General features: G+C 43.1%; 3 protein-coding genes and 1 long non-coding RNA gene across 8 annotated transcripts; 2 read left to right on the top strand and 2 right to left on the bottom strand.

Moving 5' to 3' along the window:
- The first annotated feature begins 19354 nt into the window (after positions 1–19354).
- On the top strand, positions 19355–230991 carry TMCC3 (transmembrane and coiled-coil domain family 3). Of its 2 annotated transcripts, none has more exons than XM_054028195.1 (4): positions 19355–20119; positions 217434–218350; positions 219705–219840; positions 223832–230991. In XM_054028195.1, the coding sequence occupies exons 2-4, from the start codon at positions 217449–217451 to the stop codon at positions 224132–224134; spliced, it is 1341 nt and encodes a 446-aa protein (XP_053884170.1). In that variant the 5' UTR covers positions 19355–20119; positions 217434–217448; the 3' UTR covers positions 224135–230991. The 2 variants fall into 2 exon arrangements, with proteins under 2 accessions (XP_053884170.1, XP_053884161.1); XM_054028186.1 differs by lacking the exon at positions 19355–20119 and adding an exon at positions 158947–159115.
- A 2311-nt stretch (positions 230992–233302) lies between these two features.
- CEP83 (centrosomal protein 83) lies at positions 233303–273997 on the top strand. 4 transcript variants are annotated; one of them, XM_054028175.1, is made up of 17 exons: positions 239670–239757; positions 244912–245181; positions 245770–245920; positions 248703–248795; positions 248994–249125; positions 251269–251520; positions 254424–254555; positions 258280–258394; positions 260073–260217; positions 260363–260512; positions 261416–261491; positions 263317–263474; positions 264292–264421; positions 268884–268964; positions 269413–269516; positions 271465–271642; positions 273044–273997. In XM_054028175.1, the coding sequence occupies exons 2-17, from the start codon at positions 245030–245032 to the stop codon at positions 273227–273229; spliced, it is 2235 nt and encodes a 744-aa protein (XP_053884150.1). In that variant the 5' UTR covers positions 239670–239757; positions 244912–245029; the 3' UTR covers positions 273230–273997. The 4 variants fall into 4 exon arrangements, with proteins under 4 accessions (XP_053884143.1, XP_053884150.1, XP_053884127.1 ...); XM_054028168.1 differs by lacking the exons at positions 239670–239757; positions 268884–268964 and adding an exon at positions 233303–233360; XM_054028152.1 differs by lacking the exon at positions 268884–268964.
- Positions 273998–277744: 3747 nt separating this feature from the next.
- PLXNC1 (plexin C1) lies at positions 277745–380286 on the bottom strand. The gene is made up of 31 exons (XM_054028142.1): positions 378357–380286; positions 364730–364858; positions 362381–362515; positions 360484–360584; positions 353161–353275; positions 350923–351082; positions 344182–344242; positions 343085–343184; positions 342885–342968; positions 328592–328731; positions 322054–322233; positions 320861–320948; positions 320104–320310; positions 319811–320005; positions 318661–318763; positions 314438–314539; positions 313927–314030; positions 311106–311159; positions 310529–310653; positions 309778–309976; positions 308404–308550; positions 293049–293226; positions 292019–292122; positions 288792–288846; positions 287675–287706; positions 287487–287585; positions 285197–285360; positions 284490–284637; positions 282363–282500; positions 282199–282273; positions 277745–280320 (listed from the first exon to the last, which is right to left on the bottom strand). Exons 1-31 carry the CDS (start codon positions 379758–379760, stop codon positions 280216–280218), a joined length of 5031 nt encoding a protein of 1676 aa, XP_053884117.1. The 5' UTR covers positions 379761–380286; the 3' UTR covers positions 277745–280215.
- Positions 380287–416515: 36229 nt separating this feature from the next.
- On the bottom strand, positions 416516–474081 carry LOC128831896 (uncharacterized). Its single transcript, XR_008443899.1, has 3 exons — positions 473956–474081; positions 428375–428488; positions 416516–416723 (listed from the first exon to the last, which is right to left on the bottom strand). It is a non-coding gene; the product is annotated as an uncharacterized LOC128831896 (long non-coding RNA).
- Positions 474082–505206: the final 31125 nt, after the last annotated feature.

Raw genomic sequence — 505206 nt, 5'->3', positions numbered from 1 at the left:
TTCTCCACTAGGATTACTAGGAAGACTTTTGGTTCATAGGAAACTTTTTAATTACCTTAGTACAATCAAGCTACCTGTAGTTTAATATTTGTTAGTGCAGCTCATTTGATTGGCACTCATATGACTATCTCAAAGCATTATGTAATGCACAAAGTAGCTAAAACGAAAAAATTACTTAGACCAAGAGCATCCAAACTTAGCATATCCCAGGGTGGTATTGTTGGGGAGCTACACCTAATTAGCACATTGTGGGGACCACTGTGGCTGCTCTCACCTTTCGATAGGGAGGCATGATGCACAAAAACTGATGTTCCTAGCGTGTGATGTTCCATCTTGACTTAAGCAGAATCCATGAGGCAAATGCATGACCAACGGAGTTCTGCAATGCATTCTTAGGACTGCCTGTGGCAAAGTCATCTCAGATCAAAATGGAACACTGCATTCTGGAACTTGCAGTCTCTATCAACCACACTTCCCTAGTAAAGACAAGACAGGACATGAATTTATTTGACTCAGGCCACCTGTGCCTATAATCTAACCATGATATTAAGTGTGTCGCCTCTGCAGGAATTTGTTTAGGAATGACAAAAACAGTCCCCCACTTTTGGACTTTCAGTCTTTTTAGTGCTTTCCAGCAGCTCCTGACAGTCAGCTTCAGCAGGATCATGTACTCTGGATATGAATGACTTCTAGAATAATTTATTTCACCATTAATTCTAAAAAGAGACCAGAACAATATCTTTACAAGCTGACACAGCCAAGTCTTAAATACCAATGCAGTTAACACAAAAAAGAACTGATATTTGAACCTTGTGGTGCTCATAGCCATCGATAAGGACTGATGCCATTGGATTGTTTTAGAGGAAACATGAAAAAAGTTATAAGCAAATGGAAACTTCACTTCGTGGTCTCTGGCTGTCTGCGTAAGATTATAACAGAACTTAAAGAGACACAGTCAAGCTAACAACCACATTTTCATCTAAAGTCTTTTTCCTACTATTGCTTTACTACCCCAAAGATCATTATAATTAAAAGAGATTAGAGGGGAAAATGTTATTTTTCTCTTCACCTCTCCCACCCACATGCTGCTGTTTGTGTATTTGACAGCACTTTGTGTGTAGTCAGTTTCACTGTTTGGTTGAGGGCCAGTTGCACTTCTGGTCTCATATTCTAGCCTGATGACATCATTCTTGTGCACAGCTCGAGGGGGGGGGGGAGAAAAGGGGAGGGGAGGTAGAACCTTACACGCACACTTATCCCCAGTGCATGCAAGAGGGGGTTCACCAGTGCCATCAGACAGTACCTGCAAACAAGCATGTGCACAAAGAGGCAGGAAATGGGCCTGAGCATATTTGATGTTGCCACTTTCAGGCCCACTCAAAAGACTTTTAAAATAAGCAGAGATGCAAAGATACCCTTTATATTTTTTTAAGGGATTTTTCTAAAAAATGCCAGGACATATTGTTTGACGGATGCTGTATCTGAAACGTGCTTTTTAAAAAAATGTGTCCCTTTCACAACGTCAGCTTGGCAGTGTCCCTTTAATAAAGCCTGTACCTGCTTTGCGATCACCACATCTGCTTTTTTCTGCCCACCCTGACAGACTCATCACATAGTGCTGCTATGACTATTTGCATGAGGCAAGTATAAAATATGTCATTAAACACACACACAAAATCCACCCTCTGCACCTTCGTTCAGCCCCCTCCCCGATTCATGCTTTATCAGGGATAGGAGAACATCAAGGGTGGGTAGGGGGGGAAGCACCACTTTTAAACAAAAATAAAATCAGAGTCCACAATTTTAGGGTCTGGTTGCAACTTTTCTTCATTCTATGGTAGTCTTCAGATTTTAAGCTTTCAGTTAAGAGAGAAAAATCTAAGAGCCTAATTCTCTTCTTACATGGTTTTGTATTTCCTTTATTTCAATGGAGTGACTCCTGATTTACACCAGAATAAATTGCAGGAGATTCAAGCCCTAATTTTCTGCTTTAATGTTCCAAAGATGCGGCAAAGGACATAGTTTTTGTGTGGCTTCATAGCTAAAATTAGATCTCATTCATACATTATATGAGAAATCACCATGTCACGTCCAAAGAAAGACAGTCACATTTTATTACCCTTTTGAGATGTTTGTGTAGTAACTCCACAAATAAGACTATGAACCAGAAACTCTAGGAGTCATGCTCTAGGAAGCCCTAAGGGGAAATGAACTATGACTATATTTCTTTTTAAATGGCATGGTGATTTTTCACCTGTTATAAACGTAATCCTAATTCAGTTATTGGTAGTTTCACAAACATAATACTTCCTAGTTGACTGTCAAAATTCCTGCTAACTGTACATTTAAAATACAATGTTTTGTACTTTTCATGAAGCTTTAGGACCTGATTTTTCAGACACACACGTGTTATACTGGTGCAACTCCACTGCTTTTGATGTAATTATTCTGTATTTAATGTGTGAATGAGGCGAGAGCAGAAATCAGGCCTGTACTGTCTTGCAGACACTTCCAAACCAACCAAATAATACATTTCACCTATCTTTGACCATGATAAATATTAATATTTATTATCACCAACTCTGTTTCATGCTTTACTGATGTTCCAAATTATGAGTTTAACAGAGAGCCCAATAGCACTGTAATTCAGTATTTTTTATTTAGAAAGTATGGTGCAGCCGACGTGACTGTTCTCTCGCCACTCACTGCTTTTATTTTTTAGTATGTTTGGTGCTTACAAAAAGTGTCTTATTGATAGCTCTGGAGCTTGCACTCTCCTCTGTTTATCAGAACAATATGTGCCCAATAGGTAGCAGTACTACAGGTTTCTGACCTACAAGTGTGCCCCAACTCAAACATGGGAGACTCGCTTCTAGTCCCAGTCTCCTCCACGGAGTTTACTCCTTAGGTTTTCAGTCAAGACTGACAGTAAGGGGCCAATTAGCATGATCTTTTTTGAGGTAGACACCTCCTCACTAGAAACTGCGCTGAGACCACCAACTCATTGCACTAAAGCCACTGAGCAGCTATCTGATGGTAACAACTGTCCATCAGTGCTGATCTACTCCACAACTGAATCAGTAGGGTGAAAGTCTTTCTCACATTACCAATCCACCAAGCCAATCAGAACCTCAGACTGTTATTTTTGTCTAATTATATGTAGTAATGGTCATCTGTTCCTGGATTGACATCCTATCTCAGGATGTGCCTTTTGCTTCTTTTCCCTTACTGGCCATAAAACCACAAAAGCCAAATCATCATAACACAGGATGCTACAGGAGATTTATCGGAATTTGTTCAGGCCCGGAAAATAAAGTGTGTAGAGCAATTGTGAAAAATAAGATAAAAAAGCACAGGGCAGGACCCATGATGTTTAACTTACTGTTCTAATATTTGACTTATACTGTGTATGTTACCAGCTTACATACATAAAAATTAACTTTGTGCCCATCCTGTGCGATGGACAGCAGTTTTGCTTTCCAGGTAGTAAATGTAATAGAGCCAGGGGCCTCAAACTCATTTGATACAGCCATCCATGGCTTTCCATTGTACTGCACGTTGCCTCTACACAGCCTAAATACCACTGGTAGCATACTGGGCTGAGTTAAAGGATATAATGATGGCAGTTAATAAGTAGCTCTTCTCCAGGCTCTCACTTTTAAGACATTGATATTTTTAATGTTTCTAGCTGGTTGCAATTCATGTTGCTCATCTTTAAATAGAAACAAATTATGTTGCTGAAAGACCTTTTATAATCTTTAAGACTCTTAACTTTGCATTGGGTGACTGTGTTTGTGATGGCTAGTCTGCCCTTTAAGGGCAGAAATGCCTATTGGTCAGTCCTCCTTGTTGCATGACATGACCCTTTAAGAGTTTGGGATACAAAAAGCCTGAGGAGATGGGGGGGAGAGAGACTGGGTCCCAGGAAAAGGTAGCATTTAGAAAGAATCCTGTTACCTGGACCTGGAGTGGGGCAGGCTGACCCTCTCACTCAGCCAATAAGAAATGAGCTGGGAGAAGGGGCCAATATAGTTGCTGCTTCCTCATAGCATGGTGGATGACTGCAGCCAATGAAAGGATTCCAAAGGTTTCTGCAGGGCCTTGAGTTAGCAGGGACTAGACAAGCCCTAAGGAGGGTATTTTTGAGTTATGCATCACAAGTGCCTGAAGAGAAGTTATTGGCTTCCTTAGCTGGGAGACTGAGGTAGGGAGTATGTGCTGTGTGACACTAACTCAGCAGGGAATGCTACAGGGCAGGCATGCCCTACAGCAGTGTTGTCCTGAGATTTTGTGTATTCCTTTCTCACTACACTGAAGCTTTTCTATTTCACTGGAATCTGCAATGTGACAGGTCTGTTTGATCTGGTACTGTGTATTTGTATTTTCTCCTGTGCTGTGTGGTATGTCATTTGTAAAAATTGTTAATTGACATTTTTGGGGGGTTTTTTGTTCTTGAACTTTAACGAGACATTGTCACCTGGAAACTGAAATGATTTCAGAAATGGAGCTGGAGGTACAAATGGTTTTTGGATATTATACCTGCTGCTGAGTGCCCTGGCCAACTTTGATTTTTACAATGGCCTTTTCCTATTGTTTGAAATGTTTTTGTCTTTTGTGTTGTTGAGGAAAGCAGAGGAAATTGACTAACAAATTGGAAGAATGGGTTCTGGACAATCTTGTGTCTTTGGCCTTGGAGGCCTAGTACAGCACCGCTATGAAGTGTCTGGTCTCTATTGCCTAATGAGAGAGAAACCATGTAAAATCATTCAACAAATCACTAAAAACAAGACATTAGGATTGCTCATGTGATTAAAGTTATGCACATGCTTAAGTGGTTTGCTTGATTGGTAGCTATTTCCTAATAACTGCTAGATGCTGATTCTAAATGCTGTTACTAACATCACAGTTGCTGTGTTATAATAATTTAGATCTCATCATGACTTGCTGCTCATTTTCAGATGGTTACAGTGAATGAATCAATACAGCTATCATTTATTATCATTCCCATCTCTTTCATCAATTTCTCTTGCATTTTACTGATTACAGCAGCTTCTGTTCTATTCTGGTTAGGTTCTTATAGCCCTGAAGATTCTGGTGTATAACAAAATGACAACAAAATGGGTTAGTGAGACAATACATTTTTGCATTTATTTGTCCTACAAATGGACTTAAATACATATTTCTATTTTAATGTAATGTTTATTTCACAGAGCTGATCACTGTTTTTTCTGCTTAAATTAGCTTCAACAAAAATATTTACTTAAATGTGACATTTTCTTTTTCTCGACAACAGGCAGATCCAAGGAATGAAAAGTCAATTACATAATCACTGTTAGACTGCTGCCCTTTATTCTGGATTATTAACATGTTTGCTAACTCCTCTAAATTCCATGCAAAATAGATAAGCAAACAGATCATTTTAAGCCAGTGGTTCCCAAACTTTAACAACCTGTGAACACTTTTCACTAAAATGTCAAGTCTCGTACACCCCTTCCTAAAAATGAATATTTCCAGGGATTTTCTCCTTTACCTGACTATAAATTATAAAATGAGTGATCTTGGAAATATAAAATTTGTTTTATGACATGCTTATTAAACACTATTTATTAATAATTATTATTTATCATTACAATATTTTTATTACATTATGAAAATGGCAACAACTCTTCCAAGATCTCACTTTCGTAGCTTGTATCACTTTGAATAAGCCTGTTATAAGACAAGGCTCCTGTGTTTCATCAAGGAGTATCAAATGTGAAACAGCATGAAGATATTTAAGAAGCCAACTCAGAGAGTTCCTCCTACACAAGCATTCAGGTCTTGAGCAGTCCAGGCAAACAGTGCATGTTACAACAAAGCTTAAACTTGTTCTTCATAATAATTTTTAAAACAATACTAGCTGCCTATTTAATTTTAAAAACAGCAAAAAATATCCACCTCCCTTTCCATTTCTTATAAGGAGTCTTGAAGTTTAAATCTCCTCAGTGTGATAGATAGGCTTGCTTTGATGTGCTTAGCTGTTGGAAGTCCAGGGGCTCCAGGCTGCTGGCCCCGTGCTGCCCGGGGTCCCTAGCGACAGCTCTGTCCGCCATTAGGGATTTTTTTCCTGAGAACCCCCTGTAACATTTTGCAAACCCCCAGGGGTTCACGAACCCCAGTTTGGGAACCACTGCTTTAAGCCAGTCTAGCTGTCCATGAGTGAAGTAACCGTAACAATTAGCATGTGTATGGAGTGGCAAGTAGGATTGCTTTATCTCCTGCTCAACATAATCAGTTGCAGGATCCAGGACACAAATGTAACTGGATGTCTGAAAAGCATTCAATGCAAGAGAGCGGTTTTAATGCAAAGGGTCTTAGTGAAATTAGCATTTGAGGATAACTTATTATGATGGGTTATCTGCTATTCATGCCAACACTATATGCTATTTCTATGTGAGCAGACATTCTTTTTCCCTTTACACTCATGCGATTGCTCTGCTTTCCCTACTGTATTTTGAAGGCTAGTCGATCTGGGGTTTGTAGGTGAATGAACACAATCGTGTTTCTGAATGGATGGTTTGTTTTATTTATGATGACTAAGGACTGCAGGAGGCATCTCTTCTGGAGCAGTTAAAGATCACAGAATCTTGTGCTTCAAAAGTCAGGAGGAATGAATTGTAGCATCTTTTCTGTGGGTAGGTACATTTAAAAATCTCCGTTTAAAATATGGGCACTCAGTCTGGTATTTAGATGTGTTCGTAACAACGCATCTTCTCAAAATAAGGCTCTAGTTTTAGTCTTCATGCATGAAGCTTTGGATTGGCTGCAGTGGGAAACTGTATCAGTAACTGATAGCAGAATTTGGTTCTATGGCTCTAAAATGCTCAGACAAAGTGGCAGCAGCAGCAATAAAGCCAAGTCAACAATTAGCAGAAGGGTGAGAGAAAGCAGACTTATTATGGTCCTGGACATTCATGGGGAATAAAAGGATCAACCCCTTTTTTTTTCTAGACCTACATCATGAAGATTGCAATAGTATGGCCAAGAACAAACACTTGTTTGCTTTCAACAAGCATTTACACCAGAAACTTGATTGTAAGAGTTATGCTCATCCATTCAGGAAGAGAAACAATATCATGTGACTTGTGACCAATCACTACTAGTCAGCATAGCTTGTATTCCAGATTTCCAGTAACATGACAGCGTGAAAGAAATTCATGAAAAATATTGTCACAATTGTCAATGTTTATAGAAAATAATAAATCCCAAATGGCTAAATTAGAATAGATAATTCATTATAAAGTTGCTCGGTTCTAACTGAAGCTACGAGTAAGCATAGCAAAACAACTGAGACTAGTACTCTACGTTGAAATACTACAAATGTTAAAAAATAACTGTTCAAAGCACCATGATGCCATTTACTAACTAATCTTCACTTCACTATTGTGAGACAGGTAGTTATTACTGTCCACATCTTAAAGGTGGAGAATGGGATTGGGAGAGATTCAGTGACTTGCCCAAATTCGCACAGCAAGACAGTAGCAGAACTGGGACTCAGACCCAGATGCTCATGGATCTTCAGCCCAGGAGAAAAAGGACCTAATTTCCCAAACTACCATTGATTTTGTTTTCATTTGTTCAATCAGTCAGTAGCTCACAAGCTAATTAAAATACAGTTTGTTGATACAGATAATATGTAGTGGGAAAGAATTAAATCCGTTTAATAATAATATCCTCTTTTAAATGTTTTTAGCGTTTGACTCACCTACACATGAATGGAAATACAATCATTCACTATTAATAAGTGATTGAATTGTCAATCTTCATTGCTGTTTAGTCATTCTAATAAATGAAATTGTGGGCTTTTCAATCCTAGTTTATAGACACATGCCTAATCCCATCTCTTTGCTTATTTCAAAACAAACTAAGTGTGTGCGCGTGCTTGTGCATGCAATATAATTTGAGCATCATCAGTGTTCTCTTTCTGTGTACAGAACATAGAACAAGATAGGGGTCACTGCCTTGAGAATCTAACCAGCTAAGCACGTGTCTGTATTAGAAAAGTTGCACTGCTGTAATTAAATCAATTTAAACAGGAATCAGGAACTGTTATGCCTTAAGAAGAGTGGCCACACATGGAGTTACTCAGTAATAGCTGTTCCTGAATTACTCCATGTGTAGACAAGTCCTAAGAGTGTTGCAGGCTGTGGTTCTAAGATCTAGAGCGAGTGCTGCTTTTGCTCTCAGCCCATCTTGTACAGAGAGTGAGTGCCTAGGGTCTTAAATAGTCATTGGGCCAGAGAGAGTGAGAATGACTGTATAGCTCAGTGGTTAGGATATTTAAGTTCCTGTCCCCCTGTTCCAATGAGCAGTTATTTATACACAGTGGAACAGCTTCAGCAGGAGGGGGAGAGAGAGAGAGACCAGAATTTTTAAAAAGATGACAATAGCTGCACTTCACACAAGCAGTCAATACAAAAGAGAAAACAACAAGATTTGTATCAGAATATTGGAAAACACAAATAACCGTCTTACTCATTGTCAAGATCACTTGTTTCTGTAGTGCTGTAAATTTACACAGTGTTTTACAAAACAAGGAAGACTACTTGTTAAGAGTTTACAGTCTAACTGAGAGATGGTCCTGGGATGTGTGAGACCCAAGTTCAATGGCCTTCTTCACATCAGGCAGAGGCGGAATTAAATCTGAGTCCCCCAAATTCTGGGTGAGTGCCCTAGCTACTGGGTGAAAAGTTATAACAGCAGTGTGGGTGGCACCTCCTCCTCTGGCTCCAGCTGGTTTCATGTGGGTTTAAGTGTGCTGTGGGTGTGAGCATGCCTACTACATAGTCAGGAGAATGCCTGCCTTGAGGATCCCTCTGGGGCACAGGCTTGAGATTAAGCCCCCAGGCACTTGACTGAGGCAGCTGGGTGCATGCTCACTTGGCGGAAACTTAGGGTACATTTACTTTGCAAAGAAACCCACATGGCAGAGCCCCGGGGCAAGTGACTTGGGCTTGCGTTGCCAGGCTAAAACATGGTAGTTGGGCACCTAAGTCCTTTTATGCATACCAAAGTCCAGGTAAGATGTTATAGATAACTTCGTCATCCATGCAACGTACAGCACACATGGCAAATAGGTGGAAAGTGGGACTTTGTATTTCATTTAGTATGATGTTATGTTTAAATATGTCACCTAGACTGGACAGGTGAATGTTTGAAAGGCCTCCCACAGGAGCTGAAATTCACCTAGTGCCGAGAGCCAGAACGAGGTTCCTACCCCATTTACTTGGGCTGAGGAGGGTTTGAAGGGGCCCTTAGGCCTTGTGCTGACCCTCTACAGGGGGATGAATCACCACTGGTGAACGAGGAGAAGGAAGAAATTCCGTACGTTGAGGGGGTAGCATGAAAGAAGGCACTGAGGCTTGGTCTACATTTTAAAGTTTTACTGGCATAGCTATGTTGGTTAGGGATGTGATTATTTGCCAGTATAGCTAGGCTGGTAAAAGCCCTAGTGCAGACACAGTTATATCAGTATAAAACTGATTATGGATTCCAGCATAAGCTATTCTGGTATCAGCACTTTTTTTATAACTATGTCTACACTAGGAGGATTTTGCTGGTCTAACTATACTGGTAGTGGTATAGTTAAACTGGCAAAACTTTCTAGTGTTGCCTGAGATGAGAAGGAGGCACAGGGAAGCCCCAACCAGAAGCTTAAATGGAATTTGCAGTGTGTTGGGTTTTTTTATATATAAACTCTTAAACGGGCATTTTAAAAACATATGTGAAAAATAAGTCAGACTGAGTATCTCTCTCTCTCAGTAAACAAGCAGGGAGTGTGCTTGTTTACATTGTTCTTCACTTAACCACTCTTTAACAAATGCTTGATGACCTCCCTCCCCCCAAGTTTTAGTAAAGACTTTAAAAATGTAACACTCTCAAAGAAGGTGATAGTTATGGTTCACCTGCCACCGGTAGGGTTCATCCTCTCTGCACCATCACATCCCTTTCCTGCTTGGATTTCTTCCCCAGTTCTCTGGAATCTGCTGCCCTGCTTTGATTTTTGCCTGCTAGATTGTAAACTCTTCAAGGAAGGGAACATGTCACCTTAATTGTTTTCTAAAACACTGTGTAAATTTACAGTGCTATAGAAACAACGATGATCTGACAAAGGCCTTTTATTTTTCCGGTGAGAGGGTATTTGTGTTTTCCACCAGTCTGTTGTGAATCTGGTTGTTTTCTCTTTGGTATCGATGCAGTGTAGATATTAGTGATATTGTCATCTTTGTTTAATTCTGGGTTGATTTGATTGGGTGGACAGAGGTCTTTGTTCCCATAGCAACATTTTTGTATTGAGACTTGCAGGAAGAAGACTGGTTTCAAGTGTTTTGGTTGTGGCTTATAATGTTGTACTTGAAAGGATTGTGGAGCTGGGTCCTTTTATGAATGTATGCCTTCCTTGTAGCACTTTGCATGAAAGAGATACAATTAAAAAAAGTCTTTTACTGTATATGCTGAAACCTGAACCTGTTAATACCATGCAAATTATATAGTTTCGCTTGAGTACTCTCTGTATAATGGATATGAGGAAACAGCCTGGTGGAATGCTTGTTACTTGTTTGATCAGATGCAAAAATTTTAATTTAGAAATGACTGATATTTTAATGTCACTTTAATGTGAGTTCACCCTTTAGGGTTAGCTAGGAAAAGTAGTGAGCTTTTCAGGGTAACTTAGTGGAGTGGAGGGGTGTGGAAACCAGTTCAGAAGGGACTGAGAAGACAGTTGGCGGGGAGAGGAAATCTACCTGAATAGACAGCATGGTCTAGGGCCTTGGAGGTAAAGGGGAGGAGGAGGAGGACAGTCATAGGATAGTTCCAGAGGCTGGTGGGATCAGGAGAAACCTTTTTCAATACAAGAGAGTGCTTGAAGCCAGAGAGAAAAGGAACCACAGGAGAGACCAAGGCAAAAGGAAGCATCATGGCCCACTCTGTAAGGGAGCTGAGAGACCTGGGTTCCATTTGTGGCTCTGCCACTGTCTCTGCATAAAGGCAAAGTAATATTATGTATTAAAGACAAGGAAAATGGAGGGGTGTAAAGTGGCATGAGGGAGATGGAGGGGAAGAAAGTTCTCTTTTTTTAAAGTTTGCAAGGTCCTGAGGAGAAGAGGAAACAGCAGATTTTGGAGGGAGTCTAAGGTAAAGAAAAGTCACTCACGCCAGAGAAATCTCTTTCGGGGGAGACAATTAGTGTAATGGCAAAGCTAAAGCTGGCAGATTGTAGGGGCAGATAGCATAGCATGACAGCAGAGGAAAGGATAGAAAGCATAGCACTGACATATGGTAGCAAGAGGAGATAAGATATCTCCTAGAACTCGAAGGGACCTTGAAAGGTCATTGAGTCCAACCCCCTGCCTTCACTAGCAGGACCAAGTACTGATTTTGTCCCAGATCCCTAAGTGGCCCCCTCAAGGATTGAACTCACAACCCTGGGCTTAGCAGGCCAATGCTCAAACCACTGAGCTATCCCTCCCCCCGGGAGGGAGGAAAGGAGATAGCCAAGCTCCACACCAAAGTCAGAATGGTTGGCTGGCTGAAGATTGGGAAAGGAGGGAATGACAGAATGGAGAAGAGCTGGGAAGTAAATGATGCTGATGGAGCTGGTGGGGCCGGAGCTGCTCGGACTGGGCCGCGCCTCCCCGCAGCGCTTCTCACGTCCCCCTCCCACACCCCTGACTCAGCTTACCAGGTGCTGCCTGCCCGCCCCTGCTTCTTTTCAGACTTTCTGCGAACCTCTGATTCGTGGGAAGCAGGGGCGGGGGAGGAGCAGGGGGCGGAGCATGCAGGGGAGAGGAGGAGGGGGAAGTGAGCTGGGGGCGGGGTGGAGAGCTGTGGCACGGGGCCCAATTCAGCTGAATCGGCCTAAAGCCGGCCCTGTACACAGTTACTTTTCACAAGCATGTCAGGACCAGTGTGTCCTGGAGACCTGGGACCTGGAGTGGGGTACCCTCTGTCACTTCGTTCTCTATTTCTGAAAACTCAGCTGTATGACTGATCCCCTGCAGGAGGTCAGTTACACAGTTACCTCTCTGCACCTGTGTTCCAGGCTGCATGTCTGGATGCACAGGTACTGAATCACCCACTCTGACCTTGGCTTCCTCTCCCAAGTGACCAGTAAGGAGACATCCATATGCTCCCACTATTCCTTCCCCAGTTTCCTTCTCTGGGCCCCCCCCCTTTAAGACACATCTCTCTATGCTCTCTAGAGTGGGATCAATGCCTTGTTCAGCTGCAACATGGTGGCAGCTAACAACCTGGACAGTTCTCTCAGTGATAGGCACTCAACCACCTTCCCTTCCTGAGGAGATGTTGCCTTCAGTTGCTGGTCTCAATCTCCTCCACACCTGAAAGCATGCTGTTTCACCCTGCTGCAGAGGAATCAAAGAGTCTTTCTCCCTTTTCTTCAGCAGTTCCTGGGACTACCCTTTTCCTTAGGGGTCCCAGCATAATATTCCTTCTTGCTGTGAGCAAACACCTTAAAAGATTGAGCCACACAGAAAAAATAATTTCCAAGAAGCATGTCAACAGGAATATGGTTCACTACTCCCACTGTTAGAAACTGATAGTTTAGAAAGTATATTATGTGCATTTTGGCCAAAAGCACAAGAATCCTGACACCTCATACTAACAAAAGCTCTGCCCTTTGTCCTGGCAACATGTCACCTTCTTGAATTACGCTCTGCTTAACCACAGAAATTTCTGCATCTGTGTCTTCCCATCCTAATTATTCCTTGCCATTAATCTTGACAATCTGAATGTGCTCCATGTCTCGTTCTGCAGAGGCTAATCCCACAAAACCAGTATAAGTGCCAGGCACCTGTTAGGTTTCTGTGTTGAGGACAGCAGAAGTAACATGGGCTATTAGTTGCCTGCTTCCTCTCAGCACAGGGGATTTATTCTTCAGGTGATCAGTAGAATTACAGTGATAGCACCTTTTGGACTCTTCTCTTTTCACAGGAGGGTTGGGGATTAAAGGAATGGTTTTGGGGAAGTGAGTGCCCAGCCTCCTAGTGACCCTCCTTTTTCCCCACAGGTAAAATGGTGACCCTGCTTCCTACCAGGTTTAAACCCCTCTTTCTGTGGTTTACTCTCAGTGGATGCCTGGGTCTGCTCAAAGTCATCAGCTAGTGATGCTATCTCAGCCATAGTTTTCACCTTTTTGTCCCATAGACACTGTTTAACGTCATCTTTACACATGCTTAGGAAATGCTCCTGAGCAACAAGGTCAAACATTTCTTCAAAGCTTGCAACCCCTTTCCCCCTCACCCATTTTCCTATCAGATCTTTCATCCTGTTGACATATTCCCCATTAGTCATACCAGCATTTCTCTTAAGATGCCTAAATTTCACCCTCTATGTTTCAGGAGTAATTTGAAATTGTTTTAAAACTGTTTATTTGAATTTAGAATAATCTAAAGCATCCTGAACTGGGGTTTCATTTAATATATACAGAGCTTTACCAGTTAACTTTGGAACCACAGTGGGGATATTTTTGTCTTCAGGAATCTCATGAATCACACACGTTGGTTCTGCTTTTCTAGTAAGTCCATTTGGTGTTTTTGTCTTCTCTCTCTTTCCTCAGGCTCCTTGGTTTTCAGTTCTAGGGCATGCTGATGTGCTGCTGCTTCTCTGATGGTCTCTACTTCCTTCTCCTTTAAGTCTCATAGGTGAGCCTCAATCTCCAGCTGCTTTAGCTCCAAGATTTGCTGATAGTCTCTCTTTTTCTTCTACCTGCAGTCTGTACAGCTCTAACTTTGCAACTGCATCACTCTCACCCATCTTTCTGCCTTTTCTGTTCCTACCTCCCTTTCCCGAAATAAGCAAACAGAAAATAAACTTGTAACCTTCTATTTGACTGTTCTGAGCCACCATACTTAAAGTCTCACTTAAAATCTTTACGCCAGTGTATGAAGTGGAAATCTCACTCAGAACAACAAGCTGTGCATTTCATGCTGCTCTCTGGGGTGGTGAATATGGGGGTTCCAGGGTGCTACTTCGAGATACAGAGTGTCACAGGTAAAGGCCAGGGGAGAGATTCCCAGCTGGTGAAAATTGTCATTACTCCATACAATGGAACTATTACCATTTCCATTAGCTGAGGATCTGCCCCAAGCGAGGCATCTGAGCTAGTCAAAGCTCAGCTCTGGCCAACCAACAACAAGCTGTGGTGTTGCTTGCCCCCTTTCGCTATTGGCCCTCTCCACCCATGACGCCCACATTCTACCTTCATCCACCCGTTCCTGAAGTAAGGAGTAAGTACTTAGTTCTTAGTCTTTTTTTAAAAATCCTCTTTAGAACCCAACTGATGCAAAGGGCATGATAGAGAAGGCACCTGTGTTTTAATGAGCATTTCTGTAGAAACAACAGAAGCCCAAAGGTCTGTGACCCACAGCCACTGCAGCTGTTTTCATTCCTCCTAATTATTCTATTCATTCCTTCTAATTCTTTTACAAAAGTGTTAATTGAATTAGGTTTATCTAAGAAACCATCTGTAAAAGGGAGGCAAGCCCCTAAGTGACAGAATGTGCAGCAGAAGGGAAAGTGTGTGTGAGAACTCATGTCAGAACCAGTAATGTCAGCATATTCCAGGAGAGGTGCACATGTAGTCCAACAACACTATTGCTGACAGGTCAGTGAATGGTCATATGAACTATAACAGGTGGTATTTTTGAAAGCACCTAAGTGACTTTGGAGCACAAGCCTATTGAATTTCACTGGGACTTGTGCTCCAAAGTCCACTTCAGTGCATTTGAAAACATCACATATCTTTAACATAGTGAGATTTTGACAAAAGCGTGGAGTCCTTTACTTTAATAATTTACAGAAAGCAATCAAACATCTCAGACGGGAGGAAAAGTGTCCTGAACCAAAGAGGATTAATACATAAACTGATAGGTTGCAGCAGATGATTCATGAGGAGCCAGCCATCAGCACCCCATAATGCAGAGGAGCCAAGAAGCAAACACCTCAGAGGCCAGTCTTGACCAGACCCAACGAGAGCAAAATAGTATTAACAACCTAAGATGTAATGAGACAAGTCTGGGTCAGCATGAGAAGAGAAGCCCAGAGGATTTGACTGATCATCTATCACCTAAACATGGTGTCTGTGTTACAGTATTACATAGTAGTCTATGAGAACCATCATCAAAGAGGTCTAATAGATTATGAACAATGAGCCTTAAAGTAGACTTAGTCTAATTAATCAATGTTTAGAAGGAGTTTTGTTAATCTGAGAAAATGAAAGAGGTCCATTATTTAATATTTATATTATGCAGTAAAGTTTCATTCAACATAAATATCAGAGTCTGGCTCAGTACACACAACTTATCATCCTCACTCAAAAAATAATGTCCTCTTCCCTCTTTTCAGCAAACATTTAATAGGAGAGTGCTGTAATGTTTCCTACTGTGAAGACTTCATTTGCTGTATAAAATACATTGCAGAGCATTTACTAGTTCACTGGTATTATCAGTCACTTAAACAAAACTGCTCTTGTCAAATAAATGAATAAAATACATTTTATAATGATTTGCCCTGACTTTTGTTGTGTGTTTTGCTAGACCGCAAATTTGCAGAATTCATTAATTTGCAATAGGTCTCCTGTGTATTCATATGAATTAGTGAAATTCTGCTGTAATACATGATGCTGAAATGATTATTATGGAGGATACTACCAGACACTAATTTAACTATAAATTCCTTTATTAAATCCAAAGGCTGAATATTATTTATACAACTTCTCTAAACATGTCTACAAGGCTAAATAATAAGCAATTACTACATTCAAACAGTAACAGACATTCATAAGTATTTGATCAAGATACTCATGAAAGGGCTAAACCCAGGCATGTTTAGCCCCAGGTTGGTCAGCTCCAACTTGGTCAGGTCGGTATTAGAAATGAACCCTTCAAGCACTTACCCTTTTATACCTTGTAATAAACAGCTGGAGTAATTGCTAATTGATAACTTTAGCTAAAAACCAGAATTGGGGTCACTACTCTTTCAACATGCACATTCCTCCTTTATTATTAACCATCCTGATAATTGGGGCTGCTCTTCTATCTTATCAGTTACCTTTCAAATACATTTTTTTCTAATTAAGACATATTCTTTCCAGGCCTTTCCACGATTGCTAAAAGACGTGCACTTTACATGAGCTACAAAAACAAGTATTTTTATTTTTAAACTAATTCAACATTTGTATTACTTAAACTACAAAACATTTTTCTTTCTTCCTACACATGGGAAACTTTATAGCTTACTATATCACAGGATGAGACACGCATCATGCGGGACTGTGATGATACAATGCATTGTTACAAAGTGTTTGACAGCAGTCTAAAATGCTTGCTTCTGCCCTTCCAATGCACTGACACAATTTGTTAAATTCTATCTTCCATCATCAGTAACTGGGCATTTGTATGCACATGATGGGTAAGCGCTGATTAGACAAAATAAGCAATGATTCACAGCCATGCACTGGAGGGCAAGAGCCACAACCTTTAATTATCATTTGAATTTATTTTTTAATCAGGGCTGAATATCTTTCTAAACTTCCAGATTAATTACTAATTTAACATGAGAACTTTTAGCTCAGACAAAAGCATTATTGATAGTAAAAGATGTGAACTGTTCACTGAAATATTTTCAAGTTGTATTAGGTGCCATTTGTTTTATTAAACTGGTACAGAAATGTAGAGTTTAAGGTCAGAAGGGACCAACAGATCATTTAGTCTGACCTGTATATCACAGGCCACCACCACCCAATGCTTGAAATTAGGCCAAAGTATTACAGCCCCCAGGAAACTAGACTACTATGTGCCAGAGGCAGAGAACAGGAGGGACTGAGCGGCACCAATGCCTGAGACTCCTGCAATGGCAGGGAATTCATTAAGTGAGCTATATCCTGATAACTTTGACAAGTGACCTGCAACCTACGCTACAGAGGAAGGCTACGGCCAACTGATCTGGGGGAACATTCCTTCCTGACCCCACATAACTGTGTACATAATAAAAGTGATTTGTCTCTAGCTGATGGTGAAATGTGAAAACCTTTCCGTGCTTCTTGTCAGCAGGGACAGGCTGGGCAAAGGAGTGCACAGGTTTAGTTTCTATGGTCTTGACTCAAGAAGGTATTTAAGCAGGTGCCTGGCTTTAAGCCTAGGAAGTTGCCTTTAGCAGGGTGCTTGACTTCAGAGGGACAACTCCTCTGCTCGGAGCTAGGTACATGCTTAAACCAGGCCTAAACATTTTGCTGGAACAGGTAAGGCTAGGTCTATACTACCCGCCTGAATCGGCGGGTAGAAATCGACCTCTCGGGGATCGATTTATCGCGTCCCGTCGGGACGCGACAATCAATCCCCGAATCGGCGCTCTTACTCCACCAGCAGAGGTGGGAGTAAGCGCCGCCGACAGAAAGCTGCAGAAGTCGATTTTGCCGCCGTCCTCACAACGGGGTAAGTCGGCTGCGATACGTCGAATTCAGCTACGCTATTCACGTAGCTGAATTTGCGTATCTTAAATCGACCCCCCCGGTAGTGTAGATGTACCCTCAGACTCTTTAGGCCAAATCCTCAGCTGGTGTAAATGAGAGCCTCATTGAGCTGTATTTTGCAGGGGCTTAGACTGGATGACCTTTGCAGTCCCTTTTAACCCTATGGTTCCATGATCTGATCCCACATTCTTTCCAGTAGGGCTGGCCCTATGATTTTTAGGGCCCTGTATGAAATAAGAGATGAAGCCCCTCACCGGTGGGCCTGCTGCCAGCAGCACTTTACAAGAGGAAGCACAAGCAGGCAGCTCCCATCCATCCATGATGACCCTTCCCCTAGCTGGCTGGCTTTTTTCTTAGCTAACCCATTCTTGACCCTAGTTCTTCTCCTCGCTGCCCCCCCCCCCCCCCGGCTCCAGCTGGTGCTCACTCCACCCCCTTCTCCCCTATGGCTCCAACTGTTCTACCTGCCCCAATACCCCTATGGCGCCAGCAGTTCTCTCCATCCAAATCCAAGGTGACCCCTGCCGGGCGTGGCCGAGGCAGGTCTCAGGTGGCTGGCTGATAATCGGAGCTGACTACATAGGGTCTTGGTGGTAGCTACAGTCTTAGGTGTAATCTGGGTGAGGGGGAAACTGAGCGCCGCCCTACAAAGAGCGGGACCCTGCAGCCTCCTTCCCGCTAGATTCTCAGCTTTCCACAAGCGTCTGAGCTGCAGCTGCCGCCGCTTCACCACCGGGGCCACCCCTGCTGCGGGAGAACGGGCGACGTCTCCGCACGGGGCTGGCGATCTGCGGAGCAAAATCGCGGACCTGCAGCTCCATGTCCCTGGGTCCCCCCGGCCCTGTGCTTGGAGGAGCCCGGCGGTTGCGTGGTGGCTCGCTCTCCGCTGCTCGCTTGCTGCTGTAGGGTGTCAGGCTGGCCCAGGGTCTTAGAGCTGTGAGTCAGTGTTGATTGCAAATAACGGCGCCCTGTTTGCTTGGGCACCTACACTGGGGTGCCACACGCATGTGCGAGCGGAGCGGGCTCCGGGGGCGCCACTAGAGACTCCGGTGCCTGGGGAGTCAATGTGCGCTTGCAAGATCCCCCTGCAAGAAATGTGCTGCTGCTGCCTGGCCAGGGAGTGAGCGGACAGCGGAGCACATCACCTGTGCAAGGAGCTCGGCCCAGGCTGCCCAGCATGCTGCGAAAGGTAGGAGTGCCCTGCCTCTGGCTCAGCAGATCGCTGCAGGGTAGGGAGATCCCCGGCCCCACAGCTGCCCGCCTGCAGAGGTGCCTGGCTGACCAGGCACCGGCTGACTACAGGGACCCCAGCAGGCAGCGTCTGCCCAGATCAGACTGACACGACACCGGCATCACGGGTGTTGGTGCTGGGGAGGGGGTAGCTGCGGGAGATGTGTGCGCTCTGCCCCCGTGAAACGTGCTCACCGGGATCCTTTGCGCCGAGTCCTTCTTTGCACGCCGAGTTTCCCCGGGAAGGCGCGCGCCGGCTGCAGGCAGCCTGGGGCAGGGGTGTGTGTGTGGCGGGGGGTCTCCGGGCCTTGGGGAAGGAGAAGCGGGAGCGGTCCCGCGCCCGGCTGCGAGCGGCGCTGCTCGCCCCCCGCCAGCACGCGGGGCTTTGCGCGGAGCGGCCTCCTGGCTGCCCTGTGCGCGTCTGGCCGCTCGGGGGCTCCAGGAGCCCAGCTTGAGCCTGTGCCGGAGTCGGCTTCCCAGGTGTCAGCGTCTCGGCTCGGCCGCCCTGTTTAATGGGGGTGCGGGGGGAGGTGTCGCTTGTACACGCAACTAACTCCGGAGTGAAGGAGCGGAGCGGGGACGGGGCTCCGCGGGATGCAGTTTAACCTCAGTTCCGTGCGGATCCCAAAGCGCCGGCAGGAGCTAGTGCACTGCGTGTGGCCGGACTAGTGCCCCCGGGGCTGGCTCCCGCTTGCCGAGCTGCGCATTTTATGCATTGCAAAGAGGAGCTTCCCCGGCTACTTCGCACTCGCTGAAGTTTCTGCGCCGTAGAAGTTTTGCCGAAGCCCTGGAGGGTCCGGCTCTGGGCAGGATAACGAGACCCGGTGGTGGGGGGGATGCGGCGGGCCAGACCCGGGGATTGCCGGCGCTGGTTCCCCACAGCCAGCCTACGCGTGGGCACGGGCACAGGCTTCCGGAGCGCGCTAAAGCGCGGGTGCCCCGCCGCCTGCTCAGGTGGGGCTGGGGGCAGAGACCTCTTTAAGAGGGGGGCGCCTCGTCCCTTCGCCTTTGGGCAGGAGCCCAGCGCCTCTTCTCCGCTCTGCATCCCCCGGGCTGCCCAGCGCAGGGCACGCGACCAGCCCGAGCGGGGCCGCCCTGTTGGCTGCTTTAACGGGGGCCGGGAGCGGAGCGTGGCCAGCGGCTGCAGGCGGTGTTTTTAGGGCTCCCTTCTCGGTACAGCGCTCATCGCCTTAGCTGAGGCCGCAGCGCTGCGCCCAGCCAGCTGGAACCGTTGCTGGGCTGGCTTGGGCTGTCAGGGCGGATCAGTCTGTGCCAGCTGTTTCCCATGTCTGCTGGAGCACTGTGACCGCAGTCAACCTCGGAGGCTAGAGACTGTGCCTGTCTGCGGAGCGAGAGAAGGTGAGCAGGACAGAGCCTGAGCAGGGCTGGCTTTAGGCCAATTCAACCAGTTCCCCTGAATCGAGCCCTGCGCCCAAGCCCTGGTATGGCTTCCCCGGGGACAATTTAAAGAGCCTGGGGCTCCAGCCCCTGCTGGGAGCTTTAAATTGCCACCAGAGCCCCACCGCTGGAGCCCTGGGGTAGGGCTGCGGGCCTCTGGGGGCTATTTAAAAAGTGCGGGGCTCCTGCTGGCTCTACTGTCCCGCCCTTTAAATAGTCCGCTGGAGCCCCACCGCTTCCCCCGGCTCTGTCGGCTATTTAAAGGGCTGGGGCAGTAGAAGCAGGGGAGCCCCGGGCCCTTTAAATAGCCCCCAGAGTCCTGGGATGAAGCAGGGGGTTCGGGGGCTATTTAAAGGGCTGGGGCGCCAGCCACCCTCTGCCCTGCCCGCAGCCAGCCAGCCCTGCACCCCCTCCCCTGCCCTGCCCACAGCCAATCCCTGCCGCACCCCCCTGCCTGAAGCCAACCAGTCCCGCACTCCTGTCTCCAGCCCTGCCAACCCCTGCCACACCCCCCTGCTGCCCTGCCTGAAGCCAGCCAGCCCACTCCACACACCCCTGTCTTCAGCCAGCCCCACACCCCTTGCCTTGTCTCCAGTCAGCCCCTGCCTCCAGCAGTTCTCAGGGCAGTAACCCTGCACACCTGCTTCAATGAGGGGGGCAGGGAGGAGCTGGGATCCACACATGTGCACACCACTAAGGTGACCAGACAGCAAGTGTGAAAAATTGGGACGGGGTTGGGGGGTAATAGGGTCCTATATAAGAAAAAGACCCCAAAATTGGGACTGTCCCTATAAAATTGGGACATCTGGTCACTCAAGCACACCCCCAGGGAGTGGCGGGGACCCACACATGTGAAACGGAGCTCATTAATAACTGATCAACCTATATGACCTAATATATGTATGCAATGTACATAATATTTTATTATTTATATAGTTATGGAAAGTAAATAATACATGGAAGAAATGAAAGACTTTTTTTTTACTTGTTTTGTTAGTCATCCCTGCTGGGGCCCCACCAAAAATGTTCGAATTGGGCCCCGCACTTCCTAAAGGCGGCCCTAAGCCTGAGCATTAGCAAAGCACGTTGTTTTCATAGCAGCACGGGTCTTACAATGTGTCACTTCCCTCTGGAACAGCAAATAAGTTGTGCTATGTGAAATGCACCTGGTAAGGAAAGGGGGAGGGGGAACAAAAAGCAATGGGTTAACCTGCAGTGCTAATGCTACCGTGCTAATCAGGTGAACCAGGGGCAGTTTCTCTACACTGCACACTTAATCCTAATTTTAGCCTTAAACTCTCCCCTGCTATCCAAACAAAAACATCTGACCTGGGTTGGGAGATGCATTAAGCACTAGAGGAGCTTTCCTGGCTGGAGGTGTGGGTGAGAGCCTGGCTCTGCCTTAACTCAGGTTAGTAACCTACCAACTCTGCAATGAAGGCCCAAGCTGAATCACTCAAGTGCTGATAGTCCTCCAGTGCCTTCCCATATTCCCAGTGGTCTGAAACAAGTGTATGTGTGTGTGGTCTATCGTCATCTGGGAGTAGCAGCTCTGTTAAGAGGGTCCTTAAAGGGTGCCCTGCTGAGACCAGCTTGACTTTGTATTTATGTATTTGGCCAGGCCTGTGACCCCTTTGCATCCCCATCCCTACTTTAAGCACTGACAATTTCAGTGCAAGGACAGACTTGTTCTCCTGCAATTGACCCAACTGACCTGAGAGAGATTCCTAGAGCATCTTTGCAAGAAGAACCATGGAATATGCCCCATGGTGCCTATAGAAACAGTGAAGACCCAGTAATGTGGGTAGGACTTTGTAGGGACACTCATACCCAGGCTAGGTTAAATTGGGTGCTCAGACCTGGGTGCCAGTCACCTGTGTTAACTATGCAGTGTAGACATAGCCAGAGGTTTGCTTAATGTGAACTCTCCAAAATCCTCAGAGAACTTGATACTTATATAGATCTAGTTCCCTACTTAAACTAGGAGATTCACATTGTCTGAGATGAAAGTGTTGAGGGTCACTAAAGCCATAGTAAACCCCCAAGTCTGATGATAGTGAAACTTTCCCACTCACAGCTGAAGCCTCTTCCAATTAGATCCTTTTAGAATTTAGTTGCCATGACTGCAGGTACTGAAACTGATGTTACTTTTGCAGGGTCTGAGTCAGCTTGGCAGCACATGCTATTGTTTATGGCATTTAGGAAGCTTGAGAATGTGAAAAGGGCTCTACCTCCTGGCCCAACAGCTGGCTAAAAATCTTACTATAAATGGGAGGCAAATTCAGCTGGTTCAGGGCTTGGTGTGGTGTGATTGGAATTGGTGAAAGCTGCTCCTGTGAGTGAATTGCTGGGCAGCAGAAGATAAGGTCTTGGGAAAGCAGCCATCTGCAGGGAATGTTGGTGCGGGGCCTTTCTGCATGTGTCTGTTGTTTGTTGCACAGCCACAGATTATTTCATTGTTGTAGTAGCTCATGCGTGAAGAGATTTCAGGAAATTGGACAGCTCTCCATTGCTCATGCTGTGCAAAAATGCTTGCCAGCTACTGCCATTTACTTTAATGTGCACACAAGGCATTTTACTGTTAGTGGAGGAGGAGAGAGGTAGAGAAGAATAATGTGCAGGTGTAAACTGCAATTTGCTGCTGCTGCTGCATGTCTGTCCTCTCTTTTGGGCCTGATCCAAAGACTATTAAAGTCAATGGAGTCTGGTGATTTGATAATGGGGAGCTTTGGATCAGGCCCTTACAGCTCTGAACTTATTTTTCTCAGTTGTCCCTCCGTATCAATGCAAGTTTAACTCTGGGCTGTCCCAAGCTGGAGTTCCCGTAAGTACTGAAAATTGGTTACATTAGGAAGCTGACAGTGCAAAAAGCATTGGTAAAGGAATGAATCCGATCCATTTGGGTTTCATGATCTACTCTTTCTTGTTTCCTCATTTTGTGGTGGTGTCACACGCTATGCTATGCATTTAGGCTTCCGTTAATGTTATGCATTTAAGCTTTGGATAACTACAGCACCTAACAGCAGCTGAATTCAGGATGGTCAGTCATTAAACCTTTTCTCTGCCTGCTGTGCAGCGATGGTGATGGTATCCCGGTGTCTTCTCTAGCACTTCTCTCTGTGCTAGGCTGGAGTTTGATGGTTGCGCTCAGTCTGGCAGTGCATAGCCTCAATCATCTTGTTTATTTTGCTTTGGCTGTTTATTTTTACTTTCCTAGCTTAGGGCAGTTGGCACATTCTGCTTCACGTCCTTCATTCTGAAAAGGCACCCTCCACTCTTACAGAATCCTGAAATGTGCCAGTAGTAACCTATTTTACAAATCCCTCCAGGGTGCATTTTGTATCATTAAAGTGTGGCTCATGGACAGATTGGGCAAGAGAGCTCTTAAAAAAAAGCTGACTAATTCTAGCCTGTCAATGTGATTAATGTGGAGCAATTAATTCATTTGTTGAATTTCTCCTTTCCTCCCCCCCCCCCACCTCCCTTTTTCCTAAGAAAGAAATGCAAGTTTAGGCCCTTAACTTTAAATTGTGAATATCAAAGTCCAGATCCTGGGTTTGGCAAAGTGAACTGCATGCAGCACTGGGGGGGAGTTAAGGGTGAAAGGTGTCTGAGTCCCTTTTCTACATCCCTGATTCTGGGATTGCCTGTTTGGGGGTCCAAAGGCTGTGCTCAGATACTTTTGCAGGACCATCCTATTCTATAATATACTCCAGTCGCCGCCCCTCTCTCTGCCAGACTGCCCCAGAATTATCTCTAAGGTTGTGACTAGTTTTATGCCACCTTGCAGGGTTTCACTATGACAGGGGCAGCTATGGGAGTGGCATAATCAGAGTTAGTGTGGGCTGAGAATCTAGTCCTAAAATGATAAAAATGCCGATGTTCTAGAGAGTGACAAAGTTAATAATGAAGAACAGCTGCATGAAAAGCATTTCAACAGATGTTCTTTTTAATAAATTTGGTTCTAGTGTGTGGTGTTAGAGGAGGGCTTGCATTTAGAGCTTAGGTGGTTTCATTGGCTTTCTCTCCTGGCTTTAGGCTGGGATTTTTGGTGTATTTTATTTTTATTGTATTTATTAACAGATCTGGTCTTAGAACAGAACTTCTTGTAAAACTTGTTTTTACAATTTTAATAGAGATAAACTTAGTATATAAATTGGCCTATGGAAGTCTCCCTGTTACCAGTCGCTTTCTTTGTTTGTGATATTGATCTCACATTGTGGTTGCAGCTTTTCTTCTTAGTCTCCCTCTTCTGCCTTGTCAGCTGATAGTCAGTCTTTCATTGTCTTGTGCTTAGATCCAAAATTCTGCTTTTCTTACATTTAGATGCATAATGTGTTTTAGTTGTCCTGTCAAGACTCTACACAATATTAAGATTTCTCCTTTTTTTTTTTTTTTAAATCCCATCCCATCTCTCTTTCCCTATTTTAGTAGGTTGACTTTACGTTTAATTTTAATTGCTGTTGAAGGAGTTTCTGCATTCCTTGGTATTCAAAGAAAGTTCTCAAACTATTAGGTTTGGTGGTGGGTGATGACTCTCTTCCAGCAAACTGAGAAGTCTGGTGGAACTCTTTTGAAGTAGTTATCTTTTTTCCTTCTACCATGTAAGACTCTGACTTGAAGATTTAATTTTTCTAGTACCAGAATTTCCCATGCTCTTTGATGCAAATTAACAGATTTAGGGAAAAAGAAGAACAGGAGTACTTGTGGCACCTTAGAGACTAACAAATTTATTAGAGCATAAGCTTTCGTGGACTACAGCCCACTTCTTCGGATGTAGTCCACGAAAGCTTATGCTCTAATAAATTTGTTAGTCTCTAAGGTGCCACAAGTACTCCTGTTCTTCTTTTTGCGGATACAGACTAACACGGCTGTTACTCTGAGATTTAGGGAAGTCACTCCTTTTCCACCACCTTGCCCTATAGTAAGTCTAGCAGGAGCTAGGAAACGAATGATCAATTTTTATGGCTTTTATAAAATGCATAGTTTTCAGGGTAATTTAATAAAAATACATTATCTGACGGAGATAAAAGGGTGTCAGCTTATGGAGTCTCCAACAGCTTTCCAAAAGGTATTAATTTTTCAGCACATCCACCATTTATGGAGAACTCGTCCCATTTCATTACATTCTCTCCAGCATTTGCCTATCCCTGTACTATAAGTTAATTTTAAGGGGAGTTGGGTACCACTGATAAAAGAAAACTACATTAAAATTCTATTAATGTGTTCAAGTGTGGGGACCATTGTGCCATATGTTCTCCCACACTTCAGTTGATGTCTGTCAACTTTCCCTCATTTCATGAACATAGTTTTGTCCTTTACGAAGCAATCTCTAAATGTTACTTATAGAATGGACAGTAAGCCATTTTGTTTTATGGATGTAGTGAGTAGTTTTTCAAATTCCGTCAATTTTATGTTTGCCGTTTTGTGGGAGTGGGTGAAAAATGTCTAAATTGTAGGTATTGATATACTGAAATTTTGGTGGGTTTTTGTTTTGCAAGTCGTATTTCATCAAGTGATCTAAATATATTGTCTCTAAATAGTAGGCTGAATTTTGATATACCTGTGAGGTCCCAAATGTCAAAACTTCCCAGGCTTTGGGTTTAAATTCTATATTCTCTACTATGGCTGTTAGAGGTGATTGGGTATGGGTTTAGTTTTCTAAATAAACTATACCAAGTTTCTACTGTTGCTTTCATAAAAAGGTGGTTATATTCATTTTATCCTATGGGATTTCTTTATCCGGGGATCGTGTAGAGTTTGTTTGCACAGCAGTGAACTTGTTCTGTCTCTATCCACTGTTTACTAGGGTTTGGTGGTATACAGTAACTTAACTTTCTGATCTGACTAGCTTGATATTAGTGCTTAATGTGTGGTAAAGTCTCCCTTTTACCATGGCCTTTGAATAAAGCAGATTGCTTAACTCTGGGTTTCTAATTTTCCCCAAATTAATTTCATGGATTGTTATTGATCTGAGAAACTTCCTGGGACTAAAACTGGAAGAGTTTGGAAAAGGAAGCTAATTTGGGATAAGAGATTCATTTTAACTGCTGCAATTTTGCCTAACCATGAAATTGTATATTTTGACTATTTTTCAGATGTTAAGATTTTTTTCTTAATCAAAGGAGTATAATTAATATATGTCTTGGTATCTTTTAGAAATGTGTATTCTCAGGTACCTCATTGAAGTTGTTATATAAAGAGCAAATGCAAATGGATCTTTCTGTAGATCAGAGCCCACACCTATATCCAGGAGTTGTGATTGTCATAACTTATTTTAAATCCAGATACTTTGCCAAATTTTAAGATGACCTCTTGCAGTCCTAGTAGTCTGTGAGCTGGATTCATAACACCTACTATGGCATCGTCTGCACATAACACTAATTTGTGTTCTCTGTTTGCTATTGTAATTCTATTTGCTAGGATTATTCCTGATCAACTGGGCAAATGACTCTGCTACCGTAGCAAAAATAAGAGAAGATAAAGGGCATCCTTAGTATGTGCCTTTAAGAAGGGGGGGAATTTTCTGACAGATATCCATTTACTCTTATAGTAGCAGCATATGGGTTAGAATACAAGACAGGAAATGCAGTTTTGAAATTTAGGGCCTAAGCCAAATGTATCTAGAGTGTTTTTTAAGACCTGCTAGTTTACTCTGTCAAAAGCTTTTTCCCCATCTAGTGATAAATTAGGTGGGGGCTTAATGGTAGAGTCTGCAAAGAAGATCAGGTCTACGACTTTGAAAATTGTCCAGTAGCTAGCTGCTTGTTTAGTACAAATGCTGTCTGGTCTCTGTTAATGTATCTAGATAAATATTTTTTCAGTCTATTTGCCAGAACTGAAGCATAATTTTTTGCATTTTTGATTTAATTATATTGGCCTTGTTTTGCAACTGCATCACATTGTTGACTCATTCAATTTGTGATCCACTATAATCCTCCTTTTTCAGCAGTGCCACTGCCTAGTCAGTTATTCCCCTTTTTGTATTTGTGCATTTGGTTTTTTTCTTCCTAAATTGTTGTACTTTGCACTTGTCTTTTTTGAATTTCTTCTTGTTGATTTCTGACCAGTTCTCCAGTTTATCAAGGCTGATTTGAATTCTAATCCTGTCCTCCGCAGTGCTAGTAAGCCTTCCCAGTGTAGTGTAATCCACAAACTTTATAAGCATACTCCCCACTCAATTATTCAAGTAGTTAATTAAAATATTGAATAGTACTGGACCCAAGACAGATCCCTGCAGGATCCCACTAGATACACTTTCGGTCTGACAGTGAATCATTGATAACTACTCTTTTGAGTACAGTGGGGTGTGTTTTTTTTTTTTTTTTTTGTTTTGTTTTTTTTTTTTAAAAACCACTGGTCTACCCACCTTATAGTATTTTCATGTATACCATATTTCCTTAGTTTGCTTATGAGAATGCCATGTGGGACTGTATCAAAAGCCTTACTAAAATCAAGGTGAATTATGTACACGGCTTCTCTTCCCTCCCCCCCACCCCCCAATCTGTTACACCAGTAACTCGGTCAAAGAAGAAAATTATATTGGTTTGGCATGATTTTTTTTTTGACAAATCTGTTAGCTATTTTTCTTTTCACCCTTTTATCCACTAGATGCTACAAAGTGATTATTTAATAATAATTCTAATGGTACTTCTAGGTACACTTTTTTTTTTATTATTATTCTATTTATTATGATTGCCAGAAATCCCTAAGGGACTTTCACTTCCTTATTATTTCAACACTTTCTCTTACAAACCACTTATTATTTTAGTTTTTTTCTGTCTGTTATTTCTAACCCACCAGCCAGGCCTACAGTCAAACTGCAACATAATTAAATGCTTGGCACCTGTTTCTTTCTTTTAATTGAGAGGCTCTTGTGTAGGACAGGGTCTTGTCAACAATGAAAAATAGGGATCAGGGTGTAAAAGTGATGGGGCAAGCAATGCTAGATTCTAGAAGATGTGGATCCAGGTAAATCTGGATATTTTTGACAGTAACAAACCACTGTGATTTCTGATATACTGCAGATACTTTCAATTTTGAAAGCCATTGATGTGTGTAACCTGGGAAGGAAGAATGAGGAAAAGCCCTACCACCACCTTTCCAAAAGTTTTGAGGTAGAGGAAGGATTGTCTACGTTTTTGGAAGTGATTAGTAATTTTGAGTACCTCATCGTCTGCGTTCTGAACTTAAGACACTTTAAAGGAGCCTGTTTCAGAGTAGCAGCCGTGTTAGTCTGTATCCACAAAAAGAACAGGAGTACTTGTGGCACCTTAGAGACTAACAAATTTATTTGAGCATAAGCTCAATTGAGATGAGCGATCATCAGCAGGATACATGTACATTAGCCAAACCGGACAGTCTCTATGCAAAAGAATAAATGGACACAAATCTGACATCAGGAATCATAACCTTCAAAAACCAGTAGGAGAACACTTCAATCTCTCTAACCGCTCAGTGACAGACTTGAAGGTGGCAATTTAGCAACAAAAAAGCTTCAAAAACAGACTCTAAAGAGCGACCGCTGAACTTGAATTAATATGCAAATTAGATACCATTAATTTAGGCTTGAACAGAGACTGGGAATGGTTGGGTCATTACACTAATTTAATCTACTTTCTCTGTTAAGTATCTTCAACCTTCTATAGGCCATCTTGATTATCACTTCAAAAGGTGGTTTTTTTTCCTCCTGCTGAAAGCTCATCTCAATTGATTGGCCTCTTACAGTTGGTATGGCTACTTCCACCTTTTCATGTTCTCTGTATGTATAAATATCTTCTTGCTGTAAGTTCCATTCTATGCATCCGAAGAAGTGGGCTGTAGCCCTTGAAAGCTTATGCTCAAATAAATGTTAGTCTCCAAGATGCCACAAGTACTCCTGTGGTGTGTGTGGTTTTTTTTTTTTTTTTTTTTTTTTTAAAGGAGCCTGATTTTCAGAGGGTGCATGTGCCCTGTATTTCTGAAAATCAGGCTCCTTTAAGATGTTCCAACTCGGGCACCCAAAATCACTAGTGACCTTTGAAATATTATACAGGCACAATATTTCCAAACCACACCTAGGAATGAGACAGTAGCCACAATCCTTTCCTATATGCCTGAAGACTGGCCGTATTAGTTAAAGCTGATGTAGTAAGCATTTCACAAGGATTTCTTATGTTCTTTTTGTATACAGCACACATCTGTATATCACACACACTGACCCCTCCCTTTCTCGCCCCCCCCCCCCCCGATATCTAAAAAGTGTGAAACTGTGGATCAATTTCTCAGCTGGCCTAAATAGATATAGCTCCACTGAATTCAAGGAGGTACACCAGTTGAAGATCTGATTCTTTACATTCTATCCTCGCCTATGTCTGCCCCAGTTCCTGTAGATTCGAGCCCTCCCAGATAAATATACCAAGAAAAAAATATTGAAATGGAGAGAGTGCTGCCCCCGCCGCACCAGCCAAACAAATTTGGTCAGTGTTCTCACTAATAGTCAGGTCACCCGGTGAGTGATGCTAGATGGAATTAACAGAAAGGAGGGGAGAAACTGGGTTTTCCAGGCAGCCACAGAAAAAACAAATTCTTGGTTCTCACTGTTCTCACTTCTTTGAACTTTCCCCCAGCTTCTTTCACTGGATGACCTACCTGTCTGAATTAAGGTAAATTCAGCTAATTATAGGCCAGTTTGTTTAGCTGAGGCATTCAGTCCCCAGAACACCAACCTGCATTTTGGATTTAAACTCTCATTGGCCGCTGCCTCCCTGTTTGGCATTTTTTGTGTGTGTGTCTCTCTCTCGCTCTCATTTTGTTTTCATCTGAGAATAGAAAAACCTGTTCACATAGTAAATTCTGTTACAGCGATCCATCCTGACAAGATGTCACCAGCTGATGACTGGTATAGATTAAATCCATTCTTAGAAAAGAGATTGACAAGAAATGAATATTTGGGAGGTGAGGGGGTGGGGGAAATCCTGTTTAAGATCCAAGCTGGACTGAATGAAAATGTTTAAAAGGCATGAGATCAAGGTTGCTACTTCTGTGTTTATTACCATTTAATTCTTAGCCTTTGCTACCCAGTCTCTGTCCTGACTACTTTAAATATTAACAGCTGCTCCTGCAGGTGAAAAATGGGGAGAGAGCAAGAACAGTTTATTTGTGGGGTGATACTGTTTTCTTAATTTGAGTCAATTAGATGCAGCAATGAGGGACATATAGGCAGCTAGATACATGTAGCAGAGGGGTGCTGTGTTATATATCAGAATGAATACACACACACACACGGCTGCAATGGGGGGAAATCTATTGGGTCATTGAGTCCAGTCCCCTGCTGTCACGAACAACTCTGTCATGTAATGCTGTTCATAAAGTTATCAAGCTCCATCTTAAAACTAGTGAGGTTGATTAGTGCTTGCAGTGGCTTTTCTTCAGAGCCTGTTGTGTAGAGCTGCACTTTCACTTCCACTACATGCGAAACTGGGAGTGGCTGCTGGTGCACCTGTGTTAGAGGAGAGGTGCTATTTTGTCATTCTCACGTAGATGTTTGTGGAATTCTCCAGTAGTGTGTCAGCATCATTAGAACACTGGAGGGGGAACTCTCTGATCAGGTAAGAGCGAGACTTTAATCAAAAGCCCCCCTTTTAGAAGACCTAAACGTGTATTTCCAATCCAGTCCATGACCATGCATGAGCATAGTTAAGCATTAGATTTAATAGGACTAACATACAGGCAATATAACTTTGTAAGAAACAAGCCCAAAGTTCCTAACACTATGCCCATCACTGAGGCTTCTGTAGGCATCTTCGTAATGTCCATTCTGTGCTCAGGGAAAATACCCATTTAAGGCATCTTTCTAGGTTATGAAGGTATTAAGGTAAAGAAGGTCCATTGAAATCAACCTGAAGTTTTAAATTACCTCTTTTCATAGATCCCCTGCAATGCAAAGTACTAGTGTTGCCAATATATATTGAATATTCTGTGTCTCTAATTCTGCTAGGACAAACGGATTCCTTCTTCTCTCTCCCCCCCCGCCTCTAATTTATTAGGGGCCCAGCTTTCCCATCCGTCCTGCCATTCTTTGTCTCCACAGCTCCAGTCACTGGTAACGGGTCATGTGCTCTGTGCAGCACTTTTCCTTTGTTCCCTCTGCCAAGGTTGTGCATTGCGTAAATGTGTGCGGGGCAAAAATCTCCCAAGATTTGAAGGAAGCAGTGGCTGCCGAGTGAGGAAGGCTAGGGGGATAAAGCACTAGCTCGAGCAGTGGTGATGGGTGCTATCAAAAACCTGTAGTGAGAATAGAAAAGCAAGTCAGTGTGCTCTACATTCTAAACCGAGATTGTTCGTGCTGGACAGTTACTGCTACGTGTATGATAGCCTTGAGCTGGAAACTGGGTAAACTGGCTTATATGAGACATCCTAAATATATCCACACCAACTACGAACCTTTTTTATGACCCTGCTCCACCACAGACTTCTGTCTGACCTTGGGTAAATCACTTAGCCTCTCTGTGCCTCAGTTCCTCATCTGTGAAATGAGGATACTACAGTAACTCCTCACTTAAAGTCGTCCCGGTTAATGTTGTTTCATTGTTATGTTGCTGATCAATTAGGGAACATGCCCATTTAAAGTTGTGCAATGCTCCCTTATGATGTTTGGCAGATGCCTGCTTTGTCCACTGGTTGCAGAAAGAGCAGCCCATTGGAGCTAGCTGGTGGGGGGGGCTTGGAACCAGGGTGGACCGGCAGCCCCCCCTCAGCTCCCCACTCCCCTAAGTTCCCTGTGTGGCAGCCACCCAGCAGGCTATCGATTGCCTGCAGTTCAGCTGTCTGTCCCCCCACTGCCATGTGCTGCTCCTGCCCTCTGCTTGGGAGCTGCTCCCGGGAGCCTCCTGCTTGCTGTGCAAGGGGGTTGGGGGTTAGTTTATTTTGCTCAGCTGCTTTGTAACACAAAGGGAACTTCTCAGACAGGTTCTACTATAACCAGTGTTTATTAGTGCCAGTTCACCTACTACTATCCATCCAGACAAACTAGGACTTTTGTCCACTGCAAAGTTGACTCCAGTGTTGCCCCTAACTCAAGTCTAGTCACACACAAACTCTTAACTTGACTGTGGTTGTGCTTTTAACTCAAAATGGTGAGGCCACCTGAGTTGTCCAAAACCTGAGTGCTGCTAACGTGACCACTCTGTAGTGTGGATCCAACTTCACATCACATGAGTGCTGCTTAGCCTCCAATCCCTTATTATAATTTTCCCTGTGTTCCCAGAAGGGATAGATAAGTTCTCACAATTCACTGGGAGAGAATTTATAGAGTGGCTCAGGTTACTGCATTGCAAAGAATCGTGGGGTATGAGTAAGGCGACGATTTAGTCATAGGTATTTTTTAGTGAAAGTCACGGAGAGGTCACAGGCAATAACCAAAAAGTCATGGCTAGTGACCTGTCCATGGCTTTTACTAAAAATACCCCTAACTAAATCTTACCTCCTGAGGGGGACAGTGCTCCAGTGGATGCTGCTGCTCCTGGGGGTGGGGGACAGTGCGTGGCCCTGCCGCTCTGGGCAGGGTGCAGCCCAGGGTTTCACCACTGCTTCTGCTCCTCCAGGTGGGGGTGGCCTTGGGGGCTGCTGCTGCTGCTCCTGGACCACTGCTGCGGGGTAGTGCCCAAGACCAGAGTGGTGTTTTGCAGTGTGGCCATTCTCACTCGAGCTAGGCTAACTTGACTGAAGTAACTTGAGCATGTGAATGACATACCCATGGAGTGGTTAACCCATACGCTCCCTGTAATGGCTGCTCAGTGTGGCATAGCAGGCTGTGTCTTCTTTCTAGTCCTCCCTGCCGACTGACACTTGCCCTGTGATAGTATCACCTGGATACAGCAGGACACACTTTAAGTCCATCCCTTCCAGGGTAACGAAGCCCAGCAGAACTGAAGTCCCAATGTCCTGACAAAAAAGGACTTTGACTCTACAAGTGAGTCCTGTGGTCCTCCTATTCTTCTCTCAGGGTTTCCCATTATCTGTATGTCCTTCTCAGGTGGCTGGGGAGGAATCTAGGTTCCAGCCTGAGGATCCTATAACCAGCAGCCAACATCTTATTGCTGCCTCTCTGGACTACCTCCTCTCATAGCCTTCCTCAGGCCTTCTGCCCCACAGCCGCTCTAGATTCACTCTTCTCTCAGGCCAGCACTTGCAAGGCTTTCCTCTACAATCCCCCAATAAATCCTAAACCAAAATCTTAAACCAACTGCTGTCATCCTCAGGTTTGTCCTTTTGTGCCTGTTCCCTGGCTCTGTTCCTACACTGAATGCCTCCCAGGGCTCTCTCTGGAAATCTGGATCCTGCCTTTTATCAGGGCTCACCACTCTGCACCCAGTCTCTGCTTTGTCTCCCTCCTGACCTTCTGCCAGACTTCTCTACTCTAGAGAGCATCCCAGGGTCGGCCCTCCTCTGGGCTTCCTCTTTGACCCTGGGGGTCTCTCTAATCTCAGAGTTCCTTTCTTTCCTCTCTCCAGCCCAGAGGCTCTGAGTTATGTGGGGCCAGATTGGAGCTGGTGCCCCCTAAAGAGGAAAGGCCCCAGGCCCTGGAGCAGAGCTGGCCCATCTTTGACTCTCAGCCTGCAGGAAGGGGGAAGGTAGGGGTTAGAGGGGAAGATTGGGGTCCTACTGGCTCAGCAGTAGGATGCCCCTGCCCAGGAAGTCACCACCCTCATCCTATTCACTGGTGGTGCCAGACCACTGTAGGAGAGCAGGTGCTGGCAACGGAATTCAAGGGGGCTGAGGCTGGGTGCAGCAGACTGGCCAGCCCCTCACCATGCTGCCTGTGGCCATCAAGAAGTGGCTGCACCAGTCCAAGGTGAGATCCTGGGACTCCAGTGCCTACCCCCTGGGATGGGCTGTCAGGGCCCCCTTTCCTTGGGACTCCATGTTCCCCCTTTCTCTCCCAATGGGGGCTGGAAGGACCCCCCTACCCCAGTGTCCTGCAGGGGAATTCTCTGTGCTCTCCCCAGGGATGGCAGGGACCTCACGCCCTGCACCTGAGTAACCACTGAGTGAGTTGGGGTTGGGGTGTGTGTGGGGGCAGGCGGGCCGGCACCAAATGGTTGCATCTGTGACTTGCAGGGACTCTTGAGGTTGTGGGGAGAGACTGAACCAGTAGTGCTGGGATGGGCCTGCTAGGGCCCTTTGCCCCCAAGTCTTGCCACATGGGCGCTAGGCTCTGCCCTGGCCATGGAATGGGCACAGAGGCGCCAAAGACCCGTCTTGGGTACCCATCAGCATGGCTGCATCAGTGGTAAAGGGTATGGCCACGGGGCTCTCCGGCTTAAGGGCCCAGGTCTGAACCAGATATGTGCCTAGCCTATCCCTCCATCTGTGACCATGGAGGAGCTTGTGTGCTCACCCAGCTCAGGGCACAAGTGACATGCAGTGCTGTCCAGCTTACCCTCTGACCTGGGTCTCCTGACAGCACCCAACCTTCCTAGGCAGGGCAAGGGGGCATGGGAATGGCCAACAGGCTCTTGTGGGGATACCCTGTGGCGCTTGCAGATGTGCTTCCCCTACTCTGGCCTCCCCAGTGCTGGGGCATGGTAGGCTCTGTATTCACCCTGCTGAATTGCTAGCAACTCCTTCCATCAGGCTGAGGAGAGGCAGGCATCACTGAGTCCCTGGCTCATGGAACTTCACATTCCAGGGGCAGGGCTGACTTGTCCTGGGGGATGGAGCCTGGCACTGATGCAGTGATCATAGCAGGAGAATCTGAATAAAGGAGAAACCATCCTGCTATTGACCTCACCCTGCTGACTTCCCACGGGACTCCACTTCCTGGTGCTCTGTGGGCCTTCCTTTAATCAATGTGCTAGGAGAGCTCACAGAAGAGAATAATTCCTGATCATGGGACTGGGCCAGAGCTGTGGGGGAAGATATTAAAAGAGCAAGTCTAAGAGGTTCCTACACATGCCTGAAGAGGGTAAACACCTCTACCCCCCCCCCCCCCCCCCGCCCCATCATTAATTACTTGATGGCACTGGTTTGCACAGTGATGAACATGTGGGTGAAAGCTCTCATTGAAACTGGGACTTGTCATCCACTGCACTGTTTTCCTTCCTTACACCTGTGTTGTGGGCTTTGCCCCTGAGCCCTACCAAAAATTATGAAAACCCAACACCTATGCCTGCTGCCCCCTTCTGCTTTCAGTTTTACTCCTGGGGGAATTCTATGCAGAATTCATATCCCTCGCAGATTTCTTTGCTTCCCTGCAGAAAAATAACTTCTTATGGGGGAGCAAAGGGAAGCCACAAGAGCAGTCATGCGCCCCTCCTTGGCAGCACCGACAGGTCGGTTCAGGCACTCAGAGCAGCCACTAGAAACGTAAACTACCACTGGGAGTGTGTGAAGAGGTGGGCTGTTGTGCATGAGAGAGACTCTGTCCCTTTCGCTCACTATTGTAGCATGCTCGGCATGGAGGGGCAGGACTTCAGGGTGTGTCTGAGGAGGTAGGCATGGCGCAGGCTGTCCCCTCAGGCACAGCAGAATGTAGCAGCCTGCCTGCTTAGTGAATTGTTCCCATTGCCTTTGTGAATTCCCCCAGGAGTATAAAACAAGTGTAAAAGTTTTAAGGCTCCTTTACATAGCCAGAGTGGTGGAAAGGACAGTATGGCCTTATAAATGCTTATGGTGCTTTAGTGATTGGAACTGGTCTAAATTTTTGGACTGAAAAAAATTCTTATCAAAATGTGCTCCATGAACTGTTTGCTGCTGACATTTCTGGAGATGGTCAGTAGCCAATATAAATTGTGAGTTTGATTTCCCAGCCCTCACTTGCTCTTCAGTTGCCTGTGACATTACACTAAGCATATGGTTGTATATATTTATTGATTAATAACTAGAAATAAAGTGTCAAACTTAGTTACATTACTATTAGGCAAGGGGGTCTGGAGATTTCCTCCAATGCTCCCCACTCGCCATCCATTGTATTGTAGTTTAAATAAATTACCTAAATAATTTAAATCAGCATGATTATATTGCCTTATTTTGACAAATAAATTTGCAGAATTTTAAAATAAAATGTGTGCAGAGTCTCCCTCTTCTCCCCTCACACACTTCCTCTGTTTGTACTAATCTCCCAGCCCTGACATTTAGCATTAATTAAGCCTGGCCCACCCTCTAAGTGCAGCTGGGTAGCATAATTGCCCTCTCAGGCTTACATTAACTTTTTGTGAGCCTGTGTCGGCTACAGACCCCATCACACCCTCTTTTTTTACCTTTTCTATGGAGAATTTCATATTGAGTACTTCTATATCAATAACTGATCATATGCATTACATTACTTATTTTGTATGATAGTTATTAATCCGCTTCATTTGCAGCAAGGGAGGTTCAGGTTAGATATTAGAAAAACCTTTCTAACTATGAGGAGAGTGAAGCACTGGAGCAGGTTACTTAGGGATGTCGTGGAATCCCTGTCATTGGAGGGTTTTTTTTTTTTTTTTTTTTCCCCCCCCAAAGCACTGGTTAGAGAAACACCTGTCAGGGGATGGTGTAAATTTACTTGGTCTTGCCTCAGTGCAGGGGGTCTGGGCTAGGCGATCTCTTGAGGTCCCTTCCAGCCCTACATTTTTATGATTATACATTGCTATGTAGATAAATACTAACCATAATGTATGAAGATAGACCTTTTTTAACCAAGTATCTCAGTGTTCCAGCGAACTCCTTTTTGACCACAGCAATGTTAAACCATAATGTGCAATTCCTTCCTTCAAATAGAATATTACCGTACAAAATAAACAAGCCAGCAGCGATGCTAATATTTGCAGAATTAACTAACTCCAGGTTTTCTTTACATGTGTATATGTAATCTTTGCTGTCAAAGGGAGTAATTGCTTTTGAATCAGACAAGAAACTTTGTAAATATGTTTAAAACCTTTCACTATAAATTTACTAATATGAAATATTAATGTTGTTAAACAGCATGCATAAGAACAGGGAGCTACAGACAGGGTTATAAACAAAAATAGTAATGGTAGCAGGGGGGGAGATAGGTGTCCAACTCCCAGGAACTTGCAATAAGAATTAAGCGGGTGTTTAATTTCCATGTTTGCCTTTGACAATGTCCCTGTAGATACTTAGAAAACTTTAATTTCTCTAAATTGTGAATTTTTCTTTAGTTCTCATGAGTGATGCCAGCCTATTTGATGGTATTGATGGGCAGAGTCCACCAAAATAGTGGAAGGCCTGCCCCTTCAGGTGACAGAGGGGCCAGATTGATAGCCACAGACTGAAATCCTTTATTTACCCGCAAAGCAGAAGTTGTATTACCTGTAATAGTCCCAGTCCCATCTCACCAACAAGCCTCGACCCTGACTAGGAGGAACCAGGTGTTGGTTTGAAAAGGGAGTTCAGTCTCCCTGTTCGTTCATTCCTTGGGCTCTCTGCTGAAACTGCCGACAGGGACACCAATTCTGGTGATGGTGGTGTAATATTTTAGGAGGGGGACACTAGTCTACCAGGAATTGTACTGACCTCAGCAGCTCACTTCACGGATGCCACAGGCTACAGGTTAGTGTAGTCTTTGGGTTACTACTGACTTGGGCTATTGCTGCAAAAAAGCCATGAAAAGAATTATGTAGGCAAAAATGAAGGCTTATGTATACACTGTAGTTTGAATAATGAAGGTATTAATGACATTAGATGGCTGAAAAGTAAACAGGAAGAATACACCCATTCCAGTAAAAAAGGATGTTAAGTCATGTGACATTCCAACTTAAATTTAAGGGCCCTGACTCATCTTCCATTGAGACCAATGGAAAGACTGTCACTTATTTCAGTTGGTATTGGATCAGCCCTAAATTAGTGTTAGCAATTTGTTTGCTGTCTAGGGCCATCCTCTGGCAAACAAATGCATCATGCATTTTATAATGTATACACTGGAATTGTTAAGCATAAGCCCCATTTACAGAAAGAGCACAGTAATTATTATTAGAACTGCAGTAGTGTCCAGAGGCCCCCATTGTGACCTGGGTCTCATTGTGCTTGGCACTGTACAGACACATAGGAAGACACTGTCTCCGTCCTGAAGAGCTCTCAGTCAAATGGGTAGGTGTAATCTGGCAAATATAATAATGGGTTCCCAATGACAAGAGTAGAGAGACATTAAAACTGCATGGTAAACAGAGACACTTTACTACCTTTTATTAAACAGTAGGCCAGGGATCTTAAGACCCGTGGGGAATCTGAACACTAGAGCCTGCAGTTCTGCGGATATCCGCAGACCATGTTTGCGGATCACTGATTGGATACGGATACAAATTTTGTATCCGCGCAAGGCTCTCCTGAACAGTTTTTTTTCAGTGTAATGTGTGTGGTGTCATTGGTATTTTAACTGCTCTAATAAGAAGTCAACAATCTAAAACACTAATACTCAAAGCAACAAACCAGGCAACATTGCAGTGGCATTGTAGAGTGGATTCTTAGCTTAAATAAGAGAGATGATCTGATATTTTTTTTTCTCAAAGGCAGAGCTGAATTACAGGCAGATGAAGAAAAACTCCGACCTTTTAATAGTGACCATTGTTATATACAGTCAGCTTACTACAAAATACAGAGAGAAGAGATACTGGCTTCTTCAGGAGCTGTAACTTTCCAGGGATATGAGGACAAGAAACGAATCATTCTGTTGCCATGTTGTCTGGGATTGGTCTAGGAATACACAGGCTTTTCCCTCTAGGTCAGTAGTTCAGGTGTAGCCGTTTTGGTATTATCTGAACATTATCACCCCTTGATGAGAGACTTGTGGCTCCTGTGAAGCGAGTTAGTGGATTTGGGGCATTTCCTAATGTTCATATTACAAAGACTAGCATCGCTACTTACATCCTTGTTGCCAATCTCATCAGAGAGCAGAAGGAATAAATGAATGTGGCAACTTTTGTTCGTTGCCAGATGGTGCCATTACCTTGCTGGGGCTGGTTGTCTGCAGCCTCCCTTTCCCATTCTTGACTCCCTGATGAATGCGCACACACATCCACGTAGTTCAAGTAACATCTCCTTCTTGGGATTTGACTGATCAAACCACAGCACTCAAAAGACATGCAGGAGAAAACAGCTATCAAATGGCAGCGCATGTGACAAATATGTAAGTGACTCAAACCCAACTTACTGCTGTGTGTATCAATTAAATTTAAACTGAAAACAATATAAAAATGAAACATACAAATCTCTAAAAGAAGCAGACGTTATTCAATCAATAGAAGAAAAAAAAATTCCCCAGAGCTTAAATGCACACCCAGGTCCTGTTCATTTGTGATTCAGGTGTTCAGTTTGAAATGGTTCTGTTAAGCACTTCCTTGGCACTGATAACAGTTTCTGCCTCCTTTTGGCATTTTGAAAATAGATACATGACCTCTTATTTAGCTGCTTACAAGACATCTACAGCTCACTTTGTTCCCTGAAGATATCACTTGGTGTCCAGGCTGATAGGTCTAAATATTGATCTGCCTTGACTGCTGTCCTATAGTGTAGATCTTAGTTTAACAATTTTAGAGCTGTCATTTTTTAAGCTGTGCTTCTTGCTAAGTATGCATTAAAAAGGCTTGTCGTGATGTGACACTCACTGAAAAATCCCACCTTAGCACTTATATGCTATAGCGCTTTTCATTTTCAAATTGCTTTACAAGCATTAACTAATTCTCATAACACTGCTGTGGAACACTGTATTTTACAGACGGGAAGGCAGAGGAAGTGGGGTAAGTGATTTGCCTAAAGTGACAGAGGGTATCAATGTCAGTACCAGTAGTTCTTGAATCTTAGTTTCTTGTTGAGACAACCAGACCACACCTTTCTATGGCCCTGATTTAGAAAAGCAAGTAAGCATGTGCTTTCCTCTAGAGATATCTTCCTGAATTAGGGCCTATGACACCAATGCATCCTTGGAGCAGTTAAAGTATCCTATGTGGAACAGCTGTCAAGCGACTCTATAAGATTAAGCATAACAACTTTTCTCATAGATTCATAGAATTTAAGGCCAGAAGGAACCATTAGGTCATCTATTCTGACCTGTATATCACAAGCTTTGTCTCCTTTGAAAGTCCCCCTGCACCCTGGCTCTGCCCGTGCCGCAGGGTGGTTTTTTTTTTTTTTTTTTTTTTTTGCTTGGGGCGGCCAAAAAACCAGAGTCAGCCCTGTGTCACTGACCTTTACTTCTCTTCCTAGTCTCTTACCAGCAACTTTCTCCTAGATCTTCATTGTGAGCAGCTTTAAAACTGTTACAAATATGTGGCTACTTAGACTGTAATGGCTATGGCAGAAGCCCCTGCCATTGGACTGAAAGGAGACTCTTAGTTCTTGCAGAATAGCGTTTTTGACCACAGTTTAGGCATTCTGATACTGTTGACTAGAAGGCAGTGGTAAGCATACATAGTTGATTCATTACTGCATGGGGGGAAAAATCAAATTGGATCAGTTTAATATAGTACAAACTGTATTTTGCATGCATTTTGTAAACCTCAATTATATGTCCTGGGGGACAGTGAATAAACTTGGATAATCAAGGCTTCAGAAAATGGAGGGAATATTCAATGTAATGAATGAGCATTGGGGATCCTGATCCCGTTTCAGATGACACCAAGGTTTGGAAAAATCAGGGTGATTCTGTATTTGATTTGAGTCTATTTATAACATTTAGCATGTGGGCTGTTGTCCAATCCACTTTACTAGAACCTGACAGGAAAAAGACTCCTAAGAACTTGTGATAGGTCCAGCTGCTTCTCACTGCAACGGCCTCTCTTCAGTTAACTATGGTTGGGAATAACTATTAGGGAAAACTGACAGCATGATTTTCATGCAAATCTATTTGAAGAGGTTAGTGCCCTTGTTATCATGCTGAGTGTCTGGCTCTTAGACAACTAAAATGCTAGATTTGGTAGTGGCTTTAGCATACTCTGAACAAAGCATAGTTTGATGTGAAATCCTCAAATTTTTGCAAAGGATTAGAGATTAAAACTCCAAGATGGAATCCTTTTCTGCTTATTTCAAGTAAACCCTTCTTGTTCGAATCACTTACTGCTCTCCCAATTAATTTTGGGACAAAGTCAAACGTAAACACACACAAAAAAGCCTGGTCTACACAAAGGGGTCACAGTGGTATAGCTTTCATTATATCAGCGAGAATTGCTGTGTGTCCATATAACCCACTAGTGCAGGGGTCAGCAACCTTTCAGAAGTGGTGTGCCGAGTCTTCATTTATTCACTCTAATTTAAGGTTTCACGTGCCACTAATACATTTTAAAGTTTTTAGAAGGTCTCTTTCTATAAGTCTATTATATATAACTAAACTATTGTTTGTATGTAAAGTAAATAAGGTTTTTAAAAACCTTAAGAAGCTTCATTTAAAATTAAATTAAAATGCAGAGCCCCCCGGACCGCTGGCCAGGACCCAGGCAGTGTGAGTGCCACTGAAAATCAGCTCGGCACGCGTGCCACAGGTTGCCTACCCCGACCCAGTGGATGTGTTACAACTCTGCCTCTGTGCTGATCCAGAGAGGATATAAGTTGGTACAGCCACCAGCTGCAGAGGCTTTGCTCTTTATCTCAAACTGTTGCTGTTTATGCTCTTAGCTCTGGAGTTCCCAGGTTCAGTCACCAGTGTGTCAGCCAAGATGGCAAATCATTGTCACATACTCATGCAAACTTTCTCCAATCTGTGGCTCTCTGATTTTAAATCAGTAGAAGTTACTCTGGTTCACAACCTGTGTGACTCTGTTAGTGGGCGATAAATCAGTATTTTTGCCCAAACTGGCACTAAAAACAGGAACAATTATATGAGCTCTGTCTCTGTTTGGTGGACTGGTCCCAGGAGCGCCACCAGCTTTTCCACCGCCCTAGGTGGCGGAAGGTCCCGCCCTCGACATACCGCCCCCGACAGAGGCGGCGGAAGATCCGGTTGCTGTGGTCGCCGCCCCCCAAATGTTAGCTCCCTAGGCGACTCCCTAGGTCGCCTAATGGGTTGCGCCAGCCCTGACTGGTCCCTTTGATCTCCAGATCACCTTTTTGACACACATCAATCTAGACAGCGGCTCTCCCAGTGCTGACAGGAATGGCCAGTGCAGCTAGTTTCTCAGGTTTGCTACCATCTACTGTCTTGAGCAACAGCTCTAGCTGTTCTAGATGACAGTAAAGTTCATTAGTTTGTTGAACCTCTCCTGCACCCCCACACCAAAAAATCCATCATGAATATTCGCTTAAATACAGCTACTGCGGTGAACTCCAGCATAGACACCTGGCTAAATGTTTTAAAATAGTTGGCCACAAGAGACCGTTGTAACACCTGTAGGCTGCAAGTCAGGTTTTTTTATCACCAGGAATAAAGAAGAAACATTACGAAAAACCAAGCTGAAAGGATGGGCCTTGAGACAATAAAAGAAGAGAACAAAAATTAAATAAAAAAAGAAAAGGAAGAATAAGAGAGAGAGAGTGGTAGATGAAGGGAGACCAAAGGAGCCAGTCCAGCAAAGATAGAGATAATGTAGCTGTTCTGTAAAATTCTGAACCAATTTTGATCAGTTACTTGTACAATTTTGAGGTGCATTGCAAACTTTGCTTACTACTATCCAAATTACTTAGTCAGTTCCTCAGCTAGTGCAAACTGGAGTAGCTCAAATGAATGCGAATTAATGTTGCATCAACTGAGGAGCTATGTATTTTGGAGGAAGGAAATGATAAACAGAGTCTGCAATGTGCCTTAAACTGTACATGTTTAACATCACCACAAGGGAACTATGCTGATCTGATCCTTGGCATCCTTCCATTCTATATGCATCCGAAGAAGTGGGCTGTAGTCCACGAAAGCTTATGCTCTAATAAATTTGTTAGTCTCTAAGGTGCCACAAGTACTCCTGTTCTTCTTTTTGTGGATACAGACTAACACGGCTGCTACTCTGAAAACTGGTGACTTTGTCACATGGAGCTTGTGAATTCAGCAACAATAGCTTGGCAGCTTCTACCAGAAATTGCTTCTCTTTGCTTGACACACATTTTATATGGCTGACATTTCCCTTTCATCCCAATAAAGCTTTGTATAAAATACTCACTGCTTTTTGTTATGGAATGGATTTAAGCTGAAAGGGATGTTTCTCTGTAAAGCAAATAAAAATGTTCCCTGTTACCTTTGATAAGAACAATCTTTCAACAAAATCTCCTCCCTTTTGGGGAGTTTTCTCATCCTGATCCATGATGCTTTATGGGGTAACTCAAACACACAGACCACTGGGCACAAAATAAGGAGATAATCTACTGGCTATGTAACCAAAATTTCAGTTTGGTTTCTGATAAGTGACTTTCCATGAAGATTCATATGAGCTACTGAAGTTTATCAACTTAGGTCTTGTAGGCATTTGTAGGTATTTTAACAAGCCTGTGGCCACTTAGGATTTCACAGTTGTCACTCTGCTGCATACCATGGCAATTCAGATACTCAATAGAGAGACCAGTGGTAGAACCAAAATGTCCCTGCTTCATAGGTATAGGGCCTTACCATTTGAGCTAAAGAAGAAACGTCATTAGCAGTATAGGGCCTATGACACACAGGTGAGCTGCTCTGATTCTGCCCAGAAGAGGGCAATGGTATACCCCCACATTGCAACGTATAATAATGGAAATGGATTTACCCCTGTACTGGTTGATAAGAAGTATGGGCATGCCTGTGAAAAACTGGATTTGAAATAATGTGCATACTGTACTTTAATGTCAGTGGCTAATTTGGGACATTCTTGCAGAGTTTGGTTTTTGTTTTTTAAACTTTGAGGTCATTTGAATGTTGCTAGCATTTTAAGCATGTAATTTAATTTTATTCTTATTGGGATTTCATGCAGAGGAGTTTAACTCTTTCTTTTTAAGTACATTTTATTAAGAGTCAGTAAATCCGTTTTAACCATTCATGTTCACTTTATTGCTGAATGTTAAAGAGACAAAGGAGATCTATCTTTTCTGAAAAGGTTAAACTTGGCATTTTCTTTTAATGGTGGGGTTCATTGTATGAACAGAAAGAAACATTCTGAAAGGGACAGCAGTTGTCTGGATCTGAGGACAGAACTCCAGAGACTATCGTACTAGCATGTTCAGGTTAAAAATTGCTTCTAATGTTAAGGTGACTCATGTGTTTTAGAAGTGGCTGCTGGTCAAGTATTCTTCAGTAGGACCTTCCACACAGAATCCTTTGGGTTCATTTTCTTCTCCCAAAAACCCCCCATTGAACTTTCTTTTAAAATCTTAATGATGATTCCAGGAGTGAAATGGTGGCTCAAACCCTCTGCTAGCTGTCTATGAACAAGTTTAAAGGTACTGAGGACCCACTGGTTCAGCTGACTTCAACAGGTCCTGCAGATTCTCAGCAACTCTAAAATCAAGCCATGCACTCTTCCCTGCACCTGCTCCCACGGAGTGCTCACCCCTGGAGTTTTGCCCGTTCTATTTATTTTTATGTTTTACAAGCACTCAGTCTCTACACAGGATAACAAGACTCAAAACCATGTAGCTTTTTTGTTAGCAAGTGTTTCCTTGATCCGTCAGAGCCTTGTAATTTCTGACACCTAACCTAATTGTATTATCAATATACACCCACTGCTCCTTTTTTTTTTTTTTCTCAAATGCATTAGAAGTCTTTGCACTGTTCTTAAGAGAAAGATGAAACTTCCATTTTAAAGAGGCACTCCTTTGAAAGCTTTTTTCTCTAGTCTAAAAACATACACACTCTTTTCCTGTCTCTCTCATATGCATTGGGGAAAAGGGATTAAGCATGTGTTGCGGGGATGATATAGAGTGTATGTTTAAAGGCAATATGATGATGAATTTTACTTATTTTGCTTGAGAGTTCTGTCTTGACATGAAATTTTAATTTTTCAATATAATTAGTTGTATTTGAAAAAATGAATTCAATTGAAACTAATCTTGTTTCATATTCTGGGGCTAATTATTGTGACTGCTGCAATCGGTGTGTGGGGGCAGGGTAGCCTTAAAACACTATGTAATGAACATTACACAGGCCTTGATGCTTGCATGGACCCTATTGTAGGATCAGCGCCTGACTTTGATGGGGCTCTGTGTGGATGGAAGGGTCAGCCTGTACAGAGTCCGTTGCAGGATTGGGGCCTAAGAGACTGGGTGCAATATAAGGCTTAATGCTCTAGATATCTCTGAGCAGGGCTCCAAGCACTGTGCTGTTGAGTACTGTCTGCTAGATTGTCCCCTTTCATAGAGGCCTGCCATGGTCAGCAGGGGTGCATTAGGATAGGACCTTTGGATGCTTCTGTTTTTGACCTTGTGCAGAAAACGATTAGCACAGAATTGAGCATAAAGACTGCTTTCGTAGACTCCTGGGAAGACACCATAGTGGAAGCTGGGTTGACAGAGAGGGAGGTCAAGGAACCTCCCTTCCTCTGCAAGGTCTACAAATGCTAACCCATGTTAGTCTATTGCCATATCCCGAAGAGATTCAGTTTATAAAAGGAATAATCCAACTTGATGCAATCTTCTGTATTGGCTGGTGTATCCAGTCTGATTTGTGTGTGCATCTTATATTGCCAGCTCTCTGGGATTTATGTCTTGTACAGAACTACAGGCCCGATCCAGAACCCACTGAAATCCATGGAAAGTTTTGGATTAGATCAGGGGTCTCAAACACGCGGCCCATGGGGTGATATTCTGTGGCCCGAGAGCCCCTCGCAGCCCCCCCGCCCTCCCCCAGTGTTTACCAGAGCAGCCGGATGAGCACCGGGAGCAGGGCAGGCTGCCTGCCTGCCCTGCCCTGCCCTGCGCAGCTTCAGGAAGAGGCTAGAATGTGGGGAAGGAGGGGGCAAAGGGGCTGTGTGTGGCTGTTACTTTAGGTTTCAGAGTAGCAGCCGTGTTAGTCTGTATCCGCAAAAAGAACAGGAGTACTTGTGGCACCTTAGAGACTAACAAATTTATTAGAGCATAAGCTTTCGTGGACTACAGCCCACTTCTTCGGATGCATATAGAATGGAACATATATTGAGGAGATATATATACACACATACAGAGAGCATAAACAGGTGGGAGTTGTCTTACCAACTCTGAGAGGCCAATTAATTAAGAGAAAAAAAACTTTTGAAGTGATAATCAAACCGGAGTTGATTGTGTCTAGTTTGCATATCAATTCTAGCACTGTCCGGACAGTCTCTACGCAAAAGAATTAATGGACACAAATCTGACATCAGGAATCAAAATACTCAATACCAGTGGGAGAACACTTTAACCTGTCTGGTCATTCAGTGACAGACCTGCGGGTGGCTATATTACAACAGAAAAACTTCAAAAACAGACTCCAACGAGAGACTGCTGAGCTAGAATTGTTATGCAAACTAGACACAATCAACTCCGGTTTGAATAAGGACTGGGAATGGCTGAGCCATTACAAACATTGAATCTATCTCCCCTTGTAAGTATGCTCACACTTCTTATCAAACTGTCTGTACTGGGCTATCTTGATTATCACTTCAAAAGTTTTTTTTCTCTTTTTTCTCTGCCCTTGGGGCAGAAAGGGGGCAGAGTTGGGGTGGGGATTTCGGGGAAGGGGTTGGAATGGGGGCAGGGAAGGGGTGGGAAGAGGCGGGGCCTCAGGGAAGGGGTGGAGTGGGGGCGGGGCCGAGGGCGGTGGGGGGGAGGGAGGTGTCAGTAATGTGGCCCTCAGGCCAATGTACTAGTCCTCATGTGGCCCTCATGATCATTTGAGTTTGAGACCCCTGGATTAGATCCTTAATGCACTGAACAAATAAATAGTAATACTGTTAACCTGTTGGGAGGTTTGAAAGTGTGGGAAGAGGTCTGCCAAGTGATCAAGGGATGAGGAGTTGGCTTCCAGGAAAATCCATGCAACATTGGATTGGGGTAAAGGCTAGTGCCTTGAAATAGGAAATGGGGAGATTACAGAACCTCTTTGGAAGGTACATTGTATGTTACTTTGTTCCAAGACCTCCTGAAAGGAAAGTCCTCCCCTCCCCTAAGAGTGTGATTTTGATTTAATAGTTCAACTTGCCTTCTATGGGACAGGGCAATGTTACAATCACAGTGGCACCAGGCTCTCTTTGGGCCTGATCCAAAGCCCCCTGAAGTCAGTGGGAGTCTTTCCATTGCTTTCAGTGGGCTTTGGATCTGGCCCTTAAACTTTTTTAACCCACTATTCTGCCTGTTCCCTAGTTTACGAACATTCCTAGACAATACATAGCACTACCTCAGACATGGTCTGTAATCAACCACCTGGCCACCAGAGCAAGAGGGGAATAATAGAAAGAAGGTGAGGGATTGGGAAACTGTCCATAAAAGGATTTTGCTCTGCAAAGTGGATAATAGAATGAAGTGTTGTCAAATCCCAAGTAGGCACATGAAAATGTCAAGAAATCCAAGGAAATGCCCATATTTAAAATACATGATATGAGCCTCCTTACATACAGCCCTTCACACCCCACCAATAATGTGTTGCGAGCACTTCAAAAAGGGACGGAAGGGCTGTCACGGCACAGGAAGGAGGGGAAAGATGTTGGCGGCAGTTCTGAGTGTCCACTGGTGCAAAGACAAATGTAAGTAGCTACACAATGTAATACCTGGGAACTCTCACTGCTGGTTTCCAGGCTCAGCAGCAGAAATACTGAATTATTTACTGCCCTACAGACACATTGGTGTACAGGTAACTTATTCGATAACTCGTGCTGAATGGCACGTATGAGATTGTGTAGCGTTTAATGTGACTTTAGAGGGTAGTAAAGCTCTAACATGCTGATGCTGCTAAGAGAAACGGACACCTCTTTGTTTTGTTAATTGGACAGATCATAGTATTCTACACCTAAAGGAGCTCGGAAGGGGGCTGTAAAGTTTAGAGACTGATTTTTTTTGTGTCTGCATCTGCAGCATTAAAATGCAAGATGATGCCATATTAAGTCAATAGACACAGGAACAGTTCATTTAAGTCTACTGTTGTGTGTCTAGCTCAGTCAGACTCGCTATCTTATTTATTACTATAGAATACTGGTTCTGTTTTCAACGTGGGATGGTGATAGTCAAGGGGAACCTGAATACAGAATGGAACATACTCAGGGGTAAATGGCTGCATGTTCTATTTAGTACTAATTAATCACAAAATAACATTTGACACAAATAACAAATATACAGCATGTGAACATCAGCAAAAGGCTGAGGAGAGCTGTGTGTATTGTATTTACATAGGGAGAAAAGCACCCGATAGGATTAAAGATGTTGCTCTCCATTCTTTTTCCTCTCAGAAGTTGTAGTGTCAGCATGCAGATATAATTGTGTGTTTAATTTTTTATTTTATTTGGGCCCTGATCCAATCCCCATTTTTGAAGTCCGTGGGAGTCTTAATTAGTTAGGGTTACCATATTTTGTGCCTCCCAAAGGAGGACACTCCACGGGGCCCCGGCCCAGCCCCGCCCCCTCCCCCTCCCCTGCTTCCCGCGAACATTTGAGTCGCGGGAAGCCTGAAGCAGGTAAGGGGAAGCGTGGGGGGAGGAGGCGCGGCCCAGGCTGTCCCCGGCCCACCACCCCCGGCCCGCCCAGCACTGCGGTCCCCGGGCCCCCGGGCGAGCACCCCCGGCACCGCACCGTCGGTCCCCAGCCCATCCCCCGTCCCGTCCCCCGAGTCCCCAGCCCGGCCTGGCACCGCCGGCCCGGTCCCCGGCCCCGGTGGAGCCTCCGAGCCCCTGGCCCTGCCCTGGAGCCCCCGAGCCGCCGGCGCCCCAGAGCCCCCGGCCCGGCACCGCACCGCGGGCCCCCGTCCCGTCCCGGCCCCGGAGCCCCCGGCCTGACCCCCGAGCACCCGCACCGCCGGCCGGCATGTCCCGATTTTCCCAGACATGTCCGGCTTTTTGGGCTTTCCCCCCGGACGGGGATTTGGAGCCCAAAAAGCCGGACATGTCCGGGAAAATCCGGACGTATGGTAACCCTAAATTAGTTTCAGTGGGCATTGTATCCGATCCTTTAAAGCAGATATCTAAATTACAAATATCTATTTTAATTTTGCTAAACTACTACTGCTGCAGCATGGAAGAAAGCAAAGCTTTAGCTGAAGAATTACAATGCAGCTCTCTGTTTTCAGCAATGAAATTTGACTGGATTCTTGCCTATAAGGTTTCTGCCTTTGGTAAGAACTGGGATTGAGCCACATAGTTCAGTTCCAGGTCCAGATGCCCCCAAAGATCCAGGCTGTCTGCATTTGGAGTTCAGTCCGTATAAAGATCAGCCACAAAATTCGGGCCTAGCTCTGAATTTCCATAATGTTGGTCTGTATTTGGATCATGATTTTTTGGTTTGAGCTCAGGTCTGTTATTCACAACTGAATCAAAGCCTCGCTCTGTCACCATCAAACTTTCCTCCTGTTTGTCACTTTGGTCACTGATGGGGTAAGAGTGAGGAATAACATGAGACAGGATGTGCAGTTGCTATGAGATACCCGAAAGCCTCAGGTGCATGGAGAAACATAAAGGCAAAGGCCACGTGCCTCCAGTGCCTGTTGAGAAGTGTGGTTCACTGGCTAAGAGCAGACTTTGGAGTGTGATGTTCTGAGAAAATGCACGGTTAATTTGTGCCTTAAAGGCACAAGGGATGCTAAATCCTCCAGTGTCACTGAAACGACATCTTTAGCTTGGGTGCAACATTTGCTTTGTGAGGTCCTTGAAATAGCCATAGCCTGGACTAAAACTACCCTGACACTAAAGAGAAACACCAGCTGTTTGTGGGAGGGAGAGGAAGCCTGCTGTGAATAATCTAGAAAAGGGATTTTCCCCCATTCAAGAAGTAATTCCCTTGAGTTGCTGAGAGCAGCTTTAGTCCAAAATAAGCTACTTCAGAGGCCTCCCACAGCACTTGCTGCAGCTACCCCTCTCCCCCTCCCAGCCCCAAAAATGTCACAGATTTCACAAATGGCACTAGAGGACAAGATAATAATGAGCATTTATAGAGCACTTCCCATTTTCAAAAGGCTGTGCACACATTCACTAAGAGAACACAAGCACAACCAACCCTTGCACCGTGTGTGAAGTAGACAAGGAAGGTGCTGCTCCCCCATTTTCAGGTGGTGAAATCAGGGGTGCTGGAACACTTTGCATAGTGGGGGTGCTGAGAGCCATTGAACCAAACTGTAAACCTTGTATATGATGGAAACCACTTCAAGCCAGGGGGTGTGGAAGCACCCTGTGCATCCCTAGTTTCATTCCACTGACTCCATTTCACCTATAGGCATGGAAGGACTTGGTCAAGTTAACAGTGGCAGAGACAAGATTAAAATTTAGGCATCCCTGACCTCCCAAAAGTGGCTTTGCTCTGGGCCACACTGCTCCTAAGATCCCTGTGTTTCTTTAGAAATCGCCTTTTGAGTGAATTTTTTTTTTTTTTTAAGTTTCCTGATTTTTACTGTGCTATGTCTTTACCAGGGCTGGCTCCAGGCACCAGCCCTCCAAGCATGTGCTTGGGGCAGCATCTGGAGGCGGGCGGCGTTCGCCCAGGGAGAGCAGGGCCGCGGCCGGGCTTGCTGCCCTCCCTCCGGCGCTCTGGCCGGCCAGGGAGAGCAGGGCCGCGGCCGGGCTCGCCGCCCTCCCCTGCTGCGCTCCCTGCCCGGGGGGCGGCAAGAGGCTTTTTTGCCTGGGGCGGCAAAAAAGCCAGAGCCGGCCCTGGTCCTTACTCACCAGAAGAGGCCACTATAATCAGCAGTTGCTAATCCCCTCCCCCTGCATTTGTTTAGTATGGGCTGGAATCTCTGCTGGGCTCAAGCCTGCCTATTTGCTAAAATAGATTAATTTACCATTTCCCCTCTCTGGCTAAGGTTTGGTTTAGATTCTCAGGTGGGGAAGTGGATTCTGGCATGACTGTGGCAATTGATTGGGCTAGTAATTCAATCACAGTAGGGGGGCAGGGCGATTTAGTTATTTGAAGCACAAGCCTTGGAAATAGAAGATCTGAGTTCTCTCAACTCGTATTGACCCACTCTGTGAGCTTGGATAACTCGCTTGCCCCCTCTGTGCATCATTTGCTCCACACCTCCTTCAGAATGTGCATAATACTTACCCGCTGTTATAAGTGTTTTGAGATCCTCAAGCAAAGGCATTGGGAATAAATGGAAGGAGGTGACTGTGTTCAGATCCAGATTAGATTTAGGCTGGGTTCAAAGCCTAACCAGGGCTAGAGTTTGGATTTGATGCATGGTTTATTGCATGATTTTTGGTCTAAAAGTACAGCAATATAAATCTACCAAGATCACTCCAGCTTTCCTTTATTGTGAACAGTGGAAATGGTGTGAGAGTTTTGCCATTGAGGGCTGCATCTGAACCAAATCTGGAAAACAGCAATGTTAGATCAAATTTACACTTAAAAGTACAGGGTTGGGATAAGATCTGGGGATTCCTTACCCTGCCCCTGGAATTCAGAGGAGAGAGGCTCAAATAGCAACTTCACAGTTGAAGCAATCGCTAGGTCTCCAGCAGTGCAGAGTGGTGTTATTGTTTTCTGCACCTGGCAAGGAAACTTATGAATTTTTGTTTCATTTAAAAAACAACACCAAAAATCTCACGTACAGTATTTCTGTTGGAAAAGGTGCAAGCGCTGCTAAGTATCAAATAAATCAGAGCCCACCAACTGTTTGCTTAGACTCTGTGTAGGTTTTAGTGTGATTCAAGAATGAATAACTAAATGATGTGGGTATTGGCTAAGGTTATTTGGTGAGCTGTGGGACAACTGCACTAGCAGAGAAGTTAAGCGTATTTATTTCTGCACAGAAGGTGCTCAGTGGTTAGCCTAACACTGCCAGAGCCCTCTCTTGCTTCTGATTACTGTTATTGCATGAGCTAATTTCTCAAGAACTGGGTCCCATGGTTGTAGGTGCCTGCTTGTGGCAGGGTGTCAGAGGCAGAGTAGCAGGTGGTAATGCATTGCCCAGTTGATTGCTGCTGGGTGTCTGCCCACCTGCTGGGGTGGGGTTGAGATGGTTGGGCTGCCTGATCTAGTGTGAAGATCAAGGATTCAAGAATGAGAGAGGCTGAAGTTCATTGGTTGGGAGGACCTTGAAATTCTTGTGCGTCCAGGCCTCTGGATATGATTTCACAAGAGCACTCCTCTGTACATGAGCTCAGAGTATGGATGGTTGGTCTGTGGTTAAGGCTTAGGACTGAGAGTCTAAAGACCAGCCTTCTACCCCAAGCTTTGCCACAAACTGCCTGTGTGATTTTGGGCAAGTCACTTAACCTGTCTTTGCCTCATCATCAATAAACTGGGGGAATCAGACTCCCCCACCCCAAGGTGCTGTGAGGGTAAATTCATTCAAGTTTGTAAAGCACTTTGAGTTGTTCAGAGGGAAAGTGCTATAGAAATGCAAAATATTATTTATTATCTTACACACTAAAACATATTTTTCATAAATACTTCCTCTTTAAAGGGATACTTTTGTTAGAATCCAGTTTAAAATAGGGCACCTTTTTCGCATGCCCTTTAAAAGGTCTGTTCTGCTCCTCCTTTGATGTTTCTAAGGACCTCTTCAGAAAGGGAGACACTGACTGATTGTACAGGGAAAGCTCTGAAACCGACTAGACAAAATGCTGTGAAATGCACCAAGTAAACTGAAAAACAGAGACAGTCTTCTTTGCCGCAAACATCTTTCACCTCTGGTAATCTTAAGTGTCACTTGTAACTGTAGCAAGTACAAAGAGTTCAGACAGGTGTGACTTTTTTTTTTTTCTTTTTCTTTCTTTTTCATATTGATGGTGTGTAACTGGCAGGAGACCCCGTTCCTAAACAGTTGCTGATTCCAAGGTTGAAGCACTTTGTGTCTCTCTGGGATTTATTGATTTTAAATAATGGGGGGAGAACTAATCTCTATTTATACCTTTAGCATGTGTGCTGAGTCTGTTCTGTCTCTAGATCGTTTACTTTGCCAAACGTGATAAATACAGGCCCACAGACATGAAGATATAGTGGGAATTAAACATGACAAATGACAAGAAAATAAGTCTGTATGCTGCCATTTATGTACACCAACGTACCTTGTAAAAGTAGCTGATGTACTTTAGATGTGTTTGCAAGTGCAGGGACTAATTTTACAAGAGATATAACATTAGTAGCCCACAGAGCAGATGTAATGTAGACCTACAGAAGTTTAGATGTGAAGATGAATTAAGTTTTTGGAAGATGAAAAGTGCTATTTAAATGCTAAGTCCTTTTATGAACTCAATCTCATTGTGCCTAGATAGTACAGCAAAGGTGGGTACTTGACATGGGTTAAGTGACATGTCCCGTCCTTACAGGGACTAGCAACCCATCCTATGGGTTTCAATGGCAGGTGAGGGAGGGCACACAGCATCCTTTGGGCTCAGACTTCAGGGCTAGAATTTTTCAAGAGTGGCGTCTGATTTGTTGGTACTTCAAGTTTTTTGGTGTCCACCTACTGTGTGTCAAATTGGGCACTCGCATTCAGAGGCCAGTTTAGAACATTTTGGCCAAGCGTTCAGCTCTCGGTTGGCATGCTGGCAATTAATTAATGATGTGGTTGCTTGTTCATGTTTATTTTAGACCCTTAATATTTGTTTTAATGTCACATTGATGGTTTCATTTATCACAGCAATCTGACTTCACTTAGAAAATATCGTGTCCCTCCCTCAGCAGAAGATTAAGCAATGTCTTAACTAATTTAAATAATTTTATACGAGCACTCGGAATGACACTTTGCAGAAAAAGATTGAGCCTCATGTGGTTTGAACAGATGTTGGGGATTCCCATCCGCCCTCTGAATGCAGTTCTCAGAGCACTAACTAAGCGCCCCTAGAAATTAAGAAAATGTAAAATTACTCTTTTCTGAGAAAATTGGCTCAGCAAAATGTTTTTAATTGCAGTGTTGCTGTATCAGCGTGATGCGTATGCAGTTGTGGTAGAATGAAAGCAACGTTTGCCATATACAGCCTAATGAGCCGTACAGATCACAGTGCAGCATAACAATAAAGGGGTGGGGGGGTGAGAGGATGGGAGGGAACAGCGCAGTTTTCTGAGTATAAGCTCATGTGCTCAGGCAACGTCTTAACTACGTTCATCTTGTAATTTACATGTTACTTGTGTGTTTAAAGTAACAACGCTTTGTAATTTTCCATTCTCTCTTGGGCAAAGGAAGGGATGAAGTGGAGGAAATGTGATCATGCGCATTGCTTTTTGTCTCTAACAGTAATAGACTGCAAGGCATAGAGCAGCCTGAGTCTCTAGCAAAAAACTAGAGCTATAAGATGCGTCTGAAACAAGGCAATATCTGGTGAGAAGGCATTTAACCTGTTTAAACAGGTTCTCCAAGTCCTAAAATTCAGATTATAAACTAATTCAATTCCATCCTTGTGCAAAGAGAGAACTAGCATTTCTGGGAGACCACTTTAAGCCCTGGGATCTATTGCTGTGCTTCTGGAAAGTAAAGCTTTAAAATTAATAGCAACAAGAGGGCTTGTAGTTTTTCTTACATTATCCTCAAAAGGCACCTAAAACCTTACTCAAGCCAGAGAATCAAGGTTGATTGGCTTCTGATTTCATCTTCCTGAATTATTTTACCCTCATATTACAAACTGTTACCCCTCATGCTAATTGGCCCAGATTTCTCAGCAGTAAGCTCGAAAAGCATCAGCAGAAAAGGGGTGAACATTTGAAAGAGAACACTGTGAGGACTGGTCTACATGCAAAGTTTGCACCAGGTCAGCTAAAGGCATGATTCTATAGCAATTGAGTTACACTGGTACAGCTTTGTGTGTGGACACTCGCAAGTGCAAGGTAAACCAATGTGAGTGTTCACACAGGAACTTAACTAAAGGCATGTCTACAGTATGGGCGCTACAGTGGCACAGGTGCAGCGATGCAGCTATGCTGCTGTTGTATAGACACACTCTACGTTGACGGAAGGGCATTTTCCTTCCATGTAGATAATCCACCTCATCAAGCGGTGGTAGCTAGGTCAACAGAAGCATCCTTCGCACCCCCTGAATGACATAGCTAGGTCATTTTAAGTGTAGACCAGGCCTGAGTAATTTTTTAGACCAATTTAAACTAACCAGGTGCAACTTTGGTGTGTAGACTAGCCCGAAGAATGTATGTGCAGATTGTCTGGAATAGGCAGATACATACAAAAAAGGCATAAAATTAACATACAGAGCCTAAGTCCCCACTGCCTTGTTGACTTATTTACAGCTGTGAAGAGTGAGGGTAAAATTCAACTGCTCTGATGTGGTAGTATTTTACACCCAGTTTACACCTTATACATAGGTGTAAATGACAATGTGAGATGCATGAAGCCCCCAAATTCATACATTCTTGGAGTCCGTACATTCTTGGAGTCTCTGTTCTTCTCAGCAGAAGGAAGCACGCTGGATTGAGTTGGAATTTTTCCATTCAGACACAGACCTCCCCATTCTGAATTTCCAGACATCCGGATAAGCACCTGATCCTCTGAAGCATGACAACGAGGAAAGAGTTGGGGATGGCATATGCTTGGCTTGGAAAAAATGTCGCTCAGGTGACTACTCCTTACTTTGAGACACTTCAGTCCTTTACAAGTTTAGATTGAGAAATGTTTCACTTTGAATCTTTTAGGAACAGAAGTCAGAAGAGAGAGCGAGAGAGCACTCTTTTGTTGTTATAAGCAGAGCTCTCAGAAGGTGCTTGGCTTTGGAGTCACCATGCCTTGCTTGAACATGAAATTGCTGTTAGCAGTGGTCTGAGGAATTAGGTGAACTTTCACTTTTGCATTATTTATTTAACTTTCCAATTCCATTTGTCAAAGGATAAAGATGAACCTTCCCTCTCCCCTAAGAATGCATTTATTCCAGAATTGGGATGGAGCTCTGCTGGTGTCCTCAGTTTGCTTATAACAGATATGAACAAAGACCCTGGGGCATTAGTTTGTTGTGTGAAATGTGCTGCCGTCTGCAGAATTTAAGAACGCCCAACAGCTATTTAGACTGGTTTAAGGAGATTGTCAATCTCTTTCCATTGCCCTGTTTGTGCAGGTCATCTCTTGATTCTAGATAGTGCATCCCAGTTTCAGCAAAATTATTCCCCTGGTACGTTTTTACACACTTTTCAAGCAGGCTAGTAGCATTACTTGACATTTGCAGGCAGCCACATGGGTGATCCTGCTGGACTTTCCGTCATTACTGTTGAATGCCAGACAGTCTCATCTCCTAAAATCTCAACTGCAGTAATATAGCAACACCTGTCTTTGTGTCCGCTCCTTCACTGAGTTCTAAATCTAATGCCTGTCGTGAGGGAGAATAACATGGAAGTGAAGGTTGCTTGCTGTCATCTCTCTGTGCCAGCAATGCCCCTCTGCCATGTACATTGGCCAAACCAGACAGTCTCTACGCAAAAGAATAAATGGACATAAATCTGACATCAGGAATCATAACATTCAAAAACCAGTGGGAGAACACTTCAGCCTCTCTAACCACTCAGTGACAGACTTGAAGGTGTCAGTGTTGCAACAAAAAAACTTCAAAAACAGACTCCAAAGAGAGACTGCTGAACTCGAATTAATATGCAAATTAGACACAATTAACTTAGGCCTAAACAGAGACTGGGAATGGTTTGGTCATTACATTAATTGATTTCCCCCCTCCATGTTAAATTCTCCTCCCACCTTCTATGGGTCATCTCATTATCACTTCAAAGTTTTTCCTTCTGCTGCTGCTGATAGCTCATCTCAATTGATTGGCCTCTTACAGTTGGTATGCGTACTTCCACCTTTTCATGTTCTCTGTATGTATAAATATCTTCTGTCTGTGTGTTCCATTCTATGCATCCGAAGAAGTGGGCTGTAGTCCACAAAAGCTTATGCTCTAATAAATTTGTTAGTCTCTAAGGTGCCACAAGTACTCCTGTTCTTTTTGCAGATACAGACTAACACGGCTGCTACTCTGAAATTTGTCTAGATAGGCAGTTACCTAATCTCGCTTATCTGCCTCATCTCTGCAATACATTATTACTACTAATTTATGGGTAAATCACTGCAAGTGTGCTAGATGCCTTATTGAGAATACCACAGTTAGCGCCCCCCCCTCCCCCCCGAGAGTCTGGATCAATCTAGTGGCCAGCCAGATTGGTCGCAGAGGGGAGCCAGGCTCTATCCGTCGCGATCCGATGCTCCTGGAGTGTGGCAAGATGAACCCAAAGTTCCATGGCCAAGCACCCTGTTCTTATAGGGTTTTTTTTTTTTTTTCTGTTGAAGCCTATGGATTTTGCTGTGTCAGTTTGTGACCGGTTACTACTTAATTGGTGTAAACATTCCAATACACCTTGAGAGGATCATCCTGTCCTTTGTTCCAATTTAATCAGTTGTCCTTGGGGTGCCAGCCTTCACCTCAGGGTCGTCAATCTGCCCTTCATTATGGATGTGCGTTGATGATTCTTTGATGTCCTTTAAGTCTCTTCACTCCTTCTTCCTTGACTCTGGCTATAACAGTGGCGGTCACACCTTATTTTTTCCTGATGCATACATTCCTCATTCACACAAACAGATTGAGAATACAAACAGTAGTATTTTATATCGAGCAAAAAGGCATTGCAAATTAAACCTTGCTAAGTTTTACAATCAATAACCAAGACAATGTACATTGAGATCCAGGCATTCAATGTTCCTCTAATCTACTTAACATAGACACAATAGAGAATCCTGTCTCTTACTTACTAAAACCTTAAAACAAAGAAATGTATATTTAACTAGAGTGCCTATATTGTAATACATATAGGAAACCATAGTAGACATTATAACTTACCCTAAAACAAAAGGGTGACCATAATCAGTCATAAGGATTGTTCTGGTCTGTCATTCCTTTCTGCTATTCAAAAAGGATGGCTGACAGGATGAAATCAAATCATACATTAATTCTCATAGTACATTATAAAATCAAGGTCCTACAGAAATCCCAACTGAGGTAGGGGCTCCGTTGTGCTAGGCACTGTACGATGCATAGTGAGAGACATTTCCTGTCCACAAGAGATTACAGTCTGAACAGACAAGATTGACAAAGGGGCGTGAAGGGAAATTAGAAACACAGAGAGGTAATGGGACTTGCCCAACGTCGCAGAGCAGGTCAGTGGCAGAGCTGAGGTAGGGACAAGGTCCTTATCCTGAGGCACTTTCATTCATAATGGGTAAACGTCAGCAGTGATACTATCTCATAAGGAGTCGGGGCTCGATGAGACTGAGTGCACATTGCCCTGCTGAAGCTTAGTTATTCCAGGGCAGCTATTAGGAGACTATCCACCAGAATGCTTGCTTCTGTAGGAGTGTCTTTTCTCCTCCTGAAGACTTTACAGTGGAAGAAAGATGAGACAAAACAAGGGGAGAAGAGGAAAGGAAAACAGACCAATATGGGGATGAGATGATTAAGGGCCCTGAAGGTGAGGACAAGGAGCTTGGGTTTGATGTAGTAAAAGAAAGGGAGTGAGTGACAGTATTCAAGAGGTGGAGGGGGCACTGATGTGGCCAGCACACTAAGGGAGATGATTTTAGCAGTGGCACTTTGGAGAGAAGTTGGGAGGGCAGGGAAGAGGAGGTTACAGTAATAAATGCATGATGACCAAAGCGTGGTATAATATGGGGGTCTTTATCTGTTAGCGCCCCCTTGTGGTGAGACAGGGAGCTACATCGACTTGGCTGTGCCCCCCACTATGCCAGCACACTCGACTCTACATTTGTCAAGTCCTCATCAAGGACCGACCCCTCCCGGCCGGGTCCTCAATAGTCTTTGTTTCTTGTAGGATAATGGGGAAGTGAAAGTTCCATGGCTCCAGTAGGGGCTAATCAGCACTAGTTCCCCTGAGTTTAGAAGGCTTTTCTCTCGGGGGCCCTGGCTGGGTAGGTAGGGGAACCCAGGCCTGCCCACTCCACTGGGATCCAGCTCTGGGCCCCTGTTTGGAACAGCCAGAACCAGTCCCTTGTGGTTTCTTGAGCCACTTCCTCCCTCTGTCTTCCCCAGCCTCTTGCCCTGCTTCTCCCTCTTTGGTGGGCAGGGTCTCACCAGTCTTCTGGAGGGATCCTCTCTGGCAGCCACAACATCTGCTTGCCTTGCAACCTTTTGGCAGCCCCACAGCAGCAGGATAAATCAGCTCTGGCTGAGCAGGCAGGCAGTTGCTTTGTTAACCCTTCGGCTGCTGAACCAGCATGGGTATATAGTTCCCATGACACCATGGGCAAGGGCCTTAGCATCAGGAACAGAGAGGAAAAAGGAAGATTTTGCTGGTGTGCAAGAGCTTGGATGTTGAGAGAGATGCTGAGAACCATACCAAACCAACTCCCTCTTCCATCTCCCCTCGCACCCTCATTGCACGTGTGAAATCAATGTCTGGCTTTTTAAACATTGTCTCTGTTAGATTATTTGTTTGTGTTGCACCTTGAGTGTCTCTCTGAGGATCGTGGAACCATAATATAAAATTGTGATTACGTGAAAACTGTCTTATGCAACCTCTCAAGGAGCTGATTAAAAATTGATTCCTTAATTGAGGTGACCTTTGAGTAAAGGTGTAGCAGAATTGTATTTAATACTTGTGAGGACACTTTGGAGTGGCCTCTTAATGTAGGAAGTTGCCTAGCAAGGTTAATCTCTGTAATACTATTGTTGTTATTTAAAAATAATACCCCGTTGCCCTGATCTTTGAGTCCCCTGTGGTGCTTGATGCTGAAACAAAGGGGGCAGTGAGCAGAAGCTGCTCTATGTATGTATGTCACCTTTGCTCTCCACCAATCCCAAGAGCTGCTGTGGGCCAGCAAGTCTGAATAGCCTTACAGCTGCTCCAGCGTAAGCTAGCTGGTGATAGCCCCCCTGGGGCCTTTACACCCACTGAGGGTCATGAGAGCACAGCATGCTTTGGCCACACACCTCACGCCCACCCAAGTCACACTGCTGACTCAGGAGAGGGTGGCATTGAGCTGACTGAACAGGTTTGAAGGAAATTCCCAGCTGCCTGGACAAGGAAGCTTTATCCTCTCTGCGTGCTGTGTCAGTGACCAGGCTCATGGTATCCAAAAGTGAATTTATTGAGATGCCAGGAAGATGGCGGGGAAGATGCTCTCTTCTAAGATTTGTAAATTGTTTTCCTAATTCTTTCTCATTTAAAAGTGGCTGTTGATAGACTATACTGAAATGGTTACATCTTCCGTGGTAGAAAGTACCATTCCTTCCTGCTTGCATGAATTGCCAGCCTTGGAGAATGGCACAGTGTTGGCTTTTTAGAGAAGCAGGTTAGAATATTTTGTTTGAAATAGAATGTTTGTTTTTTTGTGGGGGGAGCAAACGGGGGAGGGAGGAGGAAGAGAAAATCAGCCTGACTCAGTTATCCATTTCAGTGACCCAAAAATCTACATTTTTATGTTATTCAAAGGTGCTTGGCTGCAAACAGACCTATACATATAGTTTTCTAAAACTTAAAAAGGTTCATTTGGAACTAAGATAGTACTAAAAGCAAAACTGCTAAACTTTCAGCGAATGTGACGCGGAAGTCAAAAATCCTTATCAGCTTGTGAAACTGATACTGATTTATATTCAAGTGGAATTTCCTAGCCTTTCACAGAGTGTCTGCTGATAGACACATCCTTTTTGACTTTTTTTCCACATACACTATCACTCTAGTATGGTGAGTAAATTCATGCTGGAACCTATTGTTAATTCTTTCAGTTGCAGCACGATTTTGCCTGCCGAGAGAGACTTCCACTGTAGCAAATATGTTCAAATCGAGAATGTTTAGTTTCCACTGGAATGAGATTTTTTCTATGTCCCTTCAGACTGACTGTCTGGTTTTAGTGAGTTCAGCTCTTTTGTTGCACTCTAAAAAGGAACCTGTTTTTTCCATTCATTATTTTCCCCAAGCCTATTTCTCTGGGACTGACACAGGGACACACACAATCTTATAGCAAACCCACAGGAAGTCTTCTGGAGTGAAACAAGCTTAAACAGATAACTTAATGCTGCATCTTTTGTTACATGAGTAGTCTCTCCTCCTACAAGTAGTCCCTTTAACATCAAAGATAATGGTTGCAGAGCTGGGCTCAGGTACAGATAGAACACAGATTCATTCTTGAATCTGCACCAGCTTCTGCTGATTCCTATAGACTCACAGGCTCGAAGGCCAGAAGCAACCATCATGATCATCTAGTCTGACCTCCTGCACATTGCAGGCCACAGAACCTCACCCACCCACTCCTGTAGAAGGTCCATAACCTCTGGCTGAGTAACTGAAGTCCTCAAATCTTGATTAAAAAACTTCGAGATACAGATAATTCACCATTTAGTTCATACCTGCAAGTGACCTGTGCCCCATGCTGCAGAGGAATGTGAAACACCCATCTCTCCCAAAGATCTCTGCCCATCTGACCTGGGGGAAATTCCTTCTTGACCCCAAATATGGCGATCAATTAGACCTTGAACATGTGGGCAAGACCCACCAGCCAGACACCTGGGAAGGAATTCTCTGTAGTAACTCAGAGCCCTCCCCAACTAGTGTCCCATCTCCAGACGTTGCTGACAATTGCTAATAGCAGTCGTGGATGGGCCATATGCCATTGTAGGCAATCTCATCATAGCATCCCCTCCATAAACTTATCAAGCTCAGTCTTTGAAGCCAGTTATGTTTTTTGCCCCCACTGCTCCCCTTGGGAGGCTGTTCCAGAACTTCGCTCCTCTCTTGGTTAGAAACTTCAGTCTAATTTCAAGCCTAAACTTATTGATTGCCGGCTTATATCCATTTGTTCTTGTGCCAACAATGGCCCTTAGCTTAAATAACTCCTCTCCCTCCCTGGTGTTTTATCCCTCTGATGTACTTCTAGAGAATAATCATATCTCCCCATAGCCTTCATTTTGCTAGGCTAAACAAGCCAAGCTCCTTAAGCTTCATCTTGTAGGGTAGGTTTTCCATTCCTCTGGTCATCCTAGTAGCCCTTCTCTGCACCTGTTCCAGTTTGAATTCATCTTTCTTAAACATGGGAGACCAGAACTGCACACAGTATTCCAGATGAGGTCTCACCAGTGCCGTGTACAGGGGTAATACTAACACTTTTCTGTCTCCACTGGAAATACCTCACCTGATGCATCCTATGATTACATTAGCTTTTTTCATGGCTGCATCACATTTGCAGCTCATAGTCATCCTGTGTTTGACCAATACACCCAGGTCTTACTCCTCCATCGCTTCCAACTAACAAGTCCACAGCTTATAGCAAAAATTCTTGTTGTTCCCTAAGAGCCTAACTTTGCACTGTTATGTTTAATCCATTTCTATTACTCCAGTTTTCAAGGTTGTCCAAATCTTCTTGTAAGATATTCTGGTTCTTCTCTTTATTGGCAATAGCTTTTAACATTCTGTCATCCGCAAATTTTATTAGCACACTCCTACTTTTTGTGCCAAGGTCATGAATGAAAATGTTAAATCAGATTGGTCCCAGGACTGATCCTTGAGGAACTCCACTAGTAACCTCCCTCCAGCCTGACAGTTCACCTTTCAGCATGGTCTATTGTAGTCTCCCCTTTAACCAGTTCCTTACCCATCTTTCCATTCTTGTATTAATCCCCATCTTCTCCAGTCTAACTAAATAATTTCCCATGTGGAACTGTATCAAATGCTTTACTGAAATCCAGGTAGATTAGATCTACGACATTTCCTTTGTCTAGAAAATTGCTTATATTCTCAAAGAAAGAGATCAGGTTGGTTTGCATGATTTACCTTTTGTAAAACCGTGTTGTATTTTATCCCCGTTACATTAGCTACATCTACTGATGTAGATCCTGCCACAGAACTGCAGTGGTGGAAAGTATGCCAGAAAAGTAGGCCACTGAGACACAAAATGGCCACAACCTGGCCTCTGCTAGAACCACCTGAAAGTGGGACAGGTCTGCCAAAGAAGATGCTTATTTACAAACGTCACTTTCCACTACAGGGACTCGTATTGGAATTTAGAGCTGCATCCCTCTCCCAAACAGAGGTCAGGTGACAACCATGCTGCCTACTCCTTCCTGAGCAGTTGTTTTTATTGGGAACAGTGATTCATAGTGAACCATTTCTCTGGAATGCTGCCTTAAAATGGGAGTTGATTCATTCTGGCTCATCATGGATTAGAAGAACTTGGCTGTAGCAACTGGTGAGAAAACACTACATTTGGCAGTTTCTGCGATTTGACAGGAAAACCGACTAATAATTCATTGTGTGAGAAGTCACATGACAGATGTTTGTTACTTAGCTGTCTTCAATGGCTTTCAAAACTCAGCATGAAATTGAATAACTTAGTTTTAAAAAAAATTACTTTCCGTGAAAACACCTTGTATTCAAACTTCACAATTTAAAAAAAATACAGAATATAGAACCCACCATATGAAAAGTAATACTGAAAGGCCTACAAAGCACAAATATATGTATATGTATATAGATATGAGCATGTGCACAGACTCATGCATTCTGACAGCCATGTCCTGTTCTCCAATGTGCATGCACTGCTCCCATAGGTACACCTCTACCTTGATATAATGCTACCTGATATAACACGAATTCGGATATAACGCGGTAAAGCAGTGCTCCGGGGGGGGGGGGGGGTGTCTACACACTCTGGCGGATCAAAGCAAGTTCGATATAATGCGGTTTCACCTATAAGGCGGTAAGATTTTTTGGCTCCCGAGGACAGTGTTCTATCGAGGTAGAGGTGTATTTATTTAGAAGAATAGCATGGGGTGAATAGAATAACTTTCATGGGGTGTCCAGAACTGTAAATCACTGTTACCACTTTGCCTCAGCATAAAAGGGATCTGCTGGTGCTAAATGGAATGACAACTCCCTGCCACTCCACATTGTTAGCCAGCCCCACAGATTCCTCAGGATCCCAACAGTCCTAACTTTGCCTTGCAGGTCAACCCATGGTGCATTTCAAAGCTCCCATGCTCTCCAGAAGCATTTCCATGCAGCATCCACTTTGTGACCGGTTACTTCTTAATTGATAGGTTTCAGAGTAGCAGCCGTGTTAGTCTGTATCCGCAAAAAGAAGAACAGGAGTACTTGTGGCACCTTAGAGACTAACAAATTTATTAGAGCATAAGCTGCATGCATCCGAAGAAGTGGGCTGTAGTCCATGAAAGCTTATGCTCTAATAAATTTGTTAGTCTCTAAGGTGCCACAAGTACTCCTGTTCTTCTTAAAACTTAACAGGCTGCATCCTTGACTAAAGAGAAGTCTCTCATCTGAAGCAACCTTTCAGCATCACCCACCCACACTGCAAAAGATACAAGGAGAGATGGCCTCTTTGTCCCCTAAGTGATGGATAACTATGATGTCTTTTTGTGTCTCCTTATGTTCCTCAAAGTTTGTCTTTTGTCACCAGATGAACCCATGGGGTTCAGACTCCAGTGTCTTCCCATGCTAATTTCACATCCTTATACTAGTTTGTTCCTCTTATTCATTTTCAGTGCCAATTAACTGCCTATTGTCTCTGCCATCACCATACTCAGTTTACATTAGAGACAGGGAGATAACTATCTTCCCCCTTGTCTGGAAAAAAAATCTGTTTTTTCCTTTTGTATGGTTATAGACTTTAAAACATAGTATCAGTACGTATCCATAATTCTTTTTATTCCTATTTCACAATGATAATTAATGACCAGTGTGTCACAGGCTTTCATTAGGTATCTCACATGACATTCTTTACAGATAAATATCATGACAGCAATATGTTAGGTGTAGTGAGTTTGTCAGGTTTGATACGGGTTGCTGTTACGTGACAGTGATCCCTTTGCCAGTGGGCAATTAGGGGCACAACATACATAACTTGTTAAGCACATGAACAGTCCCTGTGACTTCAGCTAAACTACTCATCGCATCCTGAAGTACCTTGCTGAATTGTTCCATAGTGTGCCATTCATATGGATTCATAGACTGGCTTCCCAAAGCCTACCCCAACTCGGGCAGCACAGCCACCCTGCTTCTGCAGGATCTGGGGTCCTCTGCAGCCATGAAAGAGGAGACAGAACGTGCCCCCAAAGTAACCAGCTAGAATGGGATCAGAGGGGATAACGTTACCTTTATTTTCACAAGTATTTGTGTATTTAATTGCATTGAAGGGAGGTGTATTTAATTTCATTCTTTGTGGAAATCTCTCCTAGAAGTAGGTGGGGTGTGTGTGTGTGTGTGTGTAAGAGCTTGTTCTTTTCTATTTAGTAGCTAATCTTTAAGTCTTTGCTTTAATGTTTTCTTTTGCTGGTTACATACTGTATTGCTTTCAGAGTTACCTTTTGACACATTGCGTGAGAGGTATTGCATAAGAAGGGCATGGAGTGGTAATAACTGGATGGAAAAAATAAGCAGACTTGGGAGATCTGGAAAGTGCAAACACCATTTTGAGCTAAATCACTAGTCTACTGTTTGGAATAGGCAAAATGATGTGTTTTGGAGTAATTTCCTGGTATTCAAACATACACTGGAGGACTCCTGCTATTAAAATATCGACTTCGTGCTTCGATTGAATAGAATCCAACAAATGTTTTGTTCCAATTTTCCTTATTTTAATTCATACAAAACTCAGTTTCATGTCCATGTAAATTTATATTATGTAGTGGTTTCCTCCCTTTACCCAGTTTATTATTCTATGTTTTATTATATTTAGTAATTATTAAAAAGGTTTACTACCTTTCTGCAGCATAGTGAACAAGAAGACTGCTGTTTCCCTGTGTTATTCTCAGTGAGTTAATTGCATCACTTCATAAATAAATTCAGTTAATTGAGGATGTAGTGTGACATTTTATATTAGAGAGACTGCAAGTCTAGTGTCTCAGCAAGCACATAGATTCTGCTGCTCAGAAGGAAATACAAATTTGGTTCAGACTCCCTGGTATTGGTTGGTTCTGCTACAGTGTTAGTAATCACATACAGCTGAGCACACTCATGGCTCTCTGGTTTTGCTTCTTTGGAACAGGAAAAGACTTTAGGGTGGAAAGACCTTTTGGTACCTCAGTAGAACTGTGCCAGGGTGTGTTACACAAAAACGGTTACTACAAACTGAGAAATAGCATCAATAGGGGAAAGACTACAGTGGAATCAAGCCTCCCCTCCATCTCCAATATCGGTCTTCTACCAACAAACCAAAAGAACATAAAAAAATCATTATTAACAGTACTGACTCACCTGTGTGTTTGTACACGTTTTTATTAGGCAATGTTTGTAGCATCTTTGCATGCTGGAAACTGTGGAAATTAGAGGGGCACTTGATTTGCAATGTAGACCGTTTTTAAAAAATGTGTTAAAAGTAGATTCCGGTAGTGCTTTTGCCTCTGATTCTCCTGACCCTTTTTTGGTTTTACAGCCACACTTTTTTCTGTTTTTCTTTCCAGTAATCTTTGATGTTATAAGTAATATTAGCAGATTTACAAAAAATTAAGTGTGAATTTTAATTTGGCAGTCGGTTCCTTTTAAATACAGTGCAACAAACTCCCTCCTAGTGATGTTGAGTGGATAGCTATTGTCCTAATTCTTGCACAGATTTTGCTTACCTTTTCTAGCTGATTTCTTCTACCTCCAATGTTTGCGTGCTGCAGCGTACTGTATCTTTTTTTCCAGCTGTAATCCTTGTGAAATATTGTAGATTTGGCAGACACTCAGAAATATGCTTTCCAATATGCCAAGTAGTGTATGCCTTTCATTTATCACTTTGCAGTTAAACAAAGTATTGCAGAATGTTTCTTCAATAACCACTGGGCTAAAAAAAAAAACGAACAAGAGAATTTCCTTGTTGATCATCTTTGTTTTCATTGTGTCCAATTTTTAAACCTATGATGGCAAAGAAAACACTTAAAAGTTCGGTCATTAAGATGCTTAATAGCATTAGTTTTCAAAATCCCAGAGGGCAAGCAGACAAATTGGAATTCATTTCACGATAGACTTTTAATTTGATGCTACTGTTGGTGCATTTAGTGCTTGTTATTGTAGTGGCTTTCAAATGATGAAAGCAGTGGTGTGCATTGTGCTTTTCCACCATCTGACATAACTCAGGCGTTTGCTCTGCACATGTTGCTGTGAATCATTGAAACGAGATCTGTACACTCCCCATGCAGGGTCTTCGCCAAGTCCCTCTTGATCCTTACAAATCCTGGCTCTTTTTTCCTCTGCTCTGTTACTCCCTTCTTCTCAACGGGCTTACCTCACCCAACCCTCCCTAGACCCACCACCCTAGACAACTTCCATATATTGTATGTGATGCCATACGGTAACTCTAGACCAACGTATGGTACTCATATATGTCCAATCATTCCAAACTCTTATCACTGGTTTGCTTTTTTGATGACTACCATGCAGTGAATGCCTTCATATTTGAATTAGGGGTCTGCAAAATGAGAGTATAGTGACCATCAGAACAAAAATTCAGTCTGTGGCCATACATATGTAAAACATGATGATTTCCCCATATGTATCCACATTGTTTATCTATAAAAAGTCACAGGAAAGGTACCTATATTTACTGATGTTCTTTTTTTCCATTTGCTGTTTCTGCCCACATTGGTTTGTAAAAGGATCTCTCTCTAATATAAAATCAATTGTAAGTTCATTTCAGATCGTTGACCAGAACTGTATTGGTGACAGCTATATTTTTAAATACAGTATTTATGACTTGTTAAAGGTTGAAATAATTTCCTTTGCCCATTTGATGAATTGAATCAGTTTTTCCCCCCCTAGCCAAAATGTTATGCTCATACAAAGCACACGGGATCTTTATAGAGGAAGGTAAATACACACCGTGTTTATTGAGAATACCACAGTTTTATGAGGACAGTACTGACGAGCAAATTATGAATTTTTAAATTCACAGAATGCTTTTTACACACACACACACACACACACACACTCTCTCTCTCTCTCTCTCTCTCTCTCTCCTGCAGTGATGTTTATAGTTACCAGTCCAGAGTCTGGATCAATCTAGTGGCCAGCCAGATTGGTCGCAGAGGGGAGTGGGGTTCTATCGGTTGCGATCCGATGCTCCTGGAGTGTGGCAAGATGAACCCAAAGTTCTATGGCAAAGCACCCTGTTCTTATAGGTTTTCTTCTCTGTTGAAGCCTATGGATTTTGCTGTGTCACTTTGTGACCGGTTACTTCTTAATTGATAGGTTTCAGAGTAGCAGCCGTGTTAGTCTGTATCCGCAAAAAGAAGAACAGGAGTACTTGTGGCACCTTAGAGACTAACAAATTTATTAGAGCATAAGCTTTCGTGGACTACAGCATCCGAAGAAGTGGGCTGTAGTCCACGAAAGCTTATGCTCTAATAAATTTGTTAGTCTCTAAGGTGCCACAAGTACTCCTGTTCTTCTTCTTAATTGATGTAAACATTCCAATACACCTCCGAGAGGGTCCTTTGTTCCGATTTAATCAATTGTCTTTAGGGGTGCCAGCCTTTACCTCAGGGTTGTCAATCTGCCCTTCATTATGGATGTGTGTTGATGATTCTTTGATGTCCTTTAAGTTTCTTCAAGTTTCTTCCTTGACTGGCTATAACAATGGCCTTCACACCTTATCTTTTTCTAATGCATACATTCCTCATTCACACAAACAGATTGAGAATACAAACAGTAGTATTTTATATTGAGCAACAGGGCATTGCAAATTAAACCTGTCTAAGTTTTACAATCAATAACCAAGACAATTTACATTGAGACCCAGGCCTTCAATGTTCCTCTAATCTACTTAACAGAGACACAATAGAGAATCCTGTCTCTTACTTCCTAATTTGTAATACATATAGGAAACCATAGTAGCTTTATAACTTATTCTAAAACAAAAGGATGACGATAATTAGTCATAAGGATTGTTCTGGTCCGTCATTCCTTTCTGCTATTCAAAAGGGGTGGCTGACAGGATGAAATTAAATCATACATTAATTCTCATAGTACATTATAAAATCCAGCTCCTACACAAACATGAATAAATAAGAGTGGAAGATAATAGGAATCCCACTGTAACCCCAGCCCTTCATCACGGCAAAATGTTCTGTTGTTGGCTTTATCAGGTGTTCTCATCTGAAGGAAATAAAGTAATGGCTTCTAAACTAATCTAGCAGGCATCTGGTACAATACATTCCCAAAGACTATTCCTACTGGAAGTGCTATGGCCTCTGTGTTCCCTCTGGATAAATTTCTTCTTCTCATGTTTATATAAGCAAACAGGATATGGTCTTGATAGATTCACTGTTTGGGCACATTCCCTCTGGCACCACAGGGCAGGTGATGGGGTCATAGGCTACAAAAGAGAGAATGCAGCCTGCGTATCTACAGACTACAAAGGGTCACACCCTATTAGTTCCCCTCCAACCATACAGAGGCGTTCTTCCTATGCATTCCTCTCAACCTAACCTCCTTAGCTTTAGTAGTACAGCCCCTTCCATCATTGTGCTACCACTGGATAGTAGGGCAGTGGCTTCATTTTTTGGAGATCCCTTCTGGAGGAGAAGAGTCAATGCTCCTTTGAACAGGAGTAAGTATGGAATGGTGTTGAAATAAGGAAATGCCAGACAGGGCAGCTCTTCTCTGATTATTTCCCCTGTTGCCTGACCTCACCCCCTTTTCTTGTGGTCCATCTGTCGTGCTCATTTGGTCCTGATCCAGGGAATTTTTCCATTGACTTCAATGGTGTTTGGATCAGGCCTATATTGCAGAGGAGTTGGTGGTAGATCTGCAGGAGTAACTTTCTGCACAGCCCCCTTTTCCTCTTAATGAGGCTGGTGGAGGACAGGGGTCATGAGCACTATGCAGACAGACTGATCAGGTTTTATTGGGCATATCTACACGACTTGAAGGTTCTGTGATATTTGCTTCAGGGCTCCCAAATAAATAAATGTTCCTCTGCAGAGCCCAGGATGGCAACAGAAGGAGGAGGGAACATGACATAAGAAATTGCTTCACTTCTTCACAGCCATCTTCCTTGATGAGGAGCCCATCAGCACCACACCTTAATTGGCCAGAGGTCCCTGTTGAAGTGGTGGTGGTTTACGCCCTCCAAAGGCCAGATGTATCCTCTCCAAAGTATTTCCAGACCCAAACTGCCCAGGAAGTGGGAACCCAGAGCCAAGATTTTACCTTTTCTGGCCAGCTCTTTACAAAACGTACCGTTTTTCTAAAGAGTAGAAGTTTAATGAGCCTAAAATGCAGGAGAGCATTGTAGGATGATGACAAGGCCACTTAATGAACCTGTTAACTGTTTTGTATACTAATGAGGCACAATAAGCAAGCAGACATTATTCTGTGTTGGGCCCCTGTGAATTCCCCATGCCTCCTTAAAGGCATTTGTTATTTCTTACTGCAGTTCTGTTTGAATTTGAATATGCTTGGTTGATACTGATTTACATTTAAAAGAGAAAGAAGCCTCTAAAATCTCCTTTGGTGATCAGTGTATTAGAATTGCTAGTGACTGTGTTTGGATTCCACAGGACTTTGTCAAAGGAGCAGCCAGGAATGGTGGTGGTTTTTAAAATGATAGCGACTCTTTTCCCTTTTCAGGGAACTCTTTTCAGTTCTTTAGCTCATTCTTGTTGGCTCTGTACATTTGCTGCTCTCACTCCCCCTCTTCTCTCACATCTTTTCTCCTGTAATTTTTCTCTCCCTATCACTTTCCAGCAAGTTCTCCTGCCTTATTTAATTCTAATCTCCTTGCTTTTGGCAAAGAAGTTCTGGCTCTCCATTAAATCTATCACTGAGAGAGCAGCTGAGAGGTCTGTGAGGCCCCTGATTGACTCCTGAGGCCCCATCATGCTGTTAGTTTTGCGTGCATAACCCCCACTGAAATGAAGGGTGTGGGTAACTGATGGGACAGTCAGACCCATGAGCTCTACTGTCAGTTCTGATATTGATTGTCCCTGTGGCCTTGAGCAAGTCATTTAAATGCTAAGCGTCAGCTTTCCCACCTGTACTATGGGTACAGTGACACTTCCTTAACTCACAAGGGTGGTGAAAGTATGCCAGGTTCTGATTTCATTGACAGTGGAGTAAACCTAGGGCCTTACCTATATTAGGGCTATAGCATTGGTCTGGCTACATTAGTGTAGTTGCACCAGTGTAAACCGTGACTTGCACCAATACAGCTTACCCTGTCTTAAAGCAGAGATAAGCTTCATCTATATGAGTCTGGGTTTACTGTGGTGAAGTTTATCTAGACTAATGATTTTTACCAGTGGTGTTACACCAGTGGCTAAAGCATCTACCCCAATTAAATTACCCTGGATTTCTACCGGCAGTAAAGAAATCGGAATGTGGCCCAAACGTTTATCTCACAAAGCACTGTGGGAGCATGAAGTTTGATTATCTTAGAGGGACATGCACATTAAAGTCTCCAAAAGGGTAAAACCAAAAGGCAATTCACAATTGGGAGTTTCAGGTTGATTCGACCTGAATCGGAATATTTTGTTTTGAACTCAGCTGAAGTGTTTTGTTTTTGAATCAGTTCAGCAAAGCATTACATTGTTGTATTTCCTATCCGTGCACTGCCTCCTGGGAGTTGTAATTCAGGCACCAATTCTCTCATATGGGCTGAGCTTCCTGGAGGACACCATCTCCCATAATGCAATATGGGGACTCCCCTCTGACTCTGTGTGGTGCATCATGGGAGTTGTATGACTCTGGGTGCCTTATGAGAAATGTAGTCCAGCCAGGGAGCCTGGCCCATAAGGGAGAATAGTAGTATCTGGCTCCTGAATTAGCACTCCCATGAGGTGATGGCACGATGGAAAAATGCAGTTTAAATTGACTCAAAATGAAAGGTCATTTCAACAAACTAAAGTTAAACCATTTGATTTGGGAGTGTCAAAATGTCTTGTTTTGATTGCATATGTTGAAACAAAACATTTTGACATTTTGCTCCAATTTGGGACAAAATAAAATGTTGAAATTTCCTGCAGGAGACATTCCAATTTTTTCTGCTCTAAATGAAATTTGGGTTTAATCAACAAAATATTTGATTTAGATATGTCTGATGAAAAATGGAAAATTTTGATTCTGTGGAAACTGCATTTTCAATTGGAGAAAGAGATTTTAAGTGAGTACATGTAATGAGTCAGAAAATTCAGAAATGGTTACAAAATAAATAAAGATAAAATGCTTACTGATACCTAATGTAACAAACAAACAAATATTAGATTCAATTTAACAAACTACATTCGATTCAAAGCCAAGTTTTCTCACCACATGCTTTCAGTAGTCTTACTGATCAGGCTCTTTAGGTCATGACCCCTCCACCAGAGTCCAATGGCAGTTTCCTTTGTCTCTCTTCAGGAGCAGTGAATGCTATGGGAAGGGACAGAGAGAGAGAGAGGGATGCCTTGCTGTGTTTGTCCCTCTTTCAGGGCCAGTACTACTATTAAGGCAAATTAGGCGGTTGCCTAGGGCGCCAAGATTTGGGGGCGCCAAAAAGTGGTGCCTTTTTTTTTTTTTTTTTAACAGTGTTCCTTACGCCCCCTCCCCGAGTGTGCGGTCACTGCTCCACTTCTCCCGTCTCCCAGGCTTGCAGCACCAATCAACTGTTCAGCGCTGCAAGCGTGGGAGGGGAGGAGAATTAGGGTACGTCTATACCCAGACGCTAGTTCGGCGGCTGGCAATCGAACTTCTGGGTTCAACTTATCGCGTCTTGTCTGGACGCGATAAGTCGAACCCGGAAGTACTCGCCGTTGACTGCGGTACTCCAGCTAGACGAGAGGAGTACCACGGAGTCGATGGGGGAGCCTGCCTGCCGCGTGTGGACCGAGGTAAGATCGAACTAAGGTACTTCGAACTTCAGCTACGTTATTCATGTAGCTGAAGTTGCATACCTTAGTTCGATTTGGGGGGTTAGTGTAGACCAAGCCTTAGAGCGGGGGTGGCGTGCTCGGGGAGGAGGCAGAGCAGAGGTGAGCTGGGGTGGGGAGCTGCCGCACGGCTCCCCGGGGGGGGGGAGCTGTCGTGGGGGGGGGTGTGTGGCCTCAGAGCAGAGGGGGGGGTGTCTCAGCCTGTGGAGGGGGGGGGAGAGCTGCCGCAGGGCTGGGGCGGGGCGCAAGGTGGAAGTTTCGCCTAGGGCACGAAACTTACCTGCACCGGCCCTGCCCTGCCCTCCTTTTTATAGTTTCAGTCCCCCTCTTGAAAAACATTTTCAGCTGAGAATCAGGAGCCAAAATGTCTATGTGGAAGGATGTTCCCTGTTGGTTTTTTTCATCTGTTTGAACTTTGCCTTCCCTTCCTGCTTGATGACTCTGGTTACTGCTTAAATGCAAATTAAGCAGTGTACACATTTCTTTGTTTAGGACAGATCTGTTTGCCAACTTCTGTTTGGGCAGGGCTGTGGAGTTTGGAACATGTGTTAATAATACCATATAGGGGAATCTTAGAACTTCACATACAATGTTGCCACACATTTTATGAGGACAGTACTGACGAGCAAATTATGAATTTTTAAATGATACCCCACAAAGCATACATTGTACAAACTTTGTTACAATAGTGTGTAGAGTGTGAACACAGAGGTATATTCTGTCAGAAGATCTACCTAGAACTCTAGGTAAGGTAGGCATGCATGTAAACCTTTTTCTTTTGTTATCCTGTAGTTAAGATTAAACAGTACTTTGTTTTAAGGCTGTCTAGGGTCACTGTATTATGCACTGTTCATAGACTGCTGAAGTGAAGAACTCCAGTTGGATCTGCTGCGCAAGCATGATTGGTACACAGGGTACCGTGGCCTAGGAACTGGTCTGAGTGGGAGAATCACAGGATTCCACATTGGAAAAATAAAGGCACAAGGCCAAGGGAATAGACTTGGAGAGATGAGAGAGGGGTCAGGGATGCTCCTGTTACTGTGACAGAGTAGTTAAAAGAACACAGTCAGCGTAGGTGGTTACGTTGACTTATTTAAAACCATTCCAGTTAAATACCGAGCAACCTTTGAATAGTACGTCCTGAAATTAAAAGAAAATAAGTAATCAAGATTTTTTTTCTGTTCTTTGGATGTTTAAATTTTTCAGCCAGGCAGAAACTGAGTAACTATAAAGGGGGAACAGTGAAACACACTGTATTGGCGCACAAAGTGCGGTAAATAAATGTTCCCAAGTAAACCAACTCAACAAAACATTGTTTCCCCACTAATTTTCAGTTTTAGTGATCTTAGCTGTTATTTGTAACTATAGTAGGTACACATTTTTGAGCCATTGTGTGATTATTTGTGTGTGTGTGTAAGTTGCCTTTAGAATTGCAATAATCCACCGGAGAACTTGGAGTAAATTTACAGCTAAATTTGATCAGCCCTTTAAAAAAAAATATATGAGTGAAGCGAGGGTAGAAAGAGTCGCATCATTTAAACTGAAAAACACCGTCCAGTTGTCTCAGACAGTGCACCATACAGACTTGGGTTCAATTCCTGCCTCTGCCACAGACCTGATGGGTGGCCTCAGAGATTCATAAATTCCAAGGCCAGAAAGGAACATTGTGACCATGTGGTCTGACCCTTTGTGGAACAGAGGCCATAGAACTTCTTCAGAATAACTCCTAGAATGTATCTTTTAGAAAAACATCCAATCGTGATTTAAAAAGTGTCAGTGATGGAGAATCCACTATGACCCTTGGAAAATTGTTCCAATGGTTAATTACTCTTCCTGTTAAAAATATATGCCTTATTTCCAGTCTGTATTTGTTTAGCTTCTACTTCCAGCCATTCGATCGTGTTATACCTTTCTCTGCTAGATTGAAGTGCTCATTATTAAATATTTGTTCTCCATGTAAAGGCTTATGGCCTTGTGCAAGTCATTTAATCTTTCTGCTCCTGATCCTGCAAACACACACATGCTTAACTTTATTACCATGAGTAGTCCCATTGAAATGAATGGAGCTACTCATGTAGTAAAGTTAAGCACATTGGTGTTTGCAGAATCAGGGCATCTGTACCTTTGTGTCTCTTCCCACATATTGTCTTTGTATATTTAGATTACACAGATCTTCAGCAGAGGGACTCTCTCTCAGTATTGCCAACTTGCAGGATATTGTCATGAGTCTTGCAATATTTTTTTCTCTAAGCCCTGTTTTCCAGTATCTTGTGATTTAAGTAAGAATCTTAGCTTTCATTTTAAAATAAGTACATTTATAGCCCTCATTGTAGGAAAAAAACTTGAAAATGTGAACCCGAAAGGCTCAGAAACCAGGAGAGCAAGAGAGAGAGAAACCCCAAACAGCCCAGCATTTTTTATTCTGTTCAGAGGGACTCATAACTGCTTTGGTCACAAACCTCTTTGATAATTGGTGTGGCTGGACATACCCTTCAATGAAGAAAATTATCAGGATTAATAACAAACCCTGTACTTAAGACAAAAAGGGTTTGTGAACCTGCCCAGGAATTTTGGATTGGGTGGGTGGAACAGTTTTGCTGAGGGATGTTTGTGCAGGCAGAACACACAGAACAGAAAGAGAGGCAAAGATAGAAAGCAAGTAAATCAAGTGGCAGCCTGTAAGCATGGTGTGATGCTAGAAAAATCTAGAGAAAAAGCTTTCAGGTCTATTGGCTAAAGAGGCGTGGGCCTATAAACTAAGGGTATGTCTACACTCTCCGCTGGATCAGTGGGCAGCGATCGATCCAGCAGGGATCGATTTATCATGTCTAGTCTAGACGTGATAAAATCGATCCCTGAGCTCTCTCCCGTTGACTCCTGTACTTCACCACCGCGAGAGGTGCAGTTGGAGTCGACGGGGGAGCGGCAGCATTCGACTCACTGCAGTGAAGACGCCACGGTAAGTCGATCTAAGTACGTCTACTTCAGCTACGTAATTCACGTAGCTGAAGTTGTATAACTTAGATCGATTCTTCTTCCCCTCCCCCCCCACACACAGTGTAGACCAGGCCTAAGAAACTGCTCCTTTTTTTTCTTTGTTCCTCCTGCTTTCAGAAATGCCGGACTTGGTATGTTCCTTGTAAATAAACAAGACTGCATGAGACTCTATCAATTTCTACTTCCAACTGGAACGTCCCCAGGGTCCCAAACTTAGACTGGCCACTTGGGTCAAAAAGAGGCAACCTTATGTAAAATCTCATGATTTTTAAGCCAGTCTCATGAATTTTGGGGGCCTGATTCATATTTTAACACTTTGGGCTGGTGATATTGGTCTCTTACTATGTATTTGTACAGTGCCTAGAATAATGGAACCCAGTCTTGGCTGGAGCCTCTAGACTCTACTGTAATAAAAATATTGAAGTACTGACATGTTAAGATGGCAGTAAAGTTAAATTAGCTTTAGTCTTGTGCACCTGTCTTGACTGATTGGCTTGTTTGGCTGTAACTAAACCCTTACAGCACTTCTAGTGAGAGAATCTTTGCCACAAGCAATAAGGGTAATTTCCTGGTCAGTAGGGTCAGTCAAAATGTTGTGGGTTTTTTTTTTTTAAGTGTTAAATAAATGGCAGTGCCTTCTATTCTTTTTCCAAGCCTCCAAAAGAAGTTGATTACACAAGTGCTATTAAGACAACTTGTTTAATCTCTCTCACTCTATTATGCAATCTGGCAGTACCAATAACAGCTTGGAGACTTCATGAATTGTTTATGAAGATTTTGCATTGCTAAGCAATCGCTTAATAAAATAAAAGTTCCTAGGCTGAAGAAAAATAGGACAGATGCCAGAAAGATACTTTTGAGTAGTGCAGAGACAATAGGCATGTAATCAGAGTGTTTCCTCAATAGAAGATACAATGTATTTTGTAACGTAATGGATATGTTTTTTTAGTTAGGCTCTAGTCACTGGTTTGTATGAGTGTGATTGACATGGGAATTCAACATCCTTTAAGGCAGCAGTTACCTTATTACTTCCATTTCTCTGACTAGGTATGACCTAAAGGCACCTGGATTACAGAACTTGGAACCTAAGAACTGCCATGATTCAAGGGTTAAATGGTCACATTACCTACTGTTAGCAACAACACAAAGAAGCAAATACCACCTGATAGAGAAAAATTAGGAACAATCCATATCTCCAAACTAGGGTCTTTAGTGTAGTCTCTGCACATTTTTCCTCCACCAGAACCTGCCCTACTCTACCTTCCCTCTGCTAACTCTCTGCTTTTCTAACTTCAAGAAGGTTCCCAGGCTGCTCTGCTCTTAAAGGCATACCATCACACACTCTATGCTCTGTTCTCCCCTGTTCCACCAATCTGACTTGACAATGTTAGGTATTAGTTTAATACATATTATTGATTTGTTTAAGGTGCTGATTTTCACCTGTAAAGCCCTTAGTGGCTTAGGACCAACCAGGGAGATCAGTTCTCTCCTCATTTGATACTGCTGCACTTGGTACTGGTGTAAGTGAGAGGAGGCTGCTATCTGTCTAGGTACTTTATCTCACCCTTATCACCATGTTATGGGATCATTTATCCTCACAGGACCCTGTGAGTAGAGAAGTACTGTCTCCATTTTACAGATGAGCACTGAGGCACAGGGTTGATTAAATGATTTGCCCTAGCTCACACAGGAAGCCTGTGGCTGAGCCAGGAATTGAATCCAGGTGTCTTGAGTCACAATCCAGTGCTCTATCCTCTGGATCATCCTTCCTACCCAGGGCATTCTCTATGAGCCCCCCTTAGCTTTGGAACCCACTTCCCATCTTGGTCTGAGAGAGCCAGAATCCAGTGACCTTCAAGGGATGCAGCAGCATTCCTCTTTCTTCTGAGCATTTGCCAGTGGGGAACAATGACAAGGGTGATTAATAGTTAGAGAGGGAGGACTGTTCTAAAATGCCTGGTTATATGGGATGGAATTGTTCCATTTCCGTGGAAGGAAAGACTGTGCATAATGGAAGGATTTTTTTTATATTTGTATTAGGGCTGTCGATTAATTGCAGTTCACTCACACAATTAATTTTAAAAAATTAACTGCAATTAAAAAAATTAATGGCGATTAATCACACTGTTGAACAATAGAATACCAATTGATATGCATTAAATATTTTTGGATGTTTTTCTATATTTTCAAATATATTGATTTCTATTACAACACAGTGTACAGTGCTCACTTTACATTATTATTTTGATTACAATTTGCACTGTAAAAATGACAAAAGAAATAGTATTTTTCAGTTCACCTCATACAAGTACCTTAGTGCAATCTCTTTATCATGAAAGTGTAACTTACAAATGTAGATTTTTGTTGTTGTTACATAACTGCTCTCAAAAACAAAACAATGTAAAACTTTAGAGCCTACAAGTCCACTCAGTTCTACTTCTTGTTCAGCCAATCACTCAGACAAACGAGTTTGTTTACATTTACAGGAGATACTGCTGACTGCTTCTTGTTTACGTCACCTGAAAGTGAGAACAGGCATTCGCATGACACTTTTGTAGCCGGCGTTCCAAGGTATTTACGTGTCAGATATGCTAAACATTCATATGCCCCTTTGTGCTTTGGCCACCATTCAGAGAACATTCCATGCTGATAATGTTCATTAAAAAAATAATGCATTAATTCAATTTGTGACTGAACTCCTTGAGGGAGAATTGTATGTCTCCTGTTCTATTTTACTCACATTCTGCCATATATTTCATGTCATAGCAGCCTCGGGTGATGACCCAGCACATGTTCGTTTTAAGAACACTTTCACAGCAGATTTGACAAACCACAAAGAAGGTACAATGTGAGATTTCCGTGGATCGATACAGCACTCAACCCAAGGTTAAACAATCTGAAGTGCCTTCCAAAATCTGAGAGGGATGAGGTGTGGAGAATACTTTCAGATGTCATAAAAGAGCAACACTCAGATGCAGAAACTACAGAACCCCGAACCACCAAAAAAAAATATCAACCTTCCCTGGTGGCATTAGATGATGAAAATGAACATGCATCAGTCTGCTCTGCTTTGGATTGTTATTGAGCAGAACCCGTCATCAGAGGATGCATGTCCACTGGAATGGTGATTTAAGCATGAAGGGACATGAATCTTAGCTCATCTGGCAAGTAAATATCTTGTGATGCTGGCTACAACAGTGCCATGCGAAAGCCTCTTCTCACTTTCAAGTGACATCGTAAACAAGAAGCGGGCAGCATTATCTCCTGCAAATTGTAATCAAACTTGTTCGAGCGATTGGCTGAAATAGGACTGAGTGAGCTTGTAGGCTCTAAAGTTTTACATTGTTTTAGTTTTGAATGCAGTTATTTTTTGTACATAATTCTACATTTGTAAGTTCAACTTTCATGATAAAGAGATTGCACTACAGTACATCTCTACCCCGATATAACACTGTCCTCGGGAGCCAAAAAATCTTACCGTGTTATAGGTGAAACCGCGTTATATCAAACTTATTTTGATCTACCGGAGTGCGCAGTCTTTCTCTTCCCCTCCCCGAGCACTGCTTTACCGCGTTATATCCGAATTCATGTTATATCGGGTCACGTTATATCAGGGTAGAGGTGTATTTGTATTATGTGAATTGAAATAAACGATGTCTTTTGTTTTTTGCAGGGCAAATATTTGTAATCAAAAATACAAAGTGAGCACTGTACTCTGTTTTGTGTTGTAATTGAAATCAATATATTTGAAAATGTAGAAAACATCCAAATATATTTAAATAAATGATATTCTATTGTTTAACAGTGCGATTAATTGCGGTTTAATTTTTTTAATTGTTTGACAGCCCTAATTTGTATTATAAATTACACGAAGGGTGCCTAAGAGGAAATGGGTAGAATACTCCTATGTATTCTAAATAAATCAAATTAGAATGTGATGTCACCATCAACAGCCCCATGCATTAGTGTTAATTGGTGCTGTGCTAGTCCATCCAGAGGTAGATTATACTGTATAGTGTTAATTTTGTTTGGCCTGAAGCAGGTGGCACAATGATAACCAGCTAGACAGGAAATGCTGCTCTCTGCTGTCAAGATATTACCATTGACCTCATTAGGGCACCTGACAGGAAACAGTGCAGGGAAAATGTCAATTTTAAATTCAATTAAAATGAAGTCTAGGAAGTTTAGGAAGAGGTGGAAAGGGCAGATTAAAGATACCACGGAGAGAAAATCCACTGACTATGGTTGAGCTGTCAGGTATGGTTTGTGTTGAAGGTACAATTTGGGATCAGTTTGTGACCAGCATAGTAACTAGCACAATTTTAACGCGATGCAATAGCTAATACGTTTGTCTCCGAGAGCTGGTTTTATAAAATGGGGAAGAGGCACAACAAGTCCTTGGTGTGGTCAATAAAAAGGGAATCAGTTCATTAGTAGTGTAAGCAGAGTCAGGATGAGCTCTACCCTGACATCTGGTGGTGAATTATGGCGAGTGTGGAAAAGAACTCCAGGGGCTGATCTGGTTTGCATAGGCACACCCACTCGCCTGGCATGAAACAGCAACTCAAAGTGGTTACTTTGGCTGGTGTGGGATCCCCAGTTTCTCTGTTATTGGGGCAGGAAGAATAAAGTTTTGTTACCCTGATTCTGTGAATCAAGGCCAGTGGAACTGTTGTATGACAGAAGGACTGAGTGAGTCCTTTACCATTACCTAAGTAGCACTTGCTTGACAAGGGGCATGGGTTACAAAACCCAGTGAATGGAGAGAGAATGTGAACAGGTATTTATATCTGATGGTATGGGCCCTCTTTGAGGGTTTGAAGCACCAATTGCACTACTTCCTCTCTCCACTGTTGAATGTCAGAGCTAACTTTGATTCCATTAGGACTCTATTTACAGGCTGCTGAGCTGAATTAACTTTGGGCCAATGGTGCACTAGCACTGGGGCTCCCCTACTATGAGCTGAAATTGCTAAGAGCTGAGATCACTGAGACTGTGTTAACTAGTGGGGGAGCCTGAAGCTATATTGCTAAGCGGCTGGCGGAGCCGCTAGCAGAGCTGAGCGACTCACAGATCGGTGAGCAGGGTGGAGTGGCTGGAGAAGCAGTGAGCAGAGCGGAACCTTGTGGGAGCGGCCCAAGGAACGGCTGAAGTGGAGCAGAGCTGAGCGGCTCACAGGTTAGTGAGCAGAGCGGAGCAGTTGCCAGAGCAGTTCGTGGACGGCGGGAGCGGCTCACGGGGCAGCTGGTGGAGTGGAGTGGCTCATGGAGAAGGCTGTGGCGGAACCCCACGGAGAAGCAGCCGGTCGGCCTCGGATCACGTAAGGTGCCCCTTAACACCCTGCGTGCCTCCCCCCCCCCCCTCCCTCGGCTTGAACTCTGGGGCTGCACTGACCAGGGACAGAGACTTTGGGGGGTTGTTGGACTTTTGGGACTTTTGGATCCAGCAACCCAAGGATCACCAGAGACTTTGGGGTTGTTGGACTTTTGGGACTTCGGTGATTCTTGGGTTGCTGGTTTCAAGAACCAAAGAGAAAGGACACAGCCCAATTTGCTGGGGTGGGTTTTTTGCTCATGAAGCCTGTTTGTGGTGTTTTTCCAATTTAATGCTGATGTTGTTTACCTCATGTTATTAAACATTTTCTGTTACACTCAGACTCCGTGCTTGCGAGAGGGGAAGTATTGCCTCTTAGAGGCGCCCAGGGGGTGGTATGTAATTGTCCCAGGTCACTGGGTGGAGGCTCGAGCCGGTTTTGCATTGTGTTATTGAAACGGAACCCCTAGATACAGAACCCGGCCCTTGTTGCTGCCAACTTAGATGGGCAGAAGGGTTACAGTAGTATTCGAATGATTGTTAATTAGAACTAACTTACTGAAGCTGGAGTTGAGTGGGTTGGGGGAGAACCTACACGCATACCTAGGACCATTATGCCCATAAGCAGAGGAAGAGGGAGACAAAGTGGCTGCCCTTCTTTGGGATCTGATTCACCAAGGCACTTGTGGATGTCCCTAACTTTAAGCATGTGAGTATCTCCAGTGAGGTCAATGGGATTACTCACGTGCTTAAGTACCTTGCTGGATGAGGGCTTAGTGCTTATTTTCTCATTGACTGTGCAAGCTGAAGAAGTATACTATGTAATGCCACTTTTCCTGTTTAAGATGAGGACCAGCTCTAAAGCAAAGTGACAGGCACAGTTTTTTACTTCTGAGTATTCATTAATAATACTCAGTGTTTGCACCTAGCAGACATGAAACTTATTAACCGAGAAAAGCGTTGTCATGAGATTCTTTGGCCTGTGATATGCAGATCAGACTAGATGACCATAATGGTCCCTTTTCGCCTTGAAAGTCTATGGATTCTATTAATTTCATTAATCATTTCTCTTTGTTTTTTAAAAAAGGCACTGATCACTTTAGATCTGTTCTTATTGAGAGAGCTTCTTTTGATTTCCCCATATAATTATAGTTACTGCACAGTGGCAGATAGCAGTTTTGAGCTTTGCTGTTTTTCCAGAAAGGGCAGGGGAGTCACACAAGGTATGGTAAGTGGAAGATTTAAATATGTCCGGGTACCTTAAAAATCAGGAATCTAACAAGTAAGGCAGTATATCCCAACATGGACATGGAGAAGGCTTTTAAAATGTTACTCCATCATATGGAGTTATGGTAATTGTGTGGGACTGGGAATTGCTGGAACCCATGACCAAGGCCCATGTGGTGCCACAGTTCCCCACAAACTCAATCTACATCTGTCGTTCCGCTAGCTCCCATGATGTAACAAATTTGGCTTTTTAATGTCCCCAAGAATCATTTGTGACAAAGTAAAATGAGATCTGGCCATCGCACTGAAACTTATTTCCTGGATGGCCACAATACTGCAAGGCAAAATCTTGTGACTTCTGGTCCCCCCGAATGGATCCTTTTGTGTTTACATTTTTCCACGGGATTTTTCAATGTCAAATATTGAACTACGTTGCTTTATCCAAGTTTATGTGAATTATAGTGTTTGTGGCTTTATTCAGATATCTGCAGGATTCAAATACACAGTCCTAATGAAGAGTATATTCCTGAAGCAGAAATGCTATGAGTGCTGTCAGTGACACTTCTGAGCCCTTTTATGGCTAGTGGGATGCGCTTGTTAAAAGCTTTATATCTAAAGCAGCCAACACCAGAAGAAAGCTCTTGATCTCACGCCACTGAATTGCAGGGAGATTATATTGCACCTAGCCATTCAGCCAAGCCTCTCTCCCAGAGATATTCCCTCTCACTAATTGTCTGAGGCCTTGGAAAGCATAAAAGATGACTCAGTAAATACCTTCTCTAGATGCTTATCCAGCCAGGATCAAGCTGTGAAAAAAGTTAAGTCAGAGGAAAAAGGCAGCTTCAGCTGTAATCACCCCATGAGCTTCTCCCTCCTCGTTTATAGGAGCATTCATGAGGAATGAGGAAGCTTCAAATCAGACTGAGTGCCGATCATATCAAGTGAAATTCTGAAATCTATATTCCGAGTCCCTTGCCTCCTCCTGAGTCAGGTCCATTTTTAGCTTTAGAGTAATGCAGTGTGCTCGTATGTTTTATTACACAAAATGTTCTGCCAGCAGAAAGGATCAAGAGTAGGTGGGTCCTTTACATTTGTTATCTAATTCTTTTGAATATTAGAGGCTATTTAAAAAGCCTTTTTCATTTGTGCACCAGGGCTTTACATTTTATACTGGAACTGAAATAACGTGTGCGAAAGCTACGTGGATAGGGGCTGGGGGTGCTGCCACACTCCTGGGCGTGAAGTGGATTCCATTATATAGCGTGTTTACAGTTTGGTTCAGTGGCTCTCAGCACCCCTAAAAATTGTACCAGCACCCCCTGCTATATGACCCATATTCCCACACCGAGGGTGAAATTTTGGCAACACTTAAGTCAGTGACAAAACTCCCATTGTCTTCAGTAGGGCCAGGATTTTATCTATATTATCCTCATTACCAGAAATCTTGATGCCCACCCAATGGTACATGAGTGGTCAGCTAGACTTCTAATCTACTATTTTGCTCCTTGTCTATAACAAGCGTGGTATTGGGAGGGGCTGAGGCTGGCTGAATATGTATCGCCTTCACTGCTGTTCTGCCCAATTCCCCCGTATTTCCCTTCTGCTATTTTAAAAGCATATTCCATTGAAGTCACTAGAGTAGTTATACAAAATCAGGTTTTACTGTTGGCAGCGGAGGTTCATTTCTGCTAGATCAGGCCCTGGGTTTCTAGAGGGTCAGACCTGGGGTCTGAAAACAGGTACAAGGGTCAAAGCTGGATGTAGAGTCTGGACTGCACCAATGGCAGTGCTGAAAGCTGAGTCCAGGGACAGGCTGTGGGTCAGAGCCTGGGTCATAAGAGCATAAGAATTGCCATACTGGGTCAAACCAATGGTCCATCTAGCCCAGTATCCTGTCTTCTGACAGTGGCCAGTGCCAGATGCGTCAAAGGGAATTAATAGAACAAGGCAAAAGTCAAGTGATCCAGTCCCTGATGTCCCGTCCCAGCATTTAGCAGTCAGAAACTTAGGGACATCCAGAGCATGGGGATGGATCCCTGACCATCTCAGCTAAAAGCCACTGATGGATTTATCCTCCCTGAATTCATCTAATTTTTTTTAATCCAGTTATAGTTTTGGCCTTCACAACATTCCCCTGGCAATGAGTTCCACAGGTTGACTGTGTGTTATGAGAAAAAAATACTTCCTTTTTTTGTTTTAAACCTGCTGCCTATTAGTCATAGTCTGTAGACAAGTCAAATGAGGATTGGAGTTGGAGTCTGGATGCAGGCCAAAGGTCAAAGCCGGGTTGAAGTCAATCCAAAGGCCTGGGGGTCAGGAGGAGAGTGCAGGACTGGAGCGTCTCAGGAGCGGGACTGGAACATGGCTGAAGGGGGCTAGAATAAGGATGGGGCAGGAACAGAGACAGGACAGAGGCCAGGCTGGAAGCCTAGGGAGTCTGTAGCATCACAAGGCAGCAGGGTTCCTAGTTGAGTGCTGCTGTTGCAGCTCTGGCCGTGAGAGTGAAATACCTGTGCCTGGGGATCACCTGCAGTACTGCCAACGTCATGAAATCAAAAATCATGAGTCAGACCCCTAAAAATCATCAGATTGGCACAAAATCATGAGATTTTAAAAAAAGATTGCATTGTGTTTCTTTAGGTCAGTGTCTTTATTTTTAACTCCCCCTGCCCATCCCATGGGTGTGTGCATGTGGCAATTAGCGTTGCCTGCTCTCCATGTATTAGATAAGGTGATTTGGCACCTGCTGCAGGAGCTCTTGCCCCCCACAAAATGGGATTTATTTCCCAGGAGCTAAAACACATCCCTGGATTGAATGACCTCTTTAAATTATGTTTCAGCAATAGCTCAAGGTACAGTAGAGTTGCTAATGCAATAAACCACCATAATAGGGGTAGAAGTGTGTGTGTTTGTCTGAGAGAAAAGGATGATAATTGAAAGAGAACAAGTTATCTCAAGTCATTTTAATGTCACTGAGTTGTTGCCCAAAACAGATTGATTATGCTTGGCATGGTAAGACTGATTCTTTAAAGCATCCTAAAGCAATGGCAGCTGGAGTAATTTCTGTGGACATTTGAGGAGTCCAAATGACAGAGAATGGCTGAGATAAATAGAAGAAAAATCAGGAGAAGACTAGAAGTATAAAACACTTGAATGGTTACACTTAACAGAAAAATATGTTCTTTTTGAGTGCTGTTAGATATGGGGACCTGGGAGATCTGGACTGAGTTCCTTGCCTTGCCACAACCTTCCTGTGACCTGGGCCAAGTCATTTATTCTCTTTGTGCCTCAGTTTTCCATCTGTAAATGGGGATATGTAAATGTCCTCATAGGGGTATTGTGATGATAAATATAAACATTGTAAGGTCCTCAGATTCTATGATAATGGGTGCCATCTGAGAACCTAAGATAGGTAGATAAATGTGCAGAAGACATTGGGAATAGCACAGGGCCAATGAGGATGGAGACAGATGTCTGGGCTTGTGATCGGGTTTGTAGAACCTGCTTCCTCCCCATACTCGCTTTTATGAGGCGTGTCATGCCACCTGTTGGCCAATCCCAGAGTTTGTTAGAAATGCCAGGATTGACCCTTGGGAGCCCCTTTTGTTGACAGGCACCATGAAACTGCCCAGGGAGGATGGTATGTCCTCCTACCCCCACCCCACAATTGGGGCCAGTGGGGAACTCCAACATCTTATTTTTCTATTGCTGTGAGGATTTTGTATTTTAATGTAGTAACTAAATAATGAATGTCACATCTGACGACTTGTGGCTACACATAGTATCGCATCACCATAATGCTGTAGCAGTTGCTTCTTGTAGAAAGTTTGAATGGGGTACAGGCAAAGTCCCTATACTGAAGCAAAAAGGAATAACCAGTTTTCACTGGCTAATCTTTGTCTCTGAATGAAGAAGTACCACTTACCAATTAATGGTGTTTGTTATATTTACTTACTGCAGCATAGTGTCATTTTACACCTACTCAGACTGTTTTCTTTAAAATGGCTTCTTACTCAAGATAGCTGCTTACTAGGGATGATAGGCTGAAAAAGGGATGAGGGAGTGGGTTACATGCATGTGGAAGAGGGAGAGGATGAAGTAATGCTTCAAAAAGAAATAAGTTTGACAGCCCCACAGTCAAATTTGAACCATCCTTATGTCTGGAGTCCTGGCTTACAGGTAGCACATCAGTTCTGAGCTGAATACATGTGAGTAAGAATTGTCCAGGACCTCTTGGGAGGAGGGCCCTGGTACTCATCCACAGAAAAAGCATATGGTCACCTTTCCTTTGAAATATCATCTAAATTTTACTGCACTTTGCTGTTGTGGTCTGCTTCCAAATATAGCTCTGTAACATCACTGCACAAAATGAAAACCGGTACCAGGCAGTATTATTCTACCAAAAGAATTTGGGAGAAGCTCAGATCCCATAAAATAACAAGCTATTAGGTGTTTCCTTGTTTTAAAAATAGCTACATGTGAAGTGAATGAGCAATCCTGTAATATATCTTACACCCACTGCTAATGAGGGGGCTCACTTTCTGATCCTACAGGATCAGGGAGCTACAACAGGAAGTCAGTTGCTCCTAGAAAACGCTACATGTTGTCTCTGGACCACTGCCTGCTTTGAGGGGGGCAGAGCTTTTACAGGTATCTAGGTGCCCAACTTCCACTGAAATCACTGGGCAGGTGCCTAAATACCTTTAAAAATCTGGCCCTAAGTGCTTTGCTGTATTGGATCCAGAGTGCTTAGAACCTTGCAGGATCAAGCTCATTGGGCAGATGTAGGCACGATTACCTGAAGTGCTCCATGCCCAACCCAGAAACGGGGGACAGACCCAGTGTGCTGCCTGGATAATGGGCAGCCCTTGCACATCATCATGGAATGATGCATGTTAGTTCTACCTAGCATCCACTAGGCAGTCACTGGTCATTTTCTTCCAGATGCTCTTAGTAGTATGTAATCCCCGTGGTGCAGAGTGGAGCAGCTCTCAGTATTATTATTTTTTAAGCACCAGAAGAGCCTTCCTTACTTCAGGTTTTTATTCATGTTTAGGAAAGGAGCAAATGATTGCAATTCATTTCACACTGACCATGTCTCCGTTTTCTGTGCCCAGGTCCACCTTTCTCCTAGTATGCCAGGCCTCCTGTGCATATCTGAGCAAAACTCAGTGCTCAACGGGAGCCCTGCAGTACTTCATGTTCATTGTACTTTGCACTGCTTGGAACTGTGCCTGGGTGAAATTCTGTGGCTGTGTTATGCAGGTCAGACTAGATGATCACAATGACCCTTTTTGGCCTTAAAAATCTATGAATTGATGAGAAAGTTGCTCATGAGGAACCACATGACAGGTGGGATAAATAGACTCCTTCCAGGGGACATAGATTACTAAAGGGTTTCAATTCTCCTTCACATTCTTCATTGGGAGTCATTTAGAAATGAGACCTTGAATCTGCAGTAAGGGATGATAAATTCCTGCAGCCCGTGCATTAAAAATATGCAGGTAAAGAGGCTATAAAAATTGTAGAGAGGTTGCCCTGATTTGTGGTTGGATACCGAACTTTTTTTTCTTAACCTGTTTTAATTATATTATCAACTTGACTTGCCCATCACTTCCTACCATGCTTTGTAAAGCAACTGCTATTGGGAATAGTGAGACTGTAACATTTCCATCAGTTGCAATCCAGTTTCTATCAACCACTCCAAGCGCCTGGGAGCTCAGCAGTTTGGAAACTTGAGTTTAAAAACAATAGGGTGCTTGAGATCAATCCTGGGGGATAAGAGTTCAATGGATTAGCACTTTAGGCTTTTGCTTCTGAGGATGAAGATTAAAATTGTGATTTAGGTCACATGTTTGGGAGTTTCATGCTTGTCTCAATTTATGCACATAAGAGAATCATGCTATGATTAGTGACCTCCATTTTAAAAAACTAAAAGATTCAAAATCAATGCAACACGTGAGATGCTTTTCTAAAAGACCGGGAGTCTGATTCTCATTTACACTAAGGCCTCTTTTTACACCTCTCTGGCAATTTAAAGGAACCATCAGATTGATGTAGAGGAGCCTTAGTGTAAACCAGAATCAAGCCCGTGATTTAGTTTAGCCATAAATCACTGAGTTCAATTTTGTTCACTTAACTAGTATAGAAGAATAATTCCCTTCACTGCAAGAATTTCTGGGTGAATTCTCCAGCCTACGTTATGCAGGAGACCAGACTGGTTGCTTGCAATAGATTATTCTGACCTTAAAAAATCTATGAATTATGATTAGTAAGGGTGTGACTGATCACGATTGGTAGACTAGTGTCAGAAATACTTACATAGCGTATAACCTTTATGTCTGGCTCAAACCAGTATTTTACCGTAAGGAGCCATTTTGAGCCCAAGAAAAGAGAAGATATTAATACAATCCCTTATTGCTTTCCCCTTTAGTGAATAGAGTCCTGTATAAGGGGGAAAAAGTTTGACGGTTTTTAGCAGATATTAACTGTCTTTTTAGGGAAGAGGAGAAAGTTGGTTTAGATGGTTTTGAGCTGTTGTTGAAGAAGTCTGATCCTGGAGTTTTTTTAGGACAAAACAGGACATGCAGCGCAAGAGAAAGAAAAGGATAGCAAAGACTGAGAATGCAGCTCCTGTCGCTGATATTCACTCTCAGTTGCAACCTTGCTGCTACAAAATTGTAGGCACAGCCTATCAGCCTCTCTCTGAGATCTGGCAAACTTTTACTGGTCACAGGCTGTTTAAGGCATCGCTTTTAGCTTGGGTTCTGGTCACAAGCTCACAGTGATGTTGCAATGGGTGGAGACAATTTGGCCACTGAAGCCAGACTCCTGTTAGACATAAGACAAAAAAGAGGAAGTTGGGACAGAGGGCTTGTCTACACAGCACAGCAAAGCTCACCACAGGGGTGTGATTTGTAAAGCGCACTAACGTGCTATACTCTGTAGACCCTGCTGGCTTGCTCTAAAACGAACCTCGTTCCTGTGGACCTAGAGCAGTTGGAGCACAATGCATTAGGAGCACTTTACAAATCTGTGCCACGTAGACAAGCCCAGAGGAGAAATAAGGCAGGGAAAGAAAATGACACAGTAAGGAGAGGGTAGAGTTGCCACCCCTCCAGCATTGTTCTGTAGTCTCCAGAAATTAAAGATTAATCTTTAATTAAAGATTGTCATGTGATGAAACCTCCAGGAATACATCCAACCAAATTTGGCAACCCTAGGAGGGGGTGACAGCAGGAACCTCCGATTTCCATTTTAGAAGTCCAGGATTTAGCTGAAGCTGGTTGATATTGGGTGTGCTTTGGTTCCCTCTCTCTGGCTCAGTCTGGGTAGGTCAACTTTCAATATCAGGATGATGAAGGCTCAGTGGTGTCATGGTGGATCACAGGGTGCCAGGAGACAGTGGGAGGAGGAGCAGCCATGATGGTGAAACATGCACCTTCCAGACCACCCATGCTGTCACTCCCTTGGCTCTTTTAGTGACCCCCCGCCCCAGATAAAGATGGTTCAGATAGGGGTAGTGACCTCATCTCATTAAAATTAACCAATCATAACACATTTTGGTGATTTCAACTATAAAAGTTTTCTCCCATTTCTAGAATCTTTTAGTTCCTTGTTACGCCAACCCTGTTTGCCAGAAGCCTTGAAGCCAGATTTTTTAAATGTGAACAATGCAGTTCGTACTGTTCTTTCTATTTCCAGCTTTGGCTTGCTTTTATAATCAATTTTAAATAATGGCCTGAGTTGCACTTTTGTTACCTTGGACACTTACAAGCCTTGGCGCAACACCCTAATTTATGTGAGGAACAATACTGATTCACGTTTTCTTAAAAATCAAAAATAATAATAAAATGCAAGATCTAAGCAAACTTGTTGGGTATTTTGCCAAATTTGGGATGGCAAAGTGTGTGATTGCATTATTTCGTGGATAGAATGCTCAATCAACATTTGATTAACTTTTGTTTTTGTATAGTTCCTGGGTCAGATTCAGCTCCATAGTAATTGCATCTTTACGCAATGGTAGGTTTTGATGTCTTTGAGCAAGCCAGTGTTGTATTTATATATTGTTTTGTTTTGTTTTGCTACAGAAAGCCCAGGACTATTGTCATCCTGCTGTTAACACATTCATTAGTGTTCCTGTGTCAGTAAAGATCTTCTGAACAAATTGTGGATAGCTTTTCAGCACCAAACCTGCAGAAATCTCTGGGGATTTTAGGCAAAAAAGGATAAACACTAGTAATAGATACAGGCAGAATCTGGAGTTTGTGCTTTTTCCAAATATAAGGTCTGATCCGAAACCCATTTGAAGTGGGAGTCTCTCCATTGACTTCAACTGGCTTTGGATCAGGCCAATATATTGTGCATCAGTTTTTAAAAAGAGAACTGTGTAGGCCAGATAGTTAACCCTGGGTTTGTGGAAAACAGTTCAAGCTCACTTGATATCTTTTTTGGTAAGATTACACATTGAACAGAGTTGATGTAATACATTTAGACTTCTGTAAGGCATTTGACTTGGTACCGCGAGACATTTTAATTCAAAAACTAGAATGATACAAAATTAACATGGTACATACTATGGATTAAAAACTGGCTAACTAATAGGTCTCAAAATGTAACTATAACCAGAGAATCATTGGAGGGGCAGGTGTGTTTCTAGTGAGGTCCCACAGGGATTGGTTGTTGGCCCTGTCCTTTGTAACATTTTATCAGTAACCCAGAAGAGAATGTAAAATCATCATTCATAAAGTTTGCAGATGACACGAAGATTAGGGGAGTGGTAAATAATGAAGAGGACAGGTCAGTGATACAGAGTACTTTGGATCATTTGGTAAGCTGGGCACAGGGAAAAATGCATTTTAATAGGGCTAATGTATGTATCTTGGAGCAGCCAGACATGCAAGATGGGAGATTCTATACTAGGAAGAAGTGACTCTGAAAAAGATTTGGGGGTCATGGTGGATAATCAGATGAAAATGAGTTTCAAGCACTTTTGAAAATATATGCTTGAGTTGAAAAGGAATTGTTCTGGGGAAGTCCTATGGCCTGTGTTATACAGGAGGTCGGACTAGCCAATCTGGCCTTGGAATATATGAATCTATGAAACTAAGAGGTAAAGTAAGAAAATCATGGCATCCTGTAAATTAGAGATTGAAAAAACCCTGTTGGGTCATATTATTCATCTCTGACAATGCAGGATATTTCCCTATGGTATTTTTCCAGACTAATTGTAAATCAGGCAATGAAGCTTTCATAGTTGCTGTAGGAAACTATTTCACAGTTTAATGGATCTGTCTGTTAGAAATATTCCTGGACATTCATCGTCAATTTTCATTTTCTCAGTTTAACCCATTATTCTTAATTATGCCCCCTTGGCTGAAAGCTGGACTGTATTGTACTGGAAACCTTGGAGAAACTTCACAGTGATTTCCGAGGCTATCGGATTGCCTCCTGGAGGCAGCGTGTAGGGTTGTTTTTTTTTTTGTAAAGCATTGTCTTAACCCTTCCCTCACAAAGATTTCCCCGGATTGTGCCATCAGAAGAAGAGGAATTTGTCCCTGTAAATCAAGCCGGGGATTTGTTGCTCAAGCCCTGTGTATCCCCCATGATCTGCAGGAGGCCTTTGCATGGAGACCATGTGCCTCTGCACCAGCTTTGGAGCTCCCTGCTCTTGTTCCTCAGCTTCCTGACAGGGCAACACTATTGTAGCACCAATGGCAGAGTTTTCCCCACTCACTGCTGTCTCCCTTAATGGAGTGCAGGGGTTCTCAGACACAGGGGAAGGCCACATAAATGTTAGTATAGCCTGAGGCTTTTCATCACAGTTACCACTGCTCGCTGGGGGCAACTGTGCGAATCTTCTCCTTCCCCGTACATTGACTCCTAGTAGGGTGACCAGATGTCCCGATTATATAGGGACAGTCCTGATATTTGGGGTTTTGACTAATACGGGAGCCTATTACTCCCACCCCTTGTCCTGATTTTTCACACTTGCTATCTGTTCAGCCTAACCCTCAGGCCCTATTGAGAGTCTTCAACAGCGTTGTGAGGGAGGGAGATGCATTACTACGAAGCTGACTGACCTACATAGGAGTCATCGAGTTGAAGGCCAGAAGGGACCACCAGATCATCTGTCTGACTTCCTGTATATCACAGGCCACCAACACCTACATAGTAAACCCAACAACCAAAAATTGACCAAAATAGTACAGTCCATGGGAGACTAGATTGTTATGTGCCACAGGCAGAGATTGCTCTTTACTTGTTATTGTTGGTAATTGTAATGTTAACATAAATATTGGAAAATACCACTCTATCATAACTAGGTATTCCAGACATAAAATGATATATCTGAAAACAATTAAAATTCAAAGAATTGCAATTTTTGTTCCAAGTTTATACAGCACCTACCACAAGTGCGACTGGAGCTAAAGCAATACAAATAAAAATAATAACCAATTGCTATTATTTTCTCTTATACCCTTTATTTGCGGATTTGCAGATTAGCAAACATGCTGACCCTTTCTACATTTTCACCAAAGGGTGGCGCCATCCATTACTAAATCATTTTGCAGCAATATAAAAAGTCATTTATAATAATGTAAAGAAAAAAATCAAACAAAATAGCTAGGAGCCCAGATAGTTTACAAATGTCTACACAGTCTGCCTTGATGTTTTCCAACCTGCTTCAGGCAAGTAAGATAGCTAGCTAGGGATTTCACATCCTGATCCAAATATCACAATGTCTATTGCAGGTTTAGCTACAGTCCAAGAGAAACACAGGTATAAATGGAATGAGCCACATACCATCAAACTTGCCACCAAATCTATGAAGTGGCAATAATAAAAGGGAGAGATTTCAATGCTGTCAGCCTCTACAAAGTTGTGATTACTCTACAAAAGCATCAAGTTCCTGAAGATATCCCGTATTATCAGCGTAGAAGTTCTCTTTGTATTGACTCCTGAAGGCCCTGCTGAGTTATTTGTATTCTCTGGCTGTGGGAGTTTTAGACAAGAGAATTAGATGCCTGGGGATTTTTGGTGTTAATGTCGTCGTGCAAACAGCCACTGCTGCAGCTAATGGGACAAAGTCTTAGTTCAAGATAAAAATGCACATGAGAGAAGGGTCAATATTAAATTCTCTGTATCGTACAAGTGAATTCTGCCACTTTGCTTTTGATTTGTGATGGAATTTTTTTGTTTAAGTATTAGGAGGAGATGGCTTTCTGGCTAAAGCAAAGGCCTGATGATCTGGAGGTCTAGGTTCTCATCCTGATTCTGCCACAGACTTTCTGGATGACCTTGGATAAAGTGCTTCTCTCTGCCTCTGTTTCCCCCCTGTACAATTGGCATGATGGTACATACTCATCATTTTGTAAAACACTTTGAGATAGATGAAGAGTGCTACCTAAGTGCTAATTCCTCCTCTCCCAACCCCCGCCCCATCCTTCTTTCTCCTTCCAATGCCCTCTGTCCCTCCCTCTCCCATAAAGTTTTCACGCTTCACTGTTGAAAAGTTGTCATCCACTTCCACAAAATTACACTTATCCCTGCTAGTTGTTTTCTCCTGAGCTAGAGGAAAGATGTATCAGACCTTCTGATGGTGAGATTCTCTTTCAAAGGGTCCTTCTTCAAGAGAATAACAATTTTGACCTGGGATATATTTGTATACAGATCTCAGTAAGTTTTTCTAGACAGATGTTTCTGAACAGCTTGGACATGATTTCCCTGCTTAATAAAGAAACCAGTATTTTAACAGAGGAATGCCACTTTTCTCCCTGATAGTCCCTGATACTTTCAGTCCATTCATATTCCGTTAATCACTGCAAATACATAGGAATATGAGGCATTAATCAAAGTGAATAAGTTTGCTGATGTTACGGGTTAGCTGATGTTATGGGTTACCATGTGCATTTACTGTAAACCAGCTCTGATTGTGTTAATAAAAGATCATGTGATTCTTTGAGCTACAAAATATGAAATGAGAAGGAACTGTGCCATGACATTCTTTCCATAAATCAGAGTTCTTATTCTGCCAGATGTGACTCTGCTCATATTTCCAGAAGATAATTTCAGTGGGAAATTCACTGTGTGTGGATTGAGAGGAGGATGTGCCCAAGAATCTGTCTCCAATTAAAGGAAGGTCATGAATTATTTTTATCTAGCATAGTTTTCCCCACAAAAAGGAAGATTAGGATGTTTATTTTCTGTCTCTTCAATAAATTCCACTAGTATCACTATGGTTTCCACACATTTCAGCCCTACAACATAGCAGAATGTTATCTGTTTAAATAAGAGCTCCAGAGACCTTTTAAAAGAGCAGTTATATGCTGAGAAGTGATTGTAAAAAGGGTGTAATGGGGTTCTGTATTTCTTGTCTTGCAACATGTTTTAGGCTAGATTTGTTCACTTTATACATACAAATACAGGAAAGAGAACTGTTAGGATCAAGGGAATGAAATAACCCCAAAATTTCAGTGGGCCAAGTCTTGCTTTCAGCTACACGTGTGGGGTGAAATCCTGGTACCGCTAAAGTCAATGGCAAAACTCCCACTGACTTTAGTGAGTCCAGGGTTTCCTAGAGATAGAGGTCTATAAAATCATGACTGGTGTGGAGAAAGTAAATAAGGAAGTGTTATTTACTCCTTCTCATAACACAAAAACTAGGGGCCACCAAATGAAATTAATAGGCAGCTGGTTTAAAACAAACAAAAGGAAGTATTTTTTCACACCTTTGGAACTCCATGCCAGAGGATGTTGTGAAGGCCAAGACTATAACAGGGTTCAAAAAAGAACTAGATAAATTCATGGAGAATAGGTCCATAACTGGCTGTTGGCAGGGATGGTGGCCCTAGCCTGTGTTTACCAGACACTGGGAATGAGTGACAGGGAATGGATCATTGATGATTACCATTTGTTCATTTCCTCTGGGGCAGCTGGCATTGGCCACTGTCCGAAGACAGGATCCTGGCATAGATGGACCTTTGGTCTGACCCAGTCTGACCATTCTTATGTTCAGTGAGGTTGCAAGCGCAGATCAGAATTTAGCCCCATGTCTTGACAAACATGCAAAGTACTGTGATTAAGTTAACCTGAACGAAGCCCTTATTTAGTTATGCCTTAAAGTGAGTCTATGTAGTTGTCCAGCTTATTCCATTTTTCCTTTTATTAAGATATGTTATATGTTTATGTTCCCAGTAGGGCATTCAAGCAATTAAAAAAATTAATCGCAATTAGTTGTGCGATTAATCGCACTGTTAAACAATAATAAATACCATTTATTTAAATATTTTTGGATATTTCTACATTTTCAAATATATTGATTTCAATTACAACACAGAATACAAAGTGTACAGTGCTCATTTTATATTTATTTTATATACAACCTAATTCAAGTATTGTAGTGCAATCTCTTTATAATGAAAGTTGAACTTACAAATGTAGAATTATGTACAAAAAAAAACTGCATTCAAAAATAAAACAATGTAAATCTTTAGAACCTACAAATCCATGCAGTCCTACTTCACCCAATCACTCAGACAAACAAGTACTTTGCACGTTTTGCAGGAGATAATGCTTCCCACATCTTGTTTACAATGTCACCTGAAAGTGAGAACTGGCTTTCTCATGGCACTGTTGTAGCCGGCATCGCAAGATATTTACATGCTAGATGCGCTAAAGATTCATATGTCCCTTCATGCTTCAACCACCATTCCAGAAGACATATGTCCGTGCTGATGACGGGTTCTGCTCGATAACTATCCAATGCAGTGCGGACCGACGCATGTTCATTTTCATCATCTGAGTCAGATGCCACCAGCAGAAGGTTGATTTTCTTTTTTGGTGGTTCAGGTTCTGTAGTTTGTGCATCGTAATGTTGCTCTTTTAAGATATCTGAAAACATGCTCCACACCTCGTCCCTCTCAGATTTTGGAAGGCACTTCAGATTCTTAAATCTTGGGTCGAGTGCTGTATCTATCCTTAGAAATCTCACATTGGTATGTTCTTTACGTTTTGTCAAATCTGCTGTGAAAGTGTTCTTAAAACGAACATGTGCTGGGTCATCATCCGAGACAGCTATAACATAAAATACATGGCAGAATGAGGGTAAAACAGAACAGGAGACATACAGTTCTCCCCCAAGGAGTTCAGTCACAAATTTAATTAACACATTATTTTTTTAATGAGCATCATCAGCATGGAAGCATGTCCTTTGGAATGGTGGACGAAGCATGAAGGGGCAAATGAATCTTTAGCGCATCTAGCTCCTATATATCTTGCGATGCCGGCTACAACAGTGCCATGTGAAAGCCCGTTCTCATTTTCAGGTGACATTGTAAATAAGAAGCAGTCAGCAGTATCTCCCGTAAATGTAAACAAACTTGTTTGTCTTAGCAATTGGCTGAACAAGAAGTAGGACTGAGTGGACTTGTAGGCTCTAAAGTTTTACATTGTTTTGTTTTTGAGTGCAGTTATGTAACAAAAATAGCTACATTTGTAAGTTACACTTTCACAATAAAGAGATTGCACTACAGTACTTGTCTGAGGTGGATTGAAAAATAGTATTTCTTTTATCATTTTTACAGTGCAAATTTTTGTAATAAAAATAATATAAAGTGAGCACTGTACACTTTATATTCTCTGTTTTAATAGAAATCAATATATTTGAAAATGTAGAAAAACATCCAAAGTATTTAATAAATATCAATTGATATTCTATTGTTTAACAGTGCGATTAATTGCGATTTTTTTTTAATCGCAGTTAATTTTTTTGAGTTTGAGTTAACTGTGATTAATCGACTGCTCTAGTTCCCAGCTGAGAGTCTCTCCCTTGTGCTATTAGTTACAGGGTGTTGATGTTTTTACTTTTGCATTGACAAAAATAATATAATTTAGTAGCTAGCAAGAAAGAGAATTAAACAAATGCGTGAGAAAAATATCTGATTGTTACCAGTGCTCTTGAGTACTTTAAACAATTTTGTTAAGGACCATTTGATCTCCTGTCTAAATCCTGTGTTTATAGATATAAATAATAATGTGACTCTATAATGACAAATGGGAGAGTTCCTCTGTACTTGCATCAACTTGTTATCACCATGGAAGCATGTGTGAAATTGGTTATTGATGCAGAACTCTTCCTCATAACACCCTGTAATGGTGTCCTGTTGGAGTATGTGGCTTTGAAAATAGAGTAAGATAAATCAAAAGAGTAACATTTGTTTATTGATTTAATTACTTAGAGGTTTTTCTGTGATGCTCATCAACTTTAGTATTTGATTGTCCCACAAATAATTAGTGCATTTACCCTTCACAAAACCTCAGTGAGGACAAGAAATGTGTTAATGCCCATTTTACAGCTGGGAAAGCTAAAGTATGGCAGGGGACTACCCCAAGGCCACACAGGAAGTCTTCATCAAATCCAGGAATAGAACTCAGTTCTCCTGCCTTCCAGTCCAGTGCCTTAATTATAAGGCCATCTTTCAAGGAAGACAAGGCCATTGAGGAGAAACTAAATTAATTCTTTGCATCCTCTTTACTGCAGAGGATGTGAGGGAAATTCCCACACCTGAGCCATTCTCTTTAGGTGACAGATCTGAGGAACTGTCCCAGATTGAGACATCATTAGAGGAAGTTTTGAAACAAATTGATGAATTAAACAGTAATAAGACCCCAGGACCAGATGGGATTCACCGAGGAGTTCTGAAGGAACTCAGATATGAAATTGCAGAACTACTAACTAGAGTATGTAACACTTAAATCGGTTTCTGTACCGGATGACTGGAGGATAGCTAATGTGATGCTGATTTTTTTAAAAAGGCTCCAGAGGCGATTCTGTCAATTTCAGGCTGATGAGCCTAACTTTAATACCAGGCAAATTGATTGAAACTATAATAAAGAACAGAATTATCAGACACAAAGATGAACACAGTTTGTTGGGGAAGAGTCAACCTGGCTTTTGTAAAGGGAAATCATGCTTCAACCAATCTACTAGAATTCTTTGAGAGTGTGAACGAGTATGTGGACAAGGGTGATGAAGTGTGTCACAGGGGTCTAATGGAGGTCACAACGGTGAGTGCCAGTATTAGGTCAGACTGTCCAAACTGGACAAACACTCCCAAACTATTTGTATATTCTATAGTTAGATTTAACCAAACTAACAATATTTGTGTGCTCCTGGGTCACTTTACTAGCTCACCATAAAGCCACTGCCAGTCCCCTTAGCACTCCAGTTTCATTTACCACCCTGCCCAACTGGACTACTGTGATGAAAGGTTATTAAAACCAGAAATCACTACACATTAGATTCAAGGGTGCTGGAACAATTTTCATAGTGGAGGTGCTGAGAGCCATTGAACCAAACTGTAAACCCTGTATATGATGGAAACCACTTTAAGACAGGGGGTGCGGCAGCACCCCCAGCACCTCTAGTTATAGCACCTATGATTAGGTTACTCCCAATCCCAAAGGATCAGTCACTCACCCCAGGTCACCAGATGTTTATAATCTCACCAAAGATAAGGCTGCCAGCCAGTTACTTCAGTAACTAACTAACACACTTCACCTCTCTACAAAGGAAAAAGGACCGTAAGCTGTCTAAAATCCTACCTGCCACATGGGGCCACAACAGGGGTACCCCTAACTCACCCAGCAATATCGTCAATTTATCCAGCGCAACCCAGGGGTACCCCCACACTCAACCCAGCAGAAGAGTCTGTCCTATCTTGGGGACTCTCCTTTTGCCCCAGCACCCCCACGAACATGATACAGTTCTGTGGTGATCTGGAAGCCTACTTTCGCCGCCTCCGACTCAAAGAATACTTTCAAGATAACACTGAACAGCGCACTGATACACAGATACCCTCCCACCAACAACACAGGAAGAAGAACTCCACATGGACTCCTCCTGAGGGTCGAAATGACAGTCTGGACCTATACATAGAATGCTTCCGCCAACGTGCACAGGCAGAAATTGTGGAAAAACAACATCGCTTGCCTCATAACCTAAGTCGTGCAGAACGCAATGCCATCCACAGCCTCAGAAACCACCCTGACATTATCATCAAAGAGGCTGATAAAGGAGGTGCTGTTGTCGTCATGAACAGGTCTGACTACCAGAAGGAGGCTGCCAGACAACTCTCCAATACCAAATTCTACAGGCCACTTTCCTCAGATCCCACTGAGGAATACACTAAGAAACTGCACCATCTACTCAGGACACTCCCTACACTAACACAGGAACAAATCAACATACCCTTAGAGCCCCGACCGGGGTTATTCTATCTACTACCTAAGATCCACAAACCTGGAAATCCTGGACGCCCCATCATCTCGGGCATTGGCACTCTCACTGAAGGACTGTCTGGATATGTGGCTCCCTACTCAGACCCTACGCCACCAGCACTCCCAGCTATCTCCGTGACACCACAGATTTCCTGAGAAAACTACAATGCATTGGTGACCTCCCAGAAAACACCATCCTAGCCACCATGGATGTAGAGGCTCTCTACACAAACATCCCACATACAGATGGAATACAAGCTGTCAGGAACAGTATCCCTGATGATGACACAGCACAACTTATTGCTGAGCTCTGTGACTTTATCCTCACGCACAATTATTTCAAATTTGGTGACAATATATACCTCCAGACCAGTGGCACCGGTATGGGCACCCGCATGGCCCCACAATATGCCAACATTTTTATGGCTGACCTGGAACAACGCTTCCTCAGCTCTCGTCCACTCATGCCCCTTCTCTACCTACGCTATATTGATGACATCTTCATCATCTGGACCCATGGGAAGGAGACCCTGGAAGAATTCCACCATGTTTTCAACAGCTTCCACCCCACCATCAACCTCAGCCTGGACCAATCTATACGGGAGGTCCACTTCCTAGACACGACCGTACAAATAAGCGATGGCCACATTAACACCACCCTATACCGAAAACCCACCGACCGCTACGCCTACCTTCATGCCTCCAGCTTCCACCCCGGTCACACCACACGATCCATCGTCTACAGCCAAGCGCTGAGGTACAATCGCATCTGCTCCAACCCCTCAGAGACCAACACCTACAAGATCTTCACCAAGCATTCTCAAAACTACGATACCCACACAAGGAAATAAAGAAACAAATCAACAGAGCCAAACGTGTACCCAGAAGCCTCCTGCTACAAGACAGGCCCAGAAGAGAAACCAACAGAACTCCACTGGCCATCACCTACAGTCCTCAGCTTAAACCTCTCCTACGCATCATCAGTGATCTACAACCCATCCTGGACAATGATCTCTCACTTTCACAGACCTTGGGAGGCAGGCCAGTCCTCGCCCACAGACAACCTGCCAACCTTAAGCATATTCTCACCAGCAACCACGCAACGCACCATAACAACTCCTCTAACTCAGGAACCAACCCATGCAACAAACCTCGATGCCAACTCTGCCCACATATCTACACCAGCAACACCATCACAGGACCTAACCAGATCAGCTACAACATCACCGGCTCATTCACCTTCACGTCCACCAATGTTATATATGCCATCATATGCCAGCAATGCCCCTCTGCTATGTACATTGGCCAAACTGGACAGTCACTACGCAAGAGGATAAATGGACACAAGTCAGATATCAGGAATGGCAATATACAAAAACCTGGAGGAGAACACTTCAACCTCCCTGGCCACACAATAGCAGATGTAAAGGTAGCCATCTTACAGCAAAAACACTTCAGGACCAGACTCCAAAGAGAAACTGCTGAGCTCCAGTTCATTTGCAAATTTGACACCATCAGATCAGGATTAAACAAAGACTGTGAATGGCTATCCAACTACAGAAACAGTTTCTTCTCCCTTGGTGTTCACACCTCAACTGCTAGCAGAGCACCTCACCCTCCCTGATTGAACTAACCTTGTTATCTCCACACTGATTTATACCTGCCTCTGGAGATTTCCATTACTTGCATCTGAAGAAGTGAGGTTCTTACCCACGAAAGCTTATGCTCCCAATACTTCTGTTAGTCTCAAAGGTGCCACAGGACCCTCTGTTACTTTTTACAGATTCAGACTAACACGGCTACCCCTCTGATACTTAACTAACATTTATTAGCTAAGAAAGAAATGAGAGTTATTCAGAGGTTTAAAGCAGGTAAATACGTGAATTAAAGCTTGTAAATCCAAAATGCTAGCAGGGCTGTTATATCTGCTAGTTTTTTATCAGGCTCTCTGGATTTGCCCAAATAGTATTGGGGACCTCAGACCTTTGTTCAGAATTTTCCTTGTCAAAGGTCATTATTCCAGAGATGAGGTAGGAAAGAGGTAATCAGGGGCCTTTGTTCTTTCCTTTTATATCTTTACCCCTTTTCTGGAAAAATCCTGGCTGTGCCATGGAGTTGGCTACATGGTGGGTTACACAGCTTCAAAGTCTACCTGCTCTTCCACCAGCCCTTCATTTGAATTGCAAATCTTTGCCTGCCTCTTCTGTGTGGAAGTGATGTAGGAGGTGTCTCTGGGACTGACAAGCAGGAGTGTTTGTTTATAGATCTTTTGTTACTCTGGAAGAGCTAACCTGTGGGCGTTTCCCAGACTCACAATTGGTTTGAGTTATAACTGCATAGCAAAATTTCATAACTCCATACACAACGTTGAAACACACCTTATAACTAGATAATAATACACAGCAGATTATAGCTTTTCCAATGATACTTTACAAGGCATAACTGTGCAATATTTATCACTCTTTTGTAAAAGTGGCAACCATATTAGTGTAGATGGCCACCTTCCACAGTATGTAGCATCACAAAATGGATTTACTGTTCTTGGATTTTCAGATAGTGTTTGACAGGGTCCCTCACCAAAGGCTCTTAGGCAAAGTAGGCAGTAAGGGGATAAGAGAAAAAGTCCTCTGACGGATCAATAAACTGGTTAAATATATAGGAAATAAAGGGTAGAATTAACAGTCAATTTTCACAGTAGAAAGAAGCAAATAGTGGGATTCACCAAAGATCTGTACTGGGACTAGTGCTGCTCAACATATTCATAAATGATCTGGAAAAATGGGTAAACTGTGAGGTGGAAAAGTTTGCAGATGTTACAAAATTACTCAAGATAGTTAAATCCAAAATATACTGCAAAGAGTTACAAAAGAATCTCACAAAACTGGGAGACTGGACAATAAAATGGCAGGTATTCAGTGTTGATAAATAGAAAGTTATGCATACTGGAAAACTTAATCCCAACTACACAGACAAAATGATGGGATCTAAATAAGTTGTTACCACTCGTGAAAGAGATTGTGGAGTCATTGGGGATAATTCTCTGAAAACATCCACTCAATGAGCAGCGCCAGTCAAAAAAGCGAACAGAATGTTAGGAACCACTAGGAAAGGGATAGATAATAAAACAGAAAATATCATAATGCCACAATATAAATCCCTAGTATGCCCACACCTTGATTACTGAATGCAGTTCTGATTGCCGCATCTCAAAAAAGATATATTAAAAATGGAAAAGATACAGAGAAGGGAAACAAATGATAAAAGAACTGGAACAGCTTTCATACAAGGAGAAATGAAAAATACTGGGAATGTTCAGCTTGGAAAAGAGATGATTAAGGGTGGGGATATATTATAGGTCTATAAAATCATAAATGGTGTGGAGAAAAATGAATAAGGAAGTGTTATTTACCCCTTTACATAACACAAGAACCAGGGGTCACCTAATTAAATTAATAGGCATCATGTTTAAAACAAACAAAAGGAAGTACTTCCTCACACAATGTAGTCAACCTGTGGAACTTATTGCCAGGGGATGTTGTGAAGGCCAAAAATATAAGTGGGTTCAAAAAAGAATTAGATAGGTCCATCAATGGCTATTAACCAAAATGGTCAGGGATACAATCCCATGCTCTAGGTGTCCCTAAGCCTCTGACTGCCAGGTGCTGGGACTGGACGACAGGGGATGTATCATTTGATGATTACCTGTTCGGTTCATTCCTTCTGAAGCACTTGGCATTGGCCACAGTTGGAAGACAGGATACTGGGCTATATGGACCATTGGTCTGACCCCGTGTGGCCATTCTTATGTTCTTCCTGGTCACAAAACAAACATGCTCAATCTAACATTTCCTCAAAACTTTCAATGACCAGATGAAATTTGGTTTGGCTGATTTTTCATTTTTAAATATATTTTATGTATTAATTACTGATAGTGTGTTCAAGAGACAAATTCTGAAAATACTTAAGGTGACACCAACCAACTTGGCCCTGGGACTTCTGGATCTTAATACATGAGCTGCAACTGCCTCAGCTTTCTTACTGATGGCTGTAGCAGGCTCATAAATCTCCAATACTAGAGGGGGGAAAAGTGACATAGTGAGTAGGCATATTTTATAAACATGTGCGTAATTTTGCTTGCATGGATAATCTTATGGAACACAGGGGGACTAATCATGTGAGTACAGTAACACAGGTTGACAAGCATTTGGAATCATAGAACATAGGGCTAGAAGGTACCACAAGGTTCATCTAGTCTAACCCCCTGCCAAGATGCAGGATTTGCAGGACTGAGTCCAAAATGGAGATTGTGCCTGGCCATTTAAAGTCCAAAAATAAGACTTTCTGTAAGAAAAATGTTCTTAATAAAAAGGTGTCATTCACTGCTGTCTGTCTGAGCTCTCAGAGCAGCAATATTCCACTGCAGGCAGAATTCAAACATGTTATTTTAGACACAGTATAGTTCTTTCATATGCCGGGGGAAAGGGCATATTGGGCAGGATGCAGAGAGAACCAGCAGGCATTGTTCAAGCTTTAATGGGAGAAGGGGGAGACTGGCATTTATTAATTATTTATCTATTTTTTAATATTAATGAGTAGTTCTAATTGTAATCAATCACTTTCTCTGGTTAGAAAAACTGGCATATGATAACAACAGGATTAGATCTTTTGGAAGTGCTGGGTTTTGGTCAATAGAGACATTAGGAAATGACTACTTGAGCATTGCTAAAATGTTGTTGGGTAAATAACACACAGCAATGCTATTTCCTTTATTCAGAAGAGCGGTTCAATCATTTTGACTAATGCAGCCCATTTTGCCATACCCCACTGTGTCTAGTGAAAACCTGCTTTCCCAGGAAATATTAACTCTGTGTGTGTGTGTGTGCGCGCGCGTAGGAGATAAAACCCAGGGGTCAGTTTCTGAGCTGCACATTAGACCCACGCTGTGAAGCCACAGCCACTGGATGGGGATGCGGGAATGTAAGGTGTTGTTTTGTGCTGATTGTGGCTCCTTTCCGAACCCACAAAGGGGCATTCCAGAGCAGGGTTAGGGCATAGGAGGTGTAACCCACATACTTATGCATGCACACCCCATTATCAGGCAGACAGATTACTCCTGCTCATGACAAGCAATTGGCATGGGAGGCGGGGGAGGGCTGCAGCTAGCCAGATGACAAGCAAGTAAATAGTGTGTGCCTGGTGGAGGGTGTCTGCTCTGGAGGGTGTCTGCTCTGGAACCTGAAGAGGTACTGCGTACACCCCTCTGCATGGGCAACCTGTATGTGTAGGGGGGGGTGGGGCACTACCCTGTTGCTTCCCCACCAGCTGGGGGCGGAGAAGGGGAGCAGAATATGTGCACCAGGGTGGGCAGAGACTAATTGTGACCATCTGCTGGGCAGCTCCTTGTGCAAGGCAAGGGAGAAGCAAGTACAGTCTAGGCATAAATGGTTACTTTCAAGCCATCGGTGAAGCTGATCTTTCATCTCTTGGCTTTCCCTCAAACCCACCCCATTGCTCTCCTTTCCATCACTTCTAGGTCCACATGCTCTGCTGTCAAAGCCCCAGTGGTTCCATATCTGTCCTTTAGGGTTGCCACCTCTGAGGTACAAAACCCCAGGCTATCCAGGAAGATGCTGAGCCCAGAACACTGGACATTTGGCAGTATGTACTCAGCACCCTTACAGGTTTACCAGGACAGCTCCCTCAAAAAACGGACAATCCTGGGAAAACCTGGGCAGGTGGCAACACTTACTGCCCTTCTACTTTTGTTTGTGTGTTTTAGTCCCTTGCCTTGTGCTCTCCCTTTTCCTGTCCCCACTCCACATTTTTCTCTGCTTCCATCGTCTCCTATCGCTGTGTCTCCTGTTTCTATTCTCATGCCCTCCTCACAGTCTTCCTTCCACCCCTGGAGTCTCCTGTATCTCTTGTGCTCCCCCCTTCTGAGGGGATTTATTGGGGAGGAGGGCACCTGCTGGCTTTTGCTCTGTGCTTGCTGGCTCCCATACTCTGCACCAGTGGTAAAGCCAGTGGAGCTATGACGACTTGTACCAGCTGAAGCTCTGTTCCAGTAGGAGACAAACAGGGCATGGGTGTGGGGCGGCTGAGAGACCATGTACAAATAAGGAGTCAGCTAGAAGCTCCCAGCAGCAGTGGAAACATGACCCCAAATGTGGGCAGGAGAAGAGGGTTTGCTGAGAGCTTTTTGACCGTGGCTCCAGTGCAGCACATCCAACACTTGTGTAAGTGGGGGGTCTAACACTGTGGTAGAATGAATCTCCTAGTGCTTGATGAGCTATGGAAGCTATGAATACAGCTTCCGTACTAGGTACTTTAGCACGAATACTGCTGTGAAGAGCTTTTCAAATAATGATATGCTGCAATTTCACTAATGATTTAAAGAGACTCTCTCCTGGTCTCTGAGTATGGAGATGGTGAAACCATCTTCACAATGGCATCCTACAACGTATTAGCTTTACAAGTACATCTTGTTCCTGGCTCATTCCAGAAATCTGCTCTTTGCTGCACATTCTAGCCCTTCAGCTCTGCTACTGTCTGTTTGTAATTAGTATCAATGTTACACTGTCGTCATTGTGTTAGGCTTATTGGTTGTCTATTTCTGGGTATGACGTTGCTCAATTTTACATTGCATAATTTGTTTCTGATTTCATTAACAGGCAGAACTTTGGGTGTAAAATAACTGCGTTTAAGACTATCATTGTAGAACCATATAGATGCTGGTTAAAAGATATTTAAGTAGAAATACCTGAAACAGAGAGAGTAGGACCCTCCCTTTCCTGCTCAGTTTGGGCATGTCGCAGGCACAGGATGGGAGGGCCTGGGGCAACCATGGCATGGGCACCTCAGTGCCCAGAGCATTTCTGATGAAGGCAGACATTTCAGAGCTAGTTTAGTGGAGTTGGAGACAGTTGCGGACTTGCGGATCCTGTAGTGGGGTCAGGTAAAGTGTTCTTTCTGGTAATTTCTGTGTTTCTATTTAGACCCAAGGTAAAATATTTAACAGCTCCTAAGTCCCATTGTCCAAAGAGACTTAGGAGCCTAAGTTTCATTGAAAGTCAATGGGAGTTAGACTCCTAAGTGCATAAATCACTTTTGAAAATAGGACATAGCCTCCTAAATCGCTTAGGTGCTTTTGAAAATGTTATCCCCTATTGCATACAAAGTGGGGCGGTGTTTTAATAGGTGCTCCATTTGTTGAGCATCTTACAGCTAAATTGTTGGGAAATTATTGTTCACAATATCCTCCCACACGAGTCCATTGGAGCCCCTCAGACAGGCTGTTCCTGAGGTCTGCTGTCTGAGCCTTGCCTACACTCTACCTACATGCCATGGAAAGGATCTCCGTGCTGTTCCTGCATAGCCTGGTGTAGAAAGCCACTGTGGTAGTGGGCCAGGAGAGAGGCTGAAAATCCACATTTATGTGGATCCAGTGGTACAATCCCTAGCTCCGAGGGACTGTGGTCATTATTCCACTCCATAGGCTGGGAGATATGGAAGTACAGTAGTACTAAACCACTGTCTTGCTTGTGGGCCCTGTGGTAGGCAGGTGGTTGAATGACATTTTCCCAGCTACTCTGCTCTCCACTGCATAGAAGCCAGATACTCAGCCTTTATGCAAGTGCAGTGAAATAGCAATCAGACTAATTTCCTGACTAAGGAGCTGAGTCTGAACTAGGACATGCACTGTGTTTGAACTCGACAGCTCACGTTTTGCATCATTCTCAGTATACTTCTGTATTAATAGCAAAATATGGTAGCCCTCTAGTGGCTGTAATATCTCAGAATTCCAGTAAGTATTAAGCTAAAGACTATAGTTTAGTAGATAAGTGGCTTCTTCACATTTCAAAGGGATTCTTCAAATCCCATGAAGGTTTGAATTGTATTTAAAATTCCTATTAATCTTTCCCCCAGTTGTGTCATTATAGAGTAATTAATTCTGCTCACATTTCTAAAACAGAAAACAAAAAACAAGACTAATATCTGTTACTAAACATGTAAAAAACCCAGCACAATTGGAAAAGAAGCAGTCCAGACATATGAAGATTTAGACACTGATGGTTTTTAGAGTTGAGTTAAAAAATAGTGTAGTGGATGGAGCACAGAACTAGAAAACACAAATTCTGGGTTCCAGCTCCAATTTTTAAAACTGACTTCCTATATCACCTTGAGGCATGTCACTTAATTTACTAGAGGGATTAGGAACATCATCGAAAAGTAATAAAATCATATACATCCTGGAAAAATGCCAGGTGTAGGGCAAAATAATCTGGAACAGTTTTGGTAGGAGACCAAAACTAGGGAAGAAGAATGCTGAAACAAATATAGGAATGATAGTGGACAAGTCTGCAATTAATATTAATTATTCTTTAACATTAGCACCTAGAGACTTCAATAATAATACATCAGTACTTAGATTTTTCTATAGCATGCATCACTGTATTATCTAAACAAATTAGCTAATTTTTGCCTAACTCTCAGGAGTATGAGCCTTAATGAATTGATGTTTGCAAATAGCTATGGTATCCTCTGCTCAGAGATGCTATAGAAGTGAAATTATAATTTCATTATAATTATTTGGCAATTAGTTTTGATAATCTTTTTTGGGTGCCATAAGTCAGTTGACCTCCCAAACACACAGACACACGCTCGCTCGCTCTCTTTTCCCAGGTGGCAGTACATATGTTAAGTGTTCATGCCCAGTAACTACTTTTCAGAAGGAACTTTAGTGGCATTTATCAAGTTGCATTGCCAGCAACATCCATTGTTCGAGGCACGAGTTCACTCTGCTAGGGAAGACGGGACACCAGCCTGTTTGTAGACTGGCACTGACATTCTATATCCCCCTATCAGAAGGGGAAATGCCTTCTATGATAGCAGCAGCTGGAGGTAAGAAGAAATGAGAAAAATGGAAAAGATAAAAATTCAGTCTGAGAAAATGGGGTCAGAAAACTCTTAAGCCTCTAGCTGCAGCAATCGCTGCCTACCTTACCCAAGAGTGAATCTCTTACAGCAGCAAATATGTGGAATTAATAGCATTAAGAAAGCTACTGTCTTTTACACACTTGAGTAAGGCCATGAAATGCTAATGCAGTTGCTTGCTAGAATGAAAACCTGCATGACTTAAAAAAACAGAGACTGCCAAAAGGATGGAACAGGAATGTTTATCAAGCCAGCTTTCCTATCTCTAGTTACTTGTACAGCTGCCCATTTACAATAAAGGAGAAGAAAAACCAGCCGCAGAAACTTGTTTACTCACTAAATATAAATATAGACTAATTTTTCTTAAAATAGTATTTAGCTTCTCTGATCTTTGGGAAACCACAATTAGTCTTTTTCCAGGAAATGCTACTGAGCATCTCCCCATCATAGTTTTCAGTGGTGTGTGTTTAAACACATGTGTGATGTTGTGCAGTCCATATGGTTTTATAAAAATATGATGATAAGTGAATATAATGTAACTGAAATATGCTTCATGCAAAAGGTCTCTTGTAAGGTATCATTACAAATCTTATAATCTACTGAGTGTGATCATCCTATTTGTATAAATGTACCACTCTTGTATCTAAAACTAGAAATATGAAATATAACTCTGAGGGCCTATTGTAATTATGCAAATTGTGGGCCATTAATGGTGGTTTGGAATCTTGATGACTCCCATTAACCAGGACAATTGACTGCAGATGGCTGTTTTTTACCTGTAAGTCTTCCTGTATATGTGTGTGCTGGCAAGTGGGTAATAAGTCTTGCAGTGACATGTGATCATGTCACCTGAACTGAAATCCATCTTTAACCTGGTGCTTTTCCAGTGAGGGGGGGTGGAAACCCAGAGGGACAAAGGATTCCCGCCTTATGCAAAAGATATATAAAGGGGTGGAACAGAACAAAGGGAAAGAGAGGAGCCATCATGAAGAATCCCCTAGCTACCGCCTGAGCTGGAACAAGAGCTGTACCAGGGGAAAGAATTGTGCCCAGGCCTGGAAGGTGTCCAGTCTGAGAAAAAACTTACTGAAGCATCTCTGAGGGTGAGATTATCTGTATTCAGTTTGATTAGACATAGATTTGCACATTGCAGTGCTTGGCTAAACAGTGTAATCCTTGCTGATCTTAAACGCAAAAAAGAGGCTTATAAGGAGTGGAAGATTGGACAAATGACCAGGGAGGAGTATAAAAATATTGCTCAGGCGTGCAGGAGTGAAATCAGGAAGGCCAAATCACACTTGGAGTTGCAGTTAGCAAGAGATGTTAAGAGTAACAAGAAGGGTTTCTTCAGGTATGTTAGCAACAAGAAGAAAATCAAGGAAAGTGTGGGCCCCTTACTGAATGAGGGAGGCAACCTAGTGACCGAGGATGTGGAAAAAGCTAATGTACTCAATGATTTTTTTGCCTCTGTCTTCACGCACAAGGTCAGCTCCCAGATTGCTGCACTGGGCAGTACAGCATGGGGAGAAGGTGGCCAACCCTCTGTGGAGAAAGAAGTGGTTCGGGACTATTTAGAAAAACTGGACGTGCACAAGTCCATGGGGCCGGATGCGCTGCATCCGAGGGTGCTAAAGGAGTTGGCGGGTGAGATTGCAGAGCCATTAGCCATTATTTTTGAAAACTCATGACGATCGGGGGAGGTCCCAGATGACTGGAAAAAGGCTAATGTAGTGCCCATCTTTAAAAAAGGGAAGAAGGAGGATCCAGGGAACTACAGGCCAGTCAGCCTCACCTCAGTCCCTGGAAAAATCATGGAGCAGGTCCTCAAGGAATCAATTATGAAACATTTAGAGGAGAGGAAAGTGATCAGGAACAGTCAGCATGGATTCACGAAGGGGAAGTCATGCCTGACTAACCTAATTGCCTTCTATGATGAGATAACTGGCTCTGTGGATGAGGGGAAAGCAGTGGATGTGTTATTTCTTGACTTTAGCAAAGCTTTTGATACTGTCTCCCACAGTATTCTTGCCACCAAGTTAAAGAAGTATGGGCTGGATGAATGGACTGTAAGGTGGATAGAAAGCTGGCTAGATCGTCGGGCTCAACGGGTAGTGATCAATGGCTCCATGTCTAGTTGGCAGCCGGTTTCAAGTGGAGTGCCCCAAGGGTCGGTCCTGGGGCCGGTTTTGTTTAATATCTTTATTAATGATCTGGAGGATGGTGTGGACTGCACTCTCAGCAAGTTTGCAGATGACACTAAACTAGGAGGCGTGGTAGATACACTAGAGGGTAGGGATCGGATACAGAGGGACCTAGACAAATTAGAGGATTGGGCAGAAAAAAACCTGATGAGGTTCAACAAGGACAAGTGCAGAGTCCTGCACTTAGGACGGAAGAATCCCATGCACTGCTACAGACTAGGGACCGAATGGCTAGGTAGCAGTTCTGCTGAAAAGGACCTAGGGGTCACAGTGGACGAGAAGCTGGATATGAGTCAACAGTGTGCTCTTGTTGCCAAGAAGGCTAACGGCATTTTGGGCTGTATAAGTAGGGGCATTGCCAGCAGATCGAGGAACGTGATCGTTCCCCTTTATTCGACATTGGTGAGGCCTCATCTGGAATACTGTGTCCAGTTTTGGTCCCCACACTACAAGAAGGATGTGGAAAAATTGGAAAGAGTCCAGCGGAGGGCAACAAAAATGATTAGGGGTCTGGAGCACATGACTTATGAGGAGAGGCTGAGAGAACTGGGATTGTTTAGTCTCCAGAAGAGAAGAATGAGGGGGGATTTGATAGCAGCCTTCAACTACCTGAAGGGGGGTTCCAAAGAGGATGGAGCTCGGCTGTTCTCAGTGGTGGCAGATGACAGAACAAGGAGCAATGGTCTCAAGTTGCAGTGGGGGAGGTCCAGGTTGGATATCAGGAAAAACTATTTCACTAGGAGGGTGGTGAAACACTGGAATGCGTTACCTAGGGAGGTGGTGGAGTCTCCTTCCTTGGAGGTTTTTAAGGCCCGGCTTGACAAAGCCCTGGCTGGGATGATTTAGCTGGGAATTGGTCCTGCTTTGAGCAGGGGGTTGGACTAGATGACCTCTTGAGGTCCCTTCCAACTCTGATATTCTATGATTCTATGATTCTATTTTATTTTATTTTGCTTGGTGACTTACTTTGTTCTGTCTGTTACTGCTTGGAGCCACTTAAATCCTACTTTCTGTATTTAATAAAATCACTTTTTACTTATTCATTAACTCAGAGTATGTATTAATACCTGGGGGAGCAAACAACTGTGCATATCTCTCTATCAGTGTTATAGAGGGTGAACAATTTATGAGTTTACCCTGTATAAGCTTTATACAAGGTAAAATGGATTTATTTGGGTTTGGACCCCAATGGGAGTTGGGCATCTGAGTGCTAACGACAAGCACACTACTGTGGGCTGTTTTCAGGTAAACCTGCAGCTTTGGGGCAAGTAACTCAGACCCTGGGTCTTTGTTGGAGCAGATGGGAGTGTCTGGCTCAGCAAGACAGGGTGCTGGAGTCCTGAGCTGGCAGGGAAAACAGGAGCAGAGGTAGTCTTGGCACATCAGTTGGCGGCTTCCAGGGGGGTTTCTGTGATCCAACCCGTCACAACATGCCTTTCAGTTTTCTGGGGCAAAATCCGCCTTCTTGCAATCCATTTGGCTTCACTGTCTTGCTCCACTTGCATCCCTTTCCTGCTTCCACCTGGGCTGAGTTTGTCTGTCTGTTGCTAAACTTCTCTAAATTGTATACCACTGTCCTGGGTTAGGGGATTACTCTGCATTATGCTGATTTATCTTTCAACCTTCAGTCAGATGAGTAGGGTGCTGGTGGTAGAACTTTGTGTGATGCTGGCTGATTGCACCATGAGGATGTTTAAACTCTTACGCCGTGGCTGTGGCAAAGGAGAGTGTGACGATCCACAGCACTAGAACCTGGGCCTGCTGGTCTCTGAGCAACTATTACATCTACACCACCGCCTGATAGCTCTGGCAGAGCAGCAATTGGCTGTGAGCCTTGTGGACCCAAGCACCACAGGATGTGCCCCATACAGAGGGCCTGATTGGCCGTGCTCCCAAGGTGCCTGAGTGGCCCAGGTTCACTACCTAAGCCTGGTAAGAATACCAGGAAGTTGTCTGTGTAATTAGGTGCAGGGCTGGCGCAACCCATTAGGCGACCTAGGCGGTCGCCTACGGCACTGCGATTTGGGGGTGGCGACCGCGGCAGTATTTCCGCGACGGGACCTTCCGCCGCCTCTTTGGGGGGGCAACATTTCGGGGCGGGACCTTCCTAGAGCGGCGGAAAAGCTGGTGGCGCTCCTGATTAGGTGGATCCTCAGCAGTCTGCTATGATACACCCTGCTCCTTCATCTTGCTTTGGTTCCTGGCTTCCGACTGTGGCGCTGACTGTTGGTATGGTTCCTGATTCTGGCTCTGACCCTTGGCTCTCTGGCCCTACCCATTAGGCCAGGGGTGGGCAAACTACGGCCTGCGAGCCACATCCAGACCGCAGGACTGTCTTGCCCGGCCCCCGAGCTCCTGGCCCGGGAGGCTCGCTCCTGGCCCCTCCCCTGCTGTTCCCCCTCCCCCGCAGCCTCAGCTCGCTCGCTCGCTCCATCACCGGCATGTGCGGTGGGGCTGTGAGTTCCTGGGGCAGCGCAGCTGCAGAGCCCGGCCTGACCCGGTCTCTGTGCTGCGTGGTGGCAGTGGCGGCAGTGTGGCCTGGCTCCAGCTGGGTGGCACAGCTGTAGAGCCGCCAGCCACCCGGTGCTCCAGGTAGCGCAGTAAGGGGGCAGGGAGCAGGGGGCGTTAGATAGAGGACAGGGGAGTTTGGGAAGGTGGTCAGGGGGCGGGGGTGTGGATGGTGGTCGAGGGGGAAACGGGGCTAAATGGGGGCAGGGGTTCTGGGGGGCAGTCAGGAAGGAGGGGGGATTGGATGGGGGCGGCAGAGGGTAGTCAGGGGACAGGGAGAAGGTGTGGTTGGATGGGGCAGGGGTCCCAGGTATGAGAGGAGGGGTTGGATGGGGCAGTGGTGGTCCAGGGGCAGTCAGGGGACAGGGAGTGGGAGTGTGTGGATGGGGCAGGGGTCCCAGAGGGGCCATCAGGGAACAGGGGGGGTTTGATGGGGCCGGAGTCCCAGGGGGAGGGGGGTAGATAAGAGGTGGGGGCCAGGCCATGACCCCCTCCCCTAACCGGCCCTCCATACAATTTATGAAACCCGACACAGCCCTCAGGCCAAAAAGTTTGCCCACCCCTTCATTAGGCCCAATTCCGGGTTCATTCACTAAGCATGACTGCACCAGCCTCAGCTGTGACAAAGTGATTCTTTGCTTTCACCATAGCAACCACATAATTTCAATATCCAGCTGATTTCTTCTGAGTGTCTGACAGCCTGTTTCATACTGGCTGTATACTTGGTGGCCAATGAGAGTTCCTCCCATTGTGAGGGCCTTGCTAGTCATTTTGAGGAGAAAATAGCTTGGATTTGATTGAACAGTCTGTGTCCATGGAAGCAGAGTGTCTCATGCAAGGAACAGATGCTACAAATTCTCTATTTGAATTTTAGCTAGCTAGGCTGTGGAGGTGTTGGAGGATTTTTTTGCCAGAACCTGGGCTCATGCTTTCCTGACTGGGGGACACTAATGTAGAAATGCTGGGCCCAGTGCTAATGGAGAGTCTCAGTGTCCTCCTGAAGAAAGGCAGGCTTCTGGCTTTACTTGGCGTGGCCTAGGCTCCAGAAGCTATCACTTGACATTGACAATCTGGCCTACTATCATTCTGTGTTTAAATATAGCTTTGGGGTTAAGATTATTGAAATGGCTGTGATCAGATAACTCTCACAATATCCAAACAGCTCCAGTTTCCTTGACTCGTGCTAATCCGTGTACCAGCCTGGGTATGGTGCAGAGACTGTGCTAGTTGCACTGATTGATGGTTTCCTCCTAATGATGGACAAAGATCAAGCACTCATGCTGATTTTAGCAAAGCTGTCAGCTGCCTTCAGTACTGATGACCATGGAGTGCTAGTGACATACCTATGCACCGTGAGGAATGGATGAGTTTGCTTGCCAAGTGGCTTCCTTCCTAGCTCATGGGAGATCCCAGAAGGTAGTGTTGAGCAATTGCTCCTCTTCACCAATGGGACTGTAATGGGGAGTTCAGCAGGGTTCTGTCTTCTAGTACAAAGTGTATCTGAGGCTGTTTGATAAGCAAGGAATGCTTGTCAGTGGGTTTCAATGTCTTCAAAATGCATGACACACAGTTCTATGTTTCTGTCTCCTACAGCTCAGATGGTGCAGTTGAGCACCTCTTTCAGTGTCTGAGATTGGAGCATGGATGACAGCAAGCTGGCTGCATCTCTGTCTAGATAATACAGAGTTAGGAAAAGCAACCAGAAGATATGAACATATCTTGGCCCCTCTGACTGAGGGTGGGTGTTTGCCCACCGTTTGTTACTCGTGGTCATATCTTGAGACTTTGATTAGACTCCCAGTTATTGTGGATAATCAGCTTTCAATGTTTGAGACCTGTTTGCATCTGCCAGGAGGCGGTGACCTTTCCTTTCCAAAGTAGACCTTGTTAGCATGATTCATGCCTTTGTCATCTTGAGACTAGATTATTGTGATGCAATATATTTGGGGCCGCATCTTAAATCCATTCAGAAACTGACGCTAGCCCAGATTGTGGCAGTCCACCATTAAGTGCAGTATTGCTGCAAGCATATTGCCTTGGCGTTTTGTTATCTGTACTGGCTGCTCCTGGCTCTCTAGGTGGAGCTTAAGGTATTGGTTTCAACCCTAAATGGTCTGGTATCCATCTACTTGAGAGAGACCACCTGTCTTCCCATGCCATATTGACAGCTGAGAAAGTAGACACACCAAACAACTATGAGTCATTTCTTAGTTAAGCCAAGGCCGTGGGTGTATTGAGATGGTCTGCTAATCACTGAGACAATACAAGGGGTCAGGCTTGTTGCTGTTATACTTTAACCTATGTGACTGTGTGTGCTGTGTAGCAATGGTCAACTCTGCACTCTAGCAAGAAAAGGTGTTAAATGATTAATATGCTGACAGCGTGGCTGTTCTGTCCTGTGGTTAGATCTTTGTGCTCCACATCAATAACTTCCCATTCAGCCAAGTCAACAGGCTTTTTAGAGATAATACGGTAAGAGTTCCCTTTGATGGCATATTATTTAACTAATATTGAATTACATTCTGAGAGTACATGAGGCATGAATGGATGCAGCAGTTTAAATAAAGGCATGTAGGAATTGCCCCGTTGGATCAGACCAGTGGTCCATCTAGTTCAGTCTCCTGTCTTCTTCAGGAAGGTGTAAGAAACCCTGCAGTTGGCATTTATTAATGTACCCACAGAGAAAGTTTCTTCCTAGCCCTCCTGAAGCTTGAGGACTTATACCACTGACAAACCTCTTTAAATGTTCTTAAATATTATTTTTAATTTATGCTTTTATAACTGGATGTTCTGTTATCCATATACCAGCCTAATACTTTAGCTCCAGAAATGCTGTTGGCTTCCCTGGTGAATGTGACAGGTTGGCAGGTGCTAGAATCCAGCATAAAGCTGCAGTTATTTGTGCAGACTCATGCTGGAAAGTGGGTCCTGTTAGCTCTGTCTCAGGTAGAAGATGGATGGAGCATCTCTGTGAAGTACAGAGAACTATAGATTGGAGGCGGGGAGGTCCTTCTAGGAAAACCCTAAGAACAGACAAACTCAGGAGAAAGCTTACTCTGAGATTTGTTTTCTTGTTATTTATGTTAACAGTACTTAACTTATTCCACTTCCAGTGACATATCCCTGTGAGTTACTGAACTGAACAGGCTCTCAGAGCACAGTGATACCTGTGTACCGAGGAAGTTGTCTAAGGTTGAGTGACAACACCTTTGGAGCCTGTTGCTTTTAAAGGCATCAGTTAATCATACCTGGGCTCTGTTAGCAAACAGATTCAGAGGGCGAGTAAGCATCTGCCACACCTTGCTTTGTAACATGCTGACTCTGAGTCAGCTGTTCAACCTGCTACACCCTTCACAGTAAGGGAGCAGATTAAAAACATTTTAAACAGTCCAAGTGAATATAATGGGTGTCCCAGGTACTTAGCCTAACCCAGCCTATTTGACTGCCAACCACAAAGGACATGAACTTTCTTTGTTTTCTCTGTTAATCAGACTTTTTGTTTATCAACAGGTATTACTTGCTGTATTGAGATGTACTGTGACAGAGGGGGTACTACTTGTACAAGACATGGCATGTGCAGCAATGTACAGTCTGTCCATCCATAGTAAACATAATATAGCATTTAATATTGAGTTCAGTGAGCAAACTAGGTATGGACGATGAATAAATTGTTTAAGCTCTGAGCAGTCAAACAACATAGGCATAGGTGTAGGTATCCAAGAAACAGTCAACCTAGTCTGTGAGATTAAGGGCAGATCTACACTACCGCTCATATCGATATAATTTACATCGCTCGGGGTGTGAAAAAGCCCCCACCCCCCAGCAACGCAAGTTACACTGACCTAGGCCTGGTCCACACTAACCCCCCACTTCGAACTAAGATACACAACTTCAGCTACGTGAATAACGTAGCTGAAGTCGAAGTACCTTAGTTCGAATTTACCGCGGGTCTAGACGCGGCAGGCAGGCTCCCCCGTCAACTCCGTGTACTCCTCTCGCAGAGCAGGAGTACCGGCGTCGACAGCGAGCACTTCCGGGATCGATGCGGGATCGATTTATTGCGTCTAGACAAGACGCAATAAATCGATCCCAGAAGATCAATTGCTTACCGACGGACCCGGAGGTAAGTATAGACCTACCCCTATGTTGGTGGGAGACACTCTCCTGCTGACAAAGGTATCGCCTCTTGAGGAGGTGGAGTAACTTTATGCTGATGGGAGAACAACTCTCCCATCATCATAGAGTGTCTTCACCAGATGTGCTACAGCAGTGCAGTTGCATCAGTCCTTCTGTGCTAATGTAGCGCTTCTAGTGTAGATGAGCCCTAAGATTATGTTTGGAGAGACCAGGGATCCCAAGCCCCAAACTAGTCCTGTCCTGTCCTTGAATTGCTTGTCTACTATGAGTGGACTGTGCCATTGCTAGTTAATTTGCTGAGATGCTGATTCAGTTAACAGCAGGAACCAAGTTATTTAATTCATCCCCTGTTGCTGACACACACCAACTCTTGTGGAAGTAGATTATCAAGGAATTGGGATGAGCACCAAGGAGAGGGAGAACTCAGACATGGAGATCAGGAGGGTAACCATTAGCGGAACTATTTATGGAAGAAGTGGACTTTGGGGAGAGATTTGATAGAGGAGGGGCTGGATGGTCGTTGCACCTCTTTAGAGCGCATGTACCAGAAATGAGAACACAAGAGAAACAAGAGTGGGAAAAGGATACAGTGGGAGTAGATGGACATGTGGGGTTGTCAGAGGGAAGGGAGCAAGTGGGAGCTGGGAAGTAATTGGATCAGTGCAGTCTAGAACTGGGTGGTGAAGAGTCTAGAAGGCAATGCAATGAGTTGGAAGCAGAAGACAAGTGTTAGTGAAATACTTAAAGAAGGGGAGTGACATGGTGAAAGCAGCAGCCATGGAAGGTGGGTTTGAGGTCAGAGTCAAGGAGGCCCTAGAAGAGCAGGGTCCAATATTTAGCTATTTAGAAGCTAGTTAGGTTCTTATCAGGTGCTCATCACTATAGTGTCTACGCACACAGTGGCATTAGAGTTAAGGCAAGAGATGGCCAAATTGTACACTGAGATTTGGTGGAAAGGCTGGAAGGAGGGATTGCAGTAATAGTGCAAACAAAAGCTTGGATGTGTGGGGAATAGGAGAGGGAGAAAGGCTGCTCTGGTGGTTAAGGCATTGGATGGGGATTAAGGATATGTTGGCTCATTAACTAGCTCTGCCACAGACTCTCTGTGGGAGACTGGGAAAGTAATTTCATCTCTCTCTGCCTCAGTTCCTCATGTATAGAATGGGAATAATACCACCTCCTTTCTGCACAGGGTATCATGAGGATACATTCATTAGCACTTGGCAGCTGTTCAGATAGTACAGTGGTGGGGCCATTTAAGTGTCTAGATAGAGCATTCACCTCAGGATGTGGCCTAAACTGAAGTGTGAAGGAGTGGAGTTCTGATCCTTTAGTGATAGAAATGATGTTTCCTACTGTTTGTTATATAACACCCATATGCTGTGGGGAGGCTAGAGAGATTGATCCGCTCGAATGGATACACTGTGTGTAGCCGCAGTGCATGTTGCTTCGCCAGGATCTCAACCTTGACATAGAGAAGACAAATGTCTGTGTGTGTCCAGTCTTGGCCTCACTAACAAGGTTGAAAATTAATGGCACTTAACGGTGGTTGTTTTTTGTGATGTGGACAGTGTTCACTAGGAACTGTAGTCCCACGATTTCCCACAGAAAGAATAAGACAGGAATTTCTGTTTTTCTCAGAGAAAGAACTATGCTGGAATAGTCTGATACTGAGCACCAAATGTGAGTCTTGAATCCAAGTTAAAGAAGTCCCTAAAGTCCCTAAAAGATCATTACAGCATCCATTGCGCCATGATTGTGTTATGAGCCCTGACTTACTGTGTCCTAAAGCATATTCCTCTCCTGAATGCACAAGGAGTAATCTCCATTCTTTTTGATTAAGATGTTTTCAAGTAGCTACTTGGTGTTATTGAAATGAGCAATTATCATATAAACTGCTGTAAATGAGGCAGTCGATTTAATGACTGAAGAGCAAGAAAAAGAAAACAATATACAACTAATCTGTACCCAAAATGCATGCATATTATGTTATGATATTTCAAGGTCCTAGATTCATTTGGCATATTCTTAATTAAGGCCTAACATTGCACTGTGCTGATAGCAAATTCATTAGTGTCAGTCCAAGTTAATTGGGGTAAGTGCTTTTTTTTATATAAGATGTTACTATCCAATTGCTGCAGGCACAGAATGAGCAGGAGAGCTAGAAGGAACATACGCAGTTGCACTGATAATTGTGCCTTATTGTTTTTACATTATCTAAGTAAGGTCAAATCACTGAAGTTAATGAGAGCTGGGGGCCCTAAGAACTAGACAGGGTCAGGACCACAATGAACAATCAAGTATTTCAGCTTTCTAAAAATATCAAACATTGTTCATTGTCAGTGAGCACTTAGGCAGTGCAGTCTGTTGGTTAGAGCAGACAACTGGCAGTCAAGACTCTGGGTTCTATTCCTGGAATTGCTGGAACTTTATGACCTTGAGCAAGTGACTATGGCCAATATTTTAAAAGCATCTACTAATTTTAGGTTTGTCAAATTTTGGGTGCAGTGTGTGATATACCTTGGGCCTGATTTTCAGAAGTGTCAAAACCCCTCAGCCAGTACTTCCAACCCAAGTTCCCCAAAATGATGAGTCAGGCCACAAAAAGTCATGAAATTGACATACAAGTAATGAGATTTTGAAAAATGGATTCTTTTTCTTCACTATCTACTTTGTGAGACATTAGGTTACCCTCAAGACATGTTTCCAAGGTTTTCTCTGCAACCGCGAAGGCTATAAATGTATTTATTTATTTTAAATGAAAGCTGCAATTTTCACCTAATAACATCACCCCAAAACCGAGGCTTTAAGTAGATACCAAATATCATGAGATTTGCAATAAAATCATGAGTTGGCAAAAGAGTTAGCTATATCTAAAAGTGGAAGTGTCACATTGTTACACGGTCAGTCCCTCTTTAGGATCTGCACATTAAAGAGCGACAATCTCTTTAGGATGTACCCAACTCCCAGTAATGTAAATGGATGAAGTTCTGCCCCAGTACATTTCCAAGGCCCAAGCCCCATGGAGCTGATGTAGTTCCTCCCTGCTTGGATGAGGAGGAGGGCAACAAGGATGCCTTGAGCAGACCCTGGGCACTTTTTTCCAGGACAATATAGAGGATGGCTTTAGGAACAGGGCAGGAAACAGACTGGGGAATGGCTAGTGGATCAATGACTGTATGGAATCACTGACCTCAAAAGCATTTTTTCCCTTAGAGGCCTTGTGCAGGATTTATTAGGAGCTAAGATACATAACAAGGTAGCGGAGTTACTACACACAGGTTTTTGATAAAGTGTGGAATGAACTTAAATTTGGTAAAATTCAGTCTAGATCAGCAATGCAGGAGGCATCACTGTGAAATTTACACAAACTCCTCGCTGTGTCTCACTGTCTGAAAAGCATAATGCTATAAATTTTCCTCCTACCTTGTGAGAAATGAAAAGGCCGATGACCAGCACAGCCATATGTTTGACAAAAGCATTCCCTCTATTTCTTGGTCTCTGCACCTATTAAAAAAGCAGATCTGCTTCTCTCCTTTTGCCTTGCCCCTTCTGTGAGGAGTGGTATGGCTGTGAGGAATGAGCCTGGGAATCACAGGCTCCTGAGTCCTCACCCTAAATGTCATCAATTCATTGCATGGCCATGAGAAAGCACCTCTAGATGAATGATGTGGGACACCCAACGTTAGAGGCTGCTTCTGAAAATATGGGTCTCAGTATTCACATGTTTAGAATAAGGCTGTTAACACTTACCTACCTCACAGGGATTTTATGTGGAATAGTTGTAACTTCGTATTGCAGAGCCCTTTGCAGATGCTGAGTACGGTTTAAAGAGCTAAGCATCATTATCCAACTGCCTTTCCTGTCACAAAAACTCCACTGGCCAAAGTGAGAGAGAATCTTCTACCCTAATGCATACAAAGAAAACAGTTTTTTCATAGTGTGATTATGCTGCGTGTTGCTTGTTCTTGTCTGACCCACTCCCTAGCACTAGACAAAGAATCAATGCCCTCTCGCCTACATGGACTGAAAGAGTTCCACAGACCTTACCGACTGTAAGAAGCTCTGATCCTGAAAACACTTATGCATGTGTTTTAAGTTCCTATTGAGTTTAATGGGACTACTCACATGCTTAAAATTAAGCACGCATGTAAGAGTTTGCAGGATCTGAACTTCAGCTGGGATTGTAGGGTTACAGACCAGAAGAACATTGCTTCCTGCAGTGTCTGGTACTTTATTAGACCTGTAGGCAGACTCCTTGTTGGGTTGGCTGGTCAGTCAGTAGCTTGGGTAACATAGGCACAGTGTCATGAAACATTGGTTATACTGAGATCCTCTCCCTATCAGGATGTCTGCTGCCTCTGTACAACCATAACCAAGAATGGCATGTGCTTGCTCACTGCCTATACCATAGACATTACACAATTTGCATGATGGCTGTTCGCTAGGATACAAAACTAGTGCTTTGTTTAAAAGTGGTAGTTTAGTTTCCTTAGCTAGAGGTGAATTCGTTACGCAGAATGGATAAGCTAGTAATAATTATCCATGACTCTCCTGTGATAGGTTTCAGAGTTTCTTTCTCCTGTGACAATTACTATTGTGGTTCACAAAAATTATTTCTGTCATGGGGCAATTTAATCCGCTGTTACTTTCTAACATACCCTGACACCATCTTCTAAAGTGCAGTGTTACCGCAAAACCCTTTGCAATCCGAATATGTAAAAGTTTGATACACCATAGCTGAATAGTCAATAGACACAAAGCTTTGGAAACTAGAGATCTAATGCATTTACTTTTAAATTTTGTTTTCTACAAATATGGTACAACTTAGAGTAATAAATGATTGATGGCTCCAGTAAAGTCTGCTGAGATCAGGATAGTCTGTGCGGTGTAAGCTTTTGTTTGGAAGGACCAGAATGAAAATGAGTTGTCTTTAGAGTAGGGCTATTGATTAATCGCATTTAACACATGCGATTAACTCAAAAAAGTTAATTGCGATTAATCACCGTTTTACTCGCACTATTAAACAATAGAATACCAATTATTAAATATTTGGAGCTAAATATTTGGTATGTTTCCCCAGCTCTCTGAAACTTGTAGGCAATAAAAAAAGATAAAATTAGGAAGGGTGTGTGTGGAGACAGAGTTTATTCACAATAAACCACCACAAATGTCTCAATTATTGTAAAATAAAAAATAATTAAAAGAGCTAAAAGCTCCCAACTTTAAATTCTGACAATAGTGGATTGATTTCTTAATGTCCCTGGTCATCCTTTTTGATCGTGTAAGAAAAGCTAAACTGTGGTGGATCTGTATGTCTTCATATTACTGTTACTCTTGATAGAAAACGGTGTTAACAGTTAATAAAATGGAAGCACTTTGTTTCTCAGAATTGAGAATATATTTTTAATATAAAGTCTTTTTTGTCACTTATGATCACATTTTACTTTAAAAATATGCTCTCCTTGAAGTTCTGGATTTGCAGGGATGTAGAATGGTCACTTACTTTAAAGTTAGACCACTTGCATATGATGAAGCCATACATTTCTTTGTCAATGTGTAATGTTTACTCGTATAACATTAATGCATGATAAAGGGCCTGTCAAAGAAATGTTTTTTGATTGGGCTGAATACATTTTGTATAGATACATATGCCACACTGGTTTGTTTTCAAAACAAAGATATCACAGTTTTTGTCTATGGAATAATTAATAGCATCAACTGCAGCTTAAGCATTAGTCACAGAGATTTAGTCTTGTCAGTAATTCTGTAAATAGGGGCTGATTTTGATCTTACTTAAAATGGTACAAGGACGAGTGAGGCAAACTGGTTTTTAAAAATTGGTTAGAGGTGAGAGAATGAATGAGTCCTGCAGCTGAATTAAGTGGGCAAACTTCAGAACAGCAAAAAGTTGGAGAGGACATACCCTCCTCCTCTCCCCCCTACCTCTGTGGTTGTACCTAGCCATCCATCAAAGGAAATGATGTTCCACTATTGTAGGGTTACCATATTTCCACAATCAAAAAAGAGGACACGGGGGGGGGGAGGGGGAAGCCCTGTTCTACCCCCGCCCTCATCCACTCCCTCCCACTTCCCACCCCCTGACTGCCCCCCCCAGAACCCCCAACCCCCCCTGCTCCTTATCCCCTGACTGCCCCCTCCTGGGACCCCTGCCACTAACTGCCCCCCTAGGACCCTACCTGTCCCCTGACTGCCCCGACCCTTATCCACACCCCCACCCCATATTCACACCCCCGCCCCCAGACAGACCCCCCGGGACTCCCATGCCCTATCCAACTGGTCCCCTCCCCCTGACAGGGCCCCCAGAACTCCTGACCCATCCAACCCCCTCTGCTCCCTGCCTGCCTTGACCCCTCTCCACACCCCCACCCCATATCCACACCCTCTCCCCCAGACAGACCCTGGGGACTCCCACACCCTATCCAACCGCTTCCTGCCCCCTGACAGGACTGCCAGAACTCCCGACCCATCCAACCCCCCCTTACTCCCTGACTATCCCCTCCAAAACCCTCCTCCCCCTTCTCCACCCCCTGGCCCCCTACCATACCACCGTGCGGTGTGCTGGGCAGCAGGGGAGGAGAAGGAGGAGGAGGGAGGAGCTCGAGAGCTGCCGGAGGCCGATGTGAACGGCCCGGCAGGCGGCGATCTGAGAAGGGGGGGAGGGAGAGAGAAGAGGGGAGGGGAGGAGCTCTAGATCCCAGTCGCAGGGGGAAGTGGAGGAGGGGCTCTGGCTGCTGGAGCCCCATGCGAGTGGCAGGATCCGGCCGGCTGCCCTGGCAGCCGTGCCCCGCTCTGCACGGGGGGAAATCCCGGACATTTTTAGACATTTACAAATTCCCCCCGGATGCTATTTTTAACTCAAAAAGCTGGACATGTCCGGGAGAATCCGGACGAATCCAGCTCCAGGGTTTTTGCCGCCCCAAGCGGCCAAAAAAAAAAAAAAAAAAAAAGCCGCAATCGCGATTTGCGGCAGCAATTCGGTGGGAGGTCCTTCACTCCAAGCGGGAGTGAGGGAGTGTCAGCCAAATTGCCGCACGTGCCGCCCCTCTCCAGAGTGGCCGCCCCAAGCACCTGCTTGGCAAACTGGTGCCTGGAGTCGGCCCTGACCCTAACTATTGTAAAACCAGGATAAGTTAGAGCTGAATCAGATCCCTACTTTCAACACAGGCCAACATTTTCAAACAGGGTTATCTAAAGTTGGGCACCTAAATCCATATTTAGGAACCTAAGTAAAAAATAATGTGATTTTAAGAGGTGCTGACCACCCATAGCTCCCATTGGCTTCTAGAATGTAATGAGGATCGGCACCTCTGAAAGTCATGGTGCTTTTCTTAAGCATTTAAATGGGAATTCAAATTATTATTATTATTTATTTATAATACTGTGGTATCTAGGAGCCCCAACCATGGAGCAGGAGTGCATTGTGTAGGCTCTGTGCAACCGCTGAACAAACGGACAGTCCCTGCCCCAAGAAATTTACAATCTAAGGCTTGGATCTTCAAAGGTATTTAGGTGTCTAACTCCAGTTGAAATCAACGGGAGTTTATAAACACCTCAATAGCTTTGAGAATATGGACCTAAATGCCGAACTTTAGGCACTTTATATTGAGTATTTTGGCCATTGACTTATTTCTGGGTGTTATCAATACAAGCAACGTGCTGTGTTGTTGTAACAGCTCCATACCATGATTCAGTCAAACTGCACACTTTTCCCCCCAAGACTTCCAACTTTGAGACAGGGGGGAGAGTGGTAAGTTTGTTAATGTTGCTTAGAAGTTTGTCTGCACTGTACAAACATGCATAACTTTAAAAGGGTTTGACATACTGGCTTCCCTTCTACATAGGGAAACATGCTTTAGTATGCCAAGAAAACAGCAGCCACATCTCAGAGGGCACATCCTATTATCTACTGTAGTTTGAAAGTACCCAAACCAGAAGAGCATGAATTTTAGCAGAGGTCAGCTATCACCACTTCTAGGATTTTTGCTGCCCAGGCACACCTGAAAATGGATGCTCACTGACTACTATCCCTTGAATATCAAATGGCCACTAATTATTTTGCTGCCCTAGACAACCACCTGTTCTACCTACGTGATACTTAAAGTAAGGTAAATCTAACTTATTTTTCCTTCAGCTAAGCAGAATTTCCTCTTTTCTCCCTTCCCATCAGTGAGTCTTTGATCTGATTTCTTTTGAAATGAGCCATTGCAATAATAGGAATCTAAGATGCTCAGATTTGTTATCCTTCACTTAATGTTTGCAGTCAGGAGAAATAGGATCAGTGGCATTATGCTTTCAATTAGTTATGGGATGACAATTGAATTTACCAGAGTAGACTGTCTACAAGGCAAAATGTTTTCCTGAATTCTCATTTGCATGGAAGGAGGAAAATACCCATAGGTGGCAGTAGTACAGAAGCAACGCTTGTGTATATATATGGTATTGGTCTCTTGTGTAGGTTAGGCATTTAGGTTTGAGTAAACCTTCAAGTTAATCTTTCTTTACCATTTTAACTTAATTACTTGGTTTATTTGTTTTTGAAGACCAGGGCATGTGGTCCCTGATGCTTTTCTGATTCAGAAATCCAAGTGCCAAGCTCTCCATGGCTCATGTGTTATCTATGGTGAGAGACTATTAGAAATTTTTGGAAATTATATGCAGGAGCATCTATCACTTTAGCATATGGAGCTATAGGGTTTTCCCCTTCACGTTGACACAAGCTTTCTAATGCTGGTATCAAGGAAATTTGTTTTTTAATTAGTTTTAATTTCTTAAAATAAAATAATAAGTGCAGGTGTAGTAACAATAGTTTGTTGCAAACAAAGATTCACTCAACATACTGGAAGGATAAAGAACGTTATGTACATTAAGTAAAAATAACTCTTATTAATACCAAAAACAAAGGGCCAGACCCCAGCCTTTGCTACTGCCCTTTCACACTGCTCCTGTATGGAATGGCATCCTGTGAAATTTCTGCAGTGTAGGGTCTATGCGGCAGGCCCTACAATGCGGGAGCCAGGAACACAGTTAGGAGTAATAGAGCCAGGGGCATGTCAGAGGTAGGAGAGGGAGTGGTACTCACTGTCTGAAAAGCATAATGCTATAAATTTTCCTCCTACCTTGTGATACTTCATTTAAGGTAAAGGAAATAGGTTTCTGTACACTCAGCCATATATTCTATTTATCTCTTTGGTTCTCTAGTTACTACTCCAGCCCTAATGGTTCCTTCGATTTTTGTCACAATTTTCTCCATGAATTATAAGTAAGGCTAAGTTTTTGTCAGGGATATTGTTAGTGAAAGTCAGGGACAGGTCACGGGCTTCTGTGAATTTCTGTTTATTGCCCGTGACCTGTCCCTGACTTTCACTAACAATATCCCTGACAAAAGGGGTCTGTGACTTCAGCACCCACTGCTGTTGGGATTCCTGGGTCCCTCACCACTGCAGTGCATCCCTTCACCCCCAGGAAGCTGATAGCTGAGGGTCCCCCAGCCACTGGTGGGGGCTGGACAGCTGCGGAGGCCCCCTACGGCCCGCTCCAGCTTGACAGCTGAGGGGAGTGCCCGCTGTGTGCCGCAGGGTCCCCTGACCAGGGCAGGGGCTGAGAGCTGTGGGGCAAAAATGCCATGGAGGTCAATGGAGGTCACAGATTCCACGACCTCCATGACATAATCGTAGCCTTAATTTTAAGACAGTACATAATGAACAGTTTGAGTTAATCAGCCACTAACTTCCATCTTTGGGTAGAACAAGAGTCAACTCTACAGAAAGTGATAGATACTCTCTTAGCAAGTGATTGTTGCTGAAAGATTTTATAATGTCAACAATATTTAATCAGATCATTTGATATTTTAACATTTAAAGCAAAAATCTTTTATCTTTATTTGAACATTGAAGCATCTGTTACTTATCCTTTCTAAGTACAAATTACATTGATGCTTTTCCTATTATATTGAATTTTTCATCTTTGAAAAGAGGTGCAAAATCAGTCACTTCATAGCAGTGGTTCACCAAATATCTGATCATCCATGATTTTATGCTGCCTCATCGGAATATATATGCTTAACTTTAAGCATGTGCTTAAACAAATAGTGAGTGCTTTGCAGAATAGGGATGGACTTAATTACATACTTAAAGTTAGGCAGTAACAGTACTTTCACATCATCTCATTGTTCATTCTGCTTGTACGTTATATCCCTTCCCTCCCATCCTGTGTCTATCTTGTGTTTAGATTGTAACCTTTTTGAGACGCAGACTGTCTTTTATGTTACGTGTATCATACCTAGCACAATGGCATCCGGATCTCAAGTGTGATCTCAAGGCATTACTGAATATAAATAACAGTAGCTGCTTAATGGGGCAATGCAGGTTGAGTAGACTAATCATACAGAGTTCTATTTACTGTGTTTTATTTACAATGACATTAGTATTAATTCCACAAGAACAGGGAATAATTTATCCAGTGATATCTCCAGTTGCCCCCAATGTAGCCGTCTGTCCAGAATATTATTTCCTGGGCGTGTCCAATTTATGTATTCCAAGTGCCCTGCTGGCTGATGGTAGTTTACAATAAAGAGCTTTTGCAGTAACTTAGTCACTGTCCTAAAGTTACAAATCCCGATAACTGAGAGGAAATTGTTGATTCAAGTTTCCTGTAATTGTCCTCCCACTTTAATTGGCAATTTATTTGACTCTCTTCTGTCCCCCATCAGCCTAATAACTGAGACCATATGACACATGAATTCACTGACTAAATTGAATTGGTCAAGGAAGAAACAAACTCTGTGTTAAATGTACAGAGTGCCATTTGAAATAACCAAGTAACTGCAGAAGCTAAATACTTGTGTGAAATCCAATTGTAAGCGGAGAATAGCAGCTCTGAGGATTCTGTGACCTGCCTTGCCATTTTGGTTATTTGCATTAGTCATCCTGACAGCCGAAACCCAAAATTCCTAACTTTCTGATATTGTTCCTGAAATGCTTTTAAAGGAAATATCATCATCTGCCTGACTTGACAGAGTGATCATGAGCCCATGATGACAAATTCAACATGGCACAGACTGGTGTTTATTTTTGTGTGATTCACTTGTACATGACTAGACTTGTGTGATTAGCAAGCAGGTGAACATGTTTTCCATATGAGGAACCTTGATGTTATTTCCCCTTTCTTCTCCGAATACTTCCTGCTCTGTGAAGGATCCAGGTCTTCAAGGTGCTGACCACCTCCTGTAATGACTTAAGATAGTTAAGTTCAAAGCAGAAGAGTTACAAAGGGCCCTCAAAAAACTGGGTGACTGGGCAACAAAATTAATTTTTGATGAAATTCATCAAACAAGATGAAATTCAATGTTGATAAATGCAAAGTAATGCACATTGGAAAACATAATCTCAACTATACATATAAAATGATGGGGTCTAAATTAGCAGTTACCACTCAAGAAAAATATCTTGGAGTCATTGTGTATAGTTCTCTGAAATATCCACTCAGTGTGGAGTGGCATTCAAAAAAGCTAACAGAATGTTGGGAATCATTAGGAAAGAGATAGATAATAAGACAGAAAATATCATATAGCCTCTATATAAATCCATGGTATGCCCACATCTTGAATATTGAGTGCAGATGTGGTCGCCCCATCTCAAAAAAGATATATTGGAATTGGAAAAGGTTCAGAAAAGGGCAACAAAAATTATTATGGGTATGGAACAGCTTCCACATGAGGAGAGATTAATAAGACTGGAACTTCTCAGCTTGGAAAAGAGACAGCTGAGGGGGGATATGATAGAGGTCTATAAAATCATGACTGGCATGGAGAAAGTAAATAAGTGTAATTTACTCCTTCTCATAACCCAAGAACTAGGGGTCACCAAATGAAATTAAGAGGAAGCAGGTTTAAAACAAACAATAGAAAGTATTTCTTCATACAACGCACAGTCAACCTGTGGAACTCTTTGCCAGAGGATGTTGTGAAGGCCAAGACTGTGTAAGAGGGTTCAAAAAAGAACTAGATAAATTCATAGAGGATAGGTCCATCAATGACTATTAGCCAGGATAGGCAGGGATGGTGTCCTTAGCTTCTGTTTGCCAGAAGCTGGGAATGGGCAACAGGGGATGGCTCGTTGATGATTACCTGTTCTGTTCATTCCCTCTGAAGCACGTGGCATTGGCCACTGTCAGAAGAGAGGATACTGGGCTAGATGGACCTTTGGTCTGATCCAGTATGGCCGTTCTTATGTTCGTATGTAACAATATTAATGAAATTCACAGGTTTTAACAAACCTCTAATTTGGAAAAAAAGTTCTAGAATTTTTGTGAAATTCAAAATGCCTCCAGCTTCTCCTATTTAAGCAAAGAGGATATTGATCCTCATTTTTAAAAGGACCTGAACTCCACTTTCAATTTTGCCCCTGGAAATGATTTGAGGTAAATGTTTCCTTGCGTTCCCCTCTTCTATTCGTTGCAGCCACCTCTTGTCTCTCACTTCAGACTTGTATTATAAGTTCTTCAGAGCAGGGACAGTCTCTTCGTTCTGTGTTTGTACAGCACCTAGTGCACTGAGGCCCCAGGCCCAGGCTGGGGCTCCTAGATACTGCAGTAATACAAATAATAGTATGAGTAGAGCCCTGCATGGATACAAATTTATACCTGTGGATGCAGATATCCACGGATATAAATCAGTATCCGCGGAACTGCAGGGCTCTCCCGGGAACCGCGGCAGCAAAAGGAACAGAACGTGGCGCTGCCGCTCCCAGGAGTCAGCGTCCTGTGCCGACAGCTCCTCCGTTGCAGCTGTACCTCCTCTAGCGCTGCCCCCATCCTGTCCACATAGCGGTCTGCGACTCCTGTCTGGGGGCATGTGCGCCCCTTGTATATGCTATTGCGACCAGGGACAGCTGCCAGTGAGTCTGGTGCCCGCCCCTGTGGGTGGGGCTGGAGGTGGTACAGCTGTGCCGAAGGAGCTGCCGGTGTGGGGCGCTGGCTCCTGGGAGTGGCGGCCCCACGTTCTGCTCCTTTTCCGCTGTGGTTCCCGAGAGAGCCCTGCAGTTCTGCAGATACCGATTTATATCTGCAGATATCCTCATCTGCAGATATAAATTTGTATCCGTGCAGGCTCTAAGTATGAGGACATTTTATTATAACTTTGAGCCCCACCTGAAACTGGGGTACAACTGAGCCCTCTGACCCACCAGCCTGGGCTCCCTTTCACACTGTGCTGCTATGACAAGCTGCAAAGCCCTACAGCCTGCACTTTCACCAGCAATCACACAGATAGGGACATACCCAGCTGCAGTTACACGCAGACTTTCTCACCACCAGCTTCCCAGCCTGGGACCCTAGAGCAGTACCATCCTGCCCTAGTCAAATCTGGCCAGTGTATGGGTTTAATACCCGGTTTGCCTCTCCCTCAATGTGAAGAGAACAGTGCACACTTGCGGTGAGCAAGCAGAGATTTTCCCCAAGCACTCCAGTCAAAGCTCATTGGTTTGGATTAAAACATAAAATAAGTTTATTAACGACACAAAATAGATTTTAAGTGATTATAAGTGATAAACAGATCAAAGCAGATTACCTAGCAAATAAACAAAAACGCAATCTAAGCTTAATATACTACATAGATTGGATATGAATAAGGCTAAGATTTTGTCACAGATATTTTTAGTAAAAGTCACGGACAGGTCACAGGAAATAATGAAAAATTCATGGAAGCCCGTGACCTCTCCCTGACTTTTACTTGCTGCTCCGAGCTGCGGGAGTCCCCCTGCCTCCTGCGGCTGCTGGGAGTTCAGGGGGTTCCCCCTGCTGCCCACAGAGGTGAAGAGCTGTGGGTATCCCTGTGCTGCCCGTGGAGGCAGGGAGCTGCCGAGATCCCCCCCGCCGGCGCTGGCTGAAGTCACGGAGGTCTTTGGAAGTCACGGAATCCATGACTTCCATGATCTCCGTGACTAAATCACAGCCTTAGATATGAATAGCAGATTCTCACCCTAACTGATGGTACAGGCAGAGTTGTAGATTCTTAAGGCACAAGCTACACTTTGCAGCTTGGAATCCCCAGGTGTTTCATATACAGGCTAGAAATCCCTTTAGCCTGGGTCCAGCACTTCCCCCGTTCAGACTTTGTTACTCAGATGTTTCCAGGAGTCTTCTTGCGTGGGGAGTGAAGAACCACAGATGATGCCAGTTCCTGCCTTATATAGCTTTAGCATATGGTGGGTACCCGTTATTTCAAAACTTGGTTCCCAGACCGGTTTGTGGAAAAATACTGACATTCCAAGATGGAGTCCAGAATCATGTGGCCTGGTCACATGTCCTTGTAGAGTCATAGCAGCCATTACTCGGAGGCTGTCTGAAGCATTCTCAGGAAGGCTCACCAGAAGGCCTATTGTTTTCCCTAATGGCTCATTGCCTTGAATAGGCCCTTCCCAACTAGCTATCTAGACCGAAAGCATCTTGTCTAGTTGGCATTACCCAGTGTAACTACATTTGAAGTACAGATACATAGTCAGCATTTAAAAATTCAGATACAAAAATTATACATGCATATAAATAGGATAATTATATTTAGCAAATCATAACTTTTCCAATGACACCTCACATGACTTATCTTGTACAAAATGCATCATAATTATGCCATAACCATATTATAATAATATTACTATGACAAATATGGGGTGCAGTGTCACAATAATATGTCTAACGACTTGGACTTTAGGCTTAGGGATTAAGAAGGGATAAACATTTTGTAAATTTCGCGAGAGGGATTTCTGCTCTGATGCTCTGTTCAGCTGAGCACCTGGTAAGATTCCCAGGAGAGAGGCTTCCTTCTGTCATCCTCCAGAGATGTACTAGAAAGGGACTCTCTTCTGTAAAACTCCTACAGTTGTGGGAAGAATGTTTTGGTGGTTTCCAGCCAAGTAGTTGCAGATGATAGAATTTATACAGGCTCTAACCAATTTAAGTAGGGTTACCATATGTCTCATTTTGGCTGGGACAGTCCCTTTTTTAAGTCCTGTCCTGGCCATCCTGACTTTTGGCAAAAGTGGGCATTGATCAAGTTGGCAAGAGCAAATGGGACAATTGTCCACTTTTGTCAAAAAAGTGGGGTGCAGGGGAACATGTGGGGTGATGCCAGCCCTGCACAGAGAAGGAGGCAGGGCTCAGGTTGGAGGCAGGCAGGGTTTGAGTGAGAAGTGATGCCAGCATCAGCCCTTGGGAGAAAGCGGCTCAGGCAAGCGGCTCAGGCCCGGGGGGGGGCTGAGCGGGGGGCAAAGGGAGCTCAGGCCAGCCTTGCGTAGTGTCCTGTTTTCCCTTTGGGAAATATGGTCACCCTAAATTTAAGCCATCACAGCTCTGAAGTCCTGGCATGTGAAGTGTTGCCTCTTTTAAGTATCTTCATTTTCCATCTTCTTTCTTTTTAAAAAAATATTCTAGGAAACGACACATAAAAAACTATGTTATAAGAATGTTACAGTTACATTATTCAACATTCAAATGTCCGGACGGTAATACAGTGAAGGCTGCATTACAACCATTGTTCAAAGGTGCTATGATATTGTCTTTACTTAATCACATACTATTTCAAATACAATGTAAGATGCACATTTTTTGTATGGTCGTTGATAAATGAACCTTGCAAAGGAACAATGTTACAGACCTACAACTTTGAGAAATATGTAAAATGAAAGCCTAATACACAGGATTGGAAGTCTGGATTTTACACCGTGTCTAGAAAGTATGGGGCTAAAAGACTTTCTGAACAACAGAAATGCAGTGCAGAAAGACCCAAGCACAGAGGGATGGGAGGGCAATGTACCTTGGCTCTTCTGAACCCAGTTAATTACCTTGTTGTTCAGGGATTATAATGGGGAGTAAGCCATGAGATAAAAGTTAGCAGCACACCCAAGAAAGCAGCGTTAATATGTGTGTGTGTGTATGTGTGTTTTAATTTCTTGAAATATATACTGTGTGACTGGGCTTTTCTCTCTCTTCCTCACCCTCCCACCACATCTCTCTGAGACATTTTAAAAACTCACAGGAGACTTTAAACTGTAGCTAATTATTATCCTAGGCCATATAGATGTGTGTTCTATAAATACATTTCAGTTTATCTGAGTTTTACAAGATGGGCGAGGGCAAACATAGGGAGGGAGTTAGGGAGTACGTATTTTTAACTTCCTGGTAGCAAGATTTCTTATGGCATCTAACAGGATTTTGTGTGTGTTTGTCAGGCCTTTTATCAATACACAAGAGAGAGCTATCACACAGAGTCTGTTCTATAAATGTTCATATTAGTCCACCCCGCAGTCCAGCTGCTGTTCTCAGTGCTGGGCCTGAGAGGGGTTTAAAGTCACTTTGGCACTCCACACGGTATCCCCTCTCACCCCAAATGTAGGGTGAGCCTTGCACTGCTCCATGGTGTAAAAGAGACGTATGGGGGATGAGGGTCTGGTTCATTGTGTGTCATGTCTGCTTTAAAGGACTGTGGGGGAGGAGTAATGGTGTAATCTTCTGGGTCTGTTACCATGGCACAGCCATTGTGTGTGCCCTCTGCACTCCTTCGTATAAACATCACTTCTGTAGGTATAGTGGGAGAATCAGTGCTCTTCTGAGCGTCAGCCCCACATCCGCATAGCAGAGGGGGAAAAGCTCACCCTTCGAATCATTGCTGCAGGTCTCCTTCCTAAATCTAAATAGTTTAAGCCACCTATCACTGGTGTATCGAAGTGCTGTACATATAAATCCATTTCACATTCAGTATATCCTCCTGTGATCTCATCTATAGCTTGCCTTGATGGCAGGAAGGATTCTTTCTCTTGTCTTCCTACTCTTGCCATCCCTCTTGGACGTTAATGCAGATATTATTGGGAGGAAGGCTTTAGTGGGGCTTGAGCCTGATCTGAATATAGCCTGTCCAAGGTTGAATCCGATCTCCTTTGATGTGAAGTTCCACAGCTGAGTCCTGCACTGAGCATACTCTGTCCTCAGTGCCTGAAGTCTGAACCTGGGTTTCAGTAGCTGCAAATCACTGATGATAAGACATCCCTGAGTTTCTGTAATGCAGTGAGTCATCAAGACTTAGAAGTTGCAAAGTACCACAAAGAGAAAAGGGGGAGGGGGGAGAGGAAAGCAAAAGTAAACACCCAAAAACTCAAGAACATGTACACAAAGGGAGGAAATCCTTTAGAGTTAACTGCTTCCCAGAAAGGCAGAACTATCCTCTGCTAACCTCTGTCATGGAACAGCAGGGCCATCCCACTGAAAATTGAGTTCTGCTTATGTAGAACACGTGATAGGAACATTGTCTAATAAATATAATCAACCTATCTCAATATTGGCAGCTACATAGTAAAGGGAAATCTTAAGCATGAACGTATAGTAAGTTTCATAGCACTGAAAAGGAGGGAGTCCCACTAGATATACCCAGGCTGTGTTCCTGATATTCCCAAACTCTTCTACAATCTTCTTCTGAGATTAGAGAGGGTCTAAACTTTCCCAAAGCATGGGTGGGGTGGGAATTTCATAACCAGGACTTTGGAGCAAGCCACAGAGTGAGGCCCACCTAAAATGTTTAGGGAGGGTAGGATTATTTTCATTTAAGCTTGCAAGGAAGGGGTCCTTTCCTTTTTTCCCTTTGCTCTCTAACCTGTATTTATAAAGTACTAATCACCATAGTATTAATGTAACACCATGTCTATACATTTGCATCGGGTTTGTGTAGAATCTTGACCTGCCTCCTCTCTTTACACTTATTCTGTCACTATAGATGTGGATCTCTACTTCTTTCACTTCCAATGCAAACTCCCTGGGGTCTGTGGAAAACTTTTTTGGAAATTGCAGACATTACCTCAGGCACCAGTCCATGGATACTAGGAACCCCTGAGTTTTGGCCAGTAGCTTAGGGATAGGACAATTTTTTTTTTAACTCTCCTTTGTAAGAGAGGGGAAAACAAGGGACATATTTGGTTGCAATAGTCTGTGATTTCTTTTAAAATAGTCCCCAGCTTGGGAAGTCTGTATTTCATTGAAGTAAATGGGAGCTATTGAGTGCTCAGCATGTTGGAAATCAGGCCCACCTATTTAGGTATCTAAATATAGATTTAGGAGCCTAATTTTGGACATCCACTTTTGGCAATCTTGGCCTCCTAGCTCTGAGACTTACACCAAAAGATATTGAGAGCAGTAGTTACATTGTCAGTGTCTTTGACTGATTTTTAGTCAGCACGTCTTAAGTGAATCTAGTTGTTTTGTTTACTTGTGAACTGTAGGAGCTCTGAACTGTCGTCTGGTATATAAGAGCATAGTCTTATTAAGGAGGCACAGTGGTGATTTCTTGTCACACAAACTCTAATGTGTTACATGAATACTAGGTTGTTCTACTGCCTAATAAATGTCCCAGTAATTTTGTATCTGGGTAACTCCCATAACATATGTATTTAGTTCCAAATATCCTGTTTACATCTCTAAAACACATCTGTTGTTCTAGGGCAGGGATCGGCAACCTTTGGCACGCGGCTCATCAGGGAAATCCGCTGGCGGGCCGGGATGGTTTCTTTACCTGCAGTGTCCGCAGGTTCGGCCAATCGCAGCTCCCACTGGCCGCGGTTTGCCGTTCCAGGCCAATGGGGGCTGCGGAAAGCAGCGCGGGCCTAGGGATGTGCTGGCCGCCGCTTCCTGCAGCCTGGAACGGCGAACCGCGGCCAGTGGGAGCTGCAATCGGCCGAACCTGCAGATGCTGCAGGTAAACAAACAGGCCCGGCCCGCCAGCGGATTTCCCTAACCAGGGCCGGCTCCAGGGTTTTTGCCACCCCAAGCGGCGGGAAGGAAAAAAAAAAAAGCTGCGATCGGCAACAGCTCCACCGCGCCACTTTCTCGGCGGCAATTTGGCGGCAGATCCTTCCCTCCGAGATTGACTGAGGGACCAGCTGCCGAATTGCCGCCGAAGAGCTGGACGTGCTGCCCCTTTCCGTTGGCCGCCCCAAGCACCTGCTTGCTGCGCTGGTGCCTGGAGCCGGCCCTGACCCTAACGGGCCACGTGCCAAAGGTTGCCGATCCCTGTTCTAGGGTACTTAACACTTAGGGCTTGTGTACACTGGCAATTAACAGCGCTGCAGCTTTCTCACTCAAGGGTGTGAAAAAACACCCCCCTGAGTGCTGCAAGTTTCAGCGTTGTAAAGTGCCAGTGTAGACAGTGCACCAGCGCTGGGAGCTACGCCCCTCGTGGAGGTCGTTTTTTTTATAGCGCTGGGAGAGCTGCGACTACACAAGCCATGTTAAAGCGCTGCCGTGGCCAGCGCTTTAATGTTGCTAGTGAAGTCATGCCCTTAGATACTGTGATCAGCGTATTAGCCATGTCTATGTAGATGCTGATACAGGTACATGTGGTTGAATACAAATTTTGCCCCTACTAGAATATGAAAGATGTGAGATGATACAATTCAAGGGACTGATATGGGGTAGGTTACTGGTTCAAACCTAGTTTGGGACAGCAGTATCCAGAAAAAAAATGACTATTGAATGGTTCTTCAGTGGCTTATGTAAAATAGTCTCTGGTCAGTTCCTAAGGGGAAGATGAGTGTCCATATGAAAAGAGTCCTCCATAACATGGGTCAGGACACAGCAAAAAAGTTCAATAGCATGTTTGAGGCTGGCTGGTCAGAGAGGAGAAAGTTGAAGCCAGCCACTGGGGACTGAATTTAGAACAAGGACCTGGGTAGAGCTGCCAGGATGGGTTACAAGGAGAAGACTGTCAGGGATCTGCTAGGCTGGGGGCAGTTAGCAAGATGGGGTGGAGGGCAGAAAGAGTCTGTTGCAGGAGGTTTATATTGAACTAGTGGGGCGCATCACTTCTGAGGATCGGGGCTCCACTTATCTTTAATCCTCTCTGGGCACACTGGCAGGAAACTGTAGGAAGGGTTCCCTTGTATCTCTCTGCTGGGTACATGACATGGAGAGAGAGTCTCCCGGGCAGGCAATCTGGAACATTTTATGAGCATGAAATTCCAAAAATAATTTTTTCAGTTCAGTTCAGATAAGTTCAGATAAGGTCTTGTCTATATGAGAAGCTGCACAAGTTTATTTAAATTGATTTTAAAATAGCTCTACTTAAACCAGTGCGAACACTCCTCTAGATGCACTTAATCCAGTTTATTTTGCATTAGTAAATTACCAAATTAAGCTAAAGCAGTTTAAATGCATCCATACTAGGGGTTTGCACAGATTTTAACTAGCTCAGTTTAAGATTGATTTAGTTAAGCTGGCACTGCTCTTTTCACATAGACAAGGCCTATATTGAAAATAACTTTCTTCTAACAGACATTCTCCCAGCTCACAAGTAGATTTTAATTTTATTTTCCCCCACTCCATTAAAAAACACATACAGCTGTGGTTGTGAAATTTATGCCCGTTAAAGAAATTTCAAATCTAGGGTGCTTTCCAAAGTACTTTGTAAACAGAACCACAGAGGTGGGATATTGAAGGAAGAAACAAAGTAAAATGTAATTTATAGAAACTACCTTGTATCTTTATCCTTATCCTGAGGCAACAAACTTTATTTTTGTTAGAGCTGATAAAAGAGCCTAGAACATGGACATGGTACACTCCCCTATTAACCCACCCCACCTCTATTTATTAACATGTTCTCATGGGATATCCCCATTAAGATGAACCAACTAGTTTACAATGGATTCTTGCCCAAGAACGAGTTTAAAGCAGCATGTGCAACCACAGTGCATTACAGTATGCTAGCAGAGGCAGTTTGTTCAATACATGCCAATATACATATGTATCTTGTACTTTATATAAAAAAATACTGGCATTTACTGTAGAAGACTTAGTAATTGGATTAGTTCTCTCTGTTCATATATGTTTTTAAATTCCCTTGAAAACTGCTTGCTGGTCAAAAATATTCCAAATTCCTGATGCTGTTACAGCTTTTAAATGGTACAGTGGAGTCCTGACAAACCATTTGTGATGACAAGCAATTTCCACCATTGAGCCTTCAACAAAAGAAGAGTCCACACTAGCAACATCTCGTTCTTGAGATTACTTTCAAATGCAGCCATCTGAGCCCTCCATCCAGTTTCTTCACTCCTTCAGACAAGCTGACAGAACTGAAATTAGTGTGGAAAAATCTGTAGGAAGAGATAAATTAATCTGGTATCTTCTGCATAAACATGTGCATGACAATAGTCCTGGTGGTGGCTTGGGGGACTCTATTCACAGAAATATAATCGGTGCTTATTTATAGGGACAAACTAACACCGCTGAGGGAAACAGGAATGAAAGTGACACATCGGATGGTGTTTGAAAGGCCCACAATATGCTCCTGGTGCTTCAAGAGAACACCATGCGCCACAGAATCAAAGGCTGCAGAAAGAGCAAGATTTAATATTAATGGAATACTGGAATCCATCTGCAACAGAAGGTCATTGCAAACCCCTCATTTAGCAATCTTAGCACTGTGGGCTTGTCTGGAGCCTGACTGAATTTTTTCCTAATTGTATTACCCCACCACACTCTTCTCCTGGATTTGTAATGGAGTAGAAAGAAGACCAGAGAAATCAGCTGAGAAAAGTGTAAGCTTTATAGCCATTGGTGCCACTACTACAGCCTTCAGTGAGAGAGAACTCAGAAAAATAGCAGATGTGTTCGTAATAAAAGGACTTATGTTTTCTTTATGAACCTCACCCTGAAGGACCGATTGGCCCTGGACTAAGTCAATGTCTTGTAGGTGCAGTTATCTCTATAAAAAGAGACTGTGACAGATTTAAAATCTGGAAGATAGAAAAGGGTCAGAACTGTTTGTACTGTGATCTTTCTAGGCGCCAGGGCTGGCTCTACCATTTTTGCCACCCCAAGCAAAAAAACAAAACAAAACAAAAAAAGCCGCTCGGATTGCTGCCCGAACTGCCGAGGCAAAAAGAAAAGAAAAGAAAAAAGCCGCCCGGACTGTGCTTCCCCAAGAATGGACGGAATGCCGCCCCTTAGCATGTGCCGTCCCAGGCACGTGTTTCTTCCGCTGGTGCCTGGAGCCGGCCCTGCTAGGCACAGCAGAATCTAACAAGGTGTCATCTTCTTTCTGAGATTAATGTATTTATCAAAATATTTGTAGAAACATCACAATGTCTCTGCAAAATAATCTAAAATTCAAAATACCCTAGGTAGTTCTGAATAAAATGTCTAGATTATTTTAAAATCCATTGTAGTTGGTATTTTAACTAGCCCTGACATGTTTTTTTCTCAGACTGGACACCTTCCAGGCCTGGGCACAATTCTTTCCCCTGGTACAGCTCTTGTTGCAGCTCAGGTGATAGCTAGGGGATTCTTCATGATGGCTCCTCTCTCCCCTTCGTTTTCTTCCACCCCTTTATATATCTTTTGCATAAGGCGGGAACCCTTTGTCCCTCTGGGTTTCCACCCCCCGCACTGGAAAAGCACCAGGTTAAAGATGGATTCCAGTTCAGGTGACATGATCACATGTCACTGCAAGACTTCATTACTCACTTGCCAGCACACACATATACAGGAAGACTCACAGGTAAAGACAGCCATCTGTAGACAATGGGAGTCATCAAGATTCCAAATCATCATTAATGGCCCACATTTTACATAATTACAATAGGCCCTCAGAGTTATATTTTATATTTCTAGTTTTAGATACAAGAGTGGTACATTTATACAAATCGGATGATCACATTCAGTAGATTATAAGCTTTGTAATGATACCTTACAAGAGACCTTTTGCATGAAGCATATCCCAGTTACGTTATATTCACTTTTTACCATATTTTTCTAAAGCTATCCCAGTTACATTATATTCACTTATTATCATGTTTTTATAAAACCATATAGACTGCACAATGTCACACCTACCCAGAGGTGGCTGTGTGCATGCTCACTGAAAGAAACTTAGGAGCCCAGGGGACTTTAACCATGAAAATTTAGGTACCTACAGGGTTAGGCAGTAACTGAGTGGGATTTTGAGGATCTGAGTGGCACCTAAATGTTGCCATAGTGGCACCTATGTCTCTTTGTGGATCTAGCCCTTAGCTATTAGTGGATTATCAGATGACCTCAATAATACTGTTGTGGATTGTAATCCCTGATATTGCATCACAGTTCAAATATCTATCACAGAGCAGGAGAAGTTTGACCGTTCCAATTAGAAGACTAAACCCTCCCCCCTTTTCTGTGGTAATTCCAGAGGAACCAGACGGGTTTAGCAGTGAAAGACAGTGAGGCAAGGTTTGGTGATCCCCACACAGGGGTCTGTGTACCTCGAATACCACAGAGCTCTGTATTATGAGGGCTCCCTTATATATGGAAAAGGACAGTGTGGGGAGTTAGGTTATTGGATACATGAGTACATGGATCCACTGGATATTCTGCTTATGGTGGGTTGTGGGCCACACCAGCCAGAAGAGCTACTGTATCACTGCGTCTGTAGTAGCCACCTCAGTGGTTTTCATGCTACTGTATACTCTTTACAGTCACCCCAAACTAAGAACCTAGCTACTAGGGCTCCATGCTAGGATTTGGCCTTTAGTAAGATTTATTGTGTGGCTACTTCTTTATCATCCCTCAGGCAGTGGTGGCATAAAACTGAATGTAGTGTAGGATGGGACCTGTTTTTTCCATAAAGAACATTTCACTGTAGTCTAGTTTTCCTCCTCTTTGTTTGCTCTAACAATCAGATATTGTCTACTCAAGCTCCCAGACGGTTCATTGGGAACTTTCCTAGTGGCTTTTAATTTAATTTTAATTTAACTTTTATTCTTTTTTCTGGACTTTAAATGTTGACATTCACTGATTTTTCTCCAAATATTATATGACTCCATAAGTATTGGGATCAATACAATCCCAGGGATATATGGTGAATTTGTTGATTTCATTGAGGATTGTCAATAATTTTTTTTTTCAGCCTTTTCATTTTGAATTCATTCTCGTATTTCTTAATTTACCCTTCCTGTTCGATCACCTGCACAGTTTACTAACTTTCAGTCTTTGCCTTCATTAGCATGCACAGACTCAGCTGTTTATTCACAGTGATGTGTGTGTTTGGGTGAAGACTTGCCTTAATTAGTACAAAATGATGCAGAAATATAACATAGTGTTCCTTGACTTTTGGGATCCACATTTGAATTAATTCTTGGTGCTCTCCTCGGAAATGGAAAAGCTCAGGGGACCATTGTCAGTAGAGGGATGTAGGGTGAAATTACAATGAAGAGCATTTGGATTCTTTAGGCAATATGACATAGAAATATCCTATGTCTCAAAAGAAGGAGGCCTGAGCATCTCTGAAAACTAATAATTCCTCCAAAATCAACTGCATACCGCTCAGTAATCATCTCATTAAGTTAGTCATGTTCAGCATCTGCTTTCTTTCCCTGTCACGTTCCTCTAGGATCTGTTTTGAGGCTTCTTCTTTTAAGTATCTATATGCTTCCAAATGATCAGTCATAAGGAAATGTAATCTGCCCTTTCACTTGTATGCAGATGACACTCAATTGTTCTTCCCCCTATCCCTTATTGTGTTGTGATTTCTCATATGTCTGCCCTGGTTTGCACTAACAGGTTTAAAATTTTTATTAAGATGATGTTTAAATAAAAAAGAAAAGGGTACAGAGTTTAAGCGTAGAAGTTTCTGGTTATCAGGAATTATCAAGGGGTGCAAAGTTCGGTTTAAGATCGGATGGCGTAAGAATACATAATCTGCAATATCCCCAATTGGGGGTAAAAGGTTAACAGGTAAAAGTACAGACATTAAGATATGAGGGTATGTTGTTCATATAATGGCTATGTTCAGGTAAGGAGTATAATGAGTGGATACGATGATGAGGATGGATGAACCCTCATTTGGTGAGATTTAACGTTCGCTGAGTTTATGGTTCCAGTTCATATGGTCCAAAGGATAAAGTCTCTTGGTCCCTTTCTCGTAGTCGACGCATGATGTACCTCCAGCTCACGTCTTCTGGTTCTGTTGGCGGCCAGTGTTGTGTTCGGTGTAGATGTCCCTAGACCATTGGATGGTGTCTGAGACCATGAGGCACCGCATGAGCTGTGGTAGCGTCGACCGATCCCGCAGGTCCGCGGCACACGTTCATTGCAGGAGTCCCAGGTGCCCAGGGCTCCGACGATCAGGACGTTCTATTAAACTGAATCTGAACACAATAGGAGCTCTAGTTATTAGCTCCAAGTCGTGGCTGAGCGAATGCTTCCATCTGGATGATTCTGTTAGACAAAGTAGTACCGACTTGAGCCTTAAATATAAAATATCTGGATGTTGTTATGTCTTCACTTTTATTAATGGACATGCATCTTTGGTCTACTACTAGAACCTAATTTTGATTAGGTCTACAAATCCTCTTCAGGTTGAGACCATTGCTCAGCAAAGTAAGTTTAAAGAATTACTGACAAACACCTTTGTTTTTTTCAAGGCTAGATTGCTGCCGTTCCTTATCTTTTAGAAATCTGTACTGGTATTACAACTAGCAGTTAATTTAAAAACCAGCAACTCGCCTATTTATTGGAGCATGGCAGGCTGCGCACATTGCCTGTGTTCTAAAAACTGTGCACTGGCTTCCTCTTAAATCTTGTGCTGATTTTAAAAGTCCTTGAACTTACATTATGGATCTGTATAGCTGCAGGCCCAGTTTATCTAGTCAGTTGTTTGTCTCTTTAAGTTCCTGTTAATTGTGATCAGAACCAGAAGGCTATTTGGTTTGCGTCAGTCAGTGGGAGCTAGGGCACTCAGTAATTTTTGTGCCAAGTTTATGGAATTTTCTTGTTTATAGTTTGGTAGATCCCATTTGTGCCATCATTTTAAGGCAACTGGGATAAATATGTTCACGAAAACTTTTAATTCTCCCTGTATGGTGTTAGTTTAATCATGGTGATTTGGACAGCATCTTTCAATGTTGTTGAATGTATATCAGATCCACCTCAAATTTAAACCCTGCTGATTTCAGAGACTAAAACCAGTGTTGAGTAATTGGTTCCAGCTCTGCTCTCCGTTAATTGCGTGTGTACAATCAATTGCCTTCAATCAGTTTAGTGGAACAGAATTTGGCACTTGAAATATATTAAATTTATCTCTTCTTGCACAGTCAACTTTACTATAGATACAGAAGAGTCAATGGTCAATGTTTAATGATTGTGCAAATTGTCATTGGCTATGAGGCCTGAATTGTTACTAGTTTGCTCAAAAGGGCAAAAATGCTAGAAGAGTTAGTGGGTGTTCAAACTTCATGTATTACCAAGACTTACTAAACAGAAACTTAGTGAACAAAGACTAAGACATCTTCCACAATATATTTTAATATATGTTTTGTTTTTAACATCTTGAAATTTTCTAACTGGGATCTTTTTAATTCCTGGGATTGTAGGTACTCAGATATTATGGTGATGGATGTGATATAAAAAGCTATTGAAGACAGCATTTTCTCACTGATTTACTGACTGCTTGGTTGTTAATGAATAGTGGGCTGCTGGCACTGTTTTGTTAAGGAATATTGAAAGATTAAGAGAAAAACATGTTCATACAAAGAACTACAGTTATAAACAGATACAGTGGACCAAACTCTGAAGTCTTTGGGGGGGACAGCCATTGGCTCAATAGGAGTCTTGTCAAAGTAAAAAAGAGTGTAAGGATTTCAAGATTTGGGCTCTAGGTATGAAATAAAAAAAAATATGTCTGTCAGTAAAATAACAACGTGCCCTATTGGGGGATAGAGGGCAAACTTTAGGCCTGCTAACTGAATATTTTGAAATCACTGCATAACTTTTGGTGAGCCAAACAACATTTTGTTCAATGCAATGATCACAATTGATTTGTTTTTTATTCTGATCTTAAAGGAGGATGTATTTAAAGCTATTTAAATGTTTAGGGACAAAGTTTAATTTTGAAATGTTTATTCTGCTGCCTGGTCTATGTTCAGTGCATGGTAATGTGAGCATTCCCTGCTGGTTAGACTCAAATCATCTGCCCCTTTTCCACATCAATGAAACTGAATGGCGTACAGTTGTGTCTTTGACTTGTATATCACCATTTTTTGTAAACCTTCATTATGATTTTGGGTAGTGGGCCAACAATGCCTGCATAATCAGAGGAATTTTCCAGCTCAGTAACAGAGAAGGAATTTTTATACAGATTTATTGAGACATCTCCAGAAGATGACACGGATTTAGAGAACAAAAGGACATGATTCTCCTGCTAGGTCACTTGTTCTTGAGTTATATGTAAAGATTTTTTTCTTAACTATTCCAATTCATTCTTACAGTCATGTTTTAGATTTTTACTGTGTGGCTATACATGGCTTTTGTCCCCAAACTAGAAAGCTGTTTCAACTGTTAGCTCAGATGCTTTATTTCTACAGACTCAGATTGGCAGTGTCCTTGATGCCTCAAGAATCCGTATTAGTTGTCTCCTCTCTACTTCTATAACGTCAACTCTGTCTGCATGAGGACAAGTGTTCTCCCAGACACAAACTCTGATATTGAGTTACTCATCATCAGAGCTCCCTTCAGAAGTTCCATACCTGTTCCTGAACATAATTCCGTCTCGACTCATAAATCTTCAGATATAAATAAGAAAATAGAATTTGAATATACCAGACCTGTATTGAAGTTCTATTTGGAAGAGTGGCTCTGTTCTATGGTTGGTGGTTCCCGATGCCCATACTTGTACACTTTCTAATAAATAAAACTAAGAAGGCTTCAATGATGAATGAATTGTCATTCTTCTTCTTCTTGTCGGCTCACTAACCCTTACAAGCATAGACATTATGAACCGTTGGGTAGGAAAGTATCCCCCACATAGGGCCATGATAACTGAAAACCATGAGGCCTGATATCCAAAAATATTGAACAGACCTAGTGGGAGAAAATTTGCACAAGACATTAAATTTTGGTTTTGATTTTTTTGACAAAAGAATTTTTTGGTTACTTTTAGTTTTCAAACTCCAAAAACTGTTGGATATTTTGTCAAAAATGTTGAAGGAAATGAAAATTTTCATTTAGAAAAAAGGCTGATCTTTCAATTGTAGTGACGAATGTGCAGTTGAGGTCAATGGGAAATGCAGCTGCTCAGTAACTCTGAAAAATCAGGTTCTTGTGTATCTGAGATAACAGAAACCAATGGAGCCACTTGAGAGCCAGAACTGGCACCACTACAGAATTTTCTGTTAAACAGGGTGGATAAAAATCAATGATTTTTTTTAAAAAAAATCAAAAAAATCCGATTTTTTTTATTTAAATTGGATTTGTTTGATAAAATGCTTTTTGAGGAAAAAGCCTATCTAAAGATAGTTTTAATTAAGATACATTATAGCTCAAAGATATCTCATCATGGAATAGGGATTATAAATTCTAATTCTGTAGTATGATACAATATATTCATGTAATTGTAATAGGGGGGGAGGGATCGCTCAGTGGTTTGAGCATTGGCCTGCTAAACCCAGGGTTGTGAGTTCAATCCTTGAGGGGGCCACTTGGGGATCTGGGGCAAAATCAGTACTTGGTCCTGCTAGTGAAGGCAGGGGGCTGGACTCGATGACCTTTCAAGGTCCCTTCCAGCTCTAGGAGATGGGATATCTCCATTAATTATTATTATTAATTATTAATGTTTAAGAAAAGTTTTGTAAATGAGTTCTGATAGTTCATGGATTAGGGACCCAATCTTATGGGGTTCCACAAGCTTCTGTATAGATTATTTAGGTTAATCTTTCTATCTACCCAATGGGACTCAGTGCTCAGTCTAGAAGACACCATCAGAGATGCTTAGTTTTGCAGTTCTCAAACTGTGGATTTGTGCCTCCAGAGGTAACATGCTTGTTAACAGCAAAAATGTTTTTAAATAAATAAATAATATATAGCGGTGAGAAATAACAGACCTCAACCCTACTGTCCCTCTGCAAATTTCTGTACACAAAGTCAATCCCTTACCTCTCTCTACAAGTGCAAAGTTTCAAAAAGTTCAATTAATAGAAGATTGTTGGGGGTGGAATAGATCTGGACAAGGAGAAGAAGTCTGGAGATAAATGTGAGAAGCGAGGGACATACGCTTATTTTGTTAAAATATTATGTTTGCTGTTGAAGAAAAAAATCCAGAATACTTAACATTGTTGTTTTAGTTAATTTAACAATTTAAATGTCTGTCTGGTGATGTTCTCCTCCTAATACAGCATGGCAAGAAAATCCTCCAAATATTAATGATTAACTTGTTGAATTGGAGATAGTTCACCTCCCAATGACTTCATAAATATCTGCTTCAATTACCTTTGGTAAATGAAATAACCAAACAATCATTCATGTTCTTATATAGCTGTAAAACTAATCTGAAAAGTTTTCAAAATAAATCACTGTTTAAAAATGTATAGTGTGTACCTTCTAAAAATGAAACCTACATCTATCTCTGAGTTGTGAAGAATATGTATTAACAACCAACAAGAATGCACTTTTATATAGAAAACCATGATTAAATCGAGTCTTCCTGACTAGTGATTTAAATCAAATCCAACCTGCTGTTAAATGTACACCCAAAAATAGTTTGTCTTTTGAATAGTTTGTATTTCTCTATTTATTATGAGTTCTACTGAGTTAAAACCTGAGAATGACATATTGTATTATTTTGGCAGAATTTGTAAATGCCCTGTAACAAAGAAGCCTGATTACTTAATAATTCTGTTTTTCTAGTCACTCCACTAATTACCAAAACCTCAGAATATGATGTGTCCATAGGCTGTTATACATCTGGCTGTAGGATTTTCTACTAAACAAAATTCACAATGACAAATATACCAGTGCCTGTAGGTGCTAATCAGCCTATGTCTTCAAAACAGGAAAGCTGATGCATTCAATTCCCTCCTTACAATGTTAATAAAAAAGAAGTCCAGAGGGGTGTGTGTGTAATATATTCGTTCTTAACATATGATCTAAATGGAATAATTTGACTGGCAGGTCTATAATTAGATTTACCAACTTTGTATTCATTTACAGGCATGTACATGCAGGATTCTTGTTGAGAATGACATTCTTGTCTACAGGTCTTGAAAAATTTCCCAAAGACCTATTACATTTGCATGCCTGAGGTGGTTACAAAAAATGAGATGGGGAGCTGCCCTAGCAACATCAGCAGCAATGCCCTAGTGAGAAGCTCAGGTGACCACGATGATATTTGTAATAATATAATACAGTACTTAGCTCTTCTATAGTGCTTTTCACCAGCAGTTCTAAAAGTGCTTTACAAAAGAGATCAGACCAGCCCCAATCCAGCAACCAAAGCTGTTGAAGGCAGCGAGGCGTATCTGTCCTCCAGAGCTCCATCTTTGGCCTTAGATAAATTTGAAGCCCCACACATTCTGGCCTCAGAAGGGAGAAGGAGCTTTCTGTCTTGTCTCACTCGAGAGCCTCCTGACTGCTGCTAGATGTCTCCTATTCTATCACTCGCCTGGAGCCTTCAGGCTTCTGTAAAAAGGGGTGGTTCTCCACTACTCTGTCTCTCGTAGGCCTGGTCTACCCTTAAAAGTTTTGCTGGCATAGTGCTGTTGGTTAGGAATGTGAAAAAAATCATACCCCCTAGCTGACATAGCTATACACTGGCATAAAAGTGCTTGTGCCAATATAGATTATTTTGGTAACTGGCATAAAATATACTGGCAAAAAAACCCTTTTACTGGTATAAGATGCGTCTCCAGTAGTCCACTTTCTAATGTAGACAAGGCCTCAGGTTCCTGGTGTGAAATCCTGACCCCAGGGGGAAATTATGACTTCAATGGAGCCAGTATTTTATCCCAGGTTGTTGCAAGTGGCTGCTGAAGATACTGCAAGTTGCTCACAAAATACAAGGGGGGAGGGGGAAAAAGAGGGAGGAGGAAGAGATCTTTACTATATTAGATCTCCTAAAATTCAGTGGTTGTGCAAGAACTCAGGGGGGGGGGGAGAGAGAAAAGCAGCCCTGAGTTTTTACAGCTTAGTAACTTTTGTTAGCTGTGCAAATGATGAACTAACTACTTACCACTGGACTGAAAGGCACTTTTTTCCCTAGCTCCCATGATTTCCTCGATTAGGGTGACCAGATGTCCCTATTTTATAGGGACAGTCCCAATATTTGGGGCATTTTCTTCTATAGGCGCCTATTACCCCCCCACCCTGTCCTGATTTTTCACACTGGCTGTCTGGTCACCCTATCCTCGATGGAACCACCACCAGCACTGTCTGAAACATTTGTATTAATTTCTCTCCTAAAGATCTCCTGTTTGGCACAAAGGTTCGTTTACATACTTCTATGTTTTTCTTTTCCTGCTAAATTTAGTTCAAAAGGCAGCTTTAGATCTCACCAGCAGCGCTGAAATAGAAGGTTAGTTGGGAAATACAGCTTTTATAAGCAAGTTCAGGAAACATGATGCTTTATACTTGAGACAGAACAAAAGGACAGATCCAGCTCCTGGACCTACGCATGGAGGGTGTCTCCCATGAGCAGATCTTCCCCTTCTCAGGAAGAGGAACATAGCTACCTGCATGCCGCCATTATTCACCACCTCCTCCCCCATGCCAAGACTCTGCTAATACCTCTGCACGCAGTCTAGATCAGGGCTGGAGACTGCATGTGAAGAGTGGGTAGGACAGGACCCTGGTCTCCTGTTGATTCCCTGGGATCTACAAGGTTTGGGGGCTAGTCCAGCAGACTTTTCTGTGAAAGGGCATGCCCTACCCGCCATGGAATGATTGTCTGAGAGGGAATCATGGATATTTCCTTCCCCAGAGCCTATTCTCTCAATGTTTTTCATTGGAGGGGATAATCTGGGTTGATGTTCTTAACAACAGCTAGAATTCACTGGTAAATTGCAGTAAGCTGAGGATGTGAAATGTATTGAGACTGTTAACTCCACTTCATCAAGAAGGACATAATTTTATACTGTTAGATTCCTAAGTCTTGCATATCAAAAAAGAACTCTTGGAATTTCATATGCACCTTCAACGGGGCAAAGAGCCACCTAAAACAGCACTGGATTAAATTTTAAATATAATAAATAATTCATATTCTCATGACTATTAGTATTGTGTTTAAATGTCATTTCCTCTAGCTGAGATGTCTTTTGGTTTCTGTCTAAAACCTTTATTAATTCCTAGGCCATCTAAATATAGGTTCCTGTGCCAGGGTGGAATGAGGCAATATCTTATCACTTAGTTTGTGGTAAACCAGACACATTTTTAAACCTCTCTAAATCTAAGTCTATGTGACTCTGTCAATCAGAAATATGGCCCTGCTTCAACAAAGCACTCACACACGTTTCATTTTAAACACCGGAGTAATCTCATAAGAGTACTCATGTGCATTAAGCTATGCATGTTTATAGGTATTGTGGGATTGGACCCTTAATAAGTGAATTTGTAGTGGAAATATACAGAAACATAGAGTGAGACCCTGGCCTTATTAAAGTCATTGGCAAAACTTCCATTGACATCAATGGGGCCAGGATTTCACCCACAGAAACTTCCTTTTACATGAAAGTAAAATAAACTTAATTCCAATAAACAGCCTTGTAAAGGCCCAAAGAAAACAATGCAAAGTATCGTATTAAATAAAAAAATACGATAGGATTACATAGTCATGGATCAGATCCCTGGTGATTGTAAATTGCAGAGTTCGGATGAGTAATATAGAATAATATTGTGTATTTTTAAAAGACATTTGTTTGGGGATGGGATGGAGGAAATGACTTCTGTTTTCAAATTAACATTATATTTGCATTGGACTTTTAATTATGCTTTCTACCTGAAATGCACATTTGAAATTATTAGAGTATTACAGAAAACAGGCAAGACTGGGCTTCTGTATAGTTTTCCATTTTGTCAATGAGGCAAGAACAAATTGTCCCAAGGGGAATCAATAATTGCCTTGGGGGCCAAGGACCAGATTGGCACCTTATTTGCAGAGACACAAATCTGGAGTAACTCTTCTAATTTCAGTGCAGCTACTCCCTATTTACACAAGTGTGACCAAAGCAGAATTTAACCGAAATTTTTTTTAGTTAAATTAGCTGTAAAGAAAACTGTATCCTGGATCTCTGCGATACAATACTGCATTAAGAAGAATGGCTCTCCTTCATTTGAGACACAAATTTACTTACCCCCACACAGACTGCTGCTGCTGTTTTTTACTGTTGTAGTTTACTAGCTTTAAAAAGTCATGAAAATCAGGTTATTGGGAACTTTATGCAGAATAAACATAATGGATTTGCATGTTGGCCTCTCCCCTATTAATAGCTATCGTTTCAGGTCCTAGTCACACAATTCAGAGCCCCATATCACATGTTTGGGCCGTGGCTGGTTAAGATCTGCAACTGATGACGGGTGGATAGAAATGTCCTGTTTTTATTATGCTGATTTTAAGTGGGCTATTAGACACATGTATTTAATGGCTCATTAAACAGCTTATTAGCCTGCTAGCTTACATACTTAACATTGCACTGTGTTCATGTCATTTTAAAGGAGAGCTTTCATACCAGAGTGAACTAAACTTGGAAGAGAAAACTAAACAATTTGTCATTGTTATGCTATACAAAGCACACGGGATCTTTATAGAGAAGGCAAAAACACTGCATTTATTGAAAATTCAACAGTTAGCATATGCTTTTTAGACACACACACTCACTCACTCCTGCCAGTTGATGTTTATAGTTACCAGTCTGTTGTAGCTCGAGGCAATCTAATGGCCAGTTAGATTGAGCACGAGTGAGGAGCTGGGCTCTTGTCGGTCGTGATCCGATGCTCCGAGGCTTTGCAGGACTGAACCCAGAGTTCCATGGCAAAACACCCCAGCTTTATAGTTGTAAATTCTCATTTGAGTCCATGCATTTTGCAATGTCATCCTGTAATCATTAGTCCTTAAGTAGTGTTAATCTTGGGGTTTTCTGCTGTTATCATTTGATGGTTATTATTGGGCTTCCCATCATTATCTCCTATTTGTTGTCTCCCCTTCGGGGGTGCCTGCCTCACCTCTGAGGTTGTCAATGCTGCTAACATTAGTTAAATAAACTTAATTCCAATAAACAGCCTTGTAAAGGCCCAAAGAAAACAATGCAAAGTATCGTATTAAATAAAAAAATACGATAGGATTACGTAGTCATGGATCAGACTCCCACCCTCCAAACCCCTCATCCCCAGCCCCACCCAGAGCCCTTCTCCCCTCCCCCGCACAATCCCCCCAGCCCGGAGTGCCCCCTTGCACTCTGAACTCCTCATTTCTGGCCCCATCCCAGAGCCCGCACCCCCTCCTGCAACCCAACCCCAATTTCGTGAACATTCATTGCCCGCCATACAATTTCTATACCCAGATGTGGCCCTCAGGCCAAAAAGTTTGCCCACCCCGGGCTAGAACCTTAAATGGTACCTCTAGACTTGCTTGCATTATAAAAATATAGTCTGGAACTTGCCTCCTCCTTCCATCTTCTTTCAAATGGAGGCGATGCAAAGAACTACTTACTAGATCTGATTCGTAATCATGCCTTTAATGCAATTTCTAGGTCCTGTGGAGCTAAACACATTATTCCATCTCCTCATAATCCTCTTTACCAGAAACACTGCTTACTTTGTGCATGCATCATTTAACCAACAAACACTGCCTGCAGCATGCACGTGTTATTTATTACTTGTGTGGTGTTGCCCTGTCTCCTTTTGTGGAGGGAATTGTAGGTTCCATCATTTTGTGGCGTCTTAAAACTTTTGCATGAACTAGGAATTAAACAAGTTCTATATTGTTAAATAGTCTGGCACTTGAAGCTTTCTGCATGTCCCTTCTCCAACTACTTATCTCCCAAACATTTTGCTCAGCTGAATTTGGGAAGAGTAAAAGGTCCTGCATGCTTCTGAAGAAATGAAGGGGACTAGGGAATGTGGAAGCTCCTTCCTTGGATCTGTAAATTGCATAGTCTGCTTCAGAAATGCATGGTTGGCACTGGCTTTGCTATGAAAATCTGGGAACTAATGCTTCTTCAATTCTTTATTGCCCCATTATTAATTATTATTGTATTACCATAGCACTTAGGAGCACCAGTCATGGAGCAGGACCGCATTGTGCTAGGAACTGTGCAAACACAGAACAAAATTTGTTAGTCTCTAAGGTGCCACAAGTACTCCTGTTCTTCTTTTTACAGAACAAAAAGACAGTCCCTGACTCAAAGAGCTTTGTCTCCATACCCTAACCCCCCAAACATGTTTTGGATAATGAACCTTATTTCTATGTTTATGTTGAGGAGCTGAAGAAAGCCAATGCTGATTTTAAAGCATCTGCACAACAGCCTTCCAATTTCAACTACTGCCTTTTTTTTACAGCTACATAAAAGCTGTTGGGTGGAATGGCAGATAAGCATTTATGTTCAGGTATACTGTATGATTTTGCCTACATGAATAAATCTATAGAGCAAATTGTGCTCTCTTTACACTAGAAGACCCATTGACTACTGGATTTGGCTCGATATTTGGAGATAACTGAAAAAAAAAAAGAGTTGTTAGAGTAACAGAAGTAAAACTTACCAAAGGAGTGAGTTTTAGTTCTCTTTTCTTTTTATTTGAGACTCCGAATATTTTCTAATATTTTACTACATGAAAACTAACTAGGCTCTTGTGTCACATAATTAACCCTCAACAGCAAATCTTGTTTCATACACAATGCTACTGAATTTAAGGTTTAACAAACAAAATGTAAAATGGGCAATAAATCACTCAAGGGTGTGTGAGTGTAATGAGATGTATATGTATGCAGGCCTCAGGGGTGCTGTTCCCTGAAGCTTGAGAACAAAGGTGGTGTGATGCCAGCGCCAAGAAGTGCATTCATATGCATTTCATGAGAACTGAATGTGAAATCCTGCTCTTGTTACTACAGTGTGAATCTGAAACAACTCCAGATTTATACTAGTGTAACTTGGAGCAGAATTTGATCCCTGAACTGTTTCATTATTGCACTTAGGGGAGAAAAAATTGTAAATGCCTCCTGCAACATAAATGAGTAACTCTACAAAATGCTTTTATTTCTACATTTCTCCTGTTGTTAAGTTATTAGCTTAAATTTATTCATAGGGTATTCAGAACACTTCTGGACTAGGTATGCTATACTGAGATGTCACTGGAAAGTATATTTTCCTTAGATTTGCATAATGATTGCAGATTTAATCCTGACTTCCATTTTCTATTATATGTAAAGATTTATCTCCATACTGGTAATGTACAGTGCTGATAAAAAAAATATCAGTGCAAGTTGGGTGCCTAACTCCCTTAGCCTCCTTTGAAAATCTGTGCCCTGTTTATTTTGTAGATTTGCTAGACCCTATAAAGCAGGTGTTATGTTACAAGGAATGGCTCCTGAGTGCTCCACAGCAGTGGCACTGAAACGTTCAACAGAACTCAGTGTTGCCAATGTCAAGGGATCAAAAATCATGAGTCAGGCCCTCAAAATCATGAGATCTTAAAAAATAATAAATGTCAGATTCTTTTTATTTGTCTTTGCCATTTTTTGTCCGTAACCATGAGGACTTGAAACTTAACTACTTTTTTTATTTTATTTTCGTGAATGCTGAGATTGTCACATAATCACTGGCCTTGAGGAGCTGGAGCTTTCAGAAAAACTCCAAATATAGTGAGAGTTGACAACTCTGGGAATGTGGTGTTCTTACCTTAGCCCATCTGTGACCACAGGAGAAATTACCATACAGTACTCTTTTTGAAGGGAGACACAGAGGACAAAATAGTAGCTGAGCAAGAGTTAGGATATGTCTACATTACAGAGACTACACCAGCCTATGGCGCCAGAGCTATACAGGCATAACCGCATAGTGCAGAAGCAGCCTACACTGATGGAAAGGGTTTTTCTGAATCTGTGGGAACACCACCTCCCCAAGTAAGAACAGCTATGGGCTGTTCTACATTAGAAAGTTACGTAGACCTAGCGACATCATTCAGGGGTGAAAAATCCACACCACTGAGCAATGTAATTATGCCTAACTCCTGGTGTAGACACTGCTAGGTTGGTGGAAGAATTCGCCCATCTACCTAGATACCACCTCTCGGGGAGGTGGATTAACTACATTGATAGGGTGTTGCTGTAGTGAGTGTCCACACTGAAGCACTACAGCAGCACACCTTTTTTAGAATGTAAGACTGGCCATACTGGGTCAGACCAATAGTTCATCTAGCCCATCATCTTGTCTTTGCTTCTCTCCACTATGAAAACTGACTGTTAATTCTGCCCTTTGTTTCCTATCTATTAAGCAGTTACTGATCCATGAGAGGACTTTCCCTCTTATCCCTTGACTGTCTACTTTGCTTAAGAGCCTTTGGTGAGGGACCTTGTCAAATGCTTTCTGAAAGTCCAAGTAAACTGTATCCATTGGATCAGCCTTGTCCACATGTTTGTTGACCCCCTCAAAGAACTGTAATAGATTGGTGAGGATGATTTCCCTTTATAAAAGCTGTGTTGACTCTTCCCCAACAGATTGCCTTCATCTATGTGTCTGATAATTCTGTTCCTTATTATAGTTTCAACCAATTTACCTGGTACTGAAGTTAGGCTTACTGGTTTGTAATTGCCACGATCGCCTCTGGAGCCTTTTAAAAAAATCTGCATCACACTAGCTATCCTCCAATCATCTGGTACAGAAGCTAATTTAAGTGATAACCATCAGGAATTCTCATGACAAATTTTTTGGTGGCCTCAGAATATAGCCACCAACTCTTGCTGGTGGCCACTCTGATACTTTTCCCTAAAATACTTAACTTTAGGAGAAACAAATATGCACATATACACATCCAAAAATTGTAATTTATTTATTGCTAGCTAGTTATATCGGCCAGCGTTATATCGGGGTAGAGGTATATGTTTAAAAACGGATATCACTTTTCACAGCAGACTTGCTAGCTAGTAAGTCTGTTGTGAAGTTTGTGCTATTAGCCCTGACACAAATTAAGCACTGGATGGCAGCAGGGGGAGGCAGCAGAGCCCTGGGGCAATAAGGGGATGGATGGGAGGATTGGGGGAGGCAGTGGGGGCCAGGGGTGGGTAGTCCTACTGCCCCAGGATTGGAGCCCAAAACCCCATCATCCCCAGGAACTCACTGGCCACCTGTTCCTCCAGCGTTGTGCCCCATGTGTCTCCAGAGGTGGTGCAAGGCGCTGAGCCCTGTTGGCGGCCCAAGCAACCAACCCCAAGGTATTGCATCCAAGAGCAACTGGGGAGGGGTGGGCACCACTGATTCTCTTCTCCCCCCTCCCCCCGAGGCCACAAGAAAAGCTACTGGTGACCATGTGCAGCCATGGTGGCCGCATTTGAGAAACGCTGTTACATACCCCAATTAGTAGTTCTGCTATTTCATATTTGAGTTCCTTCAGAACTCTTGGGTGAATCAAATTGATGCAAGTACAGAAGAACTCTCCCATTTGTCATTATGGAGTTGCATCTTTATTATTTATAGCTACAAACACAGGGTTTAGACAGGAGATCAAATAGTCTTTAACTAAATTGTTGAAAGTACTGAAGACCACTGATAACAATCAGATTTTTTCTCACTCATTTGCTTAATTCTGTTTCTTGCTAGCTATTAAATAATATTTTTGTTAATACAAAAGGTGAAAAAGTCAACACTCTTTAATAGCACTAGGGAGAGACTTTCAGCTGGGAATGTAAGAGGACTTAGCCCACAGAAATGTTGGGGCTATTTGATTCCCTTGATCCTAACAGTTCTCTTTCCTGTATTTGTATGTATAAAGTGAGCAAATCTGGCCTGAAATTTGTTGCAAGATGAAACACAGAACCCCATTGTACCCTTTTTACAGTCACTTCTCAGCATATAACTGCTCTTTTAAGAGGTTTCTGGAGCTCTTATTTAAACAGATAACATTCTGCTACGTTGTGGGGCTGAAATGTGTGGAAACAATAGCAACACTAGTGATAATAATGTGATTTATAGACGAGATAGAAAATAAACATCCTAATCTTTCTTTTTTGTGGGGGAAACTATGTTGGGTAAAAATAATTCACGACCTTTTAAATGGAGACAGTCTTGGTCATACCTGCTCTCAATCCACACACACTGAATTTCCCACTGAAATTATCTCCTGGAAATATGAGCAGAGTCACATCACTGGCAGAATAAGAACTCTGATTTATGGAAAATGAATGCCATATGGCACAGTTCCTTCTCATTTCATATTTTGTAGCTCCAAGAATCTTATGACCATAACATCAGCTGACCCATAACATCAGCAAACTCATCACATTAGCTATCCGCCAGTCATCTGGTACTGAGACTGAGTTAAGTGAGAGGTTATATACCACAGTTAGTAGTTCTGCAATTACATATTTGACTTCCTTCAGAAGTCTTGGATGAATATCATGTGGTCCTTGTGACTTGTTACTGTTTGATCAATTTCTTCCCAAACCTCCTCTATTGACACCTTAATCTGGGACAGTTCCTCAAATCTGTCACTTAAAAAGAATGGTGCAGGTGTGGGGCTCTTCCTCACATTCTCTGCAGTGAAGACCCATGCAAAGCATTCATTTAGCTTCTCCGCCTTGTCTTCTTCAAGTACCCCCTTAGCACCTTGGTCATCCAGTGTCCCTACTGAATGTTTGGCAAGCTTTCTGCTTCTGATGTAATTAAAAAATGTGCTGTTCTTGATTCTTTTGCTAGTTGCTCTTCAAATTCTTTTTCAGACTGCCTAATTATACTGCAGTGCAGCAGCTGTAGCCTTTCTAGTGTGGACATACCCTATATTGATGGAAGCATTGGACATTGGTGGACACTTACGCCTGGAAATTAGGTTGGTAGAACTACCTCGCTCATGGGTGTAAAAAATCCACACCCATGAGTGACACAGTTAAACTGATCTAACCTGGGCTGTAGACAGTGCTAGGTCAACAGAAGAGTTCTCCTGTTGACCTAGCTATGGCCTCTTGGGGAGGTGGAATACCTGTGCTGATGGGAGAATGCTTGCCTTTGGTCTAGGTCAGCCTAAGCGGTGATTGGGGGTGGGTAGGCAAAGCATTGGCCCCTCCCCTGGGTCTGCAAGTAGGGGTTGGGCCCTGCCCCCCTCTGGAGTCACAAACACAGGAGGAGCAGACAGCCGGTGTGAGTGCCCCATCTTCTTGTGGGCAGTAGGGCTCAGGCTTCCGGCTTCAGCCTTGGGGTGGCAGGCTCTGGCCACTGGGCTTCAGGCTTACCACCTCCCTTCATCGCCTCTGGCCCCCGCTGCCTCCCTAGGCCCCTCACCCATCCTCCCTACCCCTTCTCCGTCCAAGGCTCAACTTGTCCCCTGGCTTGCCAGGGCTGAGTAAGTCTGCTGTAAAAAGTGATATTTGTATGTTTGCTAACAGGTCTGCTGCTGTGAACAGTGATATTAACAAACATACAAATATCATTTTTCCCAGAAGCAGACTTACTAGCTAGCAATTCTATTTAAAACAACACAAAACAGAAACCAAAAAAGCAAAAGAAACAACAATAACAAAAAAAAAAGACAAGAACATGCAAAACACCTTATTTGTGTTTCTATTCTGTTTAGGTCTAGTAAAGAATAGGAACAACTGTACATTGTTGTTATTGAGTCTGCAAAAAATAATAATAATAAACCCTATGTAAATAAATTACAATGATTTGGATAGGTATGTGTGCATATTTATTTGTTTTTCCTGAAGTTAATTACGTTTTCTGGAAACTGAGGCCACCAAAAATTTGTTGTGAGAACCCCAGTTTAGGTCATGTCTACACGGAAGCGCTATGGTGGTGCTGCTGCGGTGTTTTAAGTGCAGACAAGCCCTTAGCCCTGGGAGGGAGAGGAGAGAGGATGGCTTAGCTAGTACAAGTCCTGCCTAGCCAGTGCCTCTCACCCAGGAGCACTAAATGGACCCCCAGATTTAAACGGGTTGAAAGGCAAAAGCAGGGCAGTTGTGGGATCTCCTCCCTAGCTGAATGAAAGGGCGGAGAGGCTCGAATGAAACCGGGAGCAGAGCGAGGGCCATCGCCCCTGCCTTGTGCCGGCGGAGCCTTTGGGCTGCCCGGGAGTAACCCGGCGACACGAGCCTGCCAGAAAACAGGGGTTTGGGCCCCTTTTGTTTTCCCCTTTCACCCAACGCCTGTGGCTTTCTCCCCGAGAGCCGCTCTCAGCCGCGCCCTGCCCCCGCAGCCTCCAGCGCCCTGGCGCTGGGAATCCCGGTGCTGCTGCGGGACTGGTTTGCCCAGGGAGCGGCCCCAGCTCTCTCGGCCGCTCCAGGCAGGGGCGCGGCGCGGCTGCCGGAGGGTTAACGGGGTTATGGGCGGGGGCAGGAGGAGCAGCTGCCGGGCGTGTCCGCTACTGGCTCACCGGGCTGCAGCCAGGGCGGGAGGAGGCAGAAGCGCCGAGACGGCGAAGCCGAGCTCTCCTGCTCGGGCGCTGCTCCCGGGGGCGCTGCTGGCTCTCGGGCTGCCCGGGGAGAACAGCCGCTCGGGGGCACCATGCCTGGAAGCGACACCGGCCTGGCTGTGGACAGGACTTACTCGGACCCGGAGAGGCACCAGCGCTCCAAGACCCGGGTAATCCCCCTCTCGCCGCGCAGCCCGCGGGGGCTAGTTGCCCACCCGCCACTGCAGTGCTTGGCTCTTCCGTAGCAGGGGCTGCACAGCGTCCCGGGGGGCTTGTTCCAGCAGCCCCTGTCGCCGCCCTGCGGGTCTGGGTTGGAAATGGCGGGGGTTCCCCTCAGGTGCTGAGAGCTGTTTGTCTTGGGTGCTTAAAAGGCCCCTGTCACCTTGGGAGCCAAACCCAAACCTGCGGCCACTGTACGGGTAATCTCAAGTTCCAGCTCCTCTCGCCCCGAAGCAGCCTCTGGGTGCCTGGGCAGAGAACACACCTGGCCCGCTGCTCCATTCCTCTGCGCACTGCTCTCGTTGCACTAGAGTGGATTGGAGGTGGTGGTAGTTGCTAAAGGTTAGTGGAAGCGCTGCGGAGGAGGGATTCAGGGCCGGCGCTTGACACTCCAGTCCAAAGGTAACAAAACAGCTTGTTTTGCTCTTCCTGAGGACTTAAAAGCCGCAGCAGTTGTGGGGATCACAACTGTATTTTTTTTTTTTTTTTTTTTTTTTTTTTTGAAGTGAGGTCAACAAGTTGAGAGACTGTCTGAGGAACTGCCATGTAACAATCCCACTGCATTTCTGGGGAGAGTGTAACCAGTGTCAGAGCGAGCCTTCAATTCAGACGTGCTTTTGAAAACATGCTCGCGCTGAAACCTGGACCAAAACTTAGGTTCTCTATTTTTAAATAAATATCACAAAATAGCTATTGCGATGACTATTTTTTTAACCTAAAGGAAAACTTTTAATAAACTTTCTCATTCAGTGTTTTTAACCCCAACATTGCTTCATTGCTGTGTTGCGTAAGAAACTGAAAATGAATGACTGTTGACCGACTGTAGAAACTGAAGTTCAAGATAAATTCACTAAAGAAACTAGCTCAAGGTGAGAGTAATGGAAAACAACTAGGAAAAGTGAACAGAAAACTAGCTGTTTAATTCTTTGAATATTAATTGTTCATGCTTAGACATCCCTGGGATGTCTCCCTCAGAAATTGCTTAGGTAATACAAGCAAAGGCTCTTCTTTTATTTCAATCTCCCTTAAAGTGAAGATCTGCAGAGCAAATGATTTTTCTACAGTAGGGAGCAATTATTACTGTTCGTTCCATCCCCCCACTCCTTTGCTCATTCTCCCCCATCCTCACTCGCTCATTTTCACCAGGCTGGGGAGGGTCCCTTTTCGACCTGGTGTTCAGTTGAAAACTAGACACCTGGCATCCGACATGCTAAAATTGCTTCTAAGAGGGTTGGAGCAATATATTTATATACTATAGATTCCATGATGTACAATTTCATTGGGGCAATTTTTCTCATGGTGCAGTGGAGGTTAGATTTGTTGTCTTTTTTTAATAGACTGCATGATATCTGCCTGTTATATTAGTGATCATAATATGTGTGTGTGATTACATGTATGACTGCACTATGGATGGGACTAATGGGTTGGCTAGCTTGTGTACAAATTTCAAATCTCCAGCTACCTGTTCGGTTTAAGCAGGTGAAGTCCTCTCTGTATTTATGACTCTGGTTAAGCAAAAGAAAGCAAAGCTGCTCTTCGTTGTATTGTAATTTCCTCTTGCTGGCTCTGGCTGTGGGCAAAAATAGCTGTTCTGCTTTCTCTCTTCTACTGAGACAAGATATTTAGTGCTTCAAAATAAATGAGCTTCACAGCTTGAAGTACTTGGATTATTTATCTGTGGAGAAAGACTGCTTCCTTTCCCTATATAGAATGCTAGTCTTTCTTTCCGCCCCTCCCATCTCATTAAATGTCACTGCTAGACAAGAGATAGTGTGCTTCAGATTGTTTCTGCATAATGAAATGTTTTAAATTAAGTAACCTCATTCACTGTGGCTTTTACTGTTGGTATGCGATCAGCATAGCATGGCCTTTGCACTATAAATTTGACACACGTTATACATAAACCAACAGTATTGATGTCTACTTCTTTGTATAGTGTTGAGCAAATTAGTTTTATACCTCGTAATTCTTTTTTCTAGAAGGTAAATATGCTATATCGCTTAGCATGATGACAGAAGAAAACTTGTATATTATTCTTGATGTCTTGATTTATCTGGGAATTTAAACTGAAGTCTCTTCAATCCGGCAGATTGACTTAATAGCTGGAACAAAGCAGCATGACCAATTTTCAGTATTGCCAACTCCAGGTGTCCAAAAATAATGAAATTTATTTTTTTAAGAAAGTTTTGCGACCTTTCTATTTGCATTCTGATGGCTTAAACATCAGGGTTCATATTTTAAAGCTTTTCTCTGCAACCATGAGGACTAGAAACTTACTTTTTTTTTAAATGCAAGCTGAGGCACTGATCTAATCACATGACTCTGAGCCAAGGCTTTAAGGAAAATGCCCATTATAAAGAAACCTGTGATAAAATCAAGAGTTGGAAAAAAAATGAGTCTTGTGTAACTGGATAGTTTTATGCATCATATGTCTGGAGGTTGGAAAAACTCCACTCTCACTTACCCAGGACAAGTAACTCTGCTCTCACTTACCTCCTCCCAGGAGGGGAGGGATAGCTCAGTGTTTTGAGCATTGGCCTATTAAACCCAGGATTGAGAGTTCAATTCTTGAGGGATTTGGGGCAAAAATCTGTCTGGGGATAGCTCCTGCTTTGAGCTGGGGGTTGGACTAGATGACCTCCTGAGGTCCCTTCCAACCCTGATATTCTATGATTCTATCTGGATAAGTGAGCTGGATAGCTTCTGGCTCATTCCCGGAGAATTGGGAAAGGAAGGAGCAGAGTAGTTCAAACTCTGCTATCCTTTAGCTGGATGGGGTTGGGGTGGGCAGGAACAGCAAGCCATGCTGCTGCTTTGTAGTGAAGGAGGATCATTTCTTCTTTTAAGAGAAGGGGAGTGGGAAGGAAGAGCAGAGCAACTGAAGCTGCTGTTGCTCCTGACAAGGCAGAAACTGACGTCCTGCAATAATCCAAAATGGCTGCATTCCCTCGGACTGCTCCTTCGCTGATGAACTGGGGCCCTTCTCGCTTAGCCACCATTGTAGCCATTGCTCTGGTTTGGAGTCAAGGATTTCTTTCTCCCAACGAGACTGAGGTAGAATGCAACCAGAACACAGAAGACAAAGGGTTTGTCAAGCAGTTTAGACCCAATTGTAGCTTTCTGGCCTGGAGAGCGCCAGAGCCCAGCCCCTACCCGGAGGCCTAGGCCTGGATGGGGGCTGCCCAAAGCAAGCTGCTGCTGTTGCTTTTCCTGGAGGGGCATGGGAGTGAGAAGCAGAGCAGCCCATGTGGGAAGCCAAGGGTTTCCTACATGTCCAGAATGGCAGCAGCCCCACAGAAGCCCTGCAAACAAAATTAGGGAGCCTGGAATTAATTAATTAGGTGTCTGTAGGCAGAGGGAGTGATTAGGAGAGAAGGAGATGTCAGGATTGATTTCATTAGGAGGACCTGGGAGCCTGATGGTGCAGGACGTTTTAATCTGGACTGACTAAACATAGTCCTGGGGAGATCAGGTGTTGAGACTTTTCAATCGCTACACATCACCATGTCCATCTTGAACTCTACTAAGGATTATTCAGATTAGACTTCATGTTTTCCTTCACCTTCTATTTTTAAGAGGAAAAAAAACTGCTGTCTGTTCTGGAGGGGAAAAAACCCAGCAGATTCAGTTTGTACAAAAGTTAGAACAATTCATTATGAAAGGGGAATATCAAGATGGTAGAATCTCAGGAAAGGGAAGAAAAGTAATTTTTAAACTTCACTGTAGTTAACAAGCCAGAGACTCTTCCTCTATTTCAATGTCTACCTGAGACTATTTAGAGAAGCCGTCAGACCTCATTGCTGTTTAGCTGGCAGGAAAGCCAAGAATACCGAGCTGGGGGCCGGTCTCATTTTCTATACAGTCAACACCATCACAAAGATCCCACTGCCTAAAAGAGATGAGTACCTGAATGAAGAACAGCTGGCTCATTCTTGTCTGGGAAAATTAAATTGCTGGTCAGGAAGAAGCAGTGTTTTGAAGAAATAGCTAGGCCACTGGTTCCTCCTCCTTTCAAGGTGTCTTTTCTTCCCTAATTCATCAAAGATGTGCAAAGCTTCAGGGTCCTGCAGAATTTAGTATCAGTGTCAAGAAATTCTGTTTGCTAGGAGACTTCGCCCCATCCCCCCCAGTGAGGATCTGGCCAAAGCAATCCATGCATTCATTGCTTCCATACTGGATTACTGTAATTCTGGGGCTGAAGGTTGAAGTGATGCAGAAACTTCAAATTGCACAGAATGCAACAGCTCACTTTCTCAATAGGAAGAGCTGCTATGAGTATGTCATCCCTGACTCTGAGCTCCACACCCTCCACTGTCTGGTTCCTTCTCCACTTCTAGGCCTTGGTTAAGACTGGGGCACATCAACAACTGCATCTCCATCTGTAATCCACTAAAACAACTTGTCTTTTGGAACAATGCAGTTAACAAAAGCTAGGCAAACAAGTACCAAGAGTCTCATTGCTTCCACAATGTGCTTCAAAACAATCCTTTTTGGAAAAAAACAAAAACAAACAAAAAAAAAACTTTTAAAGCATAACCAGATAGGGATTGCCCTACTCAGACACATCAATGGCCCATGTTGTCAGATGCCCTGTTTGACTGACCAGTATCAGATGCTTTATAAAATGGTACAGGAAACCCTAATTATGTATTTCCTGCCCATAAGAAAAGAGTCCCCCCCCCCCCCCTTAATCCCCATTAACTAGTGGCAGGTTTATAACCTGAAGGATGAGTTTATCCAGTGCTTAATTTGTAATGAACGAGTTGCCAGAGCTCAAGCAATTCGGTGCTGGGGCTCAAGCAATTTTTTTACATTGATAATTGATGCGGCAAGCCCAGAAGTGCCGGGGCTATGAACTGCCAAGCCTAGAGATGCCTGGGCTCAGCCCTGGCAAGCCCTAGCACAAATTAAGCACTGAGTTTATCCCTTTTTAAAAATGTTAATCTATCTAATATAACTGGATGTTCTCATGACTTGTATAAATGCCATGTGGTTACAAAAATTCCTTTTCTCGCTTAAATCTAGTTAGAAGTCCCCTTCTTTTTGCATTATTAGAAAATGTAAAAAAAGAAGCATTTGATTCACCTTTGCTGCAGTCATTCATACTTTTTATATTCCTCTTTCAAGATCCCTTTCATCCAGCTCACCTCAGTCTTTTTCATCTCTCCTCATATGGAAGTCTTTGTGGCCTCTAATCACTTTCTCTTCTAGATCACCTGTTTTTCTGTTATATCTTTCCTTGGAATCACTAAGAGGGTTGGAGGAGAAACATGAAGAGACCTAAAGAGATCGGAAACACAGGGAAAATGTAACAATATGAGATTCAGCTTGGAAAAATGCAAGCTAATGCTGCTGGAACTAATTAATTACGTTTCTGTACATGGCTTGGAGATAGGACCAGTAATGTAATATCTGGTGTGAGGATGGAATGGAGTGTGGGGTGAAGTAATGTTACACACATTTTATAGCTTTCACAACAATTGGAATGAAATTAATACTTGGTGTAACTCCGTTTAGTTTCAGGAGGTTTATGCCTGGGTGAATGTGGCTCACTGTGTTAAAACAATTAGTAGATATTTACTACAGTTCTAGTACGAGTACCTGGTGAATGACGTTTTGTAAGGTAGCAGAGCTGGTAATTCCATATGTTTGAATGTTCACTGCCCATATTCTTAACTAGTGTACATTTTAAAGCATTACTGCATATCCAAGTGTTACGTTTTTAGGCCCTGACTAATGCTCAAACCATATTCTTTTCGTATCAGCATTATTTTAGCCATGTTTTAAGAAACCATTGAGGACACATCATACCCTGTGTAATGCTAACAAAAATTATAGCAGGATGGTATTGAAGCTTCAAGAACTTTTTTTTTTTTTTAAATCCATGACAAGTGTCTGCTTTTAAAAATTATTTCAAACAAGTGACAGTCTCACTACAAAATTCAGATCTGGTTTTCAAACAAACTCGGAGTTTCAGATTTGGGGATTTACAGCATTTGAGGTAGAGAAATAGATCTGAACCAAAATCCTCAACGGAGCTTTATGCTACAATAGCATAACTAGCATGTACATTTTCTGTTTATGATCAGTTTAACTGGCTATTGTAGCTCCACTGTTCACGCTAAGTGCAGTGCAAAAGTAAACTGCATATATGGTGAAAAGGAAACCACACTTTTAACGTGTTTAAGTTTGATAGTCTAAGTTAATAATAGATACACAAGTTCTTTTACAAGTGTATTTTCAGAGTGCTGGATAAAATATGTTTTTCTGTGATAGTAACATGAGGATTTCTATTAAAATATAATATATACTTTATATGTACATTTTATGAAATGGTATATTGAGAGTGTCCCTTTAAATATCAAGATATTTCTAATGAAAATACTATAAAAGAACCCCTCCAAAATATTTTGTGTCCAGATGACTTGAGCATCCTTACAAATGTTCCTACATTAGGGGAAAAAAATCAAGATGATGTGATGAGGCAGAACACTGTTCAGGCCTCTTTAAAAGCTGATATGGCTATCATTACCTCACAGCATCTCTGAAGACTTGGGAGCCCCGTCCTGAAGTACCATAAAATTATGGGATGCCTACTGCCAGGATGCTAGGAATAGGAGGGAAAAAATCTAAAACTGCAGGGGAAAAAAAGAAAAGGTAGCTAGGATAAAATGAATGTTTTTTGTTTTAGAGGAAGCTCCTACCCAAACACGGATATTTCAACAATGTAATGGAAGAGTTTTCTAAATTGCTGACTTTCAAAACATTTTTAACTGAATACTCCAGTAGAACAATATTGAACAACAGGGAGCTGACAAAGTTGATTTCTTTTGTATCTGTTCAATTTCCAGATTAAATACAGCTGAAATAATAATGGCTGCTGTTATTTAAAAAAAATTCTAATTGCTAAACCAAGTGAAATAAGGTAGGGTGAAAAAAATTGTTACACAGCTCAGTATGTATTTTAAAATGTTTGCCTGTGTCTCAGTGTACTGCTAGTTTATGCCCCTGTCCTGTGATCTGTGCAAATACATTCTTGTGCCCACACATTTCGGGGGTGGGTTAAAGGCCACTGTTTCACCACCACCACCACCACCCACACACTCCATTGCTCCTATCAAGATGATTGCAAAATGGAAATGGGGACCAGATTTCTCTTCAAAGTTTGAATGGATTTTTGATTGAGAATTTTGTGAACCTGGGTAGATGTGTATGAACTTTGCTTTGGGTCTCTGCCAGAAAATTTTGCACAGCTCTAGCCAAAACAGTGCAATGATTCATTCCTGCTGCTATGCCCCTCGTGGATCCTTGTTACTGAGCATATTGCTTGCAGGATCAGGGTCTAAGTTAACTACTTTAAACATAGTAAAAAGATGTTTTGTGTGTGTGACACGCGCACACACACACACACACACTTTTAATTATTTGGTTTGATTCTCTTGGTTTAGTTGGTTTGGGTAGCTTTTAGAAGGACGCTTAATTTGGCAGCCTTGCAAAAGGAGAGTTACTCTGGTGGGCTGCAGACAGCGAAGTTGATTTGATTTGTACTGCTGTTCAGGTTATAAATCAAATGGGCACTGCTGGATATCAAGTTTCAGCATCTTGACACAATAGGCAAATGTATTACAGTCTAGACTTGACCTCAGTTTGGGGAGATGTTGAAGGGGGAGTGTAATTCGAGGGAGAGCTTAGGAATCATATGGTAGAATGAATTAAAGTATTGATACTATTGGTATGTTCAAATAAAGTAATTTGTAACTTCCATTAGCATTGTTAATTAAACCTCACATGTCAAAATATCCTTAAATCAAACTTTAATACATTTGAAAGCACCATTTTTCTTACTTTGCCTGTTGGTTTGATTATCATGTATGTGTGTATGAAGAAATTAGTGTTTACAACATTTACTGATAAAATCTAATCCTAAACCTAGTTTTGAGTCAGGAAACCTGGGTTCTTCTATTCCAAATCCTTCCATTGACTGGCTGCATGGCCTTGAATAAGTCAGTGACCTTTGGATCTTGCTTAGCCATTTGTACAATAGGATTAGTAATGCTTATGTGTCCTTTTATTTATATATATATATGGATGAAAAAAGTTGTGTGAGTGCAAAGTATTATTTATATTATTGTGTTATTGATTAAAAATAACTAAGGACCTGATTCAATATGCATTGGGGTCTCTTCATTTACTTCAGTGATCTTTGGAACAGGTCCTAAATGAATTAGGACAGCATTATGAAAACCGTCTGTATATAATCAGTAGACTATAGTTGTAGTATAATAGATGTATCCTTGTAAAGTTTCATCTAGTTTAAGTCCCAGGATTGGTGTTAAACTTTTTAAAGGAATGATCTTATGTCAGTTTTGGTCCAAAATGGGTGTGGTGTTTGATAACTAAATTGATTTTGTTTTTAAATCAAAGATAGTGTTAATAACAGAAACAAAGAAATGTGTGGGGGTTTTGTTTTTTTAAATTGATATGGTCCTTTGAAAGTATCTATCCTTTTAATTGCTGACCTACGGACTAGATCTACCAAACGTATGTGTTTGTCTTTACGCATGTCATGTAGTCCCACTGAAATTAATAGGACTGTGCATTTCAGTAAAACTACTAACATACATAAAGATTTGCAGGATTGGACCCTAAAACAGTAAGTAAGGGAAGCTTTCAAATGACCTAGCAATTGTCTCTCATTCAAGAGGACAAGTCACACAGACTGAAAGTGAATTATGGCCTGTAGATTACATTAAGTCAGGTATGTTGACTTCCATGCAGGGCCGGCTCTAGGTTTTTTTGCTGCCCCAAGCAAAAAAAATTTTGGCTGCCCCCCATCCCAGCCCTGGGCTCCTCGCCATAGCCCCCTGCCACCCCAGCCCTGGGCTCTCACCCCCCCCACCCGCACCCCCTGCCGCCCCAGCTCTGGGCTCCCCCCTACCCTCCCCACATCTCCTGCCACCCTAGCCCTGGGCTCTCCCCCCCCACACCCCTGCACCCTCCTTCCACCGCTGCCCTGGGTCACTGGTAACTCGCTCCCAGGGCAGGTCATTCAGCAGGAATTTTAGGTGTGCACAGAACACAGACCGGATTGGTTCCCATATGGTTACAGAACTGCAGTAAAGTGGAACAATTTTCAGCTTGTGTGATTGGAGGATATCTGGATGCGTATTATAAGACTGTCCTACATAAATGAGGAAAAGTTGAGGTGCCTTTATTATTCTTTTGTTCCACTATTTCTTTCTAAATTTGCCAATGCAATATCACTGTCTTCCTTTTTAAACAAACAAACAAAAGGCAATGGCTGTTGAAAATAGCAATTCCAGTCCTAATAACCACTGAGAAGCATTTCTTGCTCAATTTTATCCTGCTTTTTCTACAGCAAGTTACAGTGGATCAGTATATTTGATTTGGGAGAAATGAAATAACAGCTGCCCAAACTGAGCTTGAGCACGCCTTAATTTTGAGGTGTTCAAATCTGGAAGGCAGGTGGGGGGGGCGGCCTGTGGCTTTGCAGGGGAGCACACGGCAGCATGTATGCAACATGGTCTGAGTGGCATGGTAAGGGGGCTGGGGGGTTGGAGAAGGGGTAGGGGGTTCCGGGGGGGCAGTCAAGGGACAGGGAGCAGGGGGGGTTGGATGGGGCGGAGGTTTGGGGGGGAGCAGTCAGGGGCAGGAAGAAGGGGGGGTTAGATGGGTCAGGGTTCGGGGGACGGGGCAGTCAGGGGACAGGCAGAAGTTGGATAGGCATGGGAGTCCCAGGGGGTTGTCAGGGGACAGGTAGGGGGTGAGGTCCTAGGGGGGGAAGTTGGGGGGGGTGTCTCAGGAGGGGGCAGTTGGGGACAAGGTGAAGGGAGGCTTAGATAGGGGGTGGAGTCCTGGGGGGCAGTTGGGGCAGGGGTCCTGGGATGGGGTGATCAGGGGACAGGGAGCAGGGGGTTGGATAGGTTGGGGTTTTTGTGGGGGGGCAGTTGGAGGGAGTGGATGGTGGCAGGGTGGTGCTACCCTCCCTGTGGAGTGTCCTATTTTTTGAATGTTAAAATATGGTATCCCTACTCACAGTGCAGCTCTCCATTCACAGCAGGCTGCAGCATGAGGTCTCAGCTTCCTCACTCCCTCCCCCTCTTTCCTGTTGGTAGTGGCCAAGGGAATGCTGGGAAATGTAGTTCTTTCCCTGCTCCAGGGCTGGCTCTATAGGCAGGGAGCTAACCAAGGAACTACAGCTCCCAGGGCCCCCCTGTTGGTTCTCAGCTCCCATGCTGGATTACTGCCGCCCCTGCAAATGGGCTGCCCCAAGTACGTGCTTGCTTCGTTGGTGCCTAGAGCCGCCCCTGCTTCCATGTGTTGCTTTGATTTAAAAAAAAAATCTATAGTGGATTTGTAAGTGTGCTTCTGCTATCTCAATATCAGAAATACTATGATGCGAGGGAAAAGTCATTGAGATTGGCCAAGATGACTGGTATTTCTGGATTTGCAGCATTAACTTTTCTATTTCTATTCGAAATTGTGTTACCTTGTACTTTTTGTATGAAATGTAGCACTTAATGTAAAATACACTGTCATATATCAGTGTCTGGTCATGTGAGTGCCACAAAATAGAAACACTTTAAAGTCAGAACTGGCACTAACATTTTCTAATTCAGTACAGTCTATCTTGGTAGCCTACAGTGCATAAAAATATACCCAGGGCAGCTAAAGATGCATTATTTTTCTCACTTGGTGATAGAGAGGCTTATTTCTCTTCTGGCTTAAATCAATGGGAGGTAAGGCTATGGTTCGTCAGACATGCTAAGTAAGAATTCCAGTGTCCTTTAAACATTTTTCAGCAGTTATAGTAGACGACAAGCTTTGGTTTAAAATTGCAGATATCCAAGAGGAAAGAATTGAAGACCTGGAGCTACTAAGTAATGAACTTGACCCCATTCTAAAAGGGCTCAAAAACTGAATGAACTAGAGTTGTAATCTAATTGGTAGTAGTCCTTAAAGTAGATGCTGTGAAGAAATTATAGAATTTAATTTGCAATGAAGTATAAAGGTGCTGGAGAGGGATAACTGCAGTCCCACTTGCAGTGTTTAGGCTCCATGTCTCATCTGAGGCCTCAAGCCTCTTTGTGACTCTTGGAGAACAATGAGCAAAATTATAAAATTCCCACATGAACCATGGGGTGGGAAAGCAAACATTGGTGTAAGAATCTTTAGCTGCTCTTTGTTTTTGGAGTTGGACTATCCTGCAGTAAAAACAGAAGAAATAAAATATTGCACGTCAGCATGAGCAAGACTAATCAAATCCATTAAAATATTAAGCAATAAGACATACATAAATCCAATAACTCTAGTACCAGTTCCATTTTTTGGGCTCTGTTTGCCAAACTATTTCTTCCTCCACTTGGGGCTGTTCTATCCTGTTCACTAGAAATTTGCAGTAGCTTGGAGTGAAAGGGGAAAGATACTTATATGGCTGGCCTTTCAACTCTACTGTCAGCCTGCCAGAAAAGGCCCAACTATGTTTCCAGGCCCATTTTTTTTTGCTCTCTCTTGACTCACTTGGAATAAGCAAGAGGTGTTGCAATCTCTTGTAGCACTTCAAAGCAAGTGTGGAAAATGGGGACCTGTATACAGTTAGGCTTATTGTGCCAGGCTGAAAGTTCAGTCTTAAGGGCAGACATAGAAGTGTCTTTTTGTTTCCCTTTCTGACCCCACACACATGCTTTGCAAATAGAAGAATAAAACTGTAATAGCTGCGATCTCTACAGTTACTGAGGTTTGTATGATGTACATATTATTGCTCAATATGCAAAATAGCTCATTTTTGTGACTTGTACTGTCATGCTAGGAGTTTCGGTTTCATTCTTACTGGAGACTACATTGGATTTCTTGTTGGTTTATATCAGGGCTGTCCTTAGCTTTCTCTGCCAGACCTGCAAATATTTTGTCACTTGCTTCCTTACTCCCCCAAAAGCTAATTTTTGTGTGCAACGTTACCCTCTTCAAAAAATCACTGACTCTCTAGTCTGCCATGACCTCTCACCTCACTGTGCATTAATGTGAATGAATAATCTGTTTGTTGATTTTATAAATGATAGAAGTATGTGCCCCAACCATCCCACCCCAAAGTGGCTGCCAGCCACCTGATATGGTGAAGTGGATAGCAGACTGTATGAGGCGATGTGCACTTTGGATTGCATTCAACTCTATCATACAATAATGTTATTGCTGTACCCTCCATAAAGCCCAGCAGATAGTACCCACCCACACACACCTACTTGGAGACAAGTGGAGTTGCACTCCTGTGAGTGATGGTCATACAGGCAGTATAGCTGCACCAGGTATCTGTATGTGTTAATGGCAGTGTTCCTTGTCCACACTAGAATAGCAAATACTTTGCTAATGGGATTTAAAGTAGCATTTTCTACAGAATATTTAAACTGGCTTATTGCATAGTTGTTGAGCACTACCATCAACATTTCTGTATATCATCTGTAAACTAAGATATCCAAACAATTTTGACGCAAAATTACAGAAATTCCAGATTAAAACAACAACTGTGTTTCTCTGCTCTTTCTTTTCTTCCTTTCTTTGCCTGTCCCCATCCTTCTTGGCCCTTCTCATCCCTTCAGTTTATGTATTCATCTGTCTTCTTTTCTTCCCCAATTCTTTCTTTGCGTTTACACTCATGGGGCAGAGCAATAATACAGGTAAAGCAGAGAGGAGAGGCGCTTTCATTCTGGCTTTATGGGTCAGGCTGCAAAGCAAAATTGACTCATGCAAAGTTGTGGAACCATCTGTTGCTCACCAAAAGGAGGCAGCCAGTCAGGAGCTCTGCCTGGCTCAGGGAGAGCCCACTCAGCCGCCCAACACTTTGTTGCACTATGTGACTTAAGCAGGGGGCATTGCTGTGCTGACAGATGCTCGGCTCCTGTGCCTTGCCTGGCAGGTTTTTCTAGTACAGAACTTCAGTTAAATACCAGGTAGCGTTATATATATTTGCATGAAATATGTGGGTTTGATTGTTTTTAAAACCTGATGCTTCAAAAATTTCAAGAGTAGGCCCCTGCTCCACCCATTTTACTATTTTTCTGCCTCAGATTTTTCTACTGCTGAAATCTGAATGTTGAATCTACGCCACTTAATATTCCAGACTGAAGTGGGTTTATACAGAGGGGTGTTGGAGAAGGAGAGGGCCTGTTGTGAAGAGTGACAGAAGAGTTGCAGTACTTGTATAACAAACTTACTAAGATTTGGCTCACAGTCTTAATTGTTAATTGACCTAAGCTCCAGTATCTTGTGACCAGTCAGTTTCACCTTGACTCTAATAACTGGTTATTTCAACCCGTTTCTGTAGCTGACTGGGAGAGTGCAGTGGGTTTTCACCATTAAAGCACAAAAGCTTTGTGTTGGAAGAAAAGTTGATAAGGTGATCAAGTTGCATTGGTATTGCTGTTTTTTATTGACGCAGCACCGTTAATGTCCATGCATTTACAGATTTTTAAAAAGACAGGTCACTGATTAAAGGAGCTACACTTTCAACTAGACACAACATAGACAGGGATGCCTATAGGAAGGTGCAGGGGAGGAGGATGCAGGAGGACAAAGTTTACATAGCTGAAAGCTCATGAGGCACGCTCTTTGTATAAATATCTTGGTAGTTCCATTTTGTTACAGTTTTATATGTAAAAGTGTGTATATGGTATCCAGAATTTCCATCTACGGTGGAAGTCAATGATGGAAGGCTACTTGAGAGAACTCATCACTTCAGTCACACAAATTCTGGTCTTCCAATTGAAAGATGCTGTTGCATGCTCCTTTTTAGATCATTTTATTTAGTGCTTATGTTGTACTCTTGATTCTCAGAGTAAGAATACATTAGTGTTGTTGTAAGTTTTTGCTCAGCTCAGATCGGTCAGTGCACTCTCAAAATTTTAATATCTTCCTTTCAAAATGTGACCTGTAATCTGCAGGGAGTAATTGCTGCAACTACTCCTGAATAGACACCTTAACATTTAAATATAGCTTTGGAGTGAGGGAAGGAGACTCATTCTACCCTTCATCTTCCATATTTGGCTCAAATAAATGTTCCAGAGATGTTAAAACTGGAGGTGGTTAATTTCTGGAGGCTAGTTCTCAAATTTTATGGTACAATATAGATAATATTTTCGTGTCAGCTTTTTACATGGTGGTTTGTAACTTTCTATGACAATGCTTGGTTAACTGCAGCGCAAATTCCTACTGTTAGAGAGAGATGCCCTTCCTCTCTCCACACCCATGTTATCCTGGCAGTGAGAGAACACAAAGGTCACTCAATGTTGTACTATTTCCAGAGACTTCAGTCATAGCAATGTATTTTTAAAATGCTAAAATAAGAACCATAAAAATTTAACTAAGAAATTGTCAGAACATGAATTTAAAAATAACTGTAAGAAGGAAAAAGTGGGGGGTTGTGTGTAAATAAGTGTTCCATTTTTGTATCTAGTCTTTTGACACATTCTGTATTAAATTTCTTAAATAAACTTTTTGTATCTGTAGACTGCCCACTATAGGCAGACAACTTGAATTTGTTTTACTGGATAAAATTTTGCTATTGCTAACGTCTCATGCAAACCCATTGACTTGTGGAGTAACATTGACACAATATTTATTGTTAAGAGAAATTCTGACTCCAGTTACATCCCATGTGCTCTGTTAACTTTGGGAATTGTGGTGTCCTCAGAATAAACCAAGGCAGAATTTCTTCCACAACAGTGGAAAGTGTTTTAATAACTGCTTCTGAATGTTTATTAAGAATATGTTGCTGTATGTTATTTAGTGACAAATATTTTATTTGGAATGTTAATATACTGGTGACTAATAGACTGGCTAGACAGATAAATATATACTCTGTTACGAAAGGATATTTGGTATGAAATGTAAACAGCAAGAATCGAGACTCCAAGTAACTTTTAAGAAGTCTCTTGTCATATCTTAATATGTGAATCATCATATCAAGTGTGTTCAATGCCACCTAGTTGTAGATGTCATATGACTACTAGAAAATCTTTCACAATATTTGTATTTGAGATGTTTTTAAAATTCACCTCAGTTATTCAAGTGTATCTTTGTTACATTATGAAAATATATATAAGTATACCAGCAAAAAATGAAAGTAGTAATTTATTTTCATGTACTAATTACTCCCCACTAATTTTTGAGAGTTTTTGAGAGTAGTTCCTGGCATCGTCCGTGGCTTTGTTTTAATATACTCTGGAGATTCAGTACCCAACACTCTGACTTTCTCTGCTGATTTAAACAGGAGGTGGCTTCAGTCTCTGATATGATTCTCTCTCCTAGGTCAGAAGGTCTATTTGTGTTTCTTATCTTGACAGTTGCAAAATAATTATTTAGGGGTCATTTATATTCATACCAGTACAAAGTGATTTCAGTCTAATACCTCTTTCCAAACATAGAAAAATTAGCAGTATCATGGCAGGAGCTTTTGTAATTTTTTTTTCTTTTAAAGACTGAAAGTATTAATCATATTATTACTAACATCCTCAGATTTGCAGGGGGAGACTGAGTAGGTATGTCTACACTGGCGGAGTTACAGCGCTGCTCAGAGAGCGCTGAAGGGAAACTGCTCTTGAGTGTTCACACTGTCAGCTGCCTGTGCAATAGCGTGTTCACACTTGGGGCACTTGCAGCTATATTCGGAGCAGTGCACTCTGGGCAGCTATCCCACAGAGCATCTCTTCCTCTTCTGCTGCTAAGAGTTGTGGGAAGGCGGAGGGGATCGCGGGGCATCCTGGGTCCTGTCCCAATGCCCCTTGATGGGATGCGAAGCAATGCAGCAATCCCTGTGCTTCCGTCCACATTTGGCGCCATCTTTCTACTGTTTGTGTACTGCGTGCTCTGCCTCTTTGGTCTGCAGGAATGGATCCCGCTCTGTTGACTGGTTTGCTGCTCGCTCTGACTAATACGTCATGAGTGGCTGTGTAGTTATTCCTTAAACTACAAAGGCAAGAGGAGTGTGACATTGATCTCGCCACGTGTGCTAGCTACAACACAAGATTGCTTGTTGATTTCATGGAGGTGCTGACCACAGTGGAACACCGGGGAAACAAGCACTGGCTGTTGGGCTAAGTTCCCTCTAAGCTGCACAGCTGCCTATTAAGCCCTGCGCAGGGGCTCAGGGCTGTGGCAGGGAGAGATCTTTCCCCCAGCACAGACTGGCCATGGGGGAGGCGCCCCTGCCCCCTGGCCCCAGGGTGGACCTGCCGCAGGAGAGGCGCCCCTCATCCCCGGCTTCACCCCAGAACCCACACCCTCAGCCAGAGCCCTCATCCTCCCCCACCCCTCAGCCCCCTCCTGCACTCCTCATCCCCAACCCCACCCCAGAGCCCGCACCCCCAGCCAAATCCCTCATCCCCCACCCCTGCACACAAATCCTCTGTCCCAGCCTGAGCCCTCTCCCACACTCCGAACCCCTCGGCCCCATCCCCACCACATGAATTTTGTTATGTGCACCAATATGAAGGTGACATAGACGTAAAAAATTAGAGGGAACACCGCTGGTGGGATCACATCATTATGCACGTCTGGGATGACGAGCAGTAGCTGTAGAACTTTCGGATGAGGAAAGCCACATTCATGGGACTGTGTGATCTCGTCCCAGCCCTGTGGCTCAAGGACACGAGAATGAGAGCTGCCCTCCCATTGGAGAGGCGTGTGGCAATTGCATTGTGGAAGCTGGCCACTGTAGGCTGCTACCGATCAGTTGCTAACCAGTTCAGAGTGGGAAAGTCGACCGTTGGACTCATGTTGATGGAAGTGTGCAGAGCCATTAATCGCATCCTGCTCTGAAAGACCGTGACTCTGGGCAATGTGCGTGACATTAGGGAAGCTGATTTGTGCAAAGCCATCCACAACTGTGGAGGGGCGATAGATGGGATATATATTCCAATTCTGGCACCAGATCACCTAGCCACCGAGTACATTAATAGGAAGGGGTATTTCTCAATGGTTCTCCAGGCGCTTGTGGATCACTGTGGGCATTTCACGGACATTAACGCAGGCTGGTCTGGAAAGGTGCATGACACACACCTCTTTTGGAACACAGGCCTGTTCCGGAAGCAGCAAGCAGGGACTTCCTCCCCGGACCAGAAGATCACTGTAGGGGAAGTCGAAATGCCTATTGTGATCCTGGGAGACCCTTCCTACCCTTAATGCCGGGGCTTATGAAGCCATACACAGGTCACCTTGACAGCAGCAAGGAGTGGCTCAACAGGCTGAGCAAGTGCAAAATGACTGTTGAGTGTGCTTTTGGCCGTTTAAAGGCCCACTGGCGCTGCTTATATGGGAGGCTGGACCTGGCCTATGACAATATTCCTATGCTTATAGCCACGTGCTGTATGCTCCATAATATTTGTGAAGGGAAGGGTGAAAGATTCACTCAGGGCTGGACCGCTGAGGCTCAGCGCCTGGAGGCTGAGTTTTGAGCAGCCAGAGACCAGGGTTATTAGAGGGGTGCAGCGTGGGGCTATAAGGATCAGGGATGCCTTGAGGCAGCAATTTGAAGCTGAAAGCCACTAATATTTGTTGCTATGCTCGGGAGTGCAGTGCTTGTAATGGTAGGAGGTGATTGTGATTGGTGTAGACCAGGGGTAGGCAACCTATGGCACGTGTGCCAAAGGCGGCACACGAGCTGATTTTCAGTGGCACTCACGCTGCCCGGGTCCTGGCCACCGGTCCGGGGGGGGGGCTCTGTCATATCCGTGAAGCCAAAATGCAACGTTTTACACGAGCAATATTGTTTACAACACACAGACCACTGATTCAGTGATTTTTAAAACACAGCCACTATTCACATACCTGTTACTAACTGGCTGACCCCAGGCAAGCATACGTGAGCCACAAGAACCCCCAAATGGTGAGTAACCGCAGGGGCAGGGGAAATCAGTATTACAGGACCGTACTGTACACTGGGCACGTGGCTCTTGGGGAGAGCCAGCACTGTAGGGGAGGCCTTATAAATCATTCCTGTCTCCACATTTTCCACAGGCTGTGTTCATTATGGAAGATATCTCACTGTTGAGGGTGAGCAGGGAATCAAGGGAGGGTCATCTCTAAGACTTCAGCTTCCGCCCTGGCCCTTGTGGCTCGCCTGTGTGCAGCAATGGTCTCCCCCTCACCCCCTCCCCCACTCAGTAATGGCAGAGTGGCATGGGAAAGTTACCTTTACTGGGGCAAGAAACAAAGCAGCTCTGCCAAAGAACCTGCTGCAGCGGATTGCCAGTACACCTCTACCCCGATATAATGCGATCAGATTTAACGCGGTAAAGCAGTGCTCCGGGGGGTGGGGGGGCTGTGCACTCCGGCGAATCTCCATGAGAGTTTCCTGGAGATCTCTGAGGCAGATTCCCGTGAGGCGAGGGAGTCAATCAACACCCTGTTCTACTGCTCAGACTAGGCATGTGGTGATACGTGCATCATACACGCACAAGCCTGCTGTCTGCAACCCTCTTGCCCCCAACAACTTGCTTCAGCGATTTCCAAAATCAAAGCCACTTACCAGGGACCACCTCTCCTGTGTGCGCTCTGCCAAGATCCGACATCTGTGACTGGCTAGGCTCCTCCGGGGTAGAGAAGAGCTCCTGGCTGCATGCATCTCTGAGTCGTCCTCTGTCCTCTGGGTCCCCCTCCCCCTCCACATCCTCCTCCAAGATTTCCTCCTCCTGGCTTGGTCCACTCTCGACTGGCATGCGAGCCACCGAAGTATCCACAGTGGACTTTGCAGTGGAGGTGGGGTCGCCACAGAGTATCGCATCCAGCTCTTTGTAGAACCGGCAACTTGTGGGCATGGCACTAGAGTGGTGGTTTGCCTCCTGTGCCATGTGGTAGGTGTTCCGCAGCTCCTTCACTTTGACCCTGCACTGCAATGTGTTCCGGTCATGGCCCTTTCCGTCATGCATTGTGAAATCTATCTGTAGGCATCATAATTTCTATGGCTGGAGCATAGCCTGGACTGCACAGCCTCCTCTCCCCAAATGCTGATGAGGTCCAGCAGCTCGGCATTGCTCCAAGCGGGGGATCGCTTGGTGCGTGGAGCAGGCATGGCCACCTGGAAAGATGCACTGAGACCACTGCACATGTCACCGAGCAAACAGGAAGGGGAATTTTAAAATTTCCAAAGAATTTACGGGGTGGGAATGATGATTGGTCACCTGAGGGTAGGGCAGTAGACTTCCAACCACCAGAGAGGCAAGAATAGGCATTGTGGGATACCTTTTGGAGGCCCATCGCAGTGCTGTAATTGACCAGGGTGTCTACATTGGCACTATAGTGCTGTACCCCCGGCATAGAAAGCTGTACGCCTCTCGGGGGGGTGTGGTTTGTATTTTTTTTTTTTCCCCCCTAGCGCTGCAAATGTGCAGTTTCTGCGCACTAAGTGGCTTGGCAGTGTTTACACCTCGGGAGGTACAACACAGAAAGCTGCTTTACTGCACAGAAACTTGCCAGTGTAGACAAGGCCTGAGTAATCCTTTTACACTGTACTCAGCCTTTTATCTTTTAAAAAGGGAGACTATGACTTGAAATGATAGCTTTGTAGATACCTCATGGGTTATATGGAATTTTAAATATTGATTACAGTCTGTTGAAACTCTTTTTTGTAGTGTTTTCTATCTGAAAAAGCAAATCAAAATTAGTGAATTGTAAATATTGCAATGTTCTGGTACTTAAAGATAGAATATTTTAATAGATTTCTGACTGCCAATTTAGTCTCCTTATTGTGTGTTTTTTTTCTTCAGAGTCCGCTTCTTTGTGCATATTCATTATGATTCTGCCAGAATGATACATGATCTGTTTATTGTAGATATTCAGATCTGTTTACTATTGTCCATTCTTTATGTAATGTAACTTTGCTTAGGATAAGCATATATTAGGTTCAAAGCTTGACATACTTGGGAGCCAACTATTACAATTATTGTCTTGGCTCAAAAACTTCACTACACAAAAGTGATCCAATCTGTATGTCAGTTAAAAATTTACCAGTTTGGATTTAAGGCTGCCACTGCCAATAGCAACAAATACTGATTTGGATGAGTCTATATGGAGGGTGTGGGAGGAAAAGAAGATAAAGACACCATTTCAGTGGCAGGTGACTTACTCTGTTTTTGTATTTTTGAAGTCAGGTTTTTTTTTTCTTAAAGATTCTTTGAGGAAATGCCTTATGTTCTCCAATCACATTTAATTTGTTATGCTTTTTCAGTACTGCATACAACTGTCTCCCATCCCAATCTCCTGCCTTGTCCCCTTGGGAAAAGGAACATGTACTGAGCAGAAACATGACAAATGGTGACTGTTGTGTTTGTAGGAAGTCATACTGACCTTTAGGTTGAAATTTTCCTTTTTTTCTTTTGTAGCTGTATTGTATCAAACAGCTGGAGCTGTTTAAAGTTAATTTAATTTTGACAAAAGATCTGCTTTTGAACCCTGATGAAATAGATGCTACGATGCTTGTAGCAATTTCTACAATTATTTTTTTCCATTTCTGAGAGAGCTTTCATAGATATTTTAGCTGAATGACTTCACTTTATTCCTCTGGGAAGGAAGAAATTGGGAAATGAGGGTCGAGGGGCATGGAGATCAGGAAGGTAACATTAATTGTCATTAATGGTGGTGGTTTGCAGCCCAACAAGGAATTTAATGCAGTGTTAGTTCAGAGCAATTGCCTCTAACTACCAAATTAATATGACTAACATAAAGGCATCTGCTGTAAGATTTAAAAACCTTATTAATAGGGCTTTTCTTTTGAAAACTAAGTGTTGCCGCAGTGACTGGATGTGCATGTTGCTGTGTGTGACCCAATATATTCAGCCAGAAGTTTCTTGTGCTGAAACTTCAAAATTGCCTACAAAAATTATAGTTCTGGCAATGCTGATTATATCGTAACAAAAAACTCATGGTATTGTTCCATTATAAATTGTTTATGGCTTAATAAACTGCCTGACCAAAGGTTATATATATAACCCATAATAAACTCTTCTAAATTGCACTGTAGAAATGTGACTTGGAGGGCAATTCCTTCCAATCCTGTGTAAGGTTTCATGAAAGTATGATATATTTTGGACTCTTCAGGCAGTTTTATAAAACATTCGGCCCCAAATATTCCCCAGCAGCTCTTGCGATGGGTTTTTGTCACATCCACCTGAAGGGGTGCCAATGAGGTGCCTGTCAGTCACAATGGGCATGAGAGCCAAGCGCACAACGCCTTCCAAGGTGCGTTGGCACTGGCAAGCTACAGAAAATAAACAGGCTCATGCACTCTGGGAAACAAATAGAAGATCCAAACAGAATACTGGCAGGAATTCTGCTTGGAATATAACTTCTGGATGGGAAAATAGGGGCAAAACTTTGGAGGAAGAGTAATAGGTATCAGTGTCTTGGATAGAATTTAATTATCCTATGTGCCGGCTTGCTCTTACAAGCTGTCTTCAGTTGATGGGTTGATCCCTTATGATTAAGGTTACACTTTAATCATGGGTATTTTTAATAAAAGTCATAGACAGGTCACGGGCAAGAAACAAAAAATCACGGCCTGTGACTTATACCATAAATACCCCGATTGAATCTTGGGGTGTGTGTGTGTGTGTGTGTGTGTGGGGGGGGTGTTACAGCACCAGCATCCAGAAGGGGTGCTGCGGGGAGGGAGTCTGCGGTATCAGCAGCCGCTGTGGCGGGAGTCAGCAGCCGCTGTGGCGGGAGCCCTCAGGACCAGCTGCCCAGGGCCACCTGAGCAGCGGCCGGTGCGACCTATAACAACGATTACTGTAACATTACTATAACAACAATGTTCAGTGCATCATGAGCCTTCCGAAGACACCCGACATGAGAGACTTTGCATTAGATACCACACAGCCATAAGGATGAACATGGGGGTGCTGGGTATTCCCCCGAGGTACAGAATGTCACAATCCCCTTAAACGATTTACTTAGAACTCAAGTTACAAGTTCCTGTTGGACTATGGGAGTTCACACATCTTTTTCACTCATTTTTAAAGATATTTGGAAACACCTCAACTATCTTAATATTTGATAGAATATTCAGTTATTGGCATTCTCAAAATTTGCAATCTGCAATACCAGGATACTGGCTAAGTGTACTCCTGGATCCTTCTAGTACAGGGGTTCTCAAACTGGGGGTCAGGACCCCTCAGGGGGTTGTGAGGTTATTACATGGCGGGTCGCAAGCTGTCAGCCTCCACCCCAAACCCCGCTTTGCCTCCAGCAATTATAATGGTGTTAAATATACAATAAAGTGTTTTTTAATTTATAAGGAGGGTCGCACTCAGAGGTTTGCTATGTGAAAGGGGTCACCAGTACAAAAGTTTGAGAACTACTGTTCTAGTATGACTGTCACCAGTAAAATGGCTAACAATATTGGCATTTTAAATGGCCACAATCAGGGCCGGCTCCAGGCACCAGCTTGGCAAGCAGGTGCTTGGGGCGGCCACTCCGGAGAGGGGCGGCAGGTCCAGCTATTCAGCGGCAATTCGGCGGATGGTGCCTCACTCCCGCTCGGAGCGAAGGACCTTCCGCCGAATTGCCGGCTTTTTTTTTTTTTTTTTGGCTGCTTGGGGCAGCCAAAACCCTGGAGCCGGCCCTGGCCACAACAATTTTTCAAAAGAATATGACTGTAGGAAAACCACACGTCTCCATCCTGTTGTTAATCCGACTGCAAATTAAAAGGCAATCGTGAATGAATATACATTGTGGAATTACCAATTTTCTGTTTTTTTTTTTTTCTTCAATTGAAGTTTAGATTCTGGAGAACACTTGAAATACTATGTGTCTAACCTGTGTAGCCTCACAATTCACATATTTTTCACTCCCATAGATTGTGTTTCCAGGGTAGTAATCTCTGTTTGCTAAATATTCGGCCTATGTAATTAACAAATCAATATGTAAACCTCAATTTTATTTAATGGTACCACTGGTTGGAATACATTAGCTGAAGTGCCTCTTGTTAGCTGGCCACTGCTGTCATATTTGGACTTTACCGAGAAGGCCTTATGCATGGGAGGATGCTGCTTGAGTGTATAGCTTGTAGGTTCAGCTAATTGAGCACAGATTATAGTAGGGTGTTTAATTTTTAGCAAATGCATACTTGGCTATAGTGCATACCGCTCTGTGTTAAATCACAATGCTACAGAAGATTATTCACAAAAATGTTCCTGAAGCATTCAGTCTCTAGACAGTAAACAAGTAATTTTTTTGAGTCTCTGTGGTTTCTGGCACAGATCTGGAGATGTTTATGGGAAACAAGCACAATAACACAAGTTCATTGGATTGTAGTAGTCATCACTGATAATGATAATTCAGTTAACAGATTATCAATGATATAAATGGGATGTCTGACTGTTGTGTGCATACTATATCACTAAACTGTCATGTTTGCTGTTAGTTTCATTTTAACCTTTTTGGTGACGAATCTGAAAGAAGAAGAAACCAAAACATAGGGTGTTTTTATAGAACTATTCTCTTTTCCTAATCTGTGGATGAGTTAGGGCTCATGAAAGAACAGAACCGTTCTAACAAATCTATGTTTTGTATCTGCTTTCTGAATTCCATACCCAGAATATTTTATACTTATTGTTCTCTAATATTTTCTTCGTTCAACAAAGGCATTTAATTTTGTTTCTGGCAGTGTTTTAAAACACATGCTGGTATTTGATTAGATAGCATGGAAGAGTTCATGTTTCTGTGTGTGAACATGCTTGAGGAGACAAATGAATGGCAATTGATGATCTCACTCAAGTATTTTTCCATGCCACTAATTGCTACTCAGTTTGGTGGAACTCTTTTAGCTTAAGCAGCTCTGGATGCTACTGCTGAAACTGTGGATTGAGGTGCCTGGGCAGAGCTAAGTGAGTTTTTAGAATGATTGGTTCTAATGCATGCCATTAATATTTCACCCTCAAAAGCACTGAAGGAAGAAAATCATGACATTCATACAAAAATTAAATGAATGTTCCCTTTTTTTGGAGTGGACTGTTACATACTTTATTATCATCAAGTGTTAGATGTCTGTATTAGGGAAATTGTTAGCAGAATTGGTGGCTTTTTGGCTCTAGAAGCCATTTTTCAGCACCAAAATGAAGCTGGAAACATCAACCCTTCGGCCTAAAAGCTTTGACTGTGTCTATAAATTATAAACTCTGATATAGCAAGTCCAACTCAGAACTTTCCTGTTATCCTCTGTAATATCTCAAGTATGTGACATACAGTGGATGTTAAGCAGGAATATTCAGTAAAATAAATCAGCAAAGAGTGTGAACTGGTTCATGGAAGTACTTCTACTGTTCCTTGATTAGATTATAAAGTGCTTTCATTGGTAAGCTAGTACATCTGGCATAATTTTAAATAATATCCAATACTTAGTCATACCCACCAATGGTGTTACAAATGGCAGGTTAGGGTTTTTAAGTTAGGAAATGCATACAAAACCAGCCTGACATTGGCAGGCTATCGTTACTTATTACTGAACTAGAACAAACAAAATTTTGCTCTCTTTACAGAACTGAAAATATTTCTCTTCAGCTTTGTGGAGTTGGTTTATATACCTGTTTAGAAGTAGCTGAAAGGCACTGCATTAGTTGCAGCTCAGACTGTGCCGCACATGTTGAAAAAAAGGTGAAAACAATAGGGTTTTTTAAAAACAAGATTCTGTCCACCTACACACTTTCAGTGTGATGCACTGTGCCTTGTATGTAACACCTGCTATTACGAGTAGGAGTTTATGCCTGTCAGTTTTAATGTGGTGATGTCCTGAAATATGATGGCAGTGTGTGTGCTATTTCCCCCTGGATAGTCACTGGTCTACGTAAATCGTAACAGCCTACTTATTCTAGCATTTGTTCCTTTAGCTCAAGTGGAAGAGGTCTGTGCTGTGGGTGTGAACCTTCAGTAGTGACCTGTTCACCTCCCAATCAAGCAGGAAATGCAACATATACTGTTCCAGAGGGGTCCTAAGTCACAACTCTCATGGTGATGCTCTATTTCATTCATGGTCCAGACCATCTGAACTATGCCTGTCTGCCACTACCACTCCTGCCTTGAGTTTTATGCGAGATTTGGCAGGACAGGGTGTGAGTCATTCTCATTGCCCCCAATTGCCGCAGACATTTTGTTTCCTGAACCTCCTACACATGTTGTCTCAGGCACTGATCAATTTTCCATCATTTTCTGATCTCCTGATCCAGGGGAACACCAAGATCAAGCATTCCAATGCACCTCCGCTTCATCTCAAAGCCTGGTTTATAGATGAGCATTGTCCTTAGAGCAATCACGTTTTGAAGCTGTACAGAACATCCTTTCTAATAATAGGAAGGATTCACTAAAAAATATTACCTAGCCAAGTGGAAGCGTTTTTCTGTCGGGGTGCATCAAAGACACGCTCCCAGAAGCTGCAGATATTACTTTCATTCTGGACTATATTATTTTCGTAAAGACAGCAGGTTTTTCCATCAGCTCTTTGCTGGCAAGTGGACCCATAATCAGTGCACAGCATCCACCTTCAAAGGCTACTCGATCTTCGTGCACCCACTGACTAGCAGATTCTGGAAAGGCCTAATCAGAACCTTCCTGCCTAAGAACAAGCCTACTCCTCAATGGGACTTGAACCTTGCTCTCTCAGTACTCACTAAGCCTCCTTTTGAACCATTAGCTTATTTTTCCATGTCTCTAACCATGAAATTTGCATTCCTGGTAGCCATCACCTCCGCCAAGAGGGTTGGTGAGCTTGGAGTGCTGATGGCAGATCCTCCTTACACTATATTAGATAAGGACAAAGTTTTATTACATTTTACACCTTAAATTCATCCCCAAAGGAGTCTGAGTTTCACCTGAACCAGTCAATTCACTTATCTGTGTTCTTCCCAAAACTACACATATTCTTGGAAGAAAGGAGGCTCCATTTTCTTGATGTTGGTGAGCTGACCAATAGAGAACAAAACCAGTCAGGAAATCTACGCTATTTGTTGCCGTAGTGGAAAGGGTCAGGGGTCAGGCTATATCCTCACCGCCAAACCCTGCAACTGGAGGTCCGGTGGCCACGGCAGAGCCTCCCCTGGCCTATTATACCTGTCGCTCATGGACCAGCACTTGAAGAGTTACTTACCTTATAGTGACTGGAGGTTCTTCAAGATGTGAAGTCCCTTTCTGTATTCCACTACTCACCCTCTTTCCTCTTTGCTTAGGGTCTTCTCTGATATGTGATAGAGAAGGAACTGGAGAGTTGGTAAGTCCGCCCCACCTTTTATCTCCTTTTATCTGCGTGCATGCGCAGACCAACAGACACTGCTTTCAAAATTCTCCAGCTCTGGGTGCATGGAGTGCATGCACAAGCACCCACAGTGGAATACTGATTGGTGGTGCCTATCTCAAAAAATCTCCAGTTACTATAAGATACTATAATTAACTTTCTCTTATGATATTACTTTAATTCCACTTCATATCACATTCCGCTTCACATCAGATAAAGTTTAGACTGTCAAGGAAGCATAGTCAGTATTTCCAATAATTCTGTGAGTTGGACTTTACAAAACTGAGTTTTGTAGTAACAATTAATTTTAGGGCAATTTGTAACTATCCTATTTTATGTTAAAAAACTGGGAAATAATTTGGCAACCCTGTGAATGTGGAGAAATTGTTTAACAAATGTTTGTCATTCACAAGTGATCAAATTGAAGACCATATTTCAACCTATGTTTTGCTCTGTTAGAAGCTTATTTAAAACTGTTTTAATCATATAACCTATGAGGAGATGAATTTTTTTCATTAATTTAAAAAAAAAATATTCCTGAGACAATTGCTTCAATGGTTAAAAAAGCATTGAATGTAATGGGAGTGTGAAGATAGTGAGTTACATTTACAAAATACATTGTAAAATCTTTGGAACTAGTACATCGAAGCTTATGTAAAAAGCAGCACTACAGCTGCAACGATGGAGCAACGCTGCTGTTTCTTAGCGTATGTGCAATGTGCCTCAGGTGGCACATGACCAGGATTCATCACTGAATTTGGTCCGCTGGTTGGATCATTAGCTTCCCCAGCTCGGGTTGGGTACTGACAGGGAGTGCGACGGGAATGCTGATCCATGCCCCCCGGAGCTATGCTGTTGCTGCAGCATTTTAAGTGTAAACAAGTCCTGAATATGAAGTCCTCAAAGTACTCTAGTCCTTTCCTTTCTTTTATAGATCATATGTATGTGATCATAAATAATTGTCAGTTTCATGAAGCCAGAATTGCTTCTGAATGGCCAGTCATCTTATTGCTAATATTGGTTGAGTAGCAAAGAGCAAGCTATTTTCATTATACGCTTTTCACTAATTACTGCATGTATTGATTGATTTTTCAATTACTGCAGGCTTTCCAAACTACTTAAATGGGGGCAAAGTAAGTTTTAATTTGCAGTTTAATTTATGCTGTTGATATTGCAGGAGAAGGAGCCTGTGTCAATGTCCATAGTGGACTCCCCCCGCAAGACTAAAATTTCGTTGAACTTTAATGTTTCTGCATTAGGTTACACTTGTATTTGAGAACTGAGTGAAACATACTGGTTTTAAGCAAAAAACTATTCCTACTTGCGCACAGAGAGGTGATAGACTGAATAGCTACACCAGTAGCTTAGGGTATATAATACTTAGCACTTTAAAGATACAAAGCAAACAAGTGCTGAAGGTGTATGAAATTCTATCACTTAAGTCTTCCTCTAAGATAGCAAAAGCAAAGTAACTTCATGCCCTGTAATATGGCCTTTGATTTCCAGTAGTTACCATTTCCGAATGTTTTCAGCGTCAGAAACCAAGCCCTAACGGAGCAGACAATAGAGAGGCAAAAAAATGTAAGATTGTTTCTTCCAGCATTCAAGGCCGATTGAGTTGTCAAAGCCTGGCACACAGTATACTGTACTTGCTTTACACAATGGTTCATGTTTCTGCAACTGCATCTTGCTATTATTGGAAGCTTCCTGCAAAACTGTTTTCAGTAAAGTCGCTGCTGCTTTTATTGTAAAGTGCACAGGCAAAAGAATGGCACAGTGCTTGATCAAGCATCCTGTGAGAAACATACACTAAACCTAGGAAAGACATAAGGAAGCTTGTATGCTTTAATAAACAAAAGATTTTCCCGCAAACACTTTCCATCCTAGTATGAGAGAATCCCTTTACCTGTTGGCCAAAAGCTTGGTTTACGGGGGACTAGAGAGGAGATGGCCTTTTTAGAGGAGATGGCCACAGCGCCACCTGTGACTAACCAGCTGCCTCCCAGCTGAGGTCATGGAGCTGGGGAGTATAGGATAGCTTGAAGAGCACCTGGTCTTTCTGAAGATCAGGAAGAGCTCAGCTGAGCTCTAGGGAACAAGTTGATTCCTGTGAGAGTCCGCAGGTCAAGGGAAGAACCCAGCTGTTAGTATACTTCCAGGCAGATGGCCCAGGGTGTGAGAACTGCAGGGAGTAGAAAAGCTCCTGGGGCAGGGTACTGGCTAAAACGGGCGAGGGAAAAGCGTCTGGGAACCGTAACTCATGTTGGGAAAAGAAAATGTTTTGTTATTTACCAACGTTTGTTTAACCAATAAATTGTGCCCTAAGGCAAGGGCCTGAAACAGACGGTGGCCTGGCAAAGATCATTTCTATACTGGCAAACTAGCGCATTGGCATATGGGGACAGACAGGCATTTTTTATTATGTACAAAGAGCATTTCATAAAATCCCCCTCTCCCCTCTCTTAATTCAGTATAGTGATTCTTCAGTCTCTCCCTGGTAAAGAGAGCTCCATTCCTGGATGCCATATGGCATTTACTGAAATGAGTACAATAAGGGGGAGTCTCAAAAAAGCAGAGAAGTTGAAGAAATACTAGTCTAGTTTTTGACCTAAAATAGCAGAATCCATATGTATGGTGTCTGATTCAGAATGGTGTCTAATCTGAATCGATCCTAGGAGCTTCTTCATGTCTAAATCCATGTAATTAACACTACATGAGCCAAGAGTCTTCAGTTGTCAGTGGCACCTCATATTTCCTCAATACTTCTTTTCTCTTTTGCCTGACAACAGCTCCTTGGATGTTCACAACAATGATGGCACTAGTTGCACCAGCCAGCCTGTGGATGGGAGTTTACATAATCCCATATTTCATCTTGCTAATAGCACCAAGTAGCTTGAGGAGGCAACACTGGCAGTAAAGAGAATATGGTTCATGTTCTCGCACTTGAAACTTGTGACCAGTTCGAAAGAGAGCTTTTTTTACCGCCCTCCCACTGTACACCAGTGACAGAAAAATCAAATCTCTGTTGAACAGAACACTGAACTGAACTATCTAAACATAGGATTTGAGAACCTGATGACTGTATTTGGACTAATAGCATCCTGTGAGAATCCTGCACCGTGGTCAAAAATTCAGTTGAGACCATTCAAGCCGGTCATCGAGGGGCAGGAATCCACAACTTTCACTTGTAAAGATTGCTTTAAAATTGCCTGTTGTAGTGCAGGTGGGAACACCTCAGAAGGTGATCACAAAGGCATCTTGTACAACTACCAGAGCTTAGATATTAACTGCAAACATCTTTCAATCTTGCTAGACCTGTTCATCACAAGGAATGTTGGCAGGCTGCCTGGTGTGTCCGTAGTGATTTTGAATACCAAGTCCTTTCAGATTCCACGCACCTGCTGTAACAGGCTTTTGATGAGCCAATCTATTTAGATTTTATTACCTTGCTATGTGCAAAATTCTGTTTGATATCAAGTTGACATCTAGGTAATTTGGTCCAAGGTGCTTTATGGACCACAACTAGTACCTTAACTTCCATCCACAAGCTAATTTGAAATCTATACTGATTCTGGAGTGCTGTCCAGCTGAACACAATCTGGAACAGTGCTACTGTATGGGACTTACGAGGTCCTGTGATGAAGGTGAATACATCTTCCTCTTCTATGCAGCCATGATGAAAAACTTTGAAAAACCTCAGTACAGATAATCCAGTTTGGGGAAAAGATTTTCAACACCAGTGCTCTAACCAGATAGTACAATAATGCGGTCAGGTGAGTACCTAGATAAGGGAGCAGGTCTATATAAATAGGTGACCTATAAGAATGGGTCCAGGGAAGATGCCCCTCTATTGATAGCCAAGGATGAAAATTCATTATAAAGTCCAGCTAAGCCACTGTCACAATTATCTGTCAGTTGAATGGCAGGCTTTCTTAGAACTATTTGGAAATACACTGATTCCATTAGCCTCAGAAAGTGAACAAATAAGGTCTTCACTCCAAGCAAATGAGGCATGCCCTGATCTTAAACTAGAGTAGGTATTGCCTGGTCTACAGCAAAAGTAAAATTCTCATTCCCGGACCAAACATGAGATCCAGGGAGTGGCCAAAACCTCTTTTCAAAATAGCCAAAAATGATTTTATAGGATATGCTCTGTGTAAGAGTAAAAAGGTTTAGAGTAGACCGGCAAAAATGCTGACTGTAAAGGTGCTTAGAGGTAATTCTTGTACCTGTATATATTATGTTCTAGTGATTTCAGGACTTGAGACCTAGATAAATTTGAAATCTGAATATTCACTTCTGCTTATCAAACCCCCAAATATCAGCTAAATGTGAAATAGTCTTAACAAGCTTTTTCATGAATTCCTTCAGTACCTTTTAAAGATCTTTTAAGGCTATTAGTATTTGTTCAAGATAGATGGATGTTGAAGATTGTTTGTTTAAATACTTTTGAATAATTTTTCCTTAGAGCTTAAAATAAATGCATTGGACTCTAACCCTCACAGATCCTTTATTTATTATGATAATTCCTTTTAAATAAAAAAAATTAAACAAAGTAAAAACACATATACCAAATGGAGAAATTAACTAGGAATAAATCAGATATCAACATGTTTTTTGGCTGCTAATACTAGAATCATATAGAGGGAAATCCTTTTTAAATGAATGCTTAGTAGAGGGAAATCTATTCAAGGACTAAATTCCCAGTGTATATAATGGGTTAGATTAATTTACCACCTACATCAGTGGTGTATTTGGCTCAACATTATTATTTGTGCCATACATGCTCCCAAATGTCTTTATTAAAAGATTGAGACCCTTTTTGAGGTTGTTAGGATGGTAAAGCCAAAGTTTCTGTTCATAAACAAATATATTTAGCTGTTATTTATATCTTCATCTGGCAGAAGGAGAATTAGAGCAAATCTGCAGGAAAGGAGAGGGGCATGAGTCTGAATGTAGATGTTTTAATCTCAAGAATATAAAAATTGTTAGTTTCTCTTTTTCTCTGTAAAAAGAAGAGGCACCATACTTCTTTTATGGATTTATTGCTTTTTAAGAGGGGGAAAAAGCACTCTTCATTCCTGTGGTTCTGATTTTTTTTTTTTTTAAATGTGTTCTATCTGTATGCAGAAATACTTGCTACACCATTTAAAATCATTGGAGCAAATACTTAATCCAAACTTTTTTTTAAGATAGTTCCTGTATTACAATAAATTCCTGTATTTTGAATCTACTAAAAAAGCATATATGTGCAAAAGAAAAGTGTAAATTTTTCAACAAAGAGTTCTGCTATAATAGATTTAAATGTTGGTAATAAAACTAAGTGTATCAGTGCTTCTGCTCCCCAAAAAAGCTGATGAACTGAAGAACACTCCCATGAAATGTCAGCTCATTAGGTACCTTTTGAGAGAGCTTTATAATAAGCTTAGGGTTGTTATAAAGAGAAGGGACCCATAAGAGTGTATATGTTGGACCCCGTTACACAAAATTAGACCTCTTTGCACTAACTCAGACTCCCCTAGACCTACCTCACCCACTTTGCCCATGTGTTGGGCAGTCTACGTTGGTGTAATATACATTCTGAGTAACCAGAAGATGCAAGTCAGAGTAGTTCCCACCCTGCTTTAAATTATAACTTTTTACAGCCTTCCACTTCATCAATTTCTAAGTTGCATTAACATAGACTCCTTAATATAGGGATAGAGTGGCTGTAAGACGTGTGTCTAAAGGAGTCTAAATATGAAAAGGTCTAACTTACACCATCTTTTGTCACTTCTAAATTCGGCCTTGTTTCACAGCAATATTGTGAAAGCTTGTACATACAACATTTTAGATTTCAACAAAACATTAGCACCCTATATATGCTTTGTAGTAAATTCTATAAATAATGGACTGAAGTTAGTTTGGAGTCTTAACCATAGTGCTAACAGCAGCTGTAGTTATAAGGAAAAGGCAGTGCCCGAGGCAAGGAATTGTTAGTAACACCAACTTGTGACGGAGCTAAGGTTTTGTTTTCTAAGATAACTATGACTTACACAATGTGTTCACTTTTGGTAACTTATTTTAAGGAGGACATCCGGAGAATGCTTTTCCCATAAATAACAAATTAACTAATTTGTCTGAAAATTGTAAATAGTCTAATCATTCAGATCATCACACAGGAGCCATATTTTTGAAGGCTTAATTGGGCGAACATAAAGTTTTCATGTGTTCAGAGAGCTAATGTGAGATCTATTGATCATCGTTTATGCTTGTTGGAGACTCTAAAGACTATGAAAAATACTTAGTCTTCTAGTTCCATCTTTGGAAATAGGATTTTCTTTTCCAAGGTCTCGTGGCTTCTGTCTGAATTTAACTTTGTTTGTTTGTTACAGGAACCAGCAGCATATAACTCCATGAATGCATTAATTATTCAAATCCTGGTGGGAAGTGGGGGTAAAGCATAACCACAGACTGTGACGTTTATCTATGTCAAGATCGCAACAAGGGCAATCAAGGCCCAGGGTCTGAGCAGGGGCAAACCTGAGGCTGGGAGTAGCAGAGGAGTTCGTAGGTTCCAAGTCAGGAGGGATACCAAGGGTCAGAGTCTGAATCAGATTTCAGGGTCTGAGCCAGAGGTGAAGTTCAAATCAAGTTTAGGTCAAAGCCAGGAATTCAGGAGCAGGAATGGTTGTGGGAGCTACAGAGATCTGTGCTGTTTTCTGGAGACTTCTTGGAGTGCCCCTTGGGTTTATACAGGACAGGGAGCCAATCAGGAGCCAGGAGGTTGTTGTCTGTCAAATCTTTGAGATGGAACCTCCTGTGGTCTGTCCTCCCCCCTTGGGTCATGGGAAATGGAGTGCAAGCTAGTTTCAGCTGCCACTGGGTAGCAGCCTGGAGATGTCAGCTGGCTGGTAGCTCTGAAGGCCTGGGTTCTAGACCTACAAAGCCTTTGCAGTCTGTTTCCTTTGCTGTTTAGTTCTGCTTGTAACTTTCCATCTGTTCAGAGAATAAAATACGCTAAAGGATGTTATTTTGTATTACTCTCTGCAAGTTGTAGCAATAACATGCTTATAAATTAGATACCAAAGCCATTCGGGTGATGCAAAGCATGTCCTTAGGGATGGTATTAGTAGAAGTGGATCCAGGATGAAAAAGCATTTAGTCCAGCAGTTCACAAACTTCATTGCACCGTGGCCCCCTTCTGACAACAAAAATTATTACACCACCCTAGGAGCGGGGACTGAAGCCCGAGCCTGCCCAAGCCCTGCCACCCCAGGCAGGCATGCCAAAGCTGTCCAACGGCTTCTGCCCTGGGTGGGGCACATGTAACCTTAGCTCCCTGGCCCTGGGCGGTGGGGCTCGGGCTTCAGTTCTGGGCCCCAGCAAGTCTAACACCAGCGTTGCAACCCCATTAAAATGGGGCCGTGACCCACTTTGGGATCCCGACCCACAGTTTGAGAACCGCTGATCTAGTCAGAAGGTTCATAAGATGTGAAGGCAGGCTGGGAACAGTTTAAATGAGATGCTGATTGTGGCTTCATTTGTAATCAGATCATATTGTTGAATAGACTGCTAACATCTGCACCTTTAAACTAGAGAAATCGGATAGGATTTTAATACATGGGTGCCACTGGGAAAAAAAAATGCAAGACTGGCTACGAAGAGACATCAAAAATACCAAATGCTTGAAAAATGCTCAGTCTTTCCCTTGAATGAATCTTGAACAGATGGCATTTCTCATTTCAAAAACATACCGTAAATTACGTATTGAATGGCATTAACAAGTGCATCAGGCTTAAGGTAGCATTCAGTATTTTTCTACGTGCAATGTCTCATTTACCATACATCAAACAAGAAACTTGATATATGGCTTTGATAACGAAGGTGAAAAATTGTTCCCTTAAACACACAATATATCTGGAAGACTTTACCTCTACAGGAAGCACAAATTCCCACTATGTATGTTTACAAGTATGGTTTCTGGTGGTAGACAATATCTATAAATAACCCCATGAGCATGTTTTTGATATTAATAACCAACTTTTCAGTTTCTTTTCAATAAATGTGGATTGGGGAAGGATTTGACTGGTCTTAACACCCCATTTTTAAACTTTAAATGGTCAGCCTATGGATGCAAACAGAAATATTACAATGAGATGTGTGTATCTCTTGGATCTATAAAAGCCTTCCTCTGTAGCGTGGGGCATGGGTCACTTGCTGAGGATTCTCTGCACCTTGAAGTCTTTAAACCATGATTTGAGGACTTCAGTGGCTCAGGCATAGGTTAGGGGTTTGTTACAGGAGTGGGTGGGTGAGATTCTGTGGCCTCCATTGTGCAGGAGGTCAGACTAGATGATCATAATGGTTCCTTCTGACCTTAAAGTCTATGATTCTATGAAAAGCATTTCAAGAGAGAGCAGGCCTCTGAGTCCTCTTCCTATTTTTCTTACTTTAACTTCCCTTCCTCCGTGGGCTTGTATCCTATCCTTTCAGAGGACACTGTGAGCTAGTTAATGCTGCTGTTAATCAGCCATGGGGGCTGCTTTTAAAAATGCCCAGTCCCTCTTCAAAACCTGAGAATTCCTGAGGTGAGTGTGTTGTCTGTATCTCTTCTTCCTATCCCCCAGCCCAGTTGGCGTGTGCGTGTTAAACAGATGAGCACACATTCACAGAAATTCTGTTGGGACACCTAAGCAAATGTCTTTTAGTAAAACACTATCACCCCTTCCCCTGTCTCTTTACACTGAAGGGATCGAGGGACAATTGGAATAATACTTAAAAAAAAAAAAAATCTAAGGTATTTTGGGGCATGGAGTAAAATGGTTAGCCGTTTTCCTTACTCTCAAATGTAATACTTCCCTTTAGACTATGAAATTAAAGTGGTGTGCAGGGTGTTTCAGCTTCCTACACAACTTCCCCAGCTTTGTGCTGATATGTACAATAGGCTGTTAGCACAACAGAGGGTTTCTGCCTTTCATAGGGCTGGCACAGTTAACTTTTTAAACTGTTCGCTTTAACTGAATTTGGTCTGAGGCAGCATTTGTTGCAAATGGGGATAGGGCTTTGTCTTGTCCTCTGTATTGTATCTACACAGCCTCTGAAGCTGCAGAAGGATGTACTGGTGGCCCTGAAGTTGGCCAGCCTATTTACAGGAGACATCTGCCCTGAAGGACAGCCAAAAGCCTAAATCACAAGCAAAAAGGGAAGTAGAGAGCATGATGGGGAGGTGTGCGGGTGCTCATGCCAGTGAGTGCTCTGCCTTGCATTGCTTTTTCTAGCTCTGTGTTCTAGGCCAGTGGTTCTCCACCAGGGTACACATACCCCTGGGGTTAACACAGAGGTCTTCTGGGAGTACATCAACTCATCTAGATATTTGCCTAGTTTTACTACAGGCTACATAAAAAGCACTAGCGAAGTCGGTACAAATTATAATTTCATACGGACAATGACTTGTTTATACTGCTCTATATACTTTACACTGAAATGTAAGGACAATATTTATTTTCCAATTGATTTATTTTATAATTATATGGTAAATGAGAAAGTAAGCAATCTTTCAGTAACAGTGTGCTGTTACACTTCTGTATTTTTATGTCTGATTTTGTAATCAAGTAGTTTTTAAGTGACGTGAAACTTGGGGGGTACTCAAGACAGATCAGACTCCTGAAAGGGGTACAGTAGTCTGGAAAGGTTGAGAGCCACTCGTCTAGGCTTTCACAGCCTGTAGGTGAAAGTTAGCTTTCTGCATGGCCACAAGAGTGCAGATGGATGTGTCTTGAATCAGCTTCTATGTGGACTTCCCATTCTCTTTGTCTATTGTCTGACCGAGAGAGCAGTGGCTGGGGCAGGTGCACATCTCCTCTCTACTACTTCCCTTGAGGCAGCGAAGCAGTAACTAGTATTGACATCAAAAGCTACCCTGAGCATTTTCTATTATTCTCATATACCTGGCATAGAAATTGAGCTGGGTGGAGTATGTGACTCAGTTCCTTGGGAGGAGAGTCTTCAGTGACTAGAGGGAGTAGACTAGTAGCATCTACCTTCACTTTAGAATTGTGGTGATGGTAGGGTTTTTATTGCCACTCTAGAACAGAGCAATCTGTATTGCTTCATAGCCAGGCTGGAGACAATTTGGGGCTGGAGAGAAACCCATATTAACTTCCAACTTGGAAATGGTCTCTTCATCATACTGCTTTGTATCAGTCAGGTTACCATCACTGTGGAATTCACAATACATACTCCTGGGGATTTAATAAAGTTCACCTGCTTTTGAGACTGTGCTATAATAATTAAGCATTATGTTATGAGCTGGCACATCAAAAATCTTTTCAAATAGAAAATGCATGGATTGCAGAGATACAGGGGCTTGGGATTTTGTATCATGTAGAATTAAAGCTTACATTTTAAAATGTTAAGCTTATCTCTAACTGTTGCATATGTAGTCTCGTGGAAATTGTTGCTACTGTTGTACTGAGCCAGATTATTTCAGGATAACTTTAATTTCCTGTACGCTTTGATATATGAATATTTCCATCCAAACAGGAATCAGCATGTATTGTCTGTGAAGATTTACAGTCTAACTTCTAGGTAAAATACATCCCAGATAAACAGCAAAATAATAGAATTATTTTAAGATAATAAGAAAAAGAACATACAAGAATTAGTAAAACCAGCACAAAAACGATAGCAGGAAAGAGATAACTGAGGTATAAAACACTACAAATTTGTTGATGCAGATTTTTATTTAAAACTCACTCTGCTGCAACATTTTAATGATTTGTATTAGGGGAGTGTTAAACAGAAAATCTCATTTCACTAACAGACTGTTTTTGTTAATCCAAATTGAATAGAGCGTGTGTGTGTGTGTGTGTGTGTGTGTGTGTGTATAATATATTTAAATCTAAGCTATAATTAACATTGCTTATGAAATAACATTGTTAGCTATAGATAACATCAGTTGGCTACAGTAGGCATCTGACTAAAGCAAATCTCTCTCAACTCAAATAAGATTTGCCAGAATATAATTTGAAGAATTCCTGCTCCTCTTTATTAGCATTGTACATTACCTGAGAGGAACTAGCTATCTCATCCTGGGACAAGGTGCAATTAGATATTGTGTAATATAGTCTTTTCTGATTGTAATCCTGAATGATTCTTTTAACCAGTATGGCCTCTGGAGGACTAAGATGAAATCGCCAAGATTTCCTTTAGGACATTTAGATCTAAATTAAATTGTGATTCTAAAAGTTAAAGACTGGCCCTTAATTCTCTCCTCCCTTCTCCAGTTTTAATGAAAGCAGAATAAATCAAAGAGCTTTTAATATGAAGGGTCAGGCGCTCATAGCACTTACCCAAAGGAAAGGCAGTGATGCCAGTACATGCTACAAACTGCCATACATGTCTGTCTCTCTCGTAGGCAACACTTACTACTGCCATACCTATTATTGACCCCGCTGTCTCCTACAACAAAGTCTTTCACCAAACCTACTGTATGTAGAGTCAACTTTTATTTAAAGCATCTCTATGTAGGATAGGTTTCATATTGTATTAGTACAAGATACTTCTGTGTTTATAATCAGTGTGTGATCTTTAGCTCTGCCCCCTGTTGCTGGCAATCTCCCAGATAAGCGTTTAATTAATTATACTGCTTTTAAAAAAGCTTTGTTCATTACCTGTGTATGATACTTTGCCAAATATGCCTTAAGGTAATAAAACAAAGTCTGTGGGTAGTTCCTTCACTGATAGGTTCTTACGCTGCACTTATCACTGTAGAGCAGGGGTAGGCAACCTATGGCACGCGTGCCAAAGGCGGCACATGAGCTGATTTTCAGTGGCACTCACACTGCCCAGGTCCTGGCCACCAGTCCAGGGGGCTCTGCATTTTAATTTAATTTTAAATGAAGCTTCTTAAATACTTTTAAAAACCTTATTTATTTTACATACAACAATAGTTTAGTTCTATATTATAGACTTATAGAAAGAGACCTTCTAAAAACGTTAAAATGTATTACTGGCACGCGAAACCTTAAATTAGAGTGAATAAATGAAGACTCGGCACACCGCTTCTGAAAGGTTGCCGACCCCTGCTGTAGATTCTGAGCACCTTCCAGTAGTGGATTTAGCAGCATGACTAATATCTCACATGTGGTTTGTTCGCGCTCTGATCCGCTCCCAAGGGGGAGAATTGTGTATACAGGGTGGTGGTGTATTTTGGTAGGAATTTTTCTCTGTTGTTTGGGGGTATTTTGTGGGGATTGAGGGGTTGGTGACTTTTTTTTTTTTTTTTTTTTGGCAGTGTTTGGTTTTGCTAGCTTCTGTAGGGTGGATTTGTTTTGTTTAATGTCTGTGTTTTGTTAGAGAAAGAAAAGTCAAACAAAAGGCAGCTTGTACTTGGAGCAGAAGGTGGTGAAGTTTTGTGATGGTCCTTAGTTCCTGCGGAAATTCATTCCACCCCTGACATTTTAATCCTAGCCAAACATTATAGATGGATAACTTTCAGCTCGCAAACCTCCATATAAGGAAAAGTCTCCCTTGATTTGCTAGTAGGGGTATGTAGTACCGCATGAGGGATGCAAAATTACTACTTCAGCTTGTTTTGAAACACTTCAGAGGTTTTTGAACTACATTTTAATTAGGGTTACCATACTTCCTCTTTTTCCCGGACATGTCCGGCTTTTCGGCAGTCAAACCCCCGTCCAGGGGGAATTGCCAAAAAGCCGAACATGTCCGGGAAAATGGCAGCTCTGCTCCTCCCCTGACTCTTCGGCTCTGTTTAAGAGCCGGGCTGCCCGAGCGCTACCGGCTTCGGGCAGCCCCCTGTGCCTCCGGACCCTGCGCCGCCAGAGCCTGGGAGGGGAAGTGCCCAGCTGGGGGCACAGGGTCCGGAGGCATAGGGGCTGCCCAAAGCCTGAGCGCTACCGGCTTCACGGTTTGCCAGGCAGCCTCCAGACCCTGTGCCCCCGGCTGGGCGCTTCCCCTCCCGGGCTCCAGCTGCGCTGGGGAAGCGCCCGCCGGGGGCGCAGGGTCTGGGGGCTGCCCGGCAAACCCTGAAGCCGGTAGCGCTGGGGCAGCCCTTTCCGCGTGGCTGGGAGTGGGAGGGAGGAGGGGCGGAGTTGGGGTGGGGCTAGGGGTGGGGAAATGGGCGGGGCCAGGGCCCGTGGAGGGTCCTCTTTTTTTTATTTATTAGATATGGTAACCCTATTTTAATAGTGGCTGTGAATCTACATTTTAAAAATTTTCCAGAAATTTAATTAGAGGCTGTTGTTCAGCCAATGTTTTTTTTAATCCCTGAAATTTAAATAAAATGAATGCTGTCATAAAATTATATCCATGTCAATACAAAATTACTTGAACCTTTTCTATAATCCAGACCATTTTATAATTGATTTTTGCTTTTTAAACTCTATTTAATAAATCCCACGAATTGTGGAATTGTCTTGTTTCATGGATTAGATCATTTTGACTTTTCAGCTGGACAAGTCTCCTGTATTTTTAGTCTCTAATTAAAATGAATATATCTTATTGATTTGTAGTTTGTGAAATGGAATTTTTAGTGCACTAATGCAGTGGTGAAGGTTATGTTAGTAGATGTGTAGGTATTCAATATTTGTTTTAATACAGATTAATAAGAATAGAGTCAAACTGATGGCAATCTACTGATAAAATAAGAGATGGGCTGTGTTTTATGGTGAAAACAGGGAGGGGAATAGGGGATGGATTCCAACAGTTTTAGTCATGCATCATTACAGATGAAATGCCACATTGCAAGGCATAGCATTTTCAGTGATAAACTTTCTGTACTGGGCTTAATTGGATGCTGCCCAAAGGATTTGGTTTATTAATATTAATTTAAAAACAGCTAGCAAAATGCATTATTAATAAAGAATATATATATATATATATATATATATATATATATATATATATATATATATATGATACAATATTATCAGCAACCATATGAAATATATTTAATCTTTGGAAAATGAGGACTGTAGGAAACGAAGTCATACTCTGATAAAAAACCAATCAGGATTCCTTTTCTTTGTCAGAGGCTCTCAACTTGGTTGTCTCCTAAAGTCATTCTAACATCTGTCTGTACATTTTTAGAACACCATAAGGGGACAAAAACAGGCATTAAAATTAATTTTCCTGTATTTAATATGCTTTTCACAGAAATTAGTACCAGCAGGAACAAAAACTCAGAACTCTTTCGCTTAAAAAACAAAACAAAACCCCAAAACACGTTTTTTTTTACATAAACTGCTGCAGAGTCAACTTTAAAGTGTTGTTTTTTCAGCATAAGGTTTTGTCACTTTCTTTGTGAACTCATATTTGGTGTAGAACTATTTTGAATTGATAGGTTGATATTTGAAAACATCACACAAACCCCAGATTCCCTAGAAAACCCACTTGGCTACTTCATCAGGAAGTTGCAATTTGTTATTTATGTATTCATTTATTGAGAGTCTGGATTTATTTGATAAAGTTAAATATTGATGTATTTATTTTATTTTCTCCAGCGTAGACTGCATTACACAGTTATAGGAGTGTTTTGCATACGCATTAGGGTACTTCCTTCACAATTCGGAGAACTGCCCTAGTTCAGCAGTTCTCAACCAGGGGTCTGAGGCCCTTTGGGGGGCCACGATCAGGTTTCAGGGGGCCAGCCAAGCAGGGTTGACATTAAACTCTCTGGGGTCCAGGGCAGAAGGCAGAAAGCTGAAGCCCTGCCACCCAGGGCCGAAGCCAAAACTTGAGCAGCTTAGCTTCGTGGGGCCCCCTGTGCCACGGGGCCACGGGTAATTACCCTGCTTGCTCCTCTCTGGCTATTCGCTGGCCATGGCTTTTAAATATAGAAAAATAGTTGTGGCACAGATGGGCCGTGGAATTTTATAGCATGTTGGGGGGGGGGGGGGTGCGGAAGGAGATGCTCAGAAAGAAAGGCTGAGGATCCCTGCCTAGTTGTTATAAAGAATAAAGATTTTATTGTTAGGAATTCTAACTGTAAATTATTCTTGACTGTGACACCAAATTAGTTCAGGAAGTTACCACAGTGGAAAACCTATTTCATTGCTGTACAAGGTTGTCTTTCAGTATTTCTTTAAATATTTTCAGTTTTGGTTAGTATTTTTATTTTGTAAATATGTCATCTATATTAACTTTGGTAACAAAAGTTACCTGTTTTCTTCTGGAGGAGAGACACTTAAGGAAAACTGATTGTCTTGAGAGGAAAGTCTAGCTTTGTACTCTGATATTTTTATTTTGATCTTAAATTAGTAAAAGAAGCACATAAGATGTTTCCAGTTAGAGAAATGTAAGCAAGAAAATGCTGATTTTGTTCTGCAGGAGGCAAAAGGATAAATCTTGGTCTCTTTGAAGTCAGGGAGAGTTTTGCCATTTATTTCAATGGAACTAGGTTTTGTCCCAGATAATTTAGTGGAAGTAATGTTAATAAGGAGATTGAAAACGACTCTCTTCTTCATATAAAGGCATTCCTTTATCTGAAAGCAGGGGATCAAAACACTATCTTAAAACTCAGTAGCTCAAGGACTGAGCCTACTTACTTCTGTGTATGAAGTGTGGTGTGGGAAGAAAGAGGAGACCAGAAATATGTCATCTTCATTACACACCCAAAGCCATGCCCTCTGCAATTCAAAAGAATAAACAGTCATTGATTGTTTTTGTATTACAATTAAACACAGTAACACACAATCAATCAATGTAGGGTTTTTTAAATTGACTTTAAAATAACTACAATAACAATGAAATGAGGAAGATATTTAAATATGACAATCATCGCCATGACATTAGACTATACTATTTTGCATCCAGACAAAGACAAGTCTCTTGACTCTAGCTAGTTTCTGGCTTTCTTTTCTTCTGTTTTTAAATTTGACACACTGACTGTATCCTGTAATTGTAAGGTCAGTGTAAATTAGTTTCAAATGCAATGTTAAAAACATTGTTTCTTCTTTGAGAGCTTGCTCATGTCGATTCCATTCTAGGTGTGCACGCGCCCACGTGCATGGTCGTCGGAGGTTTTTGCCTTAGCGGTATCCGTAGGGTTGGCTGTGGCTCCCCCTTGAGTGCCGTGCTCATGCATTGGTATATCAGGCATGGCCGGCCCCACGCCCTCTCAGTTCCTTCTTACTGCCCGTGGTGTTAGTCAAAGGGCCCTTCCTTGCATAGCAAGGGTTAGTGGTTTCGTCTCTGACTTCAAGCCTTAGGGCCTTGTAAATAGTTGTTTATAGTAGTTAGAGTTAAGTAGTTAAGTGTAGTTAGGAGGTAGAGTCCCAGCGGGGACTTCACCCCAGGCGGGGCATGCCCCGGTCTCTGGGGTTTCAGCCCTGTGCAGACAGTAAACAGGTCTATGCCTGAAAATGACCCCTCAAGCAGCTGCCTCAAGTGTTTGGGGGAAATCACATGTGAAGGGTAAGTGTTGTATTTGTAAACATTTTTGACCAAGGACTCAGAGAGTGGGATATTCATTTGCGGGCTCTCCTCCTGGAGGCTTCCCTTCGTCCGGCTTCTGAGCCGTCCCACCAATACTTGCCTAGTGCCTCGGTGTGAAGCGCACCCTTCCTAATCCCTAATTCTGGACCTGCATTGCCTCAACAAGTCTCTCAGAAAGTTGAAATTCCGCATGTTCTCCCTGGCCGCCATCATCCCCTCCCTGAATCCAGGAGACTGGTACTCCGGCCTCGACTTATTTCCATGTTCCAAGGTCACAGATGTTTCCTCTGTTTCATAGTGGGCGGACGCCATTTTCAATTCATGGTGTTGAAAACATGAGACGCCATGAACACTATTTTTCTCAACCAGGAAAAAATGTAAATGTCACACTTATGATAGCGTTGTCAAGTTTGATTATACTTTTATAATTTTTGTCAACAGTTGATTGTCTGCACAACATATTTGTTTAAATAGTTTATAAATTATACTCCGCAGCTGAATGAGAAACTGTGTGCGGGAGAAGACCCACTCTTACCTGGTATCCTGGTGGTGCCCCAAATTTTCGGGTGCCCTACGCAGCCGCGTATGCTGCATATGCCTAAGGATGGCCCTGGGGAGAACATTGTTGTTTTCCCCACTTTTGAACAGTGCTCAAATTACAGGGGCACTTGGTGTGTGTGCGGGGGGAGTAATTTAACTATGTAACCTTAACATGCTCTTAACAGTGAGCTAGATTATGTCTTTGGGCACTGCCTTCACCACCCCAATAGTAGCCCTGGGAAATTTTGTGCCTCAGAGACATCTCTTTGAGGCTCAATTACCTCCCACCATCTTCTTTGCCTCAGGGAAGCAAATAGTAATTTGCTGCTTCCCTATATCGGAAACAATTTCTGACATTCCCTGTGCTGGCAGAGCCAAGGCTTTGCCCTCTTCTGATCCCTTCCTGCCCACTTACTCTTATGCGCACAGGGCCCACTTTCTCCTGCATACCTGGACCGAAGGCGCAGGTAGCCATGCATGGTGTATGTGAGGGGTAGTCAAATAGTTTAGTCCAAGCTCATAGTCTGTATGGCATTTGTGTGTGTTGTAACGTAGGGGTGTATCTTAATATTTTGAGCATTTTAATGTTACTATAAAGTTATGTGCTAGCATCCGACTAGTTGCTACTAACCAGCAGCTGATGATTTGGGTTCTTGAAAGCGTTTTGGCAGAATCTGAGCTGCTTTATAGCTCTCATTATAATTGTACACAGCTGACTCAGGGCCCAGGCTGCTAGTGCAGCTCCAGTTTGCTGTTCTCAGTGGATTGTGATGATACAGTAGAATGAAAGGACAGGGTATAAAACTTTACAAAGTGCACATATTTTTGTGACCTGACTTGATCCAGTGCTGCCTTGAAAAGTAGCTGTTTTCTGTGGGTTGTGCTGGGTTTATTGCTACTTCTAGGTACACTGTGCATGGATTTTTAATCTAATTAAGTTATTTAGGACTGCCTACAGTACTAGTAAGATAAGCTTGCATACATTTTATAATTATATGGGATATGCATACTCATTTTTTGGACATGCATATATTTTTTACACTTTTAGACTAGTGACTATCTTTTTTACTAAGCTGAAGCTCTTGTGTTGCTGCACAGTATGATGGGACCATTAAAACACACCAGCATGCCTTATTTGCTCTGTCAGTTAAATATACACAAATCTAGTCCCTGAAAGAACATATTGTATTTAATTCTGAAGTACAATTTGTGGTGAATATGGAGCAGCTCTATAATAACTTCAGAATATTCTGTGAGCTGGTTATTGGAGTGTTTACTTTGAGTATATGGGGATAAATATTGGGATGTTTACTATAGGACTCTGCTGGGCTACGCCAACAGGACTGTTGGGGAAACAAACAAGAGGGAAATCAATGACTGGAGATAAGATGCTCCAAGAACACTTGACAAGATCATGGAACAGCAGTCCTCCCAGAGGATACTGACTCTCAGCCTCCTGTTAGAGTTGACCAAAGAGAAGACAAGGCCTACTGGCTGGATGAAAAGTGACTCTTGCACACCACTGTTTGCAGAGTAGACCTACCCTAAGGGCTGGTCTACACTGCGGGGGGGAGGGCGGGTTGATATATGATATGCAACTTCAGCTACGGGAATAGTGTAGCTGAAGTCGACGTATCTTATTTTGACTTACCTCGGGTCCCCCACGATGCAGGATCGACGGCCGTGGCTCCCCCGTCGACTCCGCTACCGCCGCTTGCCCTGGTGGAGTTCTGGAGTCGACAGGTGCACATTTGGGGATCGATATATCACGTCTAGATGAGACGCAATATATTGATCCCCAATAGATCGATTACTAGTCTGGACGTACCCCAAGAGTGGGAGAATTGCATGTTTTCACCTGAGGAAAGGTAAAGGCATGAAGCCTGACACATTGGGGGGGGAGGTGGCAAGGGAGGGAGAATTGCAGCTAGCCCTGGAACAATTACAATGTTTTGCATAGCACTGAAAATTGACATTTGCCAACTCACTAATTGTTAGCTATTCTACCTGTCATGTAGCTTTTGCAATTTTTTATCATCACTTGGACAATTCAGTATATTATGTAGGGTATGAAACTGTTTGCACCTGTTTAATGAACTGTATATATCTGCAATTCTTTTGAGAGCAGACACTTGTATTTTTTGAGCTTCCTTTGTTGATCCAGTGTGAGGAGGAGAAGGGAGTGAAGGAGAGGATAAGCAAATGACTCAGTTCATGTGCGGAACAAGATGCAATTGTTTGTATTCAGGATGTGCTGCTGCAGAATTAAAACAAATCAAAATCTGCTTGATGGAATCATTGTTCTGTTGTTTATAAATGAAGCCTTGCAGCAGCATCAAAGAAACAATTCATGCAAACCAGACATGGTGATTCTATCCAGTTTTAAAGTGATTTTAAAATCTCTAAATGGTAACACTTTTGGACTCTACAGTAGGAATGAAACTTTAAAGGCCCTGTGGCAGAGAGTTGGGGCTTAAAGAACAACCTAAAATAGCACAAGCCTGGCAATAAAATCACAAAAGTTGGCTATAGTGCAGAACAGGCACATTTCATGATTTTTCAGTAACTTATCTACATGGAATAGGGAAGTATTTGTGTAAGTAGACGGTGATGAATCAGAGTGGGGAAAGGCCCTGCAAACCAGAGAATTGGGGCAGTGAGGAAGGCAGGCGGACATAAGTGCTGACTCTGGGTTCTAAATTAGCAGGTGCTTTGCATCCACCGGCAGCCAAGCTCCCCTCCCGCCCGCTCACTGGCAGCCCCGCCGGTCAACTTTTCCCCCTCCCTCCCAGTGGGGAAGTGTTTCTCACAAGTAGTAAGAAATGTGCAAGATAATCGATTTAGAAAAAGGGATACAAAATGTCTTGTAACAACTCTCAGAGCACACCTACGCATTGAAGCCTTATCTACACTACAGAGTTTTGTCGACAAGTCAGCTTTCTTCACAAAAAGGGTGGCGGTGTAGACACTACAATGTTCCTTCCACCAACAAAACTCTCCTGCTTTGCTGACAAAATAAATCCACCTCGACGAGAGGCATAGAGCTTTCTGCGGCAAAGTTAGATTGACAAAGTGTCAGTGTAAACACTTGGCTGTGTTGCTGTAAATGGCCTCCGGCAGATGTCCCACAACGCCCATCCTGACCGCTTTGGTCAGCGATTCAAACTCCGCTGCCCTGCACCCAAGCGCACAGGCCCAGGAATTTTTGAAATTCCACTTCCTGTTTGCTCGGCATGGACAGCTCACATTGCATCTTCCCAGCTGACCATGGTGGCAAACAGTCTCCCGCTTGGAGCACACCTGAGTTCTTGGTTCTGCTGGCACTGTGGGGAGAGGAGGCTGTGCAGTCCCAGCTGCGCTCCAGCCGTAGGAACTTCGATACCTATAGTCAGATTTCTTGTGACATGTTGGAAAAGGGCTACAAAAAGGAACACACATCAGTACAGTGCGAAAATAAAAGAGCTGAGGCAGGTGTACCAGAACGCAAGGGAGTCAAACCGTTGCTCTGGTGCTGCTCCGAAGACCTGTCACTTCTGCAAGGAGCTGGATGCCATCCTTAGCAGCGACCTCACCGCCAAGATTCCCATGGATGCTTCGGTGGGACTGGAGACACAGGACTCAACCCTGAGGAGGTCAAATTGGAGGACGATGTGGAGCACATGGCAGAGTTGTCTGGTGGCACGGCGAGTCAGGATTTTTTTTCCAGTCCGGAGGGATCTAGCCAGTCCTAGCTGTCTGTCTCTGGCGCGCATGATGCAGGAGAGGAGAGCTCTGGTAAGTGATCTTTTTGAGTTGATGCTGCTTGGTTATATGAGGTAGAGCTGTCCTTTGCTCTGTATATTCTAGAAGTGGGTGAAGGGATAGAAATGTACAAGACTAGCTGTGTTTGCGTGTGCTCCATATTCCCCTGTACAGCTAAGAAGTGCTGCGTAACAGTGTGTTGTTAATGCACACCAAGATTTCACAGGAATCCTCCACAGAGATCTCTAGGAAACTTTCCTGGAGGTACTCACCAATCCTTTGCCAAAGGTTCTTTGGCAGAACTGCTTTGTTCCTTCCCCCATTGTAAGAAACTTTCCCGCGCCACTCAGCAATCACTTGTGCTGCTTTGGTCCCTGAACACACGTGAGCAGCAAAGGGACCCAGTCTGAAGTCTCATGCATGCAGGAGATGCATTCTTGCTTACCCTCAGACATAAGCTAACTGCTTCAATGAGGCACACGCACACACACTTTCTCTCTCACACTCTGGTACTGATCCCCTTAAAAAACCACTGAGATCTTGAGCCCCACCTCTCCACCTGCGGGCTGAACCCACCATATTTAGGATGTTCGCTGAGCTGTGTGCCTGCCATGGAACAGTGAGAAACTAATTTGTATTTTAAAAAAGGTGTATTTTACTATAGTGATTCGATGCTGTGTGTGAACTAGCAATCATGCTTCTGTTTACTGTTTCTTGTGCTTCTGCAGATGTGGCTTGCAGGGGCCCCCCACACACACCGGCAGAGCACTTCCGTGACCAAGGAGGAGTAAGGAGAACATGTTTTGAGAGGTGCTCTAATCCTCAGAGGCCGAAAACCAAGAACACATGGCATGGAGAGAGACTTTAAAAGAAAATTATAAAATAGAAGGCAGGGTAGAAAGGAGAGCCAGGAGTGAATTTTAATGGTCCAGGTTCACAGGCGCCGACTTCCCCTCTTTCCTGGGGGTGCTTAACCCTGCCCCAATGTCCCTGCCCCGACTCCGCCCCTATTCCAACTCCTTCCCCAAATCCCTGCCTCCTCCCCTAAGCATACCACGTTCCCGCTCCTCCCCATCTCTCCCAGATCGTGCTAATGCTGCCAAACAGCTGCTTGGCGGTGGCCAGGCAGGAAACGCTGGAAGGTAGGTGGAGGAACAGGGATGCGGCGTGCTCATGGGAGGAGGAGGTGGGGCGGGGGGTGAGGGGAGCTTGGCTGTCAGTGGGTGTGGAGCACACACTAATTTTTCTCCATGGGTGCTCCAGCACCAGAGCACCCATGGAGTCAGCACTTATGTCCAGGAGCAGATGATAAAAGTGATGGAGGAGCAAACAGAGATGTTTTGAAGTACCTAATCACACAGAAGGCAGAATTCATGTATGCTCAGCCCCCCCCCCCCCAATATAGAACTGCTTTCCATACCCTCCCCAATCTCCTCCCACACATTCCTTGCAACTTCTAGGCCCATCTCAGTACTCCATTCACTCCACCGCTTCGAACAGCTTCCAGAAAGATAACTGGACTCACACACAACTATAAGAGCCTATACTGCCCTGCACTGTGATCTCCCTTCCCACCAAGCCTTTTGTGTGCTTTGTTAATTGGTATTTAATAAAAACATACTCTCTGAAAGATAACTGATCTTTATTTGTCTCCTCCACACATGGTTGCTGCTGGAATTAATACACCGTGGCAATCTGATCATTCGCCAAGTACAAATCACGGTCAGGAGTCATCAAAATTTTCATGCAAGGTGGCATGTTAGCAAAGCATGGCAGAGTGCTGTCTAGAAAGACACATTATTGGAGCTCATTGTCAAAATGTTGCCTCAAAGCCTCCCTGATTTGAATAAGCCCCCCCATTGTGCCCCTCTGATAGCCCTGGTATCTGACTGCTCAAATTCAGCAGACTGGCAATCTGCCTCCGCGCTCCACCCCAGGGAAAACTTTCCCCCTTAGCATCACAAATATTATGGAGCACATAGCAGGCTGCTATGACCATGGGAATGTTTTCCTCATTTAGGTCTAACCTGCCATAAAAGCAACACCAGCATGCTTTTATTCTGTCAAAGGCACGGTCATTCTGCACCTGCTCAGCCTGTTATTGAAGCGCTCCTTGCGATTGTCCAGGTTTCCCATGTAAGGCTTAATGGGAGTAAGGGGTACACTGGGTCTCCCAAGGTCACTATGGGCATTTTGACATTCCCCATTGGAATCTTCTGGTCTGGAAAGAAAGTCCCTGCTTGGAGCTTTCTGTATAGGCCTGTGTTCCTGAAGCTGCGTGTGTCATGCACCTTCCTGCACCACTCTGTGTTGATGTCAGTGAAACAGCCACGGTGATCCACAAGGACCTGCAATACCATAGATGATCCGGCACCAAAATTAGGATATGTGGACCATATATCGCCCCTCCGCTGTTAGGGAATCCCATTGCCGCAAAGCCATCTACTATTTCAAGCATGTTACCAAGAGTCACAGTCCTTCATAAAAGGATGCAATTAATTGCCCAGCACATGTGGATGCTCTGAATCCAAAGTGAGGGTGTGTCTACATGCAGATTTGCAACAAAATAATTTAGATGTGAATTAAAACTGATTTAGTTATTTGGTTTATAGTTTGTGTGTAAATAAGCTCTTAGTCTGAAGTGAGATAGGAAGGATCACCATCCCAAAACTTCACTAACTCTGGGTCTGTGCCAGCTGCTTTCTGGTCTCCTATTGGATAAATTGTAACAGGTGTACACTTCTAGTCAAAACACTCTTCTAAAGGCACCCCTTGTGTTCCTCATAGGTAGAAGTACTTTGAAACTGTATGCTTTTCATTAAGCATGTCCAGTGAGATCCCTTTACAAGCGTTGTATTATTATTACATGCCACACACAAAAAAATAAATAAAATAAAGGGCAGTTGATGCAGTGTTAACAGGAGAGTGTCAAATTCAAAAATTGTGGTTCCAATAGCAATAGTAATGTAACTTCTGGGTGTGCTGTGTTTTGTATTTCCTTATATGGAGTAATTTAAAAAAAAAAAGGTGTATTGGCTTTACTGATTGTGATGATTTTGGGAATCTATGTACAGCTTATAAATTCTGTTTGATGTTGGGGATTCTGTACGTGTATCTGGGTCAGATTGCAAACGCCATTTTGAATGTAGGACTTTGTTTGCCTTCTCTGTCTTTTTACCTCCATGATAGAGTGAAATTCCAGGGGTTGGTGACACAGGCATGACAATGGAGATACGTTAACCTGAATGGCTCCCATTCAAATGGGAGCATCTTCGGACAAGGGGATGGCGGAAGCTTAGGGGAAACCAAATTTTTCCAACTTCTATGTAGGGGCCAGGAATCTAGAGCAGTGGAATTTCCCAGAAGGAGAACAAAGGCTGGGTTTTATTGGTAGGATTTACAAACTCCGGATGACTCTCATAAAGCCTGAGATTATGGGGATGGAAGGGGGATAAGCGGAAGCTTGGGAAAGAGAACAGAAGAAACTGGCTGCACAGGAGAGAGGAAGAAAGAGACTGTCATTTGGAGGAGAAAGCCATGTGAAGAACTGGGATCCTGAACTCCTTAGAGCAAGGGTTCTCATACTGTGGGTCGGGACCCCAAAGTGCATCGTGACCGCATTTTAATGAAGTTGCCAGGGTTGGTGTTAGACTTGCTGGGGCCCAGGGTTGAAGGCGAAGCCCAAGCCCCTCCACCTGGGGGCAAAGCCAGAGGGCTTCAACCCTGGATGGCAGGGCTCAGGTTACAGGCCCCCCCACCTCGGGCTGAAGCCCTTGGACTTTGGCTTTGGCTCCCTGCCCTGGGGCGGTGGGGCTTGGGCTTCCCCGACCCCCCCCCCCACCCCCCCAGGATCCTGTAGTAATTTTTGTTGTCAGAAGGGGGTCGTGGTGCAATGACATTTGAGAACCACTGCCTTAGAGGACTCTGCCCTAAGCCCAAAGAATGTTTCAGAATGGTTAGAAAACAGGTAGGGAAATTCACACAGGTACAAAACTTGTCTGTTTGCTTCTTTTATCGCATGTCCCCAAAGAGGTGAGCTGTAAACACAGATTGCCTCCTAGGTTGCAGCCCTGGGAAAGGGTTTAAAGCAACTGAGTGGGGGTCGAGTGCAGCTGGCCTGCAGGATCCCACTTCCATGAAAGGGTAACCGACAGAGCCAATGCCCGGGAAGTGTGCCACAGAACCCAAGGAAAGAGACAGCACTGCACCCTACTTCAGACCTAGGGAAGCTTAAGACCACACAGATCTAACTTGTTACTCCAAACACAGTAGCCTAATGAGGGGGAGCTCAACGAGGGCTGTGTGTGACACTGATGTTGGAAACGTAACTTCAGCTTTCCTGATGTGTCCTTGCTTACGGCCTCACAAATGGTAATGTTGTATTAAAACAATAGACTGGCTGTGAGATGACATCAAGAGGAACAGGTTCCATACATCAGGGCCTCCTATGACAACCCCTCTCATTTTCCTGTGTGGCCACGGTTCAAGCTATGGACCTATCAGAAGGTCTGCATAGTGCAGTATGGACATGTTTGCATGGCTGTGAAACTTTGGTCCAGCAATTTTAAACCTAGGCTTACAATGCAGTGTGGATACTTAAACATGGGCTTGGAAACACCGAGTCCACCAGCTTGTGTCCCACAGATCTGGGCTTGGAGTACAGTGTAGATATGCCTTGAGAGTATGTCTACACTGCAAAAAGACACCTGCAGCTGCAAGTCTCAGAGCCCTAGTCTGCAGACTCAGATTTGAGGGACTTGCATTATGGACAAAAAAAAATAGCTGGGTAGATGGTCCTGCTCGAGCTCTGAAATGAATCTGCCCCCCCTTTGGCATCAGAGCCCAAGTGGGAATGTCTACATGGCTATTTTTAGTGCCATAGTATGAGCCACAGTCTGTAGACCCGGGCTCTGAATTGTGTTGCTGTGGGTGTTTTTTGCAGTGTAGACATACCTTGAAGGGTTAGCTTAGGGTTTCTACATCAGAGACTGCTCCAGTAGACTTCAGGAAGAAGAAAGGACTTGAAAGACACAGTAGGAGGAGGGAATTGTGAACTGAGCATATTTGATAAAGATCTCTCATTGACTTTTTGGCTTTGTTTCCACTAGTAGGGGAAACCCCCCAAACTACCTCTAGGCTGTGCACACAGTCAGTCTATGGAAAGTATATGCACTCATCCCTGTTTCTCCATTCTCTTCATGTGTTTTGTTTCACATACCTCTAAAAATATCATTTTAAGAAAAGACCTATGCTATTTGAGGCATGGACTGTTTTTTTTGCCACGTCCCTAATACAGTGGGACCCCGACCTGATTGGACGACATATAGGCACCACTTTAACACAAATAATTCCCCATTGCCATTTTTGTGGAGCCACTTTTCAAAGCACAAGCAGATGTCTAAAAACAATACACTTTATTTACATCAGGTTGCCTCTTACCCAACCCCCCCTTCTCCAAAATGCATTTATACTAGACAGAGGATATGCATGTTAATTGTTTGGCCAGTGTTAAAGTCCTTAGCCCTGTACCTGGTTCAGTGTTCTGAACAGCTGGTCTAATGTCCTCTCTGGATTACTGTACTTCAGCCTAGGAAGGGCTCACGTGGGTAGTCCAGGAAAGGTCTCTTCGGCTACGTCTTCACTGGGGGGGGGGGGGGGGGATTGATTTAAGATACGCAAATTCAGCTACGCGAATAGCGTAGCTGAATTTGACATATCTGAGCCGACTTACCCCGCTGTGAGGATGGCAGCAAATCGACCGCCGTGGCTCCCCCGTCGATGGCGCTTACTCCTACCTGTGCTGGTGGAGTACAAGCGTCAATTCGGGGATCGATTGTTGTGTCCCAACAAGACGCGATAATTCGATCCCCAAGAGATTGATTTCTACCTGCCGATTCAGGCGGGTAGTGAAGACGTAGCCTGAGTGCATAAAGGCTGCATAGGTGCTGGAACTGGGGGTGCTGCTGCACCCTGGCTTGAAGTGGTTTCCATCATATACAGGGTTTGCAGTTTGGTCCAATTATACAAATTGTCCCAGCACCCCTGAAAGGCTGTGATCTGGCCTGCTGGGCTGTTTGTTTGCTTTTTATTTATTCTACACATTTTAAACAGGCATTTGTAGACACCCTCCAGTGCGCTGTTGAACTCTGGCTTCCCCAGCAGGAAAGGCCCTGGCTGCTCAGCTCCTGGACTATAAATCACTAAAGCTATCTTAAGCAGTGTAAATGGTACAAATAGCTCTCGACTAGGCTTTTTGGGGATGGTGTGTGGTCCTTCCCTCCACAACATAGCACTGTTCTACCCCCCCCCCACCTCTGTCCCCCACTCTTACACCTCACCCTGCAAAAAACGCCTAACATTTCCATCAACAGCCATTGCATGAGTCTGAGTCTCCTCCGCTCCTCCAGGGAGTTAATGGGATGTGTGTCTAACACCACATAAGCACAGTAGATTCCTTCAGGCTCTTAGCTAATGCTTTGCATTCCTCATTCTGGTCTAGTGCCACGTCTGTCTCAGGATTGCTTCCTCTGCTGCTCAACAGCTTCTATCCCAGTTTCCCATTTACTGCTTTTCTTTTAGTCAATACAGTATATTTCCACTCCTTTCAGACCTCCCCAGGTAGACTTTTTATTTTATTTTAAGGGCTCTTCTTCACTGATGCAAGACACAGATGGTCCTGATATGCTCCTTGCATGGTTAGCATGAAGGTAACCGGTGCTGCCACTGCCTGCAAAGGTGACTTGCTTGACACCTTTTTTGGCTGATGTGAACTTCATATTTGCCTGATTTGTCTTTATACCTTCCTGACTGGGTAGGGAGGGGAAGGCACATAGCATGGGTAAGAACTGAACTTTGTGACCATTAGCTGTTCCAGCACTTTGCAGTAAGGGACATGAGGGAGAAGAGACCTGATTCAGGCTTCTATCCAATTATTGCAAAATATTTTTAGAACACTTTTGTACTAAAGGAAGTAAACACTATAAAGATTGTAGTCAGAACCACCCATTTCTGGAAGCAATGTACAGTTTGTGCTGGATAACATCAGTGACAAGTCTGACTTGCGTGTGTATGTGTGGTTCACGGAATTATTTTAGGATAACTTTGTGTCAAGGTTTATTCAAAAGTGATTTGCATTGTTTCTGGAAGCTAATATTTTATACTAGGCTTCCCGCCATCTCCTTTGTTGATTTAGCCAGATACAGTAAATGCTTCTGATCAGACATTCATTTATGTGGGCTAGTGGACTGACTACATAAACTCCTGAGTTATAATCCCGATTCTGACACTGACTCTCTGTATGGCCTTGGGCAAGTCATCTAATGTCACTGTGCCTGAGTTTTGGCACATGTAATATTGGAGATGCTTATCTGTCACAGAAGTATTGTGAAGATTTATTAGCTATTGTTTGAAAAGTGGTATATAAAGCTAAGTAATTATTTTTACTGTTCGATATAATGTCTAAGACCATTCTGGAAATACAAGTATTGCTGGAAATAAGATCTTGTACATCAATGACCCACCTTAACAGTGTAGTATTTTGATCACAATTTTCAGATGGAACATTGAACCGCTGTGTGTGGAATCTAAGTTAATACTGAAATGGGATTGGCTTAATAGAACTGATTCTCCTCTTGATGCACATATGTAATTATTATTAGCATTCTGTGCAAGCAAGAAGGGGGTAAATAATCCTGTTTGATTCATTGAGCATATTGCTCAATATTTTTTCATGTGAGCAAACTGGTGAGGTGCTCAGATACCACAGTGAGTGGACTAGCATAAGAACCTGAATAGACTGCTAGTAGTGCAGACTGTCTTGGGGCACCTGCTTGTAGTCAGGCCTGGCGCTGAGGGTTAGGCCTCCCTTGATTTCCCTGCACACGGGATATAAATATTCAGGCAGACCTTCAGGTCTCTTTATTTGGAAGGTCTCTTTATTAACAGAAGAATCCATAGACTTCAACGGAGGAACAAAAGACTAAGAACAGGGTGCTTGGCCATGGGACTTTGGGTTCATCTTGCCACAATTCCAGGAGCATCAGATTGTGACCGACAGAGCCCAGCTCCCCTCTGCGACCAATCTGGCTGGCCACTAGATTGATCCAGATTCTGGACTGGTAACTATAAACATCAACTGGCAGGAGTGTGTGTGTGTGTGTGTGTGTGTGTGTAAAACTGAAAAGCATATGCTAACTGCTGTATTCTCCATAAATGTGGCGTATTGCCTTTTTCCTTGAAAAAGATCCTGTGTGCTTCTTATAAGCATAACCCCAGGCCCATTACCACCAGGGTTCTCTCGACTTAGGTCCCTTTCTCTGGAGTTAGATCTCTTGCCTTTACCTGGGTAAGGTCCTCCTCTGGGTCCAACTCCATGGAGACCAGTCAGCTGCAGCTCTTCTCCAAGGCAGCACATTGTTCCTGGCAGGCTGGGCTTCCTACAACTGTTTGGGAGATCCTTTTGCTGAGACCAGGCTGCCTTGGATGCCTGTCAACTGTAGCTCTCCTTTTAAGAATCTCCTGTCTCCAGGAGTACACCTTCTAGACTCTCTGCTCTGGTGAGCTCTCCTGATAGCTTCTTTCCTCAGAAGCTTCCCGTTTCTTTGGGAGTACTTACCCTAACTAAACTCGGATAACCTTTTTATTAGGTCTGGCTGTCATTCACCAATTAACCTTTAAGTAGTCATCTGGGGCAGTCATTTAACCTTGGTGGTCCTGCAGAAGGCAGTCACAAGCAGACTGGACCCTGATTCCACTTAAAGGGGCCAGTCTCCCTGGGACATCAACAGTAACCAATATTTTTAACAAGAAATAATCAATATCAGAACTGTGCTCTCTGCATTCTTAGGCCTGCTTGGCCCAAAACATAAGAAGCATCAGTGTTGCACTAGCTGCTTTTTATACTCCATCAATTCATAGAATATCAGGGTTGGAAGGGACCTCAGGAGGTTATCTAGTCCACTCTGCTGCTCAAAGAAGGACCAATCCCCAGACAGATTTTTGCCCCAGATCCCTAAATGGCCCCCTCAGGGATTGAACTCCCAACCCTGGGTTTAGCAGGCCAATGCTCAAACCACTGAGCTAGTCCTCCCCTCCTTTTGTAGTAGACAATGCTTTCAAGTCTAAAAAGGCATACAGTAGTTAGATTCTGTTCACACTACATGAAGTAGCCAAACCCTTTCTGTGCTATGTTCCAAACTAATTTTATTTTTTATTAATAGGCATTTGTATTGCATGTTTCTTACACAGGACTTTGAATAATTGATTCTTGCATCATCCATTCATATTCCTATAGTGGCAAAATGCAAGAAAGGCATAAGTAAAAAGCCCTAACCATGCATGAGATTTGTCTAAAAGCAGTTTTGCCATTGAATGCTCAGCAAAATGCCCTTCTGTATGGATGAAATAAATTTCATACATGAGGAGAATTGACTATGCAAGGCTTAGTGTTCTTTCATCAGTTCTATTGTCATGGGGCAACTTGTGCAATAAGTGCAGTGAGGGACTAGGATGAAACTACTAAACTCACTTTCATTGGTGGTCTAAACTGCCAAGACTAAAGCCCAGCTCTTCAGAGATGAAAAGGTCAATGTACTGCAAGTAACCCCTGGCATCATTCTAGTTCTTCCTCTACACGCTATTTTTAGTGATAAAATGCATTTATTTTAACTATTTAGCTTTTAAAAAGCTGAATGCTTATTTATCACAGCAGTGAATTAATTAAATGCTTGCCAAACTCTGTGTGGTTTATGGTGCTATGTAGAAAAATACCCAAGGCATGACATTCAGAACAAAATACAATGTGAGGACTTGGGGGACGGGGGGGGGTGGGTGGGTGTGGTGGTGGTGGTGAAAGGGTTGTCCAAGATTTACTACCTATTACTGGGACTGTTTTGAGTCAGTACTAATGCCTTTATAACTTATTTGGACTGGAGTTTTTTCTCTCCAAAGCTAGCTGAAGACTGGCTGTATTTTTTGGCACACAACTTTTTTTTATGAAGACTTTGTGATGCATGGGAAATCCATTATGGCCAGTATATTTGAAAAAAGCAATCTCTATCAATTGGATGCTATGGCTGATTCAACGAAGTGCCCCCACTTACATGACAGGGGATATTTTGGTGTGATAGTGATCACATATATGAAAACTTTCTCCTTAGATAAATTCTACTTCACTAGTCCACAATAATTTTATATGAGAAAATATTTTAGTACTTTGGAAACTGAGGCTGTTTTGATATGCTATCTAGATTATTAATCAAGCTTTAGTGCTCTGGCCAATTATCATCATCAAGTGGCTTAATCACTATTCATCTACTTTATTACACTTCGGGAGAATACTTACCAAGTTCAATGTGCAAAACATCTAAGCGATTACAATTGAACGCAATCATAGGAGTCCAATACTTCAGACACTCTTCTTTTCTTGAGAGTTGTGGGCATTTAAATCACACACTGCCAGGCTGATATTAAAATATAATCAACTTAGCGGAAACAAACCAGTCGTTGGACACCTTCAACAAACTTGAAAAGTCAAATGGGTGTCCAGTTCTCTCTGTGATCGCTACACTGAAAGCTAACGGATGCTATTGGATCTGACTGTAAATTGGGGCTCATGCTGTCACTAAAGCTTACTGTAAATTGCAAGACACCTTTGTCTAGATGAGTAAGAACATCTGTTTGTTTGATCAGTTGGGTCCATAACTGGGCTTTAGCTCAGTAAAGCATATTGGATAGTAGAGGGAGAGATATAGAAAGAGAGAACTTGACCACTAATACGTGTCCATCCAGCTACAGTGGGATGTTTACCATTCATGAACGATATAAATCTTTTGATAATAGAAAATCTACAGGGAATGTTTCCTGATGCTGGTAAAGGTTTTTTTTTTGTTTAAAAAAAACAACCCCTCCCCACCCACCCCCCCAAACCTGGCTTTACCTATAATGTTCTAGTTTTGATTCTTCGTATTACTTTTACTTTTTTAAGCAAAAGACAAGCTACTTGGTTGTCATTTGTCAACTCAAGCATGTATTTTCATACCCATATTGTACATGGCTGAATAAGTAGCATGTCTTCACTTTCTACATTATTTAACATAACTTGTGAGAAATACTTTAAAATATGTTCAACACATATTGAACTCGTAAGTTACTTTCTGACCAGTATTTGATATAAATAGTTTGATGGGAAATCCAGTTTTGGGTAGAATTGAAATATAACATAGAAACAGCTGTCTTCAATTTGAATTTTAATCTCTTTTCAGGTGGAAAGACATGACATGAATACTCTGAGCTTGCCACTTAACATTCGCCGTGGGGGTTCAGACACCAACCTCAACTTTGATGTACCTGATGGGATCTTAGAATTTCACAAAGTCAAACTTAATGCAGATAGCCTGAAACAAAAAATTTTGAAAGTTACAGAACAGATCAAAATTGAACAAACAGCCCGTGATGGAAATGTGGCTGAATATTTAAAACTGGTGAACAGTGCGGACAAGCAGCAGGCTGGACGAATTAAACAAGTCTTTGAGAAGAAGAACCAGAAATCTGCCCACTCCATTGCCCAGCTACAGAAGAAATTGGAACAGTATCACCGAAAGCTCAAAGACATTGAACAAAATGGATCTTCCAAAAGTTCCAAAGATATTTCGAAAGATAACTTGAAGGATATCCATCCCCCTTTAAAAGATGTCCATGGCAAATCTCGTATCAGTGGCCAAGGTGCTGAGAGCAGCAAATCGGGTGTGCCAGGTGTCTCCTTGACACCACCAGTGTTTGTTTTCAGCAAGTCGAGAGAGTTTGCAAACTTGATCCGAAATAAATTTGGTAGTGCTGACAACATTTCTCACCTGAAAAATACCCTGGATGAATTTCGGCCAGAAACTAGTTCCAGGGCCTATGGTGGCAGTGCTACTATTGTTGCTAAACCAAAATATGTTAGTGATGATGAGTGCTCAAGTGGGACATCTGGCTCTGCAGATAGTAATGGGAACCATTCCTTTGGGCCTGGTGGGACAAACGCTCTGGACAGCCAAGCAAAGCTTTCCATGATCTTGGAGGAACTGAGAGAAATAAAGGAGACACAGTCCCAATTAGCTGATGACATACAGAATTTAAAAGCACAGTTTCAAAGAGACTATGGTTTTATTTCTCAGACATTGCAGGAGGAAAGATACAGGTATTTTCTTTTTCTGTTCTTTTGAAATGGCTTTTGCACGGCTATATGAACTGATTCAAAACTATGTGATGGAATTTTTTTTTTTTTTTTAAAGGTAAACTTGTGTTCAGTAATACTGTCAGGTACCAAAGTTCTTGATTTCTTCTGTTAACCTAAATTTGTGACAATACTACTTCACAATCTGATAGAACTGATAGTTCTGTGCAGTTGTCTAAGGCTTTTCTGGAAAGCTTTGTTATCTGATACTTTCCTGACATCACATTATGTGAATATTGCATACAATTAGTGCCAGTGCTGTTGTCACCAATGGACTGCTCCTGATTTATTGTAATTTGGCATCTAATAAGTGGTCTCTGATGTAATAGAGCTTTACAGTTGACAATACTTCCTTATTAATGAGCCATTTCCTGCAGTGTGGTATGCTATATGTTCTCAACCACATTGTTATGGGACTGTGAAGTTTGAAGACACAGTGTAACAAAGTATAGAGAGATTTGACTTTAACACGGCTTCCTTGTGGGCTCATTAGCTGCTTGGTAAATAAACTCTTTAACATCCATTGTGGAGTGTGAGTTATATTCTGCAGAGTATCAGCACCTGGTCCCAGAGACTAAAAGCAGACACAAGGTAAATTTTTTGAAGGTGACTAGTGACCTTTTTAGATGCCTCAATTTTTCAGCTTCTCAGCTTAAGATACCTTAAAGGATCCTCCTTTTCAGAAAGTGCTGAACACCTGTCCTCTGAAAATCAGGACTATATAAGCTGTAAAGTTTAGGCATCCAAAGTAACTAGTCACTGTTGAAAATCATGGCCCCCTGAAACATACGCAGAACATCCTGTTTGTCATATTAGTCGTGATAAGTGTATTGGTTAATGAAATTAATATAGTTTCTACTGTGCTAACAGATTAAACATTCATACAAACACAATACTTATTAAAATTTCCTTGTGTAGTTCTCCAAGTGTAGGGAAGGCAATTTGTTTCAGTTTGTTTATATGGTGGGAGAAATATTTAGAAACCCCCAGGACAAGATTTGAATTGTGGTCTGAAAGGAGGAAGAGCATGAATTGGATACACTTATCCACTGAGTTATTTTTATATTGCAGTATTAAAATGCCTTAGTCTTTCAAACATTATTCTGTTATTTCACCAACCAGGAGCATTTAGAAAGAGCTTTCAGCCTGCCGAGTAAGTCCTTGGGAAACTTTCCCTCCATCCCTTTCATTACAAACCAAAGTGGGGTGACTTGAGATACAAGGAAAGATTACTTTAAAGTACAGATGCATTCTAACATGGTGTAACATCATTTGTGTAGAAGGAGCTAAATTCAGACTTCTTTTTTTCCTGAAAAAGATATGAACGATTGGAAGACCAGCTAAACGATCTGACAGATCTTCATCAGCATGAGACTGCAAACCTGAAACAAGAGCTAGCCAGCATAGAAGAAAGAGTGGCATATCAGGCCTGTGAACGGTCACGAGATGTTCAGGTATTTTTATAATCAACTTGTTACATAGCCTACACATTTTGCAAAATTTGGAATAACGTTTGCATTTAAGGAATTTAGGCCCAATTTTTTACCCAACTAGAGTGAAATCTTGGCCTCAATGAAGTCAATGGCAGAATTCCCACTGAAGTCAATGGGGCCAGGATTTTACATGCTAGTATTTCAAAATTGAATGAATAAAATCCTGTGGATTCTAAATGGTGTCTTATATCTACTGCTCTGTCATCACTAGAGGAATAAGGAATCTACTGATCTAATGTCAAATGCTCTGAAATGCAATAATTTTGCTTTCCCTGCTGGCTCTGTAACAGCAGTAAGATAACACTATTCTCAGCTGTGTGCTTAACATAAAATAATGTCCAAACCACTTCCTAGCTGAATACTAACATAGCATGGCAGAGCCCTATATACATTTTGAATTTATTGTAGAAAAACAGTATAGTTGTTGAAAACTGACTGAGATCCCAAATCATTAGTAAAACACCCATGTAGACTTGTGAATTATTAATACAGTTTACAGATGAACTGAGAAGTTTTTAACCTATCAAGACCTTTTGTTCCCTGTGTTTCTCCTGCAAGAGTTGTTCACTTTATTAACGCCTAAAGTACTGAAAAGAAATTGCATTTCTTGTACTGATTTATGTATTTAGTGATGAGAACTTTACCACAGTCAACTAAACACAGTAAATGAAGTAGAAGATTTTAAATAGATTTGTTTTGGAAAGTATGTATTTATTTACTTGTCACTTAGGTTTGCACATATGTTGGGTTAATAATTCGGGGGGGGGGCGCAGGGGTAATTTTTAGTTAAAGAGCATTTAGTTCACCTTTAAACAACAGCCAGATTTATACATTCAGGTTCAGAACAAAAGAAACATCAAATGAGAAAAGACCAAGTCAGTAAGGGATGGGGAACTTAATTTCGAACTATAGACTAGAGTCCCATCTACAGAAAGTATAAAATGATGATTGAAGAAAAGAGGAAGCCTGGGTAGCTGTGTTTTGAGTGCAGGACATTTCCTAAAGATTAATGACAACCCTGGGGTCTTGGTTATCCACTTTTGCCAGATGATCGGAATTTGTGATTTATTGTATAAAAGAACAAGTTGGAAAGTGAATTATAATTACAGTATTGTTTAAACAGCTAAACATTTCTGCATTTTACTTGTTACAAGAAAATATTAAGAGGACTGTATCTCCGTTTAAGCTGACATATTGATATTTAAATGATATAATTGTAAGCAAAGTTAGGCTGGAAAGTGGCCAGCGTGACTCAGTTTTATGTTCTCCAGAGACATGCGTGCTCACAATGCATTTATGCAGGGCCGGCTCTAGGTTTTTTGCCGCCCCAAGCAAAAAAAATTTTAGCTGCCCCCCGTCCCAGCCCTGGGTTCCTCGCCACACCCCCCTGCCACCCCAGCCCTGGGCCCTCCCCCACCACCCACACCCCCCTGCCGCCCCAGCCCTGGGCACTCCCCCTCCTCCCCCCAACCCCCACTCCCCTGGTGCCCCAGCCCTGGGCTCTCAGACCCCCACCCACACCAGCCTGGGCTCTCCTCCCCCCCACACACACACCCTGCTGTCCCAGCTCTGGGCTCCCCCCTACCCACCCACCCACCATTGCCCCACACACACCCCTCCTGCTGCCCCAGCCCTGGGCGCTCCCCCACACACACACACCTGCACCCTCCTTCTGCCACAGCCCTGGGTCACTGGTAATTAGCTCCCAGGGCAGGTCATTCAGCAGGAATTTTAGATGTGCACAGAACACAGACAGGATTGGTTCCCATATGGTTACAGAACTGCAGTAAAGTGGAACAATTTTCAGCTTGTGTGATTGGAGGATATCTGGATGCATATTATAAGACTGTCCTACATAAATGAGGAAAAGTTGAGGTGTATTTATTATTCTTTTGTTCCACTCGTTCTATGGGGAATTTCCCATGGCAATATCACTGTCTTCCTTTTAAACAAACAAACAAACAAACCAAAAAAAGGCAATGGCTGTTGAAAATAGCAATTCCAGTCCTAATAACCACTGGGAAGCATTTCTTGCTCAATTTTATCCTACTTTTTCTACAGCAAGTTACAGGGGATCAGTATATTTGATTTGGGAGAAATGAAGTAACAGCTGCCCAAACTGAGCTTGAGCACTCCTGAGTTTTGAGGTGTTCAAATCTGGAAGGCAGGTGCTGGGGGGTGGGGCTGTGGCTCCGCAGGGGAGCACGGCAGCATGTATGCAGCAGCGTGTCTGGCGCTGCACGAAGCCAGACACGCTGGTCTGAGTGGCACGGTAAGGGAGCTGGGGGGTTGGAGAAGGGGTAGGAGGTTCCGGGGGGGGCAGTCAAGGGACAGGGAGCAAGGGGGGTTGGATGGGGCAAAGGTTCGGGGGGCAGGGAGAAGGGGGAGTTAGATGGGTCAGGGGTTTGGGGGGGCATTCAGGGGACAGGCAGCAGTTGGATAGGCATGGGAGTCCCAGGGGTTTGTCAGGGGACAGGTAGGGGGTGAGGTCCTAGGGGGGAAGTTGGGGGGGTGTCTCAGGAGGGGGCAGTTGGGGACAAAGAGAACGGAGGCTTAGATAGGGGGTGGGGTCCTGGGGGGGGGCAGTTGGGGCAGGGGTCCCAGGAGGGGTGAACAGGGGACAGGGAGTAGGGGGGGTTGGATGGGTTGGGGTTTCTGTGGGGGGCAGTCCGAGGGAGTGGATGGGGGCAGGATGGGGCTACCCTCCCTCCCCATGGAGTGTCCTATTTTTTGAATGTTAAAATATGGTATCCCTACTCACAGTGCAGCTCTCCATTCACAGCAGGCTGCAGCATGAGGTCTCAGCTTCCTCCCTCCCTCCCCCTCTTTCCTGTTGGTAGTGGCCAAGGGAATGCTGGGAAATGTAGTTCTTTCCCTGCTCCAGGGCTGGCTCTATAGGCAGGGAGCTAACCAAGGAACTACAGCTCCCAGGGCCCCCTGTTGGTTCTCAGCTCCCACGCTGGATCCCTGCTGCCCCTGCAAATAGGCTGCCCCAAGCACATGCTTGCTTTGCTGGTGCCTAGAGCCGCCCCTGCATTTATGACATGGATCATTGTACAGTGGGTGGCATTCAAGAGAATGAAAGTGAATTTAGACCAGAATGGAGGTGTAAACCTAATGGGTCCACAATGCAGTTGATTTAATTGGTGTCACAGCAAGCCAGCAGTGTCCTAACATTTTCAATGGTGTATGCGAAGAAACTAATTTTGGTGCTGGTTTGATATAGTGAAGTTACCATGGTTACAGCTTACCCAGTTCTTCAGCTCATCAGTACAGGTTGAACCTCTCTAGGCTGGCATGCTCAGGACCTGGCCGGTGCCGAACCAGAGAATTTGCCGAGGTTAATGCAGAGTGCCAGCGGGTATTGGCCAAGGGCTCCATGCCAGCCCCAGGTCCCAGCCGCTGGCCCCTCACCCGGGGTCCCAGATGCCTGCCCCAGGTCCTCCTCTTCCCTCCCAGAGCTTGAATGCCATGAATCAGCTGTTCGCAGCACTCCAGAAGTGCTGGGAAGGAGGAGAAGGAGATGGTAAGCGCAGGGCCGCCGGTGCGCGTGAGGCACGGGGGGAGGGAGGCAGAGGGGGGAACTTGACACTGGTGGATGCTCCGCACCCACTGATTTTTCCCATGGGTGCTTCATCCCCAGAGCACCCATGGAGTTGGTGCCTATGCTGGACCACAGATGTTGCTGGACCAGGGAGTGCCGGATTAGAGAAGTTCAGCCTATACATTCAGAAAATATGAGACACCATGAACACTATTGTTCTCAACCAGGAAAAAATGTAAATGTTACACTTATGATAGCGTTGTCAAGTTTGATTATACTTTTATATTTTTTGTCAACAGTTGATTGTCTGCACAACGTATTTGTTTAAATAGTTTATAAATTTATGCTGAATGAGAAACGGCTTTGTGTAGAAATGTAGCTGACTCTTATTTTCCTTTTTGTCTACAGGAAGCCTTGGAATCTTGCCAGACTAGGGTTTTTAAGCTGGAGTTCCATCAGCAAGAACAGCAAGCACTGCAGTCAGAAACTGTGAATGCCAGAGTACTCCTAGGGAAATGTATAAATGTAATCTTGGCCTTCATGACCGTCATCTTAGTGTGCGTTTCTACCATTGCAAAGTTTATAGCTCCTATGATGAAGAGCCGTTTCCATATCATCTGCACTTTTTTTGCAGTGACTCTACTTGCAATATTTTGTAAAAATTGGGATCACATTATCTGTGCCATAGAAAGGATGATCATACCAAGATGAATCCACTAGTCCGGATCTTTTATTTTTTTAAAGAAATGTGTGTGTACAAACTACCAAAATTTTTAATTTTGCAATTTAAACATGCAGACTGGATGAAGGCTATAAAAACACTTGAATGCTAAGGTGTAAATACTTCAATTTATACTCCGTGGCAGTTATTTGCCTATTCAATTATACTGTATGTAATTGGCTAAATCTATTACAAACTGCTCACTCCTGTAAATCTTTTGCCTTAATCTTACCAGCTTTCCACTTTACAAACCAGCACATCTACAAGAGGTCATGCTACTGGTGATGTAAGAAACCTGAAGTGTATTGTGTCATTAACTAAAGTGAGGAGGAGTGATGGTGAGAGTGCATTATAATAAGTGTGTACTTGCCCCATTCCTATTGGATTAATTCAGTTGTCTAGCTTCCCATATGAACCAGGATAGAATGGCTAGCTATATTTTACAATATTAGGAAATACCAGCCATACTTATAGTATTTCCTAATGCTAGATGATTTAACAACTGTGAATTAGAAACTGGGAAGGTGCTTAATCACAATCCAGCACCATTTCCTGATGCTTCTGCCAGTAGGCCCATACTCAGACAGATTCTGTAAATGTTATACTTTCCCAACAATTTGATATGACTAGAGTCTCTTGTGATACACATTAGTAAATATTGTATCCTTGAGCTATTCTTTATCATGTGTAGGAAATATATAAATGTAATAACATGCCTCCAAATATGATGCAGTGAATGAATTATAAGATCACAAGGACATCTTAGAAGAATAAAGAAACTAGTAACCAGTGCGGATGCCACTATGTTGACTTCAGTACCTCTTCTTGTCATATTTCAAGCTTTGCAGATTGCAAAGGGAGAGCACATAAACAATTGTTTAAATTTTTAACAGTCAGTTGATAAGCTTTCCAATTAACATGAAATGGATAACACTAGGCCCCAAGTTGAAATAGGAGTTAGTAATTCTGAAGGAAGTTGGATGCTGTAAGTTTTTTTTGCTTCAGGGTTCCACAGGGGATGTGCAGGAACCACCAGGTCAGGAGGATTGGGAAAGAATGAAAGTTTATATATTAGAACTAATGTGCAATGTCTTTTGTGAGAAATTCCTGAGAACAGTGTTTTAGACATCAGACAATAACATCACTATGAAACAGGTAGGTTTTTTTAAATATAATTTATTTTGCCTGATCTAGAAACTACAAAATATTTTTCTTGAAATCCTTTGTTGCCTGGGTAACCATTATGATGTAAAATAATATATGAAATAAAATATCAGGATTCTTCTCCACTTGTATGTATCCAGAAAAATGACAAATGTCTTGTTATTTAATTTAATATTTAGTGCTGTTTGCTTTTAAGATATGTTGTCATGACAGCATTATTGTTACTTTGGTCGCAGGGGTAATTATGCCTGAATTTTAATTAAGTGCAATAATTTGTATGGAAGTCTTTAGAAATTCTTATATGGAAAAAAGGAAAAAGCACTTTGTCCTTTCTTCACCATAACATGATTTATAATTAATCTAATAGCTTGCTGTGGCTTCAGGGGCTGAACAAAGAGCATGGCTAATGATGTAAATAATGATATAACTGAGACTTTAGAAAACTAAATTTAAAAAAAAATCATTAAAGAAATTCTGATATGTGCAATGTTTTTGAATATAGAAAGGAATTGAATCCAGAAGGATTGTGATACTTGACTTGCTGCAGGCACAGGAAATTAATCAATAGAATACACCCACTTTATCTATCTGGATCCTGTTCAATCTTCCAGAGGAAGGTGGAGGAAATTAAAACAAAAACTTGCTGATAGTGGCATGACCTTCCATACCTCAAACTTAACAGTCAGTTTAACACTGTATATGTGAGCAAGAATTGCCATATATTCATCCAAATCCATTTATTCTCAAAGTCACTATTGGTATCCAAGTAATTAGTCCTCTTTTCCTTGATTTCTGAAAGCAAAGAATTCCAAACACTGATGACCCTTCTGAGGGGGGGAATAATCAGTGTTAAACCTAAACTTTACCTTTTGCAATTTGCAGGCAGGTCTTTGTGCGTTCCTGTTGCTGTTTAGTTCAATGAGATCCTTATTCCCAATTCTTTTATCATCCCCATTTAGGTATTGTATGGATACATTGCATTAAAATTTCATCCCCTAACCAGTCCACCCACTCATAGCTACCTCATCTATCCAGTTGATAGGCTGAGGAGATTACAAACTGTATCAGTTGAAGAGATTAAACAGATCTTCATAGTGAAGTCTCCTCCATAACTTTGAAAAAACGTAGCTGCTCCTTTCTGGATTTACTCCAGAATTTGTACATCCTAACAGAGGATTTCCCTTGTTTTGTTTATATACCCTTTTGATGCAGCTTGGGAACCTTTTGGCCTTTACTGCGTTAAACAGTAAATTCCCATCTTCATTGCAGCTAACATGAATATTAAGTTCTTTTGTTGTCGGTACTTCCCAGTTCTTTAGCCAGCAATTATATTTTAGATTCAGAATCCTTTATGACTTGCATTAAAATCCATCAGCCATTTTATAAACCATTCCCCTAATGTATTTAAATTTTTCTTACCAATTTATAACTTTGCGTCTAAAGGTGAGTTTGGAGGGGACGGACCTAAAAGGAAGAGCCCCAGTACTGACTCTTGACATAATATGCTAGTGACTTCTCTACATTGTAATCCATTGCCATCCTTTTTGTATCCTCCATTTAATCATTTTGATATTCAATTTATATACCTGCATTCCAGGCTGGACAATAGAAAAATCAAGCATTGATATAGTACTTTCGTTAAATGGCTTACAAATGTCTACATATATGTAATATGGATGCTACTTGTCAGTAGCTTTTCTGAACTCAGGAAAACAATTGTTTAGTTTAGCATAATTTAGATACCTTTATTAATTTAACTTTGCTGATTCCAGTGTAGAAACCTTGAATTTGTGACCCATTCTGTCTGATCTGTCTCTGACAATTTCCAGGATCAGGACATAACAAATTAAGCCTCTTTAACTATGTAAGATCAGCCAGTCTCTCTCATAAGCAGAAAAATCTGTTACAGCCATGCTTTGGGAATACAAAGACATCTGTACTTGGGTAGAATATGGTAACTACCAACAAGTGATCTCCATGTAAAATGAGAATGTAATGCTCAAAGGAACTGTTTTACCGTTGGCTGATCAATCTGACTGACTCCAAATCAGAAATAGTGAGGTCTTACATAACCGATGCAGTGCATTTCCATATTGGCTTTGTATTGGAAATAAAACACATTTAAAAATCACAAGACCTCTCTAAAGTAAGAAAAAAGAAAATGCTTCTCAGTGCAAGTTAATACAGACCTAACCGTTCTGTCAATCACGCACTTTCATCTTTATAGGTTCCCTTCTGAGCTCTATCTAAAACCATACCAATGTTCATAGGCTGTCCCAACCAATAGCAATTTCAAGATCTTTCTCCATGAGAAATGCTCAGATTCTTTATGGATCGCACGTCTTCTGTCAAGTCTCCCCATCTTCTTCCCTTCTCTTTCCCTGCGGCTGTCCTGGTCCTTTGGTAATCTTTCCCTCATGTTCTATTTTAATATAAATTTCAAAAACTAATTAAAAATGCTTCAACATACCATATTTTCCCTCATTTTTGCTTCAGTAATTTGCATATGTCCTGTATTACTTGCTGACCCCAATCTTCACTTTCCCAACTCTTCCAACATTTTGTATTTTTTTTCTCCTTATGTACCCTTATCTGTGGTAAGCCAGGGTGTCTAACTTGTGTTAAGGAAGTGGAAGGTAGCTTTTAATATGCTCATGGCACTCAATCCCTTTAAATGTATGCCAAACTCTTTGAAAATCCCTCTCCCAAAATATGTTGAATTCTTTTCTCTGGCTGATTCTGGCTGGCAATCAAAGAACCATTTAATTTCATTGCCAAGTGTAGCTTCAGTCTCAAGATCCTTAGTAAGTTAGTCATAATTGGTTGGAACTGTGTCTAGTAACACTAATCATTATGGTTAACATTCTAACTGCTTGAGAGATAAACACATCTTTGAAAGCCCCAAAGAGTTTGATGATAGAATCCATACCTGTTGATTCCTGGAGAGTTAATTTCCCATGACCGTTACCTTCACTGTTAGCTACCTTTCTAATTTCAGCCCACTGATCCAAATCAAGGGGTTTCTTTAGGGCAGGGGGTCGGCAACCTTTCAGAAGCGGTGTGCCGAGTCTTCATTTATTCACTCTAATTTAAGGTTTCGCGTGCCGGTAATACATTTTAACATATTTAGAAGGTCTCTTTCTATATGTCTATAATGTATAACTAAACTATTGTTGTATGTAAAGTAAATAAGGTTTTTAAAATGTTTAAGAAGCTTCATTTAAAATTAAATTAAATTAAAATGCAGAGCCCCTTGGACCGGTAGCCAGGACCAGGGCAGTGTGAGTGCCACTGAAAATCAGCTTGTGTGCTGCCTTCGGCACGCATGCCATAGGTTGCCTACCCCTGCTTTAGGGCTTCCCACACAAACCTAGTGAAAGATGCCCACATACATTTAGTTCCACTGTTGTCCAAAGTCACTGATATTACTCTGACTGGATACTATCCTATTCAATTTCTTCCTGCCTTATATACTATAAGTTCAGTCCTTCATGTAACCCAGTGGTGTTTCTTATTAAGCTCCAGTTATACTAGTTCTGGCTTTTCATAGAGAGCTATTGAATCTGGCCACTGCTTGTTTAGTATTAAAATGCCTGACATTAAGAAGTGGAACCGCTACTGGAGTACCATGTCCAGTTCTGGTGTCAACATTTCAGGAAGGACGTTGATAAATTGGAGAGGTCACAGAAAGAACATTGAGAATGATTAAAGGGTTGGAAAACATGCCTCACAGTGAAAGATTCAAGGAGCTCAATCTGTTTAGTTTATCAAAGATAAAGTTAGGGGGTGACTTGGTCAGTCTATAAGATCCAGATGCTTAATGTATTTAGGCTAGTATTCTGTTCTATATAGGTTTTTATACCATGCACATCACCATAGTATCTGAGCACCTTCCAGTAGTGCATTAAGCAACATGACTACACATCGGTCACATATTGTTTGTGTTCTCATCCTCTTCCCCAGAGGGAGAAGCATGTGGAGTTGAGTGTCTTGTTTTGGTAGGGTGGGTTTTTGTTTTGTTTGTTTGTTAAATATAGCTGTTGCTATGTGTTCATGTTTGAGAAGAAAAGATCAAAGAAATGTGCCTTGCACTTTGAGTGGAAAGTGACAAGGGTTGTAGTAGTTGTTAGTTCCTGGGAGTTTATTCCAGTCTCATACCATCCCTGGAGAAGGTTGTGTCTCCTGCATAGACAAGCTTTACTCTTATTGTTGAGAGTTGCATTGTGCCAGAGGAGTGAAGTTGTTGACCGTGGTCTTCGTCCCAGAACTTTTGGTCTTTTAGGTATTCTGAGCCCAGGCTATGGAATGCTTCGAAGATAAGGACTGAGACCTTTAACTTGATTTGAAATTCTATGGGAAGCCTGTGTAGGGAGCAGAGGACAGATGTGATATGCTTATAGTAGTCTGTGTTGCTGAGGAGAGACACACTGTAGCATTTTGTACTAGTTGGAGTTTCCTAAGTTCCCATTGATTTCAGTGAAAGTTAGGAGCCTAAATACCTTTCAGCATCTTTGCATAAGTACCTACATTGAGAACAGAGATTTGATAATAGAGGTCTCTTCAATCTAGCAAACAAAGATATAACATGAATCAATGGCTGGAAGCTGAAGCTAGACAAACTCAAACTAGAAATAAGGTGCAAATTTTTAACAGTGAGGGTAATTAATCCTTGGAACAATTTACCATGCGGTGGGGTAGACTGTCCATCACTCAAAAGTTTTAAATCAAGATTAGATGTTTTTCTAAAAAATATGCTGTAGTTCAAACAGGAATAAATGCAGGGAAGTCCTATGGCCTGTGTTATACAGGATGTCAGACTAGATGATTGCAATGTTCCTTCTGGCTTTATAATCTATGATTTACAAAAATTAGCTAAACAAGCTCAAAATACAAAGAGGATCCGGAATCACTTAGGTGCTTTTGAAAAATTTTACACCAAGTCCTATTTTCAGAAGTAACATGCTCTGAGACTTAGGCGCCTAGATTTTATATTGATTTTTTTTTTAATAAGGCAGTTTTATAACTTCTTCCAGATAAACAAATATATATTCGTAGCAAAACTTGAAATACAGTACTGTAGACAGACAGGTTTTTAAATGAAATTTGAATGCCAACAGAATGAGCTTAATCTGGTAGTGAAGCAGAGTTCAGTTTAAAAAATGAAAATTTTATATTAAAATAATGTAAGGGAAAAAGAAAATATTGCAATTTACTGAATTGCTTAATCACCCTTGAAGAACAAAAAGCACTATAAAATCCAGTTTTGAGGCCAGTAAAATCCTGTCATCTGTTTTCTAAGAAAATTAGAAGACAATGTACATACAGATTGCATGGGGACTTGATTGAATTGTCTTGTAAATTTGATTTTATTGCATATGTGTGGTGTATTAAGTTGTACTGTTGGTAGAAAGCTCTTTCTTTCCATGAATCTATCTCCCTTCCTTTTTTTGTAAGGTAATGCTGACTAGGCAGTACTGAAGTGTACTGAAAGCTGTTTATTTTTGACTGAAAATATTTGTGTCAGCATATAACCTTTGTATCTCGTACCACTTTCATTTTGTGCAGCACGGTGTAAAAATACATGTATTAATGTATGTAGTGTATTTGTGTATTTCTTGGTGTGTCATGACTGCTCAAAGGTGCCATTAACATTTTTTTTTAAATAAAAGTATTTTAAATTTAATTTGCTGTTAAAAGTTAATTTTCTTACAATTATCATCTGATTGGTCAAATCCACCTCCCTATAATGCTTTCTCTGTCCATATCTACATTTCTTAATGGAGAGCATTCTCTAGTTTCAAAATAAAGATGAAAACTATTCAGATTTTGATTTTGAGTGCTATACCCTGTGGGTGTCAAAAATTCAGATCTTGGATTTTATTTACAGCTATGGCTTGGCAGTGGTGTAAAGGTCAGAGGAGGAACCATCGCTAGACTTTTTTTTCCAAATTCAGTCTGAACATGATATATGGTGAAATGGTTTAATTTTATCAAGTGTTTGGAGTCATTTGGGACTTTTTCTTTGGACAATTGAAATAGAAGCTTGACGTTTGTTTGTTTGTTTGTTTATTTATTCTAGTGTCAGAAAACAGGTTTAGGCACATCACCAAATATTACTACTGTTGAGAATCTATTCTTAGAATGTTCATACTAAGTATAACAATTCTTAATTAAAAAAACAAGTGCTCACGAAAGGTGTTAGACTGACAGCCTTTGGGACTCAGGTCATGTATACCCAGACAACATACAGCACAGACATAAGCAGTACCAGCAGGCCATTTTGCTCTGTGGCTGTGCATCACACCTCCTGTTGAGGAAATGGGATAAAATTGTTTTTATGTCCAGTCAATTGCTTCCCCTTCCAAGTAATGCCAGTTTTAGTGCTAGGTTTTGATATGAATGCTAGGTGCTTTAATCTTTAGTAAAGAGATCAAGGCTAACTCATTTCACAAACTGTAGGTTGTCCTCAGACTGTAATTATTTTTGGTTCTTGCTAATGTTGGCTGGATGCATGTTGGTGGCCCAGAGAAAAAAATGCTCTACATTACTAACCATCTGACTCAGACCTCACAAAGGGTTGTATATGCTTGTACACATATAGCACCAAATTCAACTTGTTGAAAATGAAAGAGGCGTCAGCACTGGGGTGGTACAAAACATTGATTATTTGTGTCGCGGTAGCACAAAGAGGCCAGGGCCCAGTTGTGCTAGGCACTGTACAATGCCATCCTGTACAAGGATGAAGGTCCTTGCCATGAAAGAGTTTACAGTCCAAGACAACAGTTTGATACAAGAAACAGACAAGAGTATATATGAGGAAATAATGAGATGATGCTGGTCAGCATGATAACCAGTGACTGCAGCAAACAATTGTCAAGTTTTGGTAGGCATCATAGCAGAGAAATGTCTTAAGGGGGTATTTGAAGGACAACAACGTAGTTTTCCAGATATTTAGAGAACTCCACTCACACATAACAAGGTTATATGTTGGAAAAGTATTTAAATGGCCAATCAAAATGGGCATTTGTGGAACAATGACAGAAGTCGGTTTCTTTATATTGTATAGGAGGTGATAGGTAGGGTGGGGAATAGGATGTGGAAGGCCTTCAAAGTGAAGACAAGTAGTTTGTGTTGATGCAGTAGAGAGGCATATGGCCAAACTCTGCCTCCAGGCTTTATATACTCCCCCTACAGCTCCTCTCTTAGTTCTGCAGAGTGAACTTCTTTCTTTCTACAGTCTCCAGGTTGACTTGTTGCTCCTGGGCATCATTCTTCAGTTTCACAGATATGCCCTTTTTTTTTTTTTTTTTTTTTTTTTTTTAAATTCTTGTATTATTTTTTCATCCCAGACTTTCCAAGACAGACTGCATTTAAATGTTATAGGAAATTGTATTTAGCTTTTGTATTAACATGTTCTATCTTAAATAAGTTCATTACTTTGCATGTGTTTACTTTATTACTCAGTTCAAAGCAAATGGTAAAGTTGGATGTACACAATTGCAATTCTTGCCTTTTAGTGAAAAAGTACAATAATTGAAAGTGCTAAAGTTCTCCCTACAGTGACAATCCAGATCAGGACTGAAATAAATGAAAAGATGATATGAGGAACTCTGCACTGCATCCTCCTGAATTCTTACTTGACATAGTGTTTCACTTATATTCAGACTGTTGATTTAGCTGAACATTCATTCGTTTTGTGTCTCTGCTGGGTGACAGCTGAGTCCCCCAGTTGACAGCAATCCACCTTTCACGACATGAACTGCCAGCTTCAGACAGAGCTTGGGCAGAGGGGCTGAATTCTCTGTTTCCAGTACAAGTTCGAAAGTTAACTGGTGCTCAGTTGGTAAAGGAAAATTCTCAGGAATTTTCTGGCTTTATTATCTAATATTTTATCTCCATCTCAAAACAGGGAAACTTTGGATGGGACTTTTATGACTGTGGCTGCATTTGTTTAATCCACAATCTACTCTTCTGGTGAAGATTCGGATTCTGTTCTCCCTTACACTTGTGTAAATCTGGAGTAACTCCACTAAAGTCAATGGAGCTGTACAGGTATCTATCTGATGTAAATGAAAGTAAAATCAGGCCTGAAGTCTGTAATATATAAATGCAACACAAAAATATTATCTAATTTTAGCCCACCAGGACACAGTCTGTAAGCAACCTCAGTGTTTGCCTTTTGAATACAATTTTATTTTTTTTAATTTACAATTTTGTGATCATCTTGCAAACATTTTTTAAATTTAAAAATGTTGAAAAATTGGAGAGGGTTCAGAGAAGAGCCAGGAGAATGATTAAAGGATTAGAAAACATGCCTTATAGTGATAAACTTAAATGGTTCAATCTATTTAGCTTAACAAAGAGAAGGTTAAGAGGTGACTTGATTACAATCTATAAGTACTTACATGGAAAACAAATAGTTAATAATGGGCTCTTCAGTCTAGCAGAGAAAGGTATAACATGATCCAATGGCTGGAAGTTGAAGCTAGACAAATTCAGACTGGAAATAAAGTGTGATTATTTTTTTAAAATTATTTTTAACAAGTAATTAACCATTGGGACAATTTACCAAATCCTGGGGGATTTTCCATCACTGATAAATCAAGGTTGGTTGTTTTTCTACAAGACCTGCTGTAGGAATTAATTTGGGAAAGTTCTATGGCCCGTGTTATACAGGAGGTCAGACTAGATGAACACAGTGATCCCTTCTGGCCTTGGAATCTATGAATACGTTGGTATTTATGTTAGAAAACACCTACTTTCCCTAACAGCTGTGAACCCTCTTTGTAATTTTTTTTCACTACTATAAAAGCCATATGTTAAAGAATCAATGACTGCTTACATCCAAATCAAATGGAATGGAGAACATGGGACTGTGTAGTCAGTCAGCAGTCTGCTGTAATATAACAAGACACTTAAATGGGACTGACATGGCTGCAACTACACAGCATAATATCCTGTTGATTGGTCTCAGTCTTTATATCTATTGACTCCCATAGTTTTTTAGACTATACCAGAGATGAAATCCTGGCTTTGTTGAAGTTAATGGCAAAACTTCCTTGACATCATTGGGGTCATGTTTTTATCCCAGGAATAAAGCATTCCAGTGACGTTTTGTCTTCTGACTATAAATGTTTTTCTTAGGAGCACCACATACAGTATCCACTCTATTTAATTTTCCCTCTTCCTCAGCCTAAATAATGCAACCATTGGAGCCAGTCATCTCTGGGGCTTGTGTTAGAAGGTATGGGGCTTTGTCCTGTCTGTCTGGGACTCAGAGTATGTTTATACTGCAATTACAGGGTGTGACTGCAGCACAAGTTACCATACCCGAGCTAGCTTTAATCTAGAGCAATGAAGTTGTGGAAGTGTGCGTTTCTGCTCAGGCTGTACAAATCTGCCCAGAACCTGGGATAATTACTCAGTGGACTGGTCTGCACTGAAATGTAGGCTACAGCAGCTTCACTGCTCAGGTACCTGAGCTCGCTAGATGAAAATTAGCTCAGGTACGTTTACGTGAACTATAATCACAACCTGTGCTTTTGGTGTAGACCTATCTAAGATTGTTGCCTGCCTAATACTTCCAGGCCCAGCTGATGCAGGAGCAGGATAGAGCCTTTGATCACCACACTTATTAATTTCCCATGCGGCATCTCTCTTGCTAGACTGCATTTAGGCCAAGGTGACTGTGAAAGTCCCCAGGGAGGCATCTCACTATCATCTGCCCTTAGCGTGAGAGAGCCTTAACTGTGTCTGCCAGGGGTCAGCTCCCTGACAACCCTGGCCACAGGCAGAACAGGTACTCCCCTCTCAGCCCCTGCAGGCTCTGCTGTCGCTCTGTGAGTAAGCAATAGATATAAAACCCCCAAGGACTCAAAGCGTACCTCTAGAGTGTCCAGCCTCTTAGCCACTGACACTCAGAAAATTACCAGACCCCCTGCTCCTAAGTACACTGTAGCCTACCAGATCACCTAAGAACACAGCACTGCTTAACTCACAGCACTTAGATTCATTTATAGAGAAAGCAAGTACAGTGGAACCTCAAAGATATGAACACCAGAGTTACGGACTGACTGGTCAATCAGACACGATGGGGAACCGGAAGTAGGCTATTAGGCAGCAGCAGAGACCAAAAAAACAAACCAGCAAATACTGTACTGTGCCTGTATTGCATCTTAAAGGTAGGCACCTCTGGGCTTCCAGTCCCCACCCCCTTCCCTACTCACCATGGCAAGGGGCAGCCAATTACAGGTAGGAGGTGGTGAATGCTGTTTTCCCTTCTCCCTCCTGACTGGGAGCGGGGACAAGCTTGCAAGTTCAGAGCCTGGGAAAGAAACTTCCTGAGCTGCTACTGAAACCTGGCCTGGAGTGTAAGCTGCCGGAGCCCAAGCTCCTGCCTGCATGCTGGGATCTGGAGGAGCAGCTCAGTTTTAAAGGGCCACAGCCTGCACCACGCACCCACTGATATTGTGGTGCCCTAGGGTGCCTCATTCATCACCCTTGCAACCAGAGGGCTAGAACCAGCGGTCTGTGCCCATCCGCACTCACCGGGCAGCCACTGCAGAGCTGAGCCCCTGCTCCGAGCAGTCCGCCCTGAGGAGCAACCTATAACGGCTTGTTCATAGTAATGAACAACCTCCATTCCCGAGATGTCCGTAATTCTGAGGTTCTACTGTATAAGTTTATTTAACAAAGAAAGCAATTAATATGATGAACAGAAATATTGGAAACAAAGGGTTACACATAAAACAAAGTCACACCACATATTCTAGAGCCTAAACTCAGCTAACAAATGCCCTCTTGTACAGGGCCGGCTCCAAGTTTTTTGCCGCCCCAAGCAAAAAATTTTTCCTGTGGCCCCCCCGGCCCCACCCCAACTCCATCCCTTCCCCGCCCCATTCCAACCCCTTCCCCAAATCCCCGGCCCCACCTCCTCCCTTGGGCGTGCTGCATTTCCCTTCCTACCCCTCCCTCCCAGGCTTGCCTGGGAAAAGAGGAGTGGCGGTGCGCTCGGGGAGAGGAGGCAGAGGTGAGCTGCCCCACCCCCCAGTTACTTCCTGCGGCCATCCCTGTGCCCCCCCCACGGCCGCAGCTCACCTCCTCTCAGGGCCGGCTCCCGGCTTTTTGCGCCCCAAGCGCAAAAAAAAAAAAAAAAAAAAGGAGCCTAGTGCCGCCCCTTGGAAAGTGCCGCCCCAAGCACATGCTTGGAGGGCTGGTGCCTAGAGCCGGCCCTGCTCTTGTGTAATGAAGTCCTCACAGCATTTTTCAACCAAGATGGCTGAGATCCTCCTTTCATGAGGCTAAGCCTGCTGGAAGGTTGCCTTCCCCAGCTGAAGGATCCCAGGGCATCTCTCTGCACCCCCCCAATACACCAGACCACCTTAAACACCTCAAAATATCTTTACCTCTCAAACGGGGGTCTTCCCCCATGCTCCTACTGTTTACCTCTTCCTGTTTATTTTCTTTTGAAGTTTCCACAAGCTCTTCATTAGTATTTGACTCAGTATGCTAATGGACTTTTATTGTAAGACCCATAATATACAATGGTCAGCTAAGGAGATAAGTGTTTCCTACCTCCTGTCTGGAGAAGTCTGTCTCAATGCACACAGTCTCTCTGGTCCTTTAACTACAAGACCTTAAGAACATAATTTTTAATATATATATTCCTTACATATTATCTGCTTATACATTTTGCAAACATTATGATGACCAGTGTGACACAAGCTTTCTGTAGAAACCTTATATGGCATTTTTTGGTGAACTAGAATATAAATACCAGATGCTGGAGAGCCCTGTGACCCTTATGTACCCCTATACCCTCTCCCCATTGGCATCAGGAGGTCCTTGGGTCACAGTGACACATACTAAACATAGATTAACCACAGATTCATACCTGCTACTACAGCAATAGTCCTATCTAAAGAGACACTTCTGGATTACCAAAACTCATGTTTGTTCCACATAGCAGCTACTTTCACCCTTGCTCCATAGGGACAGCAAACAAGTCTGAAGTGAGCCTTTGGATTCATTACAGCATTTCTTCGCCATGACTACATATTATCTATCCCATGAAAAGAATGGAATTGGGGGAAGGAGGAGGGAAAGCCTGAATTGCACTTATATAAGACTCCATTCCCATCAAATTCCTCTTTTCACTTGGGTAAACTTTCCTTTTTTTTGTAAAATTCTGAACATCTAATCCAGTAAATTCCCATCGTTAAAGAAATAATTTAAGATTACATTGCTAGTAGAAATAAGGAATCTCAAATATTGGGAACCTAAAAGCTTTCCAGCTGTTTTTTTAAAATTCCCATCCATTGGCCTGTCTCCTGTTTAACACCTTTCTTCCCTTGCTGTGCTCATCTGCTATTCCCTATGTCTCTTGCTGGTCCCAATCTGCATGTTCTCCCTTCCCTGGCCTTCTTTTCCAAGAACCCTTGAATTCTATCCCCTTGTCTCCTGCTTCATCTCCCTGCCTTTGATGCCTCCTGCAAGAGGACTCCTAGCACAGCCCCAATTTAAGTGACTACAGCAATTTTTAAGAGGAAAAAGCAGGCTTTGTGTTGCCTTTCACAAAGATGCTGCTCAGAACAGCTCTAGGGGAGATGGGCATGCAGTTCTGCTCCTTGCTTAGGACTTCAGACAATTAGATCTGTTGGGTCTGGGTAGCTTTTTTTTTTTAACAGCCTTTTTTTAACAGTCATTTTCTGAGAACTACACTTTACAGTCCTGTAAAACCTACTGTGCTTTGCATCCAAAACAAAAATCTTAACTTTTTAAAACAAAATCTTTGTTAACTTTGGAAAAAAACTCAATCTGTATTCATGTTATTGCAGTATTACAAAATATTGCTACAGATTTAATGCTTTTCTTCCTAAAAGCTCCAGTTGTTACCATTTTGCTACTGAAATTGTCAAGATATTTATCATAACCTTCTGATTATAAAATTCTATATAAAATCATACATTTTTACATGATTTCATCTAAAGAGAAACAAATATTCAACCATTTTGCCTAGACTTATTGTTCTTGATCTTTGGGAAATAATTGTCACACGTACTAGCCTTTTCCATATCTAGGATTACAGCAACCTCTAGGGGAACTAATTGTAACTGTAATTTTTTTATGCAGACCTATAAAAACATTCTGGTGATTTTTAACTTTGTTGTTGTTGATTTGTTTGTTTAATGGGGCTAGGAGCATAAGTGAATCATACCTTGTGATATACAAAGTGGAGCCTTTTTTTATTCATTCCCTATTGAAAGGAAGGGCATTACTAGACTGGGATGATTAAGGACTCTTCTTAGTCAAAATAAATCTTTCAAAATAGGTTACAGATTTCATCAAAAGTACCTGATAACTGTTTTGACTGCTCTTACTAATTCATAAAATAGTATAAGTCCATTCAAATATAAATGAATTGGTACTATTAAGAATACTGTGAACTTATTTGTTCTTGTTAAACAGTTGTGTAATGGGGTACTGGCATTAGTAACATCCACCTGCCTTTATGATCTGGAGTTAGCTATACATCATATTTTGTACTCAACAATGCTATCTCCTTACTTGTCTGAAGTAGATTATTTAAAAGAGTTAGATACTGCAAGTGGCAGAAACTGCTTTAAGTTGTGTAAATTTACTTTAATTACAACCATTTTTGTATATTCTATTATTCCCTTCTCTTACCCTCGAAACATATTTTAGGAATAAAGGGAGTCTGGGTTTGAAATCTGGTATAATAGCTTGAACTTATTTTTCAGTGTTGTCTACAATGCATTTTGCACATAAAGTTTTGTTGTTCTGCAGATGCGTAACCATGAACACAGGCATACTCAGTTGAGCACTTTCACCTCTTTTCTTTCATTGTCAAACACTTTTGCAATATAAGCAGAACCAGAAGAGCAAATCTACCTTGCCGTGTATACTGTATTTAATGCCCTAATTAACTGGTATGGACTGCAGTACTGCTGGAAGTGCCTTGTTGCCATGACCTTGCATGGTGCATGTGAAGTAACGCTGCAGGGCGGGGGGGACCGTTTTCAAGAGCTTGACCGCACCCTGGTGGGGACGGAGTGGGGCACTCTTCAAAAAGGCAAAATCCTGTTCGGGTTTGCTCCAGTACTGGGCAGGGGCCAAGCCAGCCACGCTGACCGTGGATAAAACCAGACCAGTGGCCGCCTTCCTCTGCACCCCAGCGCGCCTCAGTCGCGAGCCGGTTTCCAGAGCAACCTCGCTTCCCCTCGCTCAGCGCTTCCCGGCCCGGAGGCGGCACTTCCGCGTTCCCGCCAAGCTCCGCGGCGTCAGCCTTATTGGAAATCCCGGGAGGCTGACGGGTCCCGAGCGGGGTCACAGCCAGGCGCTATGGGGAGGGGAGCGGGGCGGACGGCTACAGCGGGAGGCGAGGCGCCATTTTTAAACCCTCTTGGCGGCTGCCGGTAGCTGTTTCCGGGTGAGTCGGGGGGGGACTCGGGCCCCTGCGTGTCGGTGTCCTGGTTACCCCGCTCTCTCCGTCGATCGGCCCCGCACTGCGGAGCGGTCTCTGCCGCGGACAGGGCTCGGCGGTTGGTTCGAGGCTCGCCGTTCTTTCCTCGGTCCGGCCCCGTGTCTGGCTGCTGCTCCCCCCCCGTGCCCGGCGCTGCACAGGGCCTGGCCCCAGGGCTCCCGGCCTGAACGGGCGGCGACTTGCCCGGGGTGAGCTCAGTGGCGGGGCGAGGGGCTCAGTAACCGGCTGTGCTGTGCGTTGCCCATCGGGACATGGGGGGACGTCTCCTTCCCTTGCAGCTGTGCTGCTGGAGCCCGGGAGCTGACAGCCGCGGGCACCTGCTTCCACCGCTTGTTTCAGGGCGCGAGCCGCACCCGCGCTCACGCCAGCTGTGCTCGCCTGAGGGGAAAGCCCCTGGGCCTGTGCATCCGCGCAGAGGGAGCGTGGAGGCGATGACCAATGACTTGGCAACCGCCGAGAGAAAATCCTGTCAATTGTGTCCCGCCCGCAGGAGTGTGCGTGGTCGGGAGCGACCCGCGGGTCACTGGGCGTGGAGTTAGTCCGCTCATCAGCCTGGGGGCGGAGGGGGGCATAAAAATCTCATGCATGTTTGTGAAAATGGTTTAGCTCCTGTAACGAGTCCGAGAGGTTGCATAAACACAACGTTGTTGGTTGCAGTTGCTGTAATAGGGACACTACTTTTTCTAGTGTAACCGAAACTAGGAAGTTCTCTAGCGTATATCACCTTATCAGCGCAATTATAATTATCTATTGCTTCTGTGGTGGCTTTAAATAGCCCATTACTATCTGAGCGCCATACTTCACACATTGTTAGGAAAGAAGTGGTGACTGCTGAATTGAGAGTGGTGTCTCTCTCGCAATATATGTAAGAGATTTTATGAATATTTTCCAGAAGGGGTGAGGTAATATCTACCTTGTCTCTCTAATATCCTGGGAGGACAGGGCTACAACTACACTGCCTACAACAATGTATTCATCTGTGGCATAGTTCCTGAGTTAAGTGCATGTCCAACCTCCTTGGGGTCTCAAGACACCCCACTTAGGTCACAGGCCTCCAGCATTCATCTTTCTCTGGGTGAAATCCCATGATTTGCTTCCTGCAGATTAGGGCCTTAGGTTGCAGACCTCTGCTATTTTTTGTGATCACCTCATTAGGTCTGACTTCAATTTAACACCTGCATTTCTGTTCTCTCAGGCCAATGACAGAGTTATCCAGTAACCAGCCAGCTTTCATAAAGCAAAGTACTATTTATTCAGAACAAAAGCTTTTAAAAGAAAACATATTTTAAAGCAATAAACAGCTTATATGAACTCCTGACATACTAGGTGTTCCTCTGTCTTCCATATGGAGACCCTGGTAGGCTTAAAATATTTAAGATCCTCCCACAGGGCCTGTATCTGTTGGTCACAGTCTCATGCCTATGTCAGTTCTTGGATGGTATCCCTGTCCTTTCTCAATCAGGTCAAAAGCTTTCTGCTATGGTCTTTGAACCAGGTCAAACCAGTCCGTGTGCTTTTTCCCTAGGAGGGTGAAACTTCAAAAAGACTTGTTACCTGGATTGTTTCAGTATTGGAGATTTGCATTAATTACTCCCCATTCTCTTTAATTCTTGCATGAAGCATTCTTTATCATACCCATCACTACAATACAAACACTAACAAGCCCATACAGGTACATATTACATTTATAAAGTTAATACAATAGTATTTGAATATTCCACAATTCCATAGCATTATGTCTGTCTCTTCTCAATATAATAGGTGTTGGATATTCAAATATTTCATAGCATCCGTTATAAAAATATTTATGTAGGTATTTCTACTGCATTCCTCACTGTAGCATCTAAGACAGTTACAGATTTTAGAAGTAAATACAGTATACCAAAGAATCTTCTATTTATCTCTCCATTTGCTGTTCCTTGTTGGTGGGTGGGTGTGTTTGGTTTTGTTTTTTATGGGAAGGGTAGGTCAAATCAGTGACTTTCATGGTGGTTCTAATTTCTCCGAATAGTGAGTTCCTCAGTCATTAGTACACCTCTACCCCGATATAACGCTGTCCTCAGGAACCAAAAAATCTTACCACATTATAGATGAAACCGCGTTATATCGAACTTGCTTTGATCCGCCGGAGCGCGCAGCCCTGCCCCCTGGAGCGCTGCTTTACTGTGTTATATCCGAATTCGTGTTATATCGGTTTGCGTTATATCGGGGTAGAGGTGTATGTTGCCAGAAGAGCTGTGTTTCCTGCAGCAGAGAGTCTTATTCTTTTAGGCTGATGGTAGTATTAATTCATAGTAACACGGGTGTCCTGAGAGATCATGAGAGGTGATCACAGGGAGGTGGTATTGGCTTTGCATTCTAGAACACTGAAATAAGTATGCAAACAGATTATTCTATACATTATATGAAACTATTATTAAACTTTACACTTACAGTAATAACTGAAGGAGAGGGTTGTTTTTTGTTTTTTTTAATGTCTGATACAATTAGCTGACACAAGGCAGAATACTACTTGTCCTGTTCTGCACTGGCCAAAAAATTATGTTCAGCCTTGTTATCTAACTTCATTGATCATAAGAGTGTTCAAATATGGTAATATTTTGTAGGTTAGACCAGGCTATAGGAATGAAAACAGAGCCTTGAATGAGTTATGCAGGTAATCCTAAACAATTGCCAGTGAACACTGAAACCACCCTTATATAACTTGGTTGTGTCATATAAATCAGAGCGATGTTTTGGAGTTTTCAAAATTTAAATTAGTATGATTACATAATTTTCTCTAAATTTAGGTTGACTTACCGTAGTTACCATTTACAACTGTTAGTAACAAACATTCTATCAATACATTTTTAAAAAACAATGTTTTTAAATAAGATTTTTTTTTTTAATGAATGATGATATGGTGACTTAAAGGCCTGATATCTCTGAATTTGCCAGGACTTGAAGCAAAGGTTGTAGTCCATATTAAAAAACAAACCAGACACATTCTAACTTTCTATTTAAGCGAGTGGGACAATGAGGGACAGAATTAAGGTGGTTGGAAGTTTAGCAGATAACTTATTCACATTTTATTCTCCTCTCTAACATTATTTTAAAGTTAGATATTTAGCTTTTTAAAGGGACACACCCACACCCCTTGATCCGGAGAATCAACACTCATTCCTATGGGTGTACATACGCAGGATGATGTAGTAAAAGGTTTTACAGACATGAATTTGGGATGGCTGTTTTAGTCAATCACAACATGCCATCATATACACTATATGCCAGATATTTTACAGGAAAAACTATGTTTAGAAATGTTTGAGTTTTAATTTGAACTATATAAATATTTCATATTCCTCTTTTTCTAAAGTTAGATGACCTTAGGTATAATAAATTAAACTGTACAGTCCTCAGAGGGAGAGAGAAAATATAACTAATTTTAGAACTCTCTTTAAAAAAAAAAAAATCCCCAACTCTGTATGTATTATCTAATCATGTTGTGTATTTAATGTATGATATATGGCTATAAGCAAGTGTCTTATTCCATTAGCTGGAAGTGATGCTTGCCTTACTAATGTATAATGCTCCTGTTTGTAGCCCTAATAAGGCAATTAAATATTTTCCTCTTATCCAAGAGTGAATATTGCCTGTCCTGGAGCATGCACTAATGTGATTTGGTGAAAGAAATACCGTGTTGGAGTGGCAAAGGAAAGAAACACCTATTTGGCATATTTTTTGCTTTTAAAATGGTGATTTTGGATGTGGACAAATTGGAGAGAGTCCTGCGGAGGGCAACAAAAATGATCAGGGGGCTGGGGCACATGACTTAAGAGGAGAGGCTGAGGAAGCTGGGATTGTTTAGTCTGCAGAAGGGGGGAGGGGAAGGATTCAATAGCAGCCTTCAACTACCTGAAGGGGGTTCCAAAAAGGATGGAGCTTGGCTGTTCTCAGTGGTGGCAGATGACAGAACAAGGAGCAATGGTCTCAAGTTGCAGTGGGGGAGGTCTAGGTTGGATATTAGGAAATACTACACTTCTACCCCGATATAACGCGACCTGATATAACACGAATTTGGATATAACGCGGTAAAGCAGTGCTCCGGGGGTGGGGTGGGGGGGCTATGCACTCCGGTGGATCAAAGCAAGGTCGATATAATGCAGTTTCATCTATAATGCGGTAAGATTTTTTGGCTCCCGAGGACAGCATTATATCGGGGTAGAGGTGTATTTCACTAGGAGGGTGGTGAAGCACTGGAATAAGTTACCTAGGGAGGTGGTAGAATCTCCATCCTTAGAGGTTTTTAAGGCCCTGCTTGACAAAGCACTGGCTGGGATGATTTAGTAGTTGGTGTTGGTCCTGCTTTGAACAGGGGGTTGGACTAGATGACCTCCTGAGGTCTCTTGCAACCCTAATCTATAATTCTGTGATTAGATTGAATGTTAGAAGTTACTGACCATGGATTAATCAGCAGTGTTGATTAAATGGTCAAAGGTGCATGTTATATGCAATTTAGCATTTGGATGGCAACTGCGTGTACTTATGCAAGTCAATAACTTTAATGGGAGAATGTAAAAGTGTTCTTAAAAACTGACAGCTTCAGACTTTTATGCAGGTTTTAAAATCTACCACAAGATGTCACTGTAATCTAAAACAGGGTTATTTTGTTAAATAGGTACCACTTACTGTTTTGACATTTAAAAAACCGGTTTTGTAAACTATGGTTCTCTTTCCTGTTCTCAATATCCAGTTCTTCCTTATGAAGTGTGTCACTGCAGGTGAATGCTTTAGGTGCTGTGTGCCTTGCTTCTCAAGCCATGGAGCATGAATAGCAAGACCCATTAGAACAGGGGCAGGCAAAATTTTTGGCCTGAGGGCCGCATCGGGTTTAGTAAATTGTATGGATGGCCGGTTAGGGGAGGGGTTGTGGCCCAGCCCCTACCCCATCCACACACCCCGGCTCCCTGTCCCCTGACTGCCCCCGGCCCCCTGTCGCCCCATCCAACCACCCCTTCTCCCTGTTATGAAGTTTTGTAATATGAAAGCATAAAATAGTGCGTGAAGCCTTTTGAACCATGAATGGCTATTACTAATTAGTTGCACTTGTGTTTGTAACAGGTAATTTGGCCTCCTGGGATGCCATCAAGAGAAAAGGTGGAAGGAATCCTTCTGAAGGTGGTAGATTTGGGCTGAATTCATATTTACCTGGTTGTCAACTCAATAATATTTAGCCAGGATGGATACTTTCACCAGCATACTTCCTCCAATAAGTGGAAATAGTGATCTTGTTGGTTCACAAGAAGAAATACAAAAAATGTTAATCGATGAGAGAATGCGGTGTGAAAATCATAAAACAAATTATCAAACTCTAAAGGCAGAACATACAAGGTACAGTACTTTAAATGTCTGTTTTCCTTATTTAGTTTGAGCTGTTAAAAGCTAAAATTAAATATTGGAAGGAAGGGTTTTTGTTTTTTTAGCTAGTTACCTGTCTGTCTTTAATTTGTAGGAGTAGCAGTACAAGTGTTTACCGATTCAGTCATGAGTTCTGTAAATTGCTCCATTGAGGAAGGGCTTTGATTGTTAAAATACTCAGTGTCCAATAGAAATGTACATTACTACTCATTTGTGCTTAAGGACAAATTTGACTGTTAGTTTTCTAAAATAATACTTTGTTATTTACACAATAACGATTTAAAGGTCTCAACATATGTGAGGTGAGGGTTCTGAAATAGTCAGTGGATCTTGAAATTACTTCATATTTACAGAATTTAGAATAGTAACCATGTCACATGTATTTTGGAGGAAGGGCGGAAATGATACCTAGTAGATATTTTGTCAGATTTGATGTCTTTTTACTTTTGCTTCTGTACTTCTGTTATTACTGTGACTTCAGATTTTTCAGCATAAGAATGATCTGTTTTTAGAGGGTAAATGCAGTCTTAGTAATAAATAAAAATACTGTATATTTTGCAGGTTACAGGATGAATATACGAAATCACAAAATGAGCTCAAACGGTTGATAGTTGAAAAGCAAACCATCCATGACAAATTTCAATTTCTTCTTGCTGAGCTCCGAGGGGAATTATTAGATAAAACTAGGGAACTAGAGGAACTGAAGATGCAGGTGAGACAATGGTTACCAGAACATAATATGAATTTCTGTAGAAACATTTCTGTAATCTATCTTTATCAATGTATTGTGTGTTTTAGCCTTAGTTTTTCTTTCTGCTTGTAATTGGATCTATTACAGCCATGTCCTCAAATCACAAATCTTGACTGAGTTGCACTCCTCTTGTAATTTTTTACTGCAGGAGCACAAATGAAATGACAGTTAAAACTTCTGGTACCATTTAGATCTAAACTCTGTTATCATGCATTCCATGAATAGTAGTCTCTATCGGTCTCTTGAAAAAGTGCACTGATGGCACTCTCCTTCTTTACTATGTTCTAGTATTACTAATGTCAGGTTCTCTCCTTCTTTGGGGATCAAAAATTAGTTAGACTGGTTATGAAGAAGAATGAAGAAAATTAGGGAGAAGCATATCTCTTCCCTGTGTCAATAGTGCAGCTGGGATTCTGCTATCCCCACTGGGATTTCAGTCAGCTTATGCAACGCATTAGGTCCTCTTGCTCTGTGAGATGGTGACACAAAAAGAAAAGTCTTTCATCCTGTGAATGAAGACCTACTGAAGAGAGAAAATTAAGCTTCCATTTTCCTTCAGCCTCTTTTCTTCCTCTCCCACCTGTCATTTTTATGAACTTATATCAGCAGTGCTTGTTTTCAGCCAAAGAGACCACTTCTGCAATTTGTTGACCGAGAACATATTTTCCCTATTGCCAACCTCTTTAGTCAGATCGGTGCCTCATAAAGAAGGCTTTTTCACCTATGGGACTCAAGGTCTGAACAGGTTCTGGGAAGAAGCTTATGAAGATGCCACTATTCATCATTTGTCTTTTAACTATTCCAACCTGCAATATAGTGCTTGCTTCAGCACATACATTGTACCTGGTACAGTGGGGTTAGCTAAAATTCAAATTATGCAAATCACATATTGACTATCAGGATAGTCTTTTCTACTTCAGATGTTGATGAAATTTTCAGGAATCTATTTACAGTAACTATTTATCATTTCTCCACAGCTTGGAAAGACTAGAGTTGACTTTCCAATGACTAGTCCATTTTGTGACCAGTGTTGATCTGAAGGTATTTTGGTAGTCAACTGCAGGGTTTCATGTTAGCTATTCAGCTGCCAGTGAAATAACTTTCTAGCCTTCTTTCTGAGCAAATCTTCATCTCCTGTACTGATCCCTCTTCTGCAGATCAACATTTGCCTCAGGTTCTTCACTTATTTTTTGGCTGTGGTATCAGCCTTCCTGAAGTGGGATGGCTTTGTAGTGATCCCGTTCCTGTTCAATCTACTCAAATGAGTTCTTCCATAGTTTCTTTTACAACTGCAATCTGCTTGTCAGACTCCAAGGGTTTGTGTGATCCAGCATGACACATGAATCTCAAGATTCTAGTTAACATAAACACACACATTCTTAGGAATTTGGTCAGGGAAAGGCAATCTTGTCTGATTGAAAATTCTAAAGATCTTCTGTCTACCCATAGTTCAGTATACTCTGAATGAAGGAGAGAAGTCTCTCAATGCTGCTCCAGAGCTGGTCTTCAGGATCTGAAGCGCTTCTGGGGCCCAGACTGGCAGAAGAAACGTGGAACTTGTTCAGAGGCTTTGTTCTTATAGGAGGCAATTGAGAGCTGGTGCAGGGAGCTCGTTGGCCATCCAGCATCTTGCCATGTTGGATTTAAGCCATTATGGTCTGCTTTTCTATAAGAATTCTAGGGGCATTTGTTCTGTTGTTTGTAGGAGTCAGGTTTTTTTCCTGTAAAGGTGGGGAGAGTTCTTAAAGGCAGGCTATTTAGTTTAAAAACAAACAAACAAACAACAAAACTTCTAGTGAATTGGCCTTTATCTGTTGGGACATTCTACTAAAATCAAAATGGAGATATTCTAAACACTCTTCCCACCTCTTTTCCCAAAACTCTGTTTGTTTTAAGTAGTAATGCCACATTTTTCTGGTTCTGCAGCTACCACTGAAATCCAGTCAAAATTCAATGAAAGGTACAACCTGTTGCCAATCTAATTTGATATATGCAAAAGCTAGACACCAACAGAGGTTAAAAAAATTGCTGTAATTTAAGAAATACGGTGTATCAGAGCAGGATGATCTGTATTCTTTAAAAACAAACAACACAACTTTTTTTGGACCCTAGTGTGAGAACTGTAACCAGCAATCTTTCACTCTTCATCAGGAAAATGAGAATGCAGTAAGACCATGCCCACTGCACTTTTCTGAGGGCTTTTTCTTTTCCTCCCTCGTCTGTGCTTATCAATGGTATCTACATTGTTTTCCTGAATCCATTCATAATTTTTTAACCTAGTAATAAAGAAAAGAGAGCAAATCACTGAAAAAGCAGAATGAGAGTGGGAAGAAAACAAGTCCTTCACTGTTTGAGCATTAGACTTGAATTACAGCAATTAAGGAAGAAGGCAAAAAAAGGTAGTGAATGTATTGTAAGGATCCTGAGTGTACCTTATCTGAAGAACTTCAAAGATGATGTAGAGGCTGGATTTATTTCATATATATTTAATATTGTTAACCTTCGCAATGTTAAATTTTTCCCTAAGAAAGCACATCAATTATAGTTAAATTGATTAGCTTTTTATGAAAGCAGGAAAAAATTAAAAATACATTTTATAAATGGCATATGTTCATAAAGACCTTTTTTAAAATTGCGTGTGAAATGTTTCATTGCTCAACATTTGTTTTCCAATATAAATTGCTTAATATGACTGTTGTTTGGTTACTTATTCTACAGTACATTTGTTTTCTGTACATGTCAGGTACTAACTCCTCAAAAGCTTGAGTTGTTAAAAGCACAAATACAACATGAATTGGAAACCCCTATGAGAGAACGCTTTCGAAAACTAGATGAAGTAAGTAGTAAGACGTATTTAACTTCACTTCGTCTAGATTGAGGGAGGGTTTGTTTGGTATTTTGCTTGGTGAAAAGATGATGGGAAAATTCCATGGATGATTCATGAAATAAAACAAAAGTATTAAGTATTTACTTTTATATGTTTATCTACTTTTGTGCTTGAGTGAATCTGTGTTCTACTTCCTAATTAATTTAGGAGGTAGAAAAATACAGAACAGAATATAACAAACTTCGTTATGAACATACCTTCCTCAAATCAGAATTTGAACACCAGAAGGAAGAACATGCACATATTTTAGAAGAGAAAAAAATAAAGTACGACTCTGAGGTAGGTAGAGAATATGCAATATAAGTTAAACAACTATAAAAGTGAAATATTTGAGGTATTTATAAAAAGATTTTTTTAATAAGGTTTTTGTCATTTTAGTATAACTAGTATAATTTTGTCATCTTTTTTTGTGTTCTTGTAATATGTTGGTTATCAGAGTACTGTCAGCTCTCTTAAAGTTTTGTCATGGTCTGGTCCATAACAATTTACATCAGTTTGTTCAAGATATCTTGTAGAAATATCATAGTCATATTGCAAATAATAGGCTTGTCTTTAAATGACAGCCTATAACAATGCTTGCAAACCTTTTTTATTAGCTTTGAGAGATTTAAATAGATCAATACATTATCTTCAGTCCTAACTTAGTAGCTCAAATAGCCTAAATAAAAGTAAATATAGAATTTATGTTCTATATCTGATTACTAACCCAAGAAAAGGGCAGCAGAAAATACTGAGGTGAGCAGGAAAACTTGTCCGTTTTCAAATTTCTCAATATCCTTTTGTCTGCCATTTCTGACAAAAATTCATGATCTCGCTACTATTGACCCCTTAACTTGTTTCAAAATTTGTCCTCACCTATGATTTCGCTCTTGGGTAAACTATTTAATGATCTGTTTTGTTTGGGGCCAAGTTTTCAAGAGAGAGTCTAAACTGCAAATGCAAATATATGCACAAGTAAGTATATAATTACCAGTTGCACCCCTGCATGTACCTCTAGCGTATTATATTTAGGTGCTTACCTGAAAATTTAGCCAAAACTGATATTTATTCTGAGATATACAATATGTAAATCAGTTATGATATGCACAATCAAGTCTTGAGACTCAAAATAATTCAGGTCTTCTGTTTTATCAGCTTTTTAAGATTCAAGAATTGCTGGTTAGCTTTTGAAGCTCTCTAGTTTTATACCTACATTACTGTTAGAATGAAATTATTCCCATACTCTCCTATTGCAGAGACTGCGTTGCTTTGTTTTCCATCGTATAGCTAAAGCAGAATAACTTCATCCAACTTTCTAAAATCAGAAACTGAGGCTTGGTCTACACTACAGAGTTAGGTCGAACTAAGGTAGCTTACATCAACCTAATTATGTCAGTGTACATGCTACAGCCTTGCTCCCTCCGATGTATGTGCCCTACTACACCGACGACATAACTCCACCTCCACGAGAGGTGTAAGGCTTATGTCGGTGTAGTTAGGGTGACACAGTGTCCATGTAGACTCTGCATTTCTTACATCTGCTGTTGGCTGTCATTCTTGTCAATTTCACGGATCCGTGCTGGAACCGTGAAATTGACAAGAAAGCTGCAGGGGGCTCCTGCTGCCCCAGGCTCCCTGCTCCCAGCCAGGCTGCGCCCTCCCCACACAGAGCCCGTCTGCCCCCGGCGGCAGGGAGCTGGAAACGGAGTGCCCAGAGGGGCAGCTAGGCTCTCAGACCCCCCCCATACCCCGACCCCGTTTCCCTTCCACCCCTCGTAAGTCAGTGGAAGCGCTCAGGTGAGGATGCACACCACTGACAGAAGGAGGGTAGTGTGGACATGAACCACCACAGTAATTACATAGGTCAACTTACCTTTCTAGTGTAGACCTAACCTCAGGGGAAGTTGTCTCAACTGGCAGGCTCTTGAGGGAGGGACAATCCTTCCTGCCGTTGACTGAGGGCATTGCAATGAGACCTTGCAGCTGGCAAAGGCCAGCTGACTTGGGCTTGTGAGGCTCAGGTTAAGGGGCTGTTTAATTGCGGTGTAGACGGTTGGGCTTGGGCTACAGCCTGAGCTCTGGGATCCTTCCACCTCACGGTCCTATAGTCCTCGCTCCAGTCCGATCCTGAACACCTACACTGTTAAACAGTCCCTTAGCCTGAGCCCTGTGAGCCCGTGTCAGCTGGTTCGGGCCGGCCCTGGGTTTTTAATTGCAGGCATGACAGGCCTACTTTTGTTCCCTGCACAGCCAGTAGGCTGAAGTCTGATTATAGTGGTTCTGTGGATCTGATTACTCAAAGAAAATAAATTAACATTTAAATGCAGAAAGATTTCCCTGTTTAATGCAAATTGCTGATCTTTTCCTTAATTATCAACTTGGGTATTATTTTGGTGACAGCTAAATAATGTAACGGTTGTGTATTTTTCTGTATAACTATTAGATAGCAAGACTGGATAGAGATAAAGAAGAACTGCATAATCAGCTGCTTAGTGTTGATCCCACAAGAGACAATAAGCGAGTGGAGGTACTCCTAAGAGAAAAGGCTCAACTACATCAAAAATTAAAAGGTTTAGAAGCTGAGGTAGCAGAACTAAGAGCAGAGAGAGAAAATAGTGGTGTGCAAGCAGATAATGTGCAAAGAATACAGGTACGGCAGTTGGCGGAGATGCAGACTACAATGAGATCTCTGGAGGTAAGAAGTTTAATTGTCTCCCAGGGGAACACAGGAAATAAATTTGGAAGTTTTTGGCCAGTAGGCTCTGGTTCCATGGACATGCTAAAGCATTAAAAAAAATTGCATTTTTTGAACTTACTCTATACTTCTGATTTTATTTTTAAGTCATCACTTCTCAAATTCTGTCATAGAATGGGCTACATCTTAACTGAAAGATTCTCACAGACCATGTACCTTCTCACCCACAGTTCTATTTGCAGTCACTTAAGATGCATATGTGAACTGCAGTTGCTTAACTGGAATTTAATATGGGGATAGTGTGTGTGTTAATTGTCTTTAATACAATAAAAGTTTTGTCCTTTTAAAAAATGTAAATTATATGATCTATTTTTGCTCTTCATTTAAGCAGCCCCACTCACTTGTTGTGTTCATGTGTTTTCTTCTTGCTTGCCTACCAGGTGGTACTCGTGTTTTCTGCACATGTTGCCACAACTTCCTAGCTTCCTTTTCTTGTCCCCTTGCACGTACTTCCCTACTGTAAGGTCCCATCTATCCTACTCCTCTTCTGTGCATGCTTTTCAGGTTTCAGTTCTCCACTGAACATTCCTCACTGGCTTGAGGGCTTCCGTCCCATTAATGGTTCCTGTTTTTCGCCTGTTGGCAGCTCCAGTCTGTGATGGCTTTTCTTCCTACTGTGTAGCTGCAGCCCATAGTTAGACTGGCTTCCTTTCCATCTTACTTTTATAGGTGCCCAAGCTCTTCACTGCAATAGTTTGTCCAGACGTCCCGATTTTTATAGGGACAGTCCTGATATTTGGGGCTTTGTCTTGTATACCCTCCACCCCTTGTCCCAATTTTTCACACTTGCTATCTGGTCACCCTACACTGCAGTGAGCTGTATCTCTGTAAAAGCAGCTAGAAACAAGGAAGAACCAGCACTAGATGCCTGCCATATTGCTGTGGATTACCATCAAGTCGTCCTGAAGACCACAACTTGACAAACATTGTGGTAGATTTTTTTTAAATGGGCAAGGCATCTTAAAGACCTATCAAAATGCACTTCAGTACGCTCAGATCTACTCTAATCTTAATTTCGTAATTGTTTAAATCTTATTGGAGAAAAATAACTTGATTGAAGTCAATGACCTGGGTTAAGCATCTACTTGAAATTTTACTAAAATGCTGTCTTCCAATACCACAAAATGCAGAGTACTGAAACTGTTATTTATCCTTTATGATGTTGACTTTACAGAGGTACACTGTAGGTGTTTTTGTGCTGGGGTGTGCATCTACAAAAGCCTTTTTGGAGCACTGCTTGTAGACACACATGTCCTTACAGCCTAACAGTTTACTGGCGGAGGGTATAAATACCTGACCCGTCTAACCAAGCTTCAGGTCCTCTTGCCTCCAGAAGGCTTAGGGGTGTGTGGGGTGCATAAGAGTCTGTGGGGGCAATGTAGTTGGAGAACAAGTGTTACTCAGAGTAAATTAGAGAGAGAACATATTGTACAGCAAACCTCTACTAAATATAAATTAAGGCTATATTTTAATCACTGGTAGTTTTAGTAAAAGTCATGGACAGGTCAGGGGTAAACAAAAATTCATGGCCCGTGACCTGTCCGTGACTTTTACTATATACCCCTAACTAAAACTTGGGCCAGGGGGCTGCGAGAGCTCTGGGGGGGTGGGCCAGGACCCCCGCTGGTGCTGGGAGAGGGAGGCAGGCAGCAGTGTGCAGCCTGGAGACCCTTCCCCCCCCCCCCCCCCCCCCCCGGTGCTGGGGGCAGGGGAGATTTGGCAGGGGCTGGCAGGCTACCTACCTGGCTCCAATCAGTTTGTCGTTGCAGCTCCTAGGGAAGGGGCGGCCAGGGGGGCTCCGCGCACTGCCCCCGCCACAGGCGCCAGCTCCACAGCTCCCATTGGCTAGGAACTGCAGCCAACGGGAGCTGCGGGGGCAGTGCCTGCGAGTGCAGGCAGTGCATGGAGCCCCCTGGGCCTTCTGCCTAGGACAGGGGTGGGCAAACTTTTTGGCTTGAGGGCCGCATCTGGGTATGGAAATTGTATGGCGGGCCATGAATGCCTGGTGGGAGAGGGGGACTCTATGGGGTGTAGCATGGGAGGGCTCTATAAGGGATGTTACTGAGGTGGGGGAAGGGACGACTCATCGGGTGGAGGATGCTCTATCAGGGTGGTGCTGGGGACTCCTAGGGGCCCTGTCGGCAGTGACACCACTGCCACGAGTGGAGGCACCCTAGCTGGGATCGGTGAAGCCCCTGGGCGGTTTCTAGACTCTAAAGGGTGGGTCTATAGGAGTCCGGGAGGGGATTGGGAGAGCTGCCGCATGGGGGGCTGCTGTGTAGGGGTGAGGTTCTGATCCCGGAAACAGCGTAGTGAAGTTGCGCCTGCGCAGTGTGGCTCTACGTGCCGGAAGATGGTGCGCATCAAGGGAATTGTGAGTCGGGGGCTGGGGAGCACTGGGCAGGTAGAGCGGGGCAAGCCCCAGACCTCACTCCCCAGCGGGAGCTCGCGGGCCTGATAAAAACGTCTGACGGGCTGGAAGCAGCCCACGGGCCACAGTTTGCCTCCCGTGGCCTAGGAGCTGCAGGGACATGTCTGTGGGATCCCGGGAGCACCCCCGCACTCAACCATACTCTAGCCCTGAGGCCCCCCCCAACACACCCATACTGCTGCTGCTGGCCCTGAGCCAGCACCGGCTGCTGCAGAAATCACGGAAGTCACTGAATCCATGGCTTCCATGACCTTAATATACGCAGCCTTAATATAAATATGTAATATGTAAGCCAGTCGTGCCTAAAAAGCCCTAATCAAGATTGGGACCCTATTGTTATATACAATGTACAAATGCATATCAAGAGATAGTTGCTGCTCCAAAAAGCTTATAAATACTTTTTTTATTCAAGGCAGAAAAGCAGTCAGCTAAGCTCCAGATTGATCGTATTGAAAAAGAACTACAGCTGAGTAATGAGCAGAATACTCTCTTAACCAGCAAATTACACAAAGCTGAACGAGAAATCAGTGCCTTGGCCACTAAAGTAAGTGCTTTTGTGGTATCAGCAATATATTTTCACATCTGGTTTCAAGCTGAAGAAAAGGCGGTTTCATCTGACTTTTTAAAACCATGTTTCACTTTATTTTTAATGTAGAACTCTTTTCTGCCCTTTCAAAGTCTATGGTACCCGTAATAAATGTTCTTTAATTATAGCTGGCAGGATAGATATGGAGTCTGTAATGCTACAGAAAAACATGATCACTATAAGTGTCTTTGGAGTCTGAGATTTTTATCCTTATCTCATTCTGTGGATTTTTGTTTGTTTTTGTCTTTTTATGATGTGGTGCTTGAAGAGCCACATTAGTACCATACTAGATTTTTCCAACCGCTAATAAAATATGTCTGGTGCTATCAAATAAGGGTTGTGATTGCTTACTTTAATAAAAATCATCAGGCTATAGTGACAAATCTTAACAAAAGTGCTAGAACTTGAAACAAAAAAGAAAATTGGATTATCAAGATTTGGTTTCTGGTGATTTTTAAAATAATTCTAGCTAAGAACAAGAACAATGTTACTTGTCTAATGAATCATTCATTTTATAGTCTGAAGTAAAGAACTCTGTTTTGTATTTTCCTTTCCTCCTGGAATTGCTCTAAAAAGTGCCCATCTGGTGACTTTCTTCTAACAGTCAAAACAACTTAATTTTCCAGAAATATTATTTGACTTAATGTTAGCTTTACTTCTCATTTGTATATCAGAAAATATACTCAGAATTCTAGTCCCAGAGAAGAGGATGCGTGGACAGACATTATTTTAACAATCCTCACCGCTTCTTTCCAGTGCATCTTGGAGAGAATTCCAATGGAAATAATAATACAAAGTAAACCTTAATACCTTCAGTCTCTACTGGAGAGATTGTGGTTAGACTGCCCACACCATTTCTGAGATTGCCCACAGATCCGCAACTTCTGATCACACACATATACCTCTACCCGATATAACGCGGTCCTCGGGAGCCAAAAATCCCTACCGCGTTATCGGTGAAACCCTGTTATATCAGGGTAGCGGCGGCAGGGATCCAGCGATGATTTAAAGAGCCCTGGGCTCTGGCCGCTGCGTGGAGCCCGGGCCCTTTAAATCACAGGCCGAGCCCCGCTGCCACAGCTCCGGGGTAGCAGTGGCAGGGCTCCAGTGGTGATTTAAAGGGCCCGGGGCTCCCCGCAGCAGCCGGAGTCCCAGGCCCTTTAAAGCGCCGCCCGAGCCCCGCTGCTGGAGCCCCGGGGTTACCCGTGCTATATGCGAACCCGTGTTATATTGGGTCGCGTTATATCGGGGTAAAGGTGTACAATACCATGCAGAATACCTTCAACACAGTTTTGTTTTTGTTTTTTTAAATCAACAAACAAAAATGGAAACACTTATCTATTGCCTTTTGGAACATACCCCCCAAAATAATAAACACACAACCATTCAAAATATTACATTATTTAACAGCTGTTGTTATCACTATAATATGGCTCAAAAAGCTATCCAACACAAGAAATGTGAAAGATGGAACAAATCACAAATTTAATAATCCCAGAACTTGTTCAAGATGAGCTTAAGCACACCCAGTACTCACAATACAAATCAACCAAAAAGACAACCTCAGCCCTGAATTACATTTTCTCAGGCAGTATGATTCTAACTTTCTGTAGGAAAAGGACAAAACACCAAACAACCCACATGCCTACTCATGTAACGTGCCACACCTAGTTCTTATTTATCTAATTATTTATATTATAGTAGCATCTGGGGATCAGGGCTCCATCAAGGTAGGCATTGTATGAACAAATAAGAAGAAAGCCCATGTCCTGGAAAGTGAGTGCCAGGTAACTTCAAAAAATAAAAATAAAAAAATAAAAAGAGGAAAAAATGAGTTAAAACAGTAGCCTGGCCCTTCCATCCCTTTTTTTGCTCTTGTTTGCTCCCCACCAGAAGCTGTACAAGGGGTGTGGAGTCTTGGGGTTGTGTTAATTTTTGTTCTCTGTAAGACCGCAGGAGTGTTGAGGAATTTGACTAGATAGTACTGTTTTTGGAGGGTAGAAACTTCCACGTAAGCAGGTCTGCTCCAAGAATGTGTGCAGTAAGTCCCTCCAGTGCTGTGCTCCCCTCCCACTGTGCATCCACACAAGCTTATTTCAGAACACAGGTCCTTTGAGTGCACAAGTGATTTATCCCACTTCTTCAGATGCACTTCTTCAGACTTGCATCTGAAGAAGTGAGGTTCTTACCCATGAAAGCTTATGCTCCCAATACTTCTGTTAGTCTTAAAGGTGCCACAGGACCCTCTGTTGCTTTTTACAGATTCAGACTAACACGGCTACCCCTCTGATACTTGACACCAAGTGATTTATGTATCCTCCTTGGGTTTGCGCCTCAGAAAGCTCCTTAAGTATTTGCTGAATTGCCCTAAGATGTTCTCAACTTCATATTTAAGCATCCAAATCCACAGTGTAGTTACTACTTAAGCTACTGTGTCATTCTTAACCATTTACAACTTGTAAGTGCTAGCAGATTGTAATTACATTTGTCATTACAAATGGATTTTCATTATAAGTGCTTTTCCTCTAGATATTTAATTCTCACTGACCATGTAATTACTGTGCAGTAAGAGCCTAAACTATAGAAAGTTTCATGTAGGAAGTAATTGCCTTTAGTGATTTGATGTCTTGTTTAAAACTACTGTTTTTATGAGGCAGTTTTTATGCATACAGTTTCAGAAAAGATGCATCTGGTTTCAAATTATTTTAAAACTATGAACAATTGGATTTTTAAGAAAGTTGTGTAGCAAGCTATGATTTCTAGATGCTGTAAGTTGCTGTCAGACTGAACTGAATAGGGACTTTTTCAGTGGAATTATTATTTGTTGTTTTTCCTGTATTTTTGTATCACTTCATATTGTTAGAATCTCTGTAGCTTCATTTTGGCTAGAAGTTGAGGAGGTTTAAGCCAGGATGGAAAAACATGAAAGCTAGAGTGCTGGCAGATTGACGTAAAATGGAGAAAACATCAAGGTCCATAATACTGGACCAATGTCTTAATGAGGCACTTCAAGTGAGCAGCCTTCTCAGCACAAGCTTTGGACAACTGCTTGGAGGAGATGTACGCTTGAAAATATCAAGATACCACATTTTGTTTAGAAATACAATCTGTCTCATTGGGTGTGGAAAATCACAATAAATAAAAGAGCACAAGCTTTTTCTAAAAAGGATGCTTTCCAGTCTGGTGCTTATAGCTGGCTGGTTCAACATGATGTATTAAAACTCTAGTATATGATGCCTTGGTAACTGGTTGAGTGTCTGCTCTGAGTACATCTTTCCTATGGAGACGTATAGTGCAGAATTAAGCATGTGCAGTAACTCATATTAACAGTTACTTGTAATTTATCCAAGAATTTCCAGTGTCTTCAATTTGAAGGATTTATGGAAAGAAAGTGGCAATGGAGTATAATTTGGGGAGTCACCGTGTATTAAAAGCCTTATTGTTGCTATGTGGCTATGGGATATATAGCCTCCTTAACCTGGACGCTTGGTTACTCTGAAGTGGCTATGTGAAAAACAGTGGATGAAAAGAATTTATTTCACAAAGTGTATCTTCTAGAATAAGCATGGATTGCCATTGTTTAAAGTATTTTCTTGTAAGGAAGCTGCCATATGAAAAGCTTGGATCAAAATAATTGCTAGGGTATATTATTAGTGATTTGGTTTTATTTTCTAATTAACAGGTAGATGAACTTAAGCATTCACACAAATTAGAAGTAACTAATGTCAGACTGGAGGCAGCAAGAGCCAAGAGTGAGGTAGAAAGAGAGAGAAACAGGATTCAAAGTGAAATGGATGGTAATGTGCAATTAGTTTCTAATGGTTTCTGTTGTAACCTGCAGCTCCTACCACACTACAATAAAAATTAACCTCAGAAGAAACACGTTGACTATCTGCACTACAATAGATAATCTGAAAATGAATTTGCTGTCTAAAAACATTGCTGTATCCCCTAATCCAGGTGTAGAAACTGTGTATGAATGACTCCCAATTTATGTAAATTAATGAACCCAGGACACATGTTAGCATAATCTGTGCTAATTCACATATTTAGATAACTTGCCTTGTCAATTTTATTGAATATTGCCAATTGTATAGTCAGTTTCTTTTTCTTTCTGTTATAATTTAGTGCTTGAACTAAGGTTTTAATGTCTACAGAAGACTGCCAATGGGACCTCCTGTATTCCCTGATTCTATGAAATTTGCCACAGAGTTAGGCTCAAGGAGCTAGGCTTTCATTTGAAGAAAAACGATTGTTTCTAGCCTTCATGGTTTTGAAGAAAATCTTCCAAAACCAGTTGGAATGTAATCAGTGCATTTGTTATCTGCCTGAATAGGTTGACAGTCTGAAATAACAGCTTATAGGGGTGTGAATGCCAAAGCTTCCTGGGGGCAATTTAAATATCAAGACAGTTTAACTGTTTCACAGCTGATCATTTTAGCAGACATTCACTTTATCCAACAATCCCAAAATATAGCCCTCATTTTCCTGGATGAAAAAAAGAAGCTGTCAAAACCTCTAGCTTCCTCCCCAAGGTTCTAGAAATATAGTTATTTGCTGTTAATACAAAAATGTGTAGTCCATTGAAAACTGAAAATGTCAGAACAAAGTAAAAACAGTTAATTTAATATTAAAATAAATAACATACTTACTTCATTATTTATTTTGATATTTCATTCCACAAACCCCTTCACTTTTAAACTTACCTGAAGCTGTTGCAGAATTTTCAGTTTCTTACTGGATTGCCTAATAAATCAAGGGTCAGGTCCATCTTGCCATTGAGTACATGGGCCCTGAATATCACATTAGTTTTCTCATTTCACTCTTCTTCTTACAGCCATATTATTTAATCATTCAGAATCACATGGGGCAGTAACTTTTCCACTACTGTTGATGTTTCCACAAATCTGTTTTCCATTATTACCGGTCTCTGGTACATTAGAGTTTTAGGTTTTCAATATAGTCCGTATTCTTCCCAATTCCACTCCATTTTTGTTTTAGTGAATTAAAACGGGGGATATGCTCTAACTAGATCATTACAGTTCCATTAGTGATTTATTATTCGTTTCCCATCAACTTCAGCTTGTACTCTCTAAGTATAATGCATTTGTTCACTTAACCCTTCCATATCCACAATGGAATATTTTATCCAGGGCATTTGTTTAGCTAATATGGCTGTTTGCTAAATCTAAATTGCAGACTCAGTTCTTAATCCAAGTTTGTGCTGCTTATTTTAGTATTTTTAGAAAAATATTTAGTCATGATTACATAAGAATTAGTCTCTAAATTTGTTTTCTATTTTAAAGTATTTTTATTTAACAGTAGTAAAAGTCTTGCACATTTTATCTCATTAAAATACTTGAATATTATAGGTGAGTGAAAAGTGGATTCACAGTTCCATTTTATCCGTGTCTGTAAAATGATTTTAATACTTTAAATATTTCATCATGCTGATGTATATATTGTATAAAACAGGATTGCATTCAGACAATGAAATTCTCAAGGCAGCAGTTGAACGCCACAAAGTGCTTTTAGTAGAAAAGGATCGTGAGCTCATTCGTAAAGTACAAGCTGCCAAAGAAGAAGGCTTTCAAAAACTTGCAGCATTACAGGAAGAAAAGTATGTTCACTTGTTTACTGCTCTGTTTTTAAAAAGGGTAGGGGACAGCATGACTTAACTTGTTTAATGTTATATTCAACTGAACATTTTTGCTGTCACTTTGTCCTTGTAATAGTTCTTGTGTAAATATTGAACGTTGTTTCAGGTTAGAACTTGAGAACAGATTAGCTGAGTTAGAGAAAATGAAAGTGGAACAAGATGCTTGGAGGCAATCTGAAAAAGATGAGTATGAAGAGAAATTGCGTGTTATGCAGCTGGCAGAAGAGTCTAGCAGAAGGGAGCTTCAGAATGTTAGGTAATGTATGTGGGGTTTTTTAAAAACCTTGTTTAAAATATACAAAGTGTTCTAAAATAAAAAAAAAATTTAGCTTCATATAAAAAGGAAAACAGAATTTATCATTTAAAAAACAAAGCTCAGAGGATGTTTCTCCAAGATTTCTGTGCTTCCATCCATGTGTCTGTTTAATGTTGTCTGACTTTTAGTGCCCTTAGCAATCTTAAGAGCCTTTCTCTAAGCCACAGGATTTGGGGACTTCAACAGCAGAGTCAAGGGAAAGGGTAGGGACGGCTTTGTGGCCTGCATCATGCAGGGGGTCAGACCAGATGATCATAATGGTCCCTTCTGACCTTAAAGTCTATGAGTCTGAGTCTATGAGCCATGGGTTACAGAATTTTATGCAGAATATCTTTTTTCCCCCAATAAATGCTGTTTAAAGTCATTTTCAATTAGTTAAATGTTAAAAACTGATCTCTTGGTGGCTGCTGGTTCAGGCCCGCAGCACCAGAAACCACTCTTTCCCTAGAATTGAGCTTTTGTGAACATGTGGCAAATCAAGAGGCCTAATTTGATTGCTCCTACTCTGTAAGCACACTTATTCTGTACAGGTTTTAACTTAACAGTTGTCAAAGTTCTCAGTGGAGTTCTACAACTGTTTATCACATCCACATACCCCAGTGTCAAATCAAGGATATATAAAATCAGGCAAATCATTGGAATCTATGACATTAGTGCAGTCTAATCATACAGTAGAAACATGACTTCTTATTTTATAATTGACGCAAGAGTGTATTGTGAGTATCAGCCTTTCAAATGGCTAAACAGACTTATCTGTTTAACTACTAACAAGCTGAATAGTTATGTTTTAGAATAGTTACATTTTAATTCGACAAAAATAACGATACTTCTATTAAATTTTAGGTTAAAACTTCAACAGCAAATTATTCAGTCTGAGGAGTTAGAAAAAGAGAAAAGTGAAAATGCTGATCTTAAACAGGTAAGAGTTTGTATCATACTGTGATATTTTACTGTGAATGGTTTTCATCCCTTTATTCGTTTAAATCAAAGAACTCTTATGTTCATAGTGAAACTTCTTTTTTTCAATGCTCTTTAAAACTCAAAGGGCAAAAATGGATAGAGGGACAGTCTTTTCTGAGCCCTTATAAATGGATTTATCACAATCTTTTGCTTCAGCTACTTATTTCTCTTTATGTATTCTAAGGATTTCAGAACTCAGAATGTTGCTGGTCCTTTGGTCTAATAAATACTGTTAACTGGAGATCCAGGTTCCATACACTTATAAACTGTTTCTCAGTAATACTTTGTATTTACATTGCACCTTTCACCTAAGGTACTTCAACTGTTTAAACTCAGGTGAAGTGGCTTGCCAAAACTGCACCATGAATTGGTAACAGTGTTGAAAATACAATCTTAAGTCTTCTAACTCCTGATAGGCCATGTTGTCTCCTGTGTAACTAATGAACCTAACAGATCCTTAAAGAAAAGGAGACTGCAGTACATATTTCATGCTTCCCTAGAATCCAGTTATGGAGCTATGTCTTTGAAAAAGCTGGCTACTTATTTAGCCAGAGTGAATTTACCAATCACAGTTTCAGCTGAAGGGAAAATAGGTAGATGTTTACAGTGAAAAAGACCAGTTAAGAGTGAGGATATTAGTAAGTGTCTTAAAAAAGCCCACCTCTCATACCAAAGACAGTTTGGGTGGAATTATCAAAAATGTTCAAGTGTTGGCCAAACTGTTCCTGGTGAAATCAGGTAAAATTCTTATTTACTTCAATGGGAGCAGTCAGACCAACACTTAACACTCCTGAAAATCCCACCCATTAACTTCATGAGTGAGTGAGTGCTGTGCCCTGTTGGCAAATGCTCTCTTCCAGATAAGTATGGAGGGGAAATAAAGCTCAAGTTTGGTTACCCAGGGATCTTCTAACTCAAAAGACAATACATAATATTTTTCACAGTTGCCGCTATGAAACAGAGTTAAATTTAGAATTCTAGCACTTACCTGAACTCCAATTAGTTACCAGATTGAAGTGTTGTCTTATACTCCAAAACTCCTGCAACTTACTTTGCTCTTGTAAAATTTCATAACAGCATTGTAATTATGGGTGAAGAGGCGCACATATTATGTGCTCTTGTCTTCAGGCACATGTAACTTTTCCCAGAAAAAAATTCTCTTTAGACTGAAAGTTCTCATACTTGTTTACACTCCAGAGATGAGTCTGCTTTTTGTTTTTTAGAGTTTGAGGAAAATCCATTCAGTGATTTTTGAGTTAATTGTCTGGCAAAATGTGTGTTCACATTAAAGAAAACTGTTCATATGTTCTTTTGCACTTGCAGCTGACATGCAAGGAGGCTGTGCAGGGGAGTGCAGAGGTACTCCCCTTCACAGTCATGTAAGGTTGGGCCACAATCCTGGCCCTTTGTAGTTTGGATAATTGAGTTACTTACTCTGTTAAATTTGTCTGTGATGCTTCAATATTTTATGAGTGTCAATGTCTCACTGCTGGGCTCTGTAATTTCTGCAAGAGCTCTAGCAAGGGATACTAAAGAGTAATGACTTTTGCCTTATGCTATCTCTCCCGCCTTGTAACCTCAGAGGAAACCTCCTGCCTTATCCACAGAAAACATATTGTAAAAGTTCCAGAGAGCGGACAAAAAAGACGTACATACTACAAAGACATAATGGGACAAATGGCCAGACATCCTGGCAACTGCCTCCTCCTCCCTCCCATTATTCCAAATTACTTGTCACTTGTTCATATTTTCCCTTCAAATAAAAACATCTTTTTCTTTGGTAGCAAATTCATGATATGCAACTCCAAGTGGCCTCACTTTCTCAGTCTGAAAATGACTTGCTTGACTCTAATCAAAAGCTGAAGGAAATGGTGGAGAGATTAAAACAAGAATGTCGAAATGCAAGAAGTCAAGCAGAAAAAGCTCAGCTAGAAGCAGAGAAGTATGATTTACATTTTTGTCTGTTTAATTCAGTTTTTTATTTTTTTTTCAAGCTTGCATGTAGTTCTTTAATAGTATTTCTCACCATTGCTATGACTTACCGATAATATAAGAAAGCCCCTCTTTGTCCAGATCTTGAACGTATCATGAGAAAAATGAGAATTCTTAGAGTGTGCTTTTAGTTTCAACTTCTGGATGTAAAAATGGATTTCTGTCTTGTGATAACTTTAACAATATGGATACGTGTCCATTTTCTTTTCACTTACCAGTTACAATTGACCCTTGTTGAAATAAGAAATATGTATGGGATTAAATTCTGGTCCCATTGAAGTCACTGGCAAAAGGATTTCCCCTATGGCTTCTGTTGTAGCAATTTTTGCAGTGGATAAAGGCAAAAATGGCTTGTTTCTATATTTGAAAAGGGTTTGGCACTGCTCCAGCCACTCTCCACTTCATTCTAATGTGGCTCCCACAGGTAAAGGCAGAAATTTGTCCTGTGCACATAATTTATGGACTATCAAAAGGCTAATCCAAAGAAAAAGCCTATACAGCCATCTGTTTTATTGGAATCCGTTTACAAAGTTAGCCATTTTATTTGAATTAAGCCAATAATGAAGTTATGAATTCAGAAGTCCAAATTTGCAGAACTTCGAGAACAATTCAAATTTAAGTTAGATACTTCAAACATACGGTTCAAGAAGGAAAGAGTGGGTGAAATAAAGTGTATATGTCAGGGATCCTAGATGCTGACATTTATTAAAAAGAATTAATCCAACGTTTTGTTTACACCACCACTCTTTAAAATGTTGTTCTCCTAGGATGTTAGAAGACAGACGTGTAGAGTGGTTGGAAGAAAAGCATAAATTTATTCAGCGCATCACAGAAAGAGAAGAGAAGTATGACCAGGTGAAAGAGAAACTACACCGGGCTGCTGTTGCTCAAAAAAAGGCATGTTGACTCTTATTTACTTCAGTGCTTATGAAGAGGGAGAAAGCTCAGCTTTCAATTTGTGCGTGCAGCATTATTTTTTATATTGACATTTTAATGGCAGCATCTGTGTACATTAGAATGGCCCTATTGGGTCAGACCAAAGGTCCATCTAGCCCAGTATCCTGTCTTCTGACAGTGACCAGTGCCAATGCCAGGTTCCCCAGAGAGAATGAACAGAACAGGTAATCATCAAGTGATCCATCCCCTGTTGCTCATTCCCAGCTTCTGGCAAACAGAGGCTAGGGACACCATTCCTGCCCATCCTGGCTAATAACCATTGATGGACCTATCCTCCATGAATTTATCTAGTTCTTTTTTGAACCCTGTTATGGTCTTGTCCTTCACAACATCCTCTGGCAAGGAGTTCCACAGGTTGACTGTGCGTTGTGTGAAGAAATACTTCCTTTTATTTGTTTTAAACCTGCTGCCTACTTTCATTTGGTGACCCCAGCTCTTGTATTATGAGAAGTAGTAAACAACACTTTCTTATCTACTTTCTCTACACCAGTCATGATTTTATAGACCTCAATCATATCTCCCCTTAGCCGTCTCTTTTCCAAGCTGAAAAGTCCAGGTATTTCCTCATACGGAAGCTATTCCATACCCCTAATAATTTTTGTTGTCCTTTTCTGAACCTTTTCCAATTCCAATATATCTTTTTGAGATGGGGCGACCACATCTGCACACAGTATTCAAGATGTGGGCGTACCGTGGATTTATATAGAGGCAACATGGTATTATCTAACCCTTTCTGAATTATACCCAGCATTCTGTTTGCTTTTTTGACTGCCGCTGCACATTGAGTGGATGTTTTCAGAGAACTATCCACAATCATAGAATCACAGGGTTGGAAGGGACCTCAGGAGGTCATCTAGTCCAACCCCCTGCTCAAAGCAGGACCAATCCCCAATTAAATCATCCCAGCCAGGGCTTTGTCAAGCCTGACCTTAAAAACCTCTAAGGAAGGAGATTCCACCACCTCCCTAGGTAACCCATTCCAGTGCTTCACCACCCTCCTAGTGAAAAAGTTTTTCTAATATCCAACCTAAACCTCCCCCACTGCAACTTGAGACCATTACTCCTTATTCTGTCATCTGGTATCACTGAGAACAGGCTAGATCCAGTCTCTTTGGACCCCCCTTTCAGGTAGTTGAAAGCAGCTATCAAATCCCCCCTCATTCTTCTCTTCTGCAGACTAAATAATCCCAGTTCCCTCAGCCTCTCCTCATAAGTCATGTGCTCCAGACCCCTAATCATTTTTTTTTTTTTTTTTTTTTTTTTTTTTGCCCTTCGCTGGATTCTTTCCAATTTTTCCACATCCTTCTTGTAGTGTGGGGCCCAAACCTGGACACACTACTCCAGATGAGGCCTCACCAATGCCAAAGAGAGGAGAATGATCATGTCCCTCTATGCTGTTAGCCTTCTTGGCAACAAGGGCACACTGTTGACTTATATAGCTTCTTGTCCACTGTAACCCCTAGGTCCTTTTCTGCAGAATTGCTGCCTAGCCACTCGGTCCCTAGTCTGTAGCAGTGCATGGGATTCTTCTGTCCTAAGTGCAGGACTCTGCACTTGTCCTTGTTGAACCTCATCAGATTTCTTTTGGCCCAATCCTCTAATTTGTCTAGGTCCCTCTGTATCCCTACCCTCCAGTGTATCTACCACTCCTCCCAGTGTAGTGTCATCTGCAAACTTGCTGAGGGTGCAATCCACGCCATCCTCCAGATCACTGATGACTCCAAGATCTCTTTCTTGAGTGGTAACAGCTAATGTAGACCCCATCATTTTATATGTAGAGTTGGGATTATGCTTTCCAATGTGCATTACTTTGCATTTATCAACATTAAATTTCATCTGCCATTTTGTTGCCCAGTCACCCAGTTTTAAGAGCTTTTGTAGCTCTTTGGAGTCTGCCTGGGTCTTAAGTATTTTTAGTAATTTTGTATCTGCAAATTTTGTCACCTTACTGTTTACCCCTTTTTCCAGATCATTTATGAATATGTTGAATAGGACTGGTCCCAGAACAGACCGCTGGGGGACACTACTATTTACCTCTCTCCATTCTGAAAACTGACCATTTATACTTACCCTTTGTTTCCTATCTTTTAACCAGTTACCAGTCCATGAGAGCACCTTCCCTCTTATCCCGTGGCAGCTTTCTTTGCGTAAGAGCCTTTGGTGAGGGACCTTGTCAAAGGCTTTCTGAAGATCTAAGTACACTATATCCACTGGATCCGCTTGGTCCACATGCTTGTTGACCCCCTCAAATAATTCTAGTAGATTGGTGAGGCATGATTTCCCTTTACTAAAACCATGCTGACCCTTCCTCAACAAATTATGTTCATCTATATATCTGACAATATTGTTCTTTATTATAGTTTCAACCAGTTTGCCTGGTACTGAAGTCAGGCTTACAGGCCTATAATTGCCGGGATCACCTCTGGAGCTCTTTTTAAAAATTGGTGTCACATTAGCTATCCTACAGTCATCTGGTCCAGAAGCTGATTTAAATAATAGATTACAAATTAGAGTTAGTAGTTCTACAATTTCACATTTAAGTTCCTTCAGAAATCTTGGGTGAATACCATCTGGTCCTGGTGACTTATTGCTGTTTAATTTATCAATTTGTTCCAAAACCTTCTCTAGTGATACCTCAATCTGGGACAGTTCGTCAGATCTGTCACCTAAAAAGAATGGCTCAGGTTTGGGAATCTCCCTCACATACTCAGCCGTGAAGACTGAAGAATTCATTTAGTTTCTCTTCAATGGCCTTGTCATCCTTGAGTGTTCCTTTGAACCTCGATCGTCCAGTGGCCCTACTGGTTGTTTAGCAGGCTTCCTGCTTCTGATGTACTTAAAAAAAAAATTGCTATTACTTTTTGATTCTTTGGCTAACTGTTCCTCAAATTCTTTTTTGGCCTTCCTAATTGTATTTTTACACTTCATTTGCCAGTGTTTATGCTCCTTTCTATTTTCCTCACTAGGATTTAACTTCCACTTTTTAAAGGATGCCTTTTGTCTCTCACTGCTTCTTTTACTTTGTTTAACCACGGTGGCTCTTTTTTGGTTCTCTTCCAATGTTTTTTAAATTGGGTATAGATTTAAGTTGAACCTCTATTATGTTGTCTTTAAAAAGTTTCCACGCAGCTTGCAGAGATTTCACTTTAGGCGCTGTACCCTTTAATTTCTGTTTAACTAACCTCCTCATTTTTGTGTAGTTCCCCTTTCTGAAATTAAATGCTACAGTGCTGGGTCGCTGTGGTGTTTTTCCTGCCACAGGGATATTAAATTTAATTATATTATGGTCACTATTACCAAGCGGTCCAGCTATATTCACCTCTTGGACCAGATTCTGTGCTCCACTTAGGACTAAATCAAGAATTGCCTCTCCTCTGGTGGGTTAAAGGACTAGCTGCTCTAAGAAGGATTAATTTAAGGTGTCAAGAAACTTTTATCTCTGAATCCCGTCCTGAGGTGACATGTACCCTGTCAATATGGGGATAATTGAAATCCCGCATTATTATTATTATTGAGTTTTTTAGTTTAATATCCTCTGTAATCTCCCTGAGCATTTCACAGTCACTATCACCATCCTGATCAGGTAGTCGGTAATATATCCCTACCACTATATTCTTATTATTAGAGCATGGAATTTCTATCTATAGAAATTCTATGGTACAGTTTGGTTCATTTAAGATTTTTACTTCGTTTGATTTCACATATAATGCCACTCCCCTACCAGCACAACCTGTTCTGTCCTTCCGATATATTTTTACCCTGGTATTACTGTGTCCCATTGATTATCCTCATTCCACCAAGTTTCTGTGATGCCTGTTATATCAATATCCTCATTTAATACAAGGCACTCTAGTTCACCCATTTTATTATTTTGTAATTTTATTTATATATATATATATATATATATATATGCAAAATATATCAGGTGTTATATAAGCAAAATATATCAGGTGTTTTAAGATAGGCATAAATTCATGTATTTGAGATTACAGTAGTTGTAATATGCTTTATAGGAGCCAGCCATATTGTTCAATTAAATTTTGTTTTTGTTATTGGTGAGCTTGGAGATGGACCACGAATTAACCAGTAGGATGCTGTGTTAGATACCAGTAGGATGACATTTCCCTTTTTAGTAACATCTATTTGGTACATTGTTCCTCCCTAAGCAACTATCTGTTACACACCCAGCGGCTGGTAATACTGTTAATGGAAATATTGAATTTTAAATTTTTGTTTCCCCCTAAAATTGCATGTTATGGAACAGCTAGCACAAAAGGAGAAATTAGTTATTAATTTTTCCAAATCCATATGTTTTAGACCTTAATAAAGCTCAGGATTAGTTAGTAATTTTAAGCACCATAAATACATAATACAGGATGCCTGTATCTACTTTATAAAACAGAAAACAGATGTTAGTTGTTTAACATTGATGTCGCCATCAGCAAGTAATGTCAGAGAGGAAATAAAATCTACAGTTTCTAAGGTATTATTTATATTTCTAAACAATTAGTACATGGTGAGCTTATCTAATTTGCCTATCAATTTGTCATTGTCTTACAAGACTTAGTAGCTGTTTCAATTTCCCAACAGGTGGTTTAGAATTGTCTATAACCTACCCATACAACTGGATACTTTGTGTGTTGCTGCTTTACCTTCCTTTATGGCATGTTTCCTTCAACACCGGGCATTTGGGCATTCCAAGCCTCTTTTTTGGTACATTACTTTTCCAAATCAAATAAAGGATGGAAAGCAAATGTATGCTCATGTTTTCTTTCCACCATTTTCAACAAAATTATATCTCTTCATAAGGAAATGCTAAAAATTATGTAATCTTGTAACTGAAATGCAGGTGCAAAGTAGATGCAACTTGATCAAAATGATCAAAACAATTGACACAACTTCTAAGTGTTCAAAATGTGTGTGTTTGACAGAGAAAGGCTCTCAATGACAATAAACAAAAAAGGCTGCAGGAGAAAATCGAACTCTTGGAAGCAAAGAGAGAAGAACTAGAAACTGAAAACCAGGTGTTAAATAGGTAATAAAATATTAGATTTTGTTTGAATTGGTCCTTAGAATTGTAAACAAGTTGTTTTGAGGTATTTTGCTTCTAGATTGATTAATGTAATAATTCTGTAAATGAATCTCCTAAATGATTTGATTTACCATTACAAAATACTTCAGATGTGTGTAACTTACAGGTTAGTCACTGGGGCCCAATCCAACTGCATTCTTGTGGGAAGACCTCTGCTCCTGCATGGAGACCCATTGAAGTCAGTGTGCTGTTGCAGGATCAGGGCTGTTGGAGCTATTTTTGTACTAGGAGGCCACCATACTCTTCAGAATTAACATACAAAATCTTCTTGTTAAATACCCCCATGCAAATAAGTTATTTCCTTGTTGTGGCTTTAGCAGATTGTTAGAATGTCAATGAAAAGTTGAATTAATACTACAAGACAATTACATGTTCCAGTATTCCAAATATATTGAAAGTACAGTGGCTTAAATGTGAGATATTTTCCTTTTGAATGGATTTACTGCACATGAAAGTGAAGAAGCTTAAGCTCAGCCTAAAATGGCAGGTGCACTATACAACAGGCTAGAAATAAGTTTTCTAAGGTGACTTTAAGGGCAAACTAAATTGCAACTGTGGAGTCCAACAGGAAATATGGTTGCCTTCATTTGGTTTGTAGACATCCAAGTTATGTTTTTAAAAGTGTAATGAATTCTGATAAAGGTTTGTTGTAGATCCTTCCCACAAGGACAAACAGCTGATCTGGCTTTCACTTAAACAAATCCTGGGCTATCAACTGCCTGACACGTCCATCCAATCAGGGTTGGAAATGAAACACTGATCTCCCATCTTTCCATCAGTGCTGAATTTGTGAAAAAAAGGTGCCGGGGCTCAAGCAATAACGATGGCATCCCTCGCACAGCATGATCTCGTGCACCACTGACAGAAGTGCCGGGACTGCCCCTCAGCATGAAAAGAAGAGCAGCGGTTGAGCCCCAGCACAAATTAAGCTCTGCTTTCCTTGTAAATTTCACTGAGCTGCAGCTATGCCCTGTACTACACTTCACAGAGAGGAGATGCACCATTCGCTATGTACTTTCTTCTTGATGTGTAGAGTAGGGACCAACTGCCTGAGTGGAACAAGAGGATGATTATATCAAGCCAGTGGGCCAAGAAGGCAAAGTATGTTCCTTGTCCTGCTCAGTGACATTTACAAATAAACTGCCAAGAGAGGCTGACTTTCATCCTGTAGTTGAATGCGCTAGTCAGTTAACAGGTAATAGGGTGTACACACAGTGATGTTCATTTTTCTTACGCTAGTCAGACTGAGCAGAAGGCAGCAGGAGGCTCGCATCAGAAGGTTCCATCGCAATCATATTTTGGACATTTGGGGAAAGAGGAGAAAAAGATAGTATGACTGCACCAGGAATCTCTTGAGGAGGAGGGTTGTTAGACTGGGAAGAACAGTGCTGAGAGAAGGTTAAAACAGATAGCAGGGTACAGTCTGTGAGACTAGCAGTAAGCGGAAGTAAAGAAAAGGAAAAATAACCCAGAAGGATGTAAGGGAACCAGACTAAAATCTTCTTGGCAAGATATGGCAGTTCCTGGTTCTTCCAGTGCCTTTAGATCATATGGAGGGTCTGACTCATCTTCGATTTAAATACTTTAAAAAGCAGTCTTAACTATAGTGCTACTCACTACTGTGAACATTACATTAAAATCTGAATTTATTTCCCTGCTGTTGAGTAAATTCTAGTCTGTGAGACTGTAGTTTATATCATTTGAGGTGTAAAATGGACTTCCCAAACATTTAAACACAAATAAAGTGCTTCTTATTCTATATGGGCTATACATGTCCATCCTGAAGCAGCACTTTATTGGGAGAGTGTTTAGCAATGTGTTAGAGAGAGACATGTTTCTGTGATATGGTACTCTTAAGCATTTTGAGCAATACAAACATCTTATTTCATAGACAGAATGTTCCCTATGAAGAATACACTCGCCTTCAGAAAAGACTAAAGGATTTACAGCGCAGACACAATGAATTCCGGAGTTTAATTCTGGTTCCTAACATCCCATCGCTTAATCCAGTCAGTGGGATGTCGTCTACCTTAGTTCCTGCGCCTGAAATATCTTTTCCCCATCTGCAGGTGATGATGTATTAAATATTACTCAGATCCACATTTATTATTTCATATACCTTAGCAAAGGATGGAGTTAGTTGCTAACCTGGGACATAAATAGTGGTTACTAAAGTAAAGTTTCTGCATTAATAGTTTAGGCTATTTAAGCTAGTCACCAGACATACTGTTTAAAAGCATAAAGGGAGGAGTAATGAATGCCGTCATATTGTGGCCTAATATAGAGAGAATCGATCATATAAAATACATCTCACTAGACCCACTTCAGATGTGAATCCCTTGCTTCATTTTTGTTATGCAATTGCCATATGGTGGTGGTGGTTTGTGGGTAACATTTAGAGCTATCTGGGCAGTCTGTTGTGTTGTATTGAGAAATGTTTTACTTTTTATGAAAGTGCTCCCAGCTCTGGAGCAGTTACAATGGCTACAAAATCAAAATTTGTAACGGGAAACGAAAACATCAGAAGCAGAGTTATAATTCTGTTGCATCCTGCTAGCAACTGCTTCCCTTCTCATTCCTCAGATGTTATTTCTTATTACATCGAAGGAAGAAAGAAAAAAAAGATTACACCCTGTTAGGATGGGGGCGGGGGGACTTAAATACAGTAAATTCACACCCCCAGGTGTGAATCTAGTCTCAAGCAATTCACTGGCTTCGTTATTTGGAAGAGTCTCATTGGCATAGAAATGAGAGCCTCATCTGTGCACAGGAGCAAACTGAGGGTATGTCTACGCACTGCAAAGAAAAACCTGTGGTACCTGGGTCAGTTGACTTGGGATCAGGGCTAAAAAAAAATACAGTGTAGACATTTGGGCTCAGGCTGAAGCCTGGGTTTGAGACCCTCCCCCATTGCTGGGTTTCAGAGCCTGGCCTCTGTCTACCCTGCTATTTTTACTCTGAAGTGTGAGTTCTGCAAGCCCGAGTCAGTTGACCCAGGCTCTGAGCTTGGTGCCATGGGTTATTCTTCGCAGTGTAGGTGTACCTACAGAAGGGAGATTCCAGTAGCACTTCCCTGCCCCCAGGATCAAAGAGGTGTTTGGTGAAAAACAGGACCAAGTGTCAGAGGGAGACTAGGCAGCTCCCTCTGCCTCCCTCTGACCATGTAGTTTGCTCTTCCACTAAGAGGTTGCCCTGGTATTGGCTCCTGCCTCCCCACCTGTGTCCATTTGTTAGGCTCTGAAGTGCACTGCCTAGGGGGTGCCTGTCATTCACATGCACATTCCCCACTGCTGTTCATGTCATGAACGTCAGGGGCAATGCTTGAAAGCAAATAGAATAAAGACTTTAAAAAAATCTTGTTTTCACATAAGGTAACTTTAACAGAACTTTTATTAAAAAATTACATTTTGTAACACTTGCAGAGACATTACTTACTTGTTTTATTTTTTGCTGCGTCCCCTAACTCCAAGGAGGAACAGCATCAAAGGGAGCTCTCCCTACTTCGTAAGCGGCTAGAAGATCTAGAAACCACACAGAGAAAACAGCTGCAAGAACTCGGGCCACGTGGAGAGCGAGTTAGGCTGGGAGTGGATAGTGACTCTGGTAGAAGCAGGATGGTTGAAGAGGACGATATACAAATCGAGGACTCCAAATAAAGCCTGCAAGTTTTAATTACCACTTAACTTCACTACGTTTTCCTTGTGTAGGGTTTTTAGTGAGTGCTTTGCCAAAAACATATTTGTATGTGCCTCATGTTAGAAGAAAGGATGAAATATAATCTACATAGTTTTGTATTTTTGATGGAACGCAATGAGTTTAGTCAAACATCATAATTCAAGGAAAAAGAATGATGACACTTCGATATACCAGTAACCTGGAAGACATTTGTCAAAGCATATGCAATGATCGAGTTGCACAAAAAATGATTCTTTAAAAAGAATTGTCAAATTTTGGGTTGCATTTTAAGCCATTTAGAAAAAAAAACTTGTTGGGAAAAATCCTTTGGAATAACTGTTTATTCAAGGATTTTCCCCTACCCCTCCATCCACTCAGCCTTTCTGTTACTGTGAAATTGTGCTGTGTTGCTAGCACATTTTTCTTTAATAAAAAAAAAAAAAATCCCAAAACACATGATACAGGATCTGTAAAGAGATGAAGGAGGAGGAAAATAGATCACATTTTGGACAAAAACAGGACCATAACAATGTACCTTTTGTATTTTTAATATAAAAAAAATAAAGTTATGGGAGAACATGGCTAAGTAACAATCAAGGTTTTTAATCAAATGCTGCATTATAGATGAAGTATGAATATTTGCCTTTTATATCTTTTAGAGAAGTCTCAATTTGTATTTAATATATTGTGTCTTTGTTTACTTAAACCTGATCACATCTATTTATTCAAGGTTTAATATATTTTTTTTAATTCTCCGCCTTCTTGTATTTGTTTTTCATTTAACTAGAGCATTGGTTTGGTATCAGGAAACTTATAGGGACTGAGTCTTTTTCTCTGACCCGCTGCGAGTTGAAATCTTTCTGCAATGATTCTCTTTCCTATTTCATGTGCCCACAGCCACTTCCTGGAACATGAAGCTATAGCATGAACAAGCACATAATCTGTTTCTTTAATAGTATTAACTATTAGCTAAAACATATTCCTTTATGTAAAAGTACTACAATGGTACGCAAAAGAGTGGCTCAATCACAGGAGCATCTGTTCAAACTCCTCTCTTCCCTCCACCCCCTGCATTTCAGATTCTCCCAGGAGTGCACACATTTGAACACTACTACTTTGGGGGAAAAATCTAAAATTTCACATACTTTCTAAAGAAAATTAATAAGCTGTATTCATATGCCAAGCAGATTATTGTAATTGTTTAACATAGTGGAAGTTGTTTCTAAAATCTTTAGAAGTGCTCTGGAATAATTTAATCCTTGTTTGCATTGGAACTAGGTTTCCCAAATTTAATGCACATTAAAATGTGTGTATATTAGTGCACAGTGATAAATATTCAGATATAAAATGTAATGGGCAGAAATAAAAACTTACACTTTAGCCTCTTCCCCCCAGCTACATGCTATTCAGTAACAAAAGACTTCATTGTGGGAGTGACCATTCCACTGTCAGAGGGAATTTACAGTCTGGGTGCCTCTGTGGAGCCTGGCTCCTGAATGAGAGAAGAAAGGGCCATAGCAGAAGTAAGGACAAAACAGTCTCGCCCCAGATTTAGGGGGCCCTTCCCCATAGACTGGTGATCTAGGGGTTTGGGAGGCCAAACCCATGTTCCTGCCTTGGCCCTTTATGCCCTCCTCTTGACAAGACTTGATGGAAACCCTGCAAGGTAAACCTTCAGTTTCTTAAAAACCACCACCCTCTATCCCCTTCTGTGAACTAGCACAATGCATGTCTTAAATTGCCATGCTAACACTAGCATTTAAATGCCCTTTCTGGGCATTGACTTCAAGACTTAAGATGCTGGAAACATAGCGCTGCCTCTCAGAACTGCATTGCTGAACTCAGGATAGATCTACTTGTCCTGCATTCTTCCTGGCAGCTGCTACCTCTCTTGCACTGGGAACACACACAGGGGATTCCCCCACCTCCCACTTCCTATACATCTGCAGAAAGTCAGTAGGTCAGAGTTTCATGCCAGTAACTTTCCACCGCACTCTCAGCTGATGCTGTGTGGCATGTGCCTTTTTTTGTTTCTGCGCCGCCTCTTTTTTGCTTCCAAAAAGGAAGCAAGACTTATTCAGGTGGTTGATGGAGCTCACTTTTAGGCTTCTTATCTGGAGTGACTCTACAGAGTTCCTAGGTGACTGACATCCACTTTGATTGGCTAATTCCTAAGTGCTAAACTTAGGGGAGGGGTTAGAGAGACTTTTGCAAAGCTGGAATAGCATGGTAGCCCTGTTGGAATGATTAATATGTTTTACGCCAGTCTGTTAGCCTAGGTATCACTAGAAATCAAAGTTGCTCTGACATGCCTCCTATTATTACAGTAAGTAACTGTTTCAATTTGAACACTAGTCATTAAAAAAAAGTGACTCTAAAGGACAAAATAAGTTGGTCAACTAAATTTCAAATACATTTTATTCTGAATAACCTATACACACATCAAGATGTATCTCTGCCATGTACTTACTTGAAACATCCATTTTAAACAGCTTAAATTCTGTACAAAAGGGACTACTTTACATGTTAGTAGGATTTAACATTACATTATACTAACTGCAAAATAATGCTTTATAAGCTAGTGTTAGAAAAACAAATACTATTTACAAATAGTTAATTTGTCTGTAAACATCTGAAAATAAGTTCAAGACAGGTTGGTTGGTTCCCTTACAGCCAATACTGTTACAATTACCAGTTATCTGTACTAGGGCTTGCTTTAATCCACAGACTTTCCAAAACAGATATGTGAGTTGACTGTCGGTGTTCTCTGGGTGATGAAATGTCAGGGGAGTGCAAATACTAAGTGCCTTCCATAATGGTTAATCTCACCCAAAGTTCTAAAACAATCTACAAACATTTGATTATACATTTAATTACACTATAGGAGACCCACCTCACAGGTTGGTAAGCCCCAGTATATGTTTAAATGATGTACCAAAAATTGGAGTGAAGCTACTGCTGAGACTTAAATAAAATGCAGTAATCCCGTTCCTGTGTGGGATATAAGTGCATTACAGCTGCTTCACCATTTTACCTATTAGCTGGTAAACAGTGGCCCAAAAACAAATACAAAACAGGACTGACTTTAACTTCTCTGTCCCTTTAACCATATGCTGATTATGTGTCTAAAGAGGGCTATTTCCATTCCTTCTTCCCAATGGCAGGGAGTCTCAAGCAGCACTATTTCTATGCTTGCTAGTAGGGGCACTCGTGGAAGGCGGCCTCCACTACCCCATCTACACAAGCGGTTACGCTTGTACAAAATGATTGCATTTCCTTTTAAAGAACAGTCACCAGCAACCTGAACTGTAACTGACCTTTTACCCCTTCCTGCTGCTTAAATCTGCCCTGCTCCACTCCTATAATATTCACTTCAAACGTGTTGTTTAAAAGGCTACAGCAGGACCATTAAGCATTCCTAAAACAACTAAACAGAGCAGCTAAGGTGAATGGCTGCTGTGAGAAGTGGTGGTACCCACAGGCAATGACTTTTGCTTTAGCCAGTGGGTGCCCTTACATGGACTCTGCTCCCCTTCCTGTGAGGTCCCACTCTGCACCCCCCACCCTTAAGGGCACTGTGGGGCAGAGCATGGCAGGGCAGCCCTGCCCAACAGCTGCTCGGTGGCACAGCTGCTGGGGGCCAGCCACTGAACAGCAGATTGGTGTCCAGCCCCATGGGTGCGGAGCACTCCTTGGTTTTTCTCCAGCTTGTATCCTGGGTATGTCACACAGTATTTTTACAATGGCTACAGTCCATGAAATATAGGGTTACCATTCGTCCGGATTCCCCCGGACATGTCCGGCTTTTTCGGGTTAAAAATAGCGTCCGGGGGGAATTTGTCAATGTCCGGACTTCCCCTCCTCCCCCCTCCCATGCAGAGCGTGCGTGCACTTACAAAGCAGCCGGTGCTCCAAAAGCCAGAGCCAGAGCCCTGCTTGCACTTCTCCCTCCTGAAACTTGACACCACTCCCCTCCCTCCCTGCATTCACAGATCTCCGGCTGTTCGTCTGGAGCTCCGAGCCTGCTCCCCTCCCCCGCTGTCGAGCGCGCTGCTCTGCAGCACAGTAAGGGGGCCGGGGGCCAGAGAAGCGGCAGGGAGGTTCTGGGGGGGGGGGTAGTCAAGAGACAGGGAGCAGGGGGGAGGGTTGAATGGGTCAGGGAGTTCGGGGGGGGGCTGTCTGGGGGTTGGGGGTGTAAGGTTTTGGGTAGTCAGGGTACAGGTGGGGGGTCTCAGGAGGGGGCAGTTAGGGGACAAGGAGCGGGGGGGTGTTTGGGAGTTCTGGGGGGGGGGCTGTCTGGGGGTTGGGGGGGGTCTCAGGAGGGGGCAGTTAGGGGACAAGGAACAGGGAGGCTTAGGTAGGGGGTGGGGTTCTGGAGGGCAGTTAGGAGCAGGGGTCCCAGGAGGGGGCAGTCAGGGGACAGGGAGCAGAGGGGTTTAGATGGGTCAGGAGTTCTGGGGGGGGGGGGCTGTCAGGGGGTGGAGGTGTGGATAAGGGTTGGTGCAGTCAGGGGACAGGTAGGGGGTAGGGTCCTAGGGGGCCAGTTAGGATGTGGGGAAGGTCTCAGGAGGAGGCAGTCAGGGGACAAGAGGCAGGGAGTCTTAGGGAGGGGGTGGAGTCCTGGGGGGCAGTCAGGGGACAAGGAGTGGGGGGGAGGGTTGGGGGTTCTGAGGGGGCAGGAAGTGGGAGGGAGTGGAAGGGGCAGGGGCGGGGCTAGGACAGGACGGGGGCGGGGCTCCTCCCGTCCTCTTTTTTGATTGTTGAAATATGGTAACCCTAATGAAATATAAACATCAGATAAAAGGTTAGATTATTAATGCTTACTAAATCAGTGTGAATTAAGGGCTCCCCTTTTGGATAAAAGAGAGGGAACTGTGTGCATATGTCAAACAAAGTCTGGGAGGGGAGGAAGCAGAGCTGCAGCCAACCTCCCCCTTTCCCCAAGTTAACAGCTGGGCCCTGCTGCCCACAGCGGGTGGTTAGCATGCCTCAGATTTGGCCAGGCATAGTCGTGGCACTGTGCCTGATCAACCCCCTAGCATTTCCTGCAGAGATAACAGCCAGTATTAAGGCCTGCGGTGGGCCTGCTACCCGCTCAGTGAGGCAGTCACTAGTAGCGCAACTCCTAACTCAGCTATGCTGTCTGGGGTGCAGTGTCGAGCTGCTTGCTGTTCATGGGCATGGCTGTTCAGAGCCCCAGGAGTTCGAAGCAGCTCAAGGACCATGCTTCCTCCTTCAGGAAGTTGCTGCATTAGTCTTTTCCCCCTTATCTACACCTCCTCCTGCAAGTGGTTGATGACTCAAACTCAGTGCAGGGCTTCCTAAGTAACTGTTTCCCTTTTGTGTTTTGCTGTGAAAGGAGAGATATCCTTTAACCTCACACCAAACCTAGTAGAAAGCTTTACCCTTAGAGAGCCCAGCTGTACAGCAGTTGCAACTGGGTCAGAGACGGTAGCTACAAAACAGTTCCAATGTATAGCATAAACAGGACCTTACTCATGTGCCATAGGCTAAAACCCTGCATGCTCCAAAATGGAAGTGCATTGTATTTAGGATCCCTGGCTCAGTTATTACTGTAATATACATTAGTCCTGAGCTAAATCTGGAGGCCTATAGGAGTTTAAGGCAGTCAGGCAAGGATCTCTCAAGCAAAGCCCAGCTGTACTGTATGTATCAAAAAAGTAGCACCATATACACAGCAGTAAAAACATCAGCAACTGTGACCGACTTTTGCTTTTTTGCAGTTTCTTAGAATAACCCTAAACTTCCAACAGAACACGTCACTTGTGCTCTCAGGCAAACTACCAGCTTTATACATTTGAGAAACTAGTAGCCACAGGGAAAACTAGAGTCCCCTCGTCCACACTAGTCTCAACTGCCACTAAGTAAATCTTTTATCACCCAAAAAAACCAACCTCCATTTGATTTAGTGAAATAATGGGAATATTTATATACACCTCTACCCCGACCTAACACGACCCGATATAACACGAATTCGGACATAACGCGGTAAAGCAGCGATCCGGGGGAGGGCGGGGCTGAACATTCCAGCGGATCAAAGCAAGTTCGATATAACGCGGTTTCACCTATAACGCAGTAAGATTTTTTTGGCTCCCGAGGACAGCGTTATATCGGGGTAGAGGTGTACCATCATGAAAACATAAATGTGTTCAGGACTGTCTTGATACTCTCAAATCTTAAAAAATTATAAGCAACGTAAACTATGGAAAATGTCCTTGGAACAGTGGATTGCACCAGCAACCTAATGTTCTGCACAACTTTGGATTCTTTCACATTGAGAATTTCTAAATCAAGAATCAGTATACCTTGAGTTAAAAAAAATGGTTCATCACATCTAGCCCTGGAGCCTCTCAGCCAGCTTTTCTGCTAATACTGAATTACCTGGTCATAAGTGCTACTCTTCTATTGTTTTCAAACAAAACTAGCACATTTTTGTGTTTAAGGGGGAACAAGGGAGGGGAATTGTACTTAAAATAGTATTTAAGGCCACACTAAGACCAATGAAGTGTCAGGGTGTATGACCAATTAGCACTATTCTCTGTTAATAAGGTGGCAGTGACCTACAAAAAACATGCTTACGTGAAAGTTTCTCTAACTTACAGTGAGTACACTGGTTTCTGCATGTTTATTTCATTTTAAAATACGTGGGGCAGACTTTCAAATCAGGGGGTCTGGGCACACAAATGCACGTATAATACTAAGCAGGCTCAATGCATGAGTACAAGGCTCACATGCACTTTTACATGCCTATATTTGAAAGTCTTGCCCTGTATGCATGCCTGTTGTTTATACCCTACACTTTAAATGGTCATAATGGAGAACAATATCCAAATGGTTTAAAAAAAAAAAAAAACAAAAAACACATAACTAGCCAAACACTAGTTTGGTACCAGCACCTCTAGTTTAAAAATTCACCAGATTACAGTCCTGGGCCAGTGTGCTCTGGTCACATCCACTTGCATTTTTTCTTTTCATCAAATAAGGCTTTTATATGCAGGAGATCTTTCTGGGCATCTTCTAGCCCCCGTTCTCTCTCCAATTTACTTCGAATCTGTTGACAATTAATTAGAAAAACGATTTACTTTTTTTGCTACTTGTTTTAAACACACACCTTCTCATCTGAAGATATCAGTGGTAAGATCTGTCTGAACTTGTGCCTGTAATATGTTCTTCAAACATTAACACTGTTTCTGTGCCTTGCTTCACAAGTCATTACAATCACAGGATCTACAACACTTCTGCTGAAAATAGCAACCTCAGTTTAAACCGACCCTCCGCACCACCAAACCCCCCACTTTTATTTACTAAATGTAAGGTCAGCACAGCACCCTGGGGCAGAGAGACGGATTTAGAATTGCTCTTGTATATCACCCCCTGCACTAAGCTGGTGGTATAAATTATACACGTGGCCTTGGGCCAGAGGATGTAAAGCAGAGCAGCGCTGCACTTTGAATACCCTTTGTTGGCATTTAAATCCACAATATGGCAGAGGAAGGGCCAATAAGCTTGTAGTTGCTATTGGTCAAAAGCTACATGGGGAGCAGGGGGGCCCAGAATGGATGGGGTAGGTTTAGATACCACATACTAACAAAACATAATTATTAGGTTAGAGGGGATTATAAAGAAAGGCTCTGGAGGCAACAGTTTAAGTACCCTAATAAAGACAGATGAGAGACTTTAAAAACCACTACCAGAGTCATTTAGCAATTATCATACATGGCAAAGGACATGCTTTGATGCAGAATTCAGGAAAGTGGAGTTGAAAACTGACCAGCAGACTAATAAATTTTGGGGAACCTGCTGGTGCTGTGCTGCATAGGAGAGTCTGGTCTGCTAGGAATGAGGCCCAAGCTGCTAGAAATTGGCTTGATGAGGATGAGACACTTCCCTGCAGTAAATCCCAACTGTCCCCCACACCATATTCCCACTCCTCTTCCCCCTGCAGCCCTCCTGCTGTGTCGCACATCACTCCAGGAGCAGGCTGCGATCAGCACCCTTATTTCACCCGGTGTAGGGGGAGCCCAGTCACAGCAGGGTGCAGGGATTTTTCTGGCATGGATGACTGAGTGGTCACTTGCTGAAGAGGTGGCCGGGACCTGAGAGCAGATGCGCAGGGAGGTACCCTGCTTGACAGTCACAGCTGGGATTGGGGAGGATTAGCGAGGTGGGAGGTTATTTTCATGAGAACAGGATGTGGACCAAAATGGGGCCAGGCAAGAGGTCAGTGACAGCCGGGAGAATATTCCTCCTTGCTGTAATGTACCGAGAAGGAATTTGCTCTGCTGTAGTGTTAAATTTAGCTATGGGTTTTCATAAAGTGATAGCCATACCAATGACAATAAACTCTGCCCCAGCTCCTCAATGGCATACAGGCTCTTACCTTCCATTGAAAACAATGGGAGTTAGGTGTCTAAATAACATAGAATGGGAGCCCCAGATCCCCAATATTATCTAGCACACTGAATCCCAAAAAGAGTTCCAGAATCTCCAAGGAAATGCAACCCCCAGTCCTGGGTGGGTTGTGACAGTTGTTTAACAGTCACTTAACAACATTTCCAAACACTTTGGGACAGGAAGCGTAGAACACAGTATCCTTCTGCAACTGCAGGGAGAATTTAAATTCACTTTTGTTAAAAGTGGTGGCAGGGAAGGAGGTGTTTTCAGAATCTTAACTCTATGGCTTAGTCCAAAGATACTATAAATATAGCTCATTTATCCCCATGCGAGGTATTGGTTCTATACTGACTCAGACAATCTGTGAATTACCAGTAGCCTCTGACATTTTCGTGGAGGTCTCCCAATCAAGCACTGACCAAACTAGACCCTGCTTAGCTTGAAAAGTCAAACTTGAAATGTAGACTAACCACATCAATGCCTGATGTGGTTAGTCTACAGTAACTGCATAAATAGGAATAACAGGTGATCTTACTTCATCATAATATCTTGCTATGTATTTGTAGATTTCAGTCAAGGCCACGTCCTCATTTAATTCATTTTCATGTTTCTAAAAAAAGAAGAGAGGTCTGATGAGACAGTTTTGCTTTTTAAAAAGTAACAAAAAAAGTTAGTAAAGTGTCTGGTTATTAATGATACCTTAGATTCCTGAGTTAAAAATTCTTCTACCTCTGATGGCAATAGAGGCAAATCCCTGATTGCTTTATAGTAAGCTTTCACCTCCTCCTGGTAGAGTGGAATATCCTTAGCATAGAGAAGTTTATTTGTTGGTGCATCCTTAAAAAGAAAACATATTATGAAGACTAGTAAATTTTAACAGCACAAATTTGCTCAAGCTTCTGCCTCCACGCAGTGGATTTACTGCATTTTCTGTTAGCATGTGACCACTTCTGTTTGCAGAGTGGTCATGTGCTAAGGGAGTCGAGCTTTTGCAAAATTGAATTTCATGACAGTTACTGTAGAATTATTTCTACTGGGCTCAGGAGTACTAATTACTATATTTGCCCCTGCTTGTGAGAGCTGAACCAACACTCTTGAGACTGAAATTCTATTTATGTACAGAACATGGGCAGCAGCTGTGTTAGTTTCCCTTACATTAACCTGCCAGTGGACCTAGCCCTGCCTTGCAGTGGGCTCCTCTCTAAGGATGAGAGGACGGTTTAATATTACTGGTTTCAGAGTAGCAGCCGTGTTAGTCTGTATCCGCAAAAAGAACAGGAGTACTTGTGGAGTACTTAATATTACTGAAAGAACAGGGAGATTATGTGAATCTGGTGCTTAGAAGAATGAGTTAATGCACGGGTGAGATTCAGGCAGAGCCAAATGGATTTTCGCCTTGGCTTTAACAGTCTAAAGTGATACTGACCAACAACCCAGCCTAGCTATTCCACTTCTAATTTCCTTGAGGAATCACCCTCAAAATATAAGAGATTTTTTATATGAGCTAAAGCCCCCTCTTTGAACCTAAGATTTCAGGGGCTAACAGCTAGTGCTCTCAGATTTCAGTAACAGTTTATTTATTTTAAATTATGGGGAGTAAACTATGTGTATGCTTATAATTAACTTTTTAAATATCCTGGCACTACTGTTAGTGTTTTAAAATAAAAACAAACAAACAAGTTTATTTGACAAGTGACTGAAGAATATTTTAATCTAAAGCTTAGAAAAGTCATGCACAATCATGAAAATAACATTTGTTGTCTTTTTAAGAAGTAAAAAACTCTTAACTGCACTGATAATACACATAGCAAGTTTCAGCTTGATTTTTTAAAAATGGCTAATATAAGCCATTGTATCAGCAATGGTTTCTAATGATGGTTAGAGCAGGGAACATAAATCTAACAATAGGAGGGTTTTAATACATAGGTGACAGCGGTTTGGAGTTTTCCATTGAATTATTAGTCAATTTAGCTTTAGTTTCAAGAAATTTAAAGTCCTATTATCAAATAACTGTTTTTAAAAAAATCCTCCTTTTTCCAATAAACACCTATTTTGGATGAGCAACAGCTCGAACAGGAAATAACTCAATTTTTATCTGAAACTTTTTTGAGACTCAAAATTGTCTAGTTAACATTTTAAAAAATCATTTTGTTTAACCCTGTATTTTCTGGTTTAAGCCAGAAGGGGAAATAGCAGAAAAAATGACTACTGAAGTTTTTCTGAGCGGGCCAACCAAGAAGTTCTGGAAATTTTGTAAGAAAGGCTCTACTTGTGAGATTTCCAAACTGGCTTCTCCACCAAAGAAGTTTGGATATGTTCAGATAAGCAGCCAACATTTTGCAAAAGGAACTGCATCACATCTCCAATGCTTTTCAAGTTTACCTATTATTATTCTGGTTAGCAGCTTATCAGCAGTCTTTGCTGCATGCCTCATTAATGTATGGCAGAAAAATCTGGACTCTGGTTTAATAATTTTAACATCTCTAAAAACTTTTGATTAATCACAGATGCAACTTTGATCAAATAATGTGGAACTTTTCCCTCTCTTCACCATACTCTAAAAATGGCAAGATGGAAAGGAACATAGAAAATGAATGAGGAAATTTAGACTAGATATGACAATTCCTAGTTAAATTCTCTCTTAGGTACATCTATCTGGATTGTTCAATTTCTTATTTTCCTATGAGATAGAGTAATAAAGAGTGAAATAGGAGTTTTATCACCGACTTTCACTTTAGCCAGGATTTCATCCAAAAAGCATTACACAATTAAAAGTAACATTATTCAGTCTGGAAACAGCAAAAAAATATGAAGGCCAAGCATTACCTTTCCCAGCTGCTGTTCTGTTAGAGAAAAGGCATCCATGAAAGCTTGTGCAATTACTGACAAACAGCCATCTATATGTGGTGTCTTCTTAATATCAAAGACAAACTGAGGATTCTTCAATATATTCACCCAGAAGCGAAGAGGAAGACTAATCAGAGAAAAGCACTTTAAGTTCAGCAGCTCAAGCCAGATGACTTATTCAGTATTTAGAATTCATTACACCATACAGACAGGCACAATTCTGAGCTGCCCATTCATGCAGTAATGAGCATTAGTGAATGCCACAAAGCTACCAGACCAGTCAAATCCATGCTCTAGCTTCAGCCAGCACCAATTAATGGTCAAATCATTCTCTGTGGATTTGTAAAGACTTCCTTCAGGTGAGAAAAATCAGTATATTGAAACACATTTCTAGAAGCTATGATGCCATATACCAGAATCTAACTGATGTATTAGAGCTCCAGGCAGATATCTTGGATCCAGGTAGTCACACCACAAAAGTTAGTGAGCAATGCTCAATTTTAAGTGATTCATTTTTCACAAACTGCAACAAGGCAAGATTCTTTCAGAGTCATCACTACTTAGTCACAGCATACCACCTACACAGATTATAAAACAAGGTATGGTTACAAGTATCCTGTTCTAATTTCACATAAGTACATTGAGAAAGCACAAACACACACACACACACATATATATATACAAACCTGTTGGTTTTCCATATATGGACCACATCAGGATCTGTAATTTTTTTACTTTCAGCCTGAGCATCCAAAAAGTCAAAAAAGTATTTGATGGCAACTGGGGCTTTATTGTTGGGTAAACTCCAAATGCTTTTAAAGAGGTTTTCAACAACTAAATGAATTGCAACCTGAAAAGCAAGAAAATTAGCAGTCCTGTTATTACAGGTGGAAAAGGACAAAGATGGTCGGGGGAGGAGAGTTGAAACACAATCCAAGTGAAACATACACAGAAATGAAGCCGAGGGGTTGATGCATGTGCGTGCATGCATGCTCATGCACACTCTATAGGGTTTGGGTAAAATTGACTCAATAGGTATGGACAGAATCACTAATAAAAAAGAAAGTGGAGACCTATCACCATCAGCTGTGCTAACGGCTCATCAGCTATGCTACATTGTTTTGTCAACAGGGAGAATTGTGGTAAATGTAAAGCTGAACGCTGTGTGGGAGGAGGAATTGTCTTGAGCCCTTCCCTGCTTCTTTATGGTACATTTAGATAACAACACACAATTTTAACTAAAAGTATATTTTTTCTACCTTTTTCAAAGAAGATCAGGAATACAACAGGTGCTCACTTTATTCTTTTTTGGGAGGGGAGGATCTTATCAAAATTTCTAGAGGACCTGATTAATGATGTCACATGAGACTGTAAGCCAAGCTGCTGTTCTCCCTCCCTGGTTCACAACTGAGAGAAGAGGTGTTGCTGAGTCTTAAGATTCAGCTTTGGACGATAGTCAGAGACCTTGAAAAGGTCCTCCACTAAAGAGAGGAATGGAGGATTGGCTATTTTTAATGCAAAACAAATAAAAACAAAAAACTCCCAGAGGTGGTAGAAGGGCAAAGCAGGTTAACAAAAAACACATGGACACTATTCATACAATATTATTAAGAAGGAGGAAATGGCAAAAAACAAATAACATTATGAAAGCCAAAAGTATAACTGGATTCAAATAAGACTTAGACAAGTTCCGAGGATAGGTCTATCAATGACTATAAGCCAAGATGGTCAGTGACTCAATCCCATGCTCTGGGTGTCCCTGAACCTCCAACTGCCAGGAGCTAGGACCAGAGCTTATCTAAAGTGGCCCAACACACTGACACTTCCTGTAGTTCATGGCACATATAGATAGGGTTTTAGTGTGATATTTTCAAAGCACTGTCTTATTCTAATGCTGACACTGGATGCAGTACACTATTATAAAGTAGTAGATGATTAATTTACTTTAAAGAAATTTAAAAGACTATTTCTGTTTTGTTGTTTCTCAGCCTCTTTTCCACAGCAGCCAGATTTTAGGTCAGTTTGCTAGCACTGGATGTTACTAGGCAGCTGGGGAATTGCAGAGGCAGGATTAATTTTTGTGGATCTTGGTCTTCATTCTCTTTGGAAAGCATCCTGGCACATTCTGGGCACTTCCATAACCTTAATAATTATAGATTGCTAGATTTAAGGCCACGAGGGCTTTAAGGATCATCTAGTCTGACCTCCTGAATAACACAGAATTTTACCCAGTAAGGGAATTGGTAATAATTTTTTTAAATGATATGCTGTTGCTAAGAGCTTTTACATTTATATTCTGTTGGATTCATTAGAAATAACTCACTCTAATTTAGTGAGGGTATTTTTTTTTTTGGTAGTGATGGTGGGGATTGTTTCTAAAATTGTGCACTATGAGAATTAGAGCCCTTAGATTATAAAAGTTATGACCTTCATTTTCAACAGTAACTTGTATTTTCAAAAATAATAGTGGGTGCTCAGCATTTTCTGAAAAGCGGGCCCTTTTAGGGTATTTCGTGTTGGGCACCGAAAGTCTCTCATCATTCTGGAACATTTAGACCACAGTCTATCCAACCAGAAGGTGAAATCCTGGCTCTATGGAAGGCAACAGTAAAACTCACATTGACTCCAACAGGGCCAGGTTTCACCCGGAATGTTTATAAACACTAACCTCTCCTTTGCCTGTACAACAAGTAGGAACCCCATCACCCCCAATAACTACAATCTTATCCTCAAAAGGCAAAGAGGTAACAATTGTGCTGAGAGGGGAGAATGCATTACTAGATGGCTATCTTAGGGCTCCACTTTGCCAATCTGTAAGATAGTTATTTTTGTGATTGATAAAAATCTGTAGCTAGTAGTGTTTACAGTTTAACATTGTGTCATACACATACATCAGGTTTGCATAATTTCCACTCCAATTTCTGCTAAGTCAAACATGCCGCCCAACCTACCCCAAAATGAATCCGGAACTATTACCTTGGTAGACAGCAGCTTTGTCAGATACATTTCTTTCACTTCAAATTTTTGCTTTCCTTTGTGCATTGCTCCCTGTGGCTCTTCAGAGTCAGGTAAAATCTACAGGAAGGGGAGGAGAGATGTTATCCTGATATAATCGTTCAATGTTAAATAAGTGAACAATTAAATGGTTGGTTTATTTAACTCACCAAATGACAGTGTTGGTTAGAGTATTCCACATCTAGGCAATAGGGAAAAGGAGAAAGAGCGTGAACTGCTGTCGGTTAAATGCACGCAGCAATGGGCATCTTTATTTCGGACTAGACTGTGAGTTGGGCTATGTGCCCATGCAAGGGAGCAAGAACCTCACTCTACATTCCTAGGCAGGCTACCAGACCTTGGGTCAGAGTTCACAGGTTCTGCGTTTTACTTGCTCCCTCTACATAGGTGGGCAGGGAGAGGTTGGGGAAAAGGGCAGAGCCATGATTCCAATTGCCCCTCCATTCTCTGGCCCACAAACTGAGCCGGAACAGGGCTAGCATAATTTGTTGTTGGTGTAGGCCAGCAGCAAATTACCTCTCTCTTGGTGCAAGGGGGAGGCATAGGAGGAATTGTGACTCCAAAGTTTTAATCGTGGTTACAATTTTGTAATGTAGACAAATCCTGGAAGGGAGCTGGAGGCCAGCTTCTGCCTGGGACAGCATACGAAGGGGGAAGCATGTGTTTACAGGAAAGAGGCCAGCAATGGATGATCCTGCTGCCTCTGGAAGGGGAGACAGCAACTTCAGCCCTCACCAATCTTAGACCACAACCCAGTGGTGCTTGACACCTAATGTGTAACTTGTAGTTACTGGTGTGTTATTGAAACAGCTGAGTCAAAAGTTCTAGGTTTACAAAGTGAATAATTGAGCTGACTTGAAGTTCTGTCTTTAACTGCTTATTACTCTAGTTCATACAATTGTTCATAAGTTTCCTGTGCACAGTTTATATTCTCATTAGCCAACATTTGTGATGTTTATGCTTCTTTGCCTTGTCATCTTGCCACTCAGTCCGTGTGTCTTTATGCATTCCATTACCTAAGACTGTAAGTTTTCTATGGGTCCTTTTTTTTTTTTTTTTGAACCTCTTCCTCCCAATGCCCTGTGGAGGTGTTGCCCGTCACAGGCTCAGAACAAGATTAAAATGATTGTCTCTGTTCTCAGTTACAATTCAATGTCATGTTTTTGACATTGTATCTATGAGATACAAACTAGTATGAATGCAAATCTCTACAACTTTATTACAGTCTTCACATAAAAATAAAATAATTCTCAGTTCCTTTGTTACCTGATGTGAAATTAGTTTTCTTTTTAAAGACTTTTATAGTTGCTCCATCTGAAATCTGAAAGCAAAAACAAGTATCTCTTACTGAAATATTCATGTCCATAATTAATGAAGCCCTAGATTTCATGTCCTCATCCCCATGATAAATCTCAAATCATACAAAATGTGAGTTATGCCAGCACTATCCATTCTCAACATAGCACACATGATTCTCACTAAGCATTTAGACCCAGATCCTCAAAGGTATTTTGGCATCTAACTCTCATTGATTTCATTACCTTTGAGGATCTGGGCTATAAAGCCTTATTTTCAGAGACATTGAGCAGCTACAGCTGCCACAGACATTAACTGAAGTTAGAGAAATTCAGCATCTCTGAAAAATCAGTTGCTTAAGGCTTTCCTCCTTGACAGATTTTGCTGGTTTATTTATGCTCTGCATATATGTCCTTAGGTTTCATTAATCATTCCCAGGCACTATTTTGTGCTGTCCATTCACATTCCTATTTCTATGGATTCCCTTCAGGATTGATACAAGGATGATGTGTGACCCCCTAGCCTGGCTTCCCATCCAATCCCTTCCCATGTGGGGATGGTGCTGGGGAGGCATATGATGCCTTCTATCACTTTTTGCAAGTGCGGGTGAGATCTGCATTTTGAGGGGATGCAGATGACCAGGCCTCAAGTTTCTAATAGTTATTTCCAGGCTTCAATTTCCAAAGCGACGAAGATCAAACTTGTGTACTGTAGATTTCTGCACTTCAGTTTTCTAGGCTTAAGGTACCTAGGCAGGTGGCTTGAGACTTCTAGGAAAATCCTCATCCTCCCTCCATGAATAAACTTCACTGCTAAGGCAGTAAATCTTCCCTTAAAAAGAAACTGGTGAGTCATACTGTTACTGTCAAAGAACGGATCTAAAGCTAATCCTGTGTAGTGCTGAGTGTAGACAGTTGTTGAAACCTGTGTTTTGCCAAGTGCTAGCGCACACAGCTCTATAATTACAAAAACAACTGGCCAATCCTACGAAGGGATCTCTGCCAAAATAATTTAAATGTCTTTTAAAACCTTGGCAGCCAGCCCACTGCTGGGAACCAGCATGATACTTTGTAGAAAGCTGTGTCTTGTGCCAAAGAAATCTTGCCCTTACACTTGCTCCTGGGAGGCAGACACGGAATATTTTATAAGTATATTTATAAAGAAAAAGTTTCATTTGATAATGCAGTGTTTCACAGCTCATCCAGAGCTGCAAGAATGTTTCAGCATATGGTAATTTAAGACCACTCAAAAGATGGGCAAATTTGTTAGGGCTAGACTGTGATTTGGATCCCGCACCCACACACAGGGGCGGCACCAGCGCAGCAAGCACGTGCCTGGGGCCACAAGCCGTGGTGGCGGCGTGCCGGTCGCTGTGAGGGCAGCAGTCAGGCGGTCTTTGGCGGCGTGCCTGCGAGAGGTCCACTGGTCCCATGGTTTCTGTGGCAATTCGGCGGTGGGTACGCCGAAGCCTTGGGACTGGCAGATGACTGGCAGAAATGCCGCCAAATCCCACGGACAGTCCCCAGGCGTGCCGCCCAAGGCTGCCTGACTGCTGTGCTTTGGGCAGCAAAAAACATAGAGCCGCCCCTGCCCACATGAGAGAGGGAGTGAGTGAGAGTCCCTCTTACGTCACTGTGTGGGCTACCTGGACCATGGATCTGGGTACATAGGACTAGGCACCTGTTTCCTACCTCTCTGGAGTGGGGGAGCATGGAATAAGCAAAGCCTTGATTCTAGCCCCTCACACTCTGGCCAGCACAGAGGGAAGATTAATGCTGATATACTCCAGCTACCAACCAGGGCGAGAGGAACAGGAAGGGAATTGTGGTTCCCTATAGAAACTGATGCCACGAGTGCAGTGCAGCTTTGCACCACCCCTACAATGGGTCATATCTCTGTGACAAAAGCTAGCCCCTAGCATCTAATGGAATAAAAGTTTCTCTTTTCTATTGTCATTGTGACCAAATCCGCCATTTCTTCCTCCACAATATATAAACAATGAGGCCCTTCTTTTCTGTCCTGGTGCTTCAATTGCTTGTTCGTGTCCTAATCGTTTCCACAGGCAGTTAAAATGTTATTAATTTGTGAGATGCACAGCTTCGGGGGGAGACACTCATTTCTGTGCAGCATGGGACATGTGCATTTCAGAACAGGTGAAGAGGCAGCAGTCTGCCTTTGCCTGCACCTGTGCCTCTCGTCCAGCCCTCCAGACCCCTTATCCTCCACAGAAAACTGTTTTTTGAATGAGGGATCGCTGGATCTCACATCCGATTCAAATTTCTTCAGCTTCGTGCCCCTAGAATTCACAGTTGACTCTGAAGCCTGGGAAATTTAAAGTCTATGACTGTAGAACAGGTGTGTAAGCTGTTTCCCATCTCTACTTGCTTGGGGAGCAAGCAATTAACCTCTTGTCATGGTCTCTTTGTCAAGGCTCTTGGCTGCGTTTACGAGAAAGTGGTGGAGATCTTGTAAAAAGCACAGCAGTGCCTCCACTGAGTGTGCATGCCCTGACGTGCCATCCAGGAGTAGTGTAGTGAAAGGCGCATACGCTTCCTGGAGGTGAGCTTCTTTTTATTTTATTTTTTTTCTAGTAAGAAAAAGCCAATAAAGCCCTAAGAAATTAAAAGCTAAAGCTCTATATTAATGCACTATTAGGGTCACTTGGTTTAAAATTGAAAAGAAAAAAAGTTGGGCAATGCAAAAATTGAGAACCTAAGTTTTCAAAAGTGATCGGTATTTTTGGGTACCTTTGATTTTGGACGTTGAACCTCAGACACTTTAATTATTACTATTCACTGGACTGCACTACCAAGTATAGCATACCTGAGCTATCTAACTCTGGGTGATTCCCTAACAAACAAATCTCTCCACAAGTAACATGAAATAGCATGTGACTCAACACTAAGACCATTCCATAAATATCGTACGAGTAAAAAATTTCTAGGTGTCCGCATCAGATGCTCAGCCTACAGAGCTTTCCCAACTCTGTATGCATCCAAAGAAGTGGGCTGTAGTCCACGAAAGCTTATGCTCTAATAAATTTGTTAGTCTCTAAGGTGCCACAAGTACTCCTGTTCTTTTTTCCCCACCTTTGTGAATGTTCAGACTTCTAATCAATCAAGACATTTCTGGGCAGGCAGTACTTGGGGGTTGGGAGAAATAGGTTCCTAATTCAATTGCACTATTTTTGTTCCTACCTCATAGTGACCTATGGTGTTTAGCTTTGTTATCCCATCTTCCAGAATCACAGAGGAACCATCGATATCTAACAGTTCTTTTTGCTGTGCACCAGACTGAAGTTCTGTAAAACAATGATATTGACAAAACAATGACATGCTAAAACTGGTCCCATAAAGCAAAATACAGCATTGTTATTTTATTATTTTTGGACTAATGGTCCCAATCCGAGTTCTACTAATCACTGTCCATGTGCTAGTTTCCATGAGCATGACTTGCATGCCCTGCCTGTAGAAATCCTTTGTACACGCAAGGCTATCTGGAGCATGAGGCTATTGGAAGTGTCTCACCTTATCCTAGTTAAGCCACAACCCAGACAGGTGCTTTCAACTAATCAAGCCCAAATGGATGCTTCATGAGTATTTTATGGAATTGTTTCTAAAACTGGATATTTGGATGAACTGGATTAGATTATTTTTGTACAGTTTATATAGCTATTTCAGATCAAGATTCAATGGTCTTATGGGCATGCTGTTTGCCATCTGCCATTGTAACTATCTCACTCCTCATCCCCTTGGCAGTCTTATACAGTCATTTGAGTTCTCTTAGTGGCTGCCTGCTGAGGATAGTAAAGGAAAACGGTAATGTCCTGGGGAAAGAAAGAGCCTAGTTTTGAATGCAGTTTTGTTATTGCGATACCCTGTGGACCAGAATTAATGCTGTTCTGCTGCACACGTGTGCCCTGTCATTGTTGCTATGTTTATACTAAGGGGGAAAGGGGTATTTTTAACACGTGTTAGCTAATGTTTGTTAAAATTGTAGTGCAGGTAAAGGCAGTTGTGGTTTTAACACATTAACTTGTAAGAATGAAACCTTGGGGGCAAGCACAGGTTTACAGCCTTACTAGCTGTATGAATTTCCCCAGAATTTATTATGACAAAGCAGCATTAACTAACAGTAGCCAAAGTCAGTGATAGGATCCACGAAGTAGGAATCTTCACAGAAACAGCAGCAAACGTAAGAGGATAATACACAATGGCACTCTCTTACCAAGACCAATTTCACTGAGCTGAAGCCCATAAAGAGAGCCATTCTTGTTTAGAAATGCTTGAAAAATCTTCTCTTTGGCTTGCTCTATGGTATCACAATCCAGAACATTAGCTTCGATATCAAGACAGGTATCTGCACTCTCATTTTCTGGGATTTTTTCAAAGAAGACATTCAGTGCCTGCAAGAATATAAATGTTATTCAAATCTATGGAGAATGAGATAAGCTTCACAGTAGCAAACACTGTATATCAAGTTAGACACACTAGACTAGGCTTTTCAAGCTATCCACGTATTTAAACTATTTTTCCAATCAAAAAGTTTGTTTGGTGGAGTTAAATAATGAATCAAGTAGATCTAATTAATTCATAGTGTTTGAAGGATCACTGACATGCCCCTCTATATTGGCCAGAGTGTGAGGGGCTAGAATCAAGGCTTTGCTTATTCCATGCTCCTCCACTCCAGGGAGGTAGGAAACAGGTGCCTAGTCCTATGTACCGAGATCCATGGTCCAGGTAGCCCACACTCTCACTCCCTCTCTCTCTCTTGTGTTCTATATGTGACTGTAACGAATGTTGTTTTAAAAGTCTGCCCCTGAATGCAAGTCACAGAGGAAAAAACTAATGTAATAACTCTCTACATTTAAGTAGTTGAACACCGGTGCTATAATAAACCCTAACTGAAACATGAGGATCGTGGGTGTGACTCATGAGAGGAAAGATTGTTAAAAGAGGAAGCAACCAAAAATATTTTTTTCCTTTCTGCTCTCATGAGAAGTTGAGACGAGTTAGCCTCAGGCCATTGTGTGGGCCTCTTTTCTCTCTCAGATTTAGAAATATTAATAATTATAATAGATGAGTGGTTCTTTCTATTTTTTTTTTATCAGCCATGAGTGGAAACTACTACATTGTGGTGAGGAAAGAAAAGGAAAGAACTGAAAGAGACATTACTTAACTTCCCTGTTTCTATAAAAACAGATGGAGTATTAAAAACAAGATTGCAAAACTGCAAACATCAGGATTTAATGAACAATACAATGTAACTGAAGTAACTGAGAAGGACTTAATCAGGACGTAGAGATGTTTAATTACCAGGCTAATGAGTCTACTGAAAGGACAAACTGAGTGGAAGGGGAGGAGATGTTGAAATACTGAGGGCGGACATCGCGCCTGAAGAAAGAAATGAATACTGACTGAGATTTGATGCAGAAAAACCAGTAAAAGGAAGTATAAGTGACTTACACTTAGGGCCTGATCCAAAGTTCTCTGATGCTGATGGAAGTCTCCCTGTCAACTTCAACAGGCTTTGTATCATAACATCCAAACAATAGAATAATAGAATCATTTCAGCAAAATGGCTTAATACTTTATATAGGGCCTGATCCAAGATCATTAAAGTCTATGGGAAAACTCCCACTGACTTCAATGGCCTTTGGATCAAGCCTCTAGTTCAGTATTTGATCGGCACCCCCACCTTCTTTGTATCTGTAGTTGTTTGTGACCCCCTCCCCCCGGCCCAAGTACATATACTGCCACCCAGCTCTGAAGGCCGCACTGCAGCTGCACAGAAGTCAGGGTGGCAATGTGAAAAGGGATATTCATCAATATCACTTAATGCCCCACTGGCACCCTTACTTCTGCGTTGCTGCCTCGGGGCTGACAGCCGGAGCCCCGCCGCCTCCAGGTGAGGGATTGGGGGCTGTGGGGATGGCGAGCCCAAGCTTTATCTCCGCTTACTGGGTGTGCATGGCCCTTCTACATGAGCCTCAGCCACCCAGGACAGACACCCAGAGCTCTTAAAAAAAAAAAAAAAAAAAAAGGCACACAGCTCGCGCCTCCCTTGACATATTCCCGCACGGCTCTAGTTCATTCCTCTGCTACTAGCTAAACACTTTCAAGGGTGCTTACTGAGTGTTAAAATTGAAGATTTTAAATGAAGCTGATTCCTCTTCAACTTCTTGCAAACATGTTTTATTGTTTAGGTGATTTTCCTATTATAGCATTTGCCCCACAATATAATACAAACTTCCCTGTTTCAATCTGAAACTCTTGCTTTTGGGCTAACAAGAAAAGTTCTGTTTCCTCTGTCGAGTCTCCTTTTCTACACGTACATTCCCACACAAATAGCTCAGTGGAAGGTGCTGTGAAACCTCTCCATATGTTAGCATGCCAGAAATTTTCTGCACTGCCCACCAGACAAACAGCAACAATTTGCATTCTTTATAACACGCAATGAAAAAAGGCTGAGAAGACACATAGCAGGGTGTGTGTCTTGGTCTAAATTCACCCAGGACATTGCCCTTCCTCTAGGATTAGCTTGGTTAAGGCAGAATGTGAAACTAAAAGACCTGGTAATGGCACAGAGCCTTTAGGTTGCTAGGTCAAGTCCACCACAAGTTGGAGGGGACAAAAAGTTGCTTAATATTTTGGCTGTTCAGTAGTCTATTGGAAAATCAGTTGATTGTCTCAGTGCAGGTCCTTGTGAACAAGTATCCATGTCACAAAATTCACTACAGCCGGCACCCTTCAGGCAGTCTCAGCAGAGAGGCCTAAGACTGAATGGCAATTGAGATTGAACTAACTGACCCAAGAGTAATGTCTCTGTGACGGGGTGTACCAACCTCGCACTGGCCCCGCGAGAGTTAACCACTCGCTTTGGCCCAGGAGGTCACGCCCTCTCATCCCTGCTGTGCATGTTCCCGGTGGAGGGAGTATATACAAGAAAGCAGCTTGGGTCAGGCTGGGCTGACCAGAGCTGACGCAAGCTACAGGCTCCTGCGAGAGAGCTGCGAGAGCTCCAGCCTGAGGAGGCCAAGCACATTGAGTCCATCACGGGACCCCACTCGACCATGGAGGATGAGGGAGTTGGAAAGCTGCCACCCCGGGAGGAACTACAGGATCTGGGATCAAGGATATGAAGCGGCCCAGGGAACGCATTTGTTGAGCGATGGACCTAAGCCTGAAGCCAGGACTCCCAGTTCACAGGCCCTGGGTTGGAACCCGGTGGAGTAAGGTAGGCCTGGGTCCCCCTACCCCTCATAGACTCTAGTCGCTAGGCCCTGCTGTCCTGAGGACAAAGGCAGCCTCATAGGCTCTGGCCTCTAGGTCTTGATGCCCTGAGGACAAGGGCAGTTCTCTGATCTCCAACAGCTAGGCCTCGCTACCCCAACCGAGAGGAGCCACATTCACCAAAGGGGAGCATTCTCCCCTGTAAGACAGTCGCAGCTCTCTCCCCGTCCATCAGGGAGGGAGACCACGCCCCCTCGCTACAATGCTTCTGGAGCAACTCAATTCAGGGGGAAATTAGCCAACAGTTAATGGCTCTGGCCTACAGTCAGGCTGAACAGCAGAGAAACTATAGGCCAGGAGGTCTCGGTCCAAGCAAAGCTGCAAACAGTTAATGGCTCTGGTCTGCAATCAGGCAGAGCAATGCAGCAGTCTAGGGGGACCAGCTCTCTGACGGGACAGGCAGCAAAACCATCTGGCATCCTAGCTCGGGCAGGTGACAGACCAATGCAGGTCTCTTGGTCTAAAGTTGGGGAGGCTGCCATAGCCCCAGGGGTAGGGTGGCAGGGGGTAAAGGGACACAGACCCACCCGACTCCACTGCGTCCCAGCCCAAGGCTCTAACAGTGGCCGAGTGATCCGCCACTGGGTCAACAGGGAAATCCAGCTGCAACAGGCTGGTCGGCTTGCAGTCAGTCACACAGCCAAACCCTATTCAGCTTCCCTGGGCTCCTTCCTACACTCCCATTCAAGGGGTACCTGGGTTTCAGGGTCATCATTTGTCTCACTGGGGTAACTGGCTAGTGGCAGCCCCAACAGCTCCTTAGTGTCCCCGGTGTCTGGCAGCTCCGGCAGTCCCTCCGGGTCTCTGGTGCTATAGCAGCCTCCATTGGGTCCGAGCTCCAGCAGTGGCAGGGAGACGTCCTGCTCCTCTGGCAGCTCTCCTCCAACTGAGCTGGAGGGCCTGCCTTTTATATTTCCAGTTCCTGTCCTGCCCCTCTGCTTCCAGGTGGGCAGTGGTGGGTGTCCCAGCTCTGCCCACCAGGGGGCGGTCACGGCCCTCTACCCATCTGTCAGGGAGGGAGACCACGCCCCCTCGCTACATCCCGCTATTCCTCCCCCCAGCTACAGTTTCCAACTCAGGGTCAAGGCACATTAGCAGAGATGTAGAGAAACATGCCCAGGTGCTCCCCACATTCTTTGGCTAAATGGAGGACTTGGGTCTGCAGCATAGTCAGTTGGAAGGCAAATCAGAAAATGCTTTGGAGAGCAAGCAGGCCATACTTACGTTTAACTCTCCCATTCCCTCTGATAGAGAATCCCTAGGCTACTGGTGATGGGGGCAGAATGCAATCATTGATTTTAATTATGTAAATGGAAACAGGGCATGTAATGTGGCAAACTGCCAGTTAAACATGTTTGCCACTTGGCATCTGCCCACTATGGTTCCATCCCTGAAAAAGAAGATCCTTGTGGCTTTTAAAAGCTCTGTTTTTGTCACTGAGTAAAATGAAGCTTTTGATGCTTCAAGAATAATTGTGCTGGCATCCTAAAATATAGAATATCAGGGCTGGAAGGGACCTCAGGAGGTCATGCAATATCATGTGGCAAATCAAGCAAAGGAACTATCATCACCATAGGGAAAAATAAATAAAAAATACTTAGCTCTCTACCCTGCTATTCAAATAGTAACTAATTAATGCTCAAAATATCTCTGCAGAGTAGGGAACATTACTGTCCCTATTTTACTGATAAAGAAAGAAGATTAAGCAGAATTATGTGACTTGCCTAAAGATAAATAGTAAGTGCCAGAATTAGGATGAGAAATCAGGAATTCCTGGCTCTCACTCTCATGTTCAGGCCAATATTTTATTTTATTTCAATTTATAACAATAGATTCAAAACAGCATCTAGATGCATTTTCCAAAATTTTAAAAATAAAATCAATTGGAAGTAAAACTAGAAGGTACAGTAACTCCTCACTAACGTTGTAGTTATGTTCCTGAAAAATGTGACTTTAAGTGAAACGATGTTAAGTGAATCCAATTTCCCCATAAGAATTAATGTAAATAGGGGGGGTTAGGTTCCAGGGCAGCTTCCCCTACTCTGCAAGCACCAGAGGCGGGGGGTTCAACATTCAGCCTGCCCACTCCACTCCTTCCCCTAAGCCCCCACCCTTGACTCACCTCTTCTCCCCCCCTTTACTTCGCTCGCTGCGTCCTGGCTCCTCCCCCCTCCCTTCTAAACACCGCAAGCCAGCTGATTGCTGAGTAGGGGAGGGAAGGGGGAGGTGTGCCGAGTCCTCGCTCCTCCCCCCTCCCTTCTGCTGGGGCAATCAGCTGGCTGGCCACATTCAGGAGGCAGGGGAGGGAGGGGGAGCCTGCGCACCGAGTCCTCGCTCCTTCCCCCTCCCTCCTGCTTCCAAAACGCCGCAAGCCAGCTGATTGCCCTGGACAGGAGGGAGGGGGGAGGAGCGAGGACTCGGCGCACCTCCCCCCTCCCTCCCGAACGCTGCAAGCCAGCTGATTGCTGCCGGCAGGAGGGAGGGGGAAGGCACTGATCCGCGGTGCTGGGTGGGGGGGCGCGTAGGGAGGCTGCCAGCTGTGGAGAAAGCAGGCAGCCAAACAACGTAAGAGTGGAGCATTGCACAACTTTAAATGAGTATGCTCCCTAATTGATCAGCAACGTAACAACGAAACAACGTTAAGTGGGATGACTTTAAGTGAGGAGTTACTGTACTCTACATCCCACAAACAAAAAATAATCAGCCACAGTAAAATCAAACCCAATATAAACATCAGATCCTATCATGCTTCTGCTTCCCCAGCAGCCCTGGCTAAGAGATGGGCCTTGCAGTGTGCCATGAAAATAATCACATTCAAGCTATTTCCAGTCAGAGTGGATGAGAGGGGAGAATAGGTCTAAAAACTGATATTCCCCCGTCACAGTTCAGGGCAACTAAATCTGTGTTCCCCCTCTTTGGTCCCTCAAAGACACCTGCTCTAGACTCCCTGTTCCTCAGCCATCACCTCTCGTGGGTGGAGACCCGTGTCTCTCTCCCTCCTGACTGGGGTTTTTCCCCAGGCTGCCCAGTTCCCTGCCTATGCTGTGATACTCCCAGCAAACCAGACTGCTTAAACATGCTACTGTCTGTGCTTTGCTTTCTCTTCAAAGGCTATGAACAGTGTAATTGCCAGGAGTTTTATATTACCACTCAGATCTTTATAAGCAAGCACATTTATTCTTAAGGTAAAAGCATTACATAGAAATCACATAAAAACAATACAAGTTCCTATAAGAATGTTAAAAGCTTACCAGAGGTAACCCACCAGTCTTATGGGGCCCTAATAGGTCAAGTCCTTCCAACCCTTCCATAGGGATTGAGGCCCTGCCTCGGACAGAAGGTCCTGTCCGTTTGCTAGATAAGGAAGAAAGCCCTAAGTCAATTTAAACTCAGTCTGTTTATCTAAAAGTCCTTTCTTTGCCTGTTGGCCTCTGAAGAATCTAGTTCGACCTGGTATATGAGAACCTCCCCAGGTGGTAGTACCTCTCTGGAGGTGTTACAACCTGAGTGAATTTGCCTAATCACCCTCCACTGCTGCTCATTCCTGGAGGAGCTGTGGTCACCCCGCCCCCGTGGAATTATATACAATCCCTGGCGCACAATGCTACATAAACTTAATACAGTAAGATCTCCCATATCTATCAGACCCCTCACAGAGAATGTCCTGTTAGCAGCAGCTCCCTCTCTTTTACACCAAAGGTGTCCCCGCTCCAATGCTCCACTGATTGTAGCTGTAACAGTATCACACACAGAGAGAGAGGCAGCCTCTTAAGTATGCAGCATTGAAGCATTTATGGATTCACAGATCTAAACCTTGCATAAAATGGGCATAATAATACTTCTCTACCTCACAGGGGTGTCAAGGAGATAAATCCACTGATGTGTGTGAGATGCTCAGATGATAAGCAACATACACATGCATATACATAAAACAAAAAACTCCTCTAAAAACATAGAATCAGAGTGATGTAATGGTACACATGCCAATAAGAAAACCAACAATTATTTTGCCTGTCTCTACAGCTGAAATTTTCATGACTCAGATTTTGCCTGACTGCTCAATGCCTGGCAAGAGCAAGCTTTCATTAGAATCTAACCTTCATGAGCACCACATTTATCCACAAATTGTAAAACTAAACAAGAAATCATAGATGATAAAATTATGAAAAGGCTCTTAAGATTGCTAAGGGCACTAAAAGTCAGACAACATTAAACAGACACATGGATGGAAGTATAGAAATCTTGGAGAAACATTAATAGGTATTTTTCTACTATTTCTGGTTTTTCATGGGAAACCAGGAAAAGTACAAGTTAACTTAAGGAAAGATTCAGGAGGAAATTACAGGCCATTTAAAGTAACCCAGTAATATCCAGAGTTGAGATTTCATGCACTAGAAGTAAGTGCTTAGCAGTAGTAAATCACAACTCTGCACCAAAGGATTAACATAGGTTGCAAGAAAGGTTTAACAACTATTTTAAGGAGACCAAGACAAGCATTTGGAAGGGACCTACTTGACTGGAGATTGGCTTGGAAACTGGCTAAAAGACAGGGAAAATAAAGAGCATTTTTTTCTTGCTAACAACAAGGTAAAATAGAGGTTTTGATTCAACATTTAAAGACATTTTTCCAGACGTACAGTTGTTTCTGTAAATGAAAGCAAAAACTGTGATTGCTCTAGTTAAGTGAGGCATTTGAGCTAATGAACAGTAGCAGATGGCAACTATGCTGTGGTTTCAGACAGAGGTGTATGCAAAATAATGTTTCTTGCGTCAAAGAACAGAAAGATAACCTGGGAAAAGGAAAGTTACCACATACAGCACACAGTTTTTACTCCAGCTCTACATGGTATCTCAAATCTCTGTCTTGTCAGTGTTCTGTATGTACTTTTCCATTTATTACACTGAGTGAAAAACTGAGATAGAATATTGTTCATTAAAAGGGGACTGGGCTGGCAAAATTATATCTGCCACTGAAATTGCCCACCAGTCTAGCATTCTACGCCTGTCTCTCAGACTGCAAAATGCAATAGACATGGAGAAATTAGACTAGGCCATTATACTGAAAATGTTCTGTCCATCTTTTCCTTTGTTCTTCTTCTGTGCTAACAGTCTTTTCATTTGCACCTTTAATAGGGTCTCCAAACTGCTAAATTAAATTAAATTATTTAAATAATTTTTAAATTTCCTCTTAGCTATTTGTTATAAGTTTCCTCTTAGCTATTTGATGTCTTTTACAAGATTGTAAGGTCACCTCTTGGGCTAGCATCTTCAGCCTCTTGACATTTTACTAATATATGCCCTTTTATCTCTTCTGGCACTCCTTTTACTTCTCTGTCCAGAGCTCTGTATTCTTCTTGCCACTTGCTTGTCTCTTCACGTCTTAGCATTTGACAGTTTTTGGATTGTTGTACACTTCTCTTTTCTACTGCCACGCAAGTAGCACCGCTAATCCATTCTTCCCTTTTAGAGTTCATTGTTATTAGAATTGTCTTTTCACTTTCCAGATAGCACACTCTGATGTTTTCCCACATAGCATCAATGTCTTGGTTCTCGTCAGTTAATACCATTAAAACACTGAACCTGTTCTTATTCATTCATAGATTCATAGATTATAGGACTGGAAGGGACCTCGAGAGGTCATCGAGTCCAGTCCCCTGCCCGCATGGCAGGACCAAATACTGTCTAGACCATCCCTGATAGACATTTATCTAACCTACTCTTAAATATCTCCAGAGACGGAGATTCCACAACCTCCCTAGGCAATTTGTTCCAGTGTTTAACCACCCTGACAGTTAGGAACTTTTTCCTAATGTCCAACCTAGACCTCCCTTGCTGCAGTTTAAACCCATTGTTTCTGGTTCTATCCTTAGAGGCTAAGGTGAACAAGTTCTCTCCCTCCTCCTTATGACACCCTTTTAGATACCTGAAAACTGCTATCATGTCCCCTCTCAGTCTTCTCTTTTCCAAACTAAACAAACCCAGTTCTTTCAGCCTTCCTTCATAGGTCATGTTCTCAAGACCTTTAATCATTCTTGTTGCTCTTCTTTGGACCCTTTCCAATTTCTCCACATCTTTTTTAAAATGCGGCGCCCAGAACTGGACACAATACTCCAGCTGAGGCCTAACCAGAGCAGAGTAGAGCGGAAGAATGACTTCTCGTGTCTTGCTCACAACACACCTGTTAATGCATCCCAGAATCATGTTTGCTTTTTTTGCAACAGCATCACACTGTTGACTCATATTTAGCTTGTGGTCCACTATAACCCCTAGATCCTTTTCTGCCGTACTCCTTCCTAGACAGTCTCTTCCCATTCTGTATGTGTGAAACTGATTTTTCCTTCCTAAGTGGAGCACTTTGCATTTGTCTTTGTTAAACTTCATCCTGTTTAACTCAGACCATTTCTCCAATGGTCAGTTCAAGATGAAAAGCGCTTTTTGTCAGGGGCATCCCTACCCATACGCAAAATACGCAGCTGTGTAGGGCACCAGGAAATATGTGCACCACATTTCCTGCCCTGCGCAGCTGTGTGCTGCTCCAGCCCCTGCTCCACCTCTTCCCCATGGCCCCCGCCCCTGCTCTGCCCCAGCCCTGCCTCTTCTCATCCCTATTCCGCCCCCACTCCACCCCTTCCCCAAAGCCCACGCTCCTGCTCTGCCCCAGTACCACCCCCCACTCCACCCCTTCCCCAAAGACCCCACTCCTGCTCTGCCCCAGTCCCATCCCCACTCCACCCCTTCCCCAAAGCCCCTGCCCCGCCTCCACTCCCCTGAGGACTGCTGCAGGGGTCGGGCCTGCACTCACCGCATGGTAAGTGGAGTGACCCGGCCCCAGCCTGCTCCACTCCCCTGGCTCCCAGTCTCACCGCTGGTGAGTGCTGGGGGGCGATTCCTCCCCTGGCCCCCAACGCTGGGAGCCAGGGAAGCGGAACAGGCTGGGGCCAGGGAGCTGTTTCCCCCCCCAGCCCCGCCCCCATGGAGGACTGGGGCCAGCCCTCCCTCACGGAGGGGGGGCTGCATAGGGCACTGAAATGGCTAGGGACGGCCCTGCTTTTTGTGTTTCAGTCTTTTAATTGTGCGCTGTTGATGCACAGTTGTCTTTTAACTTTCTTCATCCTCTTTAACTTGATCTTCAATTAAGCGATACAAAAGTTATGGTCACTGCCCACATCTGCTCCCCTGTATGCACGTATGAGCTGCAAAACATTTTTTTAAATACGGAAATGATTTATATCTGGTTCTTTGTAGTATCATCTGAGGAGTACCATGTTGGACTTCTTTAGTAGGAAAATATTGCTCCACCTATCATTAGGTAGTTTACACTGTAAATTTCTACTTTGTACTGAAATCACCCATAATCATTATGATATCATGTTTTGGGACCTTTGTTAACACATCCTGTAACAAATCATGAAAAGCATTTTTTTCCTCATCTTGCTTTTCGTTGGTTAGCGCATAGCACTGTATGACTGATAGTTTGAATAATCGAGTCTGAAAGCAAGCTCTAATAATACTTCCTTTGACTGATTCCCACTCAGTCAATGTCTGATCTGCTTCATTCAACATCAAGATTGCTACAACAGCTTCATGTCTAACATCCACATTCTCGAAAATGATGGTGTTATTTGTTTCTCTGAAGTGTAGTTTTTCAGCCCTGTCCATCTACACTAACTGATTCCAAGGACATCAAGATGTTATCTATCTATTTCTTTAATTACTTGGGCAGTTTTAGTAGCTTCATACATTGTTCTCACATTCCAAAGTCCTATTTTCATTACTGATGTGACCTTGAGCAAGGCACTTTTCATGACATGTGCTTCCTTATGGGTTTGACCAATCCCCATCATATTCTTCACATGAAGCTGGTCTCTTGTTCAAGCCTAAAAGACCAAGCCCGAGCAAATTACTAGAAATATGTGATGAAGATCTATTCCTAGAGCTGCCTATTGATTTAGGAGATATTACAATGGGAAAAAGTTAGAAAAGCCATCAGTAAACTCAAAAATGGGAAAGCAGCAGAAGAGGATAATAATAATGGAGAGATGCTTAAAGCAAGTGATGAAACAGCTCTCCAGATTTTCCTTGTGTTTCTGGACAGAATATGGAATGGAGAAAAGAACCCAACCCAGTGAAGAGAGGCCTTATAGTAAAATTGCCAAAGTAAGGTGACCTAACCAACTGCAGTAACTGGAGATGCATCTGAAGAAGTGGGTTTTTTACCCACGAAAGCTTATGCCCAAATAAAGCTGTTAGTCTTTAAGGTGCCACCGGACTCCTTGTTGTTTTTGTGGACACAGTCTAATACGGCTACCCCCTGATACTAGTAACTGGAGAGGAATCCCATTACTCTTAGTGCCTGGGAAAATCATGTGCAACATCATCCTGGAATGTATCAAGAACCAAATAGCCCTTCAACGTAGAGGAGCAAGCATATTTTAGACCACTGAGATCAGGTGCAGGCCATATTGTTGTTCTCAGACATATTACAAAGCAAAATATGCAGTGGCAAGCACAGCTTGTTATCAATTTTATAAATTTCCAGAAGGCTTTTGACAGTGTACAGAGAGATTGTATTATGTCCCCACAATTGTTTGCACTGGTCATTGACTATGTTATGAAAGCAACAGAGGGTCCTGTGGCACCTTTAAGACCCTCTGTTGCTTTTTACAGATTCAGACTAACACGGCTACCCCTCTGATACTATGTTATGAAAGTAACTGCAGAAGGCAACTGAAGAATTTAATGGACAAATGATAAAGCACAATTAGATGACCACATATTTGCTGAGGACACTGTCCAGCTTAGTTCAACCCATCAGTTAATCAAAGAAAATACTCAGCTTTTGGCTGATATGATCAAACAAGTTGGCTTGTTCATCAACAAGGGGAAGACAAAGTAACCACTAGAGTGGATGAAGAAACACTAGAAGTAAGTCATTTTAGCTATATAGGTTGTGAGATGTACAATGATGGTGACACCATACCAGTTGTCACGCAATGAATATCAAAAGCAGCCAACAATTTTCATAAACTCGAAAAGATTTGGAGAAGTAGCATGATTAGCACTGACACAAAAGTATGAATTTTTAACACTAGCATCATGTCTGTCCTCCTTTATGGAGCAGAGTCATGGAAATCTACAACAGAAATTGATATGATGAACTCACTCCAAAGTAACTGAGGAAGATGTTAAGAATCCATTGGAAAGAATTTTTTGCAATAGCAGAAATTCTAAATAGAGCAAACCAAACTAAGGCATCAAACACGGTCAGACGACGACAATGGGACACACCTTAAAGGACACACTTTAAGGATGCCACCAGTGTGATTTCCATGGCAAATGATAATATGCACACCCACTTGGAAAAAGAGAAAAAGGATGAGCTAGAGCAAGGGTGGGCAAACTACGGCCCACGGGCCAGATCCAGCTTGTCGGGGCTTTGGATCTGGCCCGCAGGATTGCCATCCCCATGGTGCCGTGGGCCCCACACCTCTGCTGGAAATGGCCGGCACCACGTCCCTGCAGCCCCTGGGTGAGGAGCGGCAGAGGGCTCTGTGAGCTGCCCTCGCCTCCAGACACTGCCCCCCGCAGCTCCCATTGGTCGGGATCGGGGAACTGCGGCCAATGGGCACTTCGGGGGAGGTACCCACAGGGGAGGGCAGAGCATGGAGCCCTCTGTTCCTCCTCCCCCAGGGGCCGCAAGGACGTGGTGCCAGCCGCTTCTGGGAGTGGCGCGAGTCCAGGGCAGGCAGGGAGCCTGTCTTAGCCCTGCTCTTTGTCATTGCCATCCTGGAACCACTTCAGGTAAGCGGTGCCGGGCCAGAGCCCGCACCCCGAACCCCTCCTGCACCCCGAACCCCAATTATCTGCCCTGAGCCCCCTGCCTGCACCCCAACCCCATGCCACACCCCACATCCCTCCTGCACCCCAAACCCCTCCTGCACCCCAACCCCCTACCCTGAGCCCCCTGCTGCACCTCTCCCGCACCCCAACCCCCTGCCCCAGCCCTACATTCATGGCCCTGCATGCAATTTCCCCACCCAGATGTGGTCCTTGGGCCAAAAAGTTTGCCCACCCCTGAGCTAGAGAAATACTATGCAGAACAATGAAGAAAGAAGCCAAATCCAGGAACATGACACTCAGAAGCCTGAACAAACCAACACAGGACTGAAATAAATGGTGGAAACTGGGGAACCTGAGGGTGTGGGAGAATAAAGAAAAGGAGAGTATGAGTTTTCTAGCGCTGCAGGCATAATCAGCCACCAAGAGGTTCTAGAACTGTCAAACAGTGCTATAGAATATAGTCTAAGATTAGATAAGTACTATCAGTGGAGGGCACGCTCACTATTAGTCCCATTTATTATTCAGAATTCTCTCTGATCACCACAGTTCATACTGCTGGTTTTCTATTGGGGATTGCTTGGCTGCAATGGCTGCTGATGAGTATCTTCATAAATCACACGGCCTTCATCTAGTTTTCCTATATCTAATAAATTAGATGTGACCAAAATTAACATATCCAGGATGTTTTATTTGGAAACTGGATGTATTTCACTCTTATGCAGTAGGCCTACTTCTCATAACATTGCTGCTCCTCTGTGTTCAGGGATAAGGCTGCCAAGAGCCAATCACTCAGTGATGTCTTGCAGGACCTTTCTCTCGCTTGTCAGTAAAGTAGACCTGATTGTTCAAATTATTCAGTCCGCTATCATAAAACTTTGTTTTCCATTTAGTAGGATGCTGTTGGTTGACCAGTCCATGTTAGACCTCACACTCCTATTGGACAGGGCTAATTTGTTTCAAAGAAAGGCCATTCATTTTGATAGTAATCTGCATCTTACAGCTGTCTGCTCTTCCACACTTGAAGACTTCATGTCCAAAGTTTGTGTTTCCTGTCTTTTTTTACTTTTCAAACCAACAGATTCCATCAAATACTACTCTGGGATCAGGCTCAAGTTTGTGTAATTTTGTGTTTTAAATATATGTTTAACTCTGGGCCAGACTGAGTGAACCTGGAGCAGGGTATTGGAACATTCTAACAAAAGTTATCGGTCTCCCACTTCCCCTTCCGTTCCCAATCACACAGACCAACTCAGCCTCCCATGTAGAATTGCACAAACCATTTCACCTCCCTTTTCTGATAGCATAATGGCCACACGGCAACAGCAGCAATTGCATACTTGAAAAACCAAGAAAGTATTAGATTAGCTTTCATTGAGAGCTCAGTACCTACGTCTCTTAGGTGCTTTTTGAAATCTCACCCTTAATATAGTGTAAACATCTTTCAATGTGTTTTAGAGCTAGAAATAAGGAGGAGAACCAATGCCATGGGACTAGCCACTTCTCTGTGGACCACTAGCATTTGGTGCATGGATCACAGTTGGGAAACCTGTGATCTAGACAGTTAATAGTTTTAGCTATAACATATAAAACCTATCTTTATCACAGAACATTAAATGTGCAGCACCAAATATTTGTTACAAATCAGTAAAAAACCTAGAAAACCCAAGGATTCATAGCACACGGGAAACAGAACATGTTTAATTAACTTTTTGCAATCATCTTTTTTTAAAAAAAGGATACCTTGGTAATTCAGGTTGAAAATATCTTCAGCTGGATTGCAGCAATAAGTGCAAAATGGTAAGAACATTTTATTTGTTTTGATGAATGTAAGAAATCTATGTATAGAGGAAAGTTCTGACACCACCACTCTGGAATTTTATGATTTAGCTAAGTTTCATAGGGACCTTGTTTTTATTCAGGCAACTAATTAAAATCCACCACACTACAACTTTACTAATTTGCAGTTAATGACAGGAAAGCCCACAGTGAATTACTGAATTCTGAGGATTATTGAGTAAGCAAACACAATAAAATCCCAGGTATCCAGCATCACAAAATTTCCTGTGTACTGTTGATAAATGTAATCTAGTTTTAACTATTTACTTCAATACCTCATTGTGTACTTACAAATGTTCTATAGTATAATTTTTAATAAGAATAACTTGAAGTATCATGAGACCTCGATACAGTGCTTGGCTATTAGATCACTGCTGTGAAGCAGAAGGTATCAGATTGGTGAAATGTGGGTTAATTCACATCTACTGTGTTTTGAAGCGGTGTTAATAATAATAATTTTGTTTTCTGCCCATTTTTATCTATCTAGGTACTTAGACCGTCACCATCACTGGAGTATCTAAGAGACTCAATTTAGCATCCTAACATAAGAAGAATGTTGTGGGTTCTTTCAAAACATTTCAGTATTTGAAGGAAAAGTAGCTTGGCAAACATACCACTGGTTTGAATTCGGTCACTTGCCACAGAAGCCAGTCTTCATTTAGTGTATACAGGGCTTTGCAAGTTATTACGTCTACCGGCCCTTTGTTTATCCTCTGATTGAGGGCAGTCACAAGCTTATAGAATGGTTCTCCAACTGTCTCCTAAGAAATAAGACCAAACACAAACAAGCAACAGCTTTAGTTCTTTCTTCTGCATTCCCATTGGAACTCTAGTGGGACACCAACAATTTGAAGCCAGTCAAACTTCCTTTTTAGCCAAGTTGCTCAGCTGTCCTGCAATTAAAAATACTTTCTGTGCAGGTTTATCTGTTCTTTCGTAAATCCCCACCCAACTCCTGTTTCTCTTACTCAAATGGGAAGAGCCACCTGGGGCACCTGCCACGACAGTTCAGAGCTCCATGCTGGGCACAGGCAGGCAGCTAGTGGAGAAAGCCTGACTCCCCTGCCTCTTCTGGCCTGGCTTAGCTCGCCTCTGGAGCTCTTAGAGGGACCTGTCATCTTCTCTCAGGTGTCACTCACTCCCCAACCCTGTGTAGGTCACTCTACCATCCCAAGCTACCATTGCTCCTCAGCCCCACAAAGAGGACTGGGATGTGAAGAACAGGTTTCCTCTGACTGTCCCCTAGCTCTATACTTGGGTCCCAGGAAAGTTGCCAGCTTCAAACTACCCTGCTGCTGTACTTTGCAGACCTTAGGGCAAAGCACGTGAGCTTCCTGCAAAACAGGGCATGGGAGAGATGTCATCATATTAGTGCACACAACAGGAAGTACAACCTCAAACAACAAAATTGTCAGCACACAAAATGCAACCAAATGGACTAAATTAAACAGACTGTAAAATGAGAGGGATCATTTCCCCCCAACCTCTTACAGTTCTATTAATCATAGGTGTTAGCTGTAACAAAATAGGCAAAAAAATTCAAACAGAAGTGAGGTTTTCAAAATGACAGCCTCCCTTTAAACTCTCTCAAAGCATAGCTCTATGATAGCTTTTGAGGAGGAGAATACACATTGCATTCTAACCACAATGTGAATCTTCTGCCATGACAAGAAAATATCTGATGGGGTTTGGATGATAATATGTGAAGCAACAGAAGAAAATGTCAGAGTTTCAAAATTATCTAAAGTCCAACCCAAGTACAGATTGTTAGCATCATTTATACCGTTGCTCTTTTCTTACCTTTGCATAATGACAGCTGTCTATATAAGTGATCAGGATAGTAATATGGGTATATTAGTAATATAGAAAGTTAGGTTTCATGCACAAACAGATCTCTCATGAGTTCTGCATGGAAGAAGTCAGCATGTGCTATGTTGAAAATATTCCTTATTCTAGTGTCTAAGGTGGTGGAAAGATGTCAAACTTACCCGTAGAAAACCAGAAAGGCAAACAGACATCCAATTTGTCAGCAGTTTTTCTACGACAGATTCTGTGCGCCTTAGCATGAGCTTAGGTTGCGTATTGCTAGACTGCTCCATCAAGTCCTTGGTCAAGACTTCTAGAATATGGGTTAGGTAGACTAGTTTACTTTGTAGTGCAATAGTCAAGAAGGATGCAAACAAGCACCTGTTTACAAAAAATAAAAAAGTCATAACTAAAAGGTCTGGAATTTGCTTTTCAAATCTATGACAATAGAAAGGTGATCCTAAGCCTTTCATAACATCTTACTGTGAAATTAGTTCAAATAAGCATACACCTTTCAGTTACGCCTATATGCTGAACCTTCGTTTTTTCAGTACCCCAAATACCCACTAAAGTCTCTATAAAATTTAAAGTACACAGGATCATCCAGCAATTTAAAAAAGAATGTATTTTGTGTATTCAAATTTAATTCTGAAGAAGAATAGTTTCCATTTCAATGAAAGAAAAGTTCCAAATTATAAAGCAAGAACTGCTTGCTCTGAGGTGAGGTATTTTGCTAGTTCAGTGTCTATAGGCATCAATAAATCTTCTGATCTCTTTTTAATGGCTTGTTTCAGGTGAAGAACAAGGAAAAATACTTTGGAAAAGCTTAAATTTGCTTTGTATGTAGTGAAAACTATATGTGTGTGTCATAATCCATGTCGTTTTTCTCTTAATTCTATGGCTTGAAGATTATAAGGCATAATCATACTATACCTGTCTTTCACAGAGAAATTTTTCTGTTTTTCAAGGGTGTGAATGAGAGTAACAAGAAAATCCTTGTTACAAATTAAAGCATGCAACATGGTGAGGCTTTCATCCTTTTGCCTGGGGTCTCTGCTCTGGAACAGTTAAACAAAAATAAGGCAAACTGTAGTTGGGTATGACAGGTCCTTAATTCTTAGAAATGAGGGTAAGCAACACACAAGATGAAATCTTGGACCCAGTGAAATCAATAGGAGTTTTGCCAATGATGTCAATGGGGCCAGGATTTCACTCATAGCATATCTGTACACACACACATACACATACTTTATATACAGGCATTACTACCTACAGTTAAAGTTGCCTGATACTTCCCATTATAAGATCCTGTTTTCATATCTACATATATGTTACTACATTCTATACATAAAGCCATGTAACTATTCCCCACATGGGAAGGAATGTAGAGAAAATTTAATCTGACTGATCATTTGGAAGGTGCTCAGATTCTGTGGTGATGACCATGATCACATGTAGACAGAAAAGAATAACCACTAAATAAAAGTAAAATTACATTACATAGACTTACCTGTGACACATTAGTGTGCATGTCTTCAATGAAAATGGATGCAAAGCTGCCTGACTAAAATAAAAGACAGGTGATGCATTACTGAAATATCAAAGGCTAAGCATGTACCCAAGGCAACAGACTTTGCTGACTAAAGAGGATTTGGGTTTCTAAATGCACCTGCAATTTATGTATTCTGTGATTTCTCAAAAGTTCTGGCATATAACATAAAGGAAAACTGCAAAGAGAAACTCAGGATTGAGCTAAGCCAGATTTACTGGTATGCTGCTGAATGCCCTCACTCCCAGGCTGCGGAGGTCAGTCAGCCCAGCCATGTTCTAACATGCCATAGGAAAGACTGTTTATTATCATCACATGAAAATCTGCTGCTTTTCCGGCTATGTGAGGACACCCCAGAATGCATTACTCCCGGATGTCACTATACCAATAGTATGAATCTTCTGGATGTCAGGGACCCCTGGGCTTAGCCAAATTTAGAGTTTTTCTCTGCAGTTATTATTACTGCTGACACTTTTCATACACTTGCTAACAATGGATCTCAACGTTCATGAATTAAGTCTGCCACAACCCTTTGAGGCAAGTCAGTATTATTAAACCACAGAAGAGCCATAGGGCACACTGGGTCCCACTGACCGCTGATCAGCCCTGTGCTACAAGCCTTGCTACAGTCAGCAGAAGTTTTCCAAGGGCAAATCTTAAAAGACCCCAGTTTCCTAGCAGCGTTAGCAGCAGGGAGTACCAGGCCTTCACAGTCCGTGAGATTCTGACATCAGAGCCTGTATTTCTCCAAATCAGTATCTTTGGCCTCCAAACTCATTCAGATGCACTTAACAGACTTTTCTGTTGGCATTTACTGTTATCCACTTTTTCATTGACACAGAGAATTCTTCCTGTGTGTTCTATCTTGCCACTCCTCCTGCTCTTGTCCCCTGACCCTTATCCCAACTTTTCCTCCCACTCTTTCGTCTTCCGCATGCCTATTAGCCTTTGTAGTTCTCCTTCTCCATTAGCCTCTCCCTCCATCCTCGCCCTTCCATTTCCACTGCCTCTCTTCCATAAGCACCCCCACACAACACCAAAACACATACACACACACACAATGTGTGAAGAGTTACATATAAATAATAAACAAAATAGAAATGTAGTAAGGGTAAAAAACAATTACACAAAGCAGACATGGTTAAGGTTAAACAAAAGAGTTCAGGAAAAGGATAGAGACAGAGAAGGAAAGCATGAAAACCTGGGTAAAAATTAGAGTTAAATATAGAGAAATGTAATAAGGTTTTTAATATACATATATAAATAACACAAGCAGAAGTTAAAATACCAGAATTAATAATGAAAATCAAAGCCATGGTGGCTAGATACGGGGTTAAGTAACAAAACTTGGGAAGCTGAAATGGTCATATAATATATTTTTAAATACATGAGATAACCACTTTGATAACAAATGACACATTATAAACCCCATCCTGTTTGTTTCATAAGAGAGTTAAGATTTTTGATGAGGAGTAAGCAGAAAGAACAGATGAACTCCTAAAAATAATGATAATATTGTCTCGTTAATATCCCTGGTAAAAAAAGAAAACAAAAGGAAAACATGCAGAATTTATAGCAACAGGAGCCCTGTTATGATCTCCCAGTTGCAGCTTGGGTAACTCCACTGATTTTGGGTGAGTAATTCCTGATTTACTCTGGTGTAAATGAAATCAATATCAGATTTGGAAAGTTTTATTGTTATTCATATTTAATATTCACATTACAGGGTCAATTTTGGGATCCCATTGTACGAGGCACTATACAAACCATCTAGGGCCATCTTCTCCTTTGAGCCAGCTATACAACAAAATATTTTCTGTTTAAGTATTTGTTTTTGAAAAGTAGTTGTTTATATTGATGCTCTTAGAAGATTAGTATGTATACTAAAAACTAATGGGCTTTGGTTAATCTCATAATATAACTTTGAAAGATATTTGAGACTGGTATTTTCTTCCCCAGTTTGGTATCATTCCAGCTATTCCAGGGAAATTATTTCCCCCATTCTTCTCATGCTATTAAATGTCATGATGTCGCAAGTAACACTGGCCCCAGTTCAGAAAACATATAAACACTTGCTTAAGCCCAGTTCCTATCTGGGACAACATTAAAGCACAGGCTTAAAGTTGAGCATGTGCTTAGTGCTGGCCTCTGTTGGGACCACTGTCACTCCTCTAAACATTTCTGGCAAGGTAATCTGCAGCTTGACACAGAACATCAACATCACTTTCGATTTCTCATTTCCTACTTTTAATTTAATTTACTGAAATTAATTCATGTGCAGGCTTGTGAGAGAGAACTTGTAAGGCCTCCTCCTCACCTTGCTGAGTCAACGGGGAAGTCCCATGATGTAAACATGTTAGCCGAACTGTTTAAGTTAACTTAATTAAGTTTTGTACAGACAGGTGAGCATGTGAGAGATAAAAAGCAACAGATAAAATGCAGGTTTAGGAATGGTAGTCTCATGAAGGGAGGCAGATCTAGTGAGGCAAGGCTATGAGAGACCCTTACATGGCACACACAATCACTAAACACATATGAATTAAGGGGACACTAGGGTTAATTTAATTTAAAAAATTAGACTTGGAGCATATGAAGTTTTACAGAACCTACGATCAACAGATCTAAACACTCCCCTGCAATGTTTGCCCAGCACTATTCTACTGGATTTGTAGTAGTATACAAGGTCTCCTGTGAAAATCACATGGTGATATTTACATGAGCTATTTGGTCCTTACTTGATAACTGTGGAAGGATTACACCTAAAAGACTAGCAACCATTTACCTCTGGGAAGAAAGTTCTAAGAGCAAAATGTTTGTAGTCGAGGAAGGGAACAGTTCCAAAACTATCCACCACATCTAAGTGATCCATCTGTAGTTCTGCAAATCCTGAAATAACAACCCCCTGGAATGTTAGCTTTGATAACGCAAAATTATCTACACAATTACAGCTTTCAATATGACCCTGAAAAGAGGTTCTTAAAAACAGTTCTAAGACTTGATGCATTATTTTTCAAGCTGAATCTCTGTGGGATGGAAAACATTGATTGGATGCAGGTTTTTTATCTCCAATTTTGCTCAAGTAAATTGTTACATGCAATGCTATTAGCTTCTAGAATTAGCTACTACTGCACACCAACATTAACAAGAAACTCTGATATTCACATTCCAAACCATTCTATTTCTGTTTAATGAAGTCTATGAAACAAAATATTTAAAAAATGTGAGTGTCTTCATGGCACTTTAATTTCAGAAATGATATACTTATTAAACAAAAGAAAGCTGTGCAGACCTACCATCACGTATTTTTTTCCGAATTTCACATTCTAACAGTTCAATTTGTTGACTCAGTTTACGGGTTAATTGTTTGGATTTGTATCTAGTTACTAGGATTGCCACTAAAAAAAATTGAAAGAAAATTGTATCAGATACTTAATATAGAAATAAGACGAACAAATCTGCTTTATATACCAATACTAACAATAAAATGAAAATGAGTGTAAGAAAAAAAGTAACATTCTTCACTGGTCTACAATTTTTGAGAAGTCGTCTGCTTCAGAGATAAAATGTGCTATTTATTATGTATTTTGATGTGCTGAATTCAAATATGACAATTAAAACATTGGCTACTGTTTGGCTGATTGGCTACTGTTTCTAAGATATTTAATTTTTACATTTTATGTCTATGTATATTGTGTAGATAGTAGAGTTTTAATCATAAATTGTAAACCTAGGTCTTTTCATGTGTTTATGGTTGCTTTACATGATAATATTTCACCTGTCCTGTTTATGTAACACTTTAAAAATCAGCAAAAGGGTTATATAAATAAAATTTATTATGAAACAAAAGGCAAAAAACTATTATGTACATAGTTTAGTCCTATTCAGTGTCTACTCGGCGCTTCTTGGCTTGTCTCTTGTATTCATTAAATGGAGCATCTCTTGTCACTGTCCAGCAATAGTCTGCAAGCATTGATGGGTTCCATTTGCCCTGATAGTGTTTCTCCATTGTTGCAATGTCCCGGTGAAATCGCTCGCCGTGCTCATCGCTCACTGCTCCGCAGTTCGGTGGAAAAAAATCTAGATGAGAGTGCAAAAAAGGTATCTTTAGTGACATGTTGCAACCAAGGCTTTTGTATGCCTTGAGGAGGTTTTCCACCAACAACCTGTAGTTGTCTGCCTTGTTGTTTCCGAGAAAATTTATTGCCACTAACTGGAAGGCTTTCCATGCCGTCTTTTCCTTGCCACGCAGTGCATGGTCAAATGCATCATCTTGAAGAAGTTCACGAATCTGAGGACCAACAAAGACACCTTCCTTTATCTTAGCTTCATTTAACCTTGGAAATTTTCCACGGAGGTACTTGAAAGCTGCTTGTGTTTGTCAATGGCCTTGACAAAGTTCTTCATCAGACCCAGCTTGATGTGTAAGGGTGGTAACAAAATCTTCCTTGATTCAACAAGTGGTGGATGCTGAACACTTTTCCTCCCAGGCTCCAATGACTGTCGGAGTGGCCAATCTTTCTTGATGTAGTGGGAATCTCTTGCACGACTATCCCATTCGCAGAGAAAACAGCAGTACTTTGTGTATCCAGTCTGCAGACCAAGCAAGAGAACAACAACCTTCAACTCGCCACAGAACTGCCACTGATGTTGGTCATAGTTTATGCACCTCAAAAGTTGTTTCATGTTGTCAAAGGTTTCCTTCATATGGACTGCATGACCAACTGTAATTGATGGCAAAACATTGCCATTATGCAGTAAAACAGCTTTAAGACTCGTCTTCAATGAATCAATGAACAGTCTCCACTCATCTAGATCGTGAACAATGTTGAGGGCTGCCATCACACCATCGATGTTGTTGCAGGCTACAAGATCACCTTCCATGAAGAAGAATCGGACAAGATCCTTTTGACGGTCACGGAACATGGAAACCTTAACATCACCTGCCAGGAGATTCCACTGCTGTAGTCTGGAGCCCAACAGCTCTGCCTTACTCTTGGGTAGTTCCAAATCCCTGACAAGGTCATTCAGTTCACCTTGTGTTCTGAGGTATGGTTCAGAGGAGGAGGAGGATGGGAGAAAATGTGGGTCCTGTGACATTGATGGTTCAGGACCATTGATGGTTCGTCTGACTCAAGTGAGAATGATTCTGGTGCATCAGGAACCGGCAGTCCTTCTCCGTGGGGTACTGGGTGTATAGCTGATGGAATATTTGGATAATGCACAGTCCACTTTTTCTTCTTTGACACACCTTTCCCAACTGGAGGCACCATGCAGAAGTAACAATTGCTGGTATGATCTGTTGGCTCTCTCCAAATCATTGGCACTGCAAAAGGCATAGATTTCCTTTTCCTGTTCAACCACTGGCGAAGATTTGTTGCACAAGTGTTGCAGCATATGTGTGGGGCCCACCTCTTGTCCTGATCTCCAATTTTGCAGCCAAAATAAAGGTGATAGGCTTTCTTAACCATAGTGGTTATACTGCGCTTTTGTGATGCAAAAGTCTCTTCACCACAAACATAGCAGAAGTTATCTGCACTGTTCACACAAGTACGAGGCATCTCTGCTCACTTTGGCTAAACAGAAATGTGTCCCTTTGCAAAATCAAACACTGACAAATAAGAGAGCACGACACTGTATGATTTCTAGAGCTGATATAGGGCAATTTGTTCAGCAGAGTGATGTAAGCTTCGTTATGATTGCATCATCCATGACTTCTAGGAATAACATGATGCAATTCATATCATGTATGACGCAATACCAGCTTCAGATCGCATCATTGCCTAAAAAGCAAGTACTGTCCAAACCCAGTCATAGATTTATTCATAGATCCAGTCAAAGATGTATTTTAGTCATTTCTGGTTTAAATTGAGATCCCTTCCCTTTATAACTCACTTATCCTCGGCAATTCCCAAGTCAAGGGTTGTATATACTGACCTAATAGCATATCTTGAAAACTAGAGCCAATCAACAATTTTAAGCATAATTTTCGTTCTCAGTGACCCAGAATTAGTAAAGTTTGACTACATTTATTTCAGAAGCATTTTGGCTGTAGAGCAGTGTTATTATTAATTTTAGTAGCACAGAGGAGTCCTAGTCATGGACCAGGCCTCAGGAGTAAAGCCCGGTAGCTGCACCTGCTCTGTACTCCTGACACCTTAACAAACCAGTGAGGCTTCCTGACAGACCACTCTGCCTGACTGGCTGAGGAAGCCAGCAGGCCGGTTCTTAAACTCTGGAGCAGCAGTAGCTACCTGGCTGCTCAACACACAGGCCCACTGATTCTCTGCCTCATCTTTTGCCACACCCTGCTCCTGCTCTGCTCCTCCACAGATCCAGCCCAGACCTTGCCCTGTACCCAGCCTTGTTTCTGTCCTGTCCCAGCCTTGCGCCTGCCTCAGAACCAGCCCTGCTCCTGCCTTCCCTGACATCTGATAAGTTGGATCCGACCCTTGGCACTGACTCCTGACTCCAACACTGTCTCAACCCTAGTCTCTGGCATTCAGACTCTGACTTGGGTTCTGACTTTCGGCCCTGTGTTCCTGATTCTAATCCTTTCTCAACCCTTGGCTCTGGCTTTCAGACTCCGATCACCAGGCCTGATTCCCGTTCCAAATACTAGGCCTGACTCCTGCTCAGACAACTAGGCTCAATTGCTTAAAATAGGATCCGCTGACAATAGTATCCCATTGTGCAAGGCACTCTTTAATAACACACTCCTTTTATTTGGATCTCAGAATTATCAGGCTGACTTTCTTTTAACAGATAACACACTCAAATCTGCATGCTAAGCAGCAGCATCTGACAGACAGTGGAATAAAACTCTTCAAACTTGACTGATTTTACAAGAAAGAGAAATATTTCCAAATTGCTTAGTTAACACTTGTGAGAGAGGAGAGGCATTGACAAGGGTAGCAGTAAAGGCTGAGACATGCCTCTCACTACAAAATATGATGGAGTAAAAATACGGCAGAATTAGAATAATGAAAAGAATGGGTGAGAAATAAACACCTGACCAAACTAACTACAATTAATTAAACTCATGAATCATCTAAAATGGGATGATCACAACCATTGTTTGATGGTAAGCAACTGTGCTGGAGACACTCGCCCTTGGGGAGCTTTGTTTTGACAACTGGGAAGGCGCTAACTTGTGATGTAGGAATGTAGGCCCAGATCACCAGAGGTATATAGCCACCCAACTCCCACTGATTTCAATGGGAATTAGGCACCTAAAGACATTTGAGGATCTGGGCTGTAGTTCCTAGATCTTGCATGGCCACATGGTGCATTTCCTGGAAGAACTGGCTACTGAAACTGCCTTATTACATCTTGTAGTCTGTGATGATGAACTTTACCACCAGAGCAAAATAATCTACCTAGCTGTTCCCAACTGAACCTGGGAAAAATATCAGACTTTCTGTGATCATCCTGGACAATCCCAGACACTTTTAAGGTATACACAGTAATTATCTCTTTCAACAAATCAAATTACAGGGTAATGCATAACAGTACTTACCAACAATTACACCCAGTAATAAGATAGGCAGCAAAGACAGAACATAAAAATATTTGTGCGATGATTGCTTTTGAACTTCCTGCGAAAAGTTTCCTAATGTGACCTAATGCAAAAATAGACAGCTGTATTAGTGGAATGTAGCTACTCTAGTCCATGTTTGCAGAAGATCATGTTCAATGGATAAATCAACTGGTCTCTTCAGCTGAAGTGATGAACCCTGACTAGGTAAATCATTGGGAAGGAAGAAGCAGTTTGGAAAAACATATATGAACTGATCCAAACATAACATTTACCATATCTTAAGTTAAACCAAAAGAACAAAACTGTGCTGTGTGAAAAATGTAAAACTACTGACAATGAGCCAAATGCTGCCATCACTTCTATTTCAGGCTAGCCTCACTGAAATTAATGTGGTGTAAGCAAAGGCAGATTTTGACCTCAAACCAGCCAAATATCTGCACTCACCAGAATCACTGCAAACAAAAATGTTGTCATTTTCAAGAGAGTAAAAACAAATTTTCACAGACAAAAACTGCTCTTTTCACTACAGATGTCTACCCTGATCAGCAAAAAGACAAATGTAAGGTTCAAGTCAACACCAAAGAAAAACAACATTTCTGGTAGAGGCCTTGCACCAAACCTAGGTCATTTCCTTGCACTTACCTAGGCTCACACCTCTGTAGCCCAGCCCCTGGATTACCTCCCCCCCCCCCCCATGGGGAATTACTTCAGCCAATGGAGCTTCACAGTTACAACCAACCACACCCTGAAGGTGGCACAGATGGCACAGCTGCAAAGCATGCATCCTGCCCTCTTCTCATTGGTTCTGCTCCAGGGAGGTTGAGAGGAGCAGCACTTAGTCCCTTGAAGTCCTCATAAGACACTGTGATAGCTCACAGGTCTTGAAGTTTTCATATAGCTTATCAGATACACATGGACAAATCTTGCAAGTTCACCTAAACCTGAGCATGAGTAGCATCACAGCAAGACAACTTGGCTGTGAAATATTTTAGGTAAGATATGTTATAATGCTATTTCACTCTTTAATTATAAAGGATATCTATGATCAGCTAATTAACATCTTAGGACCTATTTTATAAGCATAAAAACCAAACAATGTTAAATCACTAGGGAAAGAATTTTTACTCACCCAAACTTTCACAGTGGATAACTCAATCTTGCCTGGTTTTTCCCTATCGACTTTGCACAGTATAGTAGTACGATCTAGGGTTTGGGTAATATTTTGAACCCTGAAGATGATAGGTTCCAAATGTATATCATTCATCATGTGAGTGAGAGTGACGCCAATCTCATTTTCAGAAATATTTAAGTTGTCATTTTTTTTCTGAAGAGAACAAATTTGAAATGGGAAACTATTATTAAATGTGGTAAAACTTTAAACTATCATATGTGAATTTTTGTTTGATTTTTTTAAAAACTTACATATAATTTTAATTCCAGATGTGGGTCCATCTCAATATGCAGTTGATAGTCAATAAATATAGGGTCAGGATAATATTGTAATTGCATACAAGGTATAAGGACAGTTTCCACTTTTAGTGACACATCAAAACATTTATACTCTTTTGAAAGGCTAACATCTGGTGTTAGGAAACTATATGGAGAAGTACTTCCAGGACATCCAGAGACCTAGGAAAAAAAACAGCAAAACTCTCAGTGCTGAAGTACTCCAAGGTACATACAGTAAGAAACTGAGGCACTCAATAGCACTTTTAAATCCTGCTGACATCACATGGGAAACTTATAAACCTTCTATTTAAGAGCAATACTTTGTGTACTATATTTGAAGTAAGTTCTGTATTGGTCATTTTTGTTCTTTTAAGCACCAATCATAGCACCAGCCATGCACTCTTCTAAGGCTGTATCTATGTTGGTGATGGAGAGGGTTGCTGGAATGCAAGGCCTTTCAGGAAGTGAAGAAACGGAAAAATCGGAGGGAGAATCCTTAGAACTTTAAGGCCTTGGAGAACTATGCATGGGAATTAACTATTTTAGACCTTGACTGCAAATATTTAAACACATACATAATTTTACTGATATGAGTAGTCCCATTTAATTCAATGGGACTACTCACCTGAGTAAAGTTAAGCATGTGCTTAAGCTTTTGAAAGAGCTTAAGAACAAAAATTATTCCTTTAAAAACACATATTTTGTTATTGCAAAGGAGTCCAAGACTTACAGTAAATTTTAATCTCTGGTCATCTGAAATAATGATACTGTCTGTCACATTCAAATTTCTCCCAAAGAGGGTTATTTTGCGACCGCCACTATAAAAAAAAATTTAAAAATTGAGGGGTTAATGTTAGTTTTTCCCCACAAATAAATACATATCTTGTTTTCCTGTTTACATTTCAAACATTTTATTCAAGAAGGAACTACTAGCCACAATGTATAACGGTTTGCCTTGGTAACAGTAGATAAAATAAAAACAAGTTGCAGAGCTAGGTAATTTGTATGACTGATTTTCCAGTTACGTTGAAAGTACTTTCAAAGATACGATATAGTTACATGCCTCTTTCATGGTGCAAATCCTGTTTGCTCACGAGAGATCCAAGGCAAGTCCCAAATGATCTAATAATCTATAGGGATATATTACTTCTCAGTTAGTCATACATTTTCTTCCATTCAAGTAGCAACAATGCATTTGCTTGTATTAACCAAAATTGTGCTCACTAAGGGCTAGCACCAGAGCATAAGCCAAAGATCTACCTTGAGCAAGGAGCATCACATTGTTTTGCTGCTCCTGGAGCAACCTAGGACTATGCACAATTCCCGTTGTCTTTTAGTAGGAGTTGAGGGTGTAGAGCACCTCACAGGAAGCATCTGGCACTTTGTCCCAAAGACAAGTCAGTGGAGGCATTTCATACATATTACTTAAGGAAGGGGAATTTTCATTTTATGTTCAGTTCACTTCTTTTTTTTAAAAGATACTTTTACTGTACAGGAGAAACTCTGCAGCTAGTCCTGAAGAGGAAATTCACAATGTATGGCCAAAATAAATTATGGGGGGAAATCAAAATATGTTTGTGGTACGTTGGCACTTTTGTTTTAGAACTCAGTTTAGTACCGAGGTTTATTTTTCATTTACTATTAAGGAGGGTTAAAAATAGTTTTGTACTTTTCCACAAATGTATCTTTCATGGGGCTAAATTCTTCCCTGCCATACACCCAAATGGGTTAAAGTGGTGATTAACTGGATTATTGGATCAGAACCTTATCGTGTGTAAATGAGTACAGCTTCACTGAAATCCAACACAGGTATCCCCGTTTATACCAGCCGAGGACCTGGCAGCCAGTTAAGTTTACTAATATTACCATAGTATGATAAAGCTTTATTAAATCTATAAAAAATAAAACCAAAACAAGAATTACCTGGCCCAAGTGGTGTTTGGCTCTATTTTAGTACATGATGGCTCAGAGACATAATATACTGTGATTGGTGGTGAACATTGACACCCATTGGCCTTTATGCATACACTCTTGGCCTCTTTGCGTCCAGGTGGGAGAGAGACGCTCAGGTGTGTGTCATTTAACACCTTGCTGACTTGTATGCTGGAGGAGAAAGAAAAACAGTGCAGATGTTTTTGCAGCATTTTAACTAGGTCAGAGACACTCAAGCTGTGACTCTAGAGCAGTGGTCTCCAAACTTTTTTGATCGTGCTCCCCTATCAGTAAAAAATTTTTGAGCATGCACCCCCTGCTGCGCAGCAGGGCCAGCTCTACCATTTTTGCCGCTCCAAGCAAAAAAAAAAAGTGCTCGGACTCCTGCACGAACTGCCGAAGCAAAAAAAAAAAAAGCCCCGCTCGGACTTCCGCCCGAACTGCCAAAAGTGGGTCCCTGGGTCTGATCATGCAATGCAATCCAAGTAGCATTAAACAAACTGACAGAAGCCCCCATCACCTCTCCATGTTACTGCAGGCAGGCCATAAACTGAAGAGACGGAGAGAGGAGAAAAGACTCCCAGAAAGAAGAAGTTACTCACCTTGTGCAGTAACGATGGTTCTTTGAGATGTGTGTCCCTATGGGTGCTCCACTGTAGGTGTATCTGCGTCCTTGCACTGCTGGTTGGATAACTTTGTTAGCTGTCCGCCCTGCCCGCACATGCGTTGCTCCTCACCTGCCACGAGGCTAGCCAGTATGTGCGGGCGACCCTCTTCAGGTCCTTCTCTACCACAGAGTCAATGACAAAAACTCCAAAGTAGAGGGGAGGAGGGCGGGTCATGGAGCACCCATAGGGACACACATCTCAAAGAACCATCATTACTGCACCAGGTGAGTAACCTCTTCCTCTTCTTCTTCAAGTAGTGTTCCTATGGGTGCTCCACTGTTGGTGACTCCTGAGCAGTGCCCACCGCTGGAGGCAGGGACTTTGGAGTCAAGTCTGATATGGATGATAGCACGGTAGCACCAAATTTGGCATCTGCAGCTGAATCACCCAGGATGGCATAGTGTTCTGCAAAGGTATATGTAGATGCCCAGGTCGCTGCTCTGCAGATTTCTGATATAGGGATACCCTTGGAGAAGGCAGCCAATGAGGAGATCGACCTTGTAGAATGCATGCATATTACAGAGTGAGGTGTAACATTGCGCAATTGGTAACAGAATATAATACAGCCCGAGACCCACTTGGAGAGTCTCTGAGCTGAAATCGCTGAAGACCTTTTGATCTATCTGCAACGAGGAGGAAGAGTCTTGGAGATTTTCTGAAGGCTCTTGTCCTGTCCAAATAGAAGGCCAAAGCTCTCCTCACATCAAGCATGTGAAGAATGGCTTCCCTATTATCGTGATGAGGTTTGGGATAAAAGGTTGGAAGCTGATTTACGTGGAATACGGAAGTCACTTTGGGAGTGAACTTTGGATGTGGTCTAAAGCGTGACCTTGGGGATGCGCCATTGGAACTGCTATTTCCCCTATCCTTCTTGAAGAGGTGATGGCTATGAGGAACGCTGTCTTCATGGAAAGGTGAGGTAATGAGCAAGTGGCCATAGGCTCAAATGGCGGTCTACCTAGTACTTTTAGCACTAGGTTGAGATCCCATTGAGGAATGGGAAGTGTAGGTTGTGAGAAGAAGTTCATTATGCCCTTAAGAAACCTCTTTGTAGTTGGATGAGAGAAGACTGAGTAATCTTCTACCTGTTGGTGGAAGGTTGCAACTGCTGCTAAATGGATCTTTAGTGAACTAACGGAGAGTCACAATTTCTTGAAAGCCAACAGGTAGTCCAGGATTACCAATAGGGTGGCTGTATAATGGGTGATGCCTTTAGGTTGGTACCCTATCTGGAATCTTTTCCATTTTTGCAGATAGGTACGACGAGTAGTTCCTTTCCTACTGTGTAACAGCACCTCCTGTACCTCCTCAAAGCAAGATGTCTCCATGTGCTGGCACCACGAAGGAGCCATGCTTTGAGCCAGAAAACCCACAGATTGGGATGAAGAGTGCATCTCTCGTTCTGCAACAGGAGATAAGGAGTGATTGGAAGAGTCATCATCGGTGGATATAATGCCAACTGTGACAAGTAAGGATACCATGTCTGTCTGGGCCATGTAGGAGCCATGTGGGAGTAATCAGTATGATGTTTCCTTTTTCTCCAGGAGCTGTAGGCAATGTCTGGCTAAAATCTGGGGGAAGGATTGTACTATCTCTATCAACGAGGAGAGACTATGGAATCTGTGATATGAGAGGAGCGCCTTCACCTGAACAGAGTCGAGGTTGGCTCCTATGAATTCTAGCCTCTATACATGTGTTAAGGTCTATAGGCCCAGATTCAGAAACAGATCCAGTGTGGTCTGGGTGATTCATTGGGCCTCTGTGAAGGACTGTGCCCTGAGAAAGCAGTCATCCAGGTAAGGATAAATCAGGATGCCCCGAGAGTGTCAGTGGACCGCCACTACCAAAAGGACCTTGGAGAATATCCTAGGAGTCGATGAGAGGCTAAACGGGAGTACACTGTACTGGTAGTGGTCCTGGCCCAGCATGAATCTGAGGTAATGTCTGAGACTCAGTATGACAGAAATGTGGAAGTAGGTGTCACAGAGTGTGGGGGGACTCGGGGCCCTGCACCCCCGGCTTCCTGCGATTCATCATGACTCTCAGCCAGCCAGTAAAGCAGGTTTATTTAGACGACAGGAACACAGTCCAGGACAGGTCTTGCAGGCACAGACAACAGGATCTCCCTCAATTAGGTCCATCTTGGGGTCCTCGGGCACTCCAGCCCCCTTGGGAGGTCAGAGCCCCGTCTGCCTCCCAGCCATATCACCAGCCAGCTCCCCTGTCAGCATTCAAAAACCACAGTAAGAACAGTCCCAGTTCGTCAGAGTAGGTATCTTGAAAGTCAAGGGCTGAGAACCCATCTCCTTTATCTAATGCTGGAATAATCATTAATAGGATAACCATCTTGATTATCTGTGCTTTGATGTATTTGTTGAGTGCTCTGAGGTTCAGTATGGGTCTCCAACCTCTCTTTTTTCTTTGGATCAGGAAGTAGCAAGCGTAGAAGCCTTTGCTTCTGAGATGTACGGGCACAGGTTCTATGGCGCCTATGCTGAGGAGATGGTTTACTTATAGATGTAGTAGACTCTCAAGAGAAGGGTCCCTGAAGAGGGACAGGGAAGGGTGTTTGGAAAGGGGGTGGGAGGAGAAATGAATTGCATATCTGTTCTGGACGATCTCCAGCACCCACTTGTCAGAGGTTATCTGTTCCCATGTGCTGTGGAACGGGGAGAGATGGTCTACGAAGGGATGGGCAAGGTTTTCCAGTTTGAGATGGTGAGGAGAGTGTTCTATGGGCACCTCGACCAACCCGTCAAAATTGCCACTTCAAAGTGGAGGGTTGAGATAAAGTCAGTTGGGGTCCTGATTACTTTCACCTGGAGAACCTCAGCTTCTTCCTCTGTGGCTCATAAGATCTTTATGATGAGTAGTGAGATGCATATTGCGCTGATCAGGGCTTGAACGGTGGCAGAGGACTGTACTTTCTTTTATAAATGGGAGTAGAGATCCCAAAGGATCGAAGAGTCGTCTAAGAATCCTTCAGCATGTGGAGAGACACGTCAGTCTTCTCTGCGAATAACTTTGTTTCCTCAAAAGGAAGATCCTCCACCGTGGTTTGGACTTCTCTAAGGAAGCCGGACAAATGAAGCCACAAAGCCCGTCTCATCACAACAGCCGTGGAAATTGATCATGCTGCTATGTCAGCTGCATCTAACACAGACTGGAGGGACATCTTAGCCACCCGTTGGCCCTTGTTAATTATGGTTTTGAATTGGTCCTTATGAGAGTCAGGGAGTGGGTCAATAAAGGAACAGAGTTTTGGGTAGTTCTGGTAGTCATATTGTGCTAACAAGGCTTGGTAGTTTGCTACATGGAACTGGAGGGTGGCAGAATGTAAGATGTCCACCAGTTTGTGATGGGACTTTGTCACTTCTTCTTGTAATGGTATTTGTAGGGCTTCTGCCACCCTCTGTGACAAGTCCTGGAATAACTTGAAATCATCCGTCATCAATGGTGGTGGGGGTGGGGTGGATCACCATCTCATCTGGTGAGGACGATGAGAGATGGGCTTGGGAGTGACTTCTTCTTCCACCTCTGCCTCAATTTCTTCCCCTTGTCCTGGGGGTTCAGAAGCCCTCGAAGCCACAGCTGAAGAAAGGTGTCTCCTTGCTTGTTTGTATGCCATGCTGGAGGCATGGAAGGTTTGCTGCCTCTGAGCCTGCCAAGAGTCCCAGTATGGCCATTATGGTGGGTAGGGGCCCAGCGGCTGGTAGCATGGATGGCCAAACCAGGGAGACAGTGGATCAGGTGGGCAATACGCCTGATGCCCATAGTGAAATTGGGCCCAGTATGGCAAGTGAGAAGAGCATGGGGAACCCACGTCTTCCTTTTCACTTTCCAACTCCAATGATAATGGTGGTGCTATTTAATGAAGTTGTGTAAAGCAAGGAGACCTCGGTGAACCCGGGGCTCTGAGTGAGTTAGGTACCTGGGCTCCAGTATTAAGTAAGTGTGAATCCAGGCGTTGGACATCAAAAGATCCGTCACAAACCGGAAATCAGGCAGTGCCGATAGTGTCAGTACTGGCAATGCTTGTCAGTGCTGAGCGGCTTGCACCAATGGAGTCGGGGATATGGACCTGGCTGCAATGTCCGTCGGTGCCACGTGCACCGGAGTCAGTACCGGTGCAGATGTACGTACTGACGGAGCCTTTCCCAGGGTGGATCTTCTGTGTCTTTCACACTTCTGCAGTACCAGTGCTTCTTTGCCCATGCCCATTGGGTCCTTGAGCAGTCCAACTTGTTCTGTTGGCTTGGTACTATGCGTTCCCTGGGTACCAGTTTTAGCCAGCTTCCGTGCCATTGGTACTGATTATATTGATGGAGCCAGGGATTGTTTTCGGCTCGATCTGGGCTCACTATGGGCACTCACAAACCTTAGTGGTCCTGTGAGTGGCTAATCTCTCTGGGCTCACTTCCCTATGACATAGAAAGTTGCCTTGAGAGTTCCCGCCGGGATTTTGGGGGTTGAAGGGCCAACTCCATGAGCAGGAGTTTAAGCCTTATCTCTCTCTTTCCCGGACCTGGGCTTCAGTTGTTGGCACAAGTTACACTTTTGTGGAATGTGCTTTTCCCCCAGACCGTGTCCGACAGTTACTAGGATAGATTCCTTGCAACTGAGGCACTTTTTGAAGCATGGAGAGATGGCATACCCTTGTCCTGAGGGTCCCCCTCAACAGGTTTGGCAGGAGGCAACTCCTTTCTTCTTCATTTTTCTTTCTTCTTATTATTTTTTTTTAGGCAAGGCCAAATAAAATGCAAACAAGGAAACAAAGGAAAAAAGGCTTCAAGGGAAGTTAAAATTAGCAAATCTAAAGGGAGTTAACAATCCGTGAAAGGACTGCTTTAGCTATGTCTCTAGCCAAGGGTGGTTGAGAAGGAACTGAGGAGGGTGTCACCCGTGCATGCTGGCTAGCCTCATGGCAGGCAAGGAGCGACACATGCGCGGGCAGGATGGACTGCTACCAAAGTTCTCTGATCAGCAGCGCAGGGATGCAGACACACCTACAGTGAAGCACCCATAGGGATACTACTTGAAGAAAAAGGGGTAGGAGGAGAAGGCAGCTAGTCAGCTGAATGAAGAAGTTGTGTGCCACAAACACTGCATTGTGGCTGTTTGATGAAGTTGTGTAAAGCAATGTCAGGTTTCCATTGCACAATTAGCATGCATCTCTCAGTGCCTCTGAAGTGACTCTTCAAGATTGAGTATCATTAATCGAGGGTAATCTAGTCTATTTCACTACGGGTTACACTGTGCAATTCTTATTCACATTGGTGAACAGGCACTTACACAAACAGTCTCACTGAGCACTGCACACTCTATGCACTCAGTTGTCACAGAAGTCTCCAGTACCGGCAGAGTTCTGAAGCAGGGTTGGGATTTGTTGGGGTGGGTCAAACATGGCGCAAGCATTCCTATGCCCCAACTATTTTCTGCCTGCTGCAAAGCCCAGAGGGGCAATGGCACCTGAGTATGAGACAAGGGAGCCTTCAGAACATCCCTTACTAGTACCAAGGGCTGAACCAGGATCACTCTGGCAGCTCCAGGATCCAGAATCAGATGTGCCCCTCCCACCTGCCCACACCATCCCTTGGGCTGTGCACTAATGCAGGGCTGTATTTCCACCATTGTTTTCAGTGGGAGTTGAGAGCCAGAGCACCTTACAGGATGTGTTCAGCACTTGGCTAATTAAGGGGTCAGTCATGTAAATAATGGGCCACATTTTGCCCTTGACTGTAAGTCAATGAGAGCTGCATACTTGCCTGTGCATCTAAAGGCAAAATTTAGCTCTGGGGTATGTGTGTAATTTTCACTGTACTAAAAATATAAACATAAATATTTGTATTATTTGGACTCACTTGTCTTGTTTGCAGCTACTGGTTCCAGTCAACACCACTGTAATGTTTGACGCTTCTGTAAAGTTTGCTCCTTTGATTATCACGTCTCTTTTACCTAACACTGATATCCATACAGGTTCTATGGAAATATTGCAGAGAGGCTATTGGAAACAAAACAAAACCTGGTTAAAAAAACAAGCTATTGAAAAAAACAAATGTTGAGCTTATGCATTTAAAATATTTTTAAATGAATCAGAATTCATCTTTCTTGTTAATTGTAACATATTTGAATCCGATCCTGAGAGGTGCTGAACAGCAACAACTCCTTTTCAAGTCTTCTAATTTTAGCAATGTTAACGTTTGCATTTCTACTGAAATAAAACTACCAACAGGAAGTGCAATCTAACATATTGATAGATATGTATCACAGAAATCCACTTTAAAACGAAGCTTTATATGTTACTGTTCCACAGTTCAGAAAAAGCACAACCTGAAACAATACCTGTGATCACTATAACTGAAAGAGTTCAGAGAAACAAACGGTAACTCTAGCCAATGGTATGGCTGGCTAGAATTCTAGAATGAAAAGACAAGAAACAGGATAAAGCTGGCTCATGGGACACTTTTTAAGGCCATACACAGGTTTTTGAATACTATAGAGCCACATTTCAAGGAAAAGTAATTTACATGTGCATCCTCCTGTGTATAAAAATGACAATATGTGTGGTGACGTCCCAATAGCTAGCCAAAAATGTTTGAAAGAAACATGGCCAATTTTAATAGTCACATTTCTTTCTGGACTTCTTATTTTTACTTACTATTGTTAAAAAAATAACATGTTCTCTAATTATTTCAGTTTGTTTATTTGGTGCATTTGACACCAGAGTGTGTGTAGTTAGTTTAGCCGTTTCCACTGTATTATAATCAGTTAGTCAGTTTCCTCTGTGCGCATTATTCATGCAACAGGGGTGAGAAAAAAATATCTAAAAATATAGGAAGGTATGACTCTAAAACCACAAATTGGTTGGGGCCTTCAAGGGTAAATGATTTTTAACTATTTTTTAAAAGCTAGTTACATTACAAGTTAAAAATGACCCTTTAGGATTTCGAGTTTTGTGATTATCCAAATTTTTAATGAGTCTGTTTGTGGGCACAACCATTGACACACTCCCTTGCCCGGTTTAGAGCTTGGTTCAGCATGGCTGCTGAAATATCGAAAGCTTCTACCATATGTTCTCCAGCTCATTTTATGCATGTATGTCTAGAAAACATTGCTAATTTATTCAATGAGAGCACACTGTGTTCATCATGATTTGCTGCTTCACCTCTCTACTCTCAGAGCAGTGTCATTCACACCAGTGTTTCCTCTCATGGTTTATATCCATGTGCAGAACGAATTTTGTTATGTGCACCAATATGGAGGTGATGTGTCACACATCACCTTCATATTGCTGCAGGGGCTGAGCAACAACACAACACAAACAGTCACAGCACAAACAGTCACAGCTCAGGCCCTTTGGTGCAGGGGCTGAGCAACAGTCAGTTCAGGGGCTCAGGCCCTCTGGGGCAGGGGCTGAGCAAACAAGCAGTATGTTCAGGGGCTCAGGTCCCTTTTCCGTGAGCGTCGGGTGAGGGGGAGCCTGCCACCCGTGAGCGGGGGTGGCGGGGGGGGGACGCAGGCCCACCCACTCCACTGCATCCCAGCCCGGGGCCCTAGCAGCGGTTACTGCCGCTGCTAGTCAGTGGGGTGTCCTGACCGAAACACACTGACATCGGCTCACATGTGTCTACAGCCTGACCAGGGTCAGCTACCCCCGGGTTACTTCCGTGTTCCCCCTCAGGTTCTACCTCGTTGGTGATGCCAGGTTCGGGCCAGTCCAGCAGCATTGGTTCCTCTGGTCCGGGGCTTGGGGGTAGGTCCGGCAGCTCCTCGGGGAAATCCGACCAATGGGGTTCGGGCGGCTCCTCCGGATAACAGCAGGGGTGGAGGGGCTCTGGGGGCTCCTCGCCTTCGTAGTTGGTGTGAGGCAGGCCTGACGGCTCCTCCCAATACCGGGTGCGGGGGGGCTCCTGCGGCTCCTCCTCATAGTGGGCTCGGGGCAGGTCCGGCCAGTTAGGGTAATGGTCTCGGGTCTCAGAGGTCTCCTGGCCGCGAGCTCCCGGTGGCACGTCTGCTCCCTGCGGCAGTTGGGCTCTGACTGAGCTTCGGCGGCCAGCTTTTATATTTCCTGTCCCGCCCCTTGACTTCCGGGGGCGGGAACAGGCAGCGGTGTCTCCACCCACTCGGGTGCCTGCAAGGGTGCTCCCTCTGCTGGGCAGGAGGGGAGCCACACCGACTCACTACACACACACCCCCTCAAGACTGGCTCCCGCGTACCGGGGCCAGGTCCTTCCATCTCCCCGATGCGGGATAGGAAGTCCGCATTTGCATGGTCCTTGTCAGCCCGATGCTGAACAGTAAACGCATAGGGCTGCAAGGCTAGGTACCAACGCACAATGCGGGCGTTATTGTCCTTCATACGCATCAGCCAACGGAGGGGGGCGTGATCCGTGACCAGGGTGAACGGTGCCCCGAGGAGGTAGAAGCGGAGGGCATCGCAGGCCCATTTCACGGCGAGGGCCTCTTTTTCCACGACTGCGTAGTTCCTCTCTCGGGGGAATAGCTTCCGGCTGAGGTACAGCACGGGGCGGTCTTTTCCGTCCACTTCTTGGGACAAGACCGCCCCCAATCCCACCTCGGAGGCGTCGGTCTGAAGGATGAATTGGCGATTAAAGTCCGGGCTGTACAGAACCGGCTCCTGGCAGAGGCACTTCTGAAGCGTCCGGAAGGCGGCCTCACACTCCGGGGACCATTGCACCTGCCGGGGGCTGTCTTTAGTCAGGAGCCCCGTTAGGGGCGCGGCTATGGACACGAACTGGGGGATGAACCGTCAATAATATCCAACAAGGCCCAGGAACTGCCGAATGTGTCGTTTGGTCGTCAGGGTGGGAAGGTCCACAAGGGCCTGGACCTTTCCCACGAGGGGTTTGACGCGCCCGTCCCCAACCGTATAGCCGAGGTAGGTGGTTTCTTGCCAGGCAATACGGCACTTTTTGGGGTTGGCGGTCAAACCACCTGTCGCAGGGACCTCAGGATCGCCGCAACCCGGGGCAGATGGTCTTCCCAGCGGCGGCTATAGATGACTACGTCGTCGAGGTAGGCGGCCGCATAGTCATGATGGGACTGTAAGAGGTGATCCATCAGTCGCTGGAAGGTGGCAGGGGCCCCATGGAGACCAAACGGCATCCGAATGAACTGGTATAGCCCGGTCGGGGTGGCAAAGGCGGTTTTCTCCTTCGAGGTCTCATCGAGGGGAATCTGCCAATAGCCCTTGCTGAGGTCGAGGGTGGTAATAAACTGGGTCTCCCCCAGGCGGCCCAGTAAGTCGTCTACGCGGGGCATCGGGTAGGCGTCAAAGCGGGAGATGGCGTTTACCCTCCGGAAATCGATGCAGAAGCGGCGGGTGCCATCTGGCTTGGGCACCAGGACCACCGGGCTGCGCCACTCGCTTTGGGATGGCTCAATGACGCCCAGAGCCAGCATGGCCCTTACCTCCTCTTCAACCTCGTCGCGCATCCGATACGGCAGGGGCCGTGTTGTCTCTCGGACCACTTTCCCGGGCTCGGTCTGGATCGAGTGCTTGACCAGGGTCGTGTAGCCCGGTACTGCCGTGAAGGTCTTTTTGAAGGCCTGCAGGAGACAGTTGGCCTGTTTGTGTTGTTCCTTGGTAAGCGATTCACCTAGCAGGGGTACCAGGGTGTTGTCTGTCGAGGGCACACAGGGTCCCAGTTCCGGCTCAGGCGGGTAAGGGTTAATTAAGAGGCCCTCCCGGTCATGCCACCGTTTCAGCAGGTTCACATGGTATCGTTGGGTCCCTTTGCACTTATCCGGTTGCCGAACCTTGTAGGTGACAGGACCCACCTTGCGCACTACGTCGTAAGGTCCCTGCCAGCGGGCTAACAGCTTTGATTCACTGGACGGCAGGAGGAGTAGGACTCGGTCCTCGGGTTGAAACTCTCGGACTTGGGCCCCCTGGTTATAAGTTCGCTCCTGTCGCTCCTGCGCCGTCCTCAAATTCTCGCGTGCCAGGGACCCGGCCTGGGTAAGGTACTCCTGCAACTGGAGGACGTATTTTAAGAGGCCCTGGGCTGGGGAGGCCAACTGTTCCCAGGTTTCTCGCATCAGATCCAAGAGGCCCCGCGGTCTGCGCCCATATAGCAGTTCGAACGGGGAAAATTTCGTTGAGGTTTGCGGAACCTCTCGGATGGCTAACAGCAAAGGTGGAAGGAACTGGTTCCAGTGGCGGAGGTCTTCTGCTGGGAATTTCCACAACATTCCCTTAAGCATCCGGTTAAACCGCTCCACTAACCCGTCCATCTGTGGGTGGTAGACGGAGGTGCGGAGTTGTCTGACTCCTAAGAGGGTACAGACCTGCTGTAACAGCCAGGAAGTAAAGTTCGTCCCCTGATTGGTTAGGATCTCCCTAGGCAGCCCTACCCGCGTGAAGATCTTCACCAGCTCCCCCGCGATAGTCCAGGCGGTAATGCTCCTCAGAGGGATGGCCTCCGGAAATCGGGAGGCATAGTCCACCAGGACCAAAATGTATTGAAAACCCGCAGTGCTTTTCGGGAGCGGGCCCACGAGGTCCATGGCGACCCGTTCGAATGGCGTCTCCATCAAAGGCATGGGGACCAGGGGTGCCTTGGGTACCCCGGGCAGAGCAACCAACTGACACTCCGGGCAGGAGGCGCAATATTTCTTCACCTCCTGTAGACTCCCAGCCAGAAGAAGCACGCTAGGATCCGGGCGAGGGTCTTCTCCTGCCCCAGGTGCCCGGCAGCCGGCACATCATGGGCTAGTTTCATTACGGTCCGCCGGTGACACGGGGCACCAACAGTTGCGTCTGTGGTTCCCGGGTGCGGGGGTCCCGGTCCACCCGGTAGAGCCAGTCTCGGCGCAGCTCGAAGTGGGGCCATTGGGTGGCTTGCTGGGGGTCCGTGATACTCCCGTCCACTGCCACGAGCTGCTCATAGAAGCGGCTGAGGGTAGGGTCTGCTCGCTGGTCCCAACAGAAGTCGGTGTCGAAGGGGGGTTGAAGGGCAGGCTCCGGCTGCCGCCCCGCTTCGTCCGTGACATCTGCCTCGGTTGCCGTGACCTGCTCGGTGGTCTCGGGTGAGGACCCCGACCGGTCGGCCTCCAGGGCCTGAGCTCCCTGAACTGTGGGCCACTCAGCCCTGCACCAAAGGGCCTGGGAGTTGAGTGTCTGTGCTTATAGTGAGTCGGTGTGGCTCCCCTCCGCCCAGGAGGGTCGAGCCCCGGCACAAACCTACTACAGCCCTCTATAACACTGATAGAGAGATACGCACAGTTGTTTGCTCCCCCAGGCATTAATACATACTCTGAGTTAATGAATAAGTAAAAAGTGAATTTATTAGATACAGAAAGTAGGATTTAAGTGGTTCCAAGTAGTAACAGACAGAACAAAGTAAGTCACCAAGCAAAATAAAATAAAATGCGCAAATCTATGCCTAATCAAACTGAATACAGATAATCGCACCCTCAGAGATGCTTCAGTAAGTTTTTTTTCTCAGCCTGGACACCTTCCAGGCCTGGGCACAATTCTTTCCCCTGGTACAGCTCTTGTTCCAGCTCAGGTGGTAGGTAGGGGATTCTTCATGATGGCTCCTCTCCCTCTTTGTTCTGTTCCACCCCTTTATATATCCTTTGCATAAGGCGGGAATCCTTTGTCCCCCTCCGGGTTCCCACCCCGTCTTTCTCAATGGAAAGACACCAGGTTAAAGATGGATTCCAGTTCAAGTGACATGATCACATGTCACTGCAAGACTTCATTGCCCACTTGCCAGCACACACATATACAGGAAGACTTACAGGTAAAACACACCCATCTGCAGACAATGGTCCTGGTTAATGGGAGTCATCAAGATTCCAAACCACCATTAATGGCCCACACTTTGCATAATTACAATAGGCCCTCAGAGTTATACTTCATATTTCTAGTTTCAGATACAAGAGTGGTACATTTATACAAATAGGATGATCACACTCAGTAGATTATAAGCTTTGAAATGATATGTTACAAGAGACCTTTTGCATGAAGCATATTCCAGTTACATTATAGTCACTCATTAGCATATTTTTATAAAACCATATAGACTGTAATGTCACACGCCCACAACTCCTTTTTGGGTCAGGATCCCTACAACTACAACATTGTGAAATTTCAGATTTAAATAGCTGAAATCATGAAATTTACCATTTGTTTTAACCCTATGACTGTGAAATTGACCAAAATGCACCATGAATTTGGTAGGGTCCTAATTATGGTGACCCAAAACAGCCTTCTTAAAACAACAGTATTGTTTATTTAACCATAGGCATAAGGCCTAACATAAGAGAAAAACAATTTAAAAACAACAAAAGGTCTACATGTGCTACCTTGCCCAGAGCCTATCCATCCTTCTGATGAGGACCCCAACAGATCTAACTTCTCCCAGAATCCAACTTGACAGGCTCTGCATTCTCAGTCTTAAAAACCTGACTCTTGAGGGAGCATGTGGCTCTTTAAACCCTCTTGGATCCTGTGATCCCCTCTCCCCACAGGAACCAACTCCCTCCTGGGGACACCTGTTTGGCAGGCCAAATGGGACCAAGTCAGGGTATCTAAATGAATAGCTCTTACACTGTCTCTCAAGATTTTGCTGGATCCACCTCCCGCTTCCTGGATGCATTTCCTGACAATACTGCTTTTGAATTAACTCAGTATATGCATACAGTAAACCTGCCAATAACATAGACAACACATAATGTTCCTAAATTGTTACAGGCAACTCCAAATCCATCATAGATGTTTATAAAAATTAACTGCCCCAAACCTCTGTTAGGGCAGAGTTAAAGTTACCCACTGGTGCCTCATGCCCATCCAGAATAGTTCAGCACACTAAACTCTCTGAAGATCAGGAAATGAAGAGTTAAGATAAATGCCACCTCCCGCCCCTTGCAATGCAACCTTAACTGTGCCCCCGGGGTGCTGGCAATTGTTTAGTAGGGGTGATGCCATAATAAGTACACACAAAGCATAGCTAAGAGAATGAGCCACCATTTTTGTGCTGTGGTTAGTTCCAGATTTGAATTGCAGCATTTACCTGCATGCATTCCAGCTGTGTTCACTGGGTCATGTCTAGCTGTGCTGAACAGCTGTGGGATTAGTTGGAGCAGGTTGGCATAGCCATTATTGTGTAGGAGGAGAGGTGTACATGTGGTGTCAGGTACGCCTCATTTCAGCATTGAGTTCCACAGGTTGTGTCAGGAGCGGTGCACAGGGGTCTTCTTGTCACAGGGACGGTTAGAAGTCCAGTGGCATACGTGACTGTGATCTCCAGGGCTAAGTGAAGGCAATGTCTGAGAGGGAATCCTAAAGGCCAGGGAGAAGGAGTGGGAACATTCAGCAGGTGTGGGCTGGTTTGTGTGGCACAGGTTCAACTGTCTGCTACACCTGACATAAACCCAAGTTTTGACTTAGCAAGGAGACTATGCCTGACAATGCCCATGTGCTCTGTTCCCAGAGAGTTCTGCAGTCTCAGTAGGGATAGAGCGCTAGTATGCGTGTTATTGGTGTGTTGGAAGGTCACTCTAAAAGAGCAGGTAAGGTTGTGTTGAGGGGTGGTATAAATCTTAATTCTGCATTTCTCGGTTTTCTGACGTTTAAGTTTGCATTACATTAATTCTTCATTTCATGGGTTCCAGAGATTTTTAACGTAGCTGAACTCGATGTTCTGGAAGAAAACAAGAAACCATGCGGCAATCTTAACGCAACATTTTGGGGGGGAGAGAGGGGGTAAGGTGTGTGTGTTTGTTAATAACAATTTATCAGCTTCTCCATTTACCACAGCCCAGCTCTTCCTCTTCACTGCCTCTGACTCCTTGGCCACAGAATGCACTGGCTGTATACTTCACTGCCTCTACAAAGTCTCCTTGTCTCCCTTATCTCTGCCAGTCCAGCACTGCCAAGTCCTCCCTATGGAGGGCTGAGCATCAGTTTGTGTGTGTGGTGGGGGGGTGAGGCAGCACGGGTTGAAGAGCGGGGCAGAGGATGCAGGTACTAACACTGAGTAACCAGGGACACGTTTTGAAGGGTGGACAGGAATTAGGGATATAAATGGGGGGGGAGGTTGGGGGGCAGGGCTGAAGACCACCCTAAATCCCCCAAGACATAGCTCTGACCCCCTCCACTTCTCTCCTACACTGCTGTGGCCTCCCTTTCTTCCCTAGAAGCAGCAGCACTAGTGAGGAAGGGTGAGCCTGGAGCCCCTTCCGCACTGCTGGAGGCATCATGGAGGGAGGGAGTCCCTTGATCAAGGAACACTGAAGGGAAGAGAAGCCTCTAAAAGCCCCTCCCTTGGCCTGGTAGAGCCATGGGAGGAATTTTTGAGGGATGGGGATTGTTGTAGGGCAGGGGGTAGGAGTGGGGGAGGTCACTGATGGCTCCACTTCCCTTCCCCTCCAAGTATGTCACTGGAGTGGAAGGTACCCAACTTCCCTCCATTATGACTCTGCTCTGTCAGTGCTTCTGAGCTCCCAGAGGGCAATGGCCCTTTTGAGGATGACTTCTTGTTCATCAAGTATATGTAGAAAAATGGTATTTCTAGAAACCCAGTTTTTCATCAAAGCTCTAGTCATTGGAGTGGCTCTCTAACCACAGTATCTGGATAACTCCTTATATTAATATAGGTTGTCACCTATGGGTGGCATGGCCACTGAGTAGCTGAGCCAGAGCACAGCCCTAAGGGGAGAAGGTAAGCAAATGTACAGAACCCCCATTCTGCACAGCTCTATTCCCCTGTATTCCCTAGCTCTGCATAAAAAAAAATCAAAATCTGTAAATGTTATGAGCAGCTCATGTTAGGGAACTATGTATCAGAAACCCCAGGACCCAATGACCCAGCAACTTGCTTTCCTCTGATCACGCTCAGTCCCACTATTCAGGAAACCGCTGAAGAGCATGATCACACTACCCCAACTGCTTACTAGAGCCTTTCATCTTCTCTCTATTCAACAAATGCTAATTTCCTTGACAATACTTCTAAAGTAAATCAGAGTCTGAATGGGGATTTTAGAGCACTTCAAAATATCCGCTCTTAAGCATAAACTTTGGTCTCAGGGCAAAAGGCTTGAGCTGACCTAGAGTACTAAACTTGACCCTGAACCGTTTTTGAAATATTGCTTCTCTGAAGGGACAGTGAGTACTGTACCCTAGAGGAGATAAATCCTGAGTGGCTCAGATCAGTGTGCAAAGGATTAGGGTCATAGCTTGCGTGCCAGGTGTGTGCAAGTAACATTATAAGAACCAGGTGATTTTGAAAACACATAATTTTTAGGAGGGCTGTAAATCAGGAACGCTTTGCTCAAATAACCCCAAGTTTGAACCAGTAACTCTACCCCACAGTCCCATGAAGCACAACAAATTTCAAGACAATCCAAGCCAGCATGTGGATTTTTAAAGCACTTAGAATAGTTATCTTTTAAACAGCAACTTTCAACTTAAAATATAATGCAGGGCCTGATTCTCCATTACTCTGTTCCTGCAATTTGTGCATGGCCAGAGGATAGTGGGGAACTCTGATGCTTTAAGCTATGGCGGGCGCTTCCCATATGCAGGATCTTTGGTACAGCCTATCTGACCCCTGAAGTAAGTTAGAGCAGCTTCAGGGATGCTTTAATTTACACCCTGAATACCTGGAGCCCTGGGAAGCAGAGAATAATTACAGAGCAGTAGACGCTGGCTATACCCACATCATGCCAACAACCAATGCTCTACCCCTGGAAGTGGGAGGATAGCTAGTGTAAAATCCTTATGCCAGCTCTAAACTGGCTCGGGAGGTCCCCTTCACAGGGAACAGTCTCAGTGAGCCATTTCCACCCCACTGAGATCCCTTTACGTTGCCAGAGCAGCATAAAAGGACATTCACAAAACTGAGTAACAAGCCCCATTAGAAAGTAGGATTGCTCTAAGTTTCATTTTACTGCTGACATATAAGAAAGGAGGGTGCAAGTTCAGCAGGGAAAAGGAGCTCATATTAAAGGCATGTAGGATACTTAAAATTTAATTCATTTCTTATTAAAAAGTAGAAATCATCAAACAGAAAGATGCTCAAGTTTCAGTGCAAAATAATGCTTTTCCTGGGCAAAATGGAATTAGCTTCCTCACTGAACACAGAATCAAATTAAAAGATTTAGTGCTGATACTCAGAGCTCTGAACAGTGCTGACCCAAGCTACTTGGGCGACTGCTTCTCTACATGACCCCTGGCTGCCCACAACACCTGGAGTTTCTCTGGAACAATGAAACTATGATCTTGTGAATGTGGGAGAGACAGATGTGTCAGCAACCAGCCCCATGTCTAGATCACTCACTTCTGCGTCAGAACACCACCGTTAACTTCCCCACTTGCACATGCAAAACTCATTTCTTCAACTCAGCTGAGAGACTCCCAGCCCTCGTCTACACTAGGGGGGGATCGATCTAAGATATGCAACTTCAGCTCTGAGAATAGCGTCGCTGAAGTCGACGTATTTAGGTCGACTTACCGCGGCGTCTTCACGGTGCTGAGTCGACTGCTGCTGCTCCCCCATCGACTCCGCTTGTGCCTCTTGCAGCGGTGGAATACTGAGTCAACGGGAGAGCACTTGGGGATCGATTTATCACGTCTAGACTAGACGCGATGTGGAAACAGGGTTAAAGGATTTAAATATAGGCTTCTCAGTTTTAAGAAACAGAACAACTGTCATGCTAAGTCTTAGCCTAATATCGCAAGACCTGTAGAATAAGGGCTCACGTCAGAAGCAAGTAAAAGACAGCAGAGTAGAGTCAGCGTGACCCAGCCTTGAGATAGCGATGTTTTGAGAACAGAAGTGAGAAAATGCAGGAATGGGCAGGACATAATATAAATAAACTGCAGATGTTTTTAATTAATGCATGCCATTAAAATGTATAAATGCTTGTGTGATATTGTTTGTAGTTTGGAGAAACTGAGGCAGAGATACTCTCTGCCAGCTGTATTCTTCCCTTAAATCGACCCCTGATAGATCGATCATTACCTGCCAATCCGTCGGGTAGTGTAGACCTGCCCCCAGCAATAACAGGGAGGAAAACAGGAAAGAAACAGGGTGATATTTTTAAACTCTTTGTAAGGTGCTCAGCTACCACACTGATGAGTGCAGTATAAATACTTAGAGAGATACACAAAGAGAGGGAGCTGTCTGAGCCGCAGGACTTGGAGATATAGAGCCACAGCTTTAGCTGGTGTACGTCAGCACATGGTCACTGACCTCGATGGAGCTACACCAATTTACACCAATTGGTGATCTTGCCCACTCTGATTTGAATGGCATAATGCCTCAACTGGTGCTGAGGGAAGTGTCCTGGGCAAAAGACTTTTGCTGCATCTTGGAAGATGTAGATAGCATTGCCCCATTATAGGTCAGCTGGTTCATGGGCTGAAAGGAAGCACAGTTCCCTACCTCAGCCCACTAGATACAGACCTCTCAGAGCAGGACTAGCCATCCTGCGCCCTGCAGCCAAATTATGGCTGTGCCCTGGGTGGATTGCCATAATTTGTCTGCAGGGCGCAGGATGGCTAGTCCTGCTCTGAGAGGGCAGAGGGTTTCTTGTGGCCTTTCCCCCTTTCTAATGCTCCTGTGCAGGTCCAGCCACTGTTTGACCCTAAAGTTCTAAAGCCAAAATAAAAATTCCAACCTTCAGAATAAAAGAAAAAGCAGGATTTCAGCTGCAGTTTTAAAGCCTTTTGAATGTTTCAATTGAGTCTAAACAATATCTGCCTTTCCATTGCTTTTTAATGCTTCAACAGCTTTTTCCATCACAGTGTCTCCAAGGGTACGTCTACACTTACCGGAGGGTCCGGCAGCAGGCAATCGATGTTCTGGGATCGATTTATTGTGTCTGGTTTAGACGCGATAAATCGATCCCGGATCGATCCCGGAAGTGCTCGCTGTCGACGCCGGTACTCCAGCTCGGCAAGAGGAGTACGCGGCATCGACGGGGGAGCCTCCCTGCCGCGTCTGGACCCGCGGTAAGTTCGGACTAAGGTACTTCGAATTCAGCTACGTTATTAACGTAGCTGAATTTGCGTACCTTAGTCCGAAGTGGGGGGTTAGTGGGGACCGGGCCCAAGATAAGGCATGTGGGAGAAAACCATCTTTCAACAATTCCAACCGTTTACCAATTCCACACTAATGCACTTGGAAACGAGGCATAGAGGAGTTTGTTCTGTTCTCTCTGCAATGCTAACACTCTATGCACACATCAACTCCAAAATATTAATGTTCAGACGTGCACATACTACAGTCCCATTTTTCTGTTTGAAAAATAAAAATGATCTTATTATTTTGTTCAAAAACTTCACCATCAAGCCTAGCAGCTGGATTGGGAGGTAACTCATCTTGATGTATAAGGTATTAGGCGGACATATCCAGAGAAGTAGAGAAAAGAATACTATATTCCCCCTTAGCATCTATTTATAGCAGCCATGCTATCTCGCAGAAAATGAGAAACCAAATAGGTAGCAACTTTCTATGTACAGTAACTCCTCGCTTAATGTTGTAGTTATGTTCCTGAAAAATGCGACTTTAAGTGAAATGATGTTAAGTGAATCCAATTTCCCCATAAGAATGAATGTAAATGGGGGGGGGTTAGGTTCCTGGGAAATTTTTTTTTGCCATACAGTACAGTACTTTAGTTGGGAGGTGCCCCCGCCTTACTCCACACAGGCACAGCCCACTGGCACTGGAGACAGTGAGGCAGGCAAGGAGGCTGAAGGTGCTGTAGGCTAGGAGAAGAACCTTGTGCAGCAGCAGCAGCAGTTTCCCCTACTCTGCAAGCAGCAGGGGCAGGGGGCTCAACCCTTGGCCTGCTCATGCCACCCCTTCCCCCAAGCCCCCACCCTTAACCTGCCTCTTCTTCCCCCCCTCCTCCCCATTTACTCCGCACACCGCGTCCTCACTCCTCCCTCCCCTGCCTCCTGCCCGTGGCAATCAGCTGGCTTGCAGCGTTCAGGAGGCAAGGGGGAGGAGCGAGGACACAGCGCGCAGGCTCCCCCTCCCTCCCCTGCCTCCTGAACACCGCAAGCCAGCTGATTGCCACAGGCAGGAGGCAGGGGAGGGAGGGGGGGAGGTGCGCCGTGTCCTCGCTCCTCCCCCCTCCCTCCTGCCCGTGGCAATCAGCTGGCTTGCGACGTTCAGGAGGGAGGGGGGAGGAGCGAGGACTCTGCGTTCAGGCTCCCCCTCCCTCCCCTGCCTCCTGCCCATGGCAATCAGCTGGTCTGCGGCGTTCGGGAGGCAGAGGGAGCCTGCGCGCCAAGTCCTCACTCTTCTCCCCTCCCTCCTGAATGCCGCAAGCCAGCTGATTGCTGCAGGCAGGAGGCGGGGGGAGAAGGGGGAAGGCGCTGATTTGTGGGGTTTGCCGGCAGGCGGGAGGCGCTGTGGGGGGGCATAGGGGAGCTGATGGGGGGCTGCCAGCTGTGGACAAAGCAGGCAGCCAAACGACGTTATAGTGAATCATTGCACAACTTTAAATGGAGCATGTTCTGTAATTGAGCAGGGACGCAAGATCAAAAACCAACATTAAGCGAGAGGATGTTAAAAGGGGAGTTACTGTAGTTATTATCCATCAATCAAACTCCTCTTCAATACCCACTTCTCTTCTGACACCTACAGTAAATCAGCAAACCACTGATGGCTAAGCTGAGAGCACCAATTGATTCTGTTTATTTAATTTTATCAAACATTTAAGATTGTTTGGAACCATCAAGAAAGCGAGAATGGTCTTGTGGTTAAGGCACTTAGGACACTGGAGATCTGAGTTCAGTTTCTGGTTCTGTCACAGAATCCTCGTGTGACTTTTCATCTCTCTTTGCCTCATTCTCCATCTGTAAAGTAGGGCTGGTAATACTTCCTACCCACCCTTTGTCTATGTACTTTGTATGGTGTTTGAGGGAAGTACTGTCTCTTTCTATGTATATGTACAACACCTAGCAGAGTGGAGCCCGAATCCTAGTTTGTGCCACTAAACGCTATTTAATATAAATAATAATTATTAATAACAAGTCTGTGCAATAATTATATACCAATTAATTCTCTTATAATTACCCTTGCCTTCCTTCCAACCTTCCCTCCTTTAATATGAGCATTTCCCCATATCAATTTGTGCATCATTTACATCTATCTAAAAATGTTAGCTAACCTCTGACATCTGTGTAGTAGCTTTCATTTGGGAAGCAGTAGTGGCTGGCACATCCCCTTGTTTATCAATCAGATGACAATCATCCTGAAAAATTCCAAACGTTCTGTCACATCAAAATGAATAAGAAACATACATTTGCTTAAATAATAAAAAAGGTACCACAGAAAATGTTAAGTTCTATAAATCCCAAAGAATTTTACCTGAACTTGCCCAGAATCATCAGGCTTGCAGGCAACAAAGGGAGAGATATGCTTGCTTTCACAGAAGGTACAAACACGAGTGCTGATACATCTTGAGCAACTGGCAATACATAAAACAGATAGTTTGCATCAAATACAAGGATTAAGCAAATACATTAAGAAATACATTTGTGAACATGAAATTTCAAGTTATGCAAAAAGTAGAAACCTAACAGAACAACACTGTAAATCTTTAAACTATATTAAAATGAGCAAAACACTTATTTGTGTTATAATCTCCAGTGTTCTACCCACCAAGGAGAAAGAAGAGAGGCTCCCTGCAACTCTTCCCTATCTCAGTGTTTATTACAGTCAGAAAAGGAAAAGTGTTGATTAAGGGGTATAGGAACACAGGACATAGAACTGGAAGGGACCTCCTTGGATCATGAAATCCAGTCCCCTACTATCGCAGGCAACCCTGTCATATATATATAATCTTGTTCATAATCTACCCACATCCTGTATGAGTAACTCCCACTGCTCTCAGTAAGAGTTCTCAGTGCAAAATAAGCCCAGAATATGGTGCTAAAGAATGGATGTGTAGCTATAACTGCTCCTCGGGTTTCAATATTACTACTATTTCATTAGGTGTTACTTTCTGCTGTTAACATCATAACAAATGGCATCACTGCTTTAATAGGAGCAAACACCTTAAGATGAACTTCACACACTTTTCTGGGTCTTCTGTATCCATTCATCCAGGTTAGACCATGGGAAGGTACAACATGGCTCTCAGCCCTTACACAGGTAAAATGTCCGCTAATTTCCAGGTTACAGCCTTTATTATTTCAGTGGGAGTTAGCATTGTTATAACAACTCTCCTGTTGCTGCCAGGGGCTTATAAGAATTACCTCTTTTTATCGTTTGATTTTAAAACAGACACCACATGAAAGCAGCTTTATAAAGCCACAAAAAAGAGGAGCGGATATAGGCCAGGAGAAGGGATTTCTCGGCCTCTGGTGAAGTGCATCCCCCTTTTTAAATACTTTAAAAAAATAACATGCACACACTTCAGATACACAGCCCTTAGTGAACATATTTAGAAAACAAACTCTTACTTTTTCAACTGAAATGTTTTTGACAAATTCCAAGAATCAGAGATGAGTGTCACTTGAACAGCTGAAATAAAAAAGTTACCTGTATTAGATGTATGTTGGTTACCATGCTACAAGAAATACCTGAATATTCATTGACTTAATCTTAGCAGCCAACATGCACCAAGCTGCATCCTGGTTGGTATGTTTGTCCTCTCTCTCTCTCCCCTCACATATACACTTTTGCTTTATATAACAACAACAACATTTTGTCTTCCTACAGCACCTTCCATCCAAAATTCTCAAAATACTTTACACACTTTTATGATTTAAGTTTGGCATCACCCCTATGAGGTAGGAAAGTAGTAATATCTTCATGCTAAGAGACAAGGAAACTCCCCCACAGAGAAATTCATAAAATCATAGAATATCAGGGTTGGAAGGGACCTCAGGAGGTCATCTAGTCCAAACCCTTGCTCAAAGCAGGACCAATCCCCAACTAAATCATCCCAGCCAGGGCTTTGTCAAGCCTGACCTTAAAAACTTCTAAGGAAGGAGATTCCACCACCTCCCTAGATAACCCATTCCAGTGCTTCACCACCCTCCTAGTGAAAAAGTTTTTCCTAATATCCAACCTAAACCTCCCCCACTGCAACTTGAGACCATTACTCCTTGTTCTGTCATCTGGTATCACTGAGAACAGGCTAGATCCAGCCTCTTTGGAACCCCCTTTCAGGTAGTTGAAAGCAGCTATCAAATCCCACCTCATTTTTCTCTTATGCAGACTAAACAATCCCAGTTCCCTCAGCCTCTCCTCATAACTCATGTCCTCCAGCCCCCTAATCATTTTTTTTTTGCCTTCTCCTGGACTCTTTCCAATTTTTCCACATCCTTCTTGTAGTGTGGGGTCCAAAATTGGACACAGTACTCCAGATGAGGCTTCACCAATGTCAAATAGAGGGGAATGATCACATCCCTCGATCTGCTGGCAATGCCCCTACTTATACAGACCAAAATGCCATTAGCCTTCTTGGCAACAAGGGCACATCTTTTTGTCCACTGTAGCCCCTAAGTCCTTTTCTGCAGAACTGCTGCCTAGTCATTCGGTCCCTAGTCTGTAGCAGTGCATGTGATTCTTCCACCCTAAGTGCAGCACTCTGCACTTGTCCTTGTTGAACCTCATCAGATTACTTTTGGCCCAATCCTCTAATTTGTCTAGGTCCCTCTGTATGCTATCCCTACCCTCCAGCGTATCTACCACTCCTCCCAGTTTAGTGTCGTCTGCAAACTTGCTGAGAATGCAGTCCACGCCATCCTCCAGATCATTAATGAAGATATTGAACAAAACCAGCCCCAGGACCGACCCTTGGGGCACTCCGCTTGATACTGGCTGCCAACTAGACATGGAGCCATTGATCACTACCTGTTGAGCCCGAAGATCTAGCCAGCTTTCTATCCACCTTATAGTCCATTCATCCAGTCTATACTTCTTTAACTTGCTGGCAAGAATACTGTGGGAGACCGTATCAAAAGCTTTGCTAAAGTCAAGGAATAACACATCCACTGCTTTCCCCTCATCCACAGAGCCAGTTATCTCATCATAGAAGGCAATTAGGTTAGTCAGGCCCTTGGTGAATCCATGCTGACTGTTCCTGATCACTTGCCTCTCCTCTAAGTGCTTCAGGATTGATTCCTTGAGGACCTGTTCCATGATTTTCCCAAGGACTGAGGTGAGGCTGACTGGCCTGTAGTTCCCCGGATCCTCCTTCTTCCCTTTTTTAAAGATGGGGACTACATTAGCCTTTTTCCAGTCATCCGGGACCTCCCCAGATCACCATGAGTTTTCAAAGATAATGGCCAATGGCTCTGCAATCAAATCCGCCAACTCCTTTAGCACCCTCGGATGCAGCGCATCCAGCCCCATGAACTTGTGCTCGTCCAGCTTTTCTAAATAATCCTAACCCACTTCTTTCTCCACAGAGGGCTGGTCACCTCCTCCCCATACTGTACTGCCCAGTGCAGTAATCTGGGAGCTGACCTTCTTTGTGAAGACAGAGGCAAAAAAAGCATTGAGTACATTAGCTTTTTCCACATCCTCTGTCACTAGGCTGCCTCCCTCATTCAGTAAGTCACTTTTCTTGACTTTCTTCTTGTTCCTAACATACCTGAAGAAACCCTTCTTGTTGCCCTTCAAATCCCTTGCTAGCTACAAATTAAGTGACTTCTCCAGGATTACACAGCATGTCTGTGGCAAAACCCGAATTTCCCAACTTTCAGGCTTGTGCTTTAACCACTAGACAGGTGCTTCTCTTCACAAACAATACATCCTTCTCTTTCTGTTTCAAACTCTTCTACAGATTGTGCTATCTACACAGTAGCAATTTTTATCCTGTTTAAATATTTTATGACTACATGAGTTGATTTGCTATTATTTTAGCCAATAATTACTATACCAACAATTCATTGGCAGCTATGGAATGAAAGAATACCTTCCTCTCTCATAAGGTGAATACCACACTCAAAAGTATAGCCAGGCATTTGCCACTTAAGCTATGATGTGTGCTTTGCAATGGTCCCTTATATTGGTGTGAGTGTGTGTGCATGCCTGCATGCACATGCATGCAGAACAAATAACTGCCCAAGCTCAAGTTACACCTACCCACCTATGTGTGTTAGCTCGTCACGGTCAACCCTGGGATGAACACTGACTTTGGGACTACTCATAGGTTAAGTACTTTGCCGCAATGGGGCCAGAATGCCAGATTTTTAAAGGTATTTTAGTTATCTAAAGATGCAGATAGGCACCTAGCAGGATTTGAAAATTCACACTAAGGCATATCTGCAGCTTTAGGCACGTAAAAACCTTTAAAAATCTGGTCCATAGTGCATAAAGTTAACCACACACCTAAGTCACTGCATGATCAGAGACTTAATTGGTCATATTCACTATTTATTGATAAGTGCTTGAATGGGGGGAGGGGAGAGAGAATGAGCAAAGGAAAGATATTTCGCTGCTTCTGGTGGAGTTTATGCCTTCTTTAAATACTAAAAACAAATTACTCTTATCCCTGGCTGATCAAGTTGTTAGCGGAAAAACAGCTGTTGATTTCAGTATGAGCTGGACTGAGCCCAAGAAGAATGCATCAGATTGCACTGAGCAGTAGCTGTTTTCAAAGCATTTTCCCTGGTGAGAAGATCACAGGAGTCTCGCAAAGGCCCTTTCTCACAGGGTGAGGGCAAGTTAATATCAGATAGCGTGTACTTTTCAACATACTTGCAACACCCATGGGTCTATTAGTAACTGATTTGTAGCAGTAGTCATAACTGTAGTAAAATGACAGTAGCACCTAGAAGTTCTAGTTGAGTTCAGGGCCCCATTTGTGCTAGGCATTATACAAACACATTGTAAGCAACAGACCCTCCCCCCATAAAAAAAGAGAGGGGAAGTGACAAATTCTACAACTGTGCTAACGTGGCTCATGGGAGTGGGTCAATAATAGGCATTATAAAAGTTCTTAATGTATTTATGACATTACTTGCATTTTTTAAAGTCCATTAATATGTATTTACAATGGACAGCTTAATGCCCTGGAGTCATCCTCTATTATCCCAGCTGTCACACATTTATGACAAAAGCGTTTCCTCTTGTTTTTAACAATCAATATTAGAAAAAGATGCAACACACAGAGCAATACATTTAATTAACAGTTAGGGCTGTGAAGCCTGTGACTCCAGTGGGAGTTTTGCCTGAGCAAAGACTGTAGGATGAAATCTTAAGACCTCGACACTGCAAGGAGCTCCCAGTGGAACAAGACTCCATCTGTGCAGAGCTCTTTGCAGGTTTGGGGCCTACAATAAAATCAAGAATGTTCAGAAATTAAAGCTGATGTTTCATTTAGCCCTTTACATGGGAGTATTAAAAGAGGATCAGATCTACGCATACTGTTACGTATCTTTTGGTCTACAATACCTAGGAAAAGAGAAAAGGTTAATGCTAGAGTTTTAGCGTCTACGTTAAATTTCCTTATCCCACTGTTTTTTTGTCAAACTCTCAGTACATTTTAAAGATGTTTTATTTTTGTGTTCACTAATATGATTGCATCCTTGCCTGTCAGTTGTTTTAGAGCTCTCTTTTCTGCTTTGGCACCAGCAGTTTCTAGTGGACTAGTGAAACATTGTAAAACAGATCTTTAAAAGATCCATATGTATTCACACAGATCCATGAAGCAATGCACAGGGAAAAAAGATTATGTTACTAATGGAACAGAAATTGGTGTCATAGATTACCTTCTGAGCTACTTTGGGACTGAATCCTGAATTCCAGAAAGTGAATTCCAAGCTTATAATAATTCACAACCTGATTCTAAGACTTACACTCATCCAAGTCAGGAAACATACCACATGACCTATCTGTCCAATCAGAATAATATTTAATATTCACAACTAACTGCTCATGAACAATGCCATGGACTAAGAATTACTGCAGAATGATGTAGTGAATAAATCTGAATAATGAATGAAATCAAGAATAGATTTGTTCACAGTCAGTTCATTGTCTTTTTGCAGGCAATTCACAAACATAAAGAGGCAAAATTTATCAAATAAATTATTCTTTACAATTATCACTCAGCCAATCACCATTGAACCCTAAGTTTTTCTATCTACAGTTGATAAACAATGTATTGTAAAATTACTGTTTATTAACATTAAACTATAATTCAGATATACATACCCAATTTTTTCTCTCATTTCACACTGGTACAACAGTATTAAAAGCTGTTAGAACAGAATTTGATTCTTAACCACTAATTCACATTAGTTTTCAACATCTCTTGCCAGTAGTCTCCAAACAAAGCTATTTTCCAGAAAAAAGTTAAGAGGCTGTATGAGAAGGTATTAAACAGCATATTTCGCAGTATAAACAAAATCAACCCTGCCCCTCAGTTTAATTCAGATTGAAATCAATAGGTGTTTTACTACGTAATTGAGGACAGAATTGAGCCCAAAGTAGGTATAACATTATAATCATGAATGTATGTGTGACAGCTGCTATCTTAGCCAACACAGCAGGGGCTGTACCAAGCACTTCCAGAGCTAAAAGATTGAACTAGTATAGGTTGAGCTAAAGAGACAAGGCTTCCCAGATGACGGTTGAAACAACTCAAATTCTCTGCAGATTGGCTCAGAAGGGGACCTATAACATTTTCAGTAGAAGGTTACATATAAACAAAACTTGAACGATCAAGCACACTTTAATATGTTCAAATAACTTGCCAAAATAAGAATCAAGTGTTTTTCAAATGAAAAACCTTAATACAAAGCATAGTCTACATCAGTGGTCACCAACGGGTCGATCGCAATCGACTGGTCGATCCTGGAGCCTCTGCCAGTTGATCGCGATCTCTGGCCACCAGAAGCCGGCAGCGCAGCGGGGCTCATGCAGGCTGCCTGTCTTCCCTGGCCCCATGCCACTCCCGGAAGCGGCTGGCTGCTGGCACATCTCTGTGGCCCCGGGAATGTGTGTGTCTGAGTGAGACGGCTCTATGCGCTGCCCCCGCCCCCAGCATTGTCCCTGCCATGCAGGGGCAGCGCTTGTGGGTGCAGGCAGTGCATGGACATGAGAGCAGAGACGCGACAGCAGCCAGCTGCTTCCAGGAGCGGTGTGGGGCCAGAACAGGCAGGCAGCCGACCGGGAGCTGCCTGTGGTAAGCGCAGCCTGGCTGGAGCCTGCACCTTGCACCCCCTCTTGCATCCCAACCCCCTGCCCCAGCCCGGAGCCCCCTCGTAAGGGTGACCAGACGTCCCAATAAAATCAGGACTGTCCCGATATCGAGCAGTTTGTCCTGCGTCCCGACCGAAGTATGGTCGGGACGCCAATTGTCCCGATATTTTGTTTCGGGCGTTTTTTTTTTTTTTTCCTTGTTGCTCTGGGCGATGGTGACAGGCAGGGGAGCGCCTTTTCAATTGTTACACTCACCCGGCACATTCGGGTATCAGCGGCATTTCAGCGGAGGGTACTTCCTTCTTTGGCGGCAAGGCTTATTACCCGCCACCGAAATGCCTCTGAAGACTCGGACGGGTGAGTGTAACAATTGAAAAGGCTGCGGCGGTCCCGATATTTTGGCTTTTCGTCTGGTCACCCTACCCCTCATGTACCCAAACTCCCTCCCAGAGCTTGCATCCCGGCCTGCACCTCAACCCCCTGCCCCACCCAGACACTCCTCCCCAGCCTGGACACCCCACAGTTGAGAATATTACACTGATTTGTGACAGTCCCTGAAGGATTTTGGATCTATAAACCACAAATGACACTAACAAAAAGTAAAACTCATGAAATGTCCAGTGGATTCTATGAGATCAGGTACAGTGTGACCATATGACCGCTGCACCCAAACTCCCTCCCAGAGCTTGCACCCCTCACTCCTGCACCCCAACCCTCTGCCCAAGGCTCAGCCCAGAGCCCACTCCCACAGTCCGAACCCCTCGGCCCCGCCCAGAGCCTGCACCCCCTCCCACACCCCAACCCATGCCCCAGCCCAGTGAAAGTGAGTGAGGGTGGGGGAGAGCGAGCGGGGAGGGGCCTTGGGGAAGGAGCGGGGCAGATCCTGGGTTGATTTTAAATTCAATAAGGGATCTTGTGAGTAAAAAGATTGGAGACCACTGATCTACATCTTACGCTCACTGGGCAGGTATTCACTGTTGGTTTTAATCAGTTATAAAGGATAATGAATAAGTATTTAACATGTGGATGCTCAATAAACATACCCCTGTTGCTTAGTGCTGAATTATTTAGCTTGCAAGAACAGTTCATGATTTGTGGCTCTTCCTTTTTACAAAGTACTTGGTCCGTTTTTGTCTCTTTCACAATACAAACAAAGTGTCCTTTGGAGACTGCTGAAACATGTCCAATTGCAGTCATAACAATCTAAAAAAAAAAAAGTAAAAATACAATTGATTACTTGCAATATTTATTAAATTGCCTTTCTGTCTTCACACAAGTTCAAACTATATAAAATGCAGAGAAAAACGACCATGTCTGAAGCAGACAGATTCACCAGAGGCCTGTCAAAGGGAATTCCAAGCAGGGAAGGAGACAAAAAAGATGTTGATGAGAGCTACTGCACTACTGACTTGTTAAAATCAGAGGTGTGTGAAAAGAGAGAAAAAATATTTTTGAATATTTTCACAACTGTTTAATTGAATTTTGCTTTGACAGTGTTATGCTCCTTTACATTCCCTTTTCACAAATATTTGTGCAGGTCTGTATAAATGTTCATGGAAAGTTAACTTTTGGGTCTATATCCAAAATGCACTTAATTACAATATAAAATCTGTTTTGTACTAAATTGGTTGGAAGTAATTTATAAATGTTAGCTCATGCAATCAAGAAACAAAATGAATATCATACAAATTGGGTGGCCAACCACACAGCTCAAAAAATAAATACTCAAAGCAATACTTGTGGTGAACAGATAGTGAGCAAATCCATAAATCAAAATTTGTTTGCAAGAGATTCCAAACAATCTCAGAGAGTGAGCAAATTAGTACAAAATGCAGTCTGTTCATGGACAATTCTCCAAAGGACAAAGGGGCTGAGTTTGCCCAATATATTAATCAATATGAATTGTTTACCCCACTCAAGTCAAGAATAATTGGTCAGGTGATAGTGGTAGTGCTGATTGCAGGTGGGACACTTGTAATGGTGGCAGGAGCAGTAAGAGTGACACTTGCATCTGAATAAGCTATAAACAGCTTTAGGCCTCATAGTGTTTAGCAAACATACTTCTATCTTTTTCTTATTGCCAGAAACATGTCTCAGAAATGGAGGGAATATAGAAAAGAGAAGCAAAACCAAACATGATGCTAGAGTGACTGATGTATGAGGAAAGATTAACAGAGGTAAAGATGAATAGGCTGGCAAAGAAACAACTAAGCTGGGGGACATGAAACCAGCCTACAATGATTTAAAGGACGCGATCAACGAGGAGATAGAAGAAGTATTTAAGAGGGTACAGGGGATATATCAATATAAAGGGATGAAATTAAGACTTTTGAGACTGAACCCCAGAAAAAAAATTCTAAAAGTGAGATCTACTACAGAAGGAGCGAAAGCTGCACTGGTATGCATATATAAAACTAGACTCCACAGTACATATTCTTTTTTTTGTGCTAACAGGAGGACTCTTTTTGAACTCCTATAGAATTTTAAAAATAACTCTGTAGTGCACAGAGCACTGGGCTGGGACTCAGGAGACCGAGGCTCTCTTCCCAGTTTGACCATTGGCCTGCTGGTGACCTTGGGCAAGTCACGTCACCTCTCTGTGCCTCAGTTTCCCCGCATGGGATATCAATGCTTACCTCTTTTGTAAAGCATTCAGATTTACTGACAAAAAGCACTATGCAAGGGCTAGGTATTAATATTATTATATATCAATTATTAGAGCAATTTCTATAGAATCTTACTGATTTCATCCCTATTAAGTTCTCTGTGGGCTTCCATCTGTACATATATTCCATTTCTCATTCCTAGGATCCTGTGATTTTTTTTTCTCTATTCATTTTCATTTCAATATTTTTGCAAACACTAGTGTCACGGTCTCAAAGATCATGTTTGTATTTGTGTGCATATGCTGCCTTGTAGTCTGACTTCTTATAAAACCTGGAATCCAGTTAGTGCATTTCATAAATACTCCCTGGACAACGTAAGTGATAAAGTCACAATATAACTAAATCACTCCCTTGGGCAGCATAATGAAGTACTGAGTCAGCACAATAAAGCAAAGCCTTATGTCCCATCTTGTGGCTGAGAAGAGAAGAGGTATAAGGGGAGCATCTATCATATCTATAAATTCACCCAGTTCGAGTATCCACTATATTTCAGTTTTTGAGATGGACAGGTGCTCGTTTATGGAGTGTACTGACCAAAAGAGGAAAGTTACTGTAAGTGATGCAATAGCACATTTAAAATGACAAACAAATACACATAAAACTGTTTTTACATACCTCGTTTCTACCAGTGAGACCTATCTGGATTGTAAGGCATTCATCAGCTTCATGTGAAATGTTAACCCAGTCCCTTGAGTTATTTGAATGTGAACAATCTCCTTTTAAAGTGCACCTAAAAATAATATCACATATACACACACAAAATTTCACTAGTCAATACTTCTTTATACTAGCTTTAGTACCAGATGCAGTGCTGTAATTTATTCAGTATCTTACTGATTTTTAACAGGAACCCATCTGCTACCACAAAAAGCTATAGGAAAACAGTCAGACAAATCTTCTAGTCGTATTTAGCATTTTGAAATAAATACACAGCGTAGTCATTTATGCATTTAGGCCCTGATTCAGCAAAGTATTCTGAAGTCAATGGGACTTTGTTTAGAAATGCACTTACACATCTGTGTTAAGATGGTCTTAGGGGGCCTGAAGTCTGGTCCAAAGCCCACTGATGCCAATGAGACTCTTCCCACTGACTCTAATGGGCTTTGGATCAGATCCCTGTCTCTGACAAGGTATAGCAAAATATATTTTGCTAGCATTAAAGTATAAATTAAATCAGAGGTGGGAGGGGTAGGCACATGAAGTTCAATTAATATCAAACTGTTGTAGAAAATATACACTGTAAATCAGACTGCACAGAAGTATGTTTGGACAGAAGACCATGGAGCAACTAGGAATTTTTGAAATATTTTAAATAAAGCATTCATTTCCAGGAGGCAAATAATAACAAAACTATTCAAAACTGGTTTGTTTGAACCATGTGGAATGAAAAATATGATGCCTCAATCTCGAAAACACTTATGTGTATGATTAACTTTACTTAAATGGAACTACTCAAGTACCTACAATTAAGCATGTTTGGGGCTTTAATTAATAAAATTCCTCAAGTAACAGATCCTGACAGGGGATTCAATGAGATTTTTCAGGGATCACTATATGAAAGTATGTTTAGACAAACAATTATCCTAAAAGGAAAAATGAATAAAAGACTGAAGAACACCCCCCCTCCCACCCAAGGTGCCTAAAAATCAAGATGTTGGCAGCACAAACAGAATCTAACAAGTGGCCACTTTCTGTGTGCTCTAACTCAGGAAACTGAATTCCTATTGCACCAGAACCTGCTGAGGCCCTCACAGACAATGCTCAGATCCTAACCTTACTGCAAGAAACTAACAATGTGGTTGACAAGGTTTCACTTGAACTAAATGGGACAAATTCAGCTCTCATGTACACTCTTGCAACCATACTGACTTCAGTAGGATCACACAGGTGCACAGGAGAGTAATATTAGACCCACTGAGTGAGAAGTTTGATCAAAGGTGCTCCGTGTTAAAGAAAGAAGGAATGAAAAGCTCTGTATCTACTGTATCTTGCAGTTTATAAACAGGGAGACAGACTAACTTCAGCAATATTAGCAGAAAGACAGAGATGAGTTTAAGACTGAATCTCTTAAATTATATCCAGGGCAAAGATATTTGCCTGAAGGGTCGAGAGTGAAAAACTTTCTTCTAGATTATCAGAATATCTAATTTATGTGATTTAAATAAGAAAATTCTAAAACCTACATGGCAAAAACAAGAAACGATATTTCCTGAGTTCTGTTTGTTTCAGTCCCTGGACCATGTGTCCTTCTCTGCCCTAAAGGTGGCCTTTAATGCTCATGCACATTACTAAAAGGAAAGGTGATTTTATAGGAAACAGTGACAATGGAAAGGTATAACACACAGAGCCCCATCACACCAAGTTCTTATTACTCCCCAGTACCAACTGAAATGATGTTTGACATGTTGGTAAAGCACACTTACTTAAGGGTGAGATGATCTTGTTATATCCCTATCCTTAGGCCTGGTCTACACTACAATGTTAAGTCAACATAAGTCGCCTTGCCTCGACCTATTTATGCACGTCTACACTCAAATTTGACTTCAGCCAAAGTAAGAATCCCATTACGGCAATGTAGTAAAACCACCTCCCTGAACGGTGCAGAGCCATGATCAACCTACTCTGACTGATGCAGTGCGAGTGTAGACACTGCACGACCTGAGTCAACCCTAAGAGTCCTCCCGCTACTGTCCCACAATGCCCCTCTCCCTGCGACAGTGATTGCTCTTCTCATAATATTAAATTCCACTGCCCAAGAATGAAAGAGACCAGAAGCCTGCCCCCTTTCCTCCTTGAACCCTCCCCCCCCATTTTTGAAATGCCCTTTCCTAGTTGCCTAACTTGACGAACACACCCGGCAGCTCACTCAGCAAAGTTCTATTTTCAGAGAATCAGAGTATCTTTATTAGTTTCACACCAAATATTACAGAATGCATATTGGCAGTTAAGAAATCAAACAGTACTTACAAATGCACATCGCGCACCCCAGAATTCAGAGAGTGTCAGAAAACACCCAGCCATGTTTATAAAAGTACAGCAAGCACCACACAACTCCTAGTGGCAGGGAAAGCCACAGGCACAGTAGTATTTATTATTTTGCAGCAGGCACAAGGGAATAGATGCCAGGAGGCAAAAACCAAAACAATACATACTTTAAACTATAGAAGAGAGACACTCTCTCAAGACAGCAAGAGAGAACACTAATGTGGCTAACTGTAAAAAGGAATCTTTAAAGCCTCCCTCAAATGTATAGCTCCACATTGGGCTCCTGTAACAGCCCTGGTGTCAGGTTGTTCAAACTAGCAGACAGCCACTCCACCTTGCCCCTCCCTCCTGGTAGCAGCTTTTCTCTCTTTGCCTCACATATATGATGCCTATACAACATGCAGCTATAACCACTGGGATTTTTTCCTCACTGAGACTAGTGAATAAAACACCAGCAACCCTTCAATCTACCAAAGAACATTCCACAGTCATTCTGCACCTATCGAGCCTGTAGTTAAATCTTTCCTTGGTGCTGTCAAGGTGGCCGGTGTACGGCTTCATGAGGCAGGGGAGCAAGGTGTAGACTAGGTCCCCCAGAATCACTACAGGCATTTCCACATCACCAAAGGTAATCCACTGGTCAGGATAGAATATCCCTGCATTCAGCTTTCTCAGCCGTCCTGTGTTCTTAAAGATGAGAGCATTATGCACCTTCCCTTACCAGCCTGCATTGATTTCAATGCAGAAGCCCTGGTGATCCAGTAGCACTTGTATTACCATAGTAAAGTAGCCCTTTCTGTTGGTGTACTTACTAGCAAAGTAGGCTGGTGCCAAAATAGGGATATGTGTTCCATCTATCACCTCGCCACAGTTCGGGAATTCCATGGCTTCAAATCCATCCACTATTTCTTGCACATTGCCAAGAATCATAGTCCTGCATAGCAGGAGACAATGAACAGCCCCACACACTTGCACGATAATGGACTCCACTGTGGATTTTCCAACTCCAAAATGATTTCTCACTGAACAGTAGCAATCTGGTATTGCAAGCTTCCAGAGCATGATCACCACACTCTTCTCTACTGTTGGTGCATCTCTCAGTCTGGTGTCTCTGCACTGGAGGGCTGGGGAGAGCTTGGCACAGAGATCCAGGAACATGGCCTTTTGCATCTGAAAGTTCTGCAGCCACTGCTCATCATCCCATACCTGCATTACAATGCAATCCCACCAGTCAGTGCTCGTTTCTTGGGCCCAGAAGTGGCGCTCCACCATCTGCAGCTGCTCATGAACACCACCAACAACCTGGAACTTTTGTTTTGCTAGGTCCATCAACAAACTCTCCTCAGAGACATCATCATCGTCCTCATCTTGGTTGTTGCAGTACTTCCTGAAGGTCAGCGTTCTTTATTTGCAATGGTCATGAGACTAGTGCTGAGCTCTGAGGGCTCCCTGCTTGTGTCAGAGACAGCAGACACTGAAAAGTACCACACAAGTTTGTGGCATTTTAAAAAAAATGTCATAAAAATTATGGAACGTGGAAGGTACTATGGAATGGAGAAACTTGCATGTTGGGAACTTGACACCTAGCTTCCCAAAATGCCTGGCGAATCATTACTATCCCAGAAAACACTGAGAAAATGTCCCCAAAGGCAGTGACTCAGGTGGGGGTGAATGGCCACCTGGGATACCTACCCGTGGTGCACCACACTACATAAACACAAGCACTCCTGGTGAGTACACACAGCACCAACACAAGCAGCCAAGTTTACTCATAAACTTTGACAACTATACATTGACATAACTTGCAATGACTGCAGTTTGTAGTGTAGACATGGCCTTAGCCCATACTGTATAAATAATAAATTGGGATCTAACAAAGCCACATAATTTTTTTGATCCGTTGGGTACTTACAAGTGGCTACTGGTATCTGGCAGACAGTTAACAGCTATCAGCATTCAGATTCAGAAAATTACTAGGGAGGGAAAGAGCTATGCATTAGAAGTGAGCAGGTGAGGGTATCTGGAGCCCAGTCATGATGGAGGCAGAGAGCTGGGACTGGATCAGTGGTACTGTAAATGAGGGAGCTGGGACGTGGAGGGAAGGGAGGACACAAAGAAATTGATGTGAATGACTGGGAATCTTGAAGACAGGAGTAAGTTTAGAAGGACAGAATCTGGCAATGGCTGAGAGCGAGTGGCAGATTTGACAGAGTCAAGGTGGCATGGTCCAGTTTAAGTATTTGCAATTAATTTCACAATGAGATTTGCAAAATGCATGAATTTGTGTACAGACAGATGCAGAATTGAGAATTTGTCGCATCTTTACCAGCAAGCAAAATATTTATTCTGTTAAAGATCCCTTTTTACAATGTGCATCACTTCATTCATATACCATGAAGAGCACTATATCTAGATGTACAGATTCATTACTGTATGATTAAGTTAATAAAGGACCTTCACCTAGTTTACCACTGTGTTAACCAAAAAGTCATTTTGGTTTACTGTACTTCATCTCTTTATCGTCTTGCTGCAATATGCTGGTTTCCTGGTGCAAAAGCACAGCCCTTTCTGAAGAAATGTGGCCTGATTTCAAAAGTGCTGATCAACTCATTTCCCACTGAAGTCCAGGGGAGCTGCAAGTGCGCAGTACATTTGAAAATTAAGCTGCTCTTCAATAAGAAAAATAACTGAGATGTGTTAAGTATCAGAGGGGTAGCCGTGTTAGTCTGGAACTGTAAAAAGCAAGAGAGAGTCCTGTGGCACCTTTAAGACTAACAGAAGTATTGGAGCCTAAGCTTTCGTGGGTGAATGCCCACTTTGTCAGATGCATGTAATGGAAATTTCCAGAGGCAGGTATAAATATGGAGGCAAGGTTGTATTCTTTTCCTATATGAAATGCATAAAAAATATTAGCACCTCCAGTTGGATTCATTCCAACATACTTCAGTTAAGCACAGATTTACATGTGGAAATTAAATACAGATCCAGATGAAATGCTCTATTTTGTTATTAAAAGTTTTGACAGACTGAAGGGAATGTATGCACTAGCCCTTATTTAATGAAAAAGTAGGAAAAAAATTTTTTTGTTTCATGTATACAGGTGTGACAAGATGTACATATTTTCACATCAGAACACCATCATTTAAATCAATACTGATAATTTTATCCCTTTAAAATCAGGAGATGATAATAAGTTTTATTCAAATAAAGGGAAAGTGTATTTAAGACAAACATTTATCCTTAAGTAAAAGAGCAGATAAGGATAAATTATTGTACAAAGAACAATATCTGCTGACAACAACAAGTGTAGTTCTGGCACATGATAAAGATGTATTACAGAGTATATTGTTTTTAGTGTATATGTAGAAACTTAAATAAAAACATTTGTTAAAAACATCTCCACCTCTTTTTCTAAAAATTCACTTTTCATCCTCAATTTGCAAAAACAAATCCATTAATATTGAAAAATCGTGTGGGTGTTAAGTAGGTTGCATATTACAGTAATTTGGTTTCTTAAAAATGCAGATTTTCTTTCTCTCCAACAGATGGAAACTTTTGGTGATATCTCTCCCCTTCATTAACAGGAGATTTACTGATTAATAGCTCTCATCTATTCTATGTGTAACTTCTCACATAGAAAACCTGAAACCTGAAAAGCTCAATAAGGGTAACATAAATAACAAAAGAACATAAAAACAGGAACAGCCATGCTGGGTCAGACCAATGGCACATCTAGCCCAGTACCCTGTAGTGGCCCATCCCAGATGCTGCATGGGCAATGAATAGAACCTGGCAAATACTGAGTGATCCATTCCCTGTTGTCCAGTCCAAGCTTCTGGCAATCAAAGATTTAAGGACACCCAGAGCCTGGGGTTGCATCCCTGACCATCTTGGCTAATAGCCATTGACGGATCTATTCTCCATACTGATGGACCTATCCTCCATTAACAACATAGTTTTGGTGGAACTTCTGTTCTGGGTCAGCAAAAGACAACTTGGATAAAACAACTTAAAAGATACTTGATTACTTTCCACCAATATCCGCCTATGCCTGGGTCTTCAACAGCAGTCTGTTAACATCAACGCAAAACAAACCGGATGGGATTAAAATTTACAGCAGTCTGCCAGACCTGCCCATGCAGCTTCAAACAAAGCAACAAAACTAATGGCAAAAATGGGAGATGCTTAGGAAGTTGTTCCCTACTGACCTAGAAGAAAAATCTTCCTAACATTTTGCATAGAGAATCAGACAAGAATTCAAATACAATGAACCCTAACTGCTGAAGGAGATTCAGGACTTTATTTATATTTTCACATACAAAATATGCCTAGCATTAAAAAGAGGGTCTCTAGATACCTGTTCATGATTTAATACAACAAGTGATTTTTTTAAAACAGAAGAATTCACTCTTCTCACCAGTACTACATACATTTCATCGGGAGATCCTAAATGTCCAGAGGTTAACACAGCCCCTGGAAGGCGTGGAGCCCCTTCTCATGTAACAGTAAACATGTCATATATTTATAGCTAGAGGGCTTCATAAAAATTTCCCTATAGCTGAAGACACACTTAGGGCTTGTCTACTCTTAAAACACTACAGTGGCACAGCAGCATTGCTGCAGCTGAGCCACAGTAGCATTTCAGTGTAGACATTACACCGATGGATGAGGTTCTCCTGTTGGTGTAGGTAATCCATCTCCACAAGAGGTGGTATCTAGGTTGACCGAAGAATTTTTCTGTCACCCTAGCACTGACTACACGGGGGGAGGGTAAGGCTAGTTTGACTATGTCTCTCAGGGCGTGAATTTTTCACACCTCTAAAAGACATAGCTATATCGATATAAATTCCTAGTGTACATCAGGCCTAAGTATATTCTGAATACAGCCCTGAATTATTAAAAAATAACATTTAATTATGTTTTTGTATGAAAGTCTAAAATATCAGACAATACCTTTTGCTTAAATGACACCATCCACAGTGTGGATCCTTTGCAGATAAACATTCTTTACAGGAACCATATTTATTGCAGTTTGCAACCTGTATTCTTCTCACCTAAAAATACAGAAAGCAATAACTTACACTGAACCGTACTAGCTCTGCTCAAAAAGGGCAAAAGGGAGTAGGGGATCCAAAGATATTTTAATATTTATACTAATCAGCAAATTAACATCAGTACAAAATTTGCCCTGAGTTTTTCATGAACCTCATAAAATGAATGTTTATTCTTTGCCTTTAAAAAAATCTACAGAAAGCAAGTGATGTACTTAAAAAAAAATAGATATCCACTGGATATCTATGGAGTTTTCTCATTAGTTAACTCGTAAAGTAAGGTAAATTTTAGTCTGGAAAACTAGCTATTAGGTTCTAACTTCTGAAAAATCCCATGTTACCATAAGTGGATACGGGAGAAATACTGGAGTAGCATAGTGAATTATGTAGAATAGAAAGGGGCATGTTTATGATGAATCTTCTAGTTTAGCAGAGAATGGATTTTTGCCTCTTAAAAATCAAAAATTTGAATGTTGCAATGAGTGTGCATCCAAAAATGCATGTGCAAAAAATGCATCTCTGCATGCAAATAGATATTTGCATGTATGCATTGGGTAACTACACATGCAAACTGGTACAAATGCATGGAATTATGAAACGTGTTCAAAATTCCATTTTAGTGTGCAAAAACAGGTTATTGTGGATGCATGTATATTTGAAAATTTGTCTCTAATATTCCAATTAACCATTTTCAATATGAAATAATTTAAATGAAAACTATGAACATTATTTATAAATGCTAAACTTTTTCCTGATTCAAAATATTTGCTTATAAATGGTATTGCAGGCATTAAGATTGTTTGTTTTTGTTTATTGTGGTTTTGCTCAGGCCCTCGATCAACTCTTATTCGAAATATATACAAAAGAACCCAATTTATTTGAAGGTGTCTGAAATAATTAGAGGATCAGATCATTAGGGGAATTTACTAACAAACTTAAGTCTGTACTCAGGATCAGAAGTCTCCTTTTATGAAAGATCTTGCTAAGCCCCTAAGCAAGGTTTTGGAGAGGTATTTATTCCTAAATGTTTCTCCATAGTAATTTGCTCTTCCAACAAGACTAAAGAACATCAGGCTCTTTCTTCTAAAGATCTAGACCTATTTTTAGAACAGTAAACTTTTGCACTTTGAGATTCTCCATCCTTGAAAGTCAAGGGGTGTCTATAACAATTTGTAATCATTCTGCTAGATTTTAGGGTAAAAATATGATTTTCACTGGCACTGAAGAGACTTTATCGTAAGGGAAGGTATAAAGGTCATGGGTGAAATCCTGCCCCACCAAAATTAATGGCAGTTTTGCCATTGACTTCAATAAGGCCAGGATTTCAAACCCATATCTCGAGTTAACATAATTCAATAGTACTGACTGCAATGCCTGCTACCAAACGCCGCACATTATAGAGAACTAGCCCACTGGCTCAGCGCTTTGTTCCCACAGTGTTTATGAGACTTGTTCATCAGCAGGTCTTCTATGCAGCTTGTGTTCAGTCGTGACTGGTTCAAACACTCTAGTCTCGATCCAGCAGAACACTTAACCATGTGTTTAACTTTAATCATATGAGTACTCCCTCAATGGGAGAACATAAAAGTCATCATGGGTTTAAGTGCCTATTATGAGCTCTGCGGGTCCAAAGCGAAACTTTGGGGGATGCAGCCAAGCTTTGGTTAACTGCAGTTTGGATAATCAAGGTTTGATTGTAATTCAATTGAAAAGCTCTACTTATACAATAACAGAAAATGTATTAAAGTGTTCAAGATAGCAGTTAATCATTTAATCATTTTACCTAGTATTGTACCAACCTTGTTAGCAAATGCCAGATATATGTAGTCACTATCCACTGGGTCAAGTACAAGTTTGGGAAAAACAGAAGATTCTTCTTCAATTTCATACAAAATCTCTGGGCAGTTCGGTTCCATATTGTCGTTAAGAATAGCCTAAAAACATGAGATGTAAAATTATCCACTAAACCCCTTAATTAACAAGAAGGCAGTTTATATTTTAATCATAAATCCTTTCCATGCTCTGACAGTGGCTACATCATTAGACCACTTAGAGGACTTATTGTGATCTGATTTCTTTAGAATGTGTCTGGTTCTCATAATTCAGAAAGTTGGAGGACAAGAACATCAGATCATATTTTCTGTAGCATAGAAACTAGATATATTTTGTACTGAATCTGGATCTTGGAGTAGGGTAAGTAATGTAATTTTTATCAGTATTAAGTAACTAACTGAAATCAACATCAAACGAGGAGGAAGAGAGAGATATGCCCATATGATATGAAGTATGTAACAATTTCTATCGATAGAGTGGAGGGTGAAGGGGTCTATAGTACGAACTAAGGTCTAAGATGTAGACCAGTGGTCCCCAAACTTTTCACATCGGGCCGCTCCTTACCCGTCCATGCCCAGGAGACATACCTGGGCTGAGTCGTGGCTCCCAGGGGAAGAAGGGCAAAGATAGGGATAAGGGAGTCAAGGCTCAGGCCAGAGCTGCAGCTGGGCTGGGGGCCAGGGGCCGAGGCCAGGGCCAGGGCTGGAGCTGGGAGTGGGGCCAGGGCTGGGAGCGGAGCCTTGGCCACGCAGCAGTTGGGGCTGGCAGCAGGAGCCGCACGTGGAGTTGCGGCCAGGCCAGGGGCCGAGGCTGAGGGCAGAACCAGGGGCAGAGTCTCAGCCAGCAGCTGGGACCACAGCTGGGGGTGGGGCCAGAGCAGAGCTGGGGGCAGAGCATGGCTGGGTGGTCCCACCACGCCCCCCCTAAATGTTCCACCACACCCCATTATGGGGGTGTGCCCCACAGTTTGGGGACCACTAACGTAGACCGATCTTATGCCTTCTTCTCTCAAAAGATGGAGAGTGGCCCCTACCCTGCTTCATGGCAGAGGTTCAGCCCCCTAAATCCATGGGTACTCCCAGAGGCAAAGACTATCTGGGTAGAGGCTCCATGCTTCCACACTGCCACCCAAATCCCAATACTCCCTGTAGCCCCTTGACAGTACAGCTCTTGTCTGAGTAATGCTGTACGGGACTTGGCTCCCCAGACCTCTGCTTCCCAGGACCACCCCTCAAGGGGGAGTTTCCACAGCATGAAAAGGAACCTACACAAGTTATTGCTGACTCTGTCTCCAGTAACAGGAGTTGCTTTGCCCTGGGGCTTTTGGGGTTGATGAGAGGATGCTTGTGAGTTGCTATTCCTCTTCCATATCTCACCCAACCCAAATCCACAAGTTTCTATGCCTCTTCTCTCACAAAAGTAAAAGGAGTAGGGGATCCAAAGATATTTTAATGTTTATATTAATCAGCAAACTAACATCAGTACAAAATTTGCCCTGAGTTTATTTCTTATTTCCACAAACAAGGCTAAGCAACAGAGACGCGTTCATGGTCTCCACTGAGCTATAGAAACATGAAAGCCTTCAGTTTTATTTAATTATCAAAAATTGGTCTCCAGCACCCTGGAAACAAACAGGAGAAAGTTTTTCGTAGTGTATTCTACTCTACTCCAGCTGTGCGCTTAATAAAAACAAAAAGTAATCTTTTGCAGTGTAGACAGGAAATGCAATGTTACAGAACTCTGGGGAAAAAAATCTCAAATAAAAGAGAGTTGCCTCCCGGGTTTGACAGTGAGATGGAAGCCTTTCATTTCTAAGTTTTTGATTCAAAACAGGCAAAGGTCAACTGTTCAGTAGCCTTAATAAAATGAGTCTGGTCTTGGTTCCTAATGGACAGATAACCACACACAGAAAAGTGTTTTTTTAAAAACAACTAGAGAAATCTAATAATATTTGGTATCCACTGGTAGACACAGGCTAACTAAATGTGGTACAAACAATAAATTAAGGACTATAGGTATTATTTAATTGGCTAAATATATTTGTGGATTTTAAGCAGGACATATAATCTCATCTGGATGTTATTTTGTTCTCTGTGTTCCTCTGTCACCAAGGGACTGTAAACCAATAATTGTGCATTTGAATGTTTAGAAAGTGAAAGTAACAATACTGAAGTTCTTTAAAATGCAAACAAAACAGAATATAGAGATATCCAGATGATGATGTTAATTTACAATATAATGTATAAAATAGAACACAGGAAACATTTACTCATTAAAACACATTGATTAGGAAAAAAATCCCACATTCCACTAACCTTCAGTAACTGTCCATTTTTTGTTCCCAAAAACAAAACTGTCTTGTTAAAAACTATAGTAGCATAAACAGCTGATAAATCAGAATGGATCAAGGTTGGTGACTTTTTGACCGGTGATAACAGTTTTTGCTGAAAATCAGACAAGAGAAGAACATGTGACAAAATTATTCAACAATTCTCTAAAATGCCCTCCCCTTATGGGCCACAATTTTTGGAGGTATTTCTATTCTCAACAGCGTGTCAACACAATATACTCTTGGAAATGTACAGAGAGATGTGACGGTCCTTCTGTCAATCTGGCCTGTTTAGCCATTGACTTCAATGGGACAAAGATTTGACCTAAAATCAAGTACCCAGTGAATATGTAAGTTTATCATAGATTAGCTTCTTTTTATGCAAATATAAGTTGCATATATATAAAATATAATAATAAATAAACAATTACTAACATAAACGGGGAGGGAAAGAAAGAATCAAAGCAGATACAGCCATTTATTCCTTGATACACTGTGGATATCTATCCAGATATGAAGCCTGTTATTGGTACTACTTCTCTGGCCAATTGTCTACATGTCCACCCCTGCTGTACTATGCTGCAAAGCCGCTCTGCTGTTTTAAAGTCTATAATGTCCAGATCTACTATGAATTACTGTCTCCCACTCCATGCAATCCTCAGTGTGCCTTCAGCTGGGTCCATGGAACCCTGCTTCAGACCTGAAATATGTTCAGTAGCCTCTTTTAATGAATGTAGTTACCCAGGATACAGCAGGTATAGAGTCAAACAAATAGGTATTGTTGTTTTTTCTCTTGCCAGAAAATGAAGTGCTTCACCCTTCCTTTTTTGGTTTCCTGCTTTGCAGTAAAGGAAGCTGAATCTTAACATATTGCTAGACCATAAGAACTAGAAAGTGCCATACTATTTGTGATATTGTAGGCATTAAATACAGTTTATTCCCTTGCTTTCCTCTCCATCATAACTTTGTTATGCATAAAATTAAAGTTTCCGTATTTAATTTAGATCCAGTAACAGTCTTCATGATGAAAATATAACCCTAAATACTATAACAAAAATTAAAAAACTCTGTGAAGATGTAACTAAGATATAATATTATTATAGACATATTTTAATAACAAATTAATTACTTTATTAACAGGCTGGGCCAAAATACTGGTGTAAGATTTATACTATATAGACAAAAAACAGTGTTTGACCCACTATGTCTAAACTAGGGTTACCATATTTTGAGTGTCCAAAAAGAGGACACTCCACGGGGCCCCGGCCCCGCCCCCAGCCCCGCCCACGCCCCCTGCCCCAACTCCACCCCTTCCCCAAAGTCCCCGCCTCAACTCCGCCCCCTCCCCTGCTTCCCACGAACATTTGATTCGCGGGAAGCCTGAAGCAGGCAGCAGGTAAGTTGGAGGGGTGTGGGGGGAGGAGGCGCGGCCCAGTCTGCCCCCCCCCCCCCCCAACCGAGCGGCTCCCTCTGGCCCCGGCCCCGGCGTCTCCAGCCTGGCTCAGCTCGGCTCGGGCCCTGGGGTGCCGCCCCCGGGCCAGCCCCCGGCCGAGCACCCCCAGCCCGCCCAGCACCGCCGGCCCCCGGCCCAGCACCACTGGCCCCCGGCCTCGGCCCCGGCCCCCGGCCCAGCACCGCCGGCCCCCGGCCCAGCACCGCCGGCCCGGCCCTCAGCCCCCGGCCCAGCACCGCTGGCCCAGCACCCCCGGCCCCACACCTCCGGGCCCGGCCCGGCCCCCGGCCCAGCACCCCCAGACCCGCATGTCCCTATTTTCCCGGACATGTTCGGCTTTTTGGGATTTCCCCCCGGACGGGGATTTGAGGCCCAAAAAGCCGGACATGTCCGGGAAAATCCGGACATATGGTAACCCTATCTAAACAAAACGTATCTGTGGTCATTTCAATTCCAAGCATCACCCACAATTCTTTGTTGAAACTGAGTGGTAAAACTATATAAATTTATGGAAATGCCTGGGCAACTCCAGCATAAGAAAATGTAGGGCAATATCATTTTAGAAAATTATTTTTATATCATGCAAAAAAATGTACAATTTATTATTAAGCGTATTATAGGGCCCTCCAGAGACCCCAACCAAGATGAGGGCTCCATTGTGTACATGTTTTAGAAACACATAGGGTACGTCTTCACTACCCAGATCGGCGGGTAGTGATCGATCTATCGGGGATTGATTTATCGCATCTAGTGTAGAAGCTATAAATCGATCCCTGATCGCTCTGCCATCGACTCCAGCTCCACCGTGGCGAGAGGCGGAAGTGGAGTCGACGGGGGAGCGGTGGCAGTCGATCTTGCGCCCTGAGGACGCGAGATAAGTCGAACTAAGATATGTCAATTTCAGCTATGCTATTCTCGTAGCTGAAGTTGCGTATCTTAGGTCGATCCCCCCCGCAGTGTAGACCAGGCCTAAGTCAGAGACATTCCCTGCCTGAAATGGCTTACAATCTAAAACAGCAAACCTGGACGCTGTTCCTCACAGGCAGATCCCTACACCTGTATGGAGCTTCATCAAAGACAGGAACCTAACTAGCTCCCTTGGAAGGTCTGGTCATAAACAGACAAAGGATGGGAGATGGGAAGCATTATCCTTCCCATTTTACAACTGGGGATTTTAGAAAAATGACATGACTTCCCACATTCACAGAGTGAATCTGTGACAGAGCACGCCAAGTCAAGTCCAGTGATAAGGCCCTCCTCCGATGGAGAGAATATTTTTCTACAATGTAAATCCACTCTCAATTAAAATAGTTTCCTGTTACTTAAATTAGTTACTTTCAATTAGTTTGTAGAAAGCACATTTAGGAAAAAAAAACTTTATTAACTTTGATATTAAAAAATATATATCTCTTTTTTCAAGTGGTTGGAAAACACAGAGAGATTGTGATGCATCAGTACAGAAATGTAAAGTACTCAGTTTAGGCATGAGACTTCTGTACAATGGTGCTCTGTTTTAAATAAGGAAATCATATGATTGCAAGCATTTGAAGAAAAAAAGTTAATTGACCTTTCATTTTTGTAGCAGATCAAAGGAAGACAAACTTGAACCATTAGCCCATACAGTGAATTTTAGTTAAGACTGAGGAGCAAGGAGGTCACCAACTGTTCCAAGATTGGATTTCTGGGACCATCATGATTTTTTCAGGGCATGTTGTGCAGGAGTCAGAGGTGAAAGTAAGGTGGTACAGGCCGGTACAGTGTACTGGTAAAAAGTGGCCGCCAGTACCGGCCCGTACCACTGACTTTAAAGCGCTGCCACGGCAGCGTGTTAATGTCGTTGCCCCTTTTGCGCCCCTCGGGGCCGCAATTTAAAAGGGCCCGGGGCTCCGGTTGCTGCTACCGCGGCCGGAGTCCCGGGCTCTTTAAACCGCCACTGGAGCCCCAAGTGGCGCGGGCCAGGCAGTGCAGATGGGCTGGCTGGGGGACGCTGACCCCAGCCCCACCCCTTCCACCCAAGGCCCCACCCCTTCCTGGGCAGCAGGGGGCAGAGCTAGCCCCATACCGGTAAGAGCTTAATTTTACTTTCACCCCTGGCAAGAGTGAAAGGAAGACAAGCTACTCCAGGTGTCTTGCAGAAGCTGCAAAGTTAGACCCTGGAAGGAAGGAGGAACTACCTAGACATTGAAACACTATAGTGACTGAGTTTTATTTTAACTTATATACTAGTAGATGAGTGGTGCCATTCTTTAGCATCCTCTCTTTCTGACTGAAGAAGCAGTCCTAACAAGTTTGAGAAAACATCACCCCAATTCTCCTTGCTAGATGGAGGGGCACTATAATATTAAGCTTACATGGATGATGAAAGGTTTGGTGGGCCATCAAAACAAAAAAATTGCCTTCACTCTTTTACAGCCTATTTCCTATCTTGTCCCCTCCCTTTGGGGTGCAGCTGCTGTTTCTTTCATCCTTTTTTCACAAGCATTTAGTTTTTTAACCAGCCCTTTTACTTCTTCCACTGTGACTAAATGGGTTATAGTAGTGCAGGGTCTTCCCAGGCTTTTCCTTTCATAAGTAAAACCAATCTTGAGTCAGCCCTAAAAATGTATTTACAGTTGGAGCTTCCTCTATGCTTCATTAGTCATACTTCTCCTCCCTTCTGTGTTCCTCTATTCCAGAACATTTCTGTGACATAGGGCCAGAAAGGGTTACACAACTAGCAGGCTAATTGACCCAGATTCAACCTTTAGAGACATATTAGTAGATAATGATTGTGTTTGAGGTTGACAGTGTAACCAAATGGTTCCTGTCTATCCCTGTATTCTGTTAATTCAAAGATCAAAAGGATATGTTAATATTTAGGTAAACTGTGAATGTTGTAATATCATTGACTTTATTTCTCTTTTACAGGTAGTTTCTACAAACTTCAATGGTAGGAGATGGGCAATTGCCTTTTATTAATCCATGAAGCTAATCACTGGTGGTTCTTAGGACATAGGAGGTTACGTCGAAGACACTATTGTTCACCCAAGGACTGCACGCTGTCAAGAGGCTGCTAGATAACTATAAAAAGAACCCTAGACCCTGATCCTATCATCTCAGATCTGCTTAAGCTTCATCGGGGAAGTTTGAGTTGCAAGACTGAGGTCCCCAGCTCCAAACTGGGTCACCCTGACATTGGACTATAACTTATAGAACTAATTCTGAAAGAACTTTTTACAACTCTGAAGCTCACCATCTCTACTATGAACTGACCTTAGAACTTTATTCATATCTGTATGTATAATGATCTTTTAACCAGTACTCACTCTCTTTTCTTTTTTCATAAATTTTAGTTTAGTTAATAAGAACTGGCTGTAAATGTGTATTTGGGTAAGATCTGAAATATTCATTGACCTGAAAACACTTTTTATATACGATGAAAAAGGTTTTCACTAATCCTCATCATATTTGACTAAGCTGTCTGGGTGGAAGCTCAAAGCTGGGTTGCTTTAAGAGAACTGTATTTTTGGCTTCTGGGTAACCAGTAAGGTATTGTAGAAGCTTTTCTGTTGCTGGCTCAGTGAATCTAAGTATTAGAATAACCACCAGTTTTGGGGATTGTCTGCCCCATTCTTTGCAATTTGCCCTAATTAAGCAATCTCAGTGTGGCCGCCCCTAGGGCACCGGTCACAACTTCCAAGATCCATAAGAACACAAGAAATTTACCCAGAAAAGACCATCCTGTCCAACATGGTTGCTCTCTCCAGTTCTTAAATCCTTTTCTGCTTTAGTCTATACTCCTCAATCTCCTTCACTTTCACAAACAAACCCAGATGTCTCCTGGATTAATTTAGACTGTGTTACAACCACCTCATCTTGTAATGTATCCTGTTTATGACCCTTTGCATGAAATTACTTATACATGTTCTATAATTTACATCTAGATTTCTTCCACTTTGAGTACAGCTGTGACTGCTAAATTCATGCCTCTATGTTCTGTCTGGATTTTATTTAAATGTTTTAGAGTGCAAGCTCCTTGGGGAAAGGACTGTGTTTTCCTGTTTGTACAGCTCTGAACTTACTGCAGCTGCTCAGTAAGTAAAGATACAAAGCCAGATCCTTAGCTGGTGTAAATGGACACAGCTCTACTAACTTCACTGGAACTGCACCTATTTACAGCAACTGAGGACCTGGCCCATAACTCTTCATTCCTGCAAAATAGGCCCTACTTTAGTTTTGCAATATATCAATAGCAGGTAGTAAGTAGACTCTCTCCTTTAGTATGTTCATTCCCTTGCAATAATTATTTAGCAACCGCTTTCCACCTAGAACAGTCACAGATAAATCTCAGAATAGAGTTTCTTGCCTAAGATAAATTGATTCTGATCATTCATCTAGATTAAGCTAGGGTTACCATTTTTTAAAATAAGAAAAAAGAGGACACTCCAAGGGGCCCTGCCCCCACCCCAACTCCGCCCCTTCCCCGCCCCCAACTCCGCCCCTTTTCCAAAGTCCCCGCCCCAACTCCGCCCCCTCCCCTGAACGCTCCACCCCTCTGCTCCTCCCCCTCCCCTGCTTCCCACAAATCAGATGTTCGCAGGACGCCTGAAACAGACAGGCAGGCAGCAGGTAAACTGGGGCGGGGGGGGGGCACAAGGAGGCGCGGCTCAGTCCGACCTGGCTCGGCTTGGGCCCTGGGGCGCCAGCCCCGGCCCACCCCGGCCCCGGCGGCTCCAGCTCGGCTTGGGCCCCGGGGCACAGGCACAGGCACCGGCCCCGGCCGAGCGGCTCTGGCCCCAGCAGCTCCGGCCCGGCTCGGCTCGGGCCCTGGGGCGCTGGCCCCAGTTCCAGCGGAGCGCGCCGGCCCCGTCCTGCCCCTGTCCCAGCGGCTCCAGCTCGGCTCGGGCCCCGGGACACAGGCACCGGCCCTGGCCGAGCGGCTCCAGCCCCGGCAGCTCTGGCCCGGCTCGGCTCGGGCCCCGGGGCACTGGCCCTGGTTCCGGCTGAGCGCGCTGGCCCCGGCCGAGCGGCTCCGGCCCGCCCCGGCCGCTCCAGCTTGACTCAGGGCACGGGCATCGGCCCCAGCCGAGCGACTCTGGCCCCGGCGACTCCAGCTTGGATCAGGCCCCAGCACCGGCCCCGGCCTAGCAGTGCCGGCCAGCGGCCGAGCACCGCCAGCCGCAGCGGCTCCGGCTCTGGCCCCAGCGTGGATCCAAGCCCCATGACTCCTCCCTATTTTCCCGGACATGTCTGGCTTTTTGAAATTTCCCCCCGGACGGGGATTTGATGACCAAAAAGCTGGACATGTCCGGGAAAATCTGGACGTATGGTAACCCTGGATTAAGCCACGCTCCCTATTTACAGAGTCATGTATGCTAATCTACTGTGCACAAAATCCTAATCTCTCAGCAGGGAGTGATATTCCAATAGTTCCCACAGGGCAGGCCCAAAGCCCATTGAAAGGGAAGACTCCCATTGACTTCAAAGGGCACTGGAACAAGTATTCCTCATGTATTTTAGCCATGGAGCTTCCATTTCAGAATTGTAGGCATCCAAAAAATGCTCATTGATACGCAGCCAAATTTCTGAAAACAAATTCAGACTGAATTTGGTGATTTCTCACTGGGAAAAGCACTCATTAATTTGAGAAGAAAATGTGCTCATCTGCACGTAATTTCTATTGCAGGGTCCAATAAGACATACATTTCAGCTGTATTTATAATTTGATATACCCAAAATTAAGGCAAGGGAAATTTGAATCAGAGAAAAGCAAGGAGAACAAAAAAATTACAAAACTATAAAATTTTGTTTGAGGTACAGTTCTCTCCCCTTGCTCCCATGAATGCTAATTATGGGTCATGAGTTGCTGGGAGTTCCACATTATATAGCTATAAACTGTGTATATATGGTATATTGCTATAAATGTAGCAACCTAGGACAAAATGCCATGTGCAAACCCCACTGTATGAAATCATAGCATAATTGGTCCAGTCTCATAAGCAAAAATGCAACATATGGCCTAGTGAGCATTGGAGTTATATGTTTTGAAATAAAGTTGGTGGATACAGATTTTAAATGTACTTGTCTGGAATGCTACACTTAAATCCATTGCTAAAACAAAAGCACAAGTTCCGTTTGACCACAGTAGCAATATTGTGTCAAATCACACCCACCCACCCACCCAGACACACACCCCCCCTCTGGTTTCAATCCAGTAAAGTATTAAAACTTATGCTTAATTTTAAACACGAGTAGTTCCTTTCTAGTCAACAAGATTATTGGTGTACTTAAAGTTAAGCACATGCTTAAGTGCTTTGCTAAATCAGGGCCAGAGTGCTCAGTACCTTTCAGGATCAAGTTTCTAGTGGAATCTCCAAACCATTGTCCCATGAAATGCAGGAATACAGATGATCCAGTATGCATATACCCCTAGTAATACAGACTCTTTGCATGTCACTCAGAACCACAATGCAGAGGCAACATTCATGAAGTGCAAGAGTAGTGTGAATGTGGACAAATAGGAGATTCCCACACAAATCAGTCAGAAAAACTAGGGCTACCATATGTCCGGATTTCCCTGGACATGTCTGGCTTTTCGGTCTATAAATAGCCGTCTGGGGGGATTTTTAAAAATCTAAAAATGTCCAGGATTTCCCCCCGGTCGGCTATTTATAGACAGAAAAGCAGTGGCCAAGCACCGCTGGGCACCCAAAGCCCCTTCACCGGCTCCCCCATCCCCTGCAGCCTTACCACGTTGTCCGGCCCCGCAGCTGTCTTCCCCCTCCTCCCTCCCCTGAACGCTCCGCCCACCTGCTCCTCCCTCTCCCCTGCTTCCCGCGAATCAGATCTTCGCAAGAAGTCTGAAAAGAAGCAGGGGCAGGCGGGAGGCAGCAGCAGGTAAGCTGGGGCGGGGCCGCGAGGAGGAGAGCTCTGGGAAGGCGCAGCCCTGGCCAAGCGGCTCCCTCTGACCCGGGCTGAGCAGCGCCCGGCGGCCCCGGCGGCTCCAGCCTGGCTTGGGCCCCAGGGCGGTAGCCCCGGTTCCGGCCGAGCGCGCCAGCCTGGCGCCAGCCGAGCACCCCCCGTCCAGCCCAGCTCGGCCGCCGGCCCCAGCTCGGGCCCCAGCAGCGCCGGGCCAGCCCCGGCCGAGCACCTTCGGCCTGGCCCCAAGCCCTGCAACCCCGGCTGGAGCTCTGGCCGAAGCGCAGCCCGATTCCTGGGCTCTTTAAAGCCAGCCCTGGTCAGGAGACAGGGAGGGGGGGTTGGATGGGTCGGGAGTTTGGGGGGGGCTGTCAGGGGGGCAGGGGTGTGGAGAGGGGTTGGGAAGGTCAGGGACAGGGAGCAGGGGGGGTTAGATGGGTCTGGGGTTCTGGGGGGGCTGTCGGGGGGCAGGGGTGTGGAGAGGGGTCGAGGCAGGCAGGTAGCAGAGGGGGTTGGATGGGTCAGAAGTTCTGGGGGTTCTGTCAGGGGGCGGGGAGCAGTTGGATAGGGCATGGGAGTCCCCGGGGGTCTGTCTGGGGGCGGGGGTGTGAATATGAGGTTGGGGTGTGGATAAGGGTCGGGGCAGTCAGGGGACAGGTAGGGTCGTAGGGGGGCAGTGAGAGTGGGGGGTTCTCAGGAGGGGGCAGTCAGGGGACAAGAAGCAGGGTGGCGTAGATAGGGGGTGGGATCCTACGGGGCAGTTAGTGGCAGCGGTCCCAGGAGGGGGCAGTCAGGGACAAGGAACAGGGGGATTGGGAGTTCTGAGGGGGGCAAACAGGGGGTGGGAAGTGGGAGGGAGTGGATGGGGCGGGGCAGGGGCAGGGCTAGAGCAGGGCTCCTCCCCCCCCCCGTGTCCTCTTTTTTGCTTGTGGAAATATGGTAACCCTAGAAAAACAGTGCTGTCACAAAGCTGTGGCATGTCACCATATGCTATTGCTGAGGGCTGCACTCCCAATACCAAAATGTAGCATCCTGAAAAACACCAAAGAACCAACATGATGGGTCTATGTACACTGGCCTGGCCATACATCACTGATTTAGAAATGGTCAAGAGGACCAGGATTTGCAATATTTTTTAAAAGGGCATTTTTTAAGAGTTGCTGGCAAAAGGCAGGGTTATGTTCAGATGAGCCAACCAGCCACAAGAGTTGCTCAGAGCTCCAATTCCAGGCAGTGGTAATAATACAACATATTCATGTTGCCATGACTGTAGCCAGATAACAACCCTATCTTTAAAAGATCTGGGATGTAAAGCATACACATCGCCAACTACTTGCTGCATTTCTACACATTTTTTATGATGCACAGTTGATGTTCTGGGATACATGGTGCTCCTTTGTGCCCAAAAGCCCTATCGATTTCTACAGGGTTTTTTTTTTAAGTTTTGCATATTGAATGACAAGTTGTGCATTATTTTTTTGAAGATTCTGAACCCATGCACACTTTTGACTCGAAGGGGCATCACATTATGCAAGTGAACCACCTTGCACATTTTTGAGGGAAGATGACAGAAGAATGCGAGTAGAAATATCTGGAAGATGAAGCATGCATGCATGAAGTGAGCACATGTGTTGTGTTTACCTATCCTGGCCTTTCGTGCTTATAAAATGACTTTTTAAAATGGAATTAAATTTGTTTCTGTGTCTTTCCTGCAAATGTGTATAATGAACAATGAATTATCATTAGGGCTGTCAATTAATCGCAGTTAATTCACACGATTAACTAAAAAAAAATTAATACCGATTTAAAAAATTATTCACAATTAATTGCAGTTTTAACTGCACTGTTAAACACTGAATTTTATTAAATATTTTGGGATATTTTTATACATTTTCAAATATATTGATTTCAACTACAACATAGAGTACACAGTGTACAGTGCTCACTTTATATTATTTTTATTACAAATATTTTCAGTGTAAAAATGATAAACCAAAGAAATAGTATTTTTCAATTCACCTCATACAAGTACTGTAGTGCCATCTCTTTGTCCTGAAAGTGCAACTTACAAATGTAGATTTTTTTTGTTACATAACTGCACTCAAAAACAAAACAATGTAAAACTTCAGAGCTTACAATCCACTCAGTCCTACTTTTTGTTCAGCCAATCGCTAAGACAAAAGTTTGTTTACATTTACAGGAGATAATGTTGCCCTCTTCTTATTAACAATGTCACCAGAAAGTGAGAACAGGCATTTGCATGGCACTTTTGTAGCCAGCACTGCAAGGTATTTACTTGCCAGATATGCTAAACATTCGTATGCCCCTTCATGCTTCAGCCATCATTCCAGAGGACATGTTTCCATGCTGATGACGCTCATTAAAAAAATAATGCGTTAATTAAATTTGTGACTGAACTCCTTGGGGGGAATTGTATGTCCCCTGCTCTGTTTTACCCACATTCTGCTATATATTTCATGTTATGGCAGTCTCGGGTGATGACCCAGCACATGTTGTTTGTGTTAAGAACACTTATCACTGCAGATTTCACAAAACGCAAAGTCGGTACCAATGTGAGATTTCTAAAGATAGCTACAACACTCAACCCAAGGTTTAAGAATCTGAAGTGGCTTCCAAAATCTGAGGGGGATGAGGTGTAGAGCATGCTTTCAGAAGTCTTAAAAGAGCAACACTCCAATGCAGAAACTACAGAACCTGAACCACCAAAAAAGAAAATCAATGTTCAATTTATGTTCGTGGCATCTGACTCACATAATGAAAATGAACATGTGTCGATCCGCACTGCTTTAGATTCTTATCGAGCAGAACCTATCATCAGCATGGATGCATGTCCCCTGGAATGGTGGCTGAAGCATGAAAGGACATAGGAATCTTTAGCACATCCGGCACGTAAATATCTTGCAATTCTGGCTACAACAATGCCATGAAAACGCCTGTTCCCACTGTCAGGTGACATTGTAAAGTATTATCTCCTGAAAATGTAAACAAACGAACCCTACTTCATGGGATGCATGCAGTGGAAAATACAGTAGGAAGATATATATACACAGAGACCATGAAAAAATGGGTGACATTACTGCCAATGTAGGCAGGAACCAGTGAAGTTTAACATTGTGTCATGATTAACTCTAGAGTTCCAAGTATCAGAGGGGTAGCTTTGTTAGTCTGAATCAGTAAAAAGCCACAGAGGGTCCTGTGGCACCTTTAAGACTAACAGAAGTATTGGAGCATAGGCTTTCGTGGGTGAATGCCCACTTCATCAGACACAAGTCTGATGAAGTGGGCATTCACCCACGAAAGCCTATGCTCCAATACTTCTGTTAGTCTTAAAGGTGCTACAGAACCCTCTAGAGTTCCAGTTAGTGACACATTAAACATAGCGATCCCTGCCTATACTGGCTGCAAAGCTGTGTTTAGCATCATGTTAATTAACCCAACTCCTCATGGTCATATTCTAGCACAACCTAATTTTCCAGTAAAGATAAGCCTTTTGAAAGATTGGAGTTATTGCTGTAATAATGGGATTATGCATGTCGTCTAAGACAGAACTATTCTTTAAATAATGGATGTTGATCTTCCATATTTAGATACTTAGATACCATGGTAATGACAGCCATATAATAGATTGTAGTATTTGCACTCCTTAGACCCATTTCCCAAAAAGTCACAAAAACCAATTCTCTAGAATTTCTGATATGTGAGCTGTGCAAAATATTTATTTAGGGTTTTTTGTGTGGATTGCTATTGGAAGTTTATAATTCACTTTTGCCATGGATGACAGTCTGATAAAACACCTTAGATCACCAGTAAAGAAATCATAAATACTTACAATGAAAGAACCAGCATCCAAAATTCAATTTCTAAATAACCATTGTTTGAGAAGGAGAGAGTTTTTATTAACTCCTTTCATTCAATTTACCATCAGTGACCACAGCAATCAAAGTGGGTTACTGACACCTAAAAACAGAGGGTGAAATCCTGGCTCCATAGAAATCAATGGGAATTTTGCCACTGATTTCAATACAGCCAGGATTTCACTCACCTAATCTTACGATTCCATTTGGAAGGGGACAAATTTTTAATCTTATTTGATGTGACTAGCTATTTTTAATATAATATTTTACATTTATATTGCAGGTTTTATTTGGAAAGATCTCAAGAGTGCTTCCCTAACTGTGGTTAGGGAAACAACTTCTTCTCATGCAGTTTCCAAAATACTCCATCCATTATTGGACAAGGCTGTCCTAACTGAGAAGAGGCAGAGGGTTAAACTGCAGAATGCTTGGGTGTTGGAGGATCTGCCAGAGACCAGAGCTCTCTTTACAGATCACATTCTTGTCTTTTTGTTGCTGTTTCTTTTGCCTGTTCTCACTTTCAGGTGACACTGTAAATAAGAAGCCAGCAGCAGAATCACCTACCATGTAAACAAATGTGTTTGTCTTAGTGATTAGCTGAACAAGAAGTAGGACTGATTGGACTTGTAGGCTCTAAAGTTTTACACAGTTTTGTTTTTGAGTGCAGTTATGTAACCAAAAAAAAATCTGCATTTGTAAGTTATACTTTCAAGATAAAGAGATTGCACTACAGTACTTGTATGAGATCGATTGAAAAATACTATTTCTTTTATCATTTTACAGTGCATATATTTGTAATAAAAATAATAATATAAAGTGAGCACTGTGCACTTTGTATTCTGTGTTGTAATTGAAATCGATATTAAAAATGTAGAAAAACATCCAAAATATTGAATACATTTCAATTGGTATTTTATTGTTATAAGTATCATTAATGGATTCATTTTTTGAGTTAAGTGTGTGGGTTAACTGTGATTGACAGCCTTAATATTTAGTATTCATTATTATTATTTATACAGCCCCAGACATGTGCCTGGTGCACTAGGGGTCGGGTGGAGGACGCATGTCTAGATGGCAACAGGACGTAGGAGGATTTGAAGCAAGGTCTCCTAAATTGCAATCCTGGCTCTACCCCTCATTTGAGATGTAACCGTGAACATGTCTGTCTTCCTACATCTGCAAAGGGGAATGATTCCATCTACCTCAAGGACCAGCGAGCACATAAGGCTTTTAAAATATAAAGCTCGCTCTAAGCCTTCTGGGGGGCCAGGTCCCTGGGTGCTGGCTCCGGATCAGCTCAGGGGCGCTCGGACAGGGATTTTGACTGGAGCCAGCTGATCTATTTCTCCGCGGGCAACAAGCTTAACCGAAGTGAAGGGGAGACTCACACAATCGCGGTTTCCATTGTTTTCGCCTAAAAACCTGCAATTGCTGTTCCGCTTCTCGGCCATCTGCTGCATGTCGAAGATGCAGAGCGCGGTGGAGTCCCAGCGCCACTCGCCCGGCTCGGCGCTGAAGACCCCGGCCCACAAGCCCGCCTGCTCCAGGAGGCTGGAGGAGAGCAGGGTGCTGCGGGCGCCGCAGTCCAGGCGTAGCTCGCCTAAGAGGCTGAGGTCCTTCTGGGACTTCAGCACTGCCACGCTGGGCTGCGGCGCCGCCTGGTGGTCCTCCGGGGGTAAGGGGTAGTAAGGGAAGAAGAGGTGCTCGCCCCACAGGAAGGCGTCCACGAAGTGTAGTGGGGGCCCTTTGGCGGGGCGCTTCAGGGTCGCTGAATCCCCCCCGGTCAGGCTCATCTCCGGCAGGCTGCGCATGGTGAGCACCGTGCGGGCGTCCGAGGCCGAGGGAACGCAGCTCAGATCGGAGTCGGACTGATTGGACAGCGAGTAGGCAGCGGCCAGCGCCAGCAAGCGGCGGCCGGGCTGCAGCGCGAAGAGCACCCCGCTGGTGGAGCCCTGCGGCAGGCAGCTCACCACCTCGGTCTGGTTGGTCAGCACCGTCAGGTTGCCCAGGAACCGCACCTGGCAGCTGCCGTGGTACAGGGTCCAGCCGGTGAGCAGGCGGCCGCCCTCCAGGTCGGGCAGCAGCAGCTTGTTGTGGGTGCCCGCCGGCTGCGCGCAGTCCTGCGCCCCCGCCGCGTGCGCCAGGTGCAGCAGGCTCAGGGACCGGTTCAGCTTGTAGATGCAGTTGCCGCCCGCCAGCAGGAGGCTGTCCCCGCTCGCCGCGATGTTGTCGATGGGCACGGGCAGGGTGTACTGCGGCTGGCACACGACGACCCCGGCCCCAACCAGGGCGATCAGCAGCGCCCAGGGCAGCGGGGGCGCGGCGGGGCCGGGGCGCCGGGAGTCCTTCTTCCTGCACGGCCCCATGGGCATGGCCAGCTCCTCGATCGGCTCAGCGGCTGCTCTAGCTGCCTGGCGGCGGCAGCTGCCCCATGCTGTGCTGCGGGGCGGCAGAGGCGCTGTGTCGTTCAGCCCCGGCTTCCTCCGTCTGGCTGCGGCGATGGGAAGTTCCTCTCCGGGAGGCTGGGCTGGGCTCCTGGGTGGGGGTTTGGGCCTTATACTTGTTCTTGCGCAAGTTTCCTTCCCCAGCCACCCCACGCCCTGCGCCCTCCAGGATCCAGCGGGCTGGGGCCGCAGCCACTTGCCCAGCTTTGTTCCTGGGTGCACTGCAAAACCAACGCTGGGCTCCTGCTGAGAGTGAAACATCCGACAGCCTCTCCGCCTAGATGGGAGTAAAGCACCCTGTGAGCCATGCAGGCTTTGGCAGGCTTCTTGGAGGTGCCATGAGAGCATGGCTGGGGCCCACTTGGACTAGGGTGACCAGATAGTAAGTGTGGAAAATCAGGAGTTTTGAGCGGGAGGTGGAGGGAAAGGGGGTATAGTTGCATATATAAGACAAAGCGACTAATATCAGGATGGTCTTGACAATATCGGGATATCTGGTCACCCTAATTTGGACTGCCAGGCTGACACAGGTTTTAAACCTCTTGGGGTTGGGGGAGGGAGAATAACACTGGAACAAGGGGCCCCACACACAGCTGATTTTCCAGCATAGATGGGACTGTAGCTGTGGCCAGTACAGTGTGTGACTTTCTCTAACCATCTCACCTTTATTATAGAGACCCATCGGGGTTCTCACAACACATTTTTTGGTGACCTCTGAGTGCAGCCACCAACTCTTGCCCGCAACAGCTTTGACAATTTTTCCTAAAATACTTAATTAACTTTAGGAAAAACAAATCAATATACACATATACATGTCCAGTGTAATTTCTTTATATAAGGATTTTATTTGTGCAGACTCAATAATAAAAATAATGTATAGTTGTCTCTATTCTTTACTGGACCTACACAGAATAGAAACAAATAATGTGTTTTGCATGTTCTTGTCCCTTTTTGTTGTTGTTTCTTTTGCTTTTTTGGTTGGTTGTTAGCTCGTAAGTCTGCTGCTGTGAAAAGTGATACCGGTATATTAATATCACTTTTCACAGTCTCCCAGCTAGTTGCAAAGTTTGCTGTGAAAAGTGATATTAACATACAAATATAACTTTTCACAGCAGATTTACTCAGGCACTGCAAGTCTGGGGACAAATTAAGCCCTGGATGGGGAAGCGAGTAGGGAGGCAGCAAGGGCCAGGCACCATGGGGGGAATGAATAGGGGGCCAGGGGAGGGGCTGGATGGGGGCTGAGGGAGACAGTAGGGCCCAGGGGCAATGGGCTGGGTGGGTGAAGGGCCAGAGGCTGCAGTGGGGGCCAGCAGCCACCGCTGCACAGCCAGGGCCCAACCCAAAGCCCTTTGGCTGGGGCCTGAGGCCCAGCGGCTGGCGAAGGCAGCAGGGGCCAAGGGCAATGGGGAAGGAGTGGTGAGACCTAGATATTGGCTTCTTCCTTCTAAGCAAAGCCAGGCTAATTTGGGATTCTTGCTAACATTTATCTCAGTACAGGATGGCCCTTCACACAATGTCATGAAATGAAAACAGTCCATTTTATACAACTTGTCTGTCCTCCTGGGAGCTTCAAAATCCACACACTTTGCTAATTTCAAGGAAGCATAAAACTGAGATCCTTCCCACCTGTAGTCATGATAGATCAGTATTTTCATAACAGTAGGATAAAATTAATCCCAGACTCCTGGGTGAACCTTATCTAAATTCCCCTTCTTGATGTGGAATTACATTGAATATTGTGTTTTTTCATTTCCTTTCTTAAGCTGTTGCGTCATGTTGTAGTTAAACAGTTGCTGCAATTCACTCCCCAAAAGGTGGTTGCAGTGATTTTTATTTAGTCTGTTAATAACAATTGCAAAGCCTGTTGTGAGACATTTAGATTTGTCCATCTTTGGGTGGCAGTTGTCAAATTTAGTGCCTCCTTCTGCAAGGTGCTGAGCACTTTGAACTCCCACTACAGCCATGGACACTCAGCACCTCACAGGATCGGGCCTTTAGACTGGATGCTCTTTGAAGCTTACTAGATCATTTCCAGTAAGACTCAGCAAAAGCAGAACCGTGTATTGCATGCTCAGCAATTGGCAGATATTCTGCTTTTGCTGAGTCCTAAGTAAAGATATAATTATGCAAGAAAAGAAACAATATTTTATCAACTTCTCCTGCCCTAGTGGGGCAGACTTTAATGTTGCTGGAGCAGTGTAATGTGGCCTTAGTGTAAATAAGAATCCATCCCCAAATTTGCAAATAGAAGGGATAATGCCGATATTAGCAGTTTGAATACATACATAGAATATCAGGGTTGGAAGGGACCTCAGGAGGTCATCTAGTCCAACCCCCTGCTCAAAGCAGGACCAATCCCCAACTAAATCATCCCAGCCAGGGCTTTGTCAAGCCTGACCTTAAAAACCTCTAAGGAAGGAGATTCCACCACCTCCCTAGGTAACCCATTCCAGTGCTTCACCACCCTCCCAGTAAAAAAGTTTTTCCTAATATCCAACCTAAACCTCCCTCACTGCAACTTGAAGACCATTACTCCTTGTTCTGTCTTCTGCTACCACTGAGAATAATCTAGATCCATCCTCTTTGGAACCCCCTTTCAGGTAGTTGAAAGCAGCTATCAAATCCCCCCTCATTCGTCTCTTCTGCAGACTAAACAATCCCAGTTCTCTCAAGCCTCTTCTCATAAGTCAAGTGCTCCAGTCCTCTAATCATTTTTGTTCCCCTACGCTGGACTCTTTCCAATTTGTCCACGTCCTTGTAGTGTGGGGCCCAAAACTGGACACAGTACTCCAGATGAGGCCTCACCAATATTGAATAGAGGGGAATGATCACATCCCTTGATCTGCTGACAATGCCCCTACTTATACAGCCCAAAATGCTGTTAGCCTTCTTGGCAACAAGGGCACACTGTTGACTGATATCCAGCTTCTCGTCCACTGTGACCCCTAAGTCCTTTTCTGCAGAAATAGCAAATGTACATTTCCTTCCCCAAAATGTAGGCTGCACCCTGCAGCAGTTATTGCTTAAGGCAATTTATTTTTCCCTGGATTTGAAGCAACATTTATTACTGGCACTTTTCCAGTTGCAGCAGTCAGAGTCCATGACATATCCTGTTCCCAAATCCAGAACCCCCAACCATTTATACTACTCCACAGGCAGTGACTTAAAGGGTGTATACAGGCCTTGCACAATGCAGTGAAACAGAACTGCTAAGCAAAGCAGGCTACTTCTGGTGCTACACACTTTCTGAAGATATGCTTTCCTGCACAAGACTGGGTTCTTAGTCAACATGTAAATGAAATAATGTTCAAACCCATCACACTGAAATAGATTGTCCAAGCACAGGAGTCCACTTACTTGGCAGGACAACATAAACTGAACACAGTACACTTGTGCTCCATCTGTTACATTGACTTCCAATTTGTTTCTCAGTGCAATGCAAGATGTTATAATATAAAGCTCTATATGGTTTAGGTATTGGCTTATGTGACGTCCTAAGACACATGGTCAATTGGCGACTTCTAACAGACTCTAGTTTAAATTTTTAGGGCCCTGGCAACAGGCTATATTCAGCAAAAAGTCCACATCTTTGGAAGTTGCTCTCCTTGTAAAGTCACTAAAGCCCCAGGTTTCTGGCTTTCAGGGCAGAGCATATGCAGGAGGAGAAACCAAACTAATTCTCCCCCAAGGTGTACAATGGAATTCATTGGTTGACTGTTTAGAGCTATTTATTAAGAACTAGCATATTCTGGTGACAATTTGTGAAGAAAATTGTGACAAAATAGATTGAAGTCAAATTAGTCAACATTGGTCTAAAGAGAAATGTAGAAGGTGTGCTGAATATACTGAAACCTACTTCCATAGCATTGGACAAACTGCAGAAAGATTGCTGCTGTATTGCTGATGCTGTTGAAATTTGGAAAGAACTTCAAGAGACATTTATTCACACAGTGCATAGTCAACATGTAGAACGCTTTGCCAGAGGATGTTGTGAAGGCCAAGACTATAACAGGGTTCAAAAAAGAACTAGATAAGTTAATACAGGATAGGTCCATCAATGATTATTAGGCAGGATGGGCAGGGATGGTGTCCCTAGCCTCTGTTTTCCAGAAGCTGGGAATGGGCAACAGGCAGGGCCAAATTAATGCAGGAGCTTTAAGGGCTGCAGCCAAGAGCCTTGGGTTAAGGGGGGGTCCTGCAGGCCGGACAGCCCACTGCTTCTTTTCATTAGGCCCATGGCAAGTCTCCGCGCCGTGGGCTGGACACTGGTCCTCGAGCCTCGGTGCCTTCCCCCAGGCTGAAGCTGCGAGTGCTGACTCGCTGATGTGCCCCTGCAGTCCCTGGATGAGGGGCATTCAGGGAATCTCTGTGCGCTGCTCCTGCCCCCAGCGCTGGCTCCACAGCTCACATTGGCCGGGTACCGCAGCCAATGGGAGCTGTGGGGGCAGCACCTGTGAGCACGGGCAGCATGCACCGTGCAGAGCAGCCTGGCCCCTCTGTCTAGGGGCTGGACATGCCAGCCACCTCGGGGAGCAGAGTAGTGAGGAGCCGGGGCAGGCAGGGATCCTGCCTTAGCCCTGCTGCACCACTGACCAAGAGTTGCCCAAGATAAGCGCCTCCTGGCTGGAGCCCACACCCCAACCCCCTACCCCAGCCCGGAGCTCCCTTCTGCACCAAAACTCCCTCCCAGACCCCACATCCCCACCTTCATCCCAACCCCTTGTCCCAGCCTTGAGCCCCCTCCTGCACCCAAACTCCCACCCAAAGCCCACACCCCAAACCTCCTGCTGCACCCAACCACCTGTCCCATCCCTGGCCCCACTTCAGAGCTCCCCCCAGCTGGAACTGCACCCCCTCCCATGCCCTCTCACACCCCAATCCCCTGCCCCAACTCTGAGCCCACTCCCCCACTCTAAACCCCTAGAGGTCCTACAAAATCTAATAGCCCTAGGCCCACAGGAGAATTAGTCCAGCGCTGGCAATAGGATGGATCACTTGGTGATTACCTGTTCTGTTCATTCCCTCTGAAGCACCTGGCATTGGCCACTGTTGGAAGACAGGATATTGCACTAGATGGACCTTTGGTCTAATCTAGGGTGACCATCCTTCCCGTTTTTAAAGGGGACAGTCCCATTTTGGGGGACTTTTCTTATATTGGCGCATATTACCTCACACCCGCTGACCCGTTTTTTCACAGTTGCTAACTGGTAACCCTAGTCTGACCCAGTATGGCTCTTCTTATGACACTGAAGAAACAAATATCCTACAGCAAAGTTAATTTGCAGGCAGTAAAGAAACAGATGGATCAAGCACTCAATCAATCTCATTTTCTTGCCAATATTCTCAACCCAAAGTACTAAGGTATATGCCTAACTACTGAAGAAGATGCTGCTGCTATGACATGGGCATCTAATAATCACCCATCGGTCAGGCCAATCATAATATCAGGGCTGGAGGTGAACCATTCAAGCAGGAACTGTTTGTTGATGATATTTTAGAGAAAGTCACACCATTGATAATCACTAGCTAAGCACCTGGAACCAGAGTTTGTTGAAGTGCTAAACCAGTTTTGGACAGCAGTAGCCTCTTCAGCAGGCACACAAAGAATATTTTCTTCATTTGGACTAAAAAATTAAAAACTGAGAAATCTATTGGGAGTTGAAAAAGCAGGAAAACTTATCTTTCTCTTCCAGTCTATGAATAAAAACAAGGAAGGAAGGGATGAGAGCTACTAGTTTTAAAAGTTTGAAGGACAGTCCAAGTACTTAGGAGACTGTTGTTTCATTTTCAAGAGACTTAGGTGAATACAAACTCAAACTCCCATCACTTTTACTTAGGCATATTTGAACATTTTCCCAGGCTGACCTGAAATAATCAATTTAATTAACTGATTACAGTTAACCTCTCTGTTCCTTTAATAAATCATTTAGTTGTAAATGTGAAACATGTTCTGATAAGAGAAATGTATGTATCCAAAACATGTAAGGTTGTTTTGTTTAATAAATTTAACATGCTGTTTTGTGCATTTATAAAGCACTAAGGGCCAAATCTTGAACTCTTTACTCAGAGGAAAATTCCCAGTGAAGTCAATGAACCAACTTCACCTGTAATTACACCTTGAGCAGTTTCAGTTACTTCAGTGGGATTACATGAGAGCAGAATCTTACCCAATGTGAGTTTTGCCTGAATAAGAACGGTGTAAGGACGTCAGGACTTGGCCCTATGTGCATGAGTTAAAACAAAGTTTGATCCCTTTTTACATAATTTCTTTAATCTGAGACAGAACACAGCCTTTGTTAACATATTACTCACTAGTCTTTCTCTCCGCTGACTCAACTGCCGCCTTCTCTCTGTCCTTCTCTCTCATTTGCAAGACAAATTTAGGACTCTGTGTAGAGATCTGGCAAAAGGGAAGCCACTGTAGTTAATTTTATTTTTTTCTTAAAGTTATCTATTTTGAATTTAGCTTAAACTTGGTACTCTTCCTACATTGAAACAACTTTTGCGGATTTATGTACACTTATTTTAACATGGATGAGAATTTATTCTGCTCCATAGCTGGCTAAACAGCCTGTGTTGTTAACATTACTGTGCAAAATTTTCAGTGCCATATCTGAAAACAGGGCAATAACTGCTTTTCACCTAATATATTTCAACAAGTCAATTTTCTACTACATCTACACATGGATTAAATGCAACAGGAAAACCAAGAGGCTGTATTGAAAAACTCCTCCTTTACAGAGTAAGTGCACCTTAATACTTTGAATATTCAAATGGATTCTGCAATGTTGGATTTTAATTCTACTGTGATGTTTTTTTTGTTTTTTGTTTTTTGTTTTTATTGTTTTTTGTTGTTTGTTTGGTGGTTGATCTAAGAATTATTGGGCCTTCTGCACCCTTTTCTGCTTCTCTTGCCGTATACAACGAGGAGATTCCAGATACAAGAACAGGCTGCTCTGTGTCCCACAAGAGGAAATTCAAGTGAGTGCCACAAGAAGCTGAACTGTTACACCGCAAATAATACAACAGCTTGAAAAAGTCCATTACCCTGAAGTGAAGGGAATCCTATGACAAAGTCAAATATTTTTGTACAGCAGAATCCTGACAGCTAACAACCCTTTTGTGCATTGTTTTAAAAAAAAATAATGGATGTTCAGTTTGCCTCCATTCTAAATAATACAAACTATTGTAGATGACTGACCAAAGAAATCATGAACATGCACCCAAAGCATGTTGTTTTCAATCACATAATTTTTTTTGCGCCAAAGGTGACTCTTTATTGAAAGCGTTTGTGATACAGTGGCAAGGAGAAAGAGAAGCAACTCAGAATTGCATATAAAAAGTAACAGAGATATATTGCTGTTCCACATATCTACAATGTGTTCATATTCTGTGCCACAAAATGTGACACCAAGGAAGAATGGTTTGTAGCACAAACAAGCACGTGAAACAGGAAACTCAGGTTCTGTTCCCTCTTTGTCACCAACTTCTTGTGTTTCCATCTACCCATGAAGGGGTGTACTCGCCCTATCAGCCAACAAGTTGAATTAGGCCATGTAGGCCCAATCAGTCAATTAAGCTACAAACAGGGGAGATTTAGGCTGTGTGGGGGCACTAATTAGAAGGGAGATCACCTGTAAGGGAACAAGCAGGAATTCTATAAAGCCAGGAGGCTGGCAACAGGAAGTCTGCAGTCTCATCCCCTGAGATAAGGGAGAAGGAAGGGGGAATAGGAGTCTGTGAGGAAGGGTTTACCCAGTAGGCCTAGGAAAGAGGGGGCTGACTAGGAAGACTGGTGAGGGCATAGGTGTTGCAACTAGGAGTCCTGGGTGTGTGGCCGCATCCCCTGGCTTTAAGTAGTTACCATCATATACAAGGTTTGGTTCAGTGGCTCTCAGCACCCCCATTATATAAATTGTTCCAGCACCCCTGGATGAAGGAGGAGCTTAAAAAAGCACAGTAGGAAGTAGTCCAGGGAAGAGAGCAGTAAGATTGGTGAAGACCCAGAATTTTAACTGCTCACTGAGGGGTCCTGGACTGGACCCCAGAGTAGAGGGTGGGCCTGGGTTCCCCTGTACCATCCACTGCAGAGTGGTATTGCTTCGGACAGTGAATGGGAAGACTGCAGGAGTGACATAGTCCGGGTAGCAGGCATGAGGGCTGCCTGATACTGCTTGTGCAGAGAGACTCTGAAAGACACCCCTTCCCCCACCCCACACACACCCAAAAAAAGGGGAAATCAGAGTGTAATGTGGCCGGAGGGCTGAGTCACAAAGCAGCCGTACTGCGACTCTGTGAGCCGGAGGAAAACTGCAACAGTGGAAGGCTAGAAAGGGGGCATTGTACAGGGAGGAGCTAATTGCCAGAAGGTGGGTAGAATACATTGTTGTACTACCTCATTTGTAAATGGAGATTGGCAATAATCCCTTGCCTTGCAGGGATGCTGTAGCGGTTATCTCAAAGGGGAGCCAAGATAACTCTAATTGTGTAATGGGTGTAGGTAACAGAATAAAAACAAGCCCCTTTTTCTCAGAAGAGCAGACCCGTCCTCTGCTGTATCTGTCACCGGTGGACTGGTGCAGATCTTCTTCCCTATGTGGTGCACAAATAATAAAGACTGACCAGAAATAAGGCTTAAACAACAGGTAAGTGTATTAAGGGATAAATTACAGATAAGGGAAGGGATAAATGTAACGAGCAATAACTATATAAACAACACAAACCCAGTGACACAGCAGCTCTTCCTATGAGCATAAACCTCAGGCCCAAAAATACAGAACCCACCCTGGCAATTGAAAATGTAACCCCAACTAAGAAAACCCTAATTATTATGTTTCACTATATTCCAAGCACTTCCGTGGTGGCGGTGAAGTCCAGAACCTCCACTCCATGGCACCCGTAGAGGAGCACTGGAGAGTCCCTCGATGACAGTTGGGATGGAAGAAACGGACCGAGGACCCTCTGGTTGTTGACGTTCCCAGGAGCAGGTAAGGTGGAATGCATCTTCTTCTTTCTTCTCACCTCAGGAGTGAATGGTATTCTTTGATGGTGCACTGGTGCCACGAAGACCCGAGCCGCACATGCACAGTCACTAAGATGGACTGCACCACCAGTCTGTGATTACAGTCCTTTTATACAGTTTGTGGCGGGAAAACATGGTATGATCCTGGGAAAGCGGGAAACAGTCTGAGGTGGTAGAATCTTGGGGATAGCTCAGTGGTGGGAAAAAACAGTTAAATCCAGTTACATCCAGGCTAAGCTGACAGTGCATTGAGGGGTCACAAAATGGAGTCACAAGATGATAGCTTAGACTCCTCTTGGATTGCTGCAATATCCTTAAAAACTGATTATTGGGTCTAATACATACATGTAATTTAATAAGCCATGAACAATGTAACATTTCATACCAAATATAGCTATTGTAAAGAATTTTGAAAACCTCAGATGCAAGGCACTATATAAGTCCAAAATAGTATTACAAGAATAGTACAGCACATTTCCAATATTGATTTTATAACATGACATAAGGAAAAATAATGAAAAACCCTAACTTACCCTTAAAAATCAGTTTAATGTAACCTAGATCTGCCAACAGTAAATTGCTATAATTGTAATTGTATGGTGTCACTAAAGGGCAGAGTTAAGGTTATTTGGGTGCTTTACATACACATTTCCATACCTTAAACATGTTTGGATTTCTTTTAAATTTAACTCTCAATTTCTTGGGTCTGCAATACTTATTTTTAGAAAAGTTGCAACATTTTTGTAATGTCTTCTACCCTTAAATTGATATGTACTTTCAACCTTTACTTAAGCATACAGGTGAATCTGGCGCTTAATTTGCAATTGATTTACTAGATTGGTTTTTCCAGGATACACACACACAGCAGGTAGTACTGCAGAGATCCTAGGTGGTGGTGCTGCCCAGAGGCTGCTAAGGATGGGCTGCTGTAACTTTGGAGTCCCCCAAAGCTGGTTAAATCACATACAGGCTACACTAGTGCTCAGAACAGCTCAGGATCAGGAGGGTGAAAAGGTGTCTTCAAGATACCTTGGTTCCTCCAACACCTTGGGCGGTGCCTGTATGCGTTGCACTTCTAAGCGGCACAGCACACAATCTCACCCATTGCTTCATTTTCCAATTTTGATTATCTGTGAGAGCCCAGACGCAGACTTGGTAGAATGAGGTAGGTGATGGGTGAGATCACGCCTTTGTGGGTGTGGAAGGGGGGATGATGGGATATAAATAGGAATGTATGAGGAGTATGGGAGGGATGACTGGGGATTACAGAGTGAAGGGGGAAATGAGGGTTCAGTGGGGGTTGTAAGTATGGGTGAGCAGGAATGTGGAGGTGAGGGCTATGAACCAGGCAGGTGATAAGTGGGGATGTGTGGGGAATGGGTGGTATCCATATCCTCCTATTGATGTTCGTATAGAGAAAGTGTTTATCCTGTCCAGCGGGAGTCCTGACCCTCTCCAGTGAACTTAATCCAGTAGGTTGAAAAGAGACTCCCGTATGATGGAGCACAGGAACCTACATGCAATCACAGAACCATCTACTGCTGTGGCAGTGGCGGCCAAGTGATCTGGCAGTAAGAACTGTTGACAAAGGCATATAGTTCCCTTCACAGTGCTGGTTCATTACAACCAATAGAATTGTTGCATGCAAATGAGCTGTAAAGGAAGGATGATGATTGGTTGCGTTACTTCTGATAGCACAATGGTTCCTCTTAAGAGTGACCTGAGCTGTTGATCTGGTCACTGGTCACTGGCTATTGTCTGTGTAATCATAACAATTCAATACAATCTTTAATAACATAGCTTAACAAACTAATTTTTCAAATGTACCTTCTGCACAACATTTCAGTAAATTTTAACTACATGGAAGGTTTGAAGAGGCTATGTTATGCCATTATTAAAGAAATCAAAGTCAAAGAAAGATCTAAAAATAAGTTCTAAATTTCCTTAAGAGCTCATTATACATTATTTTAACTCAGGCTAACAGATTTACTCGTAACTTCTCCAAATGTTCATTTGGTATTCAAAAAGTAAGAGCTATGAGTTGGGGTATGATCATTCCTAGGGGAATTCTGCACCAAAAAATTAAAAATTTTGTTCTGCATATTTTATTTGTTAAAATAGCACAATATAATCACATTACTTTCAATTATTTTGGTAATTTATTTAAGCGGCAATACAGAAAAAAGTCACTAACTATTCAGCATTTCCTAAATACATGGATGTTAAGTTACAGATACTTGGTAACGAATACCTTGCATTCCATTTATAATTCTGGCTGATTACTTGGGGAAATGCTTGATTCTGACTGTCCTGACATTTTATTGACTGCTTGATTAGTTTTATTTGCCCTTAAAGTCTTTATTTTTTTAAATGGGTAAGTAAAATAGATTCTGAGCTGTAATCTAACCCCACTGTGGCATAGGAAAAAAGCGAGACAGTACATAGATCTTCCTAGCTGAGGATTCCCTTACTGTCATTTACAATAAGGCTCCTTTATACCTCTCAGGCAGTGTAAAGGTGCCGTAAAACTTTTACACCAGTTTTATGCTGGGGGAATTCACTAAGCATGGGAACAATTTCCTAACAACAACAGGAACAACTAGGCAGGCAGGCCGCTATATTTTCTGTTCTGTGTGAGGGGACAGAGCCTGCCTCATGCCTACCTCCAAACAACCCAAAGCCTTACCCCTCCACACCAGGTGCACCACAAAAGCAAGCCAGCATGAGGGACAGAGTCTTGCTCACTCCCATGTATGCCCCCACAACCCTGCCCCCCCAGTAATGATTGGTGTCTCCCCATCCACACATGCCCGGCCCCCCTCACCCCCTCCCACTGATGCATGTCTCCGCTGGCTGTTCCAGGCACTCAAATAGATGTGCCCAGGCTGCTGGGGAAGGGGTGAGTGTCCCCCGCTGATTTCTTTGCTTCCCCATTTTTCTGCAGGGAAGCAAAGAAATCTGTGGGTGACATGAATTCTGTGCACACACAGTGGTACAGAATTCCCACAGAAGTAAATGATATACTGCAATGTTCATCTATAACAAATGATGAACCTCTGCTTTAAAATTCAGGACTTAACTCAACTTTTTACTATGGAATTGTTACCAGCATCTGCAGAATGGAATTGCATAATAAGTGCCTCTAGAATAAGAATAGGCCAGAGTATGGAAGAAGCAAAATCCCTGTTAAGACAATTCTTTTCTATGGTCTCCCAGAATGATTTCACTGTTCCACCATTTCTAAAATATAATGTTGCATATTCCCCAAAGAACCTTAACTCTGTCATATCTTTACCCAGTCTCCATTATAAATCTGAAACCCTTTTACCTCTATCTACCATCAAACCATCATTCACCTGTCACACATGGCTCATAAACCTTACTACAGACCATCCTTCAGTTAATGCTCTCATTATTTTATTAGCTAGAGATACCCACAGCTTGCCATTTTACTCTTCATAGGCAGATCAGAGACTTAACTCTCCCAAATCCCAACTATCCACCATAGTGAAGAGACCACAATATATCGCAGCTCATTCTCCAAAACAGTCTAACAACTCCATCCAACATATATTGAGGCAAAAAAAAAAATTTACTCCATCTAGCTTCTCTACATGGCTTGGAAATCCTAAGACTAGTGGATGAGTGGTGGGGAGCAGTAGATGTGACATATCTTGACTTTAGTAAGGCTTTTGGTACTGTCTCTCATGATCTTCTCATAAATAAGCAGAGAAATATAGTCTAGACAAGCCTACTCTAACGTGGGTGCACAAGTGGCTGGAAAACTGTACTCAAAGTAGTTATCAATGGTTCACAATTAAGCCGGAAGGGCATATCGAGTGGGGTCCCATAGGGATCGGTACTGCGTCCAGTTCTGTTCAATGCCTTCATAAATGATGTGGATAATGGCATAGAGAGTATACTTATAAAGTGTGCAAACAATATACATCTTGGAGATGTTGCAAGCGCTTTGGAAGACAGGATTATAATTCAATTTGATTTTGACAAACTGGAGAAATGGTCTGAAATAAATGGGATGAAATTCAATAAGGACAAATGCAAAGTAATACAGTTAGGAAGGAATAATTTCCTATTTTGTATTTGTGCAACTGATGACTGCCTAGGAAGGAGTACTGCAGAAAAGGATCTGGGGGTTATAGTGGATCACAAACTAAATGAGTCAACAATGTAATATTGTTGCCAAAAAAAAAAAAAGAAGCAGTGAACATCACTCTGGGATGTATTAGCAAGAGCATGGTAAGCAAGACCCAAGAAATAATTCTTCCACTCTACTCCACTCAACTGGAGTACTGTGTTCAGTTCTGGGCACCACACTTTGGGAAAGATGTGGACAAGTTGGAGACAGTCCAAAATGATTACAGGTCTAGAAAACATGACCTACAAGGAAAGACTGAAAAAAATGGGTTTGTTTAGTTTGGAGAAGAGAAGACTGAAGGGGGCAAAACAGTCTATAACAATATTTTACATACTTGAAAAGAGGAGGGTGATAAATTGTTCTCCTTAGCCATTGAGGTCAGGGCAAGAAGTAATGGGCTTAAATTGCACCAAAAGAGATTTAGGCCAGACATTAGGAAAAACATTCTGACTGTAAGGGTGGATAAGCACTGGAACAAATTACTTAGGGAGATTGTGGAATGTCCATCATTGGTGGTTTTTAAGAATAGGTTAGACAAACATCTGTCAGGGATGGTCTAGCGAATACTTAGTCCTGCCTCAGTGCAGGGAACTAAATGACCTATCAAAATCCCTTCCAGTCCTACATTTCTATGATCTCTATGATTATATCTTCCCTATTCACCTTCCATTGTGAGTCAGAGACGTCACCTCACACATGTGCACTATCATCCAATCCTTTCCAAATGTCTAGGCCTCAGTTTCAACAAATCACGCTAGTAAAATATTTATTTACCTTAGAGAGAAGGGAATCAACTTGTCTATAGAATGTATATTATATGCTCATTTGTAATCAATTACTTTAAAGACTTCATAAGCTGTGATTCTTATGTTAGCTAGATGGTGAGTGGCTGCACAGGGGTAGCATTAATGTTGAATTTTGAATATGCAATGTGATATTTTTGCAAATGTATACTTATTTAAGTCTGTATAACTGAACATGTGTTTGAATATACATCTACCTTCCCGTAAGTGTTGATTTCCATACTTTTTAATGCTATTGGATAGATAACTTAAAATTTGCAGGGGCGAGAACTCTCTCATTCTCCCAAGACTCTGCAGCGAAGTTAGACTTTCTCTTTAGCAATAATTCTGCTTAGGCGGTTGTAAATTGGTGGAATGACTTAGCAGAAAAAAGCTTATAGTCAGCAGGCTCTCGTCCTCTTCCTCAATGTTTCATGCTTACAGCAAGGGAATGAAACAAGTTCTCATAATGAGACTCCCAGTCCTGGGGTTCAGGCCAGACCTGTGGCCCTCAGCTGTGGAACACAACCTTCTCAAAGGCATTCTCTCTCCAATCAGTCTCTCAAACAGCCTTTCATTTAGCCCTTTCATAAGCAGGGAGGGGAAAGCTTACCAAGGTTGACATCTCACTGACAGGTTCCAGACAATGCCCATATAATGTACATCTATTCCATTTCCCCCTTTTTTTTTTTGTTTTTGCTTGTAAAGACTCACAGTGGAAACAGGATGTTAGGATCAGACAAACAGCATCAAGCTACCAGCTATTAGGTCTCAGATCCTCACAGTACTTAAGCATTTGTCCACTCAGCATTGCAACAGCTAACCCCAGGCAGCCTGCTGACTAATGGAATCCTCAGTTCTGACTTAGGCTCTCAGCTCCCCATACAAACCACCAGGAGAGTTAGGTTCCTAAGGAAGGGATCCCCCGAAGCCAGCAAGCTGAGTGGAGAGCTGCTGAAGCTAGTCGGGAGTGACATACCAAGAAGATAGGTGAGGAGAGATTCAGGGTAAGAAGAGTGGAATTTAGGTACCTAAATAGCTGACCTGGTGTTACAGGTACCTCCTTCTGCTTGGAATCCACAGCCGTGAACTTGCTTCTGGAGTGAGATTTCAAAGCCAGATCAGCTGCTTAGGTAGCCTATACCATAGACATGAAACCATGTTTCTTTCTCTTTTTGTCTCATACTTATGCTCAATTCTTCTCTCACGCTCACCATACACTTCCCAGTGCCTCAGCTGTCTTCTGTAGCAATGCTGCCGGCCTCGCCTCTCCATCTCTCTCTCTCTCACACTCGCATGTGCACACATACTCTCTCTCCCTCCCTAGCAGTGGTCTGTGTCTGGCCCTCCTGTTGCAAAGTGTAACAGGTCTAAGGTGTTCTCAGAGCACACCTACAGGATTGGGCCCCACTCGTGAAATAGGTGTTCCCCTGCCTAGTTTGAGAATCCTGCTTCAGGGCCTTTGGCTTGAGCTAGGATTTGAGAGGCTCATTAGCTGTAAGGTGACATCAGGGCTACAGAGGATTTGTGAATGCCAACTAGCAGAAACTAGGCACCATGTGGACTTAGGCAGCAGCAGAGTGGTGGTTTTGAGGCTGTCCACCTAAATGGTGGACTTAGGTGCTTAAAGAAGCAGATAAGCACCCAAATACCTCTAAGGATCTTGGCCCAATTGCCCAAAGATAAGGCTGTAGAAATAAATATTTTCTTTCATGTGGCTATCTTTAGAAATGATAACAAAAGAGAGAGAATTGAAGGAAAGCTGAACATGTGACATATTAGAACAGTTTCTATGGGGACCACTTTTTTAGAGCTTTCCCAAGTGTCAGTGGCCTTGTAATGTAACCCTTCTGCCAGGTGGAGCCAGCAGCAACCAGGACCAGGTTCAATATCTAGGGGTTCCTTTCCATTGATACAACACAGAACTGGCTCGAGCCCCCACCCAGTAACCTGGGAAAACTACACACAACCCCTGGGTGCCTCTGAGATCAATACTTCCCCACTTGCAAGCACAGAGTCCAAGTGTAGAAAATAAACTTTTATTAAAAGGAGGGAAATAATTCAGCGTTAATTTGGGAAAACACCACAAACAGGGTCCATAAACATAAACTATGAGCAAAAGACCCACCCCCACAAGTAAGTTGGGCAGTGTCCTTTTCTGCTCAGGGTCTTAAGTCCAGCAACCCAAAAGTCCCTTTCATGTGCCTGAATCTTCTCTGCACCCCACTCTCAGTTGCTCTCCTTGGTCAGAGCAGACCCACAATTCAGAGGTGCATCTGCAGAGTTTACCCCCACCGTGGGTGGAGGGGGGTGGTAAAGAGGCATCTTACTCGTTCTGCTGCTCAGGCACTCACTCGCTGCCCCTCTCTGCGGGGCTCTGCTCTGGTCCTCTCTGCCAGCTGGCCGCTCACCAGCCGCTCCCGCTGTCCACCTGCTCGATGCACCTCTCTGCCAGCTGCCCTGCTGGCCGCTTGTTCACCAGCCGACTGTCAGTCACCTTTTGCTGGCACCTGCCTCTCTGCTGTGACCTCTGCACATCAGTCTCTTAGTGATTTTCAGCTCTTTGCAGGCTGGGCAGAAACTCAGTCCTACCACAAATGATTTCAGCTCTGATTGAGCATTTAAAATAAGAAAATATGCTTGGGGGGAGGGATAGCTCAGTGGTTTGAGCATTGGCCTGCTAAACCCAGGGGGTTGTGAGTTCAATCCTTGAGAGGGGCCACTTAGAGATCTGGGGCAAAAATCTGTCTGGGGATTACTCCTGCTCTGAGCAGCAGGTTGGACTAGATGATCTCCTGAGGTCCCTTCCAACCCTGATATTCTATGAAATTTATGAAGCCTATTTAGCTCTTTTTTAGAAAGGGGAGAGAGAGAGAGAGAACAGGTTAAACCAGTCCAGGAAGGACCCTTGGGGGAAGGGTCCACACCTTCTGACTAGGGCACCTGTCCTCACCCCTCTTACTGCCAAAGGCCTCTGGCATTTGAGCCCCTGGCTTAATGAGGTCCTTTCAGCTGAGAGTGACCCCCACATTTGGGACAGGTTAAGCACAGTTCTGCTCCCCTTTATTCACAATAATGCTAACATTGGTACCAGCATTTCACTACCCCTGCATTCAGTACTGTGATTTCTAACCCAACACCAGCCAAAGTTGATCACTTTGAGCAACGCACCGCTCTATCTGCTGAATAGCTAGCAGAGTAGGTGTGTTCATGTAAATTCAGTTTGCTCTTGAAGTGTCTCCCCATCCCAGCTAGCTGTTAAGGAAGAATTCAGCAGACCCTGCTTACAGTAATGAACAGCTCTCTAGAGTCACTGTCAACAAAGATGAGTCATTAATTTCTCTTTCCCTCTGCTTTAATCAAAGGCTATTTAATTCACCAAGAGAAGTTTCAGTTGTATTTGTAGAAGTTATGAAAATACAGTTTCTGTCAAATGATCCTCTGTTCATTCACTGTGTTAATACCCATAATACAGAAGCCACTGGCTGAAATTGTTATTAATTATTGTAATTTTAATTTTTGTTATGCAGTGCAATGTGTTAACATGAATTAAGCATTTCCTTGTACTTTATTTAACACTGATGTGTCTGAAGGAGGCAGCAGCGGTAGTAATATGAAACTTCTTAATCTTTTCTTTCCCTTTAAATTATTTTTCCCTTGCTAAATTAATTCCCAAAATGACCTGAATGAGGATAGCCCTGCCACTGCTAATTTATAGAGCAGGGGCCGTGTTTGGAAGAGCTGATCAGCAGTGTCAAAGGCAGTCATCATAAGTAATTCAGCTTAATGCCAGTTGGAACAGCAAAAAGAATGAGGAGTTCTTGTGACACCTTAGAGACTAACAAATTTATTTGTGCATAAGCTTACGAAAGCTTATGCTCAAATAAATTTGTTAGTCTCTAAGGTGCCACAAGTACTCCTCGTTCTTTTTGCTGATACAGACTAACACAGCTGAAACCTGTCAGCTGGAACAGTGGCTCCCAGACTTTTTATTGAAGCCCCTCTTGTAGTGGATCTCTGCCCTTCCTTTCCTGCCTCTGTTCCTTTTTTCTCCTTATCTTTTTTCCTTTTTGTGATTTTTAATTTGTTTCCTCTATTTAAAAAATATTGTTAGCTCTTTCCTCTCATGGGAATTGTCTCTATCATCAAATGTTTCTGTGTTCATACAAGCCCATGGTGGCCTCCTATTCTCCCACTCACCAGGAGGCTTGCATTCTGTGTAGCTCAAGAACTGGGAGTTGGCTGATGACTCTTCAGTGCATGGCTGCTTATGCCCTCATGGCTGAGCTGAGTGCCATGGGGGCTGTGACTGGAAGAGATATTTGGCCCGCTGGGAGGCTGTCCATGTCAACTTCTTCCATCACATTAGGGATTGGAGTTCAGGAAAACAGGCAAGGTTCATGGAATACCTGCTTCTTTACCTGTATGTATGTGGATGGCAGATGAAGGGGGGAGTAGTAGGGGTATTTGGGATCAAGCAGCTTCGCCACATTACAGATGCCACTGAGCCAATTACTTTTCTGTGGGAATATCTTGCTTATTTTCTCTCTTGCAAAGAATGTTCACAGCTCATTGTAAAGAGTGGCTTACACATCAGATCCTACGTGCATCAGAGCATGTTAGGTGCCATGCCCACTGTGCTCCAACACTTCCCCAACTAATCAGTTGGAAGAGACATAAGATAGGATTGTCTTCTTTGCTAAGCATTAAATTGCTCTTAATCTCCTGATTTCAGTGGAGCTATGACAATTTATGATAATTTACCCAAGATGAGAATCTGCCCCAATACAAGAAAATATTTCAATCTATCTGGTTAGGACAACTAACAGTTTACACAATTTATCATCTACAATGTCCATTAAAAGTTGGTGATTTTTCTTGTTCCCTGATTTCACTCATTCATAAAATGATCTAGTAGGAGACTTCCTTTCTAAATAGCACTGTATTATAGTAACAGTGATTAACAGCAAAGCATACACATGGAGGCTTTTGCTGCTCAGTAAACACTCAAAGACGATAAGACCATTGTGGAGAAACTAAATGAATTCTTTGCATCGGGCTTCCTAGCTCAGGATATGAGGGAGATTCCCAAATCTGAGCCATTCTTTTTAGGTAACAAATCTGAGGAACTGTCCCAGATTGAGGTGTCATTAGAGGAGGTTTTGGAACAAATTGATAAACTAAACAGTAATAAGTCACCAGGACCAGATGGCATTCACCCAAGAGTTCTGAAGGAACTCAAATGTGAAATTGCAGGACTACTAATTGTCGTCTGTCACCTATCATTTAAATCAGCGTCTGAACCAAATAAGTGGAGGATAGCTAATATGACACGAATTTTTTAAAAGGGCTCCAGAGATGACAGGCTGGTAAACCTGACTTCAGTACCGTGCAAACTGGTTGAAACTGTAGTAAAGAACAAAATTGTCAGACACATAGATTAATATAATTTGTTGGGGAAGAGTCAACATGGTTTTTGTAAAGGGAAATCACGCCTTGCTAATCTACTAGAATTCTTTCAGGGGGTCAACAAGCATGTGAACAAGGGGGATCCAGTGGATATGGTTAGATTTTTAGAAAGCCTTTGACAAGGTCCCTCACCAAAGGCTCTTAAGCAAAGTAAGCAGTCATGGGATAAGCGGGAAGGTCCTCTCATGGATTGGTAATTGGTTAAAAGAGAGGAAACAAAGGGTAGGAATAAATGGTCAGTTTTCAGAATGAAGAGAGGTAAATAGTGGTGTCCCCCAAGGGTCTGTACTGGGACCAGTCCTATTCAACATATTCATAAATGATCTGGAAAAAGGGGTAAACAGTGAGGTGGCAAAATTAGCAGATGACACAAAACTACTCAAGATAGTTAAGTCCCAGGCAGACTGCAAAGAGCTACAAAAGGATCTCACAAAACTGGATGGCTGGGCAACAAAATGCCAGATGAAATTCAATGTTGATAAATGCAAAGTAATGCACACTGGAAAACAATCCCAACTATACATATAAAATGATGGGGTCTAAATTAGCTGTTATCACTCAAGAAAGAGCTTTTGGAGTCAGTGGATAGTTCTCTGAAAACAACCAAAAGGAAGTGTTTTTTCACACAACACACAGTCAACCTGTGGAACTCTTTGCCAGAGGATGTTGTGCAGGCTAAGACTATAACAGGGTTAAAAAAAGAACTAGATACGTTCATGGAGGATAGGTCCATCAATGGCTATTAGCCAGGATAGGCAGGGATGGTGTCCCTAGCCTCAGTTTGCCAGAAGCTGGGAATGGGCGATAGGGGATGGATCACTTGATGATTACCTGTTCAGTTCTTTTCCTCTGGGGCACCTGGCATTGGCCACTGTAGGAAGACAGGATACTGGGCTAGATGGACCTTTGGTCTGACCCAGTATGGCCGTTCTTATGTTTTTATAGGCCTTGTTAGCAGAAATCCAGAAAACTAACATCTTTCCATGACACGATATATGCCCCCACTGTGCACTGCTGGTTTTCTGAGTGTGCACTGATGCTCTGTTTTTGTACCCATCCAGAATATACCTATCATCATTTTATTAAAGATAATGTTAAAAGCAAAGAAACAGCATTACTGCACAACAGCTACAGTAAATTTAAAGTATGGATTGTGGCCAGTTCTTAGACAGCTGTGCAAGTGGAGGGAGAAAGCAAAACCTTTTCAATTTATACTTTCAGATAGGAGCAGCAAGAAATATAGTCCTTGCCAGGACTGCGCTGGGCTAGTATAGCTAGTCAGCTTGAATGGCTCCCTCCTCCTTAAGGGAGCAACAGGTAAGGAAGTTCCTCTTACCTGGCCAGCTGCTCTGAGAAATGTCTCACTAAAGCACAACACTTCCTTGGGTGATGCCGCTCTGCATCCATCCAACAGGGGCCACTGCTTACAGTGAACAATTGAGTTTGAAAGCCTCTTGGAATCCATGTTTTTTAATGATAGTTGGGAATACATACACCTATAAGATTAATGTTCTTAGTAAACACTATCCTAAAGAAAATAATTGAGTCCAAAAGGAGGTGAAGACAAAATAATGAAGAAATATATATTCAGAGAGAGAGAGAGAGAGAGAGAACCACCACACTAGCAAAAGCATCTGGGGAATACCTGTGCAACATATTCAAGATCGATGCTATCATTCCGAGCTCATGGCAATACAATTTTTATAGTACCCTATCCCATCCTTTTCTTTTTCTTAACCATTCCACCCTCTCCCTGTCTGTCCCTTATGCATCCTCCCCATCTCTCTCCAGATCTGTTTTTTCTCTTTCACACCTTTTCTGGGCCACCTCCATTTTCCAGGACTCAGAGCTGTCACTATCAGGCCAGGAGTTGCTTGTTTCTCTCATCCCACTGTGGAGGAAGAAGGTGTCTGACAGCGAGAGGTAAAGAGGTTACTTTGCTTGAGGAATCCAAACAAATATGAGAAAAACAGGACAAAATTTCAGAGATGGAGTGTTTTTAAGTGGTTCTTCTGCAAAAGCTAGGAAATACTTCACTATCAAATACTAAAAATGTAGTTGTTCTCTGAAATTTTATTATGCCAAATTTGGAGGCTAAATTCGATCATTACGGTGAAATGGGTATTTTAGTCCTGCTTTAAGTATAAATCTCAATGCAACACTAACTATGAAGTTGCCAGGGATGCCCAGTAAATTGGTCAAACTTGGTGACTAGGTAAGTAGTCAGCAGCTGGATACCTGATTTTTCTATTTTTATAAAGGTATATTCTGAGATAGAGGATGTTGACTTTACAAAACTAGGAACACCTAGGGGCTTTACATTTGCCACAAGGAAGTAGCGTCATTAGGTCTAAGCACTGGTGGAAAGGCCTGTTGTGTTTTTACCTTCAGGCACTGTAATGAATGCAGAAGTTCCTTCTACGTCAGCTTGAAATAATGTGCAGGCTAAAAATCCCAACCACAACAAGGAAGAAAGCAAAATGTTATAGTTCACCGCAGAGCACAGCCAATGCACTTTTGCATCTACCTGATTTCAAACCCATCCACTTGCACAATACCAACATTCTATAAAAGTACATTCTGGGCTCTTAACAATAGGTGGACAGAAAGACTAAGTTGCCAATGCTGGTTTTTAAAGCCCGTTATAAGAACATAAGAATGGCCACACTGGGTCAGACCAATGGTCCATCTAGCCCAGTATCCTGTCTTCTGACAGTGGTCAGTGCCAGATATTTCAGAGAGAATGAACAGAACAGGGCAATTATTGAATGATCCATCTCCAGTCACCCAGTCCCAGCTATGGCAATCAGACGTTTAGGGATACCCAGAGCATGGGGTTGCATCCCTGGCCATCCTGGCTAATAGCCACTGATGTACCTATCTTCCATGAACTTATCTAATTCTTTTTTTTTAACCCAGTTCTATTTTTGGCCTTCACAACATCCCCTGGCAACAAGTTACACAGGTTGATTGTGTATTTTGTGATGTAGTACTTCCTTATAGTTGTTTTAAGTCTGCTGCCTATTAATTTAATTGGGTGCCCCCTGGTTTTTGTGTTATGTGAAGGGGCAGGGGTGCCGGAACAGGGGGGGGCATCGCTTTTAAAAGTGGGAGGGCTATTCCCTCCCACTTTTTACCAGCCGTAAGGGCAAGTTATGCGGGGGAAGGGGTGGCACAGGGGCAGGGCCTTGGGGACTAGGGGGCACAGTTTGGAAACCGGTGGCCCCCACACACACTTTTAAGGAGTTTCCGCCACTCCTGTGAAGGGGTAAATAACACTTCCTAATTCACTTTCTCTCCATCATTCATGATTTTATAGTCCTCTATCATATCCCCTCTTAGTCCATAGGTGCTGCACCCCCTGGCTTGAAGTGGTTTCCATTATACACAGGGTTTACAGTTTGGTTCAATTGCTCTCAGCACCCCCACTATACAAATTGTTCCAGCACCCCTGCCTTAGTCATCACTTTTCTACGCTGAACAGTCCAAGTCTTTTTCATTTCTCCTCATGTTGAAGCTGTTCCATACCCCTAGTCATTTTTGTTACCCTTATCTGTAATTTTTCCAATTCTAATATCTCTTTTTGAGGTGGGACAATCAGAACTGCACACAGTGTTCAAGGTGGTGGTGTACCATAGATTTATATAGTGGCATTATGATATTTTCTGTTTTGTTATCTATCCCTTTCCTAATGCTTCTTAACATTCTGTTAGTAAAAAACAAACAAACAAAAAAACCAAACCTCTAGCTGCACATTGAGCAGATGATTTCAGAGAACTAACCACTCACGAAAGGTCTTGAGTCATTGTGGAAACAGCTAATTTAGACCCCGTCATTTTGTATGTATAGCTGGAATTGTCTTCCAATGTGCATTACCATAGGCGTGCGCACGGGGTGTGCCGGGTGTGCCCAGGCACACCCTAATGCAGGGGTGGATAAATGGGGCCATGGGGGCTGGATAGGGGGTGGGGGAAGTCAGGGGATCGGTAGGGTCCTAGGGGGGCAGTCAGGGACAAGGATAGGGAGGCTTAGGTAGGGGGTGGAGTCCTGGGGGGCAGTTAGGGGCAGGGGTCCCAGGAGGGGGTAGTCACGGGGGGACAAGGAGCAGAGGGGGTTGGGGGTTCAGAGGGGGGAAGTCAGGGGGCGGGAAGTAGGAGGAAGTCGATGGGGGCGGGACTAGGGCAGGGGCAGGGCTAGGGCGGGGCTCCCTGCGTGCACACCCTAATAAAATGGGCTGCACACGCCTATGTGCATTACTTTGCGTTTATCAACACTCAATTTCGTCTGCCATTTTGTTGCCCAGTCACCCATTTTTGTGAGATACCTTTAACTTGTCAGTCAACTTTGAGTAATTTTGTATTGTCTCCAAACTTTGCCACCTCATTGTTTATCCCTTTTCCAGATCACTTATGAATATGTTGAACAGCACTGGTCCCAGTACAGACCCCTGGGGGATCCTGCTATTTACCTCTCTCTATTCTGAAAACTGACCACATATTCCTTCCCTTTGTTTCTTATCTTTTAACCAGTTACTGATCCATGAGAGGTCTTTTCCTTTTATCCCTTGACAGCCTACTTTGCTTAAAAGCCTTTAGTGAGGGACCTTGTCAAAGGCTTTCTGAAAGTCTAAGTACACTATATCCACTGGATCACCCGGGTCCACATGTTTGTTGACCCCTTCAACAAATTCTAATAGATTGGTGAGACATGATTTCCCTTTACAAAAACCACGTTGACTCTTCCCCAACATATCAGACACATAGATAAATGTGATCATTCTGATCTTTTAAAAATCAGTGTACCATTAGCTATCCATCAGTTATCTGATACAGAGGCTGATTTAAGTGATAGGTTAGTAGTGTTGCAATTTCATATTTAACTTCCATCAGAACTCTTGGATGAATACCATCTGGTCCTGGTGACTTAATTTAGGAATTTGTTCCAAATCCTCCTCTATTGACACCTCAATCTGAGACAGTTCCTTAGATTTGTCACTTAAAAAGAATGGAAATCTGCCTCACATCCTCTGCAGTGAAGATCGCTGCAAAGAATTCATGTAGCTTCTCTGCAATTGCTTTGTCTTCCTTGAGTGCTCCTTTAGCACCTCCATGGTCCAGTGGCCCCACTGCTTGGCAGGCTTCCTGTTTCTGATGTACTTTTTTTTTTTTTTTTTTTTTTTGCTGTTTAGTTCTTGTGTCTTGCTAGTTGCCCTTAATTCTTTTTTGGCCTGCCTAATTCTACTTTTGCACTTGACTTGCCAGAGCTGATGCTCTTTTCTATTTTCCTCAGTAGGATTTCATTTCTAATTTAAGATATTTGTCTCTGTCTCTTTTATGCTGTTTAGCTGCGGTGGCATTTTTGGTCCTCTTACTTTATTTTTTTATTTGGGATATATATAGTTTGAGCTATTATGGTTTTTTAAAAAGTTTCCCTGAAGCTTGCGGGCATTTAACTCTTGTGACAGTTTCTGTTAACTTCCGTTTAACTAGCCTCTTCATTTTTGTGTAGTTCCCCTTTTTGAAGTTAAATGCTACTGTGATGAGTTTCCTTGGCATTTTCCCCCGCAACAAGAATGTTAAATTTAATTACATAGCAGTCCAGCTATAGTAACCTCTTGGACCAGATTCTGTGTGCCACTTAAGACTAAATCAAGAATTGCCTCTCCACTTCTGGGTACCAGAACTAACTGCTCCAAGAAGTGATCATTAATAATGCCTAGAAATTTTTCTCTCTGCATCCTGTCCTGTAGTGACATGTTCCCAGCCAACATGGGGGTAGTTGAAAAACCGCCCATTCTTATTGGGTGTTCTATTTTTGTAGCCTCTCATCTCCTTGAGTATTTCACAATCATCATACTGGTCAGTAGTATACTGTTACTGCTATATTCTTATTCGTAGGCCCCAACTTCCCCTCCACCCGGGGGTGCTTGACCTCTCCCTCCACCCCTTCCCCCAAGCCCCGGCCTGCACCCCACTTCTTCCTGCCCCTGCACCCACTCCACCCTTTCCCCCAAGCCCTTGTCCCTGCCCCGCATCTTCCCACCCCTGCTCTGCCCCCGCCCCACCTCTTCACACCCCCTCCCCCAAGCGCACCCCGTCCCCGCTCCTCCCCGAGCCGATCTGCGCGCTGTGAAACAGCTGTTTGCAGCGGGCGGGAGGTGGTGGGAGGAAGGGGGAAGAGTGATCAGCGGAGCCACTGGCAGGGGAGAGGTGCTGCGGACGCGGGGGGAGAGTAGGGAGCTTGGCTGCCGGTGGGTGCTAAGCACCCGCTAATTTTTCTCCGTGGGTGCTCTAAGGTGTCTATGTTCTTATTATTCAAGCATTGCGTTTCTATCAATAGAAATTCTGTGGTACTGTTTGATTCATTTAAGATTTTTTTACTATGACTCTGCTTTCTTTCACACGTAGTGCCATTCACCCACCAGCGCAATCTACTCTCTCAGTCCTATATATTTTGTATCCTGCTATTACCATATCCCATTGATTATCATCGTTCCATTAAGGGTTCTGTGATGCCTTTTATATCAATACCATTTTATACCAGGCACTCAAGTCCTTAGTATTTAGACTTCTTGCATATGTATACAAGCACTTATAAAATTTGTCAATATATAGTTGTCTGCCTTCATATGATGTAATTGAATGAGACTCTTTTTTGCTTTCTCTTCAGTTTCTAACTCTATTTTATCAACTTCTTCTATCTCTCCTCTTATCTAGGATATAGAGTGAGTGTCCCCTTTAATAAATCCCCCCCCTAAGGGATGCGTCTGTCTGAACCATGTGCTCCTCCACACCTGTCGGCTTTCTCCCAGCCCTTACTTTAAAAACTCCTCTTTAACCTTATCAATTTTACATGCCAGCAATCTGGTTCCATTTTAGTTTAGGTGGATCCCATCTTTCCTGTAAAAAGGCTCCTCCTTTCCCCAAATGTCCCCAGTTCCTAATAAATCTAAATCCCTCCTCCCAACACCATCTCCTCCATGCATTGAGACCCTGTAGTTCTGGCCCTGTGCATGGAACTGGAAGCATTTCAAAGAACGCTACCATGGAAGTCCTGGACTCAACTTCTTACCTAGCAGCCTAAATTTGGCCTGCAGGACCTCTCCCCTACCTTTCCCTATGCCACTGGTACCTACATTTACCACAACCACTAGCTCCTCCCCATTATTGCACATAAGTCTGTCTAGCGCCATAGGTGCTGGAACTACGTGTGTGTGTGTGTGGGGGGGGCTGCTGCACCCCTGACTTGAAGTGGTTTCCATCATATACAGGATTTACAGTTTGCTTCAATGGCTCAGAGCACCCCCACTATAAAAATTGTTCCAGCACCCCTGTCTAGAGCTCTCAAGAGGTCTTCAACCTTTGGAGCCAGCAGTCAATTCATCATGTGGTTTTCCTAGTCATCACAAACCCAACTATCTATATTTCCAGTAATCAAATCCCCCATTACTATTATTTCTCTTCTTAATAACAGGGGTCACCTGCCCTGGAGAGGTATCTTCAGTGCAAGAGGCTCCCAGGATAACATCTGGAAGCAGGGCCGGTGCAAGGAAGTTTCGCGCCCTAGGCGAAACTTCCACCTTGTGCCCCCCCCCCAGCCCTGCGGCAGCTCCCCGCCCCCATCCACCCTGAGGCGCCCCCCCCGTGGCAGCTCCCCCCCCGTCCTGCAGCGCCCCTCCCCTGCGGCAGTTCTCTCCCCCCCCCCCCCCCCCCAGCCCAGGGATCCGTGCAGCAGCTCTGACCCAGGGGATCCCCTGGGCTGCCTGCCAGCAACTCAGACTCTCTCCCAGCGCAGCGGCCGCTGTAAGAAAAAAAAATTGGGGGCACCGCTTTTTGGCACCCCCAAATCTTGGCGCCCTAGGCAACCGCCTAGTTGGCCTAAATGGTAGCACCGTCCCTGTCTGGAAGGAGGGTCCAAACTATGGGTTCATTTCCCTACATTCCAGCTTGATGTTCTCCTTTCTTGAGACTATCCTCCTCAACAGCACAGAGGCTGTCAGACTGGAGGTGGGACCATTCTACTGTGTCCCGGAAAGGCTCCTCTATGTACCTCTGTTTCCCTTGGCTCCTCCAGTTCAACCACTCTGGTCTCCAGAGCCCATAGTCGGTCTCTGAAGGGCCATGCGCTCCTTGTATCTAATGCACACACATGCCACCTGCCCACAAGACAGGTAATCATACATGCTGCTGTCAGTGCAATAAACTGGATAGCTTTCACTCTGCTGCTGGACTTCTGCCTGCATTATTTTTACTCTTGCTGTGTGTGTGTGTGTTTGAGACCTCCCCCTTGAGCCTCATCAACAGCTCTGAAGAGATACATGACCCACTCTTTGGAGCTCTCCCCATTCTATCTGTGGCTGGGAAGTAATAGTGTCTTTTTTGTGGTGAGCCCTTGTGTGTGAAGTCACTCCACCATGAAGCCTGCCTCAGTTTCCCACTTCTAAAAATATCTAAAGAATTTACTCCTCGCCCCACACTAAAGCTGTTCAAATAACTAATTTGTCAGTTTGCTGGCAGTTCCAAAAAACCCAACAAATCAGTTCAGGTCACACCAAGGGCTTGTCTACACATAGAGCACTGCAGCAGTTAGTGAATATGCTACCCATGGGTGGCGGGTGAAGCTTCCCCTGCCCTGCCTCTTCTGGCCACCACCCCCCTCCCCTGCTGCTCTCAGCCCCCCTGTGGCCCTGGCCAGGGCGGAAGGGTGGGGCTGAGAGCTTGGTCAGGGCCAGGGGGTGGGGGACTGAGAGCTTGGCCCCAGCCAGGGACAAGCTCTCAGCCCCAGCCGGGACCATGGCGCAGCTCTTGGCCTTGCGGGAGCCTCTCCCCAATTCTGCTCCTTCCACCCACGGCCCCTTCCCTGTGGTTCTGCCTTCCTTCCGCCTCTTCCGCCGTGGCCCCGCCCCCGCCCAATCCTTCTGCCCTGTTGCAGCCCTGAGTCTACAAGCCACAGTGGGAGTGAGAGCTCCTCCAGCCCTGGAGCCATGGAGTTGGGGGCAGGATTTTTCCAGGGCCCCCAAATTAGCTGGGGCCCTTGGGTACAGGCCCCGTGGGCTTGTGTAGTAATCTACCATTGTTCTCCCCCACGCCCCCCAGCAGTGAGAGGTTTGGGGAGGCTTAGCCTTCCCTAGCCTCCATTTCATGCCACCCATAAGCTACTGGGGCCAATGGGAGAGCTGCTCCCATTGGTGTAGGTACCTCCCAGTGATGAGCTGCCAAAATATTAACAACCGGTTCCCTCCTCCTCACCCCACAAGGGGGTTGTGCCCCACCCCGCCTCCCAGGACTCCTGCCCCATCCAACCCCCTTCCCTGTCTCCTAACTGCCCCCTGCCACCCCATCCAACTCCTCCTCTCATTCCTGATGGCCCCCCGGGACCCCTGCCCCATCCAACCACCCCTTCTCTCTGTCCTGACTGCCCCTGGAACCCCTGCCCCTGACTGCCCCCCACCACCCCATCCAACACCCCTGCTCCTTCCTGACTGCCCCCCCAGGACCCTTGCCTCCATTCGATTCCCCTGTTCCCTGCCCTCTGACTGCCCTGAGTCCTGACCCTAATCCACCCCCCCACCCTCTATCCAACACCCCCTCCCTGCCCCCGTTACCGCGCTGCCTGGAGGTGGGGGCCAGGAGCCGCGGGCGCCGGGCTGGAGCCGCTGGCTGGCCCGAAATCAGGGGCTGGGCCAGAGCCGCTGGCCGGCCCGAAGTCGGGGCCGGGCCGGAGCCGCTGGCCGAGCCGGGGGCCAGCCTGGAGTCGCGCGGCACCTGGAGCCCTCCTCGTGTCCCCCGGCCCAGCTCGCCTGCAGGAAGCTGCTGCTTCCTTCTCAGCTCTCCCAGGCTTCCCGCGTGAACAGCTGATTCGCGGGAAGCCGGGAGGGGGAGCCTTCAGGGGAGGAGGCAGAGGCGGAGCCGGAGCTGGGGCCGGGGGCAGGGCAGGGAGCTGCTGGAGCTTTTGTTACATTTAAAAGCCCTTTTAGAACCTGGACAACCGGTTCTAAAAGGGCTTCTAAATTTAACAACCGGTTCCTGAGAACCGGTGGGAACTGGCTCCAGCTCACCACTGCCACCTCCCCAAAAGGCAGTAGCTATGTTGATGAGAGAAGCCCTCATGTTGACGTAGTACTGTCTACACCAGGAGTTTGGTCGGTATAACAGGGTTGCTTAGGGGTGTGGATTTTCCACATACCCAAGTGACTTAGCTATACCAACATAAGTCTATAGTGCAGACCAACCCTAAATGTATCCCTTAGCTTTCCAGCTCTCAAAGGGTTTTTATTTTTTAAATAAAATTGAAGGATTTTTTTTAAAGAAATCATTGAACCATTTTGATTTTTTTTTTTTCAGAATTTTTTTGGGGGAGGGGGTTTAGACCAGAACAATTCAGCAAATTTGACTCACTTGCTAAATGTTGCAGTCACCACCCATCTGCATGTCTTTGCAGAAAGATCTTTGGTTGAAAATTTGCACCCAGCTCTACCACTTGTCTGTCTGCACCCCCACACCAGGTTGTTCAGAGTTACCACTGAAGGCTGAATATTTGTAACCCTTCCCTCCTCTCCTTGTTTTCCTCAGGTGAATTTTTTTAAGGGTGGCTTTTATTCTAATGGTGTCTTAATATTTTTTATTGCACTATTATCCAGCACACAGTGCTTTGTTAGCAGACTTATAAATTAAACTAAGGAAAGCATTTAAGATACTTGGGCTTGTGTTATGGTGCTATGGTGGCCATTGAGCTTGGGCTCTGAAGCCTGGAGTGGGGGGGGGGGAGGGCGGGAGGAGGAGTCAGAGCCCAAGCAGCAACTTCTACACTGCTGTTTTTAATGCCATAGCATGATCTTGAGTCTGTAGACCTGGGCTTTAAAACTTAGTGCAGACATACCCATAATGTCATAGTAACTATATCTCTATTGTCAGGCGTCTCTGTAAGCTATTTCATACAGGTGGGTCCATGAAGGTGCTTGCCCTGCAGCTAAGTTTGCCAGATCCGGAGCATGGGGAAAAATCTCACTGAATGGGAGTTTTGCCATTGACTTGAGTGGGGCTAGGGTTTTAGCCATGGTACGTATCTTTTAGAAACCAGTGTTTAAAAAAGCAGTTAGCAACACTTCACTGGATTTCTTTGAAGGGCAATAGATTAAGGTAGTATCAGTATCTTAGATCTGATGGCTTGTCTTCGACAGTTTTTATTTTCTAGAATGTACTTATGTATCTAGGCAAGCAGTGTGAAACTTTTTCATAGCACAGACCATATCTTAGTACAGAGATTATCTTGTGGACATTTTCCTTCCATTCACAGTTCTGGATCACCTCTCCTACTGCTAGTAATCATGTAACTTCCCTGTGGTTAACTACAGCAATTGCTCCCATGGAAAGGTAATATTAAGAAAGTGTTTTGTGTAGAGTTAGATGATTAAATCAATAAGGCCCAGATTTTTAAAGGTATTTAGGCATTGCTGTGCTCAGTGTTGCAACACCTCAGTGATGTAGGAGCCTAAATTTCATTTTCAAAAGGAGTCTAAATGCCACTGGTCAATGGGATTTAGACTCTTAAGCACCTAAAACCCTTTTGAAAATAAAATTTAGGCTCCTAAATCAGTGGGGTGCTGTGAGAGTGAGCCGGGCAAAGCTTAACCTGCTTTAAAAATTTGAGCCTTAGTCTTTTGGGGAAAGTATTCATAGCAGTTTCCTCTTGCCCCTCATTTCAGTCTAACCCACCACCTACAACCTGGACTGTGTTCTCTCAGCTGGAAAAAAGGAAAAGAGCCAGCACCTTGTAACCAACAAAAGATATGTTGGAAAATTGGAAACATCTGGTCCACAAAAACAATCTGATAGTTCAGCTGTGTAGCCACTGGATGTCACTACTGATTCAGTTGATGAAAGCTGATTACTTAAAAGAATCTGAGTTTATAGCCTTGACAGTGTATTGGTCTACCTATGTTTGAAAAGTAAAGTTTGGGGGGGGGGGGGGGGGGAGTGTGGCCTCATGTAGACATTTACAAAAAATGTCTCTTTTCTACAAGTATTAAGATTTATCTTTACTACATACAAGATATTTCGTCAAACAAGAATAATCTTGTATTAAAGTCCACAAGTCAAATGTGACTAGGGGAGGGGTGTTTTCTTTATTAAAAATAAATAAATAAATAAAAATTATTCCCAGGTCTCTTATAAACATTGAGAGGGAAAAAAGGTACTTTGTATTAATTTATGAGATTAAGCTTCTTTAGGGTTAGACATAGGCTTGGAATGATTAAATTTTTAATCCTCACCATACACAAACTGATGAAAAATATTTCCATTGATAAGTGTACAGATAGCATTTTTATTACTTTGCCTGCTTGAGAACTACTTAGTGTGATTTAAGGGTATTTACTTTGTATATTTTGACATGTGCTACTGACAATTGTTTTAAAGGTTGTAAAGCTTTGTATTCTGCAGCAGAGAGGTGTGTGTGTGTGTGTGTGTGAATTTAAGTGTCAACTTCCACTTGAGATGTTTTGAGGCTAGGCTAACCATTTTCCTTGAGGTTTTATTCTCTGCAATACATAATTAGGCACAGCTGTTAGCAAGGCAGTGGACAGATCATGGGGCTAAGTGGCACAAACTCAAAGCCCAGCTCTGCTAGTGACTCATGGTTTTGAGCAAGTCTTTAAATATCTTTGTGTCAAGCTCTTCACAGCCCTTTCTAGCACTGTCCAGAATCCGCAGCTGCTCATAGCGCCTCATGCCTGGTTATGTGATGTTGACGACGTACCCGCTGCAGGAGCTGCAAGTATAACTTCTGTGATGCTCCTAGCTGCTACTAAACCAGGAGCATGAGAGAGTCTCAGAGATTCCCCCACATGGAAGCAATTTGTGATAATACTGGAGCACTGAGGAAGCCTGACAAATATACTTTGCAATTGTTCTTGATTACGACGTACAGTAAATTGCTTATTTTAAAGCAAAGTTTACCTCAGTCTCACACCAACTTGCTTTTGTTTTGCTGACAGAAACACTGTCATGACATATAAGCATAGTCAGGCTTGGCCAGTACTCTCATTGGGAGACCTCCAAGGAAAAATACATTAACATAATGTCTAGAACATAATATATTAACATAATTTAAAGGAATTGCCCTTTTTTCACCACCTATACATGTAGCATGTAGTTTTACTTCCATGTATGCTGTGAGATCCTGTATGCAAGATGCCCTTTTTATATAGGCAACGGACAGAGCAGAGGTGATGTTCCTATACCCTCCTGAATTCCCCAGCTAGGGTGCAATTAAAATCACATCCTTAATGTAAGCCCTGTGGCCAGAAGCACCAGCGTGGAAAGAGCACTCTCCTCCCTCTTTTGGTGAAGAGGGAAAAGTGCTTGCCATAGAGAGATGCTACCCAAAATTCTTCTAGTGACACTTAGGTAGTCGTGAATTTGGATTTTGGGGGATAGTGAGCTCCCAGAGAGTCAAAACAGATTTTACTTTATGGCCAAAAGATCATTTCTAAGCAGCAACGGCTCTGCTCATGGATCCTAAATGCCTTTGGCTCCCCTCCCCAGTCACATCACAATGAGAGATGATACAGAGGTCAGTACCAGAACCAAGTGGGTTCTGGTGGGGCTCTTCCTGACCAGCACCTTAAATCTGAATCACTAGTGAGGTCAGGTGGTGGCACCTCCAGGCACGATCAGCCAAGCAGGTCCTTGCGACAGACCAGCAAAAGACACTTGTCTTACTGCTACTCGCTGATCTAAACTGAGTGGGATTTGGTGGAAGGATGAGATGGCACAAACAAGGGCCTATAACCTGTGGGACAGTCTCATGGGCAGGTGAGAAGGGAATTAGACTACTGGCCAAGTTACTGGAAGGCTGGTATTTTACTCTTTATATGCATAAATACACTCTGTGTGTGTGTGTGTTCCTTTTCCCCTAATAAAAATGTCCTTGTTTGCACACAATCTGAGTGCTTGTGACTGGGGAAATTCTGCCTGTGAAGTACATACAGGGAAGGAACGTTTAGTTTTACCAGATTTTTGGATGGGGGCTTGAGCAGTTAGCTACAAGGTCGGATGGGTCTATTAACATAACATAGAGAGTTTAGGGAGTGGGGAGGAGTGAACTTTTTAAAATAAAAAAAATATGAAAAACAGACAAGGGAAGGGAGAAGCACAGCCAGAACTGCAAAAGGTGCTTCTGAAGCAGATGGAATAGCAGCTGCAATCTGGTCCACAAGAGAGATGCATGTTCCAAGGACAACTAGGATTTTTTCCTTGGAGGTCTCCCAATGAGAGTACTGGCCAAACCCAACCATGCTTATATGTCATGACAGTTTCTCAAACTGGGGTCTGTGAGGGTACCCCAGGGGGTCCACGGGCCCCGCTGATCAACTCCTCTGCCTCCCTCCCAGCACTTCCTGCATGCTGGGGAACAGCTGTTCAGTGGCGTGCAGGAGGTGCTGGGAGGGAGGGGGAGGAGTGGGGATGGGGCATGCTCAGGGGAAGGGGTGGATCATGTCCGTGGCCAACGGTTCCACTGATCAACTCCTCCCCCTCCCCGTGCCTCCTGCATGCTGGGGAATAGTTGGGAGGGAAGGGGAGGAGCAGGGATGGGGTGCACTCGGGGTAGGGGCAGAAAGAGGTGGGGAAGAGGAGGGGCAAGGGTGGAGCAGGGGTGGGAAAAGGTGGGGTGGGGGACTTAGGGATCCCTGAAATTTTTAAAATCAAAATGGGAGTCCTTGGGTTGCTAAAAAGTTTGAGAACCGCTGTGTTATGAGATCTGCCAAAAGCACCCTCCATGGCAGTAGGCTAGTGATTTGTTTGATCAATGACATGAGCTAACAGGAGAAGGCATGAAATTCAGGTCTCGCATATAACAATCCAGAGCACTACTATTAAGCCACCAAGCCACTAAATACAGAGAATCTTTCAAAATAAAATATTGGAAAAGATATATGTAAACAATCATTAAGAGACTGATTGAATAACTGCTCTGCATTGAGAGTAAGGTGTCAACAATGCGAGAACTGGGTGAGTAACTGCTCAGCATTATAGAGAGTTCACAAGCTGGCCCTAAATCATTAAGGCCAACTACTGTCAGAAGCAACAAGCCTAGATAAGAAATTCCCAGGTGGTCACTCCCAGCTTCAAAAAGATAGTTCGGAATCTCAGGCCTGACCTCACTGCCATTGAAATCAATGGCAAAACTTCCACTGACTTCAGTGGGGACCAAAGCAGGGACACTGATTAACTTTTAAGATCAGGTATATTCAGATAGGTAGAATAATCTCTTTCCAAGCACCCAGCTACTGCTAGTAATAATAATTTACTGGGATTCCATCAATACATTCATCTTTGGATGCACTTTTACATCATTTGAATTGTACCATTAATTCAATCGTTTAAAAACTGCCACACCACTGACCAACCAAAAAGTGATGGGGGGGTTAGTGAAGACAGGGACACTGAGTAGTGCTCACTCCAAGTAAAAGTTCCATAGCCTTTAGCAGGGTTATGAACTAGCTGTCTGATGAATAAGAAGGCTCTGTTCTGTGAATGCAGAATCATGCTGTGTTTCTGAAATTAAACAGCCAAGCTAGTACTGCTGTGCCCCATAAGCCTATAGATTTTTATAGTATTTCAAAATTACATTCCTTTAAATGTTGCAAAGACACTAAAGCTTTTGCAAGAATATTTAGATAAGCCATGTTGGAAATCTTATAAACAGAGGGTATGTCTATACTGCAATCATGTGGTGTGACTGCAGCTGAAGTAGACATACCCAAGCAAGTTTTTATTGAGCTAGCTTAGGTCCCAGGGCAGCGAAGCCCTGGCAATGCAGGCTTCAGCGGGGACTGTACAAGCCCAGCCAGAATCCTGAGTCATTACTCGCAGGGGTAGGTCAGGCTGATGTGCACGTTGCCACGATTTCACTGCTTCAGGACCTGAGCTAGCAAGATTAAAGCTAAGCTCAGATAGTTCAACTTAAGCGGCAGTCACACTCCTCGAGTGCCATGCACACATACCCAGAGTCCTTTTGAAATTATCCAAAGGAAAAAAAAATCTTAATTGTATTTTAATGGGTTAAAAGTAATGCTTTTCCCCTCTCCCCCGCCCATAACTTGCAGGCTTCCAAAATAATTCACTTTCAGGAAGAGAAACTTGAGCCCAACATGGTATAAAGAGGGGGTTAGGTTGGAATTACCATCAGTCTAATTGCCATGCTTGCACTGTAATAGCCATATATCCAGGCTAAGCCTGTCTCCATGATACTGTTGAATATGAATGGCCTGCCATTTCATTCATGCAAAGACTGACCTCGACATTAACTAAGATATTTACAATGGGTGCAAATAAAACTTTCCATTAGAGCTAGAAGGTCACAATCCATTAGACAGCACCACACTTTAACCTAATATGATCCATTCTAATTCCTGAGATCTATCGCTCATGTTAACTGATGCATTCTGCCAAAGCACTGGGATCATGTCCTACATATTGCAGTAATTCTTTCCAGAAGAATTTCAATTAGTAAATAACTAAGGGATAACACTATTCCTTCGGTTAGTAGCAGCTTCGGGCCATTTGCCAGTCTGTAAGCAGCACAAGCCTTTTGGTGTTTAGTGCTCCCATCTGTTTAGAAAGCCTGAGGGTGAATAGTTATCAGAAGCAGTATGTGGGCTTTCTTATTACATGTCTGAGATGTTATGACACATTTTGTCACAACACAAGCCAGTAGGGGTGGGATGATTCCCTAACTCTGACTCCTGAAACCAGTTCAAAATATTTGGCTTTTGCCCAGTCTTGATCTAAATATACATATTTAAACATAAAATAACTCAGCATTTTATGCCTCCCCCCCCAAAAAAAACAAGTATTCAACATTTACAAAATAATTAATCTTAAACACATATGCACACTACACCGATTCAGTAAACACACAATTATATTACACTATTAGCTTTGAATGACTTTTTTTAGAGGCAGCTGGCCATTCAGGGTCTGAGGTTATTTTTTCAAAACATAGCATTTGCCCCCCTACTAAATAGGAGTACATGAATTCCCTTCCCATGAGGATTTATAGAGACGTGGGGGGAGGTTCGGCTGCAGGTGACCGGGCTGCTACAAGAGGCTTCCTAGAGCCCTTTGCCCCAGTCGCATTCCATCCCATCATTTGAGCAGCCTTTTTATTGGGCTAGGATGCTGCATGCAGACAGATCCCCCTGCATCCTCCTTCTCCTAATAATCTTTACAATGGCGTGTGGATGGTGCAAATGACCAATCCTTGAGAAGTTTGGCCATTTGTGCTGAGGGCAGCTAACTGCAGATAGATTGGGTACCAGTGCCTTTCATGTGCGCTTGGCCAATGGCTGTGCCCCTTCCCAACTCTTTTCAGTTGGATGAGGGAGGGAGGCCCAGGCGGGTCTTCTTTCTTAGAAGACTTGCAGTTCTGCACTGAGAGGGTTTGGGTGCATCACTATCTGGTCCCTAGCATCTCTAGTCCTCCCAGGAGAACAGCTGTAATATTACCATAGGTCCCATCCTGCAGAGTACTGAGCACCCTCAACTCCCATTGAAAGTGCTCAGCATATTGCAGGATTGGCGCATACTGAGGAAGCATCCGCAGTCCACATTTAGCCTAGATATACTGTAACAGTTGTGAAGGAAGAGCATTTTACTTGCCTGGTGGAGTTCACACAGTCTACAGCAGGATGCTCCAGGAACTCCATCCAGAAGTCAAGGAAGGTCTGTGCAGATTCCTGAAGGTTGGCAGAGTCACTTCCCCCTGTTCTGGCCCCCTTCCTTATTGCTGAAAGTAGACCTTACTGTCTGGGTGAGGTATTGTGTTAGTGTGAGCTTGTCACCGACTATCCAGATCTCTTCTCTCTCTGAGGGTACCTGTCAATTCCAAAAATGTGGCAATTAGTTTGGTAACAATTTACCACCTCAATTGATCAGATGGCTGAGGAAGAGGGAAGGGTCTCCCAAACGCATGTACTTCTTATATATACACCTTTAAAAAAAAAAGGAGGGAAATATTATTATTAGTTATCATTTGTATTGTGTTTGGTCCAGAAGTAGAGCTCCTGGGCACCGAACCCCATTGTGCTTAGCACTGAATCGATTTTCAGCCTCCTCTTAGTTATGATTAATCTTATTCTTTCCAAATTATGCAACCTCCTCACTGACAAACCTAAAGGTTCCCCTGCTTGGCTCAGGGAGAACTGAAGCTTCTTGTCTCTCAAATGCAGTATAAGATGTGGAGTGCTCTCTCTCCCCTCTGTCCTGTTCATGTCCTTGCACAGATCAGTATGGTGGAACATGCAGTGAACACAAAATAACATGTGGGGCTCAGTCCTGCAAGGTGCTGAGTGCCTTCAGCTTCTGCTGGCTTTGATGCCTTGCAGATTCAAACCCATAAATACACGTAGGCTCTTTTACAAATAAATATTCGTGATTCATCATGATGAATAAGTGATTCATCTTTTTTCCTCCCGATTAAATCAATTAAACATGGACATTTTTAACATTAGGGTTGCACTTGTCATCCAGGAACTTCTTACAATTGCTTTTGCCTTATTTTGCTTAGTTCTTTTAACCCAGTTTCAATACGGTTATGCAAATAGTTCATATGTTCAAATAGTCTTTTAGCTGCTTTCAGCTTTCAGACTAGTTAACAAGAGTAAGGGAAAAGAATGAACCTTGATCTGCTTTGTTGAATAAGTAGGGCTTCTGATTTTTTATTTTAACCAATGCACACCAATAACACCCCGATACAAATAAAACAAAAATTAAAAATTGGTGTTCATCCAATAAACACCAGAAAAACAGAAATGGTTACTTTTATCTAAGAGCTTGCCTACACAGAGCACTAATGCAGACTACGGGGTGTAATTGCTAAAGTGCATTAATGTTGTGCATTAGTTGGTCTGCGTAGGCCCGGCTGATGCACACTAACGGTTCCCTAGTGCACTTTAATGTAGTGCAGTTTCAAACAGTATTACATTAAAGTGCACTAGGGAACATTACCCAGATTATTCATTACAGTATACACGCTTGTAATAAGTAATGTATATAATGGACACTACTCATTAGATATATACAAAGAGAAAGCCCCAACCCTCCCCCCAGTTTTGGGACATCTAGATAAACATTATATTGCTAAAAATGCTCCCCTCCCCTGCCAATGAAAATAACCTCCACAAGACAGAAGCCCTACAGGAAGGGGAGGGGTGGAGAAAGGACTAAGAGGGCAGTACAATCTAGGGCCTGATCCTTGGCTGGTGTAAATCAGTTACTCCACTGACTACAATGGAGCTATGCTAATTTCCACCAGCTGAAGATACGGCCCAGGGAGTAGATAATGGCTAATACTGAAACAGCTCTATTGGCTTAGGGCCAGATTGTGTCCAACCCATACACAGATGCATGGAGCCGCCTCTTTTTCTTCCTCCTCCCATTCATCTGTGCAGGGGCCCTGCCCCTTCCTGTTGTCCCAACAGATGTGAGATGCTTAAAAGCAGCCAGGGAGAGGTGGGGTGAAAACAAGGTTGCAGCTCCTCAGTGGGCAGCACATTCTGCACCCGGGCCATGGGTATAGTTCCTGCACCCACCTGCACTACCTGAGAAACACCCATAAAACACTCAGTCAGAATTTCTTCTGGGGACAGCAGCTGCCATATGGCCTCCTTCATGCCCTCACAGCACACTTAGGGTGCAAAAGGCACAATCAAGCGCCTAGTTAGTGTTTACAGTATGTGCTTTGGCTTTTTCCCAAGGCTTGAAATAGACAGTGGAAAAGCAATAAGGTTGGCATGCTCTATAATTTAGATAACTAGGCTATAACACGGGCAATGTCTATTCCTGAAGAGCAAACAGCACCATCATGATGAAATGACAATATTTCTAGCAATGGAAAGGAGAAATGAGGTTGTAATAATGCTCAATCATCTCCCCCCCCCCACTTTTCAAATCAAGTGCCACAATTTTCCCTCGGCGCCCCATGTTAGCTAATGCAAAAACTATGCCTGGCTAGCCATGAAAGCACTTACAGAAAAACTTGTCTTTGCAACAATATTGATTGTTGATGCTACCACTGTGCATTTTGTAGATAAGGCAGAATTACTGAGGCACAACTTAATGAAGTGATATAGTGGAAGTTTTTTCTTTAGCAGCTAAGAAAACAAACACTCTGTATTGACTGGAAACATTTGTTTTATTACTACAGCTTTATTGATCAATGCTTTCGCTTCCTGCGATTAAGTTAACATTTCTCAGTATTTACAACTTTGCAATGTTTCCTCTTCTCCCTCTATGAGTAACAGGCACACTAACCATGAATCCAAGGTGTACATTAAAGACCCCATATTCTTTGCAGCAAGGTGCTTGCAGCTGGTGCCACTCTGATGGCAAATTCTATACCACCTTCAAGTACCTTTGAAAAATGGAGGTTTCTTTAAATATGCAAATGAATTCAATCACTATAGTAGCCCCACTCTTACCTGAATATTAAATTCAATGTATGTGTCCATACAGATTCTATTTCCAATGTGCCACTCATTGGTCATCATGTTTCAGTTCCAAAGTCAACAACCCACTAAGATGCATGGAGCAGAGCATGCCTCTCAACTATTGTTTCATGCTGTCTACAAACTCAGGCATCACCTTTCACTCAGTTCTCATTTTCAAGGTTCTCTAAAAGAGTGAGGGTTAGTCACATAATTTTATTTTTAAATGAAAGCAGAGATGTGCATAATACTGTGGCAACGGGTGACTTTCACAGACACAGAACTAGGGACTACACTGGCTCCTGCATATAGGAGCATTGGTTTGTATTCCTATGGGCCTGGCAAAGTGTGTGTGTTGCAAGGAGTATTTAAAGGATGCATCAGCAGGACTATAATAAAGTCCTAGTTTAAAACACAAGCATAATGGTCCTCTAGGCCATCGTTTCTCAAATGTGGCCACCATGGCACATGTGACCACCAGGACTTTTCGTGTGGCCACAGCCTCCTGGGTGGTGATGGGGGGGAGGGAGCAAAGCATTGGCCCCTCCCAGGCCTGCCAGTAAGGGTTGGGTGCTGTCCCCTTCTGGAGCCACAAATGCTGGAGGAGCAGGCAGGCTTTGGGGCTCAGACTTCAGACCTGGGGTGGCTGGTGGCAGGCTCCAGCCATGTGGCGGCGGGCTTCATCCCGTGGCCATGGGCTTTGAGCCCTGATTCCAGCCCTGGCCTCAGGCTCATTTCTCCCCCTCCCCCCGCTGCCTCCTCTGGCCCTGGGCTCTGGCCCTGTGCTCTGACCCCCAGCTGCAGGGTTTTGGACTCCACCCATGTGGCCACGCGATCCAGCCCCGGCCCCCAGCCATGAGTCAGTGACTGCCAGCCCCAAGCTCACCTCCGCACACATTGCCCCTGGTCCCCACTGCATCCTCACCCGGCTGTGCAATTGCAGGGCTCTGGTCTCCAGACTCACCCCCCATCACCCTGCCCCCAAGCTGCTTCCCTACCCACCTCCCCATCCAGGGCTTAATTTGTCCCCCAGATTGCCAGGGCTGAGTAAATCAGTTATGAAAAATGATATCTGTATGTTTGTTAATATCACTTTTCATTGCCTCCCTGCTAGCTAACAAGTCTGCTGCTGTGAAAAGTGATATTAACAAAATACAAATATCACTTTTCACACAAAGAGACTTACTAGCCAGCAAGTCTTAAAAAATAAGCAACCAAAAAAAGCAAAAGAAACAACAAAAAGGGACAAAAACATGCAAAACACATTATTTGTTTCTATTCTGTTTAGGTCCAGTAAAGAACAGAGAAAACTGTACATTTTTATTATTGAGTCTGTGAAAAAAACCTCCATAAATAAATTACAATGATTTGGACATGTACATATGCATATTTATTTGTTTTTCCTAAAGTTAATTGATTATTTTAGGAAAAATTGTCAGAGCAGCCACCCGCAATAGTTGGTGGCCGCACTCTGAGACCAGCAAAAAATGTCTTGTGAGAACCCCTGCTCTAGGCTGACAGAGCTTTGTATATTCAAGGTGCCAGGATGCCCAATTTGCCTATAAGATGTTTAACTGCTTTTATGTTTTAGACTGAAGGAATTCACCATACAGAGGCAATGCTAATTATACCATTTTAAAATAGGTCTTTAACTTCAGATTGATAGTATCTCTCAAATAACTTGTCTATTTAATCCATTTTTAAAACTGCATTAAACATTTTCCGGTTCTGCCCTGACACCTCATCACTTTATAGTTTTGCAATCACACTTCCTAGCTTTTTAAAAGTTGTTTCTCTCTCCCCTGTTGCTGTGTAAAAGTTCTACACAAACAGGCTGTAAGGCTAACTAGCTGACTACACAGGGGAAACTGACAATGTACGGAGTTCCATCAAATGTACAAAATACACACAAACACTAATCTTTCAATTCTAGTAATTTTAGGTGTTACTTGTAAGTATAATAGGTAAACAATGTTCAGAGAGAAGTGTGACTTTAAATGAAACCATGGGGGAAATGCCAATTTAACTTCCCTTCCCTCCCCCGCTCCAGTACACATGCAATCTGTCATACACCTAGCCACACTGCTCTTTAGCAAAATCACATGCACCGGGAAATCATTTGTGTAAAAAAAAAACAAAAAAAAAAACCAAGAGTAGGAAACTCATGTTGTGAGTTACAATTTCCAGTCTCTCCATCATTTGCAATTAGCCAGTGTGGGGAAATGTAGAGCAAGATTCACACCCCCTACTTCCCAAACTGATTTGTCAGACGCCTACATTTCAAAAATTTCACTTGCACTTACGAAAGGTGCACAAACGTCATACTCAAGCAGTCAATAGTATCTTGGTTCTAATCAACTGCCTTGCCTCTAATCTGGATTGCTTGCTGTTTACCATTACTGTATCCTTATGGCCCCAGTTAAAGGCCCATCCTCCCCACACAGGAATAACTAATGTAGTAAAAAGAAGAACAGGAGTACTTGTGGCACCTTAGAGACTAACAAATTTATTAGAGCATAAGCTTTCGTGGACTACAGCCCAAAAGTGGGCTGTAGTCCACGAAAGCTTATGCTCTAATAAATTTGTTAGTCTCTAAGGTGCCACAAGTACTCCTGTTCTTCTTTTTGCGGATACAGACTAATACGGATGCTACTCTGAAACCTGTCATAATGTAGTAAGTAAACTTGCAGAGTTTCCAAGCAAGGTGGGGCTTAAACCAGGTGGGGCCAGAGGTTCCAATCCCCCAAATCCACAGATCTTTCAAGATCTACTTGTATCTTAGGGCAGCGGCCCTCAACCTTCCCAGACTACTGTACCCCTTTCAGGAGTCTGATTTGTCTTGCATACCCCAAAGTTTTACCTCACTTAAAAACGACTTGCTTACAAAATCAGACATAAAAATACAAAGAAGTGTCACAGCACACTGTTACTGAAAAATTGCTGACTTTCTCATTTTTACCATATAATATAAATATTATTCTTAAATTTCAGCGTATGGTATATAGAGCAGTATAAACAAGTCATTGTCCATGAAATTATAATTTGTAGACTTTGTTAGTGCTTTTTATGTAGCCTGTTGTAAAACTAGGAAAATACCTAGATAAGTTGATGTACCCCCTAGAAGACCTCTGTGTACCCCTGGTTGAGAACCACTGTCTGAGGGGACCCATGGGAGGCAACAGGCATTTGTGGGGTAGCCCCTTGCCTCTGCACTGTGCTCAGCATACTGCAGCCTGTCTTCTACTGAAAACCTAAAATTATCCACAAATAAAACAGCTCAATATGCTTCCCATATGGTACAGGATGGATTTGTGTAACTTTTACTTTAAAAAGATCAGAAGTGGAGAAATCGGGGTTCAACTTGGGAAGTGTTAGCAGGGCTCACAGCTGTGTGCAGGCATCAGGAGCCCGCCTAGTAATATGAGCAGTGGTGTAGTTTTTATGTAATCTTTGTTGAAGTCACTGGAGTTGCTCTGGATTTACACTGTGGTAAATAACGGTTTGGCTCAAAGTTTCAGTTTCTATTCAATACTGACACCATATCTATTTGTACGTGCTGGTACAAAATTAATCCAGTTTGTGATACTTCTATATGGAAGTTGCTACACAAAGACCTTGTTCATTATAGATACATTGTATAATCCCCATGATAGATTTTCAGTAACACATCTCTGGCAGTGTTGTGCCGAAAATCCATATGCCTGCCTCATTACACACCTGAGGACTGACGATACTCAATACACAGACTTGTCTGTGATGTCTCATTGCTCACTTAGTCATAGCTAGTCCAATTAGCTTCTGTGATTCAACGATGTGTGGGAGGGAAAGTTATGTACCAACCCTGAATTTAAACAGTTTGTCTCATTGTCCCCTGCAGAGGAAGGATTAGTGTTTGTGTGTATGCATTCCCCTCCCTCCCCGCTACCATGGCTCACCAGATCCACTGGCATAAAAATAGGGCTTTTACTTAACTCTGAGTTCAGCTGCTCATGATGCTCGCTTTTCAACTGAGGCCAATAAGCTTCCATTTGTAACCATCTCCACAGCAAGTAAGTGATGTTATGTTGTCACATATAGAGATTTATGGCTAGGACTGTACAAAGCTTAGTGGTTTTCCCCTGGATTCCAATCTGTGTGGGTTTGCTCCCAAAGAATTTCACCTTGAGTCTCACGTTCCAGTGAACCCCTGAATTCATGTCTATGCACTTCAGGGCAAGGACCTACTACTACAGTGCTTGTACAATGGTTAGCATAATGGGTCCCCATTCTTGGCTGGTCCTTAGGCACTGCTGGAATAAACATGACTAATAATGCAAAAGTCATTTGGAACCACATCCTTTCGCCTGGGTTTTTGTTAATCTTAAGACCCTTAGCATTGGCCTGACTTGTGTGTGAAATTAAACTCATCCCACATGAACTTCAAAGGTCTGCAGACCTTTACATGAACCTGAGCACAGATTTGAGTTTATAACAAAACCCAGCAGCAGATTAACAAAGAACCAACAATTCTGCTTTGTAGGCATATTTTGCTGGTTTAAAAAAAAAAAAGTAAAGCCTGCACCTGCTCCCACCAAAATTGAGATAATTACAGACAGAATTATTTCTAAGGAGAAGGCAAATCCCATCCTCGGGGTAACTCCATTAGCCTCAGGACAGTCTCACAAGGGATTATTTAAGATCAGAATGCTTTTAAATTTTCCATGGTATGACAGCTGCTCTTAAACAGTAAGCCACATAAAATGTGCTCCTCCTGAAAGACTTTAGAGACCTGCTTCTTTTATTCAGTAATTTTCATTTTTCACCAGCTGGCAACTCTTTTAGAGAAACAAAGTGATATGCCACAATGGAGTTGGGAAAATAATTTTAACTAATCATTTTTGGATAAATTTTGCCTCTTTTTTCATGAATTATTCTGTGGGTTTTGCACTATTCTGGAATTTGTTTTTTTAAGAATTTGCAAAATAATTCTTGGTCTGTAGCTTGTCCATGAATACTTTATTGTAAATGATTTTCAAAACTAAAACTATTCTGGTTAGCTCTGATTGGACAAATAAGTCACGTGGCACTGTTCCTGTTCCCTTGTCTGGATCAGAATAACTCTTGGACTCAGGTTTCCAGTGCAAGCTTTCGTGCTGACAAAATCAAAATTCACTTTCAATGAATATTTTCCACCATTGATTCAAATTTCACTGGTTCTGCAAAAATTCCCTCCAGTAAACTCATTTCAAAAATATTTTTGAAAATTGAACACAAATGCAGTGCAAACTTAGTCTAAGCAAATGAATTAAAACAACTCAAAAAAGAAACTGCAGGGCATTTTTTGGCAGCTTTACTTATTGGTAGTAGCAGCTTTAAGAAAATCTCATCTCATTAGAATATAAATATACCAAAACCCAACCAACCAAAAAAAAAGACACGTACTTCAAGTCATACTAAAAGTGAAATAACTATGCTTTAAAAAGACTAGAAAGTTCCACAGCTGCTATCCAAGAACCTTTTTATCTAAAGAATATTTACTATCTATTTCCAGTTCAGCAGGCCATAGTATCTCTGCTATTTGTTTATTTTAATTTCAGAATGAATTTTATTTTATTAATATTTTCTTGAAATTATTCATTCTTGGATTTCAGCTGCAATTGTTTCCAACTCACAATGTACTTTTGAATACTAAAATATAGTGAATCCCTCAGGAGTGGAGCAGGAATGCTGTAGGAGGGGGAAAGGATAATAATGGCAGCAATTTATATGCATGGCCTTTACTTTAGGTAAAACAAAAGGTTACCATTTCAGCCTCCACTCTACAGTCATTTGAAAATAAAGAGGAATGTGTAGTAAACACAAATATGAGAAAATGTGTATGTGTTGAGTAAGGCATATCTGTAATATATGGCAGAGGGATAAAAAGTACTACACTCTGGCCATAGAAACATTAAATCCCATGGTAGAATTCCTGGAAGTTTGAGAGCTGGGTGCATTTTACCTTCTAGACTCCAACTGGTTTGTTACCTAAAAATCATAAATACTAATTACTGCCTATTAATTATATAGGGAGTTCTGTTATTTCTAGGACTTTTATAAGAGAATGACCAGACTGCCACAGGCTTGTTTGGCACAGTGTTTGTGAAGGGAGAAACTCAGCTTCTGAACTTGAGGCCAAAGCCTTTCCTCAGTTTAGTCTCATAAGGACTGAGTAAAAATTATGTAATGATTTCAGGGCTTGCTTTATACTAAGAAGGAATTCTGACAAGACATCAGTGGGGCCCGAAGACCAGAGTTTTCAAAAGCACCCAACATTGGCCTCCCTTTGCTCCCACTGAAATCAAAGAGTTTTACCACTGACTTCAGTGGGGGAAGAGCGAGGCTGCCACCCTAAATGCCTACATCAATAATACAAGGCGACTCTTGACCTCCATTCCTGCTTTACAAAGGTGACACCTTGCCTTACATTAAGCGACCTATCCTGTACAAAGGTGACAGCATATTAAAGGGTATTGCTGCCACCCTCCAAGGACACGTCTACCTGGGGACAAGAGCCCTGTGGCATGGATGCAGCTGGCTTGGGCTGTGGGGCTAAAAATTGCTATGTAGACATTCAGGCTCGGGCTGGAGCCTGAGCTCTGGGACCCTCTACTCTGGCAGGGTCCCAGAGCTCGGGGTCCAGCCTGAACTCAAACGTCTACACAACAAATTTTCAGCCCTGGATCCTGAGCCTCATGAGCCTAAGTGAGCTGACCTGGGCCAGTCGTGGGTGTTTGATCCCCCAGTTGTCAGTTAGAGCAACTGCCACAATAAATAGTGCAACAGCAGCACTCATACTGCTGCCCAAAGCTAAATGTAATGTGTACAGCATAAAACAAATGGCGCCCAAAGGCAGCCCTGTGAAGGCAACATTAGAGAATCGCTTTTCACTTACCCCATGGATTGGCTTCTCTTTCAAACAAGTGTGACAGAACTACATTTCAGCTGGGATATTCTGTCTGCAAAGTCTCTTTGCAATGACTTTTCTCCTCTTTGGAACTTTTCTTTGTTAATCTCAGGCCCTCTTGTTTCTTTTCCCCCTCTTCTCTCGCCATTCCTTTCTCATTTACTCTGCCAGGACCCAATCCTGCAAGGTGCTATGCACTCAGCTCCTCACTGGGAAGGCCTTGTAGGATGGAGCCTCTCTTTTATCCACCATGGGCTGGCTCCACTCTCTCTTGCAATGATAAAGCACAGGGGGGAAGAACACAGGCAGCAAGAGCAGAACCAAGAGAGATGACCAGCCCTGATATCAAAGCAGGCCCTCATATCTGGAGCTAACTGAGGTGCAGGAAAGAGCAAGTCAAGATGTGAAATGCCAACTTCTCCCTATACATGCCCAAACTATGAAGCTGAAGTTGGAGATCCACATACTGAATTTATGAGAATCTGTAATCCAACTCCAACTCTTGGAAGTCAAGTATGTGGTCGGGCAGTCAATTTATCAGGAGGACATATACCAGTACCCTGATAGCTGCAACAAAATCCAACATTAGGCTTGCTGTTCTCCTAAATTTTACTGAATATTTTATTTTTTTAAATCTCAGCTCTTCCGGTTCTAAGGAAGCTTCCTATTGGATGCAGTATGGGCAATCTTTCTTATATTTCAGGGGTAGCTATAAATCTTGTTCCTTTTGCTATTGCAAGTTTTATCCTGTGTTCATCTGAGGAATAGAGAATGAGCAGAAAACAGCTGTATAGAGAATTATTATAGGGCAATTATTTTTGATAAATATTAATTTGATTCCAGGTTTTGTTGAGTAATTCCAAGAATTCCAACCCACAGCATATAAATGCCCTGCAAGTTCTCATTTTGAACACAACAAACATAACCACAGAGGGCACGTGTAGCATCTTCACTTTAAGATGCTAGAGTGCAGCCCACATTTGCAAGTGATAATTGTCGTCTGTATGGAGTCACAGAAACTCCTCACTTAAAGTTGTCCCAGTTAACGTTGTTACGTTGCTCAAATAGAGAACATGCTCGTTTAAAGTTGCGCAATGCTCCCTTATAACGCTTACCCCATTTCCATAGAGTGGGAGGGGGGTGGGGACACGATAGGGCTCAGGACGGAGGGAGCTTCCTGGTAAGCTTCTGTCTTAACTTGCTGATCTACTTTAAAAGGCAGTGTACTTAGAGTGCGGTCAGCATACTTAAAGGGGCAATGCACATCTCTCTCTCTCTCTCACACATGGTGTGTGTCTCTGTCTGCCATGCTGTCTCCCCTCCCTCCATTTGTGCTGCCTTATAGAGTGTGAGGCTACATTAACAACAATGGGTTAACCCTTGAGGGCTCAGCTGATTGCTAGTTCATCATTTAGCACTAAGGCATTCCCTGGGAAATATCCCACCCTCTGACTTCACAATCATCATAGATAGATAGATAGATAGATAGATAGTCTTTTGTCTGATGAAAAAAATTTCCCTGGAACCTAACACCCCCCTCACCTCGATTTACATTAATTCTTATGGGGAAAATGGATTCGCTTAACATCGTTTCACTTAAAGTCCCATTTTTCAGGAACATAACTACAACGTTAAACGAGGAGTTACTGTACATGTTATAGTGCATGTGATGCCAGGGGCTGATGAAAATAACTATGTTCTCATGGTACCAAAAACTCTGCTTATACTATGGCGACCTTATTGTCAAAGTCAAAAACTATGACAGCTTTGTGGCAAATTTTTGTTGGGTGTGGAAAAATTCAAAAGTACACTGAGTTTTTTTTAAATATGCGCTTTTGTCACTACTGTCAGTGCCTGACTCAATAACAACATGTGCCTATTTCCTGGAGTAGAGAATTTTGTCCTGCAATTTAGAATTCTGAATTTATCAAGAAACACTACCCAAGCATCATTACCATTCACTGTGAGCAAACCAGCCGTTTTGATAGTCTCTATATTCATTCAACCTCTCTTTTCACTCCAAATACTGTTTGTCACAATGAACAGCAGACTGTTAGTTCCACTGGGAAAAACAAAGTGGGTGAGGTAATATCTTTTATTGGATCAACTTCACTCACCTGGGCTCATCTCCTGGGACCAACACATGCTACAGACAACACCACCACTGCCAGCTAGGTTCTGGGAAACAGTGCAAATTCTGCTGGTATAGCATTTTGACTTGGACAAACATTCTGTAGGTATAAAAAAAATTGATTAAATGAAAAAAACTCAGATACTTCAAGTCACTTTAGCTGAGACTGAAAGCTGGATAGGCTTTCCAGGTATTGGAATAAAGTTTGATACACAGGAGTTCTGAGAAGAAACTGGGAATGAATTTTCAAAAGTGACTAGTGATTTTGGATACCTCAGTTTTTGGGTCCTGAGCTTCAGACAACTTTAAGGGGCCTAGTTTTCAGAAAGTGCTGGGAAACTGCCCTCTGAAAAATCTCCCAACTTGAGGTATCTAAAATCATGAGCTTTTAAAAAAAATTTAGTCTCTGGTCTTTGCTCTCTGGCTCCAATCACATGATCTGGATCTACGTGGGTGGCAGCTGTTCCAGGCCCCGATTCAGTAGGATGCTTAAGAACGTGCAGAACTTTAAGCAAGTCCCATAATTCAATGAGGTTCCATCTGTCCAGTGTCACTTATAGAACTGAGGCATAACACAGCAAGTTGTGTGATTAGTTATGTAAGCTTCCAACCTGATTTTGCCATTGCACACCAGTGCACTCCAAGAGTAGTTCCGTCAAAATCAATGGATTTACAGTGGTGCAAGTGAGAGCTGCATCAGGCATTGTGTTTTATTTAAAGTTCCAGATTTACAGATCGTACACTGTGCAAGACTCAGAGAGTAGAAAGTGTGTATGGAGCACAAGGGGAAACTTCCTAAGACTATTGTTTCTAAAAATTAAAAATACAGCTAAGAAAGAGAAGACCGGCGAGATCAAGAGAGGGAAAAGTGACATGGGTTGAGCAATACAATATTTACAAAATACTTCTAAAAGCGACTGTACATTTCATACCCAAAACATTTTAAACACTTGCATTTTTCTCCATTGATTTTTTGGGACCACTTGAAATACATTTAACTTAGGCCCTGAGCCAGCAAAGCACTTAAGCATGTGCAATCCCTTTAATGTCAATGGGACTGCTCATGTGCTTAAAAGTTAAGCACATGCTCAAGTGTTTTGCTGGATCAGTGCCCTGGTGAAATTGAATTTTTTTTTAAGCAAGCTTGCTTGTTAAGAACTTTTTAAAAATCTTAAACTCACTCATCTGAAGTCATTGCATAAAGCCTTTTAGCGCTACACAACCCCTTCCCTCTTTCCCATTGAGAAGATGGCAGACTCAGATTGGAAAGTAAAGTAAACGCTGTATCAGAAACATCAGGCATAGAAGCTGCCTGGGGAGCTGGCATCTGGGGAGTAGAGGTATTAGGAAAAAAATAAGAAATCTTTAAAATATCACAGATATATGAAAGCTGAAAACCACTAAGTCACAACATGGAACACTCGGATGGTCAGTTAAGGGTGACAGTTTGCTGTGGTATAAAACGCTATTGCATTAGTCTAGAAAGTGAAAGTTAGGACAACATCCATAAAATGTAGCTGTTACTATGTCATCTGTGAAATGTCTAACTTTTAAATCTCTGTAATGAGCAGATGGGTCAATCAAGTTAGAAATAATCATGGCTTGTAAAATAATACCACCTAATGCCATACATCCAGCCTTAGCCATTAAAGATATCATCAGCTATCCTCCTTCCCACTGCCTTTGATTTATTGACTTATTTTATGATTCATAAGCACAGCTGACATCCTTATTTAATATACAGAATAAAAGATCTGATAAACATCTCCCTTTAGACTTGCATCGTTTCTTTTTATTTGCCACTCTGCAGAATCAAGGGGGGGGCGGGAGTAGCTGGCTCTCATGACAAATGTGATGAAAAACAGTAATAAATAATAAAAGACATAGCACCACTTAATTCTCAGTTCTGTATTATAAATTTAGAATATTGCTCTATAATTTGAGCCATTGCCTGCAAAACAGACCCCTGGCCCTCATGACTGGTAAAAGCCAGCCAGGTAACATGGTACCTACTGCTAATGGAAATCAAGTGCCAAGCTAATTGAAAAGCATAATAGCTCATCAAATCATCAAAAAGTTAACACAAGGTAGAGCGCATTGTCAAGTCCCATCCCATCTCCAGTCTCGCATTCCGAAGGGGGGTGGGAAATCAAGAGAGCACTGACATGACATCTGGCAACAATTCAGCTTTAGACCAAATCACAACACAGAGGCAGCCCTGCAGGCACTAAGCTCTGATCTTCCCCATGGTACTGGATAGAGGCCACCTCTCATGCCATGTCCACACTACAAAATTATGTCAACCTAAGTCATGTTGGCCTATAGGCACTGTGGTTGTTAAATCACTTGTGTGTGTGCACACACTTGGCTCTGTGTGTTGGCAATGTATGTTCTCATCAGGAACACTTGTATCTATGCAGAATGCAGTGCATCATGGGTAGGTATCCCTGTGTGCAACTCACCACTTTCCAATGCAGGGTGTTTTGGGAAGTTCTTGCAATGCTGATGGGGCTGAAACAAGGGGTGACTAGGAGCATGGAGGTCAACATCCCATAATAGTGTTCTTCATAAAGTTTATCTGCAGCCCATAATATTTTGTACCTTCTTTTCAAAGTCCCCAAATTGCACGCATCCCTCCTTGCTGTCTGCCATCTCTGACAGAAGCATGGAGCCTGCACAGCTTAGCACTATTGTCATGAGCATTGCGAGCACCGGGCACACGATCCTGGCATATTTGCAGAGCTGTAAGAGTTGCTATGGGGAACGTGACTATTCCTTGGAGCACAGATTACTGCGGTACATAAAAAAACAATTAAAGTTTGTTGGTGGTCTTCATGGAGCAGCTGAAGCTGGTGGAGAGCTCGGCCCAAAAAACAAGCACTAACTGATGGGATCACATTATCATGCAGGTTTGGAATGATGAGCAGTGGCTGCAGAACTTTTGAATGCACAAGGCCACAATCCAGGACCTGTGTGCTGAACATGCCCCAGCCCTCCAGTGCAGGACACCAAAATGAGAGCTGCACTGACAGATGAGGCAATTGGCGATCGCACTGTGGAAACTTGCGGTGCCAGATTGCTACCGATCAGTTGGGAATCATTTTGGAGTTGGAAAATCCATCACAGGGACCATTGTATGCAAGTGTGCAGGGTCATTAATTGTCTCCTGCTCTGCAGGTCAGTGACTCTGGGCAATGTGCAGGGCACAGTGGATGATTTTTCAGTTTGAGAACCCCATTCCTGCTGTGTGGTGATAGATGGCACACATCTCTAGTTTAGCACTAGACCACCTTGCCACAGAGTACGTCAACAGAAAGGTCTCCTTTTCTCTACTAATGCAAGTGTTGGCAGATCACTGGGTAGGCTTTACTGGCTTTGTGGGCTGACCAGGGGAGGTGCATGACATGTGATCTTTTAAGAACACAGGGCTATTCAGAAAGCTGCAAGCACAGATTCTCTTTACTGACTGGCAAATTACTATTAGCAATATTGAAATACCAATAGTGACCTTGGAGGCTCCAGCTTACCTCTTGCTCCCATGACTCATGAAGCCATACACCAGCCACCTTGACAGCACCAAGGAGCACGTGAACTACAGACTCACCAAGTGCAGAATGACAGTTGAATGTGCCTTTGGTTGTTTGAAGTGTCACTCACACTTTGCTTATAAGCTTGGACCTCAGTAAGAAAAATATTCCAATGGTTCTACCTGCCTGCTGTTTCCCACCTAATATCTGTAAAGCAAAGGGGAAGAAGTTTCTCCTGGGGTGGAGATGGAGTGGTTGTCTGGTGAATTTGAACAGACAGCTACAAGGACTATAAGAAGAGCTCAATGCAGAGCTATGTGGCTCAGGGAGGCTTTGAAAAACCATTTTAATAGTGAACTAGAGTAGTGCGTGTTGCTGTAGTGTGCTCTGCCTGGCCTCACTTTTGTGGCCTGGAATTAATCTTTTAGTGATTGTTGTGTTTGTCAATGCATCTATTAATATTGTTTGTGAATGTTAGGGGTTCAGAGACAGTGTAATAACAGGAAATAGGTTGAGGTCAGATCTGCTCAGTACCAGCCAGCATATGTTGTGAAACAGAATTTTATTCAGTAACATGAATCAGCCAATTAAAAACTTGAATTAAGGGAACAGCCCTTAAGGAGAAAGAAGTCATTTCCATTTCAGGTACACATACTCAATGTCTTTCACAGGTCAGGGTATGAAGCTGTAATTTTCTTTAATATGCCCCTAGGTGGAATGGTAGGAGTAGTGCACCAACCCCTAATGCCATAAGACCATAATGGCTATACTGGATCAGACCAAAGGTCCATCTAACCCAGTATCCTGTCTTCTGACCAATGCCAGGTACCCCAGAGGAAATGAACAGAACAGGTAATCATCAAGCGGTCCATCCCCTGTCGCCGATTACCAGCTTCTGGCACACAGAGACTCGGGACACCATCCCTGCCCCTCCTGGCTAATAGCCATTGATGGACCTATCCTCCATGAATTTATCTAGTTCTTTTTTGAACCCTGTTATAATCTTGGCCTTCACAACATCCTCTGGCAAGGAGTTCCACAGGTTGTGCATTGTGGGGAAAATACTTCCTTTTGGTTGTTTTAAACCTGCTGCCTATTAATTTCATTTGTTGGCCCTTAGTTATGAGAAGGAGTAAATAACACTTCCTTATTTACTTTCTCCAAATCAGTCCTGATTTTATAGACCTCTATCATATCCTCCCTTAGTTGTCTCTTTTCCAAGCTGAAAAGACCCACTCTTATTACAGTCTCCTCAAACGGCAGCTGTAGCATACCCCTAATCATTTGTTTTGCCCTATTCTGAACCTTTTCCAATTCCAATATATATTTTTTGAGATGGGGCGACCACATCTGCACGCAGTATTCAAGATATGCATGACCCTGGATTTATATAAAGGCAATATGATATTTTCTGTCTTATTATCTATCCCTTTCTTAATGATTCCCAACATTCTGTTAGCTTTTTTGACTGCCATTGCCCAGTCACCCAGTTTTGTGAGATCCTTTTGTAGCTCTTTGCAGTCTGCCTGGGACTTATCTTGAGTAGTTTTGTATAATCTGCAAATTTTGCCACCTCACTGTTTACCTTTTTTTCCAGACTATTTATGAATATGTTGAATAGGACTGGTCCCAGTACAGACCCCTGGGAGACACCACTATTTACCTCTCTCCAGTCTGAAAACTGACCATTTATTCCTACCCTTTGTTTCCTCTCTTTTAACCAGTTACTGATCCATGAGAGAACCTTCCTTCTTATCCCATGACAGCTTACTTTGCTTAAGAGCCTTTGGTGAGGGACCTTGTCAAAGGCTTTCTGAAAATCTAAGTACACTATATCCATTGGATCCCCCTTGTCCACATGCTTGTTGTCCCCCTCAAAGAATTCTAGTAGATTGGTGAGGCATGATTTCCCTTTACAAAAACCATGTTGACTCTTCCCCAACAACTGATGTATGTGTCTGACAATTTTGTTCTTTACTATAGTTACAACCGGTTTGCCCGGTATTGAACTCAGGCTCACTGGCCTGTAATTTCCAGGATCACCTCTGGAGCTATTTATTATTGCAGTAGTGTCATAAACATGTCCTGGCTCACTGCATAGCTGGATCCCCTGGTCACCTGTCCCCCATACTCCTGCTTCTCCTCGTTTTCACAGCAGGGGTCTTTTGTAAGAGCAGCAGGTCTAAGTCTATTGTTAATCTCCCTGCCTGCCTAGTATGCCTGCTGCAGCTCCTTGGCTTTCACAAGGCACTGCTGCTGGTCCCTGTTGTAGTCCTTCTCCTGCATCCGAAGCAATTTGCTCATGGACGTTGTCGTTTCGATGGCTGGATCGGAGCTGTGCCTGCACAGCCTCTTCTTCCCACAAGCCCAGGAGATTCAGCACCTGCTGTGTGCTCCAGGCAGGAGCACGTCTGCAGTGTGTAGCTGGCATGGTCAAACTGGCAGTTAAACACAACAAGGGGGAGCTGCTAGGTGCGCTTGCCACAATGAGCTTTAATGGGGCAGGGTGGTTTCCTGCCTACCTGACCCCTGGGCAGCAGAGTTCACAATGGTGACCAAAGTGGTCAGTGTGAAGCATTGTGGGACAGCTCCTGGAGGCAAGTAGCAGTTTATGTAAGTAATCCAGTGTCTACACGGACACTGCATCAACCTAATTACATCGACCCTGACTGTAACCACATGCAGAGGTGGTGTTATTAAGCCACCATATTGGGCACTTACATAGGCAGGAGCTAAATTTAAGTGGACACTCCAACAGCCAGGTCAACATAACCAGGTAGCGTAGACAAGGCCTCAGTGTTCATACTGCTCAGCCTCTCTGCAGCTTTCAATGCTGTTGCTCAAAAGGTATTGCTGAGCTTCTTAAAGGAGAGGGCCAAGGAGTGGATGGCACAGCACTATGGTTGGGTCTATTTGTTCCTTTCCAGCAGTCCTTGAGCAGCAAATGGGTAACTGCTCCTCTTCCCCAAAAGCTTTTACTTGCAAAGTCCTGGGTGGGGAGGGGACGGAGGGAGACGGGAAGGTGGGCATCCTGTCCAAGCACCCTTTCAACATGCTGATGAGACCACCTGGTGAGGTGGGTAGATGCTGTGGGCTCTGGTGCCCACAAAATGTTAGTGGTGTGTCGCTGTCTCATTTTCCACAGACTCAGCCAACACCACAGCAAGGTGGTACAATGCATGCAACAGGAGACCAGCACTTAGATGAAGAACATTCTTTAAACTAAGCTTGTGGGGGCGGGGGGTGATCATAGGCACCGACTCAATTGGTACTGTGGAGCACCCACAGAAAAAAAAAATGGTGCGTGGTCAGCACCCACCAGCAGCCCTGCCAGTCAGCTCCTTCCCTTTCCCCCAGTGCCTCTCGCCCACCAGTGGGCCCTGCCGATCAGCATCTCCCCATCCTTCCCAGCACCACCTGCCCACAGTGGATCAGCAGCGTGCAGGAGGTGCTGGGGGGGGAGGGGAAGGAGCGAGGGCAGGGCGCGCTTTGGGGACGGAGCAGAACAGGGTGGGAAGAGGTGGGGTGGGGCCTTGAGGAAGGGGCAGGGCTTGGGGCAGAGTGGGGATGGGGGTCGAGCATCCCCTGGCACATTACAAAGTCGGCCCCTCTGGAAATTATGCTGACTGGGAGGAAGTTTGAAGAACTAGCCGGGACAGTGGCCTCCCCCTCCACTGAAGCTGTCTGCCCACCTCATTTGTCAAAGCTGGGTGAAGCCACAGGGTGCTGCTGTACTCATCACTAACCCTGAATGCAGCGGTTCAAGAAGGAAGAGCAGGGAGCACACACAAATCTATTGGTTGTGTGTTGCCCTGGCTGTCAAAGTAATGTGATGAACGGACAATGCATCACCTTGTGCAATGGGCTATAATGTGGGGACAAGGGATGCATGTATCTGGTAGGAGTCCATGGCCCCAATTTAAACCTATAACCAGCCAAATAAAAGTATGTATGTGTGCATACACACCCACAGTACGGAGTTGTGCAGGCAAACATCCCGTGTGCTCCCAACCATCTCTTCCCATGAGAGGGTGCCAGAAGATGAGAAGAATCCCAAGCGTAGATAGAGTCCAAAGGATTGGCCCTGGGAGAAAGCCAGTGGCAGGGTCTCCTGTCGTCCTCTGGAGGGAGAAGACTCTCCTTTCCTTCTCTTACCCCTTTGAAAGGAGCGGAGAACGATATTACTGTGGAAGAAAGGAGGCAGATGGGGACTCCTAATTTTGAAATTTTTTCTCCTACGAGGTGCTGCTGCTCCACCTATGGTCAAAGTCTTGGAGCCCCACAAAATCCCCAGCCAGGCATCAACTGATCCCATCACAGAGTCTCCTGCCTGATGAGTCCTTATTTCACCAACCACTTAAGAGGCAAGGAGGAGGGGGAGCTCAGAAGAAGCAGTGGAAAGAGAACTCTCCCTCTGTTTTTAGTAGGCCAGGGGAGCTATTACTCCCACACACTCCCCTCTACTTTAAACTTTGCCAGGCTGATGACAAGGCACAGATCTGTAAGCTCACTGTCATTTTATCCCCCTCCGTCATTTTATTCATTTACAATGGTTATACAGCACCTAGCACAATGGGGCCCCCAGCTGGCTGCGGCCTCAGATGGTACCACAACTAAGGAAATGCCTGGTTTTCTTTCTTCAGTGGCTTAACACATAACCAGCAGCTACTGCATACCAATCAGTTAACGGCACATAAACTAACAAGCAAAGGGGCAGTAATAGCAGTGTTCCTAAAAGATCTGGCATCTTGTGTCTTCCTGCTGAGTGATACTGAATTAAGCAGTAACTTTATTAAGTATATTTATTATACAAGGGCCACATTCTCGTCAATCTTTGTACAAAAATCCAGTTGCTGTCCTTGGGAAATTCACTGTAGATAGTGGTTGGCTGCAATATTTTATAGAACCAGGACTCAGTCTATCACTGAGAATATGTCCCTCCCCACAGAAAGTTTGAAGTCTCATTGTAGGGATACTTTTTGGGTTGGGATCCTAGCTATGCACTGTTTGAAAGTAATGCATATGTTGGACCTTGTCATAGAGGACAAACCAGGCAATCGAAACATGGCTTTGGACGATCAGTGTCCATAATAATGCTAAATTAAACAAACAGAAAAGCTACTCCATTGCCACAGATGGAAACTTTTTTGCAGGTCAGGAAGGTTCACAGACTCCTTAACAAGAGAGTAGGGGAAATGTTTGAAGCTACTATAGACAGCATATCTACAGGAGTAGAAACATTTGCTGTTTAAACTTTAAAGTTATTTTAACCCCCGCCCAAAAAAACCACACTTGTTTTGTATTTCACTTAGTATTATTAAAAACAGGATGTTGGACAACTCAGCACTATGTGCAAAAGGAGGTAACTCATTTACATATCAAGTAGACACTTTTTACAACACAAAATGCAAATACACATTACATGACAGTCTGTTCGAAAGGATATAGCTTAATATTTTTAAAGGAAATTTAGTAGAAACACCAAATGATAAAGATGGGGAAGGGTGTGACATTCCCCAGGGTGCAACCTGAACTGCTCTATCCCCTTAGCTCTTCAGCCTGGGATGCCTTTTACACTGCTTTGCTAGTGAACAGCAAACCCCTCCAGGTTCTGCTCACTCACCACCACCAGCATGTGAAGTCACTCCCCGCTGAGTATATGAATGCTATGCCCAGGCAGGGATGACACCTGCATATCCCTCAGTGATCCTAGCCTTGCCCCATAGAAATGTGCCTCTTGAACGGTACAAGCTCATAAATAGTAAGTCATTCCAACAATGGGAATGATTATGTACCAGCCTTGTCTCAAATGGAAGTTTCCCCAAAACACACAGATTTAGATAATAAGCTTGTTTGATTTGGTTTTGAGAAAAATAGATTTGGAGGGACAAATGGTAAGGCATAAAAGTCAGAATTGGTTAAAAAAAAGAAATAAAAAGATAAAAGCGCAAGCTAATTTCTGAATTTTACCAAGCTAAGTAAGATTTCAAGCAAGCATCATTCTCACCACACTACATGCTGCTGGCAATTCAGTTCTGAGGCTGGATTTCCTTTCAGCCTGCAACCACTTCCCTTAGTTCGTTGTTCTTCAGGTATTCATTGATGTCATGAGGAGAGAGAGAGATATAAGGGGGAAAGGAGATGGTCCTGTGGAGATCACTGTCCTTTATTTTTATACCCACCTCCTCTCTCTGAGAATTACTTCCCTTCCCAATGGGGTGTAAACAATCCTCTGTGTACATGAGATTTGCACTGTATTTGGGAGGAAATGCAAGTTTCTTGTTTACACTATCCCATTGCTGAAGAATGGCTGTTTAAGTGATAGCCCACTTGAATTTGTTGATACCTGTCTGAAGTTGCCAGTGTGTCTCTGTCCCTGGAAAACTAGTTTGTGGGTGTTATCCAGAACAACAATATATTTCAGTAATAGTCATAGCAAAATCTTATAATTTTACATGCAGTGATGTTACACACATCTTAATATGACAATGATGTTCAGCAGAATATGAGTTTTCAAACGATACCTCACAAGGCATGCTTTGTACAAAACATATCAAACTGTATAGACATGGTGAACATTGGACAGAGGATGTCACAGAGGATGAATGAGAGGAAAACTATCATTTACTTTGGAGAGGCAAGGTGGAGAGGCAATATCTTTTACTGGCCCAACTTCTGTTGGTGAGAGACAAGCTTTCAATCTTACACAGAGTCTGCTTGTCTCTCTCACCAAACAGAAGTTGGTCCCGTAAAAGATATTACCTCATCCACCTTGTCTCTCTAATATCCTGGGCTGACACAGCTACAACACCGCATATAAAATTTAGTTTGTAAGATGGGCAGCCCACAGCAGCAGTCCTCAGGAGTTGTAAGAGTTCTCAGACTGCATTAGCAGTAGCACAGATCCTCTGCTACTTAGCATTTGGTATGTGGAACAAAGTGGTAATGTGGACACAGGGAGACAGCTATGGTTGGCATTGGCATTTTGTGGGTCTAGCTCTTTTAAGAGAGAAAAGTTTCTGCATTATCCAACCATTTTACTCATTAAAGTATTTACACCTACCAAGGCCACCTTCAGCATTTCCCTCTGGCCTAAACTAGGGGCTTTTAGAGCCTGTGGGGTTTAAGGGCTTAAGGGCTAGATCCACTAAGGGTCTGAGGCATCTAACTCTTTGAGGGGCAGGGCTTAGGTCACACCCCTCTTGTTGGCATTTCCTATTGGAGAGCTTAGGTGGCTCCTTGCAAAGTTTGTGACTTTTGTGGATCCCCATTCTTAGGTATCTAACTTCTCCCTGCATTGTACAGGGAGCCTTGGCACCTAGCTTGGGGCTCTGGATTCTGGTAGGCAGGAAGGCACCTAAATGTTAGGCATTGCAACACTAAGTCTAAATCCCCTTTGTTGATCTAGCCCTACGTGTTTCAAAGGAAAAGTATTAACCCATACGACAAAAATAGTGCAGGGAATCTCTAAGCAAACATGTACCATGTCCTGGAAATAGCTTCAGCTCCGACCCCCTAATTCCTTTATAACGGATCGTAAATCTGAATTATTGCTCTATTCATCTCACAACCACTGAATTTTTTGCTACCAAAAAACATCTCATTTGACTTTTATTGGCGATGGGATTGACATTCACTAGTTTAACACTGCTGACCTTAACCTCTGTCTGTTAACCCTCATGTGGGTTGCTTTCTAAAGCAGAGTAGACCTTCACTAATTTACTCTTTGCTAATCCAGACATTCCCTCAGTATACATAAAAGGCCAGGCGCTCACTTCTCAGCAAAGTCAGAATAGCAGGGGGCCAGAGGGGGGTCTCAGATTTCCTTACTTTTGCAGAAGAGATTACAAAATTTTATTACATTAATATTAAGTGATACTCTTATGCTTATAAGAGACCCGTCATATAAATGAAGTTGCATTCAGTGAGGCAGCATCCTTGCTTTATGGTTTGTGGGACTAGCTTCTATAAACTAGTAAGAATTCATGATGGTTCTTCATGGACATAATGACCTTATTTAGCCAAACGCCAAACCCTTTGCAAAAGTCAACACAACTAATTGTAATACAATGCTAACCTTTATTATAAATTCAAATTCCTGTTAGAGCTCAGTGGAAATAAAATATGGGGCTATTTACAGTTAATAATACTTGCATCTTATGTAGTGCTTTTCATCAGCAGATCTCAAAGCACTTCAATTTTTAACACATTTTCCTTCATGACACCCCTGTGAGCTAAGGAAATACTTTTCTCCCCATTTGGCAGGTGGAGAACTGAGACGCTAAGGGACTTGCCCAAGATCACAGATGAAGTCTATGACAGAGCGGGGAATTGAATCACATCTCCCAAGTCCTAGGCTACTTCCCTAACCACTGGATCATTCTTCCTCACCTCTCATTTCTGTCCATGCAGTCTCACCTCCAGAGTCATTCTTGTACTTTATTTTATCACACTAGTGGAGCATTCCACCCACTGGAGAAGAGTCTGCTCTCCTTTACACAGCTTTCCCACTAAGGCGACTCCGGTGACTTCAGTGGAGTCACTCTGGATTCAGGCCCTGATTCAGCATGTTGTTTTTGTCCTATGCAGGCAGACCCTGGCATCCATAAGGAGCCCCGTTTAAGTTAAGCTGTCTGGACTCACTACAGGATCAGAGTTACACATAACATAAGAATGGCCATACTGGGTCAGACCGTTGCCCATTCCCAGCTTCTGGCAAACAGAAGCTACGGACACCATCCCTGCCCATCCTGGCTAATAGCCATTGATGGACCTATCCTTCATGAATTTATCTAGTTCTTTTTTGAACCCTGTTATAATCTTGGCCTTCACAACATCCTCTGGCAAGGAGTTCCACGGGTTGTGCATTGTATGAAAAAATACTTCCTTTTGTTTTAAACCTGCTGACTATTAATTTCATTTGGTGACCCCTAGTTATGAGATGGAGTAAATAACACTTCCTTATTTACTTTCTCCAAATCAGTCATGATTTTATAGACCTCTATCATATCCTCCCTTAGTTGTCTCTTTTCCAAGCTGAAAAGTCCCAGTCTTATTACACTCTCCTCAAACGGCAGCCGTTCCATACCCCTAATAATTTTTGTTGCCCTATTCTGAACCTTTTCCAATTCCAATATATATTTTTTGAGATGGGGCGACCACATCTGCACACAGTATTCAAGATGTGTGTGTACCATGGATTTATATAGAGGCAATACGATATTTTCTGTCTTATTACCTATCCCTTTCTTAATGATTCCCAACATTCTGTTAGCTTTTTTGACTGCCATTGCCCAGTCACCCAGTTTTGTGAGATCCTTTTGTAGCTCTTCGCAGTCTGCCTGGGACTTATCTTGAGTAGTTTTGTATCTGCAAATTTTGCCACCTCACTGTTTACCCCCTTTTCCAGATCATTTATGAATATGTTGAATAGGACTGGTCTCAGTACAGACCCCTGGAGGACACCACTATTTACCTCTCTCCAGTCTGAAAACTGACCATTTATTCCTACCCTTTGTTTCCTATCTTTTAATCAGTTTCCGATCCATGAGAGGATCTTCCCTCTTATCCCATGACAACCTACTTTGCTTAAGAGCCTTTGGTGAGGGACCTTGTCAAAGGCTTTCTAAAAATCTAAATACACTATATCCACTGGATTCCCCTTGTCCACATGCTTGTTGACCCCCTCAAAGAATTCTAGTAGATTGGTGAGGCATGATTTCCCTTTGTAGAAACCATGTTGACACTTCCACAACAAATTATGTTCATCTATGTGTCTGACAATTTTGTTCTTTTCTACAGTTTCAACCAGTTTGCCCGGTACTGAACTCAGGCTTACTGGCCTGTAATTTCCAGGATCACCTCTGGAGCCCTTTTTAAAAATTGATGTCACATTAGCTATCCTCCACTCATTTGGTACAGAAGCTGATTTAAATGATAGGTTACAGACGACAGTGAGTAATTCTGCAATTTCACATTTGAGTTCCTTCAGAACTCTTGTGTAAATACCATCTAGTACTGGTGACTTATTACTGTTTAGTTTATAAATTTGGTCCAAAACCTCCTCTAATGACACCTCAATCTGGGACAGTTCCTCAGATTTGTCACCTAAAAAGAATGGCTCAGGTTTGGGAATCTCCCTCACAACCTCAGCCGTAAAGACCGATGTAAAAATTTCATTTAGTTTCTCCGCAATGGCCTTATCCCTGAATGCTCCTTTAGCATCTCGATTGTCCAGTGGCTCCACTGGTTGCTTAGCAGAATTCCTGCTTCTGATGTACTTAAAAATTGTTTTTGCTATTACTTTGAGTCTTTGGCTAGCTGTTCTTCAAAATTTGTTTTTGGCCTTCTTAATTATATTTTTACTCTTCATTTGCCAGAGTTTATGCTCTTTTCTATTTTCCTCACTACGATTTAACCTTCATTTTTTAAAGGAGGCCTTTTTGTCTCTCCCTGCTTCTTCTACTTTGTTATTTAGCCACGGTGGTACTTTTTTTGTTCTCTTACTGTGTTTTTTAATTTGGGGTATACATTTAAGTTGAGCCTCTGTTTTGGAGGTCCTTCAAAAGTTTCCATGCAGTTTGCAGGGATGTCACTTTTGGGACTATACCTTTTAATTTCTGTTTAACTAACCTCCTCATTTTTGTGTAGTTCGTCTTTCTGAAATTAAATGCTACAGTGTTGGGCTGCTGTGGTGTTTTCCCCGCCATAAGGATGTTACATTTTATTATATTGTGGTCACTATTACCAAGCGGTCCAGCCATATTCACCTCTTGGACCAGATCCTGTGCTCCACTTAGGACTAAATCAAGAATTGCCTCTCCTCTGGTGGGTTCCAGGACTAGCTGATCCAAGAAGCAGTCATTTAAGGTGTCAAGAAACTTTATCTCTTCATCCTGTCCTGAGGTGACATGTAACCAGTCAATATGAGGATAGTTGAAATTCCCCCATTATTACTGAGTTTTTTATTTTTATAGCCTCTCTAATCTCCCTGAGCATTTCAGAGTCACTATCACCATCCTGGTCAGGTGGTTGGTAATATATCCCTACTGCTATATTCTTATTTTCGAGCATGGAATTACTATCCATAGAGATTCTATGGTACAGTTTGGTTCATTTAAGATTTGTACTTCATTTGATTCTACGCTTTCCTATCACATATAGTGCCACTCCCCACCCCCCAACATGACCTGTTCTTCCCTTCCGATATATTTTGCACCCTGGTATTACTGTGTTCCATTAATTATCCTCATTCCACCGAGCTTCTGTGATGCCTATTATATCAATATCCTCATTTAATACGAGGCACTCTAGTTCATCCATCTGATTATTAAGACTTCTCGCATTTGTATATAACCACTTTAAAAACTTGTCACTTTTCAGCTGTCTGCCATTACATCATGTAATTGACTGGGACTCTTCATTTGATGGATTCTTATCAGATCCTAACCATATTTTATCATCTTCCATGCTCGCCTCCTTACTAGGACATGGAGATTCTCCATTAATAGATCCTCCCAAAGGTGTAACAGAGTTGAATTAAGCCCTGTGAATCTTCAGCATGGTATATTCTCATGTTCTTCTGTCTACCTGCCCCAGTTTAGAACTATAAACAATTAACACTTCTCTGCCTGCTTTAATTGCAAAATATTAGCAACCTCTCTCTCTCTCTCTCTCTCTCACACACACACACACACACACACACAACCATAGACTGTGCAATTACTGATCTATATAAAATATATTATTGCAGTGCAGACAGCCATGAATATGCAGGCATTGGTATAAAGGAGAACAGAAATTAGAACTTTTAAGAATAGACTAGAAAACAAAATAAATTTTCCCCACCCACTGGTTTGTAATTGAGCACAGCAGATGAAAAGCAGCAATGGTATTAAAAACCACAATAAAAACAAAATAATCTTATTGTAAAATTTAAGTTACCACAAAAGCCATAGTGGGTTTCACAGTGAAGAACGTTTTCCTGATTCAGAGTTGGTCTGAGGAAGAGGCCCTCTAGTTTTCTAGAGGCCTTTGTTCTATAGAGACTTTTAATATTCTATTCTTGGATTTAGCTATTCTTGAGGCAGCTATTCAAAAGGATGTGAGTAATTGCAAGGAGTATTGTTTTACATATGCAGAACTCTAGTACTACTCACATTTCTCTCAGAGAATATGACTTTATAATTTAGATCTAGACCAAATCATTCATCCACTTGAGAAGTCTGTTACAACGTTTATGATAAATTGTTCCATTTCTAAGTCAAATTTGATCTTCAAGGGAGGCAATTTAAACACTATTCGAAACCTATGGCAGGTGATTCTAATTGTTAGTTACTTCAGAAAGGAAAAGAAGCCATGAAAGCCAGACTAGCATTGCAGGAGTGCAGAAGGCAGGCATATAATTGAGAAAGGATTACATAAAACTCCATTACATCACTCCATTTTATAGTTACAATGCCTTTAAATACACAGTTTTCTCTTGCTCAGTTATCACAGTGGGATAGGATTTGTGGAGTAGAAATTACATGATCCATTAGCCTAAGTGAATCATAAAGCTGTAATGTGATTGAGGTGCTTGTAGGATTTCATTATTAGTGAGTGGACAAGATCAAAGCTTTTGTCAACTCAGATGGTAAATATGGCACTGGTCTGCAGACTTGTAAGTCAATAGGGGATATTTACAGCATGCTATGTATGTGTATACACACTAATATGCATCTCACACTCATACAAATCACATCTATGGAGGAAATATCCTTGTGATCAGTTGCAAGACCATGTGATAAATTAATTTGTCAAGCATATGTGACCATTTCACTAGTTCAGAAAAGATGTGGACAAATTGGAGAAAGTCCAGAGAAGAGCAACAAAAATGATTAAAGGTCTAGAAACCATGACCCATGAGGAAAGATTGAAAAAATTGGGTTTATTTAGTCTGGAGAAGAGAAGACTGAGAGGGGACATGATAACAGTTTTCAAATACGTAAAAGGTTGTTACAAGAAGGAGGGAGAAAAATTGTTCTCCTTAACCTCTGAGGATAGGACAAGCAGCAATGGGCTTAAATTGCAGTAAGGGCGATTTAGGTTGGACATTAGGAAAAGCTTCCTAACTGTCAGAATAGTTAAGCACTGGAATAAATTACCTAGGGACCTTTAAGAATTTCCAATGATGGAGATTCCACAGAACAGGTTAGGCAAAGACCTGTCAGGGATGGTCTAGGTAATATTTTTTCTTGCCTTGAGTGCAGGAAACTGGACTAGAAGACCTCTCAATGTCCCTTCCAGTCCTACAATTCTAGGATTCTCTCCACTCAATGATCTCCCTTGGGCTAATTGTAACAATCCATTTTGAAGCCCCTGAAAAGTTTCCTCAATAAATAAATAAATAAATCACAAGATGTGCGCAATTTGTCCTTCCGCAAAACCCCCTTTTCCATACATCATAAAAAACGAATGGTTCTAAGGTATGTCATCTCAATCATCTTGCAGTGTTAGAAATTAGAGCATTACACCTAGGGAAAGAGTCTCATTGGGGCCTGACACACTGCTAGACTGGAATGTCCAGAGATAACAATTTAGAATTGTGACATTTTAAGAAGGTAGAGAAATGCAATTGTAAGTGGGTTTTACAGGTTCTTCTGAGCCCTGCATGGTTACGCTCAATCCTGAACCCATTGAGGCCAATTGGGGTTTTGTCACCAACTTCAATAGATACAGGATTAGGTTCATAGTAACTAAGGGCCAGATTGTCAAAGGTATTTAGGTGCCTAAAGATTAAGATAGGTGTCTTTGAAAGTCCCATGAGGTGCCTAAGCAGGTAGGCATCATTAGGCATTCAAATCCTTTTGAAAATATGGCCCTAAAGGATTTAGCTTTTCAGTCAGTGAAATACAAGGTACAGCCCCATTTAAATGCTCAAAACATCTCAAACAGACCCAGGGTTTTTTTAAATGGGTGCCTAAAGTTAGGTTCCTAAATCCATATTTAGGTAACTAAATAAGTTGTCTTATCACCAGAAATGCTGAGTATCTAAGCAAGCTTTTATTGTAGTCAATAGAGGATTCTAAGAAAGTAGGCCAATTGTTTAGTTGCCTAAATATGGATTTAGGAGCCTAACTGTAGGCACTCATCTCGAAAAATCTTGGCCACAAAATATATATTTACATTTTTTTAAAATCAACTTTAAAATATGCAGATATTATAGTGTATGTTTGTTCCATAGTGTATACACACACACCATTTCATAAATAAATTATATAATAAAATAAGTTAACAGGTCAAAGGTAAAGTAAGTGAGTGTGATTTTCAAGCTTTTCATGTTCGCATGGAGGGTGGTAGCACTGTTGCACTGAAGAGGTGAACAGCAATAAAGTGTGTAGACTGGTGATTCCAGGTTTGCTTTTACATCAACACAGACTCAAGTGGGAAAGAAAGAGAAGTCAGACAAAAAGGAGAACTGGATGCATTACAAAAAGAGAAGATATGCAGGAAGGGCAACATGAGATTATGTGTTACATAAGAAGGCCAACAATTCCATACAGGGTGTCTTTGTATCCTCTGTCTCTTGCACAATTTATTAAAGTGTGGTTTACATTAGTAAAAAACCACACACTTTTCAAACTTTATGTACTGTAAATTTCCAAACAGAAAAATGCTCTTATGAGGTATGATAACCTCCAGTTAGCAGCTCTTGTGCTAGCTCCTGAGATAAAAGGTTTGCCACAATTATGGGACCAGATTCATAATTTCCCTATAGCCTATACCAACAGCACTGATGTAAGGGGCCTCTGAAACAACCCTGCAGCACAGTGAGCATTCTGGGGTAGCATGGAGGGGGGCTAGAGAAAGGAGAGAATGGATCCTGTCCCTTGGTGATTCCCTGCTAGCCCAACAGGCTATGTCAGCAAGGAGCACAACTTAAGGGAGCCCTGTAGGCTGCCTCAGCTTGTGCTAGGGACTGAATCAACCCCTCCAGTTTTGGAATCTGGAGACACAAGATCCAGATCCTCAAAGACAGTTTAGGCTCCTAGCTTACTGATGACAAAGGGAGGAGCCTAACTATCTTTGAGGATCTGGGCCCTTGTGCCTCCAGATTCCAAAACTGCAGGGGTTGATTCAGCCCAACTAACTTTGAGGATGTGGGCCACGCTTCCCCCTCTCTGCTGCTGCACCAGCTTTGGAACAGGTGCACACTGAAATTGACCCAAAGCCTCCAATAGCTGCTTTGACTGAGTGCTGGAGATGTCAGAGAGGAAGAGTACTAGCAGGTCCTTACTGGGCTATATCATTTACTGGCCTGCTGGTCAGCAAATTGCCCCTCCCCCTCACCCCGGTTTCCATGGGTAATTCTAAAATATCCAAGTTTTACCAGAAGACAGGAAGACTATCGAGGAAAGGGATGTGTTAAAAGATATGCAATTTCATGAGTGTTTGGATATCAAATTGTTATCTTGGGGAAAATATTTAAAAGACTAGTTCATTATATTCTATGGTGTAACCAAGCTGTGTACTGACTGTACAAAAAGGGCCCTTGCTTTGCTGTTGCTAAAGTCACACACACTTTTGCCTGCACTGAGTGTCCCTCCTTGCAACAGGAGCTCTCTAGAACAGCAGCTCACTCAAAGGCTGGTGCTTTTGTACCTTGGTAGGAGATGTGAACCCTAAAATTAAACCTAAAAGCCTATTTTAGCCTCTGGAAACTGTTCAGTTCTATAATGTAATATAGAAATCCTGCATATGTATCTATGGTGACCCAACTGGATGATTCTTACCTGTGCCTTAATGAAAAGGACACTATATGTTAAGAAAATTTGCCCTCTAAATGTCATACTCATATTAAGGAAGTAGCAACCTGGTAGGATTAAGAACTCTCCAGCAACAACAACTTCCTCTGATTTCCATCAGGAGCAACTGAAATATATAAGGGAAGCACTGACTGTTACACTGACAATAAGACCAATCAGCTTAGTGGGAGAGCCTTAAGGAGATCAAACTGCTCTCTCTGAGGGTACATCTACACTACAGCGGGGAGTCGATTTAAGATACGCAAATTCAGCTACGTGAATAGCGTAGCTGAATTCGACGTATTGCAGCCGACTTACCCCATTGTGAGGACGGCGGCAAAATCGACTTCTGCCACTTTTTGTCGGCGGCGCTTACTACCACCTCTGCTGGTGGAGTTAGAGCGCCGATTCGGGGATCGATTGTCGCGTCCCAACGGGACGCGATAAATCGATCCCCGAGAGGTCGATTTCTACCCGCCGATTCAGGCGGGTAGTATAGACCAGACCTTAGGTCTTATCCTATCAGCTGGGTAACAAGGAGCTATTTATCCACATGAAGTGCTTTAATTACCCCTGTGACACTGAGCCAGAAAGTATTAAGCAACCAGCAGGTTAAAGTGATCCCAGATCAACCTTTAAAACACACTAGAGAAGTATTGAAATGGTAAACAGGGCCATTTCTTGTACTGTAGATGGTTATCAAAGCCATTAAGTAGACTAAATTCTTTTAAATGCAAACCTCTATTGTCAGGTAACTAGAAGTTAATACTAATTGTATTTGCCTGTGTTTACCTATATCTTGTTAGATGTTAACAGTGTGATCTAATCAGCTTGGAGATGGGGCGGGCAAACTTTTTGGCCTGAGGGCTGCATCTGGGTATGGAAATTATATGGTGGGCCATGAATGCTTGGTGGGGGAGGGGGACTCTGTAGGGTGTAGCATGGGAGGGCTCTATAAGGGATGTTACTGAGGTGGGGGGAGGAGGGACTCGTGTGTGTGCGGGGGCTCTACAGTGGCGGTACCGGGGACTCCTAGGGGCCCTGCCGGCAGTGACACCGAGGTGCCTGTACCAGGCACCACAGGCAGAGGCACCCTAGCTGGGATGGGTGCGGCCCCTGGGCAGTTTCTCAGTTCTTGAGGGTGGAGCTGTAGAAGACCGGGAGGGGATTGGGCATGCTGCCACGTGGGGGGGCCTGCCACCTAGGGGTGGGGTTCTGATCCTGGAAACGGCGCAGTAAAGTCGTACCTGCGCAGTGTGGCTCTGCGTGCCAGAAGATGGTGCTCATCAAGGGATTTGTGAGTCAGGGGCTGGGGAGCGCCAGGCAGGCAGAGCAGGGAAAGCCCCCAACCCCATTCCCTGGCAGGAGTTTGAGGGCCAGATAAAAAGGTCTGACGGGCCAGAAACGGCCCACGGGCCATAGTTTGCCAACCCATGTTGTAGATGCTAAACTTCTGTTCCTGTTTGTTACTATATTCTATAGATTCAGAGATCAAAAGGGAATATTAGGAATTAGATGAAAATGTGTGGTGTAATAATATCATTGTCTTTGCTACAAACTTCAAAAGAGAAATAAACTACCTGTGAACCTTTGAATGGTTAATTGTCTTATGCTAATCAATGCAACTAATCACCTGTGTATACATAGGAAATAGAAGGTTTGCTTCAAAGCAACAATGTATATTACTTATTCTTCATCCAAGGAATGCCTGCTGTGTCACCTGCTGCCAAGGCGCTATTCTAGCCTGCCAAAGATCTATAAAAGAACTTTAGGACCCAATCCTATTTGTCTCAGATACGTTTGAACTTCATCAGGGAAATTTTAAATCACAAGACTGAGGTCTTGAGCTCCATTCTGGATTTCCCCGCTATTTCACATGGAAGAATTTAAACAAACTCTGCATATGGACTTCCTATTGGATGATAACTTATGGAATTGATTCTGGAAGAACTTTTTACAAATCAGCTGTTCACCATCTCCTGGAGCCAGGATGAGCTGCTGGCCCAGCTCCTGGGGGATAGCCCTGAGCCAATAGCAACTTCTCAAACCACAGCTAAGGGCTTTGAGTTCTCCTGGCAAGAACGCAGAGCAGCAGTTCATTTTCCTGCTTGCACTCCACCGTGGTACAAAACTCAAAGGGGGCAGGTGCCCCCCCCCAATGGCACCCCGGGGGGGCCACTTGGAACCCATAGGGAATAAAACAGATTTCTTGGAAGCACCTTAGTCACAGAGTGATCCCTGAACACTGCACCTAGAGGGCATTATGCAGTATACAGATATTTTTGTAAAGGGACTAATCAAATAACATCTTACTCACAGGCCTACAGGCAGGGAACTTGCTGCTTTATGCACCTACATCACACAGAGAGCATGTGGGAGGTTGTCTAACACAGGAAGCATGAGTGTGGAGCAGAGTTCCATGCCACCACATAATATTCTGGGTAACCCAGTTAACCCTATCACGATGACCTTTTTGCTACAGACATACCTCCTTTCACACTGCTTTTCAGGCATCTCCCACACACCTGCTGTTCATGAAGCCATAATTCATATGTAGGGGTCCTCATTCTCCACTAAGTCTGAGCTCTGCGTGGACTGAGTGGAGAGTGGTAGCCACATAGAATTGATTGTGGCTCCACAATTCAGAGCTGCCTGGGCCCAGTGTAAGTTAGGATCGCATAGGGGCAGCCCAGCCTAAGCCCAGGTCTACACTACACACTTATGTCTCTATAACTATGTCACTCAGAGGTGTGGAAAATCTGAGACACATACATAGTTATAACAGCTTAACCCTTGGTGTAGGCAGCGCTATGGTGACAGGAGAGCTTCTCTCACCTGTAGAGATGTTTGTAGAAGATTATAATCTGAGACGCGCTCTCCTAAGGGACAGTATTATGAACAGGAATTTGGAGCTGTGGCCTGGAGGTGGGGTTTGGAAACACCACATGGCTGTGTGCAGCAGTTCACTAGAGATGCTCTCCAGCTTATATTATTCCTTTCTCAGTCACTGGTGTGATATACAATGAACCCCAAGATCTTTACACCATCAACATAGCTACCGCCTCTCGGGGAGGTGGAGAAGCTCTTCCGTCGACGTAGGTAAATGTGTTCGCTAAGAGCTACAGTGGCACAGTTGCACCAGTTGCACTGCAGCACGGTAAGTGTAGACAAACCCTTAGACTAGTGGAGGATCAGGCATAGCAGAATTTTGCTCTGCCATGGCCCCTCCCTCCCAAATATGCATACCTTACCCATGGAATGCCTGTGATGCCCCCCTTCACCTTGAGAATGGGGACAGCTGGTATAGGAGGTACCATAGCACTTCTGCCAGCTGTACCCCAGCAGAGAATTTCCCTGCCTGGGGGAAACTCTCCATTGGCCATCTCTGGATGCTTTAAAACCGCTTTGCATCACTTACACAGTGCAAAGTTGTCTTGCTGGACTGCAGAATCAGGCAGAGTGCATGTAAAAATAACCACCCTTCAGCATCTTAATTTACAGAACTCATTCAAGTGCTTAGTTCTGATAGGGGGATGACAGCAGAGAAGCAAACCTACCCACAAGGAATATTTGCAGGACACCCTGTGTGCCATGTGCCACTGAGGCTTTTAATTTTTCTGCTATGTAGTTAAGTATTTCAGAATTAATGGTTCACTGTTTTTATCCTGCCATTTCAAACTACTGTTTTCTCCTCCTGCATTTCTTTGCCTGTAGCCAAATTAGTAATCTTATCAACAATATTGATTTTGGTAATGCCCCAGAATACAGCGTGTCCAGCCTAAACTGAGGGGTGAAGTGGTCTGCTGAATAATCCTCCTGTTTGAGTCACCAAACAAAGTCACATAGGTTAGCGTGTTGTTAAGACTCTAAGGCCCAGATCCTCAGAAGTATTTGGGCGCCTCTCTAGGCACCACTGACATTCTCTGAACCACAACTCAGCTGCCACCCAACTCTGTGGGCACCCAACTCCCCATGACACATACGTTTCTACCAGTCGGCAATCAAAGCTGCCTAAGCACTGATGTCACCCCACCGTTAAATTAAATAGTCATTGGGCCAGAAAGAGAGATTGGCTGCATAGCCCCCTGGTGAGAGTACTTTCCTAGGAATTGGTAGACAGGTTCAAGTGTCTGTTTCAATGAATATTTTTACGAGTTAGAACAAGTTCAATAGGGGAGATTGAGTAAAAAAATCCAGCTCAGACTAGCCTGATGGCTTGGACACTCAGCTGCGCCATGAAGCCGGAGTTCAAATCCCTTCTCTACATCAGGCAGAGCAGGGACTTGGACCTGGGTCTCCCACATTCTAGATGAGTGCTCTACTCATCAGGCTATTCTGAACTCTCTCCTGCTCTCTGGTTTTCCATGGAAAAAATTTCAAAAGGTCTCAGTTTCATTCTAGTGGGTTTCAGCTGCTAGGGCATGGGAAACTTTCACGGGCCAACTGTCACATTGTCTGGAGCTGCTACCTCAGGGCAGACTGGTCAAAACAGGGCAGACACCCCACACTGGTGGTGTATTCTATAATTAGATTTCACTAAGCCAGTGACCAATGTGAACTCCTGGATCACTGTACCAGTCCCGCCAAGGAGCCAGACAATCCCTTTAGACTCTCCAGTCTATCTTGTCACACAGGCAAGCTGGATTTAGTGATAAATGGTCACTTAAAAAAAAAAAAAAAAAAAGCCACCACCACAAAGTAGTCAGGTTGTTTCCAGTCCCAAGAAACTAAGCACTTACCCCAAGTCAATTTGTATTAGATCTCACACCAAAGACAAATGCCTGTAGCCAAATGATTTGCAATCTAAATCCTAAGAGTGACAGTTGTATCGATCTATCAATTCAAAGTGTTTTTCAGGGCAGACCCAGGAATAACCCCTGGGAATCACTGCCTTCAGTTTGATCTCTCTGGCTTGAGCACCTAATTCCAGGAGAAGGTTCACAGCAGAATCCTGAGCAGAGGGAGGCACCTATCTCTGGTGCATTAATCAGGCACCTAAGCCCGTTTCTCTGCATTTCACTCCTGGCTAACTTAAGCAGCTCCCTGCTTAGGCTTCTCAGAAGAAGCTTTCCTTAGGCATTGTATAGTGATCCTGGCCATCTAACTCAGGGCTGAGGATTCCATGAGGTGGAGGGACATCTAGAGGTTAGGTGTTGCAATGCTGAGCAAAGCAACGCAATGCCTAAGTATGTTTGTGGATCTGGGCATAAGAGTTTTCTTTTTCCAGTCCAAGTCAGAAAGCCGTACCTTGACACAGTACACTCAGGATCCTAGTGAACATAGCGTTGGAAGGCAGGACACTCATCCTGTATTAAACCAGACAGTCCTGCTTTTCTATGGTCCATCCCCTTTCCGCTACTCAGACAAAACCGGAGGTGCCTTTTGCCTGGAGTTGGATGGGGGAAAATGCCATCTTAAGAGAATGCCACCCCACCCCATGTGGTGTGACCTCACACAAACTATGTCCAAGGACACAACGGCAGGAGTGAAGGGGGTGTACTCTTAAAAATGGCACCCCTGTGCGGCGTGACCTCACATGCACGGTGTCTCCGAAGTCACGCTGGTGGGGGATGAGGTCCTGTGAGCAGGGAAAGGCCCACACCATTTGTGGAAGTACCAGAACATCTGGTATTCTAAGAATATGAGAGTGAGTTGTAAGTAGGCTGGTACGGGCCAGTACAGCATACTGGTAAAGCGCTGCCATCAGAGGAGAGGGGGGCAAAAGGAGCAGCTGCCCCAGGGCTGGTGATTTAAAAGGGCCTAGGGCTCCCGGCCACCATTGCCACTACCGTGGCAGTGGCTGGAGTCCCGGGCCCTTTTAAATTGCCGCCAGAGCCCCAGGCTGACTCCCAGCCCCACCCCTTCCGCCCGAGGCCTCGCCTCTTCCAGTGGCCCAGAGCCAGGCCCTCATACCAGTAAGTGTTTAATATTACTTTCACCCCTGGAGAGTGGCCACTGTAAGTGTTTCCCCTTGGCCTGAATGCTTAGCCAATATTTGGGACTTCGCCACATGCTTTCTGTTAGGAAGACAAATTGATTATACAAGTCAGGTATTTCTTTGGTACAGTCCTCTGTATTTACAAAGAATATATATATATATATATATAAACACAAAGTCCACTCTCCCTGAAGACCACAGGAACAAACACGAGCATGCAGTTTCTGTGCTCATAATTTTCAAGCCTTCCCTGCTAGTCCTGTACCCTAAGGAGCTCTGTCTCTGCTCACTCTCATGGTCACACTCACAACTGCTTCTCCTTGTGTCTGCTTGCTTTCCTGTGGCTTTCTGCCTCTGATACACACAGCTGCAACCAAGCAATGTCCCTTGTGTTTGGGATCAGCCCCCAGAGAAACCCCTTAGTGCACATGGTTTAGATTCTGCTCAGGCCCTGCCATGCTGGGCAATGCCTTGGGCAGTGGCTTTCATAGTTTTAGCTATCACTATACAAAAGGGGCATTTAATTGCTCCTTCATTTAGCCTGAACTAAAGGTGCTTAGTACACCCATTGACTTTACCCAGGTCTGTGACTGATAGCAGACATTAACACATTCCTGCATAACAATATCTTAAGGCAATAGAAACATTGCTTGGTATGAGAAGAGTAGCCTAACCAGATTCTGGCCCCAGTTGTACGTTCATTTAAAAAAAATGGTGACAGTACTCAGGTTTATTTCTCTAAGAAATCAGTGGATTATAAATAGAAAACACTATTAAGTTACCCAGGTGCTGCATTATTATGTTGCACATAGTTTTGTATTGAAAGTTTTAAAAATAGCAAAGGCTGAAACACTAGTAGAGAGAGAGGGGAGGGATTGAAACCTAAGTATGACAGAATAACCTCCCGATCTGCCTTCCAAATTTCTCAAGTAACATACAAAATAATGGCTGTTGATATAAAATGTGTATTGTCAAACAATCTCCCCAGGATCCCTTTGTATGCATGCCTCCTGACACAGGCAGCCTGACATTTGTAAAGCTAAGTAACAAACAAACAAACACAAAAACACAGAACCCCAAGAGCATAAGCTCTGACTAGCTTTTTCCTCTGCATTAATTTTTTCCTGCCTCCCGAGAATCCTGCAAACCGGGGGACTGTCATGAGTGATCTTTGCCATGCTACTGTGCCTTTTATAAAGCCTGATTCTCCATTCTGCTAAACCCTTTTTTCATAGCATAATCCCACTGAAATCAATAGCATTGCACCAGCATAAAACTGGTGTAATGGAGAGGGGAATCAGGTCACTAATATTCTTCTCTGAAGGGCTTCACACCAAGTTATGACATGGCAAAATCCCACTCCTGTCTCCCACTCTGTCTACACAGACTCAGAGCCCTTCCATTGTTAGAAGCAAATACTGCATTGGGGGATTTGCTCTTCCCACCACCTTACTGATCCATACACTGTATTAAGTGGTCCCCAAACTTTTGAGGGTCACACATCCCTTACCTCTGGTCCCCCCGAGCTGGGGCCAGGAGCAGGGTCACAGCTCCCGAGGGGAGGCGGGGAGGGAGGAGAGACGTGGACAGGGGTAAGGGGGCCAAGGCTGGGGTTGTAGCTGGGCATGGGGCTGAGACCGGGAGCAGGGCCACAGCCAGGGGCAGGGCCAGGGCCAGTTGTGGATCCACAGCCAGGCTGAGGGCAGGGCCAGGTGTGAGGCTGGGGGCATGGCAGGAGCAGTGCAAGGCAGGGCTTGGCTTCCAATCCACACCCTGTGGGGGCTGGCCAAGGCACCACCACCCCCTCCCAAAATGTTCCTCAGCATTCCCCTAGGGGGCACACCTCACAGTTTGGGGACCTCTGCCATATTACTTACAGTCTCAGTTTCTCCTCAGCTCTCCATCATGAAGAGAGAAGCACACGTGCTCCCCCCAAGCCTTCTTGGTTCTGGCTCTACTGACATGCCTTTATCCCCAGCACTTCCCTCCTGTGCCTTCTGCTACCCCCTGTGTTTATGGGATAATTAGCTCTTTGGTCCCCCTCCTGCCCCTTCAAATATGCTAATTAAGCACAGTCATGTCCACCCCAGGGAAATTACTTGGTGTTTAAGGAATCCGAGTGGCTCAGGTGTTGGGTCCCAGCACTCTGTCACACAAGGCCAAGTTGTTTTTCTCCAGACTATCCTTGGGTGCCAAAATATGAATTTAAGAGTCTAATTTAAGTCTCACAGGTTTGAAAATGTTGGTCCCTAGGTTGTAGATGCTCTAGAACAGGGGTAGGCAACCTATGGCACATGTGCCAAAAGTGGCACGTGAGTTGATTTTCAGTGGCACTCACACTGCCAGGGTCCTGGACACCAATCGGGGGGGGGGGGGGGGGGGGCTCTGCATTTTAATTTAATTTTAAATGAAGCTTCTTAAACATTTAAAAAATCATATTTACTTTACATACAACAATAGTTTAGTTATATATTATAGACTTATAGAAAGAGACTTTCCAAAAATGTTAAAATGTATTACCGGCACGCAAAACCTTACATTAGAGTGAATAAATGAAGACTCGGCACACCGCTTCTGAAAGGTTGCCGACCCCTGCTCTAGGACGTAATCTGAATATAAGTTTGGTATTGCTTTCTCTGGATAGCATATTAACAGTACAAAGTTGGGCAGAGAGATTTAACATTGGGTACAGTGTTTACTGGCAGAGTGGAACAAAAATAGATACAATGTGGGTTACTGTCTGCTTTCTCTGTGGATGCTGCTGCATGCTGCCCTCTCCCCCAGGAACCAGAGAAAACCCCTCTATGACCATATTAATAGGCAGTGGAAATGGAAGCAAAAGGGGGTGGAGAAGGGGAGTAGCCCACTCTAGACAGCAGTATTATCATAGCCTCCATGCCATGCAGTCCCTGCTGAGGAATGGATATGATAGGAATGAAGGGGACAGCCTATTGCAACATGGCTCCATCAGGTGCCATCTGCAATTAGCATAGATAGTCCTAGATCCACACAACTGCCCTCTGCTGTCCTTGCAGCTCCTGGGAACTGCAGCACTTGCAGCCTGTGCTCCTGCCACACCTTTCCCCTTTGAACAGAGGATTCAGAAAATAGTCTGTTGGATAGGATTGTCAGCCAAAACATTCCCCTCCCATGGGCTTTTCCCACAGTGGTGACATCTTGCCCCACATGAACTGCCAGTCTCCCGGGCAATGGTTTTAAACAACAGCGTGCTTGCTCTGGTAAACGAGACTCTCACTGTACCCTCGGTTAATCAGAATTGACATTTGCATATGAAAATCTAATTCATAGTGCCACTGATCCCTTAGTATGTGATACAAATGTGTACTGCTATAATTCAATCTTTAAAATGATCGCAGAGCAGTGGTTATAGCTGCTAAATTTTGTTAAGCCTGCTGCTCTAAAGGCTTCTGATTTACCGCTTATGACTTGGATCATGTTTGGATTTATATTAGAATTAATTCAGAACATTAAGGCTCAGCTTTGCTTTCAATCTCTTGTTTATTTATTCATAATAGCAGATGAGACAGTTGGTAAAATTCCAATAAACAGATCAAGTTTGTTTCAAATAAAGTTTATTATTGTTTTGCCCCTCGGGTTGTACTACTAATAAAAAGGACACCGGGGAAAAAGACAACCTAACAATCCAGGATTTATGTGTCTCCTATCGGCTGGTGTCATGTTCTAGCAGGATTTCTGTGAGACAGTAGCCGTGACAGCACTGCATGGTACAAGCTGGTATGTCGCTGGAAGTCAGAGCCGGTTGACTGGCTGTGGCAGAAATTTATATCATAATACCTTACAGAGAGGAACAAATATATTGCTTTTTAAGCGATAATGAGGTGAATGCCTCCCTGAACCCACATTTTAGGGGCATTCAGAACTTTATTAATAAAGTCACTGTGCAAGAACCTTACTTAATCTGTGCAGGTGACTTTTAAAGGCTAGTTCACTAAGCCACTCTGTTTATTCTTTTTATTTTGACAGGACTCAAGGATTTAAAATCTTAACTATAGTTCATAGGGACCATCCCCTAGAAGAGGCTCCTAAAATGACACAGAGAGAATCTATTAGATGACATGGAGTTCTTTATGTTTGGTTTCTAATTTTTGGTGTATGTGTATATGTGGAAAGTTTACAACAGAATGTGAGTGTGATTTAACACTCCTGTGCTTCCCTGACCCGACAACAAGCCGACGACAGAGGGTCTGGTTCTTTTATGCAATTTGATCCTGTGTGCCACTCAGGCAGTGACAGTGAAACTCTCTAGCTGATAATTCCCCCACCAGGGAGAGCCAGCTCCTATGCCAACTACCCCACCTCCACCCTGGCAGAGGGGATACTTCAGGAGCAGGACGGAGCATATAAAAGGTGGGGCAAAGCACAGCTCTAGGACTGCAGCCAGATGTTGTAAGTTAGAGCAGCCCCTGGGGTGCTCCAGCGCAGCACTCATTGTGCTAGGTGCTGTACAAACACCTACTAAGAGATTGTCCATTCTCTGAAGAGCTTACAGCCTAAGTCTCTGATCCTGCAAATACATATGCACATGCTTAACTGTGTACACATGAATAGTCCTATTGACCTCATTGAAAAAGAGATTGCAGGATTGAGGCATAATTTAAAACAAGATACTGCAAGACAGAATGAAGGAGGTTGGATGAGGGTAAAGTGTTAGAAACACAAATACTTGCACAGTTGGATGATTTCAAGTCAAGATATTTTTTATTCATTCCTTATTTCTATTCCCTGCTGTCCTCAGTCTGGCTGGTCTTCCAGTGTCAAGGTTACACTGTTGTCATTTCATCGCTTTGCTTGACAGTACCCACCACTGCTCTGTTAGGTTCTGTATTAGCTTTCCCCACACTTCCCTACAGCTGTTCATTTTGCTTCTTGTGTTTTAGTTGCTCTTTTCCCCAGCATCATTCTTTTCATTCCTTCCGATATTTTTGTCTCACTTTCTCCACATCCTGTCATTAAGTGATTTCTTGAAGCCGCATGGAGTGCCCCTGTTATTTTCTTTCCCTCTGTAAACACTCAGCTTTGTCCACCGTCTCTGCTAAGATAACTCCAGAGCTATCTGATGTTTACAATAACTAAAATAAAACATGGCTAATGGATAGCATTTGTGTATGCCACTGCTGGTGCTGAGGGAGGCAGCATGGGTGATAGAATAAGGCATTAGACTGGGAGGCAGGACACGAATTCTATTCTCCCTTTGTGACCTTAGGTAACCTCCTCATGCTCTGGTTTCACCATCCCTATGGCAGGCTAATATGAAGTGCTTTGAGATCTCCTGATGAAAAGTGCTATATAAGAGCCAGGTATTATTTATTATTCTTTGAACTCTTCAGAAGAAAGGTAGGTAGGTAGGGGTGTGGGTGTGGGTGTGGGTGTGTGTAAAAGCCCACCCATCCCCAGAACTTAATAGATACAGTCCGGTGTGGCACTCTGGGTGAGCCCTGCCTTAATGTCTTCCCCACTGGGGCAGCAGTAGGTTCCTTTTAACAGCCTGGGGCAAGCAGAAGCCAACACACACTCACAGATGGCATGTCCCCTTTAAATAAGGTTTCAGAACAGGAGCAAATACAATACACAGTTCATAAGGGACTCACCTCAGGGCCCTGGGTTCAGCTCCCACACCTAAATTTTACAAACAAAGCCTCTAGTTAGGCCCATCTCCTGGAGCCTGAGAGGAAGCCGCCGCCGCCACCACCCACTATAGTCTGCATGGCTTCTACTGCCCTCTCTCCTCCTCAGCTTTCTGTTTATATAGCCCAGGCCTAGGCCAGGCCAGGGCCTTCTTGATTACACCCCAGGCTGTCCCAGCTGCAGGGCCAGCATGTTCCTTAAGGGGTACCACACCCCTTCACACTAAGATTATTACCCCTCAGGTAAGTTAGGACCATATCATTCCATTGATTTTCATGGAGAACTCAGTGAAGTCAATGGTACAATATTGTACTAAGACTGTGCAAGGCATTGCTGATTATATGATTTATAAAGGGATACTGTCAGGTTAAAAATCAACCAGGACTGAACAGCTGTTCCTTTTTTGGGGGTGAAAAAGCCATACATTATTTTTCTTCGTTTGATACACACCTCAATGACTTATTCTTGCACTTTTTCCTGCCAGCAAAAACCTCTCCCTATTGCATCAGCAGATTTTTAGATTAGTATTACCCTGTTACTTCCTGGGGAAGGTGTGGCTGCCAGCTCACTATTTAAATCAGTTTTTAACTATCTCATTTAAATTTAACAGTTGTTTGGGCCTTAAATTAAAATTAAAGCCATGGCATTGCAGTGACCACCAGATTTAAGCTTAGGCCAGGCTGCATTGGCCCTTGTGTTGAGATTTAACTGAGGTGAGGGTGCAAGGAGCCCCAACACAAGCACCGGGCAAGTGTGTCTGTACAGATGGGACACAAAAGCGGCGTTAGCATAGATGTAGGAACTAGCAGCAGCACCCCCTGTCTTGAAGTGGTTTCCATCATATCCAGGGTTTACGGTTTGATTCAATGGCTCTCAGTACCCCGACTATACCAATTGTTCCAGCACCACGGAGCTCTAGCCTCTCCAAATCAGAAAAAGGGGTCAAGGCCACTGCCTAAAGTGCCACCCCCAATCTCAGTGTTTTTCTGCTAATAAGATCTCCAGTGAAATAGATAACAAAGAACTTCTGGATCTGATTCTCCTCTCTCTTTCACTAATGTTAAACAGGGATAACTCCAGTGAATTCCAATGAGTCACACCAGTGTCAAACTGATGTATAAGTGAAATCAGCATCAGGCCCACTTTTTAGTCTGTCTGTCTGTCTGGCAGCAGACTCAAGAAGGCAGCACTGCATCCGTTCATATTCTGGCTTCTTAGCAACCATAAGGACTAGAAGCAGGTGGGGGGTTTTTTAATGAAAGCTTACATTTTGCAGAAACTGATGGGACCATCACAGAAGTGCTAGTATGGCATATCAGCGTACATCTGCTCAATCTGTCTCTTGTATAGCCTGCCAGTAGCTCACAAGAATGTTCTCAAGGAAGATTAAAAGGGGGCATTTTGGATGGTCAGCTGACTGAAGAGCTTAAAAAAATAACAGTAATTAATCATGGTACCACAGATGTTGTAAAAAGAAATCAGCCAAGGGTGTTATTATTGCACTCAGAGTCTCCTTTGTTAAAAAATGTGAGTGTATTTTGTATCATCTTTGCCTAAGAATCTGCCTAAATAGAGGTTGGGTTTTTTTTTAAAGGATCCTGGAGCTAAATTTCAAATCAACCCACTGCTTTAATGTTTGGAACTCAGCTATCTTTCTGGGCAGGCTGCCAAAAGTCATAAAATTAAGTAGAAATTCTGAGTTTGAAGTAATTTTGTCAAATTAGTTTAATCTGGAATAAGGCCAAGAAAAACAGTTGCCAAAGAGACTGGAAATCACGCTTCAAAAGTAGTGTGAGAAGCTGGGAAATAATTATTCAAAAGCTGTGTCAATTAGTATGAACATCTGACAGGTGAATGAATACCTTCTGAAGAAGGCATTATTAACAGTCAAAACAGCTTTAGCTAAACAAGCTATTCCAGAAGGCATAATTTCACACATTTCTAAAGTGGCAATGATTGGAGCTGGCCTGTCATTTGTTGACACCCTAGAAAATTAAGAAATACATTGGATTCCCTCTAAATGGAAGCATTGGCCTCCCTCAGATAAGAGACTTTTGGGTCCGAGTCTAACCTCACTTATACTGGTTAAACAGAAGTAACTCCACTGAAGTCAATTTACACCCGTTTCAACAAGTATGACAATTGAAGGGCCTGATCTAATGCCCATTGAAAACAATGAGAATATTTACCTCAGTGAGTGTTAGATCAGGCCCTAAATATGGAAGAAATCAGTTACATTTGTTTAGATTGATAAACAAAGGTATCTATACATATGCTTTGGGTGTCCTTGATATTCTGTGACCCACTGCTTATAATCGAAATATTTCAAGTGCAGTTAAAAGCTACTTTTTCACCAAATCAATGTGAGAAAAGTTGGGAGAGAGTACAAAAGATTCATTCTCTCCCTCTTGTGCTCCATGAACAAGCTAGCTACACTCACAATCTTCAGGTACCTTGAATACAAGGACTGCTCCTGGTTACAACTGCTGGGGGTGCTAACTACCTCAACTAGGGAATGGGGTACACTTTGGGCATCAGTCAGCAGAGCTGAGCCCATGTGAGAAGCATATGCAGCCCTCTTTGAAAGTGGAGTGGAGCTTCTGGTCCAGAATGTGCTTTCAATACTCCAGGAGGAATTCTGAGTCAGGCAGAGTTCCTAGTGCACAACCTTCCTTAAACTGTCATTGGTTTAAAGCCATAATTTACACTGCAGTAGTAACATTCTATTTGCAGCTGCTTCTGCACATATGTGCAAGATGAATTAAAGTTCTCCGCTCGTTTTGCCATCCAAATGGTATGCAAGTTCATAAAGTGAACTTCAGACTCAGATGTATATGAGAAAGTTTGCATTTAAATTAGAATTTCTGTTTTCTTAGTGTCTTTGGGAGAGCGTTAGTTGAGTAAGATACAGACAAACGCTGGACTTTCAGTTAACTTGGCCAGTCATCATAAATCATAAATTAGAGCTGAAACAAACTATCAGATCAAATAGTCCATCAACCTGCAAACTTAGGACACATATTCCACAGCTCGAGGCCAAGGGGTGATTTTTAGTTGTTTGGTAACCAAAAGGTGGTGTAAGTTACATGTTAGGTGAGTCAGGACTGGAGAGGGTGTATGTGGGGAAGTGGTGTCACTTGCACCACTGTGAGTTTGCAATAATTTACACTCGTGTATGAGAGAGAAATCGAGAGAGAAAGACAGAATGGAATACGAAAGGTCATTAAAAAGGGGTATAAGATTAAAGTCTGAGTGTGTATCCACATACACACTTTTCAGAGTTTGCAAGTCTCCCGGAAATGGAAGGAAATGATTTGTGCTAGTTTACAAATTAATGATTTGCTGTACAATATGCATCATTTATAAAGCATTTGAACTGGAAAAAGAGAGAAATGACAGTTGAAGCCAGAATGAGAATGTGATGGTGAAGCTTCTTTTTCTTGTTCTATGAGTAGGGTTTGCTATAATGAAACCCTGGCTGATTTCCGACCCAACAGAAGGAAATTATTACATACAAGAAAGCAGGATCTAAAATATAAGAAGTAGCACCTGGCAGAGTTCAAAATACTAAACCAGGAGGAAAGGCAACTCCCTTCACTGGAAGTCCTTTGGTGCCACTGAGTCTATTTGTCTGTCCTCCTCAGCTCTCCAGTAATACTCTGAAAAATCCAGTGTAAACACCAAAGACCACAATATAAAGAAAAAGAGCAACAAAGTCCACTCGGCCATCTGTAGACACATGAGGCCAAATCCAGCCCTAGTGTAGCATAATAATAGTTGCTTGAATGACAGCTGAATTTGGCTCCTGGAGTTTGTTAGCCCAATAGGCGAAGAGGAACGTCAAAAGAATGTCCCCCAGATGGAAATATAGCAGATAAAATCTTTGATGGCTGTTTTCCAGAAATCACTAGGGAGAGAGGCACACCCTCTCATTTAAAATAAAAAAGAATATCCCATTTTGTAGTCCTTCTTATGGGTCTAATTATGTATAATAATCTATTAATGCACTTCAAAGATCTGGTTTCTGGCTAAGCAGGGACTGATTCTTAAGATCTTAATAGAGTATTGTATTCTGTTTCCTCTGTTGATGTCAATATTGTTGGGTCAAATGACAAAAAATGCTCCATCTGTTTAAGGATCTTATTTTGGGAGTTTCCATTACCCAAATTAGTAGTGATTCAGACTCATTCCCAAATCTCCTTTAGCCACATGATCTTCCTTTAAAACCATCAGACCACACTGGCATCTGCAGTTCAGAGTAATATAAAATCTTGGTAACCAAAACTGCTGTTTGCTAATTCTCATCCCCACTTCCCTGGCTGAAACAGGGCAGATATAGCAGCATCCTTGGCCACCTGGATGTGGGCCCAGAGTTGGGAACATGGAATACGAGGGTGTGAGGATTTACCATTTGCAAGGTCAGAGCATTAGCACACACTGCAAATCTGTTTCCCTCTATGCTGATCAGTAGTTAGCTACCTGTTTCCTAAATCTGGCAGAGGGACCCAAGCAGCAATCAGTGAGCTCAGCACAAAGACCTCAAGGAGCTGCCAAGCCTAACTGCATCTGCAGATGAGACACATTGAGAAAGGGGTCACTGAGGAGACCCTTTTTAGTTAAGATATGAACTAGTGAGTCCTTCCATTGCCATTGCATGGCAGAGAGGGAATTAAGAAGTAGTATAAATGTTCCAAGTATTAATATGAAATGATTACAAGACAGACGATACAACACAGTCCGTGTCACACAGAAACCATATTCAAAGGAACATGTAATGCTGTTAATTGCAGTAAATAATCTGAGAGTATCACTATAAACATAAAGAAGCATGAGCCAGGCCTTTGTTATATTTAGTTGTGTGTTTGATCTAGCTAATTCCTGTTCTGATCCGCTGTTTCTCCAGGGCTCTTGAGGCAGTGGATGAAGTGGAAGGAAAAATGGGGGTGTTGTTGAGTAATTAGCCATGTCCTGTCATGTTCCCAATCCCAGCACTGTTCCACTCTGAACACAGTCCATGTGAAAAGCAACAAAGATGGAAACATCATGGCCCCACTAACATTCTGGGGTGGGACCAACTATGAACACTTCTAAGGTGTGGTTGCTTAGAGCATCAGTGTCAGTGGCTCACTGTAGTGTACAAAAATAAAATGAAATCCCAGAAGCACTTGTGAATCTCCAGGAAAGACATTTTTTGGGGAAAAAAGTGTGTTTCATTTTCAAGATCCAGATTTTAGCATCCTACACACCCATAAGATGACTGAGCCTACTTCCAACTGACCAAAATGGAATTTTTCCATTGGGTTCAGTGTTCAGCTGAATATCCAAACATGTTTTGTGGTTCATTCAACCCTAGAGGTCAATATGATGTTAATCTTTGTATACACAAAAACTGAGGTGATGGCAATGATTTAATTCCTCTAAGAAGGAAGCTCTTTTCTGGAGCTAGAAATCCTTCCAGCCTCCATCCAAAAAGAAAAATGTAAATCAGTAGAAAGGAATTATGGCAAGTGTAGTTTTACTTCAAAACAAGGGTAGGATCATCTTTGGAAATGACTCAGGCTTATTCTAACATTTCCCAGTCATTTTCTGGGAGATTGGTCTTCAGTGTCATTAGAGGTGTTTCCAACTTGGAACAAAAACTTATCCTCAAGAGCAGTGCCAGCAAAGCATTATTGGTATTTGTAGCTAGCTCCTTCTTTCTCTGCGATATCTCCAAAATGTGCCTCTTACTCCTTTTCCCTGGTGCCAGAAGGTTAGTCTGTGCTCTGGTCAATTCCTTATTGACTATTGCAACCTCCTCTTCAGCCTCTTGCATGTCTCCACCAAGAGACCCTTATGCAGGATTGCCTGATGCTGTCCTCCGTAGAAGTCCCTGCCTCCAGCCAGGAGAGCAGAAACTATGAATACATCTGAGTAGCCTCCTCACATTGTTCTAGGGTGACCAGATGTTCCAATTTTACAGGGATAGTCCTGATATTTGGGACTGTGTCTTATACAGGTATCTATTACCCCCACCTCCTGTCCTGATTTTTCACACTTCCTATCTGGTGACCCTACACGGTTCAGAATAAGTTACACAACTTCAGTGCCACACGGTGACATCATCCCTCCGTTGCTTTGTGCAACTTCTCTCCTGCCATGGCAATGGGCTTCACTATCACAAGTCAGCCAACATTTGTGCATTTAATATTGACTTCTGAGCAACCTTCGCTAACCCATAATATGTGTGTTGGCAGTTTGTCTTTGCATAAGGGGGGATCCATTCATTAGAGGTGGGTTTTTTGCGGGGGGAGGGGGAGTGTAGTAACTCACACTCTGCAACTAGCGCCTGCTGCAGTTGCAATGCAGCAGCACAGAATGCTGTCCTGAGGACAGAGATGGCCGATGAGAGGGTAGCTCAAGCTGAGGATGAGGCTTTGAATCTGCCTGAAGGGACAGTTGGAAAAAGTTGTTATAGAAGAAGAAGAATCAAGATGCTGAGCTAACCGATGAACCAGAGCCTGGGTTGGAGGGGAGGGGATAAAATAAAACAACAGGAGAATAAAAGTAGGGGACTGGGAAGTGAGAAGGAGGAAAGAAGGAAAATAGGAAGAGGTTCGGGTCAGGAGAAGCAGAAAAAAACTAGATCTGCGTACGTGAGCAGGTGTTGTTAGAGAAGGGAAGCAGAGAGAAATGAAATCTACAGTTGTATTGACACAGAGTATCAAGGGGGTGGGGGAGGGAACTGAAAGGAAATATAATTGATGGAAAAGGGAATTGATCACAAAGCTGTGTTAGATGAAAACAGATCCTGAAAACGGCCTCACACAGGACCTACAGTGTCTGAACAGCAAGAATGATTGTTTGAACAGCTATTGACAGAATACAGTTCAAAAGCGGCTAATGGACACGTAAGGACCCACTAGGTAAAGAAACCCTGCTTGTGAATAACCTCAATGAAAATGGGACAGACACAGGAACATCGAATCTAAGGAGCACTTCAAGCCGAAGAGAAGCAAAGAACTGGACAGCAAAAGTGGCGCTGGACTTTACAGCCACTGAGAGGAAAAGTTGGTTATTCTCTGAAGTGACAGTATATTGTTAAGTAATCTCTTTTGGTCTTGTTAATAGCAATGCATTTGGTACTAACCGCACAGCATATACAATCTCACAGAGGTTAATGAGTTGGTAGCCTATCGTTTATCATTATAAATAGTAAGTCTTTGGGAATGTGCTATATTATTGATGCTCCTGGTACAATTTGGGGGTTTTCCCTTATAAATTTCTAAAAATGTAAATTTTTCCCTTTTATCTTGGTTTGTCTCTGCCTCTCCTCTCCTAGCCTAGCCTAGCCAGGTCACCACAGGAAGAGGTGGTTGGGCTGTGGGGGGTAAGGCTGGTATCTTCTAAGTGACCAAAGGGAGTTAGGCACCCAGGTATCCAACTACCTTTGGCCCCTTTGAAAATCCCACCTTTGTCTCATTAGTCTATGTACAATAGAGTTGTTTAACCAGATATTTTTTAATCTACAGCTTTCTGTTTTCAGTTTTTAACCTCTTATTAGGTTAAAGCTATGCAGGGCGGTCTGCCCTCCTTCTGTTTTTACTGCCCATTTATAGATGTTTTATTGGCTTCTTAGAACATGAGCATTGCCACTATTAGCATAAGTGGATGTTTCTGTAAAGTGATCTGGAAACTGTTTCCCCAGGTTGGGAGACCGTGCATTCTTAGCTCTGGTACTGTATTTAGCTTCCTTAGCTGAACCATCAAGGGATCCGATGGAGCTGTGTCTGATACTCAAAGCCTGAGATCTGTTCCCCAGAAGATGGTGGCCCTTGCCAAGAAACTAGTGGGTAGAGTCCCCATGAGGTAGGCATTTTATTTGGACCATACATTATTATAGTATTCATTGCTGTGACAAAATGCATAGTCACGTGTGTAAGATGTTTATTGGCTTCAATACAAAAAGAGGAGGGTCTGATTCAAATTAACCCCAAGATTTTCATTCTTACCCCCATACACACACACCTCCACCATCCCAGAATTACAGCCACATTAACTAGAAAAAAACCCTGAATTTTTGCCATGACAGAATTATTCCAATACTCAGAAAGGATGTTTTCAAAAAATTAACTTAATCTGTCGAGTAAGTGCCTTCTGAACTCAGGCTTACTGGATTTTTCCAAATAAGGATAACATTTGGCTTATAAAATGAGCTTTCCCTCTAGATTAAATAAAATAAAATAATTCAATGTGAATGTATAGAGTTCATATTTACAAATTTCATAGCACATGCTGCTCGGGCTCACACTCGTAGTGGCGTAGGGAAAGAAGCACAAGAATGGAGTTCTAGTTTTACATACGTAATTCTCAGAGCAAACTCCATGGAAAACAATGACATTATTGTTAGTGTTATATGTTTTAAAACAAAAAGATCTGAGTCACCTCACAGCCACAATGTATTTGAACACTTGCAACTATAATATAGAGACGTGAGCCCAAACCAGACCTCTGGATATGACCACTCCCGTTGAAATCCTGGCCACAAGTGAAGTCAGTGGGAGTTATCCAATGACTTTAGAGGGGCCAGAATTTCACCCACTGAAATTAGGCAAACTTCAGATACGAGCTTTTTGTCTTTGGCCCATCTCCAGCAATAATGTGATGTCAAATATAACAAACAGTGATGGGCCTAGAGAGATTGGGAGCGCCCATGCCAGAGGTAAACAGAATTCCAGAGGGACATATACAGATACGGATACATACAGAGCAACGGTCACTTCTTGAATTAGTTTCTGTGTGTTACTTAAGCCAAATGAAGAGTAGCTCTCCTCTTGTGTACTCTAGAACTAGCTGTTCCAAGAAGCAATCTCTGAAAGCATTGAGAAATTGTTTCTCTAACTGTTCTCCCATTGTGCCATTTGACAAGTTTGTACGTGGGGATAATTGAAGTCCCCCATTACTATGATTTTGTTAAATTTTGCTACCTCTTTGGTTTCTCCCAACATTGTGCACTTAATTTCTTCTCCTGGGTCTGGAGGCTGGTAGCATAGCCAGTATTCTGCCAACAGCCCATTATCACACCATAATGAGTTGACTGTCACCTTTATTTGCATTCGTGATTACAGTATAACTTTTTCTTTTCCCTGTCAGGATTTTATACACAACACTTTCTGGTTAGTCTTTGTTCAGGTTAGGACTTTATTGGGAATGTTTACTCAGTCATATCTATGGCATCAACACCCAGTTTGCTAATTTCACAGTCAAATGGAATTGGGCTAATTCACCCCTTTCCCCTGCACAAAGCCAGGCAGGGAGTTTGGAGGTGAGGAGAGAAAAACTCCATACTTCACCCTCATGAAGATTTCCCCAGATCATTCCAGTAGGGAAGAGGGGTGTTTGCTTACTCAGGGAAGAAGCAGGGACCCATGGAGTTTCTGGGACCTGCTGGAATCTCTGGGATAGTTGTATATATGCATCTATATGAGCTCTGGAGTCCTCTGCCCCATCTTCCAGCTCCTTGGCAGCTCTTAGGGACCTCTTTGCCTATGAATGCACCTTCCTAAAAAAGGGGTTCTTCAGTGCAGAGGTGCTACAATAACTTTTCAGTATGTTCTCCACAGGATTGGTTGGGGATGTGACGTTGTGTAGTCTATATGGCTTTATAAAAACATGATAATAAGTGAATATAATGTAACTGGGATATGCTTCATGCAAAAGGTCTCTTGTAAGGTATCATTACAAAGCTTTTAATCTACTGAGTATGATCATCCTATTTGTAGAAATGTACCACTCTCGTATCTAAAACTAGAAATATAAAATATAACTCTGAGGGCCTATTGTAATTATGTAAAGTGTGGGCCATTAATGATGGTTTGGAATCTTGATGACTCCCATTGTCTGCAGATGGCTATGTTTACCTGTTAGTCTTCCTGTATATGTGTGTGCTGGCAAGTGGGCAATGAAGTCTTGCAGTGACATGTGATCATGTCACCTGAACTGGAATCCATCTTTAACCTGGTGCTTTTCCAGTGAAGGGGGGTGGAAACCCAGAGGGACAAAGGGTTCCCGCCTTATGCAAAAGATATATAAAGGGGTGGAAGAGAACAAAGGGGGAGAGGAGCCATCATGAAGAATCCCCTAGCTATCACCTGAGCTACAACAAGAGCTGTACCAGGGGAAAGAATTGTGCCCAGGCCTGGAAGGTGTCCAGTCTGAGAAAAAACTTACTGAAGCATCTCTGAGGGTGAGATTATCTGTATTCAGTTTGATTAGGCATAGATTTGCGCATTTTATTTTATTTTGCTTGGTGACTTACTTTGTTCTGTCTGTTACTACTTGGAACCTCTTAAATCCTACTGTCTGTATTTAATAAAATCACTTTTTATTTAGTAATTTACTCAGAGTATGTATTAATACCTGGGGGAGCAAACAACTGTGCATATCGCTCTATCAGTGTTATAGAGGGCGAACAATTTCTGGATTTGCCCTGCATAAGCTTTATGCAGGGTAAAACGGATTTATCTGGGTTTAGACCCCATTGGGAGTTGGGCATCTGAGTGCTAAAGACAAGCACACTTCTGTGAGCTGTTTTCAGGTAAACTTGCAGGTTTGGGACAAGTGATTCAGACCCAGGGTCTGTGTCTGGAGCCAGACGGGAGTGTCTGGCTCAGCAAGACAGGGTGCTGGAGTCCTGAGCTGGCAGGGAAAACAGGAGCAGAGGTAGTCTTTGCACATCAGGTGACAGCTCCCAAGGGGTTTCTGTGATCCAACCCGTCACAGGGGATGTTGCAAATTCCTCATCCCTTTCCCCAGGCACTGGTGCTGGACCCTGCAAAGGACCTCTGGGGATAAGGGAGAACTAAAGAAACAATGTTGTGGAAGCAGCTTAAACCTTTGCCTGTTCTGCAGAGGCAAAGGGATATCCATGCATAGTAGGTGCCTTAGGTGTAAGATCTTAGGCAGCACAGTTTGGGCCTTTGACAGAAGAACTGGAGAAGCGTGAAGTCTTGTCACAGGACTTTTGGCTTTGCCGACAAAAAATTATTTGGAGAAACAATTAATTGCTTTGTCTGGGGCAAAGCCCACCAGGGCTAATGTATTGCTACTGCACTATATCATCCAATGGATGATATGCCTCACTGATGCAGGAATGCAGCTAGTTACAAATTTCCTTTGAAGAAGAGAAAATGTCTCATTTGGTGAGTTAATCTTGTTAAATGCATCCGCAGAGGCCTGGTCGGTTACACATCAGTTAGGAAGCTTATAACAAAGAGACGATCACTCATTTCTTTCTTTTCAGCTGTCACCCGAATGTACAGAAGGCCATTTATATATTGTGAATCATGAGTGACACATTACCATGCGTCTCTGGCGAGAACATATTGCACAGTTTTGGAGACTGATCAGGAAGATGTGCTGTGTGCATGGACACATAAACCCTTATGGTATCAGGTTATACTTTAAGCAATTGTTAAAATTATCAAGAGGGTTTTTTTCGTGTCTTTTTAAAATGGCGTTAGTAAGAAGTGCTTGGCTGCTTAGACGTTATTCTTCTAAAGGAGGCTTAAAATCTCAGGCTACGTCTTCACTACGGGGGGGGTCGATTTAAGATACGCAAATTCAGCTATGCGAATAGCGTAGTGGAATTCGACGTATCCGAGACGACTTACCCCGCTGTGAGGACGGCGGCAAATCGACCTCCGCGGCTCCCCCGTCGACAGCGCTTACTCCTACCTGTGCTGGTGGAGAATTTGGGGATCGATTGTCGCGTCCCGACGAGACGCGATAATTTGATCCACGAGAGATCAATTTCTACCTGCCGATTCAGGCGGGTAGTGAAGACGTAGCCTCAGTTCCACTCTCTTGTGGTCTTTAAAGTTCCCATGGCATTTTTCACAAGAGGTAGGATGTTAATATTGCTGTCCTGTTTAAATTTCAATGTCGATAATTATATTTCACCTCCCTACATTCCTCCTCTCCTCCTCAGCCTTGCAGATTCAAGCATTATTAATGCTTTATATAACATTCTAAATTTACAGTGTGTGACACTGTAAGTGGAGGGCAGGGGAGTTACATTGGATTAAAATGTCATGAAGGGAAAATCAGGTGCTGACTATTGTACTGTTGAAGTAATTCAGGATAGTTGCAGTAACAAGCAAATGTATGTTATGTGACAGCTAGTAAAATGTTGATGAGCATAGAGAAATTAAATACATCTACCACAATAAGCATTTGAATAGTAGCAAGTGAACCTGCAAATATATTTATTTTACAAAAAGTTACCCAACTTTTATAAGATTCTTCCTACGCCATTATAATGGATCTGAGAGAATATTGGGCTGGATTCTGATCAGCTGCAGCAGTGTAAATCCAGAGTAATTCCACAGACGTCAGCGTAGTAACTCAGTTTATATGATATAAATGATAGCAGAAATTGGCTCATAACACGACTGTGAAAGGAAGAGCTTGTCAGAGCCTGGCTCAACATCAAATTCTCCTTATCCTAAAGTGAGAACACTCTTCAAATGCAAACTCCGTGGAAATCAATGGGCCTTTGTATACAAGCTATGTAACATTCATTGCATAAAAGGTGAGAAAATTGGAAAAAACATAATGGAAAGAATTCTTTTAAAATTCAGGAACAAAAATAAATAGTAGAAAGAAATCGCTTCAGAGAGCTTATCTTAAATACTAAGATTCATTTTCAATGCCAGTAATGGAAAATGCCTAGAAGCATTCCTAGAAGCATAAATAACAGCAGTAATTCAATTACCATTGGTGCTCTTAAAAAGCTTCACAGATTAGAAACTTTCCACCAGGTCTAGAGAGAACTTCTGTCTGTGAAATGGGGAATTCCACTAGAATTAGTAGAATCTCTCAAACCAGAGGAACTTTAAATTCACCCATTGTATTTGCTATTGTTAATAATTATACAGTGCCAGAAGTGGGCACTTTACAGATCTCAGAGCAGGGACCATATCTTCTTATGATGTGCTTACAAGTCTGGTATAAACAAATAACCCAATGACTAAAGGCATCAAACCAGGACAGAGAATAGTAGGGTGACAAGACAAGTGGGGCAACAAGGAGAAGGGGAAATGCTCTTTGGAGAGTATCGGTAGATTCTGTCTACAACTTTTGTTTGTGCAGTCATGGTCAGGCAGAGGAGTGTCAACCAAGAATACCAGTAATGAAATCAATGGTTGAAAGTAAACAAAAGTAATGAGTTTTGAGGAGTACGAGGGCACTAGACACACAGGACATAGGAAGATTTACCAGCTGTAATTGTTTCTTAGCAAACCATTATTATTTATATTACAGTAACACCAAAAGGCCTCAACCAAGATCAGGGCCCCATTGTGCTGGACACTGAACAAACACATAGTTTAAAAGACAGCCCCTGCCCCAAAGAGCTTACAATCTAAGCAGACAAGACAGACACAGGGTGAAAGAAAGAAAGTATGATCATCCTTATTTTACAGACAGGGAACTAGGGACAAAGAGATTATTTGTAACCTGCTCAGGATGTCACATCCTGGGGTAAAATCCAGACCAGTGAGAGGTTGCGTCACTGCTTGCCCCGAGTGTCTGTGTTAAGCAGCTCTAGTTCAGTAACTCTGATTCCAGCAGCCACCTTGTTACACCCCAGCCACACTCTGGTATGCACCAGCCTTGGTTACTACCAACCAAGTGACTCCAACACACTCCCAGTCCTGAATTTTCCCAAAGCCATGTGCTCTGCAACGTCCAGCCCTTTCCTGTACCATTCAGAGGAATAATAAGCTTTGTTTGCTCCTATAAAAAGTCAATTTGCAGCAGCTTCCCACGTTTACTGGAGTTAACAATCACGTCAATTCAAATACAGCATTGGGTTGGTTTAGATTAAAGTAAAAAAAAACTTATTAACAACAGGACATAGCTAAAGTGATGCCAAGTAAAAGAAATAAAGATAGAGATGGTTACAAGGAAATAAAGGTGAAAAACACGCATCCAAATATCTAGAACAGGGGTGGGCAAATTTTTGGCCTGAGGGTTCACAAAATTGGGGGTTGGGGTGCAGGAGGGTTCTGGTTGGGGGTGCAGGCTCTGGGGTGGGGCTGGGGATGAGGGGTTGGGGGTGCAGGAGGGAGCTCTGGACTGGGACAAAGGGATTTGGAGAGTGGGAGGGGGATCAGGGCTGGGGCAGGGGCATGGGAGGGGGGTCAGGGAGAAGACTCCGGGCAGTGCTTATCTCAAGCAGCTCCCAGAAACAGTGGCATGTCCTTCTAGACAGAGGTGCAGTCAGAGGCTCTGTGAGCTGCCCTGTCCGGAGACACCGCCCCTGCAGCTCCCATTGGCTGCGGTTCACGGCCAATGGGAGCTGCGGGGGTGGCACTTGGGGGGATGGGACAGTGTGCGGAGTCCCCTGGCTGACCCTACATGTAAGAGCCTGAGGGGGGACGTGCTGCTGCTTCCAGGAGCCGTGCGGAGTGGGGCAAGACCCTGACCTCACTCCCCAGCTAGAGCGCCGGAGCGGGGGAATCCCTAGACCCCACTTCCTGGTGGAAGCTCAAGGGCCGGATTAAAATATCTGGAGTGCCGGATGTGGCCCCTGGGCCATAGTTTGCCCACCTCTGATCTAGAACGTAATCTAGCAAGGTACAAGCTTTGTTACGAAGGTTTCTCTCACCGATCACGCTTTCTCCAGCATGGCTGAATGTCTCTCAGTCAGGATCTTCCACAGAAGTACAGGATGCTGGCTCCCCTTATCTTCCTAGATGAAAGGTAACTTGGTGATTTTTGCCCCTCTCTTTCATAGTCCAGTGTATCTCTGAAGTGGAGTCTTCTGCAGGTTATCCGCCAATGAAAGTTCATTCAAGCTGTGAGGAAGAAGACATGGATTCTGGGGAAGGAAGTTCTCTGCTGGTTTCTTCCCCCCTGGTGTTTGCTAAAATGCAAATTAATCTGTTCCTGCTCCCTCAAATGCAAATGAATGGGCACTTGCCATGTGATTGTCCATCAATTCTGATGACATTTGGCTGACTTGTCTGAGAGAAACCTGTTTACCCACTTCTCAGACTCGTCTGGTAAACTCATTTCTGTTCCGCATTTCCTCCATGTTCGTATGGTCCCTTGGGCATTTACCATACGTGCACCTCACAAAAATATTAATGAACAGTGTGTTATTAGTTTTCCAATGATACCTTACATGCCCCACATTAGATACAGTTTATGACATTAATGAATTGGGACACACTGATCTCGTCAGGTCGGCTGAAACTCACTACCAGATACCACTGAGTCTCTTGCCCTGGGATGCTGTTGTGATGACAGAGGATCACACAGGAGGGCTGTGGCAGAGATGGGTTTGGAACCCAGATCTCAATTGTCAGGCCAGAGGCTTGACCCCCAAGACCATCCTTCTCTGCAACCAAGTTAAACCAGAAGCAGTATTCTGGGGATTGATCATACTCAGTGCCTTTACAGCTTTGTATGTTTGAATTGTATCAGGTATGTAACAGAATGGGTGGGGTTTGTAATAGACACTAAAGTGGCTTATTAATTTAAGTTGAGGGTATTTCAATTAAATCCTTGGAAGTGGCGTCACTATCAAAGAGAAACTATTCTTGTTCATTTCCAAGGATTAGAAAGTAAACCTGTCTTCTGAAATAATCTCTCATGTGGTTTCTTCAGTGCCTAGGAAACTCCCCTCTTGCTTCACTGGAAAAATGCCATGCCTGCAAATCTAGCATCTTTCTTAATGGAGACATGGCTGATTTAATATCAGCCTTTCTCCCTGACACACAGTCCATCTGTATTGCTTCTCAAAAAGTGCTTTGAAAAGCTACAAGGGGTATTTCTCTGAATTCCCCAGCAGCAGCATGGACACAGGAGGGGAAATACAGAAAGTGGAGTATTTGATGTAACAGTGCACATAACATGCCCATGTATAATTTTTTCTTACCAGTGTCATTTAACTATGTCTGCACTAATACTGCATTGAAATTTTCCACCCAGCACCACCATCCAGACCTATGGAATGGGAAAAATCAAAAGCCTTTGGCACAACCCCCTTTACAAATGTATACCACTTAAAATATCTTGCCTTGCCCTCCCCCACCAAAAATGTAAAAGTACCAACTCGTCCCCATCACAAAAACTAATTATTCATTCCCTGTGACATCAGTATTGTGTGACAGGACCCTTCTTCATAGAATCCCAGTGATGAGAATGGGCCTTATCCAGCCCCATCACCACAAAGGTATATAGGTACTCTCCATCAAGGATTTGTTTGTCCCATCAGCCTGACCTTGGGCTGAATGTGCTAGAGGCTTTTTCCCCCCCAGCATTCCAGAGAAAGAAACTTTCCACAATTATCAACAGAATTTGCTCTTGCTTTACTTTAGCAATTTTAAAATTAATAATCCCACCAGGCTTCCTGTAGCAGGCAGTAGACATACACATCTCTTTTACAGCAAACTCACACCTGTTTGTCTCAGATCCCATCTTGCCACCCTAAGTATCAACTTATTTTACTTTTCTAAATTGACTTTCAAGTAAATGCAAAACACAGTTAATTTTATTTTCTTTGCAAGCACTACAGATACACACAGCTGAATATTTTGGACCTTCCTATCAGAGATGAAAAAGAAATTAAAACCTTATTACTGTATATCTTGAAAAGCCTGGTAATTTTCTCCATCTTCTTCCAGAAACAACATTCATCTGCAGCTGTTGTTTAACAAGGTTTGTGTCATTTACAAGCATTTGTAATACATCTTCTCCAAATAAATATAACTGAAATGTAATTATGAGTAGGTGGCATGCTTGATCTCTCTCTCTCCCCCCCCCCCCCCACCCTTATATACATACACACATGAAGAAATCTAGAAGAGTATTTGTAGAATCTATTTTCTTTACATTAAATAGTTTAATTTGCACCTGTCTGAAGCTTTTACAAACTATTTCTATAAATTACTATAGGAGCCTGAAGAGCAGAAATACACAGAACAGTGACAAAATTAATACATTTGGCATTAAAGGTGATTTTGAAAAAAATATGTACTGCTATTTGTGTGTGCTAAGTTTTGAAATTAAAGGGGGAAGGTATGTTTTAAAGTTTTCACATACAATATTGAAGCTATTCCAAGGTACGTTTTCAGTTACACTACTGCAAATCCAGAATAACTAGGTTCCAAATTTACTATCAAGGAAACTCAGATTAGAATTTATTCTAGAATGTAATCACTAAAAACTAGGTCTGAAATCCATGGGCCAGATCCTGAACTGACCCGTCCGCTCCCTCCCCTGCAAATCTGACCCAATTTTTCCACACACCTCTCCCCCTTACTGGAGGTGCCACCCTGGGGGAGGCTCTCTCTGTCCCTAGGGTGATCATCTGGGTTGCCCTTGTGGGGTCTGCTCACAGAAATCACACTCTGTGAGGGGAGGATATCCCCACAGCTCCGTCTCAGCCCACAAGTCCCACATCATGGGCAGCCTGGGGAATTGCTCCCCCTATTCTCTCTCTATCTGACAGTGGATTGAGGTTACTCCCTTTATCCCCCGATCACTCGGGGCCTCGGATTCTCCCAACCATGCTTGGGGGGGTATGTCTACACAGCAAAGAAAAACCCACAGCTGGCCCATCCCAGCCAACTCAGGCTCACGGGGCTGTGGCTGTGGTGCTGTTTCATTGCTCTGTAGACTTCTGGGCACGGGCTGGAGCCCTAGCTCTGGGATGCGCCCATCCTGCAGTGTCCTGGAGCCGCAGGTTTTTCTTTGCTGTGTAGACTTACCCTGGGTTTCTTCTCGTTGGAGTTGTGTTGCTGGGGACTCCATAGGTCCCTCATCCTCTACTAAGGAGTTCACGCCCTTTCCCCGTATCTCTTTCCTTAATTTCTATCCCCTCACGTCTCCTTTCCTTCCTTTCCTCCTGACTTGGGTTTTGTTGTCTAGGGTGTCTCCTGTGAGCTTAATCTTTTCTCTCCCTGTGGTTTTCTTTCCCCCAAGCTGGGATTTCTTACACCACATTGTTTCCATCATGGGAAGGGATTCCAATCAGTGCCCAACACAACACGATAGGGCAGCCCCTCCACTACCCCAGTCTGTTTCCAACAAAACCTCCCCAGGCCTCTAGGGACACCTGGGCCATAGGGCAGCGTCTTTTATCCCCATGGACACATTCTATGTCCATAGATGCTCCTGGAATCATCCAGTGAGGCTTCACCAGCTCTTTCCAGACCAGACATACCCACAAGGCCCCTCCGGAGTTTCCTCCCTCCCATCACTGAAATAGTGAACAGTTTTTGTCCCTGTTTTTTCCCTCTAGTCCTGGTCCAGCTGCAAAACTCAGCAAAACCACAGTCCATGTACAGGCAATCCCTTTTTGTGTGTCCCTGTGGCCCACGTCGATAGAATGTAATGAGTCAAACCCCAATCACAGTTCCTTGGGGTTCTTCCTTCTTCCTCTCTATGACTCTTCCCAGGGCCAGCTTTAGGATCTGCGGGGCCCGATTCGAATACCTGGCAGCAACACTTTGGTGGCGGGGGGGGTCCACTCTGCGTCTTCCGTGGCACTGAAGGACCCCCCACCGCTGAAATGCCACTGAAGACCCCGGCGCGGACCCCCCCCACTGCCGAAATGCCGCTGGAGCGGACCGCTGCCAGGTGAGCCTAAGGTGCGGGGTCCTCTTACCCGCGGGGCCCTCTTACCCGCGGGGCCCGATTCCGGGGAATCAGCCTAAAGCCGGCCCTGCCTTTTCCTGCTGTGGGGTCTCCAGTCTTCCTCCCAAGTTCTAGACACCTCTACAGTTGTCCCTCTTTCTTGGGAAAGTCTGCCTGGTTGATGCCGCCTGACACACACTGGTATGTTCTCAGGGAGACCATGAAGGAACTGTTCTAGCACCAGAGCATCCATTATTTCCCACACTGTTTGTGTACCCAGTCACAGCCAGTGGGCGGCCCAGTCCATCAACCTTTGATTGAATGCCCAGGGCAGTAAACCCTGGATCGGAACGTTTGCTGATACTTCTCAGTGGACAGACCCACCAAGTCAGGATAGCTGCCTTCACCACCTCCTAATTCCTGGCCTGCTCCGCACTGAGTGCCATATAGGTCACTTGGGCTTTCCCCAACAGATAGGGAGCCAGCCGCAGGGCCCAGGTTGTCCTATTCCAACCTGCACCCATAGCTACCCTTTCAAAAATTCCCTGGAATGCACCAGTGTCATCTGCAGGGCCCATCTTACACAGTGCCAGGCCCTGTGTCCGGTTGCCATCCCCCACCACGGGACCCACTACCTTCTGTAGGAGCTGCTGCTGCATGTTGGCTTGTTCCCTTATGAAATCCCATAGGCTTTTCTGCTGCTCTGCCTGCCAGGTACACAAAGTCTGCCTCTCCATGTGACAGGTTTCAGAGTAGCAGCCATGTTAGTCTGTATCCACAAAAAGAACAGGAGTACTTGTGGCACCTTAGAGACTAACAAATTTATTTGAGCATAAGCTTTCGTGGGCTACAGCCCACTTCTTCAGATGCATAGAATGGAACATAATATTGAGGAGCTATATATACACATACAGAGGCAGGTGGAAGCTGTCTTACCAACTCTGAGAGGCCAATTAAGTAAGAGAAAAAAAACTTTTGAAGTGATAATCAAAACAGCCCAGTACAGACAGTTTGATAAGAAGCAAGTGTGAGAATACTTGCATGGGGAGATAGATTAAATGTTTGTAATGGCTCAGCCATTCCCAGTCCCTATTTAAGCCTAAATTGATTGTATCTAGTTGCATATCAATTCCAACTCAGCAGTTTCTCGTTGGAGTTCGTTTTTGAAGCTTTTCTGTTGCAAAATTGCCACCCAGAGGTCTGTCATAGAATGACCAGACAGGTTAAAGTGTTCTCCCACTGGTTTTTGAATCTTATGATTCCTGATGTCAGATTTGTGTCCATTAATTCTTTTGCATAGAGACTGTCTGGTCTGGCCAATGTACATGGCAGAGGGGCATTGCTGGCATATATCACATTGGGAGATGTGCAGGTGAACGAGCCCCTGATGGCATGGCTGATGTGATTAGATCCTATGATGATGTCACTTGAATAGATATGTGGACAGAGTTGGCATCGGGCTTTGTTGCAAGGATAGGATCCTGAGTCAGTGTTTTTGTTCAGTGATGTGTGGTTGATGGTGAGTATTTGCTTCAGGTTGGGGGGTTGTCTATAAGCAAGGACAGGTCTGTCTCCCTAGATCTGTGAGAATGAGGGATCATCTTTCAGGATAGGTTGTAAATCTTTGATGATGCACTGGAGAGGTTTTAATTGGGGGCTGAAGGTGACAGATAGTGGTGTTCTGTTATTTTCTTTGTTGGGCCTGTCTTGTAAGAGGTGACTTCTGGGTACTCGTCTGACTCTGTCAATCTGTTTTATTCACTTCAGCAGGTGGGTATTGTAGTTTTAAGAATGCTTGATAGAGATCTTGTAGGTGCTTGTCTCTGTCTGAGGGATTGGAGCAAATGCGGTTGTATCTTAGAGCTTGGCTGTAGACAATGGATCATGTGGTGTGACCTGGATGGAAGATGGAGGCATATAGGTAAGTATAGCGGTCAGTAGGTTTCCGGTACAGGGTGGCATTTATGTGACCATCGCTTATTAGCACAGTAGTGTCCAGGAAACAACCTTGTGTGGATTGATCTAGGTTAAGGTTGATGGTGGGATGGAAATTATTGAAATCATGGTGGAATTCCTCAAGGGCTTCTTTTCCATAGGTCCAGATGATGAAGATGTCATCAATGTAGCGCAAGCAGAGTAGGGGATTGTTGGAAACTTTGCAGGGTCTTCTGCATTTCTTCTTGCTGTTTTACCAGCCATTGCAGGGACTCCTCCATTGTCCAGGTTGCCGGACCCTTGCACTGGCTAAGATCCTGGACAAGTCCCATGCATGGCAGGGCCAACTCGCTCCTGCCTCTGCTCTGGTGTAATTAATTAGATGGCAGTGACCAGAGTGCTGGCTTAGCTGCTGTTGCCCAGCACTATGTCAAAATCTCTTATAGTCACAAAGTTTAAGGCCAGAAGAGACCACCATATCATCTAGTCTGACCTCCTGTATAACACAGGCCACCATGACCACTCAACACACTAAACCCAACAACTGAAATTATACCAAAGTATTACAGCCCACAGGCAACTACACTATTAAGTGCCACAAGGAGAAAGTAGGAGGGACCGAAGTACATCAATACCCCAGGCCCCCCATAATGACAGGGAACTGATATACCCAAATAATCCTGGTAAGTGACCTGTACCCATACACTGCAGAGGAAGGGGAACCCCTCACCCCTCCACGGTCACTGCCAATCTGACTGAGAGGAAAATTCCCTTCCAACCCCACATATGGAGATCAGTTAGACCCTGAGCATGTGAGCAAGAACCAGCCAGCCGAGCACTTGAGAAAGAGAATTCTCAGAGCCACCTCAGAGTACTGGCCCACTCTGTCCAGTGTCCCATCTCCAGTTGTATCCATCAATGATGCTTCAGAGGAAGGAGACTAACTCCCCCCCACCCACCGCATCCCTGAATACATTGGTGGGATCCCTTCCTGACCTCTGCAGGTGGCCATCTGAACTTGATGGGACACTGGACAGAGTGGGCCAGTACCCTGAAGTATGAGCTTTTGGGAACATAAGTCATAAATCAGACATAAGCCCCAAGGCTGTTGAGCCCTGCCTGCTACCACCACAAACAATCCCATAATTCAATTATACTCATAAATTAGTCCAGCTCTCCCGTAAAACTAATTAAGTTGTTTGCCCCCACAACTCCTATTAGGAGGCTGTTCCAATTAGAAACCTTCTTCTAATTTTTCAACTTGAATTTGTTCCTGGCTAACTTATACCCATTTGTTCTTGTGCCAACATTGTCCTTTAGCTTCAATAGCTCTTCTCCCTCCCTCATGGTTGTTCTCTATACATGCATTGGGGGAAAATCATATCTGATGACTTCTGTGTCTATTTGAAATGAATTATTTATCTTTAACCCAGCAAAGCAATCTCCCCAGACTATAATTACACCCATCATGCTAACTGAGATCTGCCATACTTGCAGTCTCAGCAAAAAGGTAGCAGACTGAGCAGTCATGGAGACTGCCTAGTCTTGAAGGCTGCCCCTAGTGGTCCCTCTCAAGTCAGGTTTGAGGGATATTGATGGGCCTGTTGAGATGCATGCACTGGTATTCTTTAGAATATACAGTGCCTGTTTTGTGGATAAAGCTGGGGATAGAGCTGACTTCTGTTTCCTCTGGGGAGATCTTTTTGCTGTGTTGCAAAACTCTGCTCTTTTCACTCTGCAATGGATCACACATGGTTTTTGTTTGTTTCCCCTTGAGGAAATGGAATGAACTATCACTTTAGCCCAACTCCACCCATGAATGGATAGCAAGAAGGGCTCCACACATAACCATGATCATTTTTCTAACCATTCGGCTTAGTTCAAAAGGGGGTCAACAAGTGAGGATGAAAGTAACTGCAGAAATGGACTAAAAAGCAATCCCATCACTAGCAAAGGAAGTGAAGGCCAAATGTTTGTTGGACAGTGTTTCTGTACAAGGGCAGGTCACAAGCTGAGCTCTTTCAAGTGAGCTCCAACTTTCTATGATTTCCTGTTTTCTTGGAGCTGGGGTCTATCCATGGTCTAGTGCAGAATTCCAATTGATATTGATAGGATTCCTACACAAGAAATTCCTAGGTGCAGTCAGTTTGTTTTCTTAAGCTCACTTGTTTTCTCGAGTTTGTTTCTGTCCCTGTTTCGTTATCGACAGGCAAATTATCAGCGTGGGAGAGAATATCAGAACTACTGTTTTTCTCTCTGGTGGGGCAGTGTTGTAACTATTGGGCTAAAAGGTGTACTCCTATTGTGAGCTCAAATGTAAAAGGTATGAAAAGTTCATAAGATGTTACAATAATCATGAGAAATGGGTCAAGTTGTTTATGCTGTTGAGTGTTGTAATAAGTGCAGAACAACCAAACAAAGGAAGCTGGGTTAGTCAAAACCAAACAAAGGAAGCTGGGTTAGTCAAAACCAAAAAAGGCCACGTTGACATAATCCAAGGACTGTTGAAATTATGCTTTGGTAAAAACAGAAGATGTGGAACTGGATGTTACTAGACCCAAATTGGTGGGATAGGTATTAGGCCTAATTGGTGGCTAAAACAATGAGGGAGATGAACTATGATGCTCACTTTTTCCCTTGTTGAGTCCCTTAAAAAGAAACTTTGAAAAATGACATGATCAGTTCAGTTCAGTTCTCTCTCCTGTCTTCCTGCTCACTTTGCAGTCCAGCTCATCCCAGCACTGCCAGCACTCCAACTTATTCTGATTCATCTTGACTCATCTATAGGAGTTTCTTTCTGAGAGGAAGACTGGCTGGCCTTAATCTTGTTCAAGGAATATTGTTTTCACCTGTGAGTGCTGAAAATCATCACATTATCAGGACATCCAATCCTCAGCCCATCACTGGGGATATCTAATTGCCGGCACCCTGTACCCCTTTCTTTCCTTCTATCTCTTGGCTTTTCATCAAATGCTGACGTCAACTATGCTGCTGTCATCCAACCCTGCCTTGTCTAAGAAGAAAAGAGGCAATCGGATGATGTCCCCGACCAGATTGTAAACCAGGATCCAAGTAGTAGGTAGTGTGGTTGACCTGCCAGCTAAAAGCATCCATTCATAACTAACCAGCAGTCCAGCATTCCAAAAACATCAACCAAAGCCATATGTCACCCATCTTTTCTATCCTGTCTCTCCTCCACCTTGGGTCTGTCTGTTTGTTAAGAACAGGATAAGTAAATGGCCTCTACAGGACTGAGAGTAAAATTAACCCTTTCCTTTTCCCCCTTCGCGAACAGAGGCCGCTAACAGGGAGTTTTGAGAGGGAGTGAAGGAGGAGCAAATATGGGACCCTTGAGGTAAGTGGCTGTCTGTAGTGTGTGTTTGTGTTTGGGGGTTACTTGCTGTGTCCTGAGCTTGTGTTTGTCTTGTTTGTTTGTTTGTTTGAAGGACTGTGTGCTGTGGCCGGCAGTTGGAAGCTATGAGATTCTCAACAAGGTTTGAAATCTAGAAGCCTCTGTTCATTGGCTGAGCCTTAGTCAGGGGGCGGGGCAATCAGGAAGGCCAGGGCTTTATAAAGCAGTGAGTCAGCAACCCGGGGCTGCTAACAGGCAGTTTCGAGAGGGAATTTGGAAGGGGAGTGGGAAGGGGGTGAGGTACATTTGCCATTCTTTAAAACCTTTAAACTAAACTATAATAAACACTTCTTGATTTAAACAAAAAGCCTATAATTAACCTAGGTAGCTGTAGGAGAGAATGCAGGCAGAAGCCCAGCAGCAGATTGGGGGCTATCCTGTTTATTGCGCTCAGTGTAGCATGTATGATTACCTGCCCTGTGAGCGGGTGGCATATGTGTGCATTCGGTGCAAGGAGCTCCTGGCCCTCAAAGATTGCGTACGGGCTTTGGAGGCCAGGGTGGCGGAACTGGAGGCGCTAAGGGAGGCAGAGAGATATGTTGATGAGGCTTTCCGGGACACTGTAGATTTGTCCCACCTCCGGTCAGACAGCCCCTGCGCTGTTAAGGAGGATGAAAGGCTCAGGGAAGGAGAAGAAGAACTAAAGAAGAGTCACCGTGGCTTAACAACCATGTAAAAGAAGCAGTGAGAGATAAAAAGGCATCTTTTAAAAAGTGGAAGTCAAATCCTAGTGAGGTAAATAGAAAGGAGCACAAACACTGCCAAATTAAGTGTAAAAATGTAATAAGAAAAGCCAAAAAGGAGTTTGAAGAACAGCTCGCCAAAAACTCAAAAGGTAATAACAAAATGTTTTTTAAGTACATCAGAAGCCGGAAGCCTGCTAAACAACCAATGGGGCCCTTGGACTATTGAGATAAAAAAGGAGCACTTAAAGATGATAAAATCATTGTGGAGAAACTAAATGGATTCTTTACTTCAGTCTTCACGGCTGAGGATGTTAGGGAGATTCCCAAACTTGAGCTGTCCTTTGTAGGTGACAAATCTGAGGAATTGTCACAGATTGAAGTGTCATTAGAGGAGGTTTTGGAATTAATTGATAAACTTAACAGTAACAAGTCACCGGGACCAGATGGCATTCACTCAAGAGTTCTGAAAGAACTCAAATGTGAAATTGCGGAACTATTAACTATGGTTTGTAACCTGTCCTTTAAATCAGCTTCTGTACCCACCCCTGCGAGCCTGAGTCAGCCGGCAAGGGTCAGCCCCGGTTTTTACTTGCAGTGTAGACATACCCTGAGAGAGTGGGAATTGGACGTTTTGGTTGCCACTATCTCATTGGCATGCAAAATGTGAAAATCTCCTGAGATGGAGACCCAACAAAACAGACGTCTGTTCTGCACATTAGGCTTCTATGACGCTATATACATACATATGCGGTACAAGGCAAACATATGCCCAACACTGTTAACAATATAATGTTACAGAGTAAATCATTCTGTTGCTTAAGATATTCCTCCAAAATGTGAAAGCCCTTGGCAACATTTGCAGAAGAACTGAGAGTTACCATACACTTTGCAATCTTTCTGATCTCAGTGCAAGAGCTTTTCTGTGTTGAAAATGGGTCCTGCTGCACTGCTGCATTTGCAAGGTGTTGCCCATTGACCAAGTGAGCCCCATTGGCCAGCATGCAGAGATGGGGCGGGGTCATTGCCATTTGGATAGCCCATATCAGTGAATGTGAGTGACAGAAGGGAACAGTGCTTGTGCTCCCCAACAAGACTGTTTCAGGGAGGGGAGTGCACAGATCCTCAGCTGTAAATTGTCTATGGAGCTATAACAACTTACACAAGCTGAAGAGCTCCATTACTCTAGTTGTATACCAATGTAACTCCATGGAGATCAGTGGAGTTACACTGACGTACAACTGGGGTAACAGAAAGGCAAATCAGGCCTGGGGGTGTTTACAAGGTAGTTTATGATATTATATTTTCACTCTGAGTTTAAGCTTTTTTAGCCACAAAACGTTATAAGCAAAAACACACAAGATGTGTCCAAGTCTCAAGTGTTTTTCTCACTGAAAGCATTTCTACTGCTGTCTTTTGATTTCATATATGGCTTTTAAGACACCTTTGTTTTACTGCAAGTCTGAATCCACACAGTTTCCTTGGCTATTTGAAACAAAACACACTTATAACATTGGAGTGGATGCCAGTGTCATTTTTAAACTCTCATAAAAACTCACACAAAAAAATCAATCAATCAGCAGGGCAAAATGAATAATGAGTAAGTAAACTGCAAGGAGACTACCATTAGTTCTACAATTTAAGCTTTTCATGTGGTGACTCATGTTATGATCAAGTAAGACAAAGAAGCTTGAAAATTAGAGGCTGTTATAAAAAAAAGAAAGAAACCCTCACTAATCTATGGTATTATAAATAATGTAATTTTCTGAAGTACTTCCTTAGGAGAGGAACAATGACTTGTCTGCATGCAGGGAGAGAATAACAACTTGGCTCCACAGATGGCTCACTGTCAGCAGCAGCTAGGCACAGAAGCCTGGAGAATGTCAAAACCTGTGCTACACAAAAGCAAAAAAGCAGCCATCTGAATCAGCCCAGAAAGGTTGTAAGCAGATGCTGGCTGGATGTGTGGAGTGGAAGGATCAGCATGAAGGGGGTAGGGAGAGGAGCCCACTGCTAGACTGAAGAAAATAATATGCTAGGTTTCATTTCATTTTCATTTTCAGAATTTGCAATCTGGCAATTGCGGTTTTCTGTGGGGAAGATTATAATGAAGATTAGAATTCCAATCCGGGGTGTAACTAGAATAAAAGAATTAGCTTGCTCCTTTAAGCAACGGGAAAATGTTGAACTGGATGGCTCAGCAGACTGCTAACAAGGAACACTTCACCTCTAGGCCGCTGCTTATAATGATGACACATGGCACGTCTGTAGCATCCTTCATCCAAGGACCTCAAAATGCTCTAAAGCAGGGGTGGGCAAACTTTTTGGCCTGAGTGCCCCATCTGGGAATAGAAATTGTATGGGGGGCCATGACTGCTCACAAAATTGAGTATGGGGTTGGGGGGTGGGGAGGGTGAGAGAGCTCTGGTTGGGGGTGCGAGCTCCGAGGTGGGGACAGAAATGAGGACTTCAGAGTGCGTGGGGGGCTCTGGGCAGGGGTGGGGGAGTGGGGTGCAAGGTGAGGGCTCCAGCTGGGGGGTGTGGGCTCTGGGGTGGAGGTGGGAATGAGGAATTTGGGGTGTAAGAGGGTGCTCTGGGCTGGGACCAAGGGGTTCAGATGGCAGGAGGGGGATCAGGGCTGAGGTAGGGGGTTGGGGTGCGGGAAGGGGTGCAGGATCCAGTTGGGTGTGCAGGCTCTGTGATGGGGCTGGGGATGAGAGGTTTGGGGTGCAAGAAGGTGCTCTGGGCTGGGATCGAGGGGTTTGGAGGGTAGGAGGGGGATCAGGGCTGAAGCAGGGGTTGGGGCATGGGGAGAGGCTCAGGGGTGCAAGCTCTGAGTGGCACTTACCTCAAGTGGCTCCCGGAAGCAGCAGCATGTCCCTTCTCTGGCTCCTACACAGAGGTGTGGCCAGGCGGCTCTGCACGCTGCTCCATCCGCAGGCACCGTCCCTGCAGCTCCCATTGGAGTGCTGAAGGGGGCCATTGGAGCGCGTAGGAGCCGGAGCGGGGAGCCATGTGGTGCGGCCCCGGACCCTGCGCCCCAGCTGGAGCACCGGAGCAGGGCAAGCCCCAGACCCCACTCCCCAGTGGGAGTTCGCAGGCTGGCTTAAAACGGCTCCGGCCCGCAGGCCGTAGTTTGCCCACCCCTGCTCTAAAGGATTAATTGATTGAACCTTGCAACAATCATGTTTAGGAGGTAATGAGCGATAAGAATCACTTCATCCCCCACAGAAATGCAATCACCTCTGGAGAGGAACACAGCAGCTGTTTAACAGTGCAGAGCAATATGCACAATAGTTGACAGGAAGTGACTACTGTTTACATCTTTCCTGAACTGGAATTTGGTCAGGACATCGGGGCAAAGTACCATGGAATCTTTGAATTAAAAGAAATGATCAGGACCTCAGTTGTACATTTCATCCAAAAGATGGCATCCTTAACAGCCCTGCATCCCCTAATTCAAAGACAACATAGTAATAATTCAGTAATAATAATAACTAGGATTTACATAGTTTGAATTTAACTTTACATGTTTTTTCAAAGCAGAGTACAAACTTCAACTAGTTTAGATGCAAGAGCTCCTTCCACTACACACTTCCTGCAATATTTGGGTAGGTGACCTCCATACAACACCAAATACTGCCCTAGAATGATTCCACATACCCTATGAGAACTGGCATGGCTACTGGTCAGTAGTGAAATCTGACCCTGGTTGGTAGTGACCAAAAGTCCTTATCACTGAATGGCCATTCCATGCCCCGTGTGAAGTGAGTTGGTGTCTCAACATAGTTTTAGTGGACAAGTGATCACATCACAAAACTGGCAAAATTGGCATTGATGGCAGCAACCTCAGAAGTGAGACCAAGGATTGAGCCTGCTTCCATTTAAAATCAATGATGGCTTTGTCATTGACTTTAGTGGAAGCTAGGTTGGAACCTGAATAGGTCTGGAAACTCAATTTCCCTCTTACTCCTTGAAAGTGGCCCCTCCAGAAAAGGCTTGAGGTACATGAGTGATGCAGTATCAGGAAGGCTGTCTGTGCTGTCCCTGTTCTGTGCATAAGTAATAGACTTTTCCTAGGTCTGTTAATCCCCATCCAGACTTTCATAAGCACACAAAAAAATTCACTTTCCAAGAAAAATGGACAACATCTTGGCCTAGCCCCACTACCAGATCAGAGGCTACTTCAAAGATGGAGATGCTAGTCAGTTTCACCAACACCACCATTAGCACACAGAGAATGGAGATGCATGGCCGGAAAACCTCATGGGGCAGGAGACTTCAAATCCCCTTGTGCTCAAATTGGGGTCTCAATTCCATTTCAACTATTTAATTTTTGTTTACCTGCCTTAAAGCTAATTCCAAGGGGCCAGATACCAACCTGTAGTGGACAGCCTGCAACATAGTGTAACCTGTAAGGGAGAAAAGGGGAGATGGGGGAACAGATGAAAGGACAGTAGTAAAGGGCTATTCAGTGTCCTACATGGGATGCAATGACCGCTTTCTTGGTGATTTATGATCTAAAGAAGTAAAGCTTCTGTCAAGTGTGTCAAGTGACCCTATAGCAGACAATCCAGTAGTGCAAAGGTGCTGTTACAAATAGATTTCTTTATTGAGCTCTGACAGCCAAGCAGAAAAGCTATTTGTCATTCATTGTAGAGTGTTCGTTTAACAGAATTTTACCCCCAAACAAGAAAACAGTGTATACATTTAATGTGAACTTAGCGTGGCAAATCGTGAACGATGGGATTTGATGGTATGAAATGAATAATCCTTGCAAAAGGCCTGGTGTGCTGGCCTGTTTGCTGCATTAGTCAGATGCACAATTTAGCTCATAGAACCACTGCCAGAAAATCTCACCACACCCAGGAATCTCTGAAAAAAAAAGGCTATTTTAGTTAGTACTTTGAAACAAAATGCCTGACAGCTAACTGGACTTTACAGAGAAAGAGAAAAAAGCAATATAGCCTCTTCTTCCTCACAAAGCCTAAATCATTTAAAGGGCTTTTAATTTTTGAAAACCTTTGGGGTTTGGGTCTGGCCCGGAGCCACTCAGCCGGGGCCAGGCTGGAGCTGAGCTGGGGGGGCCGGGCCCGAGCCGAACCCGGACACGGGCCGGACCCGAGCCGAGCCGGGGGGCCGGACACGGGCCAGACCCGAGTCGGGTCGGGGGGGCCAGACACGGGCCGGACCCGAGCCGGGCCGGGGGGCCGGGCCGGCCCGGGCCCGGGCCAAGGCCCGAGCCGAGCCAAGCCATGGGGGCCGGGCCTGAGCTGAGCCGCGGGGGCCAGGCCGGGCCAGCCCGGGCCCAAGCTGAGTTGCGGGAGCCGGGCCCAGCCCGAGCCAAGCCGCGGGGGCCGGGACGGAGCTGAGCCAAGCGGGCCGGGCCGGCGCGCTCAGCCAGAACCGGGGCCCGCGCCCTGGGGCCGGAGCTGCTGGGGCCAGAGGTGCTCGGCCGGGGCCGGACTGGGCGGCGCCGCGCCTCCCCGGAGCGCTTCTCACGTCCCCCTCCCACACCCCTGACTCAGCTTACCTGGTGCTGCCTGCCCACCCCTGCTTCTTTTCAGACTTCCCGCGAACCTCTGATTCGCTGGAAGCAGGGGCGGGGGAGGAGCAGGGGGCGGAGCATGCAGGGGAGGAGAGGAGGGGGAAGTGAGTTGGGGGCGCGGTGGAGAGCTGTGGCGCGGGGCCCAATTCAGCTGAATCGGCCTAAAGCCGGCCCTGGGGGCAGGGCCCAGTCTGGAACAGGAGTTGGGCTGGGAACAAGCAGGCACAGGAGCTATTGCAGCTGTGGGCAAATGCTTTGCACAGCCTATGGTTGCCAGTTATGGTTGGACGTATTCCAGGAGGTTTCATCACATGACATAATCTTTAATTCTTGGAGACTCCAGGACAAGCCTGGAGGGTTGGCAACCCTAACACAACCACTGCACAGCTGCTGCACTTAAGACCCAGTTTGCTGACTCTTCTCACCAGTCAGGTTGTATAGTCACGTAGTCAGCCTACTACAGGCCAGCTACGCTCGTTAGGTGGCCCAGAGACTGGCTCTGCCTTAGGCCCCGATTCCTAACACTACCTAACCCAGTTCATACAGGCAACCAAACAGCTATCAGATGGCAACAAAATTTGGCTGCCTCTGACCTTGGCTGGGTTGAATTAGTGAGCCAGAAGTGAAGGACCTGATATCTTATTGCCACTCTACCATAAACTTGCCAGAGTTTATGTGCCTTTGATTTTGGTTTAGTGGTAACCTGTCACAAAGGGCAAATCCTGTTCCCAGTTATGTTGGTGTAAATCCAGAGTATCTCCACTGAAATCACTCCAGTCACTGGATTTACACCAATGTAGCTGACAGCAGAATCTGGTCCACTGGGCTTGTCAGGTCACAGATGGGGCAGGGTTTCTTCCTAAGGATTTTTGCAACATAGGCACAAAATAGGAGAGGCATCCTTTAAAAGGCATCAGAAGCAGGAAGCCTGCTAAACAAACAGTGGGGCCACTGGACGACTGAGATGCTAAAGGAGCACTCAAGGATGATAAGGCCATTGTGGAGAAACTAAATGAATTCTTTGCATCGGTCTTCACGGCTGAGAATGTGAGGGAGATTCCCACACCTGAGCCATTCTTTTTAGGTGACAAATCTGAGGAACTGTCCCAGATTGAGGTGTCATTAGAGGAGGTTTTGGAACAAAGTGATAAACTAAACAGTAATAAATCACCAAGACCAGATGGGATTCACCCAAGAGTTCTGAAGGAACTCAAATGTGAAATTGCAGAACTACTAACTGTAGTCTGTAACCATTTAAATCAGCTTCTGTACCAAATGACTGAAGGATAGCTAATGTGATGCCAATTTTTAAAAACGGCTCCAGAGGTGATCCTGGCAATTATAAGCCAGTAAGCCTGACTTCAGTACCAGAATTGGAATTGGAAAAGGTTCAGAAAAGGGCAACAAAAATGATTAGGGGTATGGAACAGCTTCTGTATGAGGAGAGATTAATAAGACTGGGACTTTTCAGCTTTGAAAAGAGACGACTATGGGGGGATATGATAGAGATCTATAAATTCATGACCGGTGTGGAGAAAGTAAATAAGGAAGTGTTATTTACTTCTTCTCATAACACAAGAACTAGGGCTCTCCAAATGAAATTAATAGGCAGCAGGTTTAAAACAAACAAAAGGAAATATTTTTCACACAGTGCACAGTCAACCTGTGGAACTCTTTGCCAGAGGATGGTGTGAAGGCCAAGACTATAACAGGGTTCAACAAAGAACTAGATACTTTCATGGAGGATAGATCTATCAATGGCTATTAGCCAGGATGGGCAGGGATGGTGTCCCTAGCCTCTGTTTGCCAGAAGCTTGGAATGGGCATCAAGGAATGGATCACTTGATGATTACCTATTCTGTTGATTCCCTGTGGGGCACCTGGCATTGGCCACTGTCAGAAGACAGGATACTGGGCTAGATGGACCTTTGGTCTGACCCAGTATGGCTGATCTTATGTTCTTATAAGAGCAGGTGTAACTAAGGGAAAATAGCCCTTCTCCTCCCCCCCCCCCCCGAGTGACATAAATTACACCAACCTAAGTGCCGATGTGGCCAGCGCTATGTTGGGAGGAGAGCATCTCCCGCCAACAAAGCTACCCCTGCTCGCGGGGGCTGAAGTAGTTAAGCTGAGGGGGGAGCTCTCTCCCGTCGGCTGAGAGCAGCTACATTAAAGAATTTACAGCGGCACAACTGCATCGGTGCAGCTGCGCCGCTTTACATTCTCTAGTATAGCCCTGCCCTTAGGCAGACGTGGATGTCTCTCTTCTGAAAGCCAGACATGTCTGCCATGTTCTGAAGTCCGAATGAACACTCAGCACCATGGCTAATAGTGACGTCTCCTGACATGTACCCACTGTCACATCTTACTCATAGTTGTTGTCCCACAACCAACCAAAACCTGTCAGATTTTGTAGCTAGGAAAGTGCTGTCTGATCTGGCTTAACTAGAATGTGACTGCCTAGCAAACACTTGAATGCCACTTCCAGTGCAACAATCTATGTTCTAACTATGCAGCAGTCACTGTTGCACTGAGTGAAACCCAGCACACAAGAAAATGACTTCATGTTATTGATTAAATTCCAATAAGAAAATGATCACAGAGGCAAACAGCTAGCCAGAAATAGGTTACTGCCATTTGGGCCTGCATTGTACTTGGAAGTGGATGCTAATGACAGGCTAAAGAACATCCCAGGGATAGCAGTATGCCAGGCTGTAGTCGCATTTATTGGCAACACACTAGACTCACTTACTTACAATTAAAAGATTAAACAGCCAGGAAATGAGTAACAGTGAGTGGAAGCAAGCAGCAAGAAATTATTCCTTTCCCCTTCTACTGTTTATATTTAGTGCTTAAGAACCTTATGTAAGAGAGTCAATAACAAAAATACTCACCCCTTCTACAACACTCATGGCCTGAGTTATTGAAGCCCTGAAACAGCGACTGAGCTGTTGATGCTATCTCAGCATCTAAATATAGCCCGTGATCCAGTCCAGGCTTTCTGCAGATCCCTACTGGAAGGAAGCCATTTTTCTTGAGTGTATTTCCAAGAAAGCAGTTGACAGGCTTGGCACAGTGATTCCTGGAAATGTTCAATAGGTCATCTTCTGGAAGGGAGTGCTGACTGATGGAACTAAACAGACTTTTTTCTTAGCTCCACACACCACTCACTATTCTTATCATGGCTCGTTCCCCAGGTGCAGCAACCTTATACAAAACACTATCTACAGTAAATTGGCCTGATTAAGCATTCTTCGAGTCTCATTTCCTTTCTGGCAGCACAGCCACAACAGTTCTGCTGTTGCCAGGGTACTTGCTGCTAAATGGAGACAGACAGCCTAAGACTATAAATTACAGCACCACCTATTTGCTCACACTGGTGTAGTGGAAATCCCACTAAAACACAATGGGGAATTCTGAGACACTGATTCTGGAAAAAGCTTTATTGCTTGCATGTGTTAACTATGAGCTAAATCACACAACAGAGGCCATTTTTTACCCTTTGCACCATTTCCCTGTTCTCCAGCATTCATTCACAGATTCCAAGGCCGGAAGGGACCATTGTGATGATCTTGTCTGACATCTGACATCATTGTATAACACAGGCCAGAGAACTTCACTGAAAAATGAAGCTCATAGTGGAGTCCTGGGGGTTAAAAAGTTGCCCCTGATTAAGAATATTGACTAGAGATACTTAAAAGTTCCCCATTTCTTCTATAGCTATAATGTTTATACTCAATGTTGTTTGCAATAAGCCGGACAATATTTGTCTTCTTTACCAATTCTGTGCTAGATCCTGGCATTTCATGCTAGAAAAGAAAGCTGGCCTAGACAGCTTCTACAGCCTCCATCCTTGCTCACACACGTGTAGGCGGCAGGGCAGGATCTCTACTAGGGTGACCAGACAGCAAATGTGAAAAATCGGGACAGGGGGTGGAGGGTAATAGGAGCCTATATAAGAAAAAGACCCGAAAATCGGGACTGTCCCTATAAAATTGGGATATCGTCACCCTAATCTCTACCTACCATTCAGATATAGTGCCAGGAAGGGGATATCTGCCATGCAGGCCCCTAAGCAAAGGAACAAGGGGATGTGGTATGCTAGCTAGGGGACACATCCCAGCAGCATTTATTTATCTGAGTGCCAATTGTTGGAAGGTGTCAATTATTCCATTACCTTGGCACCAGCCAGGGGTACATACTGCTCTTTTTTAGAAGAGCAACAAAGTGCATCCACTATGAGATGTCCTAGGCCTGCTATGTGGAATTCTGCCCTGGCCAGCAGCATTCTGGCAGTGACAGGATATCCTGGAGAATGTTTCTGCTCCCTCTATTTGCACTAGCAGGGAAGGGCTTGGGCCTTCAGCATATGGCAGGTATTGAATTTATTTTCTCCCCATATCCAAAGAGCATTAAATGGCTGTTTGGGTTTCACTTTAACCTACATAGCACCTTATCATGTTAAAGGATCTTTGTTTCTGTATCAGCACAGCTTGAGGAGGCATCCGCTGATGCCGCAGAGTCAGAAGCAGCCGCAATATAATAATGCTTTCTGTTTCCAGTCCCACAAAAATCAGTGCCTATTGTTATTTCCTTTGCATATTCTTTCCCAACAATACAGTGTGACGACAGCAGTTAAGAAACAATCCAAACACCTTAGGTAGATTACAGAGTAGCAGCCGTGTTAGTCTGTATCCGCAAAAAGAACAACCTCTCTGGTCACTCAGTAACAAACTTAAAGGTGCCAGTTTTGCAACAGAAAAGCTTCAAAACCAGACTCCAATAAGAAACTGCTGAATTTGAATTAATATGCAAACTAGATACCATTAACTTAGGCTTGAATAGAGACTGGGAGTGGCTGAGTCATTACACAGATTGAATCTATTTCCCCATGTTAAGTATCCTCACACCTCTTGTCTACTGTCTGAAATGGGCCATCTTGATCATCACTACAAAAGATTTTTTTCTCCCACTGATAATTGCTCATCTTAATTAATTAGCCTCAGAGTTGATATGGCTACTTCCACCTTTTCATGTTGTGTATGTATATATATCTCCTTACTATATGTTCCATTCTATGCATCTGAAGAAGTGGGCTGTAGCCAATGAAAGCTTGTGCTCAAATAAATTTGTTAGTCTCTAAGGTGCCACAAGTACTCCTGTTCTTCTTAGGTAGATTAGAATTCAGAGCACTCCCCATCTCTCACCATTTACACTCAAGCCACTTTTAAAGTAGGTAACATTTTCATCCTATGCTACATGAGTTTCCCTTTCAAAATGTCTTGCCATTCTGCAGCTCATGAATGCAACTGTTCACTGAGCCTGACTTTCAAAATGATTCTCCAAGGGCTGTGTCCCCCCCCTTTAATTCAACACACAAATAATACGCTTTCTGTCGGCAAGGAATCTAATTGCCTCAATCTCTGTAAAAGCATCAAGTCACAAAATGCTCATTTAAATCTATTTTCAGGGATTGGATATAACTGTGGAAAATAAAATTGTTTTTAATAAAGAGCTACAAAGTTTGATATTCACTTCCCCCTGTTCTTTGGTCTTCTAAAGCACTTTTCATCAGCAGAATTCAGAGCCCATTACAAAGGTAGATATTATTACTCCCATTTTACAGACGGGGAGACTAAGGCCTGGAGAGTGTAAGTGATTTGACCAAAAAGTCCTGGTGAGGCAGTGGCAGAGCCTCCTGCCTCTTAGTAGGGAGCCCTGTACTACTCAAAGCTCAGGGATGGTCAGCCCATTAGAATCCAGCCCTGAAGTTTGAAGCAGGATATGAATTTTCCCAGAGTTTGCGGATGTATGACGTGGGGGGATTTTGATATGGACTACTAGCTTGGGGGGAATCTCTTTTTTAAAACAAGTTTCCAATCTATTTAAAAAACACAAACAAACTTCTATTCACTATGTTTTCCCAACCTGTCAGCTTCTAGAATTTGTCAGGCTGCACTGATACATCGCTCATGCCCAGCTACTATCACTATGCAATGCTGTTGATATAGCTGGGAGTGACACACTTCACGGCCATGGTGGATCAGTAATCATTTCAAAAAGAGAATGCTGGGAGTGGGGTTGAAACACTCTGCTGTACTCAATGGCCCAAAACTTCTCTTCAACAAAACAGTCTTTATGCTTTTCTTAAAAAACAAAGCAAGCAAGAAAAAAAAAAAAACACCTTTATTCAAAATGACTCTTTTGAGGTACTTAATGTGTTGACACACAGAAATGTTGTGCCAGAACCTTTAGTTCATCATCTGTTCATTCAGAGATGCTCCTTTTGTATTTCATGTATGTTTTTCAAATATTTACAATACATTCACCTTGAATTGCATTTGCCCTTGACAAACTCTGTTAATGCAGCTTTCTCTGAGAGCTGAGGAGCCCACAGGAGTGAAGGAATGAGGGATTAAAGAGCTGTGCTCCACCTCCAATTCTCCCCTTTTGTTATTGCAGCACGTGGACCCTGTAAAATGGCTCACCTCTTTGGGAACTTTGCAGTGCACAAACAAAACTTGATGAGTAAAGAATGGAACGTTAACCTAGCCTTTGAGAACCCACTCAAACAAGCCTTTATTTGAATACGTGACGGCTGTTTGCTGGCTTAGGACATAGAATTTAGTAGTGGGAACTGACTTCCTTTCCTGAACATATAGCCCATACAACTGAGCAGCTTCTAATGTTCAACTAACTGCTAGTGCTGTTTTATCTTCTCCCTTAATAGTCGGAGGTTTTAAGTCTATTCAGAAATGCCTGCTTTGCTTACATCAGTATCTCCCTATGATCCAGATAGCTTAGGGCTAACAGTCTTGAGTGCCTCCCAGAGTTTTACAAAACAAGCAGTGATGCCCAGATGTGCAGTGAAGTTTTCAAAACATGCCATGACTTTTTAGGAATAGACATCATTAATAATAAACAGCTGCCTGATGTTTCCTGCATGGCTGCTTCTCTATTATGTGTAATGAATTTTAATAGCAGGGAGGCGTGAGAAATATTCATGAGGCAATGCAAGGCGACACCCAATTCAAGTTTTTTTAAATTTTGTAACAAAATGGAAGAGGGCCTATCACGCAAAGCAAAACGAGGCATTTCATGAGCTAAATAATAAAATAAAGAACAGGTATTCACATGCTATGCACAACTCCATCTGTAGGTCCATTCTGTATGGGTAGGAAACAAGCTTTACTACCTGTTGGTATGAGTAGCTTTGCAAGAGGCTTGTGGGTTTATTGTCCTATTCTAAAAAACCCTCCCTTTTTATAGTAGAGAACCATTTTATGTTGAACCACAGTTATGTCTGTAACTGGATTTTAGTGGTGAATTTTGTTCCAAACTCTCTAAGGATTTGCTGTGTGCAAATTGTTTATGGAAGATGAGTAGTTCCTTTCCCAGGGAAGCTGGTCTACCAAGGTGAATATTCTCCTTACTGGAGGTGTATGCTGTCATCATTCTGTGACAGCACAATACCTCTCATAGGACTGTAGGCAGTTTCTCCCTGATGCCACTCTGCATTGACGGGATAGTAGCGTGGGCGTCTGCTTACATATTTTATGAATCTTTAATGATGGATTTACAGAGGTGTTGAGCACTCTCAGCTCCTAGTGAAGCTGCAGTTGCTCAATGTCTCTGACAATCAGACCCTTTAATCTCTTAGGGTATGCCTACGCTGCAGTTAAAAACCCATGGCTGGCCCGTGCCAGCTGACTCAGGCTCGCAGGGCTCAGGCTAAGGGGCTGTTTAATTGTGGTGTAGATGTTTGAGATCAGGCTATCGGCCAGGTGCTCTAGGACCATGCGAGGTGGGAGGGTCCCAGACATGGGCAGGGGGTATAATAGGCCAGGGGAGGCTCAGCCGAGGCTCAGCCTCCCCTGGTGCTGCCATGGCCACTGGACCCCTGGTTGTGGGGAGGTTTTTGATTTATTATGCCCCATTCAGGTTCTGGGGCAACTGAGGAAGCAGCCTTCTCAGCCACCCTGGAACCTGCATGGGGCATAGCAAAAACTTCTTCCAGAAAAAAGAGATGCACACTTTTCTCCGGGTGGCTTGGGGGCTGGGTAGGGGAGGCACGGCTGCAGCTGGCCTGGGACTCTGGGCAGGGGAGCTCAGGGCTTTGGCCAGCAGGGGAGTTCCTCCGGGCAGGTGGCGGTGCAGGGGTGGGCTCAGGGTTCCTCCAGCTGAGGTGGGGGTGTCTTGGGGCTCCTCTGGGTGGGGGTTCTGGCCATGGGAGGGGAGAGGGGCTGCAGCCGGCTCGGGGCTCCTCCAGCGGGGGGGGGGGTGCAGAGCCGGGGCTAGTCTCCCCAAAGGAGGGCTCCACCTGCCGCCCATGGTTCCAGAGCTCAGGCTGAACTTCTATACCACGATTAAACAGCCCCTTAACCCAAGCCCCACTAGTCCCGGTCAGCTGGCATGGGCCAGCCGGCACGGGCCAGCCGCGGGTGACTAATTGCATTGCAGACATATCCTTAGAGACAAATTCTTCCAGGGGCACATCTCTACCCCCCCAACTCAGCAATCCAGGGAGGCGTAAGGACACAATTTGTGGCATCAAGACATTTCACTAGTGCTTCCTTCCTTCCTAGAACATCTATTCTGGAACCAGTCTTTCGTTAACCACTTAAGTTTCTTTTTACGAGATGACAAATTCCCCAGATACCAAATAACGCCATCCTGTAAGGCAGCTTTGGGCTTTAGGGTTACAGAGCACTTTCCAATCCAGTTGTTCATCAGCCATGGTGCCAAAATCTACTCCCTACAAAGCCCAGTTGTCACTGGAATCATTCTGAGGCAGCTGTTGTCATTCTCTATATGTTCCTTTGGAGCGCATACATGTTTTTTATGTGCATATGTATTCTCTCATCATTAATTTTGCTTGTGATTGGTTACTATTTTCCTTGGGGCTCCACTACTGGTTTATCAACTATTAGGGATATATTTTTGTGTGACAAAACCCCAATTCCTTTCCTCTTCCTATTATAGGAGTCTAAGAAGTCTATCCTGGTAGTTGTACATTTAAGAATTTTCAGTTTCACTTTGGTAAGTTTCCTAGAAAAGGGTAATTCCTATTTTTTCAGGCACACTTATCATCACCAACTCCTTCTTTCTTAAGATGAGCAACTCTTATGTCAGGTGACAATCTCTTTAGAGTTGCTGGGTTTTCCTTTAACCACACCATGGTGTTCCCACATTCTTGGTGTTATTGCTACTCACGGGTGATGCCTTTGGTTTGTTTTCCTCCTCCTTCTACTCCCATTATGTCTCCAGCCTGGCTCATTCTAGTTAAAGAGACAGGGCTCCCCTCCTTCCCTGAATTGCTCCTTCTGATCAGCTGCATCTGTGTCTTATTTTTATGCAAGCAGACTCACTCCAGGATTCTCTGTTGCAGAGGAGGCCTCTTAAAACATCAGCATTTGCCAACAGGTATAAGGGGAAATTATGGCCTTTCCTGTTGTACCACTGCTTAACAAATGCTGACTTTTTAATGGTAACCACTGTCATTTAACAAAGCTGAATTTACCATCGCACCCATGACTCAAACCCAAATGGTCAAAATCATCACTGCTGGAACTTTAATAGGGCTATACTGGGGATGAGTTTAACTCTGACACCTGTAGCTGTGCATGTCATCCCCTTATGCATAAAGAGTTGCTAGGTTCAGCTATCAGAGTGTGTGTGGCAACCCTCATCTTTTCATGTTCTCTGTGTATATACATCTCTACCTCAATATAATGCTGTCCTCAGGAGCCAAAAAATCTTACTGTGTTATAGGTGAAACCACGTTATATCGAACTTGTTTTGATCCGCCGGAGTGCGCAGCCCCGCCCCCCTGGAGCACTGCTTTACCGCATTATATTTGAATTCGTGTTATATCGGGTCGCATTATATCGGGGTAGAGGTGTATATATCTTCCTACTGTATTTTCCACTCCATGCATCTGATGAAGTGGGTTTTAGCCCACGAAAGCTTATGCCCAAATAAATTTGTTAGTCTCTAAGGTGCCACAAGTACTCCTCATTCTTTTTAGGTTCAGCTAGGCTCCCATTCCCCTTCTCCTCAGTCCCTGAGGTGCCTGGTTGTTAACACAGAATTAAACCAGCCTTGTTTATATAAAAAGACACTCAAGAGGTTTTTAAAAAAAACAAACAGGCTTTTGTTGACTTTTCATTTAGTTGCTCAGGGAACTAGCTATGACGATTGACAATTATTTCAGAGGATATTTTACATTAACCCCTGACTCAGTGTGATAGTCAAACATAGCGTCTGACAAACCATAAAACCAAGAAAAGGTATAATTAAAACAAAGGCAAAAAAATTTGGCACCAGTTGATACAAAGTCCTAAATGAATATCACTCTAGTCTGTTTTCAAAATAAAGATAAAACCAGACACAATGGTGTCTAAATTTAAAATGAATTGATATCCCAGACGGAATTTCATTACTACTTTAGTTTTATCTATCTTTACTATTGCTTTCCTCTATTTTTGGTGGTGTCATTTTTTTTGGTTTTATATAGATGGCACCAAGCTTGCATGACCCAAATAACTTGTACCAAGCAAGAAAAATAGTGTGTATCACAAGAAAAGCCTCTATTATACCACTACACAAAATACAAAGCATATATTGGCATGAGTTATGTAACAGCAGAAGATTAAGCTACAATTCCATCCTACTAGCAGCACATCTGCTTATCCCAACAGCAAATCCCAAACATTAATTAAGTTAATGCTCTGGGATTTGCCAGGCCAGTCAAATCCTTTGTATAGGAAGTTTGCATATAAACAATAGTCTAGTCGCTTCATAAATTGCAACCTGATGTGGATTTGCAAACTTTGCTAAACCAGTACCAGCAACAGACAGGAAGAGCACTTAATTATTTCAGATCATTTCACGTGCAGTGCAGAGCACTCACCAAAGCTACTGGGAGTTCTGTGCTAGAACTGACAGCAGAAGATAGCCCTATGGAATTCTACAAAATTACAGCAGTCAACTTGATTTACACTGCAAGCTCCCTATGTGGCTTGCTTGTTTGGTTGATGTTTTCTCAGAAATCTTTATTATATCAAGAAGAGGTGGATGCACAGAACGTACACTGCTTCTTGGAACTTACTAGGAAGGGATGCTTCATGGGAAACTGAACAAAAAGAGTTTGCCTAAGTATTTTAGAACAGAATAACTGACTCTTTGCCTTCAAGCTATTAAAGCAATTGCATAGTAAGATCTTCATTTGGACTCTCACATATTCAGTTTCTTTAATTATTTAAACAGGCTAGCCGAAATGTATCTACAAAAACTAATAATCCCATAAAAGACTATTTCTGAGGTCTGTCTGCTCATGTAAATAAAAGTTACATATATTGTATAGCTCCCTTTTAAGATTTATAACAAAATATGCATGTTTTTTTACAGCACCATTTGGTCTCTGCTGGGCTTCCTGGAGGAGCAATGGACTTATGTGCTCCCAGGATCATTCAGTTTTAGGCCACCCAGATATATGCAGTTAATGTCTTTTTCCCCAAACAACCCTGCAGGGGACACCTAAGAACATTCTTTGTCACTTCCTTAATAAATTTACACATCTCCAGAAGTACATTAGACAGGGCACATTGTCTATAAAATAAGAGGTAGGAGGCATTTTGGGAGGAAAACAGGTAAACAATTTTTCATAGTTTGAATGTGATGAATCTGAAAAAAATGCTTTCCAAGCTGAATTTTGAATATTTCACCTTCTAAAATGGAGCTCAAAATTTAAGTAACATTTTAAATATTAGTAAATTTGGGTTTTCCCCCTACTACAAACAGTTACTCCATATCCCACACATTGTTTTGTCAAGCATAATTTAAAGGTTCCTAATGTGCCAACACACCCCTTGCATTTACAGGCTGTGGCATTTCTTCAGCTACAGTGTTGTGATATTCAGTTGCTCCTGGCCAAATATTTCTGCATTTAGCAGTGCTTCCTGAATCGCTTCTGTAGCCACATCCTTTGTTGCAATGTTTTGCAGCACATTGGAGGCTGGCTCATGAGTAAATCATTTGAATCTCTGAAATGTCATTAACACTGTTTTCATCAACATGATCACGCTGCGGTCGTGCTGGTGTGGATTCGCTGCAAGTCATTTGCTCATCAAGTCAAAGACTGAACAATTTTCTGGTTCGGCCTGCTATTTGGGCATGTAGATTAAAGGAGAGAGCCCATGTGCCGAGGTCATTGTTGTGATACAATTCCTCCTCCTCTTTTACCAGTGGCATAGAACCACACTTGGGAATAGTCTGGATCAATCTGATAGAATCTGTGGTTGGAACCTTTCACTATCCGGTACCTCTTTGGAATTCTTCCAGTACCTCCAGAGGCACCTGGTTCATTTCTGCTAAGCACACAGATCCCCATCGAGCATAATTTGTGTGGTCATATCAGTGGAAGAACGGAGGCATTCTTTTGAAGGCATACAGATGAAGCTCCCAAATTCCATCCTGTTACACTGGTGAAGAGTAGTAGGATACATAGCATAACCATGTACAGCCACCAGTATTGCAAACTGGGAGGGTTGTCTGTGTTGCTCAGCACAAATGACATTCTCTGGTCATGGAAACTTGAAACCAGAATAGACACTAGGTTACTGTAATCTTCAGCAGCATCAGATTTTGCAAAATCCAGGAGATTTTCTTTGAGTTTCTTGGCATGTTGCTGCAGATAGCTCAGAAGCTGTGGTAATAACAGTTGCCCTGTAGAGTGATCTTTGTGAGCATGAGTGGCTCTTGCATAATTTTCACCAGCAATTACAAGCAAGATCATTCATCTAACTAAAACTCCACTTTCAGTCCACACACTCGACAATCCAGAATCCTGCGTATGCTTCCTCAGAACTTCTAGGAAGTGCATTGATTCCTAAACATGGAATCAGGATTTCTTTATATTCTGGTACAGTCCATTTTAGCTCCATCAGAGCAGGGAAGAATGCTTGTGTCACATTCTGGGATGCATTTCAGACCAAGGAAAGGTTGTCACCATTTCTATTATAACCCTGAGTGGCCTCAAATGCTTCTGCTACCTGCAACTCCCTGCCTGGGACACACACACAACCAGCAGCCAGCATGCGCACCATGCTCTATATCCATGTTCTGTATGCTGTGCAGGTCTGATTCAACCACTTTGAATCCAATAGCCTGCCAGCAGTTATCACGGACACACTTCTGTGTTTACCAGACATGGTTAATGTTATCAGGTGACCCCCAACATACCTTCAGTCCCAAACTTCCCCAGACCAGTGTGCTCAGATGTATCCAACTCTCTCAAGCAACGTTCAGAGGAATACAAAACCCTCCAGCTTGCCACATTAACTGGAGCTGACATTCACTTCAGTACAAATATAGCACTGTTGGTTTAGATTTATATTATTAATAAAAGAAGATAGGTTTTTAAGAGAGTTCAAGTATAAGAGAGAAAGTTAGAAATGGTTACAAGCAAATTAAAGTGAAAACACACGTCTAAAAGTCTAAACTTTATCTAGCTAGGGTTGATTCAAGGCTTTATTCAAGATGGCCTTTCTTACCAACATTTCCAGTAAGATGGTGGCTGACCCCCTTTCTCAGTCAAGATCTCTTCCAGAGGCCTGGTTCCTTTGTCTTCCGGAATGAAAGAGAGAACCTGGGGTTCTCTGCCTCTTGTATAGGCCATTGAATCTGAAGTGGATTCTTCAGAAGGATATCCCCCAAAGTAAAGTTCATTCAAGCTGTGAGGAAGGCAACATGGAGTCTTGTGGGGAAGGAAGCTCAATGCTCTTTCTTCCCCCACTGGTGTTTGCTGAAATGCAAATTGTTCTGTTTCTTGCCATCTCCTCCCCCTACTGTCTTGATAGTTCTGTTCACTACTTATATGTAAACTGAGGTAAATACACATTTCTTTGTTTAGGATAGGGGTGTTTAACAACTTTTGCTTAAGCAGGGATGTCTGGTTTTGAACAAGTAAAATCATACAGGGAGAATTCATAACATTACGTATAATGCTACTGCATACATTTCACCATGATATTGTTGACCAGAGAGTTATTAGTTTTCCATCGATCACAAGGCATATTTTGTACAAAAAATATTACAATAGTGTGTAGGGTCTGAATACAAGGTGCTTTGAGTCAAAGCTTGATCAACAGTCAAGACTAATTGTTTCAGTTGAAGATAATGTGTGACTTGTGATACAGTATTCAGTGTATCAACTTCATGATCTGGGGACTGAATATAGGTGGGTAGCCATCCGTAGTTAATGAAGAGTTATTGTTACTGTATTTTTCATTAAAACTTGCCCAGACAGATTTGGATTTTCAAGTTGACATTTGAGGAAAAATGCCTGTGCTTGTGCTTTCAAAGCTAATAATCATCTGCGTGTCAATTACACCATTCTGTCAGGACATCTTCATTGAATTTTGGTTCTGTACCTTCTGTGACATTAGCAGGAAAGATGGTGTTCATTGCATCTGGAACATTCCAAGTGGCGTGACTGGTTGATTCAGTGTCCTGCAGTATCAGATCAGATGCAGGTCCTCTCTGCCAGGCTGCATACTGTGTGGCATGAAATGTGTTTTGCCCATCAAATATACACTGTGACGGGGCAAGGCCAGATGGCTATAGGAAAGTAGTGAGAAACAGGTATGTTAGCCCCAGGCTAAACAAATCCTTGTTACTATGGTAACCGAATGGCAGTTGCTTCAGGTTAATCAAGAACCTGGGCCAATTAAGATCCTTCCAGAAAGCAGTGGAAACAGCTAGGTTGAATCAAGAACCTGAAGCCAATCAGGGGCTGGCTGAAACTAGTTAAAAACCTCCCAGTTAGTCAGGTAGGTGTGCATGTCAGGAGCTGTAGGAGGCAGTTATGCTGTTGGAGAGACTGAGCCGTATATACCATATCAGGCACAAGGAAGGAAGCCCTGAGGTAAGGGTGAAGGGGAGCTTGAGGAAGTGGGGCCTGCTGTGGGGAAATAGCCCAGGGAATTGTATGCGTCCTGTTTTTGAAAGATCAGCTACCATAGCTGATACTATTAGGGTCCCTGGGCTGGAGCCTGGAGTAGAGGGTGGTCCTGGGCTCCCCGCTTTGCCCCCCTGATTAATCACTGAGACTGGGAGACAACAGAGACTGTGCAAGGGAGAATAGTTTCTCCTCACCTCCCTCACTGGCTTATGATGAAAATGGCTCAGTAGGCTGTGACCCTTGCCTCTAGAGAAAGAAGAACTAAGTGGAGGGTCACAGTGAGCCTCTGAGGCTAGCAAAATCCGCCAGGAAACACGGGATCCACAGAGACAAGGACAGAGCTTTGTCACAACACTCATTTGTATTAATGTTATCTGCAGTGAAATGGGTACATATTCCTTTAACTGAGTTCAATGGGATCACTGTTCCACCTCCATTTATTGTCATCAGTTTGCTCTTTGCTAGTACTGTGTCAACTTGAAATATATCCTTGTAGGTGATACAGTGTCCAGCATTGTGAAACCTCTGGACACTTTTTTTGATCTTGTGGTAGGGTGACCAGATGTCCCTTTTTAAAGGGACAGTCCTGGTTTTTTTGGATTTTTTTTCTTATTTTTTTCCTATTACCCCCCCACCCCATCTCGTTTTTTTGCAGTTGCTATCTGGTCACCCTAACTTGTGGCCTAGTGAAAGGTGGTTCTAAGCCCAATATGTTTGAGTATCCACTTCTTACC

Source organism: Malaclemys terrapin, chromosome 1 (assembly GCF_027887155.1).
Source record: "Malaclemys terrapin pileata isolate rMalTer1 chromosome 1, rMalTer1.hap1, whole genome shotgun sequence".
NCBI lineage: Eukaryota > Metazoa > Chordata > Testudines > Emydidae > Malaclemys > Malaclemys terrapin.
The sequence above is the reverse complement of the archived record's forward strand: the minus strand, read 5'-3'. Positions and strand labels throughout refer to the sequence as shown.

What these genes read in the sequence shown, in the direction of transcription:
- PLXNC1 (XM_054028142.1), bottom strand. Translation starts at nt 379,760, where the DNA reads ATGCTCTCATGGCACCTCCAAGAAGCCTGCCAAAGCCTGCATGGCTCA. An exon ending in ATTACTGGGTGTAATTGTTG is followed by an intron (nt 314,540 to 318,660) that starts GTAAGTACTGTT and finishes AATTTTTTTTAG; the next exon opens with TGGCAATCCTAGTAACTAGA. An exon ending in CATATATGGAAAACCAACAG is followed by an intron (nt 284,638 to 285,196) that starts GTTTGTATATAT and finishes TTCTCTGATTAG; the next exon opens with TCTTCCTCTTCGCTTCTGGG.
- TMCC3 (XM_054028186.1), top strand. Translation starts at nt 159,038, where the DNA reads ATGCCTGGAAGCGACACCGGCCTGGCTGTGGACAGGACTTACTCGGAC. An exon ending in ACCAGCGCTCCAAGACCCGG is followed by an intron (nt 159,116 to 217,433) that starts GTAATCCCCCTC and finishes ATCTCTTTTCAG; the next exon opens with GTGGAAAGACATGACATGAA. An exon ending in AACGGTCACGAGATGTTCAG is followed by an intron (nt 219,841 to 223,831) that starts GTATTTTTATAA and finishes TTTTGTCTACAG; the next exon opens with GAAGCCTTGGAATCTTGCCA.
- CEP83 (XM_054028175.1), top strand. Translation starts at nt 245,030, where the DNA reads ATGGATACTTTCACCAGCATACTTCCTCCAATAAGTGGAAATAGTGAT. An exon ending in TAGAGGAACTGAAGATGCAG is followed by an intron (nt 245,921 to 248,702) that starts GTGAGACAATGG and finishes TGTACATGTCAG; the next exon opens with GTACTAACTCCTCAAAAGCT. An exon ending in GCAGCATTACAGGAAGAAAA is followed by an intron (nt 260,218 to 260,362) that starts GTATGTTCACTT and finishes ACGTTGTTTCAG; the next exon opens with GTTAGAACTTGAGAACAGAT.